The sequence below is a fragment of the Dermochelys coriacea genome, chromosome 6 (genome assembly GCF_009764565.3).
Source record: "Dermochelys coriacea isolate rDerCor1 chromosome 6, rDerCor1.pri.v4, whole genome shotgun sequence".
Taxonomy (NCBI): domain Eukaryota; kingdom Metazoa; phylum Chordata; order Testudines; family Dermochelyidae; genus Dermochelys; species Dermochelys coriacea.
In genome coordinates, this window is record NC_050073.1 from 77,343,802 (window position 1) to 77,920,517 (window position 576,716).

Sequence of the window (576,716 nt, forward strand, 5' to 3'; positions counted from 1 at the left end):
TTGACTACAAAGGAAGTATTCAAGAACTGCACTTGTGTAGCTGAAGGTTTGTCTAGACCAGGGGGGTCTCAACATCTCAACCTTTTTCTTTCTGAGCCCCCCTGCTATAAAAACTCCACAGCCCTGTGCCACAATAGCTGGTGTTCTGCATATAAAAGCCAGGGCTGGTGTTATGAGGTAGCAAGCAGGGCAATTGCCTGGGCCCCATGCCAAAGGGACTCCAAGAAGCTACTTTGCTCAGGACCCCAGGCTTCAGCCCTTTGCGGTGGGTCTTCGGCTTTCTGTCCTGGGCCTCAGCTTTCTGGAGGGCTCCCTGAAACCTTCTTGAGGCCCCCCTGGAGCCCCAAGATCCCTGGTTGAGAACTACTGGTCTAGACAGCAAGTTATTGCATGCTGAAGTTTAAATCTACAATGGTCTAGTGCAACACACGCTAATCACCTATATGGATGCTGCTGCCCTGCACTGCAAGAACTTTTAGTGCATGGCAATAGGGTCCACAAGCACTGTTAGAGTGCAGCAGATTTACACCCCAGTTTGCTGCACACTAATGTGCCATCTAGGCAAGCCCTGAGAGCAGAATTTGATCTCAGAACTTTTCACTCCAAGTAGCTGTAATAGCTGCCAGTAGTAGCCTCACAGCCTTGTACAGTACTAGAGGGACACACACTCCACCTTTGAAGGCCCAAAAATGGGATGCAATGTGTGGCAGAGACTCAAAAAGAGGAGCACAAAATAATTCATGCAAGAAAGATAAAGTGCTGTGGTATTGATCCCGTCTATGTAAATAATTATTTTTAGAACTTCTGTTGACATCAGAAATAAAGAATCCTGAAACTATTTTCAAATTATTGAGTGACACAAGGAACTTTAATGTTAAAATCAGTAACATCTGTCAAGGTGAGGAACTGTTAAGAGATATAATTATACCAGAAATAAGTCTGGCCTATTGTATCTTAGAACTAACTATTTCCAATCATCTCTACAGCTCCCAAAGAAAACATGAGATATAGGAATAATCAGATAAAGGGTTCTTTGTAAGATATAATGTAGTATCTAATACTAAATATACATATACATGTACTCTACCTGATCCCAAGGAATTATTTCCTTAGTTTACAAATGCAAACAACTCCAAGCTAACTATGTATTTATTAATTATGACAAGGAGTGAGGTTTTGAAGGAGGTTGGTGACACCATCACCTCATCTGAAGGCTTGTCGAAGAAAGAAGCCAGAATCTGGGACAGATCTTTCCCTATTCCCCTGTATTCTGTTATGTCCCTCCCCGAACCAATTGTTCTTACATATTCCCCCACCTCTCTGTGCTACACTTGGGAATTCCATGAAGAAAAGGGTCGAAGATCAGTTACTGTTTTACTTGTCTGAGGTTCTCTTCCCTTTGCCCCTCATTTGTAGTTTGATCCTGAGCACCAGCAAAGTACGGAAATATGTGCTTAAATTAAGAACATGAGTAGTCATACTGAATCTGGGGCATGGACAGTCCTGTTTGTACAGTGCCTAGCACAAGACGGTCCTAATCTTTGACTAGGGCTCCTAGGCAGTACCACAATACAAATAAATAAATATATAACAAGCAGTGCTGGAGCCAGTCAACCTGGTAATGGCCATGCAACATGAACCTGAAAGGTAAGTCCCAGTGGTTTAATGTATAGTGCTAGCATAGGATGAAGGGAAGAAAAATTGAGGATACATGTTATGAGGTTACAAGATTACCCCTAGTATTTTAGGGCTGCTTATAGTGAAATCTTTTTTTTTCCATCCTCTGAAAAAGGCATCTAGAAAATACATCCTATTGCATGTCACTGTGAACTGAAAAGTTGTGAGTGCTCACTCAGTGGTCTTACACTCGCATTATATTCCACTTGGAAATAATTTTTGCTGATTTTGGTAATGAGTTCATCTTAATTATTCCACAGACTACCCAAGCCCAGGCTGGATTTGTTGCTGACTTTTTCTGAGCATCTTTGGACAGTAGACAAAAGACTTCTACCATCTCTCAGTATTTGTTATTTCTGAACTAAAATTTTAATATGCTCACCTATAATTTCTCCTCAGAATAATAAATCCTAAGGGCTAAATTTCTACAGCACTAATATACCTTTGTTGTACTGATAGTGTAAAAGAAAATAACTTGTTTACTAAAAATATTAGGTCAGATCTCTGCTGGGATAAATCAGGATAGCTCCACTGACTTCAATACAGATGACTTCAACAAAGCTATGCTTGTTTACCCCAGCTCAGGATTTGGACCAGCATGTCTTAAAAGTAAAATAATACGAATGCCATTTGTTTTGTTAACATTCAAGATCACCTGTAAACTGATCTGAGTTCAACTAAGTTTCACAACAAGTAGAAAGGCCAACAACAACTAGAAAAGAGGTGGTGTCAGTTTCAGAGTGCAAGTTCTGCATATTCACAGAAAGAAAACTTGGAACATTTTCAAAACTGAAGCAGATAAATGCTCCTGTGAAGGAGAACTGTGTGACTTGCCATGACCCATAAGCAATATTTTGTCTCCTAACTTTTAAATATAGAAACCCTCTTTTCTGAGTTAAAACAACTGCTTACAACCATTAGGAATAGCACTGGCAATATGTAAGAATTTCACAAAATTTTCAAAACAGCCTACTATAGCAAACACAAAAGATAGCACTTGGTAAACTCAGTGCCATTAGACTTATAAAGAAAAGCATAGGTAAACAAAGTTTTGAGTGGAAAACATACAGAAACATGGTATTATTTTTAGGGCTGTGAATTAATCGCAGTTAACTCACGCGTTTAACTCAAAAAAATTAATCGTGATTAAAAAAATTAATTGCGATAAATCACAATTTTAATCACACTGTTAAACAATAGAATACCAATTTAAATTTATTAAATATTTTGGATGTTTTTCTACATTTTCATATATTGTATTCTGTGTTGTAATTGAAATTGAAGTGTTTATTTTTTATTACAAATATTTGCACTGTAAAAATGATAAAAAAAAGAAATAGTATTTTTCAGAAAGTGGGAACAGGGATTTGCATGGCACTTTTCTAGCCAGCATTGCAAGATATTTATGTGCCAGATATGCTAACAATTCGTATGCCCCTTCATGCTTCAGCCACCATTCCACGGGACATGCTTCCATACTGATGACGCTCGTTAAAAAAAAAATGTGCTAATTAAATTTCAGGTTTCAGAGTAGCAGCCGTGTTAGTCTGTATTCGCAAAAAGAAAAGGAGTACTTGTGGCACCTTAGAGACTAACAAATTTATTAGAGCATAAGCTTTCGTGAGCTACAGCTCACTTCATCGGATGCTGAGCTGTAGCTCACGAAAGCTTATGCTCTAATAAATTTGTTAGTCTCTAAGGTGCCACAAGTACTCCTTTTCTTTTTGCTAATTAAATTTGTTACTGAACTCCTTGGAGGGAGAACTGTATGCCTGCTGTTTTATCCGCATTCTGCCATATCATAGAATATCAGGGTTGGAAGGGACCTCAGGAGGTCATCTAGTCCAACTCCCTGCTCAAAGCAGGACCAATCCCCAACTAAATCATCCCAGCCAGGGCTTTGTCAAGCCTGACCTTAAAACCTTTAAGGAAGGAAATTCCACCACTTCCCTAGGTAACCCATTCCAGTGCTTCACCACCCTCCTAGTGAAAAAGTTTTTCCTAATATTCAACCTAAACCTCCCCCACTGCAACTTGAGACCATTACTCCTTGTTCTGTCATCCGCCACCACTGAGAACAGTCTAGATCCATCCTCTTTGGAACTCGCTTTCAGGTAGTTGAAAGCAGCTATCAAATCCCCCCTCATTCTTCTCTTCTGCAGACTAAACAATCCCAGTTCCCTCAGCCTCTCCTTATAAGTCATGTGCTCCAACCCCCTAATCATTTTTGTTGCCCTCCGCTGGACTCTTTCCAATTTTTCCATGTTTCATATTTCCATTTTATAGAATTTTTCCATGTTCTATATTTCATGTTATAGGAGTCTCAGATGATGACCCAGCACATGTTGTTCATTTTAAGAACACTTTCACTTTTCACTTTCACTAGATTTGACAAAACACAAAGAAGATACCAATGTGAAATTTCTAAAGATAGCTAAGCACTTGACCCAAGGTTTAAGAATTTGAAGCACCTTACAAAATCTGAGAAGGATGAGGTGTGGAGCATGCTTTTAGAAGTCTTAAACGAGCAATCCTCCGATGCAGAAATTATAGAACCCAAACCAGAAAAGAAAATCAGCCTTCTGCTGGTGGCATCTGACTCAGATGATGAAAATGAACATGCGTTGGTCTGCACTGCTTTGGATTGTTATCAAGCAGAACCTGTCATCAGCATGGATGCATGTCCCCTGGAATGGTGGTTGAAGCATGAAGGTACGTATGAACCTTATGTACATCTAGCACATAAATATCTTGCAATGCCAGCTACAACAGTGCCATGAGAATGCCTATTCTCACTTTCAGGTGACATTGTAAACAAGAAGCGGGCAGTATTATCTCCTGTAAATGTAAACCAACTTGTTTGTCTATGAGGTGAATTGAAAAATATTATTTCTTTTATTTTTTTACAGTCCAAATACTTGTAATCAAAAATAAATATAAAGTGAGCACTGTACACTTTGTATTCTGTGTTGTAATTGAAATCAATATATTTGAAAATGTATAAAACATCCAAAAATAATAAAAGGTATTCTATTATTGTTTAACAGTACGATTAATCAGACGAATAATCGTGATTCATTTTTTTAATCACTTGACAGCCCTAATTATTTTCTATTTCTTCATTTAAACTATCTACAAAGGCATCTATTGCAAAGTCAACTATGATAAGAGGTGTGCAAACACCCCCGCCCCAGTACAAAACATTAACTGCCAACAGAAAAGCCAAATAGCCCAAGTGATAAAATATAAGTTCAGTATATGGTTTAGTGAGTTTTGAGTTACCATATATTTACTAAATATTTTGTAGGTGACTAGCAATCAATCTAACTTTAGAAAGAATTTTGAGTTTCAGCTCAGATAGGTGAACAGTTTTGAATGCCTGGAAAGTTTGCATGAACAGATGTCTATCCAAACTATTTGAATCTCTTGGGTCTGATAATTGCTTGTTGTTGAAGTATAACTTCACTTTATTTAAAAAGTTTTGACTGAAAAAACAATAAATCCATGATAGGCCTGGCCAACTAGGAAATGGTTATACATGAATAACTTTGCAATAAACTGACTTTTTTTTCCAATTGAGAGTTAACCTGAAAAATTATGCGAACAACACAGGACCAAATTCAGGAAAGTACTTAAGCACAGTACTTAACTTTAAGCATATGCATAGGTTTCTATGAGTTCAGTGGCTTAACATTAAATGCTTAGAATGTTAAATGCTTTCCTGAATAGGAATGATGTCCTGAATTTGGGCTAGAAGAAGAAATATAAGACCCACACACGCATTGATTTTATTTAAGACAATATTTCTTAATGGGGTGGGAAGAGAATAATTTAAAAATAGCTTCAGCTTGGCTTTACTGTCACCTTCTTATTGTGCCCTGATAATGTCTAGCTTGAGGGCCAGCAGGGATTGTTGATATCTAATTTATCTGCTAATTAAAAAAGAATGTCTCCGAACCATCAAGTTGTGCATCATAGTTATTCTATGGTATGATCTACACCTATCTATGTTTCCTTCACCCTCCCCCTCTCATTTCCTACCTTTAGTTTGTTATAAGCACTTATAATGTCTTGTCTTAGATTGGATAGGTTGTAAACTCCTCAGGACAGAAACAGTCTTCTATAAATTTGCACAGCATTTAGCACCAACTGGGACCTTAATGTTAATGGTATGAAAAAGGGGCATTCATTCTCAGCATTGCAGCTACTGGCTGGCTGGAGGCAGGATGGAGAGATCTATGTATATTTTAATGATTATCTTCACAACAAAGAAAGTGGAATTTTGTTAAAAAATGAAGCTTAAATGTTTCAGAAAACCATAAAAATTGCAGAACTGCTATCAAATTGCAGAATCCACAATTTTCCATGAGCCCAGAAGAAAGCCATCCAATTAGATGGGAATAGGATGTACCATCAGCTGCAAGCAGTATTCTTTTCATTAGCTCTACAACAGCTATTCACTCTCCATGTAGTTGGTTGTGGAACTGCAGAAAAATGTATTTTTTTCTTCTTTTTTTTTTTTTTTTTTTTAAAGTAAGAGGGAAATGAAAAGACTGAAAGACCTGGTAAATGAAGTTCTCTATTTTTTCTGCACAATAGGTACAGCATGCGTACGCTTTCCCCACATTGGCTTGCCCTCATGCCATTGCCTTATACCCAGAGGCATTACCTGTACAAGTCAGGATAATTCATACTTTTGCCAATAAAACTCTCTTCTGAGCCTACCAGCAATAATGACATTCATTGCTAGTCTCAGTGATGCTTCTGACTATGTAAAGCCCTCTCTACTAGAATGGGACTGGGAAAAAAATGATTTGTTTCATATAGGGCTGCTAATGGTTGTTGGATGACAAAGACATTGGGGATCATATTTTTAAAGGTATTTAGGTGCCTAAAGATGTAGACAGTCACCTAGAAGGATATTCAAATCTGCCTGAGCAACTAACTCCCCCTGAAGTCTAGAGGGAGTTTCTGATGGCAATAGCACCAACCATATAAGTTTAGACAAACCCAACTTGGGCAGATTAGTCTTAGTATCCTCAGATATCAAGAGGACTGGAGCTGCAGGTTTCAGGGGTCACAAGGCAAGTCCTAGACAGGCAGAAAACTCACAAATCCAGCCCCGACACTTCCCCTTCGTAGCATACGTAGAGCTATTATAGCAATTGCTACACCACTATCTCTTGGCTCATGGGTGACCAAATAGCAAGTGTGAAAAATTAGGACAGGAAGTGGGAGTAAAAGGCACCTATATAAGAAAAAGCCGCAAATATCAGGACCGTCCCTATAAAATCGGGACATCTGATCATGCTACCTGGCTCCTAGTGCAGAGGGTGTGTATCTCGTATAAAGGGGACTTAGTTCTGGTGTCCCTAGGGCTTGTTTATCTCTGACTATCAGTATGGCCCTTCAGAGGCCATTGGAATTGTCATAATGTAGAGCAACCTGCTAAATGCCAGGAACAACTCAGGGGCCAACTCAGCCCCAGATCAACATAGGCCATACGTGCCAAAACGTTCTACCCACCCACCCATCCCCCCCTCCCCCCGGGCCCTTGAATACATCTTTTCTGAGATGCATTGTGCACAGCTACAACTCACTCCATGGTCTGGGCCTATCTCTGCATCATAAGAGGCTAGACATTTTTCTTAAAAGTGAAAGTGGAGATTAGTGTTGACATTTTTAATGATCCAAAATAAGATGGGGAGTCCACTGGCTTCACATACCCCAAACCTTGGTTCCATTAGCAGGAGGAAAAATAGTGAAACAGGAAGGTAGGATGGTCCAATAGTTAGGCACCAGCCTAAGGTCTGGAAGACCTACCTACAAGTTCCTGTTCTGCCACAGACTTCCTGTGTGATCTTGAGCCAGTCACTTAGGGTACATCTACATTTTCAGATGAAGTTTTAAATTTCCATCTTTAGTGAGCTAGCACACTAAAAATAGAAGTGTAGCTGCAGTGGGAGGGGCTAGCTGCTTAAATATGTATCTAGGGTCTTGGACAGGTATGTCCTCAACGCAGCTAGCTAGTTGTGCTGCCAGGCTTATGCTCCTACTTTTAGCATGCTAGCTTGATGTGAGCCACCATGAGTATTGAGATGAAAATTACATGTCTGGCTCAAAATTTAGATGTATCCTTAGTCTGTCTGTGCCTCAGTTGCCCATCAGTAAAATGGAGATAATAGCACTTTCCCACCTCAAAAGGGTACTGTGAGGATAAATATGGTAAAGTTGTGAGAGACTCAGATACTGTGTCAATGGGTGCCAGATGAGCGTGTTAGCTAGATAGAATCATAATGACAGACGTCTGGACAAAGTAAATACAAGATCATAACATTCACTTGGAGTGACCTTTTAATGGTTAGCGGGCTCCTGAGGTAGGTCACTGTTTCTGGCTAACAGCTTAACATGCCCTGCTGGGTTTGTTCTCAATGTTTAACCCCGCTCCATTCTGAGTATTTGCTCAGAAACACAGAGTGAAGTGCAGGGTTGGTTCTCTGGCAGCCTAAGAAGATTATGACAATACAAAGCCTCTCTCCTGGCTGCCCTCATGATTATCTCCTAATGATCATTCTCACTCTGACTCTACTAGTGAAGACATTTGGATAAAGATGGTAGATATATATTAAACATTTATTTCTAGACAGTGTGTTATTTCTCATTATAAAAATCAATGCTTCTTGAAAATGTACTTGTGAGTGCATTGGCAGAAATAATTTCCACCTATGTAAAGAGGATGTCACTTAAGAGAAAAAAGTTCCCATTAAGCCAAAATCTCCTGTGTTGCTCCTGTCATTCTTGTTGAGGAATAAAAGCTGGTGCCGTCTTCAGCCAAGGAAAATGTTTTCTTGACTGTAACACTGAACAGCATACAACACAACCTGCATATCTTGTCAGCTGACAAGCGTACCCCCTCCCACACAGTTCTGTCCAGGCATTTGATGTGCTTTTTTAGTAGCCCATAGCTATATACATGTGCAATCCTAAGGATGAAATTGTGAAGTACTATAGGTTTTCCAAGATAGGGTAATCAGAAGTGGGATCCCAATGAGTTAAATATCCTGCAGGAATAAAAACCTGAATGAAAGAAAACGTTATCCCCTATGCATACAGATTGGATAAAGCTCAGATTGTTAGGAAACTTTTATTTCCCTACTTTTTCAGCTGCCTGCAAGCTCACTAAGATTTTTACTATGCTCCACAGATTTTTATTATAGCCAGGAACTTTTGTTTTCCGGGACTCCATGGACATGGAATCAAACTTTGATTGTAAAATGCCTCCCAGAATCAGTTTCCTGCCCCTATGGTCATTCTTCATGGAAAACTCCCTTCAAGGCCTACTCACCTTTTTGTTTTCTCATGATCATGGATAGTTCTCTGAAAACATCAGCTCGATGTGCAGTGGCAGTCAAAAAGGCTAACAGAATGTTAGGAACCATTACGAAAGGGATAGATAATAAAACAGGAAATATAATGCTGCTATATATAGCTGTGGTACATCCACACCTTGAATACCGTGTGCCGGTCTGTTTGTCCCATCTCAAAAAAGATATATTAGAACTGGAAAAACTATGGAGAAGGGCAACAAAAAATATTAGGGGTATGGAACAGCTTCCACATGGAGAGAAATTAAAAAGACTGGGACTGTTCAGTTTAGAAAAGAGACACAAATGGGGGATATGATAGAGGTCTATATAATCATGAATGGTGTGGAGTGTTATTTACTCTTTTACCTAAAACAAGAACCCCAGGGTCACCCAATGAAATGAATAGGCTGCAGGTTTAAAACTAACATAAGGAAGTGTTTTCAACACAACACAAAGTCAACCTGTGGAACTCATTGCCAGCAGATGCTGTGAAGGCCAAAAGCATAAGTGGGTTCAAAAAAGAATTAGATATGTTCATGGAGGATAGGTCCATCGACATCTATTGGCCAAGATAGCCAGAGATGCAAACCCTTGCTCTGGGTGTCCGCCAAACCTCTGACCACCAGAAGCTGGGAGTGGATGATGGGACGGATCACTCAATTGCCCTGGTCTATTCATTCCCACTGAAGCTGGTATTGGACACTGCTGGAAGACAGGATACTGGGCTAGGTGGACCATTGGTCTGACCCTGGATGGCCATTTTATGATCTGTCACCAAACTGCCAGCCTCACTGGAGCATGTCTCTTTATCTTTATGGTAACGTGAGTCAGGCAGTGCCTACTAAAGAGATGCATTTTTCTCCAGGACACCAGTAAGAATGCAGAAGGCAAATGAAAATGTTGAATTGCAGAGATTCATTCCCTGCAGATTGAAGAGTGACTTAGAGAGAGTGAAGGGAAGTGCAAGGGGAGAAGAAATAGGATGGGTAGTAAAGGTAAATTTTATGTCTCATTCATGAGCCAGCAAATTGTATTGGGGCTCTGGGTGAGCAATGACTTAACAGGAAGATTGCCACTTACTGAATCAACTTACAAGCTTTCCTTGGAAGCAGCCGTGTTAGTCTGTATTCGCAAAAAAGAAAAGGAGTACTTGTGGTACCTTAGAGACTAACAAATTTATTTGAGCATAAGCTTTTGTGAGCTACAGATCACTTCATTGGATGCATCCAATGAAGTGAGCTGTAGCTCACGAAAGCTTATGCTCAAATAAATTTGTTAGTCTCTAAGGTGCCACAAGTACTCCTTTTCTTTTTTTCCTTGGAAGGTCTCCCATTCAAGTCTGGCCACCTTCAGGTGGAATGGCTACACACATGGTGATGCATTTAAAACATTTAAACATTAAAGGACTAGTTTCTAGGATGTCTACATCAATAGCATCGTCACATCATCTTTGAAAATAAACAACACTTTCTGCAGCCATGTATAATACAGTCTGTTGATCTGTTGAATCAAGATTATTGTTCTTTAGGAAAGAGAGATACTAATTTGAAGACTGTCTACTCCTGAGCAACTCTTTGGAGGAGACATCTGTGGAGCACTTCAGAAATTATTGCATAACGTGCAAGTTTTGCTTTGAGTACAGGTATGTAGACATCCACGTGCATTTCCTATTGAATAAAGCTCTAAGTTCATTATATCTTGGCTGAATTCATGCTTATTTAAAAGGCGATCAGTAATATTTCTTTCACAAATGATTACGCAAATGTTTTAGACTTTCAGTCAGTTAAATTTCAAAATTTAACTTTAGATACATTATAGAAAATGAGGGACTCTTCGGTCTGAAATAAATGGACTACAGTTAGTTTAAAAGATCTCTTTATTCTTCATTGTCATTGAATCTCTATCGTGACTGAATCTTCTTTTTTAAGTTCTGAACATGCTCTCTATAATCCTATTGGAATTCCACAACTACTGTATTTGTAACCATATCACAGTTGAAGAATCCCAAGAGGTCTATTTTCTTCCATTTAATGTAGTAAAAAAAACCTCCTACCTGAATACAACACATTATCTGTTCTGATTATGCAAACTGTTGTATGTAATTTTGCATCTTCTTTTTATATCATGTCCATTGAATCCATTTTAAAGGGAAATGATTTTCTAGATACAATGTTATCCTAAGAGCAGCTCCATTTTTGCTGACATGATTATGATTAGGAAATTTAGATCACTACATACGAATACATTAGAAAAGAATTTTTCTGATCTAAACTCCACAAGAGAACTAAAATATACCACAAATAAATAATCAATCAGCTCTTGTGAATTTTAAAATAAGTCATGTATCACAGAGTTTTTTAAAAAGTAGCCCGTTTTGGTCTCATAAATAACATTGCTAATTTACAGCAGAGTGAATCCAGCAACAGTGGTTTTTAATTGGTGGTAGAAATGCTAAGGTGACAGGACTGAGAACAGGTAAATCATCCAGGAATAGAAATGCACTAAGACAGAGAGCCAGCTGGTGTAGTGCTGCCTTTGTGTCAATGATTCTGTAATAGGAACTGTTCAGACAGTCTGTTGCACAGCTGTTCTTACTTAGAAACAAACAGACAGGTCTGTTAGTGGTATCACTCTGCAGGTATTATAATGACAGTAAGGATTTTTAGGAAAGTGGTATCCATCTCATTGAGATGAAGAAGAATCAAGGAGGAACAAAAGTGAGAATAGTTGTACAAGTGTTACTAACTTTCTCCTCAATTTCATGTATTCCATGGTTTGTTTAGATTAAGCTAAATAAATCTAATGTGTTGTTAATCCTGAAAAACTGGTCTATGGATAAAGACTGCTGAAAGAGAAGTTACTGCTATTTTGATATACTACAATATTATTTCATAAGTAGAACAGGTTGGTTTCAGACATGATTAAAATAATCTTAGTTAGAACTCATGCAATGCACAACTCAGTGATTTTAATTTGTAGAGTTACATTTTCAAAGCCAAATTTTGGTTCCCATTCCAATGTTGCTCCAGTGGTGCAAAGACACTGGAAAACTGGTTTAATTTCAATTGAGGCTTCACCTGGAGTAGTGAAATCCTCAAATGGCATAGGCTATTGCAATAATTAATTAAAACCAGTTTGCTATTTGACAGAAAGATGGAGGTTTTGAAGAACCAGATCTATTGAATTTGTGGTAAAGTTTTTGACAGGAACACAAGATTTTAAAAATGGTATCTAATATGGAGGCAGAAATAAGACAACATTTGCTAGGTGGGAGGAATCATCATAGTGACTTTCTGAAGTGAGAAATTGGAATTTTGTCCAAAGTCCATTGGAGTCAATAGGTGTCTTTCCATTGATTTCAATGGACTTTGAATCAGGCTGAGAGAGAGAAAATTGTGAGCTGCAAACCAGAAAAGGGACTTAAGTAGAATGCACTAGAAGGAAATATATAAATTTATCTAGATTTGAGCCAGAGTATGAAGAATAGCAAGGAGGAATGGTGAAGAAGGAGTTTCTACATGAAGACAGGGAATCAGCATTACTTTTTTCTCGCCCAACTTTGAGTCACCTACCAAAATGTCTTGCATCTTTTGAGACACTAACCTGGTAACTGAGGCAGTCAAAGGAGAGAATTAAACTAAAACTATATACTTCCATGATAAGATATCAACCTACGTGGGGGTGATTATCTCAGGAAAACTTATGACATTATTTTTATTATTGACATTTATTTTGCTTATAGTCCACAGTGAGGTCAGAGCCCCATAATGTTGGGCATCATACAAATGGCCCTACCCCCAAAGTCCAAATGTCAAGTCTAAGTTAATATTTTTTGCACATAAATTATTACACACTCGCTTGGTTAGATTATATTTCAGTAGCTCACACATTAAATAATAGCAAATTTAGTAAACACTAACTGGTGTAGGACATCAACTTTTCTTCATCCCTCTCTGTACAAAATATAATGATTGTTCAGATCAGTGACAGATATAACATTGTTTTCTGGTGGTATTTTGGTAGGGTGATCCTGTATATAGTGCATACTTCAACAGTATTTCTGGTTGCCATGCTTAATACTATATGTTTGTCATACATTACTGATCAGGTGTAATCATTACTGATCAGTGTAACTGTATTGTTTTCTACTCCATTATTGTTTGTAGATATATGCTTTTCACGGAGTGTTAGATCAGTAAATAAAAGGTTAATGATATGGGCTAGGATAGAGATCATGTGAATTGTTGTATTTCTATTGGTTACAAGATCCTGGTCAAGATCAAATTAGAGGATAAATTTTTTGCAACCAAAGTTTTAGACTTCACCTGGGTTTAATTAATCTGAAGGTAGAACAGTGCTGGTTTGAGAACTAACTGGAATGACTAGAGACTGATGCTTTTATCTCCCATTCTTTGGGAGTCCCTTTATTTTCCTTATTAAAAGTTAAGAATTTGTTAAGAAAATGTTGGTGGGTACATTGAGATTCTTCAGTACACAACAATTATTGTATGTAACATCAAGTAAAAATAAAAAGTAAAAAATCTTTCAAAAATAATCATCTAATAAGTAATTTAATGAGTGTATGTGTGTAGAAAGTGTAATCTGTGGTAATTATCTATAATTATGTTTTCCTTGCAATTTAAAATAACTTGTCTTTTTCAGTAAGGAACATGCCCCTTTTTTATCTTCCTCCACCTCCTATGCCATTGACTGCCTTTCTACAATGTGAGAGTTTGCTATTTGAACCATGAGAAAAGTAGAGAATATGGTAACTATTTATAATTATTTGAGGATGTAAACACCACGCAGGGTAGGACAAAGCTATAGAATGAAATTGAGCAACAAAAAACTTAGGCTATCAGGGAAAATCTTCCTATCAGTTAGGTCTATTAGTCTGTTTGGGAGTCTCTCTCCCAGAGACTTGAAAAATCCCTTCTATCTAACTTTCAGCTTTGGCCTGATGCTCCAGTTTTACACATCTGTTCACTGGTAGGAGGAATGAGAGGAAAGAGATGGAGAACTAGAGCAACATTAGCATCTGAGAATTGTTGAGAAGAAGAGCCTATGAGGTCCTGGGGGGAATTAATGTGGTAGGAGAACAGGAGTTTGGGAGAATTCACAAAACAGGGTGAGTACTGGAAATTGATGGAATGTGAAGGGGAGATCGCTGGAGCTGTAAGGGAGCATTTTATGTACCTGAAGACAGTTGTGCAGTGGGGCAGCTACTTTGGAGATTCATGCAATGCTATGCAAAAGAAGGGAAAAATGTTAGGTCTGCAATGAGCCCCTTTGGATAGGTCTGCCCATGAATAATTTTACATGTTTGAATAAAACACTCAAGAATATATGCTGTAAATCCTGCATCGGCAGAGAGCTAGTTTAGGAAAACTTAGAATTTCTGCCAGATGGAGTTTAGCAAAATTTAGAATTCTGTTTCCTGGAAAACTCTGACATGTCAACATTTGTAGCAAAATTTTATGGAATTAGAAAACTTAGATAGTTGCATTACTTTGGATGAGCATAAGTTCCTACAGAGGAGATATCAGATACCAAATGGTTTATTGATCTAGTAGACAAAGGCATAACGAGATCTGACCCTGTGGCTGGAAGCTGAACTCATCAAAGATCTAACTAGATGTAAACCGTAAAATGGTAACAGTAAGTGAAATAAACCACTGGTACAGATTACCCAGGGATGTGGTAAATTCATCACATGAAGTTTTTAAATCAAGAGTCCATGTCTTTCTAAAAGATATGCCCTGTTTGAACCACAGGTTATTGGGCTAGACCCAGGAATCACTCTCTGAAATTCTATGGCTTGCATTATATAGGGCATCAGATCAGATGATCATAATGGGCTGTTTTGCTCTTAAAAATCTCAATCTATGAAACTCAAATGGTTAGAAGCTGAATCTGTCATAATCATCAAGTCCTGTCCATTCTTATATATAGCAAAAGAAAAACAACACAGGGCTTGATTCACAAATATGATAACTTCTTTAGAGCTAAATTATATTTCATTATCATCCAGAAAACATATCCATCCAGCATATTCTACCATGCCTGGCATTTCCTGACACTGCATCCCTTTGAATGGATATTCTATTAAAATCTGCTATCAGAACACATGTGTGTAGTGGCAACAATGAATCTTTATAAAAATACTGCAGAACTCCATGTTTATCTTTATAATACAGGGTAGTATGTTTGATTGTTACAGTAGAATACTGTAATACTTTTTTGTAAAACAAGAAAAGATGCAACAAATAAACGAAAGTATTTCTTGGAATTTACTCAAAGGAAAAATGCCAAGTTAAATGTTGTCAGAAGAGGCAGTTCTAAAAAGATTAATCCAGCCTATGTTTTTAATTTTCATTCTCATTTCTTTACCCAAAAAGATTATGTCTTAATTTAGAATTATTTAATTTTCTATATTTTTCCACATTCCTACTCGAATTAAAAAAAAGCAGAAATCTTTGGGTCTCTCTCAGACCCTCACTCTCAGTCCAATCAGTTCACTCCACACATTAAATTAGCCTTTCACTCACTCCCAGATGTCCTGCTTCTCTCTTTGAAAAAGAGTTATTGGTGATGCCAGATCAAGATAAAATATAGACAACACAATATACTAACACTTCTTAGAAGCATTTAAAATAGCTTTTGCTGGATCATTTCTGATTCTGATCAGAGGGGAGAAAATATGGGGATAAAACACTCCATTCAACTCCATCTTAAATGGCATACCTTCAAAATATGGGTTTATGAATGGAGATGCTGCCACAAGCTCAACAACAGTGGCATAAACATTATGCAGAACAAACAAAATATATAGTTACATTGGAAAAAAGGTGCAATTTTTGTGGAGGTGGTGCATTTTAGTCACAAGAAACAAGATGAATGCAAATCAGTTACATTTGGGAGGCAGAATTATGAGTAATATGCAAATAAGAAAGAAAAAACAAACATCCCTGCTATTCATATTTTAATGTAATAGATCCTTCTGCAATATAAGGGGTAAAGTTTGTAGTTTATTTGAAGATATATTGGGCCAGCTTTTGATTAGCATTACATCAGTGTAAATTCAGATTACTCAACTGGCATCAGTGAGTTACTCCATCTCTTCACAAATGTAATTAAGATGGTCTCCATTTTGTACAACAAAATTGTGGTAGAATAGACTTGTGACAACTACATAGGGTATGAAATAGAGTGTAACTTCAATGCAATTTTCAAATAGATTGAAAAAGATCATAAACAGAATTATAATACTATACATATTACAGGACGCTGCTAGGATATATGTGCATGTATGTGATTAATTTATATTTCTATCTTCATGCAACAATATACAAAAAAGTAGTGAACAACTTTAAAGTGAGATTACAAGTACAAAATATAAGAAGCAGAAATGGCCAAATGTGAGATTCACAGATTGGCAATACAACGTGTACATGTGAATCCAACATTTATAATATCTGTCAAGATGACTAAAAAGAGGAAACAAATACCAAGGAAACTATTAAATCACACAAAAACAACAGTAAGATCTGACTTTAACTCACAAAAGCAGAGAAACATAGAGCTAAAGTTCAAACTCCTTAACCAACCCTGCTTGCTTAGGTGTGAAGGATAAAAGCTAGGAAACTCCTACAAGACTTAATTCTGAATTTCCCCAGCTACCCTAAATTTGCATTGCAGCCTTAGTCTCATAGCTCTCAATAAAGTGCACAGAGGTCACATTGCAAATGCTTTGAAAATGTGGGCCTTAATCTTAGTATGACTATTTTAGAACTTTAATTTATATGTCCATATATTTAAAACGTTTGCAGTTACTGTTTCGGTTTCAGATTTTATATCACGGTCAAACAAAAATAATGCTCCCTCATTTCCCTAGTTTCCTCATAAACATGGATAGGGAGCATAAAGAGGTGGGGAGAGGTTAAGACTTCCACAGCATGCTTCCCTCAACCTGGTATAATTGTACCTCTAATTTCTCCTTCCCACAAACTCAAAGCAGCTTAAGTTCCCACCTCCCATGGACTTAAGCAAAGTTAATGTGATTTTAAGCAATTATTTGTTTAGGCTGCTCTCTGTGTAGTTTGCAGTTCGCTGCTGAGCGGATTTTGGGGGTGGTCAGCGATTCTTTGAGCTATTGATAGTATGGTTCCTATTGGAGCTGTGGAAGTTGGGTTGGGAAGGGAAGATGGCAATGCAGGGGGCAAGAAGCCTTTATATGAAACCCCCTCACTCTTGAGATTAACAGGTTTCAGGGAGGAGCTGGGGTCTGCTTCTTCTGCCCCTCCATCAAAACAGCTAGAGGGTCTTCTGCTGGGCCAACACTACTGTTTGACTATATGAGGAAGAGGGAAAGAGAGTGAGGATCCTGTAAAAGTGTCCGAGTACGAGTGAGAATGTGGATGTAAGGGAGACAGGAGGACAACTACTGAGGGGGGGGAAATCTTGGGCAAGATTAAATAGAGTTAAAATCATGTACTATTTTCATCTCAGGAACACAGCAAAAATCATACCGGATCAGATCAGTGGTCACATTAGGCTCAGTGTTTCTATGGTCTCATCTGCTCACACAGTGTTTCTTTTGATAGTGTTATAGTCTTGTGAACTATTTACTTATACTAACCAGTTGTGTTTATTTTTAAAAACATCATTCATTAAATAGTCTTGTAATGTTTACCAATATAATATTGAATAATTTAGCAAAATACAATATGTAGTAATAAGATAAATTATTGTAAGATATTTCATTAGTGGATTATTAGTACAAGAGATTTAATGGCACCCTGAAGTCTCTACATGTCATAGCCTACTTGGGGATATCTGAATGTAGTTATTACTGATGTATCAGATATTTGCTATATAAGATTTAAATTGTGCCACTGGAGCAGCAGCAGGCATGCAGGAAACAATTTGTGAAATTTGGTCCCAGTGTTCATCATGGATCCAATAGTGAACCTCTTGAATTTAGCTTAATTCATTCCTATATGTGTCAGTGTTAAGGATATGGAACTAGGTTCTCTTTTCTTTTATAAAGGTTCCAATACATTTAAAAAATTTTGAAGGTAGAGTGTTTTTTATTATTGCATTGGGATGTTTTTATTATTTATTTTTAATATGGAATTTTTTATAGGTGGAAACTACTCATTTCAGAGTAAACAACAGATGTTTGCACCTATATTATGAGTTGGTACTGACATCGGTATTAAACAATAATAAGAAAACATATCAAAAACCTGAATGATAAATAAATGTGTCATCAAGAATAAATATTCAATGTTCAGTTCTGCTCTGGGGGAAAAAAGGCACATATCTTCTCCCAGAACTTTTTCTAACACCCAAAACCCTGAGCAGTTTCAAACAGTGGCATTAAAAACAAAAATCAATCTGCCACATGAATGCGTTTTCTTCTTCCCCTTATATGTAGAGGTTCCTCCAGAATTAATCTTGCCTCAAACACATTCACTCCTAGCCCAGTAACAGCTCTTCTAAACATAAAAATGTAACGGCTTTAGGCCTGGCTATCATACAGCTGTGGGGGGAAAGGAAAAAAAACAACAACAAAAATAGAGCTTTATATCACCCAGTACTGGGTTCATACTCTACGAGTGTTAAACCTCATTGGAGCTTAATATTCACCGCAAGTCTTGGAGTGGCTGAGATTTCGGATGAGACATTTATAGAAATACCATTTTCTGTGGTATATTTTCTTTCCCTCTAGATTCTGTACCATTGGACTTGAGGGGCAAAATGTTGCTTTTATTGAAGTTAATGGCATAACTTCCATTGACCTTAATGGAACCAGGATTTCAGTCATGATGACTAAGGGATCTGGATTTACAGGCATTGGGATACAAGAGAGAGTCCCCGTAACATTTTATAAACTCTCTAAAACATTACTAATAGTTTTTCCGTTACATGCTTGTTACACACTGATGGGGTGTTTCAGAGTAGCAGCTGTGTTAGTCTGTATCCGCAAAAAGAAAAGGAGGACTTGTGGCAACTTAGAGACTAACAAATTTATTTGAGCATAAGCTTTTGTGATCTACAGCTCACTTCATCGGTGAAGTGAGCTGTAGCTCACAAAAGCTTTTGCTCAAATAAATTTGTTAGTCTCTAAGTTGCCACATGTCCTCCTTTTCTTTTAACCCAGGAACCTATCCTTGCAACAAAGCACGTTGCCAATTGTGTCCACATATCTATTCAGGGGACACCATCATAGGGCCTTATCACATCAGCCACACTATCAGAGGCTCGTTCACTTGCACATCTACCAATTTGATATATGCCATCATGGGCCAGTAATGCCCCTCTGCCATGTATATTGGCCAAACTGGACAGTCTCTACATAAAAGAATAAATGGACACAAATCAAACATCAAGAATTGTAACATTCAAAACAAGTCGGAGAACACTTCAGTTTCTTTGGTCACTCAATTACAGACCTCAAAGTGGCAATTCTTCAACAAAAAAACTTCAAAAACAGACTCCAAGGAGAGACTGCTGAATTGGAATTAATTTGCAAACTGGATACAATTAACTTAGGCTAAATAAAGACTGGGAGTTGATGGGTCATTACACAAAGTAAAACTATTTCCCCATGTTTATTCCCCCCTTCCCCCCGCTGTTCCTCAGACGTTCTTGTCAACTGCTGGAAATGGCCCACCTTGATTATCACTACAAAAGGTTCCCCCCCCCCTCCTGCTGGTAATAGCTCACCTTACCTGATCACTCTCGTTACAGTGTGTATGGTAACACCCATAGTTTCATGTTCTCTGTGTATATAAATCTCCTGACTGTATTTTCCACTGAATGCATCCAATGAAGTGAGCTGTAGCTCACGAAAGCTTATGCTCAAATAAATGTGTTAGTCTCTAAGGTGCCACAAGTACTCCTTTTCTTTTTACTGATGGGATGGTGTGGATTAAGGGTTTTGTTAGCATAAATCTGGGAGGATCTGCATAATGCTGATAAGCACTTTATGCCACATCACATCATCACGTACTGGTGTCAGTCTGAGCCTGGTTATCTCACAAGCCTTACAGCCAAAGGTCCAGCTGGTATCTTGAATTTAATTTTTTTCTCATTATGAGGAAGAATGTAAATTCCTTTTCCACTCTGTTACTGATAGAGGAATTAAGGCCTTCCCATTCTCAACATGATTTATTTTGTTATAAAGTACTGCTGTAGGGAGTCCTAATAACCGAGGTAAAGTCTGATGGTGGAACAGATTAGAGTCTCTCAAAATGTGGGCACAGATGGATGTCCAAGTGGTGAGGGATATTTTCAGACAAGACCAAAGGATTTGTGTAATAGCAAGTGCCATCACATCTGCAGCTGGTTGCTGATTTTGTGATGCTGCCTGTCTGAAGCCTGAGCCAGCAACCATTAAGGACTTTATTTAGGATAAAACGTAGATTGGGCAATGAGGATGTCTGCTCTATTCTGAGCAGTATAAAAACACATTCCTAACTATACGCTGAAAATATTATGACACACCATTAAATTTAAAGCAAAATTAACTGACAAATAAGAGAAAAGGAAAAAATATTTGCTCAAACCATAAATAATCATGAAAGAATTCTCATCAAAAAGTGATAGGGCAAATGATGCTTAACCCTGGGAGAAAGGAGAGAGATGGCAGAAATGGCATGGTGTCAATAGATCAATAGCAGACAATAATGACAAATGGACACAGGTCATCAAACTCTAAATATGAGCCCTATACTGGGCAGACTATACCTACCTCTGAGATTCTTTTTTTTTTTTTTTTTTTTTTTTTTTACAATTTTGCAACATCTGGATAGCTTGCCAGGCCAAAGTTTTACTCAGCTGGAAAAAAAATTGAATAGGAAGGAAAGGTAATAAATACAAGGGCCTCTGTATAACTCAAAAGTGAAGAGTACTCCAAACTGATGAGTTGACACAGAGTTCTTTGAGGGAGGGAGGGGCTGATGAGGAAGGGAGACTTTTTTTTTTTTTTAGGAGAGCAACAATAGTAGCCAAAGATAAGGAGCTTTCACTTTAAAGTCCCTATACCCATTACATCATCAGTACATACTCACACTGGGCAATTTCAGTGTTTTGATCTTCATAAGGAACCCACCCCTTTTCAAATTTAGCAGAAAAAAATATTCAGATAATTCAAGACCATTAAATTGTGCACATAGCTTATTAACTAGTCTGTGTAAGTGCTTGAACTTCTCATTGTTGCCCTCATTCTCGCTCCTCAGTTCCTCCTATTATTTAGGATACTGGCTTGTTGCATTTTGCTTCAGTTTGGATTATAAACTTCTTAGGTCAGGGATCTCATACAGCATCTGGCACAATGGAATCCTCATTGGAGCCTTTGGATGCTACAGTACAAACAATTAATAAATAATGATCTAATTTTATTTTTAAATGCTTGCCATTTCTGCCTAGCTTTAATGCCTTGTTGGCAAGATGTGCATGAAATAATATTTAGCCAGTTACAACTCGAAACAAAATGAGGGTAAGCCTCAGTTATGGAGATTAATGGACAAATGGAAATTCAGGGGTCTGAGTATAGTATAGATGAAGCATTTGACTTTAATGTAGAAAGGATAACTTGAGTGTGGGATGTCAGTTTGTATTGCTGGGTGAGGAATGGTTTCAGAGTAGCAGCCGTGTTAGTCTGTATTCGCAAAAAGAAAAGGAGTACTTGTGGCACCTTAGAGACTAACAAATTTATTAGAGCATAAGCTTTCGTGAAATGCATCCAATGAAGTGAGCTGTAGCTCACGAAAGCTTATGCTCTAATAAATTTGTTAGTCTCTAAGGTGCCACAAGTACTCTTTTTCTTTTTGGGTGAGGAATGTTTCAATTACTCCTGTAGGAATTCTGCCTCACTGCACAAGCACAGAGTTACTGTCCCCCAGCAAATTCCCCCCCACCCCCCAGAATAATTGATTCTGACAGGGAAGCAAAGGGAAGCTGCCATTACACCTTTCAGCCACCAGGGGCTGATGTGGCTCCAGAAGAGAGGTAGCTCAGCTAGCTCCCACAAGCCTGAGCAGCCAGTGGCGGAGAGGAAAGGGGCAGAGGCTGCCATGGGATATGGGTGAGACAGAGTGGGGAATATGGGGTTACTGGGGGTCACAGATTGGCGTTCAGAAGGGCTATTGGGGGGGACAGACTCGGGCAGGGGCACAGGAGCTAGTAGGATGGCAACGTGGGGCTGAATGGGATTAAGGGTGCAGGGGCACATGGGGACAGGGTCAGCTATGCCTAGCTGAATAAGGAGTGGGGGTGCATGGACACATGGAGACAAAGGCAGCTATGCCTGGCTGAATGAGGAGTCAGAGTGCAGGGAAACACAGGGTCAGGGGCAGCTGTGCCTGACTGAATGGGAGAGGCTAGGAGTTAACCAGGGTCTGCATGGGGAAGGCTCCACAACTCTCTAACAATGCTTCCCCACAAAAAAAAACAACAACAACCCTGTTCCATACTTCTCCCACCCACACCCAGCACCCTCCAGATTCATTCCCAGGCTCCTTCCCAGCAATTGCTTCCCTCTCGCTCAGCTCTTCCATTACCCCTCCCACAAGGCTTTGCACTGCTTCTGATGGGTGTGGGAAATACATTTCTGTATTGTAGTTTCAATCAATTATTACTCAATGTTCTGTATTAATATGCCTAGTAAGGAATTTATTTGTCAAAAAACATTTCCTGAATCTCTTTTTATTGTCTGTATATTACAGACATACTTGTGACAGGTATTTTGAAATAAATTACCAAAATTATTAAAACTGGTGTGATTATATTGTGTTATTTTGACAAATAAAATATGCAGAATTTTGTACAATTTTAAAATATAGTGTGCAGAATTTTTAATTTTTTGATGTAAAATTCCCCCAGGAGTATTTCAATGGAAATGTCTTTTGTTAAATTCAATAGCTCTCTCTCTTACTATGAGATTTCCCATCTTGTTGATGAATTCACTCCATGTGGTTTCCTCTGATGAAAGAAGCTGGGGAGGAAGACATTTTTATTTAGTTAGCGCCATCATTTCTTCAGAATTGCTTAGGAGGTTTGCTTTTGAGGGGAAGGAGTGTGGCAGGGCTATGTAGGCATGTTTTCGCTGTTGCAGAAAGATTCAGAAAGTTTCCCCCTCTAAATTGAAAGCCACAGCAGATTGTTTATGCTGTATATATCTGACAGTCTAACCACCTTTCTCATATGAAACAATAAGTAATATGGATAAAATTTTCGCAAGTACTGAAGTGACTGAAGAACCTAAGTCCCATTTTCAAAAGCACCTAAGTCACTTAGGGGCCTATTGGCCTTAGGCACCCAAGTGACTTAAGTGCTATTGAAAAACATACTGTATACATTGAAGCTTAATCTATCCTTATGCTAAGAGCTTCTGAGATCCTTGGAGGCTTTTCAAGACATAAACTGAACCTGAACAAGAACCTATTGAGGGTTTTAGAAAGTTTGTTCTGGTATCTTTAGGGGGGAAATACTTATGAAATAATTAGTATGGACAACAGGTACAGCTTCAAGACTTCAGCTTTGAAACATGTTTACTAAAGGCAGTTCGCAGCCATTTCTTAATTTCTCTAACAGTTTGTTTGTTTGTTTGTTTTTTTAGATAAAATGTAGGCAAAAAGTGGTTATTTTCTTTAAGTCCTTGGGGAAAGAAATGTCTAGCTTGTTTGCATCAGTTCAAGGGAATGCCAGGGTCTTTTGTATGGGGACCCATTTGTCTGAGGCATCAGTTAATGCCTCGCAGTTTATGTTGAAGTGAGAGAAGCTGCTGAACTAATAGCTTGCAGGAGGATTGAGATACTGTCCTTAAAACTGGAGCAAAAGAAGATGATGTTATTTATATAAAAGGCCAGATTTCAGTGCCAGGTTAGAAAGGTGGGGGATGTAGGTAGAAATCTTTGCAAAATGAAGGAGTACAGACCTGTTTAAGAATATTTTCCCAAATCAAAAACATAGTGTGTGCCACTTCTCTTTCAAGAGTTACACACTATGGGCCCAATTTGAAAAGATAAAATCTTAACTGTTTGTAATTTTAATAATCCAGATGTTTGTTGTCATTTACCTCTGTTATTATTAATAGAAACCTAATTTATAATAATTCTTCACCACCGAGAATAGAAATTTCTACTGTTCAGCTTCATGTCCCTTTGGGGATGTCACATCTTGCTGTTTTATGAATTATCTCAAAGTGAATCTTATAATCTGTAATGGAAATCTGTGGATTAAGCAGTTTTTCTTGGAAATACATTTTATCAGGCTTGAAAGTTAACGAAATCTCATCTGTTAGCTAAATATCGTGCATGTCATGCTTCACTTTTTAGATAATTCACATTGTTTTCCATAATGCAATTACTAGTGCCTGGGATTTTTAAATGGTACTTCAATGTGCAAACATGGTCTATACTTTGCAATGATTATACAAATACTCTTCTATGGAATTTACTAATCTTTCCTGCCTTGCATCTCTTAACAAAATGGCTGAAATTTTCAGCCATTATGGATGAGCTATTCAGCAAATCTGTGAAAGCAATTCCACTTGAAAAGGCTAAAGCACTACTTTAAGAGACTGAATCACTTTGATTCCACAGTAGCAGGTCCTTACTATTTGTACTTGATTTATTGGATTTCTAAGACTACATCCAAAATGCCACCAACCACAAACTGAAAGTGAGCTGTGCAATTTATGCAAATGAATACTAATTAATTTTCACTAAAGCAGGATAAATCAATTTCTCCTGGACAAATTCCACAGTATTTTTGCTATTCTTTTATTGTATAAATTATGAACCATTTCTAATTAATGTGAGCAAGGGTAATCCTATATTCCTTCCTCACCATGGTAGCTAGTCTTTACTAGTAATTGAACTGTAGCCTTAAAACAAGGTGAGGTCATGAAGCTTGTTTATCTGACACACTGAATTCTATGCCTGCCTTAAAGGGAAAGGGATGTTTTTTGCCCTCTGGGTATTAGTCATGGTCTATGGTTCGTGGGAAAAACTTAGGAAGTCTCAAAATTGTGTTCCTATTATTTCAATTTCTCTTAGACTTTGTTTGAATTCCAAAGTGAATTTTCTATTATTCCTTTGTAGGGTGCATAGGAGGGTACCAACAGTCTTTGAGGAGTAACACCTGCAGTTACATTCAAAAGCATGACTTTTCCAAGCAGTTTCTGAGCTGCCTCGTATTGTCCCAGGAAGGATAAAGGCCTAGGTTCTTTACCTGACTGGCAGAAGCATTCCTGCACCAATAGGACTCTAAATGTTGTTTTATAAGTAATGAGTCCTGCTGGTTTCATCCTGCAAGACATTGAAATCCCACAGGGAAGTGTGGTTAGAAATAAAACAGAGGGCTGGGGCTTTTAATGAGTTTCCTATCCACAGATGCCACCAAGCTTTTATACTATTCATTTTATTTCTACTGCTTCAACAAAGAATCCCAGAGCTGTGGGCAATACTCTTACCACTGAAGTGCACAGAACTTGGCAGAAATCTACACTTCAGAGACAATAAGAGATCATTACAAGAAATAAAAGAAAAAGCATAATAATAAAAAAGAAGTTAAGTTTGGAAAACTGTTTTGACAACAATGAATACAGATTAAGCCAGACAAGCTGGACAGCTGCTGGCATTGGGTGGGGCCAGGGCTGGGGGACCCCAACAGCTCATCAGAAATTATTTGGCAAAGGTAACGCAGCCTGGCGAGGGAAGATTACCTTTCCCAGGTAAACTGTATGGGGCCAGTGCATTCCTGGAACCTGCCCCACTCAATGCTATACATCCCAGTCCCCACCTGCTCTGCACAGTGAGTGGATCCTAACTAGGTGGAACGCTCCATAGAATCAACGGAAGGGAGGGATGGTGCCACAATGGCAGTTGACCTCTTCCTTCCATGCCAGAGTGTTAAGATCTAGGCATGAAGGGAACCCTTCCATGCTTTAGAAAGATTTATGGAACACTAGTAGATATTGCCTTTCCTACATACACACTCTGGGAATATCTTTAAGGGAGGTCCTGGGGCAGCCATAGCTGGGAGGGGAGTGGGAGAGGTGTCCTGGCTGGGCTGGCTCCATTAGAACCAGGCTACCAGAGATTCAGGTGTGAGGTAAAGGCCCCAGGCCTCCAGAGCGGTACAGAAGCACAAGGCCACCCTACAGAAGGCCCTAAACTGTGGGAGAATATATGGGTTCAATGACTCACAGCACTTTCCCTGGGGAGAAGAACTTGCCCCGACTCCAAGTTGCCTCCTACTGGAATGATATCAGATGAATACTGGAATGACATGCTGGTTTAACTGTGGGATGGGGTTTGCTGGTTCTTCTGATAAACAAGCTGTGTCAGGGTTTATATTTGGAATGGGCCAAACCAGTTCAAATACCTTAAGAAGCCTCCTCCAAATTTTCACCCAGTTTTACAAGAAAGATTGTTGTTGCCAGTTTTCCAGCCCAATTTTACAAGCTTGAAGGCTTTGGATAGCTTAGATAAGCATCCAAACTTTCCAATACAAACTAGATCCTTGCAACTTCTGAAGTTCACCAGTCATGTTTTTTCATGCACTGTTACGGACTTGTTTTACATTTTAATTGTCTTTAGATGGAACAATGTGTTTTCAAATCTGAAACATTTTCTGGATTAATACAGTTTGGCCTCCTAAGGTGAATGCATTATGAACTATGAGTTGTTATCCCCTGACTCTGGAGAGTTGCATTTATTTTAATTTTTACTGTTACCAGGGGAAGTCCAGTTGTGAAATGCCCTGGGTTTGTCGCAAAATTATAAGGAGTTAGTTGAGTAAATTGCTATAGGTGGTCAGAATCTAGGGCGAGGGGCCTATTTTCAATTCTACCTCTGTAAATCTGAAATAACTGCATCTATTTCAGTGGAGTTCCCACTATACCATGACCAGATTCAGCTCTAAAACTGGAATTTTCTAATTCCAAGTGGTTAAAATGGAGGGAATTAAGTTCAGATATCTTAGGCACTTGTGGAGTTTCATTATTAGAAAAACAAAGGCACATAGCTCTAGGAAACATTTACACAAATGGGTTTTCAAGCTCTAGGTTTTATATTACCATAGTTTGAATGGCTTTTATTTATTCATTTTTCCTATTACTGTTTTGCATTGTTTGACTCTTCAGTGTGAATGCTTTCATATTGAATATGAAGAAGGGGGCCTCATCTTGTCCTCCTTTCTTGGGCAAAAAGCTCAATGAAGTCAATCAAAGTTTTACCAGAATGACATCTATACCATTGATACATAAAGCAGTGGGGCATCAGCCCTAAACAAGAATTATCCCATTGCTACTGAGCAGCTACAGTAAGCAAAATAATAAAGGGTAATATGGTTGGTTGGTTGGGTTTTTTGTAAAATGAGAATTTAAAAGCTTCAATTTAAATATATACCCTAAAAATGTAGTGCTCTGACTAATGGCTAGGCTGATATCCTCCGGTAATTGCTGATATTCTGTTTTTGCCTTATAATTAAAAAATACTTCAAATAACTGAACCATCAAGTTGTACACATAAAATATATAGCCTGGTTGCTATTACTATTACTTATGTGTTTTCTCCCACAAACCTTCCAGTACAAATCTTTCCATTGACTTCAGTGGGCTTTGAGTCATGCTCATTGTTTGTTATACCCATTTATTATACCTTTTCTTAAATTAGGCCCCCGTCCCGCGAGTGTATTTCCAGGGGCCAACCCCTGTGCCCACACAGAGCTCCAGTGATTCTAAGGGGCTTTGCACAGGCATAGGGTTTCACACCCGCAGATCAGTGTCATAGGATTGGGGTCTGTGGGGCTGGGACTGTTTTCCTATATGTACAGTGTCTATTACAACCCTATTAAAATAAATAAATAATGAATGAAAGGGATGGGAGCTTTTTGTGCTTTATTTTTGTTCATGGCCATGTAATTATTTATTTAAAAGCTAGTTGCTGTGTAAAATAAATATCAAATGATCTCCATAATAAAGGCTATACCCTGAACATTTTTAAAAATGCAAATAGGTTATTTAGTTAAGAATGCAAGTTTAAGGGCTAACTAGTATTTTGGCTACATACCATGAGATAGGAAACAGCATGTGCTTTTTATTTATATTGGTTACCAATCTCAATATTCAAGGGAAGAGTGTATAAAGTTAACAGGCAATTATTTGGCAAATTAGTACTCAACAACCCTGAGTAAATAGGAAGTTTGAAACCTATCCCTTATACAGCTACTTTAATTTGCATAGCACACTGGTGTGTTTGCTTTGCAAATACTTTGCAATGAATCATCATTTGTACTATACAGTCCAAAGAAAAGCAATCAAAATTCACAGCAAGACAATGAAATTAATTATAACTGTTGAATTCTGTGGTGGTAATTCCTCCTCATGCAGGAAGATTAATTGCATTGCACTTTCCTTGCACTCCACTAAATGATCTGATGAATGTATAATCATTTACAGATTTCTCAAATGCTGAAAATTGATTACCTTTGATTAGCTCTGATCTGCACAAAGAGCTCTGACAGAGTATCAGTGAAACATTACAACATTACAGACAAAGTAACAAATGATTTAATTACCAGTGTGCTTATTAATGTTAGATTCCCTGCAGTGATCCTGGCAAATCAGGGGCCTGTAATAGACCTGTGGGTTTCGCTGAATTCCATTAGGGTTTAAATAATATTTCTCACTATTTCTCAAATCCTTCTTTTCATGGCTTCTTAATAACGCTAATTAATTTTAATTTGCACAAAAATCCATCACATCTTCACAAACTTTTAATTAGATGTAAAATAAGAAAAGTCGCTGCTTTCAGAGTAGAATACACATCTGATCTGCAGTTGTGTATCCTTCCAAATAAGTTTTTCATTAAAGGAAGTTATTTATGATGCTGTTTAATGGAAATTTGGAACAAATGTTGAATTGTGCATGTGGTCCAACTATGCACTTTTAGCAGCAAACATAATAATAGTGGCTTAAATATGAACCAAGTGAAAAAAACAGGATGGTAAAATGTTTAGCTAACAAATGGTAAACATCATTTTAATACTTTTTTATGTATTGCCAATACATACATTCGCTCATTTTGTTAATTGTAGTAGATAAAACACACTGATTAATCAGCTACACTGTATGCTGAAAGAGTATTTGAAAATGAAAGAGCAAGAGAACACTAGCCCAGTTAGATACAGACCGTGATGAATGTTGTTGGCACAAACAAATCAAGCTTTTCTAGGCTTCTGCTCATGAACGCTTAGATCAGTTTAGATTGGCAGCTTCTTTGGTTTTCCCTGGTTTTATGTCATTTTATATGACATTAAATTATTATGAAGCCATGACAATGGAAACCCAGATGATCAGAGAAGTCAAACAGAGCTCAAATTAAGATCTGTTTCTGCAAGTGTTTACAGGGGGAAAAATAAATGTTGGTAATTAAAAGCTTATTTAGCACTGAAGTATTAGTACATAGACAACTTAATAATATTTTTGCATCTCAGTTTTGCACAAAAGGAGTGACTTTGTAATACTGCAGGTGCTACTGTGTCTTTTGTAATTCACAGCCTGGGAAACTTAAAAAATAGAGATATGCAGCCCCCAAGGCAGATGATTGCATTTATTATATTCAGTGCTGTCAGCAGCTGAAAAGCTATCCATCACAATGAAACTGCAATGAGAGTCAGAAGGCTCTTTTTGTGGAGAAATATTGAAGTCAGATTGTTGATGTCAAAAGTCAAACTTGAGTTCAGCTATCTGTTTTATGAATCTGACTGAGACACTTTGTGCCTGTGTTCAAACTGATATCTAGCAGAGCTCATTTTAGCAATTGTGTGATTTAAAAGTCAAAAAAAAATTGTATAAGCAAAATCTTAGCAGGAAATTCCTAGGACACTCATACATGATATTTAAATATAAAAACTATGTCATTCTATAGTGTTTACTATTTATCATCTACGAAACATTGAAGATTTGTTATGTCTGATACTTACGCTTATTTTTACCCATATACTGTGTACATGAAAACATTTCGTAAACACTAGAAAAAAATATTGCCTTTGATTTCCTTCCCTGCCTCTTGACATTTTCTATGGAATTGGAATATATAGTGTATTTCTTATTCATAATATGTTGTAGGTGTATAGGATTAGGTATGATAGATTAAGCTTGCTCCAGAAGAAAATTAGGAGGCTTACATGAAAATATATTGTTATGAAGGTGAAGTAAGATTTATACATTATCTGACTGTGAAGATCCAATGCAGGCATAGTAGGGAAAAAGCACTTTTTAATCAGAGAGAGACTGGTTACATGTTCATGACTGGAATTATCTATCTATATCAACAGTAGCTACTATTTGCTGAATCCTGCATTCTCATAGTAGAAATAGGATAATGTTAAAAGTAAAACAGAAAAATAAATGTCAAACATACTGTAGTTTGGACTCCACATATCTCCTCAAACCTGAATTCGGTAAAAAAGTGAAACGAATTAACTCCCCTTTATTCATTTCACCAGAACTTTTAAAAAACACAACAGAACAATTGAGACAAAGTTATTTATGTTTAACAAACTAAACCGTGTTGAATAAACACAAAAAATTAGGAAATATATATATGCTGCTTGGGAATAGCATTTAATGTAAGCATATTCAGCGGCTTACATTCAATATTTTTAAGAGCATTTCTTTAAGAAGGTGCTTTGTATCTCAGAGGAAGCGTATGCGCTACACATACTGAACTTGCTATTGTCACTGCAGATTTGGTTTGTTTAACAAACAGAAGCACAGTTTGTTAATTCAAATCAGGAAGATCCTTTTATTTTTGCTAATTTCACCCTCCTTTTCCTTTTCTAGCACAGCCCTCAGGGTACATGATGTAATGGTCACCAATGTAATGGTCACAGAGGACAAAAAAAAGGGTATCATGAAATGCAGAATTGAATGCTATGTTTAAAAAAGAAAAATGTATGCCAGAATTACTTTCCAAGTAAACTCTTGGGAGAAAAACAAACAAACTATGCAGATAGTGTATAAAGCTTCTTAGATCAGCCCTTAGTTGTTGGTTAATAAAAAAAACCCAGAAGAAAATGGAGAATTTTAAAAACAATAATTAAAAAAAATCCAGTGGGGGACTGATTCAGTGATACCAGATGTAACGTGCAGCACTGTGGATTGAAGGGTCATGAGTTTGAGTCAAAACTCAACTCCAAGTTAATTGGCTGGCAGTGGAGTTGCACAAATTGCCGAGATAGAATATTTGTTTGCTAGCAAGGGGCTCAGCCTTCCTGTGTTTTTGTCCCCCGTGCGTGGTAGCCAGGAACTGACACTTGTATTTGCTCTGAAGGCTCTTGCATAATTGTTGTCATCTTTTTAAATAAAAGGAAAAAGAATTAATGATTCTGGTTGACCATAATACAGAGAGACAAATTTAAAAATATTTAAAAGCTGCTCAGAGCTGGATTATATGTATTACCCTCTCAGCATTTTTTTCTTTACAAAATAATAAACACACAATAGGTGTACAGTAGTTTTAGTGCACTGATTTGGACCAGAAATGTGGAATACTGTGGCATTTTATAAATCTCACTAACATGTTTCCTATATGTAAACAAAAAACAAAAGTTATGTCTTTTAGTTCTTTCAGCACTAACCTGGTCAAAATGTTGCTATGGCTAATAGAATAAAAAACCTGTGATTATTGACCTTTTTGAAAAAATTGGTCCTTAAAACATTTAAACAGGCAACTGGGAAGTACATTTTTTAAAGCTTCTACGTTTGTGCATGGAACACTTTGGATCTATGCCAGAGATATACAGCGCAGAACAACATATGGAACTCGCCAGAGCCTAAAATCCCTTTCCACAAAAATTACACCATTCCCCACCATAATAAAATGACTCAAGGAGGGGTGTGTTTTATGCCTCCCAGGCAGAACTCCATAGCCCACAATTAGTCTATATATTCAAGGGCCAAAAAAACGTATTGTTTTACTTGCTGTATAATTATCTGTTATGATGAACTGTGATTCTAAGAACTATTGTCTTTAAGCTTGGATCTGTGTATAGAGCGGTTGTCTGGCTGAGACCCAGGAGTGGACCTTCCATTTAGAGTCTATGCCTGAGTGATTTCTCTGGTCTCTTCCCGGCTGGGTGAAACAGGGACTGTTTCTGCATGATTTCTTGGGTTGATGAGAAGCAATTATGCCTTAAATGAAGTCATTCATGTCTGCCATTTTGTTTGCATATTTTTCAGCATTCACCTGTTATTAAACCTGTCTTCAAACGGTAAACTAGTTTCAAGTAGACTTTTGTGTCTAACACAATTTTCTAACCAGAGGAAAACAAAGTAGATATAATGTTTTCTGCACAAATCACTCAAGCAAGAAATCCAATAAAGTGATTAAAAACCAAAATAGTCTTTAAGTATGTCCCGGGCACTTTCATTTCTGAAATTGGAAAAGATTAAGAAAATCATTCTTAGACCAAGCTAATATTTCTAGTTTGTGTCCTTTAAACAACTTCATTTTAGGGAAACAATGACCAAAAAATTATACTTCCTTAGACCATTTAAATCTGAAATGTGGGAAGCCTAATAATATAACCCATGTAATGCATGTGCATATAAAGCAAGAGATCCCACTGTATAACTCAGTTTCTGTTAAAGTGTGTAAAGTCCTATGAAACATCCAAATTTTGCAAAACTTTTATTTCTGAAATGCCTCAGATTACTTTTAAAAAATCCTTCATTCTGTATTGAATGTTTCTAAGTAATACAGGTATTTATCAAACTCATACAATAATTTACTACTTCCACTGTTTAGATGCCTGGTAGAGCTTTTCCTCATAGCGGTTTCCAAGGTGATGTTAGGTACAACACTGATAAAAAGGTAGTAGTGTCATGAAAATAAATAATGTAGAACAAGGTATGTTAATTCATATTAAACTTGATATACTTAATACTAATTTATAAATCTTTTGTTGTTTTGTCAGGCTTCCGAACGCATTTTTCTTAATGAGAAACACTACATTTTGATCTGTACAATTTGCTTTTCAAAGTCTCTTCCCAAGAACCAAACTACTTTACCATGATTTTCCCCTGTGGTAAAGATACAAAGGAAATAAAAATATGTACATCTCAGTGTACCTAATATAGTGGCAAAGCTTAGAAAACAAACACCCCCAAATTTTCAGGTATCTGAATGACTCTTAATTATTTGTGTACTTCACAGATTAACATGAAGTGAACATATTTAAGAAACCCTCCTTTTATGCTGGGAATAGTCTGTTATGGCCAAGTACATGGAAACCTAACCAACAATATATTTTAGACTGATTTTTGAATTTCAGTGAAATATCAGTGGAGTTGCGGGTAGTTTGAAAGTGCTCAGTTTATCAGCCCTGAGCAGAAAGAAAAGATTGGGTTTTTTTTGGGGGGGGGGGGGGGCGGAAGAGGATTGTACTAAGGTGACCTCTGCTGTTTAAAAAGAAGGCTGCAAAAAGGAGCCCATTCCTAAATCATTCTGCAATCCTAAATTACTAGGACAGATGTGGATACAGCAATGCTTAAAACTATTGCTAAATTTATTACTGTTTGGGTAACTACAAATGATTTTAAGGTTTCTTTCCTATGGCACTGGAAATTTCCCCTGTTGTTTACTGCCTTGCCATTTGCGTGCAAATTCTGCCTGCGCTGGGATCCCTGCCATTACATTTTCTTCACACTGAAGGGTTTTCTCTGCTCCTGGTGGGGCAAAGTCGTGACCCAGAAAAAAATTGATTCATGAATTCTCAGGGTGCAACTAAAGAAGACAGGAAATATGCCTTGGCTGAGCTCCTACCAGTGACAATTTAAAACCTGTAATTAGTTTGGATTCAAGCTGCAAAAGGAATCTGAATTTAAAATGCATTAATTCAAACTGATATATTAACTTTAACAAACTAGATCACTTATTATGTAGAATCATTATTACAGTCTGTTTAACTGTTGGAACTCAAGCTTTATTAACTTAAAAAGTATTAGAAAATGAAAGTAAGCACTGGGGAACACTTTATGTATGTGATAGTTTTCCTGGAGAAACATAATTTTTATTGGGATTAGTTAGCTTAACACCTGAGTTATGGATTCTATTTTTGGAAATTCCCATCACCCACATGCAGCACAATAGCCAAGGCCACTATCCCCTGCTGGTATCAGGACCCCTCATCCCCTTTAGCTAACTTCCTGACATTTCTATGAACTACACAGCTGAAATGTTATACAGTAATTAATGTTGATCCTAGCACACACACAGCCTCCAGTACAAATTAGGATGGAAAAGGTTATCATAATATTTTGCTAGCCTGTTTGGTAGACTTGAATTGCTCCCTGTGGGGGACAAACAAAAATGATTTTTAAAGTTATATGGCATGAAGGAGGAGCGTCTAGGTAATTTTATAACAAAAAAAAGTTAGAACTATTGTGAACATTTCCTCTGAAAATAACTAGTCTTGCCATTTCTTATAGATACTTCTTCAGATACTTATTAGGTTTCTGTTCCCTTAGGACCAGTTTGTAATGTTGTGGTATGCAGGTTTGCAGGCGAAGCCAGTGTATGGTGTCTGAAACTCTAACTAAAGCTCTGTTATCTTGTGGAGTTCAAATCCAGGTACAACTAGCAGCTGGATCTTCTCGAACTGTCAGTGGTGTCTGAAAAACACCCAGAGACTAAATAATTTAGATTACACCATTCTGACCTGTATAATTGTTTAAATGAGTAATGCAGCCACTGACTGAAAGAGGTCAACCATCTGTAGAGGAAACATAGAATTTGGTTTCATTTCCAAACAAACTTTTGAAGAGCAATACTGTGGGAGGTAGGAGAAAGTCTGAAGACAGATCAATGGCTTATCAGCTAAACCAAGGTTAAAACTTCTATCACTTGCAAAAAGCAACATTAATAGAAAAATTTCCTGGGAGAGTAGCTAGCACAAACACAGTTTGATCCGTGCAACATGTCATTAATCTGACTTTTTATTTTCTGTAGGCAAATATGAATGATCTTTAAACAGCATTATCAGTAGTGATGTATATTAATTCATTACTCAATAAACAAGACCACAATATTATTTAAATACTTCTGAAGAAATGAGGCTCATCATGGTGTCTTACCAAGCTATGTGCATTATCAGTTTGCTCTCTGGGAAAAAAAACACTATCAAAGTCATTGCAAAGTTACCACACATGGATTACATTCCAATTGCCAATTTTCAATGGCAGAGAGAACAGGTGCCTCCTCAAAAGCTGGCATTTGCTCGTATTCATCCTGTGTTTTTATGCTTTAGCCCATGTAAATATGTATTAATTGGCTCCCTAGCCACGAGTTTGTGTGCACACATGCCATTTTGCATGGGCAAATATGGGATTTATGAAACCCCAGTCAGTGCAAGGGGACGTATAAAAGTGCACCCACTTACAAAAGTTTGGGCTCCTCCTCTTCCCCCACCCCCAACCCAAACTCACTCACAGATTTGTACGTGTACTCCACTAAAGTCCTTGTATTTAAGTCACATTTATAGTAATTAGGTCCCTCTCTCTCAGAAAATACTGCAACATATGTTGCCAAGACGAAGGGAGGTGGATGAGTAATTGGACTCTTAACATTTTCTTTTCTTCTTGACTATTTCCCCCCTTGCATTTTCAGGCCTTTCCATAGCAAAGCAAACTGTTTTAGGGGCTGTAAAATTCAAAATTAGGCAATACATTTTATGTGCAAGTTTGCTTAATTAAGGGAATTAATCCATTGTGACACTGCACAAGGTGCCATCTTGTTATATATGATGCCATCCACTGCAGAGGGCCAAACGACAGGAGAACCAAACTTCAACAAACCACTAGTCCTGCTGCTGAGAACACAAACAGCACTCCCTTACACTTTGCCTGGGCTGATGTGGTGGTGTCTTATTCAGGCATGCTCTGTGGTCAGTAAGTGATGAGCTGAAGGGGACTCTCACAGAGCCAGCCTTTGGGGCCAGCGGAAGAGAATCTCAACTTTCATATAAAAATTAAAAAGTAATTCTTCCTTGCAAATGTAGCTTTGGGAACAAACTGACACAAACTAATTGTTAGGGTTGGAAGTAACAAGCTACTGGGCTCCACTTTTGCAACAGAAATCAGGAGAGAACCTAAAGTTTCCTCTTGCCCACATACTCCATTTTTTATGTAAAATGAGTAGGTTAAGTTTGGGGCTTATCCCAAAGAATTTTCTTGCTAGCCCTCCCCAGAATCCTTAAACCATCCTCATGCAATAATGGTGGAAAGAAATCCATTATATTTACAAGTGGGGTGGGAGTTGCAAACGTTTGTTTGGCTTGCTTGAAAATGCTCAAGCTGGCTCTGCCTGTGACAATGCTCAATCTTCTAAGGCAGCTGATGTGGCAGGTGTGCCTGCCATTGCAATGGCGGTGGAGCTGCTGCAAGGGAAACTCTCTCCTCCTGCATGACCCACCAGTGTTCCAGAGACACGTACTTCTCCTGGCCACGACAACAGTCACAAGGAGTTCTGGAGGGGAGGCAGAGCAAAGCTACTGCTACATGACTAAAAGTATGGTCCGGTGGGTAAATCTAATGGCGGAGTTCAGATTCCAGCTCTGCCACACACTTGCTGTTTGACTTGGCAAATCACTTAATCTCTCTGTGCCTCAGTTCTCCAGCAGTCAAGAGATAACACCAGTTCCTTTCCCCAGGCTTTGGCTCTCTTTCTATTTAGATTATAAGCTCTTCAGAACAGGGACAATCTCTTACTATGTTCTTGTTTTTTAAAACACAATGCCTGACACAATGGCTCCTTGGTCTGAGTTAGAAATACCCAATAATAATATTAATAATTAATAAAAGCAGCTATTGTAGCCTATTTCTGCTGACCCTGGAGTCTGAAAACTGCTAGTGGAAGGGAACCTAGAGCCCTATTTCTCCCCAGTTTATGGAAAACTTGCTTGCTCTCCTGACCTCTCCTCTGATTCCCAATAAACATGCTGGCTAGGGAAGACTGCCAGCACTACCCACCTTAAGAACCAAAGGAGATCAATCCACTGCTCATCTACCCATAGCCTGTCAAGCAACCTACCTACTACCACCTCTGTTAGAAAGGCCTCCAGGAATTTTCTTCTGCAGAACTTCTCATGATGTGCTAGGAAGATTGATAGATGAAAGGATCAGGAAGTACTGTGAAACCAGTAGATATCTGGGGAATGGGAGTGTGTGCAGCTGGTAGTTTTTCTGAGGAGGAAATAATGGAATTGGTAAATGTTCACAGCAAGGGAAGAACACAGAATGGAGTGATGGAGGGGAAGAGAGGGAAAGCTTTACTCAGGGCATGTCACAAGGAGATCATATGAAGGAGCCTTTGTTAAAATTTGGGCAGCACATCCCGGGGTACATATAATCCCATGTATGTACAGAGAATTTTACTGTTTTAGGCCCCAATCTTTATTCATTAAGTTCTAGATCTGGAAATAAATTTAATTACTAAACTTTATATCGTTAAGGAAGGAAGGAGAAGAGTTTTATTTTCTGTTTTGACTCACTTGTTATATTAATCTCCATGTTATTTTACCATTGTTTATTCTAGCTAAGAAAAGAATTTGTCATACCACATTGGACCACTGGTCCACCAAGTCCTGTCTCCAGCAATGAACATGTGTTGTTTCAAAGGAAAGTGACACCCTACCCTCACAGCTCACAAAGTCAATTGTGAAATGCCACCCACAGAAAGAAAAAAGTCCATCTGATCCCTGCAGTAACCTCTTTATGCCCTGAAGCATGAAGTTTGTTCATAGATTCCAAGGCCAGAAGGGACCACTGTCATCTAGTCTCACCTCCTGTATAATACAGGCCATAGAACTTCCCAAAAATAATTCCTAGAGCATATCTTTTAGAAAAACATCCAGTAGTTCAACCTACTTAACTAAAAATTTCCTTGGGCAAAAGAAGCAAAATTTGAATCCTTTGTATTTGCTAGAAAGGCACTTGCTTATCTAGTGTGTTTGAATGTATTTAGAGATATTGAAAAGCTGGGTCCATTTCTAGATATAATTTGTTATAAAATCTTCCAGCCCTTCTTCAAAAGCAGCTACAGTATGTGACTCAACAGTCTTTTCTATAAGGAAAGTGAAATTTTATTTACTAGGCAATTTTCATGAATACCTCAATAAAGCAAGTTTAAGAAGTCTCTATCTTGAAGACAAAGGACCTTATCCTGAGAAGGATGAAGTACCTGTAACTTTCCTTGACTTGAGTCGGCTTTATAACACCCCAGCACCTTTCAGTACCAGACCCTTCTATTGTATTATTTTTTGAGATGGTCATAAGATTTTAACAGGACAATTTTCCATCCGATGATTGAGTCTCATAATCAAAATGTTTCTTTGGAACGTGTTGATTTCAACATACTTTGTAATGGGGAAAAAGTCAAAAGGAATCATTTTGACATTCTCATTTCTTTTGATAAGGTAAAAACATTTCATATTGACTTTTGTTTTGATTTGTTTCACATTTAATATTACATTTAATATTATATAGCTAATATTTTATATCACATACATTGTTTTGACATTATTGAAACAAAATGTTTTGATAGTTGCAACTTGAAATTTTTTGGAATTTTCGTTTTGCTGGAAATTAATATTCAGGTTATAGTGAGTAGTAATGTATTATCACACAGATACCATGGCAATGTCCCTGTGGTTCATATCACCATAAATATTTATCTAGCACATCACTGAGATTGAAAATGACACAAGGAGCCAGATGTTAATGTCATTTACACCATCATTATCTGAAGTCAGTGGAGTTGTTCAGGTTTCACACTGCTATAAAGAAGAGCAGAATCTGCCTGGGAGTGATGGGCATATGGAACACCCATGTCAGGAGCTCATGTGGCAGTTAAAGACTTGGGAGGATTTTCAAAGTTTGGCTGCTCCCATGTAGCTTAGACCTTCAAGCGGGAAAGGTCTGGGAAATGGTTACTCAGACAGTAGTTTCAGAAGGACTCATAAGGGCAGCACCAGATGCTCAAAAGTGAGTCAGCTCAGATGCATACCTAAGCCAGAAGGCTCAGGTTAAGGTGCTTAAGTAGAAACCCCTCACTGGTTGCTCCACAATCTGCTCTAAATTGTGCTGTCCCCCTGTCCTGACAGGGCCCAGAGTCCAGGATGTATAAACGTGATTTACACAGAGGCACGGCTCAGAACTAGGACATTTACAGTCTCTGCAGGTATGTGAGGTTCTTCAGAAAAAGTTTCTGAAAATAACCTTTGGATGTGGCAGTTTGGTCTTCTCCAATGGCCAGAATAAACACCAGTATTTCTTTGTTTGTTAGATGGCTTATTCAGTAACTAATATAGGAGAACATACTAGCATAATCTCCAATCTAGTAGCCAAAAAAATTGATAAACCAGAACCCAGTCGAAGAATTTTAACAAATGATTTGTGATCTACAGTTAACCTATTTATAGATTTCTTAGTTCTAAACATAACACTCAAGGCTGTTTTTCTGAGTCTTATTTTTTTCTCTGCTTTAGGTTCCTGAAAGCAAAAAAGCTTGACCTTTCAGTCCTATTTGGCATTTTTGTGAAAAGACCACACCCATATTTACTGAGGAGAACTCATAAGCTAAGCACCAGTGCTAACATAGAATTTACAAGTACTAGTAGTCAGATATCATTAACTGCGTGGTCTGTTCAAATGTCTTGTTATTTTATTCAGCTCAAGAACAGGAACCAATTTTTTTTAACTGAGTCATTGGGTTATTACTATAGCTAAGTTAGGCATATTTTTCTATGATAATTAAATAAGACCAAAAATAACTTCAATTACATGAGTCTCTTAAAAAAAATCCACCTTTTGCTTTTAATATCCTGGGATCAACAGGGCTACAACAACACTGCAGAGATAAATACATTAAGACAAGTTACATTTAATTTAATTTCTCCAATGAACTTCCTCATTTGCATTTGTAATGAATATATCATCCAGATAACAGATCACGCCGCTTACAGTCTGTATTATTTGGTCCATGATACTTACTGAGACACCGGGTGAAGCATTAGCTATGTCATAGAGAAACCTGTCACACTGGAACAATCCCCCATGGATGTGTGAGACTTTTGTTTAAATTCCAATTGATATAAGTTTGCAAAGTATCTAATTTTATACATTTTGTCCCATGGCTAAAGGTGCAATCGGATATTGGCTCACATCCTGCCAGGGATTACCTTATAGTCTCCCCCCAGTGTTGATGCGTCACTTTCCTGTGTCAGAACATTGAGCAGCAGCCTCTTTGACAAAGTTCACAAGGGACAGGACATTTTGGCCAATTCCTCTTACTCTTCTGCAGTAGGTGCTTAAGGACCTGGTTTGGCCTTCAAAAATGACTTCTACAGTCAGCTATAATTCACTCTTTTTGCTTTTACTGAACCCACTACTGAAGCAAACACATCAGCAAATTTTTCACATTACCTTTTTAGCATATGAGCTATTTCATTTCCAATGGACCAATTTAAGCATAAGTTTTTTAACTAGTTCTAGTCCAACAATCATGGACCCACACTAACACTACACTGCACATGGTCCCCCTCTAGCAGAGGATGAAAGAACAAACCATATGTGACACCACATAACACTACTGCAAGGAACTCAAATACTATGCTGATAAGTGTAGTGTAAGAAACTTTAGAACCTGACCTTTTTCTGTTGTTACACTGAGGCCCACATAATGCTGTTTACATCCTACTTCCATTTTGATTTTTTTCCCCATATTTTGTTGTATATTGATATGAAGTTCACAATGTGTGTAGGTTTGAAGTGTACTTTAATCTTTTACTACATTGCCTCTGAATTAAGATTATTACAAGACTTTCACGGATTTTCCTCCACTATGATCAGAGTTGCTGCCTTTTATTGTCTTCCTCCATAATTCCATTAGCAAAATAATTTTAAAGGTTATCAGCAGCAAAGACTTCAGGTATACCAAACAGCCATGTTAACAATGAATAATGTCTTCTCCACCTCCCCTCAGTAACTGGCTTTAGAATGCGGTTGTGATATGGTGGGAGGAAAAACTAATACTATTCTCACAAGAGGGGAGGGGAAAGAGCTCTGCCTGAAGTCCCGATTGGCTGCTCTTCTCTTGGATGTGGGGAAGTGGAGAAGGCAGCCAATCAGAGGTGGGGTTTCCCCTGTGCAAGGCTGGCACCTGAAGGCTGGAGCTTCTCACGTGCTGGAGAGTCTGGCTGCCCCAGTGGCTAAAATTTGCATTGCTTACAAAAGCTGGCAACCCTACTGAGTTTTAATGCTGCAAAATTGGAGCACTCATGAGAATAGTCATGAGAATAGTCCAAGAGTTAGCAGTCATACCCATACCCATACCCATAGCAGGAGGTGCTGCAGAGACAGCCTGCCACACCTGGAACCCTTGTGCTCAACAATCAATAATGTCTTCAGGTGTACAGGAAAAGTATGACTACAGCAACATCCCTGGATTGGCTATAGCACCTGCTTACATAATGCTGGAGATAGCTCTATTGGATAGAACCATGCCCCTCATGTCTGTATCATCTTTAGTGAAAAAGTTTGCATTTGTGGTCAGTACAGCAATCTAACCAGCCCCAACTGCTCTGTGCGGTTGCCCCAGACCGGCTCAGAGAAGTCAACATTAAAACAGACAAGAGAATTTTCCAGCTAGCTTACAAATACAAGAGCAGATAAACAAGTTTGCCCTATCTGTGACACCACAGTCACTGGTAGCCAATATGAACAGCTCAGACACAGAGGGTCTAATTAAGCCTTGTGCTGCTGACTCAACTCCTTAGCTGCAACTAGATGCAAAGCACGTGGCTAGCAAGTGTGATGTTTGTCATGTTCTGCTATGCATCATGAAATCAGTGTGGTCACACAATGATCATGCAATTTCCATCATGTCACTTTGCAATGAGTCAGGTTCAAAGAGAACCTGAGACACCTTTTTGGGGAATCGTCAAGCAGTTAGTGGGCTTGGGGACACCTTGATCCCCTGAGTCTCTTTGTACTCCCTCCTTATAAAATAATTCCTGGAAGGTGCAGAATATATTCCATCTACAGGTAGAGTCTTGATAGGTGGGATTCTGCCTATCAGCTCCGGTGACTGGTTTGATGAATACAGCTCATAATATCAGACCAGTACCCCCAATACCTGTCTCCAACCAGGAAGTACAAGTTTTAGCTAGGGATCATATTTCACGATCACTAACTAAACCTTTAAAACAGTGGTCCCCAAAATTTTCAGGGTCATGCCCTCCCTTACCCATGTACACATGCGCGTGCGCACACACACACACACACACACACACACACACACGGAGCAGGGGCCAGGAGTGAGCCATGGCTCCCGGGTGCAGGGAGGGAGCAGATGGGGTAAGGAGGCTGAGGCAGGAGTTGCAGCTGTGAGGAGGCCAGGTGTGGAGCCACTGCCAGGCCATGGGCAGGGGCCAAGGCTAGGGGCAGGGTAAGGCATGGGACTGGGAGCCAGGGCCGCAGCTATTGGCGGGGCTGGAATAGAGCTGGGAGCGGAGTGGGGCTAGGTGGCCCTTCCTCCCCACCCCCTGTGGGGGCTGGCCCAGGCCCTGCCACATCCCACCAAATGTTCATCTAGGAGGGCGCGTCCCACAGTTTGGGGATCTCTGTTTTAAAACTTCCATCCAGGGATTTGCTATAAATATATTCTTCAAATATGACAAGAGTATTTTGAGGAAATACATTCCTTTTAATGAGAGTTGCACAGCAAAATAAAAGGTCTAATGTGATAAAATCATGACGGTTGGCAACAAGTCTCACAATAGTTTCTTGGTTTCTTCAAGCCACAGTTCCTGTGTGCATATGAGACAATCCCAATTTTCATTTTTTAAAAAGGAAGGTTCTAGCTCTCTGGTTGCAGAAAAGAGTTTGAAAATATGATCCCTAAACATTCAAGTACCAGCAGGCAAATGAAAACTACCCAACACGTATGTTTACATCTCATTGTTTTTATGAGAATCTCATGATTGGGGGGGTGTGAGTCGTGATTTTTAAACCCTTGGGATTGGCGATACTGATAGTGTCTACTGATGCCCCGACATTTGTTTATTTCTCTCTGTGAGTGCCAGAAAATTGATATGGTACAACCCATTGCACGGGATGTATCTGTAAGATGCATATTACTGTTATATTACCTTAATGTAAAGCTAAAGATGAGTAACAATAGCTATTATATACTGTGGCCCAATCAAAACATGGCATAAGTAGGTGAAATACCACTGAAGTCAATACAGTGTAAGAACAGAAGTAATATTCAATTTCTAATGGGAAGAAATGCTGTTTTATAATTACAGCATACAAATGTCGTTATTCCAGACAACATGCCTCCTCCTTTATAGCATTTTAAGAACTGTATAAGCCACTTTTAAGTTACCAAACCTGGGACCTCTTGTACAAAACTGTGCCATCACATCAGCATGTAAGTGCACTCGGCATAAAAAGGATGGAGATTGATTTAGGCCACACTGCGGAGTCAACCCCAGGCTGAGAGTAGCTTTATTCTCTGCTTGTTTTCTCAGATTTTTATTCATTTGCAACAAAGGAGTGTGGTGCCTTTTTGAAAATGATTCTCTTGATGAGGTTCCTGATTGTAAAGTACTTTCAAACTGGGAACCTTACAACCTTTGTTGCTGAGGGAATAACTTTTACATAAAAAAAAAATTGTCAGCCTGCCTTCCACCACAAAAAAACTCCTCATTATTCTTCATATGCATCAAAAGTTATTTTCCACACCATATCATTCACAGGAATCTGGCACAAAAGTATATCAATCCCAGTGTAACCACAGGATGGCAGCCAAAATACTATCTAGTCCTAGCAACAGTTTTTATAAACAGAGGTTAAGCTTTAATCTCAGCCTGTCTCTGCATCCACCTATTGGCTTTTCTGTCCCATTTGCCTCTCCTCCCATGCTCAAAATGCCCACAGGTGCACACACCCTAGATCCATAACGGTGAAAGTCATATGATAAATTGCAGAGTCACATGATAAATTAATATATTTTGTACCTTCGACTCAAGACCTTGCTAAACTATACTTTTTATTAAGAGCCTCTCCATAAGATGTTTCTCTTCAAAAGTTCTTCTCCAAAGTATCCTTGAGTATGGTCTGTGTTTGTGCTTAACTAACCATATGACTTCAACCCTCTTTATTGGCTACTGTCCAACATTAGTCCACTTGACTTGTTTTCACATTCTCTCTTAGGGTGAGATTAATTTCCTGCTGTCATGAAAATTGGAATTTTTTTCTCATCCCAATTTGGAATTGGCCTCTCTTGTACCATACTTACTCTTCTATGGTGACCTTGACAGCCAGATCTCCAAATCAAAGGCAAATTACTAGTTTAAAAAAAGAGAGAGAGAAATGCTTAACATTGTTGCATGAGTTTTGGCAATATTTAGCACCTGAGTGTTAGAGGAAGTGAGAATTCAAATTGTCAGCACTTTGCACTTTCATTCATATTCACTAATCTCAGGAAATTATGTCTTGAGAAACTAGCACATATTTAAAACTAAAGCAGCCAGTTTGAAAAACAAACAATCTGCATTACATCATTTTTTCAGTATTCAAATTAGAGATTGATTATTTTTCTTGTTTGCATTAGGCTGGGGATCATATCTCTCCAGTGCCCAGAGCAGATTGTCTAATAGCCTATTGCTGCTTCGGTTGCAGTATCCCAGGACAGAATCTCTCACAGCTTATTTGCAAAAGACATTACCAGGATCTGTCAAATCTGGATGTGAGATTATGTTGTACATTGTAAATTACAACAGCAGATGTTCTTGTAAAAAGTTGTGGTTTCTTTAAGTGATCCTAGTTGATGCAACTCTGAGTCACTGTGGTCAGAGCCAAAGTTGATGACAGGCTGATTTAATAGGTGCACTTTTTAACCAACAACTTGAAGAGATTAGGAGGTTGTGAGAAAGATATCAAGGGAGGTTAAGGGATTAATTTCAAAGGTCGTTTTAAATTAACAACTAATGGGTGGCTTTCTTTGATAACTCTTTTATAGCTGGGTGCAGCTGGATGGAAAAATCAACCACAAAGGGAACTTTATTCTTTAGTGTTAAATTTGGCCTTTTTTGAGCAGAGGATTTCTGAGTACCCAAGGAGCCTGCTAATTTGTCTCTGTAAAATGTGAAGTGGACATTTCTTGATTAACAAATTGATTAGTTAAGTTTTTTCAATTTTTTCTTCATCCTTACAAAATACATTGAAAGTTCAGACCAGTAGCTAGCAAGATCCATCATTTCAGCAATTGTATTGAAGACAGTAAGAAGTATATTGGAGCAGCTTCCTAGCAAAGCTGTAACATAAAATACATTGTTATATGTGCAAGAAATGTTGAGTGAAAAAATATTGCTGGATGTAAGCCATGAAAAGAAAGACATTGTGTGACTGAAGCAGTCTCTGCATCATTGTTGTATTATTGATTCCAATAATGTCTGTGTACCATTTTCAATGGAAATATTGGCATTGAAAGTCATTGATTGGACCTAGGTTGTTTACACCAGTTCCGTTCAGACCAGTAAGGAGTCAAATGGAATTGCTACCTGCAAGGTTGAAGCTGTACATCAGCGTGTTATGTATTGTTATGTTATGTTATGTTATCTATTGTTATGAACTTTAATTTTGGCAGAGAGGTTCACCTTGGTTTTAAGGATGTGCCTTTTGCTGTCCCCATGAAAATTTGCCCAAATTTGGCCAAGTTTATAAGTCTTTGAAAAATCTCAGTCTGCACATATTCAGGAGAGACTTATTAAAGTTTAGCAGCTAAATTCTCTGAAGATTCCATGTATACTGAGAGCATGCTGCACCCTGGGAATGCAGGGGCTGTGCTGGACTATCTCTGAAATTGTTCCTCCTAACTGCTCTGGCACTAGGCACTGGAACAGAAAGCAGGGAGCTTGTGTCACCTGTGCTCTCAATGCTTCTCTTGCTAGCCACCAGGAGGCATGGAGGAGGAGGAAGAGGACATGGCTTAAATCAAATGCAGAGGGGTGAGGAATGGGAGTGGAGGAAGATGTGTTTGCAGGAGCCAGAGGATGGGAAGGAGCAGAGTGGGAAGGGGATAGAAGCCAATGGTGTGAGGTGGACAAGAGCATTTTCTGCAAAAAACAAAACAAAAAAAAATATTGAGTTTCCATCATGGTACACTATGTAATTAGGCCAATGCAGACACTTCTGATGTCCCACTTGTATTGATTGCTCCTCCTCTCTTTAGAAACTACCATTGCAGGAGAGCTAATGTAAAAAAATTATATTTTAGGCTGAATTCCTCTTGTCATATCTCCATCCCCCATCATGTGCCCTTCCCCCATTCACACTGTCCTTATTGATACTACGGGCCAAATCTGAAACATGGTCAGGTATGTCTACAAGCTTGAGGATGTGGGCAGATGTCAGATAAATGTAGTGTTTTATTAGCAATAAACTGTATAGCAAGGAAGCAGAACCATAAAAAGAACAGCTTTAATTGATTTACTAAGGATTTGTCTCAACTTCAAAGTTAACTTAAATCATAACTCAAGTGTTGCTCCTGACTTAAGTCCTGTCCATATACCAAAATTATCTTGAGTGTGGTGGTGCTTTTTAAGATGAATTGGCTAGCTCATCAGATGGTGAAGGCTACAGGTCAAATTAAAATAATCCTAGACCAAATGGAGCCCCAGGTGAGGAGCATCTTTGGTGCCCCCCTTCCATTTGTTAAATTTTAAAATACCTTATTTTTTAATTGAATTTGTAGCCCATTTCATGACTTTGATGTACAATTTGCATACATGATATATCCCTGTCATATAAGAGGATAAATTTGCACGCTAGAATATGTAAATCTGTATTTATTCATGCTAATAACAAAAACAGCACGCCGAGCCCATGCTTGTGTCACTTGCCCCTAAATCCTCCCTAGTGGGGACTCAGGATAGCTCCAAGTGAGTGTCGCTAGTCATCCGATGCCTTTCCTCATTTCTCCCCATCTGCCTTGGAAGGACAAAGAAGTTCTCCCACAATGCACTGGGAAAGAATTTATAAAGCATCTCAGCTTAGTGCAGGGCTAAGAACCATGGAATGTGCTCCCAGAATTCCTAATGACAACTGTAAGTGAGTTCAGTGCCAGTGTGGACACAACAGCTCAATTGCTTCCTAGTACAGTCACTCTTACTTGAGCTAGGTTAATTTGAGAGGAGTAACTCATGTTAACTTTGCAGTGAAGAAACACCCTGAGAGTACACTCTGACTCTGCTGTTTGTCTCCATGTCACTTGCAAGAGCAACAATGTGAGCTTATATTCCTGAACTTTTAGCCTCTAGTCTCAAAATACTAGATAAAATACCTTCCCTAGGGAAAAAAAAGATGGCTTAGCTCATGTTAGCTAACCCGTGGTAAAATCCTTGTGGAAACAATGCAGTTTATCATTTTCCCATGAGCTACACAGGCTGCGATAAAGGCAGTGTGGGAGCAATAGGGTTTACTTCAACCTGCTAACTCTTGTTAAAATAACAAACTGACTTGTCATCACAGGATTTTACCTCCTGTTAGTTACCATGTATTAGCTAACACAAGTTTTTCTCCTAGTGAAGACAAGACCCATGTGTCCTTCATGAACCTGATCCTCTTCATCCAGTTCCACTCATCTTATTTCAGTGCTGTTGCCAAATCTCAGAGATATTATCATGAGTCTCAAAATATTTGGTGTTTTTCTTAAAGCCACAGCTCTTGTAGTCTCTGCTTTTTTAAAAAAGCATTCATGGCTCTGGAGAAAAGCTTGAGATTGTGAACCCTAAATGCTCAAAAACCATAAAGAGAACCCAAATTTTATTATTTTTCAAAATCCATAAAATCATAACATTTTAAGCCAGTCTCAAGAGAGTTTTAGCTTCTTGATGTATGGTGTTTGAACATTCTAGCAATACTGTTAAACAGATGAACAGTTATCCAGTTCAAGCTCACAAATGCTCCTTTTCACTTGCAAATATGGGGTTTGATGTACTCAAGAAATGCATAGGTTTTTGAAGGTGCTTCCCATTTTGTCTTCATGTTAAAAACATGGCCTGGTGTGTATCTAATCCCAGCTTCTTACCCAAGCACACATCACTCTCCAATAACTCTTTCTCATCTGCAGAGTGGTGTCTAAGAGGGCCGAAGCACAGAACTGTCAGACCATCTTGAGAAAGCCTTATTTTTCGAGCTGTGGTTTGTGGGCTCCTTTTTTCTATTGTCTCATTACAGAACATTACATTTCTGGTGTACTTGCACAGAGTGAGAACATCCATTAGAGAGGATAGATTTCTTTTTTATATGATAAAAACCCTCATGCTTCAGACCATAGCCCAGCCATTTACTGACAAGAGTTAGGAAGAAACTTCCCATTTGGAAACTAATCCATAATTTGTTACAGGATTTCTTGTAACTTCCACTGAAGCATCTGATATTGGCCACTGTCAGACAAATACTGCACAAGACAAATTAGTTGTCTGAACCACGATGGCAACTGCTACCTTCACTTCTAATGATTCTTATTGCCTCATACCATACAGTCCCCCACAGTGAACGTTGTCCCATAATTAACACATAAAACAACAAGAGTGTAAGTTAGCAACTTGTCATGAGGTTTCCTAATCATAGATTTTTTACAAAGAAGATGTTAACAGATCATATAGAAGATTTAGAGTCCTATAGGACAAGAAATGAACAGTTGGTCAGATAGAATATAAATTTTAGCTCAGTCCTAGCAATCAGCTTCAGATAATCAATACTGCTTTGAAGAATGTATTAGCACCTTGGTCAGTCTCTAATAACATTTGATGCTACAGCATATGTTTTGTTTAGAAACAGTAACTCTACTTTGATTTGGATTTAAAACTCTGCCTAGTCCTGACATAATCCTAGCTTTAGGCTTTGTTGAACCAGCCAGTGTTTATTATGAAACTGTCATCTCAATTCCAGTAATCTAATTGTTCATTGCTGGTCATTATTTCGCCACTAATACAGTGACCAGTATAAGGGGTGGATGGGGGGAAATGTTAACTAATAAGTTTCTTAATTAATTTGTTTTCTTTACATCATGCCATTATGTGGGAATGATTGTAAAGGTCGTATTTGTGTTTCTGTTTTCAACCTCTCTCATCAGTTGTTTGCAACTATGCTAGAAAGATTCTCTCATGGCTGGAGCCCAGCAGATTGGTGCTCAGCCTGAGAGGAAGAGTATTTTTTTAAAACTTTGAAAATATTTATCGATTCATGTTTTAATTAGCAGAAAAAACAACATTTTGTTTATTTTCAGAGCATTTTCCCCTCACATTTAAAGGGCAAATTCTACCCGCTCTGTGTTCCACTTGCATAAAGGTGACATTTTCATGGATGTTTGCTTGGCAAAAGGCAGAAGAATGTACTTGGTATCCTGCCCTTGCTTTTTGGAAGATCTAGAATTGGCAGCTCTGGCTATGCGTGGGGGGTCTCTCTCTACATTTTGCTACCCAGATCAAATATGTTAATTTTTAACCCATATTTTGTGCTCTTTTGCATCTCTGCTTTATAGGTGTTTTTTCCTATGATGTGCTTTGTTCAGACTTTTAAATACAGAACAGGCCTATTTGTTATTTCATTGCCTGCAGTACCACTGACAATTTTATTAATTTTGTACAGTGTTATCCAATGAACAGTCAACATTATGTTACAACTTCAGGGTCCAAAAACCTAGATCTACTGAGCATAAAATTTGGGGGAATCTAGGAAAAATGTTTGGAATAAATAAACGTTTAAATGAGATTGTACCCCGGTCATATGGTGTTGATCCAACATTATTCAACTTGTTTCCAAAAAAGACTCTCCTACCAATGGCACTAGTAATAGAGATGCATACATTTGATATCAAATACTGGTAGAACTTACAAAATTATTACCATTGCAGTCTGAAGGTGCTGGTGGTATTTGTCGTCGGTCATTAGTGCTTCAAGCATCTAACACTAGCTGCACTAACTTGCAGGAGAACTGAGGAAAACGTTCATCATAAAAGGTTTTGTTTTTGACAAAAATTGCCTGTTTTCCAATTTGTGAAACTTCTGTTAATTTAGACATTTCAGAGTGATTTGTAAAAATTTTATTTTTTGTGATCTGGATCTTTGCAGAAACTTGGGGGGAAATGTACCGTCACTCCAAGATTTCCACTTGTGGTTTTGTTTCAGACTTCAGGACAAGCTAAATGGGCTAGTGGACGTAAGAGGCTGAGAATTCTGTTACCACCTCTGCCACTGGCTGCCTTAATGATACTTCATACCTGTATATAGAACCTTACAAATGTTATTCCAGGAATACGTAGCATTATCCGCATTCTACCATTTTGGGAACAGAGGCACACAGAACATATAGGATATGCTCAATGTAACACAATCATGTGACTCTCTGTTCAGAGACTGTAATCCAGAACAATAAGCCACTGTGTTACCCCTCTGCCTCAGCAAGGAAGGACTTTGCTGGAACTTAAGACTGGGTGTCAGCTCCCTGCCACACCAATCCGTCCGCCTCACCAGCAAACTCCATGAGACGCTGCCAGTCTAGACCTTGCCTTGCAGGTAATATTCAGTCAACCCCAGTTCCTGAGTTCCCCAGAGCTGTCTCTCAGCAGTGTTCAGTCCCTCTTCGTGGACACTCACAGAAACTATTAAGTTTGCTGCCTCTGTAGAGACAGTACACAAACTAGCCTGCAAGGTGTGCTGAGGATTCACTCTTTAGTTCAATATAATAGCACTGAGATGGTTTATAGTAAAATTAAGAATAAGATGATTAATAAAGAACAGAGATTTAAATGATGGTAAGAAGAGAAAGAGAGACAGATATGATTACAAACAAAATAAAACATGCTTTCTATGACTAAAGCTTAATTTTAGCAAGTTATAATCGTTGCCTAAGCAGTTTTCTCACTTACATCAAGTTATCAGAATTCCTAGTCCGCCAGACCAAAGGAACCAGCATTCACAGAATCAGGGGGTGCTGATTCCTTTGTTCCCTAAATGATGGATAATTAGCATGTCTTTTTCCTCCCCTTATATTTTCCAAAGTCCATTGTCTTTGCCTCAAGAGTCAGGAAGACTTCCTGGGCATGCAGACTCTGTCCCCCAGTGTGCTCACTAAGCTGTTTCCACCCTTGCTTGTAAGCTTGATTGCCTTGTTTACGGTAAATGTACTTTATTTGTCCTCTGCTGTAAACAAGCTGGTCAGACAGGTAAAGTCACATTCCTTTATGTAGGACAGGCTTGATTTATGCACTGCCTCCCAAACACATTTTAAGAACGTATTTCCAGCACATATACTTAACTCTTTACATACAACGTGTGCATACATCACCCATTCCTGATCAATGCATTACCAGTTTACATGTGAAACCTTACAAGATACCTTTTGGATACATATTATGAGGCAGTGCTAGCCCACTGGTAGCCCTAAGCAGAAATATTTTGGGGGGCCCTCCCACACACCACATTATAAAAAGTGAATAGGGGGTCCCCTTGAGCTGCTCGGGGCTCTAAGCAATTGTTTAGTCTGCTTATGCCTAACACCAGCTCTGATTATGACAACTGCATGTTGGGTGTAGTGAGTGTGTCAGGCCTGATGAGCAGCAGTATAATGGGCCATCAGTGGGCATTGAGGATCTCTTAAGGTCACAAGCCAGTCAGTAACAGAATCAAAGTTAGGATCCTAGGTGCCTAAAGTTAGGCTCCAAAATGCCATATTTATGCTTGTAAATAAAGGGCCAAATTTTCAACACTGCTGAGTACCCAAACAGCACCGACTGACTTCCATGGTTGCTACATGTTGCTCAGCACTTTTGAAAACAAGGCCACTTATTTACAAGCCAGAATATGGACTTTTCAGAGCATGATTTTTTAAAGTTAGGCAACTAATTTTGGCTCTAATGTACAAAATTACAGTGCACCCCAGATGAGACATGCAATCTCACTGTGTCTCTATTTCTCCATCTGTAAAATGGGCTAATGAGATCTACTATTGAAAAAACCTTAAAATATACGTAATTTACACTGCCCACAGCCACAGTTACATAACTATTATTAGCGTATTTAAAGTATTGGTGTTAAACTACAGTGTTATAATAGCCTTTATTTTATAACACAGCAGTAGAAATTGAACTCTAAACTTCCTAAAATATTGATTTTAGAACAAACTTATACTGATCCAAAAAGACATTAAGATTTACATCCACTCTGTTATTCTAGACTGCCATTTTTCCTCTAAATTCCTCCACTTCTCCTGCCAAATCAAGACTAAGATGTGGCCACAAGGAGGTGCTATGAAGTTCTTTCAAAAGGTGCATGCATCACCTTAATAACAGATCCATGCTACACTGATTATGGAGGTTGCTACCTCTGTAGAGGACAGCAGACCACTCAAAATGTAACTTAATAAACTGACATTGATATTTCTTTCTCATGTGCAGATTTCAGACCTCACACCAAATTAAAGAACTTCATAGTTTTTCTTAGCAAGGGTATGGTGACTTCACAACCCCTCTTAAAACCCTTCTAGGATTTATTTTGGGGTTTTCCTCTTCAACCCAAAATGCTTCAAACATCCTGTCCTGCTTTACCAGTGTGACACTTTCAGGGCTACCCAGAGGGCAAAGAATGAATCATACCGACTGCTTACAGAGCGAGGGAGCCTTTTCTGAGTCCACCAGAGGAAACTCACCTGAAACTACCAGCTGCTGGCAACACAAGTGCCCTGCTCCAGGCTCCACAAGTCCCATTCTTTCCCTCTGCAAGCTAGCAATTTGCACACCCCAGTCCTGAGGCTCCCTAAATAGTACTTGGGGCAGAGCAGCGGGAACCTGTGGCTAAATCTATGGAGATAGCTAGCAACAGTATTTAGAACATAAGAATAGCCACACTGAGTCAGACCAAAGGTCCATCTAGCCCAGTATCCTGTCTTCCACAGTGGCCAGTGCCCAGTGCTTCAGAGGGAATGAACAGAACATGTAATCATCACGTGATCCATCCCATCGCCCATTCCCAGCTTTTGGAATGCAAAACGTAAATACTAGTATTTGTCCCCCATAGCTGGAAAGATCTCACTGCAAATTGCTGTGCCTGAAAATGTAGCATGGATTTTGATTGATCTCTGAAGGACTTTAGTTCCTCACACATCCTCCTTCTCCTTCCAGTGTTTCAAGTTATTACAGGGAAACCGTACTCAATTGTCAGAGTAATACTCTGAAATATCAAAAGTAAATAAATAAACAAACACCCCAAAAGATATAGCAAATCTGATTTGGGGCAAGGAAAAGTAATTCCTGCTCAAGAAAAGTGAGTTTGTTCTTATAGATTGCTAAATTTCTGAATGAAAAGGACAGTGATGATGAGAGTGTCCAAAGAAAGTACGCTCTTGGGAAGGACTGGTAGTTACTGCTTTTGTCTCCTGTCATCCTTGATTTTCTTTTTGGGCTTACCTATATGACCACCCAGAGCACAGCAAGCCTGCGTGCAAATCTGCAGCACCCTAGCCTGGCACACACTAGGTGGCCATGTGGACCCTGCCGCTGCTCACGAAAAGTTCCGTAGCAGAAGATCAAAGCAGGGTAACAGAGTAGGAAAAAAGGAATAGAAAAGGTTTTGCTCAATCAAAACTAACTTGATCTGCAATGATTGGTGAAAAATGTTTAACAGGTTAAAAATACACTTTTTAAAAAAAAATGTAATTTAGCACAGACATTGCAGAGAAACTTCAATTTGTCCTTACCGTGTTTCTCTTCAGTCATTGTTGGTCTTTATATCTTGCCTGGGGGGGTGACTAATTTGAAGTCTCCAGGTCCCCTCATGCCTTAAGAGTATTCTTGGCTCCTTGGTACACAGCTACTCCAACAGTTGAGTAGCTATGGATGATGGATCATCAAACAGGAGATCCATTCATTTCAGAGGCACTTAAACAGTTTCTTGGGGTTCCTGCAAAACCCATGAGATTCCTGTTTTCTTGTCTCCTGGGATGTGCAGACCCTTCTCTTCACAATAAATTAATAATGTTGAAATTTAAATTGTCCTGCAGAGGCAATCTTCAGAGTTGGCAGCCCACTGAGATGAATGAGAGGAGAGGCTCTCTGTCTTCAGCACAGCTTTGGGATGTACTCAGTTCACATTTGGAAAGTTCTCTTTTCAACCACTGTGTCTAGAAACTGATAATTATTTTGGGTTTGTTCAGTATTGTGGCCCCAAACCCTAGATTCTGCAGATGTTTATGAACCTCATGCCAGGTGGGTAGGATGCGCTCCTTTGACCCTCTGCATTCAACACTTCTTACAAATGAATTTACATGATAGACTCCATGTGGAAAGGGAGCTATATCATGGCATAGATATGTTGCATATATATAGGTGGACTAATATATGAAGGGGGACATGCATTCAAGGAATTATTATATTAACTTCTAAATCCAATATGTAAAACAAACTAATAATATAATATTTTTATGTACCTGGAATGTTTTCCCATCCCCTTTTGGAGCATAACTGCTACAGAAGATCATATAATCTATGCTAATAACAGCCTTTTTAAACACGAAGCATTCTATAACATATTTCCATGAAAACTCACAATGGCTTTGAAGGGCTTGTCAATATCTGATTCATAGGGGTGTATCATCATTGATGTGAGATTTTCCCACTCTTCAGGAGAGGAGCATCATATGTACTTTCCAACATAAATAGCTATGACTGGAGAACCCAAAGTGTTCAGAGAGTCACAGATTAGTTTATAACCTCTCAGATTCTGACCCTTCAATACAACCAATACCACCCACCCACACCCTGAACTTCTTACTAAGGGCTTCTCTATAGGGAGATATAATGTGTGGCAAGCAAGGGTGTAAATGTACAGTACATTATTGCTATACACTAAGAGGCCATGCGGATCCTTGCATCTCAATCAAAGCAAACTACAGAACTGTTAATGCACTGCAGCAAAGTCCACATGGCCACTTAGTGAAGGGCAGGCTAGAGTGGTGTAGATTTACACCCAGGCCTACCCTGCACTAAGTGGCCATATAGACAAGTCCTCAGTCTTCAGCTCCTACATCTTCCCTCCCCTTGATTCTCCAGTAGGTCCCTCCTTCTTTCCCCTATTAAATTGTTGGGGGAAAAGAATTCAAGGTCTCAGGGAAGGAAGGACAACAGTGGGGTTCTACCGCTGGGGCAACCTGACACACTGCACTACTCACAAGGGGAGGAAATCAAATTAGAGTAAGATGCATTTATTTTAATCTAATTTCTCTGCATTATCAACTCTCATCATTTTATCAGAGGTCTTGTGCTTTTGTGTGTATTTCTTAAAGTTCTCTCTCCTGGAAACAATTGATTAAATAAGAATCTCAGCTTTCTGTTTTAAAAATGTACATTTCTAGCCCTTGTAGTTGTGGGGTAAAACTCAATGTAAACCCGAGTGCACTCTACAGGCTCAAAAACTAGAACAAAAATAAAATAACCCCAAATTACATTTTTTTTAAAATCTCCTGATTTTTAAGCCAATCTGATGATTTTGGGGGGGGAGGGGGACTATAAATACTTTCGGTTGGCAATACTGTTTCTTTGTGCCATAGCTACACCATGGTACACCTCCCTTTCCACAGGTGGAAAGGGCTGAGTGGTGGAGCAACAGGGGCAGAAGGCTGTTGTGTTTAGTGGGTGCTGCTGGGAACACAAGACAGACAGAAGCAGCTGAGCACAAATCACAGAATACTGCCTCCCAAACTCTCTAGCTGCCCAAGGCACAGGACAGGCAAGAATCACTCCTGCTCCATTGACAGATTTAAGGCCCAACATCTCATGACTCCTGAGGGCTACACATTTGGATTTGGGAGATTCCCAGTTTTCCAGTGGAATACACAGACCTTGCCTCTATAACCTTGGATGGTCCTGAAATGTCAGCCTTCAGAACTGAGATATCTTAAGCTATTTTTGTCATTTTTAGAGGCTTAAAGTCTTAAAAATATTAGTTCATCATTATTTTCTTCTGCCCCGCACTTGAACATGTGGAATTTGAACAGCCTGGATTTACCAGTGAAAATTACAAACAAACAAAAAAAAATCTGCCAAATTAAACACCAAATATGCCCTAAAACACTTTTTAATATACTTATTCTGCAGCAACTGACAGAATACATGCTCATATCGTAGGGTACAGTGCTAAAAGCATGAGTTTGGGATGACCTGTATAACTCTTTCATTTTGTCAAGACGCATGGCCATGGGAATAAAGCCTTTTAACCAAGCCATCACGTGTTCTCTCTACATAAGTTATATAAAATATTAGTATTAAAATCCATTCATCAATCTCTAATAAGAATATCTGAAATACAGATCCAAATGATGACATCTTAGAGGATCAGACTGAGCACAGACTTGCATGTAGACTTCACAGAGGGAATTATCTATACCAGGGTTCTTAACCGTAGTTCACAGAGATCTTCCAGGAGGGTCAACTTATCTAGATCAGTGTTTCTCAAATTGTGGGTTGCAACCTCGTGGGGGGTTGTGGGACAGGTTGTGAGTGGGGGGGTCAGAAGAGGAAGACTGGCATAAGGGGGAGGCAAGCAGGGCAATTACCTGGGGCCCCATAAAAAGTTAAGTTACATGCTTCAGCCCTGGGCGGCAGGGCTTGGGTTTCAGGGGTACAGTAGTCTGGAAGGGTTGAAAACCACTGATCTATACAACCAATTCCTTTAATCTTGGAAAGAAAATTTGAGTTTTAACATGGAATGATATCTGTTGTTTATAATTCAGCTTCAGATCAAATGCTTAATTTCATTTAGTAGGTCCAAAGTGGAAAATAATATGGTGTGCATTGTTCTCTACCGGTAGTGCAATTGCACTTTCATTGAATTGGATTAACAGGTGCAATATAGCTGTTTCCTTTGTGTATGCTATTCATGGTTCTGGGCTGAACTACAAAGCTGGGGATAGTTTGGTATGTAGCTACTTTGCAGAAAGACTCTCCCCATGTATCTGAAACCACCTGTACCGTCAGGATTAAATGGGAGGAGCAAAGCATTCTCAATAAAGGGTCCTCAGTTCTGGAACTTATTCCACACAGCACTCTGGAAGAAGCTTATTCTGCTGAATTTCAGGACATACTGCATATATTTATTCAGGTTTTGTCCGAGAAGATATATGGAATAGAGGCTGATATCTGAGATATTGGAAGGGGATTGTGTCCTTTAATTGGCATTGTATCACTTTATGAATTTGTGATGCAGTTGATGTGTTTGTTTTTTTATTGTTCTTCTGCTTTGAGTTTCTGATCAGCACTGTATATAAATGAAAAATCATTCAAGCATGTGAAGATCTAGTTCCGTTGAAGTAATGTCTACGTCAGTCCACAAGATATGCAAGAGAAGATTTGAAGGTTTACTGTTCACTATTCCACACTCACTGGCATTGGACTCCTGAAGAGTGTGACTGTGCATTAAACAAAACCACAAAACACTTGGGTTGTGTGGGCAAGATTTTGAACTATATCAATAGGCTTGGTTATTGTAAGCATTGGATTATAAATGAAAATGATCATTTGTTTTTGCAATAGCCAAAATGTAGGTTTTTCAAAAGAAAAAAGAAAATTCAGCTTATACTGATACCAAGGAAAAGCATGTTTTGAATGGCAGTGTGCATTATATATATCCAGCAAAAAAGAGTTCACCCTTAAATGATTTATTACCAAAGTCAATTTCTGCTTTTTTTTTTTAAGATAAAAGCTGTTACATGTATGATAAAGCTGCACAATGGGCAATATTAAAATGAGCACCCATGTTTGCTAAAATAATATTCTTGGCCCCCATCCTGCAATCTGTTCTGTATGGGTATACCCCACTTCTGGCACAAAGTCCTATTAACTTCAATTGGGCTCTACCTGTGTGGAACAGCAGACAGAACCAGGGCCCCTACTTCACCTAATATTTAGATTTTTTTCACTCAGCTGCACAGATGTTGCTTTTTTCCCTACTTTTCCTTTTTTGCCTATTGCTTTATTTTAAAAATACTGCAACATATTAGCATTTTTTGCTCTAATTATCCAGTTTAGAATCATGTTACTATGGTAGATTTCAGCAATATGCTTTATAAGAGTTTTTAGTTTACTTTCCCAAGTATCATCCTGTTGAAATATTTGCAGTCCATGCTGCTGAACACTTTTCTGTATTTTGCACCAATGTTCTGTATACCTTCCCTCAAAAGAAATTTCAGCGGATGTGCAAGACATTTCTAACAATGGTGCTGGATTCTTACGCCATTGGGAACTCAAACAACTTTGATCAGAGTCTTTTAACAGTTATATAAATATATAGTTATGGACTTAAGCCTTCTATTTTGCATCATGTCAGCTTGCACTACCTGATTCCTAATAATTTCTCCAAACTTTTTGTTATTTTATTAGAACATTTATGATTATATTCTTTGAGAGGCTGATATTTAAGAATATTAATTAGCTTGTTTATCAGCACAGAAGTTGAAATTATTTTTTTAAAAATTTGGTTTTTTTAACTGCAACAGTCCTAAAAAAATTATTAGCTTTTCTCCCTTCAAATTTTAGATAAATTAATGCGGACAGAGTATGGATACAAATGTTTATTTTCTCTCAATTTGTTTTCTCTTTTCATTACCTTCTTTTCAATGTTTTGTGACAAAGTAAGTTCAAAATACCTACAATGTACAATAGAGAGAAAATAATCATTTCAGAATAGCCAGTATAACCATTGGTCAGCATCTCTATTTTGAAATGTAGCATTAATTTAAGTCAAAAATGCTTGTGTGTCCCCTTCTCTCCTCCTTTTCTTTTTTGTAAAGCAGCATTTTAAATTTTCATATCAATATAATGCAATTTGGGATGTTTCTCAGTGTTTCTACAGACAGTATAGAAAGAAGTCTAGAGTTAGTCCATAAATGCCCTCTCGTGACGGTCTGCAGAAATGCAAGTCTTTTTACCTTTGATTTTACACTTGCTCCATACCCAGCACAGCAGTTCAGCCAAAGGATGCTGATTTCCTCAAAGAAAATTAATAAATGGTAACTTTAAGGATCAAAGATTTATTTTAATTGGGCTCCCTCTGAATACTTTTTTTTTGGGAGGTGGAGGGCCTGAGATTTTAGGGTAAGCATCCAACTCCTGGCATTAGCCAACACTTACTAGCTCTCACGGCCCTAAAAAGCCTACTAGGAGACATATATGTTAGGTACCTTTTTTAAAGAAAAACTTTACACCAGTATAGTACATTACAGTATATCTGAGTGCTGTCCAAAAGATAGAAAATTAAAATAAAGATGGGGCCAATAGTTCAAAGGGCTGTTTTCTGTATTGATGATATAGAAAACTAAAAATTTGTCCAAAAAAAAAAAAAAAAACAAAAACCAAAAACCAAAAAACAAAACAAAAAAACACAAGCAAAACCTCCCAGACCATATGAAATACAAAAATGGTTAGAACAAAGGCCAAAATAGACAGTTTGGACTGCAATTAACGTTGCACTGCAACTTTAAAAAAGCTACAACATGATTGCGATGAAATAGGGCCTATTTTAACATCTTCTGCGTAGATGGGAAAATGAATATGCATTTGAAAAAAGTAGTTAGTTCTTTGAGTTGTAACAGAATTTCATTTCATTATCGTCACAGAGTATATAATTGTCTAATTATATTCTATTTGTTGGGCGCTACTCTTACCTGATCTGTTAGATTTTATTAACTGAGTGAAAATACCTCACTATGACACATACCTCACCCATTCTTGGATTTGCTCCCTGGTTCCTGGAATTTTGAAATTGAAATTTGTGGATAATAAAACCATTTTCCCTGCCTCTGATTATAAGAGGAGTTGAAAAATCTCCACCTCAGATACACTCTTTTCTGCTCCCTAGAATTGTTCCTGTAGTTAGGGATTTTCCTTAGAATAGTCCCTCTGGTGGACATATTCGGGGATGAATTTCCATAGAAGAGGGTCCTTAAGCAAGAACATCCTACTCCAGCCTGATCTAGTGAAGCCTCAGAACAGAGAGCAAGAACAATGCAGCCTACCTTGTGGAGTGAGACATTAGGTCCACAGTATACAGGGTCTAGAAAATTAAGAGCTTTACATAACAAATTCTTTGGGATCATAGAATATTAGGGTTGGAAGAGACCTCAAGAGGTCATCTAGTCCAATCCCCTGCTCAAAGCATTGAATTGAAACAAATCTGATGGTTTACTGACAACCAGTGTAGGCTCCTGGCTAAATTCCCACTAAAGTCAATGGGAAACTTCATTGGGAGCTGGACCAGGCCTTAGGATCACGGAGGCATTACTGATTTTCCTCAATTTTGTACTGAGGAGCAAATATAAAGCTGCATTTTGCATCATCCAGCTCAATTTCAACCCAAGCAATTTTGCAATATTTTACTCTTAACATAGAACACCATCATCTAATAGGTCATGAATATCACTCTAATATATAGAAAAAGGAAACCTGGAGTTCCCCTCCTTCCACCTGACTATTTCTTTATGAGTATATTGAACATGTATTCCAAGGCACCAACTGTATACAGAGTAAAGTAAGGCAGTCTGAAGGTGTCCAAAACCATTTCAGACAGTCCAGTGACTGGTAATTTAGGAATTATATAGGTCCACTTATTCTGCATTCAGCAATAAAACACACACAGCATTTGTGATAGACTTCACTGAACTACACCAACACAAAACACTATGAATATTTTATATTTATTTACACACCTCCCCTCTTGCAATTCTTTTTGGAAACTTGGCCAAAAGGGAATAGTGTACTCATCTTTTTCTATGAGCTTAAAAAGGAATTCCCATCTTATATAGCACTCCAGTAATTTACTTTTCTCTGTCTAGAAAGAAATAGCACCCTACAGATGCATCAGGCACTGATTTAATTCACTACATTATTGCAAGTATATCATTAAACAAAGAAAAGATGCATATTATGCTGTTTATGTACTGGAACATCATGTCTGGGTAAAGATCTTAACAAGAAAGCTACATCAACAATATTTATCGTATTAAAAAACCCAGTTTGATTTGCACTGCTATGTGCTAATATGCCATATCTTAAGTTACAAGAGGATTTTCTGTATTGTTCTGGTGATGGTCATTATATCACCTATAGAAAAGCAGCCCTTTTCCCCATCCTAATTTGAACACTGAGTACAAAGGACACTAGTGAAACACCAGTGCTCCATTAACACACACAGTAAAAGTAGCTATCATATTTGCACAGCTCTGAGTACAAATGAGCCCATAGATAGTTTGGGTCCTATCTCACCAGTTTAGAGGATGGCAGAATTACCCAAAAAAGACAATCTGATTTTACATTGACAGTAAAAAAAAAAAAAAAAGAAGAAGAAAAAGAAAGAAAATATTACCATGGTAAGCATGCCCCCAACTTTCTTATACTGAGACGTGTGAAGATGTCTGTTCTCAGCGTTGACAAAATATTATGTTCTCTTCAGGAGTTTCCACACCATCTAGTGTTGTTTACTGATATTTATTTATATATATTTTAAATTACTCAATCTGCTAATTATGCACATAGCTGGCCTGTGTAGCCATGAGTTCCTAGAGCTGTCAACCCTTTTCTTCCCTCCTTCAGTTTGCTACATCCACTTGTTGCATCTTATCTTGAATTAGATTATACATTTTTTTCCAGCAGGAGCAGTTTCTTCCTATGTCTCCTATTTCCCTGCAATTGCAGGGGCCTCTAGCGCTGGTGCACCTCAGTCCCTCCTATTCTTTTCCTGTGGCACATAATAGTCTAGTCCAGTATTTCCCAAACTTGGGATGCCTCTTGTTCAGGGAAAGCCTCTGGCGGGCCGGGTCAGTTTGTTTACCTGTCACGTCCTCAGGTTCAGCCAATCGCGGCTCCCACTGGCCATGGTTCGCCGCTGCAGGCCAATGGGGGCTGTGGGAAGTGGCAGCCAGTACGTCCCTCGACCCGCGCCACTTCCCGCAGCCCCCATTGGCCTGCAGCAGCAAACCACAGCCAGTGGGAGCCACGATCAGCTGAACCTGCGGACACAGCAGATAAACAAATGGGCCAGGCCCATCAGGGGCTTTCCCTGAACAAGCAGCGTCCCAAGTTTGGGAAACACTGGTGTAGTCTCCTGTGAGCTGTGATACTGTGGTCTAATTCCAGTTGTTGTGTTTAGTATGCGGGAACTAAGTGGTGTTGACGGCCTGTGACACACAGGAGGTTAGACTAGATGATCTAGGGATTTCTTCTGGCCTTAAATTCTAGGACTCTATACAGTGCCTACCTTGCTGGGCCCTGATCTTGACTGAGGCCTCTGGGTGCAATATATTATAACGGTTTTGTCATAAGGGATCAAAATGCTGCATCCAAATTAGGCTTGTGCCTTTGGAAATGCTCAGTAGCTATATTTTCATTCAGAATGTACCCTCAGTGTTGCTGCTGGCATTGTTATAGACACAGGAACCTTGCTTAGCATGACCACCATACTTTTGTAAAGACAAAAGTACAATGCTTCCTAGGTCATACAACTGCCTGTTCCATCTAATTTCCATATCAAAAGATACAGCTCACCGGGGGATAGGAGAATGTATTACAAGTTGTTAGGATATTCTTTCTACCACTGCAGAAGATTCATCCCAAATGCCACTTAAATCGAAATAAACTTCTGGATATGAGTTGTCACATCAACATAAAATGCTGTGTTCCAGATAGGACTAGCTCTACTGTGCGACATGCCATTGTGGATATATCTGCAAGACATGTCACAAGGCAGATGTTTTACCCTGACATAGGTGGAGAACAACGTCCATTAAAAAAATTCCGCATCACACTTAAGCAGCTTTAGCCTTTTCAGTATGTCCTCTTTTATTTCTAGTTGTCAGCCATCATCCCACAGGGGGAGGGATATCTCAGTGATTTGAGCATAGGCCTGCTAACCCCAGGGTTGTGAGTTCAATCCTTGAGGGGGCCATTTGGGGATCTGGGGCAAAAATTGGGGATGGGTCCTGCTTTGAGCAGGGGGTTGGACTAGATGGCCTCCTGAGGTCCCTTCCAACCCTGATAGTCTATGATCCCCTATCATTCGTTGACAGAGATTCAGACTGAAAACCACCCAATACTCATTGTAACTCAAGGCAGACATTTTTTCAAGTACCAAAAATGGATCATGCACTTTTCAAGGTTTGAGTCTATCTTTTGGTTAGTCCCTCCATACCAGTGCTTCCATCTAGCCCAATCTGCAGAAACAAGTAAGTCGATGAGATACAATTATATGTGCGCCTGTCATGATGCGAGTGTGAGATGGAGGTATACTAGCTGGGAGCCAGACTGGAGCAAAGCACCTTGACTTATAAATTGTAGATACACACTTTCCCAGGAATAGAGAGCTTAGCTATTATGTGATACATCCGTATTTTTCAACTACTAGGAGGGTTGAGTTATCCATGTACATTTCACCACTTGCTTGGTTCCCACAGAAAAGAAGGTCAAATATTTCAATCTTTGTTCCTCTCTAAATTTCCCCAAGCATTTTATAAGAAGGTTCTCTCCTTTTTCCACTGTCTCTGTGCAGATGTGATGAAAAATCAGTAGTTTATTTTATACTCATGCTAGTAAATATTAAATATATAGCACTCAGGTGTTAGCAGAAGCATGTAATATAGTGTCCAACTCTGAAATGTTTGACAAGCTGTTAATACAGAACCATTAAAAATGTGTATTCTTACTGAACTGTAGAGGCACTGACCAGTTAATGTACTTATAAGCCAGTCTGCAAAGTTCTAGGCCCACTCACTGCATTCTGAACTCATTCAAAAGTCATATTGATACCAATGAGAATACTAACTGAATTAGGAATTTAACACAGACCCATGGGCCTAGATTTCCAAAGTGACTAGTGATATTGGGTACCTATTTTAGTTACCCATCTTAAGGTGGGTTTCTGAAAATCATGTCCCTTTAAAGGTGTATCAAGTTAGGCACCTAAAAATTGAAGTACCCAAAATCAATACTCAATTTTGAAAAAAAAATTGATTTTGAGCTTTCAATTTTGTAGCTTTTCCTTGTAAACATATAGTGCAACATAGTTATAAGGAGTGAAGAAAACCTCCAAGTTTATGGTTTCTCTTGAAACAGTGGCCAAGAAGTTATCATGATATCATTAATAAAAGCTGCTTTCATACTATTTAGGATTCACTTGTCTCCACTCAATGGAATTCTCTTTCTATTAATGAGCTGCTTATTATATTACCTGGTTTGCAATTCACTTTTAAGCCTAAAAGTATAAAATGTTTATTCTTAGTAAGAAAATGATGGACAAAATACTTGAATTCAATTTAAAAAAAAAAAAAAAAAAAAAAGATTTCCAATAGCTGAATCATCTTGATTTCACAAGCCCACCATCTCCTTACTCCATAAATGTCTTGAAATTGAATTTTGAGTGCTAAATGTACATGGGGAGGGGTAAGATCATTTTGATTTGAAATCATATTTTGTCCCCATGGGACCTGATAATATCTATTTTTGTTAACTTATGCAATCCATAAGAATGGCAACACAGGGTCAAACCAATGGTTCATCTAGCTGACTATCCTGTCTTCTGACAGTGACTAGTGTCAGATGCATCAGAGGGAATGAACAGAATATAGCAATTTCAAGCGATCCAGCCCGTTGTCTAGTCCCAGCTTCTGACAGTTGGAGGTTTAGGGACACCCAGAGCATGGATTTGCATCCCTGACCATTGATGGACTTACGTAATTTTCTTTTGAACCCAGTAATGGTTTTGGCCTTCATGACATCCTATGGCAATGAGTTCCACAGGCAGACTGTTTGTTCTGTGACGGAAGTACTTCTTTTTGTTTGTTTTAAACCTGCTGCCTATTAATTTCATCAGGTGAGCCCTAGTTCTTGTGTTACGTGTAGGGATAAATTACAATTCCCTATTCACTTTTCTCCATACAATTCATGATTTCATAGACCTTTATCATATCCCCCTTTAGTCATCTCTTTCATAAGATGAACAGTGCCAGTCTTTTTACTCTCTCCTCCTATGGAAGCTGTTCCATACTCCTAACCATTTTGTTTCCCTTCTCTGTACCTTTTCCAATTCTAATATATCTTTTTTAAGATGGGGTGACCAGCACTGCACACAGTACTTAACATGTGGGCATACAATGGATTTATATAGTGGCATTATGATATTTTCTGTTTTTATTATCTATCCTTTTCGTAATAGTTCCTAACATTGTTTGCTTTTTTGACCGATGCTGCATAACGAGCAGAAGTTTTCAGAGAATTATCCATGATGACTCCATAATCTCTTTCTTTAGCCAATTTAGACCCCATCATTTTGTATGTATAGTTGGGATTATTTTTTCCAATTGAATTATTTTGCATTTATCAACAATGAATTTCATCTGCCATTTTGTTGCCCGATCATCCTGTTTCATGAGATCCCTTTGTAACTCTTTGCAGTCAGCTTTAGACTTAATGATCTTGTTTAATTTTGTATTGCCCACAAAAAAAGATAAATACAGAACTATGCGAGGAAAGCTACTGAAACATCTCAAGATATTAATGACATCAGAAAAAAAACTGAGTTTTGATTACATGGTCCGCAAAGGATATTATCAGAACTCCTTGATCAGACTATAAATCAATATTTCTCTTTGCTTACTCAAATTCTCTCATTCACATTTACACATATCTTCACATTTGGGCTTGATTCTCCTTTCAGTTACACTGATTTTATACTATGTAACTCCATTTACTTCAATGGAGTTACTTTTTATTTACACTAGTAAATGAGGAAAATCAGGCCTTATACATAATGTATGGGTCAAATGTAGATGAAAATGCACTAAATATTATATATCCCTAAATTCTACAAGGTTTTCTCTTTCTTAGTTTTCCTTGTTACATTAAAAATGGTTTTTTAAAAGCAAGTGTTCCACATAAATATGTGATCTTACCCAGTGTGACATAGGCTTCTAACATGTGATTTTATTTAACAAGCTAACATAAAGACCTCAATTTCAGTAGCTAAAATATGTTTTAAATTTTAGTTTGAGGTTTTTTAAAATCAAACTTTAGAAATTAGCAAAAATGTGTGAGCGGCAAGGCAGATTTAAGGCCTTTCAGAAGAATATGTACCTCCCATACAGAAACATACCTGCATTACTACATCTCACAAGAATTGCCCCTCCTTTTGTCATAATAAGGGAGATAATTTAATTGATTGTCTATAGTATTCAAGACCCATCCACTGTTATTTACTATATTCATTCATCTTTGATTTACATACAGATACAGCCAAGGATATTAGAATACCTCAGTAATTTTTCATTATTGGAATGCCTGCAATTGAAAGAGGTCTTTTCCCCAAGGTTTACAGCTTTATTTTTACTCATCAGTAAATGCTCCCTGGAGCAGCAATGGTTCAGATATATTAAGGATGGTCTCAACTGATATTTTAAAAAGGTCTTTTTATGTTGAATTTTTCAGAAGGTAATCTGGCTTGGTACACTGTATGACCAAGTCATGGTGTATTGCACCTTTTGCAGAATGCCATCAGTTGTCCAAGCATCCATAAACATCTTTGACAAACCATAAAATAAAGGGTGGGGTAGAGGGTGTGCATGCAAGACCAGTTATAATAGTAAATGTGTATTTCATGATAGAGATACCTGAAATACTATGCTCTTTATTTTGGTATGGTTGGTGTGCATCACACATGTAAAATGTTTGTTGCTAAGAATGTGTATCTACAGGTGTGGAATGCCCTGAGGATGAGTAGAGCTGATACCCTCTCCTGCAGGTGCAGACTCCAAAGGCAAGTTCCTAACCCTAACCCCCCACCCCCCAACTCCCTTTTCCTTATCGTACCTTTGGATGGTCTCAATTCACAGTAACTATCACTTGTGCATATAGTGGACTATATTTAGCTAGACATGTAACTAGTTCTTTTCAGTGAATAAAACACAAAATATATTCATTTGAGGGAATGGAGTGGTTTAACTAAATATTTTAGGAGTGTTAGAATACTAAGATACATCTGGAAGAACAGACAAAACTAGATAAATGTTTAGCCTTGTTATGAGTAACACACTAGCATACGATTAGGTTTATAATGGTTGTAATTTAACAAAACTGTTGTATGAAATATTTTGCTTAATGTTCATTAAAAACTGCTAATGCACTTATGTTTTTCATGGACTAAATTTTTTTTACATGTTATTAGTAGAATACAAATATGCAAAAAAGCGAACAGTTTGGAGTTAAAATGGGAAACGAAATTTTACACTAATCTTGTCTTTAATTTGTATGGGGAATTTTTTTTTTAAAATCACAAATTCTTTATTTTAATGATATTATCCCAACTCTATTTTTTAAAACTCATTTTGTCACTGTTTTGTAACAGAAACACTGTAAATATTATAGATGTGGTAAACTATTATACTTGTTTTCTTATAAATGAAATGATCTGTGCCAACACTGACAAAATGAATTAATGTGTTACTAAGGCAACAGTCACATTATATGCTTTCTCTTTCACAGTATGCGGTAGAGCATATGGTTTACTCTTAATGGAACACTAGCTTCTCATTAACATACCAGTAGCAATGTCAGAACTTACAAACCAACATAACACGAAAATGGGAAAAACTTATAAATTAGACCCTTTCAATACTATTGAGAAGGAAATGACTGATGTTCTAAGGTACAATATTTAGCTAAAGCAGTGCCCTTTTCTGCACCTTCCTTTTCCAAAAAAAAACAAAAAACAAAAAAAAAACTTTTTTCTCGTTACAAATACAAATATAAATATTGAAGTGCAAGTAATTTTTTTTTACCTTGCTTAAAAATCATTGGCACTCTCGATAACTCTTTTTTTAAAATGGCATTTCTGTGCCTTCCCCCCCCCAGTATGTTTTAAATAGCTGCTTTTTTTCCTATAACTTCTCAATACTAAGCAAAATTCTGAATATAAAAGCCAAAAAATTGCTTCTCCCGTAAATGGGATATCCCTCAGGTAAATCCATTGGAGCAATCAGGGATGTAAAATAAACCACACATTTTCATTAGTTAAGGATGACCAGGTTAAAAAAAAAAAAAAGTACACCCCTGCCGCCCCTCCACACGCAAAGGCAAATGATGTAGAGCCACCAAGTGGCTGTGTCATCATTTGGGGGAAAAGGACTAAAGATAGTATTTGTTGAACATCCAGACCTGCCTGACGGTTACTGCTATATTACAGCCAAGTTAATATACCTGAAATAAATATCATTTGAATTTGCCTAATTAAGCATTGTCTTTTTATTTATTTATTTATTTAGATGTATGCTTTACTAACAGTTTGGCTGGATCTGTGACAGAAGAGCAGCCCAGTAACATGTTTTAAGAATAGCCATACTAGGTCAGACCTATGTCCATCTAGCCCGGCATCCTGTCTTCCAACAGTGGAAGGCTCAGGATGCTTCAGCAGAAATGAACAGAACAGGGCAATTTATCAAATGATCCATCCCGTTATCCACTCCCAGCTTCTGGCATTTGGAGGTTTAGGGTCATCCAGATCATAGGGCTGCATTCCTGACCATCTTGGCTAATAGCCATTGATGGAGCTATCCTCCCTTTAAGAAGGAATTGTTGAAAATGTATTTATTCTCTGCTTAACTAAGGGAATAGAGTTCATCTTCTGAGAGTGAGTGAATATGACAATATCTCAAAAACACAAGAAACTGAAATTCTATTATCATTTTTCCAATCTCAGTGCCCATATTAATTGTATTTTCCTATAAATGATAGAGCACAACATAGTGGAAAATTAGTGAAATAACTACAAATATTCTCAGCACTGCTGGGCTTGCAACAATTTCACCTTCATGCCACCACCACTACCTTTAGGCCCCATCAACGCTGCAACAGTGATACAGACAGGGGATCTAGTCACAATATGGTTATCCACTGATCCAATTACAACATGGTTAAAAGTTGTTAAAGCCTTGGACACTCCAGGTTTTTAACCCAGTTACAGGGGCACAGTTACTAAAGTATTAAATTTAACAGTATTGGGATTGGATTAATGGGCAACCATGCTCTAAACTGGTCCCAGATAGTTATAGTTGTAGTGTGGATGCGGGTTTCTTGTCACAGTGGACACACCAAGGTATATTTGACTCTTACTTGATTTCAAAACAGATCAGACACCATAGCCTGCTTATATGATCAAGTGCATTTTATTTATTTGTTTTTGCATGGTATCTGAAAAAGACAACTGAATAATGTGAGCACACGAACAATTTCATCTCCAAAGACTTCCAGATATAGTCCAAAAAACAAACACACACACACACACACACACACACACACAAAAGTGGAGAGAAGATGGTACATATTAATGTGTCAAGATTGTTATCATGGGCCAGACTGTAATATCTTTACTCAATCAGTAGCGTCTTATGCCAGAAGTTGTGCTATCACACCACTGAAATTAGGTTGCAAAGCACTATTCTACATGACTAAGGTTACCGCAATCTTGACCTATGTGAGGTCTGAGCAATTCCATAAGTTTGTTAAGTTTATACATTTGTGTTCAATATTGTTCTTTAAATTATGACATGTTTAGAACTTGAGATAGCTGCTGATCAAAAGAATATATTGTTAAAAGTCAATAAATTTACAGTTCAGACACTTACCAACGTATAAATCAAACTAACATGCAATATATAATTAGCATAGAAACAGAGTTTGTATTTCCAGTTCAGCTTCAATAATTAGCCTACAGAGGATTACATTTTTCCTTGCTCACTCTCTGCTGATTAAATTGAAAGGTTTACCCTTGGTCTCCCACTATTCTTCTGATTCTTGTTTATTCTGCATCAGATTCTTAGCCTGTTTCCAACAAATTGCGAGAGATTTCTGCAACCAGGAGTTAAAGAATTTGCAATCCAACTTTAAGAAGTCAATCTGTGCCCCTGAATATTTTTAGCACAGATTGACAGTACCCTAAAGTAGCTTGAAAGACAGAATGCAAACATTGGAAGTGCTTACAATGAAGATCACCAAAGTCAAAAAAGACAAGAGCTGTTCACACCCAGGTGTGCGCATGTATATATGAGAATAAATAAACACAGTAAGGTATGCTTCATTTGTGGAAACCTATTCTTTCAATTAAAGGAAACCACCATGAAAATGAGTAATCATCAGACTGGTCCATCTTTTCTCTTTTCCCAAGTTTATCACAAAGCTGCAATTTACAATATTCCTCACCCCAAGCAACAAACTGAGGCTATCTAAACAGATATCTTCCATAAGTGGCAATTCAACTGTAATAATGCAAACTGTTAATGCAATCAGTTCTATACCTTAACTCAACAATCCCAGGTCTTGTGCAGTTTTTCTAAGTGGAGTCAATAAACTTTCAGTAGTTTGCAAGATATATTTATTCAGATTCCCACCTCCACTGCAAAGCCTGAAAAAAATTGCATGTTATATCACTGGTCTTTCCAGATCAGCCTTTCTGCAATAAAAGCACAAATCTCTACTCTTCACCTCTTGCACCTACATACTATTGAAAACACATTCAGTTGAAGCCAACTCTTGCCTTTCAATAAAAGTAATAGACATCATTCTGTGTTTTTATACAGATGCAGACGATGTCCTTGTAAAATGTCATTTGATCTGGTCACTACCTCACTGAACTGCACTAGATGTCTGCAGGCAGAGATCAGAATTTGTAAAGAAAGCCAATTACATTACAATATAGTAGAAGGTAATAAACGTCTAATGATGTTCCTGACTCAAAAGAGATAATTAAAATGTGAATCTATCCGACCCCAGCTTCTGTCAGCTTTATGTAGCCAGCATACTGACAATATCCTTGTTTTGTTTAGGGCAAGGAACTCTGTTGTGTAACAATAAAATAAGAGCATTTTTTTTTAAAAAAAAAAGTAGATGTTTGGCTGAAAACTTTGAGCAAGTCGAAACACTGTTGCCACCATGTTGGAGATCATACAACCCAGGACCCTGCAACAATGGTTGTTTTCCCTTCAGGGCATTATTTGTGTGTGTTTCTATTGGTGTCCAGGATTAAACCTTTTCATGGGTTTCATGCGATTCTAAGACACTCCTTTCAACACAGAGAGAAAAATTAATTAGAAAGCAAAGGAAGAGAGCTTGCTTATCATTTGATCAGGTCATTGACATAAGTGCTCCACACTTTAAAAAAAAAACAACACACCAAAAGCTCCCTGGTACACCTGCTCTACAGGTCTCATCAATTTTATCTGAGTAAAGTCAGTGCTTTTAAGCTTGTCCACTAAAGAGGTCGCAATTGCAATTGGGAGGGGGGAGAGAAAGAAGTGTTGGGAGCTCTTTATCTTGATCTGACTGTTTGTTTTTGCAGTGATGTATGTAATGAAACAAAGAGGGTTTAATCATGTCAAACAAAAGCCTTTTGATACCCAGAGGGATCTCATTTACTCTGCTCCAATTCTTCTTGTTTCAGGTTGCAACCTTTTCCTCTTCGCCGATCCACCAGGCTGAGTTTCTTACCTGGGGCTTAAAATTGCGAGGTGTGAAGCTCTACTTTTGTTTTGACAGGTGCTCTTTGCTAAACATCAGCCTAGCATTGGTGGTGCTAATACACAGAAGAAAAAACTTCTGATATGCTAATGGCAGTAGTTACCAAACTTCTGTCTTTAATGAGTTTTATTAGCCGACTTCACTTTTAGTTCTTAGGATAAAGTGGTGAAAACAAATTGGGCTGATAGGAAGGGAGTGTGAAAGTTTGTTGCTTGTTAGGTGTGCTCGTTAGGAATATCTCCCAATTCTATATCTTAAAAAAAGAAAAAAAGCCGTGCTCTTTGTGGAATAAAGGCGCGTGCACAGCAAACACTTTAGCTCGTTTTATAACGCTGCTGGTCGCCTTGTTTGCAATGGTAAAGAGCATGCCTGGAACATTTCAAGTGTACCGCCACTTTGCTTGCAAAGTCCTTGGGGCAGAGATGATCTTTTCGTTATACGACGGTTGCCTCGCACACTGGGGCCTTGCTCCTTAATTGGTGGCCTCTAGGGGCCACCGCAACACGAATAATGAATAACAGCGCACGGCATTTTTTGCAAGCAAGCAGGCAAATCAGGCAGTGCGTCGTTTAGCTGGAAGTCCATAGGGTAGCAAATACTTTTTTTTTTCTTTGTCATTTTTGGACTCACAAGAAGATAGAAGCTGCTCTGAGATACCCAGCCTGTTCTGGGAAGGAGCGATAATGGGCAAATGAGAGTTTGAAATTTGCTACTCTGAAATTTACTGCTGCTCTACCTTCTAAATTTGATAGGCACAAGACACAAGTTGCTTTGCGGGATATCTAGGTAAGATTAGGAAAGGGTCCAGGTATACCTTAATCCAGCCCCTTAAGTCTTTATTTCATCTGCCATGCTTACACAGTCTTTTCCTTTCCTTCCATCTTCATTCATTCATGCTCGGATCGATTCCCTACATCACCTGGGAGTCTTAATTAGCACCTCCTTTACTGCACCGCTGATCTGTCCCATTGACCTCCCTACAACACAGGGCATTATTTCTCATAGCAAAATAAATAAAGACACCCCCTCCCCCCGCTACTTGACCACCACTACTTCAGATCTGTTTCCTCCTTTTTAACTGACACCTTTTCACTAATGAGGACTTTCCTCCTAAGACACTGATAAATATACAGTTTGACAAGTAAATCAGAAAGATCTTTTCCTTTTTTGACAGTTAAATAATGTGGAGCTGACGCAGATTTTGATCTCTTGTCGATTTGCAGGGAAGTTAAAGAGCTCCAACTGCAATTACAAGGCTTAAAGAGAGAGAGAGAGGGAGGGGGTAGGAAAGGGAACACATCGACTGCCGCAGTTAACAAATATCTTTCGCACACTCACACCCATACACACAAGGTCTTTTGGCAAAGTGCAGTTACAATTTATTTCCCTATTCTGGGGAAATAAATCCAGCATCTGAAGGACAATTCTCTAATGGTTTGATTTCCGTTTTTAATGCTTTGCTCTATATTTCCACAGGAGAAAAAAAAGCAGAGCTGTGGGACCCTGCAACACAGGTGGACCTGACTTTTTTTTTTGTTTTGTTTAAAGATATCCAGATTTTGAAACCTCTGGAGTCTATGATTTCCACACTGGCAGGGAGATGGAATGGAATGGATAATTTTAAAGGTTTATTCTGTCTCTAGACAGACTCTATTCTAGGAACAAGCTTTTGAGTCAACAAGCACCTTATTTGCCCCACCCGTGAAATGCTGGCTACAAAAGGTGCATCCTACCAGTCCATTCTTCTCTTTCTGCTAGGAGAGAGCATTTCCTCCTCAAGCCACATATTTCTCATTTGTGAGGACCTACCTAATGTACTCATGGCTTCACTCCCGAGTAATCCAGTCATCCCAAGAAAACCTTTATACCTCAGTCAAAAACCATCGCAGACAAGAGGATCCCAAAACACTTTACAGTACAGCTGTAATTTCAACTTTTCAAAATTTCAACTCTTTGTCAAAAAACAAACCCAAACGTTTTGGTCAAAAGCCAAAATGTGTTAGTTTTAGAGTTTTTGTTTTTTTGATGAAAAGTCAAAGTCTTCCAGGCCAGCAGCCACTGTTGATAAACATTTTCATTTAGTTGAAGGAAAAAAACCAAAGTTTTGACAGAAAATTTTTGACCAGCCCTACTTCACTGCACTCTACAGGCAGCACTATTGAAATGCTGCTCTCCACAGGATAAGGACAACAACCAACAACATTGTGAAAGAGAGGAGAGGAGAAGCTTTCCCCTTTACACCTTACCTCTTGCTTGAAGCACAGTGGGATCTTTAATGAAGAGTTGACAGGAGCTTGGCTCATCCTAAAGATCCACAGCTGGTAACCACCATACTACCTGACTTACATACTTTGGAAGACTGAAGGGCCAAGTCATTCCTGCTGAGATTTTACCTCTTTGGTTCCAGAGAGCCTAGAATCTACAGCTTTCTAACACTAAACAGCTTGTCATAGTGGAGAGGGAGGGAAGGAGCATGACAAGTCTTCCACAGCTGGCATTAATTCTATTATTTATAGGTTATTTTATATGATCACCATAGGTGTTCATGAGAGAGACAAGGTGGGTGAGGTAATATCTTTTAATGGACCAATTTCTGTTAGTGGATGAGACAAGCTCTCAAGCTATACAGAGTTCTTCATCTGGTCATGCCACTTCACAGATAGAAAAAAGGCCCCTGGATCTAGGAGTCTGCAGTCTTGATTAGAGGTTACATGAAACACACACCAGGAGAGGGATGTCATGTATATTGATTTACCTGGAGGAAGACAGACAAAACTTACCTGGACTTACTGCATGACTTTTCAATAAGTGTCTAGAGTACAGTGAGACCTGCACTAAGGACTGCCTCCATTAAACATTTCCTGTCCCAAGTGTTCTGGTTTGTTCCATCTCTATGCATCTGGCCTTTCGCATGGTCACTACATCAAGTTTCTGTCAGGTGCTGAAGTGACATATTAAATCAGATAGGCAAGTCACAGGAGTAAGGGACTACAGAAAAACCATCAAATACTAAACATAATAGACATCACTAGATTCCTCTAGAGTTTACATTGTTGGACTCATGCCCTGACAAACTGGCCAATTCCAACAGACTGCAGCACATGTGGGTGCAAGGACCCCAGGCTAGGGGCTCCCAGGGGGAAGTAAAGAATTAGAGCCTAGTCACCACCTCTGCCTAGATTTTTTAAGCCACTCAATGCCAAGACAACCCCTGTGTCCCACCAACCAGTTGTGAGACATGAAGGCATGAGCAGTGCAGTAGTGTCAGAGGTAAGGGGATGTTTGAAGTTTGTGGGATGAGCAAGGGGAGGTATCAGTGTATTTTGTAGGATTATATGATCATAATAGCCCCTTTTGACCTTAAAAATCTATGAATTTATGACCCCCTACTCACTGCTCCCTTTCCACTCCCCAACTCCTATTGTCTCTGAATGGAGATTTATTCTGAGTTCTCTTTAGCTCCAGTTCTATTGCTGCCCCCAGCTGGGGAATTCCTCTGTGCTGCTGCCCTAACAAGCTGCTGCCCTAACTAGCCAGTCCTTGTCCCTTCAGACCTCTTCTTTTCTCTGTCCTAAACTCAGTCTCAACCCCACAACCAATGCACCCCTTTTCCTCTCCAGCCAACCTGCCTGCAACACCCCATCTAGCTAATCTCTATAGAAGTTGCCATCGTTTTGTACAATTTTAGTTGTAAGCAAGTGGTTGGAAGGGAGGCAAATAAACTGGGTCCACATCAAGCCCATTTGCATTTGAACTTGCTCTGCCAAGGGGAGCTAATCCCAAAGGCCCTGGCCTTCACCTAACAATGTCCTGCCACCCATCATGGTCTGTTCAACTGAGGCAAGTAACAGTAGGAACCTCTCTGCCAATCTTCACAGTTGAGAAGAGGTACAGTGTATGACACAAAATTTGTTAGTCTCTAAGGTGCCACAAGTACTCCTTTTCTTTTTGCAAATACAGACTAACACGGCTGCTACTCTGAAACCAGTGTATGACACAATCTGTCAAATGAGTACGTCTAAGACCATCCAGGGCTTTAAATGTAATCATCAGGACATTGAATTGCCCACAGAAATGAATGAAAAGTCTGTGTAGAGGCTCTGCGCTCATAGGTCACCACCCTGGAGGCAGGCCGCTGTATTCTGTGCTGGCCACGGCTGTTGACAAATGGAGCCCCAGGTAGAGAAAATTACAGCACTCAAACCAGGGCAGGTGAGGCTGCTAGTTGCAAGGACTATGTCAGGTTAGAGAGGCTGGGACAACATCTGTCTTTTTCAGAACAAGTGTAATATGGATCATACAATTGTCAGCCTCACCTGTGTCACCTTCTGGCTTGACACACACACACACACACACACACACACACACACACACACAGTCTGTGTCCTCTGAGCCCATCACAAAGTCAGAATGTCAGACTACTTTTTCTTCCTTTTACTCAGCCATCTAAAAGCTCAATATGAACCTAAAGGGCAAGAGGAATCCTGGGCCTGGATATTTTAAGCATGTTTGCCAGAGTTTTACTACCTTGTGATCAGCTTACTGAAGTTTTTGTAAAAACCTATTTTTTAAACTGATATCTGGTTGCACTTGCAGAAGATGAAAGATTTATCTGTAGGGCTGCGACAGGTGAGAAACGTGAGTTTAACAACAGATCACTAATGCAGGTTGAGTTAAAAGAAAAGGAGTACTTGTGGCACCTTAGAAACTAACAAATTTATTTGAGCATAAGCTTTCGTGAGCTACAGCTCACTTCATCGGATGTTCATTTGTTTTTTCGGTAGGAAGGGATAGAGGGGGAGAGAGATAAAGTTGTTAACAATAAATCTATATAATGAGTCCTCTAAACCAAAATACCTGAAATTTAGCTTCATGGAGGGTAAAGCAAATATGTGAGACCATCTACCATGAATCACAAAGAAGTATCTTACAGTCCAAGTATATTCCCAGCCTCAACAGCTGTTTTGATTCATGATAGGCACTATATCCAGGTTTATTTAAAAATACCTAGCAGGGATGGACTATTCAAACATTAGTTACTTCACCATAAGGATTCAAAACTGAATGGCTCTTGAACTGAAATGAAACACATGGCAAATATTTCACTTCCTCTCACACCTGGGGCCCAATCCTGCATATGCTTTGTACACTGAACTCCTGCTGACTCAAAGTCAAAGCATGAAACCCTGACTTTATTTACAGTCAGCAGAAGTTTTGATCTTAACTTGCTGATTTCATCCATTGGGTGTTCTGCTCACAGGGGTTCAGTACTTACAATCACAGGACCATATGTTTCAATTCTTGGTCATTTCATCTGAAAAAAAATCCTTCTAAATAAAACTAGAATGTTTTTAATAACATTTATTGAGGTTGATTCCAGTGTCTCCAAAGAATGCAGTTTTTCCAAGCTCCTCTTCCAAACTGAATCCCTGCATTTTATTCTTTTGCCTTTAATTGTAGTTAGTCTATTTCACATAATCAATTTTTGTGGATTTAGAAACACTTATTCCAGCAATACAGGGTCAGCCTATCCAGGTTAACATGGAACAAAAGGATAAGGAAATTAGGAAATGCATTTTCAGTCACATTTTGCAAATCAGAATTTGCTAATCTGAAATGAAAAGACCATTGAGTGATTTTGTTGGTTCTTTTTCAGCATTTTACATGCTGATGCAGGGCTTGAACTGAAAAGCCAAACATAGCAGTCACTAGTCACACAAGTGGTCCTTTTGACATCACTGGGACCACTCACCTGTAAGGACTGCTCAGATGAATGATTTGCCATTTCAGGCCCACACTGAACATGTGGGATTGCACATGCATTCAGACATACAGATGGCTGCAAAGAGTTTATGTGTGGCTCTCAAATTATTTTGTTAATGGTGCCATCTCCTGGTGGCAATTTGCTTAACTCATTTTGCCCCCTGAAACCTTGTTAAATGTTTACACATTTATTTTAGAACTACAACAACATAGAAGGGAGATAAACTTAAAAAACCTAATTGACATTGGTAAGGCATTTGTAAACAGAAAGGCAGTTTATTAAATAATACCCTATTTAATAAAGTTTTAGAAAATAATTTATAAGATGTATGTTTATTTGGTTCTTTTTTGGAAATTTTTTCATTGCAGATTTTTCCAGAATTTCTTTACTGATTACTTTTATATTTAATAAGTATTGGACATAAATGTAACTGCTGTTCACAGACAGAGATGGCTCCAGCTATAATCCCAGATTCCAAATCCCCAAATTTTGAGGAAATTAAAATTTGGACCCAAATTTTGCAGCTTGGGCTCATATCTAATCACAGGCCAGAGGCAATGCTCAACACATGAACATAGGAATTGCATATTGGAATGGTTCATCTAATCCAGTGGTTTTCAACCTTTTCTCATTTGCAGACCCATAAAATATTTTGAATGGAGGAGCAGACCCCTTTGAAAATCATAGGCATTGTCTATGGCTCTCCAGAGGTCTGCGGGCCAGAGGTTGGAAACCACTAATCGAATCCAAAGGGTATCCTGGCCCAAAATTTTAAAAAAGGACCAGTGATTTTCCATACCTCAAATTTTTGGATGCCCAATCTGAGAACTTTATAGGGGCCTGATATTCAGAAGTGCTGAGCACCAGACTATAAAATCAAGCCCTTAAGATGTCTCAAGTTAGGCCCGTTTAGTTGAGGCACACGCTTTTGAAAATCCCTGAATCTAACAATAGGCAATGTCACACACCTAAAAGGAAGGAAATGTCTATGTAGTACACCTCATTCAGTAGTATTAGACTATGTGAGGGAATGACTTCCTGAAAGTAACTGGTGACCTTACCCCCAATGCATAAAGGTCAGTAGCATTGACTTGTTAGTAGCCTGGTCTTGTGGTTAAGGCATTGCAACATGGACTATGGAGATCTATGTTCTGATTCTAACTTAAACTTCTGTTGAAACCTTGGGCAAGTCAATTAATCTGTCTGTGACTCAGTTCCTTGTACCATCCCTAGTAAAATGGGGAAAATAACATTTCCTCCCTCTTGGGGAAGTTGTGAGGATAAACATTTGCAAGGTTTTCAGGTACTACAAAACTCAGAAAGCCACTAAATAACATTTTAACTAGAGCTGGTTGGGATTTTTCTGACAATTTTATTTTAGATGCAGAATCGTCAAAACGGAAACCTTTCACAAGAATACACTATCTTCAACAAAACTTTCATCAGGAAGGTTTCTCAGGTCTATGATAGAATCACTAGTCAAAAGCAGAAAAAACCCCACCCCTTTAGCCTGGTGCTTAGAACCCTCACTGATGATGTGAAACACCCAGATTCAAGTCCCCTTTTTGAAATCTGTCTGAGCGGGGATTTGAAAAGGGTCCAATATCTATCTATCTGTGTGTGTGTGTGTGTGTGTGTGTGTGTGTGTCCTCACCACAGTCTATTGGCTATCACAGGGGCAGCTAATCTAATTTTTTTCCTGCAATTTTTTTTTTCAAATGATCTTGATGTCTTTCCACTTCAGAATGAGAAAAATTCCAAAAGTCACAAAATTTTTCACAGGATGGGAAAAACATTTCCTTCCCTGCTCTATTTCTAACTCGTGTAAATTGGATGCTATTCCTTCATATATACTGTATGGGCTGGATTCTGCCCTTGGTTTCACAGATGAAATTCCCACTGAAGCCAGAGCTGGACCTATGTGTCTAATTCTTGATGTATTTTTACTAAGCTAATTACTACAGTTCTTTCCTGTAGCAGTCCATTCCACAGGCTAATTACACACTAATTCATTATTTTTGTGTGATTCTCTATAGTGGATTTTACCATTTGTAAAAATGATAGAAACTAATAGCACAACCTGGAGTCATGTCTAGGGTAGACCAGCTTCTCAATAAAAACTGTACTATGGAGCCAAAGTCCTTTTGCCATTGCAAGCTTGGATAATAATACTGTAACAGGCTACAACAAGTGTGTGGTTTGAGAGAGACATTGGGTGGAGGGGGACAGATATGGAAACAAAGTGTTCTTTTGATATGTGGATTTGCCTGTCTCCAACTCTAGGGAAGACTGGTACTACTATATAAGGGCTCTGGCTGCATTCAAGTTTGTCAGACTTCTTTTGACACTGTAATAATGCCTAAATAGCCCTGATGTTACACTCTCTTACCATAGACAGAACCTTTCATAATTAAGGGTTCTCAAAGTGCTGTACAAATTTTACCGGCTGATATATAAACTACACACTGATCTACACATGAACTGTACATGGATTGCTTCATCCAGTATTGAATTGCAGCTACCCATGATGTGAAGTGTGCCAATTTAACAGTACTCTGCTTTACTACACAAGCTATGCACCACTTTCAAATGAAGAACATAATTAATCCTTCACCTCTGAATCATTTGTGGGTAAAAACCAGTTCCCCCAAAAAACATTTACTTAATTTTGAGCTAAGGCAGACTGATGTATCCCCTCTCCCCACCCCCCCCCCCCCAAAAATTGAATGTATACTTCATATTAACTGTTTCACTGCTAGTCATCCACTGTAGCATCTGGGTTGCAGGAATGCTGGAACTATGGGTGCTGGAGGTGCGGCAACACCCTCTTGCTTTGAAGTTGTTTTCATCATATACAGGGTTTACCGTTTTATTCAACAGCTTTCAGCACCCCCACTATAAAAATTGCTCCAACATCACTGCTGGGTTGAGGTAGCACACCTTCTTTCATTGTAGTCACAATGGTATATTAGGTAAACCCAATACAATGGGCAACATTGAAGGTGCATTTTCTCCATCCCAATATCATTGCTACTTTAAGCAATATGAAAGGAATGTAGCTCCATAGGGGAACTCTTTGGGTATTATTACATTATAGCTTTTGTTTTTAGCAACACATTTTCATGTATCCTCCTGAGGGGAAATACATTGACTTTAAGTATGTTGTTTTTGCTAACAGTAAAAGGAATTTTTTATTTTGGGGAGTTAATTTTTTATTTTAAAAAAAAATATAAAAGAGGAGCAGTTACTACAAAACATTGTAACTTGACTTCATCCAAACCATTCCAGGATTTATATTCATCTGATTAAACACCCAACCTGTTATTAGGAATCTTACTATTATCCCCTTTTTAGTGGGGGTTTTCTTTGCCATTATAAAGCAAAGGAAATTAATAAATATTGGTTACTATAACAATTCTTAGCAATTGTATAGAGGTATTTCACCCATAGTTATTTTCCAAATGTTGGTAAACTGAAGTAGAGATTAAGGCCCAGACCCCCAAAGAGATTTAGGTGTTCTGATGCTGAGTGTCGCAAGGCCTAACTTTAGGTGCTTAGAACAATCACAGAAACAACACTACCAAAATGCCTGAGTTAGGTGCCAGGCTCCTATACAATCAAAGGGGATAGATAGGTGCCTTAGAATGCAATCCACAAAGCCAGCACACTGGGGAAGCTACCTAAGCTAGCCAATGGGAGGTGCCAGGGACCTCTCACAAGGATAGGCACCTAAATCCAGGCAGGGAGGTGCCTATCTCTGCTAACAATGCACCAACTAGGGGAAGATAGCATTTCTCCGCCTAATGCAGGGCCAATCCAGTAGGAATGCTCAGAGGCCATTTAACTTCACACAAATGGGGCAGGGGGAGGGTGCTCTCATAACATTTAGTCTAGAGGTTAAGGTACTCACCTGGGATGTGGGGCTCAAGTCCCCCCTCTGCCTGATGAAGAGAAGGGATTTGAACAGAGAGCTGCCACCTCTTAGGTGGGCATGCTAATCACTTGTCTATAGAGTCATTCTGACTCTCTCTAACCCAGTTAATATTCAATTATGTACTTAAAGTGAAACAACTTCAATAGGAGAGGTTGAGGGAGACTCATATTAGAAAATCCCACAGTTTAGTGGTAGGGCTTTCTCGGGGGATGGCAGATCCCTGTTCATAATTCCTTCTTCTCATCAGGCAGTGGGGGGGACTTGAGCTGGTGGTCTCTTCCCACATCCTAGGTGAGTACCCTAACCACTGGGTTAAAGTTTATAAGGAAGCATTTCCTTCTCCACTGTTTTGTGGGGAGTTAGGTGACCTCTGAGCACACCTACCAGATTGGGCCCCCCACACAGTTAGGCAAAGATGTGCCTATCTTCTGGGGCTTAGGTGAGAGATAGGCATCTGGCTGCCTAAGATGAAGGAACAGGGAATATGCCCAGGAGCAGAAACACAGGTGCCTATGGAGCTTTTCCTCGCACAAACTTAGATGCTAAGCAAGTTAAGGCACTGACAGGGTTTGGCAGCAGCCAAGTAGGAGTTTTGTGAATCACAGTGGTAATTAGCTACTGGGGTTAGGCACTTAAATACCTTTGTGGTTGGAGGCCTAAGGGAGTCTCAGGCTCACACAAAGCAAGGCAATAGTAGATCCTGGATTAGAGGTTTTTTGTCTCACAATCCAGTGTGTTGCCCACTCCATCACACTGCCTCACACTTCAATAGTAAGATAATGGCACAGACAAGTAAGTTGATAGCCTCTTTTTCTCGTTTACGTCACTCTGTCCTTTAAGGACTTTGCAGGGATCTGAGATAAGTTTGAAACATTTTATTATATCCCATAAACTGCAATAATTAGCCATAAGAATTCCAAGCACACCACATACAGCATAAATGCACACTCCACAGCACCTCTCAACATGTATTGGAGGACATAGCTAAAGCCTCCACGCTGGTCAAACTTCTCATGTAGGAAGAAACAATGGACTGCATACGTTACTCCTCTTCACCTCAGTTCCTGCAGTACTGGCTGCATGTTTGGCCTGAAGAATCCACCCTTTAGTCCTATGGGTTTTGAATCTGTTTCCTCAGTGTACAAGCATGTTTATTTGGGCTTTGCATTCTCCCCCCAGTATTTGGTCCTAAGTCACAAATCCTGCTCCACAAGCAAACCACAGATACCTGCATGAGGTAAACTGAAAATATAACAACATAATTTCCCCCTGCTCTTTTCAGCTATAGTAACCCTCATTGCTGCTTATAACTAGAGTAAGAATGAAATCTTCAAGCAAAAATGCAACTTCTAGCAGGTTTAAGATTTGGGTCCAGGACCTGCCCTGGACTTCCAAATAACTCCATGCAGATGGACATCTTTGCCCCACACTGAAATTATGGGTCTCTGTATGTCAATCTGTAGTTTATTACAGGATCTGGGCTCTAGTCACTGAAATAGCATATTAAAGGGTCTATTTTCAATGTACAGTTACAAATGTCTTCAAAAACTAATAAAATTGTATTTAAACTTCTTCCTAAATTTCCTTATCACAAGAATACCTCATTCTAATTTAAGAATGTGATCTGAACTATGAGATCAGACCACTGTGCATGAATTCCAGTACCCTGTCTCCAGGACTGGCCATAACTTTACACACCAGAGCGAAAAGTATATACAATTTGATGTCAGCATACTTAGTCTGAGCCAGAACAAAAACCAGACAAGTAGATTGTTCACAAATAAAACATGCATCTCAAGACTTGATATTTTAGTTTCTGTTGTGGCCTATTAAATTTCAGAAGAGTCGCCAGACATAGACAAATTGTACCATGAGGTACAAACATGCATTCTGCAACAGCAAGACTTCCAGAATGAGCATCGGACACAAGAGGGATGATCTGCCACACGCTACTCTCAGTTTAGCTCAGACACTGGAATTGTCATGAGTCATGGCTGGAAAAGTAGCAAATGAGTCGAAAACCCAGTGGATTATCTACTTGCTTTCATAGACTTAAGGCCAGAAGGGATTATTCAGTCATCTAAACGGACTTCCTGTATCTCACAGGGCATTAAAATTCACCCAGTCACCCCTATATTGAGTCCAATAACTTGTTTTTGACTAAAGCATCTGTATTTCATTGTAGCAGGTACATTAAAGACGGTGTCAATAGGAAATGAGCAGAAAGATGAACACAACACAAGTCAGACATTTGGGAAGTTTAGGAGATTCTCAGAATACAGCACAGTTAGTCTGAGCATCTCCATAACACGCCACAAAAGGTACAGGTACAGTTGTCACCATTAAAAAGTCAACATTTTCAACACTTACTCACACAGTATTGTCTGAGATTACCACAGTTTCCACCCTTCACTTAGGGTTGGAAATAATGAATAGTTGACAAATATTTATCTTTAATGGCACCTGCTGCATGAAGGAAACCATCTCAGCTGTAGACAGGACACCATCTTGGAGGAACTAAATTAGCTGGCATTTGAGAAGCATGCACAGCTCCTGAATGTAGATTGATCCCACTCACAAACAAGGATGGGCATGAATTCCACCTGCTGAAAGCTTTGCTGCTGTGAATTCCACCTCACATGCTGTACATAGTAAGCTATTTATTTTTCTGTGAAGTACAGAAGTTAATGCTGAGTATATTCCTCTCTGCATTTGTGCAGAAGTGATGCGTTATAGGTTGATAGGTAGTGGCTCACCCCACTTTTATCCTTCTCCCAGCATGTCTCTTTTTTACATTGCGTCTGTGTCACAGGCTAATGACTGAAGCAAATCAATCCTGCATTGTCATTTGCCTCCTTTGTCCATGTTTTTGTTTCCATGCATCCCTATTTCTGTTTAAAATATAGCTACACAGCACCTTCACATTCACAACTGTAAGAATTTGCCATCACCACAGAAACAAAGGGGAAACATAACAAGAACTTGAAAATACTTACCAGCTAGAGAGAGAAAGGTGCAGCAAACATCCAGTCTCAAAATGACCACTTTAGGGTTGCAGCTTCTTGGCTGCCAAATTTAAAGGGCCAGCACCAGAAAGACATTCTGGAAACTGTTCTTGTAAAAGAGCACACCTAAACTGACAAGGGTTAGTAGGAACCAATCAATCACACAGGAAGATAGTCCTGGGGATCTTTCTGTGTCCCATGTAGTTCTGATTTGTTGAGATACTGGTTGAGATGGTTGTGAGAAAATCAACCACAAAGGGCAGATGCTAGTCATGGTGTTTGAGGCATTACTGGAAAGTGCTCTGATGAAGTGGCTACAAGAACCTACAAAGAAATTTACTTAAGTGATGGAGAAAGTTTTATGAAAGGGAATATTGCACCATAAAATCTGAAAGCAACAGAGTATCTACAGCATAGTACTAATACCATGAAGTCTTTAAAAAAGTACTTTATCTGGATCAGTGGTTCTCAACCTGTGACCCACTCAGCAGAGAACTGTGGCCCATGTGACATCCTCAGGTAGTATTTAATGTGACCCACATAACACATTGTGGGGTGCCCACAATGGTAAATAGGTTGAGAATCACTGATCTAGATATAAAAAAGGAACTTAAGAAAGCTTTTCAACAAACCGAAGGATAATAATACTTAACACTTTACATATATGTGAACTTCAGAAACAACAATGTGTTCCTCTGTGAGTACTATCCCCCATCTACAAACAGAGAAAATGAGACAGAGAGGTCAAATAACTTTGCCAAGTTTACACAGTGAGCCAGTGGCATCACCGGGATTAGAATACAGCACAGGCTTCATTATAACTGATACTATGATTTTTTTCTTTGAACACCTGTTTAGAAAAGCTATCAAGGTGTTGTTGATATTCAAACTCTTTAAAGACCTTTATACAAACAAAGTTTTTCATAAGTGCTTGGCACTGCATGTTAATTAAGCAATTACATGGTTTATCTCACAGTGTATGCATGTGAGCTATCCTGGATTGTGTGTGCTGCTATGTTTTTATTGGCAAGAAGTGTTTGAGGACAATAAAAGCATTGTTGTAAATAATGTTCTAATCTGCAACTATTTTTAAATTGGTCTGCAGCCATCTGTCTGAAGACAGAGTTTTGCAGTAGAGCAACTTGAGCTCTGCTAGCTAGAAGGCTACTGGTAAGAGTGATGTATGGATCCTGTTTCTATATTTCAACGTTAGGCCTTTGTTAAGGAAATCCAAGTGGGTGCCTTAAATATACAGCAATTATCAGTAAAGCATAATATAAATAGCAGTGATAGCTGAGAAAGATACATTCTTTCCAAAATTAGTCAGTGAGAAAAGTCAGCTATAGCTCTTTTTTCACATTACTATACTTATTAAAATCAAAACATTGGCACAATATATATATTTGTGTGTGTGTGAGGTGATAACTGTAACATGCAGAGGCATTTCTGGTTAGTTCATCTGAAGACTCCTCAATTCAAGACATAGCAGCACATACTGTATGTCTCCATTAACACCTTCATGCAAATATCCAAAACAGCCACAAGGTGGCAAGGTACACAAATACACCAAAGAAACGTATTTCTCCTGGAAGCAAAAAAGTACAACTTGTATTATTTGTTAGCAATAATGATTATAAGACCAGATGCACCATCTTCAATTTCCCAGAAGAAAGGTACTTTGTCGAATATAATAGTTAATACTAAAAGGGTGCTTAGGGTTGGAATGCAATGATTACTAATGATTCTTACTGGTCATTTCCTATGCTCAAGTAAAAGCTTATTCATCCTCCATCCCCATTCATACTATTTGGGCCCATTGCTCAGCTAACATGAATCTGACAATATCACCTCTAGGGACTGGATGGTTCAGGGTATTGGAAATGAGCTGCAGAGCTTTTTGCCTTTGATCGCTGATTTGAATCCAGTTCAGGGTGGTAGTTGTCAATTGTTTGGCCCAGATGAGCTGGACTTGGTGATTTCAGCCCAGTGAACAATTGTGCACATTGTGGAATGATGACAGCTACTTGGCAAACAGTCTGCAGTCAAAGAAAAGAGGCTAAGGCCTTTTCTGGATGCAAGTTGTACTGCTTTAGCTATACCCAGTAAAGTTAAACCAATAGAACCTCTGGATGAACATAGCTATACTGGAATAAAAGTGCTTATACCTAGCTATTCCTGCATGAGACGGGGACTAAGCTATACTGGTGTAAGACATGTTTATACTGGTATAACTGTATCCACAGTATCACTATAATTATATCAATAAAAATTCGCACACACCCCAGCCAACATGGTTATACTGGCACAAAAACTGTGTGTAAAATGGACACAGAATGAAATGGGCATGGAGATTATCTAGGAGTAGTCCTTTTGCTTGAAGACTGAAACATTTTGGTGGGGAATCTTATGTGACTGCTGCCTGGTTTGTGCCTTCTCTGTGGATTTCAATCTTCAGAGCTTGTGAATCTGGCATCTTTTACCAGCACAAATCAAGAGATTTTGTGAACCGTGTGACAGTTGTGCTGGCAAGTCTTGGAAACAAACAATCCCTGCAACTTCTCTTAAAAGTTTGTCAAATTCAAAGAAAACATCCAGCTTCTGATTATTCCCTACTTCACCCTCACAACCAATCCTGGCACTTTCCCATAAAAGAGTTCTTCACAAGGTCCTTGTGCTTTGTGTGTGATTGGCCTGCAAGGAGTAGAGAAGTTCTCCAACATTTTAACCTTTTCTTGATTCCAAGTCTGTGCTTAATCCACTAGACCACAGTGCGCCCAATCAAACCACTTAATCTCTGTGTCTCTTTCCCATATCTATAAATGGGGATAAAATATATAAATATAGTGAGAATTTGGCTGTCAGTACTATAAATCCTGCATAGTTTTGGATTTTGCCTATGGTAAGTACAATTAGTTACACATTGGTATAAAAAATCAGACATTTTTAAGTCAGCAGGTCCAGAAAAATTTGCATTCAAGAGTTTTAAAAGAGCTGGCTGATGAGTTTGTTGGACTATTAATATTGCTTTTCAATAAGTCTTGGGGCACTGGGGAAGTTCCAGAAGACTGGATGAAAGCTAATGTTGTGCCAATTTTTTTAAAAGGGTAAATTAGATGACATGGGTAATTGTAGGTCTGTCAGTCTGACATCGATCCCAGGAAAGATAATGGAATGGCTGATAAGAATTAAAGGAGGGTAATAGAGTTAATGAAAATCAACATGGGTTTATGAAAATAGACCCTGTCAAAATAACTTGATATCTTTTTTTGATGAGATTACAAGTTGTTTGATAAAGGTATTAATGTAGACTTCTCTATGGTGTTAAACATGGTACTACATTTTTATCAAGCAGGTGTGTTTTCAATGGAGTACAACAGGGATCAATTCTTGGCTCTATGCTATTTATCATTTTTATCAATGACATGAAGGAAAATAAAAAATCATCACTGATAATGTTCGCAGCTAACCCAAAAATTGGGGGAGTGGTAAATAATCAAAAGGACAGATCACTGATTCAGAAGCAATCTGGATCCCTTGGTAAACTGGTACAAGCAAACAATATATGTTTTAATATGGCTAAATGTAAATGTGTACATCTAGGAACAAAGACCGTAGGCCATAATTACGGGACTCCATTCTGGGAAGCAGTGACTTGGAAAAGTTTTGGGGGTCTTGATGGATACTTAGATGAACATGTGTGACACTGTGGCCAAAACAGCTAATGTGATCCAGGGATGCATAAACAGGGGAATCTCAAGTAGACATAGAGAGGTTATTTTACCTCTGTATTTGGCACTGGTAGAACCACTGCTGGAATACTGCATTCAGTCCTGGTTCAATTCAACAAAGATGTTGACAAATTAGAAAATAAAGTATTAGAAAATATGGCTTAGAATGATAGAGGGAAGTTTCTGAATCAATTTATTTTAACAAAGAGAAGGTTAAGAGATGTCTTGATTACAGTCTGTAATTATCTACATGGGGACATTGAATTATAGCAACTGCCCCGGGCCCTGCACTTTGGGGGGTCCCGCAGGTCAGTTCAATTGGCCAGTGCTGCATGGGCGGCAGATGAACTGCTGGCTGAGAGAGGCTACCCCCAGCCATGCCCTTCCACCCGAGGAAGAGCGCGCTGGAAGGGAAAGCATGCGGTGGTGCCACTGCACTCTCCCCAGCCCTGGAGCGCCAGGAGGAATAGCACGTGGCACCTCCGCAGCCTCCCCAGCCCTGGAAAGGCAGGCAGCATGGTTCCAGCCCCCTGGAGCCCAGCAGCACCACCGAAATGGGGCCTTGGGGGGGCGGAGTGTGGGCGAGGCCATGCCTGGCCATTTGGGTAGGCACCACCTCCCCGTCCTCTCCTACCCTCCCCCAACATGGGTCGGTCCTGGAAGTAACATCACTTCCGCCCCAGGCTCCGCACCCTCCTAGGGACGGCCCTGTACATGGGGACCAAATATTTGATAATGGGCTCTTCAATCTAGCAGAGAAAACTATAACAGGATCCAACGGCTGGAAGTTGAAGCTAGATAAATTCTGACTGGAAACAAGGCATACATTTTTTTGACAGTGAAGGCAATTAACCATTGAAACAATTTACCAATGGTCGTGGTAGATTCTCCATCATGAGCAATTTTTAAATCAAGATTGGATGTCTTTCTGAAAGATTTGCTTTAGGAACTATTTTGGGGAAGTTCTATGGTCTGCGTTATACAGGATGGCAGACTAGATAATCACTTTGGCTCTGGAATCTATACCTCCACTTTACAGATGGGAAAACTGAGATACAGAAAGGTTAAGGCTCAGATCCTCAGAAGGTATTTAGATTAGTAACTCCCATGAAAATCAATGGTGCATAAATGCCTTTGAGGCTGTGAGCCTAAGTGACTTGCGTGGGGAGTACTAAAATGATCAGGCATGGGAGGCAGGACACCTGTGTGCCAATACAGTTTCTGAAGCTGATTTGCTATGTGTCCTTGAGTAAGTAGTTTAACTTCTTTCATCCTCATGTTATCCCAGGTGTAAAGTGGGAATAGTGATATGTACCTAATCAATGAGACCTGACTAATATTTATAAATTGCCATATAAGTACATAGTTTTATAAAGGCCTGTAAGTGGCAGAGATGGAGATAGAATTCAGGAGGGCTGGTCTTCCAGTCCTGTGTTCATTCCATGTAAATATGGAGACCTCCTTCCATAAACCTACCTCTTCTTGAAAAGAAGTTTTTCATTGATTTAATTGAAGTGTTGTAAATTGAAATTCAGCAACAGACATCAAAACAATTTTCCCCCAATGAATATTTTCCCCCAGATTTTAGAATTGAATTAAAGACTTTAAGTTCAATGGTCTTAATATTTTGGGTCTAGTTGATAATATGTTTTGAATGTTTAGTGAGAACTTTCTTTCTATCATCTAACTATATATATTTTGAAGTGGGGGAAAGGCTCTTTTCAGACCTCTATGAATGAGATGAGGACACTGATAGGACTCAGCGTAGTCACTTTGGAACCTATCTCGTTCCCTGGTCCTTTTATTTACAAGACTGTCCTTCAAGATTCAGTTAAAGCTTTGCTAAATCCAGGAATGAAAGGCAAGGGCTGAATGACCAGTCCGTCATTCCCCTACAGAAGGGTTCTATCATAGTTCTATCAGTTTGCCTCATTTTGCTCATTACTATTTTTTTTCCAATCATGCAAATACATAAAGTGAAACAAAGATTCATACTAACCTTTTCACCCCCATCGTCCATTTTCAGAGGGAATTTAGGCTCCTAAGTCTCATGTAAAGTAAATGTGATTTAGGCTCCTAAATCCCAGATCCTCAAACATATTTAGGCTCGTAATTCCCATTGAAATCAATGAGAATTAGGCACCTAAAGACCTTAAGGCCCAGCTCCACAAAGATACTGAGGTGCCTAGCCCCCAAATTTAGGCTCCTAGTCCCAAATTTAGGTTCCACTGCAATCCACAAGCCTCCCACTCAATTGCCACCTACCCCTGTAGATGCCTAAACTCACTTGGCGTCTAACTCTTTGCAGTAAAAATTACCTTTGTGCCTAAGTTTCTGTCCCAGGCATGCACACTGCTGCCTCACTCTAGGCACCCAGAGGCCTATCTCCCTCCAAAGCCCATGTCTATCTCAGTAGGTGTGCTTAGAGGCCTCCCACTGAATCAGATCCTATTCAAATTCTGGCCAGAAAAGGAGATACTGACTATCTTTATAATGTTTAGTGCAGTGGTTAGAGCATGGTTACATCAAACCTGGGATGTGGGACACCTGAGTTCAATTCCACCTTCTGCCAGTGGAGAAAGAAAACAGGGGTCTCCTGCCTTTCAGAATCATGTGCTTACCCCTGAGCTATAGGCTATGATGGTGTAGGGCTTCCTCAGTCTCTCCTTTTGAAATTGTTCCACAGTGTGGAACAATACCTACAGTCACTGGGCAAGAGAGAGACAGCACAAGTGTAAATGATTATGCAGGCTGGGGGTTAAGGCACCCATCTGGCAGAGGGAAACCCAGCATCCAGTCCCCCTGCTCAACAATTATTTAATGCAAAGTGGAACAGCTACAACATGGGAGACTGAGGAAGCTCAGCTCAGAATAGCTGATAGCTCACTAGTTAGATTGTGCTTCTGAAAGGCAGGAAACTCCTGTTCAAATATTTTCCCCCCATCTCTGCTGCTTGGGAAGGAGGTGGAATTGAACCTGTTTCTCCCACACTGAAGGTGAACTCATACATCCCACACTGTTGAGGAGCAGGACTCCAGTCCATGTCCCGCATCCCCTGGGGGCCCATATCCCCTCTCCCCTCCTTGCTGACCATGTGGGCCCATCCCCATCCACTACACAGGCCCATTACCCATCCATCCCATATGTCACTTGATGGCCCATTCCATGCCCCCCCCCCAAACCATCAAACAGACACATCCCCACTCCCACCCTGCATCCCCATCAGAAGCTACTCCACACTCCCTGCAGAGTCAGTGTTGGCCCCTCTCTGCTGGGAGGAGGGAAAGAAAGGGGTCCAGGAGGCTGATGAGCACAAGTGAGGGCACAAGTCTCAGCCAGATGGTACATGGCCCTGGGCCTGGCCTACTCCTTTGAACAGGCTCCCTGCAAGGAGGATCTGGCTGCTATGATCCTGCCTTCATGCATCACCTCCACCCTGCAGGTAAAGCCCGGAGAGGGTCCCCCAGTGGGACAAAGCTGTTTGCATAACAGCTAAGCAGGAGTCCTCCCGCCCACCCATGACTGAGCCCAGTGGGGGCCTGTGGGGCTGGCTGGGTTATTGGGGAGTTTGCAAGACAGGGCTGGGATGCCTGTCCAGGGTGCCCTACCATGGTGCCAGGCTGGTGTGGAGGAGGGGTGAGAATGTGGAATGGTTATATAAGTGGGGATGAGGTCAGCATTAGGGGAGGTTCATGTTAAGGTGGGCAGGGGATGGAGTGAGCGTATGGGACAGTAACGTAGCAGAGGTGTGGGGGAGGGGAAGGGGGCAGGGCAGTGTCACAGGTTGGCTGGCCTCTGCTGGCAGTCAGGTTCTCAGCCTACCTGTGTTGCTCTGCTGAAGAGACTGAGCCAGCCCAGACCCAGTTGGCGATAATGGATTACCTAAGTAGCTGGCAATACTTAATTAGTTACGGCGTACCTGGGCCTTATGAAGGGTTATGTGGGCTCAGGTAGGAGAAAACACTGGGAGGAAGAGTCTGGAGGTAAGAACGCCTCAGGGGAGCTGGCTAGGAAGAAGCTACTGCTGGGGTACTCCAGAGGTTCCTGGGGAGAGGAATAGGTCCCCAGAACACAGAGATTGAAAGCTTTTAAGGAGAGGGCTTCTCATGGGGAGCCTGGTGAGGGAGCTCACCATGAAAGGAAACCAAGGAAGAGTGTTCCTTAGATGGGAGAGTCTCTGTGAGGGAAGAACTAGGAATGCAAAGTCTCAGCAAAACCTGGTCCCAATGGAAGGACTTCACCAAGTAGCAACAGGTATCCCAGATCAAAGGAACTAAATGCTGTTAAGTGAAAGGGTTGTCATGGTTTGCCCTTTGTGGGGATCTTGACCCAAAAGGAGAGACCCTTTTCCAACTGATGACAAGAGACCCTGACTCCAGAAGAGAGTTCTGGGTCAAGTAGACCTCAATGGTAAGGGACCTGGCCATAATTGGCATTGATGCACTAAAATTAACTCACCACCTTCTTGCTCCAGTTAAAACACTGGAGTGAAGGCCTATTTGTGTAATGCTGCACCCTAGGGATAAATAAACTCTTCCCCTGAAGGGGCACTGTTCAATATACATATGTCTCATGGGATTTATTGAAAGCCCACTAGGGGACACAAAGTTGGAGATATAGTTGTGGTGCTGTACCGGGGTGCCAGGGGTGAGGTCTCTCATTACAGTTGTTCACGGGAAGAAGCTGGCATCACAGATGGGGTGGGGTGAGTGTGGTGGAGTTGCATACTCAAAGGAGAGCCTTGTGGGTGCGCTATACTATTGTTGCTATGCTGTGCCTGCTGTTTCAGGACGGCACTGGGGAGGGTCATAAGACCTGCCTTTCCAGCCCCCATGTTGCCCACTTTCTTGGGATGGATATGGCCTGCATCTGATGCCTGGCCTGGCATTTAAAGGCTAAGCAGCCCTGCTGCCTATCAGGGGAGTGTTCTCCCCCAGGCCTTGTCTGTGCTGGCTGTTGTTTATTCCTCCTCATGACACAAGAACTAGGGGTCATCAAATGAAATTAATAGGCAGCAGGTTTAGCACAAACAAAAGGAAGTATTTTTTCATACAATGCAGTCAGTCTGTGGAATTCTTTGCCAGAGGATGTTGTGAACACGAAAACTGTAACAGGGTTCAAAGACGAATTAGATAAATTCATGGAGGATAAGTCCATCAATGGCTGTTAGCCAGGATGGGCAGGGATGGTGTCCCTAGCCTCTGTTTGCCAGAAGCTGGGAATGGGCAACAGGGGATGGATCACTTGATGATTACCTGTTCTGTTCATTCCCTCTGGGGTACTTGGCATTGGCCACTGTTGGCATCTGGGCTAGATGGACCTTTGGTCTGACCCAGTAGCCTAAATCTCGTTTTTAAAAAATACTTAGGACACTTATAAGACACGCCCCCCCCTTTTTTAAATGAAACGTAGGCTTCTAGACACTTTTGGAAATGGGATTCACGCATTTGGAAAACTGACTCATACTAAATTACACTCTGTAAGTGTAACTGTGTTATTCCTCTGACAAAATAGGTTTAAAATTTAGTCTTAAATTATATCATTAGGGCTCAGATTTAGGTTACAGGGCTACAGCTGGAAGGAGGTTTTGACTGCTATTCAGGGTCACTAACATGATGACTTTCACCTTCTCACCAAACCAGAATAATTAGACTGTTTTACATGTGGAATGCAGGAAACCACTTGGCCAAGGTTTTAGGGATATTGGGTCCACGTAACTTCAGATTCTGTGACATGTAGCTTGGTCTGCACCTGTGCTACAGAAGGCTGGAATGGAGTTTCCTGCCATGGAATGTGGAGGGATATAGATCTCTGCTCTACAGCTGCTACCATGGCAATCATCTCCCACAAACCTTAGATTGAAGCTAAATTCAGGTTAAGTTGAACAAGCAGATCTCTATTAAATCCCATGCCACTACTCTGTTCATGTGGTTTAGTTGCTTCCAATCTAACTACCCATCTTCTCTGTTTGACTGGTGACCCTTCATTACAGCCTCTCCAGAGTACCTGGGTCCCTCTGTCTCTAATTCTGTTAATCATGATACAATATAGATAGTTTGTGCTAGTGTAATGCTGATAGATTCTGGTTCTTGGTGGGTGGGGTTGAATCTGGGACCTCTTAAGGTTAGTATATGAGCCTCTACTCCATGAGTTAAAAGCCACCTGGCTTTTAACCAAGGTTATAGCAGACTCATCAATCTTTAGATCAGGGGTATCAAAGTCCTGGACCACGGGCCATCTGCAGCCCGAGAACCTCACCACTGCAGCCTGCAGAGAAAGGACGCATGCCAACACCCTGCTAGCAATGTCTGCTGCAGACACCACCCTCCGCAGCTCCCATTGGCTGGGGGAGAGGAACAGAGATACCATCACTAGTTGCCGGGCAGAGTCAGCCATGGAGGCAGCATAACTTTTTTCCACGATGAATATAAACAACTATCTGATGCACCCCTTGCAATCCTGAAAGTTTCAACAGCTCAGTCACTGAGGCCAAATATCAACAAACTGACAGCACTGAAGCATTGCCAGATGTCTGGCCAACATTAAAAACTCTCTGGCAGGCGAAGAATTGTATAAAGTTGCATGACAGTTTTATTACTTCTAAGAAATTTGATATAAAACATACAATATAAACATTTTCTTTTCTGAACACCATCTTTAGTGACATTATTGGCCCACTGGGAGGATTTGAGGACTGGCACTGGCCCTAAGGTAAATTGAGTTTGAGACCCCTACTCTAATGGTCTAGGTGCCACTAGAGGGGGGGACAGAGCACCATACCAAGCAGGCATGGGTTATACCAGTCCTCCACCACTGGTTGAATTTCTACTCTAATACTTACAACAGTCTGCACTATGCTGTGTAAACAGTAGGCTTGCATGTAACTGTAGCTGAAAACCCTCCGTGAACAATAGATTCCCCCCAGTACTTGTTTGTTCTGCCATTGTCGGTTTCATATACAAAATCCAATATTTTTTCCTGTAGAGAAGTTAGCTGTCATTCTAATATACATTATTTAAGTCTACATAGCATGCCACTTGTTTGTTTGCTGTTAGCACTAAATTTGCTCCTGCATTCATCTGTGAGTATATCTTAAAAACTCCCCTATGAATTAGCATAAATCCAGTAGCTGATGTTTTTGTACAAAGCAAGGCTGAAATATAGAAACATTTGTATTTCCTGACTACCTGCAACAGCTTTGCAAATTGGTTCAGCTATGAGAGTGCTGGAGGAACAGGAGAGTTAAAGGAATCTCAGGAGTTTGGGTGGCCCATGGTGCTCCTGATAATCTGTAGGAAGATGGAAGTGAAGTGGAAATAGCCAAGGGGGAAAAAAGGATCAGGAATAGCTGTGGGCAGAAGAGAGTACAAGAAAGAAGAGACCAAGGAAGAGAGGCTGCACCTAGGCAAGAGACAAAGGCCTTGACCCTGAGGGGCACTTTGGATTGCTCCATAATGGAATCTCACTTACAGAGGCTTAGATAGCATGGAGGGGCTCTGTATGGAAAAGGTAATACCACCAATGGATTCCCCACAGGGCTGATATTCACACATAGCATTAGCCATCCTCTTAGATGCATGGCAGCCCTCTTCCCACTGCACAAACAGAAAGCCCTGGCCACATGGAGGACCTGCCTCAGGACTAAGGACATTGTGCTATGAAACTGCTTTCCATTTCCCTTCCCTGCAGATAGGGGTAGACGGGTGATCGGAGAATCTGTGGAGGATGATGACACAGCCCAAATTTGCTTCAGCACATTTTGATGCTGGTGTTTTTAAAGGAGCAAGGTTTAGTTCCATGTAGACTGTCAGGCTTTGGGGGTGAGGAATATGCGAATTAAGCTGTCTGGCTGAATTGCAAACAGCTCACATTTCACAGAGTTACATTTCTGAACAGCAACAGGGAAAATTTCAGTATATTATGTTGGCTAATGGCAGATTCTCTTATGAAAAGCAATAAATATTTGAACAAGAAGTTTCTTAAAATATTTGGCAAGCACCAGAGCTCATATAAAGAGGCATGGGAAAAAAGCATCATTTGCTCCTAGTAATAAAACAATTCCCCTTGTCGTATCTTCAGGTTTGGTAGCAAGTCTGAAAGAAAATCTCTTATGAAAATGATTTATTTATACTCCTGGTTCAGCTATATTTTCAAACACTTCATCATCCATTGTACATGAGAGAAAATACAAAGGTCCTGTAGTTAGCAAACTCTTAATTTATGCTATACTGTTTTGGCAGGAGTCACCAGATGGCACTGTTACTCATCATCTTACAAGTTCCCTGTCTTAATGCATGAGCACTGTTCAGTCTTCGAAGAAGCGCACTGTTGTTGTTTTCTGATGTTTCCTTTTAGGAAGCTTTTGCAAGCTGCAAGGCAGTTTTCTCTCTGCCTTAATCTCTCTAAATGAGAGTCAATTATGGGGGCAGAGTTGCTCCTTGGGAATTGGCCATTGGTGCTGAAGTTGAGATTTATGAAAGAAGCGTTTACCTTTGTGCTGTTTGTGACCACCTATGTTTGACTGGTGTACATGGTGTAAATAAACAAGTTGCACTACAAAAATTCCCTGCCTCTCACTGATTTCTCTTTCAAGAAGAACCTGGCTTCCACAGTCTCAATGTCTGTTATGCATCAGAGGCGAGACATACAATGAAGTAACTTGGGCTAGATCATCACTCACTATGAACATTTATGATTCCAGTCTGAACAATGTCTATAGGACACTGATTAAAGGAAACTGAGAACAATTATCTCACACTAATTTAATGGGCCTGACTCCCACCTTTACTGAACAATACTGTAGATTTCTTAATGATAAATCAACAGCCATTGGATTTAAGTGGATTTGCTTTTAAATATATATCATTTTACCTATGTCAAAGGCTTGAGGTTCACAGTGTCCTTTGGTTATGTAAATTGCCAGCATTGCTAGGCAGAAATCTCTTTTCCATAATTACAGGAACAACTTCTCAAAAGAATTCCCACTTCATAATTCATTTTATGAAACCTATTTACCACAGAAAAATTTAGGTTCAACTTCTCTTAAAAAATCAGTCTTTTTAATCCAACCCAGATTTATAGCTTTACCCACTTGCCAATTGCTGCTGCTCTTCAACTACTTCACAGCACACAATCCAGACCGGTTGGGGAGAGAACAGAGATAAAAAGGAAGATAGGAGAACATACTCTTTCCTTGTGAAAACTAGAGGAGGTGAGGATACTTAGCAGATGGGAAAGGTGCTGCAGCAAGTGGCAACACTGGTCATCAAAACAATCTTTCTATTTGTCTGGCAAAAATTAAAGGGCCAGTCCCCAGAAAGATATGCTGAGGGACAACAGTTCTTGTGAGAAGATAACTCCACAATGGAAAGTGTTAGTAGACACCAGGCATCTACTTAAAAAGTTGCTACAGGTCTCTACAATACACAAAGGGCAAGAAAAAAATACATAGGGTGAAAAAAATCAAAAGTACAAATATAAAATAAGGAATAACTGGCTAGGAACTAGTATTGCTGGCAAGGATCTGGGGATATAGTGGATCACAAAATGTGATGCAGCTGTCAAAAAGGCTAATATGTTGGTGTATATTAACAGGAACATTGTATGTAAGACAGGGGAGGTAACTGTCCTGCTGTACTCAGAATGGGTGAGGTCTCAAATGGAGTACTATGTCCAGTTTTGGACACCACATTTTAAGAAAGATGTGGATAAACCGAAGAGAATCCACAGGAGAGAAGCAAAAATGGTAAAAGGTTTAGAAAAGCATTACCTATGAGGAAAGGTTAAAAAAATAGGGCATGTTTAGTTCTGAGAACAGAAGACTGAGGGGGGATATATAATATGTTGTCAAGTATGTTAAGGGCTGATGTAGAGGACTGTGTGATCAATTGTTCTCCATGTCCACTAAAGGTAGGACAAAAAGCAATGGGCTTAATCTGCAACAAAGGTGATTTAGGTTAGTTCAAAAGTTTTTCCTGATTTCTGTAAGAGTAATTAAGGTCTGGAATAGACTTCCAAGGGAGCCTGTCAGAACAGGTTAAAGAAACACTTATCAGGGATGGCTAGGCACATTTAGTCCTACTTCAGCATAGAGGGCTGGACTAGATGACCTTAAAGTCCCTTCCAGTCCTACATGTCTATACTCAGCTCATATGATTTAGAAGATGAAGACAGTGACACCATCTTTCATGAAGTTCTTCACCTGAAGATTAAAGTTTACAGCTGAGATGAGGTTTAGCATGGGAATGAATAAGGAATAATAGCCCAAGATGCAAAATGTTTCAAACCCAGAGTCTTTTAGACTGGTTTAAATTAAATTTGTGACAAAGATTGTCTTGCAAACTGTTTGTCATTTGGTGTGATAGAACCCTTATTTATGTTTCCTCTCAACTATAGTTTTTCATGGGAGTGGGGGAGGCTTACAAATAGGGATTTCTTCCATAAATGGTCACAGGCCAAACTCCAGGATAGTACTTCATAGTTGAAGTTTCAGATATACAGACACAAGATTTAATTGAGTGGATTATCTGGTGATTCGGTGACTAAAAGAGAGAACCTGAGCATTTCTATTTTATTTCAGAATAGTTGAGCTGATCCTGTAAGTATTGTGGAACTCCAACTGGAGTAAATAACAGATGTATCTGTAAATAACTTTCAGAATCAAACATACCATTCAAAATAGTACTTTTGGCACCACTCTTGCAATATGATGCATGCAGTCCCCTTGAAGTCAATGGAGATCTGCAGGGATTCACACACATAGGTTAGATTGCAAGAGTTTTGTGCATGAAACAACGTGGAGTGGAAAAAAATGTCTTAGGGCTGGTCTACATTGAAATGTTACCTCAGCATAGCTATGTCTCTCAGGGTGTGAAAAATTCAAATTTCTTAAAAAGTGAGGGCTTGTCTCCATTTACTGGGGGATCGATGCACGGCAATCAATTCACTGAGGGTCAATTTAGTGGGTCTAGTGAAGACCTGCTAAATTGACCGCCAATCGCTCTCCTGTCGACTCCGGTACTCCACTGGAACAAGAAGCACAAGGTAAGTCAATGGGAGAGTTTCTCCCATTGACCCAGTGCGGGGTAGACACCGCAATAAGTCGACCTAAGGTACGTCAACTCCAGTTACCTGAATAACGTAGCTGGAATTGCGTAACTTAGGTCAACTTAGCTCCATAGTATGACCTGCCCTGAGTTAGCCAACCTAATCCCTGGTGTAGACAGTGGTGGGTTGATGGAAGAATTTCTTCCATTGACCTACCTACTGTCTATCATGGAGGTGGAGTGCCTATAGTGATGGGAGAACCCTTCCCCTTGCTGTAGTGTTTACACTGAAGCACTATAGTGGCTTCATCCCATCTGTATGGCTAAAAAATGTCCTTAAGTGATTTTTATAACAGGAATAAAATAACCTCATCGCTTCTGTTTTATTCTCTTGACCATCCTTTTTCTTCAATAACCTCACTAAACCTTTAACATTCAGTGTGCTTATTTTAATCTAATTTTGGCTTTCTCCTGACAGCAGTTAGTAAACTCCTTTTACTTTGCTCCTTCCTTTTCCACCCACACTTAAGCAAAGTGGTCTGCAAAGATTCCCCGTCTACCATTTCTGTTGAGGTTTGGGTGTGGCCCATCAGCAATATGTTTGATAGCATTGTCACATTCCTCTAATTCTAGTGGCAACTCCTCCCTACAACAGTATTGCTAGCCCTAAACATTCAAAATCACAAGTCAATTTCTCCAAAAATGAGATTGGCTTAAAAATCATGAAACTTAAACTAGTAAATGCTGGGTTCTTTTTATTACCCCACTGGTTTGAATGTTATAGGGGGTCACATTTTTAAATTTCAAGTATGGGGGCTAGAAACTTATGGGTGTTTTAAAAATGAAAGCTGAGATGATTCTCACCAAATAACCTGATTCCTGGAGCTAAGGCTTTAAGAGAAACACACCAGATCTCATGAAAGCTGGCCAAACCAGAAATTTCCCCAGTTGATTAAAATGAATGGCCCAGAGTTGGAATGATTATGGCTTGCAAACTGCTAATCTTTCCCTGAGGGAGCCTGCCTCTAGGTTTCTTTTCACTTGTTCTTCTGTTGGGAGATGTGGGAAGGGGAAGCAAGTAGGCATATGTGAAGAGGAACTAGGGGAAGGAGTCAGTGGTGCCGCTGGGTCCAGGAGGCAGGGAGCTGCTGACAAACTGGAGCTCTCCACCTTTCTCCCCTCCAGGTTGTAGAGAAAACCTACAAGGCCAGAGATGCTAGTTATGTGGAAGGAAACAAGGAAAAGAGAATGAGAATACACACCAGTCTCAGAAGACTGGAACCTCAGCTCCTGAGGTGGGTGTTCACATCTGGGCCTGTCTCAGCCACACTATGCCCAGCTGCAAGCATGCTATATGGGTATGGATTAATTTGATTATATTATGCCTCTCTAAGTGCACTTACACAAATGTAATATTGCATAGAAAAGAGAAATATCAAATTTCAATAGCGCCACTAGCAACTCTTGTGACATACAGAAAAAACACCCCTGCAGGAAAATCCTGAATGAATAGACAGACTGTGTAACATGTTCTGAAAGTCAACAAATCTGGCACAATAGAGTCCAAATTTCTTGACTTTCAGGCAAAGCCTTTTTATTTACTGAAAGTTTTCTTGAGGGGGATGGATGAAACAGGGAGGGTACTTTGAGTTTTAGGGGGATCAGTTTTTCTTTTGGGGGCAGTAGAGGTTTTTGGGGTTTTAAAGTCAATTTTCATAAATTTTCTTTTATATCACAAAGAAAACTGAAAATAATTTGCTCCTTTTGACAATACTCGGACCCCATTTTTCCCCTCACCCACCCAACAGGTTACAAATGTCCAATGCAGGCCTCACACATGAAATATTCCAATGTCTGAAAATCCAAACATCTCTTGCAAATTGGTGTGTTGCACAGTCACTAAATATTGTGATTTTAATATTCATTTTTAACTTCCATCAATAAATAAGAGATATACATAAACTTTGCACTTTTACTGCGACTGCCTAACAGGACAAATGAAATTAAATTATAATTACACAAAATATACTGAACAAAACCTACTTTTTTTAAATAACATTTTTGTAGCTTACAAGTTTTATTCCTTATGTTTTATAAACTGGATTATCCTGAAGAGCATTATAGTAAAAGGTGCTTGGATTGTCATCCGTTCATTGAAGAGTTTGAGATCAAAACAAGTAAAAGTAAGTTAATAAGCAGCAAATAATGTCTGTGGGAGAAAGTGTTTCTTTTTGCGTTGTGCTTTGTTGAAGATTTCTGTTATCTGGTCCAATTACCCTATGTAAAAAGCTATGGATGGGGCTCTTGGCATGGACAACTTTGCAAAGAATCCCTTGTGGAGATTGCTTATTTGAGTAGAGGCCCTATTCCTCCACATTGGCTCTCTCTCCTAGTGGCCTTTCCCTGGCAATATCACTGCCCATTGTGGCTAGGGATGCCAACTTTCTAATCACACAAAACTGAACACTCCTCTCCTGCCTCTTCTCAGAGGCCCCGCCCATGTCCTGCCCCTTCTGAGGCACCGCCCCCCTTTGCTCCCTCCCACCCTCACTCACTTTCACTGGGCTGGGGCAGGGCTTTGGGTTGCAGGAGGGGGTATGGTTTCTGGGCTGGGGGTGCAGGATCTGGAGTGCGGCTGGGAATGAGAGGTTTGGGGTGAAGGAGGGGGCTCCAGGCTGGGGCAGTGGGTTAGGGTGCCGGGGGGCGGATTCCCGCTGGGGGTGGGGCCGGGGATGAGGGGTTTGGGATACAGGAGGGGGATCTGGGCTGGGCTGGGGTATTGGGGTGGGGGGGGGGTGAGGGTTCCAGCTGAGGGTGTGGGCTCTGGGGTGCAGGAAGGGAGGGGTGGGGTCCCAGTAGTGCTTATTGGGACTCTGAGGAAGTGGCCGCCAGGTCCCTGCAGGTTCTAGGCGCATGGGTGGCAGGCGGCTCTGTACGCTGCCTTCGCACCCACAGGCACCTGCTCTCCGCAACTCCCATTGGTCGCAGTTACTGGCCAATGGGAGTGGGAGAGCCGGTACTTGGGGTAAGGGCAGCGCGCAGAGCTTCCCTGGCCACCCCAGTGCCTAGGGGCTGCAGAGACCTGGCATCAGCTTCCGGGAGCCGTGCAGAGCTAGGGCAGGCAGGGAGCCTTCCTTAGTCCCAGGCCTTTGCTGCAACGCCCACCGGACTTTTAATGGCCCGGTCAGCAGTGCCAACTGGAGCTGCCAGGGTCCCTTTTTGCTTGGGAGTTCTGGTTGAAAACTGGATGCCTAGCAACCTTAACAGTGGCCTATAAGGCAACTGCATTGAAAGGAAGTGCAGCCATATTACTTTTCTGGATAATTTCCAACAGCCATAGGGGAGAGGATACGAATCCTGAAGCTCACATATGTTAACTACCCTGTGAGCGCTCATCAAAGGAGTCAAACTCAAAAGGAAAACAAACATCTCCATGTAACTAAGAGTGTTTCTTCCTCAATCTACTGATCCTGAGAAAGACCCCATTCCTGTGCTCACTGAAGTCAAAGCTCCCACTAACTTAACTGGTGCAAAAATCAGGCTCCAAAAAGCATGTTCCAAATCAGACTGTACTCAGAATATTAAATCATCCAAGTGTTCAAGGAGATAGCCATGTCTTAAGGGGAAAGTAATTTTTAACTATACAACTCATCCTTGCTCTGCAGATGGCACATTCCTGCTCCCATATGGAAGGGGTCCCTCAGTGGTTCCATATCACTCACTTCCATAGGCTGAAAGAATAATCTGAAAGATGCTCTAGTCCCAACCAAGACAGGAAAAGCAACTCATGATAACTTAAAAAGAATCACCATCAAACAGATCTATTTCAACAAGACTTTTTATTGAAAACATACACAAAGGCAACATGTTTTTTAGCTTCTGAATGTACATGTTAGAGCAGAATGTTTTAAGAAAAGGGGAAATACAACTGACGTATACTGCAGTTTACATTACTAAGGCATTTAGGCTTTAGAGCAGGTTGCACCGTGTGTGTGTGTGCTTGTGTCTATATAAATACACATACACAGATGGTGCATCTGACTTGAAACTGTACAGTATAAGAAATTTGTTATTTTCATGCTTTTTTGTATCTTTATCTTAATATATTTTTTCCATAGCAAATAAACACTTTATCCAAATGGTAGAAGTTGTTCACAGAACAGCAGTAATAATCTACTCTTCAAGAGTTTGCTTACACTTCAATGCTAATGGTGCACATACAACAGAGATTGGTATGGAAAGGTTCTCTCTTACCAATATGAGGCTCAAGTAGGAAAAACACTAGTTTGCAAAGGCACAGCGGAGACAGGTTTTAATGCATTTAATACATGAATTATTCACAATAACAAATTTAGTGTGTCTGGGAACTTTTGTTAATACAACACAGTTGGTCACACAAAATAAAAAAGCTTCTGTTGATTTGTCTTGGCAACTTGGATGCATCAACAGTGCTAACAGTATAACAGCTTTGTTCCCATCTGACAGAAAATAATGGCAGTTCTGCAAGGCAAATGTTAAACCTGACCGTATGTATTTATTAATTCCACAGTGTTTTGACAGATGATGGGGGATGCACCTTAAAGGATGCTGACACGCTCACTGAGGGCTTTCATCTCTGCTTCCTCTGGCTCAGTATTTTCATTGTGGTTAGCACTTGGATTGATAAGATGTGCTGGATACTGCAAATCATGCTCTCCTGCATACTGTTCCCATCGTGAGTCATCGCTTTCATGGGTGATGTAGCGTTCTCCGATTTTACATTCAAGCTCCCTTAAATCTAACCAGGTTTGATAGTCCTGCATGAAAAACCAAAAGGGGTAGTATTAGTTTGAGTATTTGTAAAAACAAGTAATCCCTCTCCCAGTAGTGTGAGATGTATCATTCAGTTTTGCTGTCTAAATGCCTTGCTTTCTTCTTACGTTGTTCCTTCTGACCGGAATAACTACTCTAGCATGAAATTAGCCTGCACTGATGGTTATCAATTTTTTTCCATATGATTGTTTAGTAAATTCATTCGATTAGACTGTGTGATAATACACTGTATTACTGGAGTAATACAAAGATGTCCCAGAAGGCTCTATTATGCCTTACATGGGCTGTAAGGCGGGCTAGGGGCTCTTATATCATTTGAATAAAACTGCAAGGGGGAAAAAAAAGCACAGAAAGCAAATCAGATTGATGCCCCTTCCCACCAGGTATATAATGCATGGGGTACTACACCTTGCCCCACCCAGTTTATATTCTAACATATCACATCAAATGTATGACAGACAAGGCAGTTTCATAATCTCAATGTATTGGCGACAAGATCAGGGGTCAGCTTGGACAGGAGGCTCTGATTTTTCAAATCCTAAGCAAGCATCAATTTGTTCGGGTAAAAATACACACTTGCCTAGGATTCCAAAGTAGCCTTGAAGTTATTTGCACAGTCCATTTTACAGGTAGAAAGGGGGTATAGGGCATTAAACTTGGACTCGAGCCCTTGCTTCAATTCCAAACTCAGCCACAGATTTCTCGTGACTTGGGAAAATTTAATTAATCTACCTTGTGCCCAGGGCTGTCCCTAGTGGGGTGTGGGGCCCAGGGCAGAAATGACGAATCCGTCACTTCCGGGACCGACTGCACTGGCCAATTGTGTGGGCCCACGGGGCCAGCCAAATCTCAGGGCCCAGAGCGGTCGCTCTGATTCGCCGTACCCTCGGGACGGCTCTGCTTCTGCCTCCATTCCCCATCTGTAAAATGGGAATCTCTATGTCAATAGGGTAGTATAAAGGAGAAAAATCCATTAATTATTGGGAGGTGATCAAATAACATGGTAAGGAGGGCAATGTAAGTACCTAGTTTAACAGACATTGGAAATTTTATTAAATTTGTTAAAACAGGAAATCTAGTCAGTCTGCTCTGCAGTCTAGAAAGAAATGGCAACAAATGCTAGTGAGCTGGGGCAAACATCCCAAAATATAAAATTTAATTCAGAAACTGAGTTTTATAGCTGCTTCCTAATGGAGATGTTGATATTTGAGAGAGAGATGCACAAGGTGGAAGAGGCTCTATTACCAATGTGAATATCTTTTCATAAAAGAGCAAAAAGAGTAATTCATGACCACTTAAAAGGAAAATGTGGTGTGGAAAAATTACATAGCCTGTAAAACAACTGAACAATATGAAAGATTCAGTAATCATTAATAGCAGTGCCTTAAAGGCTTGCTACAAACCAAGACCTCCACATTCATTGTTGTGATTTATTTTGGTTTCTCACTCAACAGGAGCTAAAATAATTCATAAATACCTAGTCCCTGGCAATAGGAGAAGATAGACAGAAATATTCCTGTCAGTACACTTTGTATCTGTGGGAGGTGATTAAATATCACAATCGTGGGGGCTGTAGAAGAAGCTACTTACCTCTGAGCCTTTTACAGAATGACGGAGAAAAGTACATATCTCCAAATAGTTAGGGGCAAATGCTTCTATGACCCCAGGATTCTCACTGCTTCATGACTACAAATGATAACTTTGAAACTAAAGCCTACATACCAGTACAGCCTAGGAGCTCCTAATATACATGCCAGTACTTCAGGGTCATGAGCAACACAATTAGCTCCCTCACACTCCACTCTTACAGCTTGTTCCTGTAAGGTGATGAACATTCTCAATTTCTTTTGAAGGGTGCTTTGCAGGCACCTCTCTGAATGCCTGTTGACTTCAGTGGAAGATTAAGGACTTTCTATACCTTGCGGAATGAGGCCCTGAATGGTAAACCTCTCTGATAGGTGAACCAATGCACACCCACTGCCTGCATCCAGTTAGTTTTCTGTACTTTACCCTGCAACAGATTTTGGCTGCTTCCAACTTAAGTCTCAACTGACTGGAAGACAGTTCCATTGGATAGTAAAGCCTAAGACTCAGTGTGAGAAACTGGTACTGTTGGACGTAAAGTTTAGGAACAGCTTTAACAACTTGCAAAATTTCCTTTCATTAAAAATAATAATAATGCTGTATTCTCCTTGAAGACACAGTGGAACTTTGCTAATTCACACTGATGCATGGGAGACCTGCTGCCAGTTAATTAGCTGTGTAAATTAGCAAATTAGGACCTGATCCAAAGGACACTGTAGTGAATGTCTTTCTATCAACTATAATGGGTTTAAGATCAGGATTTTTTTTTTTAAAGATTCTACAGCACAAAATGTATGTTGTTCAGTTAGTTTGACAAGCTTAGTTTTTTATGGTATTTCATAGTACACAAGTGTATTGTAAAGTAGCACATTTTGTAAAAGTAATGAAGTCTTAGTAATATGAAACTTTGCTATCTTAAAAATAAATAATATCCTGTGCACAGGGAAAAGTCTGCTTGGAATTGAGGAAAATTATCAGGGTTTATAGCTTCTACTCTGTTTAAAGACCAAAATATGTTCATGTTTAGAATCTAAACATGGATACAGAAAGGGGGAAAAAGCATGAAGTGCAGCTTTACCTGTAACCATGGATGGCTTAGCGTCTTGTCCACGCTGTAGCGCTTCCTCATTTTTACTTGCAGCAAATTATTTATGAGATCAATAGCTGAAAAAAATAATTTCAGAACATATCACACTGAAATATAAAAATGTATGGCAGGAAGGGGTTCACAGGTCTCAGATAATGAGTTTCAGCTGGTCTGACCAATTCAGTGTGGTTATAATCTGTATCCAAAAGGTGTTATGTAATATGTCATTGGAAAACTAATAACTCATGATCATTAATATTCTTGTGGGATGTGTGTATTAAGAGTTATGGATCTATTCTGGAATGATGACTAAAATGTGTTTAAGCCAGGCATATCAAAAAGGAGTTGGTAATCAGGTCTGCCCTAGACAAAGGAATTTACTGTGTATTTACTTCTATGACCTGCCTGGTTATCAGTCAAAGACAATGAAGATCCATTTACATATAAAGTAAATAATGCTAAAAAGCATGGGGCAAGGGGCGGACGGTGGTGGGGGTGGGACAGATTCCAGTAGGGAAGAGAAACTTTATCTGGGCTGTAAAGACAGGGTCTGAACCTCTAGTAATAAGCAACTGAATCAATTGATTGTATACAATATTACTGTATTATAAATCACAGGTTTCAGAGTAGCAGCCGTGTTAGTCTGTATTCGCAAAAAGAAAAGGAGTACTTGTGGCACCTTAGAGACTAACAAATTTATTAGAGCATAAGCTTTCATCCGATGAAGTGAGCTGTAGCTCACAAAAGCTTATGCTCTAATAAATTTGTTAGTCTCTAAGGTGCCACAAGTACTCCTTTTCTTTTTGTATTCTAAATGTTTGTTAAATGAGGTGTTTGTGAAAACTTATAATACACTAGTGATTAACAGCATTGTAAAATATATATATTAACACTATATAAGGAATTATGGATACTCATTGATATAAGGCTGTACTGTCTGCCTCCAAACAAAGCGAGAAACAGGTCTCTGCCAGGAAGGAGTGAACATGGTAGCTATTTACCTATCTTCCATGTACATTTTAGCATGGTGTAATCAAACACTGGAAGCCCAATTTACATACAGGGGGGTGGGAAGCCCACAGGAAGGGAAAAACAGCATGAAGTCACTCTGCCTCTTGAAACAAGGTAATTGAACTTTGGAAGATACAAGCAAGGGCAGAAGCCATCTTTGATATCCATCGCTATACAGACACAAAGGAACAAAGCTCTTGCAAGCTTAGAAAGATTAGAAAGGGTTGGGGAGTTGAAATCTCTGGGAACTGAATATAGGTGAGAAATGTGCTTAGGAAAAGATTTTTCACCTAGGAAGACACCATCTTGTACTTCTCAGAAAGGCCCTGACTACAGGAAAGTCAGCCATGACTTGAAAGAAGAAAGATTTGGTGAGCAAAACCACATAGAACAAAGCCTGTATCTTGCAAGATTAAGTTTTACACTCTTGGATTCATGTCCTCACTTTTATTTGCTTGTAATCCTTTCTAACTTTATTCCTTTCAGTTGGATCACTTAACCTATGTCCTATTGTTAATTGTTTGTCTGTTACTACAAACCAACTCAGTGCTGTGTTTGAAGGGAAGAATGTATTTACCCCAGTTAAATTAATAAGCTGCAATGTGCTTTTGTCACTTTAAAGAAGTAACCAACCTTTTTATTCCCCTGAGCTGTCCAGGAGAGGGCTGGACACTTCAGGACACATGGTTTTGTGGAAATTTGGTACTAGGAGTGTATCAAGGTCACCTTGCTGGTTGTAACCAAACCTGGTGAAAGCCAGCGTGGGACTATAGACAGGCTGCTGGGGTCAGAGCTACTGAACCAGAGTTGTTTAGCACACAGACACTAAGGGTTTGACCTGAATACTTGGGGCTGGCTGTGAGTGTCCTAGACTGAAAGCTACAGCAGCAAAGCACTGAAAGGCACCCAGGGTTGTAGGGCAAGTGGTGACACCTTCCCCCCCTCCCCCACTGGTCTGAATTGAACCTCGAAGCATGGCACCATGTTGGCTATTACTTATTACCTTATTATTTTCTAGGTGCTTACAAACTGATTTGATGGTCTATAATTTCCTGGGTCCTCTTTGTTCCCCTTTTTAAAGATAGGTGCTATGTTTGCCCTTCAGCCGTTGTATGGGACCTCACTTATTAGTTCTCAAAGATGATAATACATTTTTTTCAACCTCAGTATGAGTTTTTTAAAAAGGGCAATTCAAACAATGGAAATAATTCTGAAAACAGACCTAATATCTGTGTTGATTGAATTGCATTATTAAAGTATTGGAGATTCACAAAGTCACACTTTGGCTATCCCTCGATGTGAGGATGTTGTCTGCCAAAGGGGTTCATTAGTGGATTTTTAAGTGGCTGAGGAGCCCAATTCGTGCCCTACAGATTTTCTCAGGGGAGTGACAGGTGGAATCTTGGAGGAGACATAGTTGTTGGCTGGACTGTTGTGCCCTTTCTTTCCTCCTTTGTCGCTTCTCTGTCTCATGAATAAGTCTGTTCTCCTTAAAGTGAGCTGTGACTTGGTGGATGGTGTGGTACCACTGTGTTGTGTTGCTCACCGAGTCCTCCCAGTTTGTTGGGTTGATGCCTCCCTTTTTAAGATGTACTTTCAGTACGTCTTTGAAACGCTTCCACTGCCCTCCGTGAGCCCTTCTTCTTTGACTTAACTGAGAGAAGAGTACTTGCTTTGGGAGGCAAGCGTCAGGCATACATATACAGTGGCAAGCCCAGCAGAGTTGGTGTTTCATGACCTGAACTTCTATACTACTGATGTTGGCTGTAGAGAGAATGAATCATAGAATATCAGGGTTGGAAGGGACCTCAGGAGGTCATCTACTCTAACCCCCTGCTCAAAGCAGGACCAATCCCCAACTAAATCATGCTGATGTTAGTGCATCGGTCTTCCCAGCTGAGAATCCTCCTGAGTCCTGAGGCAGTGTTGTTGGAACCACTCCAGCTGCTTGAGATGTTGTTTGTAGGTTACCCAGGTCTCAGACCCAGAGAAGGGTGAGGATGACAACTGCCTTGTAAACCAAGATCTTGGTGCCTGTTTGCAGATCCCTATAATTGAAGACTCATTTAAGTAGTTTTCCAAAGGACGTGCTGGCACAGTGGATCCTATAATCAATTTCTGTGTCAAGGCTGGCTGTTTGGGAGAGGTGGCTGCCAAGGTACGGAAAATGGTCCACATTTTCGAGGGGTTCTCCGCTGATTGTGATTTGTGGAGTACGAAGAGTATTTGTGCAGGTGAGGGCTGGACACAGTACCTTGTTTTTCTCAGTGTTGAGAGAGACACCCAGGCTGTGATAGGCATCTGCAAAAATATTTAGGGTACTTTACAGGTCGGCGTGTGAGAGAATGACTCATTCATCTGCATTCTGAAGGTCAGTGATGCCAATTCTTGTGATCTGAGATTTTGTTTGGAGATGTCAGAGATTGAATATCATATGGATGGTCAAATCCTCAATCCCAATTCCAGGTGGTCTCGGAGGAGAATCAGGATCACAGCAAGGTAAATGTAGAAAAGTGTTGGAGCAATGACACAGCTCTTCTTGACACCAGTGTTAATGATGAATGGTTTGGTCTCTGAGACATTGCATGGAATGGTGGCAGTCTTTCCGTCATAGAGTAGTCTGATGATGGAAATGAATTTCTGTGGACAGTCAAACCTACATAGCACCTTCCATAGGGCATCACGATTAATGGAGTCAAAGACTTTGGTTATATCGATGAATGCCATGAATAGTTCCTGGTGTTGCTCTCTGCACTTCTCCTGAATATGTTGTGCTAGAAAGATCATGTCAGTTGTGCCTTGGGATGGCCTGAAGCCACACTGTGATTTGAGGAGGAGTTCCTCGGCAAGGGGGAGAAGGCAGTTTAATCGGATCTGGGCAAGGATCTTCCCTGCGATGGAGAAGAGGGCAATACCTTTGTAGTTTCCACACAAAGATATGTCCCTTTTCTTGAATATTGTAACAATGTTGGCATTCTTAAAGTCAGGTAGAATTTCTTCACAGGTCCAGATTTTGTCGAGGAGTTGGCAAAGTTTGTGGTGGAGTATTGTTCCACCAGTTTTAAAAACCTCAGCTGGGATGCCGCGTGAGCCTGGTGTCTTCTGATTTTTTTCTGTCTGAGTGATGGCATGCCAGACTTCCTCAAAAGATGGGGGATCAGGAAGGTGTCCCTTTGCCAAGTGTTGTGAAATAGACTTGGTGTCTTCAGAGACTGTGGATTCGTGATTTAGTAGGCTCTCAAAGTGTTCCTTCCAGCGTTGTTTAATTGCTGCATTGTCCTTGAAGAGGGTAGCGCCATCCTGGGAACCTAAAGGAGTTATGAGCTTGGCCCATTTATAGCTTTTGTTGCTTGAAAGAAGCTTCTAATGTCATCCTGGTCTACAAAACCCTGGATTTCTGAGGCCTTCTCTTGCCACCACTTATTTTTGATGTCACGTAGCCATCTTCGGACTTCGTCTTTAAGCAGGTGACAAGCCTCATGTTTTCATTGGTTAGAGGAATAATTTTGCCAGTTACAGAATGCAGTTCTTTTCTGTTGAATTAATGCTAGGATTTCCTCGTTGTTTTAGTCAAACCAGTTTTGGTGCCAATGAGTGGAATATCCTATTGCTTGAGCACATGCACCGCCAATGGTATTTTTAAGTTGATTCCAGTGCTCTTGAGTGTCAATGATGTTATCAGGCAAGTTAGAGAGTTTCTCAGACAGATGGTGCTGGAACATCTCGCAGCTGGCTTGGTTCGAAGTGCTTTGCTGTTGTACTGCTTTCGCTTGGTCTTGGGGTGTTTGCGGTGTGGTGGAACTGCAGGTATATGATTGATCTTACTAACTAATGGTCTGTCCAACAGTGATCTGTACCTCTTATGGCTCATGTTATATGGAAATCAGTGTAATCTCGAGTTCTGATTATAACATAGTCAAGGAGGTGCCAGTGTTTGGAGTGAGGATGTTTCCAGGTGGTCTTAAATTTGTTACTCTGCCTAAATTTGTTACTCTAGTATTTGTGATGAGCAGGTCATTCTCCACACATTTGCTGAGGAGGAGAATACCATTGGGGTTTACATTTCCCACTCCTTCTTTGCCTATTGTGCCGCTTCAGAGTTCAGAGTCCCATCTGACTCTGGCACTGAAATCTCCCAGGAGGATGAGTTTGTCTGCCTTAGGTGTGGCTGTGAGGACTGCATCAAGAGCACTATGCAACTGCTTCTTGTTGTCTTCCTCATCAAGTATTGGGGCGTATGCATCGATGACTGTGGCATATTAGTTGTTGCTGAGCTTGAGCTGAAGTGTCATGAGACAATCATTGAGCCCAACGGGAAGTTCCAAAAGCTGGTGATCGTATTTTTGATGGCAAAGCCAATCCTATGAATGCGTCGCTCTTCAGGTGGCTTTCCTTTCCAAAAGAAGCTGTAGCCACTTCCATTCTTTCAATTGGCCCTCATCGGTTCAGCAGGTCTCACTAAGAGTTGCAATGTCAATTTTGAGTCTTGCCAGTTCTCTGGCAATTATGGCAGTTGTTCTTTCTAGGCATTCACTGTGCAGAGAGTCCATAAGGGTGCAGACATTCCAGGTGGCGAAATTCATTGTCTTATCTCTTGTTTCAGCCATGGAGTTCAGTGATCCCACTGAACGGGGCCATCCAGTTGGAAGTGTGTGAGAGAGCCTCTATCTCCCCCCCATTTGCAGAGGGGATCCTAAAAAAACCTGCTCAGTCACAGCTGCTGCTGCCGAAATGCACTTCTGCGTCATCCAAACAAAAGACGACTGTCACACGGCTGCCCCCTGCATGCAAATTTATGACTAAAGACTCCCAAAGATCACTACTCCTGTCTTCACCGCCACTTGTCCGTCACTGTAGGGCTTTGTGTGAGCCCTTTAATGTGGGTAAACCGGTGTGCAGGCATTGACCACACGAGACTTGAAAGGAGGAAAACCCTGACCCGGGGCAAGGAGAACCAAGATGGCCAGGGCTTCCTGCTACAGCCCTTATCTACCTTCACAGCCACAGAGTACTAAAAGTCCTCTAGATGTGCCTAATCCATCGTTGGGGTTTTGTGAACTTCGGACCACAGTTAGTCAGGAGCCTCACCTCAGACCTGCTTGCCAAGAGGGACCCTACAAGGAATATGAAAGCTCTGCACGATGTAGCTCTGAGGGTCTTTAGCCCACACAAACCTCTACATCACGACAAGGTTGCAGTCCATCAGAGAGGATACACTTGGAGACTGATTTGTTTTTTTAAACCAGTTTCTAAAAAAATCAGACATCAGACTCAAACGCTATGGATTGCAAACATTTTAACAGCTCTAGAAAGCCTGGTTAAATTACTTTTACAATATTATACAAAAATGAATAAAAATAGAAGGTTAAGACTAACAATGGCTGTACATCTTCTGCTCCTGGACTGCTGGCCAGGAGAGGCTTCCTTATAGCAGGCTAGTGAAAGTGCTATGATGATTACATTGCTGCTTCTCCAAACTTCCTTACAGTACAGCACAGCACAGCACAGCACAGCACAGCACACTACTACCTGCTGCAGGTTATTCCCTTTTACTAAGTGCAGTATAAGGGCTTGTCCACACTTGAAATGCTACAGTGGCACACCTGCAGCACTTCAGTGTAGACATAAAATGAAGTTACTTACCCATAACTGGAAGTTCTTCGAGATGTGTGGTCCCTATCTGTATTCCACTGAGGGTTATGCACATATACCATGTGCCTGGAGCCGGAGTTTTTGAAAGTAGCACTGTTCGGTGGTCTCCACATGTTCCCTGAGATAAAGGGGGCAGAGGGTCACCAGTGTCTCCAGTTCCTTCTCTACCACAGATCTGTTGGATCCGCAGCAGAGGGGATAGAGGAGGTGGTGGCGTTGGAACACAGATAGGGACCACACATCTCAAATAACCTCCAGTTATAGGTAAGGAACTTTGTTTTCTTCTTCGAGTGATGGTTCCTATTGTATTCCACTAAGGGTGAGTAACAAGAAGTACCTATGTGGGGGGGATGGTGTGAGGAGACTGTGGAACAGAGGATTGCTGCTCCAAATGAAGTATCCGTCACAGAATCATGCACTAGAGCACAGTGTTTGGAAAGGTGGGTACCTAACATGCATATGTCTGCAAGGGGCATGTTGTGGAGTACAGCTATAGTTGATGCCTGCACTCTCCTAGAATGGGCCCAAATCCCTTCAGGTGGAGCTTGCCCCATAACTGGTAGCAGCATGTAATGTACCCTGAAATCCACTTGGAGATTCTCTGGGTGGAAATGGCTTGCCCTTTGACCCTCTCCACTATGGCTACAAAAAGCTGAAGAGATTTCCTAAATGACTTTGTCTGCTCTCAGGGGTTAATGGTATCCATTCCACTGGAAGAGCCAGTACCAGGAACTGCATCTGTCTGGAGCTCAACAGCTCCTGAGACGCTGGTAGAACTGGAGCAGGCAGAGTCGCAGGATCCGTGATTGGTGCTGGTGGATCTGGTGACCAGTGCAGCCATTTCTTGGTCTTATGAGACTTGGAACATGTAGCTCCTTTATGGCCAGAACTCGTGGATGGTGCTGAATCCTTCTTAGACTTGGAAGATGACTCACTGCCATGCTTATGCACATGCTTCCTTGGTTGATGGCTAGGCCCCAACGCGTGGTCCTTAGCGTTGGTATCGGAGGAGCCTGATGGAGGTCCCATAGTAGGGGGAGCGCTCTTCACTTGTGCAGGCTGATGTATGGGGAGGGTGGTTCCCTGGTCAGGCTTCAAGACCAGTCCCATGGCAGTCTCCATAAGATGGTTGCTGAGGTGTAGAGTCCGGTTCTCTTGAGCACAGATAGGAAAGGACAGTCAGATACTGCACCTGGATGCGAAGTGGGCTGCCCCCAAGCAGTACAAATAGCAATGGTGCTCATTGCTGATGGAAATTGGGTGAGGGCAGGAAACACAGGTTTTGAACCCCAGCGTCTTTGGCATAATCTAGTACCCAAGTCCAGGTACTAGAGAGGGAAAGTTTGGTGGAAACACTGCCAAAGCAGCATCACCAGTGCTAAATCTAGTATGAAAGGAAATTTCAAACAAACAAAAAAAACAGAACAAAATAATAAATCTAAACTACAAACAGTACTAAGGATATTTTTGTAAAATTTTGGAAAGTGTATCACAAGGCCAATAGGAGAGTAAAAGCTTGACTCGCTCCATCCAGCAGGAGGAAGGAACTGGAGACGCCAGCAGCCTGCTGCCCCCTTTATTGCCTCGGGCAGAACCATGGGAGGCACAAGGTACATGCACAGACCTTCAAACAGTACTGCTTTCAAAAGCTCTGGCTCCGGGTACATGGCACACAGCCCTCCGTGTAATACAATAGGGACCATCACTCCAATAAGAATTTACACAGATGGGAGAGCTCTCCTTTTGGTGTAGGTAATCCACCTCCCCGAGAAGCAGTAGCTAGGTTGGCCGAAGAATTCTTTTGTCAGCGTAACACTGTCTATGTGAGGGGTTGCTTTGGCTTAAGTACACTACTTAGGGGGGTTCACACACCTGAGCAATGTAGCTGAGTCAAACTAACTTTTAGTGTAGACCAGGACTAAGTGTTAGCCAGCTAAGGCGCTTAATGGGTCCCAATACCTGCAGACCTTGCCTCAGGCTTGGTCCACACTTCAACGTAGCTATGACAACCTAACTTTTGCCAGGGAGTGAAAAATCCACACTCCTCATTGACATAGCTAACCCCCAGTGTGAACTCAATTTTGTCAATGGAAGAAAGCTCCCACTGACATATCCAATTTAATCTGGGAAGGTGGTGTTCCTGCCTCTATTGACAGAAAACACCCTTCCACTGGTGTAGACTACATCTACACTATGGGGTTATGTTGGTGTAACTTCCCTTTACTTTTCTTCACTTTTAAGGACCTCCACAGCCTATACTACCCTACCTTTCATCTTTCATGGGCTATGAAGATGCCTGCCTTCACTTTGCCAATTATGCCAGTCTTGATTGCCCTTTTCCAACAAACACTTGCTTGGTTTCTCCCATGCTACCCCTCCAATGCATGGAAGGAGCTCTTTGTAAATATCCACAAAGCCACCTTATTGCCTCCTTCAAATCCTTACTTAAAACTCTTCTCTGCTATCATGCCTACAAAAACTCAACAGTGATTAGGCAGGTAGTGTGCTCTAACCTCTGCTTATCATGCTAACCTGCATCATCACACTGTTTACTTGTGCTTCCTGTCTGTTGAATCCGCCTTATCGTACACTTAGGGCTTGTCTACCCTACCACTTAAGTCAATGTAACTTACGTCACTCAGGGGTGTGAAAAAGTAGCTTCCGCCTCTTGTTGAAGTGGAGTAATTATGCCAATGGGAGCACTCTCTATGGTCAGGAATAAACTTTAGGTTAAGCGTTTTTGTACAATGTGTAACACAATGGGGGGTTGATCCTTGACTGAAATCTCTAGTTGCCAACACAATACAAGTAATAAAAGATAGTCATAAGGGGGGAAAAACAGCAAGAAATGTAAAAACACTGAAGCAGCAAGTGTGACCTTTTTTACTTCTCTAATTTTCCTCTGGTTGTGGTCTAATACCCATCTGTTTTACTTTGAATTTGACAATCTAAACACAAACAACAGTCTGAACAATAAGTAATTTTTAGTAAATCATATGTCCATTCTAGTCATTGTTCCTTGGAATAAACAAGCCTGTTATCAGCATTTTTGCAGTCTGCTCCTTTGGCTTGCTTTCTGGCCCTGGTGACTAGTTCAGTAACTACAACAGCAATCTGAAATGTAACCGAAGGGTTACACTTTTCCATTTATTATGGACAGAGTGATGTCAAATATTGCGTGTGTGTGTGTAGTCCATCTATGAGATGGGGACAACGATATTCCTCTGTAAGGCACTCTGAAATCAAGGGTCACAAATGCTATAAAACAGACAGGTGATATTACTATATAATGCTGGTTTATGTATTGAGATTTTCAATTTCAGAAATGCCCCCTTGAAAGCTCTAGTCACTTTTTCATATATCAATTAAAAGTTTAAAACAACTTAAAACAAGAAAAGCAAGTATTGACACTTTCTAAAGCCAAAAAGAAGAAAAGGAAAGTCCCAACACAGCCACATAATACTCTCCAGCACACTATATTATTATTACTGCCATGTTTGTGTCTGGTTCTGCCCACCTTAACATATTACTCAATAAAATATAAATTGATATTTTGGGAAACAAATAGCCTTCAGAATTATATTTACAGCATCCTTTTGGAAATGTACACATTACAAAATTTCCTAAGAACTGCCCACAGTACAATAATGACCAAAAAATCCAATCTACAAGTTTTATTGCTTTGTATCATTAGCTGTTTTTATAAATACCTGCTGTAATTGTAAACCCAAGTTATGTCTTTAGGATATAAAATTGTTAACTAAACATAGTAACATAAGATGGGTATTTTTGGGTGGGGAGAAGCTGGTAGATTATAGGAAGAAGAACTGTTATGTTCGGGCTTCCAAAACTGAACAATCTCTCCAGAAACTGTGGTAACATTCTAATGTAAGGTGCTTTACAAGTAATATATTTAGTCTTAGAGTTTTGCCTACTCTTGAAATTTGTTGTGGGTGACTCAGAATTTATTCATGTTAAAGTGCCCTGTGTCCACAAACAAAGGTGGTGGTTTGGTTCATTAATTATTTAATTTTTTTAGGCAAATCACACATTAACTTTTGTTAACGAGCAGATCGAGGGACGTGATCGTTCCCCTCTATTCGACACTGGTGAGGCCTCATCTGGAGTACTGTGTCCAGTTTTGGACCCCACACTACAGGAAGGATGTGGATAAATTGGAAAGAGTACAACGAAGGGCAACGAAAATGATTAGGGGTCTAGAGCACATGACTTATGAGGAGAGGCTGAGGGAGCTGGGATTGTTTAGTCTGCAGAAGAGAAGAATGAGGGGGGATTTGATAGCTGCTTTCAACTACCTGAAAGGGGGTTTCAAAGAGGATGGCTCTAGACTGTTCTCAATGGTAGCAGATGACAGAACGAGGAGTAATGGTCTCAAGTTGCAATGGGGGAGGTTTAGATTGGATATTAGGAAAAACTTTTTCACTAAGAGGGTGGTGAAACACTGGAATGCGTTACCTAGGGAGGTGGTAGAATCTCCTTCCTTAGAGGTTTTTAAGGTCAGGCTTGACAAAGCCCTGGCTGGGATGATTTAACTGGGACTTGGTCCTGCTTTGAGCAGGGGGTTGGACTAGATGACCTTCTGGGGTCCCTTCCAACCCTGATATTCTATGATTCTATGATTCTATGATTCTAACTTCACTGCTGTTCAATGGCTGCTGTTCAATGCCTTTAAATTCTGGCGCATAACAGAAGTAATCTGGGGTACTGAAGTGAGCTGTAGCTCACGAAAGCTTATGCTCTAATAAATTTGTTAGTCTCTAAGGTGCCACAAGTACTCCTTTTCTTTTTGCGAATACAGACTAACACGGCTGCTACTCTGAAACCTGTAATTTCTTTGGTAATCTTGTACAAAACCAGATATAATAATGCCATTCAACATCGCATCTTGCTATCTACTGGCAACCTTTTGTTTATATCTTCAGTCTTCAGTTACTGGCAAGCCAGCCTCAGATAATCTCTGAACTGCTCCAGGTTTCATCTGACAAGGTGCAGGTTTAATTCAGGTTTATCTTGGGAATTTTACTAGCTACAGAATGCACTTGGTTATACCACAGAATTCTCTTCTAGCTATGGATATCCATTGCACCTGGAAGCCATTTTCAATGATCTCCTTATTTAGTTCCAACTTGAACCTTTCAGACCCTAAATTAATATGACCTAAAAGGGTTTCTCACCTGACCACAGACTACAAGAACTAACTTCTTTGGGGTTAATTAAGGGTATGTCTACAATGCAAAAAAACAACAACAAACAAACCCTGCAACAGCAAGTCTCAGGCTTCTGCACAATGTGCTCCGGTGCTAAAAACAGGTGTATAGGCATTTCTGCTCAGGCTAGAGTTTAGGCTCTGAAACTGACCTCCTCTGCCAGGCTTCAGAGCCAGAACTCCAGTCCAAGCAGGAACACCTACAAGGTTAGTTTTAGCATTGCAGTACAAACATGAGTCTGTAGACTGGGGCCCTGAGACACACTGCTGCAGCCATTTTGGGGGGGGTGGCAGGGGGCCACTGTAGACATACCCTAAGAAAGCAAATATACCCTCAGGTCTCTCCCCCTTTGTCCAAGAAAACATTTTATCCAGCATGTCTTCATTGTCTCTGCAGTGTTTGTTTAGGTGCACAGGCATACAGTGTACCATGTCAGATGACAGTGCATGCTTCATACGGCAATATGATTTTCTTACGTCTTGCACTTATCCTTGTCCCCAGATTTCTAATCTAAACTCCATCAGGTACCTTCAGAGCTGCTGAAATTTTTATTTTTTAAAAAATGTTATTTAATAATTTCTTCACAAAAGTTCCTTTTTTATGTGTTGAAAATTAACTTTTTCAATATCACAACCATTTTCATAACATTTTAATACAAATAAAATATATTAAAATAATGAAAATTTAAAAAAAATTAAAAATGAGTCTGAATATTTCAAAATAATGGAAACCCCTCAGACAGGTCTTTATTTTTTGTCCAGCTATAGTATTTTTCACCTATCACTGTAGTATCAAGAATATAATCAAGACAAGAATTGCCCCCAAAATGGATAGCATGCATCATTTTTTGACCATACTGAAGTTAATGGGCAGTATTTAGATCTGAGAGTTTTGTTTAGTCCATTTTAGAGATAAAATTCAGCTTGCAAAATTTGGAGTTGCATTCAGATTCCAATGCCCTGCCTGAATTCCAACAAATTGACTGGGGATTTTGGTTCAGTTCATCTCCAAAACAGGCCAACTGATCAAACAATTAAGTAACTGTAAATATATAAAACAACCATAATGTGTAAGCAATTTTTAAAATACATGATCTTTAGAATTAATTGTTAAAATGTATGGTAGTTTCCCGCCCCCCACTTTTATATATGACAAGCTCAGACTCTCCATTCTGCAGCATTATACCTGATCACTCTCCTAACTAAAGCTTCAGAGTAGCAGCCGTGTTAGTCTGTATTCACAAAAAAAAAGGAGTACTTGTGGCACCCTAGAGACTAACAAATTTATTTGAGCGTAAGCTTTCATGAGCTACAGCTCACTTCATCGGATGCATTCAGTGGAAAATACAGTGGGGGGATTTATATACACAGAGAACATGAAACAAAGGGTATTACCATACATACTGTAATGAGAGTAATCACTTAAGGTGAGCTATTACCAGCAGGAGAGCGGGGGGGGGGGAGAACGGGGGGACCATTTGTAGTGATAATCAAGATGGGCCATTTCCAACAGTTGACAAGAATGTCTGAGGAACAGTGTGGGTTCGGGAAAATAAACATGGTGAAATAGTGTTACTTTGTGTAATGACCCATCCATTCCCAGTCTCTATGCAAGCCTAAGTTAATTGTATCCAGTTTGCAAAATAATTCCAATTCAGCAATTTCTCGTTAGAGTCTCTTTTTGAAGTTTTTTTGTTGAAGAATTGCAACTGTTAGGTCTGTAATCAAGTGACCAAAGAGATTTCGTTCTTCAGGATAGGTTGTAGATCCTAGCCATCACCTTCAGCTCCCAACTAAAACCTCTCCAATGTATCATCAAGGATCTACAACCTATCCTGAAGGACGACCCATCACTCTCACAGATCTTGGGAGATAGGCCAGTCCTTGCTTACAGACAGCCCCCCAGCCTGAAGCAAATACTCACCAACAACAACACAGTACACAACAGAACCACTAACCCAGGAACCTATCCTTGCAACAAAACCCGTTGCCAACTCTGCCCACATATCTATTCAGGGGACACCATCATAGGGCCTAATCACATCAGCCACATTATCAGAGGCTCGTTCACCTGCACATCTACCAATGTGCTATATGCCATCACGTGCCAGCAATGCCCCTCTGCCATGTACATTGGCCAGACTGGACAGTCTCTACGTAAAAGAACAAATGGACTCAAATCAGACGTCAAGAATTATAACATTCAAAAACCAGTTGGAGAACACGTCAATATCTTTGGTCACTCGATTACAGTCCTAAAAGTTGCAATTCTTCAACAAAAAAACTTCAAAAACAGACTCCAACGAGAGACTGTTTAATTGGAATTAATTTGCAAAGTGGATACAATTAACTTAGGCTTGAATAGAGACTGGGAATGGATGGGTCATTACACAAAGTAAAACTATTTCCCCATGTTTATTCCCCCTCCCCTCCCCACTGTTCCTCAGAAGTTCTTGTCAACTGCTGGAAATGGCCCACCTTGATTATCACTATAAAAGGTCCCCCCCCCCCGCCCACCCTGGCTCTCCTGCTGCTAATAGCTCACCTTAAGTGATCACTCTCATTACAGTGTGTATGGTAACACTCTTTGTTTCATGTTCTCTGTTTATATAAATCTCCCCACTGTATTTTCCACTGAATGCATCCGATGAAGTGAGCTGTAGCTCACGAAAGCTTATGCTCAAATAAATTTGTTAGTCTCTAAGGTGCCACAAGTACTCCTTCTCTTCTAACTAAAGCTGTGACTCTGGAAAGGGTGGAGATAACAGCACAGCAGGTGGGTTTTCCATAGATGCTTCTACAGAATCTTCAGCTGTGAATGTAGAGATTGATCTTCTGTCTGTTGTAGTAGGGACTTGGAGGAGACAATTTCCTGCTACCTCTTCTGTGTTGATTGCCGTCTGCTTATCTCTCTAATGCCAGGCAAAGCATCCTGCACAACACTCAGATTCAATCAGAATGCATAATATAAAAAGTTGTGGAGGTTTTGGGGGGTTTTCTATGTGTACTTTTCTAGAATTACAGCATTTTTAACTCTTTTGTCAGTTGATCTTATCAAACTTTATTCTGCCACTGTAAATACAATCCGACATCACTCATTCATTTATCTAGCACCTTTCATCCAAGGGTCTCAAAGCACTCTATAAACAATTAATTAGGCCTAAAAGTACTTCTGTGAGGGAGGTATTATTATATATGTTTTAAATGTGTCAGTGGTGGCACAGAGAAGTTAGTTAATTTGCCCAAAGTCACATAATGAATCAGAGACAGCAATAAAAGCCAGAACTCCTGATTCCAAGTCTCTGTTTTAACAACTAGAGGAGCACTCCCCCAGATATTTTAAATTCTACTTCTTTAACTCTCCCTGGTATATATTGTCATATATAGTTAAATTAGGATTCCACTATTTCTATTGATTTTTTTTTTTTTGCTTAAACATTCATCAAAGAAGGTTAGAAAAAGAAATATTTTTGGATGTGGGGGTTGAGAGAGAAATAAAATAGAACTAATGTTTAAAAATGGAAACTCAACTTGGCTGAGGAAATCCATTACACACAAACACTCTGTGGTGAAGTCATGCAGCCATCATCTGAAGGCAGCTAGTTTCAGTCAGCCCTGTTTGGTTAGGCCTGGTTCAGAGACTTCACTAGTCTTGGTTGATGATCTTCCTAGAGACATCCAAGGTCAGTTATCCATATTGATTCTTTTATATTTAACAGCAGTCTTTGATACCATTTACTAGTGCTCTAGTTCCCAGTGCCACACTTCTACCTGCTAAGCCTTTCCCTCCACAGTCTCTCCTGTGGTGCTGTTTTCATGTTCTGCTTCTGAAAACCAATCTGTTTGTGACTCCCTCTGCTCTGTAATTGTTTAATTACCCCTTTACCTCACCTACAGAGAGGGTGGCATGAGACATAAGCAATCTGTAGATAAGAAGTAGGTTGTAGAGATAGGTGGGGATGGAAGAGGAGGAGGTGCAGAGGCAGGTAGGTGCAGCAGCAGGGAGACAGAGCAACCTCAAATCGGGGAAAGTGACCATTTCACACAAACAGCCCAGAGCAGCCTCCAGTTGCATTTATGGTTCGGTAGCAGTAGCAGGTGGCCCCCAGAAGCTGATTCTAGCTAGGGGAGTAAGCAGTATTTAGCCCACAGAGGCATGATACCCTGGAGGTAGGGTCACCACCTATCCAGCTTTTCCCAGGATCATCCTTTTATTGAGGCGATTGTCCCAGGCAATCTGAAAGTCTTCCTGGGACATTAAAAATTCCAGTTTTTGTCAGTTGCGTAATATACCATTCACCACAAATATGATCAAAGCTGAAGCCATGGAAGGGAGGGTTAAGGAGCTCAATCCGAAAGGCGAAGGGTCACTTTGTGCCTAGCCCTGACAGCCCATGCTTCCAACAGAAACGCAAATACGGTTGCCTCCCCTTGCCCCAATGCCTTAGCCTGGCTGCACAATCCTGCTCCCCCTATCCAGGTGGCAGCTGCTGGCTATCTCGACTCTGACCATTCCCACAGCATAACCACAACACCTCCAACTTAGAACTGGGCTTGGCCAGGCCAATAGAGGGAGAAGGAGCCTGACTTATTGAGGAAGCAGAGACCACACAGGAAAGGCTCCGGCTCCATGATGAATGTTCTGGTTTTTTGTACTTCAGAGGTGGCAACCCTACCTGAGGAACTATGAGTAATGAGAGCAGCAGATAAGGCAAGAAAAGAATGCATTCCAACTTGCTGCTCACACACCCAGCATCTCTAAAACATCCTTTCTGCCTGAACCTAGGGTGTCCAAGGGTCAGAAGTCACTCCAGTTTCTCCAATACAACATGTAGCTCAGTGTGCTCTTTTAATCCTTATAGTGCGTGAAGAATTAAGGAACATGCACATAACTGTGCCCCTAATTCAAGGCCCTCTTGCCCAGCCTTTGTCTAACACTGCACTGCCCACACCCCCCACACTATTTCACCACAGGGCAGACAGTGCAGGAGGTACAGAAAATTAAATCCTGTGGAGACTCAAGAAAAATTCTCATTGCATCGCACTATTATTTCCATAACAAAAAGCTCTGCACTGAGAACACAAAAATTATTATTAATTTAACAATGTTCCTCACGGCAGAAGGCCTAACAGGAGTGATGTTTTAAAAAGTTTGAATGATACTTGATTTGATTTGTAATTTTAATCTTTTTGTCACTTGTCAAATGGAGAAAAACCTAATATAAGGCACTATAGTTATACTGTATAGGCATGCAGATTCTAGAATCAAAAACGGAATGTTACCTTCATGAGAGATTTCCTTCCAGGGATTTGGTGGGTACATGAAAGCAGCATTCTGGATTTGGTCATGAATGTCTTCATCTTCATTGAATGGAAATGTACCACTAAGGCTCACATAAATAATGACACCCACAGACCACATATCCAAAGACCTATTATAGCCTTTGTTTCTCAGCACTTCTGGAGCAAGGTAGGCTGGTGTGCCCACTACTGAGCGCCTGAATGACTTCTCTCCAATGATTCGGGCAAAGCCAAAGTCACAAAGTTTTACCTGTTTGAACAAAGTGTTATAGTAAAATCAACAGAAATAACATTTTAATTTTGTTTTACTCTCTGCCTACTTCAGATTCTTTTGTAATTCATTGCTGGACCTCAAGGGTGAGCTGTCTTTGTCCTGTCTCTCCATAGGCACCTCTTTCAAGTAGCAGGCCTATTCATGCACTTCTCTCAGAGGGGAATCACACAATTCAACCCACTGTTAGCCTTGATCAATCGTTTCCCATCTGTGCTTTCCTCAGCAGGTTCAAGGAACTGTGACCAGTTGGTACATGCAGTGACACCAGATAACTTGTTCAAAAAAAAAAAAAAAGTATTTATTTATCCATAGGAACATAACAAGGAGAGAGAAAAGGATTAAAATAACAAAAGCCTAAATACGTAAATGCTAAGCCTAACATTTCCTTCAGTTAGATAGGCAAGATATAGTCTTGGTATCTCCCTGCTCTCCTGAGGACCAAGCTAAAGTCTGCTTTTCTGCAGACCCATGTCTCCCTGCCTCTTCAGAGGCTCAGCTTTTAATCACTTTCAAGCTCCTTGTTTAAGAGTTCCCATCTGAAAGTCCCTAGGTGTTTCAAAATGGGATCATCCCCCAGGGGCCCAGTCAGATTCCCAATTCCACATTACTGTAAGCAAACTTCAAAGGAATTAAAACCTTCACTATCCATTTCAGTACCAGCAACTGGGGATATCTACAGCCATTTACTTTGTTTCCTGCCAACTAAAGCTAACTAAGACTGATTTGACCCTTAGATACCCTTTACCCTGAATTGCTATGACCACCAGATGTCTCTCTCTATATAAAAAGTTCATGAAATTAATACAGATATTTCCCTTGTTCTTCACAATCATGGACCTAATTTTCAGACAGATAGGTGTGTGATTATTGTGGCTGTGTGTGCAAATGACCAATTAGCAAGGCCAAAACTATCCATTTGCATGTGCAAAATGTGAATTGCAGTCTAATATTGTACAAATTAGATATCCAATTGTCTGCAAGTTTTTGCACACAAAGTGAGATGGCTGATTTTTTGAAAATCAGGTGAAATATTATTGCAAAAAAACAAAATAAAACAAACCATAAAGCCCAAGATTTTCATAAGTAACTTGTGATTTTGGATGTATCTAGTTGGGTACCCATCAACAGATGCACCCAAAATCACCGGTCACTTTTGAAAATCCTGGTCCATACAAATAACCATAGTTAAAGCAATGATTTAGTAATGGGTATTTTTAGTAAAAGTCATGGACAGGTCAAGGGCAATACATAAAAATTCATGGGTTATGACCTGTCCATGACTTTTACTAAAAATACCCATTACCAAATCTTAAGGGGCTTGCTGCTGGGGGGCACCGGGGCTGCTGCTGGAGGGGGCGGGGAAGAGGGACACCTGGAGGAGCCACTGCTGGGGGAAAAGACGGGGGGTTGCTGCTGGGGAGGGTGGGGGTATCTGGCGAGGTGGTGCTGGGGGACAGTCGCCCTGGGGGGATGGCTGTATTCGGGGGGGGCAGGGCCAGCCACGGCACCAACTGCCAGGGGCTGCCAGCAGCTGCTGCACCAGTCACCCAGGCACTCCTGCCAGAGGCCACTGGCAGCGGCTGCACTGGCCTCCCGGGAACCGCTGCCGGGGGCTGCTTGCAGAGGCTGCACTGGTCACCTGGGGACTGCGGCTCAGGCAGTCCCTGGGGCCAGCCACACCAGCTGCTGCTCAGGTGGTCCCCAGAGCTAGCTGCCCAGGTATGCCTGAGCAGCGGCCAGTGTGGCTGGGACGGGGCCACTCCAGCAGCGGACGGCGCAGGTGGCTGTGCAGCTGTTGGAGCAGCTGGCTGCAGAGCCACTCCAACAGTGGCTGTCCCTGGGGCCACCTGAGCAGCTGACCCCAGAGCCAGCTGCTTGGGCAGCTCTGGGTCAGCCACACTGGCTTCCGCAGAAGTCATGGAAAGTCACGGAATCAGTGACTTCCACAACCTCCATGACAAACACGGAGCCCTAACCATAGCTAATATTATCTAATGTTGGGGCTTCTTAATATACCTTGATGTTTATATAGAGAGAGTATGTTCTACTTGCCTGTGGGAAAGGATCGGCTGATGCTAGCAGTACATTTTCTGGCTTGAGATCACAATGAACAATATTTTTAAAGTGAAGATGCCTCAAGGCAACAAGGATCTATGAAGAAATACATAATCATTAACATTCAGTTTAGAATTTCATTCTCTCTATTTATTTTTAATTTCAATAGGATTCTGACAGCAATAACAATAAACAGAGGATCATTGATTACATTTCAGTGTTTCTTAGAGAAATACACAATCAAATAGAAATATAAATTTTACTAAACTTTCAAAAAATGGAGTTGCTAAAAAATTCTATCGTCATCACTGGCTATTATTTATAGAGTGCCTGAAAGTGTTCTAAATGCTTTACGACATGAAATAAGATAGATTCTTGTCCCAAACAGTTTACATTCTAAATGAACATACAATTCACAAATTTTCACAAAATTCCTTTCCTTCATTTCTGGAGTCCTCTCCCCCCATCCGCCGCCCTGTGAAATTTTGGGACTCCAAAAATGCTTCATGGTTTTGCTTGCAAAGCTCTACCGTTCAAGCTCTACATTTGATACTTTTCAAAATGTGCATTCAAAGTTTTCACAGCATAGGAGCCTTTTTTTTTTTTGGGGGGGGGGGAGAATTATAGCTTGTGGAAAGAAAATAGGGAGGCACACCTGGATCCACAGAGGGACTTGGGCATTAGAGTGGTAAGCATGCCTTTAGCCCAGTGTGGTTAGGGTGCTCAACTGGTACATGGGAGACACCAGTTCAATTCCCTTCTCTGTCTGTTGAGTACAAGGGATTTGAAAAGGTGAGTGCCCTAATAACTGCAGTAAAGAGTCCTTCTCATTCTGTCTCTGATCCAATTAATATTTAATTACAGAGGAACAACTTCAACAAGAGAGGCAGAGAACTCTGTATCAGAATATACCGTAGTCCAGTGGTTAGAATGTTCATCTGAGTGGCAGGGAACCTCTGTTCAAATCTCCCCACCACCCTAACTGCCTTGTGTGGATATTAGGCATACTGAGAGCATGCCTACTGGATCGGGCCCTGTGGGGATGATAGGCAGGACATATGAAGGTATTAGCAAAGGCCTTAATAATATAATACCAGGTTTAAAAAAATTACTGGTGTAAATTATGACAACGGAAAATGTAGCAAATAATTATAACACTTGATGTTAAATACCTTTCTAGCTCTATAATTAGGTTCTTACCTGGGTAATTAAAAACTTTGTTATTCGTTCTGGCAATCTGCCTTTTTCACTTGACAAGATCATCTCCAACATGTCTCCGTGGAGCTTTTCCATAACAACGAACACTCTTTCCGGTGTCTCAAACATACACTCCAGATTTACTACTCCAGGATGATGAAGGTTCTGTTAAAGATAAATATAGCAATTGAATCAAATGAGTTTTTCCCAATACTGTAGTGAGCTCTATTTCTATATAGCTGTTCAGACTTCAGATCCCATACACCCTGGCCACCAGTCCAGGCTCAAATGGTTTAAACAGTTTTGTCTGGTAAGTATGGGCCAAGCATAAAAGTTGTAGAGACTGTTTTCTTGGTGAGGTAGAATTAGTAGCAACATCAGCAAGGGCAAATTTAAAACCAGTTCAGCAAACCTGGTATTTTTCCCAGTGTGCATGAGGCTTCAAAATTACAATTTTCCCCCCTAATATATAATATCATAAGGGTTACAAGTAAAATATCTTTGAGTTCCATACAGATTGCACGTTTTATTAAAAATAGAGAGTTGAATATTTTAGGCATAATTTCAAGGTCTACAATTTTTTCTCACACATATGTGCAAACTTTCAACTCACATTTTATGACCATAAAAATGGTACTTAGGTTTTAATTAATGCCCCATCACGCACATATTAGTTTCTATGGTAGCCTGTTAGAACGTATGGTCTCTAAGCCCATTTCATATTATTTTAAAACCAACTGTGGTATTATTTTAAAACCCATTGCTCTATGTAGTGAGCCAACAGATAAGACAGTATTTCTGTGAAAAAGTTTTTAAGATTTTGAATGGTAATTTAGGGAAGGGCCTGTTTAAAAGAAAACATATAGTGTCTTCTAGGGGATGCAATGTGTAGAAGACCAATGCTGCAACAGCTCAATCTGTCCTATCGGGAGGAGACCTTCAGTGCAGAAGGGTAAAACTAAAAACAAAACCAAATAATTAAAAAGCTAGCTCTGTGCCTGCGAGTTGTGAAGCTTTTACTGATGGTGTTCTGTGAGCAAGAAAAAACGCATGACTTTACAATTCCAAGTGCAGACATTTATCTATTGGAATCAAATGACAGAGGTACAGTTACTTCTCATCAATAAAAAACACATTGACTGGCCAGCTCACAATAATAAACATCTGCAGCATTTAATTATATCCCAGTACATTTTTTCTGTGCTCTTTATATGGATGCCGATTAGCCAAGCCAGTAATATTTTGGGAAGAAGAACTATTTAAAGCAGTTGTTTTCAAATCTTTCTCAGAAAGAAGTATCACTTAACACATTTAAGATCTTTATCCAGGACTTCACTGCACCATTCAAACAAAATTAGCTATCACCCAGATTGTATCATGAATTTTACATCACGATAAGTGAAGTTAAAACAGTAAATAAATGGTAATAAAATAAAAAAAATACCTGTAAAATTGCAACCTCATTACGAAGTTGGCTTTCTTGTTTAGTTGGAAATCTTAGTTTGTCGATTATTTTAATTGCAACGTCTCTTCCTGTTTTGCGATGTTTTCCTGCACATTTTTAAAAAATACACCAATTAGCGTGATTAGAGATGATAAGCATTTGATTTTTTTAGATTTCATCTTCACGGTACTTTATAAGGGCAAAAATCAAGCATTTTCAAGAGAAGCTTGCAATGAGTAGAATTGTATAAGGCATTAGAGGTTTTCTTTTGTTTTTTTTTAAGCAAATGAGCATTTCTTATGTTAAATAAATCATCATTTGACAAAGCTGCTCAAACACGATCTTAATTTGGGCTATACTCAAGAAAAAAGAAAAGAACCTTAATAATTCAACCATATAATTTTCAGACTACAGGCTCAAAGCTGCAAGATTCTGAACACTATGACCCCAACACAGCAAAGCATTTGAGTAGTCCCATTGAAACTACTCACATGCTTAAATGCTCTAATGGATCATAGCCTTGCAGGATTAACTCCTGAGTATTTTACATTTGATTCACAAATAGAATCTCATTATCTCAAAAATATGAACACACTTCATTGAAAATCATTCCAAATTAGCTAATGTACACATTGTTTATTTCTCACTGTGCTAAATCCAAATGAGGTAATTTTTTGATAAAGTCTGAAAGATAAACAGGAAATACAATTTTATGAGATTGATCCAGCTCCATTCCTAAGCATGAACCTATATCACCGCATTTATGATTAAGTTGCCCTATACTAAAAACTCCCTTTTCGTTCTCTCCGTCGACATGACATTCAGGCCATTAATAGAACCAACTTTCCAATTATGTCTTAATGTCTGTTTTCCAGAGGAAAAGTCATACTGTAATATGTTTGTGACACAGTGTTTCTATTTTCTTCTTGCTTGACAAAAACAATTATTTCCCCACCCTTCTGATATTAGTTTAAATGAAAATAATTTCCCATACTATAGAGTTGCAGTAGCAGCTCCTTATTTAATTGTTATAGTCTAACAAAAGGATTTTGTAAAAATAGCAATGACACAGTATGAAGCATTCACATTTTACAAGCAAAAAGGTTTTTTCCCCCCTCTGACAGCCTTGTGAACTCAAGTCAGAATCTTAAAGTCAAGCTATGTTCTTTCTGGCTTATACACTATTGCCAGAAAAAGATTCTGCAATTCAAATTCAGTGAACAAATTCTGTTCATGATTTGCAAGCCAGAAAAGAATCCTACTTACTGTCCTCTAGCTACATTCGCACTGCAGTGCTGACAAAAGTAAAACACAATAAAAACTTACATTTGTCATTAAGGTCAGCAGATATGACTGAATAAAAACAGGGAATTTGAATAAACACCTTCTGATTTTACATAGAAAACGGTACTTTCCATCTAAAATTCGGCATGTTTTGTCTCTTGCCAGAGGATTTTTTCCCCCAAAGTTGAAGTGGATCAGAAGAGTCATTCATGAGATATGTGACTTTTAAAAAAAACAGTATTTCTCTTTTGAAAAAGGCATGATTTTTTTTTTGTGCCATCTCATTCAAGAGACTTGTGTCTGTGAACTTCAGGTTTACTGTGTTCACTAAGCCTTATGGAGAATTTGTGCGTAATATCTGTGCTGGGTAAAGAAATGAAGCTGTCAATTACAAGCAGAATAAAAATAAAGTAACATATTGTCAAATAAAGCTAAATAGAATACATTTAGTTTCTTAGTATGAAACATATTAAACAGACAGTTACTTTCCTGAATGTTACAGATTCATTTAAAAATCCAAATACCTTGAATGTTTAGGAAATGTTACCTGTCATTGAGACTTGTTTTTTTATATCAAAAACATATTAAACAATTGGTCCTACCTCCATAAACAATTCCAAATTGTCCCGATCCCAGCACTTCATCTGGGAAGATTTGGTATACTGTACTAATATCCTGTTGATATAAATATAATGCATATTAAGCACTGAGATATGAAAACAAAGTCTTCTTTTGAAATATTTTTCAAATGGGAACTACCATATTTTTAGAATAGCACATTTTAATGACATGTTAGAATAATGGAGAGTCTTGGGGCATCTAGATGGATTTTCTAAAGCAAACAACTAACTGTGATGGCAGCGGGGAGTGCAGTAACCATAAACTAGACAATATTGGCCCTTCAGTTTTCATAGTGGGTAGAGGTGCAGAATTTAGAGGCCCCTTTTTTTTCTTTTTCCAAGCCCACAGCCAGAAAGAATAGTGTCAACAAGTTGTGAGTCTGAGAAAACCTAATAACTTTGGGCTTCAGATTCTTTGAACTTCTTCCCCAGCTGAGAGATGTGCAGAAAGAAAAGAGCTTCCCTCGATATTAGGGTATTCAGTGAACTCCCTCTCATCAATTCCTGGTGCCTAATTGCAGGGTAGAGTAAGAGGCTTGTGTAGGACAGTTGGCAGATTCACTAGCTGGGGCAGAACAAATAAAGTGCAAATGCTCAAGTTTAGTTCCACATCCCTATCTTCAGGACTGTTATTTAATAAACAGAAGACGAAGAAAGGTTTAAAATGATATAAAACTCTTTTAACAGAATGCGTTTCTGTTTTCTGCAGCTGGACAGAGGGAGATAGCCCTTTCCTGGCTAAAATGGAGAGATCTACAGTAGGGCCTCCATGATTTTGGGTCTCTCTGGTCTGTGACCCCTGCCTAAACATATGTCTACAATGCTATCATGAAGTATAGACATACCTGAGCTAGCTTTAATCTGGTAACTTGTGTACCAGAGCAGTAAAGCCACAGTACTACAGACTTCAGTGTGGCTACCTCCCTTAAGTAAATACCCAGGGTTCCAGGCAAGCTTGTTTAGCCTGTGCTGCTGCAACTTTACTAAATCTAGCTCGAGTATGTCTATATAAGATATACCCTTAGAGTAAGGAAGCCTGCAGGTCACATAGTTGTTTCTCGTCGTGTGCCCTGTTGACTACAGTTCCCAGTTTTAAAGGGATCAATGGCTGTAACTGGTGCACTGAGATGTGCACCCATGAGCCACAGATTCAGACCCTGGTACAGCTTCATTCTTGGGAAGATGGTTAGTGCAGAATGCCTACTCTTTCTTTGGCAACAGGAGAATGTATATTTACTAAATATAACAGAGTGCTGGCCAGAAGGCCCTGAGCCAGGCCCCTGCTAAGCCAGCTCCAATTAAGAAGGATTAATTGGGGCTGGCTGAGTATGCCATGCCTAATTGGGGAAAGAGGAACACCTGTGGGCCTTATTAGCCGGGGGCTATATAAAGCTGGCAGGAGGGAAGTCAAAGGAAAGGGAGGAGCCACAGGCTGTGTATCTCTGCTGGCTGGAGAAGCTAGCTGTCTGTAAATAGAAGGCGGTGGGAGCTGACACTTAATAAAAGAAGCACTGGTGATTGCACTTGGAGGAGGTCTCTGACTGATTTGTGCTAGGGCAAGCGAAGGCCTTGTTACACTAAGATTTGAGACTATCCTCTTAGGTGTATATTTTGCAGTGCTTCTACAAACAACACCTATGCAGGCCAATTTTACCTTGCTTGCCTTTAATAATCAGCATACTGCAACAAAAGTTAATTAAGCTACCCATTCAACTAAGCTACCAAAATGTAATTCTTCTGTCTGAAGGAAAGAGTACTGCAAGGGAGATTTCATTAAGACCTAATTGTATTTCTGCAAAATATCACCAAGTGAAAAATGGCTGATGGGCAATTCTCTCAAATACTCTTCTTACCAAAACAGATCAGTTTCTTCACAAGCATTATCATATATCTAGAACAAGCATTCAGAGAACACTCACCACATTTTCTTGAATCTGGCAGTTTGATACAGAAATACTGATGGAGATATCCCCTGGGGAAAAAAGTGAAATAAATACTCTAGATAGTTGTGCTTTTAGTTTTAACATCTACTAGAAGTCTCTTCCTATTACATTACATTATATTAATACCTGCTGACAATCCACGAAGACTGTATATAGTCCACATTTACATGATTTGAGCAATTTGGCTTCCACTTCCTTTTGGATGTGATTCCAGAGTCTGAGAAAATTTCTTTGAATAATTTCATGCTATTACTACTGCTTATCACCTCTTCATCACTTTAAACAATTCTATTCTATCCTTGGAATTTACACCCTTCAAATATAATATTTCAGTATGTAAATGTCATTGCATGTGGGGCAAATTATTAGTATTTATTATTGGTTTATGGTGTTACCTTTATTACCCATGGTGCTTTCCAGACCTTCAAGAGGGGACAGTCAGACAAAGCCTATATATTGTCTTGAGTAGCTTGAGATTGAGTTTTTCCCTTTCTAAAGGTTAGATCCCAACCACCTGAAGACAAAGAGCCCTATTTTATTCTGTATTGGTTCTTATAACACCCTCACCACAATAGGATCTCAGCACCTCCCAATAGTCTATTAAGCAACATGACTAACCTCTGTCATGTGTGGCTCATCCTCTCTCTCATCCTCTGCAGTGTGCAGTGGAATGCTTTAGTTTTGTGTTATTTTATTTTTGTGAGACAGGGCTCAAAATGTACATTGTGCTCTGTGTTTATGTTCGAGAAGGCAGGTCAAAGAACCTCACACCTTGAGTGGAAGGTGGTGAGGACTGTGACAGTCTTTAGTTGTTGTAGGAGTTCATTCCACAGTCTTGGACCAGCCCTTGAGAAAGCAATGTCTCCTGAGCAGTTGAGCTTTATTTACCCTTATGATAGAAAGTTCCATTACACCTAAGGAGTGGAGTTGTGAGCAACATCTTCATCCCAGACTTTAGGCAATCTTTTAGATATGCTGGGTCCAAGCCATTGAACACCTTGAAAACAAGGACTGAGTCCTTGAACTTAACCCTAAAATGTATGGAAAACCAGTGAAGAGAGCAGAGGACAGATTTGATGTGATTACTGTAGCTGGTGTTGCTGAGGAAATGTGCTGCAGTGTTTTGTACGAGCTTGAGTTTCCTAAGGGCTGGAGGTTTTATGCCCAGGATACCACATTAATATAATACTGATGGGGAGTGACAAAGGTGTGTGTAACTGAGGTGAGACCATCTTACGCAAGGATGGGATGGTATCTTCTATTCAGTCATAGAGCTCAGAAGACGCTACTCACTGATGCTGCTAGGTGAGAGCTTAGCATGAGTGAGGAGTCCGAGAGCACTCCTAAACTCCATACTGAACTGACCAATTGTGCAAGTTTGCTTTCAACCAAAGGAGACTGAACTATAGCTGTCTTCTTTGGGTTCATCTTCAATCTGCTGTTCTTAATCCATGAGTTGATTTTGTCTCAGCACTGGGCCATCTGGGTGATAGTTGTATAAGTCATATGTGGTGAAGTGTAAGTAGAGCTTTGTGTCGTTCACAGACTAGTGATCTAGAAAGTGGAAGAAACTTTATCTCGTCCACAGGGAAGTAGCGATAGGCCCCCAACCAGCTCAGCAGACGTTTGTGTTGGCACCAGAGCCACAATCACCCCAAGAATAGGCAGGACTACAGCGAACTCCATATGGAGCTGTGTGATTGCCTTTATCTGGCCCTGCCCACCAACAAGCACTCCAACAGAAGGTGATCAATGATCAGAGGAAAAGCCTACACCTCACTATTGTTCTAAATAACCCAGAACTGAGAGTGGAATATTTCCTAACCTTCTTTGAAATATCATTTTTTCCAAAAAACAAAAGAAACTCCTACGACCCAGCTCTTGTCCCATCCCCTCAATCCCTCGGTTCCCACCCCCCTCACACAAACCCCTGCATAACTCCACTTGAGGGGAAAAGAAGGGAACCCACAATCAGAAAAGTGGGACAAAAGAAAGCGAGAACTTAATTACAGGCTCTCCAGCAACCCAAAGGTGCATAATCTTCTTTACGCTTGTTGTTCTTGCGTTGTCCTCATCCCCCAAGTGCAAACAATGTACGCAGCCTTCTGGGACTCAGGCTCCTTCAGAACACTATGTGTCCTAGTCTGAATTCATGTCAGTAACTCCAGTGATGATGAGGATGACGCACTACTTTAGGACAAGCTCTAAAGTTTCTTGTACATTATTTGCTTGCTAATAAATTTGTATATTGAATATTCATAGACTCATGCAAAACTTAGCCCAAAATGTTCCAGTGAGAAACTACCAACAGCTTAAAATATATGCATGGCCAGTTCCTCCGCAGGAGTACATGGGAGAAGCCTTGTTGACTTCAGTGGAACTATCCTTATTTACACCAATGGATATATATTTTAATCCACTGCCTTTATGTAAAGATGGAACTGGGTAAATCAACTTACTGTGCAAGCTGGGTCCTGATCCAACCGATGCCCCTTTAGGAATGACAGGCATCAGAGCATGCTGAATTGCCATCTCCCACATTCTCGCAACATCCAGACCAATGCCACTGGTGAGAACACTACTATTCAGTGGTACACTTGAGAGGTTTTCTAGGTTTTCTCCAACATAATAAACAATATTTGCTGTGGTTATTTCAAAGCAATGGGGATTGGCTTCTTGCGACAGTAAAGAAAAGTTTTTTGCAGGTTCCAGGGACAAAATTTCAGATAATGGAATTTCCTGAGGAGAAAAGATATTTACTTTTTTCATTCAGATCTATCAACATGCTGTCAAATAAGACTAAAACATAGACCACATTTAATTTCATTGTGGTATTAGTTGGGATATTTAACCAGGTGTAACTAAAAGCAATGTGTTTTTATAAACTAATGTAGAGGCTAACCTTGTAACTTGGACTTTACAATGCACAATTCTGTTTGGAAAGCCATTGCAAGTGATCCTTTGCAAGACCAAGTAGCGCTTTTAAATTATAATTGTGAATTCATCACAGAGATTAAGTGGGCAATGTCAGGCAGGGATGAATAGGGCTGCTCCATACATAAGCAGATCTCCATTAGAAAAATAATTGCTATCTTTCTTATATGTGCTGGAACTAGAGGACAACACCCCCTGTCTTGAAGTGATTTCCATCATATACAAGGTTTAAAGATTGATTCAATGGCTCTTATCACCCCCATTATAGCCATATAACACAACGCCCATTATACAAATTGTTCCAGAACCCCTGACCTTTCTTGCCATAAGTAAGGTATACATGAAGGAGAATTCAGCTGTTTTGAAGTGAGAGAGAAGACACAAATTAAGGCCCCATTCACAACACATAAGCCTGTGTTTAATGACCATTAACTTCAATGGGACCCATTTTAAGTTAAGCATATGCTTAAGTGCTTTCCTGAATCAGGGCCCAAAAGGTCAAAGATGACACCAAAACATGAAAAATGTTCTTTATTATTTAACATTTATATTGCCATGATGCCCAAAGGCTTCAACTACCTTTGTAACAAGGGATACCTGAGAACAAAAACCATACCTATTGAAGTCTAAATCAGAACACTAATTGCCCAATGGACAAAATTAAAACATCCCCCTCCATATACATAGTAATTTAGACGGGTTTTATATTATGAATGATGGGAGTGTTAGAAAATGAATCCTCTGTTCATAGATATGTCCTAAATGTGTTTTTCAACAGAGTCTGAATCTCTCACCAACAATAAAAGTATTATCACTTTGACAGCATGAGTATTATGCTGGCCATTGTAACATTAAATTCTACTGTTTTTTGGTTGTGACAGGCAAGGTAAAAGGTAAATGTATTCAGGTTCAACAATTAAAACAAATATTGAACAGTGTAGTTCAAAGAATTACCACTAGTGTAGTACAAATAATTATTAACTAACTCAGCTATTCACTCCAATTCTTGATGATTATATGTCAGTATGGGAAAATATTGAAAAGCCCTGCATAAATAACAGAAGCCATCTTTACCTTGTAATATTTGCTTCCAGTATCATTTTGAAAGAGTGTAATGCATTTGCTGTCTAGCCTCCAATAGTGTCGTTTCCTCTATAATAAAAAATAATAATTTCTTTACAGCTTTTTTAAAGTAAATGAACAAAATATAGTTATTAAAATTCACTTTTGCAAAAGTTTTATTTAACTCTACAGTGGTTAGGTGAAGGGATACACTCTGACTGATAAAAAAATAATTTGTATTAAATGATTTGCAGGAGGACTCTGTATTTGTTTGGGGAGTAGTCTTGGGTTCAGAGAGGTGCCTTTTTCTATCCCCTTGAAAATCTGTTCAGATCCATTCAATCTGCATAATGCTCAATAGAGTTTGCCGGAGGTTTGCTGCTAAAATTACTCAACATTCCATCTGCACCGACCTTGATCCCTAGCGTTTCACTTCAGCATGCCAATAAAACCCAACTTCTTATCCTTGATTCAACATTTTCAAAGGAAAATAACCTTTCCCCCCGTCCAAGTTTTCCATGTCCCTCTTAGTAGCCATGGATGTTCTTGCATCAGATAGTATAACTTTCAGTTTTACAAAAGCCCTGACTCGCCTTTATGTCTAGCTAAGAAATGACAGTCAGAAGTTAAAGCTATTTTTCAGAACATCTCAGATAACAGAGATATATTGATTTTGTTTTCTTAGATTTTTTTTTCAAATTTCTTCATATTCTGCTTGCTACAGTAAATCTGACACCTTTAGATTTGTTTTGTGCTCTAATTCTTTCCTGGAGGAGTGAATATTTGTTACATGTGCTTCAGGCTTTGAGTATTAGACCTTAGCTATAAAATAGTTACAACTTTAGGACCCGATCCTGCAAATACTGAGTAGCTTTGAAGTCAATGGTACTATTTTTGTGAACAAAGTGTGCAAGTTATTTGCAGGATCAGGTCCTTCAGTATTATAAATTATATGAAGTAAGAGAGGTCTTTGTTAACATTCTTTCTTACCAGTGTGTCCTTGCTGGTATAGTGAACCATCCATCCTTCCTTCATTACTGTGCTACTTTTCCTTTTCGTATGCTTGACAGATTGCACCACTCTCATTAGTGGAATATTGTTGCTTGTTGAAGGGCTTAAAAATCAATAAAAGCTTCTTAAAAATTAGACAATTTTAGACAAAACAGAAGAAGCACGACATAGTATGTCAGGGGTCCACATTCACTGTTACTAGCTGATTTGCCAGTGTGTGTTGGGGGGTATACCATCTCCCATTTTCAGTGACCACCCAAGCAGAGGAATCTGATGAGTCCATTACTGGTCCGGATTTTGAGAAACAAGCACACAACTAAATGCGCTACATCATTTTTCATCCCCATTGGAGAGGTGTGTACTTACATCTCAAGAGGGGGTGGGAGAACCATTCAGCTGAAACCACAAATATTCTAATACTATTTTTAGAAAATAGCAGGAAAAAAGTAAAAATCAAAGTCTACTGCGTGCTAAAAAAAAAATTCTTGTTTTATTTCATAACGAAACAGACCTAGGATGCTTGTTTTCTTTTCAATTTGCTGTTGCTTTATCTACAAGACAGTTATATATAGTCCTCTCTCAAATCCCTTATAAAAATATCCAGTGAAGCAGCTGCAAGAGTTATTTGAGACTCCATTCTGTTTAGGAATAAAAATATCTGCAGATTTTTCAAGCTTTTGACTTAGTTATAGACATAGTAGGTGCAATAACATATGGTGGTAAAGGTTGTGCTACCCGGCTCACCTGATCATTCTGTTAGAATCATCATGGTCTGGGTCGGGATCTTGCACTTCCCCATTGTCACTGTGGCATCCTGTCATTGCCATCTCAGAATCATGAGCCATAGACTCGTCCATGTCATCCATAAGACCACTATTTCTTTCACTGTCATTGTCATCACTTCCCTCTTCCATGACCACATCCGACTCAGCACCAGGACTAAGCAAATCTGGAATATGGTTTTCAGAATTATATAAAAATAGCAGGGGTAGGTCAAATCAAAACCATGGACTTAGGGAAAGTTCAGGTCCACATCTGATCACTACAGCCTCTAGGCCCATCTCTGCCACAAAAGTAAGTTTATTACATTGACCAAGTATGAAGTTTAACTAGTTATTGGTAATCACTATCCAGAACCAAAAACCTGTCAAAATGCAATACTTTCAGAAAGAAAATGTGAAATATGTTCTTCTGTTAAAACTGTCAAAGTCAAAGCAGGCATTTTTAATCTATCGGCCTTTGTTCAAACTCTCTATACTCATGGGCATTCAGCCTTTATAATTCTTGGCAGATTTTCTATGCAGCTTGAATGATTTGCACCATGTTGTTGGCAGTCCACAGGTGCAGACTGATGTGTGGTTAGGTTGGAGAGCAGGAATTTCAAACCTAGCAATTTCCTGTTATGTGACCATAAGCTATTAAAATAAACTCCCCAGATGGCTATGGAAAAGTAGTCTTATTGGGATCCAGGAAGTGGGCGGGCAAAGCCCGTCCACCGCTAAAGGATCCCCCCAAGCCTAAAAGGGGGATCCACAGGACCTAGATACCAAAAAATTCCGGGGGACAACTAATGAAATAACAGGGACAGGAGTGCGGTCAAAGGGTCAAACGAAGGGAACCGGAGGGGGACACCGAGCAGAGAACCCCGGAAAGCGCCCACTGCTCCTCAAAGGCATCAAGGGAGCCAGAGGATACCGCCCAGAGGAACTCTGCCCGGATACGTGAACAGACCGAGGATCGGAAATAGGCCCACAGTCACAGGAGACTTCATCGGCCAACCTCCTCACTCTGGTTTTATAGATGGCCGTTTTTGCTAGGGCCAGGAGGAGGTTGACCAGGAGATCCCGTGACTTTGTGGGGCCACGGATAGGGAGTGCATAAATGAGAAGGTGAGGGGAGAAGTGCAACCAAAAACGTAATAAAATATTGGCGAGGAGCCGGAATAGGGGCTGCAGCCTGGCACACTCCAAGTATACATGTGCCAGGGTATCCCTCACGCCCCAAAAGGGGCAGGTGTCTGGGATTGAGGTGAACCACGCCAAGTACACGCCCGTGCTCACAGCTCCGTGAAGGAGCCGCCCACTGACATCCCCGGCGGGCCTTGGGACTAAGGTGGAATATAGGCTGGCCCACTGGGGCTCCTCACCCTCCAAAGGTGGCAGGAGGTCCCGCCATTTTGTATCAGGGCAGGACATGAGGGTGCGGTCGTGAAGGGTGTGGAGCACGAGCGTGTAGAGATGTTTTCTTGGCGCGGTTTGAAAGCAGACCGGCTGCATCTTGTGCAGCCGGCTTCTAGTGAAGGGGTCGGTTGGGTCCACGGGGCAGGGGTCCAATTAAAAGGTCCAGCGGGCCTGGGGTAGCGGGTGGGCAGGGCGTGCCCTCGTGCAGGACCCGGTCGAGATGAACCTGAGCAGTAGGCGGCAAAGCGGCCTTCACCTCCTGAAGTATGCACCGGGGAGTACAAAGTCTGGAAAGCCCCATGCGCTGAGTGAAGGTTAGGGGATCCAGCCTGTCTCCCCGGTCACAGTCCAGGAGGTCTCCGACTCTTGTGACCTCTGCCAGGACCAACCTCTGGCGCACCGAGCAGGACTCCGCCACCTGCAAACGGAGCTGGGGGTTGTGTAGCAGGGGCTCCGCGAGGAGACCTGCCCCCTCGGTGGCCGCCACGGACCTGGTCGTTGAAAAGAGTTTCCAGGTCCGGAGGAGGTCCTGGTAGAAGACCGGCAGCCCGGAGAGGTCTCGCGGAAGACCTCTCGGATGGAGATAAAGGAGCTGCCAGTCGTATCGGAGCCCTTGGAAGCGGCGCAGGAAGGCGTGCGCCAGTATGCTCCACGCCGGACTACCTGCACTATAAAGGAGCCTCTGCAGGGTCTGGACACGGAAGACATGGACCTGAGTAAGCAGACATTTTAGGCCCTGCCCTCCCTCCTCCAGAGGTAGATGGAGAACCCCTACAGCGACCCAGTGCAGTCCTGACCAAAAGAACTCCAGAATCGATGTCCGGAGGTTGGCCAGGAAACCCGGGGCCGGGACCAGGGTGTTGAGCCAGTACCAGAGCATGGACAGGGCTAGTTGATTAAGCACCAGCACTCTCCCTCGAAGGGAGAGGCACCGGAGTAGTCCTGTCCATTTCCGGAGCTGCTCTATCACCCCGCCCTCTAAATTCTGCCAGTTCTCCGGCGGAGAGGGATGCGTGGCAGAATGATAAATGCCCAGATAGAGCAGCGGACCCGTGCTCCACCGGATGGCCTGAAGTGCGGGTGGGAGGGAGCTCACCTGCCACCAGTCCCCTACCACCAAGCCAGAACTCTTGACCCACTTGACCCGTGCGGAGGAGGCTGCCGAATAGATGGCCTGGCAAGACTCCAGCCGCGCCAAGTCGCCCGGGACCTGGACCACGAGGAGCACATCATCAGCGTATGCCGACAGGATCAGCCACAGCTCTGGCTCCCGTAGCACCAACCCTGTCAACCTCCTTCAGAGGAGACAGAGGAAGGGCTCGATCGCCAGAGCGTACAGCTGGCCCGAGAGGGGGCACCCTTGCCGTACTCCTTGCCCGAAGCTGACTGGTTCGGTCAGGGTCCAGTTGAGCCTGACCAAACACTCTGCAGAGGCATACAGTGCCGGGAGAAAACCCACAAACTGGTGTCCGAAGCCAAACGCTTACAGAGTGCTGAGGAGATACCCGTGATCCACCCTGTCGAACGCCTTCTCCTGATCTAAGGACAGGAGGGCGAACGACAGACCATCCCTACACCCGAGTTCCAAAAGGTCCAGGAGCAGATATAGGTTGTCGAAGATGCTGCGGCCCGGGACGGTGTAGGTCTGGTCTGGGTAGACCACGTCCGCCAGCACGGACCCTAGCCGCAGCGAGATTGCTTTTGCCACAACTTTGTAGTCCGTGCTGAGGAGCGAGATGGGACGCCAATTTCGTAAATCGCGGAGGTCCCCTTTCTTTGGCAATAAGGCGAGCACGGCTCGCCTGCACGAAAGAGGGAGTACCCCGCTCTGCAAAGACTCAGCCCAGACGGTGACTAGGTCTGGGCCAAGGACGTCCCAGAACACGTGGTAGAACTCCACGGTCAGCCCGTCCATGCCTGGAGATTTATTGGTGGGCATGCGACGGAGGACTTCCGAGAACTCAGCCAGAGTGAGAGGCAGCTCTAGCCAGTCTTGGTCACCCGCACTGACCATCGGGAGCTCCTCCCAGAGCACTCTGCAAGCGTAGGATCGGTCGGATCTGGGTGGAAAAGGCTTGCGTAGAAGGCTCTCGCCCTCCTGCACATCTCCACTGGATCCATGAGGGGGGTGCCATCTTCTGCCAGTAGGCAGATGACATGTTTTTTAGCCCCCCTCTTTTTCTCCAGAGCATAGAAGAAGCGGGAGCCGCGATCCATCTCCCGAAGGAGACGGATGCGGGATCGAACAAAGGCACCCTGGACCTGATGGACCTCGAGGGTCCGGAGCTCCTCCCGCTTCTCCCGGCACGCTCCGCAGAGGGGTGGATCTTCGGGGCTGGCAGCCAAACACCTCTCCAGCTCTAAGACCTCCCGTTCCAACTGCTCTATCGTCGCATCCCTCCGTCTGCTGGCGCCGCGGGTGTAGTCACGGCAGAAGAGTCGGGCGCGCACCTTCCCTAGGTCCCACCACCGCTGCGTCGAGGGAAAGGCACGCCGCTGCCCTCGCCAGGCCACCCAGAACTCCCGGAAGGACGCCACGAAGCCCGCATCCTCCAGCAAGCTGTTGTTAAAATGCCGATAGGCTGGCCCCGGCCTCTCCGCGCAGAGGGAGGCTGTCACGGTGGCTATATGATGGTCAGAAAATGGGGCCGGCAGTTTTAGCTGCACTTGCCGGCAGAACGAGAGGACGTGACGGAGGGCGGGGTCTTTGCAGCCCAACGGGAGAGGGCTGATGACAGAGATGGGCTTTCCCGGGGTAGAGAGGGCGGGTAACAGAAAGGGAGGGACAGAGGTCAGGACCAGGCAGACGCCCAGGCCCTCTAGCGGCTCTAAGGGGACAAAGACGCCCCCTACTGCCAGGCCCTTCTCCACCGCCTCCTGGGCGGCGGCCTCCGATGTTAAGAAGAAGACAACCTTGCCATACATTTTGGAGGCTGTGGGCCCCACCACCCTCACCAACGCCCACACATAGGTCTCCACGTGGGGCGACGTGGGCACCAGGAGGCAACGGACGCCGTGCTTCCTGGTCATGGTGGGAAAAGGGGCCCCGGACGCTATAGATGGTAGTGGAGGCGGTAGGCAGGAGAGATGATGTAGCGGCAGGTGGGGGGGCTGCCGCCACCTGGGCGTACGCCCTGGGAGCCGGGGAAGGGACACCCGCAGAGCTGGTGGAGGGAACAGTGGGGAGGGACGCCCCAGCCGGCGGTGGGGCTGGGGCATTGGGGGCAGCCCCTGCCATGGAGGGCCTGGTCTTTTTAGCTGGGCCCTTCCCCTTCTTCTTCCCCTGGCCCTTCCTGCTGGCTGAGGGGGCTCCCCCCGAATCTGAGGGGGTGAGAGACGTGGCAGCAGTGGAGGTCACCCCGGTGCTCGTCGCTGCTGGTGCCCCAGCGGGGGGGGGGGTGGCAGATGGTTCGGCAGCGGAGGTAGAAGCTTTGGGGGGTGACGGAGGGGCAGGCGGTGGAGGGGCAGCTTGGGCTGCTGGAGGGGCCCCACCCATCTCATCCCCCACCATCATGAGCAGGGAGGGAAGGGGAGACACCAGAAGGAGGAGGGAAGAGGGGAAGCAGGTAGGAGAGGAGGGCGCCAAAAGGGGTGGGCTGGACGAGGGGCAATCAGGGGTTAGGGGTCAGGCAACGACACAAGGTGGAATTCCGGCTCCTCTTGGTGCACTGGGGAGGGGGGGATACAACAACATTCGGGGTGCAGTGAAAGGGGTTGAAACTAAAATGGGGAGTTGCACAAGCGCATGGGAGGGGGCATGGGCACACGGAGCAAGGGGCTAAGCGGTCCGGAGGTAGAACAGGGAAACCAAGGGGCTAGCTTCAGAGGCTGGGGCGGGGCGAACAAACAAAGGCTGCAGAAGGAAATGGGCGGGGCAGGCAAACAAACTGAAGCTAGTAAGGGGGGCTGGGGCAAAAGGGGAGGCAAAGCTACAACTGGCAAATGGGGCAGGTAGTAAATGGCAAAGCTGTAGGGTGGGCAGTCTGAGGGGGCACGTGCACCCAAGTGCGCTTGCACAAGTCTTTTTAGGCTGGCTGCTGCTTCTGGCCCAAAGGGTGGAAATAGGGCGTGGTAAGCCAAGGAAGCAGCTGAGTCCAGAGGCAGGAGCTGAGGCAGATGGTATATAGCCAGTGGGGGGTGGTGGAGGGGGCAGCGGTGGTGGTGATGTGGTGGGGGTTGGGGGGGACACACAGATGGATCGGGGGGCAGCTCCACGCCACACCCCTTGTGTCCCTACAAACACAGTCAAAACCCCCACCACAAGAGCACAGTTTGAAAGTTACTCAGTCTTAGGGCCCCCACCACAGTGGTCTGTAAAGTCTTTAGGTGCTCCCCACTGGTAGATGGTCCTCTTCTTTTCCTCCTCGGGCTTCAGCAGCTCCAGGCAGCAGACTCCACAGCAGCAGCAGCAGCTCCAGGAACTCCCGGTGGTGGTCCAGGTAGGCAGAAAGGACCCCTCTCAGGTGGTGGTGGTGGTGGTGTCCACAATAGCAGTGGCTGGAGTCCCTCACTCCTCCGCTCTGGGGAGTGGGCTAGCAGCCCCCCCCCTCCCCGGGGCTGCAGTTGGAGCAGTAGCAGCCCCCAGAGTGGGGGGTCCAGCAAAAAGGTAGCAGAGAACGGGGGGGGGTGTCAGGCCCAGCCAGGGGAGCAGCTGGAGTAGCAGGGAGAGCTTAGGGCCTAGCAGCAGGAGTAGCAGCTTCCCATCTCCCTCCAAGCTAGAAGGCTATGCAGGAGTAGTGGGAAAGAGATAGATTAGCTCCAGGCTAAACAAATCCCTGGTACCAGGATAAATGAAATGGCAGCTGCTCCAGGTCAATTAAGACACCTGGGGCCAATTAAGAACTTTCCAGAAGGCTATGTTGATTGGGACACCTGAGGCCAATCAGGGGCTGGCTGAAACTAGTTAAAAGTCTCCCAGTCAGTCAAGTGGGTGTGCATGTCAGGAGCTGTGGGAAGAAGTTGTGTGGTTGGAGAGGCTGAGTAGTACACACTGTATCAGGCATAAGGAAGGAGGCCCTGAGGTAAGGGTGAAGTGGAGCTTGAGGAAGTGAGGGCTGCTGTGGGGGAAGTAGCCCAGGGAATTGTACATGTCATGTTTCTGAAAGGTCAGCTACCATAGCTGATACTATTAGGGTCCCTGGGCTGGAGCCCGGAGTAGAGGGTGGGCCTGCGCTTTCCCCCACCACCACCACCTTTGCCCCCTGTTTAATCACTGAGACTGGGAGACAACAGAGACTGTGCAAGGAAGGATAACTTCTCCTCACCTCCCTCGCTGGCTTATGATGAAAATGGGTCAGTAGACTGTGACCCTGTCTCTAGAGAAAGAAGGGTTACGTGGAGGGTCACAGTGAGCCTCTGAGGCTAGTGAAATCCGCCAGGAAACACGGGATCCACAGAGGCAAGGACAGAGCTTTGTCACTATATATATATAAGGAAAATATCACATCCTTTTCACCACTTTTCCCCCCTTTGCATAGAAGTTGCAAAGAATAGCATGTTAATGCATAATATTGAACAGAAGGTGCCCATGTTTAACATGAAAATAGTAGATTGATCTCAACAGTTCCATTATAAAATAGCATTGCAAAATGGATGCATCTCAGGATAGATGTGGAGTTGCTAGAGGTGAAACAAAGACAGGGATAGGTGAAACCAGGGCCAAATTCACCAGTGATTAGGTTCCCCCTCCTTTCAAGTATTAAGATGAGGCACAGATTGCATCTACTTAGTGGTTGCTAAAACTAGACTCAATATCTAGCTGGAGCCAGTTTGATTCTGTTACGGTATGTGCTCCTTCAGCAGTAATTTAAATTTCATATTGTATTTATATTTGTTTCTCCTAACATGGTGTTGAACTTTCTTCTTCACTTCAAGATATGAGTTGCCTAAGTGAGATCAGAACAAGAAATAACATGTACTATATACAATATACCTATATATCTTTAGTTCGAGCAAATTATTTTGGCCTATTTTAACCCTGATGCTACACAGGCTATGATTCAACCACCCAAAACCTTTAGTGCTGACAGGTAGGAAAGGCAGCATTAGATTTTCTGGGGTATTCCCTTTCAGTTGTTAGCACTGTAGTTGTTCCCACTCAGCTAGCCATGTATAGAAATCTGAGACATGGAAATACCATCTGGAAGACTCTGAGCATTCTCCACGACCCACTCATTCTATCTATGGGGGAGGTTCTTCTCAAATGTCGGGTAATACAAATAAAGTCAGTCTGACAGTAAAGGATGCCCAATGAAGAAAGAGAACATGAAAGCTTTTGCTGTCAATCAACTTAACACAGATGGCAAGGGATTGGAGGGGAAGAGAGAGGAGGAAAGGTCCCTCTGGCAGACGATTAGGTACGTTAACCACTCAACTCAGAGGCAATAGTTTAATACAGTTTGGATTCTAATCATTTATATGTGGCGGTGCAAGGAACATATTATACTCCATCTTTGGCAGATGTAACCATATGGCCATGGATGACACATTAAGGTCTGGGGCTCTATTTTTTCCCCAACACTTAAACATTTTTAATCTTTATGTATAATAAACCCACAAGTGGTTAAAAATCTCTTACATTTAGTGTTCGTTTATTAATTAAATCATACTTTGAATTTCATAGCTCCAGCCTTCAATTGCTGTTCTGGGGGAGAAGCATCACAGAGCAGATGGGCAGAGTGACATTTTTTAATTTTATTTATTTATTTAGATTTAAAATATTAGAAAGACATCTATCCAAGGCTCTAGTTAAACAAATACAATGCAATACTAGGATGAAACTTCCTGTTGTAGTGGGGCCATACGTTTCTGCATCTAGGATGCAGCACACAGAGTCCTAGTGCTGGGTGTGGACAGGTGATGGAGAACGCACTAGGTACTGGGGGGAAAGGAACATTTAGCAGATATAGAGGGACAGGAGCTGCAGATGGCTGAGCCCTGCTTCTGAAGAGCTGTACGTGGGGAAGGGAGAACTGGCTTCCTGTCAGCACCTTCTAAACACTGTCTGCCTCCTTCCCTAGCAGCAGCTTCAGACAAGCTTGTCTCACTCTATCGTTTCCACAGAAATAGCACCATGTGCCTGTCATTAGCTTGGCACCAGACACACATGTAGGAGGGAAGTCAGTGAAAGCAGCATGGTACTTTTCCAAAGGGAAAGGCTGGAGTGACTGGGAAATGGACTGCAGCTGTCAGCAAGGGAAGCAGGTGGTTTCAGGCAGTGATTAAGGAGCAACTAAGGGAGTGCTTTGGTCATTCATCCCAGCTCTTTAAAAACAGCACCTGTTTCACTGTCTGCCTGTGGCTCAACTCCTTCACACCCACACTTCTTCTTAGCGCTGCCCTATGTACCCCCAGCCAGTCAGGTTTCAGAGTAGCAGCCGTGTTAGTCTGTATTCGCAAAAAGAAAAGGAGTACTTGTGGCACCTTAGAGACTAACAAATTTATTAGAGCATAAGCTTTCGTAAGCTACAGCTCACTTCATCGGATGCATTTGGTGGAAAAAACAGAGGGGAGATTGATATACACACACAGAGAACATGAAACAATGGGTTTATCATACACACTGTAAGGAGAGTAATCACTTAAAATAAGCCATCACCAGCAGCGGGGGGGGGGGGGGGGGAAGGAAAACCTTTCATGGTGACAAGCAAGGTAGGCTATATGCGACTCAAGGTCTCTTTTTTTGCACTAGCAAAATAGAAGTTGGGTTGGAAAAGCTGCATAGATTAATTTTTTAAAACCAACTGGAAGTTCTCTATAGAGAAGAATCAATAACATCAATAAAATGTACATATGAACAATTTACAGCATATTTTTGGCCCTTGGATTTAAAAATTATGCTGTGTTCTTCCTTACTTGGGCATCATCTCCAGTTACCCTGACCGAACAGAGGTATACTACAGAAGTGGTTATGATGAACTGAGGTATACATCTTGTCCAAGATTTTTAAAAATGACCAGAAATTTTGGATGCCCACTTAATAGGGGTCTGACTATAGAAATTGTTGAGCATTGATTTCCTGAAAAATCAAGCCCCTAATAAATTGTCTCAAGTTGGGCACTCAAAATCACTAGCCATTTTTGAAAACATTCACCTTCATTTTCACCCTCTCCAACTGGCACTGAACACTGAAAATTCTCATTTTTATTGTCAGTTCTCCTTAGTTTAACACTTTATTCAACATTTATTTAAAAATAAAAAAATAAAAAATCTTTATTTTACTCTCAATATCTGTTTAATGAAGCACAGAATTAAAAAAAGGTTTAACAGAGGAAATTCTTTAATAAAAACCTTGTGTGTACTTTATTTAAGTTATGAAGAGTTCAAGCTGACAACTTAAAATACTGCAACATGCATTAGGAAATGTAACACTTGACCACATTTTTTCTTCCCTTATCTCATGGAAAGTGACATTTTCAAAGTAATCAGCAACTAATCTAAAACCACCCTCTTTTCCTCCAGTGCCGTCTGTCAAGCCTACCCCTACATTCCTGCGCTTGACACAAAACTGACACCACATGCAGGGGAAAGTGGGCAGATTTTCAAGCTTTCATTTCTGGCAGGCAGTTGATGTAATGAGCATCATGCTAACAGGAAGGGGTAGATTTTTTTCTTGGAGGGCCTTCCCAGTTCTTTCAGATATACATTTCTGCTCAGGAAGATTATCCTACAGTAAACACATGTTCCTTCCCAGACTAAAATACAATTTTGTTTTTGTCTCTGATAGGCAAGTGCCCTCTTTTATTGCCTAGGGGTTTGGAAGTTTTTTGGCAGCCACTGACACCCCACAAAATGTATGCTACTGACAGCCCACACTCAGTGAAACATGTTATGGTCATAGCCTGATGTCTGTTCTGCCAATATGGTACAACTGTGCCTATCTACAGGTGCTAAATATCTTGGAGAACCCCTTTTGATGAAGATGAAATATGAACCACCAGTGGGTTTCCTCCCACTTCATCTTCAATACATAAACAGAAATATTATAAAGCAAAAGCTATGCTAAGGCAATGGGAAAAAAACTCCTCCTGAAAATTGCTTTACAAAACTCCTCCTTCCTTTAATTGTTAGTTTAAACATAAACAGTCATTAAGACAACATACCTCCATTAATGGCTACTTCACCAAGGCAGTTATTTGGCACTTTGGGTGAACAGCGCTTGTGACAATTGAACCTACAATCTGATTATTAAAAAAAAAAAAAAGATTTTGTTGATTTCCTTTTTCACTGATACAATTACAGTTCTACACATAAAAGTTATCGTCTCTGTCATTTGATTAATGTGAAGTTAATCTGAGGTGGCCAGAGAATGCTATGCTGGCCACATTCCAGCTGCCAATGCAACTCACAGGATACACACTCAGTTTTTCTGGGGCGTTTGGGCAGAGTGTTAGTTATGACAATCTAGGTGGGGGCATGTTCAGAATGGAGGTGAAGTCCTAGCCTTATCCACGTGAAGACCCCAGGGCTTGGTTTAAAGACCTTTATTTGTCCTTCCAGGGAGTGAACTGCAGATCAGGCTGCAGTCTGATTAGTTGGTGCTACAGAATGGGGCACTATCTCCAATTCTGAATACTGATACTGAGAATAAGAGAAATCTATCTAGGGTTTTAGATAACAATATGACTATTCTTTACAATGGTACATCATTTTCGTATGGTATTTCTAGGACATATTTAAGTGTTTGGTTGTTTCAGTAATTTTTCTCTTTGTTGTGATACTTTTAAACTTGGCTCAATTTGTCTTCTCTATTTTTTGCACATTTGTATATACAGTAGAACCTCAGAGTTATGAACTGACCGGTCAACCAACCATACACCTCATTTTGAACCAGAAATACACAATCAGGCAGCAGAGAGAAAAAAAAAGTAAATAAAGTACAGTACTATGTTAAATGTTTTTGCACTGTTTAAGTCAATTTACAACCACATCTTTAGTTAAACTGGTATAACTTTGACTTTAGACCAGGCCCTAGTCTAAGGCTTTGTCTGTGCTGGCACTTTCATCATTAAAGCTTTTGTCGCTCAGGGGTATGAAAAAAACCCCAGCTCCGAACAATAAAAGTTTTAATGACAAAAAGTGCCGGTGTGGACAGCGCTTCGTCGATGGGAGCTGTGCTCCTGGCAATGAAGCTACAGCCCCTCATTCGGGGTGGTTTCATTTTGTCGCTGGGAGAGCTCTCTCTCGGCAACAAAGAACAGCAACACTGCTTACCTTACAACAGCATGGCTGCAGCAGCATAACTGTGCCATTGTAAAGTGCACAGTGTAGACATAGCCTTATACAGTTGCTTTCTAAGTATGCTACTCAACATTACAAGAGGGACTTAACTGTGTATAATTTAAGCACAAAAAGGTTGTCTTCACTAAGATAAAAGTGAAATGTTTGTTTTTCTAGCAGAGACAAGACCACTATATTAGTATGTGCCAGCTCATCGAGTTGAACTACTAGCCTAGGCTTCAATTTAACCAGCTAACCCGTACTAACACGCTACTTTCCTTGTCTGTGTTAGAGTTTTAAAACACATTAGTCAGAATATGTTAGCTAATATCTTATAAAATCCACATCCTTTTATCATAATCAAGACAAATCCTTAGGCCCTTAACTTTAAGCATGAGTCTTTGCAAGACTGAGGCCTTAAAGACACTTCAGATAGCTATTGCTGTCACTAATCAATAAGGGATTATGATCATCACAACCAAAATATAAGCATGACTGTAACACTACATGGTATATATTTTGAACCGTTATTATTGATGTTTCACATATTCAATTCTTATGAATCTGAATGGGTTCTTCCACTTGATTCTTGTAAATTGTTAACACACAAAAATGTTAAAATAATTCAATGAATCAAGTAAAGGATAGAGATATTGATGTTTTATACAAATTATAAATTACTGTACAGATTTTCAGATTACAGCCTGAAAAGAATAGTATTATTAAAATTTCTATGGTCTTCACTTGTAATGTCGCAATTAGCACATTGTTGATCACACTTACCTTTACACTGCAAGCCCTGTCTAAAAAGCCCTTTGAGAAGCTTCTTACAGTACTGGCAAACTGTTGGGCGTGTGTAGGAGTGGATGACGAAAGTGTGAGGCACTTTAACCTTGGAAAGTAAAATCTTGTCTAGTTGAATAGGTCGTCCAATGTAGGACTGTGAATTTGACCTCTTCTCTCGCCCAATGAATGATTCAGATGGTGTCTTTTGCTGTAAATACAGAGAGAAGAAACGTTTTATACATATCTAGGTTAGTAATTGATTTTTAAAGAATGTAAGGTTCAAGCCCACTTGCTCCAAAATTAAGAAGTCTTTAATCTTAAAATGTAATTATATATAGCTGAGGAAAAATCAAATATTACCCTAAAATTCATACCTAAAGAAATCCATGACTTTGGGAAAGCATCTGGATTTAAAGTAAATTATGCCAAATTTTAAATGCCAGCTATAATTTTGCCAGACTCTGAGAAGTTGTTCCTACAGAAAACATTTAGGTACAAATAGGCAATGAATTGTATACGATACCTGGGAATTCAGATCTCAAACACCCTAGAAGAGCTCAATGATTTCAGTGTCAAATCACTACAGCAAATGAAAAAAGATCTGGAGTGCTAAGGGAAGTATGCAATTTTGTGGCTGGTAAGAACAGCCACAGTCAAAATGAACATTTTGCCAAGGATTTCTCTCTTGTTTCAAAATCTTCCTGTAATCATCCCAGATAAAATTCCAGCAGGAATATAGAGGATGATGTTAGAATGTATATAGAATAAGAAAAGACCAAGAGTGAGTGCAGCTATTTGCAGAGGCACATTAACCAGGATTCGCTAGCTGTTCCAAATATTCTGTGATACTACGAAGCCAGCCAGCTCAAAGCAGTGAGAGAGAGAGAGAGAGAGAGTGTGTGTGTGTGTGTAACTGCAGCAGTGTAAACTTCATTATGCTACCGTCGATTAATAAAGAAAATCACATCCTCCAGAAATATATACACATCCTTTAGAAAAGGCCACTCTGTGGGTTTGGGATAGAACTAGAAATAAAATAAGTTATTTTCTTTCACCAATGACACCCATTGCAAACAATCCAGATCTTAACTCATATCACAACTCAGGAAGTTTTTAGGACCAGGAAAGGCATGGAACACATATTGCTGTCCAGCTATTCAGCAAAGAAACTTTAAAAATTTATTTAGAGAACAAAAACTTTAACTAGTCCACTCTCCAGTACTTTCAAGTTAGGCATTATGGGTCTCAAATTTCTAGAAAAGCTGTTTTCTACAGAAAACTAAACTCTAATAGAAGCAATGGTGTCTGACCAATTAGGAAAATATCAAAATAACACCTAATTTTTTTCAGTCTTTGTCAACAACTTTCCTAGCAATCTGGGGAAAAGACATGATTAGACCAATTACCCCAGAGAATGAGGGTTTGATTTGGAAAAAAGGACCAGCAACCTCAGTGTGTAGCACAATTTCTTTAAGATACTATTTCAATGGTATCTCCCACCAGTCATGTTTTTATATATATAAGAAAATATATGCATATATGGTGGACATGCTCAGTCATTAAAGAGTACTGAGGTGTAATCTGTAACCAAACATCACAAATTATTGGCTATTTATTACTTGGGCTGTCAATTAATCACAGTTAAATCAAGCAACTAACTCAAAAAAATTAATTGCGATTAATCACAGTTTTAATCACACTGTTTAACAGTAGAATCCCAATTGAAATTTATTGAATATTTTTCGATGTTTTTCTACATTTTCAAATATATTGACTTCAATTACAACACAGAATACAAAGTGTACAGTGCTCACTTTATATTATTTTTATTACAAATATTTGCACTGTAAAAATAAAAAATACTATTTCTTTTGTTTATCAATTCACTTCACACAAGTACCGTAAGCGCACTCTCTATTGTGAAAGTGCAACTTACAAATGTAGATTTTTTTGTTACATAACTGCACTCAAAAACAAAATTTCAAACTTCAGAGCCTACAAGTCCACTCAGTCTTACTTCTTGCTCAGCCAACTGCTAAAACAAACAAGTTTGTTTACTATTACTGGAGATTATGTTGCCTGATTCTTATTTACAATGTCACCTGAAAGTGAGAACAGGTGTTCATTGGCATGACACTTTTGTAGCCAGCCTTGCAAGTTATTTACGTGCCAGATATGCTAAACATTCATATGTCCCTTCATGCTTCGGCCACCATTCCAGAGGACATGCTTCCATGCTGATGACGCTCGTTAAAAAAATAATGCATTAATTACATTTTTGACTGAACTCCTTGGGGGAGAATTGTATGCCTCCTGCTCTGTTTTACTTGCATTCTGCCATATATTTCATGTTATAACAATCTTGGATGATGACCCAGCACATGTTGTTCATTTTAATAACACTTTCACTGTAGATTTGACAAAACACAAAGAAGGTACCAATGTGAGATTTCTAAGAATATATACAGCACTTGACCCAAGGTTTAAGAATCTGAAGTACCTTCCAAAATCTGAGAGAGATTAGATATGGAGCATGCATTCAGATGTCTTAAAAGAGCAACACTCCGATGTGGAAACTACAGAACCCGAACCACCAAAAACAAACAAACAAACAAACAAACAAACAAACAAACAAACAAACAAACAAACAAACACTCCACAATCTTCTGCTAGTGGCACTGGACTCAAATAATGAAAATGAACATGCATTGGTCTGTACTGTTTTGAATCATTATCGAGCAGAACCCATCATCAGGATAGATGCATGTCCTCTGGAATGGTGGTTGAAACATGAAGGGACATATGAATCTTTAGCACATCTGCCACATAAATATCTTGCAACACTGGCTACGACAGTGCCATGCGAATGCCTGTTCTCACTTTCGGTGACACTGTAAACAAGAAGTAGGCAGCCTTATCTCCTGCAAATGTAAACAAACTTGTTTGTCTGAGTGATTGGCTGAACAAGAAGTAGGACTGAGTGGACTTGTAGGCTCTAAAGTTTTACATTGTTTTATTTTTGAATGCATTTTTTTTAAGTAATTCTACATTTGTAAGTTCAACTTTCATGATAAAGAGATTGTAATGGGGGACTTGAAATATACTATTTCTTTTGTTTTTGTTTTTACAGTGCAAGTATTTGTAATAAAAATAAATATAAAATGAGCACTACACATTTTCTATTCTGTGTTGTAATTGAAATCAATATTTTTGAAAATGTAGAAAACATCTAAAATATTATAAATTTCAATTGGGATTCTATTGTTAAAATAAAAATGTGGCTTTAAAATAAAATAAATAAAATTGGTTAGTAAAATGTATAGTAAGCATGCTGCCCTACCCATATCTGAGTCCACTTTCCATAAAAATGGTATCTAACACTATCTTTCCCAAAGCTTGGAGCGTATATTTCATGATAAGAGCTGGTTAAAAAATTGGTCAAAGCCCAATTTTTCAATTACAAATGGTTTTTTGGCCAAAATGAAACCAGTTTATGGAAAATGTACATTAAATGTTTCCTCAAAAACATTTTGGCTCTTTAGCAAGAAATCATAATCCAAAAAAAATTCAGTAACATTTTCAATGTTCAGTAATTTTTTTTGAAACCTAAAACTGCTTTGAAAACCTGTTTTAGTGAAAAACTGCAAAGAAAAAAAAATGCAGAAAATGAAAAAGAAAAAAAGATTTTAAATCTATTTTATTTTTTTAGAATTTTTCCATCAAAAACTAATTGCCATTTTTCAATTAGCTCTATTTATCAACCTTCATATTATCAAACCACCCACTCTCAAATGATTCATGAGGGGCTAGAATGGCAGCCCATAGAAAAATCTGAGCAAAAAGATGTAGCCTATATTCTCTCTAAATGTATGTAAACATTTATATGGTAGGATCACATATCACAGCAAAAGGTCTGACATGGAGAATTGCCCCGACCACTGGTTACATTAACTTCTACCTATGATACGACAGACAGCTGAAGCATATCTACAGTTACCAGTTACAGCAGAGCAGTAGAAGTTGGGTCTAACTAATTAGGGCTAGGGTCATTTAAGGCTTAGCAGATAGTAACAAGCATTTTGAAATGAATGGCAGGTAATAGAATTCAGACCACAGGTGCCATGCCCTAGCAAGCTGCCCTACCTAAAAGACAGGTAGTTGTACATTGTACTAACTGAAGCCTAAAAACGGCCTTCAAAATTACTTTCAGATTTAAGTTGTTGTAATTGTTTATACTCAAAATAACAATAATAATATAGGCTACTATAGCAATGTCTGTACCTGAGAGGACTATATGCAATCTCCTGGCTAGCAAAAGATAAAAGTACTCTTTTCTGCATCTTGCTATCTGAGAATCCAGGTGCACAGAAGAGTCTGCAACATCTTGAGCTAGAAAGCTCCAATAGGAGGGGGGCAGCTGAGCAGTTGTCCGTTTTGCCAATGTTTTCCCTACTGTGTGTCTTCAATACAGATCCCCCGCCAAAAAGCATCACATCCCTCCAAAAGCTAGCTAGCTTCCTGTAGGAAGGCGGTGTGGTTCCCCGGTGCCCTGGAGGGAGACGAGCTCCACTGGACATCAGAGTGGGCAGAGCCAGAGCACTCCAAGCCCGCCCCCAAGAGGGTCAGAGGCTGGACAGGAAGTATAAGAGCCCAACCTCAGAGTTCACTCAGGAGGCAGCTGCTGGAGAGGCCAGATGCCTCTGGCCCAACTCCTGCTGGGGAGACTACAACAACCAGCGGCGGACCTAGAGACTGGCCCCATCGGCCAGTACTCAACACAGATCAGCGTGTGGGAGAGTCGCGGAGCCTACCCTGCGCCAGCTACCCAGAAGAGTCGCCAAGCCTACTCTACGCAAGCTACCCCGAGGATCCAATGGTGATTGACCCCCCCTGAGGATCCCACCTTGACTCGGGTACCTCCAGCGGGGGAGTTGGGAAGTAGCCCGGGGGCAGCTGACCCAAGTCTGAGTGCAGCACAGCCGGAACCCATGTCAGTGTGTTGCGGCCAGGATCCCCATTGACACAGTAGCGGGCCTTTGGCTGCTAGGGCCCCAGGCTGGGATGCAGTGGAGTGGGAGGGCCTGCATTCCCCCCTCGTCCCCCTCCCAACACGTGGATGGCAGTCTCCCCCTCTCCCAGGCCCCCGGAGCCTGAAGCCTGGGTGAGCTATTTTCCTGTGTTTGCTCAGCCCCTGCCTGAGGGCCTGAGCTGTGACTCTTTGCTGCCTCGCCCTGACCCAGGGTCTGGGCTTATTAACTGCTAATTGTTCCCTGTGTTTGCTCAGCCCCCTGCTGGACGGCTTGAGCCATGACTCCTGTGGCCAACCAATTCCCCAAAGGGCTGTGCAAGGACTAAAGGAGGTGGTGTGGTTCCCTGCCATTCTGGAGAGGAATGAAGCCCGAGGAACCCTATCTACACTTCCATGCTGTGAGCAGCATTCATTTCTCTTTGCACTGTTGAGAAATTTGCTTGTTTCCCAGTTTAGAGCTGCTGATCGCTAGATCCATCCCTCTAGCAGGCCATGATCCCCAATTCATCTGGAACCTCAACTGTACCTTGTTTGTGCAAGACACTCTTCTCAGCTCAGGGAAATGTATACAATATATGCACTGTTCCCCTTCTTTCCTAATTTATGACTCAGCTACACATGACCACCATACACTTACTCCAATTCATGGAGTATAACAGAGAGAGACATTTGATCCTTCCAGTACAGACAGAAATCATCAAGTTCTATCCTATGGGACTGCAAAGTTTTACAAAAAGAAAAGGAGTACTTGTGGCACCTTAGAGACTAACAACTAACTAACTTCTTTTTGCGAATACAGACTAACACGGCTGCTACTCTGAAACCAAAGTTTTACAGTGCAGTTACAGTACACGCTCTGCTATTAATCCTTTCGTTCCTTAGCTTTAGGAATGCACACAAGGAAGAAGCTCTACATATAAAAAACAGGTGACAGTTTAGAGTTTTATTTATTTTTTTCAGTCAATAGTGTGACTCACTTAACATTTCCCAGAAAGTTTCACATTACAAAAAAATACGGAGAGAATATACAAGCTATAATTTTAGAGACCAGAGGTCAGAACTGTGACGCTGGCAGACCAGTTTCCAGCTCCAGCAAAGGTCCTTAGGTCCCAACTGAACACTGATAAATACATAGCTGGAAATTCCCTCACTGGCTGACCTGTGTGTTAGTATTGCTAAAATAGGTACTAGAGTTCTAAGAATGTTTAGTGTTTAGACTTTATGAAGTGCTTGTAAATTGCTGCATGCATTAATTTCACTTATAGTATTTGTACCCTATGTTACAAGGTACTATTGAAGTGTTTGTTCTGTAATTGTAAATCAGACAGAGAAGCATTAACAAGTGTGAAATAGGAGGTGTTATCTCCTGCCCAACAAAGGCCCATCAATAGAGCCCTGTGCTGATACAAAAATGTGGATCTGCATCCGGTCCGCATCTGCCAGTATTAACCCACGATCCACTAGCTGTCTTTTGCCTGTATCCGCATCTGCACCAGCAAGCTGTCTCTCAAGGGCTAGCAATTGGGGCAGAGAGAAGGGAGTGAGGTGCGGTCTTGCAGGGAAGATGCAGCGCAAGGGTATGAACTGGGGGTGGGGTCTCAAGGAGATGGCACTGGGGGGGGGAGGGACTGGGAAGAAGGGGCATGACGTGCTTCTCCCGGGGGCTTGTGAGTGACAGCATGCAGCAGTAGTGCATGTTGCATCACGGTGGCGTGAAGGGGCAGAACTCCGGGGCCCCGCCTGCTCCAATCCCCATCACTGAGGGTGGGCCCTGCAGCCTAGGAGCTGGCAAGCCAGGCCTGGGAGTGGGAGCGCAGGCAGTGTTGCCAGGCCATGGTGAGGATGCTGGCGCTGCCTGAGGGGCCTGAGCTGCTGGACAGGAAGTGGAACGGTGAGCGGGTGCGGGACAATCCCAATTCTGACCTGCCTCCCAATCCCAGTCACTGGCTGCTGGCTGGCAGCCCTGAGCACGCTGCGGTCCCCGAGCTGCCCAAGCCGGATGCCACCGGCCAGGCGCCGCTGGTGAGTAGAGCCCTGCGCAGTTGTATCTGCATCCAATCCACTATCTGCAAAAATGGTTTGTGGATATCCACGTCCAGGGATGCGGATATGTACAGATCTGAAGCGGATATACACAGATTTGCAGGGATCTAGCCATCAGTATTAGACTTTGCTGATTGCTCTCCCTCCACAACGAAGAGGAGATGTGCAAGTGAATTCCTCCCATTAGCTTATCTGCCTGCTCAGAGAATAAGATTAAAAAACCCCAACAAGAAACAACTGTCTCTCTGTGCTGCTTGGACACTCAAGGGTAAGGTTTTCCAGGCATAAGCAAAAGATTCCCAGTGTTAGCCTGGGTTGCCTTAAGGGACATATTGAGCAAGGGTGGCCAAACTGTGGCTTGTGAGCCACATGTGGCTCTTTTACCGTTAAAGTGTGGCTCCTGGAGCCCGTCCCCATACATCTCCTCCCATTCTCCCCCTATCAGACTGGCAGTGGTGGAGAGAGCTCGGGAACTCTGCCTTGCAGCAGGGTTGTGGGGTAGGGGCTTCTGCCCAGCAGGGTGTGCCTGCCAGGGCTTGGGGCTTCAGAAAGAGTAGGGCTGAAGCCCCAAGCCCTGCAGGTGCCTCCTCTGGGGCAGAAGCCCTGAACCCCAGCAGGTGTGCACTGGCTCTCAAACTTCTAAAGATTGTTATATGCAACTCAGAGGGTCATAAATTTGGCCACCCCAATACAGAGCTTGCTTATTATAAAAACTTCTATTACGTTTTGAAACTTAAGACCAACTCATTTTTGTACGTATGCTTACCTGCTTTCACTTTGTAAAGTAACTCTTATTTTCTTTTCCTAATTGTCTTTGCTATGAGATCTAAACTGCAATTGACCTGGGGTAAGAGACTGGTCCTTTAGGACTGGGAGTAACCTGAATATTGTTGTGATTTTTGGTGTAAGAAATCATCAACCCAAGGAGACGGTCATGGTTAGGCTTTTATAGTGTTTGAGGAGTTTATATTTGGTACTTGGTTGGTGAAATCCAAGTATAGATATCAGTCAATTTGGGGTTTGTGCCCTGAGGCTGGTACTCACCATCTTGAGCCACTGTAGGACAGCTTGACAAGAATGTTAAAAGCCAACTGGACAAAAATCAAATTTTTTGGTTTCTTCAGGGCTGGCCTTACCATGTGACGAACTGAGGCAACCGCCTCATGTGCTAGACTGGGGGGGGATGGCACTAGGACCCAGACTGTAGAAAATTGTGTCTGCTGCATATGTATTTTCTCTGCTCTAGATGCACAGAGATGGTGGAGCGCTGTGCTGGAGGACGGAGGGCACAAGAGACATAACAGGCCGGCAGGAGAAAAGATGAGGGAATAACAGAAAGCAGCAGGAGGAGCCTCTTATGTACCTCTCTAGCACCCCCAGGAGCCTGGACTGATTAACACCAGTTTCTCAGGGAGCTTCCTGTTTCCTGCTGCTTCCCTGAACCCACTTGAGGAGAACAGGCAGTCAACTGAAGCAGTAGGAGCCAGTTAGGCCCTTAAGACGCTGATATCTTCCCTCACTCAGGCCCTGCTACCAGCCTGCTTATTTGTCCCCTTCAACTGAGTGAGAGCCATTATAGCTGGCGCAGAACAACAGTCATGAGTGAAAGAAGAAAACGCCCCTCTGGGGCAGCATTCAGAAAAAAAAGCAAAGGAAGCTTATCTAAGCAGGAAGGAGATACATAGACAAAAATGTTCATGGTGAGCCTTCCGGCCCCAGTGAGGATGTGAGTGGTGAGGAGGTGCCTGATCTTCCAGTTAGTCAGAGTGCAGGTGACCTGGCAGTTACTGCAGCATCCATATCTCCATCTCAAATGGATGTAACCATGCACATCCCTGAAGAAAAGTGTAGACCAGAGAAGAGTGTGGTGGAGGTGCAAGAAACAGCTGCTGCTGAGTTTAGTTCCTTAAGTCTAGATGATCCAGGGACTGTGGACCCACTTGAGCAGCAGCCTGAGGGACTTCCTTGTACTGCATGGGCCACAGCAAGTGATAAACTTCACGTTCCCCAAAGACAATGAAAACAGAAGTTTCCGTCCAACATATTACTGGCGTGAAATCCCCAATGGTGACAAAGTGGAGAGGCCATGGCTCATGTACTCAAACCCAGAATACTGCATACTGTTTTTGTTGCAAACTCTTCCAGTCTAATGTTCCAGCCACTTTGGGTTCTACAGAACAAAGGACTTGAAAAATCTGGCTAGAAATCTGGCATGTCATGAGAAGGCAGCAAATCACCAGAGAGCATTCCATAGGTGGAAAGAGCTTGAGATGAGACTAAGGTTAAAGGCCACCATAGATGATCAGCATCAAGATTCTGATGCAATCTTCTCTTTACTGGCAAAATGTTCTGAAAAGGTTCATTTCCATTGTCAGAATGCTTGCTACCCAAAACATAGCACTGCGTGGCAGTTCAGATCAGCTGTGTTGTGCCAAACAATGGAAACTTCCTTAACATTGTGGAGCTGATGCTTGAGTTTGATGCTCTAGGAGCATCTAAGAAGAATCACCACCCAAGAAATGTACACACACCACTACCTTGGAAAAACAATTCAAAATGAGATCATAGTTACTGGCAAAAAAAAGTCAAAGAGAAGGTTGTGGCAGATCTGAAGTCAGCAAGATATTACTCTGTTATTCCGAACTGCACACCTGACATTAGCCATATGGAACAAATGACTTTATTGGTGTGTATTGTAACAACAACAGAACCTAGTGAAAATGTCCCTGCAATGACTGTCAGAGCGTTTTCTAGAATTTGACATTGATGATACTACAGGAGCTGGTATGACAAATGTGCTCCTTAAAAACCAGGAAGATATGGGAATTGCGATAGCTGACATGAGACGTCAGGGCTATGATAATGGTGCCAACATGAGAGGACAGAACAGAGGAGTGCAGACACGGATCCAAGAGTTAAACCCTCGAGCTTTTTTGTCCCATGCAGTTCTCATTCATTGAACTTGGTGGTCAGTGATGCAGCATCAGCGTCTAGTGAGGATGCTGAATTTTTTAATGTAATTCAAAGCATCTATGTATTTTTCTCTGCATCAACTCATCAATGGCAAATTTTGAAGCAACATCTGGGAACATCCTCTGACACTGAAACCACTGAGTGCAACATGATGGGAAAGTCGAGTGGAGGTGATAAAGCCTAACATGCACCAAATTGGGAAGATAGATGATGCCATAGTTGCCATTATGGAGGGCAATGCTATGACAGGAACTGTTCGTGGGAAAACAGTGGCAGAGGGAAATGGAATAATCAGAAACATACATAAATTCAAATTTCTGTTTGAAATTTGCCCTTTTGCTCACACAGGACACAATCAATGATACATTTCTGTTTGGCTTAGTGTTGTGGCATGACATATTGTTTGAAATAAATGTTGTAAGCAAGAGAGTCCATGGTGTTCACCTTGATATAACTGGAGCAATAGAACAACTGGACAAAGCAGAGTCATTCTGTCATCCTACAGTCTTACCGGTCAGATGAGGGATTTCAAAACATTCTGAAGAGTGCACAGAAGTTGGCAGAGGAATGTCACATTAAAGCTATTTTCCCACCCATTCAAGAATACAAGAGTCACCGAAGAAGACATTTTTCATTACGAGGCACGGGATAATCCCGTAAGAGACCCCAAACAACAATTCAAAGTTGAATTCTTATTGTGCAATACAACCAGTTGAACGTTTCATGCAGCTCAAGGAACACAGCTGTATATTTGGGATGTTCCATGATGTTATGATATTCCAAAACTCCTCACTGTACCTGAAGACCTACACCAACAATGCAGGGCACTAGAGACACTGACACATGATGACATGCACGATATTGATGTGAGTGATTTAGGTGATGAGCTGAAAGCCCTTTCAAGATGCATTTCAGCAGGATCAACTCCAAAGGCTGTTCTGGAATATATGTGCACAAAGAAGATGACCACCCTCTTTCCAGGTGCTTTTGTTGCTCTGCGCATACTTCTAATACTTCCTGTAATAGTTGCCAGTGGAGAACACAGCTTCTCCAAGCTGAAATTAATAAAAACACATATACGCTCCACAATGACACAGGAGAGGCTGGTCAGCCTTGCAACTATCTCAATAGAGCACGAGCTGGCCCAGATTGTGGACCTTCAGGAAGCAGTTCAAATCTTGGCAACCAAGAAGCCACGGAAAGCACCACTTTGATTATTCAAACAGATAAAAATGCCAGTGTTTACTATGCAGACAAGAAAAGTTACATTTGCTGTTCAGACGTTCAAAAATTGTAAGCAACACTTAATTTTCAAACAAGGCATTTTAAGTTGTTAATTCTCCTTTATTGGAGTAGGTAGCAAAGCAGTACCATGAGAGGAGTAGAATATGAAGAAGGCAGAATTGAAACCTTTCAAAGTTTTGGCTCAAACAAGGGGGTATGGAGGCACCATTTGAGCTCCCCGCCTCAGGTGCCAAAATGTTATGGGCCGGCCCTGGGTTTCTTTACCAGAGCTGACATTTCCTGTGCAAAATAAACAATTTATTCTGTCAGATACTTCAATAAAAAAACCCATACATTTTAAAATGTAAGAGCCTTTTAAAATTTGTACATTTAAAAAAGTGCTTTTTCAACCAGTCTCTTAAGCTGTATTTCTGCAAGGACATTCAGTAATTTATGGACTGTATGTGAAACTCCCTGTGACTGAAACAAAGTGAAAACCTTTCTTCAGCCAACACCTCCCATTTTGGTTTATAGATCCATTTTCCAAGGAATTTTGTAGGTTTCTCTTACAGTACTTGCACTTAATGGGCCTGTAAAAACCACAGGGCTAAGCAACAGCTTAAAGCTAGAACACAGAGTAAATAGGATTGTGTCAACTTAAGTGAAGTCATGATGAACTATCACTTTTTTACAAGCCCAGTTATGAAATGCTGGCCCTACACAGCCACAGCAAGCCCTTTGGCAGGGGAAACAGTCTGGTTCTGCAGCACAAGCAAATGTGGGAGCACAGTATGTGCACATGCTGTGAATCGCAGAGAGCCCTGCTCCACACAAGTTCTCTTCGTGGCACAATTCAGGAGGAATGAGCAAGTCAGAGGATGGGTTAAAGATTTTGCTGCTACATGGATCCCCTGGCCCTCACCTCTCCCTTGGGGTAGTATAAAGGGCAAGCACAGGATATTTTAGCCATTATGCCTCAATAACATCCTCCCAAGCATCTGCCCATTCCCAGGGCCAGATACTGAGCTCCGGATTTGCCCTTTTGCTCACACAGGACACAATCAATGATACATGTGCCACGCTGTGTTTTAATCTGAGCACTTTCTACTTTTGAAGAAACTAATCCTTGAAAGGGTTGCCTTATTTTTTAACCTATTGTCTGCAGAGCATTTTTCACAATGCCCTACTGTCTGACTTGGTCTTGAAAAATGGACTTTTTTTGGATCCTTTCACATGCAGTGACATGGTTGGGTTTTTTTATTATTGTTATTATTATTATTATTATTACTATTATATTTAAATTGGAAGGGACAGATGGAAAGGTTTAAGTATGGTAGAAGGGGAATAGCACCATTCAGAAACATTCAGTTTGCTTTCATTTCATTATATTATAGGCACAAACTAGAGTTCCAATTTACAAGTCTTGTCACTAGAACGACATACTGAAAGCTTTATTCTATTCTTTTGAATTTGCCTACCATATGCTCATCCTATTGTTGTCTAGCTTTATGTCCCTCTGGAGTCCCTCATAACCCCGTCTAGTCTTGATTAAGCTAAATAAACATCATCATCTGTAAATTTTGCCACCTTAATCTTCATCTCCCTTTTTCAAAACAATTTATATAATAAACAACACAGATGCCAGATGCCTTGAGACACCCAAATATTAACTAGCTAAAAATAATAATTTATTCCTAATTCTGGTTCTCTCAACTAGAAACTTTAGAACTTCTAATCTGACACACAATTTTATCTTTTGCCCTGTGATTCAGTTTCTTGAACAACCTCTTGTGAGGGTCTATGGCAAAGGTGTTTTGAAAGTCCAAATATGTTACATCTAGTTATCTTTTTACCCAGTTTTTTTAAAAACTTGCTCAAAAATTCTAGCAGACTGTGCTTGCACAGTATTCCTTTAATGTGAGTCAGCATGGCTTCCATTAAAGGGGTGAACCTCCAAGAAATAGTTGAATTTTGTTGGAACTAAATTGCAGAATTTTAATGAGAACAAAGAGGAAGAAAGTCTACCACCATTTACATTTTTTAAAACAAAGAACTGGGTCCAATGGATCTTTCAAACAATTAAGATCCATCAACTTTTTTTCCTCCATTTTTTGGTCATCTCAAATTTCTCTCTCAGCTTTGAGGTAGGGAAGCAGCTTTTTCCTTAGTATATTCCTCTAGCTGTCTAAGGGGCTGGGAGTTGAGGGTGAGTCAGCATTATGGGGATCTGACCACTCTGAAGAGTTGCTGGCAGGTGAAAGGGAGACTGAAGGTCAATTTGGAGGTTTTGAAGTGGGCCCAGGAGATATGCTGAGCTAGAAGGAAGGGTCCCTTCTTGGGGGATGCGGCTACCAGTGATGCTACAAAAATACTCATGGTGTCCTCCTTTCTATCAGGGATTTTAAATGATCCTTCAGAAGAGCCTGTTTCTACAGTTGGAGCTGATTGCTTTTCTTTGACACAATTTCAAGTCTCCTGAAGGAAAGAAGGGGAACTATTTTTGATAGAGTGGTAACATCTTATGTCTTCTAGAAATCATTGCCAAAGCTAGAATCCTATCCAGTGGGCACCTACTTCTTTAGTTGATGTGTTTAGTTTGGTAGAGATACAAATTATTTTTTCCTGGTAGTCAGCCAGATTACTGACTCAGCAAGTCTGGAAGCTTTCCAGGAAATGATTGCTTAACTAGATTACATTATGGAAATTAGAACAGCCAGCACTGCTCCAAACACTAAAGAGTCTAGTATAACAATTTCCCAACAAGGTATGATACTTTTAACAGGTCAAAATATTGTATTTCAAATGTCTTTTGTGAACACAAAGAAGTATATGCAGTTATTTAACTACATGGATGTTAAACTGAGCCAGTGAAATTGATCCAGCAAAGAGACTTGAAAAATCATGAACCAGATCATGACTTAAGTCAGGAGATTTAAAACAAACCAACCAACACAACATGGCTTGTTTACACTTTTGAAAATTCAACTCCCTAATGGTGTGAGGGGAAGTGCTACTCTTTCTGTCCTGAATGTAAAGAGGGACACTCCACAGATCACTTGTTTCTACCCTCTGCCCCTGGCATTCTGTCCCCTCACTACTCTTCCTTCATGTTGAAAGGAGGTTGTTCTTGCTTAGTTGCCTCCAGTCCATGCAATTTGCGGGCTTCACTAAAGTAGCTGAAATGCATCTGTTAGTTTATACTGACAGATGCAGCCACTACACTAAAATATGCCGATTTGTGCAGGAAGGAGGCAGCTGGGCCTGTAAGAAGCTGCTAACCTAAGAGAGGAAGATCCATGAGAGGAGGGAGATGCGGTTGCCAACTGTCTAATCGCACAAACCCAAACACCTTTGCCCTGCGCGCTTCCCCGTGGTTCTGCCCGTTCTCTGAAGCCCTGTCCCTGCTCACTCCATCCCCCCTCCCTCCATCGCTTGCTCTCCCCCACCCTCACTCACTTCCCCCGGCTCGGGCAGGGGGTTTGAGGTGCAGGAGGGGGTGCAGGCTCTGGGAGGGAGTTTAAGTGTGGGAGGGAGCTTAGGGCTGGAGCAGGGGGTTTTATTGCAGGTGGGGGGCAAGGGGTGCAGGCTCCAGCCAGGCGACACTTACCTTGAGCTGCTCCTGGAAGCGACCGGCATGTCCGGCTCCTAGACTCTGGGGCAGCCAGGCGGCTCTGCATGCTGCCCATGCCTGCAGGCACTGTCCCCAGCCAATGGGAGCTGCAGAGTCTGTGCTTGGGGTGGGGGAAGCGCTCAGAGACCCCCTTGGATGCCCCTGTGCCTGGGAGCCAGAGAGAGACGACTGTCCCTTCCGGGAGCCGTGCAGAGATAGGGCAGTTTTGGAACCTGCCTTAGCCCCGCTGTGCCACCAGACTTTTAATGGCCTATTAAAAATCGCCCAGATTGTGTCAGTAGCCTCGGGAAGTTAGAGGCTGATTCGGGGAGACTCACGGCCAATGTGGGAGGGTTGGCAACCCTAGAGGGAGATGGTATTACTCCCAACATTCCTTTTTTGCCTGCTCTCTTCCCCGAGATTCTTATCCTGTCTGACACCCTTTCACTGCAACATAAAACTAGCAAAGAGGAGTTGATACCTTACTAATGGACTGACTCAGTTGCAGTCTCTGCCTGGGTGAGAATGACCTCTATCCCACACTCCCCAGACCCTTAAAGGAATGGAACTTTAGGAAGGAACAGAGAAGACAACTTTGGAGCAGAATAAGCTGGCTCAATAGGTGGAAAACTGGCCTCTTGGGGCCAAACACAGAAACTACACCCGAAAACCAATGGATCAGACTAGCCTAAAATTTACAAAAAGCCATTCGCTGCTTGAGTAATTGTAAAAGGCTTAAAAAAAAAAATTCCTACAAATATACCCTGGAATTCTTGATAATGTCATATGAGTTGACAATCTTCTATTAGAAGAAATCGTTTGATTTCAATATCTTTGTTTGTGCCATGTTAATAAATTAAACAGAGGACCAAACTCTCCTCTTATTTACATTCATACAAGCAGGGTGAAGTCAACTTTCACCAGAAATAATTTCATGCTACACATTTACACTCTTCCATTAATAACTTTTTCAAAACCACCCACAGAGACTCCATTGCTTTGGGGTTTTTTACTACTTTTGCAGGACAAAATTTAAGCAAATGTGTGAAATATAAAATGTACATGAAATTATTCCTGTGCACTAAAGCACTCTGTTGGCAAAGAGCATGCTGGGGACTGCAGATATCGAGGGGCTCATTCAGAAACATGTTTGTTTCCACTCACTGCAGTCCCCGAATATTGTTGCAGGAATTTCTGGTTTGGTTTGCGTTTGTACTTCTATATTGTGCTTTGTAACTAATAAGGCTGCATTTAAAAAAAAAAGTGTGGCAGGTCAGTTGTGCACACTGTACTAAGATTATAAATGAACATAAAAATCATACACCTTCTCCAAGCAGTATTAAAGGCTGACAAAGGGAAGTGATTAGCATATTGTCATATATAGGGGCTTCACTAAAAAGCAGTTGTAGAGATACGACAGGTTTCAGAAGTATTCCCCGTTTTTAAAATAGGGAACACAAGAAGTGATGATACCTCTACCTAGGGGTAAGTGTATCCCCCAACACCTGTTTTTCTTCAAAAAATTCAAACAAACCTGCCAGATACAAGAGCAATAGGTGCCATGTTTTATAAGGCAGGATTGAGCCATTAATGTATTCAACAGTTTTGCAAATTTAGTATTTACTTTAAAAAAAACACATGCGCATGAACACACACACGCACATGCACGTTGGTGTGTGAGGAAAAACCCAAATCTGTAAGTAATATTCTGTTTGTGAATCTATAAAGGATTAGCGATTACAACAGGAAACTGACAGCCAGGACTCCATGGGTTCTATTTCTGGTTCTGCCACTGATGCACTGTACAGCCTTGGGCAAGTCATTTAATTCCTCTGTGGCCCTGTGTGATGAGGGCATTATGACACTTATTGCTAATAAAGTTCTTTAAGATCCTTAAATGAAAGTGTTCATAAAATACGCTATGAGGGACAATCTTGCATTAGATGACTAAATCTTTTCCATCACTAACTGCTGATAATTCTTTAATTTGCAAAGTGTTACAATTAAATATTGGCTTGAAATCCTGGTCCCATTGAGGTCAGTGGGAAAAACTCGTATTGACTTAAATGGGGCCAGGATTTCACCCTTGGTCTCCAAGTCAGAGACTGTGAAGATGTGAGTTATGTTCCATGCATCTACTTCAACCTCTTCTGTAAAAAGTGCCAAGTTAGATTCCCACTAAAGTCAAAGGGAATCTTTCCATCCACTTGAGTGGGAGCTGGAATAGACTTAAATCCAAACTGCAGAGGCAGGTCCTGTGGTACAGAAGACAAATGTCTCAACAGTAGATTTAGTATTAGGATTGGACATAAGCAGACTAAATGGAGATTTTTTTTAAAAAAATCAATATTTACAGAAAGAAGAATCACAATAGTTCAGTCTTGAGATATATGGAGGAGACAACATTTTTGTGCTAACAAAGCTAAACCAAATACGTAGTATGCTATCACTCTGTTCTATTAGATCTATTTGGAAAGCTGGATACTAATTTTATTTTCTGTTTAATGCTGATCTGCTTTTACTTTTTTCAGCATAGGGCAGGTTCTCAACTTTTTTCATACTGTGAACCCAATTTACAACAGGAAAGAAAAATTCAGGACAATTTCTCATCTAGCCATAAAGAAAGACAGTAGTTGCAAATCCACTGGACTTGTTCACAACCTTAGAGGCAATCCATTTTCATCACCATTGCAGATGCAACCCTATCTTGAAGCAATGCATACAGTAGAGAAGGAAAAGAAATGGTGCAAGGTTTCAGTTCTACAAGCTGGAAAGAAAAAAGTCTTAGCCAACAATTCTTTTTGACAGTTGTGGTGATGGGGAATATAAGAACCTATACAGACAGAATTAACCAAGGGAGGATCAACCCCATGCAATAGAGTCTATATTCTCCAGAAGATAAGATATCCTTTAATGTTATGATTCAATTACATAACACACTTGAATTACTGACTAATATTCCTTATAGAAAATTAGAATTTTTTTTAACCCAGCTTTTTATGATCCTCTGGAAAAGATTTTACTTTGCACATGGCTTCTATTATCATATTTCAGCAAGTGTGGAACTTAACTTTGATACAATTTTCTCTCTTCTCTCCTATTTACTCACTTGGGCTTTTAGCAAAGGTTGACTATGGCATCAATTTAATACAGTAACTCCTCTTTTAACATTGTAGTTATGTTCCTGAAAAATGATACTTTAAATGAAATGTTGTTAAGCAAGTCCAATTTCCCCATAAGAATTAATGTAAATGGGGGGTGGGGTGGGGAGGGTTAGGTTCAAGGGAAATTTTTTTTGCCAGACAAAAGATTTTTTTATATACAATGTATGTGTGTGTGTACACACACACATATATACACAGTATAAGCTTTAAAGAAAAAAATTAATACTGTATACAATGATGATTGTGAAGCTTGCTTGAGGTGGTGAAGTCAGAGGGTGGAAGAGGGTTAGATATTTCCCAGGGAATGCCTTACTGCTAAATGATGAACTAGCACTCAGCTGAGCCCTCAAGGGTTAACACATTGTTAATGTAGCCTCACACTCTACAAGGCAGCACGAACTGAGGGAAGGGAGACAGCATGGCAGAGAGAGACAGAGAGACACATAGTGGGTGTCTGAGAGAGAGAGAGAGAGAGAGAGAGATGCGCATTACCCCTTTAAAGTACGCTGACCCCCCTCTAAGTACATTGCCTTTTAAAGTAGATCAGCAAGTTGAGACAGCAGCTGCTGCCAGCAAGCTCCCTCCATCCTATCTTGTCTCCCCCGCTCTGTGGAGATGGGGGAGCATCCCCTACTACCCCCGCACAGCAAGCAGGAGGCTCCCAGGAGCAGTTCCAAGGCAGAGGGCAGGAGCAGCACAGGGAGTGGGGGGAGGGACAGCTGAACTGCCCCCCAATTGATAGCCTGTTGGGCAGCTGCTGCACAGGGAATATAGGGGAGCTGATGGGGGGGGCTGCCAGTCCACCCTGATTCCAAGCCCCCACCAAGTAGCTCCAACGGGCTGCTCTTTCTGCAAGCAGTGGACACTGCAGGCAGTTGCCAATGTTATAAGGGAGCATTGTGCAACTTTAAATGAGCATATTCTCTAACTGATCAGCAATGTAACAACGAAACAACATTAACCAGAAGACATTAAGTGAGGAGTTACTGTACCTGATACATACCATAATATGTACCCTACACCTTTAAAGGGGATGGACTTTATCATATAGGTCTTCTCTAACTCTACCTATGATGACCTTTTAATATAGGTAACAAAAATAGTCATATGAAGACATACAATTTTAGCTTAAAAACTTTTTTGATTTAAAGTTATTTGTGATGACACCTTAAATGTTTTACAGTTATTTAGTTTATACGTTAAGAGTTAGAGAATTTGTCTTATGTAGCAAACGTGACAGATTTAAATTAAAAATTTACCCTCTAATTCAGTTTGAATCACCATGTTCATTAAATAAATTAATTATTTAGCATTAAGGATTGTCATTCAGTAATGGGTGCATTGCTTTTCATATTTATTCAAGAGCAATAAAAATACATCCCTTTCTAAGCTAAAAAGTACCATACTGTAATTCATATCACTAATGCACAGATAAAGCAGTCTTGTATTCTGGTACTGTAGCAAAGCGAGACTCATCAGTGCAGCACCTCCTTCTGGTTGTCTTGGGAATTAGCTCTTTTCCAGCACATGGAGTGCCCTTTGCAGGCCGGTGTCTTGCCTGCCACTGGCCCCATGTCCCTCCCAGACCCCGGTGCCCTTTACCTCAGGGTTCTGCCCCAGCAGTACCCCCACACTCTGGGTCTCCCCTCCCAGGGGAACCCCCAATCCTCTAAACTCACTTTGCCTCAGTAGCTACTGCCAGTCATCATCTAGCCCCCACTCACTGGGGCAGACTACAGTAATGCCTGTAATGTCTGTAATGGCCACTCATCATTGGCAAGGGGTTAGGACCAGCTGCCTTTGCCTAATGCTGGACTGTACCCCTGCAGACCCAATACCTCTGTTGGCCTTCAACAAGGCCTGCAGCGTGGGGTTTTACCAGGCTGGAGCTCCCGAGCTCCCTTGCCCTATTTCCCAGCACTGCTCCAGTTCAGGTACCTTCCTTTCAGGCAACTAGCCCTTCTCCCTTCAGGGCTGGAGAGAGACTCCTTTGTCTCCTGGCCCCACAGCCCTTTTATTAGGGCCAGCTGGGCCCTGACTGGCATGGCCCCAGCTGTGGCTGCTTCCCCAAAGAGCCTAGCTTGGCTGCTTTTCACCCCTGTTCTCCAGAAATGGGGCAGCCGCCTCACTACAGGTACCTTATGGCATTTTGGCTTTTATGAATTAAAAGTAATTAAATGAGTCATTTTATAGGAAAGCAGAAAGTAAAAGATTAGTTTTTTTTATTTTAAAACCATAAAGCTTGTTTTAATTAAAAAATGACTCAGTACAAATAAGGGAAATAACAGAACATTGTAGCATTATAGTCTCACAAAGCTTGTGCCAAAACAATTTATAGAGTAACTAAATGTTAGCTTCATACCATGTCTCAATCTATTTTAACAACGTAAATAGTCATGAAACCTGAAAAGGTTCCCATATTTACCCTAAGATGCACTTTATTTTTCTATATTATCCCACCTACATGTTAACGTTTTGTTACATCTTTAAACAGAACAAGAATAGCCAGAGTAGTAAAACTAAATCCAGGCAGGTTTAGCTGGAACTGCATCGAGTTATGCATAGAGTCTTTAATGCCAAATCTCCCCAAAGTTTTCTCAGCTGGAATTGAACATTTTAATTGAGACAATATGCAAAACAAGAAAACTGCTATGTGCAATTTCTTTGCTTTCCTGTATCATGTTGCTCTATTATTTTACAGTCATGTTAACTGGCTGATTCTCATTTATACATAACCACTATGGAAGCATAAAGTGGCTTTAAAGTGTCACCCTTACTTTGGCTATGTCTGTACTGCAATTATGGGGTTTGACTGTAGCTTGAGTAGACCTAGCAGAGCTAGCTTTAATCTAGCTGGGTCCCAGAGCAGTGAAGCTTTGGCAGCACACACATCAGCGTGGGTTGTACAAGCCCACTCAAAACCTTGGGTAATTATTTGTGGGGCTAGCCTTCACTGAAGCGCATGCTGCCAGAACTTCACTGCTAGTATGTAGAACTTCACTGCTTCACTGCTAGATTAAAGCTAGCCTGGTTATGTCTACTCAAGGCTACATCACAGCCAATGATCATGTCTACATGGTTATGTCTACATCACATCCCATGATTGCAGTACAGAGATATCGCATGAGACTCATTTGCACTGTCAGAGCACTGTAAAATGGCCTTAGGGAAGGAGGGAGATCTCAATATTAATGCAAAAGTGATAGTAATATTATTATAATTTATTTTATTGGGTTGTTATTGGTTTTGCCTCTGTCTTGAATATTAAGACATAGCTACAAGTATGTTATCTATAAGATGCTGGAAAATATAACAATACATATTATCAGGTTTCAGATTAGCAGCCGTGTTAGTCTGTATTCGCAAAAAGAAAAGGAGTACTTGTGGCACCTTAGAGACTAACAAATTTATTTGAGCATAAGCTTTCGTGAGCTACAGCTCACTTCATCGGATGCATTTGGTCAAAAATACAGTGGGGAGATTTATATACACACACAGAGAACATGAAACAATGGGTTTTATCATACACACTGTAAGGTAACAGCTCATCTTAAGTGATCACTCTCCTTACAGTGTGTATGATAAAACCCATTGTTTCATGTTCTCTGTGTGTATATAAATCTCCCCACTGTATTTTCCACCGAATGCATCCGATGAAGTGAGCTGTAGCTCACGAAAGCTTATGCTCAAATAAATTTGTTAGTCTCCAAGGTGCCACAAGTACTCCTTTTCTTTTTGCGAATACATGTTATATTTAGTTAGTTATGTTACAAAATGTTAACGCTAATCAAAGAAATTCCGGAAGGTTTCTGCTTCTGTCCCCTAAGAACAAGCAAATGTTAGGAAGATAAACCCTCCCTAATCCTTTATGGCCCTTAAAAGTGACTCAGAAAAGCTGCATTTTAAACTTTACCATGCTTTAACTTTATATTATTTTCTTTGTGATATGTTTAAAAGATTAATTGGTTATTGAAATTTGAGCTTTGTGCAAAATATTTAATAAACATTTAATTGCTATAACAAACAAACTGTAACTCTAAGAAGCTTGAGTTAAGAAGACAAACCAAGTAAAACATTCATGTCTTAGGAAAAGACCTAATTGTAAAAAGAAAGGTAGAATGTGTTGTCAAACAATAAATCTAGGAGTAAAGTGAGCCCTGCCAATCCCACTTTTAAACCTTTAAAACGTCAGAAAAAGTATATGTAGTTGGAAATGTTGCAAATCTTTTATGTACTTCTTAAATGTGTAAATGGCACACACTTTTGTGAAATGCTTACTCAGGAGGAAGCCAACCCCAGGAAAACCTCCCCAAGACTTCAACATGGATTGGTGAGACAATTAACTAAGACATGGCACAAAGAGATGAGATTTAAACTCTTGTAATGGTTTTATTGGGATATGAAATTGCTGCTGCAACTTAAAAAAATAACAGTTTATTAATCAGCAAATAGTTAAACCAGGTATTCCTGGAGAGGGATACAGGAGACAGGGGCAAACATTGGTAAATAGAGAAATAATTGGATTTAATTGTATTTAAGCTTCTTGATATTGGCCTGTCTCAATACACCACTTGTATGGCTTATTCTAAGTAACTGATTTAAATATTTTCTTCAATTTCATAGACTTAGTTAAGATTACTGACTTTGCCCAACAGTAAACTAGCTAGTTATTTATAAAAAACCAACAGGATCTTCCTGCCCTTAAACGAATTCTTTTGCCCAACGATAAAGTTTTAAGCTTCTAATAAGATACTAAGAATGGATTCACAATAACTTGGGAGAAATAGACCTTGGTCTCAAATTACCCAGAGACAAGTGCTTCACCAAAGGCAGGTTCACTCTCAAGGAAGTAATCTGTGTTAAAAGCTCTCCACAGAGAAACATACAAAACAGATCGTAATGGAAGTAAGAAATTTATCATTTGTGTTTTTTCATTTGTGTGGTTTGTTTAATGTTTTCTTTTTCTTTCTTTAGTAATAAATTAGCTATGGTTAATAATTGTAATTATTTTCCTTAGTCTCAATTATGGCATCCCCTAAGGTGTGTAAAAGAACCCCTTTGACTAAATAGTGGGAGTCACACTCCTGAGATGGCAGTAAGAGAAACAATTTGTAAGAGCTGGTCTACCATTCTTTCTATAAACAAAATATTTTTAGTAATTTTTAAAATAAAATTACTTGACTTCCAACAATTTAAATATACCCCTTTCAACTCAAAGAGAATCAAATCCTACTATAGGTAATGTATGGCATCTACACAGTGTACTACCATTATTGTCTGACCCTTACTTTGAAATGTGCTTTCTATATTTCAACGTATTTCAATTTCTTTTAAGTGCAACCTTAACTCTGAAATTCCTGGGTTTGTCATGCCTGTTTGGGCAACAATTAGAGTGTTTATTTATTACTCTCAAGTTACTGATATAAACTCTCAACCTTAGCTTCCAGTTTAATTGTTTTATGTCTGGGAATTATTTGAAAAATATTCAAAAATGTATATATAAATACTAAACAAGAGACCCAAAGAGACTGCTACCGTTTGATATCTATAATGGGTTGAAGAGATGTAGACTCAACCTTAAATCATATTTTTATGTTTAACAATTACAGCCAGATTCACTTTGTGCTTTGCACTGCTCTACAACAGCACAAAGTAACCAAAGAGTACAGAAAATACTGATGAATCTCTTTCTTACTTTGCAATTGACTTATTGGTTTAGTTGTTTTGGAATATATATTTTACATTTTAATTATTTTTTAAAAAAATGTCTAGGCAAACTTGCCAAGTAAACTTTTAGGATAAGAAACTCTGGAATTTGATTGTCATAGTTGTAAAGATATAGATTTTTTTTTAACTTTATTTTGTGAATTTCTATCAAAGCCCAAAGGCAGACAGGGCAGGAGCGGCATAGAGGGGGAAGGAATGTAGGGGGAATGTGGAAGGTGTAACCAAGGATGACAGGGAGAAGGGGCAGAGAACTGGAATATGAAAGAAGGCAGTAGCCAACTGAAGTCTCCATCCTCCAAGGGAGGGATTCACTTTATCCATTAGGAGTCCCATTCTAATTATCCTGATCCTATCCACTGGAGCAGGATTTTCCAATAATGAAAAACACAGGAGCTAGCATGTAGACACTGAACTCTTAAAAGCAGTGACAGATGGAGCCTAGTAGTCTACCAATGAGACCTTGACACATATACAATCCTCCTCATTCAGTTTATGAATTTCAACCAAGAGAACTGCAACACACAAATTAGCTAGAAAGAAAGGAATGATTGGTTAAATTACCACTAATATCACAATAGTGACCTGATCTATCTATCTGACCCATCTAGGGTCTAGATAATAATAATAATAATAATAATTAATAATAATTAGATAAAACAATCATTAGCTTAGTTGCAACTTAAAGTTTTTCAAATGTAGCAAAACCAAAACATTTGAAAGAATTTTAACTAATAATTCAGAATGGTCTGTTATATTCAGTTAAGATCATTCATGCCAAAACAAGTGAGATAACAATACTAAATTTCTTAAATGGCCAAGTTTCATGTTATAGCAGTCTCAGATGATGACCCAGCACATGTTGTTCATTTTAAGAACACTTTCACTGCAGATTTGACAAAACACAAAGAAGGTACCCATGTGAGATTTCTAAAGATAGCTACAGCACTCGACCCAAGGTTTAAGAATCTGAAATGCCTTCCAAAATCTGAGAGGGACGAGGTGTGGAGCATGCTTTCAGATGTCTGAATAGAGAAACACTCCAATGCGGAAGCTATAGAATCCAAACCACCAAAAAAGAAACTCAACCTTCTGCTGGTGACATCTGACTCAGATAATGAAAATTAACATGTTGGTCTGCACTGCTTTGGATAGTTATCGAATAGAACCCGTCATCAGCATGGATGCATATCCCCTGGAATGGTGGTTGAAGAATGAAGGGACATATGGATCTTTAGCGCATCTGGCATGTAAAAATCTTGTGACACTGATTACAAAAGTGCTATGCAAATGCCTGTTCTCACTTTCAGGTGACATTTTAAACAAGAAGCAGGCAGCATTATCTCCTGCAAATGTAAACTAACTTGTTTGTCTGAGCGATTGGCTGAACAAGAAGTAGGACTGAGTGGACTTGCAGGGTCTAAAATTTTACATTGTTTTATTTTTGAATGCAGTTTTTTTTACATAATTCTACATTTGTAAGTTCAGCTTTCTTACTTGTATTAGGTGAATTGAAAAATACTATTTCTTTTTTTTTTTACAATGCAAATCCTTGTAATCAAAAATAAATATCAGGTAAGCACTGTACACTTTGTATTGTGTTGTAATTGAAATCAATATATTTGAAAATGTAGAAAAATCCAAAATATTTAAATAAATGGTATTCTATTATTGTTTAGCAGTGTGATTAATCACAATTAATTTTTTTAATCGCTTGACAGCCCTAATTTTAACTCAAACTAAGTAACAGATTAATCAGTTAATTGCCAGTTAGTTAATTCTATACTCCAAGAGCATGTATTGTAAAACTGGGATGTATACACTATATTAATCTAACAATAAAGAGGATGAATGAGAGAGAGCTTTCTTTGACAGGGTAACAAGTCTTATAGATGGGGGGGGGAAGCAGTAGATGTGGTATATCTTGACTTTAGTAAGGCTTTTGATACGGTCTCGCAAAACCTTCTCATAAACAAAATAGAGAAATACAACCTAGATGGAGCTACTATAAAATGGTTACGTAACTGGTTGGAAACCATTCCCAGAGAATAGTTATCAATGGTTCATAGCCATGCTGGAAGGGCATAATGAGTGGGCTCCCATAGGGATCAGTTCTGGGTCTGGTTCTGTTTAATATCTTCATCAATGATTTAGATAAAAGCACAGAGAGGACACCTATAAAGTTTGGAGATGATACCAAGCTGGGGGCGGATGGATTTGCAAGTGCTTTAGATGATAGGGTTACAATTCAAAATGATCTGGAAAAACTGGAGAAATGGTCTGAAGAAAATACGATGAAATTCAAAAAGGACAAATGCAAAATACTCTGCTTAGGAAGGAATGATCAAATCCGCACACATACGAAACTGGAAATGACTGCCTAGGAAGGAGTACTGCAAAAAGGGATCTGGGGGTCAGAGTGGATCACAAGCTAAAGATCAGTCAACAGTGTACACTGTTTCAAAAAAAGCAAACATAATTCTGGGATGTATTAGCAAGAGAGCTGTAAGCAAGACACGAGAAGTAATTCTTCTGCTCTACTCCATGCTGATTAGGCCTCCACTAGAGTATTGTGTCCAGTTCTGGGAGCCACATTTCAGGAAAGAAGTGGACAAACTGGAGAAAGTCCAGAGAAGAGCAATAAAAATGATTAAAAGTCTAGAAAACATGACATATGAGGGAAGATTGAAAAAGGTTTGTTTAGTCTGGAGAAGAGAAGACTGAGAGGAGACATAACAATTTTCAAATACATAAAAGGTTGTTACGAGGAGGAGAGAAGTAAATTGTTCCCGTTAACCTCTGAGGATAGGACAAGAAGCAATCGGCTTAAATGGCAGAATGGGCGGTTTAAGTTTGAAAGTTTTTCCTAAAGTCAAACCGTCAGGGATGGTCTAGATAATACTTAGTCCGGTCATGGGTGCAGGGGACTGGACTAGATGACCTCTCAAGGTCTCTTTCAGTCCTACAATTCTATTAACCCCCACAAAGTTAAAAAAACCCTGAATTCAGCCTTATCTATGGAATCACAACAAATGCCTCCATAATTAATCTGTTTTAACAACTGTATCTGCCTCTTATGAAGCAATGGACAAAACTCATCAGCATTTTAGAAACATATCCAAAACCAACATTCTAATATGTACACTATTATCCTCTATTTTATATAACAATATATTTGAATGTGCAAATTCAAAGATACTGTTTTTACCAAGGAAATGGTTAGCTTAGTTTGTCTTCCCAAAAGTGAAATCTATTTCTCATCTTTTTTCAAAAGTATTTTAAAATGCTAAACATGCAGTATAATTACGGTCTGTGTGTAAATCATGATTTCATGGAGGGTACAGGAATTGTGAAAATGTCCCCAAACCATGAACTTTTAAATATTATTTTTAAAAGGAAAATGTCTACAATGCAGTCTTTAATACAAAAAATTACCTTAGGTAGTCAATTTCAAGTCAGAATGAATTTTACAAGTAACTTTAGTCAATTTTGTGACAGATATGGCAATTTTCTGTAATTTCTTGGACCAAACTTACTGAATTAAGTTAAATCTTCCTGAATTAAGTTTAAGTATCTTAGGAGTTCACTGTATTAAAAATGCAAATGTTTATGTATTATTGTGGGATTGTATATAACATCTCGTGGGGTGAAGGAAAGAGACATGAGTAATGTAAACCCTGGGAAGTGTTATAAGCGTCAAAGGACTATTTGAAACGATGTGTCAGACAAGAATGAACTTTTAAAGTTGTGGGTTTCCCAGGAAACCTCTAGGGCAAGGTGTATGCAAATGTACCTCCTCCAGTTATGCAAGAAATCAGCTTTTTGAAGTTCTGCCTTGAGATGGGTCCTTGTCTGCTTATCACCTGGTTCATGAAAACAAGATCAGAGGCCAAACCATATAAAGGAGTGACTGACAGATTCATAAGTGTTCTTGTGCTAAGCAAAAGCTGTTATGAACTTGTAACCACAGAAAAACCCCTGTGTGGGGCTTGAAGGACTGACTCCTATCAGAGACTTTGCTGAAGTTGGGGGGTGATCTCTAGTAAGATTATTAGCATGAGTGTAGGTTCTTTTATTGTTTTAATGTTTTCTCTGTAATGCTTTCACCTTAAGAATAAATGCTTGGAAAGAGCAGTGTGGTAAGTTATAACTGTGTGCAATTATGCTATTATAGCCTCTGAAGAGAAAGTATAGCAGTCTGCTTAGAAAGTTTGACTTGCTCGGGAACTCACAGTGTAGGCAGGGAACTGTCTAGCCTAGAAAAAACTCCAGTCAGGAAGGAGAGAGATGTGGGTTTCCACCTAAGAGAGGTGACAACTGAGGAGCCGGAAGCCTGAGAGCAGGTGCCTTGGGTGGCCCTTACAGGGGGAATACTGGTGCAGTTGCCCTGCAAAGTGACAAATTTCAAGGACTAAATGTTACTTGTAAGATTCATTCTGTCCTTGAAATTAACTAAATTTACTTGTAAAATTCACTCCATGTGAACTCTGTGAAATTTAATACTTTGACATTTACACAGTCATGAATTTTCTAAACAAATAAATCATGATTTACATAGACTACCAAGTATATTCCCTAATTGCTTGCATTTCATCTATAATAAAGATGATGCTATGCATTACAAAAACATTTTCCTATGTATCCATTCGCATCATACTACTCTGTGGGTGGATACTTTTGGGTTAATTGGTTGTAGTACATGCTATAGAATTAAAAAAGCCCAGATTTTTTTTTCAGACAGAGAGACATGGTTTCTAATAGACTGGCCTACCAGTCTTGATATAATCTTCAGCTGAGTATTTTAATACACTCTGTATTCCTGTTAATCAATAATTCTTCCTTTCCTACCAACAATGAGGAAGTTTTCAAAGCCTGCTCTTCCTCCATGGGTGCATCTCAGACAGAGGTTACAAAGGGAAAGATGCCAAATTTTCACCATTTCAAATACTTTGGCAGTGTACAACATTAAACAAACTTCTCTGGGTTTCAGCATGGATTCTTCCAGAGACGGTACCTTTGACATGCAATCTCCATTATAAAAATAGAAATGTGTTCTCCTTATGAAAATTAGGATTTATATACCCTTCTATTATATTACATAGGGCTTTAGTGTTTATTGTTACTGAGTTTTTTCCAGATGAAGTCTGTGCACTGCAGAAGTAAAACCTTTTTTAAAAAAGGCTGCCAGCCTTGAAAATTCCCAGATATCTGAAAGTGAAGCTGGGTTTTCCTTACCATACATCATCACTGGTAATAAAGATTTTATAGTCCAAATCATGTGTTCATTTATGCTTGAATGACCTCATAAAGAATAAAGGTGCCAATTTTACATCACCTCTTTTCATAGCAGAACCAAATTTAAGAATTAAAGGCTGTTTAGTTGTATGTTTAATTAGTTGTATTTGTTTACTATAAATACAACAAAGAACAAGGAGTAACCGTTGAATTTCCTAACTCTGGTGGATGTGCATTTTGGAATCTGAATGTACTTTTTAATTGTGTGGCTGGTCATTCTCTCTCTCAAGGACAAATCAAAACTTTGGAACTAAACACCTCTGAATTTTGAAGAACATGACATACAAATCTGAATTAACCCATGTGTGTCTGAAAACTAATTCTGACATCAGGGATGTAAAATAAAAGATGTTGAACTTCTAACAAATCTGCTCTTAAAAAGAAAAGGAGTACTTGTGGAATCTTAGAGACTAACAAATTTATTTGAGCATAAGCTTTCGTGAGCTACTGCTTACTTCATCGGATGCATGCAGTGGAAAATACAGTGGGGAGATTTTATATACACAGAGAACATGAAACAATGGGTGTTACCGTAGACACTGTAACAAGAGTGATCAGGTAAGGTGAGCTATTACCAGCAGGAGCGAAAAAAAAACCTTTTGTAGTGATAATCAAGGTGGGCCATTTCCAGCAGTTGACAAGAACTTTTGTTACAGTATGTATGGTAACACCATTGTTTCATGTTCTCTGTGTACATAAAATCTCTCCACTGTATTTTCACTGCATACATCTGATGAAGTGAGCTGTAGCTCATAAAAAGCTTATGCACAAATAAATTTGTTAGTCTATAAGGTGCCACAAGTACTCCTTTTCTTTTTGAGGATACAGACTAACACGACTGCTACTCTAACATCTGTTCTTGATATTATGAGAGACAATGTAGTAAATTTAGTACATACCTCATAGCCAGGGCTGAAAGGAGACTGAGACAGCAAGTTGGAAAGAGGAAAAAGCAGAACAAAGTAGAAAAAAAAAGAAAAGAAAAAAATGTTACTTTTGAAGGAAGCATGAATATTTTATCATTTTACATTGAGGGGCTACTACACAGTAGAACATAAAAATTGATTAGGTATTCAGATAGAGCTACTAGATTATGTAACCTACTCTTTGATCTTCACATTATTAAAATTTCTGTTGAATAAGCAGCATACTATTACTAAGTTGAGAATGAAAAACAAGTCACTGTCAAAACTTTAGAATTCTGGAGCTAGATTTTTTAAAAACATCCTTTAAATGTAGACCCATAATCAATTATGAGCTCAAATGAAATAACTGAGATGCTTTACTGGATGATTTATGTACGCAGCTTATATTTATGCTTATAAAGTGGGAAGTTAAAGTTTTCTCAGAGATCCATAAACAAATATACATTTACAGCACTATAAACAAGTTTCAAGTGTGGTGGTACAAGGAAAATTAAAACATCATTCTGGCATTTCATGATTATTGTCTCTCAAAGACTTCCATGTCAATTACTCATGTTGAAAGTAAAGAGATTTTTTTGCCCAACTGCCTGCCCTCCAAACCAATGGCTTGTCTACACTGCCTTGTAGTTTGAACTAAAAGGGCATGAATAGCAGTGGACACCAAAGTGCTGCATTGTAACTTCCCTGTGTGGACGCTGAGGGCACAAACTAAAACTTACATAGTTTGCGTTAATGTGGTCCTCTTCAAACAGGACGATATTAATGCAAACTAAGAACCTTTTAATACATGCATGCAGTTTTCACACAGGGGAGTTACAGAGCAGCACTTTGGTGTGCATTGCTATTCATGCCCCTGTAGTCTGAACAGAGGGCAGTATAGACATAGGCTAACCTTAAGTATCTCAAACTAAAGCTGGGTTCTTTCTGGTCACACAAAAGTCTGACTTCGTAACTTTGTGAACAATTCTGGCTTTGGTACATTTTCAGGAATAGACTCTAACTTACTCACTGTCAGTTGTGTTGGGTCCTCAGGATAAACCGGAATAAAAAGTAGTTAACATTTCTTTTAGTCACTAAAGCAAGCAGAATTGACTCTGAACATACCCAAAAAAATCAGCTCAGACAGAAAGCTGTCACACTCTTTTATAGAGACTAACAAGAGGAGGAAGAGCTGGAGGGAAGGCTTATGTGAAATGCATTAGATTCAGTGTGTCTGCATACCCACAACGGATTGAGAGAGCAGAATTAGAGGCAAGGTTGAATGTTCTGTGAAAACATGTCTTCTTAATACAGCATCTTCACATTTTCTTTAAAACTGCAGTCATCATTTTGCACATACAAGTTTGCATGCATTTTTAATGCTTAAATCCGTACACACAAAAATTAGACTTTTTATATCTCTATTAGATATCTAGCTACCTGCTTTTTTTTGTGTTCAAATTATTCAACTTATTATTTTTAGTGCCCATAAATGTTCTATGCCCATAGAACAGAGCAAATAGAGAGGAAAAAAAATATGGTGCCTGTCTTGCAGCATCTTACAATGACATCTAAGATGCAGCAAAACAAGAATAGTGAAGAAACAAATGAGGGGGACAGACTGGAAGGATAAAGATTACATAGCAGTTAGAGCATGCGGTTAGTTGTTCAACTGAATATGGTGATAATGATGATGAATTTTAAGTTCTTTGGGACAGGGACAATGTCTTCCTTTTGTATGTACAGCACCTAATGCAACTGGGCCCTGTCTAAATTAGGACTAGATCCTTGCAACCTGTCTCAAAACCAACTGATCTGGGTCAGGCTGGACCTGAAAACCACCCCTAACTAACCCCTCTCAGGCTTGGGTCAGGTGAGGTCATCTCTGATCACTTCCTCCTGTCCAATGGATTGATGTAGTGGTGGCTGTGTGCATCCGGCACCACCTTAAAGAGATCTGTGTGCACTGTGGAGTGAGTGTTCTGACAAGTTGTAGTGTCTCTCACTTGGCAGCATGCACAGTGCAGCAAGGCAATGGCGGCCAGCAGGAGCAGGGCACATAGCCACTGCTGCATCAACCCCATGGACACGAGGCAGCCAGAGATGAATCATGGGCCTAGGCTTGCAGGAAACCCTCACCAAGCCGAGTGCTAAGGACGAGATGGCAGTGCTGACACAAATTTGTGGGGAAGTGTCAGGTTTGGGACAGGCTTGGTCTGAAAGTGACTAGAACTCTCAGGTTGGGTTCAGGTTGGCTAAGTTTGGTCTGACTCTGGATTGACCAAGGCAGATCTTTAGTTGGGGCGTTTAACTGCTATCGCAATATAAATTACAACAAAAAATTGGCTTTAAGTGAGCACTGCAGAAAGAGAGAGTCCGAAGGAGGGATTAGAATGAAGAGAGCTACATAAGAACATAAGAATGGCACCTACTGGGTCAGACCAAAAGTCTGTCTAGACATCTTCTGACAGTGGCCAGTGCCAGGTGCCCCACAGAGAATGAACAGAACAGGTAATCATCAAGTGATCCCTCTCCTGTCGCTCATTCCCAGCTTCTGGCCAAAAGAGGCTAGGGACACCATTCCTGTTCATCCTGGCTAATAGCCATTGATGGATCTATCCTCCATGAATTTATCTAGTTCTTTTTTGAACTCTGTTATGGTCTTGGCCTTCAAAACATCCTCTGGCAAAGCGTTCCACAGGTTAACTGTGCATTGAGTGAAGAAATACTTCCTTTTCTTTGTTTTAAACCTGCTGCCTATTAATTTCATTTGGTGACCCCTAGTTCTTGTGTTATGAGAAGTAGTAAACAACACTGCCTTATCTACTTTCTCTATACCAGTCATGATTTTATAGACCTCAAGCATATCTTCCCATAGTGTCTCTTTTCCAAGCTGAAAAGTTCCAGTCTTATTAATCTCTCCTCAAACTGAAGACGTTCCATATCCCTAATAATTTTTGTTGCCCTTTTCTGAACCTTGTCCAATTCCAATATATCTTTTTTGAGATGGGGTGACCACATCTGCACACTGTATTCAAGATGTGGGTGTACCATGGATTTATATAAAGGCAACATTATATTTTCTGTCCTATTTTCTGTCCCCTTCTTAATTATTCCCAGAATTCTGTTAGGTTTTTTGACTGTCGCTGCACATTGAATGGATGTTTTCAGAGAACTATCCACAATGACTCTAAGATCTCTTTCTTGAATGGTAACAGCTAATTTAGACCCCATCATTTTATATGTATAGTTGGGATTATGCTTTCCAATGTGCATTACTTTGCATTTATCAACATTAAATTTCATCTGCCATTGTATTGCCCAGTCACCCAGTTTTGAGAGATCCTTTTGTAGCTCTTAGTTTGCCTGGGTCTTAACTGTCATTAGTAATTTTGTATCATCTGCAAATTTTGCCACCTTACTATTTACTTCCTTTTCCAGATCATTTATGAATATGTTGAACAGGACTGGTCCCAGAACAGATCCCTGGGGGACACCGCTATTTATCTCTCTCCATTCTGAGAACTAATCATTTATACCTACCCTTTGTTTCCTATCTTTTAACCAGTTACCAATCCATGAAAGCACCTTCCCTCTTATCCTGTGGCTGCTTACTTTGCGTAAGAGCCTTTGGTGAGAGACCTTATCAAAGGCTTTCTGAAAATCTAAGTACACTATATCCACTGGATCCCCTTGGTCCACATGCTTGTTGACCCCCTCAAAGAATTCTAGCAGATTGGTGAGGCATGATTTCCCCTTACTAAAACCATAGTGATTCTTCCTCAATAAATTATATTCATCTGTATGTCTGACAATATTGTTCTTTATCATAGTTTCAACCAGTTTGCCCGGTACTGAAGTCAGGCGTACAGGCCCGTAATTGCCGGGATCATCTCTGGAGCCCTTTTTAAAAATTGGCGTCACATTAGCTATCCTCCAGTCATCTGGTACAGAAGCCGATTTAAATGATAGGTTAGAGACTACAGTTAGTATTTCTGCAACTTCTCATTTGAGTTCCTTCAGAACCCTTGGATAAATACCAAATATGTATACAAAACAAGCATGAGAAAAACTATTCTTGCAAAAACAATGGATACAATTTTAGAGGTCACTTTTGAGAATTTGTTGCTAAATGAGGAGCATTTTCTTCATGCAAATTTTTACCTCTGGAAGAAAAGAAAAATCAGAAAGTTACCTATTTAATTTTTCAAGGTTTAAGCATTTGACCTGCTACTTGTTAAAAGTCCTTATTTTATCCATCTATATGTAATTCTAAACCATAATTTGGTAGGAAAATGATAGCATGGTACAAATTAATGATCTGTAAAGAAAAGAAATGTTACTAATATATATGCACTGCCACTCATTATGAACCCTACTATATTTCTTCATATTAAAATTTAGAGTAACAATCTGGATTTTTTTAAAGTAAGATTTTTTTAAAAAATGACATTTAATAAACGTGTTTAAATAATTCAAGGAACATGTGTCCAACAACAGACAGGCAGATCTTTAGTCACGGAATTAGAAGTCTAACAAACTTAAGTTTTCAAATTGAGCTGTACCGCTAACAGAGCATGTATATAGAGAGGCCTGAACCAAAGCCCCAGAAAACCCCTAAGCTTTACAAAGTGTATCAATAGGATTGTTCAGCATTCTACAACACAGACTATCTATTTAACGTTCCAGAAATGTGATTTAATGACAGTTCTGAAAGCCGAAGTCCACTATGCTAAGAATGCATACAATAATGGCAGCCTTGAGACCCTCAACTAAGACACCCAATTACTATATGTAGGCCATCAACCAGACATTAGATGATCATCTGAATCATTACTTAACTGGGCTGGATGCAGACAAATGGCCTAAATGACAAAGGCTCCATATACTGTCACCAATCCTCTGACCCATTCCACCTCCCAAATTATTTGTAACGATTATTTTTTAGGAACAGCAAATTCTCAAGGTGTAATCATGCATCAAGTGAAGTAAAAAAAAATGTCTTGCACTTTCCATAAATGTCATTCAAAATTCAGCCTAGGGTTACATAATAATCAAATATTAACATTTATATATTGTTCCTGAGAAGCATCTTATCCTTTTTAATCCAATGTGTCTTTTTTGGCAGTACTAAGTCCTGCAGCAATTTTAAGCTGTTTAAAATTTACAAAAAGTGGCAGCCCCCCTTTTTAACCACAGTTCTGGAAACAATCTAAAATAGTGTCACATTGCCTATTAATTCTATTTTTATCAATATTGTAATGACATTCATAAGTGTGCATTTCTAAAATAAACCTTGAAAAGCACAATGTGCAACTTTTTGTTGTTCTACTAAATATTTTAAGTAGGTTTTTATTTTAAAAATGTATGTATTCATAATGTGCACCTGAATTTCTAAGTAGGTTTATTATAATTAGTGGCATCTGTAGATAATTGGGGTTCATGGATGGTTTTGCATGTAACACTAGGCCTATGTTATTTGAATAACTCTCTTGTCGTATGTCAAGTTCAATAAGTCTTACATTTTAATTGGAAACAAAACAAGACAATGATTATTCTCATATGCTATAAATTCTTTCCTCTTTTTTGAATTAAAATGTTTTTAAACTTTCTTTTACTATTAGGTTCATTTCGGTGTGCACACTGCAGCTTTTTTTAACTATTAAAATATATTAATTATTTAGGTATCCCTCTCCATGACAAAAAATATATAGTAACCTAACTTATTCTAGGTTTCAGAGTAGCAGTCGTGTTAGTCTGTATCCGCAAAAAGAAAAGGAGTACTTGTGGCACCTTAGAGACTAACGAATTTATTTGAGCATAAGCTTTCATGAACTACTGCTCACTTTATCGGATGCATGCAGTGGAAAATACAGTGGGGAGATTTATATACACAGAGAACATGAAACAACGGGTGTTACCATATACACTGTAACAAGAGTGATCAGGTAAGGTGAGCTATTACCAGCAGGAGAGAAAAAAAGCCTTTTGTAGTGCAAGTAGAGAAGGGGCATTAGGGGACAAGAGCTGAGGAAGCGTTGTTCTAAGTCAGCCATAAAAATGTTGGCATACTGTAGGGCCATGTGGGTACCCATAGCAGTGCTAATTTGAAGGTATACACTGTCCCCAAATGTGAAATAGTTATGGGTGAGGACAAAGTCACAAAGTTCAGCCACAAATGTTTGCTGTGACATTTTCGGGGACACTGTTCCTGACAGCTTGTAGTCCATCTGTGTGTGGAATGTTGGTGTAGGGGGCTTCTACATCCATAGTGGCTAGGATGGTGTTTTCAGGAAGATCACCAATGGATTGTAGTTTCCTCAGGAAGTCTGGGAGTGCATGTGTCATTACACAAAGCAAAACTCTTTCCCCATGTTTATTCCCTCCTCCCCCCCCAGTTCCTCATGTTCTTGTCAACTGCTGGAAATGGCCCACCTTGATTATCACTACAAAAGGTTCCACCTCCCCCCGCCCCCGCTCTCCTGCTTGTAATAGCTCACCTTACCTGATCACTCTAGTTACAGTGTATGTGGTAACACCCATTGTTTCATGTTCTCTGTGTATATAAAATCTCCCCACTGTATTTTCCACTGCATACATCCGATGAAGTGAGCTGTAGCTCACAAAAGCTTATGCTCAAATAAATTCGTTAGTCTCTAAAGTGCCACAAGTCTTCCTTTTCTTGTTGTGGATACAGACTAACACGGCTGCTACTCTGAAACCCGTGATTAGTAAAGCACTCTAATTGTCCCATGTAGACCCTGCTGGCACATTAATGTCAACGTGCATGAGTGTGTGCCAGAAAGAGCTATATGGGACAGTTAGAGTGCAGCATATTACAGTCCTTGATAAATCACACCCCAGTACTTTGCTGGGGCTGTGTAGACAAGCCCTAAGATTTCTTCCTAAATCTAGTACTCTTTTCTAAAACAAGATGCACATGTAAACATCACCAAATACAAAAGGATGATTTGCAGAGCAAACTATTCCGACTGCTTGTCAAAGTGCTGTTTGTTCTGTAGGAATCATTGTGGTTCGTGCACTACACAAATGAAAAATGTCTGAACGAACACACACACACACACACACAAAACCAAGAGCAGAAGTTATTCAGATATTTAATGAGCCCCCATTTCAAGTGTTCTCCTGAGGCCATTTTTCGCTGTACCACAAATCAATACATATGCAGCTTTGACATGAAAGATTTTTTTTCAATTATGGAGTAAACATATTTGTCATATCAATTCTAATTTATATGGGCCAATTCTACAACCAGACCCTCAAATACCATAATCCTTCAAAAATGGATTATTATTTACTGTGTTAGGGTTATGATGGAAGTAGAGTTTGACAAATATGCATTCATATGCTGAGACAGGGTCCTTCCTGTTGTGTTATGGTGCTCTTTTTTACAACAAGGTAAAATTTGTGTGGTAAATTTACATACCCTTCTCTCACTGTGTCTAGTAGAAAGAACAAATCCCAAAACGTTAAAGTTCATTTGTTTTGGCAACTCTATTATTTTAATAATTAGATAATTGCATACCAGAAGGGCCTCATCTAGGGTGGTAGGTGAGAGCTCTGCAGATACTGTCCGAATAGTGCTGAGTCCCGTTAAGGAAACATTTGAGAGTCGTCTTTTACGTACACCGCTGCAGTTGTTAGGGATTTTAAATGCACACCTCTTATGGTAGTTCAGACCACATCCTGAAAAAGAAAACATGAAACCTTCCTATTAAAGATTATTTCAGAATAAAGTAGAAATGTATTTTTATATTGAACAAAAATGCCACCCTAATTTTCTCTGAAGCTATTGGTATTCAGCATTACTATTTAGCTTTAAGTTTTGCTAGTTTAAAAAGGTTTTAAGGCAAATCTCAATGGTCTATAGATAATTCAATAAACTTCCAAAAGTTACCGCCATGACCAAACCTCAGTCTTAGTCCCTCATTTGCCAAGAATCTATGAGCAGAAGGCACTACTGTGGCTGTACACTTAGTACATGGGAGGTACGGAAAAAAGATTTAATTTCAAGTCAGTCATTGGCAACATTCCAACAGGAGCTCAGTACAGATGCTCTGGATAAAATGTCAGGTTTCAGCGTAGCATCCTTGTTAGTCTTTATTCGCAAAAAGAAAAGGAGTACTTGTGGCACCTTAGAGGCTAACAAATTTATTTGAGCATAAGCTTTCGTGAGCTACAGCTCACTTCATCGGATGCATCCTTTTCTTTCTGGATAAAATGAGAATCATCACAGCAAATAGCTATACTCTGATCTCTTACCAGTATTGCTCAAGAGCAACTTTAATGAAGTCATAGAATTACACTGGTATAAAATCAGAGAAAAGAATTAGGCACAGGGTGTGAGAAATTTACATGACAGAAAGGCCTTTCCTCAGATAAAGATTAGGCATGGACAACCGACCATGACACCTCCTGGGGGTACTGAGTGAGGCTTCCACCTGCCTTTAGGGTGAGGAAGCCTTGCCTGTACCTGTTGTGGGTCAGCTTCCTGATTCCACTGGCACAGACAACACAAGCACTCCCCGCTTAACATATGGAAGCTCTGCCGAGCCACTACTCCACTGGATGCTCTTAGCATTCAAAGATTCACTGCTCACAAAGGAACAGTACACCCCAGCTTACCACATACACCTCAGATCACAGCTCCACTTAACACACGGCCCTTAGATACGTTTATAGGGCAAATGATTAAACTTTTATTTAACAAAATATAGAGATTTGAGAGATAGTAAGTAGAAATATTGGAAACAAATGGTTACATACAAAATAAAATCATAACACTCATTCTAGAGCCTAGACTTAACTAACAAGTTACTGTCATGTCTTATAGGACAGAGCTCACCCAAAATCCAACCCCCGTATTACAGCCAGGCTTGGCTGGGATCTTCCATTCGAGAGACAAACTAAATTGTCAGCTTTCCTCCACAGTGTAAAAGATTCAGGTACCCTCAATTATACTCCCATAACCATTATCTTTACTCATAAACAGGATGCTCCCTGATGGTTGTTGTTTTCCTGTGTGCCTTTTTCTTGTCAATTTTACAATCTCTTGATTAGCATATGGCTCAGACTGTAGCTAGGCCTCCATTGAGAAGTGGACAACACTCAATACACACATTACCAGCCAGAGAGTCATAAAAGTGTTTCTTCCTTCCTACCTGACAGGAGCTGATCTGCCCTAACTAACATACCTTAAGAACATAATTTTCAGTACAGATACATAATTCCTTAAACATTATCTGTACATACATTTTGCAATGATTACGATGACCAGTGGACTCTTGGCTCTTGGTAGAGAGCTCATATGCCACCTTTCGGTAAACTTAATATGCATACATCTGACCATGGGGATGCCTGTAAAACTTTATGCACCCTTTGCCAACAAAAGGTTCCTGGATCACACCCTCCTCCGGGCTTAAATTCTGGATTTATAGTATGATAAGACCTCATGAGGAAGAGAGCCTAGGCTGGCATTTGGTGGTGTGAGGGGAGGAGAATTTGCAATTGGAGACAGCCGTACCAGATTATGGCTAAATAAAGACAGGGGAAAGTGAAAGCTGACAAAAAAGTTTCATGTTCTTTGTTGATTTCTATCCAGTTCAATCCCAATGAACCCAGTGGCATTCCAGAGGATGCCAGTCAAAATAAGATTTTGGACCCATGAGATTTTAAAAAGTTATTATTATTATTAACAAACAACTAATATCAAACACTAAGGCTATGTCTACACTACAAATTACTTTGGTATAAATTATGTTGTTCAAGGTTGTGAATAATCCATACCCCTAAGCGACGTAAGTTACACTAACCTAAGTGCCATTGTAGACAGTGCTATGTCAGTGAGAGAGCTTCTCCTGCCAACATACTGCCCCTCATGGAGGCAGGAGTTATTAAGCCAACAGGAGAGCTCTCTCCCATTGGCTTAGAGCATTTTCACCAAACGTGCTACAGCTGGGCCTCTGTCAATTATGTAGTGTAAACACAGCCTGTAACTAAACACACAAAAGTGATCAATAGTAGTAAATCTAGTTATCTTTGCACTTCAACAGTACAATATTTTGCAGCCAACAGTATTTACTATTTATCTATGAACAACATGGGATATATGTTTTTTTCCCCTTTAAAGAAGCCTGGATATCTTGAAGAAGAAGGATTGCAAATGTACTCATAAAATAGCTGGACTTTCCAAAGCAGAAGACATTCAGAAAGTTTACTGTGTTGTCTCAAGAGAGGTTCCCTAGATTCAGAGTCTTTCAGCTACCATTTGTTCATTTATTCTAGACCAAGAGGAGAAAGATCATTTTTCACTATCCTTGTTACTTTAGTCATATTAAGCATCTTGTTTTGAATTCCCACAATATTTTTATTCCATTATTAGGTTTACTCCAGAAATTGCTATATTTATTTTCCTGATGTCCTTTTGCTGTCATCTCAATTCATCAATGAGTTAGGTCAGAAAACCATACAAAATTACTCTTTATTTAAACACAATATCTTTTTTAAAAGGGAAGAGAGTAGATCCCGTTTCCCCAGCAGAATAATGGCTTACGCCTTTTGACTCCTCCTCCTAAATAATCTACTCTGGTAATTATAAGCATTTAAATGTGCAAATTCAGAGGGGAGTGAGATTAATCAGATAAGGACTCTGTTCAACAATGAATATACTTCTAGGCAAATTCACATGCCTTTCTGACTTTCTGCCAGAATATCCATCCCAACCACACCCAGAGTACAAATCATAAGACTCCACTAAGCCTAATGGCTTTGCTTACTTACTGTTACTTAATGATTACTTAATGTTAGGGAAGATAATGGAGACGCCACAAACAATTTTTAAAAAAGATTCATGGCCTAAAACTGGATAAGACAATGAGAAAAACAAATTTATTTTTCATTTTTAAAAAATTCTCCTTGATGGCTGGAGTAACCCTGATCAGTGTAGCCCCTGCTGAAAACAATGAGTCATGCCTCTCAACCTGCCGAGGTTCAAATATGCAGTGTGTGCCAAATACCCAAAATGAAGAAAACAAACAAAAATAAATTCATGGAGGAAAATTAACATGTGGGATTCATTTTTAGTGCAAAAAATTCTGACTATAATCTCAGTTACATATTCCTATTTTTAATGTAAATAATATTTAATAGCAAAAAGGGAATAAACTCCAAATTAATGTGGAACATAGGGAACTTTGGGTCTACATTGTGTTATTGTCCCTTGAAATGAAAGTCATCCAATAGGTATGCAATGAGTTTTGTGCTCTTTTTCACACACACACGACTCCTAGTAATTTTAACTTAGGGTGCATTTACATATTGACTAGCGAAATGGTAGCGGATTTACTTGACATAGTGGTATAGAAGATAGCACAAACCATGAAAATATTTACCTTCAAATCTTTATACGAATTCCATCATTAATATCTTTGCCTTTATTTGCTAAGAATATTTAAATAAAGAAGCATTCTCTGTCACATGGCAAATACAAAATCAGAATTTCTATTTGCTTATCAAAAGCCTTGTCTATATAAAAAAAGTTGCATTGTTACTGCTTATACCACCATAATTAAACCAATTTAACTAAACCAAATGTGTGTTCACATTGTTGTGCTTGCACCAGTACAGCCATATTGAATTAGAAACCATGGGTGAAATCCTGGATCCATGGAAATCAAACTCCCATTGACTTCAGTGAAGCCAGGATTTTACTCCATATATTCACACAGCACTGTGCTGCACTGATTGTACTGCTTTGCTATCTCAGTAAGTACTCTGAAGTACCTTGGATTAGCTCCAGCCTCACTATCTTCTGACCAGTTTCCACAATGCATTATGGGATGTCCCTTGGAGACCAGAAGTATAGTTCTGGTGCCCACACTATTTTGAAATACTGTCAAGCACAGAAGTGGCATGCTTGACTCCAGGTCTCTGACTGAGATTGGAAAGCAAATGCTAACTTACCTTCACATTTAAGTCCCTGACGCACAAGACCCCACAGCATTTCTCCACAGTGGTCACAGAAAGCTGGTGCTCGGTATGAATGAACAAACAGAGCATGGGGACGGATCTGAAAGTCTTCAAATGTGGCAGAAGCTGTAAAAACAAAAACATATAAAAGATAAAGCTAATGAATACCATAACAAATCTGTATCATTACATGATATTTTATTGTAATAGGTCATTTGATATTTCTTTTTTTTCAGATAGGATTGAAATATAATCATTGTTATCTTGAGTTTCTCTCTTTTGGTCATTATTGTAATGGAATTATTCTTTATTCATGTAGAATTTAAATTTATAGAAAGAGAAGTATGAATTCGCAATTGCTTGTAAATATAATATCCTAGTCCAAGGATAAAATGCTAGTAACTATCAGCCATACCAAAATGAATGTTAGAAAAATGTAAAAGTGTGCTTCCAAGTTTTTTTTTTCCAGTCCTTCAGATGTACACTAAAGTTGCAGCAAACTTTTAAACTTTCCTTTCTAACTTTTGTACTGCTTAGAATAATATTGATCTCTTACCAGAGCTATCATATACACAACTATTAAAATGTGTGTATTTATGAAATCTTTGTTCATAATATCTATTGTACTCATGTTCAAGCCTGTCATTTACATTACTTTATAATCCTTCATTTTTATAGTATATTGAAATGTATTTACCAAGGATTTTTTTAAATTTATTTTTAAATTGTTTCAAATGTTGTCATCAAAATTTAAAGGTGTGACTATTTGCCATTTTTTCATAATGGTTGTATGAGGTAGTTGCTACATTCATCCAGATTTATTAAGACTCTCTTTGAGGCAATGCGATAAATAACATATTGGTAATCTAGAATGAGTATTATCTGTTTTCTAGCAAAGGTGTAAAGAATGATTAGTGAATTAAACCTCTGCCATAAATTAGCAAAGGATTCAACCAAATTTCAAGACATTTTTCTAAGCACTATTTTACAAGATTGCATCATTATGTGAAAATAGACAGAAGCTAAGATACATTGCATGGGAGCATTGTAGCTGCAAGTCGTTATCAAACACAGAAAATGAAAGTGGATCAAGAAGGGCCACTGATGCAGATCATTTCTTAACAGGAAGCATGTTTTGCCCAGTCAAATGTTAAAAAAAAACAAAAACAGTTACTAACCTTTCCATAATTGTTGTTCTTCAAGATGTGTTGCACGTGTCCATTCCAATGTAGGTGTGTGTGCACCTTGCCCAGTGCTGATACATCTGTGACAAGGGACAGCGATGAATGGGGCCATGAGAACGGAACACCCATGCAAACCACCAGCTGGTCCAGCCACCAACCAAGGGAGATGAGAACCGGGGGGAGGAACCCTGAGGATTGTGTTCAGATGGTGGTGTTTTGTTGAGTACACCAAAGCCAGACATGCCTGGAGAGGTCTAAGTCAAAGTCTCGCGTACTGAACTATGTAAGTACATGAGGTCATTTGACCCAAGAGCCTCAGGCAACTCCATGCTGTTATAATCAGGCATTCCTTGAGGTGCTCTATAAGCATCATGATTGCTTGGATCTGCCCTTCTGGGAGAAAGGCTCTGGCTTGGTCAGAATTGAGCACCACTTCAATGGACTCTATCCTTTGTACCGGGGAAAGGGTAGATTTCTACATATTCATTAGTAGGCCTAGGTCCCAGAAGGTTGACTGGATGAGATATATGCTGGACTCCACTTCTATGCATGAGCCCTAGTCCAGCCTCTGACCAACCAGTCGCCAAGGTAAAGGTAAACCTGAACCCCTTGCCTCCTTAGGGAGACTGCTACGACCACCATGCGCTTTTGTAAACACTCATGGTGCTGCCAATAGGGAGAATAGGAGAACTGTGAAGTTGTAGTGCATGTGATTCACAACAAACCTGAGGAACCTTCTATTCCCCTGAAATATCAAAATCTGAAAATAAGCATCTCTCAAATCAAGGCTGATGTGCCAGTCCCCTCTATCTAGGAATGGGATGATGGAAGATAATGAGACCATGTGGAATATTACCTTCTTGAGGTAACTGTTGGGCTGCCACAGGTCCAGGATAGATCTGAAACCTCCCTTGGCTTTCAGGATTAGAAAATAATGGGAGTAGAACCCTCAATCACTTAAATTCTATAGAGCTTCTTCCAAGGCTCCCACCTGTAAAAGCAACTGCACTTCTTGGGCTAGAAGTTGCTCATGAGAAGTGTCCCTGAAGAGGGATGGGGAGGGGGAAGAAAATTGAATTGGAGGGTATATCCCACTTCTATTGTGCTTAGTACCCAAGGGTCTGTAATAATACGGGACCATGCCCGAAGGAAGTGGAACAAGTGGTCTGCAAAGAAACTGCAGGTTGGATCCAAAGTCTCTGTGGCTGGCACACTGTCCTCATGAGTCCCATCAAAAGGCCTTCTTAGAGTGTCTGGAATGTCTTGGGGAAGCAGGCATTGATGACGAGAATGACTGGGGTGGAGGTCTCTGCTTGACGTCTCTGCTCCTCTTCCTCTGTGAGTCCTTCTTGGCTGGTGGAAGGAAGAACCAGAAGGAAGGGTGGGGCATAAAATCCTTTCTCATAGATGCTGGGGTGTATAAGATTAGGAACTTCAGAGTAGCCCTGAAATCCTTGAGGCCATGGAGCTTACAGTCTGTCTGCTCTGAAAAGAGCAAAGTGCCCTCAAAGAGAAGATCCTGGAAGGTCTGTGGGACTTCATGTGGGAAGCCTGAGGATTGGAGCCAGGAACTTCTATGCATAACCACTGTGGAGGTCATGAACCTGGCTGCTGAATCTGCAGCTTCCAGGGTCTCTTTTAGGGAAGCCCTTGCTAAAGACTTCCCCTCCTCCACCAAAGAGGAGAACTTGTGTCTGGCCTCTTGGCGCATCAAGTCCTTAAACTCTAACAAGGAATACCAAATGTTAAAGTCATAACCTGCTTGTTAGTTCATGATCCTGAGCTGCAAACCCCCCGTTGAGTAGACCTTCCTCCCAAACAGGTCTAGCTTCTTAGAGTCTTTTGACTTAGGGGCCACTCATGCTAAACCCTGTTGCTCTCACTAATTGGCAGCTGAGACCATCAAGGATTCTGGAAGTAGAAATTAGTAGTAAGTAAGTAAGTAGAAATTCATATCCCTTAGCCAGGACAAAGTTCTTCTTTTTGGCCTTTTTGGCTGTGGGAGATAGGGATGCTGGGGTTTGTCTTTTACTGGGTCCCCGATGGCCTTGTTGAGGGGATGGGCCACTCTTGACAGGCTTCTGCAGCCAAGATGTCCAACTAAGAGGGGAGGATTCCTTAACCTCCTCCATCTGGATGCCCAGGTTTTGGGCCACTCTCTTAAGAACAGCCTTATAGTTGTCATGGGAGGGTGCTATGTCAGCTCCTGCCACAGGCCTCGTCAGGAGAAAAGGAAGAGGAATCCTGCACCAGCCGGGAGCACTGGTCTTTGCCTTTGGCACTGGCCAGGTCATGTGGTTTTAGCTCCTGGTAGTGAGTACTAGTCTGGTACTGTAGCCTGGATCAGGCTCTGCTCAAAGAGGCGGCAGTACTCTTCCCTCAGAGGCCATCGAGTAGGAGCATCTCGATCGAGAACCCTGTGTAGGGGGAAACGCTCATGGGTTCCAGAAGGGCCACTGTATCGACACCTGCCACTATCAAGGAGGCCAAGCAACTGACAGAATCCCTGGCCCAGGTCCATCACAGGGTAGTACCAACTTGCATGCTAGGGCTGATTGCTGTGGGAGATATATGACTCTGATGATGAGGAATCGCTGTCTGGAGAAGAGGGAGGAGCAGTTCCCACTAGTTCCAGTGACCAGTATCAAGCCAGGGAAGACCAGGACTGGGACATCATGACCAGCTCCTTCTTAGATGATACCAAAGGCCTTGGTACCGAGCTATAGCCAGTAGCTTTTCTGCTTGCTGACACCGACACCATTGGCTCTTGTACCACTGGCGACACCAGCACCCTAGCTGCAGCCAAAGTCTCTAGCGTGTATGGTACCGCCGAAGTGCTGGTATTCTGCTGCCCCTCCAGTGCTGATGGATTGATCAGTGCCAGGCTCAATGGCAACTGCAATGTGACTGGAGTGAATGACACTGCATGAGTTGCTGGAGATGCAGAATGGCCCTGCAGAGGTCGTGCTCCGTTGTGCTCTCCATGTCTGGCTAGAAGTCGGGGAACATCTTCTGTTTCTTCCTCAGCACTGGAGATGGTAAACAGTGCCAAGGTTCTCAGATGGTGACAGGAGCGCCATGCCTCGGCACCGGTAGCAAAGAAAACTCTGCTAAAACAGAGAAACTAAGTCTAACAACTACCAAAAAAAGGTTAGCTAACTATGAATAAAACTATCTACAACAAAGTAGGAAACAAAGTCAGCTGAGGAAGATTTGTAAGAACAAGTACAGAGAAATTCTAGCGACTGTCCTGGGCGGCAAGAAGGAACTAAGGGAGCATGGAAACACCAATGCCCTATATACCATTGCTATGGACGTGTGGCACCAGCAGGCACAGAGCTGACGCGGTGGATATCACTGAGGGAAAAATTTACAGTGGCTGTCCTCGGAACACACACACACCTATATTGGAATGGAGATGTGCAATCACTCAAGAATAGGAAGTTTCACAGCAAGGTCATAAATTGGCCTGCACTTGTTGAAGTAAATTTCAAATCCTCTTGGGACGGGTGCAACAATTCCAACGGTTGGAACAGCTACGATAGTTAGAATAATCATTTTGGGATTGGCTTAAACTACAGAACAGGCAGCTACAGTATATAAAGACATTTTGGTTCCAGATCATCAGTGTTCAGATGTTTGATTTGAATCAAAGATTTATTTGGCCTCATTACAAGAGTGGGAGTGAAACTGACAATCTGAAGGATCGGGAACAGGCTTTAAAGCGTACTACAGGGAGATAAGCCAGGACCTTAGCAAAGACAATATATCCCTGGAGGTGTGAACAAAGTGGTGTATTTATATTTTAATCATGCAGCTAAAGCTACAAAAATGTCTTTTAAAGCTGTGTTTGAGTTTGTGCCACAGTACTAATCTATGAATAATTTTATTGATCAGATATCGTAAATACTATGGGAATGGGCATTACATAAAACAGATAGACAAGCTATGACAATCCTTAAAGCCTCAGTTTAAGACAGGAGATAAACATATGATTAAATCAACCCTGGTTCAGAACAGAACTTAAGCATGTGTTTAAATCCCATGGATGTGAACAGGATTGAGCACATGCTTAGATGCTGTCTTGAACAGGAATACTTTTGGGAACTGGGGCCTAAGTAATATATCACACTATGTCATGCTAATTTTTTATAGTTCAATCCAAATAAAGTCTTGAGACCCAACCACTGTTGGGCCCATTCCTATTCCTTTCACATTAATGGAGAGAGAACTGAAATACCAATCAAGGGGAGGTTTTGCAGTAGTTATAGAGCTGATTATAATAAAGGCCAGCTGTAGTTAAGTCAGTTCTGTCTCTGTATGAGGTTGCACCACTTAGGAAAGACATTTCTAAGAATTTCTACAGAGAAATAGTGTTAGCTCTGTCTAATCACACCAGCTTTTAGACTTGGGAATTTGTATCACAGATCTTCATCATATCAAATGAAAAATGGGATCAAATGACTCACTACTATGGAATTAAACAAATCCTTTTCCACTTTACGCAACCCAAATCACCTAGAAATTCACTCCAGTCAAAGAGCCTTTATGAATGGGTTGTCATTTGTTTTGTAGGGAGTTTCCAATTTCAGATTTTCCTAATAGACTATGTAAAAAATGATTTAATATTCCAGGTGTAATAATTGCATCCTTCCTATAGACAGTCCAATAGATTAGGACATCCTGATTCAGAATTAAAATAGTTTTGAATTATTTAACATGGGCTGCAGACAAACAATATACATTTATTCAGAAGCATTTCGGCCAACCAAGGTTTAGATCACCTAAGAAAAACAACTGCGGGAAGTTTTTGATCTAGGGTTTTTCAGAATAAAGCGGTCAACTCCATTGTTAAGTCAATGTTGGTCTTGGGGTATCCATAAACAAAAATAATCAAAATAGATTTTACATTATTTAGCAGACTCCTTCAAGAGTTTACTTTGGCTTGGACTGAACATAAATTGGCATCTACACATCCAAAGTAAGGAACTGATCCTGAGATGTGTTCCATGCTGGCAACTCCCACTGACAGCAGTGTGAGTTATTCTCAGGGCTTGATCCCACAGTGCATATTTTAGGTTCTAAATTAACTATTTTATGGAAACGAGCTCTGTGTTCATAGGAATAATCTTTAAATGTTTGTGTGAAACTTTCAGTTAAATCTATGCCTGGTTTGATGGCCAGTGAGCTATTACACTGGACAAAGTAAATTTGCCTTCTGTGTCATCAGCCAGAACACATAAGTAAATCAAAACTAATGTATATTGTCTATTGGGTTTGGATCTTAAACTGTTACATAATCTAGTTGCCATATTCCAGTGGTTATTTCTGTAGATGTAATATAGGCAGTTGAAAATGCAACAGCATTTTTGTTAACATATTAGTAATCAAATTACTTATTAAATGGAGAATTATGATTAACAAAAATGACTTAGGCTCTAGTTCAGCAAAACATTTAAGCATGTGCTAAAGTCCATCCCTATTCATTAAAATACATAAGTGCATGCTTAATTTAAAGCACATCCTTAAGTCCAACTGAAGTCAATGGGAATTGAACATGTATCTAAAGTTAAACACATGCGTAAGTGCTTTGTTGAGCAGGGATGGACTGCTAAATTGCAGGGCTTAGTGAGAAATTTTTGTCTAGGCTCATTTGTGAATGATATATTAGATAGCAGATACAATGCAGAAAAGGCACAGCATAGACTTTGAACAATGCAATAACTTTTATCTATCATAGAATATTAGGGTTGGAAGAGACCTCAGGAGGTCATCTAGTCCAATCCCCTGCTCAAAGCCCTCAAAGGACAAACACCAACTAAATCATCCCAGCCAGGGCTTTGTCAAGCCGGGCCTTAAAAACCTCTAAGGATGGAGATTCCACCACCTCCCTAGGTAACCCATTCCGATGCTTTACAACTCTCCTAGTGAAATAGTGTTTCCTAATATCCAACCTAGACCTCCCCCACTGCAACTTGAGACCATTGCTCCTTGTTCTGTCATCTACCATCACTGAGAACAGCCTAGCTCCATCCTCTTTGGAACCTCCCTTCAGGTAGTTGAAAGCAGCTATCAAATCCCCCCTCACTCTTCTCTTCTGTGGACTAAATAACCCCAGTTCCCTCAGTCTCTCCTCATAAGTCATGTGCCACAGCCTCCTAATAATTTTCGTTGCCCTCCACTGGACTCTCCAATTTGTCCACATCCCTTCAGTAGTGGGGGGGACCAAAACTGGACACAATACTCCAGGTGTGGCCTCACCAGTGCCAAATAGAGGGGAATAATCACTTCCCTCCAGGGCCGGCCCACAACATTTTGGCACCTGAGGCGGGGAGCTCAAATGACGCCCCCATGCCCTCTCGCTTGGGCCAAAACTTTGAAAGGTCTCAATTCTGCCTTCTTCCTGTTCTACTCCTCTCATGGTACTGCTCTGCTAGGTAGCAGAGAGAATACATATGCACCAGCAGCAGACACAATTTTCTACACTTTGGGTCCCAGTGGCACCTCCCCACAGTCTGGCACCTGAGGTGGCCGCCTCAGTTCGCCTCATGGTAAGGCCAGCCCTGCTTCCCTCGATCTGCTGGCAATGCTCCTACTAATAAGCCCAATATGCCATTGGCCTTCTAAGTTTGATAAGTTAATGGAAGAAAAATCCATTTTTAGTTATACCCGAAATTAGCTATTGATTTAAAAAAATTGAAGATTGTGACTGAAGTGAATCTGAAATTTAAGTTTTTCATAAGCAGTTTTGCTACTGCTGCATTCAGTCCCACCTGCAATGGATAAACTGATGACAAGTTTTGGTTGCTCAGTGCATCCTCTCATTTTGTTTTTGTTTGTCAGTATTATCTTCGCTTTCTCCCAGACTGACTCAAGTGGTAAAGCAAGAATTGGCATCCCATCTACTAAAGCTGTAATTGATCCAGCTGGGGTCCCTGCAGATTAATTGACAGGTCATCATGGCTCATGCACTCAGCATAAAAATTGAGCTTTCTACCATTTACATAGAGATGGCCTACTCTATTTGTTGTTTAATTCAGACTGCAAGCAGAATATTAAACAGAACAATTTTATCTGTAACAAAATTAAATGCAAAACATTATGTTAATGCAGCATTAAGTGTTCAGAATTCAAATAAAAATAGTCAGGAAAAACAAAAATGTAAGCAGCAGTGAACTTGGTTTGTTGCATGCCTGCAGAATTTTCTATTCACCCAGTTCTCTAGCGAAGACACATTTATCATTCTGCAAGCTAGTTTCAGTAGGGTTTAGTCATAATCCAAGATCATGTTTTATGATGACCTCATTTTCCAGTGAAGACAAGCCCAAAAGGAGCAGGATTTTATTAGGTCTTCCTTAAATTATAATAACTGTTCAAAATGATTTTTCACTTGCTTGTAACTTTTTAAATTATTATATATACATTTGCAGACACACACACCTAGTAAAGGCTTAACATGGACTATTTATTTCTAAGTTTCAACTTTCAGATTCCTCACTGTGTGCGTGTATGTAAAAATAAAAGCTGGCTGACGGTCAGAAAAGAAAAAAAAATTTAGGCTGAGTGCCTCAATGCCTAAATACCTTTAAAAATATGAGTCATTAACTCATAGTTAAGGATACGATTTAGTCACAGAGGTAATGGATTCTGTGACTTTACAGGACATCTATGACTTCTTTGGCTTCAGCTGTTAGTGGCTGGAGCCAGGGCTGTGTGCTTCCTGCCACCTTGTTGGGCTGGCCCCACCTACTTCCTATCCCCACATGGCTGTGCCGGGGCTGGGCTCCCTCCAATGGTCGTGGCTGCCAGTCTCCACTCCATAGAGCTCCAGCTATCATTCCTCCCCTCCCCCATTTATTTTTTAGTAAAAGTCACAGAGAGACAACGGGCTTCCGTGAATTTCTGTTTATTGCCCACATCTTGTCCGTGACCTTTACTAAAAGTAACCATGACAAAATCTTAACCTTTTCATAGTAGTAAATGGTATGCTTGGTAATGTTGCAGGATTTGGTTCATAATGGGCTATTATTTAACTCAGAACTCATTTGTTGCCATCTATTCAAACATCCCTAAGAAATTCTAAGTCATACTAAAACATGGACATTATAACAAGAAGAACTTTGGGAAGGATTCATTCATCCAGTCATAATGATTAATGAATTTACACTTTTCTTTCATTATAGAAAAGCAGAGGGAGACATTGTGTTCTTCATTGATATGACCTTTTGGCAACTAGTGTAAGGCAACTCCTCAGTTTGTATAAATTGTCAGAGCTCCGTTTACATAGCTGAGGATCTGACCCTGGATTTCTGAACTGGAATGGGGCTTATACTAAGCTTAACTTTTATGTTTGGGGCCCAATCATCTCATTCAATGGAAACTGTGACTTCCCTGGAAATTAAACATACACAGCTGACAAAATGAATGGGCCACTGTTTTGTTCTCTGAATGGAAAAGGAGAACTGATTTATAGCCATTTTGTTTCTTTAAAGTTAATTTGTTTGTAAATTAATAAAATATGTACCATTTTAATACAAATAAATAAATCTATACATAATACAAATAAATCTATACTGAGATAAGGAAACTTATGGGGAAAACCTTTGTCTACTATGTATTCTTGACATTTATGTAAACACCTGTGAACTGTGTAAAATTTAGTTACAAGGAAGTTCCATAATGAATTAATATCCTTATTTATCCACCACAGCTTTCTGCTACTGAGGCATAAGCAATAAAATTTAGATGGTTAAATAATTCAAAAATATTTGCTCAGTATATACATACATTTTTAATTTGAGAGGAAAAAGATTAATATTAATGAGTAGCCAATATACATGACTCATCTTTAATGTCTGTATTTCTAAATTTCAATTTTACTATTCTTCTGTTAATTTTAGAATGATTAGACAGTTTTAAAAATACAACATATAAAGCAGAACAGACTTTGCATTCATTTGAAATCCAAACACAACATTCTTTCATTATGAATTTACCTGTTTTATACCCAAGGGGAAAATCAGCCTTAGCTTAGTTTATATATTCAGTCTCTGCTAATCATAAAATTGCACTTCAGAGATAATCATTTAGCACAGGAAAACAAAGTGAGTACTGTAATTAAAGTTCATTGAAGATACGGATCCAAAATGGACATTGACTAGTCATATTAAAGAGTTCAAATGACTGACAGTAAAGCAATAGCTTATAATATCTTACTCTGTTATAATCATGATCTGGATTAAAATCATATGGTAGACAAATTCACTAAACACAATGCCTCCATTACATTTATACTTGTTTCTCTCTGATTTACTATATTTACAGTCCATTGGAGAATATTGGAACAGTTGTGCCCAGGCCGAAAATTAGGCCTGAATAAAGACTGGGAATGGCTGGGTCACTACAAAAAACAATTTTCCCTCTGTTGATACTCACCCCGTCTTGTCAACTACTGGTAATGGGCCACATCCACCCTAATTGAATTGGCCTCATTAGCACTGACCCCCCACCCCACTCGGTAAGGCAACTCCCATTTGTTCATGTGCTGTGTATTTATACCTGCCTACTGTATTTTCCACTCCATGCATCTGATGAAGTGTGTTCTAGCCCACGAAAGCTTACGCCCAAATAAATTTGTTAGTCTCTAAGGTGCCACAAGGTCTCCTCGTTGTTTTCACATAGGGACTATCACTCAAAGAAAAACTATGCTGTCTATGGTTTGAGAGGGGTAGCTGTGTTAGTCTGTATCAGCAAAAACAATGAGGAGTCCTTGTGGCACCTTAGACACTAACACATTTATTTTAAGCTTAAAGCTTTTGTGGGCTAGTTTATGCCCAAATACATTTGTTAGTCTCTAAGGTGCGACAAGGACTCCTCTTTGTTTATGCTGCCTATGAACTCATGAATTATCTGGATATTTATTGTTTTTACTCATGGATGTGTAGATTACACAGCAACATCAGTCTTGGACTCTAAAGCCTCAGTTCAGGAAAGCACTTAAACATGTGATTAAGTCACACTGAAGTCAATGGGACGTAATCATTTCTTCCAGTGCTCTCCTGAATCATTTCCTGTATCATGGTGCCAGGCCAGGACACATTAAGGAACAGGCAACCTGGGCACATGCCCAAGGCCCAATTAGTGGGGGGAGCCAATCTGACTGGCACTGCAACCCTGTGCACCAGGTTGCAATTCTATTCACTGAGATTTGCACCCCCTTTCTCCCTGTCATGATGGAGGGCGAGCAGTGATGGGGCAGCCAGAGTGGCTTCTCCTCTCTGCTGCCTTGGGGCCAGCTACTGCTCCAGTATCTGAACCAGACCAACCAGAGCTTCACCACCATCATCCAGGAGTTCGAAAGGAATGGTGGTGAGTGTCTGCACAGGGTAGATGACGGGGCAGTGGGGAGCCCTGTGGGGGTAGACATGAGGGAGTTAATAGGGCAGTGTCTATGCAGCAGGAGCCAGTCACTGACTGAGCTGGATAGAAGTGGGCTAGCTAAGCAATATTCTTATATGTTTGCTGAGGACCCAGTGATGGGTTAAATCCAGCCCTGGTCCCAGGCCTCAAATTCTTTGCATAGGACTATGAGACCCAGAGGGACACAAACATGACAGTTTACCACTGTGCTCTCCCAATTCCTGACTCAGCTGAGACCCAGCATAATCATTTAGGTTAGATAAGACCGAGGAAATTCAGAGGGACCTACCAATGCTAAGTGAATGGGCAACATGATAGCAAATGAAATGCACAGTTGACTAAAAGAAAATAATGTAAATTTGAACTATTCATACTTATTTGAACGATATTGCTAGGCTCCAAATTAACTGTAATAATTCAGGAAAAAATAAAACCTGGAAATCATTGTGTGCAGCTCAATGTAAAATCTGTGCTCAATGAGTAGTGCTGGTCAAGAAAACAAAATGCTGAGGGTGAAATCCTGACTCCACTGAAGTCCATGGGAGTTTTGCCATTGACTTCAATGGGACCAGGATTTCATGCAGGATATATAAACAGATAAGATTGAAAAAAATACTGAAAACATTATAATGCCATTATATAAATTAGTAGTGTGTCCTCACTTGTAATACTGTGTTTAGTTCTGGGCACTCTACCTGAAAAGAAGATACAATAGAAAAAGAAGAAATTCAGAGATGGGAAACAAATTCCTGGAGGCATGGAAGAGACTTCAATATGAGGAGAGGTTTGAAAGATTGGTATGGTTTAGTTTAGGGAAGAAATGAGTAAAAGGGAACACAATAAATGTGTGCAAAATAAAGTGCAGTAGAGAGACATTAGAGCAAGTGCTCCTATTTACCTTCTCTCATAACACAAGTACAGTACAAGAGGAAAAGACAATGAAATTAAAATGCTATGAGCTTAATATTGATAAAAGAAAATACTTCTTAAAAATACAATTTATAAGTAATCTGTGGAACACACTGCATCAAAATATCTCTGAGGTTAAGAGCTTGGTAGAATGCAAATATGGGTACAAATGTTGTAAAAATAATGGTAATAGTTACAATTTTTTGGTTAGTTTTTGTTTTGGCATATGTGCTCATACTTCAGGGTGCACGAAAGGTTATTCTTTATTTGCCTATCCTGAGGCATTTTGTGCCTTTCTCTGAATCATCCAATATGGATGGACATATCCTGTGCAATACAAGGAAATATCCTGTTAAAGACAGTATACTAGGGCATAACACAGAATCTACCACAACTGTTTGGTCTAATCCACTTCATCAAGTAATAAAAGGGATATGAAGGTGGGTCCAACAGAGTGTTATGCCCAGGAGCGACCGTAGTAATTTTGCTGGATAGGGCAGAAAAGATTTTCAGAGACCACTCATCACATCCCGCCCTGTCTGCTGCCTCCACAAGAAGCCAAGCAAATAAAAGGCCAGCCAATCAACTGGCCAATCAGAGACTGGAGAGAAAGCGAAAGCTGAGCCACACAGTGGAATGGCACCTCCTGGAATTTGGTGTCCAGGACGACCCCCCTGCTTGCCTACCCCCTAGAACCATGCCTGGCTGGGGTCAGTTGCAACTGCTGGAGGTGAAAGGAAAGGTCAGTAATGGGATGCAAAGCAACAGAGGGTTTTGCAGGAGTCTGGTGAGACAAAGGCGAACCCTATGCATGCTGCACAATCTGTGATTTCATAACCAAGGAAGCACTAGACTATTTCAGCTGCAGTCACAACCAAAAAATCAGGAGGAAAAAGAGAAGATTTAAGTAAATTTCTCTGAGCCTCAAAAAAAGAAATTATGTTGGATTCATTTTTAGGATGACCAAATGTTTTGGCAGGTTTCTGATTTTAACAAAACCAATTAGCCCATCCATAAAAATAACTGTGATATTATTGCAAATACCTTGTCATTATATATAATGCATTTCATCAGAAGCCCTCAAAGTACTGTACAAAGAGAGAAGCCAAATATGATGCAGTATATCCACATCCATGTTTTATATAAAGCTGGGGGTGGGAGAGCGGCGAAGACTAAATATCTCATTTGAAATTCTAATAGAGGGAACACAAAATGTATTTATAATTTCACAAAAATGTGTTTGTATTCATATGGACCATTGTTTTCTGCAATTAATTCTTTTTGCATTATAAAATAAGCACTTGATGTGGATTCAACATGCTAATCTGACAATACTGCCATAGTTAAAGGGCAAATATGTAATGAAATATCCATTTAAAAAAAATAGAGGACAGCATGTATCATGAGTTCTAAGTTTGGCTCAGGACTTCAAAGCCTTCCCCTCAAATGAGATAAGGTCATTTAAAGAGTAGGCTGCTGAAGTATAGTACTTGAATAATCTATTGGGCTATTATTTCTGAAAGAGATTTGTTATAGTAGATCAAAATGATCATACACAAAACACTTCAAAACAGAGAGACTCTGATGTATATCATACTAGACAGAAGGCAAAAAGAAAAAATGAAAGATGGTGTGCTTGATCCTGGCAAAAAGTAAGATGTGGATTAAGCAAACCTTGGGTGCAGCAGACAGTGTGTCTACTGCATAATCAGAAATAAAAATATGGAGCTAATTACAGCTACTTTGGAAATAGACAGACATTATTTTAAACGCTAATTGAAATGGAACTCACTCTTCAACCCGACCATCCTTTTCTGAACCTGCTGTAAAATATATTGCCAAAAATCATATCATATATATAAATACTCGTTCTTCCTCTGTCCACATAGAAATCAAAGTTCAAAGTTATCAGTATTAACTGATGTAACTTTAAAAATGTCTACTTTGCTGAAACTTTAATCTTAAAAATATTAATTGAATAATTTTATTATTGAGTACTCCATTAACCCCAGACCACTCAGACGCTGCTTGATACACTTTCAAACAGAGTACAGCTAAAAAATCCAGCAACATAAAAACAGACAAAATATTTTAAAAGTCTACGACTTCATTCCTAAAACATAAAAAAGATAGCCTTCCATCCTCTTCTACCTACAAAGTGATCTGTAAGTGGTTATAATTGAAAAATAGTGTTTCAAGGTTTTTTCTTTTGTTTTTTTTAAATGAGTGGAAATGAGCTAAAGGAGAATGAAATCTACAATATAAGGCAGTTCCAGCATCTGTCAGTTTGAAGTGCAACAACGAACCCCCCCCCCCAAAAGTGGGTAGCGCTGACACCTACCAGAATGAGGCTTAATATTTTTCAAACAAATCTACATTAATAAGGCAAATAAAAGCATAGTATGCATATTTTGCAAAATATTAAAACATTAACCTCACACCAACGGGAATATTTTACTCTGTAAGCAACCACACCATCTTCTGGTTGACTCCTCTATTCCAGAGATGGCTGCGACAATCACTCTGGGGTGGGATCTAGACTCATCTACAACTTCCTTTAGTAACGGAAGGAAGAGCTTATACTGTTTTGTATCAAAATCTTAAGGTCTGGTACTACCAAGGAAGCCAGATGGCTAAATTATTAACCCATTGCATACCACAGAGTACCCTGTTTTACCAATTCCAAAGAAAGGACAAATCAATGACTTCCACCTATCCAGGAAGCAACTGGTGTCAAGGAACACTGAAGCTGAAAAAACAACTACCTTCTTAACTACTTGCACTAAAAATGGAAAACTAGTGACAGGAAAATAACTGGCAAGCAAACAGAAAAGTTTGGGGTTTTTTTGAAGTGAGGAGGGAGTGAACCTCTACATATGTGAAGATGGTCTGCACCCTTCCTTAACAAAATGAGTCACCAATAAGCCTGTTAGTAATGGCCCCACAACCACCTCACTGATTTAAAGAAGTTAGGATGGACAGGAGACAGAAATGCAGTTAAGTTTCAGTAAACCCAGGAAACCACTGATATTTCTGTACCCAGTCAGAGACAGACAGTCTGTCAGGATCCCAAGGTTCATACACATTCACAAAACAGAGGAAAACTTGCCTGGAGTTGCTATCTTTCCCACAGATAACACAGTAAACTTCTTGTGATGATCAACTGAAAGGACTACTTACTAATAGGGAGAAGCAGTCTGGTTAATCAGACTACACTAGCCAAAAGAGTTTAGGTGGGTAGTTCTTGACACAGTCATGGGTGAGGACAAATAAAGTGTCTATCTCCAACACAGCTTCTCTGTTCACCCATATGAAATCCTTGTATAAAAGACTGGAAACCAGCAATCTCCCCAACAGTATTTCAATCTACAACTAACATGCTCCAATTCCTGTGTATGACCGCTAAACAACAAGAAGGCACAGAAGACAACCAGTACACAGAAAAGGACCAAGGACTCCCCTCAATGACCAATAGCTGTTGATATGGCTACCTAGCTGATGAGGTAGTCCAAATACAGTATAGGTAAGCCCCTTAATTTTCAGTTTAAACCAATTTTTACCAAAATATTCCTGGGTTTTACAAAAGGTATTATTCCATTTTTTCTGATTTTCACCCTATTTTTGTATCATTCAAATGTATAAAAAATAACTTGTTTTATTAGGAAAATACAACATATTGCATGAGATCTATGTATTATGATACTATATTAGTCTGCGAGTCTATGTATAGCTGCCTGTTGAAGTAAGGCTATGTATTAGTCTAGAAGATCCACACTATAAACAAACAAACACGTAAGCAAACTCTGAAGTGCATGAATATCTGAATGTACTGATGAATCTCACACCCACCATGTACACATTTCAAGCTGTTAGCAGATAACGATTTAAAGATTTGACACACTAAAATGGGAAGAAAATGAAAATCTGTATCAGAATATGTTTCAGAACACAGCGAAGTATTCAAAACTTTAAAAAAAGAAAAAAACAGGAGAAAAGGATGAAGCTGAGTGTATGTGCACTGCAAATGGTGTGGCCCAATTATTAAATGTAAATATTTACCGGTTAACAGTTCTACATCTACAACAGTAAGCTGTTTATTCATATGAAAAGTTTTATTTGGGGATTAGAGATGTATTGTTTTCGTAAACTCAGAGGTGGCATTGTGTTTTGAGTTCTGTTTTAGTTCTATAGCAAACCACACTGATGAACCAAATTCAGAGCATTAATCTACTGAATACTTTTCCCCTCTGTCTTTCCGTCCACCAAAATAAATCCCAATATTTACTTAGAAAATTATTAATAGTTTTTTACACTGATTTTCACCTGTTTTTTTTTTTGGTGGTGATAAATACTTATAAATTCCCAGGAAAAATTAAATAAAATAAAAACTGAAAATAAATGGCCCCAAGTATAGGTTAGGACACTGCCGAGAGCCATAGAATTCATACAAAGAATTCTCCATGGGCAGTCCTGGTGGCTGATTTGCAGGAGTAGTATAGGCTGTATGAAGAAATACAGTAGGCTGTCATAACACCCAATAGAGTAGATTCTGAGCGCTCTAAATAATCAGCATACCTAAAGACAAGGTAAACCATATGGCAAGTCTTGAGGGAATTTTCCTCAATGTTCCAAGTCGTCCTTCCTTCCAGAAAGACATAGGAATCAGCAGTACATTATAATTTAAACATATTTTCAGGACAAAGATAAAATGCAGTATTGCAAAGCCCAGGTGACTTATCAATGAGCATTGCAAATTAGGATTTTCATGTTGCAATAATCTTACAATGGTATGTAGCTCAATATATGTTAGAGTGTAATAATGAAAAGAAACATATAATATAATGTGCAATATATATTTGTTTACATAAGATGATATATGTGCATTATTGACAAACATTCTGTGTTTATTTTGGGATAGAACAAGAAACTCTTTCAGTAACATTAAAGAAAAATATCCTCAAAGTAAGTTATCAACAAATTTTACAAGTAAATTCTTACAGTTGCTGTAGGACTTAGATGCAATAAAGTGACAGTATGAGTGGGACAAGTACTAATATAAAGCAGTGTACAATTTATAACAAGAGAGAATTTTGCAAATCTGTGCTTAATTAGACAGCTATCCCGGAAAAAATATTTTCTGACCAATTACATTTTCTTTTATGACTTTTTCATTTTTATTTTTATTTTTGGTTGGAATTGAATTCTGATTCAATTACTTCTCTCCCCTGTTTATCCTTGAATATAACTTGGAACTTTGATTCCCCAGTTTGTCTACTATAAACTGAATCTTTTCATTATTTTAAGTGTTCATATAAATGCCCATCTTGTATTTACAAAGTTGGCGCAAACAAAGGAACTTAGTGCACAGTAACTTAGCGATGCAGCTGCTTTACCACTACCTTGAATTATTTTGTCAAAGTTACTGAATAATTATTTGATTACTTCTTATCCAATATGTTTACAGACCTCAGAACATTTCACTAACATGGTAAATATCTGAAATGTTACATAGAGGTGAATTAAGGCAACAAGAACTTTAATGACTAAGTCTTTGCATTGAACCAGGTTTCCAAGTCCCAGTCTTTTGGTCAACATAGAACATTGTAATCCACACATTCATGATATCTAAACTTGATAACGGCAGTTCAGATTTAGGAACCAAACCACATACACTAAGAAAGCTCAAATTAGTACAAATCAAAGTAGCCCTTCTTCTTAGCACACAGGACACTAATTCATCCTCTCTCTGTATTGGCTCCCCAATTAATAAAGTTCACAATATCTATACCTCTTTATCAGTGATCATGAACTTCCATCAATATCTATATTCCCTTAGAACTATGGAAGAGTTGACCCAAATGAGAAGGATTGGGAATGCAGGAGACACAGGACACTGGACTAGACTATGGAGCTCATTTCTGCAAGTAATTAGACCTGACCACTATCAAAACTAAACATCCAATTCCATATTCCAATTTAGCATTCCTCCAATAAGTGTTTTCTACATCTAGGCATATCTCATCAAATCGGTTCTCAACCACTGCAGGGGCCTCGGGCATTGGTATACCTCGGTCTCTCATATTCTCTGCCTCTGGCACATAATAGTTTAGTCTCCAGAGAGCTGTAATACTTTGGTCTAATCCAGGTTATTAGGCTTATTACAGGGGTAACTGGGTGGGGTTTAGTGGCCTATGTTGTGCAGGAGGTCAGACTAGATATACTGGGGTCCCTTCTGGTCTTAAACTGTATGGCCATGTCTATACCACAGGTGACACAGTGGCACAGCTACTGTGCAGGAGTTATGGCACTGTAGCGTTGTAGCGCAGATGTTTCCTACAGAGACAGACAGTGTTTTTCGTCTCTGTAAGGACTCCAACTCCCCAAGCGACAGAACCTAGTTCAACAGAAGCATTCCTCTGTCAACCAAGCTATGTCTACTTTGGGGGTGAGGGGGGTGAGGGGGTTAGGTCAACAGAGCTACAGTGCTCTTTCGCATCCCTGAGTGCCGTAGCTATCTCAATCTAACTTTTAAGTGTAGACCAGACCTATGACCTATTTAAGTTATTAACAAGAGACACACAACACACCCACAAACCAAACCCTAATGAACTAATCAAGTTAATTCTCCTAAGGCATGCAAAGGAAAAGGCAAGATATTGTTATTTATATTTTAAATATTTAGAAAACATGATGGAGGATCAGACAGACAGATAGAAACATATAAAGACCAAAATAACAAACCCTGATTTCACCAATATCTTGTGGGAGGGAGGGAGATGAGATTGGAGATGAGGGATTTTTGTAAAATTTCAAATATTATAAATATTTGATGCAGCTTTTACTCATGAAATAGCAATGAAATAAAAATGGTAGCAACTTATCTTTTGCAGAATTAGAATGCAAGAAAAAATGTTTTTTTAAAAGGTTACATATTTGGAGTTCCCCTCATGAAAATTCCCCATCATACAACAACTTCCCCTACAAATAAAAGTCCCATTTTTTCCAAAAGAGCAAAGTTTCAGAATGCAAACTGACATTACTTATAATTACCTACTCTTTTAGCTTTAAACTGACTCATAAGAGCTTGACATGAGTAAGAAATGATTAGAGTTCAAACCGGCTTGTTTAAAAACGTCAAGAGAATTCTGCTCCTCGTAAAGAAAGATTCCACTTTCCCTCTTACAAGCTATATATGCCCATTTTTGTGCTTATTTTCACAGTTCTCTGTTGCTGAAATAATCATTAAGAACCAAACAATACACAAAATCATCTACTCAAGAATAACTGGCACTGCCTATATTTTTGCAATAGTAGTTCAAGCAAAGTTGACATGTTAAGTTATTCCCTATTGACACTAACCTATAAGGCATAATTTTCCACAAAATGATATAATAATGGTATAATGATGATGCCAGCTAAACTTGCAGTCTTGGGGTTATGACTAGAATGAGGCTGATGGTGCTGGTGGAATGCCCACTCCTCTTCTAACCTTCCTTCCTTTCCTCCCCCAACTCCCCTCCAACAACTCTTCCTGCTATGGAAAAAGAAACACTGCTAGAAGCAGAACAAAGCAGAAGGGGTCCAGACGAAAAAAGACATCTCTATCCACAAGGTAGCAACAATGGCAGCTCCTAGTAGTCATGGAAGAGACATTAAACATAACCAACTACAACACTGTTGAGTCCCTGATGCTCCAGACATACAGGCATCTATTTTACAAAACACAAATCTTGTGAATGACCAGTTATACATTTCACCTGGTGAGGGGAACACATAGCAACAAAGGAGTAGATAAAGAACAAATCAACATCACTTCCTGCTTCAATGCCTTCTATGTACTGAAAAATGTTTTGGAGTGGTTTTAAGCACAAGAAGTGCAACTTATGCATCCTACTCACAGTAATGGTCAGATATTCAATTTTATGAACTCTTTGATTTGATGAACTTCTCCATCCACACAATAGGGGCTCTTGGGACAAAACACTGTAATACTCTATTTGGAAAGGGGAGGCAGAATTAACATTGGCAGCAGTTTTCAGAGTAGCAGCCGTGTTAGTCTGTATCTGCAAAAAGAATAGGAGTACTTGTAGCACCTTAGAGACTAATGAATTTATTAGAGCATAAGCTTTCATGGGCTATAGCCCACTTCATTGGAAGCAGTGTAACACTCCATCAAGTATTAAAATATGACATTTATGGAACTGCACAGATTTTATACAGGTTTCAGAGTAGCAGCCGTGTTAGTCTGTATCTGCAAAAAGAAAAGGAGTACTTGTGGCACTTTAAAGACTAACAAATTTATTTGAGCATAAGCTTTTGTGAGCTACAGCTCACTTCATCGGATAGATTTTATACAGTTTGATATATTTTCCTATATCAGAGAAAAGTCACATATAAAATATATTTTGAGCTTCATTTGTCTTGCACTCCAATAGGATGTCACAAATTTAGGGGTTACATGATGGATCTTCTATGTAAAGTTGACAATGAAATAAAAACAATTTCTGAACAAAAGTAATGGACCAAATCCTTGCTTTTCCCTCAGCAAGGGAAAGCAGAGATGCTACCATGAGATTCTCCTGCTCTAGGAAGTCTGTCAGTCCAGGCATGATTCCTCACAACAGACTGGCAGAGTGCACTCTGCAGATCCTGACTAGGTGGTATGATCCAGATTCTGCTTTCCAAGGAGTGTAAAAAGGGCATGATTGGAGTTTTTGATAAGCAGACACATTACAATTGAACACTTACTGCAAATTGTCTTTTCTATTCTATATATGCTTTTCTGTGAACAAAGTATGGAAACTTACAATATGTATGTGGTTTTGTGGCTTAAAAACAGTTTTAATAAAATCCATATTTTTCATCCTGTAAATAATATAGTACCAACTAGATGTTGGCAGAGCCATCATATTCCACCTGGCTAGAACAAAATTCTTATCAATTCTTACACCTTATTCATCTCATATGCCAGCAAGAACAAAAGTCAGAAGGATTCAAAAGTAACACCCTCTCAGTGGGTCTGGGCAGAATCAGGGTTCAGACTGAACTGGTAACATGGCAGTATGGAATGCCACCACTTCTCCAAGTGGCAATCTTTTTATACGGAATCTCAGCTTTTATTTAAAATTAAGTAACTCTAGCTGTTATCATTGTGCAGAAAACCTAAGAAATGTGATCCAGATGTAACTGATGCAGAAATGTGTATGTGAGTCTGCAGAGAGCCTCGAGCAATAGGTCTGAGAGTTGTGTTCTGTTCCATTCATCTCAGTGATAGGTTAAATTAGGTGCCCAGTGATCATGATTTAAGTGTCAAAATTGCTTACTATTTCATTCCTCAGGTGAGAAATGAGAGGGAGAATCACAGATCTGTACAATTTACTGTGAGTGATTTTACAGATAGGAGGCATTTAGGAAAAATCACTTTTTAAAGTTCATTCAAGTCAGAGTACAGCCCATGGGCATATCAAGACCCACACCAAGGGGAGCCAAGTTCAAGGACCCCAGTGGATCTCAGACAGCATGTACAATTTTATTTTTAACATCTGCACAATATATTGTGAGAAATTTTATTTTGACAATTCACAATTGTAGAGCTTATGTTGTGGGTGGAGCTTGGAAGAGAACCACCACCTTTTATTCCCCCATTAGAGCAGATATTTCTGAATCATATCAGAAGCTGTCAGGACTCCTCCTAGTTTGAGAGTACATTCTGTAAGACTATTTCCACATCTTCAGCAGAGAGGAAGCAGAGTTATGAGGAGATCTTCATTGATTCTGCTCAAGTGTTGGAGACCTGTGTTCTGGGGCTAAAGCCTCGGTCTTTAATTATTATCCATGCTGGGGCAGAAGGGATATCACATATGTGCAGTTATGGGGTCACCTCCCCACTTAAGGTATTTTTAATCATAACCACTGTCAGCCCTCATATGTAAAATCTAGAACTAAGTGAAATTTTTCGTTCAAAAATACATTTGCCAAAACATGCTATTTTGGGGCAACTGAAACCATTCACTTATTAGAGTTACATTCAGTGAATAGTTTTGGCTGATTAAAAATAAAGAAAAAATTTCCAAAAAGTCCAGTTTGTTTTTCAACATTTTTAAATAAACCATTTTGACATTTTGTTTTGAAACGATTTTGAAACACTGTTTCAAAACAAGGTTTGAAACAGTTTTTTCAACCTGAATGAAACTGTTTCAGCTATAAAAACAAATAAAAAAATTCAGTTTGGTTTTAAATGAACTGAATTTATATATATGTTTGCTCACTGAATTGAAAAATCAAGTGTTTGCTCAGTTCTAGTAAAATCCTTTTCTTTTCCCCGGCTCCATGCACTACTTTTTCTTTTCCATTTCCCCAAGCTTTTAGTATTGTGATAGTTTCATCCTGTGTCTTTGTAATGTATTTCAAATTATTGTACAGTGCTCTGAGCACATTTGTGTGGGAGGGATGAGAGAATTTCCGAAAGATACTATTTATTTTTACTATTGAACGATAACCTACGTTACTGATGCAGCACCCTAAACGTCAGTCCACCTCATTGCCCAGTTAACATCAATAATGCCACCATAACAGAACTATCCTGTTTGCAATGTTGCTCTTTCCTTTAGCTACTCATTTTCTACATCCTATTTCTTTAAAATGACAGAAAATATTATAAAGTAGAAGAATAAAAGTCTTGTGTTGTGGTGCATGCAGAAACAAGAAGCTATGAGAGGTACATGGTGCTACAAAAGACTTAAGAGCAAAATTAAGTCAACTTAAGTTACATTGATGTACAGGCACCACAGTAACTGAATCGGTTTGACACATTCACATTAGCTCCTTCTATTGGCAGTGCACGTCCTCATCAGGTGCGCTTGCACTGATTTAACTGTCAGTGTGGGGCATTGTGGAGCACTGATAGCCGGGGCCCCGCCATCCAGCTCCAGCTCTCAGCCTCGGGTGGCAGGGCTCCAGCTATCAGGGTCTCACAGCCGGAACAGTCTGATGTAGCAACTGACACTACACTGTCAGTGACACTACACTATCACTGTGTCAACCTAACTGCATGGACCTAAGTGCTACAGCTCTCATAGGGGTGGAGTTATTAAGTCAGGGTAGTGGGTAACTTCCATTGGTGGGAGCAACATTGTAGTGTAGACGCTTACAGAGTTAGGTCAACATAAGCTGCCCTACATCGACCTAACTCTGTAGTGTAGACCAGGCCTCAGTAGTGACCTGGATCTGCTCCAGAAGTCACCTTTAATGAGCTCACTGAGTCTAACTGTATATCATTAACTCTAAAAGTGCCTACCACCATGGCACAGGATTTAAGCAAAATATATTTGGATTCAAAAAGTTTAAACCAAGCTGAAAATCTGTTTGTTTGAACTCTGATTCTATTGCTCTGGTAGAACATCTGGGAATTAGTAAGCAGTCCAAACCCAGAAGCGAGGGAGACAGAGACAATATGAAACGAGAGAAATCAAAGGAGAACCTGCAGACCGCAAGACCCGTGAACCAAATTCAATTGTAGAAGAGGATGTGACATTCACCTGAAATAGTGTAAACTGAAGAAATGCAGAGAAGACCAGGATGCAGTTCTACAAATCCAAAATGGATTCTACTAATTCAGAATAAGGCACTTTTATTCCAGAATAAAAGCATCCCCACATGGAGTTAATCAGGAACAGTTAATCAGCAACAGCTATTCTGAAATAATTCTGTATGTAGACAAGCCTAACTCTATTAGCTGGTAGCAGCAGTTGTTGTTTGTGGACCAGACACTAGAAAGGGACATGACACATTTAGCCAGTGTGTTACACATACACAACCTTTATATTCTGTCAAAATCCTTTTATGCAACATAGCAAAACAGACAACACAGGGGTCTGAAATATACTAATAATGACCATTACTGCTTGTTAAACTCTGCATATTATACAGTGGATTATGTGGCACATTACATTTCTGATCACATTAAATTTTCCTTATTGTACTGTACATCTTAAAGATTTAGAACAAACTTGTTAAAATTATAGCATTTGAATACTTCCAATACATTTTTCCTAAAATGGAATTACATGTTTAAGAAATAATAAATAGCTTATTCTAAACCATAAATTTTCCTAGGTGACTTACTAGAGTTTTGTTATGTAATGTAAACCCCAGAGTACAAAAAAAGAAAGACTCGTATATTTCTATTGCCTTAAATTGTATGGCACATAAATACAATAGTAAGCACAGGGGGAAAACATGTTTAATTATTGGTTGTCAAGTCCTTAAAAAGACCTTGCAATGGAGCAAACTGCTATATACGTGGGATGATACACAGTGCTGGGATTTGACAACTAAATGCACTGACAAGTCTACTTTCTCTGAACTGACTAATATTGATGTGTATGATGATAATTAAGTGCAGAGGATTAGGATAGCTTCGGACATCAGATATCAAGGCCTCAGAGGGAGGTTAATCATAGGTCACACTGCTGGCACACAACGAAACAATAGCTCTACACACTATGTCTGCTCAAAAACATTTGTCATGTTGTATTTTGAACCTACTGTTCTTTGGAATGCATACTTTTGTTAATATTTGTAATGTAAGTTAGAAACAACTAACATTTACTTAAGAAAAACCTATTAATAGGTTACCCAAACAAGCAGCATGGTTCTTTGGCTTTTACCAGTTGTCGAACTCTAAAGATGTATCTTTTGTTGTCACTAAAAGCTGATAGTCAACACAGAGAAGATTACATGTTAAAAAAAATGAATTTGAGACATAAATATGTATTTTCAGGATATGTCCAAAACTTTATTAGTTGTAGATGGAGCAAAGTATACTTATGACCTTGTGCATTATCCAACCCAGTGATCATAAGTTCTGCAACAATGCCTACACTTTGTGATGCACCAGTGATGAATTTTGGAGTGAACTGAAACTATGTCAAACATATATATGTTAGACAATTACACCTATTGTTTTATTCATTATTCTTTATTCTAAGATCAACACATAGAGTTTGAATACTTTTCTGATCATTTTATATTGCTGCAAAAACTCTCAATGATCTTGTGTGGGCTTCTTCCCCACCCAGTACAGTTCCTCACCATGATACCTGATTATTACTCTGTGATAGCCCCCTCTGCTGGAGCTAGGAGCATGCCACTGATCAGCACTTTTGTATCCAAGAGAACACAGATCCCAGAAGTCTTTCTCCCTCGATCAGACTGAATTCAGAGTACACAGCAACCCAGTGACATACTTTTCATTGTGGTCCTCCCGTCTTCTTGATGGTTAAGCTATTAAACAGTATGGCTGCTTCCTGCAGTAACTTCCATCTATGGTCTTCCAGTGTTGTCAACTGCCCTATTGCTTTCTTGGAGACAGAGAATGTGGACGTACATTTGCTCAAGTATATTTCCATTTGGCTGACAAGTTTGGTTTATCACAGAAGGGATCAAACAGTGAGCTGTTGTTGGCATGCTATGATGCCCAGTCCCAGACTTAAGCTTGTAGTCACTTACAGGAAGATGTGTGGAGGAGTGGATTCACTTCTGAAATTCTGATCAAATCTGAGAATCTCAATGATTAGTTGCACCAATTGAAAAAATCATATGAGGGTGTTGTGCATGATAGCCCAATTCTTTTCTGGAAATGGGTAATTTTACTGTAGATTCAACTGGTCTGTGTCTTCTATCAGGGTCCAATTGTTAGAGTCTTGGAGTTATTTGCTCCCATAGTGGGACTTAGGCGACTCAATGGCTTAGAGCTATTGAGCAGGGTTCATAAGTGGTATCTTTCCAAATATATTAAGGTATACAGAAGTTATGGGTAGTAACTAGATTTAAAATAGCTGATACCAGTGCCTTATGGAAAACTGAAGTTAAAATTAAAAATTAACACATTAAATTAAAGTTTAATAAAAAAATAACTTAAACACACTTTTTGTACCAATATAGATATTGGTTCAGAAATTTGTGCAATTGCCCTACCTCCCAAGTTATGCTGGCAAAAGGAATGTGTATCAGTATAGCTTACTGAAATAAGATACACAAATACAAGCACCTTTATAAAAGTATAACGGCACCCACACTACGGGTATGTCTACACTATGAAATTAGGTCGAATTTATAGAAGTCGGTTTTGTAGAAAGCATTTTTATACAGTCGAGTGTGTGTGTCCCCACACAAATGCTCTAAGTGCATGTAGTCGGCGGACTGTGTCCACAGTACCGAGGCAACAGTCGAATTCTGGAGCATTGCACTGTGAGTAGCTATCCCACAGTTCCCGCAGTCTCCACTGCCCATTTGAATTCTGGGTAGAAATCCCAGTGCCTGATGGGGCTAAAACATTGTCACGGGTGGTTCTGGGTACATATCGTCAGGCCCCTGTTCCCTCCCTCCCTCCGTAAAAGCAAGGGCAGACAATCGTTTTTCCCCTTTTTTCTTGAGTTACCTGTGCAGATGCCATAACACGGCAAGCATGGAGCCCGCTCAGCTAACCATCGCCGTATGTCTCCTGGGTGCTGGCGGACACGGTACTGCATTGCTACACAGCAGCAGTTTATTGCCTTTTGGCAGCAGACAGTGCAGTATGACTGGTAGCCGTCGTCGACGTAGTCCTGGGTGCTCTTTTAACCGGGCGCCTGGGCAAACATGGGAGTGACTCAGCCAGGTCATTTCCCTTGTTTCGTCTCATTGCGATTGAGTCCTACCGGCAGTGCACCGTCTTTTAATTTGCAGCCAGCAGAAGACGATGGCCAGTAGTCATACTGCACCGTCTTCTGCCGAGCACCCAGGAGGTGACGATGGCTAGCGATCGTACTGCACAGTCTGCTGTCAGCATGATGTATAAAGATAGATGAAGTGGCTCAAAACAAGAAATAGATCAGATTTGTTTTGTATTCATTTTCTCCTCCCTCCCTTACTCCATCCCTCTGTGAAATCAATGGTCTGCTAAACCCGGTTTTGAGTTCTATCCTTGAGGCGGCCATTCAGTTTCTCGCAAAGCCACCCCCTTTGTTGATTTTAATTCCCTGTAAAACAACCCTGTCAGCCATGTTGTTAGTCGCCCCCCCCTCCGTCAGGGCAATAGCAGATAATCATTCCGCACCTTTTTTCTGTGCAGACGCCATACCACGGCAAGCATGGAGCCCGCTCAGTTCACTTTGGCAATTAGGAGCACATTAAACACCACACGCATTATCCAGCAGTATATGCAGCACCAGAACCTGGCAAAGTGAAACCGGGCGAGTAGGCAACATCAGCATGGTGACGAGAGTGATGAGTACATGGACACAGACTTCTCTCAAAGCACGGACCCTGCCAATGTGGGCATCATGGTGCTAATGGGGTAGGTTCATGCGGTGGAACGCCGATTCTGGGCTCGGGAAACAAGCACAGACTGGTGGGCCCGCATAGTGTTGCAGGTCTGGGACGATTCCCAGTGGCTGCGAAACTTTCGCATGCGTAAGGGCACTTTCATGGAACTTTGTGACTTGCTTTTCCCTGCCCTCAGGCACAAGAATACCAAGATGAGAGCAGCCCTCACAGTAGAGAAGCGAGTGACAATAGCCCTGTGGAAGCTTGCAATGCCAGACAGCTACCGGTCAGTCGGGAATCAATTTGGAGTGGGTAAATCTACTGTGGGGGCTGCTGTGATGCAAGTAGCCAACACAATCAAAGATCTGCTGATATCAAGGGTAGTGACCCTGGGAAATGTGCAGGTCATAGTAGATGGCTTTGCTGCAATGGGATTCCCTAACTGTGGTGGGGCAATAGACGGAACACATATCCCTAACTTGGCACCGGAGCACCAAGCCAGCGAGTACATAAACCGCAAGGGGTACTTTTCAATAGTGCTGCAAGCACTGGTGGATCACAAGGGACGTTTCACCAACATCAACGTGGAATGGCCGGGAAAGGTCGCTCGCATCTTCAGGAACTCTGTTTGTTTCAAAAGCTGCAGGAAGGGACTTTCTTCCCGGACCAGAAAATAACCATTGGGGATGTTAAAATGCCTATAGTTATCCTTGGGGACCCAGCCTACCCCTTAATGCCATGGCTCATGAAGCCATACACAGGCAGCCTGGAGAGTAGTCAGGAGCTGTTCAACTACAGGCTGAGCAAGTGCAGAATGGTGATAGAATGTGCATTTGAATGTTTAAAAGCGCGCTGGCGCAGTTTACTGACTCGGTTAGACCTCAGCGAAACCAATATTCCCACTGTTATTACTGCTTGCTATATGCTTGCTATGCGCTCTGTGAGAGTAAGAGGGAGATGTTTATGGCGGGGTGGGAGGTTGAGGCAAATCGCCTGGCTGCTGGTTATGCACAGCCAGACATCAGAGCAGTTAGAAGAGCACAGGAGGGTGCGGTGTGCATCAGAGAAGCTTTGAAAACCAGTTTCATGACTGGCCAGGCTACGGTGTGAAAGTTCTGTTTGTTTCTCCTTGATGAAATCCCCCGCCCCTTGGTTCACTCTACCTCCCTGTAAGCTAACCACCCTCCTCACCTCCCTTCGATCACCGCTTGCGAGGCAATAAAGTCATTGTTGCTTCACATTCATGCATTCTTTATTAATTCATCACACAAATAGGGGGATAATTACCAAGGTAGTCCAGGAGGGGTGGTGGAGGAGGGAAGGACAAGGCCACACAGCACTTTAAAAGTTTAAAACTTATTGAATGCCAGCCTTCTGTTACTTGGGCAATCCTCTGGGGTGGAGTGGCTGGGTGGCCGGAGGCCCCCCCGACGCATTCTTGGGTGTCTGGGTGAGGAGGCTATGGAACTTGGGGAGGAGGGTGGTTGGTTACACAGGGGCTATAGTGGCAGTCTGTGCTCCTGCTGCCTTTCCTGCAGCTCAACCATATGCTGGAGCATATTAGTTTGATCCTCCAGCAGCCTCAGCATTGAATCCTGACTCCTCTCATCATGCTGCCGCCACCTTTCAGCTTCAGCCCTCTCTTCAGCCCGCCACCTCTCCTCCCGGTCATTTTGTGCTTTCCTGCACTCTGACATTGTCTGCCTCCATGCATTCGTCTGTGCTCTGTCAATGAGGGAGGACAGCATGAGGTCAGAGAACATTTCATCGCAAGTGCGTTTTTTTCACTTTCTAATCTTCGCTAGCCTCTGGGAAGGAGAAGATCCTGTGATCCTTGAAACACATGCAGCTGGTGGAGAAAAATAAAAAAGAGACAGTGGTATTTGAAAAGACACATTTTATAGAACAATGGGTACACTCTTTCACTGTAAACCTTGCTGTTAACATTACATACATAGCACATGTGCTTTCGTTACAAGGTCGCATTTTGCCTCCCCCCGCCCCCCGCATGGCTAACAGCGGGGAACATTTCTGTTCAGCCATAAGCAAACAGCCCAGCAGGAACGGGCACCTCTGAATGTCCCCTTAAGAAAAGCACCCTATTTCAACCAGGTGACCATGAATGATATCATTCTCCTGAGGATAACACAGAGAGATAAAGAACGGATGTTGTTTGAACACCAGCAAACATACACTAAAATGCTTTGTTCTACAATGATTCCCAAGTACGTGCTACTGGTCTGGAGTGGTAAAGTGTCCTACCATGCTGGATGGAATAAGTTTGCCCTCCCCAGAAACCTTTTGCAAAGGCTTTGGGAATATATCTAGGAGAGCCACGAATGCCAGGGCAAATTAATCATTAAACATGCTGGCTTTTAAACCTTTTATAGTATTTTAAAAGGTACACTCACCAGAGGTCCCTTCTCCACCTGGTGGGTCTGGGAGGCAGCCTTGGGTGGGTTCGGGGGGTACTGGCTCCAGGTCCAGGGTGAGAAACAGTTCCTGGCTGTCGGGAAAACCGGTTTCTCCACTTGTTTGCTGTGAGCTATCTACAGCCTCCTCATCATTGTCTTGCTCGTCCCCAAAACCTGCTTCCATGTTGCCTCCATCTTCATTGAAGGAGTCAAACAACACAGCTGGGGTAGTGGTGGCTGAATCCCCTAAAATGGCATGCAGCTCATCATAGAAGTGGCATGTTTGGGGCTCTGACCCGAAGCGGCCGTTTGCCTCTCTGGTTTTCTGGTAGGTTTGCCTCAGCTCCTTAAGTTTCATGCAGCACTGCTTCGGGTCCCTGTTATGGCCTCTGAACTTCATGCCCTGGGAGATTTTCACAAATGCTTTCGCATTTCGAAAACTGGAACGTAGTTCTGATAGCATGGATTCCTCTCCCCATACAGCAATCAGATCCCGTACCTCCTATTCGGTCCATGCTGGAGCTCTTTTGTGATTCTGGGACTCCATCATGGTCACCTCTGCTGATGAGCTCTGCATCTTGCCACATTGGCCAAACAGGAAATTGAAATTCAAAAGTTCGCGGGCCTTTTCCTGTCTACCTGGTCAGTGCATCTGAGTTGAGAGTGCTGTCAGAGCGGTCACAATGGAGCACTCTGGGATAGCTCCCGGAGGCCAATACCATCTAATTGTGTCCACAGTACCCCAAATTCGACCCAGCAAAACCGATTTCAGCGCTAATCCCCTTGTTGGGGGTGGAATAAGGAAATTGATTTTAAGAGCCCTTTAAGTCGAAAAAAAAGGGCTTTGTCACGTGGACGGGTGCAGGGTTACATCGATTTAACACTGCTAAATTCGACCTCAATGCCTAGTGTAGACCAGGGCTAAAGGGTTGTAATGATTTAACTATACCTGTTTTTAAACTGACATAGTTAAATCAATACAGAAACCAGCCCTAACACCATGAATTAGAGATTATTGACAAGTGAGCGCCTTAGCTCAGAATAAACGCAATACATGAAAATTCCTTAGCATAGTTTAAGATCCTACAGATCCCCTACAGGAATGTAATCATGTTCTTGAGAAAAAGAGTACTTCTAGTATAGTTCTTAAGTAGGGAATGAGTTGGCAACATTCTCCAATGCTTGGGAACTCTGTAAGGCATGTTCTTTTATCGTTAGAAAGGAGAAATAGCTAAGCAATCAGCCAGTATGTGCACATTAAAAGAGAGAATGCACAATGGTTTCTGGTTTCAAGCAAGTGATTTTCTGATTTCAGTAGGATCATTGTTTAAGGAACTATTACTACAACATTTTTAGAGGCACCATTTAGGACTTTTAGAGATGTTTTTAGCCCCTGGTATTTATTTCTCACACACCATTACTTTTGGAAGTTTTAATGTTTTGCCTAGTTTTACTTTTGTGAAAAGACATGTATACTCTAAACTGCATAATACCAGACATATACACATGCTATTGAATGGGATCACAGAATCATAGAAATGTAGGGCTGGAAGGGATCTCAAGAGGTCCATCCTTATATGCTGAGGCAAGATTAAATATATCTACATCACCCCTGACAGATGTTTGTCTAACCTGTTCTTAGCAACCTCCAATGATGGGGATTCCACAACCTCCACAGGTAACTTGTGCCATTGCTTAACTATTCTTATAGTTAGAAATTTTTTCCCAATACTTAACCTAAATCTCTCTTGCTGTAGACTATGCTGTCTATTTCAGCAAACATGGAGAACAACTGATCACCATCCCTTTTTATAACAATTTTTTATATATTAGAACACTTATATACCCCTCCCCCACTCAGACTTCTCTCTTCTGGATTAACCATAACCAATTATTTCAACTTTTCCTCACTAAGGTCTTGTTTCCTAAACCACTTATTTTTGTTGCTCTCCTCTAGACTCTCTCCACATCTTTCTTAAAGTGTGGTGCTCCAAGTTGGACACAATACAGTAACTCCTCACTTAATGTTGTATTATGTTCCTGAAAAATGCGACTTTAAACAAAACAATGTTAAGTGAATCCAATTTCCCCATAAGAATTAATGTAAAGAGGGGGGGTTAGGTTCCAGGGAAATTTTTTCACCAGACAAAAAACTATATATATATATATACACACACACACACACACACACACACACACACAGAGTATACGTTTTAAACAATTTAATACTGTACACAGCAATGATGATTGTGAAGCTTGGTTGAGGTGGTGAAGTCAGAGGGTGGGATATTTTCCAGGGAATGCCTTACTGCTAAATGATGAACTAGCAATTGGCTGAGCCCTCAAGGGTTAACTCTTTGTTAATGTAGCCTCAAACTCTACAAGGCAGCAGGAATGGAGGGAGGGGAGACAGCAAGGCAGACAGAGAGAGACACACACACACTGAATGTGTGTGTGTGTGTGTGTGTGTGTGTGTGTGTGAGTGAGAGAGAGAGAGAAAGACAGAGAGAGAGATATGCGCATTTCCCCTTTAAGTATGCTGACCCACTCAAGTACACTGCCTTGTTAAGTTAATCAGCAAGCTGAGACCACAGCTGCTGCCAGGAAGCTCCCTCCATCCTGAGCCCTGTTATGTCCCCCCCGCTCTAAGGAGATGGGATAAGTGGGGTGCAGGAGCAAGAGGGAGGGGGACACCCTGACATTAGCCCTCCTCTTCTTCCCCCCTCCCCCACCCCACAGCAAGCAGGAGGCTTGGAGAGCAGCTCCAAGGCAGAGGGCAGGAGCAGCACATGGTAATGGGGGAAGGGATAGCTGAACTGCCAGCAGTTGATAGCCTGCTGGGTGGCTGCTGCACAGGAAACTTTAGGGGAGTGGGGAGCTGATACGGGGCTGCCGGTCCACCCTGGTTCCAAGCCCCCACCAGCTCGCTGCAACGGGCTGCTCTTCCTGCAAACAGTGGACAAAGCAGGTGGCTGCCAAACGATATTATAAGGGAGCATTGCACAACTCTAAACGACCATGTTCCCTAACTGATCAGCAACGTAACAACGAAACAACATTAACTGGGACAACTTTAAGTGAGCAATTACTGTACTCCAGCTGAGGCTTCACCAGTGCTGAGTAGTGTGGAACAATTACCTCCCAAATCTTACTCCTATTAATACACACAGTGATATTTGCCTTTTTCACAACAGCACCACATTGTTAACTCATTAAATTTGTGATCCAATATAACTTCCAAATCCTCTTCTGCAGTACAGCTGCCTAACCAACTATTCCCCATTTTGTATGTGTGCATCTGATTTTTCCTTCATAAGTGATGTAGTACTTTGCACTTGTCTTTAATGAATTTTATCTTACTGATTTCATACCAATTCTCCAAATGCTTGCTATCCCTAATTTTTTGTATGCATACTCTCTACTCCATCATCCCAATTATTAATGAAAATATTGAATTGTACTGCAGCCAGGACACACTCTTGAGGGACACCATTTGATATGTCTTCATAGTTTGATAACTGAAGTCTACTCCTTCCCTGCCCATCTACTAGCTCAGTGACCCTGTCAAAAAAGAAAAATTAGATTGCAATATATAATCTCTTTTTTCTGTATTATATGTGTGGCTGGTAGCACCGCCTATTATTAAGAATACCCAACACTTCCCACTATAAAACCCTGTATTCAGTTGCTTTTAAATTTGCGAAACTTTAACCATTTGGGCTATTTTTTTCCTGGCAAGTACCTGCCTCAAGCTGATTTTGGGGATGTGGGGAAGAGAACTTTCCGGGGAAATGGTTTAGCCATTTCAAAGAATGAGGCTAGTTACAAATACATTGTTTTGCTGTGTTAAAAAATTCTGGCAACATTTTCTATGAAAAGCTCTAGCACCACTGTGCCTGGAAGCAAAGACTTAAATTTTATTAGGGGGGTGGCCTTTGCGTCAGGGATGTACCTTTTGCTATTCCCATGAAAATCTGCCCAAATTTGCCCACATTATTAGCCTCTGGGGAAAAAACTGCATTTTTGCACATGCTCAGTAAAGCCTCAGATTCCCCCCCCCCCCAAAAAAAAATTCTGTCTCCACTGATTATGCTCCTGCCTTGAGTTGAGCAGGACTGTCCATGTGATCACAGCTCTGGGCGGTTGCAAGGTGTGCTGAGCCTGGGCAGCTGAACTGATAGCAGTGAGACTGTCTCTCCTGTGCTCTTAAACTTCCTGCAGGGACCAGGTAGTGTGGAGGGGGAAGCTGTGTGATTCAAATGCAGAGGGGACAAGAACTGGACCTCTATAGGGATAGGAGGAATAGATTGGGAGAAGGGGCTGGGGGGTGTGGGGACTGGGTCTGATAGCTAGGGAGGAAACTGACTGGCTGGGCTAGGAAACTGGGACTAGGAGGTGGGGATATTAAAACTGGACCTAGAAACCTAGAAGGAAGATTGGGACTGGGATCCACTGGGGGGAGAGAACTGGGGGAGGGAAGAAAAGGAAGACATATCAGTGGAAAAGCCAAGAGTGAAGGGAACTGGGATTGGCAGGGCAAGGAGATGGGGACTGGGATGAAAAGTCAGGAGTGAGAAAGAGACAGAACTGGGAAAAGGACAGGTTAGAGGAAATAAGGCAGAAGAGGGAGAGAGATCACACTTGGGGGAAATGAGCAGAGGAGTCTGTGTCCACCAGAGAACACTCCTCTCTACAACCTGGAATGGAAACAAAGATTCCTGAGTCTTGCCATTCCTCTGTTGTCAGCAAATATCTCCCCTCTACAGCCTGGAATGGAAACCAAGATTCCCGAGTCCTGCCATTCATCTGTTGTCAGCAAATATCTATGAAACCCATTGGCAAAGCATCCCATCCTCATCTTGTGATGACAACCGACTCCTGCTATCAGTTATTCTATTAGCTCAAGTGACAGAAGTCTGTATGGTAGCTCTAAAGGTTCTAACCCTACAGATGACCTATGTGGGTATCAATATGATGCCATATGGTGGGATTTCTGTTCACTTTTTAATAAATATACACAAAAATGTTATAAGAATATTAATAATGTTGCAAAGTCAAGAACTCAGAACTTAGGAAATGCCAGAAATAAGATTGCCTTTGCAACCTTAATTCAGTCCCCTTGTCCATATGCATAGCTGTTATTAATTAAATGATTGCATAGTACTTTTTCCCTAGGATCACTGCATCATTCAGTGCAAACAATGGACCACTCTGAGGATGCATCAGGGTTGTGTAGTGAAGGAGGCTGTTGTATTTATGACCCCACCTCATTTGTTGCAGAAGTTGGAAGGTGTGCAGTGAATGAGGCAGGGGATTCTATCTCTGCCTCTGCCACAGAGTTCCTGTGGATGTTGGGCAAGTAACTTAAAACAAAACTTTTTACAAATGGTCACTAATTGTGTCTTCCTCATTTTCTGGGTGTTCAAGCTGGGGTCTAATTTGCAGAACTGCTGAGCACTCAGAGCTGCAACTGAAAACAATGGGAACTGTGCTTTGAACATATAAAGTACTATATAACACTAAGTACGCTGAAAATCAGGTCATAGGTATCTGAATTTGGGCACCCAAAATCAGTGGATACTTTTGACCTAAATCTCTCTGAACCTCAGCACCCCATCTGTAAAATATGGATAATACTACCCCATTACCTCACAGAGGTGTTATGAAGATAAATTAATTTAATGTTTGTGAAGGACTTAGCTATTATGGTGATGAGCATCATAGAAAAGCCCTTGAGAAAATTAATAATTCTGTCTGCAGCACACAGTTTCAATAGTGTGCAGTAAATAAGCCCTAGGGCATGTATTAAACAAACAGTAGAAAATAAAATATTGAATAGCTGCCCATTAAGTGAGCACCATCCATTCTGTGCACTGAATGAGGCAGGGAAAACACAGTATGTAATTGTGTATTTAAAGACTGTATCATAATGCATACACACACAGGGGCTGAATTAAGACTGCACGAGCAACCTTAATCCTGGCATTTCCTAACTTTTGAGTGTTTAACTTTGCAGGCTTAATAATTTTTTTTTAAACTTAGTTTGTGTAACAGACTCAAACCATAGATTTTAATGCCAGAAGGGACCATCATGAACTTCTAATCTGACCTCCTGCACATTGCAGGCCACAGAACCTCACCGACCCACTCCTGCAACAGGCCCATAACCTCTGGTTGAATTACTGTAGTCCTCAAATCAAATTAAAGGCTTCAAATTAGAGAATCCACCATTTACTATAGTTCAAACCAGAAAGTGACCTGGGCCCCATGCTAAAAAGCAAATGGTGGCATTTTCTGGCCAGTTCAGTATGGACTATGAATTTTCACATCATATCACATTAGCTCAGATAACTAGAAGGCATGGTGTCCATAGATGTGCAGCGTGATATTTGTCACCACTATACTGTCATTAATATTGTAAGCACACTGAATATGCATTTTTTCCATTTTCAGGTTCTTCCTCTATAAATCATACTGGCACATTATGTGCATACAGCTGAGTATGACTTAATGTTTCTAACTACTGTGAAGGAGCCTGTTAGGCAGTGTTCTTTCATATGACCTAATATGACAATCAGACATAAAAATGGTACTGAAAGAAAACTCAATTACATTTGCCAGCACTAAAGACAAATTCTCTTGAAGCTTTGCAAAGAATACTTGATAAATATGAGTCATTTCCCTTCCAAATTGGGGAAGGGGGATAAGGATTTCTTTTTTACAATATCTCAAATTTTACTCTCATTATATTAAGAATCCAATATGCAATGGTAGCTGTATTTCTCCAAAGGCAGAATTGAGACAATCAAATTTTTTATGGTAAGAGTTTATATTTTAGGTAAATCACACTTTAATACTTTTTTCCATTTCTTTTGATGTGATTATTCTTACAATTTGCCCAGCAGATATATTTTTAACTTTTTTAAAAAATTAAGTTTTAATGCATTCCCTGTTTGACACAACAAAATTGTAAAACTCCTACAGCTTTCTACTTTTTTTGATATTATATACGAACCCTGTAATTTTACAAGCCAGAAAAGACAGAATACCTGAGAATAAATGCCTATTCAAATTTATAGAACAGCGTACAAAGATGCATTATGTTTCTCTAGAGGAACTAAAGGTCAGAATGTATGAGAAGACAAAAATGTTTTTCAAATAAACCTACTGAAATGTTTTTCTGATTACCCATCCTACTGCAAAATTTTCTTAAAACTGTTATCAGTATTCATATGGGACATGTCAAGGTGTAGATATTTCAAACACAAAACTATCTGATAGATTTGAGTATTTGAAAATATAAAATGAGTTTAGGCAATAAAAAAGTGATATTTTAAATAAATACATTTTTTGTCTCCTGATTATTTGGGTTCCATTTATCTGTGCTCGGCATTTAGGATATTTAAGCGGTGAGTGCAAGTTCACTGAGATGTCATTTTTACATGAAGAAAAAAAAGTACAAATAAGTTAGAGAAGTTCTGTATAGCAAAATTCTGAAATTCCCTGAAGGAGTGCTGACAAGTGTGTCAGGCATAAAATGAAGGATAAAGACCATTTCTCGATAAGAGCTACCTTATAACACAACTCGATTTGTCAAAAATTCCCATTGCTTTTTATTAAGAGTGGAATTCATGGATCATCAGGACCCTTTGGCCACCAGTGTTTTAAAGATATCTTTTTGGTGGTTTGTTCTGGTACCTATGTAGACCAAGTATATGATAGAGAAGCTGGGTGCTTGGGAAACATGGTAGTTTATGTGAAGATCCTTCTTACAAAGTAGTCTACAGAACTAAAAAGTTGGAGAACTATTATCCTAGAATGTTCATCTTCCTTCTCATCTTAGAGCTCTTGGGAGAGTTGAGGGAAGGAGGAGAGTTAGACCGCCAGAATCCCAAATATGTGTCAACCAGTGTTTTGAGTTGAAGGAAGTTTCTGGTTTTACAGTCTGTCTTAGTCCACCACATCAGAACAGTCTAAGAGCCCAAAGACATCTGCCTAAGAAACATCATAAAATGAGAGAAAAGGGTGATGAGAAGGTAAGAAATATGAGAAGAGAAGAGAGGAGAGATTTTTTAAGTCTGATAAATTTATGCCTCACTTAACAGGCCCACCTAGAGCTTGTGAATCATGTGTTTTTGCCCTCAACTCAATCCCATCTCACACACTCTTGTGCTATAATAACTGCCAGAAGACCAAGAGATAACACAGACTGGCTACATGTTCCATTTATGCCATTTGAAGGAAAGATGGTGGTTATTCCTGCTTAGATGATTACTAGATTATTCAAAATGAAAAGCAAGTAGACAGACCAGAACCTCTTCTGAGGAACTTGAAATTGAATTACAGGCAACCCTTCAAAAGGTCTCATTAATGGGAACATGGCAGTGGATTGGATAACTACCTTTTTAGAAAGTCAAATACAGGCCAGGAATGTAAGGGAGCTGAGAATTCTTCCAGACATTCATTAGTTACATTTATGGAAGAGTTAATGTAAAATATGCTGGACTTCATGTTCAAAACACTTGACGAACACGGACCCCTATTCTTTCCACTGGAATGCAGGCTATAGCCTTTCAGAGGCAGAAAGTGTGACCAATTGTGTCTACAGAACTGGATAGCAGAGTCCAGAAAGTGGGTGGAGTTTGCTGAGGAGGTGGCTAGGCAAGGGGTCTTGAGAGATTCACTGATTCAGTGCTTCTCCATGGCACCCTACATAAATTAGGCTTCTATGGAGCCCTATCATGTATTAAAACTGCCACCCCATTACAACAGACTTCTTCCATCCCAAGAAGAATTGCTCCTCTGATATAGCCAACACTGTGAATGTTGTCACTGAAGAGACCTACTAAGGGCTGATTCAGCTCTAATTAATTCCCACAAATTTTTGGCAAAGTAGGCAGACATTAGGCCCAGTTTACAAATGAGAAAACTTAGTCTGTCTCAAGGCCACAGACAGAGACATTGTGGGCAGAGTCAGTAATAGAAGCCAAGGTTTCCAGATTCCCAGTTCAGCTTTCAAAATACTAGACCACACCACTTTCTGAAAATGAAGAAAATTCTGATAATACATTATTTGAAAATATAGCACGCAATTTTTAAGGACATAAATTAGTTCAATCTGTGGCCCACTGACCTAAAAATTCAAACTTTAGGGCAGGTGCACAAGCTGAGGAAGATAACTTTTCTATACCCATACTGGCCTGCAGACCAGGTCCCCAAGGGGACATGTCCTGATAATCATGTGACACTTATCCTTCTCCCTGTTCCCTAAACTGGATAGGGCCTATGTTGCATTGAGCAGATACATGTTGCTCCTTACTAGAGCAGCAAAAGTTAGCCCAGCTACACATACCCAGGCCTGTTCTGTGGGCCTGGCCAGCAGGATTCACACAGAAGAGGATGCATGTGCCATCAAACCTGCTCACTTTTATTTATCTGTCCATCAACGGCAGAATTTAAAAATGGCAAATAAAACTGAAAATATTTTCAGCCTCTGAAAAACTAAAGCATTAAACATGTAAATGAAAAAAAGCCTCCTTTTTAGTATCAATAGTGCCTCACAACCTGTCATGGCCCACAACCTTGTAAACTGGAGGGAAGGGAAAGGGGAAAGAAACAGAAAGAAAGTATAAACAGTCCATCATCTCATGGAGAAGCCTATGATAGGCTCCCCTCCTTCCTGATCCATCCAAAAACACTCAGAACTGCTGAAAGCATTCTAAAGCATGTTTTCTTTACTAGTTGCATTTATCTAATAAAGTAACTTTTCACATCCATTGTATGAAATAGTTATTCACATGTTTTCAAGCCAAGTCCTAATTTAAATTGTAATTATTAAGGTTTGTGGAAAATACTAAACTGCCACAGAGATAAAAGCTACAAAACAAAAAGCCTGAAGCAAATTTTAATTACTAATAGCCAATATACGGTATGTATAGCCATTGGGTGAAGCCATTTATTGATTTTCAAATTTTGTTGCCATTTAAACTGTTCCTGATAAATCTTTAAAAGACTGGCCTATATTCAGATTCAGGAGCCAATTAATTGTTGGCACCATTTGCATGTTACAATAGTTTTCTACCATCAGGTGGAAAATTAGAACCCAACCAGTTGCCACTGAGGTCATTTTGCCATTGTTTTCAAGAGAGCAGAAACAGGTACCCTATGCTGACCGTCAGACATGAATGCTGAAAATGGATATGAACTCTACATTGGAGGCATGATTTTCAAATGTGTTAAGCATTTGCCTTACTCTGGTCTCTCTAAAGTGAGGCCAGCATTGAGAGCTGTTAAAAATACCTCCTTGGAAGCCTTGCTAACTTTACAGCCATAAAAAATGTAAAAAAGTATATACTATACTACATATACATGTGTATTTATACACAGAGACAGGAAAATTAACACTAATTTTAAGGTTACATAAACCAGAGGCTCCCAAACTACAGACTTCAGAGCACTTGCTGGTAGTCATTGAATTGCTGGTTGGTGAGCATGGTGCTGGCAACATCCTCCTGGCTTCCAGAAGACCTCTAAAAGCAGCTGAAAAAAAGGGAGGCACTACTGCTACATAGGACAAGAAAATGAAACAGGACCCATTGTCACAGACCAGAACTGCCAAGAACTGGAGATGAATGAAGTTTGATTCATGTAAATAAATGCATTATATGTGAAACACACACAACATGTAAAATGGGCCCTAGCTCACATCTTTAAACATCCATATTTAAACTTCAGTGGGAGTTTTCTAGCTAAGGAATAAGTAGGTTAAGCCCTATTTACAAGTAAAACTGAGAAATGATGGAAGAAAATAGTAACACAATGAAAGCAAGCAAAATGAAGAAATAATTGAGAAAACTGATCTTGTCTTCAGAGTATTAAATCTCTCATAAAATATTCACACTTTTTTCTTGGAGCACAGAGTCTACCAGGTTCAAGTCATGGATCTCTCTCTATGATTAAGCCTGAGGGGAATACATATTATCCTCCAGGCACTACAACAACATAAATGTTTAATAATAATAGAGACATCAAACAGATTGGGGCCTCAGAATGCAAGGCACTGTACAACAATATAGAAATGCAGGTGTAGTAGGAAGAGAGCCTGAGATATAAGCCCTTGTATCAAAGGCCTGGTATGAGGCCTGAACTAAAGCAGTGGTCAAGCCTTGCTAATATAAAGCAAAAGTTAGCAAGAGACAGGCTGTGAACTCACAGAACCTGCAAGAACAGGGCTGATATTGCAAAAACACACACAGTCCTAAGAAAGGCTAGGCACAGGATACTCACACAAACACATTCCAGAAAGATGGTACCAGAACACCCCATACCAAGGATGGTAAAAACACCTCCCACCCACAAAGATAACAAGAACTCACTGACCACTCCTAAAGATAAGGTCAGGGTGACAGTGTGATGGATAGAGATGTTTTGATCAAACCAACACGTACAAGGTAATGGGTGGTAACAACCCACATCAGGGGAAAATACATAACTTGTTTGTATCGGGGTACAAAATGAAGTCTCAGAGGGAGTGTCTTTGGCTGGCCTAGGGCATAATGGAAAGTCCCGCCATTATCTAAGCCAGTCCATTCCAACAGACATACATGTGTTAGTGTACCTGTAACCATTCAGCCAGGACATTAGGACCGCGCTTCATTGACAATAAACCTGACCAAGTTCCTTTGGGAGAAAAAAAGAGAGAGAGAGAGAGAAGTGATTTATATTTTCACAGGTTATGATGCCAACCTGGATATGGAGACTGTTGGGTGTAGTCGTCATGATCCAAAAGGCAAAAGGATTGTCAGATACCAAGAAGATAAATCAGACACATCCCATAGCCAGAAACCTATGGATGCAGATTCCAAGTAACTCTACTGCACCGGCTGCTGCAGGCCAAACCTGTCCAGCCAGAATGGTTTTAAAATTGGTATGTGAAACAGAAGGGAAACGAGAAGAGGAACACATCCTTAGAGAATCACCTGTGGCTATACAGATGGCAGGGGTGTGAGTATGGGAGTCATAACCCAGGCACAGCATATTCCCACAAAACAATTTAGTAAAACCAAATGATGAATTGAAAAAGAACTGACTTTAACCAAAGAGACACAGAGACAGTATAATGGTTGTGGGAAGGTGGATGAGGAGGTTAACTGTGAACAATTTATTACCCTTGCTGTATCCCCTAATACCGGTTCTAGTAATATACTTGAAAGGCATCCACTGACCATGAATCCACACAGATTAAGGAACAAAAAATAGAAACACCAGAAAAGACACGAGTCTTATTAACCACACAACAAACAATGGACCACTACTTGATGGGCCTGTAGGAAATAACCTAGCTCTTCCATACAACATTCAATCATACAAAAGAAAAGAGCAAAGGTATTGATTTATTGTTTCAGAGCAGGTGACACAGTAATTTGGTTATATCAAAGGAATTGTTAAAACGTATGGTTTATGGTCAAATAGAATCACCTTTGTTAGCCTGGAGGATAAGTGGAGTGCCTCCATTTATATAAAGAACATTTAGCTAGAAGATAAGGGTATATACACAGGAACTTGGACCATGGCCTCAGACATTAGGAAATGCATTTATCATGTACAGGTATGTGAAGGAGCCTGTCCAACTCATACTCCCACCTTACCCCCAACCACTCACGTCACCACTGACTCTATCTCGTCAATGGAATGTCCAAACCTACAACCTTGGCCCGCATCAGGACTCTTCCGGAACCCTACCACAGAGTATGTGGTAGAGAATATGGGATGGATATATATGCCAATAAAACTACATTTTGCTAGCATGACCATGCGAATACAATGTCCACAACAATATAAAATTGTTTCAATTCATAAATTGAAATTCAATTGCGATTTTGGAAGGGTTTTCAAAATCCCTTACTAAAACAGCAAAGGAGAAAGAAGAGAGGTCTTATGGGCACTGTATTGGGAGGTTCAGGTCTTGGCATGTCCATATGGAATTCAGCAGATATCGAAAATCTCAATTTAAAAATAAACAGCATTGTTAATGGGATAGGTAAGGCAGTCAAAACAGGAGGCGGCATTAGCAATCTATTGCTGGATCAACATGCAATTAGCATTGACAACATTCAATTGCTCAAGGGTTCAGCCACCTGAATTCTACTATTTTGTCAATTATTAACAGCATGGAAAAGAATGATGTTTCACTGGCAGTTGTCTGTGTGGCCTCTGTGACAGAGTAACTGAAATTATCAAAGTTTATTACAATTACAAAACTGGCCACAAGTACTAGACCGCACAGCAATTTTAAAACAAATACAGGAGCAAGGAGTAAATAATATTGCTCCTGTGTTTCTGCAATTTGCTAAATTTGATAAGGTTTCAAGTTTAGATCATGATGACAGCAAAAGTCTTCACATCATGATGGCCATCCCAAGGTGGATGCAAGATCCAGTCAAGGTGTTCTATGCCAACAGCGTGGGAACTTTGGTAAATAATACTTATGTACAGCATTATCCCACTGTGCTCCTAGTAACTAAAACTGGCTTGGAAATTAATCAGGCTGGTTGCACAAAACATAATGGATGATGGCTATGTGAATGTTATGTTACAATTGATACCAATAACGCAAAAAGAGGCTGGGCTCAATTGGTACAAAAAGGATTAGCCAATCAGATGGTACAAATACAAGATGTGGTATGTGCTTTGGGATTTTCCAATTTTTCCATACATGGAACAATTTGTCCCGGAATCAATACAGGATTTTGTGTGGAAGTCACTAGCACAATTCAAATCAGAACCTATGCCTTTTGGCCAACAGGTAGTGTCAGCACTGCCACTGAAAATATTACTCCTCCTGGAAACCTACAAGATTTATTAATTGAATTGTTTCCCCCAGTGGAACAATTACAATTGGACATACATGATTTGGTGGCAACAACCAAGGAAGACTTAATACCCATAGCTCATCTTTCCAACAACAAACAGAAGAAGTAGAAAGTGTGCAAAGAGAGGTGGAAACTCCTTGATGGGAAATTCCAAAGGATGTTACTCTATATCCAATAGTCAGGAAACTTAGAGTAATATTGATGGAAATACAAGCCATAACATTAATTGCTCTGATTGCTACATGCAACGTCAACTTTCCATATTATTCATATATTATCATTTATCAGAAGTTATACAGGAAATATATCTGGTATTTATCTATTCAAAGATCATGTATATATATACCCTCATATATACACCTATACTACTATATAAGCACAATACACTTATAATCCTGACCAAAACTCTTCTCATCCACCAAAGCCCTTCTCATTGATCACCAATTAAATAAATATAAAGGCCTTCTCATGCCACCCAAAAGTTATCAAAGAACAACTCTAGACCCCAAAGATTAGTTATGGTCCTGGGCCTAACATTCCTAGGTCCACCATAAGGGACTGAAAACAATTGGAAAATGAAATCTGTCCATCACTCGTACGAGGGAATGTGCGGACTACGGAACAGATGGGGCATGAAGTATGGATGGTAAAGTAAGGTGACCACATAACAGTGTTTATCCTACTGGATCATCTTCAGTCAATGCATTATGCTTTTCCGGGACGACAGGTAAACATCCTCCCCATAAAAAAGACAAAAAGTGGGGGAATGTAATAGGAAGAGAGCCTGAGACATAAGCCCTTGTATCAAAGGCCTGGTATTATCATGTGATGGATAGAGATGTTTTAATCAAATCACCACGTACAAGGTAATGGATGGTAACAACCCACAACAGGGGGCAATACATAACTTATTTGTATCGGGGTATAAAATGAAGTCTCAGAGGAAGTGTCTTTGGCTGACCTAGGGGATAATGGAAAGTCCCACCATTAACTAAGCCAGTCCATTCCAACGGGCATACATGTGTTAGTTTAACTGTAACCATTGAGCTAGGACATTGGGACCGTGCTTCGTTGACAATAAACCTGACCAAGTGCCTTCACTATGAACCGAGTTTGTGGTTATTGAGCAGTTCGATCAAGGTCTACTGTGCCAACTATCTGCACAGAGCTGGGACAGCACACAAAGAACACACATAAGCAGCCAACATCTAACAACAGCCGGGTATATTAATTTACATAAATTATGTATTTAAAAAACAAAGATCTTATCTCTCACTTCTCATGCAATATCACATTGAAGATGCCAGAGTGGCTGTGGGTTTTGCATCTGCATATTCATTTGAGATCTAGCAGTTTTCACAGTTCAGTCTCTCAGAGCATAAGAATGCCAAACTTCTTCACTGGCCTACTAAGAGATTCTAAACATTCTCAATTTTCTATTTTAATTTTGTTTCCAATCAGGATTCACTGTGCAGTTACACTTTTCAATGCATTCCCTGCACTTGTAAAGGGGAAACATTCAATTATTTAAATTATCCAGAATTCATATGTGATTAACAAATGTAATTAACTGAGATCAATCTTAGTGCTAACGCTGGTCATAAGCAAAACTAGATAAAACCATAAAGCTGATCAATACTGTCAGGAACTGTAGAGCAGAGTTCTTGTGGGGGGTGGCACTACAGGGGTTTTGCTTAAGTGAAATTTTTGTTTAGTTGGACACAGAGGAGGCTATCTCTATATGACATCAGCTGTCAGTCTCAAAATCCCAGGCCTTGGGCCAGCGGAATCTCAGTAAATGAGGGGTGGGAGGTGTGTAGCAAACCGGGAAAGAAAAAAAGACAGTCTGACCAACCCTAGGGGCTGTTTACTTTCATACAACAAGCCTTTTGCTGATTTAACTCATATAACTGGCATAAATATCGTGGAGTTATTTATATTTGCACACACTCATGGACAGACATTAGGTTCCACCAGTGATGTAAGGGCATGAATGCCTTAATACTTTCATTTATCCAGTAGTACAGTTTTCCTTTACTGCCTTAAAGCTCTATATCAGGTGTTACTTTTGAAGATTTAAACAGCTGCTTTTCTAATTTTGGCAAACTGAAAAACATTTTATGTGGTCTGCATTTCAAAAGAGAATAAGTTACACACCAAATAAAAGACTAAGTGATGGTTGACTGTAGTATTATTACTGATTTACTGAACTGTAGCGATTACGTACTGTAGCAAATATGGCACAGAAAATAGGGATAGCTGGCATCTTTTCAAAATGAGTAATCTGCTTCCTGATATGGAAAATATGAATGCCCTCTTGCTGACTTACAGGAATGCTTTGGATCTTGACTTCTTTACTGTATAGCAGGGGTTGGCAACCTTTTAGAAGTGGTGTGCCGAGTCTTCATTTATTCACTTTAATTTAAGGTTTCGTAAAATAATACATTTTAACATTTTTTAGAAGGTCTCGTTCTACAAGTCTATATATTATATAACTAAACTATTGTCGTATGTAAACAAGGTTTTCAAAATGTTTAAGAAGCTTCATTTAAAATTAAATTAAAATGCTGATCTTATATCGCCGGCCCGCTCAGCCCGTTGCCGGCCTGGGGTTCCATTCACCTTGTCCGGCAGCGGGCTGAGCGGGGCCTGCAACCAGGACCCCAGACCAGCAGTGGGCTGAGCGGCTCAGCCGCTGCCGCTCAGTCTGCTGCCAGTCTGGGGTTCTGTCCGCCGGCTCCTGCCAGCCAGGGTCCCGGCTGCCGGCCCCCCTCAGACCTTTGCCGGACTGGGGACCCAGCCCTGTCCACATAGAGTAGGTACCTACCTTCTCCCTGGTTCTAGCCATTCTCTTCCTCTCTCTCTGCACTGAGATGAGGGTAGGAGTGTGCTGAGACCATGGCTCGGGGTGAAGGAGCAGGTTGGGGTGCAGGATCTGGCCAGGAGCTAGAATGAGGGAGGGGGCTCAGGGTTGGGGCAGGAGGTTTGGGTGTGGAGTGCTTACCTGGGCAGCTCCCATTTGGTGTGAGGGGTGCAGGTGGGAATGTGGAGTGTGTGTGTGCAGGAGCTCCCATTTGGTGCTCAGGGCAGGCAGCTGGGGGTGTGTGAGGAGGGTGCAGGAGTCAGGGCAGGGGGCTGGGTATGTGTGGGGGATGCCGGAGTCAGGGCTGGGGTTGTGGGGGGGTGCAGGGATCAGGACACGGGGCTGGGGTGTGTGGGGGTGTAGGGGTGAGGGCAGAGGGCTGGGGTCGTGGGGGTGCTCCCAGCTCCCTGCTCTGAGCGGCTCACGACGGGGACTGGAGGGGATATGCCCTGATTCCACCCCCCTCCCCAAGGTCCCCGGAGCAGAGCCTGCTGCAGTTCCGCTTTTCCCTTTCCCCCTCCGTAGCAAGGGCTGGCACCTGATCGGCCGCAGGGAGGGAGAGGAGGAGGGGCAGGAACCCAGCACGCTGGGGGAAAGGAGGCAGGGGAGAGGAAAGCCTGCCCTGCAAGGAGAGAGCGGTGGGCAGGGGATGGAAAAGAGCAGGCCGGGCAGGAATTTTAATGGCACACTGCTGTCTGCCAGGGTCCGACAGACAGCAGCGTGCCATTAAAAATTGGCTTGCATGCGGTCTTTGGCACGTGTGCCATAGGTTGCCGACCCCTGCTGTATAGCCTTCATCTTTGCTTTCTTGAAGAAAGGGTATAGTAAACGGACCTTCTCTCATGCAATAGCCTTATGGGAATGCTATGGTAAATAGAACAACTGTGTTCTGATGATTATGAACTTATCCTCTCATTCCTCTTGTCAGTATCTCCCAGAACTCAGGCTCTGGCTCTCTCCATGTTATTCCTCAATGATTTTTGCTGTGGCTTCAGTTACTACCTGTATGTTGATGGCTCTAACTTCTCTCTTCTCACCCATGACCTTCCCCAAGCATTTAGATGGTTACTCCAGGTGTGTCTCCAGCAACTCTACCTGGATGTCCCATGAAAAAGCAAAGCTCCTCATCTCCCGCCCCATCACATTTCCCTTATCCCATTTCTCTTGAAAGTTCCAGCATCCTCCTTGTTTCCCACCCTTTCAAACTTTACATAATTTTTATTTCCCTGTAGCGGGGCAGTCATCCCACTCCGGCCCTGAAGGGATTAAAACAGCCCTGGAAAAGGGCTGCCCTGGGGAACCAACAGGATAGGCTGATTGGGGAAGCAGCCACAGTTGGGGCCACACCCCAATCAGGCCACAGCTGGCCCTATATAAGGGCTCAGGGAGAAACTAGGACAGACTCTCTCTCTAGCTCTTGAGAGAGAAGGACCTGGCTGCCTGGAAGAGAAGAGAAGAGAAGAGAAGAGAAGAGAAGAGAAGAGAAGAGAAGAGAAGAGAAGAGAAGAGAAGAGAAGAGAAGAGAAGAGAAGAGAAGAGAAGAGAAGAGAAGAGAAGAGAAGAGAAGAGAAGAGAAGAGTACTTGGGAAGAGCTGGAGCTGGAAACTCCCCAGGCTACAGGCCTTGATAAAGGCCTAAAGCAGGTACTAGAGGTGCAGCTCAGGGTTAGGCAGAGGCAGCTGGTCCAACCTCCTTGCCAATGATGAGTAGATTACAGACTGCAGTCTGCCCCAGTGAGCGCGGGCTAGATGATGACTGGCAGTAGCCACTGAAGCCTGGTGGGGATAGATGGTTGGGGGTTCCCCTGGGTGGGGAGACCCAGATTGTGGGTTACTGCTGGGGGCAGAACCCTGAGGTAGAGGGGCACTGGGGTCCAGGAGGGACATGGGGGGCCAGCGGCAGGTGAGACACTGGCCTGCAGAGGGTGCTTCTTAGACTGGAGAGCTAATTCCCAGGATGACCAGCAGGAGGCACCAAGTTGGTGAGTCACTGCTTTGCTACATTCTTCCTCTCATTTTTTCCCACATTTAGGCTGTTGACAAATCCTGTCAACATTTTATTTTATATATATATATATATATATATATATATATATATATATATATACACACACTCAACTTTTCTATTTTTCTTCTCCATCCTGATGACCAAAATTCTGCTCATGTTTCACTTTTTCTACTCGTTTCAGAATAGCAGCTGTTAGTCTGTATTCGCAAAAAGAAAAGGAGTACTTGTGGCACCTTAGAGACTAACACATTTATTTGAGCATAAGCTTTTGTGAGCTACAGCTCACTTCATCGGATGTAACTCACTATTTTCTGGCCTCCTTAATGACTGAAGATGCTTCTGAAGTCCATGCTCACCTCACCACTCCATTCATACTACTCCCCTCATCCCTTCCTATGCACATCCTACCTCCATGTTGGGGCTTATGTTTCTTATCTATCTTGACCTTCCTCTTGGCTCTGCCATTACTTTGTGCCTACCTATTCCTTTAGCTTCCTTCTTTCCCTACTGCCTCCATGACTTCTTCCACACTATCCACTTACATCTGTAACAACATCACTACCCCAGTGGAGCAAATATTCAGCATCTCCTTTTTCCACATTCCTCCTCCAAATATAATTTTATGAAGTATAATCCACTATAATAGACTTATTCTATCATCTGCAAAAGTGCTACTATTTCATTTAAGACACTATAATACTGTATGTGATAATTCTATCTCTTAATCAGCCAGAAATGTGTATCTTATCTGTTCTGTTAGGTTGGAACCTCCTTGAGAAGGGACTATGGCTTCCATTATCTTCTCTCTCTCTCTACTCTGACTTGAACCCCACTCCTTACTTTACCCTGTCTTCAGTGGAATGGGAAGTGAGGTGTTTATCTGAGGAACTCTCCTTTGCCTTCCTAATATTTTTGTATGTATGACAGAGAATAGACAGGTTTCAGAGTAGCAGCCATGTTAGTCTGTATTTGCAAAAAGAAAAGGAGTACTTGTGGCACCTCGGAGACTAACAAATTTGAGCATAAGCTTTCGTGAGCTACAGCTCACTACTTCATATGTTTTGAAGCATAACCTGAAAATAAAGAGGACTAGGAATCGGGCTTGCAGGAACAATTTCTGCGTAGCAAACAGGAGTGAGAATCCAAGAAAGCGAGTACAAATGTTGAGACAATTAGGAGATGGAACAAAAAGGTGCATATTTATTTTAAATTTATAATATCTGTCGGCATGCATGCTTGCCTTTTCTTAATTTAAGAATATCAGAATTTATTAAATTCGGTAGCTGTACAACATGACTCTCATTTTTCATGATGGTTTTAAACCTCAACTGCCTTTTCCCTACCATTTTGTTTGCTAGTTATCCATTTTCTGTCCAGGCCTAATTTATATTTCAAGTTCTTTGAGGCTGGGTCTATCCATACAAAGCCAAACAAAAGTGTAGTCCTACATAAATCTGTATTACTGATAAGTAATAAAATGGTTTGTGCCATTCGTGTATATTTGATCAACTAAAACATTAAACAATTGCTACAAATGTTATATATAAATCTCATTTTAAGCTACTTTTAATGTAAATGCATGCTAAATTTCAAGTATTTTTTTATTTGCTATGTTTTAGTTTTACCCTATTCCACAGAAGACATTTATCCTCCCACATCAGTTTTTTTCTTTATTGTATACTGCATGTTATTACTATTCACCTACGTTAGAGATAATTTCATCCTTTATTTTTAACATTGTTGCTGCTTTATCAGAAATTATGGCAAAATCAGGCTGTTAGAGAACATGCAGTATGATGGGGGGTGGAGGCATACCATGAAAACATTCATTAAGGGCTAATTTCTGTCCTCTGTTACATGTGCACAACTTCAAATTGCTCATATATATTTGAGGGCAGATTTTAGCTAAGCATTTAATCCATGAAACAAACTAAGATACCTAACACCAAAATATTGTAGGTGTTTGCAATTACAAAACATGATAACAAGCCTCAAGAAAACATACACTTTACCTGACAAGACAACCTCAATTAGGTCTCCTTCTTGGATATCAGTAGCTGATTTCACCAGCTGGAGAATGTTTTCAGAGGTAGGATCATGGCGAAAAAGTAGAATTTTATCATACATTCCATAGAAACCACATTCAGGAAACTGCAAATACACAATCATGAATATTTATTATAATATAAAACACAGATGTGTAAAATAATTAACACAACTAACACTTCATTTTGATAATGACCCATCCCCAGATTTACATATGACAAAGCTACACACTTATATAGATGTTGTTTTTTAGCTGATTAAGCATTTCTGATCCAACAGCTACCCAAGTACGAGGCTTATTATCCATATAAGTACTATGATGTGCATGTTGTAAATACTTCAGAAGTTCCGCTTCAGGCTCTGGAGCGGTCTTCCCCCCCACCTCCACCCTCCATGTAGGCTCTTTTATATTTCCTTCCCTTGCAACAACTGCTACAGAACTTTCTTACAGAGTTCCAGCCTATCCTTAATGCTATTGCTAATACCAGTATTTAGATCAAGTAGAAAAAGATGCCCCAGGAGTTCAACTCAAGTCACCTTCATGATATTTCTCATCTCAATGTAAATGGGAATCCTGAAATATTCTAAAAGCAGAGCCCTTTGCATATCCGTGCCATGAGTTGCAGCATTACAGTCATACCTTTCTCACTCCATATATTGTTTCCTTCAGAAATCTCAAATTAATATCATCCAGTCCTGAGGCTGTCCCACAGCAAAGCCCTGGGGAGGAGACAGATGGGGGCAAACTCCATACTGTTTATCATGTGGCATATTCTTGGAACCATCCCTTCTGATTGGAGGGGTATGAGGGTTGCACTCCATTCTGTCCATCCCACTACTTCTATTCCATTCTAGACATGAGTAGGTACTCTTCCCTCCTTTCAATTCAGGATGGGGCTTCATTCAAATCTCATTGGAAGAAGCTTCTGGGAGAGAGGCTGAATCAGCCTATCTCCAAGCCAGCCTCACCCACTTCAAATATAAGAGCTCAATTTTTCTGGCAGCAATAGATGGCTACTCTCCTCCTGGAGAGTGAGAGTTTGCAGTGTTGTGCTGTACCTCTAAGAAGAGTTTCTGCCACTGGAGGTCTCGAGAGATTATGGCCCTTTACATTCCTAGTATAGCCTCCTGTTACTGCAATCCATAGAGGAGTGTCAAGGTGAGTAAATCCAAGTCACACCTGGTACCTCATTCCTTTTTTAATATTTTATCTTTGGTCTGTATCTGTGTCTACACCCTAGACCAAAGTCTGCCCCTCAGTTGCACCTGAGAGCATATTACCTTCAAAAGGCTTAAATGAACCCAAAATTCCACTTCATGGGTTAAATTCAACACTTGGCTATGCCAGTGTAAATCTGGAGTCACTTCACTGAAGTATTTGGAATGACTCAGGATCTACACAAGCATAAATAAGAGCTGAATTTGGCCCCATTCTTCATCTGCTGCTTTTGACTTGCTCTGTTTCCAATGGCCTGAATAAAATGATAAAGGCAAGTTTTTGAGGCTCACAAATAGACCAATATAAAAGCATCGCCTACAACTTTATTTTCAGGGCAGGGAGGGCAACAGGTTCTGTCTACCTAGATATCTGAATCATCATTTCCAGATCTTAATTTTAATTTTTTCAAATAAAAACAACCTACCTACCCAACTCTAACTCCCACTTGATTCTGGGATCCAAAGCTGCCTCCTATTACCTCATAGGAAATACCATCTTCTGCTGGAGTAATGTCAGTGTTTCCACCAAATGCATCCGATGAAGTGAACTGTAGCTCACGAAAGCTTATGCTCAAATAAATTTGTTAGTCTCGAAGGTGCCATATGATTTGAGGACTTCAGTAGCTCAGACATAGGTGAGAAGTTTTTGCAGGAGTAGGTGGGTGAGATTCTGTGGCCTGCATTGTGCAGGAGGTCAGACTAGATGATCATAATGGTCCCTTCTGATCTTAATATCTATGAATCTATAAGTACTCCTTTTCTGTCAGTGTTTCAAACACTTTAGATTAAGTTACTCATTACTTGAAAGTTTTAAGAAAATACTAGCACTTGGTGTTTGATCCTACATCTTAATATGTGAATGGCAAAGTTCACAATGAGTTCAATAGTGCAGCATCATATCTTATGTACAAAGATAAGGACAGCAAGGAACTTTTCCTGAAAAGTACTTAACAGATCATATACATAACTAAGGACTTGTATTCACTACTGCACTACACTGGTGCTGCTGCATCAATGCAGCTGTGCCGATGTAGCATGTCTGAAGATGCACTATGTCAATGGGAGAGCAATCTCCCATCGATGTAATTACTCTATCTCAATGAGAGGAGGAAGCTATGTCGGCGGGAAAGCGTCTCCTGCCGACATAGCACATTATAGACACTGCTTTAAGTCAATGTAAATTACGTCGTTCAGGGGGTGGTTTTTTCAAACACCTAAGCAACGTAACTTGCATCGATTTAGGCGGTAGTGTAGACAAACCCTAAGCCATTTTTGATTTTTTTCCCCCTAATCCTATCAAATTAAATGCTCTGAATTCATAAACATCTAATTTCAACATATGACTACCTGGGTCAAAAATTTTGAAAATAACTATAGATTTTGGGTGCCTCCATTTTTGGATGTCCAATTTATGAATTTTCTGATGGTGGGTACTCGGCACATTCTGAAAATCAGGCCTGTACCTGAGCGTCTCAGGCAGAGTCTCGGTTCAGGCTCTATGAAGGTCTTGTTATATAAAGCCAGTTGCTTACCGAATAAAGATGAGTTCGTGCAAGCAACCTAAGCACCGAGTGACCACTGAAAATCACATGGCCCCTTTAAGGCCTTTCAGGTTGGCACCCAAGAACAGAGAAACACACAATCACCAGGTCACTATTGAAAATCTTGGCCTGGATGTTTAAATTTAGAAACGTAACACACTAGAAACCAAACTGCATTGTTATGAATTCATCTTGGCTATTAAAAAGCTCTTAATTTGACTGTCATCTTCAAACATATCTTTTTAACATTTTTTAAATAGTTCAACAACCAACAGTGTGAAAAAGTACAATGTGGGTAAAAAAGCTGTACAGTACTACTTCATTAGGCAAATGTTTCTGATTTTTTTTTTCTTCCTCCCAGACCTAACTACATGATGCATCTTGTCTAAAAACTACTGAATATGAGATGAATAACGTACTGGTTACATAAGGTGAAAACTTCTACAACTCAGTTAATTTCTTATTTTCCACAGATTCAAACTTGTTCAGAAATACATTACAACCAGCAGGAATAACACGCTATTCAGGGCACAACCATCTTTTTGTTCTATGTACAGCACCTAACACAACAAGGTTCTGCTCCTTCACTAGGCTCTCAGGTGGTAGAGTACTACAATTACTACTACGAATAATATCATACAATTATTTTCATATAATTAAGTGAAGAGCAGGGCTACTGATACAACTTTTAAATAAGAATGTGCATCTAACTTAAGAATAGCAACTAATCACACAGACAATATGTAGCTGCTTGTATCCTTAATATTCTATCCAATTGGTTTTCAGACAAATCTCTTCTTGATTCACCAACAAGAACTCTTATTGCATTTGCTGGGCCCTTTAGAAAAGGCGTCAGTGTGATGCAGTGGAGAGCATGGAGGTCACCATGACAGCAGAGTTTCAGACTCTGTTTAGTTGTCATGGCAGCAGAACCCAAGGCTTTTTTCAGATTAAATACTTATTTATGGGACAAAACAAATGTATGCATATCAGCTTTTGATTTAAAAGGAAAAAAAACAGGCTGATCTTTCAACTATCACACCTTTAGAACAGAAACCCTGCATATGAGATTTTCAAAAACTGTTTTAAATATTTCAAAGGCAAAATCTACTACACTGCAGGATTTGTAAACTGAAAACACACTGAAAAAAAATAAACATGGGAAACAATGTTCCCTAATTTGGTAATCATTCATTTTATGTAAAGGTGTTTGAGTTTTGAAATCTGACAACCACCATTAAGCTAAACAGGCTTTCAGAAAAGCTCAAAGTCTGTAAACTCAGCTTGAGTTTATTACAAGATCAATAATGTTTTTTTCAGAGTCTTTGTTAAGAGATTTCAAATCTCTCCCAGTTTTAAGGAGCCAAACTTATAATTTTGAAAATATAGCCACCAATGTCTGAATTTAGTATCAAAGGTTCAGTTCAATTCTACATCAGTAAACTAACTCCAGATTATGAGGGATTGACAATACTGTTGAATTTCATGGTAAATACAAAGAGAGATCCAGTCAGTGGTGCTGGAACAATTTTTATAGTAGGGGTGCTGAAGGCAGAAACAATGTATTTGGGTTATTACTACTTCAAATCAGGGGTGCAGCAGCACTCCAACACTGAGTTCCAGCACCTATGTACCTGGCACTGATCTTTACAGTAGGTTAAGTGGACTAGTGTATCTTAATAGTTTAATAGTGAATTTAAAGTTCAGCATTACTCACATGTACTACAAGAAACATAAGATGCTCATAACAAAGGACTAAGAATCATTAGAGAAGGTCTAACTAAAATTACTATGAACTATTGCTGAATTTTAGTTGAAGGCTTTTTTTATAAATGTAATTTGAGTAGATCTGCAATTTCCATACCATTAATTTATAGCACATACCAAACTATAACTGACATGATATAGACTCATAGATATTAAGGTCAGAAGGGACCATTATGATCATCTAGTCTGATCTCCTGCACAATGCAGGCCACAATCTCACCCACCCACTCCTGCAATAAACCTCTCTCCTATGCCTGAGCTATTGAAGTCCTCAGATCGTGGTTTAAAGACTTAAAGGTGCAGAGAATCCTCCAGCAAGTGACCCGTGCCCCATGCTACAGAGGAAGGCAAAAAAGCACCAGGGCCTCTTCCAGTCTGCCCTGGAGGAAAATTCCTTCCCAACCCCAAATATGGCAATCAGCTGAACCCTGAGCATGTGGGCAAGATTCATCAGCCAGATACCCAGGAAAGAATTCTCTGTAGCAACTTGGATTCCACCCCATCTAACATCCCATCACAAGCTATTGGGCCTATTTACCATGAATAGTTAAAGATCAAACATTGGCATGTGTGTGAACAGGCCTGTGCCTTTGCTCAGCAAACAGTTGTAAGAACTGGGCAACTGGTGTGGGGGGGCAGGGGGGGAGAGTGTTGGCACAGAATTCTCCCAGCAGTACTTTCTATCTCAAGCTTATTGGGCCTAAACAATGGGAATAAAATCATCCCGTCTCCAGTAAACACAAGCTAACCAAGCTACATGAATGAATGAGCAACAGGATGGACAACAAAACTCAATTTTGACAAATGCAATGTAATGCACATAGGAAGAAATAATTTAATTTAGAACCCATCTAAGTGTGTATTTAACTGTAAACACTCTTGAAAAAGACCTGGGCATCAATATAAACAGCTTAACAGAGTTGTCAAAAAAGCAAATCAATTGTAAGGATGTGTAGAGAATGAGATGGAAAATAATACAGAAAATGATTACAAATGCCATTATATAAATCAATATGCAATCTCCTGGAATATTGTGTTCAGCATTGATCACCCTCTCTCAATTAGAAAGCTGGAGAAATGAGAGTGAATAGTAATGCATCCAAAAAAGATCAGAAACCATGAAAATACTGTCATTTGAAGAGATATTTAATAGATTAGGACTGTTTCATTTAGAGAGGTGATTAATAAAAGGGGACATGATTCAGGTCTAAAAACTAAAAGCAAGTCAGATGCTCTCTTTGACCCTCTCTCATACAAAAATTTGGGAAATATCAATGAAATAGAAAGGCAGCAACTTAAAACTGATAAAAGGAAATACCTTTCTGGAGGGGAAAAAAACCCACTCAGTGCCTACTTAACTTGTGAAACTCACTGCCACAAGATATTATTTGAGGACAAAACCTTAGTAGGAATCAAACACTATATCTTTAAGTGGAAAAAAGAACATCCACCATTATGGTAGGTAAGATAAATTGATAGTGACAAGCCCTCATACTTCTAGAATAGATAAACTACTAACTGCCTACAGTTGGGAAGAAGCTTCTATAGTAAGCTGTAGCTCACGAAAGCTTATGCTCAAATAAATTTTAGTCTCTAAGGTGCCACAAGTACTCCTTTTCTTTTTGCGGATACAGACTAACACAGCTGCTACTCTGAAACCAGTTTATTCAATAGTTGTCCCTGATGGGGAAATTTTGCACATTCAGCTATTCACCCTAGCTCTAAAAATAATTATATAATACCACTATAACTGAAGTATCCCAATGTATAAGTATCCTCTGCTGGCTTGACATTCTCTGGGGAAAAGAGCATTTTCCCTGGAAAAGAATAAGGAACTACTCTCAGAGAAACACTGACATCACTGATGCCTACATGCCAAAAACACTTAAGTTTAGCTCCATTTGAAAAGAAATAACAAATAATGTTAATTTCATGTTACTTAAAACATAAACAATGTAGGCAGGTGGAAAACATACTCTAAACAAAATGTTTTCATTAAGCATAAGTATTTCATTAATCTGTACTTCCCTGTGGCTTACACTAATATTGAATCCAAAGTACACAGTAATAGTAAGGAAAGAATTTCTTCCCTCTTCATAATTGGAGTAGAGGGAGGGAAGAGTTTAAGTTTCAAAAATACTGAAAATCAGCTTCTAAATATACTGTAACTACAGTAACTGTTGCCAAGACTTTCAATGTGGGCAACATCTGAGTAAGCATCCAAGATTCCTAGGAGCTCTATTTTTACACAGGGTTTATAATCTTCATCAGTCAGGGACAGAAGAATCTTGGAGGCTTTTTTATTTATTTATTATTTTGCATGAGCCCAAAGATAAAGAAAAATACTTTAGGTATCTAAATGTTAAGGTACATTAAAATATTAAGGACCAAAAATCACACCTAGGATAAACAAAAGCAAGTGGTACCTGCTTATTTCTTAAGGTCTGATTTTTGTCCCCAAATTTCTTGAAGGTGACAAATTATTCAAGCAACCTCTGAGAACATTTTTCTTCAGCACTGACTTATCTCAGGCCCTGAAAGAAATGGTTACTTTATCTTGTTAGCAAATTTGATCTACATCAAGCTGATGTAGGAAAGAATCTGTTTTCTAGAATAGAAGTCAGTCTGAAATGGAACAGCAAGTAGAAAGTTTAAGAGACTGGTCTTGAAATCTGCCATACTCCCCACAGTGTATTAGTTAGCTCCAGGTGTTCACTTTTGGTAAACTCCAGCAACTGTACAATGATCTAACTAGCCCTCTGGAAATTCCCAGACTCTGTAGATAATGGGTGTCTGTCACGGGGTAGGTACACCCTATCACGAGGTGTCCGATCAAAAGAAAGGGAAAGGCTGTATGGCAGCCGGGTTAGGTCCTATGCTGGTGGTATAAAAAGTGTAGTTTGGCCTAGTGGCTAGAGTCAAAAGGTCAGCCCTTCCATACAGCTGCGTGTCCCAATGGCAGGAGTCAATACAGTGGGCCTTCCACACTGGGCTGTGTGGCCCAGTGGCTGGAGTCAAAGCTGCCCACCTCCATGGGGCTGTGTTGGCCTATTGTCTCACTGGGGAAGTGGGGCGCCACATAGGGGTGTGTGGCACCTGGGATAGGGGACTTGGGCCCTCCCTGCTCCTCAGAGTCCCAGCCTAGGGCCTTGGCAGTGGTCAGGGTGCCGAGTCAGCAGCAATCCTCCTGAAACATTGTGACCTGATCCCTGGTTCTCCAACCAGAGCAATGTCTAAATCCCCTGCACTGCTTCCTACCCTGTCTTCCTTGGTGGTGGTACACGGTTCCCCTGGTCTCTGGAGGCCTCCGCCGGTGCAGCTCCTGATGGCTTGGTCCCTTCTCTGCGTTCCACAGGCAGCCTGAAATCTGACCTGGGGCTCAGCACACCTTGGCTCTGTGGTCAGGGCCTGCAGCAACTCCCAGAAGAGAGCCTGCAGTCTGCATTCTTCCCCTTCAGCAGCCTGCCAGATTGAGCTGGGCTGCTTCCTTTTATACTTTGCCTCCAGGCTAGGCATGCCTAGCAGAGGCAGAGGGGTGTAGCCTCCTCAGCCTGCAATGCACAGTTAATACTTTCTGGACCAGTGCAAGGTAGGTACACTCTGTCACAGTCCCATATGGAGCCTGGGAGGAGTACTGTGAAAACTTCTTAGGCTCACTGTCCAACCTCTCATTTGACAGAGGGGCGTGGCATGATTGCAAGTCTATGCCCCGTGCCTGGCAAAGGCTCGGTGCCATAACCTCAGTACCAAGGGGCAGAGAGTCAGGTGCCTCCATCATGCTCAGGTTACCACCCTGATGGAATTCAACACTGGAGCGATCGGTACCAGTGGATGTCGGGGGAGATGGAGACCTCGTCTGTACCAGCCTCTCTGGTACCGAGAGGGCTAATATTGCTGGCGGCACCAATGTCAACTTGCGTACCGGGAGCATTTTCCTAGGGTGTTTGCTCTTCTCTCTTGATACTGAAAATTCAGAGCCCGTGCCCAAAGGGTCTGTGGGCCTGTCAGAAGTATCTGACACCAATGGGCACCGTGAGGCATGGGTGCTGAATTGGGGTCTTGGTGCCAGAGATGCCAAGGATACCGAGCAAGACTGAGATTGCTTTTGGCTCTCCCTGGGCTCGCTGAGGGGACTTCCTGGTCTTTTTTGACATGTGAGAAGGGTCCCCAGTCTTTCTTCAACCCACTATCCTTCAAAGTTGAAGGTTGAGGAGAAGACTTATACCCACCAGAAAGTTGGGGTCGGAGAGCTGCCTCCATCAAGATTTTTTTTTTTTTTTTTTTGCAAAGCTCTCCTTGCAGGATCTCAGCCAGAGCTGTTGGCAGCAGGAACACTTCTGTTTGGTGTGGCCTTTGCCAAAACAGTGGATGAACTGTGAGTGCTTGTCTGACCAGGATTGCCTCACCACAAGTATGGCACTATTTGAAGCCCGGAAAGCCAGGCATACCCTTGTCCAGGAGTTGACAAAAGAATGAAGTCCCTTTTTTTAAGGCAAATAGTAGAATGAAAAAAGAAACAAAAGGCTTCAAAGGAAGCTAAAAGTTAATAAATGTAAGAGTTAACAATCCATGAACAGACAGCTAAAGATCCGTCTCTAGCTGGGGCAATTGAGAAGGAACTGAGAATGGTTAGCCCACGGATGAATTCAAACTGGAGCAGGTACAGAGAAGGGCTACTAGGATGATCCGAGGAATGGAAAACTTGTCTTATGAAAGGAGACTTAAGGAGCTTGGCTTGTTATAGGAGATATGATTGCTCTCATAAATATATCAGAGGGATAAATACAGTATAGGGAGAAGAATTATTTAAGCTCAGCACCAATGTGGACACAAGAACAAATGGGTATAAACTGGCCACCAGGAAGCTTAGACTTGAAATCAGACGAAAGTTTTTAACCATCAGAGGAGTGAAGTTTTGGAATAGCCTTCCAAGGGAAGCAGTGGGGGCAAAAGATCTATCTGGCTTTAAGATTCTACTGGATAAGTTTATGGAGGAGATGGTATGATGGGATAATGGGATTTTTGGTAATTAATTCATCTTTAAATATTCAAGGTAAATAGGTCTAATCCCCTGAGATTGGATATTAGATGGATGGGATCTGAGTTACCCAGGAAAGAATTTTCTGTAGTATCTGGCTGGTGAATCTTGCCCATATGCTCAGGGTTTAGCGGATCGCCATATTTGGGGTCGGGAAGGAATTTTCCTCCAGGGCAGATTGGAGAGGCCCTGGAGGTTTTTCACCTTCCTCTGTAGCATGGAGCACGGGTCACTTGAGGGAGGATTCTCTGGTCCTTGAAGTCTTTAAACCACGATTTGAGGACTTCAATAGCTCAGACATAGGTGAGGTTTTTCGTAGGAATGGGTGGGTGAGATTCTGTGGCCTGCGTTGTGCAGGAGGTCGGACTAGATGATCAGAATGGTCCCTTCCGACCTTAGTATATATGAATCTATGCACTGACTAGCCACGTGGTGCAGCACAAGGAGAGAGAGCGCATGTGAGGGCCTACTAGACACTGCTACCAAAGTTCTCCAATCAGCAGCACAGAGACAGACACCTCTACAGTGGAGCACCAATACTTGATAAATTTAATTTTCCCCTTCATACCATGAAATTTGAATAATTCAGTTTTTCATTAATAGATAAAAGAAGCAATTATTTAATGAGAATTAATGCACATATAATTCTTACTGGAGATATTTAAAAGGTTTTCTAACATAGGAAATCTAATCTTTAAAATGTTCACACAAATCAATTATAGGTGGCAATAATTAATGAGAAGCCCTCTACTTGTTGTGTAAAAACATATTATCCTGTATTATATCCTGACAGATATTGCTTAGTGAAAGCTATTAGTAAATCTCAGTAGGCATGCTCAAATTATTCACACAAGAATAATTAAGTGTGTGGATTTACAACTAAAAATGCACCTCACACTATCTGTCTCACACCATGAACAAAACTGTCAGTATAGCGAAGAACTTTTTGCTTCATAATAAATCTACGGGTTTTATTCATTACCTTAATGAACTAGAGGCAAGGGACAAGGAAAACTTCTGACAGAAATTAGTAAACAACAAACTAAAGTCTTCTGTACACACAAGTTGTACTGCTTTAATTATACTGATAAAGTTAAAATGGCACAACCTTAATAGCGAGGATACAGCTACACCAATATATTTTACTTCTGTATGAGTAGTACAGTAGAAACTGAGTTGCGAACACCAGAGTTAAAAACTCACCAGTTAACCAACCACCTACCTCATTTGGAACTGGAAGTACTCAATCAGGCAGCAGAGACCAAAAAAAAAAAACCCCCAAATACTGTACAGTACTGTGGTTAAATAACCCACTTAAAAAAAGGGACAATTTAAAAAAAAAATTGGGAAAGTAAGGAAACTGTTTCGTGCTTGTTTCATTTAAATTAAGTTAGCTAAAAGCAGTAATTTTCTTCTGCATAGTAAAGGTTCAAAGCTGTATTAAGTCAATGTTCAGTTATAAACTTCTGAAAGAACCATAACTTTTTGTTCAGAGTTATGAAAATTTCAGAGTAATGAACAACCTTGATTCCCAAGGTGTTCGTAACTGTAACACCTTTATATCAGCATAACTGCACCCACCCAAGGGTTGTACTGGTATAACAATTTTGGCAAAAAATCACAACCCTAACCAACATAGTTATATTGATACAACAGCTATGCATAGATCAGCCAAAGGCTCTGATTCTGAAGTTTACAGTGCATTGGAGGGATTTCCTGAAGCCCCATTGACTGCAATATCCAGTAGTCCCACTGAAGTCAATGGGACCATTTAGGTGAGCCACATAGGTAAGGGTCAGCAGGATCAGGGCCCACAGTCCTCTGCCTGCAGTGGGATTTATTCAGGTGAACACTTTTATACTGGAGCAGATGCAAATGACTGCACACAACTAAGGTAGGGCAGGGTTTGTCTGGGCTTACCCAGGAAGGGTAGCTCCGCTTTGTGGCGTGGGGAGGAAGGAGGTCAAAAACTGCTGTAAAAAAGGTGCTCGGTCAGCTTTGCAGCAATGACTTGCTGCTCTATGCACATTCCTGGGGGGGGGGGTCTCTTTGTTCCACACAGCAAGGAAGCGAGCACCCATCCTTCCTCCCCTAGTGGAGGTGAATGGCAGGCTGAGTTAGGACCTGCTGTGGGCATTACACTAGTCATCCCTCTTAAAGGAGAGCTGGGAAGGAATTTTTCCTGCACCACCAGAATTGGCTTTGGTGGAGTCTGGGTTTTTTCACCTTCCCCACAGCAGGTGTGAGGAAGGACCTTTTCTGGTGAAAAGAAAAAGTGGTAGGCCATATGTCACAACTTATTTTGTAAAGTTGGGCAGATGTTCAGTGCAGGTATTCCATAGGGAAGGCAGCCAGTGACCAGATAAATGGCCTGGTAAAGGACTTAAAGGAGGTACTGAATAAAGGAACAGGACAGGGTTAGGGACTCAACTCCTCTGATTGGTACAGCAGGGAGCCAACCCCCTCCCTGTTCTCATAGCTCTCCTTAACCCTCTTACAAGGGTGGTGGATGGTAAGGTCCAAGCCATGGGTCGGCTGGGGGACCTGGATGGAAACAAAGGGGGACTGGTGGAAGCCCTGGATAATTGCTTTGAATAAGCATGGATTTGCCTGCACTGTATACTATCTGCTGGGTAGTCCCAGACATCTATATAATAAAGTTGTGGCCGGATTAAAACCCATAAGTAGTGTATCCTGTCCTTCTTGCGATGTACACAGACAATTAATTTCAGACATGTGGATGTAAAGTTGTAATCTGACATGGTGGTCTGCTCAAATGGATTCCATTGAAGGAATGAGCTTAGCATGAAGTTTTTAAAGTTCTGAAACCCAGAATATTTCAGGATTACTCAGGAAGAGCAAAAGTATTTGTCTGGTTTAAAATGGAAACAAGCAGCAATTTATTAAAAAGGAATTTGATTTCAATGACTGCTGCTTGTAGTGATTAAAATGTTAAGCAGAACTTGTTCTGTTCTTGGAAGCTGGAAATCGTGAGTATGTGAGAATAAAATTGGGAAATTCAGTATTTTTAGGGTCTAGATGTGGTTATTCATACACAATGAATAGAATGAGGTTTGGCTAAACTGATCCATGTAAAAAATTCATCTTTATATTCATAAATAACATACTAATAAATAGCATTTTCACCAAGGCACTTAAGTCCCTGGAGGAAATAAAATATGAATGATAAAATATGGACTCAGGAGTTTCATGTATTTTTTTCTTCTTTTTGGGTTTCAAATTTTACTAACAAAGCAAGAATCTAGTAAATTATATTACTACAATTAGTGTTGCTCCTTTTTTCAACCAAGTGGCCAATTTATTTAAATTAATATACAAAGAAAGTCTTTTTTCAGAGTAGCAGCCGTGTTAGTCTGTATTCGCAAAAAGAAAAGGAGTACCCGTGGCACCTTAGAGACTAACAAATTTATTAGAGCATAAGCTTTCGTGGGCTACAGCTCACTTCATCGGATGCATTTGGTGGAAAAAGCAGAGGAGAGATTTATATACACACACACAGAGAACATGAAACAATGGGTTTATCATACACACTGTAAGGAGAGTGATCACTTAAGATAAGCCATCACCAGCAGCAGGGGGGGAAAGGAGGAAAACCTTTCATGGTGACAAGCAAGGTAGGCTAATTCCAGCAGTTAACAAGAATATCAGAGGAACAGTGGGGGGGGGGGAGGGAGAAATACCATGGGGAAATAGTTTTACTTTGTGTAATGACTCATCCATTCCCAGTCTCTATTCAAGCCTAAGTTAATTGTATCCAGTTTGCAAATTAATTCCAATTCAGCAGTCTCTCTTTGGAGTCTGTTTTTGAAGCTTTTTTGTTGAAGTATAGCCACTCTTAGGTCTGTGATCGAGTGACCAGAGAGATTGAAGTGTTCTCCAACTGGTTTTTGAATGTTATAATTCTTGACGTCTGATTTGTGTCCATTCATTCTTTTACGTAGAGACTGTCCAGTTTGGCCAATGTACATGGCAGAGGGGCATTGCTGGCACATGATGGCATATATCACATTGGTAGATGCGCAGGTGAACGAGCCTCTGATAGTGTGGCTGATGTGATTAGGCCCTATGATGGTATCCCCTGAATTGATATGTGGACAGAGTTGGCAACGGGCTTTGTTGCAAGGATAGGTTCCTGGGTTAGTGATTCTGTTGTGTGGTGTGTGGTTGCTGGTGAGTATTTGCTTCAGATTGGGGGGCTGTCTGTAAGCAAGGACTGGTCTGTCTCCCAAGATCTGTGAGAGTGATGGGTCGTCCTTCAGGATAGGTTGTAGATTCTTGATGATGCGTTGGAGAGGTTTTAGTTGGGGGCTGAAGGTGATGGCTAGTGGCGTTCTGTTGTTTTCTTTGTTGGGCCTGTCCTGTAGTAGGTGACTTCTGGGTACTCTTCTGGATCTGTCAATCTGTTTCTTCACTTCAGCAGGTGGGTATTGTAGTTGTAGGAATGCATGATAGAGATCTTGTAGGTGTTTGTCTCTGTCTGAGGGGTTGGAGCAAATGCGGTTATATCGTAGCGCTTGGCTGTAGACAATGGATCGAGTGGTATGATCTGGATGAAAGCTAGAGGCATGTAGGTAGGAATAGCGGTCAGTAGGTTTCCGATATAGGGTGGTGTTTATGTGACCATCGCTTATTAGCACCGTAGTGTCCAGGAAGTGGATCTCTTGTGTGGACTGGTCCAGGCTGAGGTTGATGGTGGGATGGAAATTGTTGAAATCATGGTGGAATTCCTCAAGAGCTTCTTTTCCATGGGTCCAGATGATGAAGATGTCATCAATGTAGCGCAAATAGAGTAGGGGCATTAGGGGACGAGAGCTGAGGAAGCGTTGTTCTAAGTCAGCCATAAAAATGTTGGCATACTGTGGGGCCATGCGGGTACCCATCACAGTGCCGCTGATTTGAAGGTATACATTGTCACCAAATGTGAAATAGTTATGTGTCAGGACAAAGTCACAAAGTTCAGCCACCAGGTTAGCCGTGACAGTATCGGGGATACTGTTCCTGACGGCTTGTAGTCCATCTTTGTGTGGAATGTTGGTGTAGAGGGCTTCTACATCCATAGTGGCTAGGATGGTGTTTTTAGGAAGATCACCAATGGACTGTAGTTTCCTCAGGAAGTCAGTGGTGTCTCGAAGATAGCTGGGAGTGCTGGTAACGAAGGGCCTGAGGAGGGAGTCTACATAGCCAGACAATCCTGCTGTCAGGGTGCCAATGCCTGAGATGATGGGGCGTCCAGGATTTCCAGGTTTATGGATCTTGGGTAGCAGATAGAATACCCCAGGTCGGGGCTCCAGGGGTGTGTCTGTGCGGATTTGTTCTTGTGCTTTTTCAGGGAGTTTCTTGAGCAAATGCTGTAGTTTCTTTTGGTAACTCTCAGTGGGATCAGAGGGTAATGGCTTGTAGAAAGTGGTGTTGGAGAGCTGCCTAGTAGCCTCTTGTTCATACTCTGACCTATTCATGATGACGACAGCACCTCCTTTGTCAGCCTTTTTGATTATGATGTCAGAGTTGTTTCTGAGGCTGTGGATGGCACTGTGTTCTGCATGGCTGAGGTTATGGGGTAAGCGATGCTGCTTTTCCACAATTTCAGCTCGTGCACGTCTTGTGTCTTTGAACACAGAAGGAATCAAATAGCAGGAATCAGCTTATTTTGCTCACAACACTAAAAGCACCTGTTACCCTACAGCCTGACCCAGAAACTTCCACCAGGTTTCTTTCAGGGTCAGTATTGTGCTTTCAGCTGCTCCTTTAGGCTGTCTCTCTTACCCACCCACACACACTCCTACCCAAAACAATATTCAGCCAAAAGCTCCTGTGTGGGTTCGTTCACTCCTCTTGTCTTAGGTGGAGGTTTTAACCCAACCATAATGAAGTTCCACCCAGCTCATAACAATAGTATTGGTTTTAATAGATCAGTCTCATGAATATGATCACAAAAACAATGGGTAAATTATTTTCATAAATGTCAGTGACAGAAATAGCCCTAGTTCAATTGACACTCTAAAGCAAAGGTGTTTGCAGAAAGCATTTCTAATCTTTGCATCTCAGTGAAGTGAAGCTAATGTTATGCTGATAATTTCTTCCTGCAACTATTATAATGCTATGATGATAAAAATACATATCTTCTAAGCATTCGATAGATATTCATTCTTAAAAGCCTTTTTTTAAAGGCAATTATAAATTGCTTCAAGATTTAAATAAAACAAATGTTATGTTTTACAAGTCATATTATAGTCAGTACTGTACTAGAAAAAAATAGTACTTGAAATCAACTGTGAGATTACATTTAAAATTGACAAGCTTCTTTGCATTTCCAGAAAGCAAACTTTAACTATTGTCAGACACTGTATCCTTGGAAATGCTAAACAGCTCCTCAGAGACAACATGACTTGTTGGGTAAAGTCCTGCACATCTTGGATATCCACAAAGATGGTCTGCAGATTGCAGAGTGGATTCGGATACAAATTTTGTATCCGTGCAGGGCTCTATGGATGGGACTTCAAGGAATGATATGCTATTCACTAGTCTGCAAAATCTGGAAAGATGCTACCTTATGTTGCCACCACTCAAGGGTCTCCTTAGCATAGAACAGAGGGATAGGTGATGTTGAGTGCCAGCTCCATCTCAGCAGTATTTGTAGAATCCAAAGTGACAGGGATCAGTTTAAAATTTTCCCAGTACCTCTAACACACTTAAAGAAATTCACCTGAAGACTTCCCTTGTTGGCTGGAAGACAGGCAACTATGCAAATTCTGTGTTCTGTGCCAGTCAAAATAACATCAAATTGTATACAGATCATTTCATGAAAGGGTTTTCATTGGATTTTTAATGACCCAAAATATTTACCTGTTGGTTCATGAAGCACCTTTATGAGGACAATCACTGAACTCATTACAACTCCTACTGAGATAGGTACAAGTGAAATTACGCCAAGCTGAGCTAACTGACTAAGGGTGAAATCCTGGCCCCACTGAAGTCAGTGGCTAAACTACTATTGACTTCAATGGGGACAGGGTTCTACCCCCCCCCAAAATGCATCTCACATACTGACCCTCTGAGGTATTCCAGGTGGAAACACACTGGTGAGGCAATGCAAGAAATCTTGTACTGCTGCTGGCCATGCTATACCTATTCTACAGATAAAAACTTGCAGGACTGTCCAGCAAATAATGGAGAAGTAGGAATCTAACTCTGAAGCATCAGTTATAGCCCTGTCCTGGATATTTGGATCAACCTACTTGGGAGACCAATGATCTAATTGGGTATGGCAAATCATGTTTTCCTACATAGAAGGCTTTAGTTTCCATTGGTGCTCCTCAAATTCACCTGACTCACAGCACATTTCACTTGGTAGTTAAAACAAAAACAAACAAAACTTCACACCAAAGCTATCTAAAATTGTACATGGTAACCTTTTAATAGTTTTTTGCAGCTCAAGGACTCAAAGACAAACTATTGGGGAAAAATGGTTGATAACTATTAATATTTTGGGATTCCAACATTATTCCAATCAGTCAGTTGATGTATTTTATTACTGTATAGGCAGAACTTTTAAAATTTGGTATACCTAGTAATTACCACTGTTGTATGATTATACCTATTTCCAACATGAATTGGAAACTTCTTTCAATGGCTTGTATTCATCACATATGAAATTATATGAATGAGTAAGAATATTCAATTTTCCCTTTCTGCTTTATTAAAATAAAATTTTCATAGAGCTTAAACAAAAGGAAAAGGAAAGATGGAATTTTTTTTAATGTAAGCAGTAAATACATTTTCTTTACCAGGCGTTTTTAAAATAATTAGTGTTGTAAAAGACTTGTATTTCTCAATGAAGAACTGTTGGAGGGAAAATTTTCTACAACAAAGTACTTTCCCTGACAGATCTAGAAAAGCAGCTCCTTAAGTTTTGATGTTTCTGAGGGATTATTTTCTCCTGTACCTCTACTTTAAATATGACTATTTAATCAATTAAGATTTTAAACCAATAATATGGCAATATTTGTTAAGTTCTTGATCTTTTTAAATTATTGTATTGATGCTGTGACTAACCATCCATTTGTGGTATTATAGCATTTACTATAATCCTCAAGCTGTTATGAAAAGAGTAAGAATAAATGTCACCTGAGTGCCCAATGTGCAAAACAGTATCAGGAAATATGAAGGGGTATTTTCAGAAGCAAAAAAGGAATATTAGAACTACCGCTAGTCTTTCCTTTTTGTCCTCATATCTATCTTTTTCTTTCCCCCATGTTCATCTCACCTTATATTTTATTCTATTTAGCACTATATTTATTTCTCTCTTCTCTTCTAGCTGTTCAATTCTGTTACAGTCTACCTTTTTTATTGCAAGAAAACACACAGTAGAAAACTCAAATGCTGAAACACTTGAGCTTTGTCCAAAGCCTATAACACAACCAATATAAAGACTTCCATTGACCTTGATGTGCATTACATTGTCCTTTATCTGCAGAGTCAGCTGCAGAACTAAATGGATGGAGACTGTATCTAGTCAAAAAGAAAAGGAGTACTTGTGGCACCTTAGAGACTAACACATTTATTTGAGCATAAGCTTTCGTGAGCTACAGCATCTGATGAAGTGAGCTTTTCCTTTTTGCGAATACAGACAACCCGGCTGCTACTCTGAAACTTGTATCTAGTCAGTTTCCCCCTGTAGGTGTAGTTTTAACGTGTGAACTGTTCCTATAATCTGAGTCCTGCGTCAAATATTGGCTTGTTCCTTTACCCTTGTAAGGAATAGTGGACAAGCCCATGATTGTTGCTACTGGTATCCTGAACACACAGGATTGTCTACGCAGTTTAACACCAATTTTATTAATTTGTTTATTTTCGTACTGATTTAAATTGGTGCAAAATGTGTGTGTAGACAAGGCCTTAGCATGGATCATATAAGCAGGAGACATCCTAGCAGGACCTTTTTTTGAATCCTTTCTTAGGCATGACAGAACACTAACAATCCAGCAGGACTTCAGGGTAGACATTGTCTTATAGCATGTGGATAAGGCCAATCACACTGAAAGTTTGCTGATATTTAAAAAACTTTTAAAAAACCAACAACATAAAACATCTCACTGAACCAACAATTAGCTTAAGGTAATTAAAACATCTGAATCAATGATATTTACCAAAACACCATGTTCTCCTTAAGGCTTCTTAAAATACAAATGTTCTTTATTTTTAGAACTCAGGATTTCCTTTTCCTACAGAGATTATAACACAGAAAATTTATGACACTAAAAAGTGGATAGCAGATTTGGCAAGGAGCCCTATTAACAAGCCTTTAGTTCTCACTTGTATACAACAGCCACTGTTAATGTACTACTTCACAAACATTAAAGTGATATACTGAAAAGACTTATCTACAGAACCCAAGGCATAATGAAAATATTTATCTTTTGTAATAATGAAAACGTTGAAAAACTTCACAGCTTTGTTACATCATGTAAGTATCTGAACCAGTATATTACTACAAAAAATTGTTTTGAATACAGCAATATGCTACTGCAGAATGATGCATTCCAGCAGTTTAGAGAGCCTGGCCTAGGGATGTGGCCACTGGACTAGCTGGTAATAGGAGGAGACAGCCTCAGGGCAGGCAGTGGCACCTACAGGATGTGCATGTAGAAAGTACCATCTGGTTCTAGAATATTACAGGCGTAGCAAACACTTCAATTTAAGAATAGGGAATCATACTGAAACTTATTATCTCTATAACCAAACGGAATTTTTAAGTGCACCCACAGTATTTGCCTGACCTCAGCAGCCAAGTGGCAGAGGGAGTCGTTGCCTCTTCCTCCTCCTTCCCTGCCAGTCATATCTCACCTCAACAAGAAAGAAAAGTCAGTATTTAGAAATCTGAAGCAGCACATGCTGTCCTGCCCAGCTATGATGATATTCAGGCTTGCCTAGCGCACATTGTATTAATCTCCAAGACCGTTTTAGGCCAAGCCCATCTAGCAGAGGAACAGACAAAGACTGGAAGACAAGGAAAAAGAACACAGGGTATTTGGAGAAGAGATGGGAAGGAGAAGCAGTAGCAGATCTAATGAGATCTAATGAGAATGCAAGGAAGCAGAACAGACAAAAAGGGGGAAGAGGACAGAAGGGAAGAGGAGGCACACAAAATATGACTATAAAAGAGGCAAAGTAGAGAGATTTACATGAATGAGAGAAGGAAAGGAGACTTAAAAGGGTCAGAGAATATGACAAGGGTGAGAAGGATCTGAGATGGAGGAAAGAGATCATGAAGGATCTCATGATAGGGAAGGGGGATCAATTTATTGATCTGGGTTAGGGGGCTAGATAGGGGAGTCTTGGTGGCTGAGTGAAGAAAAAGATGCTAAGCATGGGAGAAGTGACAATTCTCACAACTTGTAAGATTGGCCTTGTGTTAAGATCTGGGTGATAGTTCAAGACGCTTGTAATGTAGATACACAGGGCAATACCAGCATTGATCCCACTTTTACTGAAGCAAATTCTTCCAATGAAAAAAAGACAGTGGAAGTTTGATATGTAATGTAATGAGTAAGTCAAACAGAGAAGACCCATGATCATTTGGAGCCCTCCAAACATGAACTATGCTACCGTACTAAATACTGTGATATAGGTGACAGCATTACATGCTTTTTCCTTTTATCATTAGGACGTCTTCTATATTTCCAAATACAGGCAGCTTACATATTTATTATAAAACCCATTGCTCTTTTCCTCAGTCTTTTACTAAACATCTTTATTCTACTCCCTCCCACATCTCTACTCAAACAAAATTATATATCTATACCAATAGCACATAGCTGACCATAAAGCAGGGAGACTTTAATAGTCAGTACATTTTCTCAAGTGAGCTCTCAAAAGGGGAGGAAAAAAACATTGTTACACAGCCCAAGTGATATTCATTTAAGTCAAAAAATACAAAGGAAATATTTTATACTACTTGCCCAAGTGTTGTTTTAGTAGTTAATAAATCTGATTTCTTCATATAACATCCAATCTGAAGATGAACAAGTGAGTAGTTCACCCCTGCACACTGACCTTTCCTGGCTGCAAACTACTTCCTTTTTTTTCAATTGCCATCTATGGGATAACCAACAACTACAGAGGAGAAGTACAGCTGAGCTCCTGAACAGAAAAGTCTATTTGTGTCCATTCGTTATTGTGTCTCTTTGACAGCCTGACCTCCCTGTGACCTTCTTGTGTGCCTCACTCAGGCTCTAAGAGAACACAAGCAGTTCCTTGTGACCAACTCTAAGCTAGACAGAGAGTCACTTCCTTTTAACAAACTTGGTCCTTTTGTTACTATACCTGGAACAGATGTGTGTCTGTTTCCCTTTTAACACACTAATCATGATGCTTGCTGCCTAACATAGTGGGTGTCCATTTTCAAAAAAGAGACAGAGCCAATTGTGGCAACTATCAAGGCATTGCCCTCCTCTCCAACACTTGGGAGATTTTTGCTAGAATCCTACTGAATTGCCTGCTCCCTCTTGCAGAGAAATTACTTCCAGAGTCCTAGCGTGGCTTCTGACCATCACGAGGCACCACCAACATGATTTTTGTAGCCAGGCAGATCTAGGAAAAATGTCAACAACAAACACCAGGAGCTGTATATGGCCTTTATCCATCCGATCAAAGTCTTCAACCCTATCAACCATGAGTCTCTGTGGAAAATCATGTCAAAGTTTGGCTGCCCAAGTAAATTTATCACCATTGTAAGACTCCTCCCTGACCAGATGACTGCCTCCACCTGTGCAGTGGCTCTATCTCTGAGCCCTTTGTCATCCGAACTGACGTGAACAAGGTTGTGTACTGGCACCACCCTTTTCTCCATTTTCTTAGCACTATGAAAACATTAACCCAAGACCATCTACCACAGGGCATTGGCATCCAGTATTAGACTGACAGCAACCTCTTCAACCTTTCTCGTCTCCATGCCAGAACTAAAGTAATATCAGCAACAGTAACCGAACTCCAGTAGGCAGATGATTATGCTGTTGTTGCACACTCAAAGGAGGATCTACAAACGGCCCTTAATTGCTTCTCTGAAGCTTACAAAAGCCTGGTCAATCATCAGACCTAGCAAGGAAGATCTATACTGACAAAGAAGAACTGGAAAATGTAGAATACTTTGCCTATCTTGGCAGCCGTCTCTCACAGAGGGAAGACATATAGTTGTTGAGATTCAGCACAGAATCCACTGTGCCAGCCTTGCCTTTGGCAGACTGTCTCACCGGATGTTCAACAACCATAACATCAGAACACACATTAGACTTTTAGTCTATAAAGCAGTGATCATTACAACACTCCTCTATGGCTGTGAGACTTGGGTGACCTAGAGAAAACATCTGAAAAACCTGCAACACCAGCACGAGCACTTTCTTTGAAAGATCCTCAACATAAAGTGGGAGGATCCTAGCAGTAATGTCCGTGTCCTCACGGAGGCCAGCAACTTCAGTGTTGAGGCCCTGGTTATCCAGCACCAGCAGAGGTGGAGTGGGCACTGTGTGTGCATACCAGAAAAATGCTTACAAGAACAACTGCTGTATGCCCAACTCACCAAAAGGGAAAGAAAACGGGGAAACAAAAAGAAACACTTTAAAGATATCCTCAAAATTAACATCAAGAGATGTGGCATCGACACCACACGCTGGGAGACAGTTGCCCCGGAAAGGGATAACTGGCAAAGACTTGTCAGAGAGTGAATGTCCATTTTTGAAGAAAATCTCCTTGCCATGGTCGCAGAAAAACACCAGAAAAGACAGGAAAGACAACTGTCACACAGCAATCATGGCACAACCCTGACTTCCAACACCACCTGCAACATCTGCCAACGAGTCTGTGGGTCAAGGATCGGACTCCTCAGGCACCAAAGGCCCATAAAAAAATAAAACCTGTGAAAGAGATCATCCTCTATCTTGAGGGATTACCAATGATGAGTGGATGTGCACTCCCTTCACTCAAGGCTCAAGTATGAAGCCTCTTTAACACTCCCTGCTCCTGCAAAGGAAAGAAAGCAAGAGACTGGGGCTAACTAAAATGGGTTCTCCTGAATGGCATCACAGAGCACTATTTCTAAGCATGATTCTTTTTAACTGATGGGAATTGGGTAGTATGGATGACAAATCTGCCACACATCAAACAATGTGATTCCAAATGTTCTCTCAAAATCACTAATTTGGCAGATGGTGGAAACTGAAGTAGGATAAGAACACTAACTTTGTGGCTCCTAACAACATATCAAGATAAACTGTGCTGGTTGATTTGAAGACGTCTGAAGGGAATTAAACCCAGATAAATTTGTAGTCTTGCCCTATTTCATACAAATTATTAAAGAAAAAGAGAGTGCTTTCCTCCTCAGCAAGGACACATTTAACAAAATTAATGTCTCTTTCTGAGCCACTACATACCTCTCAATATTTTAGGTGGCTAAAGTGCAACAGGTCCTGTTCCTGGTGCGGGGAAGGCCCAGGGAGAGATGTTACAGAGCAGGCCTGCCTCTGGTGGTGGTTCCTGCAGCTCTCGTCCTGTGGGGCTGGCTAGGCTTTTTCACCACCCCCACACAAAGGGTTGCAGCACTATTCAGGTTTGGGCTGGCACCCTTGAGCAGCGTTGTGACCATGTCCACTAGAGGCCAGATTGCAACACACAGAGTAGGGAGCCAACTCCAGCCAGTCCTGCGGGACTGGAGCCACTTCAACCGGGCCAGGGAATTTAGGGGGTCAAAGCAGCAGTTACAAAAAACCCGGGATTCTTGGGAAGAATGCCACTATCTGAAACCAACACTCACTGTATGAAGTTCTGACTACAGTAGAACCCCAGAGTTATGAACACCTCAGGAATGGAGGTTTATTGTAACGCTAAAATGTTCGTAACTCCGAACAAAATATTATGGTTGTTCTTTCAAAACCTTACAGCTGAACATTGACTTAATACAACTTTGAAGTTTTACTATGCCGAAGACACATACTGCTTTAAACCATATTAGTTTAAGTGAAACAAGCACAGAAACAAAAAGTAAAGGAGTACTTGTGGCACCTTAGAGACTAACAAATTTATTAGAGCATAAGCTTTCGTGAGCTACAGCTCACTTCATCGGATGCAAGCTTATGCTCTAATAAATTTGTTAGTCTCTAAGGTGCCACAAGTACTCCTTTTCTTTTTGCGAATACAGACTAACACGGCTGCTACTCTGAAGCACAGAAACAGTTTCCTTACCCTGTCAAACCTTTTTTTTTTTTTAAACTTTCCCCTTCATTTTTTTTAGTAGTTTACCTTTAACATAGTACTGTACTGTGTTTGCTTTCTTCGGGGGAGACTCTGCTTCTGCCTGATTGTGTACTTTGAGTTCCAAATGAGGTCTGTGGTTGACTGGTCAGTTCATAACTCTGGTGTTCATAATGCTGAGGTTCTACTGTACTTAAACTAAAAGTTGGTGGGCTGGGGAGGATTGTAGGCTTGTTTTTAAATTGTAAGCCATTCTTTTGTTACGGAGTATCAATAAATTGCACCAACTGAACAAAAAACAACAGATGAGTGCATTTGTGATTAAGGAAACAAACCAACCAAAAAATACCCCAATAAATTCCTGCAAATACAAATTTACAAGTATCTACATGAATTGAGACAACGGATACCTCCTAGAAATCTTTGGAAAACGTTCATTTTTGTAAGCATTATTCCAGTTGCACAAAAAAGTATCTTTAATGATTATGCCTTTATTTGCACCAGCTATTTGTTCTCTATCAGACAACCTAACTAAGACCCAATCTTGCAATTTTATCTGTGTGGACAAACCCCGTCTACTCTGACTTCAATGGGACTCCATTTGGATCAGACTGCTGAATAGGTGCCTAGGTTCGTATGTGAAGCCAGAGTGGAGCTTCAATCTTTTTTCCTCCTGCTTTAGAATGAAGCTCAGGCAGGACACAAAAACAACTGCTGGCTCTCTTGTTCATTGTAGTTCTATTACCCAGCTTTCTAAAATGCCAGTGAAGTGGAAGATAAGCAGCACTGTTCCACTCTGATTTCACTCTTCTCCTCGGATGATTATTTCACCTTGCCCTGCCTAATGTACATAGTCAGAGCCGGAACTGAGTTCAAAAATGGAGGAGAAAAATTCCTGTATGTCAAACTTTAGAAGGATCTTGGTAACTCACTGCTCCCATCAGCTTCTGCCAGAGCAGGGGGCACAGAAGATCAGAGAGAAAGGAATGGCCCAGCATTCCAGGGCAGTCACACCCCATTAGTAGGATTGATGGGGGTGGGTTGGAAGGGGAAAACAGCTCTGATCAGAGGGTGGTAAGAAGGGATGATAGGCAGTCACCATAATTTTTAATGAATAATATTTTACTCTTCTATAGGACCTTCAATTGAAAATTTATAAAATAAGCATTATAACACCCCTGTAAACTGAAAAAAATTAAAATGCCTAGAAAGTTATTTTTTCTCAACTCCTTCCTTTCCCTTTCTTCTTCTCTTTCATAGCCCCCTTTTAATTTTAAATGTGCTGCAGTATCAGTTTCATCAGGACTTAAGCAACTTTCTAATTTTTCCACCAGGAAACTCATTATTAAGTATTGAATTTCAGGTTGATTTTACTCCATTTGGAATATTTGTTTTTTAAACTAACCCCAAAGTTTTTGAATCAGTGAAAAAGCATTAAACTGTCTTTCCCTAAAGACAATGCACTAATGGGAGCAGTGTTCCAGGTCCCATTCTCTCCTATGAGCTGCAGTCCCTGAAGGACTACATTTCACATAAATCAGTGCACTCATTTTTGTCTGAGAAAGCTGCAGGGTGCACAATGTGAGCTACATGACTGGCTATATGATGGAGCTGTAGTCCAGATAGGGAGCTGGCCCATATGAGAGACAGGGGGCCTGAACTACAACTGCCTCAGGCAACGTGACATAGGGAAATACAGATTTTGAAATGACTTCAAATGAAGTAAAAAGAAAGGGAGGACCTGTGGCACCTTAGAGACTAACAAATTTATTTGAGCATAAGCTTTCGTGAGCAACAGCTCACTTCATCAGATGCATTCAGTGGAAAATACAGTGGGGAGATTTATATACACAGAGAACATGAAACAATGGGTGTTACCATACACACTGTAAGGAGAGTAATCAGGTAAGGTGAGCTATTACCAGCACAAGAGCGGAGGGATCTTTTGTAGGGATGATCAAGGTGGGCCATTTCTAGCAGTTGACATGAATGTCTGAGGAACAGTGGGGGCGGTGGGAAACAAATATGAGGAAATAGTTTTACTTTCTGTAATGACCCATCCACTCCCAGTCTTTATCCAAGCCTAAGTTAATTGTATCCAGTTTGCAAATTAATTCCAATTCAGCAGTCTCTCCTTGGAATCTGTTTTTGAAGTTTTTTTTGTTGAAGAAATGCCACTTTTAGGTCTGTAATCAAGTGACCAAAGAGATTGAAGTGTTCTCCAACTGGTTTTTGAATGTTATAATTCTTGACGTCTGATTTGTGTCCATTTATTCTTTTACATAGAGACTGTCCAGTTTGGCAGAGGGGCATTGCTGGCAAATGATGGCATATATCACATTGGTAGATGTGCAGGTGAACGAGCCTCTGATAGTGTGGCTGATGTGATTAGGCCCTATGATGGTATCTCCTGAATAGATATGTGGACACAGTTGGCAACAGGCTTTGTTGCAAGGCTAGGTTCCTTGGTTAGTGGTTCTGTTGTGTTGTATGTGGTTGCTGCTGAGTATTTGCTTCAATATTCATCATCATAGGGCCTAATCACATCAGCCACACTATCAGAGGAAAAAGTACGATGATATGAATATATCATATGAATGAATGCTTTCCATTCCAACAATAACTCAGGAGTATGTTAAAGTTAGACATTTTAAAATGAGTATGGCCAAATAACTAACATTCTAGAGTTTTAAAATTCCTGGCATAGGAACTCGATGGACTGGGATGTTCCAGAAAACTGAAAGAAAGCTAATATTGTCCTAATATTTAAAAAGAGTTATAGGCCTGTCAGCCTGAAATCGATCCAGGCAAAATAATGGAACAGCTGATATGGGATTCAATTAAAAAATAATTAAAGGGAGGTAATATAATTAATGCCAATTAATGTGGGTTTATGGAAAATAGATCCTGACAAACTAATGATATCATCTTTTGATGAGATTACAAATTGGTTGATAAAGGTATAGCATTCATATAATATACATAGACTTCTGTAAGGTGTTTGATTTGGTATTGCAAGACATTTTGATTAAAAAATTAGACCAGTATAAAATTAACATAGTTGCATGCAGTGTTGTAGCCATGTTGGTCCCAGAATATTAGAGAGACAAGATGGGTGAGGTAATATCATTTATTGAACCAACTTCTGTTGGTGAGAGACACATGCTTTCAAGCTACAGAAAGCTCTTCTTCAGGTCTATATTGTCTCCATAAAATTAATATGGCACACATTAAATGGATCAAAAGCTGGCTAACTGATAGGTCTCAAAATGTAACTGTAAATAGGGAATTCTCATCGAAACAGTGGGTTTTTAGTGGGACCCACAGCAATTGGTGCTTGCCCTATGCTATTTAACATTTTTATCGATGACATAGAGGAAAACATAAAATCATCACTGATAAAGTTTGAAGAGGTTACAAAGACTGAAGGAGTGATAATTAATGAAAAGGACAGGTTATTAAAACAAAGATTTGGATCACTTGGCAAACTGGGCACAAACAAACAATATGCAACTCAATACAGCCAAATGTAAGGTCATAAACCTAGGATCAAAGTATGCAGGCCATACTTACATAATGGGGGGGACTTTATCCTGGGAATCTGTGGCTCCAAAAAAGACTTGGGGATTGTGGTAGACAATCAGCTGAACAGGAGTTTCCAAGGTGATGCTGTGGCTAAAAGGGCTAATGTGATTTGTGGATGTATAAACAGGGGAATATCAAGTATGAATAGAGATGTTATAGCATCTCTGTATTTGGCATAGGCGAGACTATTACTGGAAAACTGTGTCCAGTTCTGGCAGCCACAATTAAAATACAATGTTGATAAATGGGATGGGGTTCAGAGAAAAACCACGAGAATGATTAAAGAATTTGAAGATATGACCTACTGTGAAAGAATTGAGGAGCTCAATATATTTAACTTCTCAAGAAGATTAAGGGGTCACATGATCACAGTCTGCAAGTACCTACATTTCAAACAGAAATTTGATAATAGAGGGCTCTTGAATCTAGTAGACAATGGTATAACAAGATCTAATGGCTGAAAACTGAACCTACACAAAATCAGATACAAAACAAGGCAAAAACATTTTCAGTGAGAACAATTTATCAAGGGTTGTGGTGGATTCTCCATTATTGGCAATTTATAAATCCAATCTTGAAAAAAAAAATTTCTAAAAGATGTGCTCTAGTTCAAACAGGAATTAATTAAGGAAGTTCTATGGCCTGTGTTATGCACAAAGTCTGACTAGATGATCACTACAGTTCCTTCTGACCTTAAAATATGTGAGTCTACGAAGATATGCACCAAAATTTGTGGTGATGGTAGTTTTGGAGACAAGGGGGCAAGGTGGGGGAATCCCCTTGGGCTCAGTGAAAACTGCAGAGAATCTGCTTCTCCTCAAAGACACAAGAGAAAACTATCCTTATTATTCTGGTGATGTATTCTGTTGATGCTGAAATTGTGACTTGGCATTTTACAAGAAAGCAAAGTCAATGGCTTTCCATTGATTAAACCAGGCTTATTGTCAGTTGTTTACATTCAATTCTTTGTTTTCAAAGTATTATAAGCAAGAGCTCTACAGTAAGTCTTCTGGAATGTACAGACATACCTACATATCTGTATTCAACAGAAGCCATTATATTCAGTTAGAGGTCAAGAACAATAGGACAGTGCATGTGTAAAGCACGTTTCTTCAATTCAATATTCCCTTTAAAAGGTCACATTCCTGCTACATTCCTTTCAGAGGACCTAAAATTCCCCCTCTAGGTTCAACTGGATAAGTTTTCCCCCTTTTTCTGTTCTGAATTATAGAATTGTATAGAAATGCTCTATGTTATTAAATAGTTGCTACATTTCACAAGAGAGGTTTCTGCATCTTAGTGGTGGGTGAATACATGCCCACCCCCAATCACTCAGCACTGACAGATTATTTGACAATTTAATTTCAGTCAGGCCTATCTGCCTCAAGAATATTTTTAAACATTTTATAAGTCAAGATAGAAGCTGTCTTAGGTTTTAACCCATCTGTGAGGTGGTTCTCAGAAATGATTTCTTCCAGAGGTGAAAGGAACCATACCAACACCCTTGAACCCTTGCACTGATTTCCTGTCTCATTTGTCTTCAACTGAATTACTCTCACTTTCCAAGCTTTGCAAAACTGTTTCCAACTATATCTCATCTGCCCTCATTGTTAGGCAAACCTGCAGCTGGACCAGGGCTGCTCACTCAGTTGTATGGACTCATCCTTCAAGCAGAACCTGTAGTGACTCATCCCTCAGGCATGCTGCAGCAGCCTAAACCTGGGCAAGGTTTGGGTCAGATGACCCCCAAGCACAGGTATTTCACTGTTACCATCAGAGCCACAAATTAATCTGTGCAACAGCACCACTTGTCTAGGTATCCTCCTGCCTTGCGGTGTTACATATTCCCTATGCTTGCAGACCGCCCTTGATCCTATCTCTTTTCCTGCCCCAGACTTGCCCAAGCCTTGTTCCAGCCCACTTCAGCCTTTTCCATGCCCTATTCTGAACCTGCTCCAAAGCTGTTCTTGACCCGCTCCAGCCCTGCACCCGCCTTCTTATCCCCAGACCCTTACTGACTCCGACCCGGCGTTGACGGTCGGCCTGCTTCTGGTCTCACACTACGATCCTGATTTGGCTTGTCTATGGACTCTGACCCCAGTTCTGACCCATGGCCTGTTCCCAGACCCTGGTTTCAGCACTACCCTTGGCTCAGTCCCAACACTACATCCAGTTTCAACCCTTAGTACAGTTCTCGACCACCACTCCAACCACCAGGCCTGACCACCTAGATCCCAGAGGCTGACACATGTGCTCTGTCAGTTTAGTGTCCTTTTGTCACCCTCTTTCTCTGAAATCCTACAAGTGACTCTGCATCTTCTCTCATGCCACCATCTAGGGCTAGAATAATCCTCCCTAATCCTGTCCCTGATTCAGTAAAGCACTTAAGTATGAGCTTCAGCCCCAATTATTTTAATGGGATTTTAGCAAATGCTTAAAGTTAAACAAATGTTTAAGTGCTTTGGTAAATAGGGATGGCTTCATTCAGTTCCTAAGTGCTTTGATCAAGGGCTGACTCCTGTTCTCTTGTCAGACATGGCTCCCTCAAATAGCATATGGAAAAAAAATTCTCATAATTTTTAACCCACTTTATACAAGTATAAATAACACCATATACAAATCAATGAAAATTTAAACTTGACATTTCTAAAAATCATATACACAACTTAAAAAGAAATTATTCTAAAAATGTCCACACAACATAACAAAGGACCTGCTATTCTGTTGTTCTAGAACTTCAGAATTTGTCACAAAATTAATCTTACTGCAAATTTCTAATCCATAATTTAAGCTTGAATTTAAAAAAAAAGTCTGTCATTGTAAAGGTAACCTTGAAACCAAGAATAGAGTGTAAACCAATGCAGCACTTTCTCCTAAATTTGCATGAAGCTTGAACAACAACTCTGAGAAATATGTACTGCCACGCTGGCTATTCATCTCCATGGTGGATAACAAAATCTTTGATAATATCAATATCAACAGTTATTATCAATGCTGGTAATTTTAGCAGAAATATCAACCTAATTTTCATGTTCCCTTCCTAAGTAAACAATGCACACGCCATTGTACCAACTGCATTATTCATTTCAATCTTTAATTCAATAGAAAACATCCATTTTTAATTAATTTTTTTAATTTATCAGAAGGTGCTTCAGTATTTTCCAAATTTCCACCAGAATACTGTGCAATTTAGGTCCCACTTCCCAATATCAATATCTCTCATGATTTTTACTGTTGTAACTCTTGTCTACCCCTTACATTCCCCTCCTCCATGCTCTTTGTTCATCATCCATGCTATGCTGTATCTAACCGCTCTAAGCCCCTCAAAACAAGGATTGTTCTTTATTTGTATCTAAAATGCCATTAACTTCTAGAGACTGATAGAAGAAGAAAGAAAGAAAGAAAGAAAGAAAGAAAGAAAGAAAGAAAGAAAGAAAGAAAGAAAGAAAGAAAGAGTACCTATAAAAGTATATTACACACATATATACAGTGGTCATTTGGTATGAAGAAGAAACATTTCACTTTACAAAAATCAAAAGATTTTTGAAAATGCTGCATTTCTCCCTCCAACCCTTTACTTTAATCTACTTATACATGGTTTAGAGTTAGACAAACAAACTAGAAAGCAAATCAAGGCAGCAAGACATATATTGAGATGTTTTGTTTTTTATCCACTGGGTCCGATCTGTGAGTTGCTGAGTGATTGATGAGGTAGAATGTAAAGAAATAAGAAGCGATGCAATGGATAAGACAGAGTCTGTCTGGGCAAAAATTACATTGGGGAAGAAAACTAGTAAAGCCTCTCCTACGATAGTGCTTGGGGTGTGCTATAGACCTCCGGGATCTAATTTGGATATGGATACAGCCCTTTTTAATGTCTTTAATAAAGTAAATACTAATGGAAACTGCATGATCATGGGAGACTTTAACTTCCCAGATATAGACTGGAGGACCAGTGCTAGTAATAATAATAGGGCTCAGATTTTCCTAGATGCAATAGCTGATGGATTCCTTCATCAAGTAGTTGCCGAACCGACTAGAGGGGATGCCATTTTAGATTTAATTTTGGTGAGTAGCGAGGACCTCATAGAAGAAATGGTTGTAGGGGACAATCTTGGCTCAAGTGATCATGAGCTAATTCAGTTCAAACTAAATGGAAGGATTAACAAAAATAAATCTGCAACTAGGGTTTTTGATTTCAAAAGGGCTGACTTTCAAAATTAAGGAAATTAGTTAGGGAAGTGGATTGGACTGAAGAACTTATGGATCTAAAGGTAGAGGAGGCCTGGGATTACTTTAAATCAAAACTGCAGAAGCTTTCGGAAGCCTGTATCCCAAGAAAGGGGAAAAAATTCATAGGAAGGAGTTGTAGACCAAGCTGGATGAGCAAGCATCTTAGAGAGGTGATTAAGAAGAAGCAGAAAGCATACAGGGAGTGGAAGATGGGAGGGATCAGCAAGGAAAGCTACCTAATTGAGGTCAGAACATGTAGGGATCAAGTGAGACAGGCTAAAAGTCGAGTAGAGTTGGACCTTGCAAAGGGAATTAAAACCAATAGTAAAAGGTTTTATAGCCATATAAATAAGAAGAAAACTAAAAAAGAAGTGGGGCCGCTTAACACTGAGGATGGAGTGGAGGTTAAAGATAATCTAGGCATGGCCCAATATCTAAAATACTTTGCCTCAGTCTTTAATAAGGCTAAAGAGGATCTTGGGGATAATGGTAGCATGACAAATGGGAAGGAGGATATAGAGGTAGATATTACCATATCAGAGGTAGAAGCGAAACTGAAACAGCTTAATGGGACTAAATCGGGGGGCCCATATAATCTTCATCCAAGAATATTAAAGAAATTGGCACCTGAAATTGCAAGCCCATTAGCAAGAATTTTTAATGAATCTGTAAACTCAGGAATAATACCGAATGATTGGAGAATTGCTAATATAGTTCCTATTTTTAAGAAAGGAAAAAAAAGTGATCCAGGTAACTACAGGCCAGTTAGTTTGACATCTGTAGTATGCAAGGTCCTGGAAAAAATTTTGAAGGAGAAATTAGTTTAGGACATTGAAGTCAATGGTAAATGGGACAAAATACAACATAGTTTTACAAAAGGTAGATCGTGCCAAACCAACCTAATCTCCTTTTTTGAAAAAGTAACAGATTTTTTAGATAAAGGAAATGCAGTGGATCTAATTTACCTAGATTTCAGTAAGGCATTTCATACCGTGGGGAATTATTAGTTAAATTGGAGAAGATGGGGATCAATATGAACATCAAAAGGTGGATAAGGAATTGGTTAAAGGGGAGACTGCAACGGGTCCTACTGAAAGGCAAACTGTCAGGTTGGAGGGAGGTTACCAGTGGAGTTCCTCAGGGATCGGTTTTGGGACCAATCTTATTTAATCTTTTTATTACTGACCTTGGCACAAAAAGTGGGAGTGTGCTAATAAAGTTTGCAGATGATACAAAGCTGGGAGGTATTGCCAATTCGGAGAAGGATCGGGATATTATACAGGAGGATCTGGATTACCTTGTAAACTGGACTAATAGTAATAGGATGAAATTTAATAGTGAGAAGTGTAAGGTTATGCATTTAGGGATTAATAACAAGAATTTTAGCTATAAGTTGGGGACGCATCAATTAGAAGTAACGGAAGAGGAGAAGGACCTTGGAGTATTGGTTGATCATAGGATGACTATGAGCTGCCAATGTGATATGGCTGTGAAAAAAGCTAATGCGGTTTTGGGATGCATCAGGAGAGGCATTTCCAGTAGGTATAAGGAGGTTTTAGTAACGTTATACAAGGCACTGGTGAGACCTCACCTAGAATACTGTGTGCAGTTCTGGTCTCCCATGTTTAAAAAGGATGAATTCAAACTGGAGCAGGTACAGAGAAGGGCTACTAGGATGATCCGAGGAATGGAAAACTTGTCTTATGAAAGGAGACTTAAGGAGCTTGGCTTGTTTAGCCTAACTAAAAGAAGGTTGAGGGGAGATATGATTGCTCTCTATAAATACATCAGAGGGATAAATATAGGAGAGGGAGAGGAATTATTTAAGCTCAGCACCAATGTGGACACAAGAACAAATGGGTATAAACTGGCCACCAGGAAGTTTAGACTTGAAATCAGACGAAGGTTTTTAACCATCAGAGGAGTGAAGTTTTGGAATAGCCTTCCAAGGGAAGCAGTGGGGGCAAAAGATCTATCTGGCTTTAAGATTCTACTCGATAAGTTTATGGAGGAGATGGTATGATGGGATAATGGGATTTTGGTAAGTAATTGATCTTTAAATATTCAGGGTAAATAGGCCAAATCCCCTGAGATGGGATATTAGATGGATGGGATCTGAGTTACTATAGAAAATTCTTTCCTGGGTATCTGGCTGGTGAATCTTGCCCATATGCTCAGGGTTTAGCTGATTGCCATATTTGGGGTCGGGAAGGAATTTTCCTCCAGGGCAGATTGGAGAGGCCCTGGAGGTTTTTCGCCTTCCTCTGTAGCATGGGGCATGGTTGACTTGAGGGAGGCTTCTCTGCTCCTTGAAGTCTTTGAACCATGATTTAAGGACTTCAATAGCTCAGACATGGGTGAGATTTTTCATAGGAGTGGGTGGGTGAGATTTTGTGGCCTGCGCTGTGCAGGAGGTCGGACTAGATGATCAGAATGGTCCCTTCTGACCTTAGTATCTATGAATCTATGATTGCTGTGGGAGTTGAGGTCAATCATCTACTAAAAGAGAAAACAGACAGATTGCTGGAACATTAATTACCAGCACTATTTTCTCCAGAAGTCAACTTACTAAGATCATTAATAGTATCCTTTGGTAATGACTGATCTCAATGGGACTCCTGTTGAGCTGAGTGTGCTTCGTTCAAATATAGACCTAGATCCTGTGAGATCCTATATGCTATTTGATGCTGATGAGCACCTCTTGTGAGATACTACTTACTTCCCAAGTGTCATCACTTCTCATTAACTTCTATTATTACTCTCTTATGTAATAATAATGAGTGATTTATAATATTAAAGAATTCCATAAAAGAATGTCTGATGTCTACATAACAGTAAGCCAAAGGATGGCATGTGAAGTCTTTACAAAAGCATGTTTGAGCTTACTTCTTTGTTAGAAAAGATTCAAGTAGTTATTTGTAGGGGCTGTTATTCTAAAAGGAGTGAAAGGGATGCCTTTGTTGACATGAATTTGAATCTCAAAAATTCATAATAGAGACTAGTCTGTTTCCCTGTTGTTCTAAAACATGTAGTTTCTTTACATCAATCACAACTCTGTATTTTTAGGTGATCAAAGAGGTACTGTCTATTTATAGAATGCTTTGCTGAGGTGGGGGGGAGGAGTGTCTTGGAAATAATGTCAATATCACAAGCTGTCAGCCACATATTTCTTTAGAAGCAAGAAGAATGCCATCACATGCAGTACGTTCAAGGAGAAGAATGATCTTTTTGATCTGTATCTTCTTAGGTACCCTTATCCAGAATAGGAAAGCTCTGTTTGTGACAGGCATCACTGTAGCTCACAAATCTACTACTGCACATACTTTTTTCCAAGTTCTGCTCAATGCATAAGTCTACTGGATCTTTGAGATACGGACAGACTCCGGTTGTCGGCGGGTGGCATCAAACCGGGGACTTCTGGAACTTAGTGCATGAGCCTCTACTGCACGAGCTAAAAGCCAACCTGGCTGTTAACTAAGGCTGTAGGCTCATTCTATCTCTCTAAGTAGTTTTGTTTCAGAGTAGCGGCCGTGTTAGTCTGTATTCGCAAAAAGAAAAGGAGTACTTGTGGCACCTTAGAGACTAACAAATTTATTTGAGCATAAGCTTTCGTGAGCTACAGCTCACTTCATTGAATGCATCCGATGAAGTGAGCTGTAGCTCACGAAAGCTTATGCTCATATAAATTTGTTAGTCTCTAAGGTGCCACAAGTACTCCTTTTCTTTTTAAGTAGTCTTGGTGTCACTAGATGGGACAAACATCACACCCAGGAGGTGTGTGGGTTACACCAGCACCATCCCCTTACTTTTCTCTACTAAGATATGACATGGATGCATCTGCCATAGGGGCTAAAGTAAATGTATCCACTTTATTGCTTCAGATTCCAGTGGTGTTTATGATAAATTCAACTAAATAGTTTCTCACCTTTGGATTGGTGAGTGGGGTATGACAGCATGATTTTCAATGGTAAAAAAATAAATAACTTGAGTGCAGTGTTCCAGTATACTGCCTAGAAATGCCAGAATATCCATGTGTATAATACCAAATGCTTCATTCATATTCTAAATAACAATAACCAAGAAAAATACAGTAGGTTATGTTACCTTTGATTCAATTTAAGCAAATGTACTTTCACAAGCATGTGTTGATTGTTAATTGCTATGCTTCCTCAACAAGGTAAACAAGCACTTGAGAATGCTCTAGATTGGATTTAGTGCACCCACAGGCCAAGTCAACATGCCAGCATTCTCTGCAGGGTAAAAGGAGCAAGGCCATGAGTTTCAGAAGCAGTCTGGTGAGTGTTCTTATGCAAGTTGTTAAACCCACCCTCCACAAACAAAATCTCCTCCAAAAAAACAGACTTGGCTGGCTCAGGTTAGTCTGTGACTATGCTAGCTTTATGTAATATACCAGCCAGCACAAATTGCTATGAGCTAAAACAGCATTTCTCAAACAGAGTACTCCGGGGGTCCATGGACCCCCTGATCAACTCCTCCTCCCCCTCCCTCCCAGCACCTCCTGCACGCTGGGGAACAGCTCATGGGATGGGGCAGAATCACATCCGGGCCGATCAACTACTCCCCCTCCCTCCCAGTGCCTCCTGCATGCCAAGAAACAGCTGTTCAGTGGTGTTCAGGAGGTTCTAGGAGGTGAGGGACGGGATATGATCAGGAGAGGGCACAGAAAGAGGTGGGGAAGAGGAGGGGAAGGGGTGGAGTGGGGATGGGAAGAGATGGGGCGAGGGGGCCTTGGGGGAAGGCATGGAGTGGGGGCGGGGCTTGGGGCTGAGCGGGGGGGACTGGGAGTCCATGAAAAATTTTAAATCAAACTGGGGGTCCTTGAGTTGCTAAAGTTTGAGAACCACTGCACTAAAAGCTTTTAAAAATTCAAAAGCAAGAATCAAAGACTTTGACTATTGATTAACAAGGTATGTGCAAACAAAAACTATTCTTTATGATCGGACTCCTTTTCCTACCTAAATTTATTTATGGACATCAGAATCACATCCCCTGCCATTTATGCACAGAGGAGAAAACTTTTATTTATTCACAGATTACCTGAGAAGCTGACATAATGAGAAAGAAAATAAGTAAGTAAAGGACATTTTGAAGTTAAATAAAATATTACAGTTTGCCGTTTCAGTAGGACTCTAATCTATGCATGCACAAAATTGGTGTGGATTTTGTCTCTACCAGCTGGTGCACACACAAATTTTGTATGAGCTTGCAATGATGCCTGTTGGTTTCATATAATTGTGCCCTCTCTGGTCACAGGTACTTCTTTGGCACATCACTTCATGACTAGAGATTATCACTTAACTGAACCATGACACATACAGTATGTTACACTCAACTCTGAATTACCAGCCTCTCTGTAGAGAGCATAGATAATCTTCTCCTTCAAAAAGCTATTATCTTACTCAATATGATAATCAGAACATGCTAAGATTAGAGGGACAAAAATGTGTCTCTTATTCCTGATACAGCAGAGAATACAAAATTTTTAAAAAAAGGGGGGGGGTTAAACATTGGCCACTTGAAAGTATTCGTCAGGCTGTTTTAGAAAGTTTCTCTGTAACTGTTCTATATAATTTAAGTTACACAAGAAAGATGAGAAAAATCACAGTGATACTTTAGAGCTCCCAGAATCTATGTGCTGTTCCTTCTGCCTTTGTCAGAGCCACTTCAGCAGCAGACTTGCCTGTCTTTTATTAAATCAATCCTCTAAAATATAGGCAAACTCTTTTTTGGTCTTAAGTTGTTACAGCCAAAAAAGGATGGGAGAGTAACCACGCTGTAGTAGCAGCTCCAGAAAAAATTATGGCTGCGGAGACACTAAGCTGTATTCCCATGGCCTTTCCAAATGTTGCAAAGACCAAAGATTCCATGCTAACCCCGACCCAAAACTATCACTCAGTTCCTTGCACGAAGGCAGACAAAGGCTTGGTGAGGAGAGGAGTTAATTTCACCTCTAATGTCCACAGAATTGAAAAGCAATCTGATTTTTGAACAAAACCTGATCAAACTATATTTATGAAAAAGCTGCAAGAAAAAAGAACTAAGCTATGCAGAGAGAGTTTCAAATAGTAGCAGAAGTCATCACATTGGTATTAAAAAAAAATCTGCAAATTATTGCTACTGCCAAAGTTCCTTTTAGCTAAACTTAAATATGCAGAAGTAGCAAAAGACCATTTTTCCTTGTAAGAGCACTATAATTTTATCTAAATGGTAGCTGTTCCTTCAAAACAGAATGGTACTTTGAAGAGACATCCAACCCTATGCTTCAAATACAGCATTCATTTCTAGAATGCTGGCTTTAAGAAATCTTCGAAATAATAAAAAGCAAATTAGCTGAAAAATCACAAACTACATTTTGTACAAAACACACATTCATCAGGAAAATAATTCACCATTAAAAAACCCCCAAAACTTCAGATCTTCTCAAAAGATAATAAGTCACTATTCCATACAGTGCCAAATATTCTAGTTTAAGGGACTAAATAACTCACTATCTGAGGTTATATTTAAGTCACTACATAAAAATGCCATTCCTAGAAGTCTGGGGAATAAATAAATTAAAATAAATGTATCACAGTGATTATTCAAATGAAATCAGTGAGATGTTTAGGATTGTATTTTACCGCTACAACTTCTGATGATCAATAATTCATGTAAACTGAAAATGCGGATCCTTTTATTTGCATTTGCATTTTATGGAGATATGGCACTGAGTCCATATGTGTTAAACTGCGAAAGTACTCACCCCACTAGCCAGCATATGGCTTTGGTGGGGCCCCGAGCAGTGAAGACATCCTCCAGGAGGAAATTCTTGGCCAGGAGACACTGACACAGGTAATCCACACACCAACTCCTTTATTCCCATCTTCACCTCCACTGGGCAGGAGCAACTGCTTCACCCTTCTCCTCTCCCTTCTTTGCAGCGAATTGTTGTGGGAAGAGGGTGGGAGGGAGACAGAAGGGAGTCACCTGCTGTATCTGGCTCTGGGCCATGTCCCACCCACCAGTGTTGCCATTGGGCAGTGGGGATGGTGCAGGGCCGATGGTGATGGTGGGAGAGGGTGTTGATACAGTTTGCTTCCTGGGTAGGGTAGCCATCTGGGGTAGCTCCGTTTCAGCCCCTACCTTTAACTAATAGATTCTGTATTTCCCATGCCCAAAGGGCTACACTGATTGCCAGATTTGGAGTCTGGAACATTGACAACATTAGCAAACTGCTCTATGGATTTTTCTACCTTCCCCTCTGCATTCAAGAAGTCTGGTTTAGGGGATTTAAATTACAATTATTTCAACTTTGGCAGGTTCCAGCCCAGTTGGTGCACGTGGAAGGGTCCAATTCAGGGCCCTAAAATCCTTAGGCATTGGTGCTGGACTCATACGGCATGGTGAGGAGGTATGCCTCTATGTCTGGACAGCTCATGGTTCCCATCATTCATCTCTCCTACTTCCAATGAGGAGGAGTGAGAATCAGGATTCTGCCTTTCAGTCAGGTTTCCTTGGCAGACCTAACGGTGTAGAGAGTTCCTGGCCTTCACAACCACCCACAAGTTTATAGTATATCCGAAGCCTGTGGCACCAGTTGAGATTCACAGTGGAGCCACTCTGCCAGGTAGTTGGAGTGGTTTATCTCAGCTGGCCATTAGATGTTAGTAAAGATACTCTCTATGCATTTAATCATATTACAGTGCCAGCAGCACAATGTTTCCAAATCATTTACTTCTTTTACTCCTAAGAACCTGGAAAAACATATGGGCCGTTTCCCCTCAATTTTTGGAGACAAAACTAAAATTTCTAACTTTGCTTATACCATGACTTGGTATAAGCAAGAATTAGCTAGGACAAGGACCCCTGTATACTGCCCTCAATGGCTACATAGAACTGCAAATTCTAGAAAAATGAATGATCTAGAGAAACAAGAGTGGAAGACACTTCAGTGGTCTCATGGTGTGGGTCAACAAAAAACTAGAAAAATACCATAAATCTATAAAAAAGGCCAAACATCCATAGGGGTCAAAGTATCACAAGACCTCCAGCACATGCTCTCCTATATCTGCCTCTGTGTACTATATAAACCACCTACAAACTGCCCCCCCTGCTATACCAAGATTATTTTGTTAAATTATTAGATTGTTGTGGTTAAAAACACATTGGAAAGCTACCAGACTTTGAAAGTCAAGAAAATAAGTTCCACGGTAACCTTAATTCTAAAAGGTTATCAACATGCTTTTCTCATCAACAACAGTGACCTGCCATCCACCATACCTCATCCATATTTCCAATACAGAACAAAGACTGTAATTTCCCATGTGGTAAATACAGATCTATAAAATACCAATTGTTTCAGAGTAGCAGCCGTGTTAGTCTGTATTCACAAAAAGAAAAGGAGTACTTGTGGCACCTTAGAGACTAACAAATTTATTAGAGCATAAGCTTTCGTGAGCATCCGATGAAGTGAGCTGTAGCTCACGAAAGCTTATGCTCTAATAAATTTGTTAGTCTCTAAGGTGCCACAAGTACTCCTTTTCTTTTTGAAAATACCAATTATAACCACATATGGACTAGAAACTCAAAAAAGAAACACCAACACATCATCTCTTTTATTCTCCATATTCAGCACCAGAAACAACAGTCTTCTACTCACAATTACATTATGAATTAAATGGGTCAGTTGGCTACTCTCACTCACCAAACAGTGTTGTGGCTGAATACCCTCCCATACAACAAAACACCCTCATTTCCCAACTCATCAGATAGTTTAGATGCCACACCACTGCACAGTTACACACTGAGATTCTTTCAAGTTCAACAGCAGATGACAGTCTGGTTCACAGTATCTAGTCAAGGAAAGATGTCAAATGTGGGCACACGGCAGAGCTTAACTTTGGTCTCATGACTTTCAAACTTTTTTCCCAGAACTACAATATTCTTAACTGAGTCTGTCTGTAATTCTATAATTTATGGATGGACAATTTTAAATGGCCTTTTTTTTCTTTTGCAATCATGGGCAATCGTTTTATTCAGAAAAAAGAAAAGGAGTACTTGTGGCACCTTAGAGACTAACAAATTTATTAGAGCATAAGCTTTCGTGAGCTACAGCTCACTTCATCGGATGCATTTGGTGGAAAAAACAGAGGAGAGATTTATATACACACACACAGAGAACATGAAACAATGGGTTTATCATACACACTGTAAGGAGAGTGATCACTTAAGATAAGCCATCACCAGCAGCGGCGGGGGGGGGGGGAGGAGGAAAACCTTTCATGGTGACAAGCAAGGTAGGCTAATTCCAGCAGTTAACAAGAATATCAGAGGAACAGTGGGGGGTGGGGTGGGAGGGAGAAATACCATGGGGAAATAGTTTTACTTTGTGTAATGACTCATCCATTCCCAGTCTCTATTCAAGCCTAAGTTAATTGTATCCAGTTTGCAAATTAATTCCAATTCAGCAGTCTCTCCTTGGAGTCTGTTTTTGAAGTGCTTTTGTTGAAGTATAGCCACTCTTAGGTCTGTGATCGAGTGACCAGAGAGATTGAAGTGTTCTCCAACTGGTTTTTGAATGTTATAATTCTTGACGTCTGATTTGTGTCCATTCATTCTTTTACGTAGAGACTGTCCAGTTTGGCCAATGTACATGGCAGAGGGGCATTGCTGGCACATGATGGCATATATTACATTGGTAGATGCGCAGGTGAACGAGCCTCTGATAGTGTGGCTGATGTGATTAGGCCCTATGATGGTATCCCCTGAATAGATATGTGGACAGAGTTGGCAACGGGCTTTGTTGCAAGGATAGGTTCCTGGGTTAGTGGTTCTGTTGTGTGGTGTGTGGTTGCTGGTGAGTATTTGCTTCAGATTGGGGGGCTGTCTGTAAGCAAGGACTGGTCTGTCTCCCAAGATCTGTGAGAGTGATGGGTCGTCCTTCAGGATAGGTTGTAGATCCTTGATGATGCGTTGGAGAGGTTTTAGTTGGGGGCTGAAGGTGATGGCTAGTGGCGTTCTGTTGTTTTCTTTGTTGGGCCTGTCCTGTAGTAGGTGACTTCTGGGTACTCTTCTGGATCTGTCAATCTGTTTCTTCACTTCAGCAGGTGGGTATTGTAGTTGTAGGAATGCATGATAGAGATCTTGTAGGTGTTTGTCTCTGTCTGAGGGGTTGGAGCAAATGCGGTTATATCGTAGCACTTGGCTGTAGACAATGGATCGAATGGTATGATCTGGATGAAAGCTAGAGGCATGTAGGTAGGAATAGCGGTCAGTAGGTTTCCGATATAGGGTGGTGTTTATGTGACCATCGCTTATTAGCACCGTAGTGTCCAGGAAGTGGATCTCTTGTGTGGACTGGTCCAGGCTGAGGTTGATGGTGGGATGGAAATTGTTGAAATCATGGTGGAATTCCTCAAGAGCTTCTTTTCCATGGGTCCAGATGATGAAGATGTCTTCAATGTAGCGCAAGTAGAGTAGGGGTATTAGGGGACGAGAGCTGAGGAAGCCTTGTTCTAAGTCAGCCATAAAAATGTTGGCATACTGTGGGGCCATGTGGGTACCCATCGCAGTGCCGCTGATTTGAAGGTATACATTGTCACCAAATGTGAAATAGTTATGGGTCAGGACAAAGTCACAAAGTTCAGCCACCAGGTTAGCCGTGACAGGATCGGGGATACTGTTCCTGACGGCTTGTAGTCCTCTGATCAGCATATTAACCCACAGAGACCTTCCTGCCAACACTACAAAAAGAAGGATTCTGGGTGGACTCCTCCTGAAGGTCGAAACAGCAGCCTGCATTTCTACATAGACTGCTTCCGCCGACGTGCGCGAGCTGAAATTGTGGAAAAGCAGCATCGCTTACCCCATAACCTCAGCCATGCAGAACACAGTGCCATCCACAGCCTCAGAAACAACTCTGACATCATAATCAAAAAGGCTGACAAAGGAGGTGCTGTCGTCATCATGAATAGGTCGGAGTATGAACAAGAGGCTACTAGGCAGCTCTCCAGCACCACTTTCTACAAGCCATTACCCTCTGATCCCACTGAGAGTTACCAAAAGAAACTACAGCATTTGCTCAAGAAACTCCCTGAAAAAGCACAAGAACAAATCCGCACAGACACACCCCTGGAGCCCCGACCTGGGGTATTCTATCTGCTACCCAAGATCCATAAACCTGGAAATCCTGGACGCCCCATCATCTCAGGCATTGGCACCCTGACAGCAGGATTGTCTGGCTATGTAGACTCCCTCCTCAGGCCCTTCGTTACCAGCACTGCCAGCTATCTTCGAGACACCACTGACATCCTGAGGAAACTACAGTCCATTGGTGATCTTCCTAAAAACACCATCCTAGCCACTATGGATGTAGAAGCCCTCTACACCAACATTCCACACAAAGATGGACTACAAGCCGTCAGGAACAGTATCCCCGATCCTGTCACGGCTAACCTGGTGGCTGAACTTTGTGACTTTGTCCTGACCCATAACTATTTCACATTTGGTGACAATGTATACCTTCAAATCAGCGGCACTGCGATGGGTACCCACATGGCCCCACAATATGCCAACATTTTTATGGCTGACTTAGAACAAGGCTTCCTCAGCTCTCGTCCCCTAATGCCCCTACTCTACTTGCGCTACATTGAAGACATCTTCATCATCTGGACCCATGGAAAAGAAGCTCTTGAGGAATTCCACCATGATTTCAACAATTTCCATCCCACCATCAACCTCAGCCTGGACCAGTCCACACAAGAGATCCACTTCCTGGACACTACGGTGCTAATAAGCGATGGTCACATAAACACCACCCTATATCGGAAACCTACTGACCGCTATTCCTACCTACATGCCTCTAGCTTTCATCCAGATCATACCACTCGATCCATTGTCTACAGCCAAGTGCTACGATATAACCGCATTTGCTCCAACCCCTCAGACAGAGACAAACACCTACAAGATCTCTATCATGCATTCCTACAACTACAATACCCACCTGCTGAAGTGAAGAAACAGATTGACAGATCCAGAAGAGTACCCAGAAGTCACCTACTACAGGACAGGCCCAACAAAGAAAACAACAGAACGCCACTAGCCATCACCTTCAGCCCCCAACTAAAACCTCTCCAACGCATCATCAAGGATCTACAACCTATCCTGAAGGACGACCCATCACTCTCACAGATCTTGGGAGACAGACCAGTCCTTGCTTACAGACAGCCCCCCAATCTGAAGCAAATACTCACCAGCAACCACACACCACACAACAGAACCACTAACCCAGGAACCTATCCTTGCAACAAAGCCCGTTGCCAACTCTGTCCACATATCTATTCAGGGGATAGCATCATAGGGCCTAATCACATCAGCCACACTATCAGAGGCTCGTTCACCTGCGCATCTACCAATGTGATATATGCCATCATGTGCCAGCAATGCCCCTCTGCCATGTACATTGGCCAAACTGGACAGTCTCTACGTAAAAGAATGAATGGACACAAATCAGACGTCAAGAATTATAACATTCAAAAACCAGTTGGAGAACACTTCAATCTCTCTGGTCACTCGATCACAGACCTAAGAGTGGCTATACTTCAACAAAAGCACTTCAAAAACAGACTCCAAGGAGAGACTGCTGAATTGGAATTAATTTGCAAACTGGATACAATTAACTTAGGCTTGAATAGAGACTGGGAATGGATGAGTCATTACACAAAGTAAAACTATTTCCCCATGGTATTTCTCCCTCCCACCCCACCCCCCACTGTTCCTCTGATATTCTTGTTAACTGCTGGAATTAGCCTACCTTGCTTGTCACCATGAAAGGTTTTCCCCCTTCCCCCCCCCCCCCGCTGCTGGTGATGGCTTATCTTAAGTGATCACTCTCCTTACAGTGTGTATGATAAACCCATTGTTTCATGTTCTCTGTGTGTGTGTATATAAATCTCTCCTCTGTTTTTTACACCAAGTGCATCTGATGAAGTGAGCTGTAGCTCACGAAAGCTTATGCTCTAATAAATTTGTTAGTCTCTAAGGTGCCACAAGTACTCCTTTTCTTTTTGCAAATACAGACTAACACGGCTGCTACTCTGAAACCCGTTTTATTCAGGTGATATATTTAACAATTTTGCTGTAACATATATTTATAGTAAAATCTCACTTTCTGTGAAGATCATACATAACTAGTATGTTATTTAAGCTATGGAATTTGTATTAGGAATCACTCCACTCATACAAAGCCTTAACATATGAGTTCTATTATGTCAGGGAAGCAAGAAACACACACACACACTCCTCCCTGACCTTTGAGTTAAAATAGTAGCCAGAGTCCTTCTCCACCATAAATACACTTCTATAGCCACTCCATTGTCCACCCACTGTGTCCCTGCCCTCCATATTGGGGGGGACTTGAATGGAGATCTTTCCTACACTTCACAGAGGTTGTGTAGGAGGCAGTCTTGTGCAATTGCTCAATTGGCTCTTTCGGGGAGGAGAGTGGAGGGTCTTGTGCAGACCCTGCACTCCAAGGGTGAATTTAAACTTCAGTGATTAATGTACTTTATTTTATATAGTGCAACAATATATGAAAAAGCTGCACCTTTTATCAGTCACTAAGGTGAACAACCCCAGCAAATAACAGGGACAAAACATCCATTAAGAATTACATCAAAATAATTTTATTCTCCCTTAAACTCCCTACTAAATAACAGAATCACTTTTTAATTTGACAGATATTTAGCTTTATGTATAAATCCTAGCATTCTATACATAATGCACTAGCATTACCCTGTGTGCACTCTAAAATTGGACCATATGCAAAACTGAAAAGAAATTTAGTGGATAATCACTAACCTTATTAAAACAGTAATTCATTACTAATTTGTTAATCAGGCTTATCCTCTTACACATAGATACATTAGACTACAACGGTACTGGAAAAATCTTTTGAACCAAATCAGTATGAAAGCTGAAATCAACTACCCCTTTAGGATCAATTTTCATCCATTCTATCCTACTGCTAATGTAAAGGAAGTATCACAGTGAAGCAAACATTAATTGCTAATTTAATTGTAAATATTTTAAACAAATTCAGTAAGTAATCCAGAAACGTCCAAAGATTTTTTTCCCCCCAACAGCTAGCATGTGTTGATAAAAAAAATGACACCAGGTTATCATCAATAATGACAGCACAACAAATCAAAGAAGAAAAGTTGAGAGTTGGAAAATAATTATTAGGTGATTATGTTTAATACTTGTACCAGTGTAGGACTCTTTCATATTTATATAGGAGTTTTCTCTAGCACCTGTCCTCATAATGCTTAAATGCTGACATAATATCATAATATCCATTTCAGTAGAGCTTAATATTAGTTCCAATAGTTTAAGAGAAATAACAATTTTTAACTCCAGATCTACAAGTGGACATTTAGAATCAAGAAGGATCTCATTATCAAGTCTGCTTTGAACAGATCTCCCACAATGATGCATAATCCAGAGATCTACAAATAAAAAGCTTGGTCTTAATGTAGGGCTCTGACAAAAAAGAACATTCAGGAGATCTTCAATGATCTGAAACTCAAAAAAGAGTCCTACAAAAAGTGGAAACTGTGTCACATTACAAAGGATGAAAATATGCAAACAACACAAGCATGTAGGGACAAAATTCAAAAGGCCAAGGAACGAGATCAGCCTAGCTAGCGACATAAAGGGTAACAAGAAAACAATCTACAAATACATTAGAAGCAAGAGGAAAACTAAGGACAGGGTAGGACAGAAATGTGGAAATGGCAGAAGTATTAAATGACTTTTTGGTTTTAATTTTCACCAAAAAGATTAGTACCGATCTAACATAGTGAATGTCAGTGAAAATGAGGTAGGATCAGAGACTAAAATAGGGAAAGAACAAGTTAAAAATTACTCGGACAAGTTAGATGTCTTCAAGTCACCAGGGCATGATGAAATACATCCTAGAATACTCAAGGAGCTGACTGATGAGGTATATGAGGCATTAGAATTCATCTTCAAAAAGTCATGGAAGATGGGAGAGATTCCAGAGGACTGGAAAAATATAGTGCCCATCTATAAAAAGGGAAATAAGGATAACCCTGAGAATTACAGACCAGTCAGTACCCATAAAGATAATGGAGCAAATAATTAAGTAATTTGCAAACAGCTAAAAGATAATAAGGTGATAAGTAATAGTCAGCATGGATTCGTCAAGAACAAAACATGTCAAACCAACCTAATAGCTTTCTTGGACAGGGTAATAAGCCTCGTGGATAGGGAGGAAGCAATAAATGTGATATATCTTGACCTTAGTAAGGCTTTTGATACTATCTCGCATAACCTTCTCATAAACAAACCAAAAATACAACCTAGATGGAGCTACCATAAGGTGGATGCATAACTGGTTGGAAAAAAATTCCCAAAGAGTCGTTATCAATGGTTCGCAGTCATGCTGGAAGGGCATTGAGTGGAGTCCCACAGGGATCGGTTCTAGGTCTGGTTCTGTTCAATATCTTCATCAATGATTTAGATAATGGCATTGAAAGTACAGTACAGTATAAAGCTTGCAGACAACATCAAACTGAGAGGGATTGCACTGTTTTTTAGGATAGGATTAAAATTCAAAATGATCTGGACAAACTGGAGAAATGGTCTGAAGTAAATAAGATGAAATACAATAAGGACAAATGCAAAGTACTCCACTTAGGAAAGAACAATCAGTTGCACAAAATGGGAAATGACTGCCTAGGAAGGATTACTGCAGAAAGGGATCTGGGGATCAAAGTAGATCACAAGCTAAATATGAGTCAACACTATAAAACACTTGCAAAAAAAGCAAACATCATTCTGGGATGTATTAGCAGGAGTGTTGTAAGCAAGACACGAGAAGTAATTATTTTGCTCTACTCTGTGCTGATTAGGCCCCAACTGGAGTACCCGGCACCACATTTCAGGAAAGATGTGGACAAATGGGAGAAAGTCCAAAGAAGAGCAACAAAAATGATTAAAGGTTTTGAGACCTATGCCTTGCTCTGTCTGTGTCCTCTCCCTCCCCCCACCCCGCCCCATATCGCATGCCACCTCTCCTGGCCTTGCGGGCAGGGCACTGTGAGGAAGGCAGCCTATGCCCCTTCCATTTCCATGGCTGGCTGCTCTGGCACGTGAGCCAGCTGCCCTCTCTTCTGGAGCCACATCAGCCCCGGTGAGTGAAAGGTGTAACGGCAGCTTCCCTTCACTTCCCCCTCAGAATAAATTCTTCTGCGGGGGGGTGGGACATATGCAGGGACAGTCATTCTTCACTTGCACAGTAGCACAGTATTCTCCCAGGCATATTACCTGTTTTGTCTTCTTTATTCTCTCTTATTCTCTGCTGTTCTAAGGAACAGCATGAAGCTGTTCGAGAAGACATTTAGGAAAATTTTATTAATACTGCACCATAAGGGAAGAACAATTGTCATCCCTTCTTCATATTGAAATACAGCCCAGAAATGGTGGAACTTAAATACTATTCATTTTGCATTTATTTGTACTGCTGTTCTAAAGACATTTGGCATTACCAGGAAAACAACAAACCTTGGAAGTGCTTTTTTACAGAATCCTCCTTATTCTTATCTGCTCTTAGAAAATTCATCTTCATTCTCAGACCAAATTACCACAGCAACAAGTGAACTTCCATAAAGCAATGAATATAATCAATGTGTGGAAAAGATAGTCTATTGGGACAAATGTCTAGCAACTTAGAATATCAGTAGGTACCAAAAAAGTATTTAGAAAAGGCAAGAATGATTTGACAGGAACTTTAGCTCAATGAGCAGATATTTTTCCAAAGTGCTAAAGTTCCCAGTGGGTATACTATACACTATTAATCATGACATTAGTCAATAGCAATTACTCCCAGCAGAACACCAGCAATAGGTTTTAATAGGAATCTCTTCCAGAAAAAAGTATACTTACAGTAACAATCAATATATGAAGTGATGATTTTATATATTGCAGTAATATGAATCCCTATATATTTGTAAACATACTCCAGGACAAGCAAAATACATTTAAATGTAGGACTATTGAAAACATAACCTATTTTTCATTGGGGAAATTTATCACACTAGATAAAATGTAAATTCCATCTGGGATAAATTATGATTGCAATGTAAGAAAGAAACGAGATTTGCTATCCCCATTTACAACAGGAGTTACCTGTTTCATTTCCTCAAAATGCACTGACACGCTGACTTTATTAATAGTCTGTCATCATTGTAGGATCAACTAACCGGCTAGGTAAACACAGTTTATTTAGAGACAGGGGTCATTTTAGGAGCTTGCTAAATATGAAGTTATTACAATGTATGCTATTGATTTACTGGTAGACACTAACATATTGTTTTAAATATTTTTCTTTATCTTGTTTCATTGACAGTAGCAGGAACATGGAACTATAAACAATATATATTTATGTATGTATCACTTTATTTCAGGGGTTATGTCAGATTTAACTACTGCCAAACAGATGCTCATTTTTCTTAAAGAAAAAAAACAGGGAAATTATAAATATTCATGGAAATTTTCCACAATGGACTTGTATAAGAAGGGTAGAATCAGGAAGGGGGGAACATTCTATCATTTCACTCCCTAACCATCTTAATGAACATTTTCCCATTGTTTTGTTGAGGACTGAGGCATAAGAAGATCATAGGAACAGCGAAGACTTTGACACAGACATAGCCCTGGTGGGCAGTAACTGTGGCTCGATATTACAAAAGATATGCATTACTAAAATTAGCTTAAACCTTAGTATTAACAGCATCATTAACATAGAATTCTCCATCTGTAGATATGAAAGATCTAATCAAAGACAGGTAAACATCATTACCCAGTTTTACAGATGAGAAAACAGACCCAAAAGGAGGAAGTTAATGGTACAACCAGAAAGAGTACTCAGGTCATCATTCACTGACTAGACCATGCTGCCTCCTTATCAGTAAACTCTAGTCATTATTTTCTCCTTGGTCTGGGCCAGAGGCAGGGCAGCAACATGCTGCCCCTTAGTTAAGATTGAAAAGCCACAGTCTAGGCCTTGTTTTGTAAATACACTTTGTTAATACAAAAAAGTGTACAAATATTTTGTTTCTATATATTGTGTTTCTGTATACATTCCTACAGATTTTCTTGCCTGTCTCAATAAAATACATCTAAGAGGCCTCAGATGAAATAGAGAAGCAGCCTAGTATCACAAAGCAATGCAAAACAGCTTAAAGAGGAAGTTACTTCTCTCAATATTGAAACATGTTTTTTTTAAGATGGTGACACAGGCTAAAACACAATATAAACAGATACTTCAAAATAGAAGAGAGTTATTTATTTTGCTGGTTTCCTTCACTTTCATTAGTTCACTTTCATGCAATTGTAAACATTAGCCAAGATACAAAATGTATTTTCTCTTTGTGTTTGTTTAATCCAACAAGAATATGTATTGAAATTATTTTTAATCACTTACCTTAATGAAAAAATGCAGGGGGAAATGATATTTCATTCAAGTACAGATGTGTTCTGTAGTTTACAAATGTTAATGAAACCATCAGAATAATTCAGATTCTAAAGTGAAAGTAATAAAGTAGTAAAAAGAAAAAACATTCCACTCCAGTAGTGATCTTGAATTATCTATTCTTTCTCAATATACACTATGCGGTTTGGCACATGGCTTGTACTAATTTTCAGATTATTTATGAGAGATAATAACGGTCCCTTGCTAGAGATATTTACAAACAGACAGAAAGATGCTGCACCTGAGATCCAGGTTATTAAGCAATTAGCAATGGTCCCTTTCAACATTTCAATATGAATATCAAAAACTCTACACTTAAAAGAAAGTAAACTCGAACCCCCATCAACAAAGTATATTTCAATCAATTCTCCTCAAAGTCAAAGAGACTGTACATTAAGAAATTACATACTGTAGAAGGGACAAAAGAGAAAACTTTTCTTGGCTAAAATACAGTCATGAAAAAATATTGTGCGAAATGTTAAGTCATTATAAATAGTTTTAATACAGATTCATGTAGGCCTCTCATCTTTAACAAACACAATGAGAATACATAAATATTCTTCGCATAAAACAATCATTAATTGAAGAGGTACTTAGAGAGTCTGGAACAAATTTACATGAATTCTCATTATGAGTTAGATCACATTTATTTCAGCCCTCTTAATCACATATTGACTTTTATTTAGAGTTTGATCCTGCCCTCTGCTACACTACAGCATGGAGATGGAGGAAAAGGTCACACAAGTACAGCAGCAAGCAAAATACCACCTTAGAGCACCAGACATTGTCAGCTGGAATAGTGGTTTTTCCAACCACAAAAAAGCAAGTGCTAGCTGTCAGCACCACACAGAAAGAAGCAGAAAAATGCTTCCCAAGTTTTGTGTCTATGTAGGGTTTGATACAACTTCTCTTCAGAATGTTCTTCAGCTACCATCTCTACTCCTGGTATTTAAAATAAGGAATCTATGGGTACAAATTCTGATGGGTATACCTCCATTTTCACAAATTGCTCCCTCATCCAGCTTCTTTTCCTGGATTCATGCCGCAACAATTTTCTATTATTTCTCAGAATTTACTACTCACTATTAAAAGGTTGTCATTAGAAATAGAGATTTACATCTACATAATAAAATCCCACTAATTCAGTTCACTAGGCAGAAGACATTGCAAATTAATGAATGTAACAGACAGGTAAGTGCATGTGCCACTTTCCAGTTGTTGCATCACATACTTCCTCTCCCCGCAGCATAGAACCTCGTTAGTTAGCACTTTTGGAAACTGCACACACAGCCCCATAAGTATTGTGCATTTTTGGCTTTGCAGTTATCTAAAATGTAAATGAATAGGGGAAAGTTTCCTCTTTTCCACTAGTGTGTTTGGCCTTTTTTAGGTTGTGACTAATGACCATATGAGCCATCTACAGGCAGAGTTACCTAAATGTGTTATCTCCCCACAAGAAAGATTCTTGTCCTTTCTCTGAGGCACCACCACATTCAGGTGACAATGATTAATTTTTCAGCATGGTGTTTGTCATGGCATTCACTTTATCAGAACTGTATGTTCCTCTCCAGTGGCTATTAATACAATTCAATAGGAACAATGGGTTGAATGTAATACAGTATTGACACAAGGTTATTGCCATGACAATTCAACCTGCAGAAAGGAAAACAATGTCCTTGCACATCTAGGCCCACCTTGCTAACTAGGCAAAGGGAAAACAACATCCATTCAATTCTATATCTATAGTACTACACATGATTAAAACATCTCTGAGTTTCCATCCTTATGCCTTCCACGTACACACATATTAACCCGAATACAAACACACTCCCAATTTATATTCTTAAACATAATATGAAACTCAATTTGCAGTTAGATGGATTATTCATATTTTTATTAGACACTTATATTGCAACTACAGTTGGGCCTACCCTACAAAAAAAGGTTTATTTTTAACAGGTATTAATGAATGCTTGTTAACTAGTGTGTTAAATCCTAGCATGGACAAGGCAAGCTTTAAGTTTAATATGTGTTAGCTGGCCAAGGTAAATATTAGGCTTAACACTATTTAATCTACAACTGCTCTGTCTACACCAGGATTTTAATAGGTTGGCTAACATGTTAAAATACACCTTTTTTTCCTAGTGAAGAGAAGGCTTTTATAAATGTATATAATTAACCCAGAAATTCCTTAACAATATATTTTTATTGATTGTATGAGTGGACTTTGGAAGGCCTAATATCTAGAATCTCTTAAAGCATTTACACTCAAAATTGTTTTACATTTCATTTTAAGTAACACACTGCCTGCACATGTTTATGTGAATTAGTTATAAACATGGGTAGAGTCTGCAAATTTGTACTGCTTATCATTGCATAGTAAGTATTATCCCTTTGTTAAAAACTATTTATTCACTAAACTATACCAAGAACTCACCAGGACATAATTATTTAATCTACTATTGATCTCATTGTCATTACCCAAAGGCATGGTATATGGCTGTGCACATAAGAATGCAAGTCATAAATTATTTCTCTGGAGCATCCTAAATATCTTGTGGTGAGTGCAAGAGAAAAGGATAAAAAAATAAGAAGTAAATAGTGTATTATGATTCAGCTATCATACATACTCGCATGAAATACACAAGATTTGCTTCAAATACAAAAATTCCTAGTTTTTTGAGTATTCTACTGCTTTAAAATGTTCAGCATTAGTTAGTTTCAACTGTTGTGTCAGAATGGAAGTACAACAGTGCCTGTGAACAGGCAGCAATCTTTGAAATGATTTTGTTAGGAACAAGAAAGGTTCTAAGAAATTAGCCTGATTTGTTTTTAATTGATCTCATTTGAGAATGATGACATGTCAAACTATTTCTACGATGAGAAACTGTTCCTCCTGTTAGTGAAAATACCATTATCTTCTGATTCAAATGACTGCAAACAAAACAAAACATTACTGTTATTCAAAACATTACTATGAATAATGGATGTTAGTCTCCAAGGGATGATATTAAGAGACCTACCGGAGACAGGTGTTAGAGTGTAGAGCTCTATGCAACTTCAAGTTATGTGGGAAGTTTTTTTGTTTGTTTTATTTAAGACACCAAAAGAAAACAGCTTTTAATGCTTATTTAATGCTTATTTAATGCTTTTGTGTGTGTATGTAATGTACATACCCATACATACATAAATAAATACACACACAGAGCCTACTTGTATGGCCTGTGACTAAAATATCTGACATTTATTACACTGGAGTAGTGACCTAGGTCCCTCAAATTCCCCACCATTGTCCAGTGGGGATAGCAAGCAAAACCATGGCAGTCATTTGGAACTGAGGAATGAATAAATTGAAGACAAGCAGGTGTATGGTATATTTATCCCCACCACATATCTACTGACAGCCTCCACAGTTGCATATAAACGGGGGTGGGGGGGGGAGATGGACTCCGCTAGTTTATCCAATATGTAAAATAAATACTTTGATCACAATTAAGGGGACACGGTTGTGGGCAAGCTTTCATCACGACAGAAATCCCCTGCACTGCTAGTTGGAGATTTGAGTGTTTTGCAGCATGATCTTGGGATCTCAGTAAGGGCACTTCTTCACTGGCAATGTTAGAGCTGGCAATGTTAGAGCTCTCCCAGAGCTCTAAAAAACCACCTCCATGAGGGGAATAGCTACCAGCACTGGGAGCACGACTCTGAAACTTGCAGCGCTCAGGGGGGTGCTTTTTCACACCCCTGAGTGAGAAAGTTGCAACATTGTAAAATACCAGTGTAGACAAGCCCTAAACCATTTAACCATTGTTTTCTTCAGCACTTGTTAACAGCAGATAGCTGGTCACCTGGTGCCAGCTCCTCCCTCATTGTTTTCAACTACAAAAATGTCATTAAAAGAAGTTAAATACACATAATTTCCCTAACAGTTCTCCTCTCCATGTACACAATTGCTGTAATTGCCTCCCAGGACAATCAGCTGCAAGACCATCCGCCTTCTGCTCCGCTCCCACTCCAGGTGCAGACACTTCCAGGCAATATGGCTCCACTGCAGCCAACAGCTGCCCTCAGGAAACCTCTTCAAGTAAGGAGAGAAAGGATTAACCACCATGAGGTGGCAGGTGGCAACATATAATAATAGCCAGAGCTACATACAGATATGGCTATTAATAAATATTATAATGAAAACACCCTCCCAGGCAAATAGTTTTACTGGCTCTTACCCAGCACTTCTCATCTGTAAAACTCAAAGTGCCTTAAAAAGAAGATCAGTATCATTATCCCTGTTTTACAGATGAGGAACTTGAGGCTCAGGGAGGGGAAGTGACTTCCCCAAGATCACCCAGCAGATCCAGAAACTGAACCTAGGTCTCCTGAATCTCAATCCAGTGCAACTAACAGGTCCCCTAAGGACAGCGGTGGTGCTGATGGTTCTGGAAGCAGAAGCAGGAAACCAATTATTAAGCTCACTCTAGTTTTTACAACATTGTGGGTTGGGGGGGAGGGAGAGGAGACTAGAGTGGAAAAAAGAATAAAGTTGTACTACTAGTCTTTTCCCAAAAAGAATTACATGGAAGAACTCAGTGTTTTATATAATGGGCTGGGCCCTAGTTACCTCACAGACCTCTCTGTGTAATTAATTATACAGCTGCTGTGCCAAAATGAACTACCCAAACTAACACAAACCCTTAGTTGTAGTGGAGCCAGGTGTTAAGATGATTTCAGTGAGGGGATTCTTAATGATGGAATTAGTTTCCCCAGCCAGTTCACTAGCTCACCGATTTGTGAACTTGAAATAACTGAATCTTACTTTTTGAGTTGCAGGATTTGGGAGTGTCGGTGTCAGATTGGTTTCAAGAGCACTAAAATAGTCTGATTTATAAACTGAAATAAATAATTACTCTGAATCATACTGTGTGAATTCTATACATTCAGAGCTCTACTATGCTAACCATATTATGTACTGTAAGTAAGGCCATACTTGAACTGCGGGATAAGTGTAAAATAATTGTGGCTGAGTTGCAGACAAGGTCATGAAAAATCAGAGAAAAGTATTAATTGCGGTAATTTGGAAAAAGCCAGAGAAGACCTATTTGTGTAAGAAAAAATTGCTGGAAGTATAAACACTCAAGTATTATGTTATGCCTGATAATTATTTTGATAACCAGATATTTTGCTATAACTATATTACAGTCATTAATGTGAGGGGCTGACAGTGGGAGCCCCTGCTGCTCGGGGCTGACAGCCTGAGCCCCAGCCGCTATCAGCTCAGATAAATGGGGTTCTACAGTACTAATGCGGGGAAAGGATGTGTTGGAAACCTCAAACTGTATGCTAAATTATGGACTGTGAAAAGTAAGCTAATTAAAATCAATATTGCGGTGGAAGCCTAATATTGTGGGATCTTCAATTTCTGCAATATCTCAAATTAAGTAGGGCTTTAACTGTAAGGAGATTAACTTTACTATGAAATAAACACATTGAATATGGCCACCCATAAACAGGATATTTTATTATTGATTCTAAACTAACACTCTGAAGTTGATTTTTTCTTTGGAATCTTTTCCTAGCACAATAAAGTACTCAGAAAACAGATTCACATTACCTTATGGGGTAGGGAAAATCAATCAAGGATTGTTGCAACCTTTAATCATATTCATATTTTCATATCCATAGTGTAAAAATATTACAGAAGGATAAGAAAATAATGAGTCATGCTAGTACAGCGTTACAACTTATATGACAGGTTTCAGAGTAGCAGCCATGTTAGTCTGTATTCGCAAAAAGAAAAGGAGTACTTGTGGCACCTTAGAGACTAAAATTTATTTGAGCATAAGCTTTGATGAAGTGAGCTGTAGTTCATGAAAGCTTGTGCTCAAATAAATTTGTTAGTCTCTAACGTGCCACAAGTACTCCTTTTCTTTTTACAACTTATATGGTTGAAAAAGGAAGGTCTACATTCGGGTATTACATAAAATATTCTGTCTCTTCATCTGCTTATTGTTTTGTGATTTAGCATTTCTGACATAAGCAATTACACTTTATATATTTTCCAGCCCCATAATTCCAATTAAACAAGATTCACAATGCTAAAACCCTGTGCAGTTAATGAAAATATACCCCCAAATGCTTATTTGGTGTAATACAAATATATAGTCTTGTTGTTACTGTCCTGTGAACACTACATTCACACACTAATTTACTAGAGGCAATGATTTTAAAAACATAAACTAAATTAATTCTACTTTCTAAAGCACATTTGTACTCTAACATCTCATCTATAGCATCTATTCAGACTCAAAGACATTATATCCTATTACTTTAACTCCTAAACCACCAAAAGTGGCCCAAATTTCCACTCAATTCAAATGTTCTTATTATTTTTTTTGTCTTGAATCACAATGCATTTTCTGTTTGCTGGTTTGGCTGTTGTTGGGTTGGGTTTTGTGGTGGGGGCAGCTGTCCCACACTGGCAGAAGAGGGGTTAAGGCAGCCCGGGAGGCTGTGCAGGAGGCAGCCAATTAGGAAAGAGCTTGTACAGACCTCCAATCTGGAAAAGGTTTAGAGAGACAGCCAATTAGGGCCAGGTTGGGCCATATAAGGAGGACTGCTGAACAAAGTAGCTTCAGTCACTCCCTGGAGTTTGATGAGGGAGGATTGGCTGTCTGCCCTGAAGGAGGTAGATGAGACATCACCATGGTCCAAGCACTGCTGGCCATGGTCGGGGAGCATGAGTGAGCTCCTGGTTGACTGCTGCCAGACTGAGGTCCTTATTAAGGGTGGAAAAGATGCTAGGGCTATGGGGAAGTGGCCCAGGGAAACAGATGGTGGGGGTTGGAGGTATGCAGCGTGGGATTGTCTGTCTATCCCCCCCAACCCCATTTATCCCCAGTTGCCACTGATGCAGGTGGCTAGACCCTAGACTGTATCCTGCCAGTGAGGCAAGTGGCTAGACAGAGAACTGCTGCACATGTGCACATGAATATGCCCCCACCCCCCTAGTGGGGCACAGCTGGAGGACTGTGTCCAGAAGAGGACACCACAGTCCTGAAGGCAATACGGGTCCTAATGGCAGAAGCAGTGGCGGCAAGATGCCTCTAGAAGAAGGTGCACTGAAAACCAGAATTAATTCTGAGGTTGGCCAGCAGCACGAGGTACCACAGTGGTGAGTCAAAACCCGAAGCCACTGGTTTTAAGTGTAAAACTAGTGTAAGCAAGAGCAGAATCAGGCCCAAGTTCTGGCTACCACATATTAGGATTTGCAGTATTGTAGCCATGTTGGTCCCAGGATATTAAAGAAATAAGTTGGGCGAGGTAATATGGTACAATAAAAGATATTATTTCACCCATCCTGTCTCTCACATATTAGGATTTACAAGCGAAAAATTGTATGCACAGGTTTGTCTGCCTCAAGAATGGCTTCCACCTGAACAATTTGACTTGCATACCTCAATGTTGTATAACTCGTGTGCTGAATACTGCTCGTTGCAAATGTAATAGCTAAATATGGTGAAAATGTGACCAAATTCCTTCATAGACGAAATACTTCATTGAAATGGTAGGACAGAGATTAAAAAAACAAAACAACAAGCAGCCTTGTGACCGGGCAAGAGGAGAGAGAGCGTGCACATGTGGGCCTCACAGACATTGCTACTAAAGTTCTCTGATCAGCAGCGTAGGGACATACGCACACCTACAGTGGAGCACCCATAGGGACGCTATGCGAAGAAGTCTAAAATGGTGTAACTTATATAATGAGGGAATCAAGTTGGTGTAAATTACACCAGTTTAGACACAACTCTGAACTTGAACAATGTCCTTTTCCTAAAGCTGAATGCCTAACAAAGGCCAGCCCCAATTTCTATGAAAATGAGAATTTTCTGAGAGCACCTGATCTTCCATTTCTGTGACCATCTACAGCCATAGTTATCATAAATACTATCTTCACTCCTCCTTATGCTTGTCCCTCAAATGTCTGCTTGAACACAGATCCGGGGGGGAGGGAAGTGGAACAAGCAGTTTAATTTCATAATGTAAAATGGTTCAGAGTTAAATTAACCATAACAGCAGTCGAATAACTTCATGAGTTTAGAAGGATTAAAAGTAAGGCAGGGAAGAAAAAAGGATCATTTTCTATTAAAGGTATGTTTAAAAACAAACGTATATTTGTTAGGGTTAGTAAATATGTTTTAATAAATGGTTACTCAATAATTACACAGTCCAACAGGATGCTTATAAACATGGCTTATAACCATAAATCACACCTTCTTCTGATGTCTACAATCATCTATAACACGCTACTCCAGTCTGTAACATCATTTATTAACAAATTAAACTGTTTATAAAGGAACCTTAATATGAAGTGTAACCTAAAAGAGATGGTTTGCTTCTGAAACTAGTGGTTTTTTAATATCTCTCTCTATCTAGCGGTTAGAAAGGAGAGAGCACAAGCAAGTACACCAAAACTATGTTTAACTATGTTGAAAAAACATTAAAGCTGAGAAGTTGAGGATGCTAAAAAGTTAGAAAATGACAGAATTAAAGTTGCCTATGCTCAGCTATGCTGTCTGTAACCACTGCTCTAACCATTGATCCACATTCCCCTCCCTGAACCAGGAACAGACTTGGGAAGTCCTAACAATCCCACCTGATCTTGCGCCTTGATCACATACCCCTCCCAAAGCTGAGAACAGCACCCAGGACTCTTGCTATCTCGCAGATAGTTGTGTAACCTATGGGTAACAGTTATGTTGCCTCCCGCTCTAGTGGCTGGCCCACACAGAAGATAAGTTACTCCTCTAACTGAAGTAGTGAAAGCTCTAAAGTAGAGATCTGAAGTTCTAGGAGATCCAAAAACTGATTATGACAGAGCTGTCCTTATGCTATACATAATTCCTGTTTTCCAGGGTTTTTTATTTTATATTTTAACTGATTTATTTAAGTGAGTGAGGAAATATCCTTAAAAATAGATATTAGAGTGAAAAAAATATAATCTGTCCATTATGGCATGATATCCAGCGAGACATGTTCCACATTTGGGTCTTTTTCACACATTTTGATCACTTATGGCACATTCTGGCAGGTTGGAAGATAGAGAGGCAGGGGCGTCTCTACCAATTTTGCCGCCCCAAGCAGTCGCCGCGAAATTGCCGCCACGGTGGGAAGAGCGGCGGAGCTGCCGCTGAATTGTCACCGCAGACAGGAACTGCCGCCCCATTCTAAATGCTGCCCCAAGCACCTGCTTGGAAAGCTGATTCCTGGAGCCGGCCCTGTAGAGAGGTATGATAGCAAAGGCTTTAGTGAAATCAGAACCATCTTTCTTGAGAGCACTCTGTTGTTTCAGGCCCACTGGACATACTAGGAGACGGTGGTTGGTGGAGTTTACGAGGGACACCCAACCAGCAGTGAATTTGTGACCATTTTTACTGAGAGTATGGTAAACTCACACATAGTTAAGGAAAACAGCAGCATCACTTCCCCATAACCTCAGCCATGCAGAACACAGTGCCATCCACTCAGAAAAAACTTTGTCATCACAATCAAAAAGGCTGACAAAGAAGGTGCTGTCATCATCATGAATAAGTCGGAATATGAACAAGAGGCTGCTAGGCAGCTCTCCAACACCACATTCTACACGCCATTACCCACTGAGGGTTACCAAAAGAAACTACACCATCTGTTCAAGAAACTCCCTGAAAAACCACAAGAGCAAATCTGCACAGACACACCCCTATAACCCCGACCTGGGGTATTCTATCTGCTACCCAAGATCCATAAACCTGGAAATCCTGGACGCCCCATCATCTCAGGTATTGGCACCCTGACAGCAGGATTGTCTGGCTATGTAGACTCCCTCCTCAGGCCCTACGCTACCAGCACTCCTAGATATCTTCGAGATACCACTGACTTCCTGAGGAAACTACAGTCCATTGGTGATCTTCCTGAAAACACCATCCTCGTCACTATGGATGTAGAAGCCCTCTACACCAACATTCCACACAAAGATGGACTACAAGCCGTCAGGAACAGTATCCCCGATAAGGTCATGGCAAACCTGGTGGCTGAACTTTGTGACTTTGTCCTCACCCATAACTATTTCACATTTGGGGACAATGTATATCTTCAAATCAGCGGCACTGCAGTGGATACCCTCATGACCCCACAGTTATGCCAACATTTTTATGGCTGACTTAGAACAACGCTTGCTCAGCTCTCGTCCCCTAATGCCCCTACTCTACTTGCGCTACATTGATGACATCTTTATCATCCAGACCCATGGAAAAGAAGCCCTTGAGGAATTCCACCATGATTTCAACAATTTCCATCCCACCATCAACCTCAGCCTGGACCAGTCCACACAAGAGATCCACTTCCTGGACACTACGATGCTAATAAGTGATGGTCACATAAACACCACCCTATACCGGAAACCTACTGACCGCTATTCCTACCTACATGCCTCCAGCTTTCATCCAGACCACACCACACGATCCATTGTCTACAGCCAAGCTCTAAGATACAACCATATTTGCTCCAACCCCTCAGATAGAGACAAACATCTACAAGATCTCTATCAAGCGTTCTTACAACTACAATACCCACCTACTGAAGTGAAGAAACAGATTGACAGAGCCAGAAGAGTACCCAGACGTTACCTACTACAGGACAGGCCCAACAAAGAAAACAACTGCGTCACTAGCCATCACCTTCAGCCCTCAACTAAAACCTCTCCAATGCATCATCAAGGATCTACAACCTATCCAGAAGGACGACCCATCACTCTCTCTCAGATCTTGGGAGAAAGACCAGTCCTTGCTTACAGACAGCCCCCCAATCTGAAGCAAATACTCACCAACAACCACACACCACACAACAAAAATACTAACCCAGGAACCTATCCTTGCAACAAAGCCCGTTGCCAACTCTGTCCACATACCTATTCAGGGGATACCATCATAGGGCCTAATCACATCAGCCATACTATCAGAGGCTTGCTCACCTGCGTATCTACCAATGTGATATATGCCATCGTGTGCCAGCAATGCCCCTCTGCCATGTACATTGGCCAAACCCGACAGTCTCTACATAAAAGAGCAAATGGACACAAATCAGACATCAAGAATTATAACATTCAAAAACCAGTCAGAGAACGTTTCAATCTCTTTGGTCACTTGATTACAGACCTAAAAGTGGCAATTCTTCAACAAAAAAGCTTCAAAAACAGACTCCAACGAGAGACTGCTGAATTGGAATTAATTTGCAAACTGGATACAATTAACTTAGGCTTGAATAGAGACTGGGAGTGGATGGGTCATTACACAAGTAAAACTATATCCCCATGTTTGTGTGTCCGTCCCCCCCCCCCGCTACTGTTCCTCAGACGTTCTTGTCAACTGCTGGAAATGGCCCACCTTGATTATCACTACAGCTGGTACTAGCTCACCTTACCTGATCACTCTCCTTACAGTGTGTGTGTTTCATGTTCTCTGTGTATATAAAATCTCACTACGGAATTTTCCACTGAATGCATCCGGTGAAGTGAGCTGCAGCTCACGAAAGCTTATGCTCAAATAAATTTGTTCGTCTCTAAAGTGCCACAAGTACTCCTTTTCTTTTAGCAGCCATTTTGAATAAGGAAAAAACTGGGAATGATTATTTTTTACTATCATTAATAACTTTGCTTACGTACAACCTAATCTCATTAAATTTACATTCAGAGATAGCTAGCAATGAGTTCTAGCTATATGGAAAGTCAGCCATTTGCTAGCAAAAGGGTTATGAAGAAATGTTTAGTATGGAACTTTTTTTTTTTTTAAAGTCAACTTAATATATTTAACTGAAAATTCAATAATTACCCAGAGATTATGGGCTATAAATCTGGGGAAGACAGAGGAAGCGGAGCCCAGCAGCTAAATTCCCTATAAGCTGCACAGCAGCCTAATTAGCGCCATGCAGGCACTCAGGGAACCCACCCAGGGACCTGCCACAGCCGGGGGAGGGATGCCCCTTCCCCGGCTCCCAACCTGCCACAGCTGGGGTACCCCTCCTTCACCCAAAATTCAGCCTGCAGTCTGGACCTGCCGGGGCGCCGCAGCCGGATCAGGCCCAGCTGTGGCCCAACCCCAGGTGCGGCCAGGATGGCGCGCCGGCCGAGACCCATGCACAGCTACGGCAGCCCTCCCCCAGCCTGGACCTGGTGGGGCTGGAGGAGGGATTTCTATCCTGCAGCCCCAGAACTTCCACAGTGGGGAGAGGTGCCTCTCCCCGCCAGCCCAGGTGCTGCTGTGGGGAGAGAGGGCTGGGGGGAATCCTCTGTCCCTGACATAGCCCTGGAGCACTCTCCTGCACTCCAAACTCCTCATCCCTGGCCCCATCTCAAAGCCTACAACCCCAGCCGGAGCCCTCATCCCCTATACTAAACCCTCTGCCCCAGCCCTGAGCACCTCATCCCTGGCCCCACCCCAGAGCCCGCACCCCCAGCCAGAGCCTTCACACCCCAGCCTCTTCCCACACTCCAAACCCCTTGACCCCGCCCCTACCACATGAATTTTGTTATGTGCACCAATATGGAGGTATTATCAGATGCATCACCTCCATATTGGTGCACATATCTCACATCACCTCCATATTGGTGCACATAACAAAATTCATCCCAGATGGGAAAAATTACAGGGAACGCTGTCCAGCAGTCAGGGCACCAGTCTAGGATTTGGGAAACCCTAATTCAATTTCCTGCAGACTTCCTAAGTGCCTTGAGCAAGTCACTTAATCTCTCTGTGCTTCAACTCCCCATCTGTAAAAAAAAAAAAAAACAAAAAAACAAACAGTGATAACAATACTTCCATATCTCAGATAGCTGGTGCATGGATAAATATTTTAAAAAAGCATTTAGGAAGCATTTTTAGGTTTACTGATTAAAAGTGCTTTATAAGGCCATATCTACACTACAAATTTTTGCCAGCACAGGTTATTGTCAGCACAAAACCACCACAGTTGGTATATCACTTGTGCACATGCATAATTAGCTTCTTGCATCACTCACCTGGAGGGCTTGTCAATTCATAGTGCAGTACAACATGGGCAGGTTTTCCAGTATGCAAGTCACCTGTGTCCAGTGCGCTGTCTTTTGGGAACTTTTGGCGATGCGTAGTGGGGCAGAAATGAGTCAGAAAGTGTGACTGGGCACAAGAGGTCAACTTCCCAGCATGCATCTTTCTCCGTCCCATAATGCCATCTATATCCCATAATTTTCATGTTTTTCAAAGTCCCAGAAACTCATGTGGTCCTCCTTGCTCTCTGCCATTTCTGACAGAAGCATGAAGCCTGCACAGCTCTGTGCTATTGTGACAAGCATTGCAACCACAGGACACATGATACTTGGAAATTTGCAGAGCCACAAGGAAAAAATGAATCAGCAGGGAACATGACGATTTTGTGGAGGATTGCTGTGGGACATAGCGAGAACCTGTGCAAAGTTCTTGGTGGCATTCACAGAGCAGCTTCAGATGATGGAGCACACTTCTGGAGCCAAGAAATGAGCACGGACTGGTGAGATCACATTGTAATTTAGGTTTGGGATGACAAGCAGTGGCTGCAAAATTTTTGGATGTACAAGGCCACATTCCTAGATCTGTGCGCTGAGCTTGCCCCAGCGCTCCGGGACAGGGACACCAGAATGAGAGCTGCACTGACAACGGAGAAGTGAGTGGTGATTGCAACTGTGGAAACTTGCAACATCAGATTGCTACCAGTCCATGGGCAATTATTTTGGAGTTGGAAAATTCACTGTGGGGCCATTGTCATGCAAGTATGGAGGACCATTAATCATTTCCTGCTACACAGGACTTCCAGCAATGTGCAGCACGTAGTGGATAGATTTGCGGCAGTGGGGTTCCCAAACTGCGGTGGAGAGATAAAAGGAACACACATCCCTATTTTGGCACCAGACAACCTTGCCACAGAAAGGGCTACTTTTCTATGGTTATACAAGAGTTGGTTGAACACCAGGGACACTTCACTGACATCAGTGCTGGCTGGTCAGGGAAGGTGAATGATGCTTGCATCTTTAAAAACACAAGACTGTTCAGAGAGCTACAAGCAAGGACTTTCTTTCCTGACCAGTGAATTAAAATGAGCGACGTTGAAATGCCAATACTGATACTGCAAGGACCCAGCCTACCCTTTGCTCCCTGATGTCATGAAGCCAAACATCAGCCACGCCGACAGCACCAAGGAAAGATTCAACTACTGGCTCAGCAGATACAGAATGACAATTGAATGTGCTCGTGGTAGATGCTGGCATTGTTTACTCACAAGGTTGGATCTCAGTGGAAGAAAACATACCAATGATAGCTACCTGCTGTGTCCTGCATAATATCTGTGAAGCAAAGGCAGAAAAGTTGTAGGCTGAATTTGAACAGCCAGACACAAGGGCTATTAGAGCTCAACACAGAGCTATACATTTCCAGGAGACCTTGAAAGAGCACTTTAACGATGAGCCACAATAATGCATTGTAGTGTACTCTGCTCTACCTGGCCCAGCTGTTTCAGGGCCTGTTAGGACTTGTGTGATGCTTGATGTACATCTATGAACACAACACTGTCAATGCACCTATTAATTTTGTAGTGCTTACTGTACACTTATGATTATTACACTGTCACTGATCCTTAGGAGCTGTCACACTGTACAGTAATAAGTGGGTGCTTTGAGTACTGCTAGGCGTTGTACACCACATGTTGGAAACTAATAAAGAAGAATTATTTTCCAAAAAGAACTTTATTGAGTAATGAAAACAATGCAAAAAAATTCTGTGCAAGTTAGAAGCAAATACATTCAAAAGTTAATTTGTGGAACAGAATTTAACAAGGGAAAAGAACATTTTAGAAACTGAGACTCTCACAGGTCAGTGTATGTGAAGCTACCGTCCATGCATTCCCTGGGTGTGGAGAAGTAGGGTAGGGATATGGCCTCCAATGCCACATGGAATGTTGAGGGGTCTGATGAAGCACTGGCTTGCAGGAACTCACTGAACATGTCATCCCAAGTCCTCTTCTTTCTCTTCCTCATCTGACTCAGGCATTCTACACATGTTGAGGGGGAAACCCCCTCAAAGCCACAACAGCTATACATAAAAGACACAAGGGCAGTATAGTCACAACAGAAAGCAAAACTTAAGATTCAGAACCACCTTCCCTTATTCCCCTGAAGTTTTAAACAAGGCAGGCTTATTGACACTTCTGCTTTGGAGTGCTTGTGCATGGCACCACTCACAACACCAGTCCTGTTGAATATGGTCTGCCAGGGAAGACGGAAATGACAAGGAATTGCTTGGTTGCAAGAAACTATAAGGCAATGGCATTGAATAATGGCACCTTTTTCCACAGGCGGTGATGATTTTAGTTGATATCTCACTCACAAGGGTGACAAAGGTACAGAGAGCACAGCTGCTGCTGGCATCTCAAAGCTGTCCGGGCCCATATTCCACTAGTCTGTTTGTGGCAATGATGTCTACCGAAGTTATAGCCAACTGACATGGGAAAGTGTCCTACCATGGACGAAGACGTAAGGCTGCCATTCCTAGATACCTTCAGGAGAGGATTGCAGAGTTACTCCATGAAAGTTACATCAAGATCTCTCAGGAGGATTCATGGGACATCCTCATGTACATAAACTGCTCTGGATGTCCCCCTGTCCCTGACCTAACTCTACAGGGGACTGAAAAGCAGATGACACCTCTACCTCTCTTTGTTGCACTGCTACCTCTTCCAGTCTGAGTAAGTTATTAAAAGTTCATAGCTATGTGCTGCTAAGTTGGGAGCACCATCAGTACATCATTGTAATGGCAAATACATTTGCACACTTACCCAAGGTTCCTTTCCCTGCAACAGATTCGCCGTGCTCAACTGCTGGGACTGACTGGACTATGGTGAAGCCTCAGACGGGTCCTGGCTCACAGCATAGCTGGAGCTCCTGGTTCCATGTCCCCCATCTTTCCCCTTCTTCTCCTCATCCTTGCTGTTCACAGCAGGGGCCTGTGACTTGGGCTCCTTGAAGTGATCCACAGTGGTCTGCGGGGTAGTGGTGGTGGTTCTGGCAAATATGGCATGCAGCTCTTGATAAAAGCAGCAGGTCTGCAGCTCAGCACTGGATCCATTCTTGGCCTCCCTGACCTTCCAATATGCCTCCTGCTTTCCTTTGCTTTCACACAGCACTACTGCCAGTCCCTATCAAACCCCTTCTCCTGAATCCCCCGTACAATGTGCTCATAGATGTCCACATTTCTAAAGCTGGTCTGCAGCTGTGACTGTACAGCCTCTTCTTCCCACAGGCGTGGATGATCCAATATCTTCTGTCTGCTCCAAGCCAGAGCATGTCTCGAGCATGTACCCAGCATGGTCAGCTGGGCAGTTGCTCACAACAATGGAGAGCTGCTGGGTGTGCTTGTCAAGCTGGACAATCAGGAAAAAAAATTTTAAAAATTCACAAAGTTTTTAAAGGGGAAAGGGGCTTCCAATCTCCATAACCTCTGTGGGACAGCTGATGAAGGACTGTTAGTATCTACATAGGTAAAGCGGTGTTTACGTTCACACTGTGTTTGACCTGATACATCAGTCATGGCTCAATGACATTCAGGGAGGTGGTGTTACTGCATCGGTATAACAGGGAACTTATATTGGTGGGAGACAAACTTAAATGTAGACACATGCACAACTAGGTCAAAGCAAGGTGGCTTACATCAACCTAACTTGTAGTGTAGACCAGGCATAAGAGACAGGTATTTATTATTTTATACAAAACAAAAAGGATTGAAGCCCAAGGTTCAGGGAGAGACTCACCTCAGCTTTAAATAACGACGTTTAATATAATGGCATTTTTATAGTGTATATACATTTTAAAACAAGGAATCTAGCTAGCAGGTTTAATTTAAAAAGAAGACTGGACTAAAAGCCAACAATTTCATATACAAAATCTCCTGCTGTATCTGAAACACAAATGTACCCAGCTAAAACACAAAATACTAGTTTAAACAGACCACATCCAGGAAATTATTTATTGAAAGTGAATCCCTCCACCCAGCAACAAAAAATGAAGAGAAACAAGGCATTTAAACCTTAAACATTTAGATTTCCCAACCCACAGTTACCACCAATTTAATGCTATCATTTAACCTTTTTACAGAAATGATACCTGTAATCCAGTAACTGAGAATAGCAACCAGTTCTTAAAACCAACTCTGTGAACCTAATTCTTTCCATATAGTAAATTCTTTTTATATCATGATTAACTCGCTGTCTGGATCATCAGTGTTATCTGCTTCCCCAGTCACTATATTGAAAGTGATCTGTTTTTCTGGCTGAATCATTTGAATAAATAATATCCAGTCATCTGACTGAAAGTATTCATTACACTCAAGCTGCAGAACATAATCATCATCAGCAGATCAAATTTAGTAGCTTCAGCAACAAAGATGATGGTATTATTCTCAAATCCTTTTTTCTCTGAAATTGCAAGAATTTGATCTGGCATTGTTCACTGATGTCTGCCCAACATCAACATGTTTATGTCACTCATTTAAAATATTTCCACCTTAAAAAAAGGGTTCAGTCTACAATGGTATTTTACTATGATTTCAGCATCTTAACTACTTTTAGAAAATACTCCAGTGCTTCTGTTCAGACAATTGATGAGCTGGAGATAATCATCCAGTAAAACAAATAGGACCATATTTGCAAATAAGATCCCCATAATATGGAAAATACTTAGGTAAAAGTTTACTTTCTAGGAAGAAAGCCATGCAGGGATATCAGAAAACAGAGGAGAAAGATTTAGAAGCACATGTCAGTTGCTAGATAAGAGCAGGAGACTGTCCCTTCTTATCCTGGTTCAGTAGCTTCTGATATAATGCATTTGAAAAATCAACCATTTCCATTGTTAACTATACAATAATGCCTGTTTGTTGTTTTTTATCACAGTAGTCCATTCCTAACTGGAAATCACAAGTGTGTTTTTTCTCCATTGACTATTTTAGTTCTTATAGACTAGTGGTGAGGAGTATGATGCCATCGTTTTACAACCTCTGTTCCCCACAAATTTCAGAGTAGCAGCCGTGTTAGTCTGTATTAGCAAAAAGAAAAGGAGTACTTGTGGCACCTTAGAGACTAATAAATTTATTTGAGCATAAGCTTTCGTGAGCTACAGCTCACTTCATCGGATGCATTTGGTGGAAAATATAGACCAAATGCATCCGATGAAGTGAGCTGTAGCTCACGAAAGCTTATGCTCAAATAAATTTATTAGTCTCTAAGGTGCCACAAGTACTCCTTTTCTTTTTGTTCCCCACAAAGTTACATCCCAGCCTACTCTGCAAGCTTTCTGTTTAATCAGAACATGCACAGTTGGAAGTCAGTGCTCAAGGCATTTCAGTACTTTAATCATTCTATGTGCATTTTAAGTGAGTTATTTGCAGCAAGCAAACTACCAGATGGTGGTCAAGTCCCAGACTTAAAAGGTTTCTAACATTATCCTAAGCACACAATACAAAACAAAAATGTTTTTTCAATATTGGAGAAACAAGTGATTTAGAAAAAATAAAATTAACACTTCTAAAAATAGTATTCATATAATGTATTGTTGGGTCTTCTCTGGGTTTTCTGTGCATCTGGCTGGTGCATTTACAATGGATGTGCATTGTCAGCCAAAATAACCTCCCCTACAGTTGCCAGACAGAGCCACCTGAGATAAGCACTGCCTGGAGCTCACACCCCATCTCAGAGCCTACACCCCCAGCTAGAGCCTCACGCCCTACCACATCCCAACTCCCAGCCTGGAGTTCCCGCACACATCCTGAACCCCTCATTCTGGCCTCACCCTGGAGCCTGTACTCCCAGCCTAGAGCCCATACCCCTGTCCCAGTCCGGAGCCCCCTCCCACACGCCAAACCCCTTGGCCCCACCCCTCAGTCCAGAACACCCTCCTAACCCCCAACCCACTCATACCCAAACCCCTGCCCCGGCCCGGTGAAAATGAGCAAGGCTGAGGGAGAGTAAGTGTCAGAGGGAGCAGAGGGCAGGGGTGGGGAATGCGTGTTCAGTTTTCTGCAATCAGAAAGCTGGCAACCCTAATCTCCCTTCAAGAAAGTAAAGCTTGATTATGTAGTGAGCACAAAACTTGCATTATCTGTATGGCCAGATTCACTGTGCACTGCGGAGAAAATGCTAGATGGCTCAAGGAATAGTGAGCCTTCACTTCTAGGCCATCGGTTTGAAGTAACCCTGGTTGGGAGTGGTAGAAAATGTTTCCATATCTGTTAAATTTTATCACTGACGTCTAGGATAACAGTTTCTTCCAAGCAGCAGACAAAAACAGAATACTAGCATTTTCAATGATCTATGTAGGGGTCTAGCCTTCTCTTATCCTTCTGCTCAATATTTAGAAAGCAGTACCAAACAAAAAATAGATTAACATTATTATTCAGGAACTATTAATTCTGAACAGCTCAGTGACATTGTCTCACTGCTGTGAATGTCAAACCAGATACCCATACCCTACAGGGCAGAAGTCTGGACAGGACCTTTCTCTCTCCCATACTAAAGCAGTTAAACATTTTACTGTAAGTGGGAGCATCATCTGACTACTGCTTGTAATGCATTTTTGAACAGGCAGCATCTGTGATGCCTGCGAGTCTGATCTATAATGTTTTTGGCAAAGATGTGAACAGAGCTCAGGCAGCAACCTTGCAAATCTTTACTAAAAAATGCATCTCCTCTTTCTATCCATGAAGATTAACGGGTAGAGTAAACTTGAAAGGATTCTGGTACTTCCTCTCCCATTCCATGCAATCATTGAAAGCCATTATAATCAAGTGGCTGAAACAATTGCAGTAGCATCTAAAAACACATGTCCTTGGAGACACTTAATAGAAGCTGACTCATGTAAGACAAGGACTTTAAAGTGCTGTGACTAGGGCTTTGATTGGTGGAACTGGTGTGCACGTCTGTGTCCAAGGGAGAGAGACAGGAAAAAGGTAGACTGGGGCTGCCTGAACAAGTGTACAGTCAATAACAAGCAGCACAGTGTACCACAGAAGCTAGAGATAGTGCTTCTGGGTCTGATGCTGGCTAAAGGGATTTGGGACTATAGGCAAAAAAGCTAACCTCCTGTTTTTGATTCCTCCTGTGTTTGGAGAAGCAGGATTTTGTACATTCCTTGTAAATAAACAAATTGCATTAAAAAAAAAAGACTCCATTGTCAATTTCTACTCCAAACTGAAACACCCTTGGAGCCCTGAACTTTGACTAGCCAGGCAGATTGAAAAGGGGTAAAATCTCTCTAAATTCTGGTGAATGATGAAAGAAGTAGACTGAAGAATCCCTTCTATGCATGTCTGTAGGGAACTAAGGACAACAAAGTAGCCTTCCTTAGGATTTTCAGATTTGATGCAGAAAGTCCATAATATCTTAAATTCAAGTGAAAGGCTGATGATACCTTGGACCTAAATTCTGGAACAGTTGTCAAAAAGATCTTATCCTAATAGGGGAAATAAAAAAAAAAATCATATGGCTACTTGCAGAAAAGGCCTTGTAATTCCCTTACTCTTCTGACCAAAAGCACCTCTACTAGGAAGCAACTTAAAGAATAAAAGTTCCAGGGAGGAGACATGAGAACATTCAGCACCAGTTTCAAGTTCTATGCAGGAACCAGGGGGAAAAGGTACAGTCTTTGTTCATTAAGTGCTTTCAGGAATCTAGAAGCATCAAGGTGAAAAAGTCCACCCTCCATATCCACTCCCCAAACCTATCCCCACCTTTAACTCCATCCCTCTTGTGCTACCATTCCCAACTTCACACCCATCCCCATCCTTCCTCCATCCCCCTTCTCTTGCAATCTCTGAAACACCCAATTCTTCTCTAAAAAGATGTCAGTCAGCCACAACCTCTTCATATCTCACTCCCTCCCCCAAAGATGTGAATCTCTTCCTCTGACACTGCCTCTCCAGGATGCCTCTCTTCTCCCATACTATGCGCTGGATCAGACTACAGTGAGCATGCTGGGCTTCTCCTCTGCTCCCGCAACTTCCAATCCCTCTTTCTTCTCCCTTCCCACTCTTTCTCCTTTTTTGAACACTAGTGCATCTGACTCTTCTCTCCTCTCTTCCTCCATGTTTGCGATCATATATCATCCATCCCATCAGCTTTCCTTTCTGATTTTTTGACTCCTGGATCTCTCTCGTTTTCCTCACAATCTCCCACACCCATCCTCTGTGATTTCAACTTCTGCATGGATGACCCATCTGACCCCTTAGCTGCAAATTTCCTTGCCCTCATTGTCACCTCTAAATTTGAGCTGCAGTCTTGGTTCAACTCTCCTATTCCCCTAAAGAGCCATTTATTTGACTTGATCTTCACCAAGCACTGCCCTCTCTGCTCTCCTCCTCTAACTGCTCCACTTGCCCAGAAAAACACATCCCATCCTGATCGACTAGCACTTCTCCTTAACATCTCACTCATCTCTGGCTCTTTCCCTCAAAATACAAGTGCAGTTTAGTCTTTCCTATCTTAGAAAAAAACCCATTCTTGACCCCCATTTGCCTCTCCAACTACCTCCCCATCTTCCTTTCATCTCTAAGCTTACTGAACACATTGTTAATTGCTATCTGGCATTCCTTCTCCAATTCCACTCTAGATCCTCTCCAATGCAGCTTCCATTTCTTGCACTCCACTGAAACAACTATTGCCAAAATCTCTAATGATGTTATCCTAGCTAAAGCTCAGAACTGATGATCCACTCTCCTCCTTGACCTGTCAGCCACCTTTGACACAGTCACCATGCTCTTGTACTTCCCTTGGCTTGACTCTGTCCTCTCTTGGGTCTCTTCCTACTTCTGTTTCTCCAAGTGTGTCCTTTGGAGGACCCTTTCTCATATCTGCCCTTCAACTTTTTGTGAGGGTTCCACAGGTTTCTGTTCTTGGTCCCCTTCTCTTCTGACCCTACATCTTATCTCTGAGCAATCTCATCTGCAAACACAAATTCAACTACCATCTTCATACTGATGACTCATAGACCTGCCTCCTTTTGTCCAAACTAAAATCTCAGCCTGTCTTTCTGACATCTCCTCATGGATGTCTAGCACCTGAAGCTCAACATGGAGCTTCATAAAACAGAGTTCATCTTTTCCCCCAAACCCTCTCCACTACTTCTGTTCTCCATCACTGGGCAACACCACCATACTGCCTGTCACACAAGCCTGCTACCTGGGTGGGTGCCATCTAAAACTGAAACCTCTCTCTAGGTCTTCACATCTAGGCTATGTCTAAGTCTTGATTCTTTCTGCATAAGATCTTAAGATACAGCCTTTCCCATCCATCCACACAGAAAAACCTCTTGTCCAGGCTCTTATCACCTCACACCTCAATTACTGCAAATACCCTTCTCTCTGGCCTTTAAAATACAATCTTTCCCCATTCATACCCATTGAGAATGCAGTTGCAAAGATCATTTTGCTAGGACATTACTTCAACCATGTCACCTCTCAGTGATGGGAAAGCTTATTGGTGGCGTCACCTAATAATTTAGATCATTGTGTGTCTCTATTTACCCTGCATCTGACATGTCCCGTTGGCAGCGATCACCCCTGTGGCATCCAGCTTTTGGTGGGTGTTGACTCGGACGTCAGGTCACCAATTTATTCTGCCCCCTCTCCGGTCTAACAGAGTCCCAAGGACTATATAGGGTCCCATGCCCTTACAATAGAAAAGGACTTCCTTCTGTCTGTCTAGTGATCCCAGTGGATGGCCCATGCCAGTCACTGAGTTTTCAGAGTCTCTACCCTCTCCTTATTTCTGAGGGAGGCAAGGGTTATATAGGTGAATGTATTTGTCCTCTCTGTAACAAGGGTGGATGGTAGGAAAACTAGGGCCCTTCCACTCCACTGGGCCTGGCCTAAGGCCCTGTAAGAGGCACCAATGTCAAGAACCCAGAAGTACTTTGATGCTACCTCTGGGCCACCTCCTACCATCCACCCTCACAAAGACTTAAAGTGGCTCACAACTGAGAATACCAAATTCAGGAAAACCTGCTAAGAGAAAAGAGCAGACACACCCCAAAACTGGTGGTTATTCTTCTATGAGATATACCAAACCAACAACAAAAGTAAACTTCTGTCTCACAACACTGGCTAACAAGAAGTCGGGAATGCTGCCTCCTTACGTATTCCAGTCTTGGATTCAACACCCAGCCACTAGACTTAATGATGAGTGGTTATTTAAAACCAAAGGAGTACTTGTGGCACCTTAGATGCATCCGACAAAGTGAGCTGTAGCTCACAAAAGCTTATGCTCAAATAAATGTGTTAGTCTCTAAGGTGCCACAAGTACTCCTTTTCTTTTTGCGAATACAGACTAACACGGCTGCTACTCTGAAACCTATTTAAAACCAATTTCCTCAAACAAAAGGGGTCTTCTGATCCCAAAGGACCAGCCACACACCCAAGTCAATATTCAACTCCGATCTTACCCAATAATCGCGCTGTTGCCAATCCTCTAGTATCTAAAAAGAAATAAAGGCGATTTAAAATTGGTTAAAGGAATCAAATATATACAATAATTGCAAAGTTCTTGGATTGGGCTTGTAGCAGTGATGGAATACACTGCTGGCTTGTTAAGTCTCTGGTTGCTCCCAAATCATCATTGGGGTCTGGGAGGGAGCTCAGGGGTTGGGGTGGAAGGAGGGGGTGCAGGCTCTGGCTGGGAAGCGCTTACCACATGCGGCTCCCACTTGGCAATGCAGCAGAGCTCAGGGAGGCTGCCTGCCTGCCATGACCCCACGCCACTCCCAGAAGTGGCTGGCTGCTGGCACGTCTCTGCATGTGGCCCATGGGAGGGAAGAGCGGCAGTGGGTCTCCATGCAGTGTCCACGCCGGCGACGCAGCTCCCATTGGCCAGGAACTGCCCCCAGAGGCCACAAGAGACCATCCAGCAGCTTCCTGGAGCAGCGTGTGGCCATCGCAGGCAGAAAGCCTGCCTGAGCCCATCCACCACAGGACTTTTAGTGGCCCAGAGATCACGATCAACTGGCCGAGGCTCCAGGATCAACCAATTGATCATGATCAATGGGTTGGTGACCACTGCTCTAATTAGAATGTCCTCAGGAAAGTCCATTAAGTGTAGATAGGTATCTTCCATGGTCCAGTGTGAGTTAAGTGTTCTTTGATGGGCCATTCAACTTGAATAGTTCTTTAACCATGTGCTAGCTAAATACCTTGTGGATGTTACCCAGAAGCAAACTCATTTGAAATACAGGTATAGAGCCAACACTCATAACTTCAACTACAAAAATGATGTGTGCATTCAAATAGGATAATCATATTCAGCAAATCATCTTTTTCAGAGACACCTTACTTTGTATAAGATTTGTTGCGATTACATAATAGTGGTAGCAACAATGACCTGCCTGGTCATGTTTTAATCCATATAATGTCACACAGCCACATAAGGCTCTTCAGGCAGTCTCTTCCTCCCAGTGAAAAGCTCCTGTAATGCCCTTCTTCATGAGCTCTCAGGGTAGGTCTCCCTCCCTCCCCTGTCTGCCTTCTTCAGAGCCATCTGGCTCCCTTGTAACCTTCAGCTGGAGCAGGCTATGCAGCTGCGAAGGGGCAAAAGTTGCCTGGGCCCAGAGCTGCTCCTTAACCCCTTCAGTTCTAGTCTGGGGTTTACATACTCCATCACACCCTCCCACCTGGGAGATGCTTCCAGTAAACATATGCAAAGCTACCTCCTTATGAACCTCAAAACTCTTACTGTTATGTCTACCAAAAACATGTCAATAGTTAGTCAGCTGCCGTGCTGAGACCACAGCCTATCAAGTTGACCAATTCTGTCTCACTGTTTCCTTATACTCCCCCATCTGTCTGTACCCAACAACTGTCTCTTATCTTATCCTTAGATTGTAAGCCCTGTTGGGTAGGACTGTCTTTTTTTTTTCTTCCCCCCCTTTCCCACCCAGTGTTTGTACAGCACCTAGCAAAATGGGCTCTTGATCTGAGGTACTATGGTAACAACAGTCAGTCACATGGACTCAATACACTTTAAACAAATTTTAAGAAGAAATGCCATCTCAACCCACAGAATGACTTTTTGAGCTTATTTAGTATTTTACTGGCTATGCTCTAAAGCAGTGCTTCTCAAGCTATCTGATGTGGGAGACCGGCAATTTTTTTTTCCAGTGTGCGAGCAAACCGGCAGCTGATGGCTCATGGACAGGCACCGGTCCACAGACCACCACTTTGAGTAGCATTGCTCTAAAGTATGACTTACAAATGTAAGCAGAGGAAATCAATTTTCATTGAATACACCGGACCCTTGCTAGAACGTGAGATTTGGGATCCATGCGGGGACCGCGTTAAAATGAATTGCAATTAAAGTAATTAATTAAATTTGGGATCCATGGCTGCGACCACATTATATGTGAATTCGTGCTATATAGACGCGCGTTCTAGCAAGGGTCTGGTGTACTTTCTAAGGCGGCTGCACAAGCCTTACTTCAGGCTGAATATTTTTATTACATGCGGAGTAAAATGGGACACCTTGCACCAGCTTGGAATGAATTTTCTGTAGTATCTGGCTGGTGAATCTTGCCCATATACTCAGGGTTTAGCTGATCGCCATATTTGGGGTAGGGAAGGAATTTTCCTCCAGGGCAGATTGGAAGAGGCTGGAGGTTTTTCGCCTTCCTCTGTAGCATGGGGCACAGGTCACTTGAGGGAGGATTCTCTGCTCCTTGAAGTCTTTAAGCCACGATTTGAGGACTTCAATAGCTCAGACACAGGTGAGGTTTTTCGTAGGAGTGGGTGGGTGAGATTCTGTGGCCTGCGTTGTGCAGGAGGTCGGACTAGATGATCAGAATGGTCCCTTCTGACCTTAGTACCTCTGAATCTATGAACGGCAACTGTTTGGCTCCATGGTGCCACATAGGAACATGCTCAATACTGTCTACTTTTATGCAGCAATCTTATAATAACCTAACAACAAATGCATAACACATTTTACAATGTGTTCATTTGTAAGTACAGGTAGCCCCTATAACAAAGGCAAGGTCAGTATCTCCTTGGCTTGTGAGGCACCTAATGCCAGCCATAAAAACCTCTTTCAGTCAGCTTAATCAGTTTACTGAACTTGTTAAAATTAGTTCTGGGTTTCTCATTAAAGAATCAATGCAACTTATTCATTTGGCTGGAGGCAAATATGACTTACCTGAGAGTGGATAGAGCATTTAAGAAATACAGATACTACTTCAATCTGAAGAAAATCCTTGATGAAGGAGTAATGTATGCATATATATAGCTATGAACTCAGTTGTCTTTAAACTGATTAAAGCAGCCAACCCAAGAGGATCTAGATCCTAGTTAATACTTGAAGTAGAAAAGGAGTTTAAATAACAGTTTGAAATTAGAAATAAAAATAAGTATTTTGAATAACTGTACATTGCTGACAGTGCAATACAGGGAATAGCCAGTACTGTATCTCCATTGTAATGACACATAATTCTTAAATTAAAGCAAAATAAGATCAGTGTTCTACTGCCAGTCGGATAATCTGTCAGCTAAAACTCTCAAATCATGGACATCTAAACCAGAGAAGTTCTTCTTAAAACTTGACTAAGTTCATTTTTCTTCAAGATGTTCTAATCAGTTGTTGGAGATAAAAAATTGTTTCCATCCCAATGAAAACAAACACACATACAAGACAGGTAACCGATCTATATCTTCTCTGACAGAATTCACAAAAAGCTTTTTTTGTTACAACAGTTTTGCGTAGACATTTGCTCCGTCCTTCACTTGTAAATACATTTTAAATGAGCTAATTGAGACTACATAAATTTGCAAGTGCTGTTTCTTTTCCTCCAGCATTTATTCACAATTCAACTCTTAAAATAGCTAATCTACTGCATTCTGGGGCAAGTGTGTGAATACAGTATTTAAAGCACATTGTTTGAGCATCTGGAAAGCTAAAAATCTCTTAACAGCCCATCCTCCTAAAAATATTAGAGAATAAGTATTTTTATAGCTATCTTAATTTTACTAAATCTGTCAAACTGACCTGGAAAATAAAATTTGCATCAATAAATTAAATCTAATGAAATTGTCCAATGTTTTAATCAATAATCACAAATTTCCTAAATAATTTATTAGATTGCCTCCAAGAGACTGAATTATGGCAAATGTTCTTTGTGGGTTTTGTATTAGATGCTGTTTTTCAAGTGTTTGAAATAACTCATTCCTAGTTATTAGCCCCATTCCAAACATCAACCAGTTTGTGGCACTACAGTTACTATAACAAGACATTATGGAAAAAAATTCATGTAAAAGTTTTATAATTGAATGCTTTATTCATTTTTAACACAAAGAATGGGCATTTAAATTACTATAGAAAGCTAGAATAGCCCACTGAAATACAGCTGAACAGGAAAACATTTTCTGGGAGTGCACAGAGACAAGAAAACCATAGTTAAGTTTATTTAAATTTCCGCTAACTGGGATAGCCTCTTGAGATACACAACTCATTTTCATGAGGACATCAGGACTACAACAATCATCAAACGTAACTCCAACAGGAGTTAAGTCCTAAATTGTATGAGTTTCCAGAATTTTAATGTCCTAACATATACTCTACAGAATAAGGAAGTGAAGTGAGAGAACAAAACATCATATGTGAAATTGATTAGTGTGGTTGAAAAGGCATCCAGCCAGTTCTACAAATTATATTCTTGGAAATCGGTGCCCAGTGTACCAAAAACTGCTGTGTGACCTAATAGCTAGGGGGAAATAACCCTCTAAATATTAGGAAGAGCTCATAATCATTCTACTTCCCACTTCCTCAAAAACCCCAGGAACAAATTAGCACAGAACCTTTCAAGAGCATTCCTTTTTAAACACTCTTCATAACTAAATTGTACACTTCTTAGATAAGTATAAGGAAAAATTTATAGTAATGAGAAAAGCAATATTAAAAACACACTCTTCTGTAGATTTCAGTCAAAATACTGCTTAAGGATAAAATCCAAGGTGTAATTTATTCTGCGTGTGAAGATTTAAGTCTTCAATACCCCATTTGCTCACATGAAAAGATACTTCTAGGACTTCAGTTCTTAATCTCTTAGAGTTCTCTAGTAATTACTGTTGTCTTGCATTTTTGTAACATGTTATGATTAAGTGTAAATACTTCAGGCAAAAGCTCCTTTTACATAGCTCAATGCTTGGTGAATTATATTTTCTAAAGAATATCAATGTAACTTTCTTCTTGGTACCCTAAAGCTATTCAAGCTATGAACACAAAAACGTTGCTTAAGTGATTATTACAGTAAATACATCCTGTGTATCTGTGGAAGGATTTGGGGAATGGAAAAAAAAGGAGTTCTCTCACATTAGTTTGAAAACCTACTATTGGATGGTTCCTTATCCTTAGGATAGTGGACCAGGGAGGGCAGGGAAGGGCTTGACTAGAGCTGGGTGAAATTTTTTGAACAAAACTTTTTTCCACTGAAAGTCTACCAAATCATGTTACAAAGTGTTTTGGTCAAAAAAAAAAAATTAAACATTTCATTTTGACATTTTTCAAAACAAAAGCTTTTGACTTTTCAATGCAAATTTAATTTCAATTTAATTTAAAGTTTTTAAAACAAAAAAATCCTCAAAACCACCCCCTCCTTTTTATTTATTTATTGGTAAACCAAAACAAATTAAACATTTTATGTTTCGGGATGACCCAAAACAACGGAAAAAAAAAATTTGGTTCAGCCATCAAACTGAAAAATCAAGTTAGTTGGACTGCTCTAAGCTTGACTCTTTTTTTAATTTTTTTTTTCTTCTCAGTCTTCCATTGAGAAATGGTTGGGGGTCGGGGCGTGTGGGGGTGTGTGTATATATATATATATATATATATATATATATATAAATTATACAGTAAACCAGGGGTAGGCAACCTATGGCACGCATGCCAAAGGCGGCACGCAAGCTGATTTTCAGTGGCTCTCACACTGTCCGGGTCCTGGCCACCAGTCTGGAGGGCTCTGCATTTTAATTTAATTTTAAATGAAGCTTCTTAAACATTTTAAAAACCTTATTTACTTTATATATAACAATAGTTTGGTTATATATTAAAAACTTATAGAAAGAGACCTTCTAAAAACTTTAAAATGTATTACTGGCACGCAAAACCTTAAATTAGAGTGAATAAATGAAGACTCAGCTCACCACTTCTAAAAGGCTGACGACCCCTGCAGTAAACTATTTCTTTTAAATGTCACAATATAAAACTTAAGAAACAAGCAAAATTGTCCATACTGAAATATGCAGAACAACTTGTGTTAAGGTTTAAATTATATTTATCAAATACATTACCCATCTATGCTTATTTTGGACCTGATCCAACAATCATTGACTTCAATGGCAGATCCCTTAAACCTTGGCTTGCTTCTCAACAACTACACTTCTATTATAGAGGGGAAAAGACTGCTAGTAGTTCTAAGATACACTAGTGCATACTACAATAATTAAATTGAAATATTTGTTTCAGCCTTAATACATGACCCTAGTCACTTTCACTGAGCTCTTCCCAGAACTACTGGGAACATGCTACTGCACATGAACAAAAGCATGATCCAACTCTTTAGATTCCCTTTCTTACGTTACTTCAGAAATACAGTCAGGATAAAGATAAATAGGTTTTCTGCAATCTAACCTTCTTTTTAAACCCTTAAGACTATGTACTGAAGTATTTAAGCAAAATGAGAATACATATTTGATCTGAGACAGCCATAGGGACTTAATTCCCTAGCTCTTCTGCATTAGCCCCAATACATTAGACTTACTTTGGCAGATTTTAGAGTACAATTTCTATTGCATTAGAGTGGGAAAGGTGTTAATGGCAACATAACTTACACGCACATGAATTCATGATATCTTAAGATTATAATAAAAGGAGTACTTGTGGCACCTTAGAGACTAACAAATTTATTAGAGCATAAGCTTTCATGAGCTACAGCTCACTTCATCGGATGCATTTGGTGGAAAAAACATAGGGGAGATTTATATACACACACAGAGAACATGAAACAATGGGTTTATCATACACACTGTAAGGAGAGTGATCACTTAAGATAAGCCATCACCAGCAGCGGGGGGGGGGGGGAAGGAGGAAAACCTTTCATGGTGACAAGCAAGGTAAGCTATCTCCAGCAGTTAACAAGAATATCTGAGGAACAGTGGGGGGTGGGGGGGGGGAGAAATAACATGGGAAAATAGTTTTACTTTGTGTAATGACTCATCCATTCCCAGTCTCTATTCAAGCCTAAGTTAATTGTATCCAGTTCAGTTTGCAAATTAATTCCAATTCAGCAGTCTCTCGGAGTCTGTTTTTGAAGATTTTTTGTTGAAGGATAGCCACTCTTAGGTCTGTAATCGAGTGACCAGAGAGACTGAAGTGTTCTCCAGCTGGTTTTTGAATGTTATAATTCTTGACGTCTGATTTGTGTCCATTCATTCTTTTATGTAGAGACTGTCCAGTTTGGCCAATGTACATGGCAGAGGGGCATTGCTGGCACATGATGGCATATATCACATTGGTAGATGCGCAGGTGAATGAGCCTCTGATAGTGTGGCTGATGTGGTTAGGCCCTATGATGGTGTCCCCTGAATAGATATGTGGACAGAGTTGGCAACGGGCTTTGTTGCAAGGATAGGGTCCTGGGTTAGTGGTTCTGTTGTATGATTGCTGGTGAGTATTTGCTTCAGATTGGGGGGGCTGTCTGTAAGCAAGGACTGGCCTGTCTCCCAAGATCTGTGAGAGTGATGGGTCGTCCTTCAGGATAGGTTGTAGATCCTTGAGGATGCGTTGGAGAGGTTTTAGTTGGGGGCTGAAGGTGATGGCTAGTGGCGTTCTGTTGTTTTCTTTGTTGGGTCTGTCCTGTAGTAGGTGACTTCTGGGTACTCTTCTGGCTCTGTCAATCTGTTTCTTCACTTCAGCAGGTGGATATTGTAGTTGTAGGAATGCATGATAGAGGTCTTGTAGGTGATTGTCTCTGTCTGAGGGGTTGGAGCAAATGCGGTTATATCGTAGAGCTTGGCTGTAGACAATGGATCATGTGGTATGATCTGGATGAAAGCTAGAGGCATGTAGGTAGGAATAGCGGTCAGTAGGTTTCCGATATAGGCTGGTGTTTATGTGACCATCTCTTATTAGCACCGTAGTGTCCAGGAAGTGGATCTCTTGTGTGGACTGGTCCAGGCTGAGGTTGATGGTGGGATGGAAATTGTTGAAATCATGGTGGAATTCCTCAAAGGCTTCTTTTCCATGGGTCCAGATGATGAAGATGTCATCAATGTAGCGCAAGTAGAGTAGGGGCATTAGGGGACGAGAGCTGAGGAAGCGTTGTTCTAAGTCAGCCATAAAAATGTTGGCATACTGTTGGGCCATGCGGGTACCCATCGCAGTGCCGCTGATTGGAAGGTATACATTGTCCCCAAATGTGAAATAGTTATGGGTGAGGACAAAGTCACAAAGTTCAGCCACCAGGTTAGCCGTGACATTATCGGGGATACTGTTCCTGACGGCTTGTAGTCCATCTTTGTGTGGAATGTTGGTGTAGAGGGCTTCTACATCCATAGTGGCTAGGATGGTGTTTTTAGGAAGATAACCAATGGACTGTAGTTTCCTCAGGAAGTCAGTGGTGTCTCGAAGATAACTGGGAGTGCTGGTAACATAGGGCCTGAGGAGGGAGTCTACATAGCCAGACAGTCCTGCTGTCAGGGTGCCAATTCCTGAGATGATGGGGCGTCCCGGATTTCCAGGTTTATGGATCTTGGGTAGCAGATAGAATACCCCAGGTCGGGGTTCTAGGGGTGTGTCTGTGCAGATTTGTTCTTGTGCTTTTTCAGGGAGTTTCTTAACTGGATACAATTAATTTAGGCTTGAATAGAAACTGGGAATGGATGAGTCATTACACAAAGTAAAACTATTTCCCCATGTTATTTCTCCCCCCCAGCCCACCCTCCACTGTTCCTCAGATATTCTTGCTAACTGATGGAAATAGCCTACCTTGCTTGTCACCATGAAAGGTTTTCCTCCTTTCCCCCCCCTGCTGCTGGTGATGGCTTATCTTAAGTGATCACTCTCCTTACAGTGTGCATGATAAACCCATTGTTTCATGTTCTCTGTGTGTGTATATAAATCTCCCCTCTGTTTTTTCCACCAAATGCATCCGATGAAGTGAGCTGTAGCTCACGAAAGCTTATGCTCTAATAAATTTGTTAGTTTCTAAGGTGCCACAAGTACTCCTTTTCTTTTTGCGAATACAGACTAACAAGGCTACTACTCTGAAACCTAACATTATAATGTGATCCTTCAGGATGTAAAATGACTTAACATAGTTTCATTTTCTCTTGTTACAATCTCCATGAACCCACAGCTAAAGTCTTAAAATTTCTGTGAAAACCTTAGCACACATTAAAATAAACAGAAAAAAAAATATTACCTAAATTAAGTGCCACATTTCAAACCTTTTTCCTCAAACATAAAAGGCTTGACTTCAGAATACAAACTAAGGTTCCATTCCTGCAATCAGACCTATGCAATAAGACACCTAGGACCTGCATGTATGCAAGCTTCAGGGTCTAATAATAAATTATATTTTTCTGGGCTCTCTGTTTTTATGCTCTCCAACAGAAGTTCACAACCTTTTTACATATTGTAACTCTATGTTGCAAGAGGAAAAATTTCAGACCATACTCCCATATAGCCATAAAGAAAGCTAGGTGGCTATGACTGCTCAGAATTAAAACTGAAATAAATATGTATAAACCGCCTTTTAAATAAAAGAAATGTGTAGCTGGCTTGAGAACTTGTACAGTATCTCAAAGTCAATGATATTTACAAGGAGATAGGTTGGCCTTCCCTATCTTCCAACCAGGACCTTTATATCTTTCAACTCTGATTTAAATTGTACTCTAACCCAACTATAGCCAATTGATTCTCATTGGGGATCATGTATCTGAGCCATCTCCCACTGAAAGTAATGGAAAGTCTTTCACTCAATTCAATGAGCATTTTGTCAGAAGCTATGAAAACAATTCTATACACACACTGCAGCCTATTAAAAATCTCATTATGTCAACACAGTGGTGTAATTATACCTAATTTACATATATAATATATAATCTTGTCTCACATTGGACTAAATGTATACAGTGCTGTAGCCATGTTGGTCCCAGGATATTAGAGACAAGTTGGGTGAAGAAATATCTTTTATTGGACCAACTTTCTGTTGGTGAGAGACATAAGTTTTTGAGCTTACACAGAGCTCATCTTCAGGTCTGGGAGTACATTTCCTCGATATGAAGAAGAGCTCCGTGTAAGGTCAAAAGCTTGTCTCTCTCACCAACAGAAGTTGGCCCAATAAAAGATACTACCTCATTGGACTAAATTGGCTGTTTCTAGAAAGCCGCAGTGCACATCAGGCCCTGGTTTTCATCTGATCCCTATGTACAGGTCAACATGAAATGAGCTGGTCTCAGTATAGAGAGCTGGTAAAAGTGTCAATCACAAAAGCACCATGAAAACTGGAACAAGTTATTACTCTTGTAAGCAGTGTCAGCAGAGGCCAGAGGCTGAATCTGCCTTAAGGATAAGAGTAGCACACTCTTAAGTACTTGCATTTCACATTACTGTAGTGTCTGAAAGTCTCCAAAATATTTATGGACTTACTCTCACAACGTATCAGAGAGAGAGAGAGAAGTATCATCCCTATTTTACACAATGAAATACTTCTGAGAGATTTAGTGACTTGCCCAAAGTCATCACACAAGTCCATGGAAGAGATGAAAACTGAACCTGCATTCATTTGAGACCTAATCTAATGCCTTAGTCAACAGGTGGTTCCTAGAAAATAGTTTAGACACACATTGGTGAGACAGTATTCGGAAGCTTGCACTACTCATGCTGTACCTGTTCCATATATGGTCCACTCTCCAGAGCTGTCAGCACCTATCCTGACCACTAAAATCACTTAAAAATAAAAGTCAAGTGCACCAAGGCAAATATGTGTTTTAATAGTGATTAACAAAGATTTTACAAATATACTTAAGTATGCAAACTTTGGAGTAAAGTAATGTACTATGCATTGATGCTAGACAAAAAGCACAAATATTTCTGACAGAATTTAATGAAAAGATCATTTGAAGTGATCGTTAACAACAGAATGAACAGGACATACTGTACAATTTTGATTATACTGAGTTGCCAATTCTGCAACACAATAAACGGATAGTATCATGCAAACAGAGAAAAAGCCAAGTTGCTAATGATTCTGGTAAGGACAATAATTTACACACTGCCAAGGAAGCCGAATGGTTTTATGTATACTTTATTTTCTGGTTGGTCTGTTGTATAATTATATGAAACAGTGCTGCATCATTTACCTCATTTTTATTAAAACATACAAATGTCCTCATGATTAAGGAATCTGTTAAGAAGCTGTGAAATTAACATATTTACTTTCCACTGAGAACATTAATATGCAAATTAATGAATATAAAAAAAATGGATTTCACCTTTCTGTAATCAAACATTCTGGGAAAGACATTTTCCTTTAAAAGGAAAACCACGTATGGATAAGGTTACCAAGTGTAAGTGAAATAAATAAAACAACAAAGGAACAAAAATGTGGCATTAAATACAAGGCTTTACCTAAACTCAAGCCCTCTTTGGTTATGAGTTGTTTGCAAGAGACTAAATGTAAATGAACAGAATTTGGATTTTCTTAAGTGCCTTTAATTCTTAAGGTAACTCCCAAAGCACTTGACAAAATAGTTAAGATTTAGATAATTTAGATTTAGAACTAGAAGTCTGATGACTTTATAGGGAAACATTAGCATTTATGCAAAAAGAAAAGGAGTACTTGTGGCACTTTAGATACTAACAAATTTATTTGAGCATAAGCTTTCGTAGCTACAGCTCACTTCATCGGATGCATTCAGTGGAAAATACAGTGGGGAGATTTATATACACAGAACATGAAACAATGGGTGTTGCCATACACACTGTAATGAGAGTGATCAGGTAAGGTGAGCTATTACCAGCAGGAGAGTGGGGGGGCTGCTTTTCCACAATTTCAGCCCGTGCACCTCGGCGGAAGCACTCTATGTAGAAGTCCAATCTGTTGTTTCAACCTTCAGGAGGAGTCCACCCAGAATCCTTCTTTTTGTAGTCTTGGAAGGAAGGTCTCTGTGGGTTAGTATGTTGTTCAGAGGTGGGTTGGAAAAATTCCTTGAGTTGGAGATGTTGAAAATAGAATTCTAGGTCACCACAGACCAGTATCACATTCGTGGGGGTGGAGGGTCAGAAGAAGAGGCCCCGAGATAGCACAAAAATCTGTCCTGAGCTAAGAGTATAGTTGGATAGATTAACAATATTGCTGGCTGGGTTAAGGGAACCACTGTTGTGGCTCCTTGTGGCATGTACTAGTTTAGATAGTTTAGTGCACTTTTTTTTTTTGTAGAGAAGCAAAGTGTGTGTTGTAAATGGCTTGTCTAGTTTTTGTAAAGTCCAGCCACAAGGAAGTTTGTGTGGAAGGTTGTTTTTTTATGAGAGTATCCAGTTTTGAGCTCATTCTTAATCTTTCCCTGTTTGCTGTAGAGGATGTTGATCAGGTGGTTCCGCAGTTTCTTTGAGAGTGTGTGGCACAAACTGTCAGTATAGTCTGTGTGGTATGTAGATTGTAATGGATTTTTTACCTTCAGTCCTTTTGGTATGATGTCCATCTGTTTGCATTTGGAAAGGAAGATGATGTCTGTCTGTATCTGTACGAGTTTTCTCATGAAGTTGATAGATTTCAAATCAGCGGCACTGCTTTGGGTACCCGCATGGCCCCATAGTATGCCAACATTTTTATGGCTGACTTAGAACAACACTTCTTCAGCTCTTGTCCCCTAATGCCCCTACTCTACTTGCGCTACATTGATGACAACATTTTCATCATCTGGACCCATGGAAAAGAAGCCCTTGAGGAATTCCACCATGATTTCAACAATTTCCATCCCACCATCAACCTCAGCCTGGACCAGTCCACGCAAGAGATCCACTTCCTGGATACTACGGTGCTAATAAGTGATGGTCACAAACACCACCCTATACCGGAAACCTATTGACCACTATGCCTACCTACATGCCTCCAGCTTTCATCCAGACCACACCACATGATCCATTGTCTGCAGCCAAGCTCTAAGATACAACCGCATTTGTTCCAACCCCTCAGACACAGACAAACACCTTTTTTGAGATGGGGCAACCATATCTGCACACAGTATTCAAGATGTGCTCGTATTACGGATTTATATAGAGGCAATTTGATATTTTCTGTCTTATTATCTATCCCTTTCTTAATGATTCGCAACATCGTTAGCTTTTTCGACTGCCGCTGCACATTGAGTGGATGTTTTCAGAGAACTATCCACAGTGACTCCAAGATCTTTTGCTTGAGTCGTAACAGCTAATTAAGCTGTCATTTTATGTGTGTTATAGCTGGGATTATGCTTTCCAATGTGCATTACTTTGAATGTATCAACATTTAATGTCATCTGCCATTTTGTTGCCCAATCACCCAGTTTTGAGAGATCCTTTTGTAGCTCTTCAGTCTGCCTGGGACTTAACTATCTTGAGTAGTTTTGTATCATTTGCAAATTTTGCCACCTCATTGTTTACCCCTTTTTCCAGATCATTTATTAATGTCACTGAAATATGTTGAGGTTGGGAACCCCCACAACAAACCTTTCAGTTTCAACAAAGGAGTAGCCATCAGTAACCAGAGAGCTTTTAATAGCTCATCAACACCCATGAAGAAAAGAATCCACTACCCCAGGAACTCCTTAGAGAAGGCATATATGCAATGGAGACTGCTTGAACCAATGGGAACTGCCTGATCCCAATGTCACAGTAAGGATCTTTCAAGTAATCTTGAAGAAAGTATAAAAGACGAGAAGTTACATCATCACTCCCCTTCACCCCCCCCCCATCTCAATACCTGGAGGAAAAAGACTTTTCAACTGGGGAAGAGTGGTCCCAGACTGGAAAAGGAGTCCAGTCTGTGTATTGAGGAACTGTAACCCGCTTGTACTGTCTGTCAGGGTGAGAAAAGCTGTTTGATTCAACTCTTGCTTAGACTAAAATTTTAGAATTTAGAAAGCAAGTTTACTTTTTTATTTTCTTAAGGTAACTATCTCTGACCTCTATGCCTTCCACTTATTATTAAGGCTAAGATTTAGGCATGGGTATTTTTAGGAAAAGTCATGGACTGGTTGCAAGCAATAAACAAAAATTCATGGTCCGTGACCTGTCCATGACTTTTACTATAAATGTCCATGATGACTAAATCTCTGTTCCTGGGGCCCCAGTGCTCTGGGGACTCCTGCTCTAGTGGCAGGGGCTGGGTGCCCTCGGCAGTCCGCTGCTCCAAGGCCCTTGGGGACCGCTCTTCCGATGGCCTCCGAGGCCACCCCAGGACTGCCCCAGGAATCACTGCTCGGGCAGTTCTCGGGGCTACCCTCAGGACTGCTGCTCAGGCACTCCCCGGGGCAGCCCAAGCAGCAGCCGGTGCAGCTAGACCCAGGGCTGCTCCACGGCAGCCAGTGTGGCTGGCCACGGCAGCAGGCCCTGGGATCAGCCACACCAGCTGCTGCAGCTGTGGAAGTTACAGAGCTCGCGGAAAGTCACAGAATCCATGACTTCTGTGACAGAATCACAGTCTTACTTATAATTAAGGCTGGAGTTTGTCATGGAAGTCACAGTTTCCATGACTTTTCATGACCTCCGTGACTTCTGCAGCAGCCGGTGCACCTGGCTCAGGGGCAACTCAGGCAGTCACGCTGGGACAGTCTTGGGCCACTACACCCCTTACCCCAGTAACAGCAGAGATTGGGTTTGAGTGTGGGAGGGGGTTGGGGCATAGGATGGGGTGAGTCAGACTCTGGGTGGTGCTTACCTGGGGGGCTCCCCAGAAGCAGTGACATCCCTCTCACTCAGCTGCTAGGTGGAGGTGTGGCCAGGCAGTTTTGCACACTGCCTCCACCCAGAGCGCTGGCTTCGCAGTTCTCACTGGCCATTTGCCCCCATCAACCCCCCCCCCACACCAGGGGGGCCCAGGTCATGCGCCTGTGCCCCCACCCCAAGTTTTAGTCGGGGTATATAGTAAAAGTCATGGACAGGTCACGGTCCATGAATTTTTGTTTATTGCCTGTGCCCTGTCTGTGACTTTTACTAAAAATACCCATGACTAAAATGTAGCCTTAATTACAATCACTTAAAATCAATCTTTCTGCGGTTAATAAAACAGGGGCCCTGGCCAATTGGAGGCTCCTGGAAAAATGGATGCCCCTGCACCCGACCCGCTCCACCCACCCAGCATTCCTACTGGGGAGCAGGGATAGGGCACAGGGGGCTTGCCCCACTCCCAGGCAGGAATGCAGGGCAGGCTGGGAAAGCCTCTGCATCCTGACGCTGCTCCCCGGCAGGCACATCTAGCAGGAGGGTGGGGCAAGTCCCTGCTCTCCGACCTCATTTCCCCAGCAGGAGCACGGTGGGGGAAGGTTGCAGGGGGTACTGCAGGCAGAAGGGGTGCAGTGGGGCCCCCACTTGCTCTGGCCTCTGCTGGGAACTGGGGGAAATTGGCTGGAGCTCTCTATTATGGTTCGTAAGTGGCTGGGAGATCATTCATGTAACAGAGTTGGGTGTGTCCCTTTATGTGGATGTCTGTGTAAGTGCAGTGCCTGTCAGAAGGTTGTAGCTTTACCTCAGCATCACACTGTGAGAGGCAACCCAGATTGATGGGTTTGGCGGTCCCACGGTCCAGGTTACACCTGGGGACCCATCACAAACTGACTCCTGTGATTTAGATTCACTACAAAAGACTAGGGCCTGTCAATTATAAAAAGGGAAGGGAGACTGCTTTCCAGAATAGGGCTCTAATTTTGTAAAATTAGATCATTAAACGTGCTTGATTTTAACACCTTGTTACCCAATTATTGTACCTGCCTGCAGTGAGTATTTCATGAGTGAGCTGCCTGAATTATGCCAGTGGTGCTCAAACTTCGCCAGTTACGCCCCCTCCCACTTCCCGGTAACAATCTGTCCATGTTCTCCCCCCCATTACTGCACAGTCACAACTTCCTCAGAAGCAGAGCTTGGGGCGGAACTGGTTGTGGAGAGAGAGCTGGGGCTAGAGGCAGAGCTGGTTGTGGGGAGAGAGCAGGGGCAGAGTGGGTCTGCGGCTGCAATCAGAGCTAATATGGAAGTGGAGAGGAAGTGGAGGCTGAACAGGGTTGGAGATGGAGCTGGTCTGGAGGCGGAGCAGCGCTAGCAGAGTGGTACTCCCTCTGGCCCTGCCACATGCCCCCCTCCCCCACACACACACACTTTGAGAACCACTGCATTATACTATGATCCGGAAGCAAAAGAAGCCAACACAGGCTAGGATCAATGTGTTAAGAAAGCTTAGGAAGTTGCATATATGTGTAAAATTTAAGGGAGTCACAGGAAACTCTCCATTTTTTATTTTGTACTTCAACATTTAGCTACCAAAATCATAGGGATACCTATCAAAAATACCTAAAAACAGATATTCAACATTCAATTCACCATTGCCTGATATTTTGTGCAGTCATTTACATCAATGCACGAGTGTAAAGTGTTACTAAATCAGAATGGAAGTGTTTTACACCTACTTTTCAACAGTGAATGTGGCCCTGTAGATGAACAAAAATACGAAGAGAAACAACAGTTTTGTGTGCAATGAATAAGCAAATATGAGTGCCTAGAAATACTAACACATATGTATTTATTTCATCACCAAGCCTATATATTTAAGTGATAAATCTAAGATCATCATCCCAAGTCCCTAACACGCATAACATTTCCCCACCTTCCACTCGTTTTTGACAAGCTAAAACTACTATTTCTCCTTGGATGGATTACTGAAAAAGACAGACACTGAACCCTCAAACACCAGCATCACTAGTTTTTGAAGATAAAATAAAAAGCAAATACTGTCTTTCAAACACTTGTTGCTTAGCAATATGTTGCATATAGATAACAGGAATGGTGACATTAGCATAGATACAACTCATATACATATTGCAAACGTATCGAGGAAAGTAGTTGGAACATAAAGATTCGGGTATAGAAGCTAGAGAAACAACAGACGAGATCCACAGACATGCTTTCACGTTATAAACCCAGAAAAGAAAATTCATCCCATCTTCTTGGGAGGGAAAAATGTTTAGAGATGCTACTATTCCTTGTTCTTTGAGACTCTTATAAATGACCATTTGGGGTCTGATTCAAACTAAATGAGGGGAGGGAGGGAGAAATTCCATGGAAATACCCAGTTCTTTTTTTCTATAAAAACCCTCCTCCAAATTCTATTTTAGCCAATTTCACATACAAGAATAATACGGTAGCTAAAACAGATTTACTGTCTTTTTAAGGCCTACATTTATCTTTGATCTCCTATGGGGTCTCCAGCAGTAGTGTATTACTTTATTAGTCACCTATAAAGAACTCTGGCTGAACCAAAGACATATAATAAACAATTAAATGATCTAAAGGTATATCTAAACTCATAATAATAAAAATAATACCTAGCTCTTACATACGGATTTTCACTCAGATCTCAAAAGCAAATTAAAACAAAAGGTAAGGATCATTATCCCTATCATATCATACAAAATGCTGTAGGGATTTGCCCACTTGCAGGTAAGTGGCAGAGCTGAGAATAAACTGAAAGACTCCCGACTATCAGTCAAGCGTCCAATGGTGTCTCCTGTATAACAATTTAGTGTAAACATCACTAAAGGCCCTACGTTCATAGAGATACTTGCATAGAATATCAGGGTTGGAAGGGACCTCAGGAGATCATCTAGTCCAACCCCCTGCTCAAAGCAGGACCAGTCCCCCAATTTTTGCCACAGAACCCTAAATGGCCCCCTCAAGGATTGAACTCACAACCCTGGGTTTAGCAGACCAATGTTCAAACCACTGAGCTATCCCTCATCATAAACTATGTTTTCCAAATGAAAACTGAGTACACCCTATAAAGTTTGGAGGTCATCAATACCACATCTCAGAGCCCTATTTATTGTCCCAGAAATTCTCTCAAAGTTACTACAGTATTATTTGGAGGTCTTCCACATTCATTCTTTATTAAACTTGCTGCTTGATTCCTGGTTATACATGCCCCCCCCCCACACACACACACACAATTTACTACCTACCTATGTTAATTTGTTCTTTTCACTGTTACTATTATTGTAGCTCTTATATGCTGCATCCTAGCCTATTGGCCACCAGAAGCCTATACTAGCTTGTATTTTTTTTAAAAATATATATATATTTTTTGCCTCACATTTGTACCTTAACTATGGCTAGTTATAAGTCTATAAAAATAAAGCATGCATTTTAAATATTCTGGTGTCCACTGGGAAAAGTGAACCTAGAAATATAAAATTCTAAACTGTCTAATATCTTGCAATACAATTAACACCACAAAAAAGTTGTCAAGATGAAAGCAGCAGCAATGCCACTATAAAGTAAAAACAGGGATAAAGCTATGTTCTAAGATCATAGGATAGCAACATTCACAGTGGAGAGGAAAATGGCAAAAGTAATGGTATAATACTCTCCTCTGAATCCACTATCATCTGATCCATCAAGAAACACGTACAACAGCTATGCAGTCACTCCCAGGAAGAGTGATTTGTTAAAGAGAGCATAGATCAAAGAACATAGAGGAGGAGTGGATATTTTTTTTAAAGGTTATCACAGGCTATCAGCACCAATATTTCTTTAAAAAATTCTCCCAAACTCATAAAAATACACTTTGTTCTTTAGAAAACAGTGGGAAAAGAAAAATAAAGTATACATGACTTACCATATAAGCACAACTGTTTCTAAGTTGTGTTTTAACTTAGTTGTTTTTATTCACAGTATTATTGCAGCTGTGTTGGCCTCAGGACAACGTGGGTGAGGTAATATATTTTACTGGACCAACTTCTGTTGGTGGAAGAGAGAAACTTTCAACCTTCACAAAGCTCTTCTTCTAGTCTGGAAAAGGTATTTACAGTGTCACAGTTACATACAAGGTGGGACTGATTGCTAACCATAAGGAGTTAACATGTTACAAGAAACCACTTAAAATGAGGTAGGCAATTAATACCTCTGTAGTCATAGGAAAAAGGAGGGTTAGCAGGGTACAGATTGTTGTTGTGAGCCATAAAACCAATGCTTCTATTGAAACCATGATTTTTAGTGTCTATCAGAGTTACGAATTTAAGCTCCCAGGCTCATCTTTCAACAGTGATGTGCAGGTTTCCTTTGAGGATAAGGACTGATAGATCAGATGTGAAGTGATCACTTTGCAAAAAGTGTCCATCCACATATGACAGGTGTTTCTGTGTTTTTATCATTTTTCTGTGTGTGTTCATTTGTGAGTGAATGTCTGGTTTCACCCACATAGTTGTTGCTGGGACATTTGTTGACTGGATGAGATACACCACATGTTGTGATAGGCATGTGTAGGACCCATGGATCTTGAAAAGCATGCTGTGAAGAGTATTGATTATCATAGCAGTGGAGATATGCCTGCAGGCTTTGCATATGTTGTTCTGGCAGAGTTTGGTACCACTTTAAGTTGGTGTATCCTGCTCTGTGGGAAGCGTGTTTCCGATGATGAGCATGGTGAGGTTGGGGGGTTGTTTGAAAGTCAGAAGAGGAGTTTCAGGAAAGATTTTTTTTCAGGATGTGATCCCCATCAAGTATGGGTTGTTACTGTTTGATGATACCCTAGACAGGTTCCAGTGTGGGATGGTAGGTGACAACTAGGTGTGTGTGGTTGGTGGGGATTCATTTTTTGTATTGAAGCAAGCTTTCCTGGGGTATTTGCGAGGCCCATTCCATGATGCAATCTACTTCTGATGGAGCGTCTTTGTTTGGGTGAAGGCAGTTGTAAGTGTTTTAAGGTATGTATCCCAGATTTTCTCCTTGGAGCATATTCTATGGTAGCTGAGTGCTTGGCTTTAGATAACAGATTTTTTTGGTATGCCTGGAGTGGCTGCTGGATATGTGGAAGTATGCGTGGTGATCAGTGGATTTCTTGAACTGTGTTCATTTTTCAGTGGAACATTACTTGTAGACTTTTTTCCTCCCTTGTCTCCCCCTTGCCCAAAGTCCTTTGCACTTATCTTTCTTTGAATAATATATTCATTTGTTGAGCATTGATAATATGCCTGGCATTCTATTCAACAAAGTAGAAACACAGCCCTACTCCCAAGATTCTTAAAATCTAAGGAGGCCCTGATCCTTTAAGCTGCTCAAGTTAGGTGTGCCACTGTACCCACATGTTCCACTGACTTTGATAAAAAGTCCACCAGCACAGACCAGATTGCAGGATCAGGCCATTGGAATGCCAAGTGGCTGCTTCCATAAGACATTTGTTTACTTGGTACACAGTTTGTTTTAAAAGCAGGTCTTTTTTGCATTCTCTGGTTCATCCTCCACATATTAGCAACCTTAAACCTAATCAATATATTTGTTTGTTTCACTTATTTTCATGGTTTGTACAGTTTATGTAATTGCAGATCTAAAATATATATATATAAAGTCTAGGCAGTGTTTTCAAAATGGTTTGTATAATGTGGCTATCATGTTTATAGTCTCTCTTTCTCTCCTCCACCTATTATTGCTCACACACATTAATTAAATAGCTAACAACCAAAACAACCGGCAGCCTATCTTTTTCAATCTGAGCATAGCTCTGTTGTGGTTTGGTCAGTGCTTGGAAAGCCCATGCCACTGGACTGACCCCAATCCAACCTTTTTTTTTTTTTTTTTTTAATTCCCAAATGTTTATTCCCATTGCTATTCTGTACTATGCTTAAGCTTCACATTGAAAGGGGGCACTAAACTGTGACAAATGCTCCCTTCATATCCCCCAAAGCCTCAGCAGTGGGAGAGTTTTTGTCTGAGCCAGCACGGGAAACACACCTTGGAGCCCCTTTAAAGGATTCTCATCCCACCCCTTTTTGAGTGTCCAACATCCTCATGGGCTTGAGAGGTCAGCAACCTCGCAGTAACTGTGTGCCTGCTAGTATGGTGGTTGACTTACTGGATTAAAGGGTATGGTGGAAGCCCATCGGCTCCTGGACAGCTGAGGGGAAGGTTTATACTCCCCTTCCCAGGGTGTCCCCAGAAGTAATGCCTGCCCCCAACACCATCAGCCCTCTCCCTTGGGATTAGAGTAGGGCCAGGTTTCTTGGTCTTACTACAGACAAAATACCAGTTACTTTCTGGGGCTGGCAGGGAATTTTTTCTTCACCACCAGACTGGGCTGGGTTGGGTTGGAGAGTTTCCCCCCTTCCTCTCAGTAGTCCAGAGATTTGATGGGTAGGTTAGGACTGTAAACGTTTTCATATTGTCAGAACTAGGCAGAAGTACGTGCTTAACAAATGTCCTGATTCCTGGGTGAACAGGAAGCAAGATTAAGGGAAGGCCCCCCGAATAAAGAAGGTGGGGAAGGGAAGGAACTCTAATGTCCGGTATAGTAAGGGACCACCCCTTTTTCCCCATTCCCCCTACCTTCATATGAGAAAAGGGCAGTTGGGAAGCCAACAACAGTGCTGGGGCAATGTGAAGGGGTTGGAAATGTGCAGGGAGGACTGAAGGCATCCCTCCCCACATGGTAGGGATTGTGGAAGGATGATCTGCACGTGAGTTATTGTCAGATAGCTCCCCAGGTGCATGAGTAAAGCTGCGTCTTAGTTAAACCACATTCCCAGTCTCATGACTTTCTTTCTGTGGTGCTGGGACAATTAGGAATGACTGTGTTGAGCCATGCCTGTCTGCTAAGAAATACTTCCAAAAGATGCAGTGGGTCTTGGGGAGCTTCTTGTCACTGTGACTCCTGGACAGTGTAGTTCAAAATTGTTACTGGAGCAGTCACTGTAGTGAGGACAGGGGCACTGCTCTACTGTTGCTGGAGGACTGTTTTAACAGACACAGGTAATGCATTGTCCACACTGGCATTGTGCCAGTGGAAGTATGTCAACTGAGGACTTGTGTCCTTTGTGGAAGCAGTGTTATTCGGACAACAGAAAGGCTGGGTTTTGTTGGCTTACATCAAATTTAGATGTGGACATGTGCAAACCTATGGTGACAAAAGAAAATTTCTGTTGCCAAAACTCTGTAGCATAGACCAGGTCTTAGGTATGTAAACATGCACATAATCTCTGCCAAGACCCTTGTTTGGGGCAGATACGATCTTTCTATTTGTACAATTGCCTTCATTTTTCTTGGATCCAGTTAACACAAAGTATGTGTCCTACATAGCAAAACCCATTCAGCTAGATATAGCATGCGCCATGTTTACTTGAAGAGGTTTTTTTTGTCTTTAGCAAATGTTATAGAACATTTCACTCTCTCATTGCATTTTTCTTCATTTTTTTCCCCAAACTCAACGGAACACCAAAATTGCAAGCAACAATTACAAAGAGCTTGTTATAAGATTACAATATGGAGAGATGCAGCAACAACTTGTACCCCACCCAGATTCTCCAGGATCCAGGACATGGTGCTTTGGTACCCTCAGGTGCTGAGTTAATCTTTAAAAGAAGTCTCCTTTATGCCTTGGCATAAAGAGAAGACGCTTTATGCCAACAGGAGAGCACTCTCCCATCAGCATAATAAAACCACCTCTGCAAGAAGCAGTAGCTATGTTGGCAGGAGAAGCTCTCCCACCGATATAGTGCTGTCCACACCAGTGCTTAAGTCAGTAGAACTTATGTCATTCCAGGGGGTGGCTTATTCACACCCCTGAGTGACATAAATTGTACCTAAGTAAGTGATAGTGTAGACCTGGGCATAAATGTATATCTGCCAGAAGAAAATTGGGAGGTGCCAAGTTTCTTTACCAAGTTTGTCCTTCCAAGACCCTTGGCATGCATCCAAAACTAAAAATACAGTGGTCCTCAAACTTTCCTTAAGCATTAAAAGCATGCCAGGCAAGTTACACACAGCACTGGAGGTTGAACACCAAGCCAATGACAGAACAGGGCACAACATATAAATGCAGGTGGAGCCGCATGTTAAAGGCACGCAGTCATGCTAATAACTACTGTAATCAGAGCATGCAACACAGACACATAGTAGGGAGTACTTGTGGCACCTTAGAGACTAACATATTTATTTGAGCACACGCTTTCGTGAGCTACAGCTCACTTCATCGGATGCATTCGGTGGAAAATACAGTGGGGAGATGTTCACGAAAGCTTATGCTCAAATAAATTTGTTAGTCTCTAAGGTGCCACGAGTACTCCTTTTCTTTTTGCGAACACAGACTAACATGGCTGCTACTCTGAAACCTGTCATAGTAGGGAGTGTGCTGTCCCAGACACAAATTGTGCTGGCTGAATAGCTGGAGCAAGCTATACATAGAGAGGCACATCAGTCAGCTGGCCCCAGACAACTGTTGCTGATAACCCAGCCGAGAGCCATAAATAAGCAGTGCTCTCCTGGTTGAACACATAGATACATAGATACATAGATACTAAGGTCAGAAGGGACCATTCTGATCATCTAGTCCGACCTCCTGCACAGCGCAGGCCACAGAATCTCACCCACCCACTCCTATGAAAAACCTCACCCATGTCTGAGCTATTGAAGTCCTTAAATCATGGTTCAAAGACTTCAAGGAGCAGAGAAGCCTCCCTCAAGTCAACCATGCCCCATGCTACAGAGGAAGGCGAAAAACCTCCAGGGCCTCTCCAATCTCCCCTGGAGGAAAATTCCTTCCCAACCCCAAATATGGCAATCAGCTAAACCCTGAGCATATGGGCAAGATTCACCAGCCAGATACCCAGGAAAGAATTTTCTATAGTAACTCAGATCCCATCCATCTAATATCCCATCTCAGGGGATTTGGCCTATTTACCCTGAATATTTAAAGATCAATTACTTACCAAAATCCCATTATCCCATCATACCATCTCCTCCATAAACTTATCGAGTAGAATCTTAAAGCCAGATAGACCTTTTGCCCCCACTGCTTCCCTTGGAAGGCTATTCCAAAACTTCACTCCTCTGATGGTTAAAAACCTTCGTCTGATTTCAAGTCTAAACTTCCTGGTGGGCAGTTTATACCCATTTGTTCTTGTGTCCACATTGGTGCTGAGCTTAAATAATTCCTCTCCCTCTCCTATATTTATCCCTCTGATGTATTTATAGAGAGCAATCATATCTCCCCTCAACCTTCTTTTAGTTAGGCTAAACAAGCCAAGCTCCTTAAGTCTCCTTTCATAAGACAAGTTTTCCATTCCTCGGATCATCCTAGTAGCCCTTCTCTGTACCTGCTCCAGTTTGAATTCATCCTTTTTAAATATGGGAGACCAGAACTGCACACAGTATTCTAGGTGAGGTCTCACCAGTGCCTTGTATAACGGTACTAAAACCTCCTTATCCCTACTGAAAATGCCTTTCCTGATGCATCCCAAAACCGCATTAGCTTTTTTCACAGCCATATCACATTGGCAGCTCATAGTCATCCTATGATCAACCAATACTCCAAGGTCCTTCTCCTCTTCCGTTACTTCTAATTGATGCGTCCCCAACTTATAACTAAAATTCTTGTTATTAATCCCTAAATGCATAACCTTACACTTCTCACTATTAAATTTCATCCTATTACTATTAGTCCAGTTTAAAGGTAATCCAGATCCTCCTGTATAATATCCCGATCCTTCTCCGAATTGGCAATACCTCCCAGCTTTGTATCATCTGCAAACTTTATTAGCACACTCCCACTTTTTGTGCCAAGGTCAGTAATAAAAAGATTAAATAAGATTGGTCCCAAAACCGATCCCTGAGGAACTCCACTGGTAACCTCCCTCCAACCTGACAGTTCGCCTTTCAGTAGGACCCGTTGCAGTCTCCCTTTAACCAATTCCTTATCCACCTTTTGATGTTCATATTGATCCCCATCTTCTCCAATTTAACTAATAATTCCCCATGTGGCACGGTATCAAATGCCTTACTGAAATCTAGGTAAATTAGATCCACTGCATTTCCTTTATCTAAAAAATCTGTTACCTTTTCAAAAAAGGAGATTAGGTTGGTTTGGCACGATCTACCTTTTGTAAAACCATGTTGTATTTTGTCCCATTTACCATTGACTTCAATGTCCTTAACTAATTGCTCCTTCAAAATTTTTTCCAGGACCTTGCATACTACAGATGTCAAACTAACTGGCCTGTAGTTACCTGGATCACTTTTTTTCCTTTCTTAAAAATAGGAACTATATTAGCAATTCTCCAATCATTCGGTACTATTCCTGAGTTTACAGATTCATTAAAAATTCTTGCTAATGGGCTTGCAATTTCAGGTGCCAATTCCTTTAATATTCTTGGATGAAGATTATCTGGGCCCCCCGATTTAGTCCCATTAAGCTGTTTCAGTTTCGCTTCTACCTCTGATATGGTAATATCTACCTCTATATCCTCCTTCCCATTTGTCATGCTACCATTATCCCCAAGATCCTCTTTAGCCTTATTAAAGACTGAGGCAAAGTATTTGTTTAGATATTGGGCCATGCCTAGATTATCTTTAACCTCCACTCCATCCTCAGTGTTAAGCGGCCCCACTTCTTCTTTCTTTGTTTTCTTCTTATTTATATAGCTATAGAACCTTTTACTATTGGTTTTAATTTCCTTTGCAAGGTCCAACTCTACTCGACTTTTAGCCTGTCTCACTTTATCCCTACATGTTCTGACCTCAATTAGGTAGCTTTCCTTGCTGATCCCTCCCATCTTCCACTCCCTGTATGCTTTCTGCTTCTTCATAATCACCTCTCTAAGATGCTTGCTCATCCAGCTTGGTCTACAACTCCTTCCTATGAATTTTTTCCCCTTTCTTGGGATACAGGCTTCCGATAGCTTCTGCAATTTTGATTTAAAGTAATCCCAGGCCTCCTCTACCTTTAGATCAATAAATTCTTCAGTCCAATCCACTTCCCTAACTAATTTCCTTAATTTTTGAAAGTCAGCCATTTTGAAATCAAAAACCCTAGTTGCAGATTTATTTTTGTTAATCCTTCCATTTAGTTTGAACTGAATTAGCTCATGATCACTTGAGCCAAGATTGTCCCCTACAACCATTTCTTCTATGAGGTCCTCGCTACTCACCAAAATTAAATCTAAAATGGCATCCCCTCTAGTCGGTTCAGCAACTACTTGATGAAGGAATCCATCAGCTATCGCATCTAGGAAAATCTGAGCCCTATTATTATTACTAGCACTGGTCCTCCAGTCTATATCTGGGAAGTTAAAGTCTCCCATGATCATGCAGTTTCCATTAGTATTTACTTTATTAAAGACATTAAAAAGGGCTCTATCCATACCTAAAATAGATCCCGGAGGTCTATAGCACACCCCAAGCACTATCGTAGGAGAGGCTTTACTAGTTTTCTTCCCCAATGTAATTTTTGCCCAGACGGACTCTGTCTTATCCATTGCATCGCTTCTTATTTCTTTACATTCTACCTCATCGTTGATATACAATGCTACTCCACCCCCTTTACCTTTGTTTCTGTCTTTCCTAAAGAGCACATACCCTTCAATACCTGTAGTCCAGTCATGACTACTATTCCACCATGTTTCTGTTATCCCTATAATATCTGGTTTCACTTCCTGCACCAGTAGCTCTAGTTCCTCCATTTTGTTACCTAGACTCCTCGCATTGGTATACAAACATCTTAATTTTTGCTGTTTGGACTCACTCACATTTTGTACCCTATTAGGCACAGTCATTCTACAGCCAGTATAACCTATTAGACTAGTATCCACACTGCCCTCGCTCCTTGTATACATTCTCCTACCCATGGCTGTATCCTTTCTTACTTCATCTTCTTCCCTCTCAATGCTAAAATCTGGCGTTGAGATTTTCTGGACATCTCCCATCTCCCATCCATGAACAGCAAGACACACAAAGGCCCCAATAGAAGGCAACAGTGTGAACAGGGCTTGACAAGTCATGATGCCAAATGTGGCTGAACTCTTCAGTGAGTTCAAGAAACCTCTCCTTACACAGACAGGACTATTGCTGATCCCTGATGTGGGCAGGGGCATCTGCATCTGCAAGAGCAGCTCTCCCACTGATATAGTGCTGTCCACACCAGTGCTTAAGTCGGTATAACTTATGTCATTCCAGGGGGTGGCTTTCTAACCATAAGGGCATTTAAGTTCTGGAAAGGCTTCCAAGAGAAGTTGTGGAATCCCCATCACTGGAGGTTGTTAAGAACAGGTGAAACAAAACACCTGTTAGGGATGGTCTAGGTTTACTTGGTCCTGTCTCAGTGGAGTGGACTGGACAGGATAATCTCTTGAGGTCCCTTCCAGTCCTGCAATGCTAGGATTGTATAATGAGACTAACATGCCCATGTTCTTGCTGATTAAGCAGCTTATTTTAGGCAATGACAGGGCTATGTTTTTTCCTACCCAGTTTTGACTCTTTCTTCTTGGTGAGAGGGATGCTGACAAGTTTGTTTCCACTATATTTAGCTAGTTAGGGCACAGCATGGAGTGCTCTCCTCCCGCAAGCCATGTTACATATACATGGAAGCATCACTACAATAGATGCTCCAGGATACCGCAGCCATGTATTTGAAAGCAAGTGTAACCTTTAATTTAGATACAAAATTTAAAAATAAATATTCTAAAACACTGAAAAATTCCCCTACAACACTTGCTAAAACTAATTAAAACAAAAACACATGTACTACATGACCCAAGCTTACGCCTTGAGTCACTTCTATTAATACCTCTTATTCAGTCATGCTAACAAACTTAACCTTAGCTAATATGAAGCCTAAACTTTAGGTCTAAAGGACTGCTCCTTACTTTCATTTCAAAACATTTTTAATTAACGTAAGCAAACATAATCCTCATGGTCTACACAACACAGAAAGATTTTCAGAAAGCAGGGTTTTAGTCCTTGATTTTTATGATTAAACTTGTATTGCTTCGTTTTCTCTCAGATGTCTACCAGTACTTCCACATCCGGGTGCCTCTCCTGAAGATTTGTTTACTGTTTTATAAATTTGCTGTGTTATGAATACAGAAATGTCTTTCACCCAGATTTGGGCCTTTAAGATTGAGAGGTAACGTATGTCAAGGGATCAAGCAATCAAGGGGGGTGTGTGTGTGTGTGCGTGTATAAAAGCAAAACAAAAAACAATGCTGTTTTTATAAAATTATAAAAGCAAAGCAATTAATTGTACTCTATTAATGCCACTTGTGCCCTCCCTACCTTACCCCACCTCCCAAAAAAACAGTGATGGTAGGGAACAGGTACAGCATTTATTTTAATTTTTAAAAGAAAGATCATCATAATCCTTTGGTGATGTAGGTTTTGGGGTTTTTTTTTTTAAATCAAGTAGAAGAATGTCAGGAATGTCACACAGATTTTATGTGTCCCATGAGGCATGTGCTTTTTCAAACTACCTGCCCTTTACAGAAAGTACTTGCCTCAGGGGATCTAAATAATAGGAACTTCAAGCCCTGCACATATATGCAAGAGTGACAGCACATTTAGTTGTCTACAGGAAGTGAAGTTAATTGTGCCATTAAATTCCAACTCACTGGATTGGAATGGTGACAAATGAACCTCATTTGAGATTATGGGGTTGATTTCAATTTGCTGTGCATTTCATTATCATTAGTTTAACAAGTTACCATATATAAAATGCATTTGGTTAAAATATTAGTACTTTCAAATTTGAATTATACAATATTTTTAAAGCAGAGATTTGGGAGCAAATTAGAACCATTTCAGAAAATGAATCCGATTAATGCACAAAGAGTACAACTCACAAATGCCAATATGACTTAATAGCTGCAAGTCTTTTGATCTGGCAGCAATTTTTTTCTGGTATACTTTAAAAAAAGTGAACAGGAAACATGGAAACAAAATTCTGTCATGAAAGCAACTAAAGTCATCTTAACTACTTGTTCAAATGCAGTTTGTTAGGCATGCTCTCAGAGACAGAGATTAAATTTAATATGCTTCAAAACCTGGAGTAGCAACTGTATATAAACTTATTTTTAGTATCTGTAACTAATAATACGGGAAATTGCAGGACGAAAGTAGAAAACTGTCAGTAAAATATATTGAGGGCAATTTTAGGTCAGTGCTCTGCCATGTGTGTAATCTGGAAGTAGGTCCTTGCTGAACTCCCTGGACAGATACCACACACCACTCAGGGTGATGTGGTTACAGCAGCCGAGTGCCCAGCATCACTTCCTAGTGGCCACCCCTTGCCAGCTCCAGAGCTGGATTCCAGATGGAGCAATGTCCAATATTTTCCATCTAGAAAGCCTGGTCAGCCTGTCATGAGTTTTTGACGATAAATGGAATGCAGAAAATCCACATAACTTCTTAATATACAGTATAACCTGCACTCAATTATGTAGGCACAAACCACTCCAGGACAGTTTTAGCCCATGCTCAAACTTCATGGCTTAAGGGGAGGTCTTCTGAGCCAGCAATTCCCTGCTCTGCAGGGAGAGTGCATTTCCAGCCGAATAGTTTGTTCATGATTTAAATCACTAGTCAGGAAGACTCTGTTTAATCCTGGTTTTCTACATAGAAGTGCCTTCTTGTTGGTTCTTATAACCTTAATACATATTCTTCACAACTCAGAGATAGATGTAGGTTTTAGAAGATACACACTATACATTTTTTAACAGTGATTTATTTTGAAAATTTTTCAGATTAGTTTTACAGCTATATCAGAAAATGAATGATTGTTTGGTTACTCCATTTACCAAAGGTAATTGAAGCAGATATTTATGAAGTCATTGGGAAGAGAACTATCTCCAATTCAACAGGTTAATCATTAATATTTGGAGGATTTTCTTGCCATGCTGTATAAGAAGGAGAACATAACCAGACAGACAATTAAATTGTTTTATTTAACTAAAACAACAATGTTAAGTATTCTGGATTTTTTTCTTCAACAGCAAACATATTATATTTTAACAAAAAAGCATATGTCCCTCCCTTCTCACATTTATCTCCAGACCTTCTCCTCCTCCTATTCCGCCCCCAACAATCTTCTATTCATTGAACTTTTTGAAACTTTGCACTTTTAGAGAGAGGTAAGGGATTGACTCTGTGTACACAAATTTGCAGAGGGACAATAGAGTTGAGGTCTGTTATTTTTCACCTCTCTATATTATTTATTTATTTAAAACATTTTTGCTGTTAACAAGCGTGTTATCTCTGGAGACACAAATCCACAGTTTGAGAACTGCAAAACTAAGCATCTTTAATGGTATCTTCTAGACTGAGCACTGAGTCCCACTAGGTAGATAGAATAAATAATAAAGCATAGATAGGTAAATAATCTATACAGAAGCCTGTGGAACCCCATAAGATTGGGTCCCTAATCCATGAACTATTGGAACTCATTTACAAAACTTTTCTTAAACATTACATGAATATATTGTCTCACACTATAGAATTAGAATTGATAATCCCTATTCCATGATGAGCTATCTGAGCTATAATATATCTTAATTAAAACTATCTTTAAATAGGTTTTTCCTCAAAAAGCATTTTATCAAAAAAATCTGATTTAAATTTTAAAAATCGGATTAAAAAAATAATTAATTTTTATTCACCCTGGGTAAGACAGATGTGATGTTTTCTGGAGGGACCCAGGATTGTGAGGTACCTCGCTACCACCTGCCCTTAACGTAAAGAAACCTCATCTGTGTCCACTGTGGGTCAGCTCCCAAATACCACCAGCCTCTGGCAACACAAGCACTATGTTCCAGGTCTCCGGCAGGCCCCACTTTCTCTTCACAAGTTAACAATAGACACGATGTAGCCCCGTGTTCTCCGAGTACCTCTCTGCAGTACCCAGCCCCTGCTTCGCTGGACACTTACAGAATTCCCAGATCCTCTGTTTATAACCATTTGGACTGAAAAATTTCCCTGCCAGATGCATGCCCCAAAGCTGTATGTTTTGAAGAAAAACTCTTCAAAAAAAAAAAAAACAGCCAACCCTGTTCAGCCGTACCTGAAAATGAGACTAGGAAAAAATGTTTGTTAGCCCATATTAAAACATTCAAGTAACCTTTTCTTTGAGAAGCTCTAGAGCCCCATGCTTTGGAGCAGGGACTTGAAATTTGGCAGGGAGGGAGCGTTTGTGGCAGAGATGTGTTGTCAAGGCTGAATCCCCATTCTGTCGCTTTAAGTGCAGAAGGTGGGGGCCCGCAAGGATTCTAAAAATTAATACTGGCCACTCCAGGCTGGTATTAAACTCCCCAGGTTACAGCTTTTTTATGACCTTGGCTTGGTAAATGCTGCCACCACCCAAATGCAACCCAGGAAGGAGCACTTGGGAATTCCTCCCTGTGGGGTACCCTCCAGCCCTTTCACACACACACACACACACACCCAAGAAGATCTGAGAAAGAAAACAAAGGAAATTAGCTGTTGCCACTAGCTAATCAAACAGATATGCACAAACATGTTAGGACACCAAAAATCAATCCTGTTCTTAAAAAAGGCAAATTTTATTAAAAACAAAAAAGAACAAAATACATCTAGAATTTAGCCTTTTGCTAGAATTTAAAAGAGCAATTCCAAAAAATTAAGCACCCAAAATAGCTTTCTTGGGAGTTCAGCTTAAAGGTTACAAGCAAAAAAAAGCATCTGGGGTTAGCACAGAGGAGATCCACAAGCCAAAATAAAGAAATAAACCCGATTGTGTCTATTTACACATTTTCTCTCCAATTATTTCTTCTAGGTATGGAAGATGAATTTTCATACCTGGTTCAAGCCTTACATAGCATTCCTGCTTATAGCATTGCTGCTCCATGTCTCCTTCTCCGGAGAACAGCCAAAGGGAAAGTTTGTTTTCCATTTTAAAAAGTTCTAGCCTCCCATTGGCTCTTTTGGTCAGGTGCCCACTCCTTTTCTTTTACCTGAGGAACTTTGTTAACCCTTTACAGGTAAAGCAAGCAGAGAACAGCCACAAAGAGGGATTTTATTGCTAACTGGCTAGGTGTCCATCAAAGGGAGCTACCACCCCCACTCACCCAAACCCACACCCACACACTTTATTTATCACATGCTTTTTGCTGTCCCAAATTGGCCAAATTATATACTTGGGGCAACGGGGGCTGTCATAAATATAAAGGGAAAGGTAAACACCTTTAAAATCCCTCCTGGCCAGGGTTAAGAAGCTAGGATAACCTCGCTGGCACCTGACCACAATGACCAGTGAGGAGACAAGATGCTTTCAAAGCTGGAGGAGGGAGAAACAAGGGGTCTGTGTCTGTCTGGGTGATGCTTTTGCCGGGGACAGAACAGGAATGGAGTCTTAGAATTTAGTAAGTAATCAAGCTAGATATGCGTTAGATTATGATTTCTTTAAACGGCTGAGAAAATAAGCTGTGCTGAAGGGAATGGATATTCCTGTTTTTGTGTCTTTTTGTAACTTAAGGTTTTGCCTAGAGGGATTCTCTATGTTTTGCTTCTAATTACCCTGTAAGGTATTTACCATCCTGATTTTACAGAGGTGATTCTTTTTACTATTTCTTCTATTAAAATTCTTCTTTTAAGAAACTGAATGCTTTTTCATTGTTCTTAAGATCCAAGGGTTTGGGTCTGTGGTCACCTATGCAAATTGGTGAGGTTTTTTACCAAACCTTCCCCAGGAAGGGGGATGCAAGCTTTTGTGAGGATTTTGGGGGGAAAAATGTTTCCAAACGGCTCATTCCTAATAAAAAACTCAATTAGATGTTTGGTGGTGGCAACGAAAGTCCAAGAGCAAAAGGTAAAATAGTTTGTACCTTGGAGAAGTTTTAACCTAAGCTGGTAAAAGTAAGCTTAGGAGGTTTTCATGCAGGTCCCCACATCTGTACCCTAGAGTTCAGAGTGGGGAAGGAACCTTGACATGGTGGCAGAGCGATGGGATTAACTTGAAATCATTTTGAGATCAATTTGAGATTTTTTGAACCAGAAACACAGATTTTAAAAGGGATTTTTTTTTTCCTTTGGGCTGCTGGAAAGCAGGTTTCCAACTGGAAGTAGTTGGAGTTTTTTTCTTTGCTTTGGGGCCAAAGCAGAGACAAAAGGGAATTGTCTTTTGTGAGCTAGAGTTTTCCCTACCTAAAGGCAGGGTAGTTAACCTCCTGCAGGGAAATTCACCAATCTTCACAGATCTGAAGAAGTTTTTTTTTTTTTAACCTAAGAACAAATAGAGAGGTTTTCTGCCTATTTGCCTGGAGACAAAGGTGTTACGGTTGTTTTGTTTTGTTTTTTTAATTTTTTTGTTGTTGGGGGGTGTTTTTTTTGGATTTTTCTGTAGGCTGACAATCACTATCAGAGAATATAGGTATCATATTACAGCACAGCAAAATTTTACAAGCCAAGGGTTTTTTTGTTTGTTTGTTTTATTTCTAACTCTGGGGTGTAAAGTTAGTTAAAAACAGAGAGATAAAGATTACAGACACCAAGACACAACACAAATTGGAGTTAGCCAGACTGGAGGCAGCGAAAGAGACGGAAAAAGCCCTAGAAGCTGCCCACAGGAGAGAAATGGAGGCAAAGGACAAAGAAATGGAGGCAGCGAAAGAGGCAGAACAACATCGAGAGGCTGCTCACAGGAGAGCTATGGAGACAAAGGAAAAAGAAATGGAGGCAAGGGCCAAAGAACTGGAGGAGAAGGAAAAAGAAAGTAAGCTTAGGAGGTTTTCATGCAGGTCCCCACATCTGTACCCTAGCATTCAAAGTGGGGAAGGAACCTTGACAGGGGCACAGTTTGCACACGCTCAATAGAGACTTTTTAGATTATAGCAGCTAAAATCTCAAAGATTCCATCCACACTGTGTCTGTTCCAACTCAGGGCTGAGAAGGACATTCTCTGCAAATGCAGCTCTGGGCTGCTACAGGTCATGACTTCACAAGGCAATGTAACTGGGAGCAGGGTATCTCTGCTCTGCTATCAATGCTCCTCCTGCTGGGCCTAGGCAGAATGGGATGGAAAGCTGCCTAATTCATAACACTAATGCAAAAAAAGTGAATATTTTGGGATGTATTAGCAGGAGTGTTGCAAGCAAAACCTGTGAAGTAATTCTTCCACTCTACTACGCACTGATAAGGTTTCAGCTGGAGTACTGTGTCCAGTTCTGGGCCACACACTTCAGGAAAGATGTGGACAATCTGGAGAAAGTCCAGAGGAGAGCAACAAAAATTATTAAAGGTCTAGAAAACATGACCTATGAGGAAAGATTGAAAAAATTGGGTTTGTTTAGTCTGAAGAACAGAAGACCAGAGCGGGGGGAGACATGTTAACGGTTTTCAAGTACATAAAAGGTTGTTACAAGGAGGAGAGGGAAAAAATGTTCTCATTAACCTCTGAGGATAGGACAAAAAACAATGGGTTTAAATTGTAGCAAGTGAGGTATAGGTTGGATATTAGGAAAAACTTCCTGTCACGGTAGTTAAGCTCAGGAACAAATTGCCTAGGGAAGTTTTAGGATCTCCATTGTTGGAGTTTTTTAAGAACAAGTTAGAAAAATACCTGTCAGGAATGGTCTAATTATTATGTAGTCCTGCCTTGAGTGCAGGAGAATGGTCTAGTTCAGGGATCGGCAACATTTGGCACGCACATCCCTCGGCCCGCGCCGCTTCCTGCAGCCCCCATTGGCCTGGAGCATAGAACTGTGGCCAGTGGGAGCTGCGATTGGTTGAACCTGCACACTCAGCAGGTAAACAAACCGTCCCGGCCCACCGAGGGCTTACCTAGATCCATCCTCTTTGACTGTCTGGTTAAAGAGACTGAAATAAGAAGCTCAGAGGGGATGGGGAGACACTGAGATTGGACAATGAGTCCAGGGAAGGGGAACTGGGAATGGGAACCAATGGGAATGAAGAATGTGCATATGTGGGTGAGTGGGTGGATAGACAAAATGGACAAGGAGCTGAGGTGGGAGGGTGTGACACTAGGTACAGTTGACTGGGGCAAGGAAAATTTGGAATAGCTGGGCAAGGAGATTGGGACTGGGGGATAGTGGAGAAAGAACTGGGACTGGGATAAGAAGCCTGAGGAGTGGAGACTGGGACAGGCCTAGGTGAAGAGAATGGGACTGGGTAAAAGAAGTCAGGGGTGGGAAAGAGACAGTCCAGCTGGGACAAGGACAGGTTAGAGTGGATGGGGCAGAAGGGGTCAGGCTTGGGAGGAACGGGCAGAATAGTCTGTGCCCACAGGAATAAAACCCAAGATTCCTGAGCCTCATCTGTCACAATTCAGGGCAACTGCTTCTGTATTTCCACCTCATGGTTGAGCAGGAACACCCACTTTTAGGATCCCAGCTACACAGCTGTCACCTCTCTTGGGCAAAGACCCATCTCTCTTCCTGTTGACCAAGGTTTTTTCAGGCTGCACAGTATTCTGCCTACACTGCGAATTCTCCAGAAAGTCAAACTGCCTAAGCTAGCCTGCTTTACTTTCTCCTCAGAGCCTATAAACCAGTGTTCTTCACTATTTTTGAAGTGGGGCCCACTTTGGCAAAAAACCTTCAGTGTGAGAGCCACATCAACTACTAAATTAACACATTGCTTACTACTCCTTAATGATGTAGTGTTACAGAGCCACTTGTGTAACTAAAATGATACTCCTTTTATAAAATAATAACCAGGACAATATATGGAATTAAATAGGCACCTATGTGAGTAAGCTTTTAGAGAGCAGAATAATGCAAAATTTACTTTAAAAACTGGATGAGCGAAAGTGTGCCTGTTCCTCCTTGACTTTGTTCATGCAGTATTTGTATTCTGTCATCGCAATCCTAGTAAGGTAGTCCAAATGTTCATTGGTCAATTTGTTCCTCTGTTTTCTTTTCACAATATTCACTACTGAAAATGTGGATTTGCAGGTATATGTACAGACAAAAAATGACAGCATTTTTTGCACGTTTCAGAGATGGGTATTGTGTATCAGGGACCATGTTCCAGAAAAGATAAACACCTGTCTTAAGTTCAGACTTTGTGATGTCATTTGTCTGAAGTTCCACAATTTCACTCTCCAGTTTAGCATGGTCAAAACAAATGTCTGTGATAACTGGTAACAGAGATGTCACTGATACGTGGAAGGGGTTCTCAATTAAATTAAAAAACTCGTTGTACTCCATTACGTCTTTGAATTGAGACTCAAATTCCACCCTCAGTTCTCCCAACACATGTACAAATGAATTGTAATTGAAGTGTTTAGGATTGCATTTTTGTTATTGGAATCAGCATACAGGATTTCCGCAGAAGCCAGAAAACACTCTTTAACGATCTCTGTGTCAGTAAATGCCTTTTTATGTCTTGCTAAAATCCATGCGATTTCGAAAGATGCCAAACATTCTGATACCAAACATCTGTCAAACATTCTGCAACAGACCTCGATCTCCGTATTATTTTTTGCAGGCCTTTTAGTGAAGCAGAAAGTTCTTCAATTTTACTTTTTCTTAGGTTACTTCCAGGCGGGTAATTTTCACTGAAATTTGCATGTGCAGTTGTGTAATGGCATTCTAAATTGCTGTGCTTAAAGCAGAACATGTCTGCTGACAAATTAAAGAAACAGGCTTCATGCATGTTTCATTAAGCACTCATCAGTCCACTTTTTCTTGAAACTTTCAGTTTTACTCTTCATAAGCATATACATTTCTCTTTTCTTTGGCTGGCTCTGGGAGGAGGCTCAGGGCTAGGGCAGAGGTTTGGGGTGCAGGAGAGGGTATAGGGGGCTGGCCACAGGAGGCTGCAGGTTGCGTGGTGGAAGAGAAATGCTGATCCAGCATAGCTGGGCCTGCTGTACTCATGCTACTCCTGGACTTAATGCTGCAGAGCTATTCAGAACCTGCCCATTGAAGGGGTGGTACTTACTTCAGGCAGCCACGGCCCCACGCCACTCCTGGAAGGGAGCAACATGCCCCTGAAGCCCATGGGGGGGGGCACATGGCTCTGCGCGCTACCCTCTCTGCAGGCACTGCCCCCACAACTGCCATTGGCCACAGTTCCCCATTTCCGGCCAACAGGAGCTGTGGGGGCAATGCTTGCAGGCAGGAGCAGCGCACGGAGACCTCTGCTCCCCCCACCTCACGGGGCTGCGGAGGCATGCTGGCTGCTTCCCTAGCAGTAAGGGGCCGGGGCAGGCAGGGAGCCTGCCTTAGTGGCAGCCCCTGCTGCACCATCAGAGATTGCAATTGACAGGGAGCCGCACTTAGGGTCGATGGGATCTGCCACTGGCTCGTGGGACTTGCAATGAAGAACACTGCTATAAATTGACAGAGGTATAAGGTGCTACACACAGCTCTTCCTAGGCAAGTACATATATTCTTAAGGTGAAGGTATTACAGAGAAAACATATTAAAAACAATAACAGCCTATGCATACTAATAGGCTTACCAGATAACACCTCAACTCCAGGAAGAGCTCTGGTAGGAATCAGTCCTTCAAATTCTCACACATGGGTTTTAAATTCCTAACACCTTTTGCTCAGAACAAGAATGCCCATGAATCTGAGAGTCATTCCTTTATGCAGTTTGAGCCTTTGATCTTGGGACCCTAGGAATAGGAAATTAGCAGACAATGGGTTTCTCCTGAGGGTGTAGCTTCAAAAGGTTGGGTCCAGAGATGGACATATGTATTCCTCTCCTCCCAAGTATTTCCTATGAAACCCACTCAACTAAAAGTTTATTCTAGTCTGGCACATTGTTTAAAAGAGTACTTTGAAGCTCAGAAAACTTCAGAGGGCTTATATTAGTCATGTCTCTCCCCCCCCCCGAGAAATTACATAAAATCCCATAATAATACATAATTATTTGCATTATTAATACACTGAACTCCTAATAAACTTAATGCAATAAGGTTTGTTCAATATACTGCAGGAAATTGCCATACCTGTCACATTGTCATTCCTCTGCTGTCATTAAATATCTGTGAAACCCACTGGCAAAGTGCCCCTCACCCACTAGTGCTGTTCCACATAGAGGACAACAACCTCCTACTGCTATCAGTTATTCTGTGAGCTCAAGCAGCAGAAGTTTAAAGTCTGACAATGGCTCATGGGGGTGTCAATATTATGAATTTCTGTTTTTTCAGTTTCCTTTTTTTAAAACCTAGGAAATTGTATGCAGAAAATTACATTTAAAAAAACATTATTAACTTTACAAAGCCAGAATTAGGCACTAGGTAAGTAATGTCAGAATTAAAGCTTTCTGTGTAAACTTAATTTGGCCCCCTTCTGTGTATGCATTATGATACAGTCTTTACTTACATGATCACATACTATTTTTTTCCAAGGGACGCCTGTCTCATTCAGTGCACAGAATGGATGGTGCTCATTTAATTAGCAGCTGTTTAATATTTTGTTTTCTCCTCATTGTTCAAGGAGGGGCCCGAGGCCATATTTATTGCACGCACTTCAAACCTTGCAATGAAGGCAGAATTATTAAATTTCCTCAAGGCCCCTATGATTCCCACTATCATATCCAAGTGCTTAAGAAATAAATTAATTTATTTTCACAAGACTTCTCTAAAATGAAGGGATATTATTCCTATTTTACAGATGGAGAACTGAGGCACAGAGAAATTAAGGCCAAAGTATCCAATAATTTTGGGTGTCCAATTTGAGACACCCAAAACCTAATCTTTCAGAGTCTATTATATAATACTTCCTATGTTTGAAAGAACAGCTCTGATTGATTGCAGGTGCAGCTGTGAATGCTTGGCACTTTTGCAAATCAGACTTCAGGGTCTCAAGACAGGCACCCAGAAAATGAAGAATGCACAAGTAGAGACCACATATGAAAAGTATGGCTTCAATGTTTTGCCTAGCAGCACAAAGGAATACTATGGCAAAGCAGGGACAGAATCCAATTCCCCAGGACAATATCCAGCTACTTAACCATGAGATCATCCTGCAGTCCCCTGCCTCATTCACTATGCATCTTCCAACTTTTGCCATAAATAAAGTAGGGGTCCTACAAACAAGTCTCCTTCACTATACAATCCTGATTCATCCCCCAGAATAAGTCCATCTTGTGTACTGAATGAGATGGTGGGGGGGTACATAACCATGTAATTAAAAACTGTATCATAATTAATATGGACAAGAGGGATAAATAAAGATTACACGGGCAACGTGAATTCTGACTTTTCCTAACGTTTGAGTGCTTGACTTTGCAACCTTAAAAAAGTTCTAACATAATTTTGTGTGTAATTATTTATATATCTCAAAAATCTCAGCACTATTATCCTTGGGTACCCCCTTTCTTTTCCTTTGTTTGGCTAGGTCTACATTTAAAAGTTTTACCAGTATAACTATTTGGTTTGGATTTTTTTACACCATAATAGTTATACTGGTTATAAATTTGTATAAATTATTCCTCTTTCCATACAGGAATATGCAATATTGGTATAACTGCTATCACACTAGGACTGTATTGTTTTAACTATGCCAGCATAATTAAAGTGTTAAAACTCTGTAGTGTAGACAAGGCAATAATTTTAAAAATGTTTAAGCGGACAATTATCTTTACCGGTAGGACTACACACAAAAAAGGAAAATTGAACTGTTTACACCTTACTAGCCTACTTAACCCACGCATCCTAAGTTGACTATATTCTAGAAAATTTACTACAACCATGTTGACAACAATAACTACATTGATAAGCACCAAAATTAGTTTTCTTTTTGTACAAACCATCCCCATGAACTACATCTCCTTCCACCAATGATATCAAGACTATCAGAGCCCCAGTAGAAAACAAGACTATATAGAACAAATAAAAAATTATGATTATCCTGAAATTTACAAGGCAAGGAACAACATTAGGACTAAGTAGATACAGAACTGCTGTTTTCATAAATGAGCCATTTTTTCCTGCAACAATACAACCATAAAAATGTATCAAATTAGGGAAAGGGTTTTTTTCTTCCTCCTGTTCTCCATCTAAGAATGGCAAAATCAGTTTAAACAAAGTTTTGGTACAGGATTAATATTGCTGTGGTTCTGAGGTACATGATTCACCATTAGGTATTATTGTTCCGAGCAAGCTCTTTTGTTCATCTTGCTGTGTTAAGGAACCAGAAATGAGTGATGCTTTGGGTGTCACTTGTGCAGTTGCCCAGTTGACATGGGTCTGTTGCTATCTAAACTATGAAATGCACCAGATAAAGGTACTTGTAGTGTAAACAAAGGCAGAACAATGTAGGTAGCCAATAAAGGCACAAACCCTTTGGACCTTTTCTATTGAAAAAGAACAAAACTTGAAACAAATCAGTGGAGTAAGCCCAAGTACCAGTAACCTGTCAGTGGTGAAAAATTGGATTACTGGGTTCTTTATAGGAGGTTTGGGAGTTGATTCCAGCACTGAGCCTTCTGAAAAACCTGCAGATGGAATAAATCCTCATAGCTGATTAATTTCTGCTACGAGAAGCTTCTACTCCTAGAGAGAACAGCAGTACTGGGCTCCTTGAAGAGGATCCTAAAGGTAAAAGGAGTGAAAGCACTAACTTCTCCATGAAGCAGATTTTTTTGGTGGGGGGACAATCTGAAATTCTTCCCAGAAATACTTAAAGAAGCACACATGCACAAATACATCATATGCTTTCATGGAAAAATGAGTGGAAAATAGTATAATGTTGGAAATCTGTTGTGGATTAAAAAATTCCCAGACTGATCTTCTATGATCTGGAAGTTCAGATTTAAGTTCAATAAGGACAGCTTTCTGTTCATTGGCAGTATTTTATTCATCTTCTGTTTTTCAAGGCATTCTGGAGACTGCCCATGTCTTGAAAGAAATGTAGTAGACCTACTCTGATTACAAAAAGAGTTAAAAATTCTAACTGATTTATAATCAATGAAGGAATTGATTATGTTTAATGTAATTCTGGCTAGATGCTATTGTAGAGACTTAAAGGACCAAGCCACAAAAAGGATAACAATTTTTATTTCAACTGCCAACTAAAACAAAAATGTAGCATTTTCTAAATCAGCATGATCTGATTTCATTCTGTTAGGAAGAATGCCAATAAAAATCAAAACACAACCTATATTTTAAGAAGAGGCTGGGCTGAAACTATGGGCAGCAATTTCTTGAACATATTTTAAACATATTACTTCTGAGTTTAACTGTGTTTTTGTACATGTAATGAAACTGCATATTTAGGATAATCTAAGGGAAATAGAAAATTTCCATTACAAAAATATGAAAAATGAGATTTTTGTGCTACTCAGAATTGCATTCTTGAGTCCTCCTGCTAAAACTGATTAAATTATTTGCTTTGGCTTTAATAATTTTTTACCTTGGTACAGAATGTTTTTCAGGGTTGTCTTTTTTTTTTTTAAATAAGAATAAGACATGTTCATCCCCCAAATCTGGTTTTGAATTAGCCCTGGATGTTTCCCCAATAGAGAAACTGATCCTATTCTCAATTGCAATAAGAAAAATTCCCATTTTACACATCTCCCTAGCGTTTTCTATGTTAACTATTCTTGTGGCATTAGCCATTGCTTACATGACTGAGACACACTTCAACCAGCCTCTTCTCTGCTTTCTTGATAACACACCTCCTTGCTTCACTATTACCCAAAAAAATTCATGGTAATGTGTCATTCTATTTTTTTTTCCCCAACAGGAGAAGGAGAGAAAATGGGTGCAATCAAAACTGATTATAACCCTAGTTCAGATTTCCTCTGCCTTTCATGCAATCCATGAAACGAATAAGGCCCAAATTAGTTTCAATGCATGATGAGCAAAAACACTCCCCTTCAGCAGCAGTTCTTTTTCACATGCATTCATGCATACTAATATTTTAAAGTGCAATGCTAGAGTTGGAGACTATTACAACACGGTCGAGTTTTGTTAATAAGTGGTCACTAATATCAAAGCAAACGGCATGACAAGCAGTGCAAAATTTACATCCTACAACAACAACTGCAGGTGTCCAAAATATTGAGACATATGGCTTGGTTTGCCTTGATAAAACATGGCACATTTGTATAGACATGCTAATTAATTTATCTCAAAACAGACTGAAAACCCATAACAAATTACTGCCACAATCCAACAATATTTGCCAATCTTAGACCATAGCAGCAATGCAAACACTGAAAGCTCACATTCATAGTTTGAGATTAAAATACGTATAGTAGAACCTCACAATTACTAACACTTCGGAAATGGAGGTTATTCATAATTCTGCAATGTTTGTAATTCTGAACAAAATATTATGGTTGTTCTCGTAAAAGTTTATAACTGAACATTGACTTAATACAGCTTTGAAACTTTACTATGCATTAGAAAAATGTTGTTTTTAACCATCTTAATTTAAATGAAACAAGCACAAAAACAGTTTCCTTACCTTGTCACATCTTTTTTTTAAACCTTTCCATTTATTGTTTAAAAATTTACTTTTAATACTCTACTATATTTACTCCCCCCTCTCCCCCCGCCATCTCTGCTGTGTGTAGTTCACCAGTCAGTTTGTAACTCTGATGTTCAGAACTCTGGTGTTCTACTGCATCTCCTTTTCCGCTGCTTTAACAACAAACTTCAGCCTACAAACCTTACTTAACTTTGAAAGTGTCATAAATATTTAATCTAAAATTCATAGCTCCACTTGGTTTGTATACCTTGTCTGGCATTATGGGTAGCACTCTCAGGCCCATTGAGGAGACACATTTGGCAATTTCAGGATCCAGATGTCAAGCTGTCTGAGCAGGCATTGTTCTAGAATATGCATCTTGTTTACTTAGCAATCCCTACATGGAATATTATTGATGGGTTAGAAGATGACACTTGAGTTCTTCCTGTGGCTAGGAAGTTAACAGACTACAAAAACTGATTTAATCTCCTGGATTATTATTTGTCTTTTCAGCTACTATTCAGTTTAAGTATTTGGGGTTTTTTAGAGGTTTGGTAAATCCAACAATGAGTCTATAAAAATAAAAGCTATAAAAATTAATAAAATAAATAAAAAGACTGTAGCAAAACCCAAAAAAACATGCAAAACTGACATGCTGCCAGGTTTGGTTACACACTGGAAACTCAGCCAAGTTTACTGAAAATCTCCTTAAGGTTTACAAAACCTTCCAGGAAACCTGAACCAATTTATGGCTTCCACACAAAACTAGATGAGACAATCAACTATTTCAGGTGGGCCTGTCTTCTCATTCAAACCAAAGACGAGTGAGCAGGTGAAAACTCATGTGACTCAATACAAAATAAAACATTCACATAATCTTTTGCAATATTAAATGGTTGCTTTTCATATAGCTTTTTAAAAGAGAACTTTCACTGTAATCACTTAATTCCCCATGTTTCTCTTCAAATCAATACACTGTACCCAAGTACCAAATATTTTATTCAACTTAAGGACTCTGTATTCCTGGTCATCTGGAACTAAAAATATTTATACTCATTGCAAAGATATCACATAATGTAGTACTGCTAGTTGTCTTCAGAAAAAGGTTTAATGAAGCTAGGGTGAATGTTAAAGTAAAGCTCACTTTATATTTTTAAGTAGTAAGAGCAACTAACAACTTGATATATACTTAGATCAACTGTTACATTTGTTTTCTACTAAGTGTGATCCGGAAGGTAAGTGAGCAGACTATACATCCAATTTTCATGTCTTTAAATGGAACCCTAACACAGTGAGAAGAAAATAAAGTTCACAATGTAAGGCCTCCATTCTGCAAACACAAATAAGCTTAACTTCCAGCTCCTGAACAGGCATAAGGTTAAAGACATAAATGCTCATAGAACAGAGACCTAAGATGCCTTCATGCTTTTTAAGTTTATTTTGTAGTAAACTGACTTACTCTGTTTTCACAAAGAAAATTAAAATAAAATCCAGATTAGAGAATGAGCGGTGGGAGAAAGGAGGGGAAGTCACTTTTTTAAAAGTATGGCCTTGTGCATGTCTGAAAATTATACTGGCTTAAATCCTCTCCATTTACTTGTTTGAATATTCTTCTCTTTAGATAAACAGATTACATAAAGATTTCTGTCTCCTTCCCCAGAAAAACTGTGATTAAGTTTCTTAAAGGAGCATTTGGGCATTAATTCTGTAATTGACAGAAGCAAAGGTATCAAAGGCACATTATTTTCCATCCACTGCATTCTGAAGCTACATTAAATAGGTTCTGGATATCTACGCCGTAAGTGATGCTGCAGGTCGGGAAGCAGAAACTGGAAAATAAATGCAGGTAAAGAGTAGGAAAGATATATTTACTTTTGCTTTTTTCACTGGCAGTGTGGGGAGGCACATACATCTGAAAAGGCAAATAATCCTTTACAAATGATGTTCCTGTTTTTGCAGCTTCTTGTTAAAGTTACCTCTTATAGCAATAATAGTGCAAGTCGGCAGAAAGTTGACAAGACAGAGTACATCATATTTCATAAAGAACAAATGTTTTTTTTCCTAACAAAAAATCCAACCTACAAAAGCTGTTAAGGGGCTAACTACATCATACAACTTATTTTAAATGTTTACATCAGAGAACTCATGGATGGCCCCTGGCTATTCTCGTACTTAACCAACACTAGTTGACCCAGGTTTAAAAACATAATTCAGATACAAGTTATCATGATGGGCTCATTTTTTTGACATTTAGTGAGTTAGGGTAGTCTCAAAAAACAATGTACATTTTTTTAGCGTGTGTTAGATTAATAGTGGGGAAAATGGCAGAAACAGGAATTTAACAACTCAAAGTTTCAAGTTTCATTCTCAGTATATTTACTGAGAATACAAAGGCATCATGAATTCTTAAGGAATGCCAGCTGAGGTACAGAACAGTGAGAACTTTTGTGCTTTGAGAATACAGCCACATAAGAAGTCTCTGTGGTTATTATTTAATATAGAAACAATTTACACCATTTAATTTAACTTTAAAACAGCAGGTTTCTTTATACTTTGACAATAATAAAAATATTGTTCCTGACTGAAATTCAGAATTATATACAAAACAGAATCCTGAATCCAAACATCTCTTAACTTTGATATAGGGTTAAAACCTCAGGTAAACATTTTGAGGTTTAAAAGTAAACTAAAATTACCTAGACTTTACTGTATGCATGTGTTAGTGGTTTTGTGTCTCTCTCAGCTTTTTCCTGTACATATAAATCTTAAATAAATTATGAAAAATTGTTAAAACAATCACTAGTATCACCCAAAGCACAATAAGCGTTTTTTCAACAGCAGTGCTTTCTACCTGTGTACTATAAACATGTACTGTGTTTACACTGATTCCCACAAATCAAGCAGCGGCACTGAGCCTGGATTGCCAATTTCCAGTTCTGTAAATGGAATAATTGTTTATAAGAGCTGCCATGTTTGAAGCTCCATGTGAAACTAATGATCTTATATATTGCATTTTTTTTCCTGTTTGGCATATTCCCAGTTACTCAACCTGCCAGGGAACAAGTGTTTATAATATTTGAAATTGTTTCTGAAAGCATAAAACAAATAACCAAAAGCAATTTTCAGTCAGAAAACAGTAGTTTTCTGCTGTACCAGTTATTGGCACTTGAAGCAGTTTAAAGAAGTGCAACCACAGGTGGGGCGGGGGGGACCTTCTTGCCACATCAGAGGTTTCACACACAGTTGACTTTGATAAACATTTAACTGAAAGTCAAGATTACATGCTAAGTATTCAAGAGCTGCAAAAATTTCACTCTTATGTTTGCACACGAGTTTTGTATTCTCTTTCTCTATTGAACATATCACTAAAAAAGCTAGGCCCTGGGGATAAGAAAGTCTGCAGCTGTAGATGCAGTCCCTCTACTGGATAGTGGGGCCTAGCATCCTTATTTGGACACTTGGCCCTTAAAAACCTTTTCCAAATAGTGGAGAGACAAAGTGGATGAGAGAGTATCTTTTATTGAATCAACTTCTGTTGCTGAAAGAGAGAAGCTTTCGAGCTTACACAGAATTCTCTTCAGGTGTCAAATTTGCAAAGACCCCAGCACAAACAGTTGGGCAGGTGCCAAGCCGAATATCCCTGACTTGATTACATTTTAAATAAATGAGTCAGCTAAATTTGGAGATACTCCCACAATCACACACTAACTCTGAAATCTCAGAAGCAACTCTGTGCATAGAGGTGCAATCATATTGGATAAGAGCTAGGCCCTGGTGATAAGAAAGTCTGCAGCTGTAGATGCAGTCCCTCCAGTTATATTTGGAAGTTGGGGTTCAAAAACTGTCATGTTTGCATATCAGAAATGTTAAGGCCAGATCTAGAATCACAAATTAGAATTAGTCCCTGGCAATGTTCCCTCTAATTTTTGACAGGCCATGTGCGCAAAAAATTTCTTCTGTGCAAATAGTTGTGCTTCCGTGCAAATTTTTGTGTGCACGGTGTTTCGCCATGTGTGCAGGGTTTAGGATCTGTGTGTGCGCGCACACGCGCACAGCTTAGAGGGAACAATGGTCCCTGGGAGAGTAAGATATGTGCTGTCACCAGGGTTGCCAGGCATCCGGTTTCAACTGGAACGCCCGGTCGAAGAGGGACCCTGGTGGCGCCAGTCAGCACTGCTGACGGGCTGTTAGAAGTCCAATTGGTGGCAAAGCAGGGCTACAGCAGGCTCCCTGCTGCCTGGGCTCTACACTGCTCCCTGAAGCGGCGAGCATGTCCGGCCCCTAAGCACAACAGGGACGAACAGGGAAGCTCCGTGTGTTGCCCTTGGCCCCAGCGCCGGCTCCGCAGCTCCCACTGGACGGGAACTGTGGCTAATGGGAGCTGTGAGAGTGGCACCTGTGGGCAAAGGCACATGCAATGTGCAGAGCCACCTGGCTGTGCCTCCGCCTCGGAGCCGGACATACCAACCACTTCTGGGAGCAGCCCAGAGCCAGGGCAGGCAGGGAGCCTGTCTTAGCTGCACTGTGCCACCGACAAGAAGCTGCCTGAGGTAAATGCACCCTAACTCCCTCCCAGGACCCACACCACCACCCTGCACCCTACCCTCTGCTCCAGGTCAGAACCCCCTCCCGCACCCTAACTTCTTCCCACAACCTGCATTACCACGCACACCCCAACTCTCTGCCCCAGGTCAAAACCCCCTCCTGCACCTAAACTCTGTCCCGGAGCCTGCACCTTCTCCTGCACCCCAACCCAAACTCCTGCACCCCAACCCAAACCCCCGCCCCCGCCCGGAGCCTGTTCCTGCACTCCAAACCCCTTGGCCTGAGCCCGGAGCCCCCCCCCGACCCCAAACTCCTCATCCGCAGCCCCACCCAGAGCCCAAACCCCCAGCCGGTGCCCTCACCCCCTCCTGCATCTGAACCCCCTGCCCCAGTCTGGAGCCTCCTCCTGCACCCTGAACCCCTCATTTCTGGCCCCACCCCAGAGCCCGCACCCCCAGCTGGAGCCCTCATCACCTCCCGCCCCCAAACCCCTGCATCAGCCCAGTGAAGGATGGGGACAGTGAGCAATGGAAGGAGGGGGCTGAAAGAAGGGGGTGTAGACTCAGAGAAGGGGCAGGGCAGGGCAGGGGTGGGACCTCCGGGAAGGGGTGTTCAGTTTTGTGCCGTTAGAAAGTTGGCAACCCTAGTCACGTTAGTCATGCTACTGCAGGTGAAATAATCTTGGTATGATACTTCACAAATACATATTTAACAAAACAGAATACGTCTTGAAAGCAGCAGTGGGAAGACGGGTACTGCTTCTCTGAGAACCACTTTCTAATGTTTGGATCCATCCCCTAGATGGCTACAAAAGAAATGGATGGAAGTTTAAGTCTGAAAAGCAACTGTAATTTATTCAAGAACTGTAACAGCTTAGGTCTGTTTACAAAGGTCTTGGTCCTGTGCTTACTGAATTTAATGGCAAAATTCCCATTGCCTTCAAGGGTGTAGGATCAGGCCTAAACATAGATAAAAAGCAGTTCTCTTAAGTCTGCATATCTGTCACTCAGCAGGAATTTTTAGAAAACTATTAAGTTTCCTTCAACAAAACTCAGATTAGAGAGGATCAAAATAACGCATGACAATCAACTCTACCTGAACTTCAGCCTTTGCTTCACTGAGTCACCTGCAAAGAACTAGAATTTTTTGTCCTTTGGAACTATAGATCAAATTAATTGTGAAGCTATTTGATTTGTTCAGCATATGGCCAATTACCAAATACTTATTTCTTCAACATTTGTTGTCAAGTTAAAAAGGGGCGGGGGGAGAAATAGTCTACTCATCTGTCCATGAAAGAGCTTGTAGCTGCAATCAAAGGAATTTGCATCTTTCGCAGTTTCAAGAAAAAGTCTCAACTTCCGTATAAGCTGCAAACAAAGATTCCTGCTACCATGCAATTTTTTATATTTTTAAGAATCTGAAAATAACACTGTATCATCTGTTAAGAGTCAAGAAGTGGCCTCAGACTTGCGAAGAGTAGTATAGTCATGGAGTCTTTCAGACAACGAAGCTTGCATTGATGAGCTACTTGGAGAATAAAACTGCCAAAATTTTCCTAGTCTGAGTGCTGCTGAAATTCCTGGATCTTTGTGGATGCAAGTTAAACAAATATAAGCCATTTGTAAACTGAAATAAAGTGTGTCCACACAGGCATTTGCACCAGTTTAACTAAAATATGTATTATAAAAAATTAAGTTAAACTGAATCAACTACTGTATATGTTTACAGGACATAGTCTGGGTATTACTGTATTCATTTTAAATAGCCAAATAGCATGTAAATGTTTTGATCCCATTGAGCTGACTTTGCCACCAAAAAAAATAAAAACAAATAAACATAATTCAGAAATGTTGACTTGGACTTTCATATCTAACATTTGAAATCAACCATCGGAAAAAGAAAAAAGAGTGGGTGATACTGCTTATGCATAGTTTTTTTCATGATTAAAGGTGTGAGCTTTTTCATGAAAAGAAGGCATCATTTTCTCCATGAAAAAAGAAATTTCCACCTCCGTACTGTACTGTATGTTTTCCTTTTCTTTCTATCCCTTTGGAAGAACATTTCTATTTGACAGTTGCTATGGAGTAAATCAGTGTATACCAAGCAGTCAAAACAAAAGCATATTCATGTGGAAACTCATGCTGTTGAGATTTACGGATATTTTTGTGAGTTCATGTCTAGCCTGTTGCAAATCAAATTCCTCTCTACCCCACATATGCATTTAGTTAACGAATGCCAACATATTATGGAGAAATCACTTCAGGAAGCAAATTAGGCCTTTTTTTTTTTAAGCCAATTATACAGGCTCCAAACTCACAGTTAGTTTTTAAGTAAATGTGGCAGTGTGTACAAACATGTTCAGCCCTTAGTAATTCTGAACTTGGGAAAAGACTTTTTGTCTTTCAGCTTATGATCAATTATATCATAAGTGGTGTTCTAGCCCAAGGGATGGGCACATATTATCTCTTTGGTAAGTATCTTCTACAATCACGTCCAACAGCCCACTTTCTCACAAAATTAATCATTCCATAAGTTGTATTCTCTCCAAGAGAATTTTCAAGAATTAAAAATGAAATGACACAAAATGAAATAAAATAAAATGGTCTTTTATCTAGGAAAGAAGATACAACTGTACAAACACTAAAGAAACTACAGCATGAAGACACTTCAGTGACCCCTCAAAGTTGTTTTTCAGTTTTAATAAAACTGGGCTAAAACTGACCTACATTCATAAGTGCTAATGGACTCTGATGTAAGCATACAGTTGTCATTGTCAGGACACAAAGCTGCCCTGAGCAATGAAAACATGAACAACATGGAAATATGATCATGCCTATTTTTCTCCATCAAATAAAGTTTCTAGAAAGAAGATACAAATAATTTTGCTTTAGCTATATAAATTTGGCTCTGTGAGCTCTTCTACACCATTGCAGATTTTAGAGGGAGTGTGCCAATAATTCAGCAGATGAAGACAGACTGAAATCAACCAGAAACAGCTGGATTGTTCCCGCTTTCTCATTAGAACATTCACTGGCAGAGTAAAAGCTGAATGTTCCATTAGCACTAATGGAAGGTCCTACATTTGAACTTTTGCTACTAATCACGGGGCAATAATGAGACTTTCCTGCAATGTCCTCTCTTCTAAGAGCTGTGCAACAAAAACTACTATTTTAATATGTTACCATGTTAAGAAATACCTTGACCTCCGCACAACCAGCAAATACAGAGTTGCTAGAGATTACATTATGATGAAGGGAAGGTAAACCATTCTCTTTCTGAGTAAACTGTACAATAATACCTAGCTCTCATATAACACATTTCATCAGTAGATCTCAAAACACTTTACAAAGGAGCTCAGTATAATTATCCCCATTTTACAGATGGGGGCAACAAGGCACAGGGATAGGTAGCGACTTCCCCAAGGTCACCCAGTAGACTAGCTGCAGAGTCAGGAATAAAACTTAGGTCTCCTGAATGCCGGTCCAATGCTCTATCTGCTTGTGTCTTGGGAGGTTAAGATTCTGAAGACTACTTTAGTCAAAAAGTTGTAAAAAGAAGGCCCTGTTCATTCTATGGTTAAATAAAAGAAATTTCCAGAAGTCATCACATCTTAATTAGAAAAACAGGTCAGCCAGAAGCAAACAGAGAGTACAAAGTATAAAGACAGGTCATCTGATGTGATAATTTTTAAAAACACTAAAATTCCTGTAAATATCAGGAAACTAAGAATATGGCAGGGTAGACAGACAAGATGGGTGAATTAGTATATTTTATTGGCCCAACTTCTATTGGTGAAAGAGACATGCTTTCGAACTTAGAGAGAAAGCTCAGTGTTTCATAACAGAATTTGGTCCAATAAAAGATTATTACCTCATCCACCTTATCTCTCTAATATCATGCGACCAACGACACTGTAAATAAGGCAATGTATCTATTTCCCCAGTATCCAGAGATTATAGACTTGTTATGTATGTCACTGCAATCTCTTGAAGGAACCTCCACATGTGCTACCTTGAGCGATATAGGGAACTGCATTGCTGTTTGTATTGCTATTGAGTAATGAGAATCCCCTCATTTAATTTTAGATATTTGCCACAAGAAAAACCATGTTTTCAAGACATCTGTTACATTAGGAAACTGGTTTTGAAACCTCTGAAAACGTTCACCAATAGCTTTGTATATGCTATGAAACTTGCTGTCGACAACTGAAAAAAGTTTCAGTACTAGCATGGATAGATCAAAACTATTTTCAGAACTGTTACAAAAGTTTTCTTCAATCCTAGCTCCACCCACAATAGTGCTTAAATTTGTTTCTGTTCAAGTCAGGTTATTATGCCAGGTCTATTACTGTGAAGCCTGCATGACCTATTTATCCTGTTTAAACCATTTCAGCATCACTTCACGGGAGCTCACAGCTCACAACTATTGTTTCCAATTGATCAATTTCCTAGTGTACACAGGCCTTACATAAATAATATCCAAACCCATACTTTGAGAAAAATTGAAAAAAATGTGCTGAATTAAGAAGATGCTGCCTTCTAATTTAGTGCAAGGCAGCCATTCAGGCACAGAATATGTAAGATATTGAAAGAGGAAAAAGCCACTACCACTGTTCCCTCTAAGCTGTGCGCGTGTGCGCACGCACACAGGTCCTAAACCCCGCGCACACGGCGAAACACCGCATGCACAAAAATTTGCACAGAAGCACAATAATTTGCACAGAAATTTTTTGCGCACACAGCCTGTCAAAAATTAGAGGGAACATTGGCCACTACATTTTTTGACTTGCTGTATTGAATGGCTATACTGACTGAATTTTTGGAACTGAAGCAGGCACAGGAAGATTACTGAATCCTGAAGGAACGGCAGAGCTACTGGTGTTTAAAATGGCAAATTAAGGAGAAAGTTCCCCAAAGCAGACTCAGCAAGCCACCACTGTATCTACATTCTGTGCAACAACTGCTGACATAGTTCTACTCATACAACATGAGCTTCATCAGCCAAGAAATCTAAGATAGTGTGAAGTAATATTCTTAGCTCCGTCCTCTGACTTCTTAAAGAGAATTATCTAACTATTTGCATATTCTAGAACAATTTATGAAGGCAAAAAATGAAAAAGGATTATAAGAAATTCAAATTCACCATGGTTTACCTGCCACATGTTTGGAAGTATTACCTTAGGGTCTGCATTAATGTAGAAGAAAAGGAGAATGTACCTGCTCTTACTTATTAACATCAATGAACTGACACTTTATAAGAAATGATTGGCATTAGGCATCAAGCATTTTTCTGGAAAGAAGCTTGCACACCTCCCAATGGCACATTTGGTAGTTGCACTTGAGAGCATAATTTTCCAGTAAGTGATGTGTCAAAATTGGAGCCCACAAATAACTTAAGTCTGATGTCAACTGTTTGCTGCATGCCAGTTCCATTATGCCGTCTTCTTGAGATGGCTCACATGTGTACTGTCCCCTGAAATACTGCAACTTAACTACCTGCAAGTGAAAGTACATTTGTGAAATATCAACTACATGAAAATAAATGCAGGATTTTGCTGTGTGCAAAGCCTGTTAGAAATGTTCAACTAGGCTGATAAGAGGATAGATCATGTAAGGATGATCTACTGGTTAGGGAGTTAGCCTGGGACTCTAAGACCCAGGTGCAAATCCTAGATGCGCCACAAACTACCTGCATGACCTCAGGGTACATCACAGGGTGATAAAACACCCACAGCCCTGAGTCTCAGAGCCTGGGTCAGCTAACTTGAGCTCACAGGGCTTGGGCTGCGGGACTAAAAATTGCAGTGTAGACATTCAAGTTCCAGCCCAAGCCTGAACATCTACACTGCAATTTTACAGCCTCACAGCCTGAACCCTGAGGGCCTGAGTCAGCTGATCTGATCTTTTACTGCAGTATACACATACACTCACTCTCTTTGTCTTAATTCCCTTCTGTAAAATGGGGACCTCACACAGGTGTTGCAAGGATAAATACTTTAAAGACTGTGAAGCACACAGATATTACAGTTTGGGGGAGGGGATGGTCTATAAATACCCATGATAGTCATGTTGTCTACATACATATTTGGATAGCTTGATATCAGGCCTCTGAATATGGTACTCTGTGACCCTCCTTCACTTTAACGTAATGTTACACAACCGTCCCAAAAAGGATGTAGATGAAAAAAAGCCCAAAGAAGGCCAATAAAAATGATTAAGGCATGTATATGAGGAGAGACTGAACAGATGAGGGCTTTTTAGTTTAGAGAAGTGACAAGTAAGAGATAACATGACATGAGATAACAGGAGTAAACAAACAAGGAAAATATAAAGTAAAGATAAATTTGGCATTCCTACTTACTCTCCCTCATAATAGAAGATCAAGAGGACACAGGACCTTGAAAGGGTATTAAGACTAGAGATCTATGGGCACTGAGGGTTAAAACTTATCCGCTGTGAGGGTAAATCCACAAGAAGGCAGTTACTACATGGTTTTAATATGGACAAATAATATGAAAATATTTATTACAAACAGGTCTAAGAGAAATTCAAAACCAACAGGAAAGAGTATTTAGAACAAAACTGTTTTAAAAAATCAGCTAATACGGTACAGTACCCATAATGGCAATTATCTTTGTCAGGGCCCTGCTGATGTGTGGAATCGGATGGAACACGTTCATAAGGCTCTCTGACCACAACAAGAGGAAGGCATCGGAAAGGGAGTCCTTGCTCAGACCTTGTCGAGAACAAACCTGGTGGTATTTCCTGTTCTGTCTGGTAGTGAACAGGTCCACTTGGGGAGTTCTCCACCTTTGGAAGATCATGCAGGCTACCTCCGTATGGAGCAACCACTCGTGGTGAGAGGAGAAGTCTCTGCTGAGCTGGTCTGCCAGCATATTCCCTATGCCGGGAAGGTGTCAAGCTTCCAGGTGGATTTTGTGGCTGAGGCAGAAGTTCTACAGATGGAGCGCCTCCTGACAGAGAGCCCCCCCTTGTTTGTTGATGTAAACATAGAGGCTGTGTTGTCCGTTGGGACTCGTACCACCTTGCCCGGCAGGTGAGGAAAGAAGACTCCCACGTGCCAGCTGGACTGCCCGGAGCTCTTTGACATTTAAGTCTATTACTGTCCTGCGGTTGGTCCACTATCTCAGTGAGGTAAGTATCGCCTGGGGAATGGCAACGATCTTCTCCAGGGGTCTCTGGACTGGGAATAGGACTGTCACCAGCCACTGTTGCAGGGGCCGCATCCAGAGCCTGGCATGGCAGTCCACGTAAGTGCACACTGCCATGTGGCCCAGCAGGCAGACAGACAGACCCTGGCTATAGTCAGAGGGAACACAGAGACTTCCACTATGAGGTTCGCCAATGTGTAGAACCTTTCCAGCAGCAGGAATGCCCTGGCACAGGTAGAGTCAAGGACCGCTCTGATGAACTCTCTCCTCTGCACTGGCCCTAACATAGACTTCTTATCGTTCACCAGTAAGGCCAGAGAGCGGCACATGGCTTGAAGCACTGCAACATCCCTTCGGACTTGAGACCTGGAGCCACCCTTGATGAGCCAGTCGTCGAGGTTCGGATAAATCTGGATGCCCTAGTGCCCGAGGTAAGCCGCTACCACCAACATGCACTTAGTAAACACCCCCGGTGCTGTCGCCACGCTGAACCAGAGGACCGTAAACTGTTAGTGGTGGGGCCCCACTGTAAACTGGAGGAAGCATCTGTGTCCTTGAAAGAAAACTATGTGGAAGTATGCATCCTTCAAGTCGAGGACGGCATATCAGTCTCCCGGATCCATGGAGGGGATAATAGAAGCCAGAGAGAACCTGAGGAACTTTAGCTTCTGTAGGTACTTGTTGAGGTCTCGCAGGACCAGGATGGGCCACAGACCGCCCTTGGCCTTTGGGATTAAAAAGTACCAGAAATAGAAATCCTAGTTCCTGTCCTCAAGAGGAACTTCTTCCACCGCACCCCGCTGTAGTAACCCCTTTACCTCCTGCGTGAGGAGACTCTCATGAGAGGGGTCCCTGAAAAGGAACTGGAAAAGCGGGTCTGAAGCAGGGGATAGAAAGGAACTGTAGGGTATAACCCCATTCCACTGTGCTAAGTAGTCAGTGGTCTGAAGTTATAGCAGTCCAGCAGGGAAAGGCAGCCGGAGAACACTGGGAAAGATGGATCCGGGCAGTAGTCTGGTAGGTCGCCCTTGGGCACACCCTCAAAACAACCATTTGGCTCCCTGCTTATTACGGGTCAAGACTTACTGGGCAGAGGGTGGAGGTGGGTGGCTCGGGTGGCGCTTGTAAGCCTTTGCTCATTTATGGGGCTGGTCCTGCCGAGGCTGGCTCCCCTGGCCCTGAGACTGCTGCGGTTTGAACTGCTTAGTTACCGGGGCTGGGATGTAGAGACTCTGGGTTTTCAGAGTGTGCGGAAGTCCTTGAGGCCATGCAACTTGTTGTCTGTTTGCCCCACAGATAGGGCCCCACCATCGAAGGGCAGATCCTGCAATGACTGCTGGACATCGGTGGATAACCCAAAGAAGAGCAGCCAAGAGATTTGTCGCATGGAGATAGCGGAAGCCATGGTGCTGGCTGCAGTCTTGCCCTCATCGAGGATCACTCAGAACTCCTTCTTGGAAGCCTTGGGGAGCGACCCTTTGAACTTGGCCATAGCTTGCCACATATTGAAGTCATATCAGCCAAGGAGGGCTTGGTGGTTGGCTACTTTCAGCTGAATGCCGGAAGACGAATAACCTTTAGATCTGAAAAGATCCAGCCTCCTCGAGTGTTTATTATTGGGGGCGGCCCCGGGTTGTCCCTGCCTCTCATTGTGGTTAACCACATTGACCACAAGGGAGTTGGGGGCTGGGTGGGAGTATAGATACTCATTCCATTTGGTTGGCACGAAGTACTTATGTTAGGTCCTTTTAGAGATAGGGCCAGGGAAAAGGGCCTGCCACAGGGCATTATTGATTTTGGAGACCCCTTCATGAAGGGGTAGGGCCACCCTGGCGGGAGCCGAGTACCAAAAGACATCAAACAGAGAGTCTGAAGGTTCTTCCAAGTCCTCTCCTTGAAGCCCCAGGTTAAAAGCAACCCACTTCAAAAGTTCCTGGTGTGCCTTGGTGTCATGCTGAGGAACTGGATGAGGGAGCCCCATAACAGCCTCGTCTGGCGATAACAAGGATGATGTCGGTGCCATGGGAACCTCCACGTCCATTGATGGTTCAGCAGCTTGCTCTTCAAGTCCTCCTGGATCTGTGGGATCTTACCCCCTAAAGCTTCAAGCACTGGAGGGGGACAGGATACCGATGCTGCTAGCCTCTCCAAGGCTCCCAACACCATTCAGGCAGCCTGGGAAGGTTGGGCGAACCCCCAAGCCACTGCAGTTGGGATCATGGGGCAGGATCGGTGCTGATAATGTAGTCGGTGCCAACAGTACTGGGGCTTGTCCTTGTACCGGGTCTTGTCCCGTTGTCAAGAGCCGGAGCTACCAGCAGAGCGGTCAGTACCAGGAGACCAGGATCGCGCTGAGCAGTGGCTCTTGTCCAACCGGTGCCAGTTGCTACATCCCGAAGCCAACCTTTCCAAGAGAGATTGTCTTGGTCAGGCTCTCAGGGACCGACAGCATTCAGTGGATCTGCATTGGATACCCAGTGATCCATGCCTCATACTACTCAACTGATACCAGGACGTCGAATGGGACCGGGAGCTACTCCAGGCCGGTTGCCAGGAGGATCATCCTGAGTAGGGAGATTTCCTTCTTGAAAACAGGCAATGACAGCCCTGTGATCGGCGGTCTCTGATGTCCAATTGGTCCCAGGATCAGTCCCGGGCCCTTAGAGATGGTCGAGGCCAGTCCCAGAGTTCTTGCCAGGTGCTGTGTGCCCGAGAGAGTCTGTGCCAATCCACCAGCAAGGTACGCCTTGATTCCCTCGATCGGTGCACCCAGTGCGGGGACCAAAGAGGTCTCAGCTGAGCCTGCCTCTCTAGTCCTGAGGCGTGACGGCTTCGGGCAGGCAAGAGATAGCGGGAGGTCCCTCTTGGTGGTGCCACTGAGGCGGGACACACGTATAGGTCCCAATGAGGGTTTTCCCTGAGACCAGGGTACCGCTGGAGCCAGTGTGAGTGGCACCAGGGGGGTCGGATCTCCTGAGCTGCTTGAAGGGCTCAAGGTGACGGTAGCACCTGAAGCTGGCCTGGGCCCACGCTGCTATTCGGGGTCACAGGTGACATATGGGATGGGCTGCACCGCTCGACATGAGCTGAGACACAAGTTCCCAATGGGGGCATTGAGCTGCCCGGCACGGATCATGGCTCAGCCCCCAGCCCTCTCCTTTCCCTTACGGGAGGTAGAAGATCTTCCCCTCACAGTCTTTTTCGGCTTTTTCATTGGAGCTGTGAAGGCGGACCGATGCCGGCTCACGGACAGCGCTGGCGGAGCACTGTATACGGAGGCCGCGGTGCTTAGTGCAGAGTCAGACCACTACTCCGGTGCTGGAGTGAGTGCCAACTCCATCAGGAGTGCACTCAGACGGATATCGCACTTCTTCTTTTTACTAGGTTTGAAGGACTTGCAGATACGGCACTGGTCACTTATGTGCCCTTTGCCTAAGCATCTTAGGCAGCTGGTACATGGATCACTGACGGGCATAGGCCATTTGCAGCGATCACAGGGCTTCAAGCCTGGGGACCGGGGTATGCCCTGTCCCACGGCTGAGTCCCATTCAGGACTAACGAAGAGTTAAGAACTACTACTAAGGGTAACTAAGAAATATTAACTATATAAAACTATATTACAGGTTTTCAAAGTTTGCAAGAACTGAGAACAAAACAATGTTAGCCGAAGCAGCAGAGGTTCCCACAGTCATGACGGCAAGAAGGAACTGAGTGTGGGGGGAACCGGTGGTGCCCCTTATACCGCACCATGCAGGTGGCACTCTAGAGTGCCCAAGATCACGTTCCCTATGGATATTGATAAGGGGAAAACTTCTAGCAGCGGTGCATGTGGCAAGCACACACACCTAATATGGAATGGACATGAGCAAGCACTTGAAAAAGAACTAGTTATTTTTATTGACTACTCAAAAAATTCATCCACAATAAGTCACTAACTTTTTAAAAAAATAAGTGACCTTTAGAAGCCCATATTTTGCAAATTCTCCCTAGCTTTACTCTGTGTATAAAATATCTATGACAGGTTGGATCACAGAAATCCCCTTGGGGCTGCCAACTGGTGTGCCAAGACTACTTCTGCCCCTGCTTTCCCTGCCAGCTTGGGACTCCTGAGCCCTGCCTGGCTGTGCCAGACACGCCTGCTGGCTACAAACACAGACCCAGGTCTGAACCACGTCCCACAAACTGCAGGTTAACTGAAAGCAGCTTAAGAAGTGTTCCTGTCTTTAACACTCAGATGCCCAACTCCCAATGCAGTCCAAACTGCAAATAAATCTGTTTTACCCTGTATAAAGCTTATACAGGATAAACTCATAAATTGTTTGTCCTCTATAACACTTATAGAGAGATATGCACAGCTGTTCCCCCCACCCCCAAGTATTAATACATACTCTGGGTTAAATAAGTAAAAAGTGATTTTATTAAATTCAAAAAGTAGGATTTAAGTGGTTCCAAGTAATAGCAGACAGAACAAAGTGAATTACCAAGCAAAATAAAATAGAACACGCAAGTCTATGCCTAATACAGTAAGAAAACTGAATAGAGATAAAACCTTACCCTCAGAGGTGTTTCAGTAAGCTTCCTTTTACAGACTAGTCTCCTTCTAGCCTGGGTCCAGCAAACACTCACACCCCCTGTAGTTACTGTCCTTTGTTCCAGTTTCTTTCAGGTATCCTTTGCGGTGGAGAGGCTATCTCTTGAGCCAGCTGAAGAAAAAAATGGAGGGATCTCCCAGGGGTTTAAATAGACTTTCTCTTGTGGGTGGACACCCCTCTTTCCCCCTGTGTAGAATCCAGCTACAAAATGGAGTTTTGAAATCACATGGGCAAGTCACATGTCCATGCATGACTGAGTTCCTTACCAGCCACGCCACATTCCTGGGAAAGCTCAGATGCAGATTGGCATCTCCAAGTTCATTGTTGGCTTCAGGGCTTCTTGACTGGGCACTTACTGAGAATAGTCTTTTCTCAGGAAGCTGACCAACTGCTTCACTGAGGCTATTTAGAATTAAACAAGTATACAGCCAATATTCATAACTTTGAGTACAAAAATGACACATGCATACAAATAGGATCAATATATTCAGTAGATCATAACCTTTGCAGAGACGTTACATGGCATCTGTAGCATAAAACCTATTCCATTTATGTCATATATACATTCATAAGCATATTTCCATAAAGTCTTATGGGGCACAACGTCACAATATCTATTTTACATATCAGTGACAAAAGCATTTGGGGACAAGAGGAAAGCAATCCAGCACTTCAGAAAATATACTTTGTATGTCTGATTTTTGTTATTACGAGTACACGGAACATAGCTCCATGCACATGGATAACTTCTTTGGCCCATTTCCATTAACTGTCCTATACCTATTTCCCCCATCCCCCCACATATACAACACCTACTATCCTCAGAACTCAATTTTTTAGTATATTTCACTGCAGAAAACCAATTACTTGATGACTGAAGTACTCATCTACTCATATTATTTTACAAAACACTGGTGCTGTAACAATACCTTGGCATGAAAGAGTAGGAAGCAAAGACTGAAGTATCTGACTGAATATCCACTCACTGTCAGGAACTTTCCATAAAATGTGGGATGTTCTGTTCGCAGATTTTTTACTGCAACACAGTAAACATTTCCACTATAAAAATCCCATTTTCCAGGAAATTATTGTCAGGAAATTATTGTGAAAATACATTTTGGAAGGAAAGCCAGTATAAAATGTCTTAATAAAAAAAAATTATTTTATTCCCAAATTTTAAAACAGTTCTGCTAAGCTTTATGACTGAATTCAGAAATGTCCATCAACATATTGCTCACATGCCAGATACTTTTTCTCTGAATTTTAATATGGATTTTTCCTATGTACAACAGACATAATACTAGGGCTATCAAGCAATTAAAAAAATTAATCGCAATTAACTGCGCAATAAAAAAATTAATCATGATTGTGTGATTTAATCGCACTGTTAAATAATAATAGAATACCTTTATTTAAAAATTTTTTGATATTTTCTACATTTTCAAATGTATTGATTTCAATTATAACACAGAATACAAACTGTACAGTGCTCACTTTACATTTATTTTTATTACAAGTATTTGCACTGTAAAAACACAAAAAAATAGTATTTTTCAATTCACCATATACAGGTATTTTAATGCAATCTCTATCATGAAAGTGCAACTTACAAATGTAGAATTATGTACAAAAAAACCTGCATTCAAAAATAAAACAATGTAAAATTTTAGCGCCTGCAAGTCCACTCAGTCCTACTTCTTGTTCAGCCAATCGCTCAGACAAACAAGTTTGTTTACATTTGCAGGAGATAATGCTGCCTGCTTCTTGTTTACCTGAAAGTGAGAACAGGTGTTCTCATGGTACTGTTGTAGCCAGCATCGCAAGATATTTATGTGCCAGATGTGCTAAAGATTCATATGTCCCTTCACACTTCAACCACTATTTCAGGAGACATGCGTGCAATGCTGATGATGGGTTCTGCTCGATAACAATCCAAAGCAGCGCGGACTGATGCATGTTCACTTTCATTAATTGAGTCAGATGCAACCAGCAGAAGGTCCATTTTCTTTTTTGGTGGTTCGGGTTCTGTACTTTCCGCATTGTAGTGTTCCTCTTCTAAAGACTTCTAAAAGCATGCTCCACACCTTATCCCTCTCAGAGTTTAGAAGATACTTCAGATTCTTAAACCTTGGGTTGAGTGCTGTAGCTATCTTTACAAATCTCACATTGTAACCTTCTTTGCGTTTTGTCAAATCTGCAGTGAAGGTATTCTTAAAATGAACAACATGTTCTGGATCATCACCTGAGATTGCTATAACATGAACTATGTGGCAGAATGCGGGTAAAACAGCAGGGGACATACAGTTCTCCCCGAAGGAGTTCATTCACAAATTTAATCAACGCATTATTTTTTTAACAAGCGTCATCAGCATGGAAGCATGTCTTCTGGAATGGTGGCTGAAGCGTCATGGGGCATATGAATGTTTAGCATATCTGGCATGTAAATACCTTGCAATGCCAGCAACAAAGGTGCCATGTGAAAGTCTTTTCTTACTTTCAGGTGACATTGTAAATAAGAAGCGGGCAGCATTATCTCCTGTAAATATAAACAAATTTGTTTGTCTTCGCGATTGGCTGAACAAGAAGTAGGACTGAGGGTCTTGTAGGCTCTGAAGTTTTACATTGTTTTGTTTTTGAGTGCAGTTATGTAACAAAAAAAATCTACATTTGTTAGTTGCATCTTCAAGACAAAGAGATTGCATTACAGTACTTGTATGAGGTGAACTGAAAAATACTATTTCTTTTGTTTATCATTTTTGCAGTGAAAATCTTTGTAATAAAAACAAGCACTTTGATTTCAATTACAACACAGAATACAATTCTCAATATACATCACATAATATATGAAAATGTAGAAAAATATCCAAAATATTTAATAAATTTCAATTGGTATTCTGTTTAACAGTGTGATTAAAATTGCAATTAATTTTTTTAATCGCGATTAATTTTTTGAGTTAATCGCGTGAGTTAGCTGCGATTAATCAACAGTCCTACATAATATCCATATGGAGTTGTTTTGGGGTACTGAATAGAAATAACAATTCACAAAATACATACATGGTTAATAAATGAGTCACTTTAATAGATACATTACATAGGTAATCTAAAAATGTTATAGGTATATTTGTATGAGAGATAGATATGTTTTCAGTCTTGTGGAATAAAACTCTACTTTAGAATTCAGTTATTTTAAAACACAACTTTATTTTTAAATTTTACATCTTATCAAAAAATTGTGATGATCAGCAACTATAGGAGAGCACACAAATGTATTGTAATACAGTTTTGATCCCATTTAAGCAAAAAATTTCCCAGCAAACTATTAGCAATTAGTATGCAAGAATGTGTACACACATGCAGAGAGGATGTCTTCTCAGAAAAAGAAAATAAGTTTTATAAGAAAGCAAATCTGCTAAAACAGTGTCACATTCAGTCTCATTTAGTTCTGCAAAAATCTGCTATTTACACATGATGAGAATACATATTAAGGTTTCACATTTAAACGATACAAAATTACTCAAGATAGTTAAATCCAAAGCAGACTGAGAAGTTTCAAAGGGATCACAAAAGTGGGTGACTGGGCAACAAAATGGCAGATGAAATTCAATGCTGATAAATTCAAAATAATGCACATTGGAAATCATAATCCCAACTATACATAAAAAATGATGGGGTTTAAATTAGCCACTATCACTCAAGAAAGATCTTGGAATCATTGCGGATAGTTCTCTGAAAACATCCACTCAACGTGCAGTGGCAGTCAAAAAAGCTGACAATGTTAGGAACCATTAGGAAAAGGACAGATAATAAGACAAAGAATATCATAATGCCGCTATATAAATCCATGGGACGCCCACACCTTGAATACTGCATGCAGTGCTGGTCGCCCCACGTCAAAAAAGGAAATACTAGAGTTGAAAAAGGTACAGAGAAGTGCAACAAAAATGATTACGGGTATGGGAACAGCTTCCATATCAGAACAGATTAAAAAACTGGGACTTTTCAGCTTGGAAAAGAGACGACGAAGAGGAGATTTGATAGAGGTCTATAAAATCTTGTGTGGAGAAAGTGAGTAAGGAAGTGTTCACATAACAAAAGAACCAGGGATCACCCCATAAAATTAACAGGCAGCAGGTTCAAAACAAATAAAAGGAAGTACTTCTTTACACAACACACTGTCAGCATGTGGAACTCATTGTCAGGGGATGCTGTGATGGCCAAAATTATAAAAGGGTTCAAAAAAGAACACAATAAGTTCATGGAGGATAGGTCCATCAGTGGCTATTAGCCAAGATGGTCACGGATGCAACCCCATGTTCTGAGTTTCCTTAAACTCTGGTTACCAGAAGTTGGGAGTGGACGACTGGGGATAAATCACTTGATGATTGCCTGTTCTTTTCATTTCCTCTGAAGCACCTGGCATTCTTCACTGTCGGAAGACAGGATTCTGGTCTAGATGGACCACTGGACTGACCCGGTATAGCCATTCTTATGTTTTTAGATACTGAAGACATATATCCATAATCAATTATATCCAACAAGTCATCCAGCATTAACCCCTCATTTTCAAAACTTCACCATTTAGTTATCCATGTTATTATAAAGGCTAAATCCAAGGAGATAGCACAAATCCACGTTAGTATGGGGCAGATGAAGACTCAAGCTGCATATGACTTTATCTCCCTCTAATAATAATTGTCAACCAAGCCATACAAAAAACAAATATAAAGTATTCTCTTGTAGCATTATCAGCCACCAGCAAGGAACTAAGGCCCCGCACCTGTAAACATAAATTTAAGCAAGTGAGTAGTACCACTGATTACTGGCACCCTGCTGTGTTGGTATGTTTTGATTTCAATAGAGCTAATCACATACTTAAAATTTAATATTTAAGCTTAAGTGTTTGGGCTTAAGAGAAAATTTAGTATAATGATCTAGTATAAAGTCTTGCTTATTATGATGTTCATCTATGTGTATATATATAGTCTTATCTTCACTAAATTTTCTATTATGCTTCCTAAGGAGACATTACAAGGTTTTCTACACAAATAGCCTCCCCAAGAAAGGGAGCCAGAAGGAACAACCAGAGCAATGTCTCAAAAACTGAATACTGGATGCAATATGTCAAGGTACCAATATAGCAGGATGCCATGGAGAAGAACAAGAAATATGAACTTCTTTACGTAAGACAGTCTTTGTCTAGAGATACTAGAAGAAACAGCTTATTAGTAGGGGAAGTGGAATAGATATGTGAATGCCATGCCATGCTTCCTTAAATTACCTGTAACTACAAGCTATGGCCATTATGGAGAGACTAACGCCAAGACCTTAATTTAGGATTTCTGGAGACAGCTTTGTTACAAAAAAACAGAGGATGCCAAATGAAGTGCAACCACTCAGCCTGGTTTTAAAAAAAAATACAAAAAAACACAAACCCACAGGAACTCATTTTTTTATCCAGGATACAGAGAAACCCTTCAGCTGAGTCAAGTGACAATTTTTAATGAGCTGTTTTGAACAATATGACCCAAAATTTAGAAAAAACAAGTAAATAAACTTATGTTTCACCCCAAGAGTTAGTATCTTGATAAATGGCTCAATAACTAAAGAAATACGCAGGAGAGGGGAAATGTAACAAGGCTGTTGATTGTTATTACTTTTATTCGCTCTAGCAATAAAGCCACTTTAGCTGTAAAAATCTGAGTTAATATGAATATTACATGACCCAAAGGTGAAATCACAGAACAAAAATAATAAATACTAAATAATAATAATAATCTTTCCACATATGTAATTGTGTCTTATGCAACCCTTACTTCAACACCTGCTGTTTTTTTAGGAGATAGCTAGTTTTAGGCACATCTTGCATTATGAAGTAAATATTAAAAAAAAGAATAGGGCTATTGCCCATTCAGAAGAGACAGACTATGCAGAAGTTCAAAATTTCATGTAATTTTTTCTGAGCCCTCACAAAAAAGTAAAACACTCATATATAATGCAGACAAATAAAGCAGGCTTCTCTTCTCTTCCGTAAAAATCCCAATAAAAAGCCAGATCATGGAATGAGTTCCTTGAAAGGATCTGATCTAGCAAATCACATGCTTAACTCAAATGTGAATGATTTCAACAGGCAACACTGAACTCCCAATCTTTAAGTAATATTTTGGAAATCTCTTTTAGAGATTTGCAATTTGGAATAATGAAAAACAGGATTCTCTTTGATTCATATGGGAAAGAGACTGTCCAGTTTAAATATTTCCATGGTCTGAGTGTAAGAGATATGTACATTTAAACTCTGACTTACAGAACTTGAAGTTTTTTCTTCAGAAGGTTTAAATATTGGTAAAACAACTTACTAGAAAGTGGCATAGAACATTATAATAACTTGGGGAATTAAAAAAGTCTTGTATTAAATAATATAAAAATAGAAAAGGGCTTTATAATTCTTCCCTATACTTACTTTTGCAGTTATGTAACATTGTCACAGAATAAAAATAACAGAAGACAAATTACTCAGTTAGAGACTGTTTTAGTCCAAGCTTCTCAATGGGGAAGGATTAGAGGTACAATATATTTTAAAAAAAATATCTTACATAGCTTGAATAATATTAATAAAAACAGTTATAAATATATTTTAAAAAAAATCTTACATAGCTTGAATAATATTAACAAAAATAGTTATAAAGTCCCTGGCCACTGCAAAGGCCTTGTGGATGGATGGCACTGTGATCCCACTAGCGCCACAATGTCTCCCTGGAGTCAGTGGATGGTCCTGCACTGGACTCAGTGGAACCTGAGAGCAGGGCAGAGTCGATGGTGCCGCTTGCGGAGCAGGGCTGGAGGAGTGGCATGATACAGGTCACACTCCACTGCACTCCCCTTGCTTGTCCTTCCTCTGTACCAGGGAGCATCCCCTCTCAGAATGTTGTTTTTTGTGTTTCTTTCTCGGTACCAGTGAAGGGAAACGCTGCCGAGAAACCCTTGCAGTCAAAGGAGCACTTCACATCGAAGCCGAGATACTTGCTGCCGAGTCCAACCGGCTTGGCTACAACACGAGTCTGAGTGCAGCTTCCATCAGTATGACCCTTAGTCTAGCCTCCTTTCCTTTTTCATATGAGACTTGAATTCGCGGCAGATCTGGCAATGCTCTTGCACGTGAGCTTCCCCCATACACTTTAGACAGTTGGAGTGCGGGTTGCTCACCAGCATGGGCTTGCTGCAGAAGGCACAGGTTTTGAAGTCAGGACACCGGGGCATGTCCAGCCCCAGTGGCAGAGGCTGCCCCTTTAAGCTAAATGAGGGGGTCTAAAGATATACACTACTACTATATACACTACTACTAGAGAATAACCTGAAGTAACTAAACTTGCAAAAGAAAAAAGGAAATAACAGAACCAGTGATTGAACGCCTTGCTGAAGCAAGAGAAGTTGTTCCAGCAACTATCACAGGTGGAAAGAAGGAACTGAGAGGGTGCAGGGCTGGCTGGGCCCTTTATATCTGCACATGAGTGCACAGCACCAGGGTGCGCTAGAACCGGCCCAAGAGATACCACTGAGGGGAAAATCTCTGGTGACTGTGCCAACAGCACACACACTCCTAACATGGAATGGACATGAGCAAGCACTCGAAGAAGAAACTTTGTTACAACCTTTTTTTTATTGATATCATTAGTAATAACCATGTACATTTTGTGATATGATTAACAGTACATATTATTCTTTACATTGCAAAAATTTGTCTTATGAGATGACACTTCCAAATAACTATGTGACTAGACTGTCACTAGTACAATATTTTAATTGTCAAAACTGCAGCCCCCATGAATTTGAGAATGGTTGTAGACTATGTCTCTGTGCCAGCCTCTAGTGGACGTATCTAATCCATTTCATGCCCCTTCCCCATTCACTGCAGGTATGAAGTCTTACACAGACCATGTTCTGCATACTGCTGCTTGACCTTCTGTCAGGCACTTTCCTAGAACAATGCCACCTCAGCGTCATGTCTCTCAACTTAGCACATCCTCACCACCAAACCAAAATAGCCAAGTACAAAAAATGCCAACCACATATGAAAGAATGGCTTGAGCAACATGCAGCAGGCTCTGAACCCATGGCACTTCCCACTATTTGCATACAAATAGCAATCATCTGGAAGCAGGAGAATTGCAAAGTTGTTCTCCTACTCCAGAGCTGCAATACGGCACACATGTTCAGTCTCTGGAAAATGAGGAATTCATCCCCCACAAGCGTCTGAAGACCATCTGGGACAGAAGAAGGTACTCCAGAGTTTAGAATAACCCCAGCTCGTTAATAAACGCAGGAACCCAATGGACCCAGCCTTGAAATCAGAGTGTTGCCCTATGGATGATGGGACTTCTTAGAGCCACCACTATTTTCCAAAAAAGCTGCTGTATTCTGTGCACAGTTGGCCAGTCTTGGTTCCCCCTCATACAGCTGCCCTCTCCACCCCAATGTAATTTCAGTAGGTGCAGCAACCCAGAGCTCTACACACCCATCTGCAACATAGCATACTCAGAGAGGTGTGAACTGGCCCATTCATGTCAATGAGATGCTCTCAGTTCAGTGACAACACCTCAAGGAAATTATTACAGTCTGAAGCAAACAGAATTCATGTCAGTGAGTGTTCCCATCCCCCTCAGGACAAAAGGCCATGTGATATGCAACAAGTTGTTCATTCTCAGCTCCTCACCCAGTGTAAGCAGTGCATGTCCCCAGTATATGTGCTCTTTGCTTTACATTCAGTGAGACTGGGGGAGAGAGCGGAGGGAGTATACAGAGATAGGCTCAGATACCGCAGAAGAGCAGGAGCAAGAGCAAATCCCACCAAATCCCAGCTCACATAAAGGAGGGGAATGGGGACAAATCCATTAGGGAGGGGAATGTGGGGCTGACAGGAACTCCTGACCCTATTTTCCCCAAGTCCCCCTTCTCTGTGCCCCACCCTTCTCCCACTCCTTATCATCTGACCCCCCAATCCCTCTCCTACACCCCATCCTCCTCCCCCTATTCATCCTTGTTATACCCAAACCCATCTCTATCTAGTTCCATGTTCTCTTTCACCCCAATAACTCTCCCCTCTTGTTTTGTTGTTAAAAAAAAAAAAGTTCCTATGCCTTCTCAATGTGCTCATATTACAATTTCCCCAGATAAAAAAACCTTTTGATAGAGGCGGATTGGAGCAATAGGTTTTGTGCCCTGGGATGGATTCAAACTGATAGTGTCTAGTATGATGCTTGGATTCAACATTTCTTCAGAGCCACATAGGTTCTATGATGTAAAGGTAGTTTTCCAGGTAGTTAGCCTCTTTCACTGCACATGCACAGTGTAATTCATTAGGCACGTTAATAAGCATGTGAGGCTTAAACAGCTTGCAACACACAGAATTGGAGCAGCGAAATCTTGTTCAAATAAAGTTTTAACTTGATTTCCCCCAAAGGGCTGGTGGGTGCCATGCATTCTGTTGGGATAGCCCTTGAATGTCTGAGATTCTGGGGCAATGATCTGAGGCCTGGTTTTATCTGTATCTGTGCACAAAAATTGATTGCTTGAATTTGCCAGCTGTAAGAAAAGCTGTTTTTCCCCAATGTTCTATCTCAGGAACTCTTTGGTCAAATAGCCCCAAGTTTATATCAATAACAGAACCCCGCACTCTTGTGAGGCACACCAAAGTTCAAGGCAATCCAAATAGTTGTGTAGATTTTAGAGCACTTAAGAGTCGAGCTTTAAACAGAAAGCAGATCTTAACCTTAACTATAGCAGAGCTGTTGCTCTGATATAATATTGAAGTGTTGGAAAAGAAGTATGAGTAGTTCAAAAAATATTACTGGAATGACAATTATTAACTTCTCCCCCCAGGAGATAGTCTTAGGAACAGGCAGCGCCAAAATAGCAAACTCAAATAGATTATTATGAATAGAACCCATATTGGAATGACTGGTTATGCAGTATACAACATCAGATGGAAGTAAACCGTTGGACAATTTTCAAACCAAATTGAAGAAGAACTTTAAATGCTGTACATATCAATATAATCTACCTTCTAATGGCTGGGGATTTTTGAATGCATTTTCTTTGTCTGTTTTTGAAATGTTGGCAATTTATTAGTGTCACATTATAGATCATCACTTCCTCTCTTCTTCTTCCATCCTGACTGCTCAGAGGAAGAAGCAGTCCTCTGGCTGCTGGGTTGTAGCAAGGGCAGGGAAAACTAACACTGTAAAGTCTTTGTACCACTGAACAAAAACAATCTCTGTAGAACAGGGGTTCTCAACCTTTTTCTTTCTGAGCCCTCCGCAACTTGCTATTAAAAACTCCACAGACCTCCTGTGCCACAACAACTGTCTTTCTACATATAAAAGCCAGGACCAGCGTTAGGGAGTAGCAAGTGGAGCAATTGCCTGGGGCCCCACACCACAGGGGGCACTGCAAAGCTAAGTTGCTCAAACTTTGGCTTCAGGCCTGGGTGGTGGGGCTCAGTGCCCCGGGCTGCAGTTCCATGTGACGGGGCTGCCATTAGTTATGGCTGCTAATCATTAAATGTTTATGGTTAGCACAACCCTCAAACTACTTTGTGATGCAAGTTTGGCATAAAATTCAGCAAGGAGATTGCTATTTCTTTTCTAAATCTCCTAGTTCTGGTATTTGATTATTACTTGAGTAAACTTAAGTCTGACTTCAACATTTTTTTTTTAAATCTCCTGCTTTATTCTATATATACATTCACCATCTAGATGAAGGTGATATGCATGTGATAAACTATGCTCAGCATGCATCTTTGATCCCCTCAATTGCACTCTGCTCATTAACTCACCTCCCCAAAGACTACACCCAATGTTCCAGATCACTCAGCAGCTTCATACAGGCATCGTTTAAAAACATATCAGCCTACCACAAAACTATTTTTCTTTCTTTCCCAATAAATTAGAATTTCACCCAAAATTTACAATGGGACAAGATGGGAAACAAAGATATAAGAGCATTCTTTTAAAAAATAATTTTTACCAATTATTTTCCATCTTGCTTTTTGCAATTATATCCCACTATCAAGCAAGCCACTTACCTTTTTTTCTGTACTTTCTCTTTCAATATTTTAAGTTGCCTTGTACACAGTATTATAGTAACTACTATAATAGAAGAGCTGCTTGACTACATCATACTTAAGAATACAGCATCTCTAGATATTGCCTCTTGGAGGCATGTTACTAAAAGGCAACATATACACTGCATGTAAATCCAACTATATCCTAACCAGAGCCAGTGAGTACGACTGGAATGCAAATTCACAACACACAGCAAAACCCTTGGATCACCAAAGCCAAGAAACTACACACTCTACATATGAGTTGTGCCTTGAGGATCCCAGAGAGATTCCAGCTTTGTCAGGTGGAGGGTGTTACTGCATTACTTTAAATAGAACAAAGTTTTGTAAATCATTATGCTGAAATCCACAAACTCAGGAGAAATACACAAAGCCATTGAAGGGTGGAACAGAAATCAGATCAACTAAACTATTTTAACACAAAATTGGAATATAATCCCAATAACCCTTGGTTCTGATTTGAGACACCACAGCTCGGTTACCAACCTTAGCCAGGTTATTCCCCAGCAAAAATCAAGTATTTGTGCCGGAGGAGGGAGGAGGGGAGATTAGTAAGAATATGATTGGAACTACAGCACTAGACTATGACATTAAAGTAAAAGCAGTAACTTTGTTTTCTGAATTCTGAAGTTTTCCATATCAGAGTACTCCTCTTCTTGGAAGTCATCTTGGGATAGCATGAAGACCAATGCATAGCTCATGTAGCTAAAATACAGAAGAGGAATGGCAACATGTTTTCAACAGAATAGTGCAAGTGTTCTTTTTTCCCCAGAACTGCTCATTTTGATAATCTTTTCTGCATTGTTGTTTCTCCAGTCATTACATACTATGTGTCATCCTCTATTATTTGCACAATTATGCTTTTAACTGCTGCAGCTAAGTTTGGACAAGGTTTGACAGTCGAAACACCGAGAAATGAGAATTTCCCAATGTGCCTTTCATAACATTTCAACCAAAAATCTGGTAGGTAGGTTTAAGACAACGCTTTCTGCTACAGTGATTTACCAGTTTTGCTAAGACACAGGGGCATGCAGAGATTTCTAAAGAAATCAGAGCTGATGTCCTGTTAGATAAGAGAAATATCAGTTGCATTATGAAAAAATACCTATGCCAGTGTTTTTAATCAAGAGATTTTGCCCCTTTTTTCCTTCAGACTGTTCTAAGTTTCACTACAGAGAATCTTCTTCCTCAGAAATTGCTCTGTTCAGAACGACAACCTCCCTAGTGGAAAAGGACATTGAGAAGACTGTACTAGTGACAGCTGCACTCAGATCATGCAAATAGCCACTGTGCACCTGTGCGTGTGATCATCCTGCTTGACACACTGGGGACCAGCAACCTCAGAGTTAAAAGCATGAGTTGTTACAGCTTGAGTTAAAGAGCTAATGTCTAGGCAAGGGCCATATCAACTCAGATTCTCTGTGGGTCAGCACTCCGTGGGTCAGTGACACTCAGTTGATTGAATTCCACCATGATTTCAACAATTTCCATCCCACCATCAACCTCAGCCTGGACCAGTCCACACAAAAGATCCACTTCCTGGACACTACGGTGCTAATACGTGATGGTCACATAAACACCACCCTATATCGGAAACCTACTGACCGCTATTCCTACCTACATGCCTCTAGCTTTCATCCAGATCATACCACACGATCCATTGTCTACAGCCAAGCTCTACGATATAACCACATTTGCTCCAACCCCTCAGACAGAGACAAACACTTACAAGATCTCTATCATGCATTCTTACAACTACAATACCCACCTGCTGAAATGAAGAAACAGATTGACAGAGCCAGAAGAGTACCCAGAAGTCACCTACTACAGGACAGGCCCAACAAAGAAAATAACAGAACGCCACTAGACATCACCTTTAGCCCCCAACTAAAACCTCTCCAACGCATCATCAAGGATCTACAACCTATCCTGAAGGACGACCCATCACTCTCACAGATCTTGGGAGACAGGCCATTCCTTGCTTACAGACAGCCTCCCAATCTGAAGCAAACACTCACCAGCAACCACACACCACACAACAGAACCACTAACCCAGGAACCTATCCTTGCAACAAAGCCTGTTGCCAACTCTGTCCACATATCTATTCAGGGGACACCATCATAGGGCCTAATCACATCAGCCACACTATCAGAGGCTCGTTCACCTGCGCATCTACCAATGTGATATATGCCATCATGTGCCAGCAATGCCCCTCTGCCATGTACATTGGCCAAACTGGACAGTCTCTACGTAAAAGAATAAATGGACACAAATCAGACGTCAAGAATTATAACATTCAAAAACCAGTCGGAGAATCCTTCAATCTCTCCAGTCACTCGATTATAGATCTGAGAGTGGCTATCCTTCAACAAAAAAACTTCAAAAACAGACTCCAATGAGAGACTGCTGAATTGGAATTAATTTGCAAACTGGATACAATTAACTTAGGCTTGAATAGAGACTGGGAATGAATGAGTCATTACACAAAGTAAAACTATTTCCCCATGTTATTTCTCCCCCCCCCCCATCCCACTCCCCACTGTTCCTCAGACGTTCTTGTTAACTGCTGGAAATGGCCCACCTTGCTTGTCACCATGAAAGGTTTTCCTCCTTCTCCTCCCCCTCCCCCCCCCGCTGCTGGTGATGGCTCATCTTAAGTGATCACTCTCCTTACAGTGTGTATGATAAAACCCATTGTTTCATGTTTTCTGTGTGTGTATATAAATCTCCCCACTGTATTTTCCACCAAATGCATCCGATGAAGTGAGCTGTAGCTCATGAAAGCTTATGCTCAAATAAATTTGTTAGTCTCTAAGGTGCCACAAGTACTCCTTTTCAGTTGATTACATAAACACAAAGAGACACAATCCTCTACGTTTAATATTTTAGCATTACTTAACCAAGCAGTCTGAGTTTGTATGTGTGAGGATTTCTTTAGGGTGATCATCGTTTAGGGTGTCGAGTTTCCTGAGTTCTGGTGCACAATTTGAACATTCAGGAGACACTATTTTTAATGTCTTTAGGACTGGACCAATTGGCCGTCCCAGTCACAGCTGCATCTTCCCTGTAATTTGGAAATTGATGTGATTATTGTGGAAACTGTTCCTAAAGATGAAAATAGTTTCATTTTTAAGACAAAACCTATTTAAAATCTTAAAAAGAGGAAAAAGGAACATATTTTAAGACTACATGCACATATTAACGAGGGAATGTGCACTTTAAAAAGGAACAAGAGTGACATGAATACAGGAATGGGATTTGGGAATGCTAAAATTACTGTCTCAATTTACAAACGGTAGTATATTGTACGTCATGTATTTAAAATTACACTTGCACAAGCTATAGAGAGTCAGCCACTAACAGAAAGGCCTCTAAATGCAGGCACACGAAAAGGAAGGGCTCACGTCCAAGTAATTGGCAGAACATTCATGTTACTTACTTTTGTTAAGTACTATAGTTTAATACACTCAGCAGTGAACTGTCCTTAGTGATCCTTTCACAACTCCTGGGCTTCAGTGACTGCAGCACATGCACAGTCAGCAGCCCACAACCATTAACCGTGTAACAGGCAGCAGCATATTGTCAGAAGATGATGCATTTTGTTTGGTGCAAGAAGTGCAAGTTTTCCTCTCATCCAAAAGTGAGGAAGCGCACAGAATTGCAAGGAATCAAACAGACGGTGCAGATATTCAGGGAAACAGCAAGCACAGATGAGAAATGAAAGTAAAACAACAAAGAAAAAAGAAGTACTACTGCATAAATTAAAATTCATACTTAAGTTACGTATACATATGGACCTGTGCAAACTTTCAACACCATTCGTGGCAGATAGTAATTTGAAACAGAACTAGAGGTCATGGAAGTAATGCTTCCTAATCTTTAGGAAAGCTTCTCCAGCAGAAAAAAAACAAGAAGAGGATTTAAACCACATGAGGATTTACCACATTAGGACCTTCATTAGTCAACTGTGCATATACGTCATACAAAAAACCTATTCTCACGAAGTGGTAAAGCACAATAAACATGTCCTGTTCATGGCCACATGTGACAATGAAATTGAGTTCACACTGCACACCTGAGCAGAGCAACAAAGCCAACTCAAAGAAAAGGGTATAAATCTCTGGCTGAAACAGACAGTTTGCACTCCTTGGAGAGACAGAATCATGGAATGACAATACTCATGCAGCTACCCCACCAGAAGCTTGATATTCAACTCTCTATACAAGGAATATATGTATAAAATTTAAGCCTGATGCTGAGACTGGAGCAAATATTTTATCAGAACATACCTTAAAGCAGATTCTGGGTTCAGTCAAAACAAGAAGGCTCTTATTCTAAAAGCATATACAGAAGCTCCAGGATAGAACCTGTAGCACAAGTCATTCTCACAGCAGCAACAGCCAAAGGAAAAAAAAATCAGATTCTGACTTTTCATTATTACACTACTACTAGACAAAGAAGTTTTCACTGAGCTCAGCCAAGTATGAAAAATGGGAACAAAACACACTAAGGCTCCATTTTCAAAGAAGGATTAGTTGTACAATACCCAAATGTCTTTCAGGGACTACTACCGTTGCCTGGAACACAACATACAGTAGAACCTCAGAGTTACGAACACCAGAGTTACAAACTGACCAGTCAACCACACACCTCATTTGGAAAAGAAGTACACAATCAGGCAGCAACAGAGACCAAAAGAAGCATCTAGAGTAATAAAGGGAAAGCAGCATTTCTCTTCTGCATAGTAAAGTTTCAAAGCTGTATAAAGTCAATATTCAGCTGTAGACTTTTGAAACAACAACTATAATGTTTTGTTCAGAGTTATGAACATTTCAGAGAGTTACAAACAACCTCCATTCCTGAGGTGTTTGTAACTCTGTGGTTCTACTGTATACACTAAACCATCAGTTACCCTGCAATACAAAGATGCAAAAATATAACATCTTCTGAGTCTGACAGACTCAAAGTTATACTAAGATTTTGGAAATGGTGGGTGTAATAGCTAAAGTAAACACACCTATACTTTGGGTCAAACAACTGGGGTGGGGAGGGAAATTAATTTAAAATATACAAGCAATCTCTGAACAGTTAACAAATTATCTTCAAGAACTTAGAGGACAGATGAGTCCCAGCTGACTGAAGAAGGGCAAACAGAGTACCCATCTTTAAAAAGGGGAACAAAGAGGCCCTGGAGAACGATAGCCTAACTGGAAAGATACTGGAATAAATTAAACAATCAGTTTGGAGAGACACAAGGTGGGTAAGGTGATCTCTTTTATTGAACTAACTTCTGTTGGTGAAAGAGACAAGCTTTCAAGCTACAAAAAGCACTTCTTCAGATCTCTCAAATTACCTTGGAACCAACACAGCTACAACAATGCTGCAATCCATTTCTAAGCACCTAGAGGACAAGAGGATATAAGTAATAGCCAACCTGGATTTGTCAAGAACAAATCATGACAAACCAACCTAATTTTCTTCTTTGACCGGGTCATTAGCCTAGTGGATGGGGGAAGTTGTAGACAGGACACTGATTATAGTAAGGCTTTTGACGCAGTCCCACATAGCAAACTAGGGATATGTGGTCTAGATGAAATTAATACAAGGTGGTGCAAAAAAGTGTTGAAAGACCATACTCGAAGAATAATCAGTGGTTCAATGTCAAACTGGGAAGGTGTATCTCGTAGGATTCCACAAGGATCAGTCCAATGTCTGGTACTATCCAATGTTTTCACTAGTGGCTTGGGTAATGGAGTGGGGAGTATGCTTATAAAATTTGTGGATGACACCATGGTGGGAGGGGTGGGAAGCACTTTGGAGGACAGAATTAGAATTCAAAATGCCCTTGATACACTGAAGAATTGATCTGAATTCAACAAGATGAAATTCAAAAAAGACAAGTGCAAAGTAGTACACTTAGGAAGGAAAATAGTGAGTCATAAATTGAATATGCGCCAACAATGTGACACAGTTGCAGAAAAGGCTACTATCATTCTGGGGTGTATTAACAGGAGTGTCGGATGTATGACATAGGAGGTAATTATCCCACTCTAGTCGACTCTGATGAGGCCTCAACTGGAGTATTATGTTCACTTATGGGCACTACACTTTAAGAAAGATGTGTGACAGTCTGTATGCGTATGTTCAGCCCTTTTACAAAACTATGATAAATTTTCTACAAAGATGCCTTGTGAGGTATCATTTGAAAACTCATAATTTGCTGATCATTATTATCCGGGCAAAATATGCGTGGTAACACTGTAAGTAAAGTTATAAGATTCTACTGTATAACATTACTGAGATATGTTTCAAGTTTGGAAAATCAGACACAAACCAGTTCCTCAAAGACAAAAGGCAAACTGATGCTTCACCCAGGTGTCAACAAAATCAAATGGACTATCACCTGGTTAAGTGGCCATGCTTCAGCAGGAAAAAGGGTGAGAGAGAAATCTACACTTTGGCAAAGAAACAGCTTGAGATTCCGGTGCCCCAGGTCTTCTGTCTCCTGAACCTCAGCTGGAGAGGATTCTCAAATGAAAATGTGGAACAGATACCCCAAGTTACTTTTCCCTTTCTCTCTACTCACAGCAATACCAACACCTGAAGGGCAAGGAAATTAATACTGAACTGGGGGAGGAGTCCTGGCTGAAAGGATTCCAGATAGTAAGACTGCTAGAGCATGTGGTGAGAGAAGCCTTTGCTTCAAATTTATTTAGCTTGTTAAATTAGATATTAAGATATTAATTTTGTTTTATCTTTTATTTTCTTGTAACTAATTCTGATTTTTATGTCTTATTACTTGTAATCACTTCAAATCTATCTTTCTGTAGTTAATAAACTTTGTTTTATTGTTTTAAACCAGTGTACGTTTGGATTGAAGTATTTGGAAAACTTCATTTGGGATAACAAGATTTGTGCATATAATTTTCTATTAATGAAATGATGGACTTTATATAAGCTTGGATTGCTCCAGGGTGCTGAGCAGTGTAAGATGCACATTTCTGTGGCAAAGTCTAGGACTGGGAGTTTGTTGGTGTTGCCCTGCAGTGTAATTCATGACTACAGCACTCATACAATATAGCTGGCAGAGATTTACATGCTGGAGGCTGTGTGTAAGCTGACCAGGAATGGTTACTCTCATAGCAAAGCAGTGTAAAAGGCACTCTAGTTTGCAGAATTGAGGGGGGACAGCTGTCCATCAGTCCAGATTGTACCCTGGGGAATGTCACAATGTGGAAGAACTTGAAAGCATCCAAAGGAGAGCTACAGCAATGATAAAAGGTTTAGAAAACATGACCCTATGAGGAAAGGTTAAAAAAAATAGGTATGTTTAGTCTTGAAAAAAAGAAAATTGAAAAGGAACCTGATAACAGTCTTCAAACCCTTAGGCTGTTATAAAGAGATCAGTTATCAATTGTTCTCCACCGAAGGTAGCACAAGTAGTAATCAGTTGAATCTGCAGCAAAGAAGATTTAGGTTAGATATTAGGAAAAACTTTCTAACTGTAAGGATAATTAAGCATTGGAATAGGGTTCCAAAGGAGGTTGTGGAATGCCTTTCATTTGAGGTTTAAGAAATAAGTTAGACAAACGTTTGTCAGGGATGGTCTAGATGTATTTGATCCTTCCTCAGCATGTGGGGCAGGAATAGTTGACTTCTTGAGGTTCCTTCCAGCCCTATATTTCTGTGATTCTATACCCGGATCCTCCAGATCTTAATAAGGCCAATATATATCCAGTGTCAACCAGATGGCAAAAAATTGACATTAGAAGTTGCTCACAATATGCGACAACAAGTAACTTAACATTCTGTGATGAACATTCCTTCCATCTTTACTGCATTTTTGCTAAGATTTTTCAGAATTATTATTGATTTTTCGAAGTAACACAGAAACATATTAAAAGTCATGCAAGAAAACATATCCAGGTAATATTCACAATTTAGACGACATGAGGTCAAATGATCATACTCTCATAAAAACCAGGAAGGATCACATAGCCTAATATTCCAGTCTTTCACTCTTAAGCTTAAATTCATCTTTCTCCTCTCCCTCCCCCCACACTTACCCATTAATTTTTTTCCTTCTCCAAAAATAAATCTAGAAGTCAAATGTTCATCTATTAAGTGAGTATTAAGTCACCTCAGCTGCTACTTTTCCAGAAAGTAGAAGCACAACACCCTTAATCTTCTTTTATAAATTAGGCTCTTCAAACATTTTTATTGTTCTACAATGCACTGTCTTCAATGAAATAACTTCCCTCATGTGGTTCAATGACCACTACTGCATACAGTTCCACAGATGGGAGTTTAACCAATGTCTCATATAGTGAGAGTTTTACAATCCATCACACCACAAATAAAATTTTGAAAAAAGAAAAGGATTACTTGTAGCACCTATACTGTTTGTCTTTATAGTGATTGTCCCTTAGTTCCGTTATTTTCCACAATAACTCCCAGATCTTTTTCTATCTGCTGGATGATAGGTTCCTCATCCCCAGTATGTAATAATTACCATAAACCTTTCTACATTTAATTGCATTTAGCATCAAATAAGCAAGTCTCCTAAGTAATGCCAGTCTTTTTTAATCTGGTTGCATTGCCCCTCATTATATACTCTAGCTCCAACTTCATCATCATATGGAAACTGTAGGCAAAATTCTCTGTGAAGTTCTCCTCTATAGTCTGGATCCCTTTAATATTAAGAATGTGAAATTCCCACCAAGATCAATGGGATTTCAGTAAAGGAAACAGCCATAGAACAAGCAAAAGAAGTCTGCATTGAACTCTGAAATTTTGTTCTCAAATTAACTCACACTGAAATAATTATTATTCGGGCTCTCGATTAATCAGTTAACTCACACAATTAACTCAAAAAAAATCAAGATTAAAAAAATTAATAGTCATTAATCACTGTTTTAATTGCATTATTAAACAATAGAATACCAATTGAAATTTATTAAATATTTTTGGAATATATGGATTTCAATTACAACACAGAATACAAAGTCTACACTGCTCACTTTATATTGTTTTTTATTACAAATATCTGCACTATAAAAATGATAAACAAAAGAAACAGTATTTTTCAGTTCACCGCATACAAGTACTGTAGTGCAATCTCTTTATCGTGAAAGTGCAACCTACAAATATAGATTATTTTTGTTACATAACTGCACTCAAAAACGAAACAATTGAAAACTTTACAACCTACAAGTCCACTCAGTCCTAATTCTCGTTCAGCCAATCGCTAAGACAAACATATTTGTTTACATTTACAGGAGATAATAGGGCCAACTTCTTATTTACAATGTCACCAGAAAGCGAAAACAGGCATTTCCATGGGACTTTTGTAGCCTGCAATGCAAAGTATTTACGTTCCAGATATGCTAAACATTCGCATGCCCCTTCATATTTCGGCCACCATTCCAGACAACATGCTTCCTGCTGCTGATGCTTGTTAAAAAAATAATGCATTAATTAAATTTGTGACTGAACTCTTTGGGGGAGAATTGTATGTTTCCAGCTCTATTTTACCCACATTCTGCCATATATTTCATGTTATAATAGTCTCGGATGATGACTCAGCACATATTCATTTTAAGAACACTTCCGCAGCAAATTTGACAAAACGCAAAGAAGGTACCAATGTGAGATATCGAAAGATAGCTACAGCATTCAACCCAAAGTCTGAGAGGGACAAGGTGTAGAGCATGTTTTCAGAAGTCTTAGAACAGCTGCAGCGGCACAGGAGCTAGCAAACAGAGCTCTAAACAGGGGAGTTTGAGTTTGAGTGGGAGTTCTGTTGGAGGAGAAGGTAGCTGTACTTGGTTTTGTATTTTTAGTATTTGTATTTGTATTTGTGTGTGTGTAGGGGTTTTGTGCTGAGAGAGCAGCTGAGCCCTGCCTAGGGGGTGGGGCTTCTGACTAGGGGCCCTATAAAGGTAGCCAGCCAGTCAGGCAGCGGCACAGACAGCTGCAGTGGCACAGGAGCTAGCAAACAGAGCTCTAAACAGGGGAGTTTGAGTGGGAGTTTGCAAGGGGAGTTTGTATTGTGCTTGTTTGGGGTTTGCTTTTGCTGGGGGGGTGGTCTTTTTGGTGTGGCTTGTGTTTCCCAGATTAACAGGATTTAGGTGGGAAGGAGATGACAGATACAGAGGAAGCTGTGGGAGTGACTCCTGCAGTGAAAGACACATTGAGGATGACAGGATGTGGAAGCTGTGGTATGTACATGATCCTGGAGGGGGGAACCGGTAAGAGTTTTGTCTGCATGAAATGCCGTCTGATAGAGCTGATGGAGGAAAAGATCTGAGGTTTGGAGATGCAGGTGGAAAGTCTGGTTGAGTTTAGGAAGGGGTTTGAGCAGATGATGGAGCAAAGATATGAGGTATCTGAAGGGAAAAGCTCAGACTCGCAGATGGAAGCAGGGCTGGGGAATTTTGAGGGGAGACTGGGTGAGGAAAGTGGTCAGTGGAAACATGTGACTCAAAGAACCAGGCAGAGAAAAAGACAGGCTAGTGCAGGAGAAATAGAGCTTAGGAACAGGTTTGCAGAGTTGGAAAATGAAGAAGGGGCTCAGCAGGTAGTCGCTGAAGGTGGAAGGGTAAGGAAGAAGAGAAGAGAGGCTAGCCCTATAGAAAAAGGGGAAGAGTCAAGGGAGACTACACCAAATATGAGCCCCAGGAGGATACAGGATGGGTTGAAGAGAATTGTAAGGGAAAATAGGAATGGAAAAAACTTGCAGCCAGAGGGAACAGGGGAGAGACTGGAGAATAGCACTGTCACCAGGAAAAGGCAGGTCTATGTGATCGGGGACTCTTTATTGAGAAGAATAGACAGGCCTGTAACTAGAGCTGATCCTGAGAATAGAAGGGTGTGCTGTCTTCCGGGTGCTAAGATACGGTATGTAGACCTGAGGTTGAAAAGGATCCTCAAGGGAGCGGGAAAGAATCCCCTAATTATCCTTCATGTGGGAACAAATGATACAGCCAGATTCTCGCTGGAAAGTATCAAGGGAGACTATGCTAGGCTGGGGAAGACGCTTAAGGAAATTGAGGCTCAGGTGACCTTTAGCGGGATCCTTCCTGTTCCTAGAGAAGGGCAACAAAGGTGTGACAAGATTATGACTGTCAACAGATGGCTTAGGCAGTGGTGCTATAAGGAGGGCTTTGGGATGTATGGCCACTGGGAGGCATTCACGGACAGAGGTCAGTTCTCTCGGGATGGACTTCATCTGAGTAGGGAAGGAAATAGACTTCTAGGATCGAGGCTGGCACAACTGATTAAGAGAGCTTTAAACTAGGAACTGGGGGGAGATGGATGGGAGATGTCCAGAAAATCTCCACGCCAGATTTTAGCATTGAGAGGGAAGAAGATGAAGTAAGAAAGGATACAGCCATGGGTAGGAGAATGTATATAAGGAGCGAGGGCGGTGTGGATACTAGTCTAATAAGTTATACTGGCTGTAGAATGACTGTGCCTAATAGGGTACAAAATGTGAGCGAGGCCAAACAGCAAAAATTAAGATGTTTGTACACCAATGCGAGGAGTCTAGGTAACAAAATGGAGGAACTAGAGCTACTGGTGCAGGAAGTGAAACCAGATATTATAGGGATAACAGAAACATGGTGGAATAGTAGTCATGACTGGACTACAGGTATTGAAGGGTATGTGCTGTTTAGGAAAGACAGAAACAAAGGTAAAGGGGGTGGAGTAGCATTGTATATCAACGATGAGTTAGAATGTAAAGAAATAAGAAGCGATGCAATGGATAAGACAGAGTCTGTCTGGGCAAAAATTACATTGGGGAAGAAAACTAGTAAAGCCTCTCCTACGATAGTGCTTGGGGTGTGCTATAGACCTCCGGGATCTAATTTGGATATGGATAGAGCCCTTTTTAATGTCTTTAATAAAGTAAATACTAATGGAAACTGCGTGATCATGGGAGACTTTAACTTCCCAGATATAGGCTGGAGGACCAGTGCTAGTAATAATAGGGCTCAGATTTTCCTAGATGCGATAGCTGATGGATTCCTTCATCAAGTAGTTGCTGAACCGACTAGAGGGGATGCCATTTTAGATTTAATTTTGGTGAGTAGCGAGGACCTCATAGAAGAAATGGTTGTAGGGGACAATCTTGGCTCAAGTGATCATGAGCTAATTCAGTTCAAACTAAATGGAAGGATTAACAAAAATAAATCTGCAACTAGGGTTTTTGATTTCAAAAGGGCTGACTTTCAAAATTAAGGCAATTACTTAAGGAAGTGGATTGGACTGAAGAACTTATGGATCTAAAGGTAGTTGAGGCCTGGGATTACTTTAAATCAAAACTGCAGAAGCTATCGGAAGCCTGTATCCCAAGAAAGGGGAAAAAATTCATAGGAAGGAGTTGTAGACCAAGCTGGATGAGCAAGCATCTTAGAGAGGTGATTATGAAGAAGCAGAAAGCATACAGGGAGTGGAAGATGGGAGGGATCAGCAAGGAAAGCTACCTAATTGAGGTCAGAAGATGTAGGGATAAAGTCAGAGAGGCTAAAAGTCGAGTAGAGTTGGACCTTGCAAAGGGAATTAAAACCAATAGTATAGAACCAAAAGGTTCTATAGCCATATAAATAAGAAGAAAACTAAGAAGGAAGAAGTGGGGCCGCTTAACACTGAGGATGGAGCGGAGGTTAAAGATAATCTAGGCATGGCCCAATATCTAAACAAATACTTTGCCTCAGTCTTTAATAAGGCTAAAGAGGATCTTGGGGATAATGGTAGCATGACAAATGGGAAGGAGGATATAGAGGTAGATATTACCATATCAGAGGTAGAAGCGAAACTGAAACAGCTTAATGGGACTAAATCGGGGGGCCCAGATAATCTTCATCCAAGAATATTAAAGGAATTGGCACCTGAAATTGCAAGCCCATTAGCAAGAATTTTTAATGAATCTGTAAACTCAGGAATAGTACCGAATGATTGGAGAATTGCTAATATAGTTCCTATTTTTAAGAAAGGAAAAAAAAGTGATCCAGGTAACTACAGGCCAGTTAGTTTGACATCTGTAGTATGCAAGGTCCTGGAAAAAATTTTGAAGGAGCAATTAGTTAAGGACATTGAAGTCAATGGTAAATGGGACAAAATACAACATGGTTTTACAAAAGGTAGATTGTGCCAAACCAACCTAATCTCCTTTTTTGAAAAGGTAACAGATTTTTTAGATAAAGGAAATGCAGTGGATCTAATTTACCTAGATTTCAGTAAGGCATTTGATACCGTGCCACATGGGGAATTATTAGTTAAATTGGAGAAGATGGGGATCAATATGAACATCAGAAGGTGGATAAGGAATTGGTTAAAGGGGAGACTGCAACGGGTCCTACTGAAAGGCGAACTGTCAGGTTGGAGGGAGGTTACCAGTGGAGTTCCTCAGGGATCGGTTTTGGGACCAATCTTATTTAATCTTTTTATTACTGACCTTGGCACAAAAAGTGGGAGTGTGCTAATAAAGTTTGCAGATGATACAAAGCTGGGAGGTATTGCCAATTCGGAGAAGGATCGGGATATTATACAGGAGGATCTGGATTACCTTTAAACTGGACTAATAGTAATAGGATGAAATTTAATAGTGAGAAGTGTAAGGTTATGCATTTAGGGATTAATAACAAGAATTTTAGTTATAAGTTGGGGATGCATCAATTAGAAGTAACAGAAGAGGAGAAGGACCTTGGAGTATTGGTTGATCATAGGATGACTATGAGCTGCCAATGTGATATGGCTGTGAAAAAAGCTAATGTGGTTTTGGGATGCATCAGGAGAGGCATTTCCAGTAGGGATAAGGAGGTTTTAGTAACGTTATACAAGGCACTGGTGAGACCTCACCTAGAATACTGTGTGCAGTTCTGGTCTCCCATGTTTAAAAAGGATGAATTCAAACTGGAGCAGGTACAGAGAAGGGCTACTAGGATGATCCGAGGAATGGAAAACTTGTCTTATGAAAGGAGACTTAAGGAGCTTGGCTTGTTTAGCCTAACTAAAAGAAGGTTGAGGGGAGATATGATTGCTCTCTATAAATATATCAGAGGGATAAATATAGGAGAGGGAGAGGAATTATTTAAGCTCAGCACCAATGTGGACACAAGAACAAATGGGTATAAACTGGCCACCAGGAAGTTTAGACTTGAAATCAGACGAAGGTTTTTAACCATCAGAGGAGTGAAGTTTTGGAATAACCTTCCAAGGGAAGCAGTGGGGGCAAAAGATCTATCTGGTTTTAAGATTCTACTCGATAAGTTTATGGAGGAGATGGTATGATGGGATAATGGGATTTTGGTAAGTAATTGATCTTTAAATATTCAGGGTAAATAGGCCAAATCCCCTGAGATGGGATATTAGATGGATGGGATCTGATTTACTATAGAAAACTCTTTCCTGGGTATCTGGCTGGTGAATCTTGCCCATGTGCTCAGGGTTTGGCTGATTGCCATGTTTGGGGTCGGGAGGGAGTTTTCCTCCAGGGCAGATTGGAGAGGCCCTGGAGGTTTTTTGCCTTCCTCTGTAGCATGGGGCATGGTTGACTTGAGGGAGGCTTCTCTGCTCCTTGAAGTCTTTGAACCATGATTTGAGGACTTCAATAGCTCAGACATGGGTGAGGTTTTTTATAGGAGTGGTGGGTGAGATTCTGTGGCCTGCGCTGTGCAGGAGGTCGGACTAGATGATCTGAGTGGTCCCTTCTGACCTTAGTATCTATGAATCTATAAGAGCAACACTCCAATGCAGAAATTACAAAACCCGAACCACCAAAAAAAGAAAATCAACCTTCTGATAGTGGCATCTGACTCAGAGGATAAAAATGAACGTATGCCACTCTGCACTGCTTTGGATTGTTATCATGCAGAACCTGTCATCAGCATGGATGCACGTCCTCTGGAATGGTGGTTGAAGCATGACGGGACATATGAATCTTTAGCGCATCTGGCATATAAATTTATTGCAACACTGGCTACAACAGTTCCATGATAACACCTGTTCTCACTTTCAGGTGACACTGTGAACAAGAAGTGGGCAACATTATCTCCTGCAAATGTAAACAAACTTGTTTGTCTGAGCAATTAGCTGAACAAGAAATAAAACTGAGAGGACTTGTAGACTCTAAAGTTTTACATTGTTTTATTTTTGAATGCAGGTATTTTTTGTACATAATTCTACATTTGTAAGTTCAACTTTCATGATAAAGAGATTGCACTACAGTACTTGTATTAGGTGAATTGAAAAATACTATTTCTTTTGTTTTTTACAGTGCAAATATTTGTAATCAAAAATAATTATAAAGCAAGCACTGTACACTTTGTATTCTGTGTTATAAATCAATATAATTGAAAATGTAGAAAACATCCAAAAATATTTAAATTAAAAGGTATTCTGTTATTGTTTAACAGTGTGATTAATCATGATTAATTTTTTTAATTGCTTGACAGACCTAATTATTATATGTAAATGTACAGAGTTCCTAAAACAACCACTTGGAATACTCCATTTGTAACCTCTTTCAAGCCTGCAAAAGTTTCAGTGGTTCTGCTGATAAACCTACTCAATCTACTACCTCATTCTACCTCTCATTCCATGACTCTCCTTTTTGTAGCCTTTAATCTCTAATATGGAACCATGTAAATGCTTTCAGAAGATATAACCATGCTATCCCCACCAAATTTCCCTTGCATATCATGGCACGGATACAACTACCCCACTACAAAAGTTACTTACCCCACTATTTCCTTTGCCTAATCCAAACTGAATCCTGTTAATCTAACTGGCTTTTTCCAGTTGTTCCCTCACCACATTCCTTAAAATAATTTCCTCAAAAAGCTACCGTTACACACATTGGCTTAGTTTTTGGGTTTGCCTTTGGATTTTTTTTTTTAACTAGATCTTAACACTTTCAAATCTTTAGAAATCTCTCAAAGCTACTAAAAAAACTTTTAAAGATCAATTAAAAAAGGATCATATTTATCTGCTTAATTCAAAACTTTTCTGGATCTTGTTCTTTGTATACTTCAAATCCAATCGTTTTATAATCAATTCTGTTATCTGTAAACTACTTGTAATGTTATTTACCCGCAATAATATCATTATACTATATACGAAGCTCTGCCTATGTTGCTCTTGGAAAAATGATCCATGACTTAGATACATCTCCACTTTCTTCTTCTGTATCAGATAAGTACACTGTTGATTTGTCTCTAAAAAGAATATTTCCTATTTGAAATTATAGATGTAGTTCAGTTTTAATTAGGTATCTATTTTGTATGAGAAAAAAAGGTTCTATATGTGATGGAGGACTTCGTGGAGCAGGAAAAAAAAGTGCTACCTACATTGTTTATTCAGGAGGTACACAGAAGGGAGAGAGGTTTCAGAGTAGCAGCCGTGTTAGTCTGTATTCGCAAAAAGAAAAGGAGTACTTTTGGCACCTTAGAGACATCTCTAAGGTGCCACAAGTACTCCAGAAGGGAGAGAGAGATTCTGAATGAAAGGCTCAAGTTAGATCAGAAAGTTCACTGAGAGTGTCACAATTTCAGGATAACTGTACCTGTATACCCCTCCATGGTCATGTGAAGGCACCCACTTAAAGGTTTCCAGCTCCCTGCTATCACCTCGGGTGGGTGGAGACCTACATCTCCTTCTCTTCTGACCAGGGGTTTTAAGGCTGCAGAGCTCTCTGCCCTACACTGCAATATCCCCAGCAAACCAGTCTGCCTAAAAGGCAGCATGTGCTTTGCTTTCTCTCTGGGGCTATGATCAGTGTATTACTAGGGTTGCCAACTTTCTAATCGCACAAAACCGAACACCCTTGCCCCGCCTCTAGGCCCCACCCCACCCCACCCCTTCTGCAAGGCCCCGCCCTGTGCTCACTCCATCCCCCCTCTCTCCGTTGCTCGCACTCCCCCACCCGCACTCACTTTTACCAGGCTGGGGCATGAGGCTTGGGTGTGGGAGGGTGTGAGGACTCTGACTGGGGGCACAGGCTCTGGAGTGGGTCTGGGGATGAGGGGGTTTGGGGTGCAGGAGGGGGCTCTGGGCTGCGGCCGAGGGATTTGGAGAGCGGGAGGGGGCTCAGGACTGGGGCAGGGAGTTGGGGTGCGGGCTCCGGATGGGTGGCACTTACCTCAGGCAACTCCCGGAAGCATCCTGGATGTCTGGCTCATAGGCAGAGGGACCAAAGGCTCTGAATGCTGCCAGCACCTATAGGCGCCTCCCCCACAGCTCCCATTGGTCACGGTACCCGACCAAGGGAAGCTGCAAAGCTGGCGCTCGGGGTGGGGGCAGCATGCAGAGCCCCCGTGGCCACCTCTGCGCCTAGGAGCTGGTCATGCTGGCCACTTCTGGGAGCCACAAGGAGCCTGCCTTAGCCCTGCTGGGCCACCGACCGGACTTTTAGCAGCCTGGTCACCAGTGCTGACTGGAGCCACCAGGGTCCTTTTTTGACTGTTCCATATCTTTATACAGCCCGGGTCTTTGATCTTGCCTTCCATAATAGGGAATGAGCAGGCAGTTGGCCTCTCCTCAAGGCATAGCTTCAAAAGGCTCGGTTTCTGCATAATCAGAGATGTGGAATTTGCATTAGTTTTCCCCTGGAATTCCCCAGGAAATCCACTTACTGTCCTAGAAAGTTCATACTTATCTGGCACAATTCAATATACTCTCTTGAACTTCTTTACATGTCCCAGGTCTCACATCTGTCACATCTTGCCCCTAGGGAAATTACATACAATCCCAGCCCACCTTAATATAATAAGGCCTTCCAAGGATATTGCAGGAAATTGTCATACCTGTCACACTGGGGATTCAATGCTTTGTTACCTGTCTGCCTCTGTTTAAAGGTCCCAGAGAATATGGATGTGTAGGTGAGTGGAATATCCATTCCTTCTTCTATAGGACAAGATAAGGGGTGTAGGTACATCCTAATGCAGAGGTTCCCAAAGTGTGGGGCATGCCCCCCTAGGGGGGCATGGAGGACCATCTGAGGGGGGCAGGGGCCCTAGGCCAGCTCCCCCAGGGTTGGGGAGGGAGCACTACCCAGCCTTTCCCCGCCCCCAGCTGTGCTCCAGTCCATCCTCCAGCCTCGTCCCCAGCCTCGGCCACTGGCCATGACTTTGAGGCTGGTGGCAAGGCTGGAAGTGGAGCCGCACCTGTCCATGGGCCCGGCTTCCGGCCCCCACCACAGCCTGGCTGTGGCTCTGCTCTAGCCCTTGCCCCCAGCAGGCCCCAGATTCACCCACAGTTGTGGCCCCAGCCTCAGCCCCCTTATCCCTGTCCACGTTCCCCAAACCCACCCTCCGGCCCAAGCCATAGTCCCGCTCCTGGCTGGGGCGGGGGGGTCGCAGACGGGTAAGGGGCGGCACGACCCTCAGAAGTTAGGGACCACTGCCCTAATGTGTAGCAAACATAGGCATCTCTCACGTTTGCACGCTTAGTGGAAGGCTATGAGTTTTGTTCACAGAGGGGAAAATCCTCTTGATTCTGAGTATACGTCCTTCACTGCAATTAAAAGAGAAGGCAAAGAAGCCTTCTGTCTGTCTCTCTACTAACTTCACTTCCTTAACTCCCACCCCAGGAAGGGATTTATATGACTACTATCAAACTCTTCTTTACTTTAGGATGGTTTATGAACAGTGGAACAAAAACCCTATGTGTTTTCTGGGGCTGTTTGAAAACCCTTGTAGACAAGGGAAAGCACTTTTTAATATTAAATTTTTCCTTAGATAAAAGCGCCTTTTCCCCATTCAGGTCATTGATTAGAGAACGGTGGCAAACAATGTTAAGGCCATATTAGGTGCCCCTGACCAAAGACAGCCAGGAAGACCGTAAGCAGGTAACTTTCTGCAGCTAATTATGTTTATCATATGTCCATGAGAGGTGGGGTACCTGGGTGCAGGAACTCTTGAGAAGTGTCCAGGTCCAGTCTATTACTACTCAGATGCCTGTTGCTAACAGCAAATGTCTACATCAAAGTGTATATGGGTGCATTATTCTGGCTGCAATACATCTCTACCTTTGTTTTATTTTGTTTCCATTTTTCTGTTAGTAAATGGTCTGTTTGTAAAATTACAACATTCTTTATTGTGGAAATTAAGTAATACTGCAAAGTTGTAACTGATTATATTTATAAGGCTCCGTGAATAAAGTTGTATGGCATACAAAGGCCAAAATCTGTCTCACCTCACTTTTTAACAACAGACACAAATTAACCCTTTTGTAGCATTAGCTGTACCCATATTCTGCCAGCCAGTGTTTGATGCTAAAATATTAATAGTTATATCTCATAAAAATCCACATCTTTATGTCAGAGAACTAAATAATGTATTCATTTGAGGATTGAAAGCTTGCAAAATGACACAATAACTTCTATGACTACCCCACCAATAAGCTGCAATTTTATTTGCAATAATATATAAATTGTCTCAATCAAAGAAGCTCAGTACAACAGCACACTACCACAAGACATTAGATACTAACAGAAACAAATACTTTCAGATAATTAGAAAACTTGTAAAAAATTTAGCTTTTTCCCCACATTGTATTTATCAGAATGTGGCACAAAATAAGAAAAGGAGTACTTGTGGCACCTTAGAGACTAACAAATTTATTAGAGCATAAGCTTTCGTGAGCTACAGCTCACTTCATCGGATGCATTTCCGATGAAGTGAGCTGTAGCTCACGAAAGCTTATGCTCTAATAAATTTGTTAGTCTCTAAGGTGCCACAAGTACTCCTTTTCTTTTTGGGAATACAGACTAACACGGCTGCTACTCTGAAACCTGTGATTGCACAAAATAAGATATTCTTACTTTCTTAATGACTGCCAAAACATTAAGAAAAAATGTAGAAGAAAATTGTGAAGATATTTCCTGATTAGGTAGATTAGAACAACTAAGAAGTATAGTCTTGCTGCATTTTGCTACATGCTTTCCCGTAAACCTCAGCCTGAAGAAGCATTCTATTGTGTTCACCTAAACCCCAAAAGGACAATAATTCAAGTTCTGTGTCTACAGACAACAAAACTTTAATTTTGCAATATTTTCTCAGTCTTATGGAGGAGATATTCTAAAAGTCAAGTAGTGACATTTTCTGGTAATCCTCACTCCTTTTCAATTATATCACCACATTGACAATTTTACTCCACCTCAGATGAAGAACAAATAACCCCACATGAACAATCCTGAAGAATTTTGTTTTAGCAGTTCTAGCTATAAACCACATACATTCAAGGAGATTCAATTTAGTCCGCTTCAGAGCAGTTCTTAACAGATTCAGAGATGTTTGAGTTCATGCTGCCAACTGACATGTAACATTGCACCCTGCTGAGATAGTGTTGCTAAAAGGTCAACATGTTCCCCCCTCCATATAACTATCTCAGGATGATTCTCATGCAATAGCGCTTTTTCTGGCCAACACAGAACAATACACTTTTAACAACAATCTTTTTCCTTCCCATGTCATTCACATTATTAGTTCCTAATGTAAACATATTCTCTTACAAAGTAAAAACACTTTAATCTTTACATTTCAGATACTATCATTACTCACATATACATGAACACAATCCATGTTCATGTATATGTGGGCCTGATCCTACAAGCATGGGCTTAATTTCATGCACTGTGAGAGGTTTCATTTACTTTAATAGTGCTACTTACATTGCATAAAGTTAAACATGCATCAATCTTTACAGGATCAGGGGCAAAGGCACCAGTGCAGTGAGACCCAACACAAGTGAAACTCTGCATTCATGCAACGCTCTACTGACTTCAGTGAGACTCTGTACAGGCACAGGGAGCTGTCTGCATAGACTTTCCTGCAGGATCATGGCCTAATCTAGGGGAGACATATGTGAGCAACCCTATAGCTAGAGTGATTTTATGATCACCATAAAAGAGGGAGAGCAGAGTTTTACAGTCTAATATGGCAACCAAAAATGAATAATTAAATTAATTTAAATTGTATCTCCTGGATCCCAGTCTAATGCCTATTGGTACAAATTTGGAACAGATTACATAAATCATAGTACTTGCCTGGTAGGTAGTAGGTACCTACTTTACAGGCACAAAAGTACTTGAGAACCCTGTGATGTTTCAGTACAACAGTCACTTCCATGAAATTTCCTTCTTAACCTTGACTAGCAAGTTACAATTTCCTGTAATATCAAAAGTACGGAAATGCTTAAAATTTAAACAAGTTACAGTTCTAGGCTCTTCCAAAAATAACAAGCACGTGGTAAGGTAACAGGAAAACATACTCTTAATAAAAAACAAACCTTCTTTCAAGCTCTTGGGCATAAAATAGTTCAGAATAAAAATATACAGAAAATAAGGAGTTGAGGGGACACTTACTCCATAAAAGGATGAATTGTTCTTTGTTAGATTAGCCTTTATTATAAGTTTTTCATTTCTTTCTTAATTGAAAGAATCTCAGAATTCTTGTATAATCAACTGCAAGATGTTGACACTGTAGTCACTGCTGCTAGTGTGCTTTCAACAGGTATACAGCCATCAGCTTCATATATTTGTACACTAACTTTGTGATAACAGAAGAAGACATTTAATTTAGACATACATATTGAAATATTCTACCCGATAGCTCGAGATGCTTGTACAATCTTTTAAAAGACAAAAACCTTAATCCTACATATACTTTCAACAAAGAGTAACTTTACTCATGCAAATAATATTGTGTATAATGAGACTATTCATGCGAATCAAGTTATGCCATGTAGGTGTTTGTAGGGTGGGAAAATTCCCACACTACAAAGAATTTATAAATTACTCTTTACCAAAAAGATGTAAGCCACTAGCAACAATACTACCTTTCTTCAACCATTTGCCTCACTCAAGCTATTCTCTCCCCACAAAGCCTGGAAAAACAGATGACCTTTGCAGCATCTCCTGAACAACAACAAACTGGGGCTCTGACAGACCTTGGGAATAAGATCCACATTTGAGGACACTACAAAGAAAAATTCCTCAATGTCTATTTCTTTTTCAAATGAAGTTATAAGTTACAGTGACAAAATATAACTGTTAAGATTTTTATGCCAGTTCTTACTAAAAACTGTATATCAGATATGAGAGCCAATTTATTTAAATTAGTAGTCTTTCTTTAGGCAACATAATACTGTTGTGAAATAATGTTGCACATTATTTACCACAGACTGGGATAATTCACAGAGATGAAATAAATATGCTAGTCTGGACACAAAACTATGAACAATGGATGCAATGATCTGGTACGTTTCCATTATTTCCCGTACAGTAAGTTATGAATGATCGAATGGATAAAAGCACTTTTAAAGCTGGACAGAAGCAGATTGCTTTGAAAATAAACACTGTAATATTAAACAAGAGGGCATGTTTTCCATACTGAATTTAATTAAATAAGTGTGCATATCAGAACAAATAACCTCTTCTTAAAATGCATTTTAAAAGTAGTTATTTAAAAATCTAAGATGACATGTTCAAACTATTTTGAAACCATGTTTATTAAATACACTGTAATAAACAAAATGGAAAAGCTCACCATATTTAAGGAAACTCTGTACGATTTATACCAAGACTTAAAGTGAGACCATCAACTTAAAAATACACACACACCCCTGCCTGAAATTATTTTACCTATTATACCTGAGATCATTATAATGAAAAAATTAGAGAGAAATGGTTTCCTTACTCTTTCAGTTTATTCTGGGTATCTGACAACACCATGTCTCATCATTTTCACTGTTTTTCCCTCTATAGTCAGAGTCACCTGTTAGTGTGGGTCTTTCACACTCCAACAGAAGAGAGAGAAAAATATTATTTTGAAAATGTGTGATTGCCAATTTAGGTGGGTTTACCAATGGGGGAGGTGGAGGGAGCTAAGGGCAGATATAACACCTGAAACTAGTTTTAAGTCATTTTGTGAAGTTTACTAGATTTCAAGTTGACTAATAATTATACCAGAATTCCAAATGAAAAGCAAACCAAGGAAATCTTTACAAAGATTTGTCAGCTTTACAAAGTTTGTCACTTTTCATAACTTCCTGGGACAAAGATTTCTGCTCAGCATTCTACACAGAACTTCAGCTAGTCAGTGGTTCTACAACTACAAAGCTCAGAAGGGCTGTTGACAGGGAGTGATTCAATTAGCCTCATTTTACACAGAGGTCACCTGCCAATTCCCAAGGCTGAAATTCAGCACCATCTCATTACAGCGACCCCCCTCTCCCACACATCCCTTTGTATTGCACAGACTGGCGCCTGCCACTTATCATCACTTCCGTTTTCACCCAGCTCAATTTGTCCCCAAAATGCTTTTTAAAAGCCAAGCGTTTCATAAGCGCAAAAGAGCTTGTTTAGGCTGTTGACAGCGTTTGATGGGGAAGTAGGGCAATAGATCTGAGGTTTACCCTCCATATCATGTTACCGCCCAGCTGCAGAAAAATCGCCCCGTCCTCTAGAGACGCCAGCTGCCCCACATTAAAGTGTCACATAATACATGACAAGTGTGCCAGCTCGCAAGGTTAAACCCTGCATCAAATGGCACAGAGCGCAAGGGGACAGAGGGCGCCTGCATTGCTGGACATGGCCTGCCTGGGAAGAAGAGCGAGTGAAACGCTGCCCGCTGGCTTGGTTCCCGGTTTGTAAAGTGGAAAGTTTCCTCCGCCACCGAGGCTGCTGGAGGGAGTTATGGTGCCAATCCCCAGGAGCCCCCACCCGCTTCCTCCCCACCTCACCCCACCCCTCCAAAGCGCACCGATGGAGGGGAGGCGTGTAAACCGGGCCCTGCCCGCATGGCGACTGAGCCATTAGAACAGCAAGCCAGCCGGCCCGGCCGGCGTCCCGAGCCCGAGACTTGCACAACTAGTGCACGGGGCCAGCCGGGGAGAGCGAGGCCGGCGGAAGTCTCGCGCCGCGAGCGCTGTCTTCACCCCGGAGCCGAGTCCCCCCGGCTGGCGGGGGACCAGCTGGGCAGCAAGGATGTGCCGGAGGGCGCGAGCAGGGAGCGGTGCAGAGTTTGGGGCGGCAGCTCCGCCTCTGGGTCCCCTCTTACCTTTTGGTCCACGATGGAGCAAGCCATTTCCCGGACGTGCGCCAGGCTGAAATCCCCCGAGGAGTCCTGCAGCAGCAGCACGGGCTCCCGGCTCAGCCCGATCTGGAGGTGAAAGGAGATGCCGCCGCCGGGAGCAGCCCCCGCCGCCGGCTGCAAAGGGCTGGGCGGCCGGATCACCGGAGGGGCGCTCATGGAAAACTTCCCGCAGGAGCAGGGGCGGGGAGGAGAGAAGCAGAGAGACACGGCGGCGTGAAAAGTTGCTGGGAGCCCCAGGCGCGGTGCAGATCCCCCGCCGAGTGCCAGGGAAGCCCCGGCGCCGCTCCCGGGTGAAAATGGCGGGGGGAGGGGGAGGAATCGGATGCAGACAGGAAAAGGCGGCGAGACGCCCACAGCGAGGGGGGAGCCCAGCCCAGCCCAGCCGAGGTGCCGCCGCCGCTGCTGGCTCTGGCTGCGGACTGAAGGCGGCGGTCAGCGCGCCGCACGCTGCGAGCCCGGGGGGGGAGGGAGGAGGAGGCGGCGCAGCCATGAGCCACCACAGGGCGGCCCGCCGGAGCCGCAGCCGGCCCGGCTCGCAAGGGTCCGGAGGGGGCTGAGGTGCCCGCCTCCCTCTAGCCGCCCGCCAGGGCTCTCACCCCCGCCCTTGGGCCGCTTCGTTTCTCCCTTCAAGGCAGCCAAGCCCCAACCCCACCGCACGGCGCCAAGTTCTTCGCTTCCCGCTTCTCTCCCGGGGGTCCGCACCTCCCGCCTCACCCGAGGCTTTCTTCTCACCGCCCCGCCCTCAGCCTCCTCCCGCCGCTCCCCGCCCCGAGCCGCCTCCCTCCGGGCGGGAGAGCGCCCGTCTGGTCCACGAGCATCCCCAGCCCGGGCGCGGTTACCTTCAAAGCCGCCTTCATGCCGCCCGCTGCCCGCCTCCCGCTGCTGCCCGGAGGGCAGAGGCTACGACACCTGGAGGCAGAGCGCGGAGAAAGTCGGGGAAGCTGGGCGGGTTGCTCTGCGGGAGCGGAGCGGAGCGAGCTCTCCCAGGCTGCGGGGCCCGCAAGCGCTGGCTTGCGAGGGCGGGGAGATTTGCATGAGAGTAGGAGCTCAGCCCTGTCACCAGCTCCTACGACTGTCGCACGCGTTCCCCTCCAGCGGAGCCATTCCCCCTAGGAGCCAGTCACACGCTGGCGGGGGAGGGAGGTGGTGAATGGCACCGCGGGAGGGGAGCTGGCTGTTCCCTGCTGCTGTGCTATTTGCTCAGGGTGCTCCTCCTCGGTGACTTACTCGTAGGGGAGAGGGGGAATCCTTCCCACCCTCTTCACTAAAATAACTTCCGCTCTAGGGGACTTACATCTGCCTTTTCAGTTGCTAAGTGGGAACTCTCTGACCCGAAGGTCAGGCAAAAAGAAAAGGAGGACTTGTGGCACCTTAGAGACTAACAAATGTTTTTGAGCTTTTTTTTCTTTCTTCTTTTTTTTTTTAAAGCTTCCGTGAGCTACAGCTCACTTCATCGGATGCATTTGGTGGAAAATACAGAGGGGAGATTTATATACACACACAGAGAACATGAAACAATGGGTTTATCATACACACTGTAAGGAGAGTGATCACTTAAGATGAGCTATTACTAGCAGGAAAGGGGTGGGGGGGGAGGAGGAAAACCTTTTGTGGTGATAATCAAGGTGGGCCATTTCCAGCAGTTAACAAGAACGTCGGAGGAACAATGGGGGGTGGGGTGGGGGGAGAATAACATGGGGAAATAGTTTTACTTTGTGTAATGACCCATCCACTCCCAGTCTCTATTCAAGCCTAAGTTAATTGTAACCAGTTTGCAAATTAATTCCAATTCAGCAGTCTCTCGTTGGAGTCTGTTTTTGAAGTTTTTTTGTTGAAAGATAGCCACTCTTAGGTCTGTAATCGAGTGACCAGAGAGATTGAAGTGTTCTCCGACTGCTTTTTGAATGTTATAATTCTTGACGCCTCATTTGTGTCAATTTATTCTTTTACGTAGAGACTGTCCAGTTTGACCAATGTACATGGCAGAGGGGCATTGCTGGCACATGATGGCATATATCACATTGGTAGATGCGCAGGTGAACGAGCCTCTGATAGTGTGGCTCTGATAGTGTGGATAGTGATGTGATTAGGCCCTATGATGGTGTCCCCTGAATAGATATGTGGACAGAGTTGGCAACAGGCTTTGTTGCAAGGATAGGTTCCTGGGTTAGTGGTTCTGTTATGTGGTGTGTAGTTGCTGGTGAGTATTTGCTTCAGGTTGGGGGACTGTCTGTAAGCAAGGACTGGCCTGTCTCCCAAGATCTCTGAGAGTGATAGGTCGTCCTTCAGGATAGGTTGTAGATCTTTGATGATGCGTTGGAGAGGTTTTAGTTGGGGGCTGAAGGTGACGGCTAGTGGCGGTCTGTTACTGTCTTTTTTGGGCCTGTCCTGTAGTAGGTGACTTCTGGGTACTCTTCTGGCTCTGTCAATCTGTTTCTTCACTTCAGCAGGTGGGTGTTGTAGTTGTAAGAATGCATGATAGAGATCTTGTTGGTGTTTGTCTCTGTCTGAGGGGTTGGAGCAAATGTGGTTATATCGTAGAGCTTGGCTGTAGACAATGGATCGTGTGGTGTGATCTGGATGAAAGCTAGAGGCATGTAGGTAGGAATAGCGGTCAGCAGGTTTCTGATATAGGGTGGTGTTTATGTGACCATCACTTATTAGCACTGTAGTGTCCAGGAAGTGGATCTCTTGTGTGGACTGTTCCAGGCTGAAGTTGATGGTGGGATGGAAATTGTTGAAATCATGGTGGAATTCCTCAAGGGCTTCTTTTCCATGGGTCCAGATGATGAAGATGTCATCAATGTAGCGCAAGTAGAGTAGGGGCATTAGGGGACAAGAGCTGAGGAAGCATTGTTCTAAGTCAGCCATAAAAATGTTGGCATACTGTGGGGCCAAGCGGGTACCCATAGCAGTGCCGCTGATTTGAAGGTATAGATTGTCCCCAAATGTGAAATAGTTATGAGTCAGGACAAAGTCACAAAGTTCAGCCACCAGGTTAGCCATGACATTATCAGGGATAGCGTTCCTGACGGCTTGTAGTCCATCTTTGTGTGGAATATTGGTGTAGAGGGCTTCTACATCCATAGTGGCTAGGATGGTGTTTTTAGGAAGATCACCGATGGATTGTAGTTTCCTCAGGAAGTCAGTGGTCTCTCGAAGATAGCTGGGAGTACTGATAGTGTAGGGCCTGAGGAGCGAGTCTACATAGCCAGACAATCCTGCTGTCAGGGTGCCAATGCCTGAGATGATGGGACATCCAGGATTTCCAAGTTCCATGGATCTTGGGTAGCAGATAGAATACCCCAGGTCGGGGTTCAAGGGGTGTGTCTGTGCGGATTTGTTCTTGTGCTTTTTCAGGGAGTTTCTTGATTTGTTGTTTATTAGTCTCTAAGGTGCCACAAGTACTCCTTTTCTTTTTGTGAATACAGACTAACACGGAGGCTACTCTGAAAGATCAGGCAGCCTTTCTAACTTTAAAGCACAATGCACGTGGCATCTGTTTGCATATGCCTCCATACAGTAAGGCCAATGGCAGGTGACACTTCACCTACGCTATTAGCACTGAACTCCCCTTGGAAATGAACTTTGGGAGTGAACTTTGAATAGCCTGAATACCAAATTAGTCTCTTAATTATTCGTATGCCATCTAGGAATGACAGTGATGAGTGTAATAACATGCGTTTAATAAGCTGTAGCTCACGAAAGCTTATGCTCAAATAAATTTGTTAGTCTCTAAGTTGCCACAAGTACTCCTTGTCTTTTTGCATTTAATAAGCAGAGCTCATCAAACATTTTCAAAACTTTTTTTTCTAAACAAATTGTCAACATTTATGTTTCGTTTTTAATTGGATGTCTTGTTAGGGCACTCTTTACCTCGTTCTGCAGTTTAAAGAACTGGGTTTTATTTCCACCTAGGAATTTTTCACATATGCACACAGAACACAGCTGCTTGTTGCTTATAAATTCTTCTGAATCATTATATTCCTTGCCAGATTTTCTTCAAATTATTTCCATTTTTATTTCTGTCTTCTACATAATACCATGCATGGCTATCTTATCATATTTATCAGTCACTTTACAGGTCACAAATATTTCTTCTTGCATTTAAAGGCTAAGATTTGCATTTTAGTTTTAAATTAGCATTTCCAGACATATTCTTCTATTTTGGCTGCAAATCCACATAGTGCTTCTGCTATGTCTACAATGTTGCCTTTTATTATATATGTTACATACATTTGAGTTGCTCTCTCATCTTTTACGCCAACTATCCTGGTTACATCATTATGAGAAATAGTGTTAATGTTTTATAACAGTTCCTGCAGTCTTATTTTATTGTCCTCCTATCCAGTATGTGACCACCTTTGAAAAAGACAGTTTATTTGCAGTCCCTTTATAGCCACCCGAAACTAGCATTGAGTACAGGAAAACTATAGCCAAAAGTCCTTTCATTTTGGAAAGACGCTATACCAATTGCCTAGAAACTGTCCATCCGTGAATTTTTTTTGATCCATCAAGTTCTAGTGATATCACAAATCCTTTATACTTGTTTTACAATAGCACCTAGAGGCCTCAATATCATATCTGAGTTAGCTGCTTCAAACACTATCAAGCTATTCCACTTTTAAAATCATATGTGATAGCAAACCCAACACCTTCCCTAGTAGTTTCCTGGTCCCTGCTAATTCTTCCTGCTTCAGAGTTGCACTTTTATAGAAGCCATGCATTTCTGGTGCTAACCCTTTTAATTTGGCAGAGCAAAGCACCTGTAGTCCTTGTGTGGCTATTTGGCAAATGACAGCTGCTCAGTATATCTTGCTCTCTTCTAGCTGGCAGGAACCTGTTTCTGCAGAGATTTTAAAAACAAAAAAATCCTGCTTCTGCCCCTCTGCCAAGGAGTAACAGATGGCTGGGGCCTTGCAGGACAGCTTCCCAGTGGAAGAGAATTCAGTAAGGCAAAGTGAGGTTATTTTATTTAGATGTATTTAGACATATACATCAGTCCTAGAACAGAGATGGTCACAAACAGCAAGCAGGTAATACTTTCAGGAATCTCAGCTTAATACCTCAATCCCAAGGATCATCTCATCCTCAAGAATTTACTCCAGTCACAGATCAAGACAGAGAATGAACTGCTGCTCAAACAGTCCTTGACCCAAAACTTAGCATAACAAAATGAACACCACCATCCAACATATCTTCCCAAAACCGAATATTTTGCTCACACTCTAACGGAGCATTTGCCTTTATGGCAGAGTGTAGAGTACATACACTGCACACCTCACTAGCACAGGTATAAATAGCAGCATAGACAATGAGGCATAGCTTTGGTGAGTAGGGTGCCCTAGACAGCAGAACCCCTGGAGTGCCCACTGTACACAGCTCCCTACATGTCCAAGGAGTGCCTTCCATGTCTATACTGTTATATAGCAGGGTAGTGTCCTCCTGTCTCCCCACTGCCAGAGCCTTTTCCCCACCAAATTGAAATGCTGTGGCAGAAGGGAGCTGCCAGAGACTTTCCCTGCCATGTGTAGATATGCATCACAGTGAAAACCATGGACACAGCATGTAGCTACGCATGTAGTGCCTTTATTCTACTACACCCCTAAGTGTAAACAGCCTTAGAAAAAGAATTTGGACAATTATGTATAACATTGCCACCTGGTGACACCAGACATATATTGTTGAAGAAATGACACATTTTCATAGGACTGTTTTGCTAAACAGCAGTGGAACACTTTTATCAGTTCAACATGTGTATCCAACTATGCAAGGGCTCTTTTCTTGTCCCCAGAGCAATGTATAGTGCATCAACTGGGTTGAGGAAAATTCAATGGCAGGAGCATCTCACTTCCCATTGCTTAAGCCAGGGGCAGATTGTTTCTTTACCTTGTTTTTCCCCCACGGTTTTTAATAGGATGAGATGGAAGGCTACTAGATCGTGTTTTTCTTCCACCCCACATATATGTGATCAGGGAAATAGGGATTTTCTCTCTCTTCTTTCCCTGAGTGGGATGGCTCTCTTATATATATTGACTGGCTGGGAGGGAAATGATTTAACATAATTCCTTTGCTATTCTTCCTGTCAATTCAATTTTTGCCTCTGCTGAGCTGTAAAGACCGTTCTGTTCAGAACAGTAGCCCAGTGTGGAGAATAAAACCGACAAGACAAAGCTGGAGACAACAGCAGCAGCTTATCCTTGAACATTAATCTCCTCCACCTACAACAGAACAAAAGTTGGGAGTGACAAAGATGCTGTAATCACATCCACTAAAATGACTTCCATGCTTTCATTGCTACTACTGACTTTGTTCTGTTTTTCAAGCCTCCACTCTTCTCAGTCTAGCTATTTAAAGTGTATAGCTCATGAAAAAGAAACATCTAAAATCCCTAAATTCTTTGTCTATCATGACAAGATGATGTACTTTCATTGCCACTTTTCTTTGGATGATAACATAGTTCCATGCCCAAATGAGCTTGAATTACAAGGCCCTGATCTTTCTGTACTGAAATCAAAAGTAGTTTAACCATGGATTTCAATGGAATTGAATAGAGTTGATAATGTCTAGCTTGGGACACTGCAAACTAGGCCCCCTTTATTCTTTTCTACCCTATTGCTCTGTGCTCCCTGTCATGCACATCTTCATGCAATGTCCTGCCTGAGTGACCAAGCAGCAGGTTCGACTGCCACCTTGCAATGGTGAGGATCCTTTGTGGGCTAGTTTCTGCTTTACCATGGTTCTGTGGCCTGCTGGCAATATTGGTTGGTGGCTTCTCTGTGGAGCTGTGAGCACAGGTGCTTGGGTGTTAGGGTTCACTGATACCATTGACACCTGCACCTTTTCTGGCAAGAGGGAGAACCTGGTTCTTAACTATGTGCAATGTGCCAGCTTGCACCCCCTCTTCCACCTGCTCCAGCACTTTTTATTGAGGTTCAGACTGCATCTTTTCCTTGCACTTGTTCCTCTACTCACTTCCCATCTGTGGCCCCACAAAATATAAAGACTTCCTCAGCAACCTCCTCCTAGCATTAAACCAGTGGCTATCCATCAGCCCAGGAGAAAGAAGCTGGATAGGGTGGGGAGTTCTCTGCAACTTTGGGTCCTTTTTCTGGTCCTTTGTCAGTTCACACATATGGACAGGAGGGAGGATCTACTGCTTTCTTGTATTCCTCAGACAATGGGCATTGTTTGGGGTTCTCTGCTCAGTGTCTCCTACTGGATCCATGTTTTGACCCTATGACCTAAAACCTCATCCTTGTTTTTTCTTTTTTTGTTCCCCCATAATTTGTTCATTTCTTGGTTCTGCAGCCCTTCCCTCACCTGAGGGCTGGTTCTTTTGCTGCTTTAGTAGGCAGAGCATTCCACCATCATTACAGCATAATCAGCTGGCTAAGGATATGAGCAAACTGTCAATACAATAAAACTCCATACAGTTTCAAAGATGTCTGACATGAACAACAGAAATTTGTTATAGAAGATTAGGTTCCATGGAGAAGTTAAGAATTCAAGATGTGAAATTCCTTTGAATATGTTCCTAGTATCACACTTTCCAATTAAACTGTGATGTGTGGGGGAAGGGGTATTTAAATATCTGAATCTCGCATGAGGACAGAACAAAAACTTTGGAACAATTTGAAAATCAGTTATGGCATAAATATTCAAAATGGATGTATAATTTTTTGCAACTGCTGCGACTCTGAAAATGTGCTATGCCTAGCTACAGGCACCTAAATTGCTTCTGTTTCCAGGATTATTTATTTCCAGAATCATTGCAGCCACTGAAAATTTTACTGCTTCTAATCTTGTCAAAACCCCCCATTTTAATTGGAAGCAGTCATGTCTTATGTAATAATCTTAACCATGCAGTATATTGTGGATTTTTAACTTACAGCTTTCACGGAGATGTCTGGAAATCTTCACTACTCTGTTTTTATTTGATACTTGCCAGTAATGATAAACACTATATTGACACTGACAACACCTCCTACTTCCCATTACAAGGCCCTGTTTTCAGTTGCTTATACCTTTACCAGCTTTAGTTGCACTACAGTTTTTCATGCCAGGTATCTGCCTCCGGCTAAATTTAAAAAAAAAATTGGGTACCCAGGCAGCACGGAGGAGGCAGCTACCTGATTCAAATGCAGAGGGGACAAAAGTTGGACAGGGGGTGCGAGAAGTAAATTGGGACAAGGACTGAAACTGGGACTACTGGAGGAGAGAGCACTGTTATGAAAGAAGACTGATAACTGGAGGAGGAAGGAGAAGGTATGACTAGTTAGACAGGGACTGGGATCCAGTGAGAAAAAAGGGGGCAGACAGTTGTCTGGAAGAGGGGAAACACTGAAATTGGACATGGAGCTAGGAGGAGGAGGAGAGACTGAGGGTATGTCTACACTACAAAATTAGGTCGAATTTATAGAAGTTGATTTTTTAGAAAGCGATTTTATACAGTTAATTCTGTGTGTTCCCACTAAGCCCTACTACGGGCATTAAGTCGGCGGAGTACATCCACAGTACTGAGGCTAGCGTCGACTTTTGGAGCTTTGCATATGTGTAGCTATCCCACAGTTCCTGTAGTCTCTGCTGCCCATTAGAATTCTGGTTTAAGCTCCCAATGCCTGATGGGGCAAAAACATAGTCGCGGGTGGTTTTGGGTACATGTCGTCAGTCACCCTTCCCTCTCCATGAAAGCAACGGCAGACAATCATTTCGTGCCTTTTTTCCATGTGGGCGCCATACTGCTTTCAGCAGATGGTGCAGTAGGACAGCGAACCGTCATCATCATCCACTGCTTCTGCTGCAACTCTGCTCTCCTGCTCTCGCGGTACTATGAATCCACCTCGCAGGTCCTCTACATGACCGTCATCATCCACCGCTTCCGCTGCAACTCTGCTCGGCTGCTCTTGTCTCACCATACCACGACAAGCGTGCAGCCCCCTCAGCGGTTGTGTCATCGGCAGCAGATGGTGCAGTAGGTCTGCAAAACTGTTCATCCAACCACCGCTTCCCCTGCAACTCTGCTCTCCTGCAGACACCATACCACGGCAAGCATGGAGGCAACTCAGATCACCGCGGCAGTTATGAGCATTGTAAACACCTCACATATTATCGTGCAGTATATGCAGAAACAGAACCTGAAAAACCAGGCCAGGAGGCAACAGCAGCGTGGTGACGAAAGTGATGAGGACATGGTCACAGACTTCTCTCAAAGCATGGGCCCTGGCAATTTGGCCATCCTGGTGGCAATGGGGTAGACTCATGCCATGAAACACCGATTCTGGGCCCGGGAAACAAGCACAGACTGATGGGACTGCATAGTGTTGCAGGTCTGGGATGATTCCCAGTGGCTGTGAAACTTTCGCATGCGTAAGGGTACTTCCATGGAACTTTGTGACTTGCTTTCCCCTGCCCTGAAGTGCAAGAATACCAAGATGAGAGCAGCCCTCACAGTTGAGAAGCAAGTGGCAATAGCCCTGTGGAAGCTTGCAACGCCAGACAACTATCGGTCAATCGGGAATCAATTTGGAGTGGGCAAATCTACTGTGGGGGGCTGCTGTGATGCAAGTAGCCAAAGCAATCTAAGGTCTGCTGATATCAAGGATAGCGACCCTGGGAAATGTGCAGGTCATAGTGGATGGCTTGCTGCAATGGGATTCCCTAACTGTGGTGGGGCGATAGCCGGAACACATATCCCTATCTTGGGACTGGAGCACCAAGGCAGCCAGTACATAAATCGAAAGGGGTACTTTCCAATGGTGCTGCAAGCACTGGTGGATCACAAGGGGCGTTTCACCAACATGAGCGTGGGATGGCCGGGAAAGGTACATGATGCTTGCATCTTCAGGAACTCTGGTCTCTATGAACAGCTGCAGCCAGGGACTTACTTTCCAGACCAGAAAATAACCATTGGGGATGTTGAAATGTCTATAGTTATCCTTGGGGACCCAGCCTACCCCTTAATGCCGTGGCTCATGAAGCCATACACAGGCACACTGGACAGTAGAATCATAGAATCATAGAATATCAGGGTTGGAAGGGACCCCAGAAGGTCATCTAGTCCAACCCCCTGCTCAAAGCAGGACCAAGTCCCAGTTAAATCATCCCAGCTAGGGCTTTGTCAAGCCTGACCTTAAAAACCTCTAAGGAAGGAGATTCTACCACCTCCCTAGGTAACGCATTCCAGTGTTTCACCACCCTCTTAGTGAAAAAGTTTTTCCTAATATCCAATCTAAACCTCCCCCATTGCAACTTGAGACCATTACTCCTCGTTCTGTCATCTGCTACCATTGAGAACAGTCTAGAGCCATCCTCTTTGAAACCCCCTTTCAGGTAGTTGAAAGCAGCTATCAAATCCCCCCTCATTCTTCTCTTCTCCAGACTAAACAATCCCAGCTCCCTCAGCCTCTCCTCATAAGTCATGTGCTCTAGACCCCTAATCATTTTCGTTGCCCTTCGTTGTACTCTTTCCAATTTATCCACATCCTTCCTGTAGTGTGGGGCCCAAAACTGGACACAGTACTCCAGATGAGGCCTCACCAGTGTCGAATAGAGGGGAACGATCACGTCCCTCGATCTGCTCGCTATGCCCCTACTTATACAACCCAAAATGCCATTGGCCTTCTTGGCAACAAGGGCACACTGCTGACTCATATCCAGCTTCTCGTCCACTGTCACCCCTAGGTCCTTTTCCGCAGAACTGCTGCCGAGCCATTCGGTCCCTAGTCTGTAGCGGTGCATTGGATTCTTCCATCCTAAGTGCAGGACCCTGCATTTATCCTTATTGAACCTCATTAGATTTCTTTTGGCCCAATCCTCCAGTTTGTCTAGGTCCTTCTGTATCCTATCCCTCCCCTCCAGCGTATCTACCACTCCTCCCAGTTTAGTATCATCCGCAAATTTGCTGAGAGTGCAATCCACACCATCCTCCAGATCATTTATGAAGATATTGAACAAAACGGGCCCCAGGACCGACCCCTGGGGCACTCCACTTGACACCGGCTGCCAACTAGACATGGAGCCATTGATCACTACCCGTTGAGCCCGACAATCTAGCCAGCTTTCTACCCACCTTATAGTGCATTCATCCAGCCCATACTTCCTTAACTTGCTGACAAGAATGCTGTGGGAGACCGTGTCAAAAGCTTTGCTAAAGTCAAGAAACAATACATCCACTGCTTTCCCTTCATCCACAGAACCAGTAATCTCATCATAAAAGTAGTAAGGAGCTGTTCAACTATAGGCTGAGCAAGTGCATAATGGTGGTAGAATGTGCATTTGGACATTTAAAAGCACGCTGGCACAGTTTACTGATTCGGTTAAACCTCAGCGAAACCAATATTCCCATTGTTATTACTGCTTGCTGTGTGCTCCACAATCTCTGTGAGAGTAAGGGGGAGACATTTATCGCGGGGTCGGAAGTTGATGCAAATCACCTGGCCGCTGATTACGTGCAGCCAGACACCAGGGCGGTTAGAGGAGCACAGCAGGATGCACTGCGCATCAGAGAAGCTTTGAAAATCAGTTTCATGACTGACCAGGCTAAGGTGTGACAGTTCTGTTTGTTTCTCCGTGATGAAAATCGCCCCCTTGGTTCACTCTACTTCCCTGTAAGCCAACCGCCTCCCCTCCCACCTTCAATCACCGTTTGCAGAGGCAATAAAGTCATTTTGGTTTCAAATTCATGCATTCTTTATTAATTCATCACACAAATAGAGGGATAACTGCCAAGGTAGCCCGGGAGGGATGGGGAAGGAGGGAAGCACTGGGTGGGATGGGAGAGGAGGGAAGGACAAGGCCACACTGCACTTCACTTCAAAACTTATTGAATGCCAGCCTTCTGTTGCTTGGGCAGTCCTGTGGGGTGCAGTGGTTGGGTGCCCGGAGGGGGGCCCCCCACGTTCTTGGGTATCTGAGTGAGGAAGCTATGGAACTTGGGGAGGAGGGCAGTTGGTTACACAGGGGCTGCAGTATCTGTGCCTTTCCTGCACCTCAACCATACACCGGAGCATATCAGTTTGATCCTCCAGTAGCCTCAGCATTGCATCCTGCCTCCTCTCATCATGCTGCCGCCACCTCTCCTGTTGCTCCAGCCATCTATCCTCTTGCACGTCCCTCCTGTCCTCGCGTTCATTTTGTGCTTTCCTGGACTCTGACATTTTCTGCCTCCACACACTCTGCTGGGCTCTTTCAGTTTGGGAGGACTGCATCAGCTCAGAGAACATTTCATCACGAGTGCATTTTTTTCACCTTCTTATCTTCACTAGCCTCTGGCACAGAGATGCTAGTGGCAGCGTTGAAACATTGGCAGCTGCGGGAGGAAAAAAAGGGAGAGTAAAATTGAAAAAGACACATTGGCCATTTAAAAGGAGGGGCTGATGTTTTCGCTTTAACGTGCAGCACAAACCCAACTAAACCTCCCCCCACACACCCAGTTTTCTGGGATGATCGCTTCATCCCTCCCCACACCGCATGGCTAATAGCGGGGATGATTTCTTTTCAGCCACAGGCAAACAGCCCAGCAGGAACGGCCATTGCTGAATGTCCCTTAATAAAATTCCCCTATTTCAACCAGGTGACCATGAATGATATCACTCTCCTGAGGATAACACAGAGAGATAAAGAACGGATGTTGCTTGAATGCCAGCAAACAACAGGACCACATGCTGCCATGCTTTCTTATGCAATGATTCCAGACTACCTGCTACTGGCCTGTCGTGGTAAAGTGTCCTACCATGGAGGACGCACTAAGACTGCCCTCCCCAGAAACCTTTTGCAAAGGCTTTGGGAGTACCTCCAGGAAAGCTTCATTGACATGTCCTTGGAGGATTTCTGCTCCATTCCCAGATACTTTAACAGACTTTTCCAGTAGCTGTACTGGCCACGAATGTATCCCAAGTCTTTAGGGCAAATTAATCATTAAACATACTTGCTTATAAATCGTGTATTATATTTACAAAGGTATACTCACCAGAGGTACCTTCTCTACCTTCAAGGTCCGGGAGCCCAGGTTGGGAGGGTATTGGCTTCAGGGTGATAAAGAGTTCCTGGCTGTTGGGGAGAACAGTTTCTCCGCTTGTCTGGTGTGTGCTATCTTCAACCTCCCCCTCCTCATCACCTTCCTCGTCCCCAAAATCCTCATCCCTGTTGTGTGAGACTCCCTTGCAGGAGTCCACGTACAGATGTGGGGTAGTTGTAGGGGCACCCCCTAGAATTGCACGCAGCTCATCATAGAAGCGGCATGTCTGGGGCTCTGACTCTGATCGGGTGTTTGCCTCTTTGGTTTTTTGGTACACTTGCCTGAGCTCCTTAAGTTTCACATGGCACTGCTGTGGGTCCCTGTTATAGCCTCTGACCTTCATGCCCTTGGAGATTTTTTCAAATATTTTGGCATTTTGTCATTTGGAATGGAGTTCTGATCTCATGGATTCGTCTCCCCATACAGCGATCAGATCCAGTACCTCCTATTCAGTCCATGCTGGAGCTCTTTTGCGATACTGAGACTCCACGGTCACCTCTGCTGATCAGCTTGCCATGCTGGCCAAACAGGAAATGAAATTCAAAAGTTCGCGGGGCTTTTCCTGTCTACCTGGTCAGTGCATCCGAGTTGAGAGTGCTGTCCAGAGCAGTCACAATGGAGCACTCTGGGATAGCTCCCGGAGGCCAATACCATCGAATTGCATCCACACTACCCCAAATTCGACCCAGCGATGTCGATTTCAGTGCTAATCCCCTCATCGGGGAAGAGTACAGAAATCAATTTTAAGAGCCCATTAAGTCGACATTATGGCTTTGTTGTGTGGGTGGGTGCAGGGTTAAATTGATGTAACACTGCTAAATTTGACCTAAACTCATAGTGTAGACCAGGGCTGAGACTGGCTGCACAGGGAGACTGAGACTAGGACCCAGTGGGGAAGAAGGGGGCAGGAGGAGAAGAGACAGATCCGAAAAGGAGCTGAAGTAGAGGTTGAAGGAACAACCCAGGAAGGGAGACTGGGCGTGGTAGCTAGTGGGATTGGGACTTGGACAGTGAGCCTGGAGAGGGAGTGGCTGGGAAAGGAGACTGTGACTGGGATGAGAAGCCTGAGAAGTGGAGACTGGGACTAGGTAGACTAGGAGAATGGGTCTGTGACAAAGATTCAGGAGTTGGGTAGAGACAGGAGTGGGACTGGGACAAGCTGGAGGGAATGGGGGAGAAGAGGGCAAGCTTAGGGGTGTTATGGTGCAGGTTGGGTGTCTCCTAGCAAGCATGTCTTTGATCAATGGATTATTACAAACTTTGTTGAAGCTGATGGCATGCCAGCTGCCTTCCATTCAGGCTTACAGGCAGCTTTGACCTTTGCTCTGTGAAAGACTTTTGGGGTGCTGCATTCCTGGCTACAACAATTTAGAAAGCGCAACAGCCAGTATTGGTGATTGGGCCAAAGTGAGAGATCAATTCATTGTGGAAGTTATCTAGACCAGGAGACTAAGACCGCGTCTTCCCTAGCATTGATCTCAGAAAAACGTTTGTTGCTTGGGGTGTGAAAAAGCACCCCCTTGAGCGACATAAGTTTTGCTGGCATAAGTGCTTGTGTACACAGTGCTATGTCAGCAGGAGATGCTCTCCTACCGACTTAGCTACTACCGCTTGTTGAGCTGGTTTTATTATGTCAAGTTGGTTTTATAATGTGTTTAATCCTGAATCTTGGCAAGGAGTTAGACTAGATGACCCTTGTGGTCCCTTCTAACCCTATGTTTCTATGATTCTATGAATTTGTTTACTGTTGCTTTAGTAGGACTTTTGCACCTTGTCACAAATATTTTTTATTTTGTATCATCTTTGGTGTAGAAATTTGACACATTCCTCAAGACAGACAGAACACCTTCCTCCTCCTCTTGTATTTGGACATCATTCCTATTAGGGTCTCCTGCTTTCCATGCTCAAATAGCTGGAAAAGCAGGCCTTGTGTGATGTTCAGAAACTATAGTAATAGGGGACATTTTAGTAACCTAGATAGAAGTGATGTCTCAGATGGGGACAAAGGACCTTTGTGAATGAACTCACTCCAATTTAGAAGGGGGAAACAGAGATTATCTGTGGACAACTTGACCCAGGGGCTTCAGAGGAGACCAACCTTAAACTAGACAGGAAGGACTGGTATTTAATGATTGTGTTAAACTGGATGAACTTTAAAACTCCCTTCTGACAAAATTTTGAGAGCTCTACCACCTATGCAGTACTTCTTGCCCTTGAAGAAAAGTTTGACAAATTCCCTATTTTCTCAGAAGTCTTCCCTTCACTCATTCTGTAGCTGGGCCATGAGCCTGAGAGTTTAGTAGATCCAACATCACTTTCTTTCATTTTTGGAGTAATGATTTATAAATGAGAAACAAATTAATCCAAGAGTAAGATTTGTGGTGGAGGGAGTGCAATGGGGTATGGCAACCAGGGGTTAAGGAGATGTTCTGGGGTCAGCCAGCCATGCCACACTACACGTGTAAGAGATGCACAAATTGGAGGAGTTGTTAAAAGGGAGCAGAACAGCTCAGTTATGGGAAGACTAGGGAAGAGAAAGGACTGCTACTTGCAGCTCCTGAGAAAAGAGCTGAGAGAAGACAGACTCTTTTCCCCTCAACAACAGGGCCGGCCCACAACATTTTGGCACCTGAGGCAGGGAGCTCAAAATGACGCCCCCATTCCCCCTCGTTTGGGCCAAAACTTTAAAAAGTCTCAATTCTGCTGACTTCCTGTTCTTCTCCTCTCATGGTACTGCTCTGCTACCTACCCCAATAAAGGAAAATTAACAACTTAAAATGACATGTTCAAAAATTTTAACTAACACTTAATTTTCAAACGTCTGAATAGCAAATGTAACTTTTCTTGTTTGCATAGTAAACACTGGCATTTTTATCTGTTTGAATAATCAAAGTGGTGCTTTCTGTGCCTTCTTGTTTGCAAAGATTTGAACTGCTTCCTGAAGGTCCACAGTCTGGGCCAGCTCATGCTCTATTGAGATGGTTGCAAGCTGACCCGCCTCTCCTGTGTCGTTATGGAGAGTAGATGTGTTTTTATTAATTTCAGCCTGGAGAAGCTGTGTTCTCCACTGGCAACTGTTATAGGAAGTGTTAGAAGCATGCACAGAGCAACAAAAGCATTTGGAAAGAGGGTGGTCATTTTATTTGTGCACATATATTCCAGAACAGCCTTTAGAGTTGATCCTGCTGAAATGTATCTTGAAAGGGCTTTTAGTTCATCACCTAAATCAAACACATCAATATTGCACATGTCATCATGTGTCAACACTGTCTCTAGTGCCCTGCATTGCTGGCATAGGTCTTCTTCAGGTATAGTGAGGAGTTTGGGAATATCATACAACATCCAAAATATACTGCTGTGTTCCATAAGATGCATAAAACGTTCTTCAGCTGACTGTATTGCACAATCTAGCACCTGGTTAAAGAATTCAACTTTGAATTGTTATTTGGGGGTCTTTTACGGGATTATCCCGTGCCTCGTAATGAAAATGTCGTCTTCGGTGGCTCTTGTATTCTTGAATGGGTGGGAAAATAGCTTCAGTGTGACATTCCTCTGCCAAATTCTGTGCACTCTTCAGAATGTTTTGAAATCCCTCATCTGACCAATAAGACTGTAGGTATGACTTTGCTTTGTCCAGTTGTTCCATTGCTCCAGATATATCAAGGTGAACACCTTGGAGTCTCTTGCTTACAACATTTATTTCAAACAGTATGCCATGCCACAACACTAAACCATACAGAAATTTGAAGTTATGTATGTTTCTGGTGATTCCATTTCCCTCTGCCACTGTTCTCCCACGAACAGTTCCTGTCATAGCATTGTCCTCCATAATGGCAACTATGGCATCATCTATATTCCCAATTTTGTGTTTGATAGGCTTTATTGCCTCTGTTTGACTTTCCTATCATGTGGCACTCAGTGTCAGAGAGGATGTTCCCAGATGTTGCTTCAAAATTTGCCATTAATGAGTTGATGCAGAGAAAAATACATAGATGCTTTGAATTACATTAAAAAATTCAGCAGCCTCACTAGAAGCTTATGCTGCATCACTGACCACCAAGTTCAATGAATGAGAACAGCATGGGACAAAAAAAAGCTCAAGGGTTTAACTCTCAGATCTGTGTCTGCACTCCTCTGTTCTTTCCTCTCATGTTGGCACCTTTATCATAGCGCTGACCCCTCATGTCAGCTATTGCAATTCCCGTATCTTCCAGCTTTTTAAGAAGCACATTTGTCATACCAGCTCCTGTAGTATCATCAATGTCAATAAATTCTAGAAAATGCTCTCCGATGGTCACCATTGCTGGGACATTTTAACTAGGTTCTGTTGTTGTTGTTACAAAACGCACCATTAAAGTAATTTGTTCCGTATGGCTGATGTCAGGTATGCAGTCCAGGATAACAGAATAATATCTTGCTGACTTCAGATCTGCCACAACCTTCTCTTTGACTTTTTTTGCCAGTAACTGTATGATCTCATTTTGAATTGTTTTTCCAAGGTAATGGTGTGTGTACATTTCTTGGGTGGTGACTCTTCTTAGATGCTCCTAGAGTACAGCATCAAACTCAGGCATCAGCTCCACAATGTTAAGGAAGTTTGAATTGTTTGGCACATACCACTGATCTGAAGTGCCATGCTGTGCTAGGTTTTGGGTAGCAAGCATTCTGACAATGGCCGTGAGCCTTTTCAGAACATTTTGCCAGTAAAGAGACTCTGATGCAATCTTCTCTTGATGCTGATCATCTATGGTGGCCTTTAACCTTAGTCTCATCTCAAGCTCTTTCCACCTATGGAATGCTCTCTGGTGATTTGCTGCCTTCTCATGTCATGCCACAGTTTCTAGCCAGATTTTTCCAGTCCTTTGTTCCTGTAGAACCCAATGTGGCTGGAACATTAGACTGGAAGAGTTTGCAACAAAAACAATATGCAGCATTCTGGGTTTTTGAGTACATAAGCCATGGCCTCTCCACTTTGTCACCATTGGGGTTTTCATGCCAGTAATAGGTTGGATGGAAACTTCTATTTTCATTGTCTTTGGGAAACATGAAGTTTTTCATGTTTTTCACTTGCTGTGGCCCATGCAGTACAAGGAAGTCCCTTGGGCTACCGCTTAAGTGGGTCCACAGTCCTGGATCATCTAGACTTAAGAAACTAAACTCAGCAGCAGCTGTTTCTTGCGCCTCCATCACACTCTTCTCTGATCTACACTTTTCTTCAGGAATGTGCATGGTTACATCCATTCGAGATGGAGATATGGATGCTGCAGTAGCTGCCAGGTCACCTGCACTTTGACTAAATGGAAGATCAGGCACCTCCTCACCACTCATATCCTTACTGGGGCCGGAAGGCTCACCGTGAACATTTGTGTCTGTAAAAAGAAAAGGAGTACTTGTGGCACCTTAGAGACTAAGAAATTTATTTGATCATAAGCTTTCGTGAGCTACAGCTCACTTCATCGGATGCATTCAGGAGAGCTCATTCCTGTGTAGATAGAAAAGCTTCCTTTACTTTCTTTCTTTTTCTGAATGCTTTCACTCATGACTGCTGTTCTGTGCCAGCTATAGTGGCTCTCAACACTCAACTGAAGGGGACAAATAAGCAGGCTGGTAGCAGGGCCTGAGTGAGGGAAGATATCAGCGTCTTAAGGGCCTAACTGGCTCCTACTGCTTCACTTGGCTGCCTGTTCTCCTCAAGTGGGTTCAGGGAAGCAGCAGGAAACAGGAAGCTCCCTGAGAAACTGGTGTTAATCAGTCCAGGCTCCTGGGGGTGCTAGAGAGGTACATAAGAGGATCCTCCTCCTCTTTCTCCCTGCAGCTCCTGCTATTTTCTGTTATTCCCCCTCACCTTTTCTCCTGCCTGCTTGTTATGTCTCTTGTGCCCTCCTTCCTCCAGCACAGTGCTCCACCATCTCTGTGCATCTAGGGCAGAGAGAATACATATGCACAAGTGGCAGACACAATTTTCTACAGTCTGGGTCCTAGTGCCCGCCACCCCGCCCACAGTCTGGCACCTGAGGCAGGCACTTCAGTTTGCCTCATGGTAAGGCCAGCCCTGCTCAACAACTGCCTGAAGGTCCCTTCCTGAGGGAAAAGGGGACTTCCTTCTATTATATGCAGAGATGGTGACATTTCCCCCTCTCATTTCCCCCTCTCTCCTACTAACCCAGTTTATTTGTGCTGATTCCCTGTGTTTTGTTTATGGACTACATCAGCAAGGGAGAGACTTGGAACTGACCTGGCCGGAGGGCCAAGGCATTAAAGGAGTCAGTTGCTGCCCCAAGAAGGAGAGAGCTACCATGCCATACCTGGCCTTGAAGAGGTGCCAAATGGTGAGCTGACTCCCGTCATAGCTGTGACAGATTGCAAATGCTGGACCATAGCAGGGTGCTAGGAAATGGCCCAGAGAGGGCAGCCTTCAGATGCTCCTGGGTGTCAGACCCCTGTTTTCCCCGCACAGGGCCCTGTGCCAGAGTCCAGTGGAGTGGGGGACCTGGGTTCCCCTACCAAAAACTTACCTCTCCATGCTGAAGGGCCTAAGCCCTGAATTCTAGGCAATGTTCTCCAGGACCAAAGGACATCACAGGGAGTAATATGCACAATGCATTTTGCGATGCGGCATCTGCTCCACACTAGCCCAAAAAGGGTTGATAGGACACTTGGGAGGCTGTGCAGGAGACATCCAATTGGAGAGAGGTTGGGAGGAGTAGCCAATTAGGGCCGGGCTGGCCCATATAAGAAAGGCGGCAAAGCACAGCAGGGTCAGTCATGCCCTGGAGCATGGGGAAGGAGGAGGACTGGCTGCCTTGCAGGCAGACGGCAGCTAGTGCCTTGGACAGAGCAGTGCTGGACAGAATCAGAGGAGTGAGAGTGAGCTCCTGGCAGACTGCTGAGTGCTAACATGCTGGGGCCCTGAGACAAGGGCGGAAAAGGTGCTGGGGCTATGGGGAAGTGGCCCAGAGAAGTAGACTGTGGGGTTGGAGGGGAGGCAGCAAGTGGCTGCCATCTACAGAGTCTCTGGGCCAGGACCCGGAGTAGTGGGCGGGCCTGGGTCCCTGTCATCCTCACTGAGGATGTGGCTGGACAGTGGACTACGGTTCCCCTGGAAGTGGGAAGACCAGAGTGTGACACAGCCAGAGGGCTGTGTCCTGAAGAGGATGCTGTGTTCTTTGGGACAACACGCTTCCTGGAGCAGACGTGACAGCGGCAAGATGTCAAAAGATGAGGGCACATGGGCGAACTAAGCTAATTCCCAGGACAGCCAGCAGGAGGCGCCACAGCAGTGAGTCAAACCCCGTCACACACATCCTTGGAACATTTTTCTCTCTGGGAAACTACTATATCTGTAATATATTTGTTATAATATATAACTTTTAATATATTTATTTTATTGCTTGTATAGACTTTAGTATATAGGGGCCAATGAAGATTAATGTAAAATATCTTGCAGAGTAAGGTTAAAATATTGAAATAAATGTGGACTCATTAATCTGCTTTTTATAAAGATAAATCATGAGAACTGTGATGTGTTCATATTTGTTTGCAAATATGTATCCTCCATGTGACCCATCCAATTGAAAACACTTTGTTTGCTTATGAGCAGCTTTCTTAAAATCTACACATTTTACAGATTTGCATAAACTACTTAATGAGTTTTTATTAATGTATACATTGGGGGGGACGTATGTGTTAATGGACAATTCATGAACAGAAAGAGGAAAAATTTAATTAGTAAATTACTAATTTTAAAGTTTTATACATCCCCTGTTTTGCATGAGATAAAGATCATTGCTTCATGTGGTGCAGTGCTTCTTTAAAATAGACCAGTTATCTACTTCTGTCAAAGTAACTTTTGGGCGATATTAGATATCGGCTGAAATGAGGATAGTTGATTTGATGCACTCAAATATTAGAGGTGCCCTGACATTGTGGGGTGTATGTCATTCTCACTGGTTATATGTCACTGATGGTGTAGCACTAAACAGTCAGTGTTGCCTAAAAGTGTGCTATTTCAGGCTGATACCTGCTGTACTGAAGGCATGTCTTCTTTCCTTGGCTAGTGCAGAGCATCAACTACAATTTCACATGAAGGAGGTCAAGCCAACTGGCTACATCACAAATAACAGAGTGTATTAGTCATGCCTCCTTCATATTTATAAACTGGGCACTAGATGCTGATATGTATGATGGTATGTCATGGGGAGCCCTACCCATTGGATTTATGATTAAGGATACTATATGTGGGGCTCCCTGACTTAGGGTTAGGGTTCCTACAGGATGGGTCCCCCACCCTAGGGTTAGGGATTCTACAGGTAGGCCACTTGGAGTACGGGTTAGGGTTCCTTTGGGTCAGCCACTTAGAATTAGCATTAGGGTTCCTATTGGTAGGTCTCCCTGCCCTAGAATTAGGGTTCCTATGGGTATGCCACTTGGAGTTCAGGTTAGAGTTCATATGGGGAGGACTCCCTGACCTAGTGTTACGGTTCCATTGTGCAGGGCTCCCGGCCCAACAGTTAGGGTTCTGATGGGTAGGCCTCCCCAACGTAGGCTTAGGGTTCTTATGGGTAAGCAACTTGGATTTAGGGTTACGGTGCCTATGGTAGGCCACTTGGATTTAGGATTAGGGTTCCTAAATTAGGGCTCTCCACCCAATAGGGTTCCTATGAATAGACCTCCCAGCCCTAGAGTTAGGGTTCCTATGGGTAGGCCACTTGGAGTTAGCGTTAGGGTTCCTATGGGAAGGGCTGCCCGCCCTAGGTTTCATGTTCCTATGGGTAGGCCACTTGGCATTAGGGGTCCTATGGGAAGGTCTCTTCACCATTCCACTACAGTTCCTATGGGAAGGCCTTTTGGAGTTAGGGTTAGGGTTCCTATGGGTAGGCCACTTGGAATTAGTGTTAGGGTTCTTATAGGTAGGACAGGTTTCAGAGTAGCAGCCGTGTTAGTCTGTATTTGCAAAAAGAAAAGGAGTACTTGTGGCACCTTAGAGACTAACAAATTTATTTGAGCATAAGCTTTCATGAGCTACAGCTCACTTCATCGGATGCATTTAGTGGAAAATACAGAGGGGAGATTGATATACACACACAGAGAACATGAAACAATGGGTTTTATCATACACACTGTAGGACACTTGCAGTTAGGGTTAGGGTTCCTATGGGCATGGCTCCTCGCCCTATGCTTGCGGTTCCTGTCGGTAGGCCACTTGGTGTTAGGATTAGAGTTCATATGGGCAGGGCTCCCAACCCTATTGTTAGGGTCTGATGGTTAGGTATCCCCTCCCTAGGGTTGGGTTCCTATGGATAGGCCTCCCCAACCTAGGGTTAGGGTTTCTATGGGTAGGCCACTTAGATTTAGGGTTAGGGCTCCTATGGGAAGGACTCCCCACCCTAGGATTTGGGCTTCTATGGGTAGGCCACTTGGCATTTTGGTTAGGGTTCCTATGGTTAGGGTTCCTATGGGTAGGCCACTTGAATTTAGCGTTAGGGTTCCTATGGCTAGGGCTCCACGCTATAGAGTTAGGATTCTTATGAGTAGGTAACTTGGCATGAACGTTAGGGTTCCTATGTGTTGGCACTCTAGTGTTAGGGTTCCTATCGGTAGATGATTTGGAGTTAGGAATGGATACCACTGCGTGGGGTTCACCAGATGTGGCTCCCCATTGCTTTAGGGTTGCTATGGGGAAGCCACTTTGATTTAGGGTCAGGGTTCATATGGATAGGGCTTCACACCCAAATGTTAGGGTTCCTATGGGTAGGTCTCCCCACACTAGAGTTAGAGTTCCTATGGGTAGGGCTCCCCACCATATGATCAGGATTCCTATGGGTAGGACACTTGGATTTAGGATTAGGATTCTTATGGGTGGGCCACTTGCAGTTAGGGTTTGTATGGGTAGCCCACTTGGAGTTAGGGTTAGGGTTCCTGTGGGAAGGGCTCCCCGCCCTAGTGTTATGGTTCCTATGGGTAAGCCATTTGGAATTAGCATCAAGGTTCCTATGGGTAGGCCACTTGGAATTAGCTTTAGGGTTTCTATGGTTAGGGGTTGGTGCCATTCGGTTAGGGTTCATATGGGTAGGCCACATGGAGTTAGAGTTTGGATTCCTCTGGGTAGTGCTCCCTGCCCTATCGTTAAGGTTCCTTTGGGTAGGGCTACCTGTGCAAGGGGTAGGTTTCCTATAGATAGGACATTTGAAGTTAGAGTTAGGATTCTTATGTGAGGCCTCTTGGAGTTAGGGTTAGGGTTTCTATGGCTAGGGTTCCATGCCCTAGGGTTAGGGTTCTGTATTTAGGGCTACACGCCCTACGATTAGGGTTTGTATGGGTATACCACTTCTGTTTAGGTTTAGGGTACCCATGGTTTGGTCTCCCTAGGATGAGGGTTGCTATGTGTAGGACTCCCCACCTGCTTAATAGGGTTCCTTTGAGTAGGCCACTTAGGGTAAGTGTTAAGGTTTCTATGAGTAGGCTCCCCACCTTAGGGTGACGGTTCCTATTGGTAGGGAACTTTCAGTTGGAGTTAGGGTTCCTATGGATAGGGCTATGGTTAGGGTTTCTATGGGTAGGTATCCCTAAGCTAGGGTTAGATTTCCGCCAAGTGGCCAACCCGTAGGAACCCTAACCCTAGGGCGGGGAGCCCTACCCATGGGAACCCTAACCCTAGGGCAGGGAGCCCTTCTCATGGGAACCCTAACCCTATCTTAAAGAGGCCTAGCCATAGGAATCCTAACCCCAGGGTGGGGAGCCCAACGCATAGGAACCCTAACCTTTGGCAGGGAGCCCTACCCCTAGGTACCCTAACCCTCGCACAGGAAGCCGTATCCACAGGGACCCTAAGCCTACAGCATGGTAGAGTGGGGAACTGTACATGTAGGAAACCTAACCCTAACTCCAAGTGTTCTAGCCATAGAAATATTAACCCTAGGGCAGAGAGCCCTACCCACAACAACCTAAAACTTAACTCCAAATGGCCTACCCATATGAATCCTTACCTTTGGGAAGGAATCTCTACCGAAAGGAATCCTAAACCTAACTTCATGTGGCCTACCCACAGGAACCCTAAATCTAACTCCAGGGGGCCCATCCATACCAACCCTAATCTTATCTTCACGTGGACTACCCATAGGAACACTAACTCCAGTTGACCTACCCGTAGAAACCCTAAACCTAGGGCAGGGTCCCTTACCCACAGGAACCCAAACTCTATAGTGGGGAGCCCTAACGACAGGAACTCTAACCCTACCTCCAAATGGCCTACCGATAGGAACCCTAACCCTATCTTGGGGAACCCTACCCATAGGAATCCTAACCTATGGCAGGGAGCCCTAACCATAAGAATCTAACCCTGGGGCAGGGAGCCCTACCCGTAGTGATCACTATCTCTAACTCCAAGTGCTTCCCATAGGAACTGTAACCCTAGGGCATGGAGTCCTACCCAAAAGAACCCTAACCCTAACTCCAATGACTTTCCCATAGCAATCCTAACCCTAACTGTGGGGCACGGAATGCCACCCATAGGAACTGTCACCCATATTCCAAATTGCCTTCCCATAGAAACCTTAGCCTTAGGGCAGGAAGACCTACACATAGGAACCCTAACCGTAGCTCAGGACACCCTACCCATAGGAATCCTAACCCTGACTCCAAGTAGCTCACCTATACCAACCCTAATCCTAACTCCAAGTGGCCTACGCATACGAACTCTAACCCTAATTTTAATTGGCCTACCCATAGGAATCCTAATCCTTGTTCGGGGAGCCCTATGCATAGGAACCCTGAACCTAACTCTACATAGCCTTCCCATAGCAACCCTAACTCTAACCCTGGGGCATAAAGTACTATCCAAAGAAACTGTAACCCTAACTCCAAGAGGCCTACTCTTTGAACTCTGAACCCTTCAGATGGGAACCCTACCCATATGAACCCAAAACCTAACTCCAAATGGCTTACCCATAGGAACCCTAACCCTACCGCAGGAAGCCCTATGCATAGGGATCCTAACCATACTGCGGGGACCCCTACCCATAGGAATCCTAACCCTAGAGTAGAGAGCTGTGCATATAGGAACCCTAACCCTAACTCCAAGAGTTCTACCCATAGGAACCCTAACCTTAACTCCAGGTGGCCCACCCATACCAACCTTAATCCTAACTCCAAGTGGCCTACACATATGAACCCTAACCCTAATTCTAACTGGAAAATCCATAGCATCCCTAACCCTAGGTCTATATAGAAACCATAACCCTAAGGCAGGGAGCCCTACCCATAAGAACCCTATTCCTAAACCTGGAAGCACTACCCATTGTAACCCTAACCCTAACTCCAAGAAGCCTACCCATAGGAACGCTAGGGCGGGAAGCAATACCCGTAGGAACTCTGACCCTGACACTAAGTGGCGTACCCACAGGAATCTTAACCCTAGGGCAGGGAGGCCTATGCATAGAAAGCCTAATCCGACTGGCCTACCCATAGGAACCCTAACCTTAAATCGAAGAGGCCTACACATAGGAACCCTACTCCTAAATCCAAGTGGCCTACCCAGAGGAACCCTAAACCTAGGCCATGGAGTCCTACCCATAGGAACCCAAACCCTAACTCCAAATGACCTACCTGTAGGGATCCTAATCCTAACTCCAATTGGCTTAACCATAGGAACCCTAACCATAGCACAGGGAGACCTACCCATGGGTACCCTTCCTGTAGGGCAGGGAGCCTTACCCTTTGGTACTCTATCCCTAACTCCACAGGGCCTACCCATGGCCTACCCTCCACATAGCCTACCCTATGCCTAAATCAGGGGCCCTACCAATAAGAAACCTAACCCTAACTCCAAGTGGCCCTGGTAATCATGGAAGATGAGAATGTTGTGGAGTTTCACTCCAAGATATGTTGAGGTTTAATCGAATTGGAAGTGGGAGTGGAAGATGGCAGCCTTCATGCGTCCCTCTCTTTTAAGTGAGAATTCTCATTGAATGCCATGAACTCGATGACAGAACGTCGCTGAGCAATCTCCCAGTCATCAGAGCAACTACTCCTCCTACTGAAGGTACTGAAAATGAAGCACCCATTTTACTTTGGAGTAAAGAACCATAAGATTTGTCCAGAACTTTCTGAACACCATTCTCAGACCATTTCTAAGTAGCCTATTCAATATCAAGTACCCATGCTGACAAATTCCCTACTTCTTATATTGTACCATATCACAATACAGACTCGTGAATGTCACTGTAATCCTGTCCTAGAGAATGGTGGGCTAAACTGACCTGCAGTTTCTAAGTATTACAGGCAGACTTAATAATAGTAGTTGTTTCTTCCTCAAAAATGATTGTTATCGGATTCTAACAATTCAGCTGCCGTACATTCTCAGCAAGCAGTTAGTATATACAGTACATTTTCAGATTTTTCTTTTTAATATGGTACATAGTGATTCAGTTAGTGTATATATATTTTACTGAAAACAATTAGACTGTACCATATTTTAGTTGAAAGCAGATTGCAACATAACAGATCTTGAAAACGTTATACAGCATATTTGTATATATTTATTTATTAATACATATAAACACAGCCTATGTGCAAACTTTGTTCATCTACACTCTATGGTACTATTCAGACTCCCCTTTCACTCCTTTTAAGGCTACTAATCTGATTTGCATGTAGTTAAAAAGGTGTGCAACTGTATTTAACATTATAACTTGATACTGGGATGATTATATAGTTATTTGAATCAATTGTTTGGGGCATATGTTGAGAATTAAGCCAGATCACCTGCTATGGCAAATGTGCCATTGGGCAGCTGGAGAACATACAAAAGGGGGTAGACTGAAATAATCCCTCTGAACACTACTCACAGAGGGAAAACTTATGGGACTTAACACTGTACAGACTATGCAAAGAGTGGCCCACAATAGATAGCAATGGAGGAACTGTGTTTGTGCCGTAAGTGACATTTTTGGTGTGTGAAGGATTCAGATTTATAGATGTAAGGAAGTGATCTAAGGAAACAGTCACTGCACTGTGATTCTATCACTTTGTACAAATATCTCTTTGGTTAGTGCCAATGAGCTCCTGCCTATTCCACATAAAATGAAGTAAAGATTCAATAAAGGACCAGAGTTCTGGTACCGGGGATTAGAACACTGCAAGTACAATGCAAGTTCAGTTCCTGGCTGAGGTAGAGTTAATTTATGCATGTTTTTGACATTTGGGAGCTGGTGGAATGTATTGTTCTACTATCCCTATGCTCCCACACAGGCTGGGGGAAGAGGTGTCAGCTGCTAACTACCCATCAGCAATAGTCAGCTATTATTCTTAGGCTACCACTTATCTCAGTATAACTTATGTTGCTCAGGGGTGCGAATAAACCACCCCACCCCCAACCGACATAAATTACACTGACATAAGCGCTGGTGTGGAGAACACTATGGCAGCAGGAGAGCTTCTCCTGCCGACATAGCTACCGCCGCTTGTTAGAGGTAGATTAATTGTTGACAGGAGAGCTCTCTCCTATCAGCTTAGAGAAGCTACACTAAAGAGCTTGCCATGGTATCGGTGAAGTTGTGCTGCTGTAAGCTTTCTAGTGTAGACATAGCCTAACTTTACTAGTTTTAAGCACTGAGAAACAAACTGATAATGAGCTAGATGTCTCTGGAATGGCCATTAACCTTCTATGGTACCATACATATTAGATCATAGAAGAGTGGCAGGCTTTGTGACACTGCACAAGGATGCAGGGTTCCCCTGTTGACCTGCTGTTATCAGGTGAGCAAATTCTGCTGACCCAGTGGCTATCTATTGACAAGAAAAATGAAGTGTGTTTACCAAATGAATTTTTTAATTGAACCAACTTCTGTAAATGAGAGATTAATTTTCAATCTTACACAGAGCTCTTCAGGTCTCGGAAAACCCCAGACCTAAAGAACAGCTCCCTGTAAGATTGAAAGCTTGTCTCTCTCTCTCTCTCCAACAGAATTTGGTCCAAAAATAAAATATTACTTAACCCACCTTGTCTTTATTGTCCTGCGACCATCATGGTTACAACATTACAATTACTAACTGTGTTAGCTAACGTATTTAATATGTTTCTGAACACCACTTAGCACCTTAGACAAAGGCAGGGGTGTTTAAAAAGGTGTTAGCTGGTTGTGGTCAATCCTTAGTTTCAGGTAGGTGTGCAGGAATCATTTTAATTAACACTTTTTTCAACACCATTTGCACCTAGTGTAGGCCAACATGTGTTGGTAAACAAACAAACAAAAAAAACTTGTCAGCTGGTCCTGCTCAGCCTTTGGTGTTCAGGTAGGGCTGTAGCATTGACCACAACCCAGCTCATCATTTGCTCATGGCTGCAATAGTTCCTATGCCTTCTTGTTCCAGCCCTGTTCCTGCCCTGTATCACTCCAGGCAACCTGGTCATGACCCTTGGCTTCAATTCATGACATCTGACTTTGGCTTTTATCCTGGGCTCTGGCATCTGGGCTCTGACTCAGGTTCTTATGTTTAGCTCTTGTGTGTGCCCTCTGATTTCAGCCATGATCCTTAGCTCCAATTTCTGACTCCTGCTCTAAACATTAGACAGGACAGCCCACTTCCTGGTGGATGTTCCTAGACCTTCAGGTAAAATCATGATACTTGGAATACTCACACCAAATGTTAACTAGAATCCTGGTGTGCTCTTCCAGCTAGCTAGCACCATATTAGGCTGCTGTTTGGAAAAATGGGACTGAGTTGTGCAGAAACTGAAGCAGGCTGTGTGAGAAATGAACATTTAAATAGATTCAGACTAAGGTCAGAAGGGACTATCATAATCGTCTAATCTGACCTCCTACATCTTGCAGGCCATAGAATCTCACCCACCCATTCCTGTAATAGATCCATAATCTCCAGTTGAGTTACTGAAGTCCTCAAATCATGATTTAAAGACTTCCACTTACAGTGACTCTCTCATTTACACTAGTTTAAACCTGCAAGTGACCCATGCCCGATGCTGTAGCAAAAGGTGAAAAACCCTCGGGTCTCTGTCAATCTGAATGTAGAGAAATTCCTTCCTGAATCCACATATGGTGATTGGTTGGACCCTGAGCATGTCAGCAAGACCCACCAGCCAGACACCTGGGAAAAACTTCTCTGTAATAACTGAGATCCCTCCTCATCCAGTGTCCCATCACATGCTGCTGGAGATACTTGCTGCTAGCCATCAAGACTGCCTACATGTCAGTGTAGGCAGTCCCATCATACAATCTCTACCATAAAACAAAACAAAAACAAACAAAAACCACACCAAGCTCAGTCTTGAAGCCAGTTAGGGTTTTTTTGCCTTTATTACTCCCCTTGGAAGACTGTTACAGAATTTCACTTCTCTGCCAGATAGCTTCCAGAAATACAAGGTGGGTGAGGTAATATCTTCTACTGGACCAAATAAATACAAGGTGGGACAGATTGTCAACTGCTTATGCTTAAAATGTTGCGAGAAACCACCGACAATGAAGTGGGAAATTGAAATGAAATGAAATGAAGTGCATTAAGTGCATTAACTCGGTGGAGTGGTTCCACAGTACCAAGGCTAGCATCGACTTCCGGAACGTTGTACTGTGGGAAGCTATCCCACAGTTCCCACAGTCTCTGCCGCCCATTGGAATTCTGGGTTGAGATCCCAATGCCTGATGGGGCAAAAACATTGTTGCGGGTGGTTCTGGGTACATGTTGTCAGGCTCTCCATTCCTCCCTCTCTCCCTCCCTCCCTCTGTGAAAGCAATGGCAGACAATTGTTTCGCGCCTTTTTTCCTAAGTTACCTGTGCAGATACCATACCACAGCAAGCACGGAGCCCACTCAGCTCACTGTCACCCTACATCTCCTGGGTGCTGGCAGACGTGGTTCTGCATTGCTATACAGCAGCAGCTCATTGCCTTGTGGCAGCAGACGGTGCAATAGGCCTGATAACCGTCGTCATCATGTCCGAGGTGCTCCTGGCCGCCTCGGTAAGGTCTGTCAGGAGCGCCTGGGCAGACATGGGCGCAGGGACTGAAATAGGAATGACTCGACCAGGTCATTCTCTTTAGTCCTGCTGGCAGTCCTATTACCGTCTTCTGGCGAGCAGCCAAGAGATGAGGATGGCTAGTAGTCCTATTGCACCGTCTGCTGCCAACCAAAGATGTAAAAGACAGATGGAGTGGATCAAAACAAGAAATAGACTAGATTTGTTTTGCATTCATTTGCTCCCCCCTCCCTCTGTGAAATCAATGGCCGACAATCGTTTCAGTAAGGTCTGTCAGGGGCACCTTGAAAAGTTTAATGGAGATTCAGTCCTGCCTGAAATACCGGGGGGAGGGATAGCTCAGTGGGTTGAGCATTGGGTTGAACATTGGCATGCTAAACCCAGGGTTTTGAGCTCAATCCAGGAGGGGGCCATTCTGTGTGACAGTTGTTTTTTTTTCTCTGTGATGTAAAGCCACCCCCTTTGTTGATTTTAATTCCCCGTAAGCCAACCCTGTAAGCTATGTTGTCAGTTACCCCTCCTTTCATCAGAGCAACGGCAGACAATCGTTCCGTGCCTTTTTTCTGTGCAGATGCCATACCACAGCAAGCATGGAGCCTGCTCAGATCACTTTGGCAATTAGGAGCACATTGAACACCATGAGCATTTTTCAGCAGTATATGCAGCACCAGAACCTGGCAAAGTGAAACTGGGCAAGTAGGTGACATCAGCGCGGTGACGAGAGTGATGAGGACATGGACACAGACGTCTCTCAAAGCACAAACCCTGGCAATGTGGGCATCATGGTGCTAATGGGGCAGGTTCATGCGATGGAATACCAATTCTTGGCCCGGGAAACAAGCACAGACTGATGGGACTGCATAGTGTTGCCAGTCTGGGATGATTCCCAGTAGCTGCAAAACTTTCGCATACATAAGGGCACTTTCATGGAACTTTGTGACTTGCTTTCCCCTGCCCTGAGGTCCAAGAATACCAAGATTAGAGCAACCCTAACAGTTGAGAAGCAAGTGGCAATAGCCATGTGGAAGCTTGCAAAGCCAGACAGCTATCGGTCAGTCAGGAATCAATTTGGAGTGGGCAAATCTACTGTGGGGGGCTCCTGTGATGCAAGTAGCCAACTCAATCAAAGATCTGCTGATATCAAGGGAGTGGCCCTGGGAAATGTGCAGGTCATAGTGGATGGCTTGCTGCAATGGAATTCCCTAACTGTGGTGGGACAATAGATGGAACACATATCCCTATCTTGGGACTGGAGCACCAAGGCAGCCAGTACATAACTTGAAAGGGCTACTTTTCAATGGTGCTGCATGCACTGGTGGATCACAAGGGGCGTTTCACCAACATCAACGTGGGATAGCCGGGAAAGGTACATGATGCTTGCATCTTCAGGAACTCTGGACTGTATGAACAGCTGTAGCAAGGGACTTACTTTCCAGACCAGAAAATAACCATTGGGAATGTTGAAATGCCTATAATTATCCTTGGGACCCAGCCTACCCCTTAATGCTGTGGCTCATGAAGCCATATACAGGCACCCTGGACAGTAGTAAGGAGCTGTTCAACTATACGCTGAGCAAGTGCAGAATGGTGGTAGAAGGTGCATTTGGATGTTTAAAAGTGCGTTGGAGCAGTTTACTGACTTGCTTAGATCTCAACGAAACCAATATTCCCATTGTTATTACTGCTTGCTGTGTGCTCCACAATCTTTTATGAGGGTAAGGGGGAGATGTTTATGGCAGGGTGGGAGGTTGTGGCAAATGCCTGGCTGCTGTTTACACGCAGCCAAACACCAGGGCGGTTAGAAGAGCACAGGAGGGCACGGTGGACATCAGAGAAGCTTTGAAAAACAGTTTCATGACTGGCCAGGCTACGGTGTGAAAGTTCTGTTTATTTCTCTTTGATGAACCCCGCTCCCTTGGTTCACTCTACTTCCCTGTAAGCTAACCACCTTCCCCTCCCCCCTTCAGTCACCACTTGCAGAAGCAATAAAGTCATTGTTGCTTCACATTCATGCATTCTTTATTAATGCATCAAACAAATAGGGGGATAACTGCCAAGGTAGCCCAGGAGGGTTAGTGGAGGAGGGAAGCACTGAGAGGGGTGGTGGAGGAGGGAAGCACCAGCTGCGGTGGTGGAGGAGGGAAGGACAAGGCCACACAGCACTTTAAAAGTTTAAAACTTTAAAACTTATTGAATGCCAGCCTTCTGTTGCTTGGGCAATCCTCTGGGGTGGAGTGGCTGGGAGGCCAGAGGCCCCCCACTGTGTTCTTGGGCATCTGGGTGAGGAGGCTATGGAACTTGGGGAGGAGGGCTGTTGGTTACACAGGGGCTGTAGCAGCGGTCTGTGCTCCAGCTGCCTTTCCTGCAGCTCAACCATACGCTGGAGCATATTAGTTTGATCCTCCAGCAGCCTCAGCATTGAATCCTACCTCCTCTCATCACACTGCCGCCACCTGTCAGCTTCAGCCCTCTCTCCAGTCCGCCACCTCTCCTCCCGGTCATTTTGTGCTTTCCTGCACTCTGACTTTGTCTGCCTCCATGCATTCGTCAGTGCTCTGCCAGTGTGGGAGGACAGCATGAGGTCAGAGAACATTTCATCGCGAGTGCGTTTTTTTTACCTTCTAATCTTCGCTAGCCTCTGGGAAGGAGAAGACCTTGTGATCCTTGAAACACATACAATTGGTGAAGGGAAAAAAAAGGGAAAGTGATATTTAAAAAGACACATTTTATAGAACAATGGGTACACTCTTTCACGGTAAACCTTGCTGTTAACATTACATACATAGCACATGTACTTTCGTTATAAGGTTGCATTTTGCCTCCCCCCACTGCATGGCTAACCCCTCCCTCCTTCCCCCTCCCTGTGGCTAACAGCGGGGAACATTTCTGTTCAGCCACAGGCAAACAGCCCAGCAGGAATGGGCGCCTCTGAGTGTCCCCTTAAGAAAAGCACTGTATTTCAACCAGGTGACCATGAATGATATCACTCTCCTGAGGATAACACAGAGAGATAAAGAACGGATGTTGTTTGAATAGCCAGCAAACATACACTTCAATGCTTTCTTATGCAATGATTCCCGACTACTTGCTATTGGCCTGGTGTGGTAAACTGTCCTACCATGGAGGACGGATTTGGGCTGCCCTCCCCAGAAACCTTTTGCAAAGGCTTTGGGAGTACATCCAGGAGAGCTTTATGGAGATGCCCCTGGAGGATTTCTGTTCCATCCCCAGACACGTTAACAGACTTTTCCAGTAGCTGTACTGGCCACGAATACCAGGGCAAATTAATCATTAAACACGCTTGCTTTTAAACCATGTATACTATTTAAAAAGGTACACTCACCAGAGTTCCCTTCTCCGCCTTCAAGATCCGGGAGCCTGCCATGGGTGGGTTCAGGGGTATTGGGTCCAGGCCCAGGGTGAGAAACAGTTCCTGGCTGTCGGGAAAACTGGTTTCTCCACGTGCTTGCTGTGAACTATCTACAACCTCATCATCATCATCTTCCTCGTTCCCCAAACCTCTTTCTGTGTTGCCTCTCTCTTCATTGAAGGTGTCAAAGCACATGGTTGGGGTGGTGGTGGCTGAAGCCCCTAAAATGGCATGCAGCTCATCATAGAAGCAGCATGTTTGGGGCTCTGACCCGGAGCGGCCGTTTGCCTCTCTGGTGTTCTGGTAGCCTTGCCTCAGCTCCTTAAGTTTCAAGCGGCACTGTTCTGGCCTCTGTCCTTCATGCCCTGGGAGATTTTGACAAATGTTTTGGCATTTCGAAAACTGGAATGGAGTTCTGATAGCACAGATTCATCTCCTCATACAACGATCAGATCCCATACCTCCCGTTCAGTCCATGCTGGAACTCTTTTGCGATTCTGGGACTCCATCATGGTCATCTCTGCTGATGAGCTCTGCACTCACCTGCAGCTTGTCACGCTGGCCAAACAGGAAATAAGATTCAAAAGTTCGCGGGCCTTTTCCTGTCTACCCTGCCAGTGCATCTGAGTTGAGAGTGCTGTCCAGAACGGTCACAATGGAGCACTCTGGGATAGCTCCCGGAGGCCAATACTGTCTAATTGCATCCACACTACCCCAAATTCGACCCGGTCAGGTCGATTTCAGCTCTAATCCCCTTGTCGGGGAAGTAAAGAAATCCCCTTGGAGTAAAGAAATCGATTTTAAGAGCCCTTTAAGTCGAAAAAAAGGGCTTCGTCGTGTGGACGGGTGCAGGGTTAAATCGATTTAACGCTGCTAAATTTGACTGTAAACACTGTCAGGAGAGTGATCACTTAAGATGAGCTATTACCAGCAGGAAGCAGGGGGGGAACGAGGAAAACCTTTTGTGGTGATAATCAAGGTGGGCCATTTCCAGCAGTTAACAAGAACGTCTGAGGAACAGTAAAGCTTATGCTCAAATATTAAACAAAGTAAAATTATTTCCCCATGTTATTTCTCTCCCCCCCACCCCCCCACTGTTCCTCAGACATTCTTGTTAACTGCTGGAACTGGCCCACCTTGATTATCACCACAAAAGGTTTTCCTCCTTCCCCCTCCTCTCCCCCGCTGGTAATAGCTCATCTTAAGTGATCACTCTCCTTACAGTGTGTATGATAAAAACCCATTGTTTCATGTTCTCTGTGTGTGTATATAAATCTCCCCACTGTATTTTCCACTGAATGCTTCCAATGAAGATCCAAATCTCACGAAAGCTTATGCTCAAATAAATTTGTTAGTCTCTAAGGTGCCACAGTACTTCTTTTCTTTTTGCGAATACAGACTAACACGCTGCTACTCTGAAACCTGACAAAAATGATACATGCATACAAATGATACATGCACACCAAATCATAACTTTTTCAATTACACCTTACATGACCTATCTTGTACAAAATGCATCATAATTATGCTATAATCATATCACAATATCACTATGAATAATATGAAGTGCAGTGTCACATTGGGTTTCAAAGAAATGCCACTATATTGAAAAGGGGTTAGTCTGTCCTGGAACAAGTAAAGATAATTTTTATTATAATTATTATGAGCACACAGAAGTCACCTACTACAGGACAGGCCCATCAAAGAAAATAACAGAACGCCACTAGCCATCACCTTCAGCCCACAACTAAAACCTCTCCAATGCATCATCAAGGATCTACAACCTATCCTGAAGGACGACCCATCACTCTCACAGATCTTGGGAGACAGGCCAGTCCTTGCTTACAGACAGCCCCCCAATCTGAAGCAAATATTCACCAGCAACCACACACCACACAACAGAACCACTAACCCAGGAATCTATCCTTGCAACAAAGCCCGTTGCCAACTCTGTCCACATATCTATTCAGGGGACACCATCATAGGGCCTAATCACATCAGCCACATTATCAGAGGCTCGTTCACCTGCGCATCTACCAATGTGATATATGCCATCATGTGCCAGCAATGCCCCTCTGCCATGTATATTGGTCAAACTGGACAGTCTCTACGTAAAAGAATAAATGGACATAAATCAGACGTCAAGAATTATAACATTCAAAAACCAGCTGGAGAACACTTCAATCTCTCTGGTCACTCGATTACAGACCTGAGAGTGGCTATTCTTCAACAAAAAAACTTCAAAAACAGACTTCAAGGAGAGACTGCTGAATTAGAATTAATTTGCAAACTGGATACAATTAATTTAGGCTTGAATAGAGACTGGGAATGGATGAGTCACAAAGTAAAACTATTTCCCCATGTTATTTCTCCCCCCCACCCCACCCCACCCCCCACTGTTCCTTAGATATTCTTGTTAACTGCTGGAAATAGCCTACCGTGCTTGTCACCATGAAAGGTTTTCCTCCTTTCCCCCCCTGCTGCTGGTGATGGCTTATCTTAAGTGATCACTCTCCTTACAGTTTTCAGAGTAGCAGCCGTGTTAGTCCGTATTCGCAAAAAGAAAAGGAGTACTTGTGGCACCTTAGAGACTAACAAATTTATTAGAGCATAAGCTTTCGTGAGCTTCACGAAAGCTTATGCTCTAATAAATTTGTTAGTCTCTAAGGTGCCACAAGTACTCCTTTTCTCCTTACAGTATGTATGATAAACCCATTGTTTCATGTTCTCTGTGTGTGTATATCAATCTCCCCTCTGTATTTTCCACCAAATGCATCCGATGAAGTGAGCTGTAGCTCACGAAAGCTTATGCTCAAATAAATTTGTTAGTCTCTAAGGTGCCACAAGTACTCCTTTTCTTTTGCAAATACAGACTAACACGGCTGCTACTCTGAAACCTATCTATGTTGGGTAGCTGTAGGGCCCCCTTTACCATGGTATCTGGGCATCTCACAATCTTGAATGTATTTACCCTCATAACATCCCTGTGAGGTAGGGAAGTTCTGTTATACGCATTTTAACAGAGGAGGAAGTGAATCACCAAGGGTCATATAGGCACTTAACTCCCATTTGTTTCAATGAGAGTTAGGCACATGTGTACCTTTGTGAATCCCACCCCAAGAGACTAAGGCCCAGATCCACAAAGGGGCTTAGACATTGTGATACTAAACATTGCAACTCCTAACTTTTAGGTTCCTTGAAAATCAGTGGTGTCACACTGTGTGGAGTTGTTCATGACTATAAATGCCAACCTCAGGGCATGCTGTAAGAAAAGCAGACACTGCAAACTAGTAGTATGTTCTATAATTAGATTTCACCAGTAAATGTGAACTCCTGGATCACTGTAACAGTCTTACACGGAGACTTACACGGAGTCACAGACAGTCCCCTTAAGCTTTCCAGTCTATCTTGTCACTCAGGCAAGCTGGACTTCGTGACATATGGTCATTTACACCAAAGATCAGAAAATATTCAGGTTGTTCCCAGCCCCAAGAGACCAGTCACTTACTACAGATCAATTTGTATCTTAGATCTCACACCAAAAACAACACTGGTAGCCAGTCCTATAGTAAATTAGTTACAAATTTATTAGCATATTCTAATTACATTATATTCACATTCATAAGCATATTTTCATAAAGCATATAGAGTGCAACATCACAGGGAGATATGTCTATCTTCTTCACCTGGTTTGAGGATTATGCTGGGGTTTAGGCATGAGATGTATGCTTGAGGCAGTGCTGCATATACTCAAAGGAAGAAACTTTGGTACCTAGAGAATGTTTACAACAAAAATGTAGGTGTTAGGTGAGTTTCGGCATACATTATGAGCAGGGGTTTTGTGGTTCACCATAGCACATCTGTGATTTAAGTGCCTAAATCCCTTTGTAGATCTAGGCCTAACTGACTTGCTCAATATCACACAGGGAATTCAACCCAGGGTGGTACAGTCCCAGACTAACAGCCTACCTGCTGCACCATACTTCCTATGTGGAGAAAAGGTGTGTACTTACCATTTAAGGAATTTTTTTGTTTTGTTTTGTATTTGTGTGGGTGAATAATCCCAACTGCTTCTTCAAATTTAGACTCAAGAGTGCTCATACCAATGTGGTGAGGCCATTACAAATACTTAGACAGCCATGTTCTCAATCTTCAATAAATCTGCCAAGTTTGAAGAAATTTTATCTATGAATAAATTTCTAAGTATTAGAAAAGCCAGACCACGCATATGACTTTTCTCCTCCCCTTTCTTAATGCACTGAGATGTGCACATCCCAATAGATGTAGCATAGAGCAGGCTTTTATCTGAAAATCTTCATATTAAAATCAGGGATGGTACAGTTAGACATTTCCTGCTGGGTCCATATTAATTGGAGTTGGAGGATCATGAGAAAATTGGCCTTTATAACTCTGACCTAACTTAGGTGATTGAATCTAGGCCAGCGGTTCTCAAACTTTTGTACTGGTGACTCTTTCACACAGCAAGCCTCAGAATGCAACCCTCCTTATAAATTAAAAAACACTTTTTTATATATTTAATACCATTATAAATGCTGGAGGGAAAGCGGGGTTTGGGGTGGAGGCTGAGAGCTCACGACCCCCATGTAATAACCTCGTGACCCCCTGAGGGGTCCTGACCCCCAGTTTGAGAACCCTGGTCTAGGCAATAAAGTTCATTTCTCCTGTGAGAACTCCTGTGTCACAACTTTTCCATTATGGATGATCTAGTTTCATCTATGCATGCTTGCTAGATCTTTCTCAGCATAAACTTCTTGTTCAATGTCAATTGGAATAAGCAAACACATTCAGTTTAAGTTTCATGGACACAGAGCCCCATAGTCCAGGAACATGCTACACCTGCAGAGTGAGCAAAGATAAACTTGATTGGTCTAAAACTGGACTGAGAGATACTTTGGGGTTACGTGGAGGTAAGAATGGAGGCAGTGGTCAGGCAGCTTTTCTGCTAGTTTCTTTCTACATACAGCCTTCAGATTTAAATTTAATAAGCATGCCACACTTTGGGGAATTTCAATCTGGGATTTGTAAGCAACGCCTATTAGCATATTTAAATAAATACTTCAGTTCATTCAACTGAATCTGTGGTTGCTAGATCACATACATGCTTTCAAATGCAAAAGCATCTGTTTTTTTTTTAACCCAAAAGCAATACAATGCAAAATGCTGTGTTACATTTAGTGCAAATATTTACTTTAATGCAAGATGATGGTTGAACTGTATGCAAAAGTCAGGAAATTTAAATGTGTGTTTCCCACAGCAACTGTCATTCAGCTCCATTGCAGAGACAGAAGTTCTTCAGTGTTATACAGTAACAAGATATTACATCTGTGCAAAGGGTCTCAGTGCCTGTTGCTGTGAGAACCATAATTGTGAAGTTCTTGACTCTTGTGTATTTAAATCTTCAGATTTTACATTGGATTAAATTAAATCTTTATCTTTACTATAATGGAACAGATATGAACTATAAATCCTGCAGTCAACACTCATAGTGCCTTATGAGAAACTTAGATTACCATTCATTAAGATAGATGTTCAAGACTTCTGCACTCAGAACTCTTTGTCAAGAAGTTTATTCTGTTGGAGACAGAGTTCTGCTGTTGTACATACAGTGTTTCATAAGGGAAAAAAGTTGTGACTGCTTTTCTTATTCATTTGAAGAATAGCACACTGCATGTTTGGCAGAAAAGGAATCCCATGATATCAGCCAAGACTCCTCTACATATTTGTCTTAAAATAATGGAGAGGAGTTCTATTAATATTTTTCAAATGATTTTTTTGAAGCGTTAACTGAATATACCCTATTGCTCCTGCTTTTGACATTACAATAGTCCTTTCGCTGGTTTTAAGGGCTTTTTTGTTTGGTTGGGTTTTTTTTTTCCTTTTATTAAGACTCGGCATTTGTTCAAAGCACTAAATTAATATTAATTAATATAAGTTGGCAAGCAGTGCCAAGAATATTTAATAAATTTTACTTTTTGCAGTGACTTCCCCGATACCCATGCCGATTATGTTTCCTTTTCACAAACATTCAAGTGATTTGGTTTTAGTGACACAAATATACGCTGAAAATGAATTTCAAGCTCAAATTTGACATTTACATGCCAAAATATTTGTGCCAGAAATGACGATGCATTCATATAATTAAGGAATAAAAACAATATCATGTGGGTTATCTAACCAATCACAATTAAATAGGAAGCTTAAATTGCAAGTACAGAGAGCTATTTGTGATCAATAGTTTAAAAACAATCAGCTAAAATTCACTCAGAAATTTGCAGTAAGAAATACATATAAGGAAATTGTGATCTGCTTGTAGATATTCTATGGTCACAAATGGAGGCTTCCTATAAAAGGTAGAGTTTTTGCCTCAACTTGTGCTTCTCAACAAGTACTGATGGCTGTGATATATTGTAATCATTCTTTATTTGAAAATAGGACTTTTCATTTAAGTAAATATCTCAAATCTTAATCAGTGACTGTACAGTATGGCTGAAACTTAGCATCTGTTTGTACAGTTTTAATTTGGGTAAAAATTAACTCTCAGAAGCCTACTTTGTCCCTGTAAGCAGCTGGACCTTGTCTACTTTAATGTATACATTGCAAAGACAACGCGGTAGGCTGCTCAGGGATGCATTAATGTGATTGTTTGTTCTACTTTAAATGTAATTGCTTTCAGGAAGCAGTTAATTTACAGAGAACTAACCACTGGAAGATATACAGAGTGAGTTAACTACAAAATCTGCTGGGTGCCCTGATTAACAGTTGCCTGTTTGGCCTGCTTTGTCCCTAAATCCTTATTGTAATAGGGTAGTTTTAATTTATGGGAGGTGGTAGCTAGGAATTAAGGCCTACACTTAGAAAATAAGTTGGTTTAATTACATGGCTCATGGGTGTAAAAAATCCAACCCCCCTGAGTAACACCATTGAACTGAACTAACCTAATGCCTGGTGTAGACAGCGCTAGGTCAATGGTTGAATTCTCCTGTCAACCTAGCTGCCGCCTCTCGGAGAGACCCTCTCCCATTGGTGTAGGCCACGTCTTCACTGAAGTGCTGCAGTGGTGCACCTACACTGTTGCAGCATTTTAAGCATAGACAAGCCCTCAGAGAAATAAAATAAAGGAAAGCCAGTTGCAGATCCTTATCAATGATATGTGCCTGCTCTCAGCCACAGGAAGAATTTGGGCCATAAACTATGTCTTTATTCTAACTCTCTTTATAATGCTCTTGCCCGCTCTTCTTTCCTGGGAAAAAAATCTCTTTAAACTCATACTTGTTTCCTTTCAATTACACAAATATCATAAGATTTAAACATTACCCATACCTGTGTTTATTTAATAATTCTCTTTTTAGTCTAATTTCCATTAACCAATAATCAAAATAATTGGCATTGGAATTATTTCCCATGGCATTAACACATTTTAAATGCATATTAAGTTCCCAATCCAAATTCAAATGTTAACATTTAATGCCTAGTAGCACTTACAAATACACTGCTGTGGGGGAGTGGATGGGTGTGTGTGTGTGCGTGAAGTCATAAGAACTTTCAATTTTTCTTCTAAACCTTTGTGGGGTATTTATGTAGCAGTCATTACTCTAGCAAAACTCCTTTTAACCTTGGAGCCTTGTTTCTGTATTTCCCCAACCACAGCATTCAGCCTAATTATGAAATTATCCTCTAGAATTTCAGCTTTCATTGGGGGGAGGGGGAACATCTAGCCCTCATGATGGCAAAAGTAGACTTGACAATATGACCTGAATGTCAGCTGACAAAGTGATATCTCCCTGACTGCACTCAGCTTGAAACAATAGATCTGAAGTGTGAACTGCCCCATCACAACGGGTTATTAACACTGAAGTGTAAAGGTAACATCAACAGTTTTTACTATTTGCTGATTATTTATCAGAAACATCCAGTTGGACACATTCCCAAACTATCTCCCTCCTTAGGACCCTACTGCATGCACAGGTCTGTGCTAGCAGATCTTATTACAGGATCAGGCCAGGGCCTTGGTTAAGATCCAACACAGCCGCTGGATGTAGCAGAAGGTGGAGGGATTGGAGAGTGGAGGTGAGGGCCACCATAAGGGAAACTCAAGTTTACATAGATTAGCTATATTCAAAACTTGCAGGTTGTAATTTGTTTGTTTCTCTTTTAGTCAGAGCATGCCAGTGGAGATAGGATCTACATTTCTAATGTAAACACATTTTTTTAAAAATGCTCCCTTAAGGTAATAATATGTTACAGAAGCAAGAATTCAAGATGTGTTTTTTGTTACCTCCCCTTCTCCCCCCCCCCCAGGAAAAAAAGAATCAGACTCTGCTGTTCCCAGATCCTTCCTATCAGGAGCATCTACTTCCTGGGGGTGGTTTTTCCTTACATGGGATGGGGTAGTCAAGCCAATGCATGTTCCACAAAAGGGTCAGCTACATTCCATCTCCCCATGAATGTTTTTCTAGGCTGCTTCTATGGTGATAGATTCATCCTCATGTAGTGATTGAGTCAAATGTCCTTTCCATTACATAGTTATCTAAAAATGCACATATTCCTCTCTTCTTCCTAATATCAAAAACCTCTTCCCTCTGCCTCAAAAACTATAGAATCTTTTCCATGTGATTAACATTGGTTCTCAATTCTCTAAGTTTCAATTTTTGTCATCCATTGCTCTCTTTCATTACCATCACTTCTTTAACTTTAAGGAAATACCCTGCATTTACAATCTCAGGTCGCTAGAATGTGAGGAAAATTATTCTCACACTTTTTCTTGTCTCTTAAGAGTCTGGACTTAATTACATGTCACCCTTTTGACTAATGATGTTAGTGCCAGATTGGTTAATTAGATTCCAGGGAACTAAGCCTATTACATATCCAGCAGGTTTTTCTCTTGCTAAGGGTTTTTCTCTAGTCTCCATAAACTGAATTATCTTTTTAGTGCAGTCTTAAAATTTGTCAGACTCTGTACCACAGGAGTTTGTGTCTTGTTTCTCATGCATCTCATAGTCAGTGCTTTGGTTCCTCATGCCCTTAATAGCCAATTAATCATTTTACTAATTTGTGTTGGCTTGGTGAGAAATGCCTTCAGTGATTCATGGAGATTCCTGAAGCTTTGAAAGTCTTAGCAGTTTTTGCAAATTGTCATGCTTGTTAAAATCCGTTGTCAAATCCCACAGTGTTTTATTTTAGCCATGTGTCTTGCCACAATGCTTTAGTAAGTCCACTTCTTTGTAGAGTGCCTTATTCTTGTCCTTCCCATTTCCAATCCAATTGTGATGCAAGTGCACTGATGAATGTGTGTGGCAAGTCCTTCTCTATGCCAATCTGCAGAATCATAGAATCATAGGACTGGAAGGGACCTCGAGAGGTCATCTAGTCCAGTCCCCTGCACTTACGGCAGGACTAGGTATTATCTAGACCATTCCTGACAGGTGTTTGTCTAACCTGCTCTTAAAAATCTCCAATGATGGAGATTCCACAACCTCCTTAGCCAATTAATTCCAGTGCTTAACTACCCCAACAGTTAGGAAGTTTTTCCTAATGTCCAACCTAAACCTCCCTTGCTGCAATTTAAGCACATTGCTTCTTGTCCTATCCTCAGAAGTTATCGAGAACAATTTTCTCCCTCCTCCTTGTAACAACCTTTTATATACTTGAAAACTGTTATCATGTCCCCTCTGTCTTCTCTTCCAGTTTTTTCAATCTTCCCTCATAGGTCATGTTTTCTAGACCTTTAATTATTTTTGTTGCTCTTCTCTGGACTTTCTCCAATTTTTTCACATCTTTTCTGAATTGTGGCACCCAGAACTAGACACAATATTCCAGTTGTGGCCTAATCAGCGTGGAGTAGAGCGGAAGAACTATTTCTTTGTCTTACTTACAACACTCCTGCTAATACATCCCAGAATGATGTTCACTTTTTTTGCAACAGTTTTACACTGTTGACTCATATTTAGCTTATGGTCCACTATGCTCCCCAGATCCCTTTCTGCAGTACTCATTGCTAGGCAGTCATTTCCCATTTTGTGTTTGTGCAATTGATTGTTCCTTCCTAAATGGAGTACTTTGCATTTGTCCATATTGAATTTCATCCTATTTACTTCAGACCATTTCTCCAGTTTATCCAGATCATTTTTAATTTTAATCATATCCTCCAAAGCACTTGCAATCCCTCCCAGCTTGGTATAATCTGCAAACTTTATAAGTGTACTCTCTATACCATTATCTAAATCATTGATATAATTAGAAGATATGATTTGTTACAGCCAGCAGGTATGGAAACTTGACTTGTTAGCGCAAGCTAGAGGAGCTCATGCTTTTAGCTCAGCAGGTCCCTGGTTCAGTCCTTGGAGTGTTGGCCAAGAGGAGGCTGTCACACAAGCATAACTGTAAAATCTGTTTCACTTCTTGCTCTCAACTTTGGTGCTTCACATACTTCCTTCTCTTCTCTCAAATCTCAGCTTTCTATCCCATTTACTTCAGTGAAGAATACAACACATGATTCTAAAAGTTAGCTTAAGGACTTAAAACTTACTTCATCTGGTTAGGTTTTTTTCCCTACAGAACACTTTTGTATTGGAAAATGTTTAGTCAAAAACAAAACATTTCACAGGGATGTGTCAATTTCAACAACTTACTAAAGAGTAAATTTCAAAATGATTACAACTGAAATGAAGCATTTTGTTTCAACTTTCTCATTTCCTTTTCTTTTGATTTTTCTTGATTCATTTCATTCCAACTCTATCATTTTGTTTCTACTTTTAATTTAAATTTTAAACTTAAAATCTAATCTATTTATATATAATATAATTATGATAGCTAATATGTATATACACTTTAACATAAGATTTTGACATTATTTAAATATTTCATTAAGATCTTTTTGATGTTTTCAAAAGAAAATATTTCAGATACACAGTAAATTTTTATTTTTTTCATCATGATTTGGGGCAAAAGGAAATTTTTAAATATTGGAATTTCCCAAGGGATAGAAATTCAGCTTTCTGACCAGCTCTAATGCTTACTCCTTTGTTTCACACCTGGATCTCTTGGTGTAGGCAGGGAACACTGCTACACATAATTCCCCTCCTATGTATGTATGTAGTAATCCTGTGCGGAACGCAGAGTCTAATGGAGTTGTCAATGCCTCCTGCCAAAAAGAAGAGATTGTGCAGTTCTTAAGGAGGTTCCTACAAGAGACCAGACCCCTTTTGAAGCTAACATATGCAGCTGGAATAACCAATGAGGTATCCATACCTACTGCACATTGTGGTGTGAATGTGTCACATAGGTTTAAAAACCTGGAGAGCCTCTAAAGATAGGAACAAGTGTTTTTCATGGTGGTGCTCACTTCAGGCTTTTTCTAGTAAGCCTATACCTGTGGTGGGCAACCTGCGGCCCATCAGGGTAAATCGCTGGCAGGCCATCAGACAGTTTGTTTACGTTTGCCTGAGGCCTGTGCTGCTTCCTGCAACTCCCCCCATTGGCAGGGAATGGTGAACCGCGGCCACTGGGAGCTGCAGGAGGCCATGCAAATGTAAACAAACTGGTGGCCTGCAAGCGGATTACCCTGGTGGGCCAGAAGATGCCCACCACTGGCCTATACTTTACCCTGCATTGAATGTTACCACAGATAGAAATAAGAAGTAAGAGTTTATATAATATGTTGTTAACTAATAGATAGCAATAGGAAGTAAGAGTTTATATAATATGTTGTTAACTAATAGTTGTTTTTTTTCCTTTCTTGTTCTGGTTCCTTAATGGGGACACTCTTTCTGGTGTGGGGAGAGTGTAGGCACCCTTTATTAGAAGGGGTCTCTGAATTTAACTGGGAGTGTTCTGGTCAGTAAAATCCTGAATGCTGCAATCCAGCCTTGGAAACTACAACTCCCATGATACACTGAGGAAGAGAAACAGGGGACAGGAGAGAGAGAGACTTCCACTTTCAGGGGTGAGGAGAGTCTCATTTTGGATGCAGAGGCAGCATATGGTGGGCTCTGTTTTTTGTGGGGAGCTGAGATCCTGGTCAGGGGACAGGAGATCACCTTGGGGAACTCTGTCCAAGGCAGAGCTTCTGCTAAGCTGCTATTAGAAAGCCAGAAGCTGCTGCTGAGAAACTGCTGGGGCTTTGACAAAGCAAGGAGCCAAGTATGCAATTGCTGGGCTACATTGAGCCAGATGTAAGCATGAGAATGGTCCTATCGTGGGGAATCTCCCTGGCTTGTATACTACCCTGGTGGAATCAGATGGCGAAAATACCCAAACCCCTGCTCCAATTCCCTGTAGCTGGCTGCCTGCCTGATCTTGAGGACTCCTCTTTCTCTCTCCTGTGCAGTGGAGTCCTCACAACCTTACAAGGCTGGGTCCAGGATTGTAGTGTGGCTGTGTCACATGGGTCTAAAAACCTGGAAAGCCTCTAAAGATGGGGACAAGTGTTTTTCATGGTGGTGCTCATCTCAAGCTTCTTCTGTTGGACCTATAGTTTACCCTGCATTGAATGTTACCATAGATAGCAATAAGAAGTAATGGTTTATGTATTATGTTGTTAACTAATATTTGTTTTTGTTTTTCTTTCTTGTTCTGGTTCCTTAATGGGGACATTAGGGATTTTGTCATAGCTCGTGCAGAACAGAGGCTAGGGTGTCCCTACTCTGGTGCATTCTCTCCTCACCAGCCACTATCCTGACCCCGATCACTAGATTGAGTTTAAACCACATACAATTTATTAAACAGCAACTGTAAAAAAAATGGGAAAAATCAAAATGGTTAAAGGATCAAAGAACCCTGAACTGGGAGCACAGGGAACAATATAAACAATAGTCTCTGGAACTAAAGAAAATACACAGTCTATTCCTTACACATCCCAGGCCTCCTTCCCAGGACCTGGGATGTGTACTGCAGTGATACCACAGGTCAGACACCTGCTCTGGTGGTGGCTACATATCCTAAGGCTCTACGTAGTGGGACCCTTCTTCTCCGTATTTGACCCTCCCATCAGGTTTGCATCCTCCCTCTCGAGGTCCAGCCTTCAAGGGTGTCTTGTCTAGCGTTGTCTCCCTTCATTGGGTCCTCTCTGCCCAGGATCCCCACCTTGCTTTCTAGCTGCTCACCACACTCGACTGCAGTGTATTTGCAGCATGGGGCAGACCTGGCTCTGGTCCCATGGTTCCCCACTGGAGCTCAACCCTGGCTTACTGTTGGCATGGCTGGTCTCTGCTGCTCTATCTCCCCTGGTTCTGGGCTGCTGCTCTGGCTCTGGGCTCCTGCACTTTTCCTGGCTCTTCCCTGGCTGCCCCAGCTCACATGGAGGAAGGGCCATGAGCTCTTGATTCTCTTATCACCCTTCCCAGCCTGTCAATCTGGCTGGCTTGGAGTGCTAGCATCTCCCCATTGGTCCTAGGGACCTATCAGTCTCAGGATACTGACTTCTCTTCAGCCCTTCCCTTTTCTTCTGGTATTGGGAGAAGGCCAACCAAAAAAAAAAAAACTCCAATAAGTTTCAGTAGGGGGCCAACAGGGCAAAGGCTGTTGTGATCAGAACTGATTGAGGTTGGCATGCAATGAAAGCAATGTGAGTAACTACTACTTTTGTTGTTTGGGAAAGTGCTTTCCAGGGAAGGGGGATAGGGAAGAGACTTTAAGAGGTTTTTCTGAGTCTGAGAAGAGATCTTATTGTCTAATCAGGATCCAGGGGTACTGACCTCTGACTCTAACTTCCCCCATCTTCAGTGGGGTTGTGCAGCTTGGAATGATCCCAACTCAGAATCACTCTGCCGCTTGTTGCCTTGAACTTCTTTACTAGATCAACAGAGTGAGCTGTCCCTGCCTACAAGATGTTCAAGCATGCCCATGCAAATGTCTGGAAACATTTTTCACAAGTGAAAGGGGGGGAGCCTTAGGCTTTAAAGGAGGTTTTTTTAGCAAGTTGATGTGGTTCAAGTGACAATATAACAGACTCAGGAGGCATATCAGAGGGTCCAGAATACAAACATATATATGTGACACTATGACCCATATTCTTCATAGAAATATTGTTATAATATGATTATAGCATTATAGCATATATCTAAAATGTATTTTATGCAAGATGGGTCATGTGAGATCATTGGAAAGGTTATGATTTACTGAATATGATTATCCTATTTATATGCATGTATCATTTCTTTATCTGAAGTTAGGAATATTGACTAATTACAAGTGGGTTTATACCTAGGGAACACCCACTAGACAGAATGCTATCAGTCTGGATGGGCCATTAGGAAGAATAATAGATTCTAATCTCCCACCTTTCTGAGCTTTCTTGGTATGCCACAAACAACCTCTGACTCATGGCTGCTTTGGCACTGCAGGGTCATGTGATCACATCACCTGGTACTGGACTCCATGATAGAATACCAGTATTTTTCCATTTCCACACTGAAAAAACAAAGGATTCTTGCCATATGTAAAACCTATTTAAGATCAGGGAGTGACTTAATCAGGGGTCTTCACTGAATCCCAGCCCAGGATGACTGTTGGAAATACCTAAGAAATAAAGACAAATGGGGGGAGAAGAGCTGAGCCCAGGCTGGGAAGGTGTCTGGCCTGTGAAAGAAATACTTCGAGTTTTAAGCTGCAGGCAAGGGAAGCTTGTCTTCAAGAACCTCTGCAATAAAGCAACATTTAGGGTGAGAAATTACTACTTGTAAGCAGTTCCTTAAGTGTATTAAGCTTAGTTTGAGTATTTGTTTCATTTGCTAGGTAATCTGCTTTGATTTGTTTGCTAACCCTTATAATCACTTAAAATCTGTGTTTTGTAGCTAATAAACTTATTTTTGTTTTCTCTAAAACCAGTTTGTGGAATTCATAACTGGGGGGGGGGAGAAGCTGTTCATATCTTCCTCCACGTGGAGGGAGCAAATGTTATGAGCTTGCGCTGTACAGTTCTCTGTGCAGCACAAGACAATACAGTTTTGGATTTACACTCCAGAGGGGGTGTGCACTTGAGTGCTGGGCAGTTCCTTAGCTGCGGTTTCCCAGGCAGAACTGATCTTAGCAGCTGTGGTTTTCTGCTAATGGGTGTGTCCTTATCTGTGTGTGTGTGCTGGAGGAGGCTTGAGGGCCTGGCTCAGTAGGACAGTGTAAGGGAGCCCAGGCTGGTGGAACAGGCAGGCTCAGTGGTACCTGGGGATGGCAACCTGTCACAATATGGTCAGCGGGGCAAACCTCCTCAGAATAAGTCTCTGATGGAGAACCAAGTATATCCATCAGAGTAATAGGGTCAGGAAAGGACTAGTGCCATCTACATCAGAAGAGAAACTCTCAGGAATCAGGACTCTCCTCTGGCAAGATGATTTGGCAATAGGGTAGGCTCAGTAACCAATGGAGCATCCATTATGACATATTGCCCTAGAGGAAGTAAATGGTTTTGGTGTAAGGTCTTTAATAAGCTGCCATTTTTTTCAGGCTTTAGTTGGTAGATAGGTTGCCAGATATTTGAATTTTTACAACATAGGGCTGTGAAACCCAGCTGTTTGCAAATTTATGTTTTCTGGGGAGCCAAAGATTCCTGATAAGAACATGATCACCCACGTATAGATCACAGTATTGTACATTCTGGTTGTAACAGTCTTTATTACCCCGTTTCATTTTATCAGCTGCAGATTGAGCAAGTTGATAAGCAGCATGCACATCTTTTTAAAAGTAATTACATACTGGATGTAAGACTGGTGGGAAGACCATTCCACAATTCCCAACACCTGATAATAGCATCCTCAATGTATATGGGCACCTTACCCTGCCAGTGAGGTGTCCATATCTACCATGCATCATGGTGTGGCTATGTTACATGGCTCTAAAACACCTGGAAAGTCTGAATGGGGAGGATGAAATTTCATATACCTGACTTTTTTGGAAATTTTTAGCCACCATGATTCAGCCATTTCTGAACAAAACTAGGGAAAGCTATAAAAAAGAAAAGGAGTACTTGTGGCACCTTAGAGACTAACAAATTTATTTGAGCATAAGCTTTCATGAGCTACAGCTCACTTCATCGGATGCAAAGTGAGCTTTAGCTCACGAAAGCTTATGCTCAAATAAATTTGTTAGTCTCTAAGGTGCCGCAAGTACTCCTTTTCTTTTTTGCGAATACAGACTAACATGGCTACTACTCTGAAACCTGTTAGGGAAAACTATGTTTTGCCCATGTTAAAACAATTTCTTGAGACCTTCTCTTTGAAATGGTTTAGTACCCCCATGCTTTGGAGCAGGGAGTGTATCTTGGCAGAAGGGTGGCCTTAGTGACAGGGATGTACTTTTTGCTGTTCCTGTGTAATTTACCCAAATTTGGTCAAGTGATAAGTCTTTGAAAAAATCAGTTTGCACATGCTCATTAGAAACTTGTTTAAATTTTATCAGCTAAATCTCTAAGATTCCCTCTTCACTGAGCACGCTCAAGCCCCTCAGTGCTCACCAGGCTGTGCACGCACCATCCCCACAGACTAAATAAGCATACTCCTTCCCCTGTAATGGTTGCTCCTAGCAGCTCCAGACCCACCAGAGTGGGACTGGGCACCAGAAATGAGACCAGGGATCCTGTTTCTTGTGCATGCTTAATGACCACCTACTGCTGGCACGCAGGTGATGTGGAGGAGGAAGTTGTCTGATTCAAATGAAGAGGGGACAAAAGCCTGAACAGAAGAGAAGGAAAGGAGTAATTTGGGATAAGGAATGTGATGAAATTGGGACTTGAGGCGGGAGATAAACTGTGACTGAGAGTTGTAGAAGTGAAGGCTGGGACTATTTGGGAAAGGAGACTGGGAGCTGTGAGGAGACTGGGAGTGGCTGGCAATGAGCCTGGAATCCAAGGGAGAGGGCAGAGTTGAGTTGGTTGAGTTGGAAGCTGGAAGGGAACGGGAGCCTCGTCAGGAAGGTGAGATTGGAACTGACTGGCAAGGAGTCTGGGGGCCAGCAGGAGGGAAGTTTGGGACAGGTTGGGTGGGGGAGGCTGGGACTTGGAGCTGGTGGGGAATAGAGGGTGGGAGTGAGAGTCAGCTGGCTGGGAAAGAATACTGAAATCAGTTAAGGAGCTGGTGGAACTGGAGAGACTGGGAAGACAAGAAGACTGACAGTGAACCAGGGTAGGGGAAGAGTTTTGACAAGGAAATAGGGTGTAGGGGAATTAGTGGGACTGGCTGGGGAAAGAGACTGGGCCAAGGAGCCAGAGAGGAGGTGGGATGGGAGATTGAGTCTGGATGAACAACTTCAGTGAATTCAGGTGAGCAATATGCAGCTTCTGTTTATAGTTACCTGGCTTGGAACCTGAAGCAGGGGTGCTGGAACATGGGAGGCCATGGTGCCATGGTCCCCCACTTTTTACCAGCCATAAAGGTGAGTGGGGGACGGGGGCAGAGAAGAGAGAGTGGGGGCAGCGGGGAAGGGGTAGCATGAGGGAGTTCGGGCACCAGTAGCCCCCCCCTTTTAGGAAACTTCTGCCACCCATGAGTCCTAAAGTAGTGGTTGTGCCTGGGTTCCCCAACCAGTGGTGTAAACCCTGAGGAAGGGACAAGGCTTGTTCAGAAGCCTCAGTGAAAGGCTGAATATAAAGGGCCCAGAGCTGAGGCTGAAGACTCCGGTGAGGGCAGAGAGACAGTTCTGTTGGACTCTTGCTAGACAGGGTTCATTTTGACTGTATGACATAACTGGAGGGCTGAGCCACTGATGACTAGCCAAGTGAGGCTGATAATCTACTGGGGGTACTGGACTGGGAAAAGGACTACAGAACAGCATGCAGCAGCTCGATGTGCTCAAGAGGTGAGTGCCCCTGTTACAACCACCAACTGTTTTTTTCACAGGCTCACTGCCTCTCACAGTGCATTGGATGGGCCTAGTCTAGGGATGAATCAATGTTGTATGGGGAAGGAGGGTTGTAGTCTGTAGAACACCAGTTTCATTTGTTGCAGACATACGGAAGTATGTAGTGAATAAGGCAAGCGGTTACTGAAAGAGAAAGGATTGTCTCATGGTTAAAGACCCTGAGTGCAGCCCTGTCTTAAAACCTTGGGGGCAATGGCCCTTTGCCCTCTCCACACTCATCTTGGGAGCCAATGGCCATGTCTCCCTAGAAAGTTTCACCCCCACCCCTGTTTGAGAACCTATACCTTAAGTAAATCACTTAAACCAACTTTTCAGAGATGGTCACTAACTGCATACCCAGACGAGAAACTCAATTTGAGACCCTGGGGCCTGACTTGCAGATATGCTGAATGTGCACAGCTTCAACTGAAGTGAATGGGAGCTATGCTTTAAATATATAAAATGCTATAAAAGAGCAAGGTAGTATTATATAATGCTAACTACTCTGAAAAGTTAGTTCCTAGGTGTGTCAGGTTGGGCACTGAAAGCTTGTGGATACTCTTGCCTTTACTCTCTGTGTCTCAGTTCTCCTTCTGTAATATGGGGATAATACCACCACACCTCCCCTGTGAGGTAAGGAGATAGACTAATGCTTGTGAAGCATGCAGACACTGTAGTGATGAGAACCACAGGAAAAACCTGTGAGGAAATGAAAAATACTGTCTTCAGAGCAGGATTTGAGTAGTGTGCAGTCAACAAGGTATGGAGCCACACACTTAACAATGAAGATAAAATAAAATAGCTGCAGATTAACTGAGCACCTTGCATCCACTGAATGATGCAGGAAAAAATAGTATGTGATTATGTAATCAAAGGCTGTATCATAATGCATATGCACAAGGGAATTACATTAATGTTATACAAACAGTCTTAATTCTGGCATTCCTCACTCTTGACTAATCAACTCTTCAACCTTAATATTTTAATGTAATTTTTGTAAATATGTGTAAATATATGATGTGGTATTTGTGTATACACAAACAAACCTGGTACAAAAAGCTTGGGCCTTTATATGTTAGTCTGTGTTGGAGTTAGATTAGTCAGCCTTCACAGCTCCTTTCTCCGTGCCCCAGTTGCAATTATATATAAATGGCAGATTATTAAACAAAAATTGCTGCAAACTGATATTAAAAAATTCTCATCCTAAACTTATCTTTTAAAATCAGATGTGCCTTTATTCAAAATGGGATTGACCTAACGCCCAGCTCCATTGATGGGAGTCTTTCTAATGACTTCAATGAGCTTTCTATTAAGCCCTCAGCATTTTAACAACTTCATCACTTCTGTTTTTCAATTTTCAATAGTTACAGCTCAAACTTTCTCTGGTAAAGATATAATTTGTTTGCTACAGCTGTCTGTATAGCATATTAACTGTAAAGCGACACCTTTTTAGAGATGGCAGAGTTATAAACAAGATTTATTCTTAGATTAAAGCATACGGTATTTACAAAATATGAGTACATTGAGAATTTTGTTAGGTTTAAAAGTTTGAAGTACTGTACCTGCCATCTACTGGAAATATAAAGAACATGCATTTAATCAGCATTGTCAATCTTTCAACCACTAGTTTGATATGGCTGGGGTAATATCACTGCAGCTTGATGAATTTTTTTTCTTTATGAAAACAGTTTTGAGTTAGCTTAATTTTGAGCCATGTGACTTCTTTCATTACTCTGCCAAAGAACAATCTTACAATGTAACTCCTAATTTCTTTCTTACCACTTCGTAACAAATTAAATCTGTTTTTTTAACAAAACTTTCTTAGCTTTTTCAGTGCAACCCTTTGTACAATCAGAAAGTCATAATTACCAAGTATAGGATAATATGTTTAAAAAAAGCCTTCTTACATAATCATGGGTCTCCCACCTTTACTTATACAAGATGCCGCTCATGGAGGGAGTATGAGCCATTAATAGGCAGATCAGATGTGGTCTGCAGAATGTAATTCATTTTCAGTGACTAGTTTGTTCCCGTCTGAGGAAAAATACCATGTATTTTACCAAAATGCACACACTGTAGCTAAGCCAGTTGATTTTACAATATGTACATGATCTCTTCACCTCTCCTTGACCTCTCCAGTTCTGGTAACATAGACCATAATAATTCATTTACAGCCTGGCCACTAAGGCTGATAGAAAGCCTGACAAAGAGTAGGTCACAACAAACTGACCCAGTCCATCAATTTTAGGCAGCACCTGGATTTTGGGCAGTATGTCTTGGAGGATTTGATTTAGTTTATTAAACAAGACTTGGCTGCAGAGAAATGCAATTTTCTGATTCTGTTAGCAATATAACGGGAGCTCCTTATGTTCCATACAATCCAATTAAAAACAGTTATTTTGAGATCTGTAAATCCAAAATGGGCAAATTTTAGCTACCTATTCTGTGTATGTTTTGTGTGTAGAAGAAAGTGTCCTGGGCAACGGAAGATGAAACTTTTGCCTTCTATTTGAATCATATCTGTATTAATGTAGTGGTGGAAATCTACAGGTATATCCAGATTCTGGAATGCTCAGTTTAAGACAGCAGTTCACTGACTTTATTAGAAGTCTTGTTTTAGAATTTACCATCACTTTAGAAAATTCATTATTTTAAATAAAGTAGTGTGCACATTGTTACATTCTACTTACTGGATACTTTTTCCCCATCCCTCCTAAAAACTTCTGTAATGTCGTTGTTGAAGTACAATAGTTATTCCGTTTCAGTCTCAAATGATGCGTGTATAATGGTTTGCAAACTATTTACAATCAGAGCATCACTGCAATACAGCTGTCTTGTGCTGGAGGGAGGCAGACTGCTAGACTGTAGCACAAGAGGAAACTTTGGCCAAGGAGGAAGCACGTACCTGTTCCTAAGTGCCATGGGAAGCTTAATGTCCATGCAGAATAGATATGTGCTCAGTCTTTATCCTCCTCTGAAAGACTCTATTACCTTTCATACCCCTGAATGATGCAGTTACACTGACATAGCTCTGTAGTGTAGACCTGGCCTAAGAAATGGCCCATTGAGGATACAAACTTTAATTAGCTTCTTTTCAAAGGTTTAACTGACCATCTCAGATAGTGCATTGCAGATACAAGTCTGCCCAGCCAATAAATACAGTGGTTTCTGATCGGCTATACACCTTGTTTGTTGATTAAAGTAGTTTCACCTGGTCAGGTAGAACAATTTTTTTTTAAGCTGAATTGTACTTCCTCGCCCCACTTTGGCCAATCTGTTACAGATCACTGATAGCAGTTCTTAAATACACTTTACATTTACATGTAAACACTTTTTTTTACAATTAACATACACCCATACATCTTTATTATCCCAGGCATACACACATACTCACTACTATTATACTACATTACGCTATACTCTTCTATAATTAAAGCTGGAAGGCTTACTCTGTACATTGATTCTGCTGAGCTGTTTGCTGTTACTGCTTGTTGTTTTCTCCACCACTGTCCGCTTTGCTCATCTACAGATCCTTGTGGCCAGGTCAGCTATCTGCCTGCTCTTCTTTCTCTCTCTTTTTCTCTGCTCCTGACTTCTGGCTTCTTTCTCAACCCTCTTAATGACCTGCCTTTTATACTGTGCTTGCAATCACTTCTTTTCTACTATCTATTTTTAGTCTCAGGATTTCATTGGGTATCGGCTCATCCTATTTTTATCCTTCTACCATTGTCCATCACTTCCGTGACCATTATCTGTCCATCATTGTTTACTATTTTCACACTATTAACCTACAGTTCACTTGTTTACACTCTATTATGTGACATTTGGCCTACTTTTGCACTGCACATGCTCAGTACCAAACATTCCTAAATGTATGCCAACATTATCTCAGTTTTTGAATGCATGCCAACATTACAAACATTTCACATGTGCTCACTGCCTTTGTTTACCTCAGTTATGATTATCTCATCTGACCGTTCACCTACTTTCAGTGGTGAAATACCATGTGACCTGCAGCTTCCAGTGGTGGAGTGACTCTTGCTTCTTCAAAATGGGAGCTAGGGAAACAAAATGGAGTCTGGGAAATTTCTCTGGTACCAGTCCAATAAAAGAGATTACTTCACCCACCTTATCTTTCTATTAACAGTCATGTTCATTCTATCAACAGATCCCTTAAATAAATTCAGTAACATTCAGTTTTAATTTGCTTTAGAAAGATGAAGGACTGAATCAACCTCATATGGAGTGGAATATTCCAGAAAATCTCTGCATTACAGACATAAACTTAGACCACTAAGCCATCTCCTACCCCACATTGTCCTTTTGGCTACCGTGCAATAGTTATCAGGAAAATGCTTTCCTATTGGAAGTAAAATATTTGCATAATTAATTAGGCTCCTGGAGAGGGTAGCTAGAACTCTTTACACATAATTATTGATTATCTGTGTGTGAACCATTTCTTTAACTCTATTGTAGGAAGCCTGGCAGTGGAACTAGGTCTTAGGCAAAAACGCTACAATGAAGAGTGCATTGAGAGAGCTTCACTTCACTGGTGTACTGTTTTCCTTAAGTTTCTTTGGTGTTAGAAGAAAGTGATTATTTCTATGCTTCATCATCATGATGGGTAGGTTAATAGTTATGAAAACTACTTCTAATTAAATACTAAAACTTGTTGTCTGAAGCAAACAAAGGAAATCATGTGAGGTATCACAAATATAGCAAACCAAGGTGGGATTTAGCTGTTTGAAGTCTAGATAATCTTTGTTCCTAGTACCTGGTGTGCAGTTAGAATTCAGCAGCCTCTTGAAAGTCTGATCAAGTAAAGCTAGTAAACTAGGTTTTCTGAATAGTCCTGAGTAACTTTCCCCCAGAAACGACAATAAATAGTCCATAAAACAATATGGGTTTCTTCTGAGAGAAAGGGTCTCTTCATAAATGAGTTTCTTTCTGGAGTTCCTTTTCTTATGCAGCATGTCTAAAAGCACTTTATACTTAATGAATAAAATGGCGTTAATACATCAAGTAGCTCATGCACTGCCTTGGACACTAGAATTTTATTGCTGAAAAAGGGAATTTTGGCCAGGCTACCAGGGTGTTCTCCTGCTCACTTCAATAAATAGAAAACAGTACCCTTTTCTGTACACATGTGAAGTCTCTGCAAAATAAAAAAGGAAGGCCTTTATTCCAGTAGTTCCTTTAAACACAGGAAATAAAAAGCTGAAATCTGACCTTTCCAATGATGTTACAATTTGTCTACTTGGAAGCAGTATACATTTTCTGGGGAATATGGTAACACCATTTCAGGTTTTCTGGAATGTTTGGAAAGCCTCAGATCAAACTGCTCTGAGCCTGGCCTATGAGTTCAGCAGTGCATGACTCTTTTTCTGCTTTTGAGGTGTTGAGGCATAAAAATAAGGCAGCTTGATGTCAAACAAAAAGAAAAATAAATATGGAAATACCCAAGGCCTAGAAAATGCAGTGATTGAAATGGTCCTCTCTCTAAATTGGTAAGGCACTCAGCTATTACAGTGAGTTGCAGATTTAAAGAATTTGCTGTAGTGTACTAAAGGTAGATTTTTGGCTTTACTGCCATGGTCTATGGGTAAGACCCTTTGTTTTCAGGCTTTATCTTTAAAAATCCCCAGGAATTTACCAGTTTATTACCAAAAAAAAAAACCAAAACAAAAAAACCTGTTGAAAATCAGTGCAAAAGTTAACTTAATTTTCTGGGTAAATATCACTTTATTGAAAGTTTAAAAAAAACCCTTAAGTTCTGAAGCATAGCTGGATACAGAAGAGGTGCAAGAGACAGTGTACTATCCTACCTATTATGATGATGAAGCATAGAAATTGTCACTCTCTTCTATGAAGAAGAAACATAAGGGAAACAGTACAGCCATGAAGCTCCTCTCTCTCATTGCATGCTTCATTTTCAGAAGAGGTTGACGAGGCAGTGTGAGGAGATGTGCATTCTAGGATTGGCAACTTTTTAATTGCACAAAACCGAATGCCCCTGCCCCACCCCTTTTCTGAGGCCCCGCCCCCACTCGCTCCATTGCTCGCTCTCCCTCACCTTCACTCACCTGCTGGGGCAGGGGGTTGGAATGTGGCAGAGGAATGAGGACTCTGGCTGGGGGTGTGGGCTCTGGGGTGGGGTCAGGGATTAGGGGCTTTGGGATGCAGGAGACGGGTCCGGGCTGGGGCAGGAGGTTGGGGTGTGGGTAGGGGCATGGAGTATGGTCTGGGGGGCGAGCTCTGGGGTTGGGCCAGAAATGAGGGGTTCAGGGTGCAGGAGAAGGCTCCCAGCTGGGGCGGGGGTTGGGGTGTGTGGCGCTGTGTGTGTGGGCTCCGGCTGGGGATATGGAATCTGGGATTGGGCTTGGTTTAGGGTGCAGGGGGGGCTCCGGGCTGTGGCAATGGAACCTGCAGGGTTGGCCAGGGAGGCTCCATGCACTGCCCCTGCACCAGAACAGTGGCTCTCAACTTTTCCAGACTTCCTTTCAGGAGTCTGATTTGTCTTGCATGCCCCTCAAGTTTCACCTCACTTAAAAAACTACTTGTTTACAAAATCAAAATAAAAAATACAAAAGTGTCACAGGACACTATTACTGAAAAATTACTTACTTTACCATATAATTATAAAATAAATCAATTGGAATATAAATATTATCTTTACATTTCAGCATATAGCATAGAAAGCAGTATAAACAAGTCATTGTCTGTATGAAATTTTAGTTCATACTGATTTTGCAAGTGCTTTTTATGTAGCCTGTTGTAAAAGTAGGCAAATATTTAGATGAGTTGACGTATCCCCGGAAGATATGCATATCTGTTTGAGAACCAGTGGGTTAGAACACATTGGTTTCTAAGAGTCCTGTAGACTGGAGATTGGAGCCAGTAGCCCTGATACCACAATGCTTTATTAAACTACCTTTAGTGGCAGGCTACAAGGCATTTTGACCCCTCGCTGTCCATGAAAGTTGAACCATTATTAAAACACATCTGACATAGCAAAAGAAAACAGGAGAATACCAGTCAGATACTCTTGTTTTGAATGCATGATTTGTTTGGCTGTGGGATATTATTCAGTCCATAAATTAGTAAAAAGAAGTTCTATTTAATTTCAATTAATAATTCATTTAAGTTACTAGTAATGTAGATCACTTGCTACTTTAAGCAAATATTACAAAAAAAACATAATTTTCTCTCAAAGTTGCATCTGGATTACTAGAATACAATTGTCTCCTTAGAACTGCTCTCAGACAAAGATGCAAGTTTTTCAGCTTCATTTCATCTAAAATAGGTGATACTCCACCTCTACAATTTATTATATGTCTGGAGGTAATGTAGACGGTCAGCATCTGTGCTACACACGATCTCTTAGAGAGAATCTCCCAAACAGAATGAAAAGATCATTAATAGCCCAGATTTCAATCTTCTTTACACAGCTCAGGTAACAGTAAATGAGTAATTTGCTGTTCTAGCTTTAGGAAGCTCACATCTAATGGTTGCTAGGGACAGGATAATGGTATCTTAGTGATTACACCATGCTTTTCTAACCACTTTCAAGGCTTTTGCTTTCAGTTCTACCATGATGAAAAGACAGCCCTGAAAATGGGTCAGCTCTTTATTAAAAGTGCAGTGTACATCTAGGCAAAATGAACTTGCTGCTCAGATTTATCTTTCAGCAGATTAATATGCTGTTTGTAGTACAGTAGATATGATTCAATGACTTTGGCTTTGGTTAATTCCATGAGTGTCCAGAAACTTTAATTTAAAAATTTTTGATAAAATAATGATTCATAAATACTTTTAGTGGTGGTGAAAGGTGGTGGTTTAGTTTCACTAAACAGTAGTCCTGCTGACCTGCTATGCTTCATTCCTATGGCTGGAGAGACCAACTTGAGGGGGTAAAATGATATGTTACATGCCACATCCATTCAAAACTTGGCCTCTCTGCCATGTCTAATAAGTATTGCCAATGAGATGTGTGCGCTAACCCGCACCCTTCTCTTTGAGTTTGGGCCCTGTCTCTCTAATGATCCATAAACTGGGGAAAGATAGGCATTGTGCTGCCTAACTGCAGGGCCTGATCTGAGGCTGACTAACTCCCCATCCAACTTGGGGCACGGGGAAGGAGGAGGAAGACGACAATGACAACAACATTTAGCCCAGTGGTTAGGATACTGAGACTCCCAAATTCAGGTCCCCCCCACTGCTTGATGAGAAAGATTTGAACAAGGATTTGCCACTTCTTAGGTGAGTGGCCAAACCATTAGGCTATAGTCATTTTAACTTTCTCTGGTCCAATTAAATATTATTCAGTTAAAGTGGAACTTTAATAGGAGAGTTTGAGGGAGACCCACATCAGAATATCCCATAATCCAGTGTTAGGGCACTCTCCTGAGAGGTGACTAGTCCTAAATAGCTATCAAAATATGTATCCTAGTAGACAATACTACTGGGGGAATTGTGTGTCACTATGAATGGACAGAATACATGTCCCCCATAGAATCTATTTTTCCTCTGCAGAAAGTACATTCTTCTGGAGAGTAACAGAGGGGTAGCCATGTTAGTCTGGAACTGTAAAAGTGGCAAAGAGTCCTGTGGCACCTTATAGATGTATTGGAGCATAAGCTTTCATGGGTGAATACCCACTTCATCGGATATGCTCCAATACATCTGTTAGTCTATAAGGTGCCACAGGACTCTTTGCAAATTCTTCTGGAGAGGTGCTGAAGTTACAACTTTTGCCCACTAGGGGCTTCTGTGGCACCAGAACAGAGGGCAGCTGCTCCTGAGGTCAGGAGCAGCCAGCCAGGGAGAGGGAAGAGAAGAGGCTGCATTCCTTACAGTGCCTTGCCATGTGTATGTGGTGGAATAGACAGCATGGGGGTACGTGGGGCTGCTGAGGGCTCACAGACTGGAATTCAGAAGGGCTAGTAGGGAGACAGACTGGGGTGGGTGCTGAATGGAAGTGGGGGTACAGGAACACATGGGAACAGGAAGGAGGGGTGCAAGGCCACATGGAGATGGGGGCGAGATGTTCCTGACTGAATGAGAGAGGTTAGGAGTCAGCCAGGTTCTGCATGGGGGAGGATCCCCAACTCTAACAATCCCCCCCCAACAAAAAAACCCCATTCCATACTTCTCCCACCCACACCCAACTACCCTCCAGGTTCAATCCCAGGCTTCTGCTCCGCAATTAGTTCTCTCTCCCTCAGCATCTCCATTACCCGTCCCCCAAGCCTTTCCACTGCTTCTGTGGGGTGAGTGCAATAGATTTCTGTATTTGAGTAATAATTCATTTGAACTACATGTTCTGTATTAATATGCCTAGTAAGGAATCTATTTGTCGAAAAACATTTCATGATCGTTTTTCGTTGTCTGTATTGTTAGACATACTTGTTGACAGATATTTTGAAATAAATTACCAAAATAATTGAAACTGGTGTGATTATATTATATTATTTTCACAAAATATGCAGAATTTTAAAATATTGTGCACAGAATTTTTAATGTTTTGGCATAGAATTCCTCTAGGAGTAATATAATGCTGTACCTTCAATCTACAGCATTTTATTTATGATCACATTCATAGTGCACTCTATTAAAATATTATTGACAAAAGGTTACCAGCCTCGGGGCTCCTAACCATATGGTTAAACCCTAAGACAACTGTGCTTATCATATTTGCTTAAATACCATTGTGTTAGAGCATGCAGCATACTTTAAACTGAAGAGCTGTTACAGCTCTATGTATGCGGTACAGACTTTTGAAAATAGCATTTATTTTTTGTCTGTAGATAATTGTGTACAATACCCTGATGCAGATTGTGAAGAATTCTAGCCAAAGCGGATGGCACATGATTGAAGAACCACAACCAGTACAATTGCCTAGAATGCTGCAAAACGAAATTTCTTGAGACAGGAAGAAATCACATCCTGAAGAAACAAGAAATGCCCTTAGATATTGTTCCCCTGACATCGTTATCTGAAGGGTCACTACTTTATGATTATTCTGTAAATACTGTAAATGAAAACCTTTATTTTTGTAGCACTAAGCACAGTGTGAATGCTTAAAAATAACATGGTATTTTTCATTGTGGCATATCCAGCTATTTTATGTGATTTCTTAATCTGAGTTTGGATGTATATGTCTAGCCCCTTCTTACTATTTTCATTTTCCCTTTGTGCTGAGGCAATATACCAACTCCTTCTGTTAAGCTGCATTGTTACAGTACATTTTTGATTATTTATTACACTTTTATTTGTAAACATTTGGAGAGTAAGTCCTGAACACATTCCATACCCAATCTTTTTCTATAACAGAAATAGTTGCAGCTTCTTTTAGGAAAAGTATATGTGGAAAAGCTCTGAAATTTCTTTTGTTGTAAGGCAATTTCAGCACTTTAAATAACACTCTGGCAGAACTAGACAACAGAATGCCACTAAGGCAAAATAAACATCTCCATAATATGTTTACCCTATGACATTTGTGGAAGCAGTACTATCCTTTAACGTACAATAGTAAAACAAACCTCACTCATCCCCATATATCTATAAACGGAAACAACTCCAGATGGTTTAAGCATGGAAGACAATGACTTTTTTATATTGGCTAACTGGTAAACACAATTTTTATACCAGGAATGTATGTACTGAAGGAACTGCAAAATTGATATTAGGTTAACCTTAGGACTGGTATAAATGTTCAGCTTCATACAATAATATGTTTGGAAAGAAAATAATGACATTTTTCAGTAATGTTACAACACTATCACAGGTTGGTGTTCTGGACTTCCCTCTGTGCTCTCCCACAATTGTCTCTATTTTCAGACCACCCACTGTGCCTGGAATGATTCTCCTGTTCTACTGTGCCAAGCCACAACCCCTGTTTTCGTTCAGTGCCAGGTCACCCACTGCCATGGAAATAGCTGTGGTACATAGCCTGGTGGGCAAAAACTACAAGGATATGCAGGAAGCTCAGAGCCTTCAATGCAGATGTCTCAGCTTTCTTTAGGGAACTGGGTATCACTCTTCCACCACCTTCTCCAGACACACAGTCCCTTACAAGGGCTTTTTCTGGCTATGGTTGTCCCTAGAGTCTCTCTTAAATGAGGATCCCTAAACTTGAAGATGCTCAGTAGAAAAGGGTAATATAGCCTATAGTGTAGTAATTTTCATAGTAAGGTATGAATAACAGGATGGGGGAGACTGGTGAGTTTCTATAGAGGTGCTTCCTTAACCTAGCATACAGAGGTACTAGAGGATGCTCAAAGTATGGGCTGGAGAAGCTGAAGGGATGTAATGCCAAAGAAGCAGAGTAGAACCAGTGGTTGACCACAGGCATCTGCATCATTGTAAATCACAGCACCATGTTTAGTGATGTCAACATGCAGAAGGTGAAAAAATCAGATGGGGATCTGGACACAAACAGTTGCTAAACCTGGTGTGTATATTTTGAATGTAAAGAATAAATACAGTTACACAAGTAATTGCTCTATGACACACTGAATATCAAGCTATTTTATTGTGACCCTACGTTCTACGTATAAATTTGCAACAACAAAAAATACAAAACAGCTATGTGAAAAGGTGCTTCCCAGAGACTAGGTGCTACATAAAATAATGCTTAGTTTGCCATTCATATTATGGAGTGCCGGCGATTACAATGGAAAGTTACTGTGTGAATACATTGTATAAAGCACCTAGAAAATTGGTATTTTTGCTTGATTTTTTTTTCCAGCTGACATGATTTCATGGTAAGAAAAAAATACATAAAAGCAAGAGTTTACATGACATTTTACATTTCTCTTAATTCAATTTTAAACCTCGTAGGAACTGTTTCACTTTTAACTATGGTTAGCACACTTCTCGACACTGTCTTTTTTTCCTTCCCACATGACTAACTTTTCAACTCTTGAGGCACCATAGGTAGATATTCATCTACTTTAAAGAGAAATCTCTCTAGTGTTAGAGTATAGACTGTAAGTGACAACAACAAACCTACTGAACATAGCACTACCTTCAAAATTGCATTTGTAGCGTTAAAGAAAATAATCACAGATTCAGTCAGCGTGAGGATTTCAGTTGTTAATACATTAAATTTAGGCCATCAAAGTATGAAAATCAAATATAAACCAAATTTCCCCAACTTTGCACACTGCTTCCACTTAATATGAAATCTACTCTGGCAAATAAGGATTCTTTATAGGATCATTTTTAAGGAATCACCTAGCTCCTTTCAGAGTTCTGAACAGAAACATACAGACTTTCTCTTCACTAGAGAAATAGGTGGTGGTCTTAATGCATATTAACACAATGTTGCTAATGTAATGCTAGTGAAGACGAGGCAGTTATAATTTTTTTCATAAATTCTAAGGTGAGAAGGGACCATTATGTTAATCTAGTCTGAACCCCTCTAATACATGCTGTAGAACTTCCTCAAAATAATTCCTGAAGCATATTTTTTTTAGAAAAACATCCAATCTTGATTTAAAAAGTGATGGAGAATGTACCACAACCCTTGGTAAATCGTTCCCATAGTTAATTTTAAAATTATGCCTTATTTCTATTTTGAATTTGTATAGCTTCAACTTCCAGCCATTAGATCATGTCATACCTTTCTCTGCTAGATTGAAAAGCCCATTATTAAATACTTGTTCCCCATATAGTTACTTAGGCCATGTGAGCTTACAGCGGTACAGTGGGAGAGCTCTCCAGTTGACATAATTAAACCATCCCCAACGAGCAGAGGTAGCTATGTCAGCAAGAGAGTGTCTCTCACTGACATAGTGCTGTCCACACTGGTGCTTCTGTTGATGTAACTTGTGTTGCTCCAGAGGGTATTTTTTCACACCCTTTAGCCACACAAGTTATACTGACAAAAGTGCTAGTGTATACATAACCTTAGCCTGTACTCAAGTCACCCCTTAACCTTCTCTTTAGTTAGCTAAATAGATAGTGATTGAGCTCCTGGAGTCTAAGACATGTTTTCTAATTCTTTAATAATTCCTATGACTCTTCTCTGAACCCCCTCAAATATATCAGCATCCTTCTTGAGTTGTGGGTACCAGAACTGGACACAGTATTCCAGCAGCGGTCACACCAGTGCCAAATAAAGAGGTGCAATAGCTTTTCTGCTCCTATTCAAAATTGGAGAGTTGGCTGTATTTTAAAGAAGCCATATTGAGGATGCAGGAATAAACCATCCTGATGTGCAGAAAGAATAGCACATATGGCAGGCGACCAGTGTGGCTTAACAGAGAAATCTTCAGTGAGTTTATACACAAAAAGGAAGCTTACAAGAAGTGGAAACTTGTACAAATGACTAGGGAGGAGTATAAAAATATTGCTCAAGCACGCAGGGGTGTAATCAGGAAGGCCACAGCACAATTGGAGTTGCAGCTAGGGTAACAAGAAGGGTTTCTACAGATACATTAGCAACAAGAACAGGTTTCAGAGTAGCAGCCATGTTAGTCTGTATTCACAAAAAGAAAAGGAGTACTTGTGGCACCTTAGAGACTAACAAATTTATTAGAGCATAAGCTTTCGTGAGCTACAGCTCACTTCATCGGATGCATTTGGTGGAAAAAACAGAGGAGAGATTTATATACACACACACACACAGAGAACATGAAACAATGGGTTTATCATACACACTGTAAGGAGAGTGATCACTTAAGATAAGCCACCAAATGCATCCGATGAAGTGAGCTGTAGCTCACGAAAGCTTATGCTCTAATAAATTTGTTAGTCTCTAAGGTGCCACAAGTACTCCTTTTCTTTTAGCAACAAGAAGAAGGTCAGGGAAAATGTGGGACCCTTACTGAATGGGGGAGGAAACCTAGGGTCAAATGATGTGAAAAAAGCTGAAGTATTCAATGCTTTTTTTTCCTCAGTCTTCACAGACAAGGTCAGCTCCCAGACTGCTGCACCGGGCAGCACAGTATGGGAAGGAAGTGAGCAGCCCTCACAGGTAAAAGAACAGATTAAGTACTATTTAGAAAAGCTGGACATGCACAAGTCCATGGGTCCAGATCTAATGCATCCAAGAATGCTGAGGGAGTTGGCTGATGTGACTGCAGAGCCATTGGCCATTATCTTTGAAAACTCGTGGTGATCAGGGGAGGTCCCGGACGATTGGAAAAGGACATATATAACATCCATCTTTGAAAAAGGGAAGAAGGAAAACCCGGGGAACTACAGACTGGTCAGCCTCACCTCAGTCCCTGGAAAAATCACGGAGCAGGTCCTCAAGGAAACCATTTTGAAGCACTTGGAGGAGAGGAAGGTGATCAGGAATAGTCAGCATGGATACACCAAGGGAAAGTCATGCCTGACCAACCTGATTGCCTTCTATGATGAGATAACTGGCTCTGTGGGTATGAGCAAAGCAGTGGACGTGATATATCTTGACTTTAGCAAAGCCCTTGATATGGTCTTCCACAGTATTCTCGTCTGCAAGTTAAAGAAGTATGGATTGGCTGAATGGACTATAAGATGGATAGAAAGCTGGCTAGATCGCTGGGCTCATCGGGTAGTGATCAATGGCTCCATGTCTAGTTGGCAGCCAGTATCAAATGGAGTGCCCAGGGGTCTGTCCTGGGGCTGGTTTTGTTCAGCATTTTCATTAATGATCTGGATGATGGGATGGATTGTACCATCAGCAAGTTCACGGATGACACTAAACTGGGGGGGAGAGATAGATACACTGGAGGGTAAGGATAGGGTCCAGAGTGACCTAGACAAATTGGAGGATTGGGCCAAAAGAAATATGCTGAGATCCAATGAGGACAAGAGCAGAGTCCTGCATTGAGAACAGAAGAATTCCATGCACTGCTACAGGTTGGGGACCGACTGGCCAAGCAGCAATTCTGCAGAAAAAGACCTAGGGATTACAGTGGATGAGAAGCTGGATATGAGTCAACAGTGTGCCCTTGTTGCCAAGAAGGTTAATGGTATATTGGGCTGCATTAGTAGGAGCATTGCCAGAAGATCGAGGGAAGTGATTATTCCCCTCTATTCGGCACTGGTGAGGCCACACCTGGAGTATTGCGTCCAGTTTTGGGGCCCCCACTACAGAAAGGATCTGGACAAATTGGAGAGAGTCCAGCAGAGGGCAACAAAAATGATTAGGGGGCTGGGGATGACTTATGAGAAGAAGCTGAGGGAACTGGACTTATTTAGTCTGCAGAAGAGAAGGGTGAGGGGGGATTTGATAGCTGCTTTCAACTACCTGAAGGGGGGTTCCAAAGAGGATGGAGCTTGGCTGTTCTCAATGGTGGCAGATGACAGAACAAGAAGCAATGGTCTCAAGTTGCAGTGGGGGAGGTCTAGGCTGGATATTAGGAAAAACTATTTCACTAGGAGGGCGGTGAAGCACTGAAATGGGTTACCTAGGGAGGTGGTAGAATCTCCATCCTTAGAGGTTTTTAAGGCCCAGTTTGACAAAGCCCTGGCTGGGATGATTTAGTTGGTGTTGGTCCTGCTTTGAGCAGGGGGTTGGACTAGATGACCTCCTGATATCTCTTTCAGCCCTAATATTCTATGATTCTATGCCCTGTTTAAGCATCCCAGGATTGCATTAACTCTTTTGGCTACGTCATCACACAGGGAACTCATGTTCAGCTGACTACTTTGGGAAACAGTGTCCATGGAAAAAAATGTAGAGGTCATGGTGGATAGAGTCCCCTAGCCTGTAAGTATGGCCTATATTCTTTATTCCCTTAATCTGAATTACTAGCTCCCCCCTAGTATTTACCTGGATCTGCTTTCACACATTTAAAAACTACAACCTGCCTTGAAATCACTAAAATGATACCCAGTGTTAGCTAACATATAATAAGAGCTCCAGCCTAGGGGTCTAGTTTGAGGGGTTTTTGTCTATCTGTGTTTTGGTTTTAAAAAAAAAAGCCTTGTACCCAACATAACAGATTCTGCTAGTTCTATTTCAGTAATAATCACTTGAGTGTCTTAGTGAAATTTGTTAATTCAGACTCTTAACAGCACAGGATTTCCTAATCTCATCTCCTTTTCTCTCACTGAGTCATCTCATGCTCTCATTATTTTCCCACTGCTTTACTTTCTAATTTTTCATATTATGGAATGAAGAACTTCAGGCAGTAGACCTCATTAGCACTCACACCAATACTACAATTTGTTTTTCTTCCACTTTTTCCGTAGAGTCTTTGTATTTTACTAGTTAATGTAATAGCATTGTTAAACTCCAGGGTACATTGCTGTATCTTAGCCAAAATGCTTTATTCAACTTCATGCAATAGACAAGCGTTCAACAGGGGCTTTGTAGGCTTCAGTCGTCCTACAAAAGTCAATACATCCCTCTGATCACCAAAACTGATACTTTACAAGCAAAGTAGAATTTCTTGTTAGAGTTCTTTGGGCTTTTTGGTTCAAGTCATGTCAATCAGTTTTAAATATGCAAGCAATATGGGAGCAAAGCTTTGTTATTCTGAAGTAAGGAGATAGATTTCCCATCAGTGTAGCCATTTATAATGAATGGCAAGTTTCTTTTTATGACTTAACCAAAGGTAAAGACTATGATAGCAGCCCAGGAATGAATTTACAAATCTCTTCTGTATTGGTTAGGAAGGGCTTTTTAATTTTACACTATATCCAGGCTGTGCTGAAGAGCGATAGACTAAGGACTTGGGGAAAACAAAACCCTAAGCCACCAGTCAAATGTACAGAAATACAATTTCCCGTAATGTCCCAACTTGATGGAGCATAGAATCACAATGTGTCAAGTAATGTGTTAATGTGAGATCTTTGAAGTACAACTAGACACAGAGGCTGCAGAGAGACAATATTAGTATTGGACTAACTTCTGTTGGTGAAAGGTATAAGCACCGAGCTCATCTTTAGGTCTGGGGAAGGAGAGAGAGACCTGGGATGATCACTGCTACAACAACACTGCAGACTTAAACTGCAAATAGATTACATATGCATAAGCCCAAAAATGAGACATATAATTCAATCATTTGCTTAACAAATGAAATGAGTGAAAGAGGAGCAAATAAATAAACCAGTTTAATTTTACAGAATCATTATTCTGTTTTTTTTGTACTGATGACAATGTTTAATAAAAGCAACTAATGATTCTTAACACAACTAAGCAAAATTAATCAAGCTAAGTTGCTGAAAGCATGTAGTCTTATAAGACCTATTAGTAAATGTATAATCATATGGAAGTTGAGTTATAATCATAGTCTGCAAACACTCATGAAAACATTTTATCATACTTTCTCCCCCTGAAGTTATATGCTCTTTGTGAAGTAGTGCAAGTTGTAAATTCTTGTGGCTCATCATATAATATGTCTAACGCATCAGGAATTACAAAGTGAATTCAGGCTGGTTTGCAAGAGAATTTCCTGAGATAATCTTTTATATGTGGTGAACTGGGTCACAACCCCTGGGTCAAATGTCATTGTGAATTATAATAATTGCAGTTTATGATAAAGACTTGAATAAGTCTTGAAACCTGTCAGTACATATCATGAAGTGGAAATAAATTACAGCTTGTCATAAACAACAGATTTCAGTTAAGTGCTTCCTTTTCACTCTGACTGCATCAGACCTTCATCCACCCAGCAATTAACTTTATTCACATTAATATTCAGCAGTGTTGACAAGACTGACACAGTAAATCTGGGTTTGTATAAAAGTAAAGACAGATTGATGTAGAATCATTATATTGTCTGGTGATTCATCATTGAGCAGTAGATCTTGATAAATAGAGAACAAAGCTATTGACTCTGCTGTTGACTTATTGTGCCAAAAAAGGACTAAGTTTCTATTTTTCCTCTATACACAAATTTTTGTCTGGAAATAAACGGTAATTTTTGTTTAAAGGCTTACTAGAAGTGACACCAGTACAGTGATAGGTTTCAGAGTAGCAGCCGTGTTAGTCTGTATTCGCAAAAAGAAAAGGAGTACTTGTGGCACCTTAGAGACTAACAAATTTATTTGAGCGTAAGCTTTCATGAGCTACAGCTCATGACAGCTTATGCTCAAATAAATTTGTTAGTCTTTTTGCCAGTACAGTGATATAATTCTGTTCTATTATTTTAGCACATTCATGGTTCCCTGTGGCTATTTCTTGAAAGTCTAAATAATTATTGTACAATGTAATCTTAAATAAAGTCAATCACTGCATTTTAAATGCTATATTTACTCCCTTGTGAGGAAAAGTGTGTATGCCACTATATATACTAGCTCTTGATTATGTAATGGGCCACACAAAGAAAAGGAAAAAAAATTCAATAATAAATGAAAGGGGGGGGAGTATTAAAAATCAACATTTGGTCTGTTCCTTCTTTGCAATATCACCTAAAGTGGAGCAAAGTTAGCCACAAGAGAATGCAGATTTCCCAAAGTTTAAAAGATGCATCATAGATGTTTCTGGGAGATGTAACAATTATTCTTTTTTATGTTTATAATGGTTACTAAAACAAACTACCACACTCTTCTGCTTTTACAACCTTGTGGATTCATTACTGCATGTATAAAGGATTGAGTTACTTTAAATAAGTGCAGCCATGCCCTTTCCCTTAATAACGTTCTGCTTTTATGTGAGGCTCAAACAGTGCTTAATTTAATTAAAATGTATGGCAAAAGGCATTAAGCAAAAAGTGCCTACCTCTGAAGTAGAGAAAGGAGATGTACAGGGATCTCTCTACCAATTACTGTAATGCACTAACTTCTGTGTGATGTGGCAATTAGGCAGTGTTGCCACAGGCTCTCCCAACAGTTTAAAAGAGGGGGGGAAACAAATCCTATCTAATTGCAACTGTAGATGAAAATCAGGCAGACAGAGCCTGAATTTCTGTTGCATAATCTCATCTTTACATCACTTCAACACAATGGGTGGATCTGGCCACTGGAGAATGCACCCAATGCAAGAGGAATTGTTCACTGGTGTGGAGCAGTTACACTGGATCTACAACATGCCCTCCCAGCCCCCAGAGTAGTGGGCACATTCAGGGGAGGGGATCATGGCTGGAGCATTATTGTGCTCTAGTCATTTCCCTGATGTCAAAATGATTCCTTGGAGCCAGAGGTAGCTGAGTGCAAGTTAGAGCAGCTTCAAAGCTGCTGTAACTTATGCCTGCAGCTGGCTAGCCAGAGAATAGGGCAATGATTAAGGTTCCTAAAAGCCATGTTTATCACCACTCCCTTCTGTTCCTGTGGGAACAGGAGAGGGAATCAAGTTCAGGGTGTAATTATTTGAGAAAGAATTTTGACTAACACCTCTACATTTGAGAAAAGTGCTATGAGATCTTTAATAATCACAAGAAGCCCTGCAGAATCCTGGCTTTGTCTCTTAAAGACCTGCGTGCATAGAACTAAGAGGATGGCAGGACCTTAGCCATGAAAAAACAAAATGTTTCAGTACCACAAGGTTATAGCTGTATACTTTGTATTGGCTGTAACTCTCCAAAATGTATATTTTTCTTGCTATGTTAGTCAGCTGACATTTGTTCAGCTACTAAAATCTCCTCTTTCTCAGCTCCAAAGAGGATTGTCTAGGATTTAGACAATATGCAGTAAGGCATGAGTGCCTACAAAGGAATCTGGTTTGGAAGACTTCATCACTAACAAAGAGATCTGAAAAATCACCAACCACCAAGTAGCTTTCAGAATCAGAATGAAACACCAGAATATATTTGGGGCATGTACTCTGGATGCCAATACAGATTCCCATATGAAACTGTCAAGTGGAAATCAACTGGTGTGAGGAAATAAGGGTTCTCTTGGGTGCCCTCAAGAAGAACCCTTAGCAGGAAGGGCAGAATAGTCAATTTCAACATCATAGAGCAAAGGGAAGCAGCAGCAAATGACAGAGGAATGGAAGAAATTTAATTCCATCCTGTGCACCAATATTGGAGCAGGAAGGATGTAAATGTATGTAATAAGGGCATAAACAGAGGTGGAGGGAAAACAAATTAACAGAGGAGAATTGTTTCAATAATCACAAGTAGTTGTCAGCCAAACCAGTGCCAGATGGTAGTGAGTGGTGTGCATCAAGGCAGAGAGAGAGAGAGAGAATGTGAGAGAAAGTGGTGATTTTCCGAAGTTTAACAGGGAGCCCTTATCATGGATGGGGTAGCATGTGAGAAAGGTGGTGTTGGACAAGAGGAGACATAGGTGAAGCCGGACATCTTTGGTGAAGTGAACACATGGTTGAAAACACCGAGAATTTAGATTTGAAAAGTAGGACAGACTATATGTGGGAAGGGGAGAGCCTTAAAAATGGAGAGAAACTTGTGCATCATACAGTGGATAAGGAAGAAAAGATATCCAAATAGGGGCATGTGGCAATCAGAATAACCGGCCCAAAAGAGGAGTCTAGCAGCAGAAGCAGTTTTGAATAGACATGAAAGGTGCAAGGTTGGAGGCATCAATACCAGAGAGGAGAGGAGATCTTGTCCTAGACAAGAATTGTGGTAGTCTGTAGAGACACAAATAGACAGATCTTTGAGATGTTATAGAGGTAGAAATGGTAAGACTTAGGCATGGCTTGGATGTGTAAGTCAAATCAAAGATGACACCCTAAATATAGGCCTGTGTGACCAGAATGCTTGCGGACTATGGTGAAAGAGAAGAATCCGTTAAATATTTAGGAAATTTTGCAGGAGTAGAGATTGATTTCATCCACACCTCCGAGTCATTATACTTGACAACCAATTTGGCTGATTACCCATAAATCTTCTGAGGAAGAACCTTCTGGTAGATGACAGCATACCTGAGAAGTTTCAGAAGCAATGGTTTTAACTTTTTTAAAAATTGGGTTGAAAATCAGAATCTAGCCAAAAGCTAGTCACAACTTTTACTGTCGAGAGACTACCATATCCATAACCTGTCAATAGCACAAAGTCCATGGAGGATAGGCATTAAACATTTGCTATTTACTAAGGAACGGTTAGATGTCTTAGTTGCTGATTAAAGTTCTTCCTTTCCCTTTTATGCTTCTCCTAAAGCAGAGCAGAATTTTCCTCTTATAACTGTAGAGCTTTTTAAGATGTCTGCAAATATAAAACCAGGAGAGTTACTGTTCAGATGTTCAATAGAAATCTCTCTCCAAATTATCATTTGAAAAAGACACACAATTCAATTATGAGGAAATTTCATGTTCAGATATGTTGAATGAGCATATTGTTCTTCTATTTACACCATCTTCTAATATTTTTCTTCTTGTAGTTTTCTTATACTGATTTTTGCCTCCATTTCTTCCACAATTGATGTTTAGTTTTCCTCTAATATTTTCTCATATGCTTTCTAATAGCCATTACTCCAAGAAATCTGTCTGAGGGTATGTCTTCACTTGAGAATTAATGTGGGCTCTTATTCAGGTGTTGCTCCTAAACTCATGCCTGCCCCCACACATAACCTTCTTACCTGAGTTTGGCAGTACTTTAAACCCAGGCTAGATGGTCCAGCTGAGGATATAGGCTAGTGCTCAGCTGCCACTTTCACTCAGGCTAGTAAGCACCCACTTTATAGGAAGAACATAGACTAGATTGCTTGAGTACAGATAATCTTCTAATGCCTTTCCCCATATCCCCTCAGGTACCCACAAGGGCAAACAAGTTCTCCCACAATTCACTAGGAAAAAGTCAGTGACTCAGCTTACTGCGGCACAAGAAACAATGGGAAATGCTCCTTGAAGTCTTAGCAACAATGCACAGCACTAGTGAGGATGCAGTGAGTTGGGTAGGGCTTTGAGGCGTGGCAGCTCTCACTTGGACTAAGGGCTTGTCTACACTGGCAATTTACAACGCTGCAACTTTCTCGCTCCAGGGTGTGAAAAAATGTCCCCGAGCCCAGGAAGTTTCAGCGCTATAAAGCACCAGTGTAGACAGTGCACTTAGCGCTTGGAACAGCACCCCTCATGGAGGTGGGTTTTTTAGAGTGCGGGGAGAGCCACGGCAGTGCTTAGCATTTAGAGCCACAGCAGTGCTTTAGCATTGCCAGTGTAGACTAGCCCTAGGTTAACTCAAGTACTGATCACCTAGGTTAATCATCTGCAGTGAAAACAATGTCTGGAGTTACTTTCTGCCACTTGCTCCTTGAGCCTCTTCACAAACTCCCCCAGCAGTGGTTCATCTATTAACTCCATCTCTTCTTGACTGATCCTTTGTAGGTTTGTCTTAATTAACTCCAAGCTATCTGTGCTTTCTCTGATTACATTGCTTTAGTTTTCTCTTTAGATCCTGAAACAAGTAGCAGTTTGAACAAGTTTCTAACTCATTGCACCACCTCATTCTGCATGCTGATTAAAGGTGGCAGTTTTCAATCCTAGTCCTATGGTGTTGCTAAGCAAGAACCAGACCCACTGATCCTTAGCACTGCAACCTCTTATAAGGGAACTGCAGTAAACATCACATAGACAGACGATATATCCACTGACTCAGCTGGGCCTGGTAACTAGCAGCAGACTGCTGATTGGACACCACCGGGCATAAAAAGAAAAGGAGTACTTGTGGCACCTTAGAGACTAACAAATTTATTTGAGCATAAGCTTTCGTGAGCTACAATTCACTTCATCGGATGCATTCAGTGGAAAATACAGTGGGGAGATTTATATACACACACAGAGAACATGAAACAATGGGTATTACCATACACACTGTAAGGAGAGTGATCACTTAAGATGAGCTATTACCAGCAGGTAGGGAGGGTGGGGGGAAGGAAGAAAACCTTTTGTGGTGATAATCAAGGTGGGCCATTTCTAGCAGTTGACAAAAACGTCTGAGGAACAGTGGGGTGAGCGGGGGGGAAATAACATGGGGAAATAATTTTACTTTGTGTAATGACCCATCTGCTCCCAGTCTATTCACTGAAGATTACCATTTCTTAAAGTTATACCTATATTGGACAATGTGGCTGTGAGGATGCACTTTTCAGGTAGTTCAAAGGGAGTGACGACCTGCTGTATCCCACCTAGGAGTCACAGACCTGGCTTAACCAAACTCTGCTCACCTCCTTCCAGCTCCTCCACAGGAGGAAGGATGGTAGGAGGCATGGCAAGAGCATGTTACTGTCTGGATAGGCTCAGCTGGAGCCTTTAGGAATCATTGTCAGATGCTAAGATTTTTTTAAATTTATTTTTAAATCTAGCCTTCATGGGTCTCATTTTTGAAGATTGTCTTACCAACAAAATATAAACTTATGCAATGTTGTCTTCCTGAGTCTGCAGATAGACTGGATCCATGACGGAGAGGTAAGAATTTCCCATATCTATCATTAGTCTCTCTGTGGTGTTTAACTCTAAAGCCCAATGATGCTATGTTAGCATTGGTACTATTATATTGCTGATCATTTTAATGGTTGGAGTGGGGAAGGAATGCAAGTGACGTTCACAAGAGTAGAGACTGGGAGATGTTGCAAGGAAGAAAATACAAAGGGAAGAACTGTGTTGGCACCCAAACGCAGGAAAGAGGGAGGAAAAACAGAGAAATAGAAGGCAGAAATGCAGTGATTCAACAGGGGAACCTATTTTCCCACGGAGTGATTCTGAACACTAAGGGCATATCTACATGGTTGGGTTAATGGGCCCTATGGGGGTGTGATTTCTAAAGCATTAACATGTTGCATATTAGTTGGTGCATGTAAACCCTGCTGATGTGTTTCACCCCCCCCCCCCCCTTCCGTATTATCACACCATATAGACAAGCCTTCAGGTACTGAATACTGAGTAATAACTCAAAATTTAATAACTACATAAAGGCCATATTCTGTCTTGATCATTGTACACATGTCCCACTGATACAAGGGTGGCAAGATGGGTGAAGTAATATCTTTTATTGGATCAAATTCTGTTGGTGAAAGAGGCAAGCTTTGATACAAACAGGCACCAACAGAGGCAAGCTTTTATACAAATGGGCATTCCATTATGGATTGGGATAAGCCCTAAATGTATACCCAGACCACAGACTATAATTAAAAATGGAATTGAACTGTCTCCTCAAAGAGTTTGACACTCCTGCCCTTGTCAGACTAAAACAATAGCATCAAGAGAGGTTTCACCTTTCCCCATTCATCTAAACGTGGTGTTCTTTGAACCCTAATTGTGACTGCTTAAATGCTAACACTGTTAATTGCTTCATTGCTGAAAGATGTAGCCAATGTATTTAGCAAATGCCTTTAGCCAGGGCATCTGGACAGGCCTGTCACGTCTTGAACATCCATTCAAATGAATGAAATTCCCAAAGGAAAATGCTGCCACCCTATATATGCATTTAAGCAGCTGCAAAAGACATTAAACAATCTGGGGCTGCTGGGCCCCTATTTTTGGTTTGGTTTCAGAGGTTCCTACTGAAGAGGAAAAAAATCAGTGCTTGGTCTAATAATGAAAGTTAAAACTCCAAAATCTATCCTTTTAGTAAACTGAATAGCTATATTACTGATGTAGATTTACAGGGCAGATCTTGAGCTAGTGTAAACTGGCATAACTCTGAAGTCAGTGGAACTATATCACTTTATATCATTTAAGGCTTTGACAAGTATTTTCATTATTCTAACTATATTAAACTTTAAATATACCAACTTTTCTCCATCAAATGAGAACAGAGATTCAGGGTCAGTTGTGTAGTAATGCTGATTGATCTATTTTTTTAAGTGGATGTTTTCTGTTGGGCAAGCTTTTATGAAGGGCAGGATGCAGAGTTATTTTTCCACTTACATTTTTAATCTTATTGTTCCATACTACTATAGTTATTTTGTAATTGATGCAATATAAGAAAATTAAAAATGGAGAAGGGAAACAATTTTAAAAGTTTGAACAAGAAATTGGAGTCACTTTTGCACATTTCAGTTTGCACACTTTTGTTTCTAAAATGGTTTATGTTCACTTAAGGTGGTCATTTTTCAAAATGCAGTAACAATGGTACTGAATCAAATTAGTCACATCTGAATTTCAGGTATTTTCTGACTATATTGACTTGGTTTACCATAATATTTTAAGAATATTTGTTAATGTAACTGTATTGTTTCTGTTTTTCAAATTAAATGTAAAAAAAACCTGAGCTAATTAGTGCATCTATATTAATCTGTCAACAAAGTCTCCATAATGTTAAAATATAAAGTATTCCTTCACTATATTAGAGAGAGTTATGCTTTATATTTTGGCAACAGTATTTGTGCATTTTGGTATAGCTAACTGTTACACATCTAATGAGGCATTGTCACAGTTAACAATTTTAGATAAGAAAAAATAGATAATGTAATGACCTCTTCCTCGCTTATTTTTCTTTCATGGAAGAGTGCCCCAGAGTGCCTCTTGATAGTGCTGGGCAAAAAGTTTGTCTATTTTTCCACTGTTAAGCAGGAACATTTAAGTCATGCAACTTCCCCTGATTAAGGACTCAATCACATCGTCTTCAGGAAACATGTACTTCATACAGCCTTTTACAAAAATAGAAGTTGTCTGTCAAAAAAGCCAAAAGGTTCCAGAGTATAGAGGAAAATATATGGGGCTATTTTTTGTGAAAATATAATTTAATTCTTTGATTATGTCACTCCTACTGCTATAGTATTGTGATAAATGAATAGTTCAATGTAAACAGAATGTTTGGAGGTCACATTAGACATTCCACACAAACACTATGTCAAGATTTGTTGGGTTTTTTGTTTCTCCTCCTAATTGTAGCACTCCAGGTACTCCACTGTGAATATGATCAGAAAGTTCTCCTTACACCTCCGTAAGTCTCTCTTAGCTAGGGAGACTTGCTTATATTTGGCCAGATTCCAGGTGAGAATTAAGCCAAAGGGACTATATCAGCTGAGGACCTACACTAGCCCAATGTGTTTTTCTGCATTTATATAACTTCTCCCTCAAGTGGGTATCTCTACAGGCTCGGGTATTAAAATAATCATCATCATCATCATCACAATCTCCAAACTGTTACAGTGAATCACCAGGTCAGGTACAAGGCCAGTTTTCATGAATTCTGGGGCTTTTCCAATATGGAAGTTATTAAATTACTTTATTGAAAGGACTCAGTGATGATCATAATATCTAATTACATTTACAGTGTAATAGAACTGATTCAAAACTTGTTGAAGTCAGTGGGAATCTTACCTTTCTCAGTAGGCTTTGGATCAGACCCCAGAACATCAGGTAGCACCCTGGAAGGGGGGTCCAACCCATCACAGTCACAGTCCCCTCTGCTGTCAAGCAGTAGCAGAGTGCCAAGCAGTAGCAGAGTGGCCCCCGACTAAAGCAGCAGGGGCCTAATCTGTTCTGGTGATGGGTGTGGGTCAGAGGTTGGCTGCAGGCTTAGGTACACATGTGAGGGAGTTGGAGTAACATATATAATAGGATGTGTGCACTTCTTAGCCAGTCAGTAGTACTGATCACCACTTGTCAGCTCCCTCATTGTGTTAGCAGTGCCTATAGTAATTACATAAAAGGTGAGTTTCGAGGAGGGACTCCCTAGAGTGTTTTTGTCACCTAGCTGGTCAAGTGTTCTGACTTACATGCTGGGTATGTGAACAGGAAGATCAAGGGTCTAGTAAATGATGCTCTTCCCAACAAGATTCTTGGCAGTCAGTTTCTGCAGGTTTTTAGTTTACGTTAATTTTTGGTTTGAGATGGTAAATTAAATCTACTGTCTTACAAAACAATTCACTTCAGTCAGAACCTGTAGAAAGCAAACAAAATTAAGTAAAAGTAGTTAACAAAAATCCAGAATTGACATTCTTAAATCTAAAGAAACTTGAAAATCTCAAAGTGGGTTTTTTATCCATGAAAGCTTATGCCCAAATAAATATGTTAGTCCTAAGGTGCCACAGGACTCCTTGTTGTTTTTGAAAATCTCAGTAAGTTTATCATTCTGATATAGCTGTGGCATGCAATAAATAACAAGTTTTGTAAAATTGTATTCTGAGTGCTTCTGTACAACCACCCAGGAAGGGCAAAAAAATTCTCTCTGGTCAAAGGCTAATGTGGTAGGGCCAAATTCAGCCTGGGTATAAGACTGCAACTTCCGTTGGCTTCAAAATTATTTTGGGCCTGCTTCCAGAGAGTCTGAATTTTGATCATGGCATGGAAGAAAAGATGAAAAGGTATTTTACAGACTTCCATTCTTATTTTTTAAGTATTGTCTGCATTCAGATTGTCTGCTATATCCCAAAACTTCTTTCTTTTCCCTTTGTGCCAACTACTTTTTCAGCTAGTGAGGAGTGAGGACACATGCACAAGGGAAAGAATAGCAGCAAACTAGGAATTAGGGGGAGATGGTTGGGAGATGTCCAGGAAATCTCCACGCCAGATTTTAGCATTGAGAGGGAAGAAGACGAAGTAAGAAAGGATACAGCCGTGGGTAGGAGAATGTATATAAGGAGCGAGGGCGGTGTGGATACCAGTCTAATAGGTTATACTGGCTGTAGAATGACTGTGCCTAATAGGGTACAAAATGTGAGCGAGGCCAAACAGCAAAAATTAAGATGTTTATACACCAATGCGAGGAGCCTAGGTAACAAAATGGAGGAACTAGAGCTACTGGTGCAGGAAGTGAAACCAGATATTATAGGGATAACAGAAACATGGTGGAATAGTAGTCATGACTGGACTACAGGTATTGAAGGATATGTGCTGTTTAGGAAAGACAGAAACAAAGGTAAAGGTGGTGGAGTAGCATTGTATATCAATGATGAGGTAGAATGTAAAGAAATAAGAAGCGATGCAATGGATAAGACAGAGTCCGTCTGGGCAAAAATTACACTGGGGAAGAAAACTAGTAAAGCCTCTCCTACGATAGTGCTTGGGGTGTGCTATAGACCTCCGGGATCTAATTTGGATATGGATAGAGCCCTTTTTAATGTCTTTAATAAAGTAAATACTAGTGAAAACTGCGTGATCATGGGAGACTTTAACTTCCCAGATATAGACTGGAGGACCAGTGCTAGTAATAATAATAGGGCTCAGATTTTCCTAGATGCGATAGCTGATGGATTCCTTCATCAAGTAGTTGCTGAACCGACTAGAGAGGATGTCATTTTAGATTTAATTTTGGTGAGTAGCGAGGACCTCATAGAAGAAATGGTTGTAGGGGACAATCTTGGCTCAAGTGATCATGAGCTAATTCAGTTCAAACTAAATGGAAGGATTAACAAAAATAAATCTGCAATTAGGGTTTTTGATTTCAAAAGGGCTGACTTTCAAAAATTAAGGAAATTAGTTAGGGAAGTGGATTGGACAGAAGAACTTATGGATCGAAAGGTAGAGGAGGCCTGGGATTACTTTAAATCAAAGCTGCAGAAGCTATCGGAAGCCTGTATCCCAAGAAAGGGGAAAAAATTCATAGGCAGGAGTTGTAGACCAAGCTGGATGAGCAAGCATCTTAGAGAGGTGATTAAGAAGAAGCAGAAAGCATACAGGGAGTGGAAGATGGGAGGGATCAGCAAGGAAAGCTACCTAATTGAGGTCAGAACATGTAGGGATAAAGTCAGAGAGGCTAAAAGTCGAGTAGAGTTGGACCTTGCAAAGGGAATTAAAACCAATAGTAAAAGGTTCTATAGCCATATAAATAAGAAGAAAACAAAGAAAGAAGAAGTGGGGCCACTTAACACTGAGGATGGAGATGAAGGTTAAAGATAATCTAGGCATGGCCCAATATCTAAACAAATACTTTGCCTCAGTCTTTAATAAGGCTAAAGAGGATCTTGGGGATAATGGAAGCATGACAAATGGGAATGAGGATATGGAGGTAGATATTACCATATCTGAGGTAGAAGCGAAACTGAAACAGCTTAATGGGACTAAATCGGGGGGCCCAGATAATCTTCATCCAAGAATATTAAAGGAATTGGCACCTGAAATTGCAAGCCCATTAGCAAGAATTTTTAATGAATCTGTAAACTCAGTAGTACCGAGTGATTGGAGAATTGCTAATATAGTTCCTATTTTTAAGAAAGGAAAAAAAAGTGATCCGGGGAACTACAGGCCAGTTAGTTTGACATCTGTAGTATGCAAGGTCATGGAAAAAATTTTGAAGGAGCAATTAGTTAAGGACATTGAAGTCAATGGTAAATGGGACAAAATACAACATTGTTTTACAAAAGGTAGATCGTGCCAAACCAACCTAATCTCCTTTTTTGAAAAAGTAACAGATTTTTTAGATAAAGGAAATGCAGTGGATCTAATTTACCTAGATTTCAGTAAGGCATTTGATACCGTGCCACATGGGGAATTATTAGTTAAATTGGAGAAGATGGGGATCAGTATGAACATCAAAAGGTGGATAAGGAATTGGTTAAAGGGGAGACTGCAACGCTTCCTACTGAAAGGCGAACTGTCAGGTTGGAGGGAGGTTACCAGTGGAGTTCCTCAGGGATCGGTTTTGGGACCAATCTTATTTAATCTTTTTATTACTGACCTTGGCACAAAAAGTGGGAGTGTGCTAATAAAGTTTGCAGATGATACAAAGCTGGGAGGTATTGCCAATTCGGAGAAGGATCGGGACATTATACAGGAGGATCTGGATGACCTTGTAAACTGGAGTAATAGTAATAGGATGAAATTTAATAGTGAGAAGTGTAAGGTTATGCATTTAGGGATTAATAACAAGAATTTTAGTTATAAGTTGGGGACGCATCAATTAGAAGTAACAGAAGAGGAGAAGGACCTTGGAGAATTGGTTGATCATAGGATGACTATGAGCTGCCAATGTGATATGGCTGTGAAAAAAGCTAATGTGGTTTTGGGATGCATCAGGAGAGGCATTTCCAGTAGGGATAAGGAGATTTTAGTACCATTATACAAGGCACTGGTGAGACCTCACCTAGAATACTGTGTGCAGTTCTGGTCTCCCATGTTTAAAAAGGATGAATTCAAACTGGAACAGATACAGAGAAGGGCTACTAGGATGATCCGAGGAATGGAAAACTTGTTTTATGAAAGGAGACTTAAGGAGCTTGGCTTGTTTAGCCTAACTAAAAGAAGGTTGAGGAGAGATATGATTGCTCTCTATAAATATATCAGAGGGATAAATACAGGAGAGGGAGAGGAATTATTTAAGCTCAGCACCAATGTGGACACAAGAACAAATGGGTATAAACTGGCCACCAGGAAGTTTAGACTTGAAATCAGACGAAGGTTTTTAACCATCAGAGGAGTGAAGTTTTGGAATAGCCTTCCAAGGGAAGCAGTGGGGGGCAAAAGATCTATCTGGTTTTAAGATTCTACTTGATAAGTTTATGGAGGAGATGGTATGATGGGATAATGGAATTTTGCTAAGTAATTGATCTTTAAATATTCAGGGTAAATAGGACTAAACCCCTGAGATGGGATATTAGATGGATGGGATCTGAGTTACCCAGGAAAGAATTTTCTGTAGTATCTGGCTGGTGAATCTTACCCATATGCTCAGGGTTTAGCTGATTGCCATATTTGGGGTCGGGAAGGAATTTTCCTCCAGGGCAGATTGGAGAGACCCTGGAGGTTTTTCGCCTTCCTCTGTAGCATGGGGCATGGTTGACTTGAGGGAGGCTTCTCTGCTCCTTGAAGTCTTTAAACCATGATTTCAGGACTTCAATAGCTCAGATATAGGTGAGGTTTTTCATAGGAGTGAGTGGGTGAGATTCTGTGGCCTGCGCTAGAAGGAGGCAGGAGGTCGGACTAGATGATCAGAATGGTCCCTTCTGAACTTAGTATCTATGAATCTATAAACTTGAGCTGTGCATTGAAACTGGGAGACAAGCATCTGTCGAAACGAAGTATTTGAGACCAAACTAAATGCATTGCAACTCAAACAATGAGTGTATTTTGCTATGACAGAAGCATTGCCCAATAAAAAGGACACATTTGTAATCAATTGTTTCACTATTGTCCATATGACAGGAGATATGAATCTAGCAAGATCACCCATACAGTTTCACACCATGCATGAACTCTAATTTATTGAGACCATTCTAGGACCCTTAATGTCTGCAATAATATTGCTTACTTTTGTTTGCTTTGAGCGGTAATAGCTTTTTTCCCATTTACAGCGTATATGCTGACACCACATCTTTTTGTCATGTCCCCAGATTCAACCTACTTTAACCTAACTTCCAGCTCTGATGTACTCTAAGACTTTTTTTTTTTGACACAACTCTAGGGCTGCTGAAAAAGAGGACAGCTGGAGCTAGAAGTGGAAACCGATTGTATCAGAACAGCAGTGCAATAGTTTACTACTTTGATGTGTGACATATGTGATGGAAGTTATTGTGCTAATAGTTCCAGGGAAAAGCTTTTTTACCCATTGTTTTCTTTTGCAGGATCTTCTGAATTCTTGGCAGATCTGACCTCCTCAGTCACTCTTATGTCTCTCATTAGCTGCTGGTAGGTTTCTTTCAACTATTTACTTTTTAAAAAGGGATCCAAGTTGTAAACAGTCTCATCATTAATTTTGATTAGTTATGTGCTTGCTTTTATGAATAAGTAATCCAATATCTTGAGTTTGCACATCTTTAGTTTGCAACAAGTGCAAACAAACAATACTTTCAAGAATTCCTTCTGGGACTGATACTTTGTTTAAAATATTAATTAAAAATGTGAAGGGAGGGTGAATAGTGAGGTAGAAAAATTTGCAGATGATAAAATCTAGATTAAGTGAAAACTAGAAAGGACAGGAATTTTCAGCGGACTTAAAGCTGCATGAATGCAAGCACAATGGCAGATGAAATTCAATGCTGATAAACATAAGATAAACTCAGACTACTCAAGTACACCACTCAGTTATAAATTAATTATAACCACTCAGGAAAATGTAAGAAGTTTTGAAAGACTCATTGAAAGCCTCTGGTCAATATGCAATGCTGTTCAGCAAAGGAAAAACCCTGTAAACCCCCCTCTAAGAAAGCAGCTCAGGCTAAGGTTTATATTTCCTTAAGAACCAAATGAATAAAGGAAAGCCCGAGGAAGATACAAATTGTGAATACGAGTCCAGTGTGTAAATACCATATTTGATAGTGGGATATGAAATCTGCTTGTTCGCACTGAGGACACTTTGAAGTCTAATCTAACTTCTAGCCTTTTGCCCAGAGCACATCTTTCAAGGTGTCTTGCATTTTCTTTTTTAGTAAGGAATGGATTTGAGCAGGAAAAGAAAGTGGTCATTGGTTCTCTTGGCTGTAGAAACAACTTTCTAAAATTTACGTTTATTTGTAATTACCCCATTACTGTTTTTTAATGAAGTCTTTGGGAGATGGTTGGTCATCAGTAGCATTGGCTGTACTAATAAACTTGGAATGTTCCTGTTACTTTAATTGATGTCAGAGCAGAAATGAGTCCACTTGCAGTAATAGCATCACTTGTTTGTTTCTGTCTATATCAAGGAGCCTCATTTGGGCCCTATAAAGTGCCCCTCAGACTCCAGAATGGAATTGCCTTTCTTTTCTCTAACTTTTCTCTAACAGTCCATGATTTTCAGTGTCCAGCAAAGTTCCAAATCTGAAATTTTTTAACTACTTATACTAACCAATCTTGTCCACCCTGTATTTAGAGCTGATGCTCTGCGTACATTTCTTCAGGTCTGAGAAGAGCTCTGAATACACTCAGAAGCTGGTCCAATAAAAGATATTTCCTCACCCACCTAGTCTTTCTAACGTCTGTTTATGGGGTTTGGGTCTATAAAATCCTAGTGTAGATTACAGCCAATATTACCTAAGTGGCTGTCATATTCAAGAGCAGTGATAAAATTCACCATCTACAATATTTATTTTGCTATGCATGCTTCTTTATGCCATTTAACTGCAGTAGTTCAGTAATCATTCCGGAGACCATAGAGATGTCCCCATGTCATTGTACAAATAAAATAGCCTTTCATTCAGCATCTCTTATGGATAAGGCATAAATGATTGCTTTATATCAGGTGACATAAGCAAAGCTTAATCAGTCCCAGCTTCAGGTCTGCCCCTAGCTTTCCGTCTCACTTCAAACAAACCACCACATCTAATGTTTTCACAGTATTACTTCCCTGATGGGTGTAGTTCAGAACCAAAAACCTTCCAGCTCTCTTTTCTGGCTCACTTAATCTTTTCAGTTTATAGTGCTTTTCAGCATCTACATAGCTGTCCTGTGAGGCTCAAAAGTCTCTTTAGTCCTTAATCAAGGTTTCCCCTTCCTTACAGCCCTTTCTCCGGGCTTGCAGTCTTTTGCAGTCCTCCTCGCTGGAGCATCTCATCCTGTAGGCTCCAGTCGCTCAGCAGGCTCATGCTCCACACCTTCTGCCTGTGAACTTTGGAAAGCTATCATCTGCCCTATTCTCAACACTGACAGGCTTCCTCCCTCAAACTATCTAAGTGAGCAGCAGCTGCCATTATATTCCTCTCAGGCCTTGTTTCAGGTTACATGATCCCTGTACTCATTTGGTCATCAGATGGGCAGACAGGCTGTACCTGGCACAGGTGAGATTGAGCCCCAGCTCCCTTAAAAGGTCAGCTCAAGCTATGATAGCACTGAATATATAAAAATGCAAATTGTAATAAATCTTTCCCCATAGTTGTGTACCTGTGAAGTCTGTTTTATGTTGACTTAAAACAGATGTGTGTGTTCTAGCCATCACCTTCAGCCCCCAACTAAAACCTCTCCAACGCATCATCAAGGATCTACAACCTATCCTGAAGGACGACCCATCACTCTCACAGATCTTGGGAGACAGACCAGTCCTTGCTTACAGACAGCCCCCCAATCTGAAGCAAATACTCACCAGCAACCACACACCACACAACAGAACCACTAACCCAGGAACCTATCCTTGCAACAAAGCCCGTTGCCAACTCTGTCCACATATCTATTCAGGGGATACCATCATAGGGCCTAATCACATCAGCCACACTATCAGAGGCTCGTTCACCTGCGCATCTACCAATGTGATATATGTCATCATGTGCCAGCAATGCCCCTCTGCCATGTACATTGGCCAAACTGGACAGTCTCTACGTAAAGAATGAATGGACACAAATCAGACGTCAAGAATTATAACATTCAAAAACCAGTTGGAGAACACTTCAATCTCTCTGGTCACTCGATCATAGACCTAAGAGTGGCTATACTTCAACAAAAAAGCTTCAAAAACAGACTCCAACGAGAGACTGCTGAATTGGAATTAATTTGCAAACTGGATACAATTAACTTAGGCTTGAATAGAGACTGGGAATGGATGAGTCATTACACAAAGTAAAACTATTTCCCCATGGTATTTCTCCCTCCCACCCCACCCCCCACTGTTCCTCTGATATTCTTGTTAACTGCTGGAATTAGCCTACCTTGCTTGTCACCATGAAAGGTTTTCCTCCTCCCCCCCCCCCGCTGCTGGTGATGGCTTATCTTAAGTGATCACTTTCCTTACAGTGTGTATGATAAACCCATTGTTTCATGTTCTCTGTGTGTGTGTATATAAATCTCTCCTCTGCTTTTTCCACCAAATGCATCCGATGAAGTGAGCTGTAGCTCACGAAAGCTTATGCTCTAATAAATTTGTTAGTCTCTAAGGTGCCACGGGTACTCCTTTTCTTTTTGCGAATACAGACTAACACGGCTGCTACTCTGAAACCTGTTTAATCCTGTGTAAATAAAATCTGGAAAGGATAGCATAAAGATTTTTAAATCTCCTTGTGATCTTCTTTGTTAATCTTTCTTGAGTTGGTGCTACTGTCACTGTCCTGAGTAACACTTCCTCTACTGGATGTTTATCCTCTTTCATTGTTGTCATAGTATATGCTTTGGACCCAGGAGAGCTAATATAGGAAAAAAGTTTTGTTCTCTGTGCTTTAAGTGGGTTATAAAAAGGTCGAGGTGTGGTTGGTATCAAATGCACAATTACAAAATGGGGAAATACTGGCTAGGCAGTAGTACTACTGAAAAAGACCTGGGGGATATAGTGGATCACAAACTGTTGACTCATTCAATGTGATGCAGTTGCTAAAAAGACTCATATCATTCTGGGGTATATTAATAGGCGTGTCATATATAAGACTCGGGAGGTTATTGTTCTTCTCTACTCAGCACTGGTGAGGCCTCAGCTGGAGTTCTGTGCCCAGTTCTGGATGCTGCATTGAGGAAAGATGTGGACAAATGGGAGAACATCCAAAGGAAGGCAACAAAAATGACAAAAGGTTTAGAAAATCTGACCTATGAGGAAAGCTTTAAAAGCAAGGCATATTTAGTATGGAGAAAAGAAGACTGAAAGGGGACCTGAGGCCCTCCAAAAATCATTTATATAATGACATCTTTTAGAGTAGTCTTTCTGGTATTTAAAGACAAACTTGTGTACCAGGCATATGAAATAACATTCAAGAATGTTTCCAATTATGTAAAAAAAATAGGATCAAATAGGCCTTTCTACCCAACGTTTATTAGATCATCCACTGTAGTCTACCACCCTGTCAATGCAGAATTCCTCTCTACAATGCATTTTCTAATACCCGAGCAATTGTTGAATTTTTTCTTCCTAAAAGTTGCCTTTTAAAAAATATATTCATGTAATTGTTATGGATGTGTTATTTCTATGACTGCATCTTTGCTAAAGAAACTTAATGTCAGAAGAATTTAAGTAAATTTACAGTAGATTGATAAATTGAAAAATGCACTGATAAAACAAAGAAAATAGTTCAAATTAACATTAATGAGTTTGGAATGTTCTAATGAAAACTGAAATGAGTTTTCTGTGACTTAGAGAAATTTATAGAAACTAATTATACTGAAGTTCAAATAATAGAATTTAATAATTAAGATCTCTTATAGATAAGAAATAAGGTGTTTTAAACTTAAAACACAAAGAAGTAAACTTAAACTGTTATTAATACTTTAAAATAGGATTTCAGCACATATGTAGAATATATTTGTCCACCCTTTTAGAAATTTTGTAGAAGATAGGGCTGTCAAGCAATTAAAAAATTAATCGTGATTAATTTCACAATTAATTGCACAGTTAAACAATAGAATACCATTTATTTAAATATTTTTGGATATTTTCTACTTTTTCAAATATATTGATTTTAATTACAACACAGAATTCAAAGTGTACAATGCTCAGTTTATATTATTGTTGTTACAAATATTTGCACTGTAAAAACAAAAGAAATAGTATTTTTCAATTCACCTATTACAACTACTGTAGTGTAATATCTTTATCATGAAAGTTGAACTAACAAATGTAGAATTATATACAAAAAATAACTGTACTCAAAAATAAAACAATATAAAACGTATAGCCTACGAGTCCACTCAGCCCTACTTCTTGTTCAGCCAATCTCGCAGACAAACAAGTTTATTTACATTTTCAGGAGATAATGCTGCCTGCTTCTTGTTTACAATGTCACCTGAAAGTAAGAACGGGCATTCGCATGGCACTGTTGTAGTCAGCATCACAAGATATTTACATGCCAGATGCATTAAAGATTCATATGTCCCTTCATGCTTCAACCACCATTCCAGAGGACATGCGTCCATGCTGATGACGGGTTCTTCTTGCTAACAATACAAAGCGGTGCAGACCAATATACGTTCATTCTCATTATCTGAGTCACATGCCACCACCAGAAGATTGATTGATTTTTCTTTTTTGGAGGTTTGGGTTCTGAAGTTTCTGCATGAGAGTGTTGCTCTTTTAACTCTTCTAAAAGCATGTTCCACACTTCATCCCTCTCAGATTTTGGTAGGCACTTCAGATCCTTAAACCTTGGGTCAAGTGCTGTAGTTATCTTTAGAAATCTCACATTGATACTGTGATGTTTCACTCCATATTCTTTATGAAAATATGGTTATGATATGAATATGACATAACTGAGATGTACTTTATGCAAGATGGGTCTTGTCAGATATCATTGGAAAGGTTATAATTTACTGAATGTGATTATCCTATTTGTATGCCTCTATCATTTCTGTATCAGAAGTTAGGAATATTGACTATGTATCTATATTTCAACTATGCTGCTTTGGGTGACATCCACTGCTAACACTTCAGGTATAATAATGGAAAAGCCAGACGGAGTTGACGACCCATCAACGAGGACAATGGACTGTGAAAAGGCTTGGCCTTCCAGCGGATGCTCCATACTGCCACTGACTTATGGACACTGTGATACTACAGAGTCAGGTGGTCTTGTCACCTGATACTAAACGTTGCCTGGGACTTCTTGTAACTTTCCACTGGAAGGGGAGGGGTTGGTCAAGTTTGGGAAACAAAGGATTGCCTTATGTAAATCCTAATTAAGAGAGGGGAGGAAGGCAAACGGGACTCCTCCTCTCCTTGGCCTGTCTGCCCAAGAAGGAAGACTGCTAATGCCATCTGAAGGGAAGGCGGGGGGGAGTCCAAATTGAGACAGGGGTCCAGTCTGAAAAGAAATATAACTAGAACTCTGAACCACAGAAACTTTGCAACCTGCCTAAAATAAAATTTAGGGTAAGAAATTACATTTTGTAATCCGTTTCTTAAGTCTATTGAGCTTAGCTTGCGTATTTTGCTTTATTTGGTCAGAAATCTGCTTTGTTCTGTCTGTTATCTCTTTTATTCACTTAAAATTCACCTTTTGTAGTTAATAAACTTATTTCTTGTTTATAATATAACCCAGTTTATGTAATTTCTAACTTGGGGGAGGAGGGGGCAAGAAGTTGTGCATATCTCCCTCCACATTGAGGGAGGGGGCGAATTTCATAAAACCTTTGGGTTTGTACCCCTTAAAGGGAGTGGGCACCAGAGTGTTGGGGGGAGCCCTATGGCTGAATCTTTCCAGAGCGGATCTCTGTCTCTGTGCAGCTGGGTGTGGCCCTGCCTGTGTGCTTGGCTGGAAGAGGCTTGTAAGTCTAACCCAACAAGGCCAGGTAAAGGGGACCCAGGCTGGCATAAAAGATAAGCTCATGATGTCTCAGCACATCAGGTGATACTCCAAAGGGCCCAAACCTTTCACAGGTACCTTCTTTGTGTTTTGTCAAATCTGCAGTGAAAGTGTTATTAAAACGAACAACATGTGCTGGATCATCATCTGAGACTGCTATAACATGAAATATATGGCAGAATGCGGATAAAACAGAGCAGGAGACATGTAATTCTCCCCCAAGTTCAGTCACAGATTTAATTAACACATTTTTTTTTTAGCAACCATTATCAGCATGGAAGCATATCCTCTGGAATGGTGGCCAAAGCATGAAGGGCATACAAATGTCTAGCATATCTGGCACATAAATACCTTGCAACGCTGGCTACAAAAGTCCCATGCGAACTCCTGTTCTCACTTTCAGGTGACACTGTAAATAATATGCAGGCAACATTATCTCCCATAAATGTAAACAAACTTGTTTTTCTGAGTGATTGGCTGAAAAAGAAGTAGGACTGATTGGACTTGTAGGCTCTAAAGTTTTACATTGTTTTGTTTTTTAGTACAGTTATGTAACAAAAAAAATATGTAAGTTTCACTTTCATGATAAATAGATTGTTTGTACTTGTAGGAGGTGAATTGAAAAATACTATTTGTTTTGTTTGTATTTTTACAGTGCAAATATTTGTAATAAATAATAATATAAAGTAAGCACTGTTCACTTTGTATTCTGTGTTGTAATTAAAATCAATATATCTGAAAAAGTAGAAAACCATCCAAAATATTTAATAAATTTCAATTGGTATTCTATTGTTTAACAGTGCAATTTAAACTGTGATTAATCACAATTAATTTTTTTTATTATTAATTTTTTGAGTTAATCATGTGAGTTAACTGTGATTAATTGAGAGCTCTAAGTAGAAGTATTTCTTCAGTGAGAGAGTTTTAAAAATGACTGGGACTTTTGAGTGTGTCAGTTTTAGATACTCAGTTTAAGACATATTAAAGGGACCTGATTTTCTGAGGGCAAAGTCTTTTTAAGGTAGCTCAAGATGGGCACCAAAAATTGAGGCACCCAAAATGATTGGTAACTTTTGAAATTATTGGCCAGCAATGTTTATGCTTTTTTAAAAAGTAGACCTATATGGTACCTATAGTTTGGAATTTGGGTCATTTTTAACTAATGTTTGGTTTACTGTGTTATCTTCTCAATGTTTGGTGAGATTATTTTCTCCCATAAACAATCTTCTGAGAAGCCATTTCAGTACATCTTGGGTACATCACTAATGGTTTTGTATGAAGTTCATGTTGCACAGGACTGATCATAGAGATCTAAGAAACTATATTTAGATTCTCAGGATTTCAGTCGAATCACAGGCATCCTCCTCTACTTTCTTTCTGTTGTGTCCTTAATATCTTCCACTGAAATTTAGCCCAATTTAACTGCTACAATATCAACAAGTTTTTGTAGTGTTAGTAATGTAACTTTGACTTTTCTGGTTGGCAGGCTACTATGTTTTAATTTCAAAATGTCAATTACTTATATTCTCACGATTCAGAGCTGCTTGCTGTGGGTAGTCAAAAATATTAACTGTAATGAAAATGTTTTTGGAAGAAATACTTCTTGTGGAACATCATAGAACCTTTTCTGCTCTTATGAAAGAATTATATTTTGAACATGTTCCTAGAAACACCTAGTAAGCACTCAATTAGATTAGAAAACATGTTTTATAGTTATTGAGCTCCTTGAGACTATTTATTTAGCTTAACAGAGAGAAAATACTTTCAAATCTAAAGTACCTACATGACGAACAAATATTTAATAATGGGCTCTTCAATCTAACAGAAAAAACTGCAGGTTCAAATCAAGTCTCTGGAGAACATCCACAGCTGGGATGGATCATCAGTCCTTTGTTCAAAGCTTCAGTGTAGCAAAGTTCCTCCAGAGGTAAGAAGCAGGATTGAAGACAAGATGGAGGAGCTGCAGCAGCTTTTTATATTCTCTTGCCATGTGGTCTTTCTTTCTTTGTCCCAAGGACAAGCTGTCCATCACATGGCCTGGAAAAAACCTCAGAGTTCTGTACATAGGCATGTCCCTGCACACCTTGCTGAGTCACCAGGCATGTCTACCTTCTCTCAGTGGGTCAATTGTATAGCTGATGGTCCTCAATGGGCCATCAAGCAGGCTAGGCAGAGCTGACACCAACTTGACTGGGGTGTCACCCAGAAGCATAGCATAAATTTGAAATACAGACAGTATAGAGCCAATACTTATATCTTTAAATACAAAAATGATTCATGCAAACAGATAGCATAATTATAACCAGCAAACCATAACTTCATCTTAGACACCTTATTTTACCCCCTTTATACAAGATTTGGTGCCACTACAGGAACTTGGTTGCAACAATGTTCTATACGGTCCCAGTTCAAGTCAATAGCGTCACATAGGGGCAGGGAGGGAGCAAAGTTGGGGCGGGGACTTTGGGGAAGGGGTTGGAATGGGGGCAGGAGGGGCGGGGCAGGGGTGGAGTCGAGGCTGGGCCAGGGGCAGATGGGGGTCGAGCACCCACCGGTGCCATTAGAAGTCAGTGCCTATGGTTACTGGCCTAGCGGATGGGGGAAAGTGATAGACGTGGTATATCTTGATTTCTAGTAAGGATTTTGACACAGTCCCACATGACATTCTCATGAGCATACTAGGGAATGTGGTCTGATCAATTTACTATAAGGTGAGTGCACAACTGCTTGAAAGACAGTACTCAGACAGTAGTTAGCAATGGTTCACTGTCAAACTGGGAGGGTGTATCTAGTAGGGTCTTACAGGGGGTCAGTCCTGGGTATGGTAGTATTCAATATTTTCATTAATAACTTGAATGATGGAGTGGAGAGTGTGCTTATAAAACTTCCAGATGACACCAAACTCTAAGCGGTGGTGGCGAGTACTTTGTCGGACAGGATGAGAATTCAAAATGGCCTTGACAAATTGAAGAAGTGCAAAACACTTCACTTAAGAAGGGAAAATCAAATGAACAACTACCAAATGGAAACTAACTGGCTAGATGGTAAAACTGCTGAAAAGGATTTGGGTTATAGTGGATCACAAACTGAATGGGTCAACAATGTGGGGCAGCTGCAAAAAAGGCTATGTCAGAGATGGGAGATAATTGTCCTGCTCTACTCAGGACCAAAGAACCTTTGGTGAAGGACCTTGTCAAAGGCTTTCTGAAAGTCGAAGTACACTATATCCACTGGATCACCGTTGTCCATGTACTTGTTGATGTCCTCAAAGAATTCTAATAGGTGAGGCATGATTTTCCTTTATAAAAGCTGTGTTGACTCTTCCCTAAAAAATTCTGTTCATCTGTGTTTGATAATTCTGTCCTTTACTATAGTTTCAATCAATTTTTCTCGTACTGAAATTAGTCTTACTGGCCTGTAATTGCCAGGATTACCTCTGGAGCTTTTTTCCTCCTTGCCCCCCACCTCCATCACTATATTAGCTAGCCTCCAGTTATCTGGTACAGAGTCTGATTTAAGCGATAGGTCACATATGAGTTAGTAGTTCTGCAATTTCACATTTGAGTTCTTTCTGAACTCTTGGATGAATACCATCTGATCCTGGTGACTTATTACTGTTTTATTTTATCAGTTTGTTCCAAAACTTCTGCTACAGACACCTCTATCAGCCATAGTTCCTCAGATTTGTCACCTAAAAAAGAATGGCTCAGGTGTGGGAATTTCCCTAACATCCTCAGTCAAGCCTAATGCAAAGAATTAATTTAGCTTCTCCACAATAGCCTTGTCACCCTTGAGTGCTCCTTTTAGCAGCTCATTTGTCCAGTGATCCCACTGATTGTTTGTTTGGCAGACTTCCTGCTCAGGATAGGCTTCTAGGGGCACAAAGCTCTAAAGATATAGAGCAGGTTGCACAGAGGAGCCAAGAGGCCAGTGAAGAAGCTTGGCAACATGTGACCTCCAGAAGAGGTAAGCGGAATGTCCGGGTTCCAGTAACACAGACACAGGTAACTAACCGCTTTCATGTTCTCTCCACAGGTACCAATGCGGAGAGTGGACCAGATGATATGTCTGGGGGGAGAAAGCAGAAGGAGACTCCGCTGGTTGGGAGGCATGAGATGCGATGTCCTGAGGTTGGGGGTTCCACGACCACCACTCCCAAGAGGAGAAGGCGGGTGGTGGTGGTCGGGGACTCTCTCCTCCGGGGGACTGAGTCATCTATCTGCCGCCCTGACTGGGAAAACCGAGAAGTCTGCTGCTTGCCAGGGGCTAAGATTCGTGATGTGACGGAGAGACTGCCGAGACTCATCAAGCCCTCGGATCGCTACCCCTTCCTGCTTCTCCACGTGGGCACCAATGATACTGCCAAGAATGACCTTGAGCGGATCACTGCGGACTACGTGGCTCTGGGAAGAAGGATAAAGGAGTTGGAGGCGCAAGTGGTGTTCTCGTCCATCCTCCCCGTGGAAGGAAAAGGCCTGGGTAGAGACCGTCGAATCGTGGAGGTCAACGAATGGCTACGCAGGTGGTGTCGGAGAGAAGGCTTTGGATTGCCAAGAAGGCCAATGGCATTGGGATGTTGCCAAGAAGGCCAATGGCATTTTGGGATGTATAAGTAGGGGCATAGCGAGCAGATCGAGGGACGTGATCGTTCCCCTCTATTCGACACTGGTGAGGCCTCATCTGGAGTACTGTGTCCAGTTTTGGGCCCCACACTACAGGAAGGATGTGGATAAATTGGAAAGAGTACAACGAAGGGCAACGAAAATGATTAGGGGTCTAGAGCACATGACTTATGAGGAGAGGCTGAGGGAGCTGGGATTGTTTAGTCTGCAGAAGAGAAGAATGAGGGGGGATTTGATAGCTGCTTTCAACTACCTGAAAGGGGGTTTCAAAGAGGATGGCTCTAGACTGTTCTCAATGGTAGCAGATGACAGAACGAGGAGTAATGGTCTCAAGTTGCAATGGGGGAGGTTTAGATTGGATATTAGGAAAAACTTTTTCACTAAGAGGGTGGTGAAACACTGGAATGCGTTACCTAGGGAGGTGGTAGAATCTCCTTCCTTAGAGGTTTTTAAGGTCAGGCTTGACAAAGCCCTGGCTGGGATGATTTAACTGGGACTTGGTCCTGCTTTGAGCAGGGGGTTGGACTAGATGACCTTCTGGGGTCCCTTCCAACCCTGATATTCTATGATTCTATGATTCTATGATTCTTTGACCATGGGATGGTGTTCCATGAAGGAGGAGTGCTGGGCAGAGACGGGCTCCATCTTACGAAGAGAGGGAAGAACATCTTTGCCAGCAGGCTGGCTAACCTAGTGAGGAGGGCTTTAAACTAGGTTCACCGGGGGAAGGAGACCACGAAAACTGTGGAAAAACCTGAGTGTCTCTGGATTAAGTTTAGAAGTGTGTGCAACAAGAGTGATGTCATGGTGGGAGTCTGCTATAGACCACCGGACCAGGGGGATGAGGTGGATGAGGCTTTCTTCCGGCAACTCACGGAAGGTACTAGATCGCATGCCCTGATTCTCATGGGTGACTTTAATTTTCCTGATATCTGCTGGGAGAGCAATACAGCGGTGCATAGACAATCCAGGAAGTTTTTGGAAAGCGTAGGGGACAATTTCCTGGTGCAAGTGCTAGGGGAGCCAACTAGGGGGAGCGCTTTCCTTGACCTGCTGCTCACAAACCGGGTAGAATTAGTGGGGGAAGCAAAAGTGGATGGGAATCTGGGAGGCAGTGACCATGAGTTGGTTGAGTTCAGGATCCTGACGCAGGGAAGAAAGGTAAGCAGCAGGATACGGACCCTGGACTTCAGGAAAGCAGACTTTGACTCCCTCAGGGAACAGATGGCCAGGATCCCCTGGGGGACTAACATGAAAGGGAAGGGAGTCCAGGAGAGCTGGCTGTATTTCAAGGAATCCCTGTTGAGGTTACAGGGACAAACCATCCCGATGAGTCGAAAGAATAGTAAATATGGCAGGCGACCAGCTTGGCTTAATGGTGAAATCCTAGCGGATCTTAAACATAAAAAGAAGCTTACAAGAAGTGGAAGGTTGGACATATGACCAGGGAAGAGTATAAAAATATTGCTCGGGCATGTAGGAAAGATATCAGGAGGGCCAAATCGCACCTGGAGCTGCAGCTAGCAAGAGATGTCAAGAGTAACAAGAAGGGTTTCTTCAGGTATGTTGGCAACAAGAAGAAAGCCAAGGAAAGTGTGGGCCCCTTACTGAATGAGGGAGGCAAGCTAGTGACAGAGGATGTGGAAAAAGCTAATGTACTCAATGCTTTTTTTGCCTCTGTTTTCACTAACAAGGTCAGCTCCCAGACTGCTGTGCTGGGCATCACAAAATGGGGAAGAGATGGCCAGCCCTCTGTAGAGATAGAGGTGGTTAGGGACTATTTAGAAAAGCTGGACGTGCACAAGTCCATGGGGCCGGACGAATTGCATCCGAGAGTGCTGAGGGAATTGGCGGCTGTGATTGCAGAGCCCTTGGCCATTATCTTTGAAAACTCGTGGCGAACGGGGGAAGTCCTGGATGACTGGAAAAAGGCTAATGTAGTGCCCATCTTTAAAAAAGGGAAGAAGGAGGATCCTGGGAACTACAGGCCGGTCAGCCTCACCTCAGTCCCTGGAAAAATCATGGAGCAGGTCCTCAAAGAATCAATCCTGAAGCACTTAGAGGAGAGGAAAGTGATCAGGAACAGTCAGCATGGATTCACCAAGGGAAGGTCATGCCTGACTAATCTAATCGCCTTTTATGATGAGATTACTGGTTCTGTGGATGAAGGGAAAGCAGTGGATGTATTGTTTCTTGACTTTAGCAAAGCTTTTGACACGGTCTCCCACAGCATTCTTGTCAGCAAGTTAAGGAAGTATGGGCTGGATGAATGCACTATAAGGTGGGTAGAAAGCTGGCTAGATTGTCGGGCTCAACGGGTAGTGATCAATGGCTCCATGTCTAGTTGGCAGCCGGTGTCAAGTGGAGTGCCCCAGGGGTCGGTCCTGGGGCCCGTTTTGTTCAATATCTTCATAAATGATCTGGAGGATGGTGTGGATTGCACTCTCAGCAAATTTGCGGATGATACTAAACTGGGAGGAGTGGTAGATACGCTGGAGGGGAGGGATAGGATACAGAAGGACCTAGACAAATTGGAAGATTGGGCCAAAAGAAATCTAATGAGGTTCAATAAGGATAAGTGCAGGGTCCTGCACTTAGGATGGAAGAATCCAATGCACCGCTACAGACTAGGGACCGAATGGCTCGGCAGCAGTTCTGCGGAAAAGGACCTAGGGGTGACAGTGGACGAGAAGCTGGATATGAGTCAGCAGTGTGCCCTTGTTGCCAAGAAGGCCAATGGCATTTTGGGATGTATAAGTAGGGGCATAGCGAGCAGATCGAGGGACGTGATCGTTCCCCTCTATTCGACACTGGTGAGGCCTCATCTGGAGTACTGTGTCCAGTTTTGGGCCCCACACTACAAGAAGGATGTGGATAAATTGGAAAGAGTACAGCGAAGGGCAACAAAAATGATTAGGGGTCTAGAGCACATGACTTATGAGGAGAGGCTGAGGGAGCTGGGATTGTTTAGTCTGCAGAAGAGAAGAATGAGGGGGGATTTGATAGCTGCTTTCAACTACCTGAAAGGGGGTTTCAAAGAGGATGGCTCTAGACTGTTCTCAATGGTAGCAGATGACAGAACGAGGAGTAATGGTCTCAAGTTGCAATGGGGGAGGTTTAGATTGGATATTAGGAAAAACTTTTTCACTAAGAGGGTGGTGAAACACTGGAATGCGTTACCTAGGGAGGTGGTAGAATCTCCTTCCTTAGAGGTTTTTAAGGTCAGGCTTGACAAAGCCCTGGCTAGGATGATTTAACTGGGACTTGGTCCTGCTTTGAGCAGGGGGTTGGACTAGATGACCTTCTGGGGTCCCTTCCAACCCTGATATTCTATGATTCTATGATTCTATGATTAAGGCTGCGTGTCTGTCATGGAGGTCACAGATTCCGTGACTTTCCATGACCTCTGTGACTTCTGCAGCAGAAGTTTAGGTGTGTGGGAGGCGGCTCAGAGCTGGGGCAGGGAGTTGGGGTGCATGGTGGTGCTTAGTTGGGGGGAGCTCCCCAGCTCCCATTGGCATGTCCCTGCAGCTCCTAGGCGGAGGGGCCAGGGGGCTCTGCATGTTGTGCATGCCTGCAGGTGCCACCCCGCAGCTCCCATTGGCTGTGGTTCCTAGTCAATGGGAGCTGTGGAGCTGGTGCTTGTGGTGGGAGCAGTGCGCAGAACCTCGCTGGCCACCCCTTCCTCTAGGAGCTTCAGGGACATGCCAGTGGGAGATGGGTAAGGAGCCTTCCAGCCCTGCCAACCCTCTCCCCTCCCCTCCCGGACAAGCAGGGATCCTGGGCTGTGTACCGCCGCCTGGCCCCTGCCCCCCCCCAGTGGGGGGCCCAGCCCAAGTTTTAGTTAGTATATAGTAAAAGTATGGAGAGGACACGGGCTGTGAATTTTTGTTTTTTGGCCCTTTTTGGCCTGCCTAATTATACTTTTGGCTTGCCAGAGTTTATGCTCCTTTTTATTTTCCTCAGTAGTATTTGACTTCCAATTTTTAAAAGATGCCTTTTTGTCTCTAACCCCCTATTTTACTTTGTTTAGCTATGATGGCATTTTTTTGGTCCTCTTGCTAATATTTTTTTTATTTAGGGTATATATTTAGTTTGAGTCTCCTATGGTGTTATTGAAAAGTTTCCATGCAGCTTGCAGACATGTCACTCTTGTAACTGTCCTTTTAATTTACAATTAACTAGCTTCCTCGTTTTTGTGTAGTTCCCCGTTTTGAAGTTAAATGCTATTGTGATTGGTTCCTTTGGTATTTTTCCGCCCAACAAGGATGTTAAATTTAATTACAGTATGGTTGCCATTACCGCGTGGTTCAGCTATATTCACTTCTTGGACCAGATCCTGAGTGCCACTTAGGACTAAATCGAGAATTGTCTCTCCCCTTGTGGTTTCCAGAACTAGCTGCTCCAAGAAGCAGTCATTAATGATGTCTAGAAATTTTACTTCTGTATCCTATTCTGATGTGATATGTACCCGGTTAATATGGGGAAAGCTGAAATCCTCCATTATTATTGAGTTTTCTGTTTTTGTAGCCTCTGTAATCTCCTTGAGCATATCATAATCCCCATCACCATCCTGGTCAGGTGGTTGTAGTATATTCCTACTATATTCTTACTATTCTAAGCATGTAATTTCTATCCATAGAGATTCTCTGGTACAATATGATTAATTTAAGACTTATACTATATTTCACTCTATGCTTTCTTTTGCATCTAGTGCCACTCCCACACCAGCATGACCTATTGTCCCATTCCTATATATTTTGTACACCAGTATTAGTGTCCCATTAATTATCATCATTCCATCAATTTTCTGTGATGCCTATTATATCAATATCCTCATTTAATATCAGGCACTCAAGTTCACCCTTGTAGCATTTGTATATAAGCACTTATAAAATTTGTCAGTATTTAGTTGTCTGCCTTCATGTGATGTAATTGAATGGAAATTTCTTTCATTTTACTGGTTTCAGAGTAGCAGCCGTGTTAGTCTGTATTTGCAAAAAGAAAAGGAGTACTTGTGGCACCTTAGAGACTAATAAATTTATTTGAGCATAAGCTTTCGTGAGCTACAGCTCACTTCATTAGATGCATCAGCTGTAGCTCACGAAAGCTTATGCACAAATAAATCTGTTAGTCTCTAAGGTGCCACAAGTACTCCTTTTCTTGTTTCATTTTTTTGTTTCTGTTCAGTTCCTATCTGTCCTTTATCAACTTCTAACTTCTCCTCTTTACTGCGATATAGAATATCCCCTTTAATAAATCTTCCCCTAAGGGATGGGTCTCTCCAAACTGTAAGCTCTTCATCTGCACCTGTTGACTTTGCCTCCATCCCTTAGCTTAAACTCCTCTATGACCTTTTAAATTTTACATGCCAGCAATCTGGTTCTGATTATGTTTAGTTAGAGCCCATCCTTCCTGAAATAGGCTCCTCCTTTCCCAAAAGGTTTCCCAATATCTACTAAACCTAAATCTCTCCTGAGTACCATTGCCTCATGTATGCAGTGAAACCCTGCTATTCCACCTGTCTAGCTGGCCCTGCAAGTATAACTGAAGCATTTCAGAGAATGTTATTATGGAGGTCCTGGACTTTAATCTTTCTTACCTAGTAGACTAAATTTGGCTTCCAGGACCTTTCTCCTACTTTTTCCTTTGTTATTGGTACCTCCATATACTATGACCACCAGCTCCTCCACATCACATAAGATATTTTGAGAGGTTTGTGACCTTTGTACCTGGCAGGCGATTCACCATGTGACTGACCCAGTCATCACAAAACAAACTATCTAATAATAATCTAATAATCAAATCCCCCATTACTATTTTCTGTGTCTTCCTAATAAGAGTGGTCCCCGCCCATGGAGGGGTATCCTCAGTGTGAGAGGATACCATGACATCATCTAGAAGAAGGGTCCCCACTATGGGATCACTTTTCCTGCTGTAAAGCTTGACATTCTCCTTCCCGAGACTTTCATCCTCAACAGCACAGAGGCTGTCAGGGTGTGTGTGGGGGTGGAGGAGTAGGCCCACAGTATTAAGTCCCAGAAAGTCTAGTCTATGTACCTCTCCGTATCCCTGAGCTCCTCCGGTTCAGTCACTCTGGTCTCAAGAGCCCACACTCAGTCTCTGTGCGTTGCTTGCACCAAATGCATGCATACGCCACCTGGTCACAAGGCAGATAATCATACATGCTTCATTCAGTGCAAGACACTGGACAACTCACACTCTTCTGCTGGACTTGATCTCTACTGTATTATAATAAACTAAGTTCATCGCAATCAACTATAGACAATATAAAGACCTTTACCTGAACCAGGTCTAATGGTTGTTTAAGCTGAATATTACTAAGCCATGTGAGTTTATGCATATACCTGTTTTGTTTTTCAATCTTTCTAATTGGAATATGGCTGAATTTAGTTATTGCATAAAAGAAAATGTATCATTGCATGCTACTTTGTTAACTGATATATCATCTTATCAAGAAGGTGCACAAGACCTAACAGCAGAACAAGATGACATTGCTAAACTCTTTAACCAAACAGAAATAAAAATTAATTAAATAATGAGTTGATCAGAGAAAACAATGTAAAGGCAAAAGAAAATCACGAAGTTAGAGAAACTGTGTACTACCAATGGGAGTTGTGTGTTAACTACTGTAACCAGTTCATTAGGGAATGCTGAAAAGAGGAAATTGCTTATCACTAATAAAATCAGGCAATTAGCTAAATGGTATTGTCCTCCATGTATAACTAGCTGTTGTAAATTGGCAATGTCCTAAATCATGTAGGCAAATTCAATTTAGCACAATTTGTAATTTAGGGTCAATGACACTGCATTCTAATCAAGTTGTTGTTCAAAACAATTCATGCTCACTGTCGGGTTCCACGCATATTTCTTGTACACAGCAATATGTAATAAGGTGACTACTATCCACTCAGTAGATTACCTAAAAAACAGCATTTACAAGGAACATCTGGATCTGTCTTGGCTACTGATGTGTCATTCAGCAGTGCAAACTTGGAGGACCTTGTTCTATTAAGGGCTCTCAGTAGTGGTTTTGTAGCAGATGTAGTAGTTTTTGACATTGTGACTCCATGATGGCCTGGACTAGTACTATGAGACAGATGGTAGTGGTTCCAGTCTTTTGCACTACAGAGTTTATCATGTTGCAGTGACCAGGGTGACACAAATTTTTACAATTAGTTACTAAACAATACTGTCCATTCATATTATATTAATGTATGGAAACCTTGTTTGTAATGCCGCTACTCCAAATGTCTATTTTACTCATGTATGTAACATCGTGGGTCACACTATACTAATGCCTATTCCAGTTTAAGAAGTTATAGTTGTAATTGTATTAATTATGTATTGCCACTTAGGCAGTTTATTAAAATAGTCTAAATCTCACAGAAATGATCTTACCTCTGCTTTATATATATAAGATGACACTCTGATTTAATAATAATTGTGGTGCCAAGTGGGGGATTGTTAGCCAATGTATATGTTATATGTATTACTTATACCACAACAATATGTGTTAAGTGTGTGGTATGAATATTTTATGTATGAATGTTGGGCAAGTTATACCAAATTAATTCTATTGTTTTTCCCCCACAGTGCTGTTAATTCCTGTTCACTGGTATATCCTACAATCCTTTGTATATTAATACAACTCAATATTTGGCATAAGTGGATAGGAAAACGGTCAAAGGCAAAATATGCTAATATTTTTACCCAGTACAAGCTGGGGTCGTACCTTCATGGACCGGTACCTGGAATGCTAGTATCAAAACAAAGATAAGAAAGGTACAGAATGACAAGTTATGGAACTGATACAAACTGGTGGGTTAGATCTTAGAAAGTACTTCATATGTCACCTAACTCGTAAGCAACCATCCTATAAATACAAATGGTTTAAGGGGTGGATCTTTGAAGCACAGCTACGGTATAAGATTAGCTTGCTGTGAGATAAGAATTGCTTCCCATAAGAAGGGGTATGTATGTCTCCTTTTCGTATTGTACTTCTTTGTCTTTGACGATAAATTGGCTCAGTTTGGTTATTTGGTTTCTTGAAAATTTTCATCATGAACCACAGGTGTAGTCAAACAACTGGCTATACAATTTATTCAGTACTACACTGTGGGGACTATAGTGGCATAGCTATGACAATCTACTTGTGCAGGCATAACCCTGTAGTGTAAAAAGCCTACAGTGATTGAAGGGAGTTTTCCCTCACCAAAGAACATTACTTTTCCAAGTGATGGTAGCAAGGTCAACAAAAGCATTCTTCCATCTACTTACTGCATCTACACTGGGGCTAAGATCAGTGTAGCTTTGGTGCTGTGAAGGGTGGACATCTCAGACCCCTGAGTGCCACAGTGATGTTGTCAATCTAAGGCCATGTCTACACTATGAAAGTACTACGATTTTACAGAATTTGATTTTTGGGAACAGATTGTATGAAGTCGAGTGCATGTGTCCACACTAAGCACATTAATTCGGCGGTGTGCATCCACAGTATCATGGCAAGCGTCGACATTCCAAGCGGTGCACTGTGGGTAGCTATCCCACTGTTCCCACAGTCCCCGCTACCCATTGGACTGAGCTCCCAATGCCTGATGGGGCCAAAAATTTGTCGCGGGTGGTTATGGGTAAATGTCATCAGTCAACCCTCCCTCCCTCCGTGAAAGCAACGGCAGACAATCATTTCGAGCCCTTTTCCCTGGATTGCCCTAGCAGACTCCATAGCATGGCAAGCATGGAGCCCGTTCAGCTCACCGCAGCAGTTATGACCATTGTAAACACCTTGCGCATTATCATGCAGTTTATGCAGAACCAGCAACTGAAAAACCAGGCGAGGAGGCGATGGCAGCATGGTGATGAGGACATGAACACAGATTTTCTAAAACCGTGGTCCCCGGCAATTTGGAGATCATGGTATTACTGGGGCAGGCTCATGCCTGGGCTGCCCTGAGGCCTCCAATGGGCGCCGTGAGGGGGCCACTCATCTAATCTGACTGGATGCAACTACATTGATGTAAAACTGCTTGTATGAGGATAGTTCATTGTGAAGGATAATAAGCTATACCAGTCCCAAGAGATATTGGTATAAAACACCAATTCTGGGCCCGGGAAACAAGCACAGAGTGGTGGGACCTTATAGTGTTGCAGGTTTGGGATGATTCCCAATGGTCCTGAAACATTCACATGCATAAGGGCACTTTCATGGAACTTTGTGACTTGCTTTCCCCTGCCCTGAAGCACAAGAATACCAAGATGAGAGCAGCCCTCACAGTTCTCAAGCGAGTGGCAATAGCCCTGTGGAAGCTTCCAATGCCAGACAGCTACCGGTCAGTCAGGAATCAATTTGGAGTGGGCAAATCTACTGTGGGGGTTGCTGTGATGCAAGTAGCCAATGCAATCATTGAGCTGCTGCTATCAAAGGTAGTACTCTGGGAAATGTGCAGGTCATACTAGATGGCTTTGCGATGGGATTCCCTAACTGTGGTGGAGGTATAGACAGAGTGCATATCCCTATCTTGGGACTGGAGCACCAAGGCAGCAGTACATAAATCAAAAGGGGTACTTTTCAATGGTGCTGCAAGCACTGGTGGATCACAAGTTCATTTCACCAACATCAACGTGGGATGGCCAGAAAAAGTTCATGACGCTCGCATCTTCAGGAGCTCTGGTCTGTTTAAATGGCTGCAAGAAGGGGTTTACTTCCCAGACAAGAAAATAACTGTTGGGGATGTTGAAATTCCTATAGTTATCCTTGGGGACCCAGCCTACACCTTAATGCCCTGGTTCATGAAGCCATACACAGGCACCCTGGACAGTAGTAAGGAGCTGTTCTACTATAGACTGAGCAAGTGCAGAATGGTGGTAGAGTGTGCATTTGGACTTTAAAGGGTTGCTGGCGCAGTTTACTGACTCGCTTAGACCTCAGCGAAACCAATATTCCCATTGTTATTGCTGATTGCTGTGTGCTTCACAATCTCTGTGAGAGTAAGGGGGAGATGTTTATGGCAGGATGGGAGGTTGAGGCAAATCGCCTGGCTACTGAATACGCCAGCCAGACACCAGGGCGGTTAGAAGAGCACAGCAGGAAGCGCTGCGCATCAGAGAAGCTTTGAAAACCAGTTTCATGACTGGCCAGGGTTCTGTGTGACACTTCTGTTTGTTTCTCCTTGATGAAAAACTGCCCCCTTGGTTGCCTCTAAATTCCCTGTAAATTCCCACCATACCTCCCCACTTCGGTCACAGCTTGCTTGCAAAGGAAATAAAGTCACTATTGTTTAAAAACATGTATTCTTTATTAATTGATTATAAAAATAGGGAGATAACTCACAAGGTAGCCCGGGTGGGGTGTGGGAGAAGGGGAGGAAGGAAGGAAAAGGCCACTTCAAAACTTGTTGAATGCCAGCCTTCTGTTGCTTGGGCTGTCCGCTGGGGTGGAGTGGTTCGATGCCCAGAGCCTCCCCTTCCCCAGCGTTCTTGGGTATCTGGGTGAGGAGGTTATGGAACTTGGGGAGGAGGGAGGGCAGTTAAACGGGCTGCAGCGGCAGTCTGTGATCCTGCTGCCGTTCATGAACCTCCACCAGATGCCAGAGTATGTCTGTTTGATCCTGCAGTAGCCCCAGTGTTGCATCATGCCTCCTCTGATCTTCCTGCCACCACCTCTCCTCATGTTCATCAGCCACTTTTCTGTACTGTGCTACTGTGTCCCTCCATACATTCTGCTGAGCTCTGTCAGTGCCAGACGACTGCATGAGCTCAGAGAACCTTTCATCGCGTGTGCGTTTTTTTCGCCTCCTTATCTGAGATAGCCTTTGGGATCGAGGAGGGAGGCTTGAAACATTTGCAGCTGCTGGAGGAAAAAAAGGGAGTGAAGTATTTAAAAAGATACAATTTACAGAACAATGGCTATACTCTTTCATGGTGAACAACATTATTTATATTACATAGCACATGTGATTTCAGTACAAGGTCGCATTTTGCATCTTATATTGAGTGCTGTGGCTTTGGTGTTAGAGATCACACACGCAGTGCCAGACAAGAGAATTCGGCTTGCAGGCAGCCATGGTAATCCATAGTCTTTCGGCTTCTGCAACATTCATAACAGCAGCGCCCTCCTCTCCCATACTAAGCAAAGCACATTGAGTTGGCCATTTAGTGCTGCGGTTTTCCTGCAGCAACAGCAGAAACCAAACTAACCTCCCCACCCCATCCAATTCTCTGGGATGATTGCTTTGCCCCTCACCCCATCGCATGGCTGGTATCAGGGAAGATCCCTGCTAGCCAAACGCGAACAGCTCAGTGCCAATGCCCCCCCGCTCCCACTGCGTGGCTAACTGCGGGGAAGATTTCTTTTCAGCCACAGGCAAACAGCCTAGTAGGAACGGCCGCCTCTGAATTTCCCCTTAATTAAATTCCCCTATTTCAACCAGGTTACCATGAACAATATCACTCTCCTGAGGATAACACAGGGAGATAAAGAACAGATGTTGCTTGAATGCCAGCAGACACCAGAACCATACGCTGCCAGGCTTTGTCATGCAATGATAGCAGATTACTTGCTACTAGCATGGCGGGGTAAAGTGTCCTACCATGGAGGATGGAATAAGGCTGTTGTCCCCAGAAATCTTCTGCAAAGGCTTTTAGAGTACCTCCAGGAGAGCTTCATGGAGATGTCCCTGGAGGATTTCTGCTCCATCCCCAGACATGTTAACAGACTTTTCCAGTAGCTGTACTGGCCATGAATGCATCCCAAGTCCTCAGGGCTACTTAATCATTAAAAACGCTTTTATAACATGTATTATATTTAAAAAGGTACACTCACCAGAGGTCCCTTCTCTGGCTTGGTTGGGTTGGGAGGGTATTTCAGTCAGGGTGATAAATAGATCCTGGCTGTCAGAGAGAATGGTGTGCTGTGTGCTCTCCTCAGGCTCGTCCTCCTCCTCCTCATCTTCCCCGTCTGCAAAATCCTCAGCCATGGCAGAGAGTATCCCATCATCGAAGTCCATGGACAGGGCTGGGGTAGTTGTGGCAGCTCCCCCTAGAATTGCATGCAGCTCAGCATAGAAACAACTTGTCTGGGGCTCTTTTCCGGAGTGTCCGTTTGATTCTTTGGTTTTCTGGTACACTTGTCTGAGCTCCTTAAGTTTCATGCAGCACTGTGTTGCGTCCCTGCTGTAACCTCTGTCCCTCATGGCCTCGGAGATTTTTTTAAAATGTTTTGGCATTTTGTCTTTTGGAACGTAGTTCTGATAGCACGGATTCCTCTCACCATACAGCAATCAGACCCAGTACCTCCTGTTTGGTCCATGCTGGAGTTCTTTTTCGATTCTGGGACTGCATGGTCATCTGAGCTGATGAGCTCGCCTGGCCAAACAGAAAATGAATTCAAAAGTTCCCAGGGCTTTTCCTGTACACCTGGCCAGTGCATCCGAGGTCAGAGTGCTGTCCAGTGCTGCTAAATTTAAGTGCCTTAACATGTGCCTGCAACAGACCTGAAGCAGTGATGGAGAACAACTATCAAAAACTTGGCAGATCTAGAACACCATGTTTAAACTATATAAAATGGAGGTATTGTGTCTCCTGTGTGCAGAGAGTTTCTATTTGTTTCACACAGACTCTTTTTGAGGGCTTAATGTAAATGAGCACTTCTTATTGAGCTGATTTCCCTTCCATGCCAAAGCACCACATCTCAGAACATTGACTTACACCTTTCCTATAATTTATAAGCTTTACACGAGAGAATTCTGCTGTAAGGAGCAAATTTTCAAACTGTACTCTGAACCCGGGCCTGCACAATTGCTTGTTTATCCTTTTTTGGGCAAACAAATCATGGTGGTACTTGTAAATAGGAATTACTCTCACAAATCAGTTAAATATATAATAGCTACCTGACTTCCATGAGTAATCGTAAATTACGTACAGTACTCCTGAGGGAATTCTTTACTAAAAACTTAAAAATTACGTGTACAATATTTTGAAATTCTGCATATTTTGTCAAAATAACACAGTATAATCACACCAGTTTCAATTATTTTGGTAATTTATTTCAAAATACCTGTCAGCAAGTATGTCTGTAACAATACAGACAACAAAAAAGATTCCTTATTCAATACATTAATACAGAACTTTGAGTAATAATAAATTTAATTACAATACAGAGTCATATTTCCAACATCCCTCAGAAGCAGTGTACAGGCTTGGGAGTCAGGCATAATGGTGGAGTGGAGGGAGAGGGATGTAATTGCTGGAAAAGAGCCTGGAAGTGGACCTGGAGGGAGTTGGGTGTGAGTGGAAGAAGTATAGAACTGATTTTTTTTTGTGGGGGAGGAATTGTTAGGGAGTTGGGGAGCCTCCCCCATGCAGAGCATGGCTGACCCTTAGCCTCTCTTATTCAATTAGACACATCTACCCCGTCTCCATATGTCCCTGAACTCACACTTTCCATTCAGCCAGGCAGTCAGCTTCCCCTGTCCCCATGTGACCCTGCATCCCTACTCCCATTCAGTTCCTGGCTCAGTGTTGTCACCCCACTAGCTCCTGTGCCCCTGACCCAGCCTGTCTTCCCCCACCAGCCCTTCTGAATTCCAATCTGTGTGACCCCTCCCCAGCAGCCCCACGTGTCCCACTCTGTCTCCCCATATCCTGTGGCAGGGTGCTGTGAGGAAAGCAGACTCTGCCCCCTCCTTCTCCGCAGCTGGCTGCTCCAGCCTATGAGCCAGCTATCCTCTCCTCTGGCATCATATCAGACCCTGGGTGGTGAAAGATGTAACTGCAGCTTCCCTGTGCCTCTCCATCAGAATCAGTTATTCTGCAGGTGGGGAAAAAAATCTGTGGGGGACATTAATTATGTGCTTGCACTGTGGTGCAGAATTCCCCCAGGAGTAGTACAGGCTCAACTCAGTAGCCAAAATGTAGTGGCCACTCTGGAAAATCTGGCACAATTGACATTTAATCCTCCTTTTAAAGGGAAGTTAGAGGTAAGGCGGAGCGCTATCAAAATGCCACTTATTTAATCAGTTTAGGTCATGCCATCCATTAATTGTGGGTGCAACTATAAAAATTAAACCAATCATGCTTGCTAATACTTGGCCCAAATACAGTCTCTACCACTTGCACCCATGGACAAATGAGCTCTGTAGCTACAGGCCAAAATTAAGAAAAGGCCTGAGTTAATGAAAGTCATTTGAACTGCATCTGAAAACCCCCTAAACGTTTTCTCTCAATTGGTGAATAGGTCAATGGATATTTTTTCCTGCCTCCTCCTTCCATCACAGTCCTTTAAGAATTTTATGGACTTTAATTAAATGTCTAAAAATATGTGAAGATTTTGGGAGCATTTATTAGAAGAATTTAATGATGGTTTCATTTTTATGGCAATCTTATAACAGCAGATTAAAATTGTGCAAGACATGGACTGTAGGAAATAGCTATATCACATTAATTATATTTTTAATGAATATAAAACCAGGGAAAATAAGTCAGGGTAAAATAAGTGTAAGCAGTCAGGATGAGCTCCACCCTGACATCTGGTGGTGAGTTGTGGCAAGTGGTGGAAAAGAACTTCAGGGGCTGATCTCATTTGCATAGGCTCACCCACCCCGCCTAGCATGAGCCTATAGCTGCCCAAATAGTCACTTTGGCTGCTGTGGGATCCCCAGTTTCTCTATTATTGGGGCAGGAAGAATAAATTATAATTATCCTGATTATGTGAATCAAGGACAGTGGAAATGTACTTGGCCTTTTGTTATGATGGAGGGACTCGCCATCAACTAAGTAGCACTCACTAGGCAAGGGACATGGGTTCCAAAACTCAGTGAATTGAGGGGTAGGGGTATCTGGTGATAGGGGGGGTTTTTTTGGTGAGGGCTTATATGCTAATTGCATTTTCTCCTCTTTCCACTGTGGGTTATCAGAGCTAATTTTGATTCTATTAGGAGTCTAGTTACAGGCTACTGAGCTGAATTCACTTTGGGTTAATGGTGCACCAGCACTGAGGCTCCCCTATTGCAGGTTGAAATCACAAAAGAGCTAAACTTACTAAGAGCTGAAATCACTGACTGTTGTGTTAAGTAGCGGGGGAGCCTGATGATATATTGTGGAGCAGTTTGTGGGACAGCTGGCAGAGCAGAGTGGCTGGTGGAGTGGAGCAGTTTGTGGGATGGCTGGAGCAGCTCAAGGGGTGCAACTGGCAGAGAGGAGTGATTTGTGGGACAGCTGGTGGAGCGGAGTGGAGCCCCATGGAGAGGTGGGGCAATTGGCTTTGGACCATGTAAGGTGCCCCTTAAGCCCCCCCACATCTCTACTCAGGTTGGGAGGTAAAGCTCTGCAGATAAACTTTTGAGCTCTGGTGCTTCACTGACCAGGGACAGAGACTTTTGGGTTGTTAGACTTTTGGGACTTTGGGTGATTTTGGGTTGCTGGACTCAAGAACCAAAGGGAAAGGACATGCCCCAAATTGCTTGGGGTGGGTTTTTTTGCTCATGGGTTTTGTTATGAATCCTGTTGGTGGTGGTTCCCCAACATAATGCCACATTGTTTCTCTTTGTTATTAAAAGGCTTTTGCTACACTCAGACTCTGTGCTTGCGAGAGGGGAAGTATTGCCTCTTGGAGGTGCCCAGCAGGGGTGGTATATATTTGTCCCAGGTCACTTGGAGCTCGAGCCGGTTTTGCGTTGTGTATTGGAATGGAACCCCTAGATTCTGAACCCGGCCCTTGTTGCTGCCAACTCTGATGGGCAGAATGGTTACATAAGAGTATTTGACACTGCATGACTCTGTTATGCAAGATGTGCTATGTTATGGTTAGAACTTCAGGTTACTGTGGTCCTCCTGTTTCTTCCAACCTGCACTGTTTTTAAAGTTGATGTTGGTGTTGCATGTGTGTATGTTTGTTTAGTGAAATTAGAGAGAGACATTTGGATGGAATGCAGGCACTTATTTGATAGTATTTCACTCTAAATTTGTTCTGTTTGTGTTAAATTGTATCCCTGAATCAAATAATATATCAAAATGCAGCTTGTTTTTTGAATGTAGAACTGACTGAGTTACTTTTTGCAATGTTGCCCAGTGAGCTGTGATTCTCATGTGAACTAGTGCATTTCTACTTATTCACATAGGTATTATATGAATGTTTACACTAAATCTATCTCAAGGCTTGCTTTAGTCAGTTGGAAACTGTTGCTGTACAAATGTGATACTTAGCAATGTTGCTCGTACTAGTAGTCAGGCAGTAGAACTGCTGCATAAGAATGGAGAGTCCAGTCCTCTGCTGCAGTATATCTACTCACTTATGCAGCATTAAAGGTAGCACAGTACATTTGAAAAATACATTGTGGGAAACAGATAATTTTTGTACTGGCTGTAAGAACTTACATTGATCAGTGCCATGAACTGCTGTTTGCAAACTATGTTGATGATCCTCCTTTGGTGCAATATTTATGCCATCTTGTGATAATATTTGTCATCTCGATGAATGTGTGTTGCCCTGAGAAGATCCATCACGGGCTTAAGTGTTCCTGTCGTACACCAAAAGGTGTTGCAAATGACCATAAGCCATAGTTGTGAATGTTGTAGTGTTAACCTTATCTGGGTGATTTTGGTGTTGCATTGCAGGAGGCAGACTGCTGACAATGGATATTACAGCTTTTTAAATCAAGTAAATGTTGTAAAATTGTGATGAGTACACCTCAAAAGACTCAGTGGCTCACTTCAATTGGGAAGAACTCCCAAATGCTTAGTACCTTTATCTTAACTACTCTGTATTTGCAAAACTGGACTGCAACTTCTTAAGAGTAACAATTCCTTTACAATTTTAGCACTTACATCTCTGGTTTCAGTTGAAATGCAGGAATAAGTGGCATACAAAACAGCTTTCCATATGTCTAATATCATTCAAGGTAGATCCCAAATTGATATCACCTTATTTATTTTTAGGGAGGATTTTACCCAGGACTTTCACTGTTTCTCTACAGATCAAGGGCCTTTTATAATCTATTAAAGTATCCAGCATGTTTTACCCGCTTAATTGGGAATTTTGTCTTTTGTATGATGTCAGTACAGTGTTGTATAGAGATTTCCTATAATTCTACTGAGAGAGACAAGGTGGGGAAAGTAGTATCTTTTATTGGACCAATGTTTGTTTGGTGAAAGAGACAAGTTTTAGAGTTCCACAGAGCTCTTCTTCAGAATGTTACTGTGATATACAGGAAATATTGTACAGCTGTAATATTGGCTTCCAGTAGAAAGTGGCAAGTCTCTTTTCAAAATCTTGTAGTGGACTTTGCAGGCTCTTGCAGATTTATTGATTCTAATGATTCTAATAAAATGTGAACAAATTCTCTGAAGTCCTACTATTTCATAGAATAGAGATATTTATGTATATTATATATTGTGTCTGTACATTACAGGTGTTTGTAACATGGTAGTATGGGATAAGACCTTTGTCAGCATGAGGTAGTGAAAGTGACATCAATTAAGAGTGCTGAAGCCAGGAATGAGTCCAGTCAGCCCAGTTAAACATTCATAAAACCTTTTACTCCATGGTATGCCATTATGTTTTCTGTAATATATGTGGACATTAACAGAATATACATTTTAACAACCTTTAGGATTTTTTGAAAAAATAGTGGGCCTGTATTTTTGTATGCCTTCACCAGTAAGGTGAGTGTTTGAGTTTCCGTGAATGCTACAGTATGGGGTTCAGAGGAAGCCATAGAAACCTATATTGAGATCATATATTAGCATTTTACACATCGGAGACTTCAAAGTGGTGACTTTTTAATCTCAGGATTGGACCTTGTAGAACTCAGTCCCCATGAGAAACTAGGCCTGTTACCTTTCCAAGTGGTATAAAGCTTCCATTTTTAAATAGGTAGAACAATGAAATAACTAGACACACACAAGGCATCTTCTTAAGCATACATTTCTCTGGTAGACATACAGATTAAAAATACCAGCATTGTAAGGGTTAAATTAAGATGTGTCTTGCTTTCCTCTTACATAATTCATGCACCAAACATCAAAATGCCTCCATGTGAAATTGTTCACAGGCATATCCTTTCAGTGTCATGTTATGGATCCCACAATATCTTGATAAGACTCTTGCGGGGAGATTTGAGTTTCCTTGTTACCTAGGTAATAGAGGTTATATTTCCATCTTTCTTTTATCCCATGAGCCAAAAGGTATAGGTAGGGAGTCTTGGCAAGCATTCTTGGAGAAAGACTGGCCGATCAGGGGGTGTAGATCTGTATCCCACCCTCGCATCCACCTCCCGACACGCACTCTTAGTATGCTCGATGATCATCAGGAAACCTTTTGCTGGCACGCAGGTTGCTGGTGCATAAGGATGTAATCTACAAGAGAGAATGAAGAGAATTTAATAAAATAAGAAAAATGTGCTGTAGTAGAGGTTTCCACCATGATCTGCTACTTTTCTATTATTTAATGTATTTTGTTGTACACAACATAATGGCAGTTTTCCTAACCTTAAAGCATCCAGCCCTGCTAATGAAAGCCTAAACGACACTACTTCGGGGTTCTCCGGCATAACAATGAAAACTGATATTATTCTTCAGAAAAAAAAATTAATTAGACCAGTAGTGGATAATAATTATAGTATCGAGCTCAAAAGAAAAGCCAACAGTTGATTAATTTAAGGAGGGAAAAGTAACGAATAAAATTGGAATGCCTTTTAATACTTACATTTATTTTATACACTGCCATCCAACTCAACCCAGTCAGAAGGCAATATTTAGTACTGGAAAACACAGTACATATTTAATTATTTCACTTCTTCCATAAACAAGTTTAATTGGAATCTAAAAACAGCAAGGGACAAAAGATCAGTTCATTAGGGACTAACTAACGGAAAAGGGCAGATAAAAACCTTTTGTCTGATACAGATGTACCTCCCGAGCACCATCGGTGAACACCAAGCAGCACACTAATCACAAAGCAAGAGGTGTTCTCATTAATAGACTTACCAGATCACCACAAGCTTTGAAGGTACTGATCATCAATTATTGCACTAATTGTTTGTTCTGTTTGCGTGTCTCAGGCTAAAAGGCAAGAGTCACTGAAGCAAAAAAGAGACAAATAATTGCTACCTCAGTGGCAGTTGGTTTTTAGTATCTCATTATTTATGATTTGTTTTGCTGTGCATGTGTGACTTTAAGATGACTGTATTCATGCATACTCCAAGAAGCATACTGTGTAACACTTGTGAAAGCATCATGCATATTATTCAGCAAGTCCAGGCACCAAAACTGCTTCTCAAAGCTGTGCCAGCATCTTTGTCTTGTTTTTGTAAAGAATACCAAAAATGCTCACATTGAAGGTCTGCCTGTTTTGTTTTGAATTTCAAGTGTTTAGCAATATTTTGCTCCTAAATATCCTTGCTATCTGAATGAGTACTTCTTTTTAAAAGTCTTAGAAAACGGTTTTAAAGCCACCCATGCCTTTTTTTTACAGCCTCTCCAGAACAGTGTCTATCTTTAAGTCATGAATAATGATATTGTCTTGGTGACAGAATGGAGCTCCTGTGAAGGACTTTTCCCTTTCCCCATTCCAGATAATGAAGAATTTACATGGGATTTAGAATATTTACATCAGTTCCCATACCAGAGGCTACATACATCTCTGAGAGCACTTAGGGAAATCCTTTATTCTGTCCAGTGTTCAGATTCCTTTCCCCAAGTTAGCTATTGCCTCACTGTCAGAGCTTCAGACTTACGTGTGTGTGTAACAGCAGCATAGTTGTCTTTCTGTAAAAACAATGTGTTGACAGCAGACTTAGAGGCATAGTCCTCATGATTGATAAAAACATGGAGACCCAGACTTGAAGGTGACATGGTGACAGAACCTGCAGGCCTGATAGAAAACTTTGAAATCATAGGCAGAAACAAAGTTCCCTAGTTGTAGCAATGATGCTTAATGAGTGAGTTGAGAAAGGTGACAAATGTTGAGTTGTAGGGTCATAGTCAAGATGGTCATTCTTCATAAGCTTATGTAGCTCACTCTTTTTACTTTTTACTTACTCTTTTTACTCCCCCACAGAGATGTATACAAAACAATGAGCTAAAATCAGTGATATTATGGCAGATGGATATTCATAGAAGCATTAAGACAGACCTCAGAGTTGGAAAAAAATGAAATGTTGCAGTGAGAACAGGAGAGAGGTGATGCTTGCTCGGGCTGGCCAATGGAGAGAGAACAGAGAGCACAGGAGTGGACTGGGAAACACTGGGTTGCTGGAAAATCAAGGAGTCTGTCTGAGAGGAAAGTCATTTTCAGAGGGAATGGGTGAGGGTGGTGGCATGAATGGGTAAATTCCTGAAGTCTTTAGTCAGAGGACTGAACAAAAACTGTCAGGCAAACTTCCACTGAAATCGTCAAGGGAGTTTGCCTGAGAGAGGACTGAGTAAAGACCTTGGGCTTTGGCCCATTGTTCTCTGTGGAATGGTTTAGGGACCTGTTGGTCCTTAATCAATAAAACATGCTGTACTGTTTGTTCCCCTGTATTTTTAAAAATCCTCTCATTTGACTCTGAAAACTTATCCTGGCTACTCTTACTGATTTTTACAAAATATAGGCCAAACAGAGTAAGCCTGGGGCATATACCCTATGAATAAGCCTCCAAGTAAGATTTTCCCCCCTCCCCCCATGGTAGGTTGTAATGCAGATCAAGGAATTTGAAGGAATGGGGTCAGGGGAAAGTACTTTCCTAAACAATTGTAAGGGAGGAACATGATCACAAAAATGTTAGTGAGTTTGCTTCCTGTTTAATCTTAATCTACCTGTGTAGATATTTCATGCGTTTCCTAGATCCACTCCATTTTTTCTCCTTCTCTTCACCCTTACTCCTAGACTCAGGATAAAATACACATCTCTCTTAGAGGTTTGGGGTAGGGATGTTTATGTATAAAAGAAGTTACTGTAATTTTCACACTGATGATCCTTGCTTAAACAGCATCTAGGAACCAGAATTCCTATTCTATTCTTACGGTATTTATGTCCAAGTGCCTGAAGGCAAAGACTCCTGACAGTAAATGTAATTCTTACTTAAAATGCTTTTCTCTTGCAAAAGGCAACTTCTTCCTAACAGTTTTGCACTGCATTATGTATTTCTCATGGAAATGTCAAATCAATAAATGCAAAAGTGGCACCTTAAGGTTTTTCTGTTACATTATTATATCCCAATTAAAATTTTAACTCAAATCTAGGATTCAGATTTGGTAACTAGGTTCTTTGCACACAACTTGACCAAGGAAATGCTAAGTCTATGGAGATATTTTTTTATCCTAAATCATATAATTAAAAAAACACTACAGCAAACAGGGAAAGACTAAGAATGAGCTCTCAAAACTGGATACTCTCATAAAAAGCCAATCTTCCACACAAACTTCCTCGTGGCTGGACTCTACAAAAGCTAGACAAGCCATTTACAACACACACTTTGCTTCTCTACAAAAGAAAAAGGACACTAAACTATCTAAACTACTACATGCCACAAGAGGCCACAACAGTGGTTCCCTTAACCCATCCAGCAATACTGTTAATCTATCCAACTATACTCTTAGCGCCGAAGAAGAATCTGTCCTATCTCGGGGCCTCTCCCTCTGCCCCTCCACCCGCACGAACATGATACAGTTCTGTTGTGACCTAGAATCCTATTTTTGACACCTCCGACTCGAGGAATATTTCCAACACACCTCTGAACAACATACTAACCCACAGAGAGCTTCCTACCAAGACTACAAAAAGAAGGATTCTGAGTGAATTCCCCCTGAAGGTCGAAACAACAGACTGGACTTCTACGTAGAGTGCTTCCACCAATGTGCACAGGCTGAAATTGTGGAAAAGCAGCATCACTTGCCCCATAACCTCAGCCCTGCGGAACACAATGCCATCCACAGCCTCAGACACAACTCTGACATCATGATGATGACAGCACCTCCTTTGTCAGCCTTTTTGATTATGAATAGGTTGGAATATGAACAAGAGGCTACTAGGCAGCTCTCCAACACCACTTTCTACAAGCCATTACCCTCTGATCCCACTGAGGGTTACCAAAAGAAACTACAGCATTTGCTCAAGAAACTCCCTGAAAAAGCACAAGCACAAGAACAAATCCGCACAGACACACCCCTCAAACCCTGACCTGGGGTATTCTATCTGCTACCCAAGATCCATAAACCTGGAAATCCTGGATGCCCCATCATCTCAGGCATTGGCACCCTGACAGCAGGATTGTCTGGCTATGTAGACTCCCTCCTCAGGCCCTATGCTACCAGCACTCCCAGCTATCTTCGAGACACCACTGACTTCCTGAGGAAGCTACAATCCATCGGTGATCTTCCTGAAAGCACCATCCTGCACTATAGATGTAGAAGCCCCCTACACCAACATTCCACACAAAGATGGACTACAAGATCAGGAACACTATCCCCGATAATGTCAGCCACCAGGTTTGCTAAACTTTGTGACTTTGTCCTCACCCATAACTATTTCACATTGGGGGACAATGTATACCTTCAAATCAGAGGCACTGCTATGGGGACCTGCATGGCCCCATAGTATGCCATAATTTTTATGGCTGACTTAGAACAACGCTTCCTCAGCTCTCGTCCCCTAATGCCCCTACTCTATTTGCGCTACATTGATAACATCTTCATCATCTGGACCCATGGAAAAGAAGCCCTTGAGGAATTCCACCATGATTTCAACAATTTCCATCCCACCATCAACCTCAGCCTGGACCAGTCCACACAAGAGATCTACTTCCTGTACGCTATGGTGCTAATAAGTGATGGTCACATAAACACTACCCTATACTGACTGCTATTCCGACCTACATGCCTCCACGCCACATGATCCATTTTCTGCAGCCAAGCTCTACAATATAACACATTTGCTCCAACCCCTCAGACAGAGACAAACACCTACAAGATCTCTATCTAAGCATTCTTACAACTACAGTACTCACCTGCTGAAGTGAAGAAACAGATAGACAGAGCCAGAAGAGTACCTAGAAATCACCTACTACAGGACAGGCCCAACAAAGAAAATAACAGAACGCCACTAGCCATCACCTTCAGCCCCAACTAAAACCTCTCCAACGCATCATCAAGGATCTACAACCTATCCTGAAGGATGACCCATCACTCTCACAGATCTTGGGAGACAGGCCAGTCCTTGCTTACAGACAGCCCCCCAACCTGAAGCAAATACTCACCAGCAGCCACACAACCGAACCACTAACCCAGGAACCTATCCTTGCAACAAAGCCTGTTGCCAACTATGCCCACATATCTATTCAGAGGACACTATCATAGGGCCTAATCACATCAGCCACACTATCAGAGGCTCGTTCACCTGCGCATCTACCAATGTGATATATGCCATCATGTGCCAGCAATGCCCCTATGCCATGTACATTGGTCAAACTGGACAGTCTCTACGTAAAAGAATAAATGGACACAAATCAGACATCAAGAATTATAACATTCAAAAACCAGTTGGAGAAGACTTCAATCTCTCCGGTCACTCGATTACAGACCTGAGAGTGGCTATCCTTCAAAAAAAAAAAAAACAACTTCAAAAACGGACTCCAACGAGAGACTGCTGAATTGGAATTAATTTGCAAACTGGATACAATTAACTTAGGCTTGAATAGAGACTGGGAGTGGATGGGTCATTACACAAAGTAAAACTATTTCCCCATGTTTATCCCCACCCCCACCCCCCACTGTTCCTCAGACGTTCTTGTCAACTGCTGGAAATGGCCCACCTTGATTATCACTACAAAAGCTCCCCTCTCCACCCTGCTCTCCTGCTAGTAATAGCTCACCTTAAGTGATCACTCTGGTTACATGTTCTCTATGTATATAAATCTCCACACTGTATTTTCCACTGAATGCATCCTTTGAAGTGAACTGTAGCTCACGAAAGCTTATGCTCAAATAAATTTGTTAGTCTCTAAGGTGCCGCAAGTACTCCTAGTCATAAAATGACACTCAGTTTTCACGTGCTCTATAGAGACTTGTTAGAGTTTAACAGCTATCTGTTTAGAAGATTGTCTGCATTAATTATGTTCCAACCCAGCGCTGCAGGTCTGAATAGGACTTTCTCTGCTACTGCTCTGCCCAGAAGCCTGGGGCCACAGGACTGCCACACACTGGAACTGATGACTGGGTGGCTGTCTCTTCTGTGCACTCAGTGCTCTCATTGTGGGTGCCCAAGTAACAGGGAGATGGAGGAAACAGCCTGAGTGAGATGGAGAGGGCTGAGGAGTCTGGCCAGGTGGAATGGCAAGGAGGGAAACTGGGATGAAGAGTCTGAGGAGTAGACTGAGACTGGAACCAAGGTGGGGAAGAATGTGATTGGTCAAGGAGATCATAGAATCATAGAATCATAGAATATCAGGGTTGGAAGGGACCCCAGAAGGTCATCTAGTCCAACCCCCTGCTCAAAGCAGGACCAAGTCCCAGTTAAATCATCCCAGCCAGGGCTTTGTCAAGCCTGACCTTAAAAACCTCTAAGGAAGGAGATTCTACCACCTCCCTAGGTAACGCATTCCAGTGTTTCACCACCCTCTTAGTGAAAAAGTTTTTCCTAATATCCAATCTAAACCTCCCCCATTGCAACTTGAGACCATTACTCCTCGTTCTGTCATCTGCTACCATTGAGAACAGTCTAGAGCCATCCTCTTTGAAACCCCCTTTCAGGTAGTTGAAAGCAGCTATCAAATCCCCCCTCATTCTTCTCTTCTGCAGACTAAACAATCCCAGCTCCCTCAGCCTCTCCTCATAAGTCATGTGCTCTAGACCCCTAATCATTTTTGTTGCCCTTCGCTGTACTCTTTCCAATTTATCCACATCCTTCCTGTAGTGTGGGGCCCAAAACTGGACACAGTACTCCAGATGAGGCCTCACCAGTGCCGAATAGAGGGGAACGATCACGTCCCTCGATCTGCTCGCTATGCCCCTACTTATACATCCCAAAATGCCATTGGCCTTCTTGGCAACAAGGGCACACTGCTGACTCATATCCAGCTTCTCGTCCACTGTCACCCCTAGGTCCTTTTCCGCAGAACTGCTGCCGAGCCATTCGGTCCCTAGTCTGTAGCGGTGCATTGGATTCTTCCATCCTAAGTGCAGGACCCTGCATTTATCCTTATTGAACCTCATTAGATTTCTTTTGGCCCAATCCTCCAATTTGTCTAGGTCCTTCTGTATCCTATCCCTCCCCTCCAGCGTATCTACCACTCCTCCCAGTTTAGTATCATCCGCAAATTTGCTGAGAGTGCAATCCACACCATCCTCCAGGTCATTTATGAAGATATTGAACAAAACGGGCCCCAGGACCGACCCCTGGGGCACTCCACTTGACACCGGCTGCCAACTAGACATGGAGCCATTGATCACTACCCGTTGAGCCCGACAATCTAGCCAGCTTTCTACCCACCTTATAGTGCATTCATCCAGCCCATACTTCCTTAACTTGCTGACAAGAATGCTGTGGGAGACCGTGTCAAAAGCTTTGCTAAAGTCAAGAAACAATACATCCACTGCTTTCCCTTCATCCACAGAACCAGTAATCTCATCATAAAAGGCGATTAGATTAGTCAGGCATGACCTTCCCTTGGTGAATCCATGCTGACTGTTCCTGATCACTTTCCTCTCCTCTAAGTGCTTCAGGATTGATTCTTTGAGGACCTGCTCCATGATTTTTCCAGGGACTGAGGTGAGGCTGACCGGCCTGTAGTTCCCAGGATCCTCCTTCCCTTTTTTAAAGATGGGCACTACATTAGCCTTTTTCCAGTCATCCGGGACTTCCCCCGTTCGCCACGAGTTTTCAAAGATAATGGCCAAGGGCTCTGCAATCACAGCCGCCAATTCCTTCAGCACTCTCGGATGCAATTCGTCCGGCCCCATGGACTTGTGCACGTCCAGCTTTTCTAAATAGTCCCTAACCACCTCTATCTCTACAGAGGGCTGGCCATCTCTTCCCCGTTTTGTGTTGCCCAGCACAGCAGTCTGGGAGCTGACCTTGTTAGTGAAAACAGAGGCAAAAAAAAGCATTGAGTACATTAGCTTTTTCCACATCCTCTGTCACTAGCTTGCCTCCCTCATTCAGTAAGGGGCCCACACTTTCCTTGGCTTTCTTCTTGTTGCCAACATACCTGAAGAAACCCTTCTTGTTACTCTTGACATCTCTTGCTAGCTGCAGCTCCAGGTGCGATTTGGCCCTCCTGATATCTTTCCTACATGCCCGAGCAATATTTTTATACTCTTCCCTGGTCATATGTCCAACCTTCCACTTCTTGTAAGCTTCTTTTTTATGTTTAAGATCCGCTAGGATTTCACCATTAAGCCAAGCTGGTCGCCTGCCATATTTACTATTCTTTCGACTCATCGGGATGGTTTGTCCCTGTAACCTCAACAGGGATTCCTTGAAATACAGCCAGCTCTCCTGGACTCCCTTCCCTTTCATGTTAGTCCCCCAGGGGATCCTGGCCATCTGTTCCCTGAGGGAGTCAAAGTCTGCTTTCCTGAAGTCCAGGGTCCGTATCCTGCTGCTTACCTTTCTTCCCTGCGTCAGGATCCTGAACTCAACCAACTCATGGTCACTGCCTCCCAGATTCCCATCCACTTTTGCTTCCCCCACTAATTCTACCCGGTTTGTGAGCAGCAGGTCAAGAAAAGCGCTCCCCCTAGTTGGCTCCCCTAGCACTTGCACCAGGAAATTGTCCCCTACGCTTTCCAAAAACTTCCTGGATTGTCTATGCACCGCTGTATTGCTCTCCCAGCAGATATCAGGAAAATTAAAGTCACCCATGAGAATCAGGGCATGCGATCTAGTAGCTTCTGTGAGTTGCCGGAAGAAAGCCTCATCCACCTCATCCCCCTGGTCCGGTGGTCTATAGCAGACTCCCACCATGACATCACTCTTGTTGCACACACTTCTAAACTTAATCCAGAGACACTCAGGTTTTTCCACAGTTTCGTACCGGAGCTCTGAGCAGTCATACTGCTCCCTTACATACAGTGCTACTCCCCCACCTTTTCTGCCCTGCCTGTCCTTCCTGAACAGTTTATAACCATCCATGACTGTACTCCAGTCATGTGAGTTATCCCACCAAGTCTCTGTTATTCCAATCACGTCATAATTCCTTGACATCACCAGGACCTCCAGTTCTCCCTGCTTGTTTCCAAGGCTTTGTGCATTTGTATATAAGCACTTGAGATAACCTGTTGATCGCCCCTCATTCCCAGTATGAGGCAGGAGCCCTCCCCTCACAGACCTTCCTGCCTGTGCTTCCTCCCGGTATCCCGCTTTCCCACTTACCTCAGGGCTTTGGTCTCCTTCCCCCGGTGAACCTAGTTTAAAGCCCTCCTCACTAGGTTAGCCAGCCTGCTGGCAAAGATGTTCTTCCCTCTCTTCGTAAGATGGAGCCCGTCTCTGCCCAGCACTCCTCCTTCATGGAACACCATCCCATGGTCAAAGAATCCAAAGCCTTCTCTCCGACACCACCTGCGTAGCCATTCGTTGACCTCCACGATTCGACGGTCCCTACCCAGGCCTTTTCCTTCCACGGGGAGGATGGACGAGAACACCACTTGCGCCACCAACTCCTTTATCCTTCTTCCCAGAGATGAGGTGGTGGACTGGAGAATAGAGCAAGGGTGTGAAGACGAGTACAACACAGAGTCATGGGGGGCAGGACTGAGACTTGGGCAAGGAGCTAAGTGGGGTGGGTGGGATATTGGAGCAAGAACAGGCTGAAGGAGATTGGGCCAGCAGTGATCAGGCTTGCAGGGACAAAGGCAAAATGATCTGTAATGACTGGAGAACACAGCTCATCCCCACTATCTGGAACAGATCCCAGGATTCTTGAGTCTCACCATTCAATGAGCAGGATTCCCAATTCTGAATCCATACAGCAACATTGTCTTCATTGCTCTACTAGGCCAACACCATTTGCTTTCTAATTCACTTCTGTAACAATAATAGACAAGGAAAGAAAATATGCCAAAATGTCAAAACAGTATTCAAATAACCTGACCATGGGATGGTGTTCCAAGGAGGAGGAGTGCTAGGCAGAGAAGAGCACCACCTAATGAAGAGAGGGAAGAGCATCTTTGTAAGCAGGCTGGCTAACCTAGTGAGGAAGACTTTAAACTAGGTTCACTGGGGGAAGGAGACCAAAGCCCTGAGGTAAGTGGGGAAGTGGGATAACGGGAGGAAGCACGAGCAGGAGAGCACAAGAGGGGAGGGCTCTTGCCTCATACTGAGAAAGCGGGACGGTCAGCAAGTTATCTTAAGTGCCTATACACAAATTCAAGAAGCCTGGGAAACAAGCAAGGAGAACTGGAAGTCCTGGCACAGTCAAGGAATTATGATGTGATTGGAATAACAGAGACTTGGTGGGATAACTCACATGACTGGAGTACTGTCATGGATGGATATAAACTGTTCAGGAAGGACAGGCAGGGTAGAAAAGGTGGGGAATTGCATTGTATGTAAGAGAGCAGTATGACTGCTCAGAGCTCTAGTATGAAACTGCAGAAAAACCTGAGAGTCTCTGGATTAAGATTAGAAGTGTGAGAAACAAGGGTGATGTGGTGTTGGGAGTCTGCTATAGACCACCAGACCGGGGGATGAGATGGACTAGGCTTTCTTCTGGCAACCAACAGAAGTTACGAGATGGCAGGCCCTGGTTCTCATGGGAGACTTCAACCACCCTGATATCTGCTGGGAGAGCAATACAGTGGTGCACAGACAATCCAAGAAGTTTTTGGAAAGTGGAGGGGGCAATTTCCTGGTGCAAGTGCTGGAGGAACCAACGAGGGGCAGAGCTCTTCTTGACCTGCTGCTCACAAACTGGAAAGAATTAATAGTGGAAGCAAAAGTGGACGGGAACCTGGGAGGCAGTGACCATGAGATGGTTGAGTTCAGGATCTTGACACAAGGAAGAAAGGAGAGCAGCAGAATATGGACCCTGGACTTCAGAAAAGCAGACTTTGACTCCCACAGGGAACTGATGAGCTGGATCACCTGGGAGAATAACATGAGGGTGAAAGGAGTCCAGGAGACCTGGCTGTATTTTAAAAAATCTTTACTGAGGTTACAGGAACAAACCATCCCGATGTATAGAGAGAATAGTAAATATGACAGGCAACCAGCTTGGCTTAACAGTGAAATCCTTGCTGATCTTAAACACAAAAAGAAGCTTACAGGAAGTGGAAGATTGGACAAATGACCAGGGAGGAGTATAAAAATATTGCTCGGGCATGAAGTAATGAAATCAGGAAGGCCAAATCACACTTGGAGTTGCAGCTAGCAAGGGATGTTAAGAGTAACAAGAAGGGTTTCTTCGGGTATGTTAGCAACAAGAAGAAAGTGAAGGAAAGTGTGGGCCCCTTACTGAATGAGGGAGGCAACCTACTGACAGAGGATGTGGGAAAAGCTAATGTACTCAGTGCTTTTTTTGCCTCTGTCTTCACGAACAAGGTCAGCTCCCAGACTACTGCACTGGGCAGCACAACATGGGGAGGAGGTAACCAGCCCTCTGTGGAGAAAGAAGTGGTTTGGGACTATTTAGAAAAGCTGGACGAGCACAAGTCCATGAGGTCGGATGCGCTGCATCTGAGAGTGCTAATGTAGTTGGTGAATATGATTGCAGAGCCATTGGCCATTATCTTTGAAAACTCATGGAGACCAGGGGAGGTCCCGGACGACTAGAAAAAGGCTAATGTAGTGCCCATCTTTAAAAAAGGGAAGGAGGAGGATCCGGGGAACTACAGGCCAGTCAGTCTCACCTCAATCCCTGGAAAAATCATGGAGCAGGTCCTCAAGGAATCAATTCTGAAGCACTTAGAGGAGAGGAAAGTGATCAGGAACAGTCAGCATGGATTCACCAAGGGCAAGTCATGCCTGACTAATCTAATTGCCTTCTATGATGAGATAACTGGCTCTGTGGATGAGGGGAAAGCAGTGGAAGTGTTGTTCCTTGACTTTAGCAAAACTTTTCATACGGTCTCCCACAGTATTCTTGCCAGCAAGTTAAAGAAGTATGGGCTGGATGAATGGACTATAAGATAGATAGAAACCTGGCTAGATTGTCGGGCTCAACGGGTAGTGATCAATGGCTCCATGTTTAGTTGGCAGCTGGTCCTGGGGCCGGTTTTGTTCAATATCTTCATTAATGATCTGGAGGATGGCGTGGACTGCACCCTCAGCAAGTTTGCAGCTGACACTAAACTGGGAGGATTGGTAGGTAAGCTGGAGAGTAGGGATAGGATACAGAGGGCCCTAGACAAATTAAAGGATTGGGCCAAAAGAAATCTGATGAGGTTCAACAAGGACAAGTGCAGAGTCCTGCACTTAGGACGGAAGAATCCCATGCACCCCTACAGACTAGGGACCGAATGGATAGGCAGCAGTTCTGCAGAAAAGGACCTAGGGGTTACAGTGGATGCGAAGCTGGATATGAGTCAACAGTGTGCTCTTGTTTCCAAGAAAGCTAACAGCATTGGGCTGTCTAGGTAGGGGCATTGCCAGCAGTTCGAGGGACGTGATTGTTCCCCTCTATTCAAAATTGGTGAGGCCTCATCTGGAGTACTGTTTCCAGTTTGGGACCCCACACTACAAGAAGGATGTGGAAAAATTGGAGAAAGTCCAGTAGAGGGCAACAAAAATGATTAGGGGACTGGAATACATGACTTGTGAGGAGAGGTTGAGGGAACTGGAATTGTTTAATCTGCAGAAAAGGAGGGGGGATTTGATAACTGCTTTCAACTACCTGAAAGGGGTTCCAAAGAGGATGGATCTAGACTATTCTCAGTGGTGGCAGATGACAGAACAAGGAGTAATGGTCTCAAGTTGCAGTGGGGGGTGTTTAGGTTGGATATTAGGTCAAACTTTTTCACTAGGAGGGTGGTGAAGCACTGGAATGCGTTACCTAGGGAAGTGGTGGAATCTCCTTCCTTTTGAGGTTTTTAAGATCAGGCTTGACAAAGCCCTGGCTGGGATGATTTAGTTGGGGATTTGTCCTCCTGAGGTCCCTTCCAACCCTGTTGTTCTATGATTCTAACATAGAATATGGGGAGAGGGAGAGCAGGCACACAGAAATCGGAGGCTTTGTATTTCCATTTGCTTTTATCTGCTTATTCTGAAGATGTTACTTAATCAATTTTAAGGATATTCCAGAGCATGAAGCATGAAATTCCCAAGTCATTACATAGTCACAACTTTACAGAACATGAGCTCTTCAGTAAATACACAGATTTTTGCAAACTGTAAATCATCTGTGAGCCACTACTGTTCTACTAATTACAGCAAGAAGCTGTGCTCATTAGCTGTTCTCATCTGGCTCACTGCACGAGCTAAATAGTCCGTAAATGAGCCAGCAATTACTGCTGTATTACCCCATCACATCTTCTCATATCGAAATATCTGCACCAAATGTTTTTGTTGGTATTATCAAGTTAGGAATTTCATAATCATATTGCTACAGGTAATTGGGAGATGGTTGGGGTGGGTGGGAGATATGAAAATAGAATCTACAACTAAGAGCATTTGGTTGGCTACCAGGAAGTAGGTTACACATCACAATGACCATTTCTGAATCCAGATAGCCACATGGGTATACAAATACTGTTCTTAATTTTAAAAAAATCTGCCTTCCTCTCCATCCTGACTCTCCCCCGCCCCCCATCCTTGCTATAATAGTAAGGTTCATTAATATTTGACATAGAAAAGGTGAATGGGAGGTTTTGTGAAGCTTCTGATTTAGTGGTATAGGTAGGAGAAGCTGGTCTTGGAGCAGTTAAGATGCTTTTGAACTTAGTTGATTGTTGGAATATGGCAGATGGAGTAAACCCAGTAGGAACTGGTGACCTTAGTGTTAGTCCAGCAGCCATTCTAATGAAGTTTGTTTTAGGGTCCATACACTGTGTGTGTGTGTGTGTGTGTGTGTGTGTGTGTGTGTGTGTATTCTGTATCACAGACCCATGAATTTTCAGAATCTGCCTGCTGACACTATCACGGTTGAGTATTTTGAAATACCAACATTTCATCCTGGCTACCAGGGTTTCATCTTATCCTTGTCACCCCTCCCTCACATAATCAGGAGTTCGCATGATTTGAGGTATACTCTTCTGATTTGATTTTGTTCTAATACATAAAGTGGCTGTATCTAACATTTGCAATATAGCAATCATGAACAATACCTACTCAAATAATTGGGGTATAGCACAGACCTAAATTTTCATTTGATACAGCAGCCATTCTTTTTAATGTGAAATATTCAACACATTAAAATGATCATTGTTATGTGTGTGTGTGTGTGTGTGTGTGTGTGTGTGTGTGTGTGTGTAATTTTAATTTTAACTAAATACTGCAGTAGATCAGCTGGTAGTGCATCTGGATCCAAAGCACTTTTCCACCCACATGCCTGAAGATGGGTTTCAGAGTAGCAGCCGTGTTAGTCTGTTTTCGCAAAAAGAAAAGGAGTACTTGTGGCACCTTAGAGACTAACAAATTTATTAGAGCATAAGCTTTCGTGAGCTACAGCTCACTTCATCGGATGCATTTGGTGGAAAAAACAGAGGAGAGATTTATATACACACACACAGAGAACATGAAACAATGGGTTTATCATACACACTGTAAGGAGAGTGATCACTTAAGATAAGCCATCACCCACAGCAGGGGGGGAAAGAAGGAAAACCTTCCATGGTGACAAGCAGGTAGACTAATTCCAGCAGTTAACAAGAATATCAGAGGAACAGTGGGGGGGTGGGGTGGGGGGGAGAAATACCATGGGGAAATAGTTTTACTTTGTGTAATGACTCATCCATTCCCAGTCTCTATTCAAGCCTAAGTTAATTGTATCCAGTTTGCAAATTAATTCCAATTCAGCAGTCTCTCGTTGGAGTCTGTTTTTGAAGCTTTTTTGTTGAAGTATAGCCACTCTTAGGTCTGTGATCGAGTGACCAGAGAGATTGAAGTGTTCTCCAACTGGTTTTTGAATGTTATAATTCTTGACGTCTGATTTGTGTCCATTCATTCTTTTACGTAGAGACTGTCCAGTTTGGCCAATGTACATGGCAGAGGGGCATTGCTGGCACATGATGGCATATATCACATTGGTAGATGCGCAGGTGAGCCTCTGATAGTGTGTGAGCCTCTGATAGTGTGATAGTGCCACAAGGGGCCACAACAATAGTTCCCGTAACCCACCCAGCAATATTGTTAATCTATCCAACTATACTCTTAGCCCAGCGGAAGAGTCTGTCCTATCTCGGGGCCTCTCCTTTTGCCCCTCCACCCCCACGAACATGATACAGTTCTGTGGTGACCTAGAATCCTATTTTCGACACCTCAGACCCAAGGAATATTTCCAACACACCTCTGACCAACATATTAACCCACAGAGACCTTCCTGCCAACACTACAAAAAGAAGGATTCTGGGTGGACTCCTCCTGAAGGTCGAAACAGCAGCCTGGATTTCTACATAGACTGCTTCCGCCGACGTGCATGAGCTGAAATTGTGGAAAAGCAGCATCGCTTACCCCATAACCTCAGCCATGCAGAACACAGTGCCATCCACAGCCTCAGAAACAACTCTGACATCATAATCAAAAAGGCTGACAAAGGAGGTGCTGTCGTCATCATGAATAGGTCGGAGTATGAACAAGAGGCTACTAGGCAGCTCTCCAACACCACTTTCTACAAGCCATTACCCTCTGATCCCACTGAGAGTTACCAAAAGAAACTACAGCATTTGCTCAAGAAACTCCCTGAAAAAGCACAAGAACAAATCCGCACAGACACACCCCTGGAGCCCCGACCTGGGGTATTCTATCTGCTACCCAAGATCCATAAACCTGGAAATCCTGGACGCCCCATCATCTCAGGCATTGGCACCCTGACAGCAGGATTGTCTGGCTATGTAGACTCCCTCCTCAGGCCCTTCGTTACCAGCACTCCCAGCTATCTTCGAGACACCACCGATTTCCTGAGGAAACTACAGTCCATTGGTGATCTTCCTAAAAACACCATCCTAGCCACTATGGATGTAGAAGCCCTCTACACCAACATTCCACACAAAGATGGACTACAAGCCGTCAGGAACAGTATCCCCGATACTGTCACGGCTAACCTGGTGGCAGAACTTTGTGACTTTGTCCTGACCCATAACTATTTCACATTTGGTGACAATGTATACCTTCAAATCAGCGGCACTGCGATGGGTACCCGCATGGCCCCACAGTATGCCAACATTTTTATGGCTGACTTAGAACAACGCTTCCTCAGCTCTCGTCCCCTAATGCCCCTACTCTACTTGCGCTACATTGATTACATCTTCATCATCTGGACCCATGGAAAAGAAGCTCTTGAGGAATTCCACCATGATTTCAACAATTTCCATCCCACCATCAACCTCAGCCTGGACCAGTCCACACAAGAGATCCACTTCCTGGACACTACGGTGCTAATAAGCGATGGTCACATAAACACCACCCTATATCGGAAACCTACTGACCGCTATTCCTACCTACATGCCTCTAGCTTTCATCCAGATCATACCACTCGATCCATTGTCTACAGCCAAGCGCTACGATATAACCGCATTTGCTCCAACCCCTCAGACAGAGACAAACACCTACAAGATCTCTATCATGCATTCCTACAACTACAATACCCACCTGCTGAAGTGAAGAAACAGATTGACAGAGCCAGAAGAGTACCCAGAAGTCACCTACTACAGGACAGGCCCAACAAAGAAAACAACAGAACGCCACTAGCCATCACCTTCAGCCCCCAACTAAAACCTCTCCAACGCATCATCAAGGATCTACAACCTATCCTGAAGGACGAGCCATCGCTCTCTCAGATCTTGGGAGATAGACCAGTCCTTGCTTACAGACAGCCCCCCAATCTGAAGCAAATACTCACCAGCAACCACACACCACACAACAGAACCACTAACCCAGGAACCTATCCTTGCAACAAAGCCCGTTGCCAACTCTGTCCACATATCTATTCAGGGGATACCATCATAGGGCCTAATCACATCAGCCACACTATCAGAGGCTCGTTCACCTGCGCATCTACCAATGTGATATATGCCATCATGTGCCAGCAATGCCCCTCTGCCATGTACATTGGCCAAACTGGACAGTCTCTACGTAAAAGAATGAATGGACACAAATCAGACGTCAAGAATTATAACATTCAAAAACCAGTTGGAGAACACTTCAATCTCTCTGGTCACTCGATCACAGACCTAAGAGTGGCTATACTTCAACAAAAAAGCTTCAAAAACAGACTCCAACGAGAGACTGCTGAATTGGAATTAATTTGCAAACTGGATACAATTAACTTAGGCTTGAATAGAGACTGGGAATGGATGAGTCATTACACAAAGTAAAACTATTTCCCCATGGTATTTCTCCCCCCCACCCCACCCCCCACTGTTCCTCTGATATTCTTGTTAACTGCTGGAATTAGTCTACCTGCTTGTCACCATGGAAGGTTTTCCTCCTTTCCCCCCCCTGCTGCTGGTGATGGCTTATCTTAAGTGATCACTCTCCTTACAGAGTGTATGATAAACCCATTGTTTCATGTTCTCTGTGTGTGTGTGTGTGTATATAAATCTCTCCTCTGTTTTTTCCACCAAATGCATCCGATGAAGTGAGCTGTAGCTCACGAAAGCTTATGCTCTAATAAATTTGTTAGTCTCTAAGGTGCCACAAGTACTCCTTTTCTTTATGCCTGAAGATGTGCTCATTTTACATTTTCTATAAATGTTTCAGTTGGTAGTGGTAAGGAGCTGACCATTACTGTTGTGGTAATTTTGCCAATTTTCTCTTTCCACAACTTCTGCCATGCTTCCAACATGGTGGCAATATTTGGTGGCTGTACTTGGCTGACTCTTAGTCTGGGCTTGGCCATTGTCTCTTTTAAGCCTCTTGCTTTCGATGTAGGGACTGGGGCATGTATGACTATGCCTAATGGTTAGAGTCAGGAACATGGAATCAGAGCCGGGGTCAGAGCCAGGTGCCCAGCCAAAGGTGACAGCTGGAGATAGAATCAGAAATCAAGCCAGCAGTCAAAGCCAGAGTCAGTTTCTGAAGTAGGGCAGAGAAACAGTGACCTGGAGCAAGGCAGGAACAGAGGAGGGGGATAAGGAGGATTAGAATCAAGAACAGGCAGGGCTCAGGAGTCAAGCAAGTAAGCAGGATCCATAGTAGCAGCCAACCAAGGATTCACCTAGTTGGTCATACAATTTCCTGTGCCTCTTTCTGGTTTTAGTAGAGCTTCCCAGCCAATTGGTTGGATGAAAGTCTCCCCTAATCAGGAGCTTTATGAATGGGGCTCTTTGCAAGCTAGAGCTTCACTAGCCCCTTTCTTCAGTGGCTCAGGTGAGTTGCAGGATGGCAGCTGTGGTCTGAGCACTACCTAGGGACCTGGGTACAAGGCCTGTGATTCCTCATATCATCCCCTCCCTTTCAGCACCAGCTGGGTTGTAGTAAATCAAGTTTTCCAGAGTGGTTTTTGTGCAAGACATTTACCAGGTTAGGAGAGCAGACATTCTCTGCCAGTTTCCCATAGTGCTCTTCAGGGCCATAGCCTTCCCACTCCACAAGATACCAGAGTCCACTCTATCTGATTCTGACATCAAGTATCTCATGGAAGATATAATAATTTTATTAAGATAATGTTGAAGTAAAAGGAAAACGGTACAGAGTTTAGTCATAGAAGTTTCTGATTATCAGGGAATAAGGCACAGATTATCAAGGGGTGCAAAATTCAGTTTAGGAGCGGGTGGCATAAGGAATACATAATCTGCAATCTCCCTGCTTGGGGGTAAAAGTTTAATGGGTCAAAGTACAGACATTGAGATATGGGGGTATGTTGTCCATATAATGGCTATGTTCAAGTATGGAGTATATTGAGCGGATACGATGATGAGGATGGATCTACCCTCATTTGGTGGGATTTAATGTTCAGTGAGATTATGGTTCCAGTTCATATGGTCCAATGGAAAAAAAAAGTCTCTCAGTCCCTTTCCCATGGTTGATGCACAATGTTGTACCGGCTCACACCTCCTGGTACTGTCGGTGGCTGGTGATGTGTTCGATGTAGATGTCCCTGGACCATCGGATTGTGTCCGAGACCATGAGGTGCCGCATGAGCCATGTGTACCGTCGATTGATCCCGCAGCTCCGTACTATACTCATTATGGTCTTGAATGTATATTGGTACAGGGTCTGGTGGTTGGGAGTGGTGAGGGAATGGGTCCTGAATGTGGGGCTTCAAGTGATATATGGAAAACTAGGTGTATTTGGAGAGAATGGGTAAGTTGAGTAAAAAAGTGACTGGGTTATTTTACTGGCAAACTCAGTTGGGGATAAGGAACAGGTAGATCAATTTACAAAATAGGCTGTTTGTGTGTAGGATTTTTTTGTCAAGAGCCTTCTGGCTTCCTGTCATCAATAGTCCATATATTGTTTGTAACTCTTCTTGGCACTCTCCAGGTGAACTTTTAGTTCATCTTGGTTTTCAGTATCTGTTGTATCCCGTCTAGGGCTGCTGGGTTGTGAAAAGTTGTAAGTAGCTCTGGATAGAATTGAAGGTGGAAACCATAGTTCAGAAAACACAACAAAACAAAAGGGGCTTTTCACTGTAGACATGAATCCTGTATTATTGTATGCAAACTCTGCCTGAGGTATCAGCAAGGATCAATCATTCTTCTGGAAGTTTATGCAGCATCAAAGATACTGCTCCAGGATCTGGTTGGTTCTCTCCACATAACTGTTTGTCTGAGGGTGGATTGCTGCATCAAAGCTTGAAGGGTTACAGTCCAATAGGCAGCCCAGGTATAGAGTCTGTTCAAGTCCTTCGATGCATTTACCAGAGTATTCCAACAAATTATTTGGAAAATCTCCATCTTACCACTTATACTATCCCTGTTCAAAGTTTAAGCAGACTAGAGATGAAAGGACCAGGCCCAGGGCTTTCCTTCATAGCTTTTCTAGCAGGCTAACCAGCCTCCTCACAGAAATTGTCACAGCAGGGTCTTTCCCTGAGAAAGAATAGGCAACGCAGATCTTTGCTTTGAAGCTAATCATCTCTTTCCTATGCATACATAGGTGAACTAGATACATAAGGCAATTAGCCTGTACTTCATTATAGCATAAATAGTTAAGCTGAAGACAATGAATGTAGATAATATTATTAGTTTCCTGCAGTATCTTACATCTTTGATCTAAAGGTTAACATGACACAGTCACATACATAATTAAAAATACAGAGGATACAGACTAAGGGCTGCTACTCTGAAACCATACATAATTAAGACATGAAAGGGAATTAGCATCTACAAGCTAATTTGGTGTCCTTGTTAAACTTCTAACAGGATATAGGTAAACACAGACAAATACACTTCCCATCTACCCTTTTGATTCTTATCAATACAAAATGAATGAGTTGGGGATTGTTAGCCTAATTAACATTTCTTTGATACCCATACATAAGTAGATCATCTTGATTATAATTGTAATGTCTCTTAAGTTGTTATGGGTCATACACAGTTTGGCTGATCTGCCAGGGTCAGATTGCCAATTTTGATTGGACGTATTCCTAGAGATTTAATCACATGGCATAATGTTTGTTTAAAAATTAATCTTTAATTCGTGGAGACTCCAGGCCAATCCTGGAGGGTTGGCAACCCTACAAGAGCTTCTTTCTTCTAGTACACAGGCCACAATCAGATGGTAAATGTGTTGGTCTGAAGTACAATATCCAAATAGGAACTACCAATTAAAATTACAAAGGTGGTACACTACATACATTTGAATTTTATATGTACTACACTGTCTTAAACCTTGAGAACTGCTGTTACAGAGCAACTAGATCAGTGGTGGGTATCCTGTGGGAGCTGCGGGAAGCGGCGTGGGCTGTAGAGACGTGCTGGCTGCCCCTTCCCACAGCCTCTATTGGCCAGGAACGGTGGACTGCAGCCACTGGGAGCTGCGAGTGGCCGTGCCTGCGGACAGTCAATGTAAACATTATCTCGCGGCCCGCTAGCAGATTACCCTGAAGGGCCGCATGCAGCCCGTGGGCTGCAGGTTACCCACTTAACTAGGCCCAAGGCCAGCACCTTGCTTTTCCCATTAACCCAGCTCAGTCAGGAGAGCCACAATACTTTAAATTCATACTACTGAGCCCTATCTCTAATGTACCAGAGACTGAGGAGCCAGGAGCTTCAATGAAATGGAGTGGGGGAGCAGTCTCATTGCTCAGAGTAGAACAGAGGATGCCCAGAATCCTGGATTGGCTGGGACAATTCCAGGTTTTAAAACCGATTCCAGGGTACTGTTGTCCTGGCCAGTGTCCCCGGCATCAGGAGACAGTAGCTTCTATCCTACCTACATCTCAGTGTTATTTTTACTCTTTTAGAGCCAGGCCACAAGGAAGAAGGGACCAACAGGAAAGGATTGTAGAGCAGTAGACTCACTGCTAGAGCACCTCCTCATGTTTGAGTGTGGAGTAGTAGTCTCTGTCCTCTATTGCCCCTGCCAGATGATTGCACTGGCCCTGCAGTGTTCTCTTTTTCCTTAACTCGGCCCTCCAGCTAGGTCACAATTTAGTCCACCCCTTCCAAGGCAACAAATTAAAAAATCCAAATGTCCTTACAAAATAGTTTTTGACCCTAACTCTGGGCCCTGTTGTCCTCATCCCCCTTCTCCCACACCTCTCTGTCATCCTTGGCCCCTTCTCTGGCCTCCCACCACCTCACTAGTTTCTAGCTCAGGGATCTTATAAGTAACAGCCAAGGTCTGCTCCTTCAGACCCCTTAGTGCTGCCTCCCTGGACAACTTCTTACTGTAACCTGTCAGCAAGACTTCTCCTGCACTTTCTCTCTAGATTCACCTTACTTCCAGGACCAGGACTATCAGGGCTCCCCCTGGAATCCTCCATTAAATCCCAGATCAAAAATACAAATATAACCCTACTTGGTCTTGACCATACATCCTTCTTGCATTTCCCTGCACAGTTCCTCAGCTGAGCACCTCCCAAGGCTCTCTCCCTGGAAAGTCTGCTGCCTGCCCTTCTTTCAGGGCATGTTACCAGAGCCTGTTCCACCATGGTGGTTGCTGTATGTCTCTCCTAGCATTTTTTACTTCAGGAGAGGATCCCAGAGCCAACTCTCCATCTTGGACTTCTCCTTATGCCCTCTCTATTCCCAGCGTGTGACTGCAGAGTTCTTCCTTCTGTCTCTGCAGCCTTCTTCTTTTTCTTTTTTTTTTGTTATGGCAAAGCACACTCACCTGCTGAGTCTCTGACCACCAAGCACTGGACACCACAGATAAATCAAAAATTAAAGTCTTTCACCTTTCCCAGTATTCTCAAAGAATTGCAATATTGTTTTTTCATAAGACCCCATTTTTCTGATGCTCTTACTAGGTGTTACAGCAAAAATGTTGATACTTTAAAGCCTCTGTTTTTCACATAAGTACCCCATTTTGATGGTACACTCTCTGCACTTCCAAAGGAGATGATCAGCTGTTTACTGGATCTTGCACATCCCCCATTGTCCATCTTTATGCTTGTTTATTAAAAACAAATTACTATTTAAGCCAAAATGGCCTGTTAGAATTCTAAACCAAGCCACTTTGCTCCTTCTCTCAGGGTCTTGGAGTAGATCAGCATTTTTGACTCTGCTCTGAGCTTCCTCTGTTTATAGTCTTTTCCCAGCCCCACCACAGCTAGACTTCATCATCAGTTAAGCCTGGCTCACCCTCCAAATGCAGCTAAGTGGCATAATTGCCCTCATGCACCTATCCTCCTTTGGCTGGGAGGAAGTTGATGGTGGAGAAGTTTGGGCTCTGCAGCCAGGCACCTGGCTACTGGTACTACACCTCCTGTTCTTCAGGTGGTGTTAGTGCCACAGCATGGATCAAGTGCTGCCTAGAAGGAGTGAGAGAAGGGGGCTGGAGAAAGCCCAAGGCACCTGGTGGTGAGAATGGTGTACCTCTTATAGGGGTGCAGCCATTGTTTAGAACAGGCGAGTACAGTAGGGAACCTGGAGTGATTGTTGGTTCTATGGGGGGGATCTTTAGGATCCCCCAGGGGATGCAGCTGTTGGGGAGGGATCTGGAGAGCAAAGGAGAGCAGAATGCTAACACAGCAGTTGCTGGAATGGGGGAGTGACAGGTAAAACCTTTTGCAAGGATTGAGTCCCCATTGTGTCCCCGGGGAGCTGAGCAGCTACATGGAGCTCCACTAACAATTGGCAGGGTAATAGAAGTGATAGCAGCTATAGCAGGAACATTAGGAGTAGTTGAAGAGGCTGCAATTCTGCAGACAGCCACAAAGGACAGTGAACTAGTCACTGCAAGTAATCCAAATGAGATTGTCACTGGGTTCCCCCCGCTCCTCCATTTGGCAAAGCTGTAGCATGTACTGGAGGCTGTGGGAACTGCTGATGGGAAGGGAGCAACTGGGAAGGCAACTGATGGCTGACACTGGGAGAGGGCAGTAACAGCTATCAGTGGACATACCCCAGGAAGAAGAAAAGGAGAGATTGGTTCCACAACTGGACTGGTGGGGATGCTGGTGGTGTGTACAGCTGGTGGTGTCACAGGGACTGCTGACCGGAGGAAGATGATACGGAGTCAGCCACTTGGGGTAGCAGAGCCGCTGGGCCAAGAACTAGGTGAGGAGGGGTTGACAAGAGGGTACCACACAGCTGTTGCTATTATGGGGCAGGTGAGACAAGATATTGGAGGGAAAGGGTAGGGTATTCTCACTCTTGACACAGCCAGTAAAGGCTCATGAGGCTGTTATGGGGTGTGTGAAGCTCAGGAAGAGGGAAGGGAGAGGCTGGTTAGGTTTTTCCCTGGAACGCTGGTGGCCCTGAGGAGCAAGGGAGGGCTCTGGTGGCCTCTTCTTTGTGAGCCCAGGAGCTGGACACCCTCAGAGAGATTAGAGAAATGGTGTGGGGAGGCAATGTGGTACTGTGTCTGAGAGGGAACTGCTCCTCAGGATAGTGCTGCTTTGTCCCCCCTCTCTCTCTCCTCCTCCTCAAGGGGAGATGGGTATTGTAGAGAGTGGAAAGTGGCCTGAGACAACTAAGGAGAGAATCAGACTAGGAAGGAGAAGAAAGGAGACATGGAGGAAGTGGTCAGATCCTGCTGTCCTGCATTGCAGACCAGAAATCACCAGAAAGGGGGCCCAAACAGTTGTGGACATTGACAGAGAGTGCAGTGCTCTCAGCTGGCCTGAGCACGGCAAAGCCTTTGCCTGAACCAGAACCCCAACAGCCATGGGAAGAGTAGAACCTGTCAGCTGCACAGTCACCCAGGAAGAAGAAACCTGTGCCTTCTGGTTTATACACTGGGCCAGTGCTGGCTGGCAAACAACCTTTAGGTTCTTATGTTCTTATGTGGGTGGCAATATGAGAGGAGGACATGGCCTAGGAAATGTGGTGTTTGGGATTGCATCAGACAATGGGGAGTCAGGGGATGGGACTGGGATGAATGAAGGGGAGCCAGAGGGTGGAAATGGATGGAGAAATATCTAGGGCAATTACACTACCCAGCTGTGTGTCACCCCAGGCCTGTATTGGTGAACACTCTGATATCAAGAGGTATGCAGTTCTCTGCAGTAGATCTTTTAGCAGTGATCTAGCTGTCTGGGTCTGATTTGTGCTTCCAGGAAAATGAGCTAGTGGAAATGTTTTGGAGAACATATTCAAGGGTGTACAAGGAGAAGAGACGTGGGAGCAATAGTGTGTGGCATAGGGAACACAGGAGGATTCATGGAGAGTAGAACTTTAAGAGACTTTTTTTTTCTTCCGATAAAGTAGAGATCTGGACTTGAGTTTGATGGAGAGTTTTATTTTACAAATTTTAGGCTATACATTCCTATACATTCTGGCTATTCCTTATGAGAATAAAATAACATAAACATTACCAGAATTTTCTCCCAGCCTTCTGGGAGCTCCCAGACTCCCTGTTTATCTGGACAATTGTCTGTAACAAAATTACACCACCTTAACCTTTTTTAAAATTGGAGATAAAGGAAGTAGAAACAAAATCAAGTCTTAAAAACATTAAGGTAATTGGTCTTTCCACCAATATTATTACATTGCCATTAGGCGATTCTATATTATGCCTGGCCATTAGGGATAGATAGGCCGGTATTTGGATTTGGTGGCAGGAGAATTCTGCTATTTAGAATTCATGTACTGTCCAACATCGATAAGATAACCCCAAACACTACCAGACTCAAACACTCTCTGCCCTTATTTGCATCAAACTCCAGCCAGCCCTCTGCTCTGGGCACCAACAATTTTCATCCAGGTTTCTGTGGTGGTTGTACAATGGTGTCCAGGATGTCCTTCAGGCAGTAGCTGGAATGCTCTGTACTGTTTTGAATAGGGGTTAGTCAGGACTCCTTCATCCCAGAAAACTCCCCTACTCCCCTGGGAGGCATTACGTCCTCTTCCTGGCATAAGACTGAAGATGGGGAAGCAGATATCCAAAGCCCCAAGAATGATTCTAGGGAGAGAACTACCTAAGAACACCCATTGCTTCAGGTAAGGAGAGTCCCAGGGCCCCTTTGTAAGAGGGAGTTGCTGTGGTCCAGGAAGTTATGCAAAGACAGGATTTAAAGCATTTATCTTTCTGAACTTAATAGACCTAGTAACCTGCAAACCCACTTGTTGACCTTTTTAAATGAGTGCATTACAAAATCAAAATGAGGCAAATGTATTGTGTATAATTTTAAATGCTCTTTGTTACTTGGGATTTCTGCTTTCCTGTTACATACAGTTTTACGTTTTGCATCTTAACTAGCCTGTTGCTATCCAAATCAACAAAAAGGCCAACTATAGTCCAGTAAATTGCACATTTGTCTGTTCTTCAGATTTAGCCACCTTTTTATTCCTCACTCTTTGTTAATATAATTAATGTCCAATTTTAATAGATAAAAGGAGAAGAAACTGGTGTGGGTGGTTGTCCTTTTTTGCTATAAATCATGGCAATAAATTCAAAGGAAAAGGGATAAAATAAAAAGGTCATAGCTCTGATGTTTCATATAGTTTCTGTTGATCTATTAGCTGCACAGTGGCTGGGAAATTTAACATCACCTTTATCTCTCATTTGTCAGCAACTCTGCAATTATTCCAGGTGCTGCGGTGGAAATTATTCCTATAAAATTTGAGAGAGTCATCAGTGTACAAATGCTGGCAGGGTGCAACCTTTGATCCAGGCTTCAGGTGCAGCACTAAGTGCAGATGGAAACACTTCATTTGCTTTTTAAAAGGGATTTAAAACTTGGATGTAAATATTAGTTCTGGTTAGAGCTTTATACAGGATGTTTTACCCCATATTTTCTCTTTAAAAAAGGCAGAATTAAAATGTGGGTTTTTTAGTTTCCAAAGACATTAACAGCCAAGCAAAATGTTGTTGATGCTGTTATCTAGGTTATTTCACCACGTTCACCACAGTAGTATCTCCTATAACTTGGAAGTGAGGCTTTTCACAGTAGTAAAGGGTGTAAAATTAGTTTAATTTTATTCAGAGAAGTGTCCTGACTGATGTGTGTGGCTTCCCCCGGCCCAGTAAAAGAATTAGTAGGACTAATACAGTATGGGTTGAGAGAACAAAGAGCACGCTGAGTCTCATCTAAACATGAGCATTTCTTAAAGGCTTTATCACTGTTCCATGAGGCTTTTGAGTCATTTAAAAAAATTAAAGCAAAGTGATCACACATAGTTTAAATTTTAAACCTACTTTTAAATTACAAACCTATTTTTAAAAACTTCTTTATAACAACTTAAATGTAGGGCACTCTCTGGGAACTAACCACCAGGTGGAAGGAATTGATTAGTAATGATGGTCAAAAAAATTTCTGTTTGCAGCTGATTTTAGATGGAAAGTTGGATTTTTGAGTGTCTGCTTTCCACAGAAACTTTATTTTTGTCATTAAAAAAAAATTGTGGTATTTGGCTAAAACCAAATATTTTGATCAAATATGCCCCTGAAGTGCCTACTGAGTGTTGTAGTTTGGTTGCCTCCTGTCCCTGTTCTCTTCTAGGGTACGTCTACGCTGCAATAAAAGATCCAGGGCATGGCTGCAGCTGGCCCAGGTCAGCTGACTCAGGCTTGCAGGGCTCAGGCTGCAGGACTGTAAAATTGCAGTGTAGAAATTCAGGGCTGGGCTGGATCCAAGGCCTTTAGACCTTCCCTCTGAACAAGGGGAAAGTCTCAGAGCCCAGGCTCCTGCCCAAGCCTGAATGTCAACATTGCAATTTAAGCCCCCAGCCTGAGCCCCAGGAGTCCAAGTCAGCTGACCTGGGGTCTAATGTTCAGTGCTGTGGGATTTTTATTGCACTGTAGACATAGCTTTAGTGTCCAAAGTTCTTAGCTGGACTACATCTCCCATGATGCATCTCCTCCCCTGACCAAGAAGGGAAACTATGGTGCATTATGGGAAATATAGTCTGACCAGGGAGCCTGACCGTTGGAGAAGAATGACAGCATAAGGCACTTAAACTGCAATTCCCAAGAGGCACCTTGGGGGTATTTCCAAATTGAAATATTTTCATTTCCAATTTTTTGTTAAATTAAATTTTTGTATGGCAAAAAACCCAATACCATGACTAGTTCTATTGATTAGTTTGTATGCATAAATTCAGGTTTCAGAGTAGCAGCCGTGTTAGTCTGTATTTGCAAAAAGAAAAGGAGTACTTGTGGCACCTTAGAGACTAACAAATTTATTTGAGCATAAGCTTTCGTGAGCTACAGCTCATTTCACGGATGCATTTGGTGGAAAATACAGAGGGGAGATTGATTTACACACACAGAGAACATGAAACAATGGGTTTTATCATACACACTGTAAGGAGAGTGATCACTTAAGATGAGCCATCACCAGCAGCAGGGGGGGAGGGTGGAAAACCTTTCATGGTGACAAGCAAGGTAGGCTATTTCCAGCAGTTAACAAGAACATCTGAGGAACAGTGGGGTGGGGGGAGAAATAACATGGGGAAATAGTTTTACTTTGTGTAATGACTCATCCATTCCCAGTCTCTATTCAAGCCTAAAGTTAATTGTATCCAGTTTGCAAATTAATTCCAATTCAGCAGTCTCTCGTTGGAGTCCGTTTTTAAAGTTTTTTTTTTTTTGAAGGATAGCCACTCTCAGGTCTGTAATTGAGTAACCGGAGAGATTGAAGTGTTCTCCAACTGGTTTTTGAATGTTATAATTCTTGACGTTTGATTTGTGTTCATTTATTCTTTTACGTAGAGACTGTCCAGTTTGACCAATGTACATGGCAGAGGGGCATTGCTGGCACATGATGGCATATATCACATTGGTAGATGCGCAGGTGAACGAGCCTCTGATAGTGTGGCTGATGTGATTAGGCCCTATGATGGTGTCCCCTGAATAGATATGTGGGCAGAGTTGGCAACGGGCTTTGTTGCAAGGATAGGTTCCTGGGTTAGTGGTTCTGTTGTGTGGTGTGTGGTTGATGGTGAGTATTTTCTTCAGATTGGGGGGCTGTCTGTAAGCAAGGACTGGCCTGTCTCCCAAGGTCTGTGAGAGTGATGGGTTGTAGATCCTTGATGATGCGTTGGAGAGGTTTTAGTTGGGGCCTGAAGGTGATGGCTAGTGGCGTTCTGTTATTTTCTTTGTTGGGCCTGTCCTTGGAGTTCACAATTGCTTAAACAACATATAAGGTAACTTCAGACCAAACAAATGTGAGCAATCTGTCTCTAAATCTTCCACCAATTCAGTGAGCTCAGATGACAGATCAGAGCTATGTGACGTATCATACTGTAAAACATGTATTACAATACCTAATTTATTTAGGTTCTGATATGACCCCTATCACCATAATATTTGGGTGCTTCCCAACATCATAAAGAATACAAATAATATTTCATTATCTCTTCCTTTCAGTTTAGTGAGGTCTGGCCTTAGTTTATAAAATCATAGAATTGAAGCACTGGAAGGAACCTCAAAGGTTGTCTAGACCATCCCTGACTAGTAAGTCCATTCTTGTCCTTCCCATTTCCAATCCAGCTGTGATGCAACTGATGAATGTGTAGCAAGCCCTTCTCTATGCCAATCTGCAGAATCATAGGACTGGAAGGGACCTTGAGGGATCATCTAGTCCAGTCTCCTGCACTCATGGCAGGACTAGGTATTATCTAGGCAGGTGTTTGGAGATTTTTAAGAGTAGGTAAGACGATGCAGATTCCATAACCTCCTTAGGCAATTTATTCCAGTACTTAATCACCCTGATAGGAAATTTTTCCTAATGTCCAACCTAAACTGCCTTTGCTGCAATTTAATCCCACTGCTTCTTGTCCTATCCTCAGTGGTTAAGGAGAACAATTTTTCTCCCTCCTCCTTGTAACAACCTTTTATGTACTTGAAAACTGTTATCATGTCCCCCTTCTCTTCTCCAGACTAAATAAACCCAATTTTTTCAATCTTCCCTCATAGGTCATTTTTTTTCCAGAGCTTTATTCATTTTTATTGCTCTTCTATAGACTTTCTCCAGTTTCTCCACACCTTTCCTGAAATGTGGTGTCCAGAACTGGACACAATACTCCTGTTGAAGCCTAATCAGCGTGTATTAGAGCAGAAGAATTACTACTTGTGTCTTGTTTACAACACGCCTGCTAATACATCCCAGAACAATGCCTTTTTTTTTTTGGCAACAGTGTTACACTGTTGACCCATATTTAGCTTGTGATCCACTATGACCCCCAGATCCCTTTCTGCAGAACTCCTTCCTAGGCAGTCATTTCCCACTTTGTATTTGTGCAACGGATTGTTCCTTCCTAAGTGGAGTACTTTGCATTTGTCCTTATTTAATTTCATTCTATTTTCTTCAGACCATTTCTCCAGTTTGTCCAGATCATTTTGAATTTTAATCCTATCTTCCAAAGCATTTGCAACCCGTCCAAGCTTGGTATTGTCTACAAACTTTATAAGTGTATTCGCTATGTCATTATCTGAATCATTGATGCAATATTGAACAGAACTGGACCCAGAACTGAACCCTGAGGGACCCCACTTGATATGCCCTTCCAGCTTGACTGTGAACCATTGATAACTCTCTCTGAGAACGGTTTTCCAACCAGTTATGCACTCACCTTATAGTAGCTCCATCTAGATTGTATTTCTCTAGTTTTGTTTGAGACTGTCATGCAAGACAGTATCAAAAGGCTTACTGAAGTCAAGATATGCCAAATCTACCACTTCCCCATCCACAAAGCTTGTTACTCCGTCAAAGAAAGCTATTAGGTTGGTTTGACAAGATTTATACTTGACAAATCCATGCTGATTGTTATTTTATCACCTTATTATCTTCTAGGTGTTTGCAAATTGTTTGCTTAATTCTTTGCTCCATTATCTTTCTGGGTACTGAAGTTACGCTAACTGGTCTGTAATTCCCCAGGTCGTCCTTATTTCTCTTTTTATAGATGGGCACTATATTTGCCCTTTTCCAGTCCTCTGTCATCTCTCTCCCATCTTCCAAGACTTTTCAGAGATAATTGCTAACGGCTCAGCTATCTCCTCTGTCAGCTCCTTGAGTATTCTAGGATGTATTTCATCAGGCCCATGTGACTTGAAAACATCTAACTTGTCATTTTAAACTTTTTCTTTCCCTATTTTAGCCTCTGATCCTACCTCATTTTCACTGGCATTCACTGTTAGATGTCCAATTGCTACTAACCTTTTTGGTGAAACAAAAAAGTCATTTAGCACCTCTGCCATTTCCACATCTTCTGTTATTGTCCCCCCGCCCCCATTGAATATTAGGCCTAGCCTATCCTTGGTCTTCTGCTTGCTTCTAATGTATTTGTAGAATGTTTTCTTGTCACCCTTTATGTCTCTAGCTAGTATAATCTTGTTTTGTGCCTTGGCCTTCCTAATATTGTCCCTACATACTTGTAATATTTGTTTATATTCATTCTTTGACCTAGTTTCCACTTCTTGTAGGACTTTTTTTTTTTTTTTTTTTTTTTTAGTTTTAGATCATTGAAGATCTTCTGATTAAGCCACAGTGGTCTCTTGCCATACTTTCTATCTTTCCCACACAGTGGGATAGTTTACTCTTGTTCCCTTAATAATGTCTCTTTGAAAAACTGCCAACTGTCTTTGACTTGCTTCCCATGGGATCTTACCTACCAACTCCCTGAGTTTGCTTAAGTCTGCCTTCTTGAAATCCATTGTCTTTATTGTGCTCTTTTCCCTCCTACCATTTCTTAGAATCATGAACTCTACCATTTCATGATCACTTTCACCTAAGCAGCCTTCCACTTTCAAATTCTCAACCAGTTCCTCCCTATTTGTCAAAATCAAATCTGGCACAGCCTCCCCCACATAGCTTTCTCCACCTTCTGAAATAATAAAAAAGTCTCCAATAGATTCTAAAAACTCATTGGATAATCTGTGCCCTGCTGTGCTATTTTCCCAATAGATGTCTGGGTAGTTGAAGTCCCCCATCACCACAAAGTCCTGTGTTTTGGATGACTTTTGTTAGTTGTATTTAAAAAAAAAAAAGCTTCAATCACCTCTTCTTCCTAATTAGGTGGTGTGTAGTAGACCCCTACCATGACATCACCCTTGTTTTTTACCCCTTTTATCCTTACCCAGAGTCTTTCTACAAGTCTGTCTCTTATTTCCATCTCAACCTCACTTGAGGTGTATACATTTTTAATATATAAGTAGGGCCCTACCAAATTCATGGCCACGAAAAATGCATCACAGACCATGAAATCAGGGCTCCCCTGTGAAATCTTGTATTTTATGTGCTTCTTCCCTATACAATACAGATTTCACGGGCGAGATCAGCATTTCTCAAATTGGGGGTCCTGATCCAAAGGGAGTTGCAGGTGGCTCACAAAGTTATTTAAGAGGGGATGTGGTATTGATATCCTTACTTCCCTCAGCAGCAGCACAGAAATAAGGGTGGCAATACCATACCATGCCACCCTTACTTCTGCACTACCGCCTTCAGAGCTGGGTGACTGGAAAGTGGCTACTGCTGATTGAGGGCCATACTATGCCATCTTTATGTCTGCACTGCTGCTGGTGACAGCTCTGCCTTCAGATTTGGGTTCCGGCCAACAGCTGCTGTTCCCTAGCTGCCCAGCTTTGAAGGCAGCAGCCCTTGCCAGCAGCAGCACAGAAGTAAGGGTAGCAGTACCGCAACACCCCCTACAATAACCTTGTGACCCCCCCAACTCCTTTTTGGGTCATGACCCCTACAATTACAACACCATGAAATTTCAGATTTAAATAGCTGAAATAATGAAACTTACGATTTTTTAAATCCTATGACCATGAAATTGACCAAAATGGACCATGAATGTGGTACAGCCCTATGTGTAAGCCAACACCTTCTCCCTTTTTTCCCTGCCTGTCCTTCGTGAACAAGCTTTACCCTTCTATACCAATATTTCAATCATGTGTATGGGTTTTTTTTGTATGTGTGACAGTTTGGAATCTCTGTGTCTTATGAATTCCAGTTTGATTTTTATGAACTTTCTGAATGTTTATACCCTTATTGTTTCATTGTATCCTTCTGTACTAGGGGCAGGGGATGCTTAGGCAATATTCTGTATAAATTTATTACATTCTCCTTCTTTCTTCTTGGAAAGGCCAGACTTCATCTTTTCGAGACTTTTAAGCATTATATATAATTTAAACCTCAGTTTTTTGTGTGTAAAACCCTGATAAATGGATGCTAATAGTTCCTAGTCAGTTTCACAGAGAGAGAGTACCATATAGTTTTTTTTAAAATAAGACAAACATTCAGTGCACACAGAAAACTTTATTAAGAATAGAAAACATTGTAAATAATATTTGAAATACTATGAATAACTTTAAACAAAAGCTTTTAGACAGTAAATCTACTGGTATTCCTTTTACAGACTTCCCCCTTTTGTTTGTTACAAAATATTCAAATATGAAGTCTCAACATAACATTATCTATACTTTAGCATATACATCAAAACACATTCCTCTCTGATCTTCTCTTAGAGATGATTTCTCAGTCTTTATGGTGTGACCATTGTATATACTGTGTGTCAGAGGGACTCTTTGGAGCTTGAGAAATGCTTTCAAGGCATGTCTACACTGCATTTTGGAATGAGCCTGTCTGTGTTGGCAGACTCGGGTTAACAGGCCTTATGCTAATATGGAGAAACTAAATGAATTCTTTGCAGCGATCTTCACAGCTGAGGATGCTAGTGAGATTCCCAAACCTGAGCCATTCTTTTTAGATGACAAATCTGAAGGATTGTCCCAGATTTAGATGTCATTAGAAGAGGTTTTGAAACAAATTAATAAGCTAAATAGTAATAAGTCACCAGGATCAGATCATATTCACCAAGAGTTTTGAAAGAACTCAGATATGAAATCGCTGAACTACTAACTATAGTATGTAACCTATCATTAAAATCAGTATCTGTACCAAATTACTGGAGGATAGTTAATGTTTTGATGCCAATTTTTTAAAAAGGCTCCAGAGGTGATCCCAGCAATTACAGGCCAGCAAGCCTAACTTCAGTACTGGGCAAACATGATTTGCTGGGGAAGAGTCAACATGGTTTTAGTAAAGGGAAATGAGGGGGTCAAGAAGCATGTAGACAAAGGTGATCCAGTGTACTTAGATTTTTAGAAAGCCTTTGACAAGGTTCCTCATCAAAGGCTCTTAAGCAAAATAAGCTGTCTTGGGATAAGAGGTAAAATCCTCTCATGGATCAGTAACTAGTTAAAAGACAGGGAACAAAGGGTAGGAATAAATGGTCAATTTTCAGAATGGAGAGGGGTATATAGTGTGGTCCCAGGGGATCTGTACTGGGACCAATACAGTTCAACATATTCATAAATGATCTGGAAAAAGGGGTATATAGTAAGGTGGCAAAATTTGCAGATGATACAAAACTACTCAAGATAGTTAAGGCCAAAGCAGACTGTGAAGAGTTACAAAAAGTTACAAAACTGGGTGACTGGACAACAAAATGGCAGCTGAAATTCAATGTTGATAAATGCAAAGTAATTCAAATTGTAAAACATAATCCCAACTATACATATAGAATGATGAGGGCTAAATTAGCTGTTACCACTCAAGAAAGAGAGATTGGAGTCATTGTAGATAGTTCTCTGAAAACAGTCACTCAATGTGCAGCGGCAGTGAAAAAAGCTAAAAGAATGGTAGGAATCATCAAGAAATGGATAGATAATAAGACCGAGAATATCATATTGCCGTTATACAAATCTATGGTACGTCCACATCTTGGATACTGTGTGCAGATGTGGTTGCCCCATGTCAAAAAAGATATACTGGAACCTGAAAAGGTTCAGAAAAGGGCAACAAAAATGATTAGGGATATGGGACAGCTTCTATATGAGGAGACATTAGAAAGACTGGGACTTTCAGCTTGAAAAAGAGATGACTAAGGGGAGGATATGATAGTCTATAAAATCATGACTGGTGTGAAGAAAGTAAATAAGGAAGTGTTATTTACTCCTCCTCATAACACAAGAACTTGGGGTCACCCAATGAAATTAATAGGCATCAGGTTTAAAACAAACAAAAGGAAGTATTTCTTCACACAACATACAGTCAACCCATGGAACTCCTTGGCAGAAGATGTTGTGAAGGCGAAGACTATAACAGGGTTCAAAAAAGAACTGGATAAATTCATGGAGGATACATCAATCAATGGCTATTAGCCAGGAAGGTCAGGGATGGTGTCCCTAGGCTCAGTTTTGCCAGAAGCTGGGAATTGGTGACAGAGGATGGATCACTTGATGATTACCAGTTCTGTTTATTCCTTCTGAAGCACCTGGCATTAGTCACTGTCAGAAGACAGGTTATTGGGCTAGATGGACCTTTGGTCTGACCTAGTAAGCCCACTCCCCTCCTTAGGCTTCAGAGCCCAAGCTCCAGCCCAATATGCAACTTCAAAGCTCTTTCTAGACCACTATTTTTAAAGTGCTAGCCCAAGTCTGCTGACCCAAGTTTGAGGCTTGTTCCAAAATGCTCAGTCCTTTTAAACCCTTCAGGATTTCTCAACAAACAAACAGTCCAGGGATTTCCACAGCTAGCAGCATTCCAGCCCTCACGTTAATGACTGACTGGTTCTCTCAACTGATGGAGAAACACAGCTGTAGCCTGTGTCCCAAGTAGTACAGGTATTGGGGGACCTAGCCCTCACAGTAGACACAATTTTTGGTTCTCTGTCAGTCAGCTGCTGCCTCCAAAGGGCTGTTAAACTCTTCTATTTATAGCCTTCCCCCCAGCTGCCCCTTTACTCTCTGATTGGGTCAACTCATAAGTACATAATAATGGCCATAAAGAATCAAACGTAATGGTCCATCTAGCCCAGTATCCTGTCTTCTGACAGTGGCTGGTGCCAGATGCTTCAGAAGGCATGAACAGAACAAGACAATTTATCAAGTGATCCATCCCGTCTTCCAGTCTCGGCTTCCGGTGGTCAGAGGTTTAGGGACACCCAGAGCACAGGGTTGCATCCATGACCATCTTGGCTAATAGCCATTGATGGACCTATCCTACATGAACTTATCAAATTCTTTTTTAAACTTAGTTATACTTCTGGTCTTCACAAAATCCCCTGGTAATGAGTTCCACAGGTTGACTTTTCATTGTGTAAAGAAGTACTCAGAGGGTGACTAGTGTATGGCCTGGCATATGGTTTGCCCACAATGAAAACTTCTGTAAGCCCTCAGAGCAGCTACTGAGCATGTCTGGTAACTAATGCATCCTGTTCTGGAAGTTTCTGAATCTTTCTAATTGATTTGCTCTGCTCTGCTCTCTTCACACGTTCTGAGTCAGAGTATCCAACTAAGATCTCATCTACACAGCTCCACAGCCTGACCTACAGGGGGGTAAACTGTAGAGCACTCTAAAGTGTTGCACTCTAACTGCCCTCTGTAGAGCCTGCTGTCACAAATGAAAAGTTTCAGAGTGGTAGCCGTGTTAGTCTGTATCAGCAGAAACAACAAGGAGTCCTTGTGGCATCTTAGAGATTAACAAATTTATTTGGGCATAAATAAATTTGTTAATCTCTAAGGTGCCACAAGGACTTATCATTGTTTTTACAAATGAAAAGGTACCTAATTTGTATGAACATAATCCTCACTAATATAAACTAAGTATCTTTTAGTTCCTGCCAACAGGGTCTACACTTAGCAATCTACATGGGGAAATTAGAACACAGCACTTTATAGTACTTTACAATTTACATTCCTGTGGTCTGGACTGTGGCATTGTGTAGACAAGCTCTGAGATGCATGCCTCCTTCTCACTGCTTCTTTCCCCCTCCCCAGAAGAAACAAAGTGAAATGCTGCAAGTATAATATAAAACACGTGAGTTACACTTGTATCATCCATCTTGTGTTAAGGGGAGGAGATCTGGCATCTGGGTGTCTGTCCATGAATGGAACAGACATTTAGGGCCACCAACAATTGAATAAACTTGCCTTAGCAGGACAATGAAAACTATTGGCCAAAGCTTACCGATGTGCTAATGTCTCTTATCTGTGGTAGTGAAGACAGATGGCTGAAGGCCACAAACCATAAAGCATTGGAAAATGAAAAAAAAAAAACACCACCAAATGTTGGGGAAGGTTTCACCTTTGGAAATGACACAAAGAAGTTAAAATGACATTCTCTCTCTGTCAAAGGGAGATAAGAAAAAGAGGACTGGGCAGAAAGAGAAGGGGTACAGAAGTATCCTCAATTCCCTGAAAGGCAACTAAGACCCAAAAGGACTCTTAGGAAGGATGAAGAAACTGAGACAGGTTCTTACATACAGGTGTTATTTTGCTATAGCTCTGTATATCTCTTGTGCTTTCTCTCTGAGTAATGTGTGTGGTTTTGAAATTAATTTGCAGAACATATTTTATTAACTGTCAGAAAGTCCCTAAAAGGGTGAAACAGTAATCCAGAGCATGCACGAGAGCAAGCCAAGGACATGGTGCTTTTGTATGGATATTGATCTCAAAGACCCAAAGAGTTAAAGGTGTTTATAAACTCTCTCACTGTCCAACATTAAAAGTGTATTGAAAGTGTATTAAACAGGCATTTATATTGAAACTGTGGTTGAGTGATTATGCAAAACAAATTTAGTCAGACTTTATCAAATTCTTTCTCCTTTTGGAGTCAAAATATCAGTCTCTTATTTTCAGAGCATCCTTTGTTGAAAATAAGGTTAATCTTACTCTCAGTTCTGATGTGAAAGGCATTCACTAATCCTATTCGTAACAGACAGACACAAGATGGACGACAGGCAGAATAGAGAAGATGGGTGAAATATGGCTTTTGTCGATCTTTATGGACCAGTGGTTTGTTAAGAGTGGATGTGTTGGTTGGCAAGTTGATCATCACACCTGCTGCTTGGACCCTGGTTAGTTATGATCTTATCAGGGCCATTATCTGTTTGGATTCTTTCTCCCTAGACAAGGCAAGTTTGGATGTATGCAATATGATTGACTTTCCAATTGGATAAAAAGCCAAGAGAATGAGACAGAATAGGAAGAAAGAAACAGTAGGGCAGAAATTAACACAACAAGGGAAGGGAATACAATACAGGATATTACGTGCCTTTGCAGTGCTGATAATTAGATATCCCCAACGGTGGGCTTAGGACTGGATGTCATGATAATGTGATGACTTTCTGCATGCACAGATGAAAGTTTCTTAAACAAGAGCAAGGCCAATGAACTTCCCTCTCAGGAAGAAAAACTCCTTTAGTTGAGTCAAGATGAGTTGCTGCGCTGGTAGGTTGGGGGATGAACTGGGGGAAGATGAGACAGGATGACCTGAGATTCAGGGTGGGATGGGAGGTGAAAAGACAGAGCTAAAGTGAACTGAATTGTTAATGTTTTTTTCAAAGTCTTTTTTTAAGAATCCCCAAAAGGGTAAAAGTGGGCAGCATAGTTCATCCTTCTTATTATTTTGTTAATCAACTAGGGTTAATATTCACCACACCAATTTTGGTCTATTAACTTCTGTTTCAAAATCTTCTGTTTTTACAAAGTATAATTTCAATAGTTTTTGGATTATATCAATGTGACCTTTCTGGTTTAGACTAATCCAGTTTTTTTTTTTGGTCTGGTTCTCTTGTACTTGCTACAACATTCAACATCTCAAGAAAAAAAAAAGCTTAGCCTACTTCATGGTTATTGTAGCGTCTTATGAACTTACTTTTTACATTTGAACTCACAATAGTTGTCAAATGCATTCTGTGCAAACTCTGAAATGCTATTTCATTTCAAACACTTGCTATTTGCATGGAAGTGAATTTTCTTTAAAAACCAAAAACTGTGATTTACACAGGGCTGTACTTATAAGCAGAGTGAAAACAGCCCACACAGTTGGGAACCTTGTGTTTACTATATTGTGTGTAGATATGAGCAGTGTGTTAAATTAACCAGGATGCAACCTGGTTACAAACTGGATAGATAATACCTTTGAGACCATGTATGTAGTACTTGTGTGCTTTGAAAATTTCCACAACAGTACCAAAACCAAATATTGCTGCTAGAACTCTCTACTAATAAGCCCTAAGCTCTCTAAGAAGTTATCAACAATGACAAAAGGCTGCTAATTATTCATTCTTGCATTCATTACAGGTCCCAATGAAAGCAAAGTTCAGTGGGAGAAGTAAAAGGAACCTGAGGTGTCATTTTAAAAACGCTTGGAAAGGTTACGGAAGTAGAAAATCAAGCTAGTGTTGATGAGGAGACAGTTTAAAGCTGCTTGTTAGCATATGCTGAATGCTGCAGTGTGTGTTCAGAGGTCACATCATTAATTAAATATACAGTATAAGTGCCAAAACAGATGAAACCAAGTCAGCTTCAGGTTTTCTACACTCAGAGGGATGATCGGATTACTGTTGGTTGAATTAAACATGTCAGAATAATGACATTGTTTAATGAAATGACTTTACCTTGTCAGTTTGATTTGTGTGTGCAGTGGCTAAACTCAGTCATTTGGATAAAATTCAAATGCTCTCTCTTGTTCCTCTTATGGGCAGCGGGCATGGAATATCACTGGAGTCTTTCAGTGTACTTATCTCACAGCAGCCCCGTGAAACATCAGGTGTGTTTGGTTAGTACATTTCATATCTATGTTATACTGTATATTTATGTTCTCAACTGCTCATCTAAATATTAAATCTCTTAAATAAAATAGAAGAAAAGTACAACCCACCCCCTCTGTGCATGAGCAGGCATACAAACCTCCCCTTTTTTTCTTCCCTTTTAGCAGCAAGAGCACAAAGGGAAGGAGAATCTTTCTCCCACCCCTCCAACAGATTGGCAATCTCCTGAACAAACCCTACAGAATCAAGATGAATGTTACTGAATTAAATTAAATTTATGGAATTAGGGTTAATAACTTTGGGGTACATTGTATTAAAAATTCAGTTGGGTATGTATTATTGTGGCACTGTATGTACTTTCCCTAGTAGGGGCGATGCTAATGTACTTCAAAGCTGCTACTCTTCCCCCCCCCCCCCAAGAGATACATATATCCTGGTTCATACTGGATTCTCTAGAGACCAAAAGACAAAGAAAAGGCTTTTGGATAAATAGCCTGAGTCTAAACAGATTCAGAGTCTTCTTCCGGATTCAGCAACAGACACAGAGGTCTGGTCCACAGAGGTCCCCCCGTCCCTAGGGAAGGATTGGAAGGACTGGGTCTACTGAGGCCCCATAAACTGGGTACTTGTTCTGAGCTAAAGCTGTGATGAACTGTAGGTAACCCCAAGGACTCCCTTAGGATGGTGGTTAAAAGAGTGCTCCTGCCAGAGCCCATGTTATGGTTGGAGTCCACGGAAAGCTTATTAGCATATGTGTAGGTTCTATTATTGTTTTTAAATGTGTTTTCTCTGTAGTGCTTTTTACCTGAAGAATAAAGTAAACTTGCTTAGGAAGACTGACCACTACTAAAGAAACCTTCACTCACTGCTAGAAACCGTTGTCCATTGTCTAACCTCCTTTGTCTGAGGAATCAAAATGGCAAGCTAGCAAAAAAAACAATTGCAAACCGTCATTTTATCAGCTGTGAGTGTGATGAATCTCTCTGTCATGAATCAGGTCATGCATGGTACAGAGTCTGCACTTACTGCTCTTGTGAATGATCTCCTCTTGTCTGTAGAGAAGGGAAATACCTCCATAATTATTTTTCTAGACTCCTGTGTGGCATTTGATACCTATGATCATCAAATGCTCCTGGTCCATCCCCACGAACCTGCCGAGATGAGTGGGAATTGTCCCAAAGTGCTCAGGTTCTTTCTCTTAGACCAAACCCAGAGTATTGTTATGGGCAACTGTTCGTCCTCCTCCAAAGCTCTGACTTTCAGTGTTCTACAGGGCTCAGTCCTCTTTCCCATATTATTCAATGTCTTTATAAAGTTGTTGCGGGAGATGGCGAGAGAACACCAGCAGACATGGCAGCAGCCGGCAGACAGTAGCCAGCCGTATGGTTCTTTGTCAGACATAACTAGCACCAGATCCCAGCTTGTTTGGTGCCCAGCTGAATTCAGCAATAACTGATTGAAGAATAACTGGCTAGCCCTGAACCTGGTAAGACTGAGGCCTTGTCTATGTGGGGTGTTCACCCTGATTTCAGCCACTGTGACAGCTGCACAAGTGCAAACCGCTAATGAAGACAATGCTGGCATGAGCTGTGACTTGCATTGGTGCACTTGCCCTTGATTCAGCAGGGTTAAGCTCCACCAATGCAAATTATGACTTATAGCAGCTTGACTGCCTATCCTAGGGCTTTCCACTGGTGGCTGACCATTGATGTCTGAAATCCCCAGTATGTGCAGGCCCTGGATTGATGCTGGTAGGGCAATCAAAGTTCTTTGAATAACTGGTATCAATAATATCTCCCCACGGTTGAGGGTATCTGCCCTCACTGTTAAGGTAACACTTGATCCTGTGCCTTTGGGTCCTTGTGGACTTTTCTGTTGGACGCAGGAAAACCTCCCTACTTCAGTCTCTAATTAACTAGAAGATTGAACTCCATGCTGTTAGATTGGCAGATCAGACTACTATATTTGCATTCATGACTTCTAAGCTTGATTATTCATTTTCCTATATCTAGAAAAAAGCTACAGTTGGTACAAAACATAAAAGCCCATCTGCTTAGCAATGCAGGTCAGCATGCACACATCACTATAGTCTGCCACTCTTGCCGTGTTCTTCCTATTGAATATCACATCCAGTTCAAGCTATCTGTCCTAATATACACAGCTTTCTGAGGATGGATCCTACCTGCATGAGAGATCACCTTTCCCTCTGTGGCTGTGACATCCCACTGGACCAATTGCATTGTTCATAGGACCCATGAGTGGAGGAGATAGAATTTTCACAGGAGCTAGAGCTAGACTAGAGAACTCTCTCCCAAAAGAGATAATGACCATGCACATCATTGCTTTCAGAACAAATTGTAAAACTTATTTCTCAATGTAGCTTTCCCACAGTAGCTTTACTTAGATAAACTCTAAACTAACCCACCTAATTTTCAAACAAGCTGGTAAGGAAGAAAGAGTTTAAAAAAAAATAGAACTACAACAGTGCTGGAGGAGCCACAAAAGTACCTAAATCCAGAGAGATGTGGCAGGGTATATACCTCACAGTGGCAGAGAGAGAGTTAACTGGAGCCAGAAAACAGTTAGTGCACCCAGTTGTACCTAAAGGGTAGACTGGGCCCAATTTAGGATTAGGCTCAGCTGGGGAGGAGCTGGGTGTTTGTATTCAAGGATGAGTTTCACCTGAGAGGAGTGGGGTGACAATTAGTAAAGGAAGGACATTAGGTTAGGAGAAGGGAGGCATAGGAGAGAGTAGGCTTGGTCCTTCTTCTGAGAAGACAGCTATGGTAAAGGACTTGGAGAGACACTGAGAAGTAATAGGAGTGGAGTAAGTTCTTGTGGTGAGCCTTGGCAAAAGGGTAAGACCCCTGAGAGAGGCAGTCTGTGGGTTGGATGTCTGCAGGAAAGAGACGCAGACACACACAGAGTATTGGGAAAAGCAGACAGATCTGTGCCTCCAGGGAGACTGCCCTAGGAGGAAGTGCTTGGTACAAGAGCAGGAAAGAACTCTGCAGAGCCCAGGAAGAGGTGAAGTCTCTGGAGGAATGAGGCCAGGAAAGGACTGAAGAAAAGGGGCTAGACACAGGCTGAGGTAGTGACTAGCCTGGGAAGGCATCAAGGAGAGTGAGAAAACAGATCTTAGCTGTTTGCTATGGGATTTCTGAACTCTGAGATGTGGATGAACTCTGAAAAGGGCCTGGATTCCCCTACTACCTACTGAGGAAGGTGCCAGAAAGTCCTCTCATATAAAGGGAGGCAGGATCATTGAGCTCAGATTTGGGACAAAGACCTGGGTCAAGTCATTGAACTACTGCTTTGTGGGCCTCTGATATACCAGAAGGAATGGAAATGACTGAACATGACCTGACCAGAGGGTTGAGTCATGAGAAGAAGCAGAACACTGCAGAACTGGAACAGCTGTTGGCAGGGGATGCTGCAGGAGGACAGCCTGCTACACCCATGAGAGAGTGTACTAGTTGGTAAGTCTCTCTTCTACAAAAGGATAAGTTTTTTGTTTGTTTTTTTTTTTTGGTATATTTGGATATTTTGGCAAAAGACATTGAATGTGTAACCCACCAAATGAAACTGATTGATTTGATTCATAACTTGAATTGAGTGGATAGTAGAAGGGGGAAAAAAACTTCCAAGTATTTAGTGAATTCCGAATTGATTTGAAGATATTCATACTCCTTTTTATTCACTTTTCATCAATATCCCCATGCAACTAAAATTCTGTTCATACAAATATTTAAAGAAAAAACTTGGGCCCATAGATGAATGAAATTCATTTTGTGAGAAACCTAAACTTCTGTTGGGTATAACTAGTGTAGTAGCCATCCTAAAACTTGATTCCAGTGCAGAAGACGAGTAGATGGTAGTGGCAAGAGGATGAAGAAAGAAAAGGGAAATTGATAAGGAGGGGAAAAAAAGAAAAAGCTGAGGGGTAGGCCCATGCATTACTTCGTTGAGCCCCCTTCAGAGATTACAGGAGACAATCTCTGCCACCTCTATGAAAGACAAATGCCAAGCTGCTGATAAATGAGTGCTGATGAGTGAGGCCTGTGGATTCATCTGGAGGCCCCTAAGAGAAGGATCCTCATATTAACGTGGGATCGTTCAGGACAGGGAAAACTGCCTTCATTTCGGGAAAACTGCCTTCATTTCAGGAAAACTCAGACATGAGGGAGGATAGCTGGCAGTGCCCTGTACAATCCTTTTTTTGTGTGTATGTATGTGTATGTGTATTTGTAGAATGGAGTGGCTCCTGCTCTGGCTGCTGTTCTCTCTTCCTGACTATCAGGTCAGATTGGTTGAAGCTTTCTCATTGCAACTGGCTTTTTTTGTGGAGAGAAAATTAGTGTTTTGATTGAACAAAATTTTTCACGACAAGTGTCTGTTTTCTGTAGAAGGCTTTGACTTTTCTTAAACCAACAAAACTGACCATTTCAGCCAAAAAAAGTTCTATTCAAAAAGTTCTGTTCATGGTATTTCATGGGTGTTGTAGTTCAGCTGCCTCACTTCTCCTGTATGAGCTAGGGAGCCCCAGTGAACTAAATCTTCAATGATGCACCACAGTCCCTTCAGCCAGAGGAGAGACCATGGCACATAATAGGAGATGAAGTCCAGCTGGTAAGAAGATAATGGAGCCATGAGGCACAACAGTGACATTTCCAAATCAAACTTGAAAGTTTTCTGCCAAAAATGGTCAGGTTTGGCCCAAAATGTGTGTGTGTGTGTATAATATATATATATGTGTGTGTGTGTGTATGGTGTGTGGTGGTTTTTTTTTTTGTCAAAAATATTCAGAGTTCCATATGGGAGGTGGGGGAGTTTTCCAACTAACTCTACCTCCAGCACAGATCTTCTACCCACATCCTTGCTTTTGAAAAGGTGAGAGGGCAACAGTAGTAAATAGCTATAAAGGAAAAGATCAAAATTCTAGGGAAGTAGAGAAGAAAAATTAAGGTGAGGGAACACTTTAGCTGAAAAACTCAGGAATAATATGAATGATGGACAAGGTGTGCAATACTGTTTACTTCATATAATTTCAAAGAGCTAATAATCAATTCCAACATTACAGTTAAAGAACTCTAATTGTTTCAGCCATTATACTTCTGCAGTCAACTTGCTGAGAGGCCTTGAGGTTATTCTTTCAGGGTCCTGTAAAGCAGAACTTCCAAAGAGATGCATGAGAGGTCGTTCCAGTGTCCAAAATGTCTTTGGTTTTCCACTTTTGAGTAGTGAGGACTAATTTTCCCACACACATACCAGAATCCCTTCCCACTGCTGGTGTGTTGTGGATATATGTGCACGCTACTGGTGCTTTGCTAAGAAAGGGAGGAGCAATCAGAGGACAAAGGGAGACTCTGACCAGCCTAAAGACCATCAGTGGAAGACCACACCAGCACAGGGCTGTTGGCAATGGGAGAAGCTGCTAACACAGTCCCAGCATCCAACAGAGGGCTCTGTGAGCATGTAGGGGTAGGAGTCTTTCTGTCATGCCACTGCCATCCCAGCAGAAGACTGCATGTCCTGGAGTGTAACTGCAGATCAATTTGAAGTCAGCTGGTAGGACAACTTGACCTAAAAAATATGCAATTTGATCTCTTAGACAAAATGACACCATTTGCCCTTGGGCATACAAAGGTGGGATGTTAGAACCGCTCATACCAAGAATGATTGCCTGATTAATGACTATATGTATTTTTTTATTTGAATGATGCTGCATTGAATTGAAAAAGGCATTCTGTTCTAGTCACAAAGGGGGCAAGGAGTGCAAACACTATAAAAAAAAAAAAAAGGAACACCCTCAACATCTATCAGAGTTAGAACACTAAGATAGGATGCATTTTGAAGAGGGGCATTAACAGAGACTTACATCTGCAATAAATATCAGCAGACGTCTGTATAATTCTTGTGCAGTGTGCTGATAGTGCACAACTACTATAATTACTGTCCCTGTAACTTTAACCAAAGCTACAGAACAGAGAGGCACAGCTCTTCTTTCACAGAGACAACACTATACAGCAAGTATAGTCAAACTATTTATTATAGCTGGCAAGGTCAGTGATATTGCTGGGGAATGGAAAAATGTGGATTAGCTGGAGAAGTCAGATATTTTTCTGCTCACATGAAATATGAGTAGGCCAGTCCAGGGAGGAGACTCAAAGGGATTTATGAACTAACCTTCGTTCTCTTTGGGCTGAGGGGGACTTGGTATGCTGTGGACTGCTGCAGTCCTGAGTGAATTAGGATCACTCCCCCATGTAGGGGCCCCTGCTGACTGAGTCTGAAGACAGCGATCAGAGTTTCTCGGTCTAGTCCTGGCCAGAGAATTCGGCTAGAATGAGGGACCTGGGAATGAGAGACCTGGGTAGTGAGAGGCTTAAAAGGTGTCATAATTTAAAAGGATTCTCAAGACCCCTTTTAATCTAGTTTACTCCCAAAGACACCTCACTGGCAAAGAGAGCATCCCTGAGTAGATCAGTGTGACAAAGCAACAGGGCAGCACTACTCTCTACAGGATACTTCTGGGAGCTTGTGTGTCAGAGAAACATGCTTTGGAATTAATTTTTGCAAAGATCTTTAAGTGTTTTCCATTCCATGTCTGTCTCCAAGTACTGTTAACTTCAAGCATTAAGTCAAAATGTCAAGCAAAGTGCTTATTGTGAAATGAGAGATCTGAAGACTGCCAGGGAATGCAGAGAAACATGACCAACTGACTGAAATGTTCAGTTTAACCAACTAAGAGTATTCACTGCTAGGATCACAATTAATACTGGAGATGTTGGCTCATAGTCTGGTGCCCTGACATGTCTGACAGCTACCCTTGCTGGAAGGACTCTGGCTAAGTGTACAATGCCTTGACTTGGAAACCTAAAAGAAAACTCCTCATAGTGAGAATAATCAAATAAAAAGCCAGTTAAGTCATTTAATGTAAAGACACTACATGCCTTGCTAGTCAACAAAGTGAACAAAGACCAAAAGTACTTTGAAGTACGAAACTCAAAGAGCATTCTCTGTTGGATATTGAGATTGGGAAGATGCATGGATTTTGTGCCAGTGTGATCATAAACAAAGTGCTTATTTCTAATACATAAGTGAAGCCATAATACCAGAGAGCTAAACTTTTTTTCATAAATGAATCAAATATAATAGTTTATGAATATCAGGGTCTAGCTTCTATCATCTCCTCTCCAAACTTCCTCCCCGCCCCAAAAAAGTTTGCATGCCATCCAGAGATAGCTGCACTGAAATACAACCACTTCTAGGATAGGGGGAGACAACCACCAAGCCCATGGCACAATAGTGTGGAAGATGGGGTCTTTAATGTCTATAGAAAGCAGTGTGAATCCCAGTTGAAGTTGCATCCAAAAAATCCCCACTCAGCATAAACTGCATTTAATTCAATCTACTGGGAGGATGAAGGGCTGAGTTAATTCTGCCAAAATTAAGCAGATTCTTTTATACTAAGTGGCCACATCTGGGAATCTTTTAATATTTTGTTCATTGCCTGGACTTTGTTCTGAGTTTAACTTCTTTTGAAGTCCATGGTATGTAACTGAGACCATAAATAATGTTTCAATTTTAACACAAAGTATATATAATATTGTACTTGTTAACTGAGAAATAATGACCAGGAGAACATTTCCTGGTAGCTAATGATTGATTGGTGGAATGAGGGCCCTTGAATTCAGGTTAAGTCCTTTACCCCCAGCAGATCATTAATTTTCAGGAAACTAAAACTATTAACTGAAAATATTAAAAATGGTAATATGACTTTTATGTAATACAAAGGTGAAAAGTTCATCTTAGTGGGCATGCAGTTACTAGTGTCTTCCTAGCATTTAATGGTCGGAGGCTTGAGCCTAGTACCGTAGGAGTCAACCTTCATTGCCTAGTGTGGGAGTAGGGTTTGACAACAGTACATAAAACATCAGGAAAGCAGGCCTTTATTTACATAAATCGGATGAAGTGAGCTGTAGCTCACGAAAGCTTATGCTCAAATAAATTTGTTAGTCTCTAAGGTGCCACAAGTACTCCTTTTCTTTTTGCGAATACAGACTAACACGGCTGCTACTCTGAAACCTGAGGAAAGAGAAAATCCTTTGAGAGGCAATTTTGCTTGATAGCCCAAGTTTGATGGCATGGGAGCTAGGATTTGTGTGGATGCCTGAGGAAGCCCAGGATGATAGAGATGGAACAAAAAACAAATTACACATGTACTGAGACTGCAGTCTCCAGTTTGAAAATATGGCTTGTGTTCGTGTTCTAGTGTAGCTTGCATGTAGCTTGACCAGATCTGTCTCATCTTTAACCTCGTCCCACATAACCTGCTATGAGAGGAAAAATCTCCACCACTAATTTAACCGTGTAAAAAGTGACATAGTGCAGTCCTTCCCCTTCATTTAATTCTATTAACTAGTATTTATGTAACAGTTCAGGAATGCAGCGGATCAGGTAAGCAGTGTCCCGTGTTAATTTTGTGGTAAGATTTTCATATTTAATCCTCTTCATTGGTTTTGTGACTATTTTTCATATAAATACAGTACACTCCCCATACAAGAAATGTTCTGATGGGTGTGGTATAAAAATGCTGATAGCTCAATATTTTGTGTATGCTGTGCAAATTTATGGGTGACAATTCCATCAGGGAGTGCAGGCATGAAATGTGATAAAAATTCTTATTCCCTGTACCTACTAAAGCAGAAAAAAGTACCAGAATGTGACAAATAGGAGAAGCGGCAATAGTTAATTATCATGAGACACAGCCCATCTGTAATTAATCCTTTTTCTTTAGCAGGATTCTGCAACTATAGCATAAAAAACAGGTCAGATGATGCTTTAATTAAGGCTGTACAGTGTTGTTGCTTCTACAGCAACAAGAACTGTTTTTGTCTATAGGTGTGTGTGAAACACTACAAATATTTTCTTAACATCTTTACACAGTGCTGTTTAAGCATCTTTGTTAGCATTATGTCTGTTCTGTAGGCAAGCTTATTAGAATTCAGTAGCCTTTCCCTTCTTCTTACACTCATCCTAGAAGCCACTAAAACAATCTCATTGCCATGACAATTATGTGATATGAGAAGGCATATCTCTGGAAATAAAGGCCACAGATATGGCAATCTGTGGTAAATGTCACATTAATATGCTTTCGACATGCTAGTAGTGCAATCAACTCACAATGTTGTTCACTAGACATGCATTCACTATGTCAAGATTACTTAATTCAATAAAACTATGCTATGTAATCTTGTTAGGACTGACTATTAAGTACTGTTTTATGTTGTGGGTTTAGACACAGTTATTAATCTATTTTTTACAAAGCAATTATGCTTCAGAAAAAAACAGCAAGACCCTGAAAGAAAGAGGACTGAAATCACTGCCTCCTTTTACTTCTGTGTGATGGGAAGGATCTCTTTTTCCTTCCCACTAGTTACCGCATGTCTGCTCTGCTCACACCAAAAGACCAGTTCTCTGACCTTTTTGTACTTTTTCTCCAGGAGCAGGAATGATCTGGAGTGCTCCAAACAGAGCAATTTCTTTAGTTCAAGCACTCCCCTATATACAGTAAATGGGAAGATAATAAGCATGTAGTCCAATAGTAGGCCAAAGAGGTATACCATACACAAGACCTTGGGCCCAGCCAAAGCAGATGAGGTAAGCCTGGGGCCTTTCTGTTTCAATTTGTCACTAAAGCAGAACAGCTCACCATATGCATTACATGGCAGTCTAGGATTTGCTACCAGCATTGGTAATGACTGCAGTGCTGCCAACAACCACGATTTTAGTGTGAGTCCCATGATATTTGGTGGTTTTTCTTAAGGTCTCAGATCCTGGAGGAATGAGGAATCTCAGCTTTCATATTTTAAAAAAGTACATTTCGACCCCTCATGGTTTCAGGGAACGGCTTTGAAAATGTAACCCAAGGGCAACCTAAATGGCTCAGAAAGCTCAGAAAAAGAAACCTCAATGTAGTATGTCTTAAAATCATGAGAATTTTTAAAGAAATGTTCTACCTTTTTGTGGCCTGACACATGATTTTTGAATGCTTGGGGTTGGCCATACTGTGATTAGCTTGGTCACTATTCTACAGTAAGTCTGTATGTTAGTTTCCATGATCTAAGATTACTCTGGCTAGTTCTTGTGATATTTGTTTTTTTTAAGATGTCTCAAACTTCTGATATCTGGTTTTGAACTCATGAAATTTCCCCTTATTTAGAATGCCACTATTGCCCATTACTGTCAATGGGGCTAAAGGGATAGACTGCCCTCAGCGACCATGGATGCCATTTTGTAACTCTCTTTAGAGGGCAAAAGTGAGACTTTAAATGAGACTTTAAAAACCACCTTCCATTGTTTCTAATAGTGCTGAAGCTAGCATGGCATCAAAGAAAATGGCCCCTCCATCATACATGGGCCAGGCAAGGGACAAGGGAATGTGAAGGGGCAGAAAATGAAACTGAGGTGGGACACAGGTAGCAGGAAGAGAGGTTGGGAGGCCAAGGAAGTGACATGGTGGGGGTAAAGAGAATGTGAGGGGGAGAAGAATGGTGGGGGGGAAAGAGAGAGGGGTGGAGAAAGAGAGAGGGGTGGAGAGAATTTTGGAGAACAGGAAGAAGGGAATGTGCAGACAACATAGGAATTTGGGGGCAGTGTAGAAGACAGATCAAAACACTGCACTTTGTCATTTTAAAAAATCAGACTTTCAAGCCAATATTGTAATATTTTGGGGATTTGATTCACATTTTTTTTAAATGTTAGGGTTGGCAGTAGTTACCTGGTCATACTGAAGCCCTAAATGTCTGATGATGAAATTCTCTTAAATGTTGTTTCTTGTTTTCTCTTTCAGAGACATTTGAGTCATTTTTACTCAGTTCTTTGCAAGACTTGGGCTTAAACATATTTGACTAGTAAGTAATGAGCATGGGCTCTCCCATACATGCAGGAGAGTTGGTTGTCTAGAGGAGTAAAGTGTCTGAAGAAGCAAGACATTCAGTAACTGTGTAATGACTGCACATTACTGAGGTGAATACTTCCTTATTGGTCTAAATTGGCAAAATCCCTAAGACTGACCCTGTGTGGCAATTGCGATGAAAAATGGTATGTAACTGAATGACATGGTGCTACGGTGTTTTCCCTGCTGCATTTTATTGGAGATTCTTAGAATGTTCTTATGCTAAGTGATGTTTTAAGTGAAAGTGAATGCATGAAACATAGTTTATAAACTTTCTCCCCTTTAATTTTCAGCACTGTAAACCTCTGTTCTTTTTCTATGAATTGTTCTTATTTGTCTTAAAGCTGAATAATATTTGAACTATTGATCTAAATTTAATGTTGGTTCAGGTCACCAAAGATAACTGCATTTTTTCATATTATGTTTTTGACTTTAAAAAATATACTGATGAAAAACGTAGCAACTTTATGTTCAATTCTTTGGCTGTGATTAATAGAGTACGCTTAAAAACTTCCTGACGGTTCCCCTTAGTTTTAGCTAACAACCAAAATGTTGAGTAATAATACACTTTGAGAATTAAAATTAAACCAGACCTTCATATTAGGGTTGTGAGCAGTTTTGCACACAGTTGAATCAATTTTATCTGGTCTCGTTGTTTAACCTACATTAGGTTACCAGCATTTTGACAAGAAGTGAATCTCTGGAATACTGTGCCATCTGTCAATGTACAGACCTAATGCTGTTGTCAAACAAAAGACGCATTACAGGTCTTTCTGTATAACACGGCATAGTCTGTCTCACACCAGAGTTTAAGACAGCACAGACACAGATGCTGTTGAAACTGAGATGTTGAATTTGTTTATATTATTTTCTGTTCTGGTTATAATGAAAAACAACAGAATGGCAGCTGGTCAACTTACTGTCTTATGGGTACTTGTGGCACCTTAGAGTAACAAATTTATAAGCTTTCGTGAGCTACAGCTCACTTCATCGGATGCATTCAGTGGAAAATACAGTGGCTGTATTTTCCACTGAATGCATCCGATGAAGTGAGCTGTAGCTCACGAAAGCTTATAAATTTGTTAGTCTCTAAGGTGCCACAAGTACTCCTTTTCTTTTTGCGAATACAGACTAACACGGCTGCTACTCTGAAACCTGTCTTATGGGTTATGCCTTTGTCTAACAGTAAACATTTATTATATTGGCTTTGGAGTAACTTAAGGCTTTATCCCATGGGTGGGTAAACTTTTTGGCTCAAGGGCCACATCAGGGTGCAAAACTGTATGGAGGGCTGGGTAGTGAAGGCTGTGCACATGTCCTCAAACAGCCTGACCCGCCCCACTCTGACCCCTCCTCCTGACTGCCCCCATCAGAACCCCTCCCACCAACCCCCACCTTTTCCCCTGACCGCCCCCTGCCAGGACCCCACCCCCTATCTAACCTCCCGACTTCCCCCAGGGACTCCCGGCCCCCTTACCATTCTGCTCAGAGCAGCATGTCTGGCAGCCGCGCCCCCCCAGCCAGAGCTAGACACGCCGCTTCTTTCTCCAGTTGGTAGGAAGACTGACACTTTATGCTACATGGTCAGGAATGTGCTGTACAGACAACATGGATGAAATTATTTTTATAGCAGGGAATATATTGTCAGTTGGTACTTTTATTTCATCTATTTGCTCGCTGATATTTCCCCATTTCAATATTCTTCTGTTGGCTTTCAGTAGCAACTCAGGGAGTAAATGCTGAATTTCAAAGCCATGTTTCTGGTTGCATAACGTTTTTGCTGCATCAGCATGAGCTTTCTGAAGTAAATAGTTCAGTTTTCAATCTAAAATACCATCTTTTTTTTTTTTTAATTACACCTTTTGTAAATTATCCCCTTAGCTTCCACTTCTGGACAAGATTTACATGTTACCTGGATGCTAATTACAGGAAAAAATGTAGTATTTCCCAGTTTCAAGAAGCCCATTCCTATGATATTGTTTGCTTTGGTTTCCTGCATTTAAATCCTCATTAAATTATTTTCTGTGACATGTTGGCATCTGTACTCCCAACTTTATGCTTGGATGTGATATTGTTTTGAACAGGGTACCCATCGCACTCTGCTGCAACTGGCAGCAACCCGTGAGCTATAAGTGCAGTAGAAGTTGTGAGCAGCATGTTTTTCACGCGGGCCATGCACAATAAGATGTGGATGCCCAGGCCCCCATTCATCTACTTTGGGGCTGCTGAAAGAGGGGGGTGCAGTCATTGAGGGGGGCTTGCTGGGCTCAGGGCCATTGGCTACCCTGCTCCATATGCCCCCACTCTCGCCCCAGGGGATTAAGCCAAACCCAGCCAAGCCCTGGAGAAGGGAGGGTACAAGCAAGGATGGGGTCTTATATGACAGGATCTCATCCAAGGGGGCCAAACGCTTCCACCACAAGGAGCCACTACGTGTCTCAGCCGCCACTCTGCTGAGGCTGAGACTACGCCCTTGAGGAGAGAGATTCTAGTGCCTCTGGTCAACACCCTACCTAGCCACTTCTGCCCCATGATGCCTACATCCCTTCCAGAGATTTTACCTGCCCCTTCTTCCTTGGCTGATGACATACCCAGGCACTACCATCACCCTTGGAACCTGCTTCCCTGTCTGACACCATGCCCAGTCATCTCCACCCCCAGCATCTATTCCTCTGGCTGACACTGGCCAACCAACCAGATCCATGAGCAACCCCAGCAGGATGAGGAAGATCAAGTTCTCACCTCCCTTAGAAATCCAGAACTTCTGGTATAGTGTGGTGCAGATTGTGGGGAGAGCATGGGAGCCTGACCACCACTGGGAGTGGGGGCAAAGCCTATTGGCATAAGGGTGGCATCTTCCCTGCCTACCCCCCAGGAAATCTGGGGGTGTTGTGGAGGCAGGATCAATCCCACAACATGACCTCTCTCCCACACTCATGTGCAGACAGGATGGGGATGGCTCAGATGAACAGATGGACAATGTGGCTGGGTCCTCACTGCCTCAGTGCAGTGCAACAGGTGCCCCTCCTCCCACAATCTCTTTGAAACAATCCAGTCACTCCCACAATTGACCATTGGCAGTCAGGGAGTGGGGGAAAATTGGAAACAGGAAGTTTGGATGGGACAGTTTGATACCTGTGTGGTATAAGCAAAATTGCTGTCCAACCATGCATGCACATGGTTTACAGGAAATGGTGGAAGTGGGGTTGGTGATTAAGTAGTTCTTTTCTGTCTAGCAGTTTGCCGACATCAGAACTGGAAGACATAAATTCCAGACTCAAGGAGATATACCCACGCGAATTCTGATAGAGCTAGTGTGATAAAAATAGAAGTGCAGCTGCAGCGGCTTGAGCCATAAAAGGGGCTAGCCACCCTGAATACATAACTGTTGTTTTGAATGGGATCAGACTTGAGACCACTAGCCCCTCTTGCTGCTTATGCCACTGCTGCTACACTTATATTTTTAGTGTGTTTGCTTGATCAGAGCTGTATGGATATGTTTCCCTGAGCCATAATTTACATATTCTAGTCCTAGTGTGGACAGACATACCCTGAGTCAGTTCTGAACTCATGACTCATCCATTAAAGATCCTGTGGCACTTTTTTTAAGAGACTGAAAGTCAATGGGACTTGTGCTCTTGAAAACCTTCCTTGGATTAATGTATTTTCAGTCAAATTTTAAGTTGGCTACCGAAAGCTCCCCTACAATGTTAATTAGGGCTTGTCTACATGGGGAAATAGTGTAATCAATCTATTGCTATTGTAGAATAAGCTATTC

At 41.3% G+C, this 576,716-nt stretch overlaps 1 protein-coding gene and 3 long non-coding RNA genes across 11 annotated transcripts; 1 reads left to right on the plus strand and 3 right to left on the minus strand.

Annotated features, from left to right (window-relative positions):
• The first annotated feature begins 81,588 nt into the window (after window positions 1-81,588).
• LOC122460626 lies at window positions 81,589-106,654 on the plus strand. Its single transcript, XR_006282059.1, has 3 exons — window positions 81,589-81,717; window positions 83,903-84,077; window positions 105,882-106,654. It is a non-coding gene; the product is annotated as an uncharacterized LOC122460626 (long non-coding RNA).
• PRKD1 (protein kinase D1) lies at window positions 103,029-412,293 on the minus strand. Of its 8 annotated transcripts, none has more exons than XM_038407567.2 (20): window positions 411,929-412,293; window positions 411,054-411,251; window positions 243,827-243,965; window positions 192,836-192,967; window positions 188,400-188,560; window positions 180,848-180,871; window positions 150,884-151,094; window positions 148,984-149,061; window positions 138,447-138,651; window positions 137,682-137,805; window positions 136,704-136,781; window positions 135,155-135,434; window positions 132,672-132,724; window positions 130,735-130,807; window positions 128,849-128,955; window positions 127,408-127,569; window positions 126,205-126,303; window positions 123,861-124,128; window positions 106,679-106,764; window positions 103,029-104,000 (listed from the first exon to the last, which is right to left on the minus strand). In XM_038407567.2, the coding sequence occupies exons 1-20, from the start codon at window positions 411,944-411,946 to the stop codon at window positions 103,782-103,784; spliced, it is 2,715 nt and encodes a 904-aa protein (XP_038263495.1). In that variant the 5' UTR covers window positions 411,947-412,293; the 3' UTR covers window positions 103,029-103,781. The 8 variants fall into 8 exon arrangements, 6 of the variants coding, with proteins under 6 accessions (XP_038263495.1, XP_038263497.1, XP_038263498.1 ...); XM_038407569.2 differs by lacking the exon at window positions 411,929-412,293 and adding an exon at window positions 411,686-411,797; XR_006282057.1 differs by lacking the exon at window positions 411,929-412,293 and adding an exon at window positions 122,109-122,245 and having other exon boundaries at window positions 103,983-104,000; window positions 411,054-411,689.
• An 8,821-nt stretch (window positions 412,294-421,114) lies between these two features.
• LOC122460490 lies at window positions 421,115-426,862 on the minus strand. Its single transcript, XR_006281815.1, has 3 exons — window positions 426,711-426,862; window positions 421,962-421,963; window positions 421,115-421,161 (listed from the first exon to the last, which is right to left on the minus strand). It is a non-coding gene; the product is annotated as an uncharacterized LOC122460490 (long non-coding RNA).
• Window positions 426,863-517,121: 90,259 nt separating this feature from the next.
• On the minus strand, window positions 517,122-533,579 carry LOC122460609. Its single transcript, XR_006282029.1, has 3 exons — window positions 533,567-533,579; window positions 527,777-527,780; window positions 517,122-517,252 (listed from the first exon to the last, which is right to left on the minus strand). It is a non-coding gene; the product is annotated as an uncharacterized LOC122460609 (long non-coding RNA).
• Window positions 533,580-576,716: the final 43,137 nt, after the last annotated feature.

Bases quoted from the DNA above. Each gene is read 5' to 3' on its own strand.
- PRKD1 (XM_043516523.1), bottom strand. From the start codon at position 411,579: ATGGCTGCGCCGCCTCCTCCTCCCTCCCCCCCCGGGCTCGCAGCGTGC. The intron at 138,652-148,983 runs GTATGTTGTCTT...ACCATATTCCAG, and splicing joins TGAAGTAGCCATTAATGGAG to ATTTGCTTAGTCCTGGTGCT. The intron at 126,304-127,407 runs GTAAGAACCTAA...ATTTCTTCATAG, and splicing joins CAAAGTTTTTAATTACCCAG to ATCCTTGTTGCCTTGAGGCA.